Below are 479,631 nucleotides of genomic sequence, written 5' to 3'. Positions count from 1 at the left end.
AATTTCTCTAGTAATTTTGCATATTTTTATAAGTCTCTTAACTATGTGAGATATTTTCACATACCATTTATTTCAGAATGTTAGAGAGGATATAAACACGCACCAACACTGATGTACCCACACACATTAGGTAGTATGGGTGAGAGAAGTACAAAAAAGTGTGTTAGATAAAGTTTGCACTCTGTGTCTGGCTCCCCAAACTGAGGGTCAATGTACTTTTCATGATGCTTTCCTTTTAGGTTCCTGATTCAGAATACAAGACAAAGTATTTAACCAGGCTCTGCTACTTATATAAATGCACATGGTCAAATTACCAACCAGAAATCGCCTACGCTGACAACATACAGTCAACTTGGGAAGCTGACCACAGGCAACCTGAGAGATTTGGTTTCAATCAGGGCAAAGATTAGAAGTCCAAATCTTATTGCAGTGAGACCCTCTCTGCTCAAGCTGATTTATTTCTGAAGATTTTCCCCTCAGAGAGGAGAGATCTGATTGAGGAGGGCTCTCCCAGGAACTATGGAGTGGCTTAGACCTTTCGCAAGGTCAAAGGGATCCTAGGCAGAGGCTGGAGTGATCCTCAGTGCTTTCCTCTGGTTTGGAATACAGTACTGGTTTAGTTCCAAAGAGCATCCAAACCTCTATAGATTAAAACAACCCTTTCCGACTGTGAGGCCAGGGCTAAGCCTCACAGTGGTGGAGTGTGGAGTGTAAACTGGGGACCCCTGGGGCTCAGCAGTCACTACTCCCACGCTCCTGTGTCTCCTCTAAGGCAGGGACTTTTCAACAGACCGCAAATGAGTGCGCCCCATCTGGATCCCTCTTCTGTCCTTCATTACTAGCAAATCTAACTGGGAAATTTCCTTAGGCTTCAGGAGTTGGAAAATTCAGTGGTGAGACTCTGAAAGCTTGCTGCCTTGAGGAAAGTTGCATCCATCTTTGAAGAGAAGGTTTGAAGCAATTTAATGAGTACGCAGTAATCAAAGGCAGGGCTGTTTTAGATCCTGAAAAGTCAGGATCAAAGAGAGCAACTGTTGGGAACATCTTCTCTATGATTAATGCAAATTATTCTCTGCTTATTAAAGACAGCAGCAGCAGGGAGAATTTGGCCTTGTAGTTTCAGCCCGCTGCTTACTTGGAAGAGGGAATTTTGCTTGAGAATTCTTCACAAGACCTCATCACTGGGAAACGTGTTACATTCAAAGTAGAGCAGTTTAAAAAATTAAGTGCGTTCATTTATACATTGAGAATCTGAAACTACTCAACATTGCTCAGTAGCTAATCTGCTGATGATGGCATGTCATTAAGGAGTGACAGAAATAGTCATGCATGGATACCAAGTACATGCGAGTATAATTTTTCAGTTGTTTCACACAATTATTCAACAGAATAGCCACGCAAATATAGCAGCACAGGAACAATAAGTGGATATGTATAAAAAACTATTTGTGCTACGTATTTTAGGACAATTCAATACAAGCAGAAAATGGATCTTCACAAGTAATACTCACTGAGGTGCAAAAAAAGGGTCAGATGAAATCGCATTCTTTTGTCAGGAATGATCGCATGTAATTATGCTAGGTTTAAAAAAATAAAGGGCAGCTGCTGATTGGCTCAATCATTGCCATCACCACATATTATGTAAAAGCCCCAAAATTTGGCTACTGGTTCTTATCCGTTACAGACATAAAATATCTACAATGCCTAGTTCCTTAAAAAAAATAACAGTATATACAGTACATAAAAATTTAACAAATATTTGTTTGCTATTAATGTTTGTCATTTTTGAAATCACAGAATAATTTATGGAAAGTTATATGAAATGTAATTTTTTTACATATTTTTTACCTATTTTCCCATTCTTAGAAATTTTTGTCTAAAATAATTGCACAATTAACATGTCTCATTATATAAAAAGTAGAAAACTCAGAGAAATGGGCAAAATTAAGAAAATATCACCTCTAGTACCACCTCTCTCAGAAAAGCAGTGCTATACTTTTTCCTGGTATGTAAATAATTTTCAGAAATGGTATCATATGGGTTACAGCTACTTGCTTCAGTGAATTTATTCCAGACATCTTTCTGTAACAACAAATCCATTTTTTATATTTTAATTTTTTAGTACATGTTTGTGATACACAATGCTTACATTCATGGTGGGAGTTGGCGCATGGACATGACACATCTTAATTCTTCCTACATCCCCCCCCATCTCTTTCGGTACTGGGGATCGAACTCAGGACCTTGCGCTTGCGAGGCAGGTGGCAGAACCACTGAGCTAAATCCCCGGCCCCATCCCCACATCTCTTGGTCCCCTTTTCATTTGCAAAAGATCTTCCTGTTTCCTATTATCTGTCTTTTATTTTGTTCTTTATATTTTCGAGTTTTTTATATAAGAGAGACCACAGAATATTTAAGCTTGTGTGTCTGATTTACTTCCTTCAACACTGTGGATTCAAGGTGCATCCATTTTCCTGTGCATCCATTTTCCTGTGCATCCATTACAAATGACTCCAATTTATCCTTCATTATAGCAGAGCCGTACTCCATTGTGTATAAATACTGCACTTTCTTTGTCCATTCATGTGCTGATGGCCGTATAGGCTGCTTTCAAGGTTTAACTACTTAGTGTATTCTGAGTTGTGTTACATTAAGCGTGGTATGAATACCTCACTATAATATGATGCCTTTCACTCTTTTGGAAAGATATCTAGGAGGTGAGCTGGGTCAAATAGAATGTCTAGTTTTAGTATTTTTGAAGAATCTCCATTCTGATTTCCACAGTGGTTGGATTAGATTACATCCCCACCAACAGCCTCTCCAGCATTCGTTATTAGTTGTTTTCTTGATGATGGCCTTTCTTTCTGGAGTGAGATAGAATCTCAGTGTTGTTTTAATCTGCATTTCTCTAATGGTCTGTGATGTTGAACATCTTTTTCATGTTTTTATTGGCCATTTGTACCTTCTCTGAGACGTCTCTATCCATTGCAGTTGCCCATTGTTTGACTGGGTCTTTTATTTTAGGGGAGAGTCTAATTGTTTTGAGTTTTTTTATCTATACTAGATACTATTAGTCTTCTGTCAGAGATGTAGCTGGCATTTTCCCCCATTCTGTAGGTTGTCTCTTCACTTTTTTGGTTGTTTCCTTTGGTGTGCTCAAGCTTTTTAATTTGATATAATCCCATTTATTGATTCTTGATGTTATTTCTTGAGTGATTCTTCTGTTCAGTCTTTGCCTATGCACCTGTCTTCAAGCATTTTACCTATTTTATCTTCCAGCAGATTAAATGTTTCTGTTTTAATATTTAGATCTCTGATCCATCGTGATTTTAGTTTAGTGCATGATATGAGACATGGGCTAACTTCAGTCTTCTGCATGTGGATGGCCAGTTTCCCAGCATTTACTGAAGAAGCTGTCTTTCCTCCACCGTATATTTTTGGCCCCTTTGACAAAGATCAGGTGGCCATCTGTGGTTTGTTTCCATGTCCTTTATTCTGTTCCACTCATTCACGTCTGTTTTTGTGCCAGTGCCATGCTCTTTGTATCACTGCAGCTTTGCAAGGTAACTTGAAGTCTGGGATTATGCTATCTCCTGCTTTGCTCTTGTTGCCCAGGATTGCTTTTGCTGTTCTGGTCTCTTCTGGTTCCATATGAATTTTAGAACTGTTTTCTCTAGTTCTGTGAGGATTGCTGTTGGCATTTTGATTGGAATTGCATTAAATTTATGAATCAGTTTTGGAAGTATGGCCATTTTGACAATGTTGGTTCTGCCTAGACAGAAATAGGGGATGTCTTTATTTTCTGATGTCCTCTTTGATCTCGTTTTTTATGAGCACTGTAGTTTTCATTGTAAAGGTTTTAAATTAATGATGTTTAGATTAGTACCAAGAATCAGGATGACCTGGGAATGTCTACAAAGCAAACCTCCACCTCCACCTGTGTTGGGGTGGTTGTGCCCCTCAGGAGAGAGGCCTTCCCCTGCCCCATGTCACAGTTGTGGGGAGCCTGGTCGAGACTGGAGTATATATACACCTCAGTGGGTTGGGAGGGAAGAAGGCAAACAGTTCTTCTGCTCCAGTGTTCTTTGATACTGCATAATATCCCTCTGAATGTAGGAATCAGAATTTATGCAGCTAATCTATTGTTTGATGTGTCCTGGGTTTCTAATATTTTACTATTATAAATATTTCTGCTAAGTCTTTGTTTCATATCTTTATTCCCTAGGATCTATTAAATGGAGTGGAAATAATAGGCCAAAGCATACATATGTGTATGTAAGGCACAGATGCATACATGCAAGTGTACATACGCAGATATGAGCATACATACTACATGTATATGCACATGTGTGTGCACTTGAGTGTGTCTAAAGCATTTGATGTTACTGTCAAACTGCCATGCACAAAGTTTGTCCTGGTTTATATTCTCACAACAGCCTAGGGAAACAACTCTTGACTTAGTTCCTTGTTAATACTGAGTACGCTGAATTTTAAATCTTGGTCAGTTAACAGCAAAAAATTATTACTTCCTCATTATTATTTTAATTTTTACTTGAATAGTGAGTGTAAAAACATTTTTTGTGTATGTACAGATAGCCTATTTTTGACCCCGCCTCCTTCCAGGCATTTCCTCGTGAATGCCTCGTTTATTTTAGCGGCCCCACATTCCTAAGCCCTTGCATCCCACATTCTCTGCTCTCAGGCCATGTCCACCACTTCCTGCTTCCCAGCCTCTTCTCAGGCTATCGGCTTGTCTTGAACGGCATCTTCCTAAACACAAATGCCAGCCTCCAATGAAGTTGTCTTAGGGTGCTTCTGAAATGCCTGCGTTTAGCCGCCAAACTTCCCATTCTGTGATCCAAGCTCTTCACATAGCCTGGGGTTCATTTCTGAAGCCCAATGTCATAAGAAAATGACTCACTGATAGCCTCCTGTAGCAACTCCCTTTGCAAACTGGCTCTGCCTGGAAGCAGAGCCTGCAGTTCTAGACTAATGACTGTACACTAACCACCACGAAGACCTGTGAAGAACCAGAGCAGAGTCCCTGGATGGCTGTGGAGGCCACGGCCCCTGAGAAGCTTTCCCAGGTGGCTCCTTCTGGGTGCCCGCTCCTGAGAGCCAGGCCATGTGGCTGAGGGCAGTTAGCGGGATATACTTTTGATAACATTGAATCCCCAGCCCTGATGCTATCCTGGTGCAGAAACCCTGCCCGCATGTTTCATTCTGCCCAGAAATGCAGAAAGATAGTGGATGTGGTTCTCTTTTTTATAGTAACAGGCAATAAGAGCAAGTTTAGAAACATTTCTCTGAAGAGCCTGAATTCAGTGACCTTATGATCCGTGCCTAGTATATGATTTGATCCTTGACTTGAAAGGACCCAGGCTTGGAGGCTGAAGGTGAAGTGCTGTAGAAGAAGTAAGACATCGTTCTTTTCTCTAGTGGGGGATCCATTCCCAGGCAGATTCTAAATGAAGACTGTTGTCTACCACAGACCGCGAGCTAAACTCTCCCTCTAGTGGTAGGTGGGAGCCATGCAGAGTGTAGAATTCCAAGCCCCAGATTTTGAGGGAGAAGAGGTAGAATTGCAATGCTGATTGGAGGAGTCAAAGAACAAGCAGAGTGCCTTTTGCCGAGCATTTCAGGGGAGAAGCTTCCTTAGCATCCCAGTTTATCTCATTCTGTGGTGAAAATGACCTCTGGGAATCCTTTAGTCCATCTGAGAATCATCTCCAAACCATAATAAAGGTCAGAGCACAGAGAATGAACTTCCCAACATATATCAGGCAGGTTACAGAATGTGCCTCCCCCAAAGGAGGAGCACGAACAAACCAAGGCCATCCCCAACTGGGCCGGCATGGATAATTGACTAAGGATCATCCCCAGGTCCTTGGGGGTGGGGGGCGCGGGGGGAGACGACACATACAACTGAATTGCACTATGGATGCCACTGCCTGCCCAACCCTGCCCTGAATCCAGCAGCCCATGGCCCTGCATCCACCTCCGAATCACTTGGGATGAGTTTTCTTTTAGGGACTTTCTCTTAAAATATTTATTTATTTAAATTGTTGGGAAATACTATCCTAACCATTTTTAAGTGTGCAGGTGAGTAGTGTTCGGTCCATTTACATTCTGTGGTCAATCTCTGCAACTTTCTTCTTGCAAAACTAAAACTCCACTGAACAAGTCCTCATATTCCCTCCCCATTTTTGGCAACCACCGTTCTGTTTTCTGTCTCTATGCTTTGACCACTGTTTAGTAGGAAAGGTAAGTGGCATCTTGCAGTATTTATCCTTCTTTTCTTTTTTTTTTTGTATCCGGGATCGAACTTGGGACCTTGCGCTTTCGAGGCAGATGGCCGAACCACCGAGCTAAATCCCCGGCCCTTAGTAAAATGCCCTCAAGATTCACCCATGTTGTAGCGTGTGCCAGAATTTCCTTCCTTTTTAAGGCTGAATAATAGGCCATTGTATGTACCAAGAGAGAGTTTTAAACCACCAATATTCAGGCCCAAGTCAAAGTATGAAATCAGAATCTCTCAGGGGTGGCACCCAAGTGTCAGTGTGTTGAAAACGCTCCTCAGAGGGGTCTCCAGGGTAGCCCAGGTGGCTGAGACCCACAGAAGGCACAGGAACATCTAAAACTAATTTGCCCCACACCTTCCTGCTCCTCGAGTCCATGTTAAGAAGAGGGCGTGCCCCGCGGGTTCCCAGGCTTTGGTGTGCACATTAGAACCACCTGGGGAGCTCAGAAGTCCTGCTGCCAGGTCATGTTGCATAACAATTAAATAAGATGTCTGGGGTGGTTCCTGGTGTCAGTATTTTTAAAGATCTAAGGTGACTCCAATGGCCAGCAAGTGTTGAGATGAGTGGCCTGCATAACCATGGCCCAACTTGCTCAGCTAGAAACCTCCATCTCTAACCCTTCAAATCTGAATCCTCATTAAAGCCACTTTGATCTTGTCTCCTTAAACCAAGGCTCTCAAAGTGCAAGTGTGGTCCTTGGGCTTAATGAGGGGACAAATTCACTTGGGTTTGCCAGGACTTTCCTGGTTTTAGCATTGAAAGTCCCCAGCTCCTGGGAATGCTCTTCTGCCTTGGACAAAGCCAAATCCTCTTCTGTGCTAGGAATCCTCTTCTGTCAAGACCCACAGCAGTGCCTCAGCACTTGCTGGAAATAAATCCTCAGGGCCAGCCCAGGACTACCACCTCAGGGGCTCTTTGCATGGGGCCCAGCTTTCTGTGCTTCCATACGCTTTCCCCTTCAGCCTGATGAACGCTCTCGCTTGAGAACTACTAGCCCAAGGACCTCTAAGTCCACCGGGTGGCTACTGCTCCGGGAGATTCTCCTCTACAGTGGGTGCATCCTCGTGGCCTTGGCGGTCTGTCCATCAGTTGGACGCTGCTGGGCCGCATTCTGGCCTTGGGGTGAGCACAGGCAACGTGGCAATGTCTGCAGGCATTTGGGGCTGTCACAGTATGAGGGGAAGATGCTACAGGTGCCAAATGGGGAAAGGCCATGGATGCTACTAAATAAATGCCTTATATTAAACAGGACAGTCCCTGTCCTCACCACAGAGAATTATCATCGCAAAACATCAACGGTACTGACTGTAAGAAGCTCTGCAAAAGGCTTCAGCACATGTAGTCCTGTGCCTGGTCCTCCCATCCTGCATTTCCTAAACCCGTTCACCTCTAGTGCTCTGGTGTTCTGTTTCCCATTGTAGGTGAGTTAAGCTCTGAGCTACATGAATATTACAGTAGGTCTGGCAACTTCTAAAAGTTCCATTATCAGAAATCACCGACCCAGCTTTACAACTCACAGCTGTGCCTAGAGCCCAATTTGCAGTGACCCCATCCATACCCCCCTTCACTGAGCTGTAAACTCAATGGGGTTCCTTTTCTGGTTCTTTACCAGAGCTGACAACTGTGAAACCCCATGTGACATTTTCTTGCTAAATTTGTTAGTTCTATTAAAATATGTAAAAGTGATTGGCATTACTAATCATTATCGACCCTTCTTTGGATGCAAAATGTGTGAAATGTATTTCCAAAGGCAGTGGAAATGCATTCTGGTCATTGTTGAATGAATGCTGTTAGATGACACATCAAGTATCTAAACAAACAGCAAAATGCACTGAACTGACAACATTTTGGCATTGTAATTAAGTGTTCACTAACACTGTCTCATCAGCTCACTTGGAGGCTGCATCCTGTCTAATATCTTGCCTGAGGTTTTTTTGGTTGTTGTTAAAACAGTTTGAATGAAACAGACGAGGACAGGAGGGGCATAGAATGCCACACTGTCCAGCTCCTGACCTGCAGGGGGAAGCTGGGTTGGAAAGCGGCCTCTCCCAAGGAAAGGCAAGCACTTCACTCCTGTCTCCACTGCTCTTCACTTCCTCCTCAGACTGTACAGTAACACGAAGCATGTAGGGTAATTACAGTGTTACAGCTTGTGTCTAAATGTCCCCAAAGCCTCATGCAGTCACAGGTGGGGCATTTTCAGAGGTGGCTGGATCTAGAGTGTGTGATGCTGGGATTGATTCATGGTGCAATGCTAGGCTCAAGGGCACTAGGATTGAGGGTGAATGCTGCCCGCCCTAAGTAGCCTGGATAAGATGTATGGGATAGAAAGAGGTGTGTTTGTCCCTTGCTTTGCTAACTTTTGCCTGCCACAAGCTGTTTCTCCTCTGCCGTGTGCCACCCTTCCTTGGAGCCAGCTAATTATGGACTGAAACCTCTACAAACTGAGCTAAATAAACCTTTCCTCCTTTAACTTTGGATATCAGGTATTTTGTCTCAGCAGGAAGAGAAAGGTAACTAAGACATACAATAACTACGAGTCCTTCAGATACTTTCTGGCATGCTTTCAACGGTAACTTTCACATCTAAAGTAATGGTACCCATAGAAATCTTATGTTTAATTCCCTCCTCTTTGTATAATACCTTTTTTTTACATTACATCAAGGATCATTAGATATTTCAACTTTTTTTTTTGCCTAAGTTGTACTACAATGAAGAGTACAGAGCTACGAAATTTACTTTTTTCTCAATTACAGCAGACATCACATTTTTCTTAAAATTGAATACAGTATTTATACATATCTAGGATATTAAGAAAAGTATTTTGAAACTATGGATAGCTCTGAAGAATTCAGGGCTTTTCTAAATTGCTTCTAAATTGTATTTCTGTAGCAACAATAAGTATTTACTGGATACACAATTAAGAATTGTGCTTTTCAACCCTACATCAGTTGAAGCTTCTCTCAAGGTAGAGGAAGGAGCAATTCCTTGGTGGGACTTTGCTATGCAGTTAGCATCAATTTTCCGGGGGATTCTGCCTTGCATGTCAATGTCATCTGATTATTGCTCTGGAATCTGTGGTCTACTGTGCTCTATTTTTGACTTAATGCTGATTCTCTGCATAACTAACAAATTCTGAAATTGCTGATATCAGCACTTAATCCATAAAATGCCAACTGGCCAGTGAGACACCAGTGAGACTTACCAGGATCTGAGATCTGTGTCCAGAGGCGCAGGCAGCAAACAGGGCATGTGAAGACACACCTGAAAGTGAGAGGCAATTTAAGTAGAACACGTTCCCCGGAGTTCCCTAAGGACAGGAAAAAGATGAGCAGTATTTAAAAACCTGCCAAAAGAGGTGATCTGTGAAGTGACTTGCTGCAGATTTGACCTACACACACACCCTGGGCACAAAGGGAGCTAGAGCTGGATTTTATAGCCTGTTTTTGTTTGGTCCTGAACCAATTATGATAATACAGAGATATTTTGCTCTGTTTATTTTTTTCTGGCTCATGTTTCAGTGGGAATTTTTAACAGCTTGATTTTTATCAAGTATAAAGTGTACTGAATGAGAGGGGCTTGTTTCTTAGCAATTAGAGACCCCAATCTGTCTGAGGGGGGCTGGTAAAACATTTGCCTTTAGGTTCTCAAGGCTCCATCCAGCCCACTGGCTCAGGATCATCTGAAATATCTCACACATTTGGGTTCCCTTGTGATTCCACCAGGTTAACCATCGCTGGGTGAGAGGTAAGTGGGTTGGAAATCCCTGGGGTTTGGAATTTTATTCTCCTACAAAGATGGATTCTGAGATAGGTGTGAAGCTAACATAAGAGTCTTAAATTGCAATCACCTAGCCAGGCATGGTGGTGCACACCATAATCCCAGCAATCTGGGAGGCTGAGGCAGGAGGATCACAAGTTTCAGCCCAGCCTGGGCAACTTATCAAGACACTGACCCGAGATTAAAAAATAAAAAAAGGGATGTAGCTTGGTGCAGAGGCCCTGGGTTCAATCCCAAGTACCACTATAAAAAAAAAAAAAGGACTTGTCTATTAGGACATTGAAGTATCCACTTCAAACCCCTGCAGTTTCGGTGGGTCAGTTTACTGGTGACTTACAGAAGACATATTTGGGACTCCTGAATGCTGGAGGAAGAATCATGGATATGAACTGAGGCCAAATGAGATACTCACTTTTTACACAGCATTTATACATCAGGGGATAGATTCAACCAGTATTCCCCTAATGCTACTTTTATATACATTTAAGCTTCTTCAGGGGTATTTTTCAATGGTTCTTGTTTGAGTTTTTATTTATTGCAATATTTTGAATTGATGCTAATTGTTTTAAATGTGTTCCTCACAGGTCAGGCTGTCTGCTCATTTCTGACCTGATGGAAAGCAAACTCCTAGAAGGTAGGAACCAGGTCCTTTTCATTCCAAAACTACAGAGGAAGCTTGAAGGTAGTATTTGCTGAGCTAACGTTTCATTTCTTTCAATAAAAATTCAATAAAAATTCCACCAAGCTCTAGGAGTAGAGGGTAAAAGGTCAATATTTATTTTCTAGGTAGAAATTTTGGCAGGAAGTTTAAGTAAAATTGAAGGATTTTTCAGATTGTTCAACTGATAGGTAATCTATTTGATGAATCTAATACTATTTTTTCCTTTAGACTTTTAAGTTATTATGTGAAACAAAAATGTAGGCACAATATGTATATCCTTTACACTTCTTTCAAATATTGGGATTCCATGAAAAGTGTTTTCTTTTGAAATATGTGATTAAAAGTCTTGCTTCATTCTTGAGTGGTTTTATTGTATCTTGAGAGTTTCCCCCTTCATATGTGTATCCCCAGTTTTATAGCAAAAATTGAAGTCACAATATGGTTTGCGTTTGAGAAATTGCCTTCAAATAATCATGAACAGGTCACTGTATTTTCCTATAAATCGACTCCATATCCTAGGATATCTGCCTCCATGTCAGAGTGGCTTAACTACTTACCTCTTAACTTCAGTTAGGGTTAGAGGACTGCTGCTAAGGAAGGAGTGCTCATGTTACAAAAAAATTATTTGCCCATTGAACAAAAGGGTCAGTCTGTTGGTCAATCAGAAGTGGTTTCTAAGCATGGCTCTTAAAGTCTTGGCATCTTTTCTAAAAACTAAATAGCTTTGTTGCCCTTCTTGAACAATCACATGTGCTCATTTCCACACAATCAGAAAACAAAAAGACAGAAAAAAGAAAACTAAAAATGACCCCAAAGCCTTCAGTCTTCTCATAAATACCTTCGGTGATCTCTCCTCTCACTCTCTTGCTCTTGTTTATTCTCTTTCCTCTCAGAAATGGAGAGAGAACAGGCTGAAGAGCAGAGCAAGTACCCAAACAAGCTGTGTGGGACGAAACTCTATTTCTGCTGTCATAGAGCCTTCAAACACGGCAACTCCCATGAGGTATAATTTACACATCAAACCTCATTTGCTGTAAATACAAAGCTCAAGAACTGAACTGAAGTGAGAGAGAAGTGAGAGTTGCATTTCTTTCTTGGGACAAGGTATTTCCAGCCTCGGAAGAAACTCTTTTGTGCTGCTTCATCTCCACCAGAGCCACCTGATGACCTGGCTCTGGCTGAGACCTTGCCTTCCCTTCCTTTTCAGGTGTCACCTAACCTCAGGGCTGGGGAAGCTGCACCTAGCCCGACTTGCCCAGACTCAAGGAGATTTCATGCGGGAGCAGGAGTCTGCATGGGGCACGAAGAAACTTGGAAGTGCTTCCAGGATGTGTGGAGGATTGCTCAGTCTCAGAAGACCTCAGAACTGCCAGTCAGGTGTTAACAGGATTCACTGGGCCTGAATGGGGCTAAGACTCGGGGCTTACTGGAGCTAGCATGGGCTGCCAAAGCTCTGAGGAACTGATGGGTGTGGGCTGCCTACAAAGTCCTGGGGCAGTGAGGAACAGCCAGACCCTCTCTGACAAGATGCATGTCAGCTGCCTGCTGCTCCTTCAGAGTGACCCCAGGCAGGGCCCCTGGTGGCTGGAGAGAACCCAGTGGATCTATCCTTTGGCTTCCCTTATAACCAATGTTCCCAGGTTCTCCTTTCATGGGGAAGACAGGAAGGAGGCCACGGTGGCCTGACCCTGGGCTTACCCTGAATGGCTCTTCTGAATCTGCCTTGGGGGCCTAGCTATAGGGACTGAGGAAATCCACTAATTTGCTTTTATAATTTCCATAAGGAGTGTAAAATGCCTTACAACATGTATAGGAAAGTGCTGAAAAGTACATCTGAAGGTTGTTAATGGTTGGGTAAAAGCTGTATCATTTCTGTGCAAAAATTGTTACCCAAACATGGAATGTGAGATGCAGAAAGGACTTTAAAGTTCTAACCCTTCGTCCTCAACATCAGGAAACTAAAACCTAGAGTGTTAAATGGCTAAGTAAAGCCACACGCCAATCCACATCCACCCTCCATCTTCCCCACCCTCACAGCCCGTGTGGGTGGGTGCACTCCTTTGACTTTGCCCTTGTCCTCTGATGAGGCTTTGAGGTACAGATCACCCTAGCACACTTGAAGGTTTCAGTGAATCCAGCCAACTGGGAGTGTTTCATAGGAGATGAGATTTACCCAATCATTCAATTCTCACGCCAACCCTGTGAGGTAGCTGCTAAACTGTTCTTGTTTTAAAGGTGAGGAAACTGAGGCACAAAGAAGTTAAGTAACTTGCCCATGATCACACATGTTAACACTTCACCCTCCTGAGATGAACTAATACAGTAAAGACGCAGGGGAGGAAGAAGCAGAAAGACAAAGCGGGTAATGAGCCAATCTTAGAGCCACCTCCTCACAGAACCATGCCAGCAAAATGCAGATCTCTGCATTTCCACCTTCACCATGGGCAGGAAGATCACTGGGTACCTGTGTGGCAGACCCTTCCTCTTCAAGCCTGTCCTTCATTGCCTTTGAGCTATTTTATAATTCTGAAAGTCTAGAATTCTGACAGTAACGAAAATGCTTCTACATGGAAATACAAATTGTTTATTGCCATATAGCTGTTAGCCAATTGATCCCAGCATTTCTGATAACTTGCATGTGTATGTGTCTTAAAAGTCCCCCTTTGAGCTGGTTATAACCTGTCTCTGGTCCTCTCATTAATTCATGAATTAAATGACATCTTTGGCACATATTTGTCTTATATTTATACGGCAGTCAAGGTTTTGACTTTAAACATGTTAACCTTTCTCATGTGCTTGGCCTTCCCAGGGTGGGGGGACCTGGGTGCTGTCTTGGATGTATTTCCTCGGCATGGCATGCTCGGCTTTCTTCACTGGGCTCAGGGCTCAGGGCTCCACACTGCACGGGCCCCATGTGCATTAGCTCTGGGATGCTTGCCTTGCTCTCCTGTCCAGGCTGGGCTCCTGGTCGCAGTGCATACGCTGCCCTGTGTATGTGTCTCTTGTAGCAGGTGCCATGGTGCTGTGGGTGCTGACTCTCTCCTTGTGCCTCCATTCCTAGTCTGTAAATCGCTCAGACATGGGCTGCATCTGGTTCACCCTTGCGTGCCCAGCGCCGTAGAGAATCGGCACTCCACAGTTGTTGCATGAAGAGCTTTTTCATCTTCTACTAGGCAACAAGGTCATGTGCACAGAAAATCATCTGAAAAAGAACTTAACAATGGCTACCAAGCTATTTTCAAGATAAAATGACAATATATTTAATTCTCCAATGATGAAATGATGTAGCCAGTACACAGTGGGTGTAGAGGCAGTGAAGCTCAGGCTTTGGGGGCTTAACAAGTGTCTCTGTGAAGGTGGCATCTGCCTGGGTGGGTGGACAGGTCTGAAAGCTGCAGGAAGCTTGGAAGTTGTACTTGAGGTTCCAACTTGGGCAGGGACAGGCAGATCACACAACTTCCAGGGCTGCCTGTCACATTCTCCATGGGTTTCAAAGCCCCTCCTGCTTCTCCATCAGTCTCCAATGATTCTTAGGTTTTCTGCTTTGTCCTTCAGGCCCTGCCAGGAACCTCCCTTCCCCTCACCCAGTGGCTTCCTGGGTCAATCAGTGTGTTTCTTTCTGATTGCTATGAATCTTCATTCCCAGAGACCAATTTTGGCGAGAAAAGCCAAGGGTCATGTTCAAAAATCAATATAGGGTTTAGCTTATTAAAGTAGCACAGAGAATGAAAATAATTAGGAAGCTTTGCTGAGAACTCTTAAGCACTTTACACAGCTAAAAGCACTGCACTGTTTCCAGTGCTCTGCTACTATATAGAGTCCTTCCTGAAGCTGCTGCTTCTCTTTCCCAGCCTTCAGATATGACTCTCTAGCCTTGTATAAGACTTGTCTGTCATCACTTGGATGACCTAGGAATTGTCTGGTCCCAGGCCTAAGGACCTGATACCACTTCCACCCACCATAGGTCTGGGCACAAATTTCAATTCATCCAAGGTTGTATGTTTTCCTTTTCATAGCCTTTGGCCTGAGAGTCTAATGGCCATTTAAAACAACAGCATTTCTTTTCATTTTTAAATACTAGTCTCTCATAATTGGACATGTAGGCTTACTCTCCTCCCATTTTGGATTTCAGACTTGTACTTTGTGTTGTTTAGATTTAAGGAGAAATAATGTAAAGGGACATAGAGCTTGTATTCTGGAGTCAGGCACATTTGAGTTTGCCTACTAGATCTCTTTTACAGCTGTGTGATTGATCTTTGGAAAGAAAAGTGGCTTTGCCTCACACGATGGGTAAGAACATTAAACAGAAGCGATGTATACACTTCCCTATGTAGTGCTTTATATATATATAATAGGCAGTAAAAGCAAGTTGGCTATTTTCTTCTTCCCCACTTCAACACAGCAGTACCTTGCTAAATAAACAGAATTACATGCTGAAGGCGCATATAAAGTAGGCAAACACCAAAGAGTGCTTGAATTTGGGGACAGGATGTGAAGTCATTTGCAAAGGGTCATGTCTTACTCTCCTTGGGCTACTGCAAGAAAGTCCCACAGCCGGATCGCTCACACAACAGACATTTGTCACCTCACAGTTCTGGAGGCCCGAAATCCCACATCCAGATGACAGCCGGTTAGGGCCCTGGTGAGGGTGCTCTTTCTGTTTGCAGATGCCTTCTCTTTCTGTGTCCTCACGTGGGGTGGGGGAGAGAGAATGAGGAGGAGGAAGAGGAAAGGGAGAAGAAGGACGAAAGGGAGGGAGATGTGCAGGAGGGAGAGAGAGCAAAAGAGAGAGGGAAAGAAGGCAAGCGAGAGAGAGGGGGAAGGCAGGCTCGCTGGTGTCTCTGCTTCTAAGGAGGACGCTAACCCTCACTGTCACAGCCTCATTTGGCCTCGGTCACTCCCTCGGTATTCCCGTAAACACAAGTACAGCCACACTGGAGCTTTGGGTTTCAACCTATGAATTGAGGGAGGGACACCAATGTCTCCCAGCTGTGTCCAACCCACTTCCCCCACCCCCTCTTTTCTTTGAGTGAAGAGGAGTTGTCTTGGGAAACATATAAAATATACAACATATTTAATGTATAAAAGAGGCAAAAAATCCTTTATTTTTCATACTTTTATTTTAACAAAAAGAGAAAAAGGTCACAGGTAGGCATGGGTGATGTTAGTTCATGTAAATTATGTGGTCATATTACACTTGGCATTTTATTTCAGAATTGCATTAAGATTTATACAGATTCTTCTTCCCCTGTTTCTGCTTCTCTGGACTGGCCAGGGAAGGGAACCTGGAGGCTACAGCAGCATCGTCCAGTGCTCCGGCATTTCCTCCAGCACCGGAGATGAGCAAGTTCTCTCACCAGCCAGTTCCATGGCTCACTGCAATGAAGCGGGCTCTGCTGTTCCTCAGAGGCCTCAGTCCCCAGAACTGTCCTCTTGAGAGTTTGGAAAGGGAGGCAGAGGAGGAGGCGTTAAGAAACAAGAGACCCCGCGTTCCAGCTCCCCTCCAGCCGAAGACCTTGATGTCTCCACACACTCAACCAAGATGCAAGTAGCTGCTGCTTTTACTGTCACTGCTCATTCTGCTGCCTCTGTATTTCCACCCAGTTCAGCACTCCTTGTGGTGAACCCATGTCACCACAGGCTTTTTATGAAGAGGTGATGCATGTCTTTTCTGGTATGCAGCATCCAGCACTATTATAGAAAATTCTATCTTTTTAGGGAGTTGAAATTGTTTTTCCAGAGGAAAAAACAGGTCTGAAGGGGAAGCTACAAACCAGAGCAGCAAAAATGAGAGATGGTGCCTTGTGTGCCTTGGGATGCAGGGAAGCTGGGCTCCTCAATCTCACTGACACACACTGAACCCTAAGTATTACCCTAGGCCAGTGGTGGCGAACCTTTTAGAGCTTTCAATGATACAAACAGCCTGCAGCAGCACGTGTGCCATAGGTTCGCCACCACTTCCCTGGGCTCTGAACCCTACAGTCTGGGAGAGGGAGGAAAGGAGAATATTCATGATTTGTAAGGTTAAAGGTCTCAGGGTGAGTTGAGATCCAGCTCATGCATCCAGAGACTTCCCAACCCTTTTGTGGCTAGACTTAAAGTGTCCATGAGGCTTACAGGAGACGTTGTGAGTGACGATAGGAACATAAAATCCCCACCCTGAGAAGATGGCTATGCATCTTCATAGTCTCCCACAATAGATGGAGTTGTACGTGTATCATTACAGAAGTGCTATGAATACTAAGAGAGGACTAGGAAATGTAGAGGAATTGCTTGAACAATGCTGAGGTGTGCAGAAAAACAACTGCACACTTACCCCAGTGAGGCTCACAGGAAGACTCTGGGAAGAGGAGCAGTTACTCATTCTCTCCTTCACTCACTCAACCTACATTCACTGAGGATCAGCCATGAGCCTTAGCAGTGTCTAGCACATGACAGGCACTCAATAAGGATCCTTGAATGGAGACTACATGAGTCTCAGGTCTTTTATTCTAGACATGAAGGAAAGAGTGGGAAACACAGGAGCCGGGCCCCTGCCTTCCCAGAGCTCTAGATGGGGAATGAGGCAAGAAAACAACTAAATATACAAGTGAATTTCAGACTACAGGATGACTGCAACCAGGGAGACAAATGCTTGCTGAGTGTGAGAGAATAGCAGAGGAAAGGGGCTCTGTGCAGAGAGATGAGGGGAGGAGCTATTTACGGGTGGTCTAGAGAATAAGGAGTCACCTTGCAGAGGCCACTGGAAAGAACCTGCAGGCAGAGGGAACAGCAAATTGGAAGTCTTGGGGTCCGATTGGGATCCGGAGAGGCTGTAGTATGTGAAAGGAAGAGAAAGAGGTCTGGGGTGGCAAAGGGGGCTGGAGGAAGAGAGGGAGGGGCTGTGGTGGGAATTTGGATCCTCTTTTAAGTGGAGTGGGTAGACTGTGAAGTACTTTCGGCAGGAATCTCTCTCTTACAGAGGTTAGTAAATGATGGCCCACAGGCTGATCTGGTCAGCCACCTGCTATTGAAATAGTTTTATTGGAACATAATGGTAGGCATCCACTTAAGTATCATCTATGGCTGATTTCACCACACAATGACAGAGCTGAGTGGTTGTGATGAGATCAAAAGGCCTACAAAGTCCAGAATATTATTATTATTATTTTTAGGAGAAAAAATTTGCTAACTCTGCCCTATCATCTGGAGAATGGCTTGCAAGAGGGCAGGTGGGGAAGCAGAGAATGTGCATCTGTTCATATATTTTGTAAACAGACCTACAGAATTGACTGATGGATTTGTTGGGGTGGGGGAGCGTAAAACAATGGCTCCTAGGCATTCTGCCTTGAGCTAAGAGAGTGCTATTTTCTGTGAGTGGGCTTTGCTAAAGGCTAAATGTTTATGACTGTCCCCCCCTCACATATGCCAAATGCTAATACCCAGCCTGATGGTACTGGGAGGTGGGGCCTTTGGAGGGATTAGCACCCTCTTAGAGGCACTTCATGGAGTTCCCTTGCTCCCTCCAACCATCTGAAGACACAGCACAGCAGCAGGCCCTCACCAGACAGAGTCTGCTGGTGCCATGATCTTGGACTTCCAGCCCCTGAACTATGAGAAGTAAGTTTCTGTTATTAGCTACCCTGTCTATAGTATTCTGCTACAGCAGCCCAAATAGATTAGGATGTATACACTGAAGAAGGGAAGACTTGTAGAGTGGAAAGCAACGCAACATTTAAATTTTCAACAGACTCATTTTGAGATGTCAGACCTCACTTGAATAGGGAATTGGAGGCTAGGAGACAGGATGCTGTTTAGGCCTGGAAGAGAGAGAGGGATGACATGAAGTGCTAAGCTCGACACACCAACAAGCCAGGACTTCAGGAAAGTGCCAGAGGTGGCCTTGTCAAGGCCTGGAGAGCTAAGGGAGAAATCAGGAAAGCGCTGCCTCTCTAAGCCAGGACCAGGTTTTGCTGCTCCTCTCCACTCTGGTGCTGAAGCGATGGAGATGGAGCAGACGTAGTTCTGGCCAAGGCTGTGCGGGTTTGGGGTTTAAGAGTCAACTGGAGAATACAGATGGAAGTCAAATTTGCTTCATTTCTAAGATGGGTTTGGGGAGAGTGGATTTGGGCAGCCATAACGGGGTCCCTTAGTCCCCACCCTGTCCCCCACTTCTAGACCTTGGGGAAGCACAGCCAGGGAGGTGTGTGTCCTGGAGCCAACATCTCACAGTACTATCAACCCCACTAGTGAGCAGGTGGGAGAGAGACGGGGAGGAAACTGAGGAGGAGAAGGGTCAGATTTTTTTTTCAAAATCAGCTTTATTGAGATATGTACAAAAACCTCTCATTTTAAGGATATAGTTTTATGATCCTAACAAAGGGACACCCCCATAAAACTACCGCAGTCATGGAAAGGCCTGTTCCATCATCCCTAAAAGTTCCCTCCACCTACCCTGCACACCCCAGCCTCTGACAGTGATCCGCTTTATGTCATCCTAGGTTTCTTTCACTCAGTGGAATGGGAGATCTATGTCAGTAGTTTATTCATTTTTATTACTGATTAATATTTCACCAGTATGATTATTAGTCTATATACCAAAATTTATCCTTTTACTTATTGATGGGCATTTGTGTTGAGTTTTTTGCTCTTATAACTAGAGTCCAGTGTCTTCTTTTAATGTCGGCAGATGAATCATTCCTGTTCCTACAGATGGGAGCAGACAGAGACTGGCCAACAGATTGTACACTGCCTTTCTCATGTGCATCAAAATCACCCAGACGGCTTCTAAAAGCCCACTTGCTGGTCCCTGCCCTCAGACTTTCTGCTTCCACAGACCGGGGCTGGCTGGAGAATCTACATTTCTAACAAGGGATGCTGGTGGTGCAGTTCCAGAGAGCACACTTTGAGAACCATGGTCTCCCAGCTCGTCCTTGAGGAAACAGGAGGACACAGAGGTGGGTGGCCTCATCATGTGGCACTGTCTGCATCACAGGCCTCACTTATGCACAGCCCCATTCATCCCTCAAACAAAATGATTTTGAGAGCAGCTTTACGAGGTTTGACTTAATATCACACATTCACTTGTTTTCAGTATGAAATTCAACGATTTTTTAAAGTAAAATTACCGAGTTGTACAATCATCAACACAATTCGGTTGTGGAACATTCCCATCACTGGAGTAAGACCCATCACATCAACTTACAGCTAATCCTTGCTTCCAGGCCCAGGCGGCCACTAGTCTACTCTGTCTTCAGGGTTCTGCCTTTTTTGACATTTCAAGTACATGGAATCATGTAATATGTGGTCTTTTCTGTCTGGCTTCTTTAATTTGGCACAGTGTTTTTCAGGGTGTCTTACACCACAGCACAGGTTAATACTTAAAGCTGATGAACAATATTTTGTTTATGTAGACACACCATTTAATTCCATGGACAGGTCACATTGTTTACTCTTCATCTGTTCATGGACATGGGATTGTTTTTTTGGCTATTGTGATCCATGCGTCTGTGAACATTTATGTAGAAGTCTTTGCGTAGACCTCAGCTTTCATTTCTCTTAGGTATACAGTTAGGAGTGGAATTGCTCAGTCATATGGCAAATTCATATTTAATGTTTAAAGAAACTGCCTAATTGTTTTCCAAAAGGTCTGTACTATGTTATATTTCCACCATATAAGAGGGTCTATTTTCTTTAGATTTTTTAAAGGAGAGGAATACAAGAGAATCTGAGATTCACCTGGAGCGGTGTGTGCAGAAATGTCCTGAAAATTCCGTTCATTGGATACATTAAGTGCACACACAATAGTGTGAACAAGTTGTTCCCTTACGCTGGTTCCCATCCAGGCTCCACATCAGAATCATCTGGTGAGCTTTAAAAACTCGTGATGTCGAAGGCACATCTCAGACAATAACAACAGAGATCCTGTAGGGCTGGTATTAGGCATTTAGAACACCCAGAAAAGTCTGGTGTGCTAGCTGAGACCCTCTGATTCAAAAGAAAAAAAAACTGTGGAGTCATCTACTGAGATAATGACCTGCATAGTTACAGATGAAGAAAGACATGGTCTCCAGGACAAACTGAATGGGACTAGAGAAGTTTAATGTCTACTGAAGGAACAAGGATTGACTGGCAGAGTAGCCTCTATGATCACCCTCATATGCTTTTCCTGCTATTATGTCAACCTTTTTGACCATGAAGAGAAGGAGAGAAGATGATAGGCCAAGGGGGTGAGTGGGATAGGAAATGAATGGCTTCAAAGCCCTCTGTTTGTTTCTGAGAGACCTGAGCTGTTTAAACATCAGTGGATGGCTCATGAAGCAAAAGCGGGGTTACCTGATGGCTAAGAGTCCAAGTAGGGGGAAAGCCTGGCCCTGGGGCCAGAGGAGGGACAATGCCTCTGTTTCTCCAGGAGGCAGAGGCCAGAACAGAGCACACAGAGGCAGGCTAGCGGGGGATGAGGGAACTCCAATCTATGTTTTTTATTCTTTCCTCCCTCCTTCTGTCCCTCTTTCCTTTCTTCCTTCTTTCCTTCCTTCCCTTCAGTGAGTTGTGATGTAAGGTCATTTTGCAGAAGGTAGTTTGTGAGGGTAAGCAGGAAGCGGGGCCAGGGTTTGCTGCTTGAGTGAGAGTGGAGGAGATTTGAGAGAGTCATTGTTGAATGTGAGAATGTAAATTCCCTGGAGAAAAACAGCAAGTCCACCAGGCGGTGTTGAGAGTAAACTGTTGGAAGGTGTTTATGAATTTCCAGTGGCACTAAAAATTCTACTTCAGCTCCCAGGCGCAGGCAGAACGCTTGATCCTGAGTCACATAATACTGCCACAGATATTTAGAAAAGACAGAGGGGCAAACAATGTTAGGGTACAGGTCATCATTCCAAAATGATGGACTATAAACTCTGCTGGAGAAGGGATGGAGTAAAGGAGTAAGAGGTGGTGGGCGGAGTGGAACACTTAAATTACTTTATTACTGAGGTAGGGATGTCAAGGAACTGAGCCCGGGTAGGGGTGTCCACGTGAGTAAAGGCAAAGCTCACTGTCTCCACTTCCTCCTCTTTTCATCTCATTCCAATTTGCTGCCATCCTCTATCGGAGCTTTTATCAGTCTCAGACGACCTCCATGTTTTCAAGTCCAAGAAATATTTTCCAGCCTTCATTTTGCTCCGTGTTTCATTCTTGCAAGAGTCTCTTTCACGGGCTTCCAAGTCAACCCATTCTCCTTGTGTCTCTGGGCCAGAAGCTCCCGAGAATGGCTTCTGCTGACTGGGCTCTCGTACAGGCCCCTCCTGTGCATTACATTTGAGTTTCCTAGTGAGGGGAGTCCTCAGCTCTCTTGCCCATATTCTTGTTTCTCAGCAACCTCATCCAGGACTCATGGCTTAAATTACTACTCATCACCTTCAGTTTCTTGGGAGCTCTAAGCCCACATATCCAATTCCTACAGTCACTTCCACTTGGATGTCTCTGAAGTTTTTGAATTCATTTATTCACCTGAATTTATATGTAACTTATCCCCAAACCTGGTTATTTTCTGAGGCTCCCACCTCAGTAAACCTCGTGTGTAGTTAGGCAAGTCAGAAATCCAGGTACTGTCCATCCCCGATGCCTCCTTTCCCCATCTCCCCTCGTGCCATCCATCACTCCCGCCAGTTCTGCTCCCTCAGTATCTTCAGACTCCACTCTCCACCTCCTGTGCTATGGCCTGGAGCTAGCTTCTCACCTGAAGCACCTTCCCCGTGTTCTAGTCCATTCTCCACACCAAGTCCTGTGCTCCTCCCTTCCAACACCAACCTTCCATCGCTCTTTGAATAAATGCAGAAGCTTGTCATGTGACACTGGGACTGGTGTGGCCTGGCCCTGCATCTGTCCCAGGCCTGCTGGCCCTGTCAGCAACTCTGTCTGCCAGCTCCTCTCTCTCCTTCCTTGTCCCTCACTGCTCCACAAACATTTCTCCAGGGCAACCTTCCTGACTGCCTCATCCTGGGCTCTGTTGTCATTTGTTCTCCTGAGACAGTGGTGAAAGAGGCTCACAGGCCACATGCTTTGTCCTGGGAGCTGTGAATTCATCAGAGAGAGCTGCTAATCCCATCTCCCCTGTTGCAGCAAGTAATCACTTTTTCTGCATCATCAGACTGCAGTGTGATTACTGACAGTGATTTGCACTGTTCTGAAAGGTGGCTGGTTTTCCGGTCTTGTTTGTTTCTTGCTGAGCAAAGCTCGGGAGACCTCTGGTGGTCACCTGCAGAAAAATCTCACGTGCTGGGTGAGGACTCTGAGTTCTTTGTTCCCCACAAGCCATTTCCAAGATCAGCCATTAAAAGTAAAGCAGGACCATTATAAGGCAGAAAAAAATGGTTTGTACCAGCAATAGACCTGTGCTTTTTTCGGCCAGGCTTATGCTTTGCCAGCCCCTGTTGCTACATACAGCTATGATGGATGTGTGCGCAGAGGCTGTGATCTGTAAATCTGGAGGGGAAGGGAGGGCTTGATTGGTCTTCTGGAGTGAGGCACAGACATGCCCTCCAGAGAGAATGACTACATGATATGTAGTGTTCTAACAGCTCACATGTATAGTGTGCTACCCCAGGAACTGTTAGGAAGGGGGTTCTGGCTAGCTGGCCTCATGGGTGCAGGGCTGGGACCAGGGGACCTGTGAATAAGAGGCAGGTGGTGGAATATGCTAGGCTCAGGCTATTTGCAGAGACAGTTTTTGGAGAAAGAGAAAAATGAGGGCGGAGAGAAGGAAGTGGGTGTAATACTTATAAATGTCCAAGCTGCTTCAACAAGCATGTTTAGAAACCCAAGTTGCCTGTGGCTGCAGCCTGAGGCTGGAGGTTGGAACTGACAGCCTGCATGGGGAATCAGGCATTGAGAAAGGAGGCAGTGATGGATTTCTTGGGTCTTTTTTCAAAAGATTGGTAGTATTTATTCTTGCTTTTCATTAATTTTTGATATGTTCTTTTTTCTTAAGATTTTTAAAGTATTTTAGTTTGTGTTTAATTTTCTCTGCATGTGACAGCCTTTCAAAAGTAAATATAAAAATTTTTACTATTTCAAAACATTAGGAAATAAATGTTTGAAAAAGTTAAAAATCACAGAGATCAAGACTGTTTAATAGTTACATTTTTGAAGGAAGTTCAGTCACATTTACCTGCACTGTTACACATACCATTATTTGGACATTCACACTCCACTAGGAACATGATAAATTACAAAAGAGAGAGGGACTTTTAAAACCACATTTAATTTTTAATACAAAATCTGTTGCATTATTTTAGAAGTGACTCTTTCATGCACAGATAAATTTACCATCTACCATCATGGAAAAGTAAATCTATACTTTTATTGTTCTCTCAAAACATTGACAAATTTAAAGTCATTTTTATCTTTGTGCTCTCTGATGCCAAAACAAACCCATTTTATTTTCTGTATTTCCAATAGATAGGTAGATCCACAAAATGTGAATACGGAGACTTTGAAGTACTTAGGGCCATCCTGACCTGGGATTAGTTCAAACTATCCTTTACCTGCATATGTCAAAGACGCCCTGTCCCTAAGCCTACTGTGCTCCATAGGCAAAGCTCTGAGGATTTCAGCTAGAAACCTGCTGTCAGTATGGAGAAAAGTTCACTATTTCAGTTTCACAGCAAAAAAAGGGAAAAAACCACAGAAAAATAAATGCTTTCCAATCCCACATACTGTATTAATTAGCTTACTTCTTATACAGTACAACATAAACATCGTTTGCTATTTATTTGTAGGTAATACCTATAAGCATATAGCATCATCTACACTTTGAGTATATTTACAAATTCAACAAAATATCTACATATAAAAGCTTTACTTAAAATTAAACTTGATGCAAGTTATGAGAAACCAATTTATTGGCAAATGAAACTGAGCATTCTTTCAACCATAGGCTGTTATAGATCTTCATATTTGGAGCTTAACCATTTGGTAGATATTGTTTATGAATATGATAGGATCTATATATTTAAACTGCAGATATAATCCCTTTTGACTGTTGGTCTTTTAAGCACTTGTCAGATTCTGTAATGTGTCCATTGCAATTTTCATACACGTTGCTTAATGCTGCAAAGAATTGCAAAAGCTCATATAGGTCAAGCCTTAGAGAATAAAGTATTACGGTTGGCATGCTCTAGTATGCTTTTAATTTTAAAATAACTTGTTTGTTTTTCTATTAATTCTATCATGTTGCCATTCTTCTTACTGAATATGACTTGCTTGAATAGAAACCATAAAAGATCACAAAAATCATCATGTGCCCCAGTTGATGATAAAGCTCTTTTTATATTTATGGGGAAATGCTCCTTAAAATGATGTCTTACCATTTTTATTTTCACATTTCTTTTTTTTTTTTTTTTTCAGTCTTGCAGTTTTCATTATCTCTGCTTTCTAAAAGTTACTCTTCGACAATGACAGGAATCTAGGATGGAATTGACCATACCAGCTGCTAGAGAATGTGTTATGTTATGGAATGCTTATTGTCTGAAGGCACTGCATGTGTATTGCCCTGTGTTTTGTGGAATAATTTTTGAAATTTAATTTGGGTGATTTGCTTTCAATTCTTTCAGTATGGCACAAATGCCAAAATGCATTGCAATACACATTGTTTTTGCCTAACAAGGACTGAATATAGAGATAATGTAAAAGTAGAACACTGTGTTGGTGTAATTCCTGGAAGATTAAGAAGCCTATGAAATAACAGGAGCAAAAAGCAGGCAACAGGGTCTCAGTAAGCATCAGCAAATGCAAGTGTCATAGTTAACTCATTTAGCAAGAATATACTGTACATACTGTTCCTAACAGTCTCCCAAAAAGACTAACAACAGCTAGACATAGAGTCACCAATTTCACAACAATGTCCACAAAGACATTGAAGTTCTAGAAAATACTACAGTAACACTCTTGACAATGAAAATGGAATTCATATTTAGGGGTTCAGCTGAGGATAGTATAAACGAAGTGTCAAATCATGTTTTGGTAACATAAACAGGTATGTACTTTAAATGCCTAGCATTTTCCATGCATCCTATTGTATAATGTTGATGATGTTGCATTGTTTTGAACAAGTTACGAAGAAATGGAAGAAATACACATTAAATGAAAAAGTATATGCACTTTGCACTTGAGTTCACATCAACATACCATTCGACTGAGTTGTGTTCTTGATTGAACTGTGCTCATAATATTAACATACAGCAGAAAGTATACTTTCAACCCATATGTTCATAGTATGAGAGGGCTGACAAACAAGTGCTTAAGATAAATATTCTAGAGAAATGCGACACTGGCAAAGAGCTTAAAGGTTAAACAAAGGAATTCATGGCGTTGACAGGAGATGGTGCCTCTGAACTTTCATTTCCCTCAGCTGGTTCTTTCTCTTTCTTACCGCTGTATTGTCCAATGAAAGAGCCATCCTCATTGAACTGGCCATTCACCCCCTCACCATAGTCAACCAGGCTATCATCACTATCTTCTTTTCTCACAGTCCTGTCTGAAGGTGTTCGACTTCCTTTTTTCAAAGGCTTGTGATCTTCTGCATCACTGGAAAAGAGGGGAGACATTTTTGTAAAAAAAATAGTGGTCAGGTAACATTTTATTCTTTTTTTTAAACATTTTATTCTTAAAAGATCATGCATGCAAAATATGAAAAAGCATTTGGAATCCTGAACTTCTTTAGCCAAAGCTAACTGTTGATTCCAATGACTAGGATGGAGCTGGAATGAAAATCAAGTGCAAAAATGGTTGAATCGTGAAGTCCTCAGTAGAGTGGATGGCTTCTGACAGTGCATGTTAATTTCAGTGAGATTCTGATCCCTGATTGGAAAGCAATCCAGAAATAACCACAAGCATTAAAAAGGGAAGAATTGAGAAAAGTTGAAAAATCATCACTATTTTGAATTCAAGGGGCGGGGTTGGGGCAAAAGCTTATAGCAAGTAGAAAAGTTAGTAGGTTAAACTGCACATCTCTGATATCCCATTCTTGGATGTGAATGGAGGAGCATGGATTTGGTTAAATGTGAAATATGGATTTTTTTTTTCTGAGCTAGAAGAAGCAAAAAAATCTTGTATTTCAAATAGATTTGTTATCAAGTACAGGCCAGACTAGTAAACTTCAACCTTACCTTTCAAGAGACCTACAAATCCCATTAAAAGGATGCAGAAGAAACAAATGAAAATAGCCTAAGAAGAAAAGCAAAATCCTTATACTGATAGTGCACAATATTTTTTCTATAAAAATTGTAGTCAATGGCTTAAGATTTATTAATTTGGAAAGAGACATATTTAAATATGTCTGTACATGAATGGAATGGCATGCCAGTATATTCAAAAGAATGTGAGTCCGCCCAGCATGTGAGTACAAAGACTTCCTGTACCCACTACTCCCTCTCTTATGAGTTAAGTCCTATCTTCCTACTCCTCTCTCATGCCTATCCATGTTGGATGGAAATCTGAGAGTATACTTTAATAAAACTATAGGATTCTACTACTACTACTACTACTACTACTACTACTACTACTACTACTACTACTACTATGTTTCTTTTATGTTGAAACCCTAAGCACAATTTTTGGAAGTAGAAAAGTAATCGTTATGTTTAAGAATGTCCACTACCTGGGTGTGGTGGCTCATGCCTGTAATCCCAGCATCCTAGAAGGCTGAGACAGGAAGATGGCAAGTTTGAGCTCAGTCTGGGCAGTTTAGCAACCCAAAAAGACCTTGTCTCAGGAAAACAAAACAAAACAAAAAAACAACAAAGGCAGGGGATGCAGTTCAGTGTGAAGGCCCTGGGTTCAATCCTCATTACCAAAAAAACAAAAAAACCAAAAAAACAAAAGGATGTCCTTGTGGTCATATAACTATGTGGGTATGCACATTGACTATTCTTTTTTGTTTTTTTTGGTACCAGGGATCAAACTCGGGACCTTGCTGACTATTCTTTAATAGGTAACATTTGGGAAAAAATAGGCAATCCAATATTTTGTCCCTTTCCCCCCAAAATGCAAGGCAAAACAGAAAATATACACAATAAAAAGCCTTAACAAAGGTCACCTTAGCTGTGTATTTTTATTTTACCTAGCAATTTGTGTTAAGATTTAATTGCTCCTTCTATTTCAGAGAGTGATTTTTCTTTTCTAGCCAAGCCATAAAGACTTTAAGATGCCCAAATATTGTGGCTCTTTTTGTTTTGCTTTTTTGAGACAGGGTTTCTCTATGCAGTTTAGGCTGGCCTTGAACTCACTAGGTAGCACAGGCTGGCCCTGAACTCTCAGTGATCCTCCTGCCTCAGCCTCCCAAGTGCTGGGATTACAGGTGTGTGCCAACATGCTAGGCTTGGCTCTTCTGCCCATTAACTTCAACTTCATTTTATCTCCAAGAAGAATATCTTAAGGGTGGGAAGTAATGCTAGAAATATGACACTGCCATGTGCTATTGAAAATGATCTGTTTAAATAATGTACCCAGTTCTTTTGCAATTTGAATAATAGATTTTATCAGTGCTTGTGATAAATAACTGGAGTGGCATCAAAGAACCTGATGGTGGGCTGTCTTTGGGGGCATTTCAGAAGGCACAGTGTCTAGTACCCAAACCTACTATAAAAATAGCTTGCACAATATCTTTGGAATTTAATCATTAACTCTAGGCTTTGCTTGACTACTTCCTGTGAAGCATTAAGTATGACTTAGTGAGAAGGTTAATGCCACAGAAGAGTTCAATAATGAGCAGAATTTGTGATCTGGAGTCCAACTATTAGTCTTAATTCTGCTTTATGGAACTAGTGTTCTAAGGAATACACTACAAGAGTTTTTTTTATCTATGGCATTTTTTGATCCAGCAATCTATCTACTTATCATTTCATCCAATAAATGTTTTATTGAGTGCCTACTCTAAGGTTGATGTTGTCCTAGGCATGAGGGATATAGCAGTGAACAAAGGAAACTAAAATTCTGACCTCATTGAGCTTACCTCTAGTGGAGAAAAATACAATTACCAATCATTATAATAAATAAAGTTAGTGAGTCAGAAGGTGGCTAGTACTAGAGGACATAAAGATCTGAGTAAAGAGGCCAGAAGGTGTTCGGGGAAGGGATGGAGGGCTGGCCTTGAAGTAGGATGGCCAGAGAAGGACATGTTAAGAAGTGGTATCTGAGAAAAGACTTAAAAGAGTTAAATTAGGCAAGTGGATAGCTGCAGAGCAATTCTGGCAAAAGTCACAAGCAGTGTAAACACCCTGAAGCAAGGGCAAGGCTGGTGCATTCTAACAACAGTGAGGTGCTTGGTGGGGCTGGAACAGAAAGAATGAAGTAAAGAAAGGGCAGAGCTACAGAAGCCACTGGAGGGCTTTCAATAGATGAGGGACATGATCTGATCCACATTTTTTTTTTTCCTACTGGGGATCAGACTCGGAACCTTGCGCTCGCGAGGCAGGTTGTGGAACCACTCAGCTAAATCCCCAGCCCTAACCCACATTTTAAAAGCCTTCTGTTATTAGTGTTGGAAGAGCCTACCCTAGAGGGCAAAGTTGGTCAGCTACAGCAAACTTGGGCTGTGTACATTTATTGTGTATCACTTACAGCTGCTTTTGTGCTAGAACTGTAGAGTTGCAGCAGAGACCACATGGCCTGCAAAATCTAAACTATGTACCGCTGGGTCCTTTATGGAACAAGTGTGCTAGCTCCTGCTCCAGGAAGTCAGAGGGATTAATGCAGTAATCTAGGAGTGAGCTGACTGTGATGTGGACTGGTGGGGAACATTGGTACAGAATGCTCAGATTGTGAACATATGTTCCAGGCAAAGTCGGCAGGATTTTCTGATGGATTAGATGTGGCATATTAGAGGAAAAGGATGACACCTAGATTTTTGGTTTGAGCAACAGGAAGCTTGGGATTACCCTAACTTACTATGGAGTGTGGCACCTCTGAAGCAAGAGCAGGGGTTCAGTTCTGGACATGTCACAGTAACCACTCCCTTAGTAATTTTATGAGGCTAGTGCGGCACAAATATATACAATCAACAAGAACACTTAGAGAAAGTCAAACTAGAGGCTAATGCCATCCATGAACATATATGAGAAAGCTTCAAACAAATGAGCAAATTGAAGTTAGCAATCTACTAAAAAAATAATATATTATATCCTGGTTGGGTTTACTCCAAGAATACAAATCTTTTTAGCACTGAAACATCAATTCATAAAATTTACCATTTTAATAGAAGTATTTTATGGTGACCATAGATTTAGAAAGAGGTAAATGACAAAGTTTAACCTCCATTCATAATAAAAACTCACAGTATAGAAAGTACCTTCACTAATCTGATTAAGGATATCTACAAGAAACCCAGGGTAAACATCCTTGATGGTGAATGTGGAAAGCTTTCTGTTTGACATCAGAAACAATGGGAGGGATGGCTACTGTCACCATTTCAAATTGAAATTTCACTGGAAGTACTAAGCAATGTGATGAGAAAAAGAAAGAAATGAGAGGTAGCTGTCATTATATATATTATATATATAATGTCCAGAAGAATCTAGAGGGAAATGTTAGAAAAAAAGAGCTTAGCATAAAATCAAATTTTATTTGTGTCATTTCAAACAACTGGAAAGTAAATAATTTGTTATTCCATTTAAGGTGCCATCAAATATGAAATATGTGAGAAAAATTAAAATATGTGGAAGACCTTTGTGAAGAAAATAAAACTTTTATTCAGACTTATTAAAGAAGATATAAATAGAGGAACATAACATACGTATACATAGAAAACTCAAATACTGAAAATATGTTAATTTCCCCCTACAGCTCTTCATAGTCAATTTATTTGCACCTAGTAGGCTTTTATGTGGATCTTCAAGATGATCCTAAGATGCATGTGCAAATGAAAAGGGCAAATAATATCCTAAAAACTCCTGAAGAAAAACAAAGTTAGGGGACTTGACCTAGCAGATGTCAAAACTTACTGCTGTAAAGACAGTGTAATTTTGGAGCAGGGTTGGACTAATTGACCAATGAAATAGAATATAAAGCTCTGAGACCAGTGAAAAATCTTCTTTGTTGGCTTAATCTATCTATCTATCTATCTATCTATCTATCTATCTATCTATCTATCTATCTATCTATATTTTTTGGTACCAGGGATCGAACTCAGGACCTTGTGCAGGAAAATATATTTTGTTTTTTATATTTTCCTAAATAAAATCAGTTTTTAAAAAATCTCATTTTCCAATTGTTTGCTGGTACATACAAATATTATGAACTTTTATGCTAATTTTGTGTCAAGCAACAGTATTAAACCCTGATAATTTTAACGTATTTCCCATTTGGATTTTTTACACGAGCAATCATGTCAGTTATGAATAATGACCAGCCAGGAGGGGCTCCCTGGGCATCCATTCAGCCCAGCATCAGGGCTGTGGTGAATGAGATCACAGCAATACACTGTGCTACAAAGAAGAGGAGGGAAGATGTGAGGTCCTCTATCCACAGAGTTGTTCCAAGAAAAGTTGTTCAAAGACAGCAAGGTCTTGGTAAGCCTAGCTTTAAAAAGTGGTATGATGGAATACTATGCCCGAGTAAGCAATATGTAGTCAAAAGAGAAAATATTATATAAGGCACAAGCTCAGTACTAGACACATGGTTGGTGTCCCACAAACACGTGTCCACACCCCATCACCCCTCTTCCAGACAGAACTCTTCAGATGCAATGAGCGATTTCAAATCTGTGAAGCACTGTATGAGTTCAGAGATCAATTTCATAATGAAATGGTAAATAAAATGTTTTCGACATTGTGCCAAAGAAAGCTGCCTTGTCCAGATTAAGTGCAAAAGGGTAGTTTTCTAAATGACAGGAATGAAGTTATTGAAGATGATTTATTACATGCATGCATGAAAGGGTCACAATGAAACCCAATATTCTATGTAATTAAGACACACAGAGTCTATGTATAGATATAATTTCCCTATATGTAGAATAAAAGGTTATATATATACTTAGCTATGCAGTTTTCAATGCTTTAAAAAATCATTTATCCATGTTTGTAGGAGAACAATAAAATTAATGACAGGAGGTATCAGATATGAACTGCTAGGCCAGAAGGTAAAATGAATTTAAATGAATTTCAAAATATGTTATAGTGTATATAGACACAAACACCTTCATTACTAAGTCAAAACTGGAGCGCAGTGGAAATAAACATTCACATGCCAGTATCAAAACTCGGTTCCTGGGTCACTTCCTCCAGGAAGACTTCCTGCACCATTCTCCTCCTACACGGTGTGCGTGGCTTCAACTTCCTGGCTCCGCTTTCTTGGCACTTTAGTTGTGTCCTTTTCACACTTTGGTCAAACCACCCTTCTACTTTCCTGCATCCCTCACTAGATGATAAACTCTGAATGTGCCACTAACATCTATTGCTTTTAATACATGCAAGGCCTGGCATACAGCTGGCACTCAATAAACGTCACTTGGATAAATTCATGGCAAAGGGAGAATAGAGGAGACAGGCACTTCAGAAATTCTTCGTGACCCTAACATTAAAATATTTTATTTCTTCTTAATTACATAATGTAGATAAAGCACAGAAATACATTTTTCTTTCCTTTACACTAAGAATAAATATTAAGGACTTCAATTTTTTTAACAGTGCTTGATTCAGCGTTGTGCATAGCCATTAAATGCCCACTGAGTAAAATTCAGTAACAGCAAGTAAGTCTGTGATATCTGACTTTCCTGTAGTCAACACCTTCCCATGGTGAAACAAACTATGACATAGTTTATTCATGACCCTGAAACTTCCTGACCCACTCTCTAGATGTTCATTAGGTCATGTTGGTGAGCAGAATAAATATCAAGTATGTAACAAACGTGACACAGCTTCGCATCATGCAAGCTTTAGGCATGTGGGTTTGCAAGCTTGCAGCAGGGCCATGTGCACATGAATAACAAGATTCCCATGGCAAGAGCCTCCAATTACATAATAAACTGTGAGATCAGGTACCATAGGCATATGATTTATGACCTAGGTTCATTCTGGTTTTAAAAAGAATGCATCTAAAGAATAAGAAAATACTTACACAGTTGGTTGCATTGTTCTCTGATTTTTCTATATGCTAGTAAGGATGCAGATCCTACTGTCTGTATAATTAAAGAAACAAAGAAAGCTGCAGGCTTCCATGAGAGGATCACTGCTTAGGGGTGGGTGTTGGAGTGAGGGCACAGTTACAGCATATGAAAAAGAAAATCAAATTTAGCCGCCGTTGAAGTTCCATCCCTTTTTGCACTATGCAATGTCCCCTGGCTTGAAACCAACCATGTAGAAATGGTTTCATCCTCAGGCTGAAGAAGGAGAAAATCATAAATGGGATTTGTTTAGGCAACAGTCTAATTTTGTGGGTGTTGGTGTGTAATGAGCATTGTGATTCATTTTCGATAGGAAGGAGATTCAGAATCAATAAGTAAGAGAGAGTTCAGAACTTCCAAAAAGTGCAAAGCAGAGAAAGGACCCCGATGATTTAGGGAAGAGAATGACATTTATATGTATTATTTTAAAAATGATTGTGTAATAAACAGTTGGAACTGTTTTCATAAATTATGACAACTAAGATAACAAAGGTCTTCTGAGTTCCTTAAATAAAAATGATACCAAAGGGGAAAAATTCTGAGGTAGTGTCAGAGAGTTACAGGACAAAACCACATCTGTAACAAAGGGTGTCTTGGAATTAGGGAAGCAATTTAGTACGTGGGATTGTCCTCATGATAGTGGTGAAAACACCATCAGAACTTTGTTTCCTTTGGCCCCTTCAAGATCAATGTTATTACATGTGTGACAGTTACTTTTGTCTTTACTCCAATTGGGTTTGTATTCAATAGGCCCAAATTAAAAGTCTGTCTTAAAAATTTAAGGCAAAAGCTAAAGACAGCCATTTGAAAACGTTCCACAAACATAGCACAAATGAATTAACACTGCAACAAAGAAAGGTGATCAAGCGGATGTAAATCAAATAGTGATTATGAGACTAGGAACTAAATACTTGCTATGTACTGCTCTGAAAACAAAATCATATTAAAAGTTGTTAGTAGAGAACTCATAGAGAGCACAGAAATCATAGAACTAAAAAAGAAGCCTTCAAAGATCATCTAACACTTGAACAACTGTCTGATTTTATAGATTAAAAAACTGAGATCTAGACAAACTGAGTATATAAAGGAATCTCACATAATGGCTGAGTTGAAAGTAAAATGAGCAGTCTCTTAATTTGAAACTAGTTTATAAAACTTAACCTCCATTTAAATCAAGTTTTAATGGTGTAGGTAGCATAGTTACCCACAGAAAGTCATATTCTTTCAGGTCACTATTTGACATCACTGTAATAGCAAAGGGCTATTTGAGGCCCACAAGGGGAGCAGTACATTGCACATTCATTTAAGCATGATGTAGAACAGGAATCCATCGGCATGTGGGGGATGCATGAAGTGCAATGGATTATTTTCAGTTCATGCAAATATATCATTTTCCCAGGCTATAATAAAGATATCACCTCATAACAACAAATAAGGGAGTGGTGTGCATATACTGTATAGAATTATAGCCACAAGAACTCTAAAAACAAGTTGTTAGCAATTCCCCACTCACCTGCTCATAGAAGAAATGTGCAGAAGAGTGAGTTAAACCAGTGAAGATTTCTAATCCTCAGTGTCAGACACAGCTGCCCTAGGCTGGGGGCCTCTTTCAGGTGCCCTAATGCACTAGGCAAACCTTTTGGGTACAGTGGGTGGGTGGTGCTTGAGGATACACTTTCAGCCTCTAAACCAACACATGGCATCAAGATAACCCTCACTAGACAGACATTTTTTCCTGTATCTTGAGATACAGAAATTCTGAGAACTTTTAGAAACCATAGTTATATCTGTTGAAGGAAAGATCAGAATATGAAAGCTCAGGTACTAAGACAATGTAAGCAAAATACTCATGTCTGCATGGAAACTGGCATAAAGCCTTTTTTGTTGAAAATATATGTTTTTTCTCAATCAATTCTACATTTCTCACCCTTGGTATTATTTTATCTCAACTATTGACACAGAAATACTAAAAAAATGAGCTCCAGAGACAGGGATACTTAATGTAAGTATCTTTATCTACAAATGTTCCCTGGAAATTACAATAGTGAAATATTTTACTTTACCTAAATGTCTTTTCTTCTGGCAAAAAGTCTCAGTATGGGGTCAATGCATATTTTAACAATTATAGCTAATGTAATCAAGAAGCTTATAAAAAAGTGAAGGTATAAAGTCATCTTATAAATAGGAATGTTCTCTTGGAATATCAGAATATAAATCTTTTAAACATATTTTATTTCTGTTTTCATTGTTAAACATTTCTAAGATAACTATTTCTCTCTAAAGACCTATAATATCTAGGCAAGAATATTTTTGTTTAAATAATTTAAAAAAACATTTATCATCTAAGTTATGTTAAAAGTTTTTCTTCATGATAAAGTCAAGCAAAAAATGTTTTAACAAAGTTCTGTGGGTTAACACAGTGCCTAAAAGGGCTGATGGATATTTCCTAATAATAGCTTCTAAACAACTTTGCTATCATCTCATGACTAACAGTGGGGGTGCAGGTATTGTTTAAGGAACACTAGCTACAAATCCAAGATTAAAAAGTCTGGTGACTATCAGTCTTATAAAGCATGTTCCTTTTACAATGCCGGCCATGTAGAATCTAGTTTTAATTCTCACTCTTAACACTCTGGCTGTGCTAGATTGATCAACATAGCATGGGCTTCTGGAAAATAGAGTGAAAGATATTCTGCCTCCAAACCTATGACTAAAATGGAAATTTGTTTTTAATGAAAACTGAGAAAGTTTAAATTATGAGAGATGTGTAACACAGAAGTATTTCTAAACTTCTAACTGAAGAACATAGGCACTGGCTGAGTCCTAGCCTCGGAGAATGTGTGAGGACCGTATGTGAGGGGCAGAGCAGATGAGGAATGGAGGCAAAGGAGAGGCTCACCTGTACTCTCCAAAAGTTCCATCGTCCTCCTTCATGGGCTGGATTTCAGGATCTGCATGGGCATCTTCCTTTTCTTTAACTAAAAAATGCGAAGTTATATTGTTATGCATTGGTCTTGTACTTCCTGGTTCAAAATTTTTCAGAGCATACTCTAAGCTATAACCCAGTGGAAAATAATTCTCTACACCAGTAGATGTTGAATTACCATATACACTATGTGGTCACACATATATTTTTGATATTCTAGTCGTTTTGAGTAAACCTAATAGAATGACCACTAGTTGACACACAAAGTTCACTTTAGTCTCTTATCTGATGGAACAATTTTTTAAATTTCCAAGATTTCTTTCCAACTTTATCCATCTATTTATTAGTTATATTCATAGTAATAAACTGTTTTTGTAAATCTATTCTTTGCAAGGTTCTTCCAGTAATGGAAGGATAAATGGTCAGGTAAAAAAAATACATATTCACTGGACCCACAAAATCAAATAAACCATCAACCTTATTGGAAAAGCAATGTTACACTTCATAATATCCAAATTGGGTTCATACAATACTTCTGGGGAGTTTCACCCCCCACCCACATTGGTTTTAGGTGCTACTTCAGTATTCATGACTTCTGTGGAGCCTCGGGAAGGAGGCCTCCTCATGTTTTCAGAGAACAGATTGATTTGCTCCTGCAGATGCCCCATGATGCTTAACAATGTTTAGGGTGCCATTCTATAAAAAGGGATCAAAATCATTTGAATGAAAAATCTAAATTTATAGCTCTAAGAAGACTGCAGTCTACATGATTCTTCTCAGTTCAGTGGATAATCATGCAGCATTATACAGCAATTTTTGTCTTTCTTACCTGGATATTTGCCACCCTTGTTCCTTCTAATGAAGCAAACGATCAGCAAGATTAAGATAAGGAGAGCGACAGCACACATGAGACCTATGAACCAGCCCTGAGTTGCAATGTCCACCTGCCGACTTGCCATTGCTGGAAAACAAACCGAGGGTGTTGGTGGGAATGTGTTAAGGCGTGACGAGAATTAGGGTTGGTCTCTTGTAGTAAGAAACTGCCATAGTATATATGCTTTTATATATTTTATATGCAACACCAAATTAGAATCTGTCAGTTATCAATGAATCACATAAAAACTCTGAAAAATCTTCACTATTAAAAACATTTGAATAGAGAGATACAAATGCTAATAACATTACTACTAAACTCTTATAAAAACTGTGTTCAAAATTATTTTAACTCCATATTCTCAATGAAAACATATTTCCAAGCCAATTAAAAATCTACTTGTTGTAGGATAAATTTTATATTAAGTATAATGATAAGAATATAAAACAGAATTTTAAGCAGAACAGAATGTATACATTTAGTGGAGTATTTTTCCTTCAAAGGAGACCACTTTTGGAGGCTAAAATATAATTGCACCACAGATGCCACTTTTCAAAGTGTTTTGGAAATCTTCTGTTACAAAAAGAAAGTGGTTCACACAGGAAACCTGATCACATGAGAAAACCAGCCATCTTATCCTATGTAACACCTCAGTTCTGAGAAGCGCCTAACACATCAAATTCATCCTCAAAGAATCAATCTCTGTTATTGCTTAGAATCTACTCAAGACTATAAAATATATCTTGACCAGTGGAATCACTGTTTGAATAAATGACCATTTTGAAGAGAAAATACTCATTTGCATGTATACATTGACTTTATTCCTTTATCTCTTCTGTTTGAGTAAATGAAAGGGAAGCCCTTACTCAAGCAGTCTTAGTATGCAAAGCTCCCAAGAAAGCCACAGGATAATTAGCACTTCTGGTATTATTCAAAAGTGTCAATCATATGGGACAAAGTGCAGCATCAATAGCCATTCAGACATGCCCATGCGGATTTGTTTAAACAAATTTTATGAGCCCTTTATTAAAGGCCTTCCTTTTTGTCTTTTGCCCACAATCAAGGGAAAAGGTTTTCTTCTTTTGACTTTGTAACCATGCCTATATCATGCTTTTAACTGGCTGAATTTCTTCTGAAAACATTTCACATGGTTGGGTTAGATGTATTATGATCCCTGGCTGCAGAAATAAACATGGTTACATGTATCCAGTCTTTCTATATGTTGCAAAAACAACATCTCATTGTCTCCTTTTCTCCACACCAAGGAGAAAAATGAGATGGTTAAAATCGAGTGTGAAAAGGAATGTAAAAAAAATGTCTGGAAATATATTTAAGAAATAAAAAGAGAAGTGGTACTATATTAACTGGAGTGCAAATCAGAGGCCAATAGCCCTACCCCAAGAGCCCCTTCAGCCTCTTCAGAGGAGTTTAGAGCTGTACCATAACCAGACACAACTGGAGCATGAGTATAGGCAGCTCCCCATTCCCTATGCACACCACGGTGGTCATGATGATGGAAGAAGATAATGGTAACAACAATGACAACTCCCATTTGGAGACCCTTACTACATGCTAGGCACTGTGATGAGGGTACAGTCTCATTTCATCTTTACAACAGTCCTTTGAGGTAGTATTAGGAATAAACCCATGGCCAGAGAGGGCAAAGAGCTTGTCCACCAATGGAGATGGCTCCACTGAGCATGCTATTACATTCTACTGAAAACACATACAGACACCAAATCTGCAGACTTCTGAACACAGAATAAAATGCTACAGGGACTTTCTAGACTGAGACAGGCAAAACATTTGCAAGGTCTATCATTACTTTCTCTTTGGATATGTATATATATATATATATATATATATTTTTTTTTTTTTTTTTTTTTTTTTTTTTTTTTTTGTACTAGGAATTGAACTCCGAACTTTGTGCTTGCCAGGTAAGTGTGGTGCCACTGAGCTAAATCCCCAGCCCCTTTTCTAGAGTTTTTTTTGGGCAATATATTTCTAAAATTCACATAGTCTTTGTGTGCTTTCTCTTCAAAATGAAACCCAAAACCAAGTGGGAAAGTCTCTTGAGCATTTGATTGGTTTTTTTTTTTGGTACCAGGGATTGAACTTGGGACCTTGTGCTTGTCTTGAGCATTTGATTGAAGTTAAGAAGCCCTTGTTTCCCCCATGCTTAATGATTCACAACCTTGTCATAAATAATATCAGCACTTACATCTTTCACTTAACTAAAGACAACTGATCAGGGAAAATGCAATCAGATGCTCAAGTACTAGCACAGACTCTGTCTTACAAAGATGATGACTCTCAAAACTGAACTGACAGCTGCTGGCTTGTGCCCATACAACTGTGCAAAAATTGGATATGTTTCCTTGATAGCTGATGAATAAATGTTCAAATTGACTTTGAATTTTTGACTCTATGTCAAATAAAAATAGGTATTAAGTATTCCCTACCCCATTATTTAAGGTTAGTCAGGCACAATAAGTTAACAGGTGCATGTGTGTACATGTGTGTATGCAACACAAACACACAAGTGCACCATAAGCTGATAGAAAACAAAAATTCTGAAGTGGAAATAGGGTGTACTGACTTCTCATCTATGAAGAAGGCACATGAAACCCGGAAGGACAAGAGGCTTCAAACCTCACTCTAAATCATCCTATCTGCAAAACACAAACCAAAGTCATAATGAAGACTGTGCAGAGCACACACACACAGATAAGGACAGACAGATGAAATCTATGTGTCTTTTCTTGTAGACGCTGAGCTTCAGTAGGTGGTGTTAACAGGAATGGGTTGGAGACTTTATCTGAAATTTTTTACAATAAAGTTATGTACATGTATTGCTTGAATAATCCAAAAAGTGACCAAACACATAAAGAATAATAAGCAAAGTTAAAGAGGGCAGAGGAATGAAGTTTTCCTCACTGCCTAGAGGTCAGCTTAACAACAGCCTTCTGCTCTCACGATGCTCGCTGTGTCATGGAGAGCCTGTGCTCAGCCTGGGCTGTCTCTGAGGAAAGCGCTCCTGAGAGCTCAGAAGCCCAGAATAGACATGGAAGAGACAGGGGGAGAGAGATGGCTATTCTTTCTATTTATGGAGAATCAACTAGGTATAGAAAGGGCCTGTTTGGTTTAAATATTTAGAAATGTTTAAAAAGAGAATAAAGGACCAAAGTTTGGCAGCATCCGACAAAAAAGAATCTACTTTAGATCCTTGTGAGAAGGGACTCTACAACTGATGGACAGAGGCAAGAGAGGAAGGAGAAGAGGGGTGGTGTGAATGAGAAGTCACACCAGACTGACACCAGGAATATGCGGGAGAAGCAAAGCATCAGATACCGCCTGTCATCCTGCTTTTCAGTGGAAATTAAGAAATACACCTAACAATCCAACTATAAATGGCACAGATGGAGCCATGTTAAGAAGATTCATGCAACAAGTGTAAAAGAAAATTTTTTTTGTATTAAATTCTTTTATTGGTACATTGTAGGTATACAACATAATTAATAGAAGAAAAATTAAGTCTAGGTTCCTGAAATTATTGGGACTCAGGGAGAGAAGCAGCTCATGAATGTTGAATTTTAAAAATCAGCCAAATGGCACGTTTTCATACCAAGTACTGATGTTCTTTCACCTCCATGCCTAGCACGGGGGAAAGAGGAGCAAGAGCAGCAGAAGTCGCAGTCGGTGCCTTTCCTCTGGAGACAGCTGCAGGCCTAAACTGGGAGAAGAGGGGAGTTGGAAGAGAGGACTTAGGACTTTGGAGGGACTTTGAGGGGCGACATTCTAGGATCCTGACGGTATTTGCTCTTGGGCTAATATGTAAGGAAGGTCACTAGACTTTAACCAACATTTGCTCTTTTTGACAGTTACACCTATACGGATGTAAAAAGTGACAACTGGCAGTGCCTTGTCCTGTTTCGCCATCACTGCCACACAAGAATGGCCCACCCTTTCTATCCTTTGGCTCCTCGAGTCACCTGGCAGTTGCTGCTGGAATGGGAGGTGTCACACTAATAAGGAAAAGCAATTTTTTAAAGGGGTTTTGTTTGGCTTGAAAAAGGACAAAACATGACAGAAATTGGGTTTGATGGTGAATCTATCCCATCTGCATGTTAGAACTACACAGAGCCTCATTTCTGGAACAGCCTGTTCCCCTTGAGGTGCGGCCTCTGTGACTCTGTATGGCGGGGGCTTCTCTTCTGGTGTTGGAAAGCCGGGCTCCTGATCCCTGCACTGCCATAATCCAGTTGTGGCGAGGCAGGTTTTCCCCCAGAGGGCAGTAACAGTGCCCTCTTCTAGGACTGTTGTGACAACTGAAGGAAAAAACCCCTCACCTGGTGTAGAGGAGCACTGACTACATGTTAGTACTACTACTATACTCTCCATCTAGCTGTATATCTACTTGAGCTTTTAGTATCTTGGAATTCAAAGCTATAATAACAAAACACTAGTAAAAAGCCATGTGGAGCGGTGCATTACTATATAATCCCAGCACCCTAGGAAGGGTGAGGCAGGGGGATTCCAAGTGTGAGCCCAGTCTGGGCAACACAGTGACTTAGTGAGACTCTGTCTCAAAATACAAAATACAAAATAAAATTGCTTGGGACAGAGCTCAGTGTGAAGGGCCTGGATGCAATCCCAAGTACCAGGAAAACAAAAACAAAAACAAAAAAAACAAACCTCCAAACCAAATAACCAAAACCAAAACACCTTGTAAAATGAATCATGAATTGATTATTCTCCTGTTACGTTTAACAGTATTTTCTTAGAACTATGTATATAAATGGATATGAAAAAACAAGGAAAAGAAAAATGGGGAAAATTTTTTCTTATGATATTAGCAAATTGATATTTAAATATGCCATTTGATAAGTTATTGAATGTCACTTTCGGTTTTGGTCTCTGAAACCACTTATGGTTGCATATTTTTACAATGATAAATGACTCAATTGCAATGCCTTGTTAATAAAAGCCACTACAAAAATTCATTCTGCTTATTGTTTCTATGGGATATGCAATACTTCCTCAAGATGCACGAAGTGGCTGACCACAGGATGGATCTGTGAGCCGTAAAATGAGCATGTGCCACACAACCCTGTGTAAATAACCAGGGGTTGTTTGCTATCTTGTGAGCAAATATGAACATTCTTGCATTTGACACGAACATTCCTCTTTACTCTGGAAACTACTTTTTTACTGGTGTATTTTGTTCATGCTTACATGACAAATACAGGCAGTCAAATTTGTTGTGATAAAAATGTAACATTTGAATTATATAACTTGTTCCACACCAACTTAACAATACTTGTATCAATCGTCTAACCAAACTGCAGGGTTCTGCTGGGTTGTAGTCCATTTTGACATAAAGAGTTATTTCAACTTTGGAAGCATTTCAAAAATTTTAGTATTCAATATTGAGGAAAATTTTATATATGTAAATTATATAAAAATTGAATTCCCTAAATAATGTTAAACTCATTTTTAAGTCTGTATTTTATAGCAGGTTTTGGCAATAGTGTGGTTAGGAGACAATTTGCTTGACTCTGTAATTTATTTGACATACAGAGCCAAAGACGATGAAAGCCAAAACTTCCAACCCAACAGGGCCCTATGAGAGACATTCATGGCCCTACCCATGACATGGCCCCACCAGCCTGTTGCCAGCTAGAATGGCCAGTGGCTTCCACCTCTGTCAGTCAGAACTGCAGTGGTGTGTGCCTCACCTGGGCCTGTCTCAAACACAGCCTCTGAACTCACAAAACCAGAGTCCCCCTCTGCACCAACTCAAACTTTGTATGCTGTTCCTGGCATTAGACCCTTTAACCCAAAGAAGCTCCGAGAACCATTTACAATTTCTTTTCTCCATTCTTCTTTGCCTATGGAAATTTTGCAAAAAAACCAAATTTGAACATATTAAGGGACTAAATGCTACTTAATGCTTCAAGAAAGGAAAATTCTTCATAAGTGAAAGACAAAATCTAGGATGCTTATTTATCATTTTAGATTATTCTAAATGTAATCATGTCAAATACGACAATTAAATGAAAACCTACACAAAAATATACTCAAAGAAAAATGTACTGGATATATAAATTTCATGTTAATTATATATATTTCCATTGTAATCTTTTTAATATAAAGGAAGCTTCTTCTCCTGTACCTTGCCTTATAAAGCTGTTGAGTTACTCTACAGATGTTTATAAAAAAAACCATTATACATTAAATAGCATAAGTCAACTATGGAAAGAATTGTTTTTTAATATACACAACATGAAATCTTTTGCTAAACTTAAATACCTTTCAATAATCCAATTTATAGATTCAATCTTTCCCAGTTATTGGTTCTTCCAAAAGGATAGTCATTTCTAGAGTATAAATATTTGTCTGATAAAGGCCTAAATAGAAAGTTGTATCGTATTAAATATTTTGTCAAATATTTGCTCAAACATTCATTGGTAATCCAGTTTATTATCTATGGAACATTCTGCATTAAGGAAGGGGTTTTGGTAAACTGTTGAAAAATTAATGCTGCGCCATCTCCCAGTAGATGTGACTGGGATGGAAGTACAGTGCCTGCCTTGGGTCAAACATCCAGACAAAATGGAAGCTCCCATAAAGGTTTAATTTTCTGTAATTTCTTGTAAAATTCTTGTAATAGTTTAGGTAAAATACATGCTTTCCAGTCAGTTTGATTTCTAGTGTTTCATGCTTGAATTTGCAATGCCTTTTCTCCTTTCCTACTTGTACTTACAAATTATTCACTACTATTCATTTGTATGTTATTGGTACAGAACCAATTTAAAGTACTATAATATGAAAAAGAACATCTGAAGGGAGCTTATGTCCTCCGTTATTAACAAAATGAAAAAAGAGACTGCTAGTTATATATAAAATATGTAGGCTGATGGTTCACTATAATTTTTTAGATAATTCTGATTACTTAACTGGATCAAGATACTTTTCAAGATGATCCAGAGTAAATCTTAAAAATGTTCTTAATCTCTTGAAATGTGTCCCCCAAATTAAAAGCAGGGTGATTAAATTGTTTCTTACTGCCTGCTACACCATATTTCCAACTGATATCGGCAGAGGTCTCAGCAGCTGCTGTAGTAAGATTGCTGATCTTGGGATTTACTGCTTGAACTAAGTATACAATAGAAAAATAAAACAATCACATTGCAGCACCATACATACAAATAGCGAATAGATTTAAATACTATGAAGTTGCACAGATAAAATTAATCTACTGTCAAAATTTAGGGTTCACTCATATTTCATTTTTATTACAGGAAGACTTCATTTATTAAATTACAGTATTAGGAAATGATCAGCTATAATGATATATACTATTAGAACTTAGAAGATCTAGTATAGGGTTCTGAACAATGTAAACTGTGGTCCATTGGATAGTCCTGGGAATCACTACAGTCTTTATTTACTGATGGATGACAGGGGTTGCAGAACAATCCCAGGCACAGAAATTGTTGCAGTATCAGAAACTTCTAGGTAAAATCGAACATTGTGTGGCTACTTTAAAATTCTATTTGTCATCTCAGTATAAGGTTTTACAAAATTTGTGTTGATGTGAGAAAGAATGCTCCTTAGAATAGTGGCTTTTGATCTGTTCTGAGTCACAGACTGAGAATCTGAGAAGCTGAGAAACTCCTGAGAGAATGTTTGGATGGTTAGGGTATGGCGGAAGAAAAGCTGCAAAAGGAATTGCCAAACATGCTTATCAGAAGTTAAGAAACAAGAGACAAAAGGAGTAGGAACTATTTTACTTGGCACATCACAGAGAGTAAGACAATCTGACCTGTTAAACGCTGCAGAGCATGCCCTGAAAATCTATAACACAACCTAACTAGTTGCTTAAAAATCCAAAGAAGGGAGAGAATACAGTACTAGATAGCCTTGCCACTCAGCAAAGACAGCATCTAAAGTCATGGAAAATGTTATTTGAATATTTAGTTAAAAAATAAAACCAATTATTATCCCAGAGAAAATGTACTAGGGTAGTAAACCAGAAAGCACCGATGGGTTTACTCAGACCCTCAAATTAAATTATAGTTTGTTATATAATTCAGAAACCAAACATCTCTGCTGTAACAAATGTAAAGAAGTAGCACTTCTTAGGATCAAAAAGAAAAGTATATTAAAGAAGTTAGATAATATAGTTGACCTCTGAAACATAATTCAACAACACATGTACATTTTGTGCCTCTTTTTGCTAAGTACAGGGAAATAGCAGAGACAGAAAAATTTACTGAATTATGCAAAAATTTATCTTAGTTTATGTTCTTACCAAGACATAAACTCAATTCTTTTTTTTTTTTTTTTGGTACTGGGGATCAAACTTGGGTCCTTGTGCTTTCTGAGTCAGGCGGCAGAACCACTGAGCTAAATCCCCAGACCCATAAACTCAATTCTTAAAGAAAGAGACAATGCCAGGAATCTCACCAACAGAAGGAGTCATAGACAGGTGTAAAACATTAATGCGAAGAACCCTGGCAAACCATTTTTAAAATTATTTTATCAGTAGATACACATAATGATAGCATTCATCACAGGGAATTTGTACCTGTACATGATATATTTTGATTCTTCTTTTTTTCCTAATCCCTTCCCCTCTCTTCAACCTTGGGAAATCATTTTGTTTCCTTAAAACCTGTGCTATTACGGAACTGAGGAATTTGGTCTTGGAGTAATTATGTAAGACGGCCAAGGCAGAGTCACAGCTCAGTACTTTGAACAGAAGAGCATCTAGTTACTTCTTTTGCGGTGATTTCTATGGATGTTCTCTTTGCTTCCTAAAGTTTTTTCCTAAACTGTTTTAATTTTTATTTTTTCAGCTTTATTAAAATAAAACCAGTATCTTAAAGATGTATAGGGCTGGGGATTTAGCTCAGTGGTTCCACAGCCTGCCTTGAAAGCGCAAGGACCAGAGTTCGTTCCCTGGTACAAAAAAGAAAAAAAAAAAGAGGATGTATCAGCTCTCCCGTGTCTACTGTAGCATTATTCATGATAAACAAGACATGGGAACTAAGTGTCCACTGACAGATGAGTTATGTATAGATAAATGGTATAAATAAAATGGAATATCATTCAGCCTTAAAAAGAAGAAAATTCTGCTATTTGCAACAACATGGGTGCACCCGGAGGACATTATGGTAAATGAAATAAACCAGACAGAGAAAGAACGATATTGTACAATCTCACTTGTATGTAAAATTGTAAAACACTGAACTAGAGAAATAGAGTATTATGGTGGTCACCAGCGGCTAGGATTATAATAGGATGGATAACCCAAGCTTTTAGTCATGACTATGTTTTGGAGCTCTGAAGTATGACCACTATAGTTAATACTAAAGTACTGTATGCTACAGATTTGCATTAGCTCATCCTTAGGGGCAATCAGATAAGATTTTATGATTTACTTTTATCCTGGAGACTTCTAACTCTCCTTACCTGTAGTCCCCACTTGCTTTCTTACTCACCGCACAAACACCCACTAAGCCCCTGTGATGTGGCAGACAAGAGGCCCCCATGTCTCTGCCATCCCGGCTTTCCCACCCACCTCCCACTGTCTGCCTCTCCCTACTCTAAGTCTTTCTCTATAGATACCCAGCAGTGCGTGCAGAGTACTACATTTTAGATTCCTAAACTACAAATCAGATCCGGTCTCTTCCCCATTTAAGATCTGGATGGTTTACCTCTGCGCACAAGTAAATACAAATTCCTCCACCAGGCACCCATGGCTGCCCATCCGGCCCCATCTGCTGTGCCAGTCACAACCCAGGGACTTCTCCTTTCCACACACTCTACCCTGTAGCCAGGCTGGACTGCTCGGTGTCACCCAAACATCCTGTGTACTTTCCAAGCCTGGCCTTTTTGCTTACCCCCTTACCAAGATTTAAACTCCAATTCTTGACTCAGCTGCCAAAATACACTGGCCCTCAAGGCTTGTCTTAATATTATTTTCTTTGTGCAGTTTTCCCTGATCTTGTTTGGCAAAATAAACGGTTCATTTTCCTATGTGCAAGTAACATTTTGTTCAAATTAGTTGTTTAGCATCTCTTCCTTGCCAGGTTTAAGCATGTCAAAGACAGGGACTGTTTTACTATTTTGATACCCATTATCCTCAAAAAAACAAAAAACAAAAAACAAAAAAACGAAGGCTAGTTCATTTTATGTGCCAGAGAGACATTAGTAGTTGAACTGGTTGAAACTTCTAGGTTTCTATGTAGTTTTTGTTGTTGGTGTTGTTCAGTCCAAATAAAGATGGGAACTGCGAATTTGATATTTTTGTTCCCTGGTTCTTTAGTTTAGTAAGATAATCTAGTGAGAGTCAGCTCATGGGAGGATTCATTGTTGGAAGACTGTCAGTGCCCCTTTCTGCTCTGTCCTAACTGGTTGTCCATAATAGGCTGCTTATAAGGTGAAGAATGCAGATTCTGTCCATGCCTTACTTGTTAGCTCCTCCTCCTCCCTCTACCCCGATGGGTTACCCTACAAATGTGTCCTGGTGGTTTCTGTCAAGGGCACCAGAGTCAAACGTCATAAATAAAGCAATAGGATCTATCAGCAGTACCAGGAGCATAACTGAAATCAACTACGGGCATGTTTTGGTTCATTTTGATAGATCGCTTTGCTGATCTAGTCCTTGAACCTCAGACTCTGAAGTCAGTTAAAGAGCCATAGAAATTGAAGAAATACATCCAAATAACCATAACTCTTATATAAAAAGCTTGACTCAAAAAAGGAATCAATCACTATTAGGTTGAAAAAATATGGAAGAAAAAAAGGCCCAAGATCACAAATAATGCTTGATCAGTTTAAATCTTACCATGGCAACATATCATCATCTTATGTAAGAAGCATTTAACTAATGTTGCACTCCGAAAAGAAACAACGTTGAAAATAAGGTCGGATTTAGCCTTTTCTTTTTCATATTTAAACATTATTCCTCTTCTCATCTGAGATCCATCAGACTTTATATCGAGGACTTAATGAATTTTCACACTTCATTTTTTTCTTGTTCTATAATCATAAGTACTTCATAATTCAATTTAGTAATATTGAATGGTAGAACCTACACTTAACAATGATTTTTTTTTTGGTTTAGTTTATTAAAGACGGGTGATGGCTGTTCTCATGTCCTTTCCTGACCTGACGCGTCAACAGAACACAAACCACTTCGCAGCAGCCCTGCCAAAGCAGTCCCTCTGTCAGCCTTGGCATGCGGCAGAGACATGTCCACTGGGCAGAAGAGGAAGCCTGCGCTCATCGCAAGGGCTCAGTGAAATCACTAACGTGACCGATGATTTTAACTGATCCCTAATCCCAGAAAAGAAGCATACACATAAGATATCTTTTGCATCTTTCTACAATACTGTAGAAACGAACTCTTACAATGTTTCCCTTTTAAGTCAAAAAAACAAATATAGTATCATGAAGATTTCCCCTCTCTCCAAAAAACATGAAACCAAGGGAGAAGCACGGCGCAAGTGGTGTGCTGGGGCAGTGGAAATGATCCAAGTATTTTAAGTATATATCCGAATTTAGTGAGGCTCTGACTGCAAGCGGATTCTAACAAAACAGAAAAATGTATCAAGCCAAAGCTCACAAGAACCCAATAATGCAGAGCAAAACTCTTGTTGTTCTTGGTCTTTTGTTCTTCACTCCTGTTTGAGGAGTGAGATCTGCTCTGTCAAAGCCCTGACTGTGACACACTGCCCTCGAAAGCAGCCATGGGCAAGGGGCTCTGCTGCTCTGTAGAAGCAAAGTGGTCAACCAGCAGCCCAGGGTGGGTCAAAGGTCGGGGGATCTTTGGTATGGGCCATAGGCAGAAGACATCTTACAACTCATCAAGCACCATACTCCCAACATGTCTTTCTGACACAAGGGGCTGTTGCTGCCTACAACTCGGAAGGGGAAGACTAGAGCAGTCTGGGGAAGACAGGATGGAGGAACATAGTTGAACAAAACATGCAGGCTGACTAGAAGACACACTGGTGGGCAAAGACAGTCCCAGGCCAGGTCTAGGGTACTGTTACTCTGACATTTCAAACAGGCAGTGTTGTGTAGTGCCAGGAGAGTGTGTGCTGTGTTTCTATGAGGAGTGCAGCTAAATCCAATTACAAGGGGAAGCTCAGTTGCTTTAGTTTCTCAAGGGCTGTTTTCATCACAGGACTAGTGGTTCTGAACTGCTGACATGTGGCATGGCCAGAGAGAGGATCTGTGGCAAGTCCACAGTTTTGGTCCTCTCTGATCCAGCCAAAATCCTATTATTAAAAGCTAAGATTTAGGATTTGCACCAGGGATATAAGTCTTGACAAAAAATTTTAGAATTCAATGTGTGGTTTGCTACTTGTAAAAATGACTAAAAATTAATTTTAAAGCCATGATCAGCCAAAATCTTCTCCTTTTGGTGGTTCCAAGCATATTTTATTTTCTCTTTTTTACCCATGCTGCACTTCCCCACATTGAACATTGCTTATTCACACATGTATAAAAAGTCATGCAGATGAGTTATTTTACCTTTGCCTGCACCTACATCAGGTGGAAGAATACCAGCTTTGATGAAGGGAAACAGAAATAGGACACTATATAGTTAGATGCAACACACCCATGAGCATGTATAGTGATACAAGAAAACACTTATTAAAATGCTAAGGCATGCAAGAAAAATGAGTGTACCACATCAGGTACAGGGGACAAAAATATGCCAGAAAACTTATCCAATATTCAAATCCATACATTACTTAAGGCGCTTTATTCATTATCTAGTGTATAAGAAGGCTTAAGGATATTTTGAATCAAATTTTGCATAGAAATGTCAATTTCTTATGCAATGAAAGATAATCAGATGAATAAGCCTTAAACATTTTACAGTTTAGAGATATGCAAAACCAGAAAATCTTTCACAATATTTTTGATCATTTTCAATGAATCTAAAATTTTCAGGATGCATTTTAAAAGTATGAATACTTTAATGGAGTTATTTTGGTTTCTCTGCACTAGATGACATATCAAAATTAAAGCTCCTTATTCCAACACAAAACAAATGTACTATTTAGTGACTATTTTGATTTTTTACTAGAAAACATTAACCAATACATGGATTAGGAAATTATATCTGGTAAATTAGGACCAGAAGAAGAATTATGTAATTATGTATGTCTGTGTGTTCATACATATGTACATTATATGAGTAAATACGTGTATGTGTGTATAAAGTTATGTACAGAAAAAAAATTGCTTTGAACTTTCAATTCAAGTGTGGCAAATATTGTAATTTTTCACTTCTACTCTATTATTTTAATATAAATTCAAAAATTTTATGTGGAATTAAAAAATACCAAATAGTCATTCCAATATAAACTAAATAACTGATTTTATTAAATATCAGAATGAGACACTGCAAGTAAGGGTTTGTATAGGTAATATATATGGATACCCCATTGTAAGAAGGAAAGAGAAAACATACCAAAGTTAAGGATTTTTATTTCAGGATACTTATAATTGTATGGATTTCATACATACCCATCTTACCTTCATCCACAGTTGTTATTGCTTCCTCTGTAATCTGACTTCCAGATCCTGCAGATGTTTGGGCATAGAAATAAAATTTATACCGAGTGCTGAAATTTAAATTTTTTAAAGTCCAGCGTGTCTTGTTGGCAGGAATTTTTAAATCTATCAGAGGGCCTAATTCATGTGTGCTGTTAACTGTGAATAAGAAATAACAAACAAGTGCATTCTTCATTAATTGCAATAAGAATACTATTGTAAATATTTGTGTCACTCAAAAATGTCAAACCTGGTTTACAATGACTTATAAGCCTACTCATTCTTCACTTAACTCCTATAATGTTATAATATACAATACGATATAACATAACATAGCAAGGGGGATATGCTCTCCATTTGCTTATAAACTAGGGGGATTTTATGATTGAATCACAACAGCATTTCTTTTAACTCTGTTTTTGCAGGTGGAGCCATATATTGTTAAATAATTTCAAACCTTTCCTTTAATAGACTTGTGACAAAGGAACCTCATCTTAGCATTTTCTCCTTATAGATACGTAATGCCCACTTAATTTAATGAGAGGATTCTCTTAAACTCCAGACCCTCAAAAGTCTGTATTATTCTATATAGTACTTAGTTTTCAGTAGCATATACATTGTTTTTCTTTTAAAACATTTTAAGATCTTTTTGGAATAATATTTGAGGGCATATGTATACATTCTACAGATACAGTGAAAGAACAAGCTTATGTGTTTTATGTAACAGTTAAGTTAAAAAAAAAAGTCTGCATTTCTCTTCCCATTCTTCCAATAACTTACTTGGCTGGTATTTTAGGGTGTACTCAGTCAAAATGCCATTTGGGTGACTGGGTGGATCCCATTCCAAAGTAAGAGAGTCCAGTGTGGGATTCACAATTTTCAAAGATGAGGGAGCACTAGGGACTTTAATGAGAACATGTAGTCAATACAAAATTTCCAAAGTATTCAAAATATATTTAAATGACATATATTGCCACGTTTGTACAACTGATCAAAGTTTTGGTTTTCAGTAAATTGCTCTTGACTCAGCTGAAAAGACATGAATCTACACGTGTGGCAGGAACCAGTTTATTCTCTTCTTCTGTTCCCATTTCTATTTAAAGTCATTGAAACCATCCTCTCAAAATACATAATGATTGCCTTTATATGGGCCCAAATTAAATACATTTAAAGGAGACAATGTTTGATTTATAAATGGTGTTTAATAGAAGCAAGCTGACTGCTAAGTCAAACTGTTCTAACCAGACCTTCGAGTGGAAGCAGCTGTGTTCTGGGCCATCAAGGACAGTTTCCCCCAACAAACCAGGTGTCTCCCAGCAGTGAGGACACCCTGCCCACTGGGCTCTGGACCCCAGCCAGCTGCCCAGGTGCAGGGCCATTCATCTCCCAAGCACGGACAGCTGCCCGCGATCTGGGAGTAAAAGTCAAAAGCCCCAGTGCTGGCAAACCCAAGGCTCTGGAGGAGGCCTGAGGGTGTTGGTTTTCCACAGCAGAAGCTGGCAAATTACCAGAGACAAGCCTGGCCTTTTATTCCCTTCCTCATCAGGGTAATGACTGGGCCAGCTCTCCCTTAGGTCTCCACCTCCCCTGCCACATTCCCTGGAAACGCATTAGTGGTACCACTGTCCTCCTTCACTCTAGCCAGAAAGCAAAAGGTCAACTTGGACCTCTCCCTCTGCTCTTTCCACCTCTCCTGGGACAGTAAAGCCTGGCGACTCCATCTCCTTCATCCCAAAGGCAGCCATTCCCCCACCTCTCCCTTGCCACCTCTCCTCCCTTGCCTGGACCTGCAAGACAACCACTTCCTCTCTTCTTTATCCTTTAATCCTCTGAGCCATCCACAGGACCAGTATGGTTTCACTGCTGAAGGCCTCCACGGAAGGAGCCTGACCTTCCAGGCAGCAATGAGACTGAGGACAAGAGCTGTGACTCAAGGCTGCTGGGCAGCTGCCAACCTTGTGAGCCCACCCTTAACCAGGGGCCAGGACAGGGTGTGTTTGTGAACAGCTTTCATCAAAAGACCCAAGAATTGCACAGAAGGGATCTGTCCCATTATTATGGCTGGCTGATGCAAAGTTCAAAATAGCTAAAGACCATTTTAGTGCCTTTTCAAACCTCTGTTCTGCCCTTACGACCACCATTCTCCCTCATCCACGAGGCTCCCACGTTCGTTTGCCCAAAGTCCTCTCCCAAGGCATTTCTGATTCTCCCTTCTACCTCCCTCACTGGCCCATAATCGCTTTTCCCATAATCACTACTCATAATCACTTTTCTCTTTTCTTCCCAACCCATTTGGTCTAGACTGCCAACCTTCTAACTCAGGTCAACTTTATAACAAATGATGAAAGAACATGGGGAGAGAAGTTACAGTGGTCAACTACTACTCAGAAATATTTTTGTTTCCAGGCCTTCTTAAGTATCCAATTTAGTTCTCACACTTTTCAGAGGAGGCCACTGAGTCTTAGAGAAGTTACAGAATGAATGTGCCTCAGGTCGGAAAACGAAAGACTTGACTAAACATAAGTTCAGCAAGGTTTCAGATAGTATAAATGGGGAGAAAAATTTTAAGTGAAAGGAAAGAATGTTTTAGGGCAGCAATTTGGATTCTAAACTCTTCAGTGTACCCTCAGGCCACATGTGAATGACATTTCCCCAGCTCTGTGTGTGCCATGGTTCTCCATGGGAAGGTCACACTGAGCTCCCAGAATACACTTTACTGGGAGGGCCCTTCTGTCATGGAAGGGCCCCAGGCCAGGCTGTGTGTTCCTGGCTCTCAGAGCCCTGTCCTCCGTACCTCCTTCGGGAGTGCTGAAGGCTCTGTCTGGGCTGGCCGGGCCCTCCCCTTTCCCACTGACCACACGCACATTCAGGGAGTAGTGGCTGAAGGGCTCCAGCCCGGGCAGCATGCCGTGGGTCTTGCTGCCCTGGAAGGTGAGGATCTTCTTCTCAAGGTGCCGTCTGTTTCTTTGGGATGGACCCTGTGCCTTCCAGTAGTAAATCTGGAGCAGCAAGAACAGAAGTCAGGGATGCACAAGGAGACATAGCAGGTTCTTCAGGTTCACAAACTAAAACTACTGTTTTCCCAGAAAATTCCCTTTGTGCATTTTGAAAGAAAACTAGTTGCCAAACAGATGGATACTGATCTTGAGCAAGAGGACTGGAAGCCCACAGGCAATGAAGAAATTCAGATGACACAACAAAGCTACACTATTCTGCTGGAAGAGTGTAAGTGAAATAAATAAAACAGCATGAGACCCCTATGGTCCTCTCCAGAACAGAAGGCAAATGGATGACAGTAAAAAGGGATTTAAGTCTTTCACATGTATAAAAGATTCTAAAAATAAAACTACTGCCCAATGTTTAATACATGTTCATGTACAGTATATTATTTAGCTAATTTTAAACACCACAGTGAGGCTTTTCTTGTTATTTTTCCTATGGAAGAAGTGAGCCTCTGGGCTCCCCAATGGCTCTCCCAAAGCTACAGGGGAGCCTGCACTGCAAATGTATGGCTTTTCCGTCACTAAGCCAACTGTGGCATTTAATTAAGCATGCATATTTCTTGTATTAAATTATAGGCACAGGTTTTGGAGAGATGGATAAACAAAGTGTTGGTTAACTTTGGTAACAAATCTATAATTATTGCTTATTAAATTCTCACACATTCATAAGAATTTATAAGTATTTTTCAAGAGAAATCAACCCACATACAGAATGTGGCCAATGTTGAGGGCCAATGAAGCAGTACTAAAAGTGACCTCGAGAGGTCAGTGTTAACAAATTGAGGTTGGGTGTGCACGTGGGGTGCAGTTCTTTGGCTGCCTGTAATTCAAAAATCTCCACGAATCAATCTTTTTGTGCTTTCCCAAAGCAAAGATAATTGATGTTCACCAAAATGATGCAGTTGGGACTACATAAACATAATCTGAATCATTTAAAAAATGCCCACATTATTATCAGGATAGTTTTGTATGTTCAACACATGTGGTCTATATTACTTTAAAGCTAGGTGCAGTTTGTTATATTTTAGTTCTTTAGAAATTAGTTTGCCTTATTTTGTACACATAGTGTTCAGTTCACAGAATCTTAGATGATCTGTGGAAAAAAATGGAGAAAACATTTTTTTCTCATTTTGGATGAGTAAGATTTCTGAGTTACATCTAGCCAGGGTACTTGATGGCTCCCTGCCTGAGGCAAGAAATAAACTCACTATCATGAGTTTATAAAGAGAGGAGCAGCATTACTCCAACCTCATTACGCTGTATGGGCCAAGTGGCATTCGCCAATGCCCTGTCACTGAGGAGAGAACTCCTTCTACTTGCCCGGTAGCCTTGCAGGTGCCCTCGGATACTTTTCAGGGGCACTGGGTCCCATTGCACCTCAGCCAAGGTACTGTTCACCACATTCACATTCACGTTCCCAGGAGCCACCATTGGGACTACAAAAAGGACAGGGAAGGGGGATAGAAGAATCAACATTATTTTGAACTTCATGTAAAAATATCATTATAAAAATTTTTTATTTTTGGTATCGGGGATCGAACTTGGAACCCTGTGCTTGCGAGGCAGGCGCTGGAACCACTGAGCTAAATCCCTGGCCTAATAATAATTTTTCTTGAAGTATGCCCCAGCCTATTCTATAGAATCTTATTCTATGGATTATTAAGGGTTGACTGTAAAAGATTTTTTTGGTTAATTGTTCCTTTAACTTTATGAGGACAGTTTTTCTAAAACAAAAAGTAATCTCTAATATTCTGCAACTCTAATTCTTACTTTTTTTGAGGTTCTGGGAGTGAACCTAGGATGTGTACATGCCAGGCAAACACTCTACCCCTCAGCTGCACCTCAGCCCTGGATCATCTACATTTCTTGCATGGCATGCTGTTTGAATACAAAGCTAGCAAATATATATTGCTGCCTCCACCCCTTGCAGACATAAGCACCTCTGGAAATAGCTGTGGTCTGTACCTTAGCAGGTCGTCCTGCTGGGGGAAAGCAGAGAGGAAATGGCACGAGACACTCACGGTCTTCTCCAGAATGTCCCATGACTACCGCTGGCTCTGGAGCAAACCCCACGTCGTTCAGGGCCTGAACTTTTATCAGGTATGGGACAAAGGTTGGTGTGCCAGAGACAATATATTTGGATACATTTGCCACAACCACAGATGTCCATTCATCATCACCATCTTTCTGGCGCCAGCTCACTTTGTACTGGAGGCCTGGCCCATTTGATTCGAAACCATTCAAGGGCTAAAGAAAAGCCAAATAACCCAAGGTTATAAACCAGATTGACTGCACATCCTTTTATGGGAACAGTAAATCCAATTCCCAGACCTAAAGAAAGTGAGCACTGAAACCCTAAAATACCTGCTATTAACCATTTTCTCTAGGGACCTCTTATCTTTTCATTTATGATGAGATTCAAAGCTTTTTAGGGATTAACATTTCAAAGGCTGTAAATTACTGTCTTACAACAGTGAATACCATGGAAACATTTTAAAGTCTGGCTGTGCAGGTAAGGGTGGGTGAGTCTGAAAACAGTTTAGTTTTTTGATTCTTTTATGTATTCCTGTTTGTGTGATTGTACATCTTGTCCATTTTACTTGGAGACTGAAACTTAGGAACTATTTCCCTCCTTATTAAAAAAAGTTGGCTTGTTAGTCTAACTTGATTTTCTGTTCATAAATATATATGTATACTATAAGTATATACACTTATGTGTACATATAAGTATTCATGTTGGCTCTAAGATAGATTTTAAACTATACAAGTATATGTTAATTCTCCAAATCCAGAATATACAGCTAAGCCAAATAATAATAATAATAATAATGATGATGATGATGATGATGATGATGATACAAGTTGACTACCAGGAAGTTCTGTGTAATAATACTTGCTAATGTATTTTGAGCACAGATAGGCATTATTGTAGATGCTTTATACACATTAATTCCTCTAATTGTATGAAGCTTTTATTGTTCTCTTATTTTTTATTGTATGAAGCTTTTATTGTTCTCTTCATAGAGATATTCAATAAATATTCGACAACTGGCTTAAGACCACACTGTTAGTAAGTAGCAGAGCTGTACTTATTCCTTTTGGCTCCAGAGATCAAACTTATTACTGGTTATTCCAATACTGCCTCTTAAATAAAGATATATTTTCCCCCCAGAAATAGTTGAAATGGGATTTTAATACAAATATTATTTTAAAACAACTTCTTTTCACACTACAAAAGTAACAGGGGAAAACTGAAGACTTTATAACTCACCTTCCAAGTAATCACCAAATTATCAGGCTCGGATCCCAATCCTTCCACAGCTGTAGGATTTTTATCTGGTTCTAGAAGTCAAACAGCCACATATGTGTAAGCTTTGTTCCTTGCCAAAGAGAGGAAAACATTTCCATTTTGTTTCCTATCCCTAAGTTGTGCTTTACCTGCAGCCTTGGTCAGGTACTGTTCGGACCCCTCGCTGGGCAGGCTCCTCCCAATGCTGTTCTCCGCCATCACCCGGAAGGAGTAGTTCACGTGTGGAGACAGCTTCAGCTGGGCTGTGGTCTGCGTTCCAGAAACTTCAGCCTGGTGGCGCCACAGCCCTGACTCATGCATGGCATCTTCATACTCAATGATGAATTCTGGCCACAACACACACAACAAACCCAAGACAGCAAATGCTGTCAACCTGGGGTAGATTGCTAGAGAGTGATCACTAACAGGACAATCAAGAGCGGCTAAAGGCAAATTAGTTTACTTTGAAGGAAAATCCCATAATGGGAGAGGGAAAGGAGAGCAGAGTGGGTAGAAAGAACTGCAGACAGCACAACAGTTCTGAGATAGTCTCAGTCAGGTCAAGGAAGAGCCCTAGAGTAAAGGGTACCCTTGATAAGAACTGTGCGGTAGGGATGGCTGAGGTCAAGGACTCTCGCTGTGTCCAGTCACTGGATACCCAGGGGAGATGTGGCCTCCTGTGAACACTGCTAGTTCCTTCCTAAGGGAAGGGTGGCAGATAGAGGCTGTCAGTTACTGCTCCTTGCTGCAGGCTCTCCCTTACGGGTGGACTGAGCAATGTCTTTGTGCATGTATATGTGTGTATCTGTGTATATATGCATATGACTTTGTATAAACAATGTATATACATAACATAGTAATATTAATTTTATCATATCTTTGTCCTGATCGAAAATACAGCTTCTATAAGGGCAGAGACTTTTTAAAAAATATTTTCGAACAGTGGAACATAATTGGCACTCACTTGATCTTAGCCAAAAGGCCGAGAAACGATCATAATTGGTACTTAATAAATATCTCTTCAGTGAACAAGTGAATGAATGAAGGAGCAGAAATGCCTTGAAAGCTAGTGGCATCATTGTAATGCGGGCCACAAGAGTCTCCACGCATCCTGACCAGCCAACTCCAGCTAATGTGCTAGATTAGCAGGGAAACTCAGCCTGCCCTGATGTAGGTCACTTCAAGATCAGGTATGAAAGGGCCACTACTAAGTTCAAGGCAGAGAAGATTTGGTCGATTTTATCAGGAATCTGCTTTGCCTAAGGGTGCAATCCAACACACCCATCATTTAGAAATAATCCTAAACTTTCATCAGAAGGACATTCAGTCTTCCTGCAGTCTACACCTGAGGTAATGATGGATTTCAGGGTTGTGACTGACTTCCTGCTCTTTTAACTGTCTCTTCAGTTTTACAATTAAACTTCTGTGTTTACCTTAATTGTAACTTATTAAGCTCTTCCAGAGTCCTTATGGCCTGGCCTCTTATTTAATTTTATTCCTTAGGACCTGACGTCTATACCCAGTTCTGTTACCAAGTTTCAATTTCTTGATATATAGTAGGACCTTTCAGCATCTGCTTCTCTTATCCTTTTCTCCTAGAAGTAATGGGCAAAATAAATAACTAACTTGAGATACATCTCCCTACTCTGGAAGAAATTTAAGGTGATTTTTAAATCCACACATGACAGTCATGAATTTGCTTAATTAATATCTTTAGCCAGAAGCTGTAAGCAGACATAACTCCATCTCTGGTTTTGTTTTGTTTGGTTTTTTTTTAGTACCTAGGATTGAACTCGGGCCCTTGCACTTGCAAGGCAGGTGGCAGAACCACTGAGCTAAATCCCTGGTCCTATAACTCCATCTCAGAAGAAGATGAAGAAGAAGAAGACAGCCATAAATAAATACTTTTGTTCTACCCGTAATGAAACAGAGAATGTCAGTAAGTATATCTATGAGGAATTGAGATGGCATGTTATAAAGTGCTCAAAAAACGATCATGAAGTTTATCAGTGACAAAGCAAATAATACCACATACTTGTAATAGGGCTGTTGTTGTCATCACCTGGGGTCCATGAGAGCTGAACACTCTTATCCAGTTGATTAGTCAATTCTAAATCAAAGGGAGGATTGGGAACATCTGCAGATCAAACGTACATGTCATGGTTAATTATCCATTCTTGAGAGGTTCCCCTTAATTTATAATATTACTCACAGAGGGGACATCTTAAAGACACAGTACACTTAACAGTCAATGAGCATGCAACAGAAATGAAATGGAAACCACTGAGGCTGCTGGGAGCACACGAGTACACCCAAGATAACCCATCGATGAGTTCTGGTTGCCGCTTTTCAAGTGCAGCGAAATTATTTGTAACCAAAACCAGTGAAGCAGACCTGTGTGGTTCATCAGCAGTCTCAGTGTGTGTTACAAAGACAGACAATCACAAACATAAAAATATACCAAAGCCTGATTTCTACGCCATGGGAAACAGAATAGAAAAGGTTGGAAAACAAATACAGATAGATAAAATGCACTGTTTCAAGAAGATTCAAATGTTCTTTTTGAAACATTCTGAATAACTGATTGTGGGATTTCTGAAGGAAAATACATATAATATATAAAATTGTCTAAAATATTATATATAAATATATACAAATACAGGAATATACCCATATATGAACATAAATATGAGTATATGTATGGAGGTAGAACTCAGCATGCTCAGGTATGCTTCCTCTTGGACACCTGTGGGGACACAGGTAACCGAAGCAGAGCTGCTTTATCAAATGGTGCTTCTGAGACGCACAGTTAACTCTCTCCCCCAGGCCTTTTTTCCCTTGCCTCTGCAAGTATCTCTGGCTCTTGAGGGACTAGAGGCCATATATATAAGGGCTGTTCTTTCTCATCAATAATGAAGCAGTAAATGTCTACAAAGGACAGGTTTTCTGCAGAATAATTAGTGATACTATGTAACATGTACCTGAGATTATGCCACAGAAGTAATTTTTGCATTTATGTGCTGAATAACAGGAGAGGTTTCTAAACAAAAAGCTTGCTGGAAATAGTGATTTTTTTATTTTCCAGTCTCAGAAAAGTAACATAACATTGATGTACCTCTCCTTTTGGTCTTTCTTCAGTGACTTCACTTTAGCTAACATACAGTGAGTCAGTATTTTTCTGACATAAAAGTTACAAGTTGTTTTAAACATCCATTTTTCCCTGCTGTGTAAATTTCTTGAAAATGTAATCCCCAAACAACATTTTTTTCCAAAACAAATTTTAGCAGATTGAAGTAAGACATAATTAATGGAATGATACAAGAAATAGATTCTTCATTCTGTAATATATGGATGATAGCTTTTGATAAAGCACTTTGATACAAGGAGATTATATCAAAGAGGGACTTTTATCAAATGGAATAACTTAATAGCACATGAAATATTTAGAAACAATTGGTAATAAACTCAGTGGAAAAATTCTAAAGTTAAAATGAAGGAATGATTTAGTGCAGTACATGAGGGACACAATGTACCAATTGACAGAACCCTTTTCCTTAAAGAAACACAATAATGTGACAGAGAAAAGACAGTCATTTTTTCTGCAAAGGTGAATCTGCTTGACAGAAAATAGAGAAAGAAGGCTCATATTAGTTTACCGTAAATGGGAGCTGGAGTTGGAGTAGGAGCTAGAAAGGACATTAATATACAGGAATTTAATCAAAATTAGTAATGGAAGGATACAAGATAGCATAAGAAGACAAAGACTGTACATGATTAAGGTTATAAAATTAAGCCCTATGCTTAGCCATGAGCATACTACTAATAAACATGCGATAACCATTTCAGAATTTTAAAAAAACCTTAATTTCAAATAAAAATATATTATTTCCCCCAATTTTCTTATAGAAATGTCACTAATGTGCATATCTACTATTTTATCCTAGTCTGATACAGAGCAGGTACACTGAGGTTATCACCTCAAAGGTATCTTTTAAAGAAAAAAGTAAAGGTATTAACCTATCCATGTTACAGTTATGAAACTATAACCACCAAACATTTAATTTTTTTTGCCCTTTCAATCTAACACAGGCAAGTTGGTTGTGTCATATTTGTTCTTGTTCTCACCAACAACACTGAGCTCGGCACTGGCAGAAACATCATCCAGAGTGGTGTTGGCCACACACGTATAGGTCCCCCCATCATTGTCTCTTACGTCAGTTACCACCAAGTGGTCCTTGTCCACCGTGAACCTGCAAAAAGAACCAGCTCAGAGCAGCTGAACGGGACATCCAACCACACCCCATCTGGCAAGAAAGAAACTGTGAACTTGATGAAAGGAAAGGACGATACATATTTCAGCAAGATGGGGTGAAAATCTTATATACCGTATATAAATACATCTAATTTTAATAATAAAGTCAGAAAACAATTAGAATGAATGAGAATCTTGGGGTAGGAAGGATACTGAGTATAATGGTTTTCAACCAGACCTCTGGAGTCTTAGAGGCTTCCTTAAAGCTCTTGGAGCAAAACGTCATACGGTGCTCCACCAATATGCACAATTACTGTGTGTCAATTAAAAAACAGAATAAATGTTTTTTAATAAAAGTCCCTAGGAGCATCCTGAGGTGAGGAGGGGCCAGCTTCACACTTACCCTTGCTACAGTGCTTTATTTATTATTCTGCTGCCAAGAAATGCTCAAAAACCATTCTTCTGAATGTCTATCAAAGTGTATATTTTATTTATTATTTACTGCAGAAATTTTGTTTCATTTTTAGTCATATGGGTGAAGTCTCATAGGAGAAAGTAAATGCAAACAATAGTAACCTGTTTTATCCCTAGAAACAGGAAGATTCAGATCAGCAATTTCCACTGAGAGTTTTCCAGGGGTTACTTGCAGACATGAAAAATTGCTCAGTGGGTCAAAAGACAATGCATGCAGGATTCATGTATGATTTAATAAAGCTGAATAAATCATAAACTGTCATCCAGGTTTATTTCCAAGTTCCAGCTCAGCTTACTTAACCTGATTGTCATTTCTTCATACTTCTTTCTCCTCTTTATCAACTCCGATTCCACAAATAAGTGGAGGCACAGCCTGGATGGAACTAGGCACATAGAGAAGAAGGCCACAAAGTACTCTTGGGCCCATGAACAAGCAGCAGGGCAGCATTAGTCACCACAGGTTTAGGTGAGCTGCAGGCAAACCACAGAAACCATTTCCACCAAGATACAGCACTCTTTCTAGTAAGGGCAATCACTTGTAGCTACTGTGATTGCTGAAATCACACATCCGAGTCTGAGTATTTACTGTGTTTACTATGTCAAATTGAGGGCCTTGCTGGAAAATGCCATGACCTTTCTTTTATTGCAAGTTAAGGGATTGCAGCGTGCTCAGATTCTTTTAAATGCTTTGTTTTTGCTTTTTCTTCCCCTTCCAAAAAAGCAAAAGAAAACTCCCTATCCAAATAAAAATGAGTGTCTTTTAAAATACTGGCAAGGATTCAGATGCACTCTGATAATTAAAGAGATCGTATTTCTGTTTATTTGTAGAATGGGAATAAAAACATCTGTTGAGATTTTACTGTTCAAGGTGCAAAACAATGGATGTTGTCCAAAGCTTAAAGGGCTTTTCTCCACCCAAATTACACAGGCCAACACACAAAGATAGACAAACATTCTCAGGGTCTTATTTCAATCACTCAATGACCTCTTCTTAGGTCCTAATATTGTATAGCAGAAAGAAAAAGTGTACCTCTATTTTACAGACAGCAGACTTGAGAAACTAAAAACATCACCCTTAAGTCACTATACAATCAACCTTTAGCTCAAAAGCAGTTTCCAGAGAGAAAGACGAAATCATCTTCAAATACCTTTCATCACTGGGCAGCTCACCATTGTCCTTCAGCCACGTGACGGTGGCGATTAGGGTGTGATCGTGTTTCACTTTGCATTCAAAGGTCACTGTGCTCCCTCTCTGCACAACTGCGTACTCCGGCTGTTTAAGGATCCTTGTTGGATCTGAAGTTCAAAGTTATTATTACCCATAGGTAAATATGGAGAATTTGCTCAAAGTCACGTAACACTTGAAAAAAGTTTATTACCTTTGATTTCTAAGTGAACTTCATTCTTTGCTATCCCTAATTTATTCCTGGCAACACATGTGTAGGTTCCTGTACTGTTCTTTGGGGCCACAGGGATTTCTAAAGTTCCATTTTCGTGTAAAACATAAATGTCTTCATGAAGAGCACTTCCTTTAGCTCCTTTAAACCTTTATTACCCAACATGATGAGAATAAGACATATAATTTGAAGTCAAAGAAAATGTCACATTCAAGGTCAGCACAACCATGGTCTACATTAAAGTGTAAGTATAAAGACACTTGGAATTTGCACAAGCACACTACATACTTGTATGTTAGGAGGTAAATGTAATGACATGACACAAAACTGGAGAAATCACTAATAAATGGCATTTGTAGAATTAGGCTCATAATACATAAGTTGTAATTTTTATCAGAAATCCATATTTAATAAACACATTATTAACTATTTTAATCCTAAACAGGTAACAAAATAGACAGAAAGAAGACTGCTTTTTTTTTTTTACATTTTATGTCCAACTGTGGTGCATTAGTAATTCTATCTACAGGCTGCAATTTTAGAGATTTTGATTTCAATGCTATATGGATTGTATTTATCCTTTGAAAGGATGAAAAGGAAAATATTCAGGGGAGGGATAAAAAAAGCATGTATATCAGAGAGGAGAAGTAAAGACAGATGATAAGGGATGAGGCAGAGTCAACATATTCGCTAAGTGTTAATCCTGTCACCTTAAGTAGGAAATCTGCAGAAGTATTCCTGTTTCTCTTCTCGGTGGTTAAGCTGGGGCATTTAAACCTGCATTCATTCTCATCTAAATAGTTGAAACCCAGCACAGCATTGGGAACCTTACAGATGACCAATACATGACTGTTGCAGTTCCCTTTCACTCACCCATCCTCATAGGCTGCCTACCCCAGCCAGGGACCTCCCAGCTCCTTTAAAGCAAGTCCGTACCAGGTAGTGGACTTGTACCAGGAGTGGTGTGTAAAGGGGGTGGTCTGAAGGGGGCAGTTAAAGGACACTGGAGAGCTTGGCTGTACCCAATCAGGAAGATCTACAGAGAGAGGTACTAAAGGGAAATATTCATGGTAGTTAATTCTGTGTTTGAGCTTTCAGAACCTCTTCCTCATCCCACAGGATTTCTTATTATCAAGGAAAGACTTCCAACCAGTCCCTCCAGCTACTATTCACAAAGTCCCTGGTGATGTCCATGGCATTATAAAACATAGCAGCCTTAAAGTAAAAAAAAAAAAGATTTACATATAGCTCTGTAAATGAGTGAATTCAATAATTGGTAGTATGATAGATTATGCACTCCATTTCTCCTGTTTGTTCTTTGACTAAAACCCAACGTATTTAGAAAAGTAAATGCTTTAACAAATCTAAGTATTAAAAAACACATAAGGTCATTACTTACCACTCAATGGTAGGCAGAGGAGACCCAAAGAAAGCACAATCTAGGAAAGCAGGCCTGTTTGCAATGACCTGGTAGAGTGTGTTTTCAGATGTGAGGATTCTTGGGGGCTCAGCTAAAAAGCATTTTTAAAGGTACAATAAATATTAGGATACTTTTTAGTTTTTTTTTTTGAATTAAATTCTTTTATTGGTACATTGTAGGTATACAACACAATTACATTTCTCATTGGGAATCGTACCTTTATATAATGCATCTTGGTTCTTATTTTTTCCCCATTCCTAGCCCTCCCTTCACGCCCTCCACCCTTCCCTATTTACAAAGACTTTATTTCCATTTTTTCCATTTCTCATCATTTTTCCTTTCCCTTCTTTCCTTTCCCCTGCACCTCCCACTACCCCTACCCCTTTGGACATTTTCTTCCTATTTTACATTATCGATTATTCATTCTAATCATTGGTACATTTTAGGTATACAATATCATGACATTCATCATTGGAAAATTGCACCTTTACATAGTCTCTCTTGGTTCTTATTTTTCACTCTTGCCTAGCCCTCCCTTCAACCCCTTCAGTCCTATTTACAAAGGTTTTGTTCCTATTTTTCCATTTTCTCATATTAATCCCATTCCCTTCTATCCTTTCCCTTAGCCCTCCCACTTCCTTCCCCTTTGTCACTTTTCTTCCTATTTCACATTACCTATTATACATTTAGTCCTTATTTACACTTTCAGTTTCTCACACCAGAGAAACTATTCGGTATTTACACGTGTGTCCTATTTATTTCACTTAAGAGTATCGCCTCAATGTGCATCCACTTAGCTATAAATGTCTCTAATTTCTCATTTTTTATGGCTGAGTAGTACTCCATTTTAGAAAAAAACCACATTTTCTTTAACCAGTCTCCAGTTGATGGGCATTTGGGCTGTTCCCAAGTTTTAGCTATTACATACTGCGCTGCTATGAACATGGGTGCACATATATCACTGTGGTATGATTCTTTTAATTCTTTGGGGAAGATCCCCAGCAGTGGAATAGTGGGGTCAAATGGGACTTCCAGTCCTAGTTCTTTGAGGTATCTCCATACTGATTTCCACAGTGGTTGCACCAGTCGACACTCCCATCAGCAGTGGACCAGGGTTCCTCTTTCCCCACAGCCCCGCCAGCATTTGTTATTGGTTGATTTCATGATAGCAGCCATTCTTTCTGGAGTGAAGTGGGATCTCAGCATTGTTTACATTTGCATCTCTTGAATGACCAGTGATGTTGAACATTTTTTCATGTATTTCTTTGCTATTTCTACTTCTTTGTCTGAGAAATGTCTGTTCATTTCAGATGCCCATTTTTGGATTGGGTCTTTAAATTTGGGAGGTCTGATCTTTTTAAGTTCTTTATAGATTCGAGATAGTAGACCTTTGTCTGAGGAAGAGCAGGTGAAGATTTTTTTCCCACATTGTGTCTTGTCTCTTCACACTGCTGGTGGTTTCTCTTGCTGTGCGGAAGCTTTTTAATAAGAAGAGATCCCATTTGTTGATTGTTTGTGCTAGTTCACGGGCAACTGAGGTTTTGTTCATAAAATCTTTTCCAACACTGATGTCTTCAAGGGTTCTACCTACCCTCTGTTCCAACTGGTTCAGAGTTTCTGTTTTAATATTTAGATCTTTAATCCATTTTGATTTTAGTTTAGTGCATGGTGAGAGATATAGGTCTAGTTTTAATCTTTGGCAAGTTGAAGCCCAATTTTTCCAGCACCATTTATTGAAGAGGCTATCTTTCCTCCAGTGAGGGTGTTTGGCTCCTTTGTCGAAGATGAGATGGCTGAGTGTGTCTGGCGTTGTTTCTGCATCTTCTAATCTGTTCCACTGGTCCTCAAGTCTGTTTCTTTGCCAGTACCATGCTGTTTTTATCACAGTAGCTTTGTAGTAGAGTTGCAGGTTGGGGATTGTGATACCCTCTCCCATGTGTCTGTTACCTAGAATTGCTTTTGCTATTCTGGGTCTCTTCTTGCTCCAAATGAATTTCTGGATTGTTTTCTCGAGGTCCATGAAGTATGCTGCTGGGATCTCAATTGGAATTGCATTAAATCTATATAGCAGTTTTGGAAGTATGGCCATTTTCACTATATTAATCCTTCCTACCCAGGAGCAGGGGATGTCTGTCCATTTTTGGATATCATCTTCAGTCTCTCTTTTCAGAATGCCATAGTTTTCAGAGAAGAGGTCTTTGATTTCTTTCGTTAGGATGATTCCTAGGTATTTCAGTTTTTTGGATGCTATTGTGAAAGGAATTATTTGCCTTATTTCTCTCTCAGTGAGTCTGTCATTGGTGTAGAGGAATGCTATTGATTTTTGTGTGTTGACCTTGTAACCAGCTACTTGACTGAATTTGGTTATTAAGTCTAGAAGACTTTTGGGGGAGTTCTTGGGGTCTTCTTTATAGAATATCATGTCATCTGCAAATAATGACAATTTGACTTCTTCATTTCCTATCTTTATTCCTTTTATTTCTTTCTCTTGTCTAATTGCCGTGGCTAATGTTTCCAAAACTATATTGAACAAGAGTGGTGATAGTGGACATCCTTGTCTTGTTCCTGATTTTAGTGGGAAGGATTTCAGTTTGTGACCATTTAGTATGATATTGGCTGCTGGTCTTTCATAGATGGCTTCTATCAGTTTGAGGTAGAGACCATCTATTCCAATTTTTTGTAGGGTTTTTATCATAAATGCATGTTGGATTTTGTCAAATGCTTTTTCTGCATCTATGGAGATAATCATATGGTTTTTGTGCTTGGCTCTATTGATATAGTGTATTACATTGATTGTGTATATTGAACCATCCCTGCATCCCTGGGATGAATCCCACTTGATCAGGGGGTATGATCTTCTTGATGATCTTCTGCATTCTGTTTGCCATTATATTATTAAGGATTTTTGCATCTATGTTCATTAGTGAGATTGGCCTATAGTTCTCTTTTTCAGTTGGGTCTTTCTCTGCTTTGGGGATCAAGGTGATGCTTGCTTCCAGGAATGAATTTGGGAGTATTGCTTCCCTTTCAATTTCATTGAAGAGTTTAAACAGTAGTGGCAGCAGTTCCTCTCTAAATGTCTTGTAGAATTCAGCAGTGAAGCCATCAGGGCCCGGACTTTTCTTAGTTGATAAGTTTTTAATTACATTTTCAATTTCATTGGTTGATATTGGGTTGTTCAGAATTTTTAGGTCTTCTTCGTTCAACTTTGGTAATTCATATGTATCTAGGAATTTGTCCATTTCTTCTGTGTTTTCCATCTTATTAGTGTATAGGTTCTGGAAGTAGGTATTGATGATCCTCTGGATTTCTGCTGGGTCTGTTGTCATTTCACCCTTTTCATTCCTAATTGCATGGATTTGGGCCTTTTCTTTCCTTTTTCTGACAAGGTTGGCTAAAGGTTTGTCAATTTTGTTGATTCTTTCGAAGAACCAACTCTTGGCTTCATTGATTTTTTGTATCATTCTCTTAGTCTCCATTGCATTGATTTCTCCTCTGATCTTTATAATTTCCTCCCTTGTATGAGCTTTGGGCTTGTCCTGTTCTTCTTTTCCTAGAAGCTTGAGGGTCAGCATCAGGTTGTTTACTTGGGCTCATTCTGTTTTCCTAATATGCGTATTCACTGCTATAAATTTCCCTCGTAAGACAGCTTTCACTGTGTCCCATAGATTCCGATATGTTGTATTGTCATTGGCATTTAATTGAAGGAACTGTCTGATTTCTTCTTTAATTTCCTCTGTGACCCCTTGGTTATTCAGAAGTGTGTTGTTCAATTTCCCCGTGTTTATGAAATTTTTTGAGTTTCTTTTGCTATGGATCTCCAATTTCATCGCACTATGGTCTGATAATGTACAGGGGATAACTTCAATTCCTTTGCACTTACTTAAACATGTTCTATGTGTGAGTATGTGGTCTATTTTGGAGAATGACCCATGTGCAGCTGAGAAGAATGTGTATTCTGATTTTGTGGGGTGGAAGACTCTGTAAACATCTGTTAAGTTCATTTGTTCAAGAGTTCGATTGAGTTCTAGTATTTCATTACTTACTTTTAGTCTAGTTGATCTATCTATTTGTGACAGTGGGGTGTTGAGGTCCCCCACTACAATTGTATTACTGCATATATGACTTTTCATGTCCGTTAGTATTTGTTTTATATAGTTGGGTGCACTAGTGTTTGGTGCATAGATATTTATGATTGTCATCTCTTCCTCTTGGATTCTTCCCTTTACAAGGATGTGGTGTCCTTCTTCATCTCTCTTAATTAGTGTTGGTTTGAAATCTACTTGATCTGCCAAGAGGATAGCTACTCCTGCTTTTTTTCAGGTTCCTGTCGCATGCAGTATTGTTTTCCACCCTTTAACTTTCAGTCTATGAGTTTCCTTTTGAATGAAGTGTGTTTCTTGTATGCAGCATATTGTTGGATTTTGCTTCTTGACCCATTCTGCCAGTCTATTTCTTTTGATTGGTGAATTGAGACCATTAATATTGATGGTTATAACTGAAATGTATTGACTTGTCATTGCCATGACTTTTTCTTTTTGTTGGGTTCTCCCCCTTTACATTTAATTTCTTATCATGCCAGATGGGTACATGCTGCTTTGCTTCCTGGGGTTGTGATCCTCAATGTCTGTTCCTAGGCTCTTGTGTAAAATTCTTTGGAGTGCTGGTTTGGTATTCACGAAGTTCCTAAGGTGCTCTTTGTCATGAAAGTATCTTATTTCTCCATTCATTTTGAAAGACAGTTTTGCAGGGTACATCAATCTGGGTTGGAGCCTGTTTGCTTTAGGGCTTGGAATATGTCACTCCAAGCTCTTCTTGCCTTGATGGTTTGTGTTGAGAAGTCTGCTGTGATTCTGATGGGCTTTCCTTTGTATGTGATTTGTTTCTTTTCTCTGACTGCTTGCAGAACTTTGTTCTTCTGTTGAGTTTCTGGAATCTGAACAATTATATGCCTATGTGTAGATTTTTTTTGATCAAGGCTATTTGGAGTCCTATATGCCTCCCTTATCTGAATGTCAACCTCTTTTCCCCTGCTTGGGAAGTTTTCTGCCATTATTTCTGTGAAGAGATTTTTTATGTCATCTGCACTCTCTCCTGTTTCTTCATTGAGCCCAATCAGTCTTATGTTATTCTTTTTTGCATCATCTAGCAGCTGCTGGATTGATTTCTCATGTTCCCTTATAATTTTGAAACAATTTTTCTTTTCCTGGTCATTAATTGCAATCTTGTCTTCTATATCTGAAATTCTGCCCTCACATTGGCTCATTCTGCTGTGTAGACTTTCAGTGGGGTTTTTCATGTCCTGGAAATCTATTTGCATCTGTTTTATGGATTCCATTTGTTTCTTATGTTGGGATTCCATTGTGTTCCTCAGCTCCTCTTTAGATTTATTAATCATGTCTTGTACTAGGGGCACAATTTCTCCTATTATCTGAGAAATTATTTCTGATTTCATTTTTTCCAGATCCCCTTTTGTTGCCAGTTCAGTGGGTCCAGGTGGTTGAGTATCAGAGTGTTCCATCTCATTTCCCTTTGGGGTTGCTGTAGGTGATCTGGAAGTCTGGTTTTGAGACTTATTTACGTGTTTTCTCATTTCGACTGGGGCGGGGGGCTGTTAGCGCCTACATGGATTACCTCCTCTGAGCTGGGTGAGGTGGGACAGGGGCTACGAGCAGCGGTAGGGATGGTGACCCAAAAGCCATTTCCTGTGGGCTGGGAGCAGTTGGAGGGATGGTCGCCAGGAAACCCCTTCCTCTGGACCAGGAGCAGTGGGACGATGGCTCAGAAGCCCCTACCTCTGGGCCGGGAACAGTGGGACTCAGTACCTTGGTCTGGTGGTCTGGTGTCCTCTGCATCTTTGTATTGTGGAAGCAGGTGGCTGCCTGTCTGCAGTGGGGTGATTCGGCGTGTGTTCCTTGAGACTGGGGACCTCGGTAGGGTGTGGGCAGACCTGCCTGTCTGCAGCGAGGTGATTCAGCGTCTTCTGTGTGACTCAGGACCTCGGTAGGGCGTGCGCAGACCTGCCTGTCTGCAGTGGGCTGATTCGGCGTGTGTTCCTTGAGACTGGGGACCTCGGTAGGGTGTGGGCAGACCTGCCTGTCTGCAGCGAGGTGATTCAGCGTCTTCTGTGTGACTCAGGACCTTGGTAGGGTGTGCACAGACCTGCCTGTCTGCAGTGGGCTGATTCGGTGTGTTCTGTGCGACTCAGGACCTTGGTAGGGCATGGGCAGACCTGCCTGTCTGCAGCGGGGTGATTAGGCGTCTTCCATGCGACTCAGGACCTCGGTAGGGTGTCCACAGGCATGCCCCACCCACCAGCTTCCTCAAGCCTCCGCGCTCTGGCAGCCGATACTTTTTAGTTTTAAAATGTATTCACTCCTTTTTATTGTAAGGTCATTAAGTGTTATGGTAAAGCACAACCAGTATGTCTTTTCTCACATTGCCTATCAGGTATGACTTATCAATCACTCAAGGAAGAGAAAACATGGTTTTCCTCCATCTACCGCGTGTTCAATATCCTACTCAGGCATTGTCTACTTATTGATTTCTTATCTATACCTCCTTCAATACTGTGAGTTCTTTGCAACACCTGGGAAATGTGACTTTTAACCATTTTAACTGCAGAACAGTGTTTGACAGAAAAGTAACAGCCCAATGTACTTTTGTTGAATGCCTGGCCCATCATTTCTCCATTGGGTGAGAATGCTGGGCCACACATGAGCTGGCAGAAAACAGTAGACCAGTGATTTTGGTGCCTGGAAAACAGAGGGAACTAAAAAGTTTCCTACAGCCAAGGAACAACAAACCAAAGAGACAACCTATGGAATGAGAGAAAATATTTACATACCACACATCTGATAGATTAATAATCCAAAATATGTAACAAACTCAAACAATTCAATGAATAGTATTAGAAAACAACCTGATTTAAAAAATAGACAAAGGACCTTAATAGCCATTTTTCAAAAGAAGACATACAAATGACCAACAGGTGTATGAAAAAAGAAAAGCTCAACATCATTAATCATCAGAAAAAATGCAAACTTTAACCACAATGATCTATTAGGTGACACCTGTTAGAATGGCTACTATGAAAAAGATGGAAGATAATCTTTCAGCTTTAAAAAGAAGAAAATCCTGTTGTCTATGACAACATGGACAAACCTGGAGGGTATTATGTTGCATGAAATAAGCCAGAGCCAGCAAGACAAATATTGCACAATCTCACTTATATATGTGGAACCTAAACAAGTACAACTCATGGAAGTAGAGACTGAAAAATGAAAACAGAAGTCAAAACTGCCTCCTCAATATCCACCATTATTTTAACTGCTTAGTTCCTCATGTGATTAAAGACCTTTATTTCAAGCATGAAGGAAAAATACCAAGTATGGTTGGCTTCCTGAAGTTAAATTTATTTGAAAAGGGAGCACACTAATATTAAAGACTTGAAGTATAATTCCTTGGTACCATAAGAACAATTCTTTTTTTTTCCCCATAAGAACAATTCTTGCATAGATTTTAATACATGTGTTTTTGGTAGTTTTCCTCCATGATAGAAATAGAGTATTTACATAAGACAACCATTTCAGAATATGTTTGAGGTCTACATTCTGTCATGAGTATTTTTCAACATATTTCTATAATTCAGTAAATGTATACCTCTGACTTGGATAAGGGCCAAACATTATGATTAGTGGTTATTTAAAAAAATCATAAAGTTGTTATTGAACTTATCTGTTTCTAAGGATGGAAGAGGAATAATATTCAGTTGCTAATAGCAAACAACTGTTATTTTCCTTTTGAGGGGTTTGACACAGTGTGACCATCTGTGAATGGAAGCGCCTGGCTGATTATTTCTACAATAAAGAGTGTGTCATTATAAAAACTTAAGAAGGAACACTACAAGCAGACTATAATACTCTTTAGGGCAAGGTTTGTACCTTATCCACCTTCATATATTACTTATATTTTTTCTCAATGAGTTGAAAATAACAGCAGTCATTAATTTAATTTGCCATGTCTATAATAAAGGGAGCGCTTACCAAGCACATTGACAAATGCATTTGCCAGTAAATATCCATACTCATTAGAGGCATTGCATTGATAAACCGCACTGGATCTTTCTTGAACATTTGAAAAAATTATGGTATCACCATCTATTCTTCTGCTGGGGTCATCAGGAGCAACTGTTTGGGTGTAAAAACAGAAAGAATTATTTGTTTCTCCTTGCTTAATAGATGTATATTAGACTGGTAAATCTTGAAGTCTACACAGAATAAGGGGGACACAAATACAGACTGATCTAGGCATAGGTAGCAAGAAGATGACTAGAAGCCAAGGCAGATGCCATCATTATTTTCTCACCAGAAATTAGTTATCACATATCAACATACATCTGTGTTCAAGAGTCACTGAGGCTTGAGTAGGTTAATTCTGTAAAACTGAGGATTATTTTGAGAGGTGCAGATCTCTGAAACTGCATTTGGCAAGTTGAACCAGTTAAGAGGACTTGACTTCCATTCTAAGCACCATTTCTTTTTCTTTGGTGGTAGGAAAAAGATGTTCATTTAAAATGTACTTATCTCTACAGTGAGGCTTTTATCACTTTGAAATAAAAAATATTTGGTTCACCTGTGATTTATTAACTCACTTCAATAAAAACAAAGCAAATGACAGTTATTTATTCTTATTTTATTACGTACACTCCAAGTACTGTGCTCACTCATTTTCTAACAGTCTCCTACCATTGCTGTAACAGTTTACCACAAACTTGGTGGCTGAAAACAACACAGATTTACTGCTACAGTATTTGGTTCTGTAGGCTGGATGTCTGACGTGAGTCCTCCTGAACCAAAAGCACAGTAGGGCAGGGCTGTGTTCCTTTGTGGAGGTCCTGTGGGGGGGGCATTCCCTTGCCTTTTCCGCCTTCTGGAGGTGCTCCACATTCCTTAACCCACGGTCTCTTCTCCATCTTCAAAGCCCCCTGTGCTGCATCTCTCTGATCATTCTCCCAGTCACATTCCTCTCTGACCAGTCAGGAAGGCTTTTGGCTTCTGAGGGCCTGCGTGAGTAAAGCAGGCCCAACCCAGATAACTCAGGGCCATCTCATGGCCCTTAATCAACACAGGCAGAGTAACTTTTGCCATGTATGGTAAAATATTCACAGGTTTCAGTGAGGACATCTTTGGGGGGCCATTATTCTGCCTACTGCATATTCCCTCACATTTATCTTTCTGTTGGTTCAGATAAGAATATTCTAAAAAGACAGACTCTTGGAGATGGCGGAAAGGATCAGAGGGAGCTGAGAGAAAGGAGAGTAAAGGGATTGAAAATGGTCAAGATAGGTTACATGTATGTACCAATTTTCCAAAATGAACATCATTATTCGGTGTGGCAAGTATATGGTAATAAAACAAAAAAATTGATGCACCACAATTATAGCTTAGAACAAAGTTTTTGGTTAGCTCCCAAAGATTCTTAAAACTCCAACTTATGAGCTACTCCTCATGGATTGATTAGTGCCTTCATTCCTGAGCAGGCAAGATATGTTCTTACAAAAGTAGTTGTTTAACACTGGCATCACAATCAATAGCTAAATCGTGAGATCTTCTTAGGTATTCCAGTCTGTTCCATTAGTGATGGGGGTAGCTGTGATACTTCCAATTGGTTTCTTAGTTCACATCTGCTGTTTCTGATGCTATAAATTCCCAGATTACCTTAAGGAACAAATCAGAAGACAAGTAGAAGCAATAATTTCTTCAACAGGCTACAGATTCACCAAAAATGACAGCTGAGGATTGAAGTGTCACACTGGCCTAGGAAGTGAACTATGCATGTAGCAGGCAGCCAGGGACCTGTATTATGGTTTTTATCTGGATGTCCCCCCAAAGCCTCATGCGTTCAGAGGCAGAGGCTTGTAGAGGTGATTAGTTTATGGAGATGCCACATCTGGCTTGGTGTGGGGCCAGACTGGAAGAGGTGGGTCACTGGGGATGTGATGTGGAAGGGGGCATCTCCTCCCTGGCTCCTCTTTTCATGCTCTGCTTCCTGGTTGCCATGAGGTAAGCAGCTTTTCTTTTGTGATACCCCTCTGGCATGTCGCCCTGCCTGGGGTTAGCAGACTCTGGACTGAAACTGCTACAAACTGTGAGCCAAAATAAATCTTTCCTCTTTTATGCTGTGGCTGTCAAATATGTTTTCCCAGTGGTGAGAAAGTGATAAAGAAAACTGAGAATGCAGCATGCCTCAGAAGGGCTCACATTCCTTGTCCTGGATCCCAAGACTTGTATCACCAGGGCCTTTCTGACTCACTCTCTCTCAGGGATGCCCATCCACTGCCCCAGTAAGGCAGCATTTCTGGAGACTCTCTGTGGATTATTCCTAGCACTTGTAGACCCAGCATTTGGGCACTTGATGTTGGGAGTCTGCAGGGGACTTTTGGTACCAACCATGTGCCACCCTGAGTGCACCTCTGTGGATACGCCAGGCAGAGGAGTACGGCCCCGAGGACTGTAGATGTGATGGGCACAGGTGGATCTTGGAGCCATGTCTCTCTGGATGGTGACAGACTGTGGGAGAAGAGCTCCCCACATTCCCTGATTATATGAACTCTTAAGAGTCAGACCCACCATCTGATAAAGTCTAATAGACATAGGGTTTCAGTTTTTGCAAGATGAAAATGGCCTGGAGATGTATTGACAGCAATGTAAATATACTTTAACAATAATAATAAAGGTTATACTACTGTGATCACTGAGACATAGCTCAGCTGACAAAGCTAGAGGACAATTTTCTCCAAGTGGAGACTCCTTAGTCACAGTCATAAAGCATTTCTGTAGATCAGAGTTATAGTTTTCTTTGGTATCAATTCTTCAGGAAAATATTCTTTCCTCCAAAAGGCATCAGACTGTATCTGCCTTATTTATGCTAAATGGATCAGTCTTCAAATATTTATTTTTGGCAAGATACTAAGAATAAAACAAACTTGTACATTAGGTATGAGAAATGAGTAAGCAAATCTCTTTCCATGGGGGTTTGAGCTACATTTTCCTAAAGCACTTATTAAAGAGATGCAAACAAACTCAGGAATTGGCACAGTGACATATGAAGCTCAGTCGGTAGCTGGACACAGAATAGAATCACTATGCAGAGACAGTTGAAGCCTTTGGATGCTGTGTGCTGGTCACTGGGTGGGAGTAATTCGCCAGCATGCAAACCCAAATCATCTAAAGGAATAACAATTAACTCTAAGAATAACCAATTTCATTTGCTGTAAATGAACACCGGAAAAAGAAATTGAAGAGAATAGAATCTCCATATATAGCTATAAGCCCCAAAGGTAAGGTCCAGCACTGGGGTGCCAGCTTTCAGAAACACTTTCTTTTAATCTAACTTTCCTGACATGACTGGCTAAAATTACATATGTTTCCAATACTTAATGAGAATAATAATAATGATGATGATGATGATGATGCTACCTTACAAGTACAGAGCACTATCAGTCTTTAGAACATTTTTACATTTTATTATATAATTTTATTTTACAAAGAACTTTATCAAGTAGTTTAACCACATAGTAAGGCATTACAGTGGTACCTCAGTTCATAAATGCTTTTGTTTGCAAACAATTTGTTTCACAAACAGAAGCATTTGGCAAAATTTTGTTTCTGTTTGCGAACTCTGCATCAGGTGACAAACATGACTGCAGCCATCTTTCCCGTATGAATGTGAATGTGGTCATCTTTTCTAGAATTTTGGAATGAATTAAGTTTGTGAACCGAGGCACTATTGTAAATGCATTTTGGTAATGTGAGCAACTACAGACAGGCACACTCAACTGTTTGAGATTGATATTTAGGTTTTCTGAGTTATTCAACTTTATAAGTATTTCTTAGAAAATGAACATTTGGGCATAATGTAGAACCAATCTTGGGGTGGACACTTGAATTTTTCTCTTTATCCTTACTGTATTCCATCACCTACAAGAGGATGCCAACTGAGCCCCTTACTTTGGAGAAACAGAAGAAGGATCAAAGAAATCTTGGGAATATCCTAGACTAGGCCTCCATTTCCTTGGGTGCTTACCATGTGTCACTAGTTTTCAATCTTTCCTTCCAGAGTGAGCAAATATATAACTGTGACAGGAGAGCTGCCCTTTCTCGTCTTCTTTGTTATTTCCTCCTCATATCTGAGAGGAAAGGGGCCTTTTAATATAAGAATAGTGAGATCTTCTGCAGGAGTGTGGAGAGCCAACACAACTCACAGAGTGGACCATTAAAGGCCTACAAGTATCAGCCTCTCCTGCTACCTCCTGGATAGGGATCATGGTGACTATGGCCTTGCCTTGGGGACCACCACTAGGATGGCATGGGCTCTCTAGTGGGGGAGACAAAAAGCAGAAGGAACTCACAAACTCACATCTAAGAGTGAATCCAGTGTCCTACAAGGTGGCTTCCTGGAGAGAGTTAGGAAATGCTTTGCTGGTAGCAAGTTCTTTTTCTTTCTGGGTCTGCCTTCACACCCTCTAGGATAATGCAAGTCACACAGTAAAACTAAGTTCTCCCTTCAGCACCAGCTCTTACAACTGTGTTATTGCTGACTTCTGTAGATTGTTTTAAAACTATTCTGGATGGTTTTGGGCAAATTCCATATTTAACACAACGTTATTTTCAAAGGAAATTTAAAGTAATACCACCAGTCTTTGCGGGGAGAGGCTGAGTAGCTTTAGAAGCCACTGAGAGGAACCTGGGTGTTTTTGGAATTAATACTTTCAGTTTTGCAGAACAGCAGTTTCCAAGTTAGAAACACAGTCACAAGTCAATGGCTTCACATTTTGCTAGCAAAATCCAAGTCTTATGCTTCTCTTTTCCTGATCCTGCTTCTCCTTGGACAGTATTTGTGTGCACTCGGCAGCCAGAATCTGCAGAAGCAGAGGAGGGGGTTGGTGTTCTTGAGCACTTGCCCACAAATCAGGAGCGGGAGGCTGTGTGCCTGGCAGTATGGGCCCCTGACTGTGTCTATTCTGTGTGGCTCAGGGGATGAACCTCAGGCACCTGGCAAGGATGCTGCATGGCTCCCTGCAGGATGGTATTGCAGAGGCACAGCTGTTCCCTGGCTCCTCTTCCCAGCAACTGGCCCACCCACAGTTTCTGCAGTCTCTTGGGCAGAAGGTGTTGCCAGCAGACCAGCTCATGCCCCTGCAGCTGCTGGGGCTGTTGCTTACCAAGCACTTTCAGTGCCTATGTTCCTATGGTCCTATCTTTGCCCTTTTACATCTTTCTCCATCCTTCCCCCTTGCCTTGGCACTGTGGATACATCTGTGGGGTGCCCAACTCAGCAAACTGCAGAGGAGAAACAAGCACTTTCCCATTTTCAGAATGGTCCCCAAACCTCAGAGGCAATTCTGTTTTGGAGGCCTCTAATTCACAGGGCCACTCCAAGCAGGGTGGAAAGGGGAGAAGCACAAGAAGCCTCCTCAAATCTCTACTGAATGTTTTTGACAGTTTTCTTCCTCATTTACTCCTTATTTGGATTGGGGAAGTCACCACACAGTGGGGGTGTGTTCATGTCCACCTAGGACTGAGGTGTCAAGGCCTGGTATCCTCCCCAGAGGATGCTCAGCAGGAGGTATACATGGAGCAGCTGCTGAGAGCAGGGCAGGGAAAGCTGTGCCCTTCAGCGTTGTCATGCGGGGAGCAGGCAGCCCATCGCCTCCCTTCATGTTGCCAGAGTGACTGCCGTGGGGCACACAGTGGTCACCTGGGTCTGCAGGAGCGGGACGATTCCCATCATCTCCACTCAGCCTCCTTTCTTCTGTTCCAAGGAGACTTAAAAAATGCTTTTGGGATGGAAGAAATGAACTGCTTGGGAATCTGAGCGACTTCTGCTCTAGATCTAGCTGGGTAATTTGGGGCGCCAGTAGAATTATCTGATTATCTCCTTGGGACCATTGTCCTCTTCCCCCAAAGCAGGCCTCTTGCAGTTGATCTGCGCCCTGTGAACTTTTATTTAAAAGAAGGGAATGTCTATAGCTGCATTTTCAGAGCTCTTAATTCAACTAGAGTACGAGGTTCTCTCATAGGCTGTGCTGGTGCTATCGTCCCTAACTCCCAATGTGACAGTATTAAGTGGAAGGGGCCTCTGAGGAGTGACTAGATTACGAGGGTTACCCTATCATGAATGAGAATGGTGTCCTCATAAAAGGTCTGGGTGAGTCTGTTTGCTCCTTGTGTGATGCGAGCACATATAGGAGGCAGAATCTATGAGCAATGAGCCATCACCAGACACTGATTCTGTGGGCAACTTCATTCCACAATTCCTATCCTGGTTACAAACAATAAATTTCTGTGGTTTATAAATTACCCAGTCAAAGGTACTTTGTTATAGTAGCAAGAACAGATTAACACGGGCAATTTGGAAGATTTGACAAACAAATCAGGAGCAAAGATCAGACATTATTTAATTTCCCAGCTATGTCTCATTTTTCCTTGCAGAGAACTGCTTTTTGGCTGCCAAGTACAAGGATTTATTCCTTCAACATCCCCTGGCTCCCCTGTTTTCCCACTGAGTGGCTAGATGGAAGTTCCCTCCTACTTGTCTGTTTTGCTGAGTTGAGATCTCAGAAGCACATTTAACCTTCCATAAATCATAAAGAAGCTCTGAGATGCAAAAAACCATAGAGCAAAAGTGCTGAGCATATTCCATCACTTATTGCTATTCTGTATGCATTTCTAAGAAAATCACATATTGTACCATAAACCTTCTTTCAGTTCTGAGCTTTCTTGCACCTTTTCTCTGTTTTTACTCATAATTCCCCAAGAATGGCAGAAGCTTCCTGATATACAACCACAAAGTGCTCTCTGTAGCTTTTCCTTATCCCAGTCATGGTTAACACTGTGAATGGAAATACATAAACCCCATTTACTGGCCTTTTAAGAATGTTTTCTCCCAGAAATGCATTTGATCTAGCAGGAAACACAGACTGGCTATTTCAAAGTATTTGATCACAGCTACACCTTGTGACAGAGGGAAACCCCCAATAAATGCTGCAACAAATAATCATGGAGTTACTCGGAATCCTGTGGGTGTCACACCTTAATGATGAGAAATGGGAACTTGTGGCATATTAAATTTGACCATTTTCTCATTCATCTTAGGAAGAAGATTCAGTTCAATGGACCTTTTGGTTATGAGGAAGCAGAAATGATATTCAATTCTGATACAGAGACCATCAGGAGCCAAGCTGTTCTCCATCATAAGCCTGAAGGTTGCTTTTAGTGTGAGTAAAGAATATTTTTGCAGCTGATGCTGATATTGACTGTGAGGCGAATCTGAGTCTGGATTTGAAGCAGAAACTGATTTTCTCTCTTCTTCTCTCTGAGTTTGAGAGGAGGTTTGAACTTTAAGAAGGGAAAAGTGTTTAAAGATTCTCCTGGTGGGTGGTGGGAGAATAAGAATTGCCGGGGGCTCTCTATTCATGGGCATGGCTTGGGATTCCAAGGGCAGCGATGTACGATTCATTTTAAGTTCTTTTTTTTCTTTTGCTATAGTTTGATTCTAATATCTTCAAGCCTCTAAATAAGCTTTATAAAACTAGTCTTTGCTGGGTTTCTGAGGATTAGTGGAAGGGCCTATAGTCACACTTTGGAGGACCACTGCAGGCAGCAAAATAGCAGGCCAGAGAAGCTGGATAACAAGGAGCTGGGAGTGGAGCAGCTGACAGTGACAATGGCTGAGTGGCAAGCAGATGTAAGCTTTGCTCAAGGAAGATCTTAGCCAATACTCAGGGAGGGAAAAATGGGAGAAGACTGAACATCCTGTATGGGATCAGGGCCAGGTTGTTCTTTAGGTGTTAAATGTGACAGTGACCTGTGAGGACTGGAGAAATTGGGAACGTTGGGCTTTTCTGAGGACTGAAAACTCTAAGTAAGGCAGCTGTGTTTCTTATTTTCCTATATCCACCAGCTCTATGTCTAGGCTTCTTGCCCATCTCCGATGATTCCTATGAAGTTTCCACAAATCACTTAATGTGAACAAAGAAGATAATCTGATGGTGTTTTGATGGTGTTTATTTCTGACCCTGTCATTCTTCCCAAGATCCAGGTAAAAAATAGGAAATACTGAGAAGTCCTGATCAACACATATGACATTATTTTAATAGCACAAGCCATTTAAACTCATAATAAATATTTGAAGGCAATAAAATAAAACTTCAGAGGTAATCTAGTGCATCTTATACATGGCTTCCTTCCTTAACCAGAAGTATTTTATCACCACTTGCCCACTGTGGAAATGTAGTAGATATGCTCTGGGAATATACTGCAACTCGAGCCAGCCAAGGAAACTTACTTTCTATTGGAACTCCATTTGTTAACCAGCTAATTCTGGGTTTGGGGTTGCCATTAGCTCTGCAGATCAGGGTTCCATCTTCTCCCGGGGACAGCACAAGATTTTGGGGTGCCATGATCCAATATGGAGCCGCTTTTTTGAAGGAATAAAAACAGACCAAAAATCTGACTCAGATAAGTATTACAGTAAAGAATACATTGAACTATCTTAAAAATAAATATATTATTTTTTAAGAGATCTAGTCTCATTTTTTAGAGTGCACAGATTTATAAGAAATGCTTCAAAGAACACTGAGTATTCAAAAGAATATTAAAAGACTCATAAATTGAAAATCAAAGACCTGTAAAATACATATAAAATTAGGAAGCAACTTAAAAAACTTCATTTTTGAAAAGCTGCAAAGGTAATAAAGGTTCCTCTAATGTCAACATCTTATATAACCAGTTGTAGTTGCCAAACAACAAATTAACATTGGTATAACACTATTAAGAAAACTATAGGGCCAGGGATTTAGCTCAGTGGTTCCGCCGCCTGTTTCACAAGTGCAAGGTCCTGAGTTACATCCCTGGTACTAAAAAAAAAAAAAGAAAAAGAAAACTATAGACTTTATTAGGATTTGCCTAGTTTTTTCACAAAGTCTTATTTCTGTCCTAGGATCCTGTCCCAGATACGACATTGCATTGACTTGTCTTGTTTCCTTAGTATCTTCTGATGAGGCAGTTTCATTTTTTGTGATCTTGACACTTTGGAAGAACATGAATCTGTTATTTTGGTAGAATGTCTTTCAACCAGAGTTCTCCTGATGTTATCTCATGGTTAGCCTGAGGATTGGGGTTTTGAGAAGCACCCAGTGGTGATGGAACTTCTGACTGCACCATAATAGGAAGGAGATGAGATCAACATGACCTTTTACTGGTTAAAGTGGTGCCTGCCCAAGTGTCTCCACTGCGAACCTAATCCTCTCCTGCATTGCATACTCTGTTGGTCAGCAGTGAGCTACTAAGTGCACCCACTCAAGAGGAAGGGAAGTAAGCTCCATCTCTCTGAGGAGGGAATATTAAAGAAGTAGTGGACATATATTAAAACTACTGCAGTGACAAAGTTTTTGGAGGGGGACACTTTGAAGCTATGCAAATACCCTGTTTCTTTGAAAAGTTTCACCCACTAATCCTTACATTTATCACTGTATCTTTCCTGAAACAATTATCATTATTAGGTTATAATGGTAATTTTCTATTTTCCTCATTCTTGCTAACTCTACTAACTGGAATTCCTTTGTGAGAAAGATTTGAAGGAGCAAATCTTTAACTTGGTGTAGACGCATTATTTTATTTGTTTGGTACCAGGGATCAAACTCAGGACCTTGCACTTTTGAGGCAGGTGGAACCACTGAGCTAAATCCCTGGCCCTGTAGATGCATTATTAATAGCAATGAGGAAAGTTTCAAGGCACCATGACTGTTGATATAAATTCTTATTTCACTACTGAAGAACATGATCAAAGGCATATAAAATTGAATTTCAGAGCCTTTCATGAAAGCAAGAGGAATGCATTTGATATAATGACATACCTTTAACTGTAACAGAAATGGTATGATGAATGGCTCCTAATGCATTTTTGGCTATACACTGATAATTTCCAGAGTCTGCTTCTGAAACTTGAATGATCTGCAAGGTTTTCTTGAAGTTCCGATAAAATGTCCGGTTGGTAGGTAGTGTTCCATCTTCTTTTATCCAGTAAATAATTGGGGTAGGCCTGATAGGATAAATAATGATGTGATAAAGAAAAGCTCAACCATGAATATTTTTCAGGGTAAATTTCATGCAAATTTATAATAAATTCTTTAGGTAAAGATCATGAAAAACATGCAGATATTTTAATTTGAATCACACTTTTATAAGAAATGTTCAAAACCTATATTTGAAATGGTAAGTTAACATTTTCACACAGTTATGGTGTAATTTATAGTATACTGTGAACTCCAACAACAGTGTTGCTTGAGTTGCCTTATTGAAGGGACTTGATTATTTCCTTCAACATTTTGATCAATGAGGAACTCCTGGACATTTTTACAGGAAGGCATTATGTCAATAAAAAGAATTACCATTAATTAATGATGCTGAGTTATAATTTTTCATCAGCTAGAGTTAAAAATGTACAGAGAAAGAGTTCACATATAATCTGTTCCTATGAACATATACACACATTTCCATATCAGATGGGAGTGATTTTGTTTTATATCTGATGTGAATTAAGTAATTAGAGGATTGGCATTCTTTCCTTAATTTAATTACTTGTGATATTTAAAATTACTATAACAACTGTTAAGAATAGGCCGAGTTAATATATTCTATAATGTGTCACCCAACTGTGTTTCATATTAAATTAAGAAATATGGAAAAAGTGAAAGGCCCCAGTACAGGCTTGGAGTGAGATCTTCCAAGTTCCAGTTCTGTCCTTAAATTTCTCTCTGATCATGGATCCCTGACCTCTCTGGGCCTCAGTTTTCTTAGCTGCCTTAATGGGGATAAGAATTCTTGATGTGATCTAATGACATTAGCAGGTTTTCATGAGGGTAAAGTAAAAGTCCATTCAGCACAAACACTTGTAAGCACTAACCTATGTATCAGGCATTGATCTGTGTGTTGGGAAGATAATGATGAGAGAAGAATGATCCAGGCCCTCCGAAGATCACATTAGAAATGCAAGTGGATTTAACTGACACTCTGTAACAATGATTTTGAATTGTTTGGATAAACAGCAATGACTGAGTATATATGTGCGTGTGTGTGTGTGTGTGTGTGTGTGTGTGTGTGTATCTGGTGAAAGATATATATTTGATGAAATAGCTTCCAAAATTAAAATATGCCATGAATTTAAAAAAAGCAGATGTGGAATCATTTTGAAAAAACTGATTACTTCTGAAAAACTAATTTGCGTTTCATAGATATGAAGGTGAGATGGGTTGGGGTTAGGAGTACAATACAATAGGTCACATCTCACAAAGCTATGGATTGTTTTGGAGGGCTACTATTCTACTGAGCAGTTGTTAAGAGTTAGGAATATTTTGATTCTATCAGTCTAGTGCTTGGTTTATAAGTGATAGTCTCAGTCTCGGTTTTACAAAATTTAAAATTATTTTCTGGGGCTTTGTGAAATTTCCATATACCAATCATATTTTATTTTACATTTTATATAATACAGGTGGAGCACGTCTAATCCAAAAAAGGGCTTTGTGAAATTTCCAAATACCAATCATATTTTATTTTACATTTTATACAATAGGTTGAGCAGGCTTAATCCAAAAAAGTGAAGTGCAAATTACTCCAAAATCTGAAAACTTTTTGAATGTCATGCTAAAACTTAACTGATAAAGTCTATGTAAATATTCCAAAATACAAAAAAAATCTGAAATCTAAAATACTTCTGGTCCTAGATATTTCAGAAAAGGTATACTCAACTTACATATCATTTGTGGGAAGATGAGTCACTAAATTGTGAGAATGACTTTCAGGCCACCATACCACTGCCCCCAGCACCCAGGAGCAGAGCCCCTCCACCCAGTGGCGAGGAATTGAGCTGTGCAGGCATCAGCAGCACCCCCCCCCTTCCCTGATGAAATAAGAAGACACTTAAACAAGACTCAAAACCAGAATTCCAGATCACCTAAAGCAACCCCAAAGGGAAATGAGATGGAATAATCTGATACTCAACCACCTGGACTCCTTGAACTGGCAACAAAAGAGGATCTGGAAAAAAGGAAGTCAAAAATAATCTGTCAGATAACAGCAAAGATTGTGCCCATAGTGCAAGACATGATTAATAAATCTAGAGAGGACACAGATAAAAAAAAAAATAGAGGAGCTGAGGACCATGATGGAATCCCAGCATAGGAAACAAATGGAATCCATAAAACAGATGCAAACAGATTTCCAGGAGATTTAAAAATCCACTGAAAGTTTATGCAGCAGAATGAACCAATGTGAGGACAGAATTTCAGATATAGAAGATAAAATTGAAAATAGTGACCAGGAAAAGAAAAATTGCTTTTAAATAGTAAGGGACCACAAGAAATCAATCCAGAAGCTGCTAGACGATGCAAAGAAGGATAACATAAGACTGTTCGGAGTCAATGAAGAAACAGGACAGAATGCAGACGACATAAAAAAACTGTTCACAGAAGTGATGGCAGAAAACTTCCCAAGCAGGGGAAAAGAACTTGACATACAGATAAGTGAGTCATATAGGACTCCAACCAGCCTTGATCAAAAAAAATCTACACATAGGCATATAATAGTTAAGATTCCAGAAACCCAAAAGAAGAACAAAATTCTACAAGCAGTTAGAGAAAAGAAACACATCACATACAAAGGAAAGACCATCAGAATCACAGCAGACTCCTCAACACAAACGCTCCAGGCCAGAAGAGCTTGGAGTGATGTATTTCAAGCCCTAAAGGAAAACAGCCTCCAAACCAGATTGATGTACCCTGCAAAACTATCTTTCAAAATTGATGGAGAAATAAGATACTTTCATGACAAAGACCACCTTAGGAACTTCATGAATACCAAACCAGTACTCCAAAAAATTTTAGACACTGTACTAGGAAAAGAAAATGAAGATCACAACCCCAGGAAGCCCAGCAGAATGAATCCATCAGCCATGACAAGAAACTAAATGCAAAGGGGGAGAATCCAACAAAAAGAAAGTCATGACAATGATCAGTCAATACATATCAGTTATAACCATCAGTGTTAATGGTCTCAATTCACCAATCAATAGAAACAGGCTGGCAGAATGGGTCAAGAAGCAAGATCCAACAATATGGTGCATACAAGAAACACATTTAATTCAAAAAGAAACTCATAGACTGAAAGTTAAAGGGTGGAAAACAATACTCCATGTGACAGGAACCTGAAAAAAAGCAGGGGTAGCTATCCTCTTTTCAGATCAAGTGGATTTCAAACCCACACTGATTAAGAGAGACAAAGAAGGACACTACATACTTGTAAAGGGACCAATCCAAGAGGAATAGAAGACAATCATAAATATCTACACACCAAACACTAGTGTATCAAACTATATAAAACAAATACTAACAGACATGAAAAACTGAATAAGCACTAATACAATTGTAGTGGAGGACCTCAATACCCCAATGTCACAAATAGATAGATCAACTAGACAAAAAATAAGCAACGAAATATTAGAACTCAATCAAACTCTTGAATGAATGAACTTGAAAGATGTTTACAGAAGGTTCCACCACACAAAATCAGAATATACATTCTTTTCAGCTGCACAGAGGTCATTCTTCAAAATAGGCCACATACTCACTCACAGAACATGTTTAAGTAAGTACAAAGGTATTGAAGTTATCTCCTGTATATTATCAGACCATAGTACAATGAAATTGGAGATCCATAGCAAAAAAAAACTGCAAGAATTTCATAAACACATGGAAACTGAACAACACACTTCTGAATAACCAATGGGTCATAGAGAAAATTAAAGAAGAAACCAGAAAGTTCCTACAATTAAATGACAATGCCAATATAACATATAAGAATCTATGGGACACAATGAAAGCAGTCTTACAAGGGAAATTCATAGCAGTGAATATTCACATGAGGAAAACAGAGTGAGCTCAATTAAACAACCTGATGCTGAACCTCAGCTTTCTAGAAAAAGAAGAGCAGGACAACCCCAAAGCTCATACAAGGGAGGAAATTATAAAGATCAGAAATCAATGCAATGGAGACTAAGAGAATGATACAAAAAAATCAATGAAGCCAAGAGTTGGTTCTTCAAAAGAATAAACAAAATTGACAAACCCTTAGCCAACCTTATCAAAAAAGAAAAAAAAAAAGGAAAGAAAACGCCCAAATCCATGCAATTAGGAATGAAAAGGATGAAATTACAACGGACCCAGCAGAAATCCAGAGGATCATTAATACCTACTTTGAGAACCTATACACCAATGAGGTGGAAAACACAGAAGAAATGGACAGATTCCTAGACACGTATGAATTACTGAAGTTGAATAAAGAAGACCTAAAAATTCTAAACAACCCAATATCAATCAGTGAAATTGAAAACATCATTAAAAACTTACCAACTACTTTGACCAAGTCAGATTTATCCCAGGGATGCAAGGATGGTTCAACATTTGTAAATCAATAAATGTAATACACTAATACACTACATCAATAGAGTCACGCACAAAAAACATATGATCATCTCAATAGATGCAGAAAAGGCATTTGTCAAAATCCAACACCCATTCATGATAAAAACCCTACAGAAAATTAGAATAGAAGGTCTTTATCTCAACCTGATTAAGGCCATCTATGAAAAACCAACAGCCAACATCATATTAAATGGTCAAAAACTGAAAACTTTCAAGCTAAAATCAGGAACAAGATAGGATGTCCACTATCACTACTCCTGTTCAATATACTTCTGGAAACATTAGCCACAGTAATTATACAAGAGAAAGAAATAAAAGGAATAAAGATAGGAAAAGAAGAAGTTAAACTGTCATTATTTGCTGATGATATGATACTTCACACAGAAGACCCAAAAAACTCAGCCAAAAGACTTCTACACCTAATTGACGATTCAGTAGAGTAGCTGGATATAAGGTCAACACTCAAAAAAAACAACAGCCTTCTTATACACAAATAACAGACTCACTGAGTGAGAAATTAGGGAAACAATTCCTTTTACAATAGCATCCAAAAAAATGAAATATCTAGGAATCAATCTAACAAAGGAAGCAAAAGACCTCTACACTGAAAACTACAGCACTCTGAAAAAGGAGATCAAGTAGGATATAAGAAAATGGAAAGACATCCCATGTTCCTGGGTAGGAAGAACCAAAACAGTGAAAATGGCCATACTTCCAAAACTACTATATAGATTTAATGCAATGCCGATTGAAATTCCAACAACATACTTCACAGAACTAGAGAAAACAATCCAAAAGTTCATCTGGAACCAGAAGAGACCTAGAATAGCAAAAGCAATTCTAGGCAACAGAGTCATGGCAGGGGGTATCACCATTCCCAACTTGAAACTGTACTAAAAGCCCCTGTGATAAAAACAGCTTGGTCATTCCACGCTCCTAGGGCAGAGAAGCTGAGCCAGTCCCAGCACCCAGAAGGAAGCTCCCCCACCACCATTCCATGCTCCTAGGGCAGAGAAGCCGAGCCAGTCCCAGCACACGGAAGGAAGCTCCCTCGCCACTATCCCACGCTCCTAGGGCAGAGAAGGTGAGCCATGCGGGCGGCAGAATCACCTGCCCCCTGTGGAAATGAGAAGACACATAAACAAGTCTCAAAAACAGACTTCTGGATCACCTACAGAAACCCCAAAGGGAAACAAGATGGAATAATCTGATACTCAACAACCTGGACTTTCTGAACTGGCAACAAAAGAGGATCTGGGAAAAATGAAATTAGGAATAATTACTCAGATAACAGCAAAGATTGTGCTCATAATGCAAGACATGATTAATAAATCTAGAGAGGACATAGATAAAAAATAGAGGAGCTGAGGAACATAATGGAATCCCAACATAGGAAACAAATGGAATCCATAAAACAGATGCAAACAGATTTCCAGGAGATTAAAAAATCCATTGAAAGTTTATGTGGCAGAATGAACCAATGTGAGGACAGAATATTTCAGATATAGAAGATAAGATTGAAAATAGCGATCAGGAAAAGAAAAACTGCTTTAAAATAGTAAGGGGCCACAAGAAATCAATCCAGAAGCTGCTAGACAATGTAAAGAAGGATAACATAAGACTGTTCGGAGTCAATGAAGAAACAGGACAGAATGCAGACGACATAAAAAAACTGTTCACAGAAGTGATGGCAGAAAACTTCCCAAGCAGGGGAAAAGAACTTGACATACAGATAAGTGAGTCATATAGGACTCCAACCAGCCTTGATCAAAAAAAAATCTACACATAGGCATATAATAGTTAAGATTCCAGAAACCCAAAAGAAGAACAAAATTCTACAAGCAGTTAGAGAAAAGAAACACATCACATACAAAGGAAAGACCATCAGAATCACAGCAGACTCCTCAACACAAACACTCCAGGCAAGAAGAGCTTGGAGTGATGTATTTCAAGCCCTAAAGGAAAACAGCCTCCAACCCAGTTTGATGTACCCTGCAAAACTATCTTTCAAAATTGATGGAGAAATAAGATACTTTCATGACAAAGAGCATCTCAGGAACTTCATGAATACCAAACCAGTACTCCAAAAAATTTAAGACAATATCCTAGGAAAAGACAATGAGAATCACAACCCCAGGAAGCCCAGGAGAACAAATCCATTGGGCATGACAAATTAAATGCAAAGGGGGAGAATCCAACAAAAAGAAAAAGTCATGACAAGGCTTTTAAACTTTTAACTTCATCTCCCTAATGAGTGTATAATTCAATCTTGTTATTGTACTGATTAGTATTTTTCTGATTCTAGAGTTGTACTCCTTTCCTTGTGCTGTACTGGCTATTTATCATCATCTTTATGTCTGCTTTTTAATTGGGTTGTCTATTAATGAGCTGTAAGAGTTCTTTATATATTCTGGTCATAGGTTATATGCATTGTAAATATAGTCTGTTTAAGGACTACTTTTCATGTTAATGATGTCATTTAAAGTTCTAAATTTTGATGGAATCTCATTTATCAATTTTTCTCTTTTATATATCATGTTTTTTGTACCCTAGGTAGTTCTTCCCTACCCTAAATTCATAAACATTTTCCCTTATAATTTCTTCTTAAAGTTTTATACTTTTAGGCTTTCATATTTAGGTTCATAGATCTCTTCAAGTTATTTTTATGTATGGAAATAAAGGGTTGAGGTTAATTTTTTATATATGGATACCAGGTGTTCTAATGCCGTTTGCTGAAAACACTATCTTTTCCTTGGCTCTTGAATTGAGTTTATATTCTATAAAATGCTAATGTTAAATAATCTTTCAAAACTCAGTGGACCATATATGTGTGGTTCTATTTGTAGATCCTCTGTTTTATTCAAATGATCTATATGTCTTTCCTTACACCAACATTGCCTTGATTACTGTAGCTTTAGAGGAAGTCTTAAAATTAGGTACTAAATGTCTTCCAACACTGTTGTTTTTTTAAAAACTGTTCTAGGTCCTTTGTACTCCTACATAACTTCTAAACTTCAATATCCAATTCTTCATTTATAGCAAGTATACACAGACCTAAATTTTTATATATACCTTGTGTTTTCTAATCCTGCTAAATTCAAGTACAAGTTCTAGGGGCTCCTAGAGATTTCTTAATATTTTCTCTGTAGATGATCATTTCAACTACATATAAAGATTTTGCTTCTACCTTGCCAATCCTATCCTAGTTGTGTCATTTTATTGCCAGACTATTTTTGTGGGGCCTAGGTTTCAAAGTTTAATGGACAGATAAAGGATAAGCATATCTGCCCTTCTTCCCCACCATAAGGAGAAAGCATTGTATCTTCTCCATTCATATAAGGCATTCTCACCGGAAGTATGGAGTACATGTCTTTAATCTGTTGAGAAGTTTCTGTTCTACTTCTAGTCTCCTGATAGCTTTTACCATGAACAGCTGTGGAATTTAGTCCAGTACTTTTTCTGCAACTAGTGACAGGATCATATGGTTTTTTCCTTTCCTCTGTTAAAATGATGACATTTGGGGGTGGATCTTCCAAAGCTGAAGCAACACTGCCATCCCTATAACAAAACCACTTTCTACATACTGCCAGATCTGACTCCTAATAGTTTTTTTTTTTTTCCCAGAGTTTAGGACTTTTAATTTGTCCTAAAATCACTGAAGGAAAAAAAATCATGAAACATTCTGCTTTCCTTTACAACCCCCCAACACACACAAAACAACTATTTGTAGGAAAAAAATGGTTTTGTACATGGGATGAAACAATATAAATTCAAAACTTACAGATCAGGGTTAGCTCTATCACTCATCGCTTTAAAAAGTTTATGAATCTCCAGTCAAAACCAACAGGGTATATCGGGCATCTCTCTCCTGAAATGTCACCTATGCTTCCCAAGTCGACCACAGGATGCACACCATCTTGGAATGCCCTCCGAAGGCTCTGTCATCGACGGGTAACAGAGTAAAACCCCAGAGTCCTTTCTTTCCAATGAACAGGTTCAGACAGGGACAGAGGGACTATTCAAACTTCGTCTTCTTTCCTTGTGGCTTGTGGTCTCCTCCTCCTCCCCTGCCTCCTCGGAAGTCGCCTCGCCCTCCAAAGCCTCCCCGGCCTCTGCCTCCAAATCCGCCTTGGCCGCCTCTGCCGCCACCGCAGCCCCCAAAACCACCTTCTCCCTTAGGCTTGGCCCAGTCCAAGGTAACTTTGTTTCTGTCAATTTCACCGTCTTCCATGGCTTCCTTAGCGGCCTTGGCGTCTTCCTCACTGTTGAAGTCTACAAAACCAAAGCCCTCGGAGGAGCTGGTTTCCCAGTCAGTGACTATCCTTGCTCCAATAGAGCTGTCAAATGATTCCTTTAAGGTCTCTTCGGTGGTTTCCTCAGACAGACCCTTGACAAACAGGGTTTTGGATGGCTGGCTTCTGGCGTTAGGTGAACCCCTGGGTCCTTGCAGTTCCAGTCTGATCGTTCTGCCCTCAATTTCCCTTTTATTGCAGGAATTTAAAGCTTCTTTAGCATCTTCAAATGAAGCAAATTCTATGAACGCGTACCCTTTAGATTTGCTGTTTTGGTTCTGGCGCACTTTGATAAAAGTTGCTTTCTCAAATACTTCCTGGAGAGTTTCTTCTGTTGCGCTGTAGAAGAGGTTGCTTAGGTACAGCATCTTCGATTCACCACTCCAGGTGCTGTTCTTTCCACCTCTGTAGTCTTGGTTTTTACCTTTCTCTCCTGTGTAGTAGAGGGAAACAGATTGCCCATCAATCTCTGTTCCCTGCTTTTCTTCAAAGGTTTTCTCTGCATCGGCTTCCGTCTTAAATTCAATATAAGCAATCCCTTTACTCTTCCTATCCTTGCTGACTAGTCTGATCTCTATGGCATCCTCAAACACTTCTTTTAATTCATCCTGAGTGACTTTGTAGGGGAGATTTTTGGCCAAAAGTGTTCTGCATCTCGATCTTTCTTGCTGTCTTTTCCTTTGGGTTTCTCTTGTTTAATTTCACTGCCAAAGACTTTTAAACCAGGGAGTTCCAAGGCCTTTTCCAGGTCTTCAGCAAATTCAAAGTCCACGTAGCCAAACTTCCGATTTGTACCAATTCTGACATCCACAGTAATGAAATCATTCTTAGCAAAAACTTCACTAATACCAGTTTTTAATTCAGGAGCAGATTTGTTTGAATTCAGATTTCCAAGGAAGAGGTTGAAAGCTGTAGTTGGTTCTGTGCCTTCCACTTTCTGTTTCTTGGCTTCAGGAGCTGCCTTCTGTTTGTTCATTTCCTTCTTTCGTTTTCTAGGTGCTTCTTTGACCCGCTCTTCCTCCTCTTCCTCATCCTCCTCTTCATCCTCCTCATCGTCATCTTCCTCCTCAGCCATGTTCTTGGCTTTTACAGGAGCAGCTTTTGCAGGAGCTTTTATTCCTTTGGCTGGTGTGGTTTCCATTGCTTCTTCTTCAGAGCCGTCTTCCTCCTCGTCATCATCCTCTTCCTCATCTTCCTCCTCCACGTCATCGTCCTCATCCTCTGAGGCAGGGGCAGCAGCTACTGCTTTCATCACTTTTCTCAAATTCCTCATCTTCCTCCTCGCTGTCATCATCCTCTTCCTCCTCATCACTGTCTTCCTTCTTGGCATTTTTGCCATTCTTTCCCCCCGTGGCTTGGGCAACGGTGCCCTTCTTACCTGGGGCTGCCACCATAGCTTTGCCCAGTGCAGCTCCCTTCTTGCCAGGTGCTGCAACTGCCTTGGCCGGTGTCACTGTCCTCTTGGCTGGCGTGGCTACTGCCTCCTTTTTACCTGGGGTGACAGCTGCTTTCTTGGCAGGTGTGGCAATCGCAACCTTTTTGTTTGGGGACACCACTACTTTTTTTGCTGGAGTCATGGCAGCCTTCTTGCTTTTCTTCTGAGGGATGACAACCTCCTCTCCACTGCTGTCATCTTCTTCCTCGTCTGACATTTCCTCATCATCGCTATCTTCTTCTACCTCCTTCAGGGGAGGGGCCATTTTCTTGGGGTCACCTTGGTTTTTACCAGCCTTTGCAAGCTTCACCATAATGGCGGTTTATAGTAGCAGAGTGTGTGGTGGGTGAGTGGTGCAAGATGAGCCTTGAGAAACCTAAGTGCCACAGATGGTGGCCGCAGGAACTGAAGACGCAGGAGTGCATATGCCTGGCAGCCAGCTACAGCTAGAGACTGAGCCAAAAGCTAGTTTGTTTTGTTAAACAAATTTCTATCCATGTTCATACGTTTTCCCTCTATTATCTTAATCCAGTTTTAGGATTAGCACAATGTTGATTTCCTAAAACGAGGGGAGAAGTGTTCCTTTTTTTTTCTGCTTTAAATGTTTGATATAATTTATCAGTTAAAATGTTTATGAGCCTGCTGTTGTCATATAGGTAGGTTTTCAAGCTAGGAATATACTTTCTTGAATAGGTGCTGTTCAAATTTTATATTTCCTCCAGAGTTAGTTTCATTAATTTGTCTTTCAAGGTACTTCTTAGAAGTTGTCAAATTTATTTCAAAACAGATTTTTGAAATATGCTTTCTATATCCTTTTAAATTCTGTAAAATCTGTGATAATGTCACCTAGGTCTTGATATTTTAATTTTAAAAATGTGTAATTGATATTGTGAAACAGGAAGTAAAGGTCTAGGCAGGTGGGGGAGGTGGGAAGGGGAGGGGAAAAGGGGAAAATATGAGAAAGGGGAAAAAATGGAAATGGGATCTTTGCAAGTGGGGAGGGGTAGAGGGGGTGAGGGGAGGGCAGGGGAAGGGGAAAAAATAAGAACCAAGATACTCATGTAATGGTACAAGATCCCAATGATGAATGTAACTGTATTGTACACCTAAAATGTACCAATAAAATTAATGGGGGGAAAAATAAACAGCTCGGTACTGGAAAAGAAACAGACCTGAGGATCAGTGGAAAAGATTAGAAGATGCAGAAACAACTCCAGACATGCTCAGCCCCCTCATCTTTGACAAAGGAGCCAAACACCCTCACTGGAGGAAAGATAGCCTCTTTAATAAATGGTGTTGGAAAAACTGGATTTCAACCTGCCAAAGATTAAAACTAGACCTATACCTATCACCATGCACTAAACTAAGATCGAAGTGGATTAAAGATCTAAATATTAAAACAGAAACACTAAACTTGCTGGAAGATAAGTTAGGTAGAACTCTTGAAGATATTGGCACAGGAAAAGACTTTATGAACAAAACCTCAGTAGCACAGGAACTAGCAAAAAGAATCAACAACTGAGATCTCACCTTATTAAAAAGCTTCTGCACTGCAAGAGAAACCACCAACAGAGCTAAGAGACAACCTACAATGTGGGAAAAATTTTTTACCAGCTGTTCCTCAAAGGACTACTATCTAGAATATATAAAGAACTGAAAAAAATCAGACCCCTCACATTTAAAGACCCAATTCAAAAATGGGCATCTGAAATGAACAGACATTTCTCAAAGAAGTAAAAGCAGCAAATAAACATATGAAAAAATGTTCAACATCACTGATCATTCGAGAGATGCAGATGAAAACAACACTGAGATTCCACCTCACCTCAGAAAGAATGGCTGCTATCAAGAAATCAACCAATAACAAGTACTGGCGGGGGTGTGGAGAGAAAGGAACCCTTCTCTATTGTTGGTGGGAGTGCAGACTGGTGCAACCACTGTGGAAATCAGTATGGAGATACCTCAAAGAAATAGGGCTAGAGGTCCCATTTGACCCAGCTATTCCCCTGCTGGGTATCTTCCCAATAGAATTAAAAGAATCATACCACAGCGATGTATGTGCACCCATGTTTATAGTGGCACAGTTTGTAATAGCTGAAACTTGGAAACAGCCCAAGTGCCCATCAGCTGGAGACTGGATCAAGAAAATGTGTGTTTTTAAAAAATAAAATGGAGTACTACTCAGCCATCAAAAATGAGAAACTAGAGACATTTATAGTTAAATGGATGCATATTGAGGCCATACTCTTAAGTGAAATAAATAGGACACACAGGTGTAAATACCAAATAGTTTCTCTAGTGTGAGAAGCTGAAAGTGTAAACAAGGACTAAAAGGTATAATAGATATTGTGAAATAGGAAAAAAAGGGGCAAAGGGGAAGGGGAAGTGGGAGGGGTAGGGGAAAGGAAAGAAGGGAATGAAATCAATATGAGAAAATGAAAAATGGAAACAAAGTCTTTGTAAATAGGGAGGGATGGAGGGGTTGAAGGGAGGGTAGGGGAATGGGGAAAAAATAAAAACCAAAAAAGATTATGTAAAGGTGCAAATTTCCAATGATGAATGTAACTGCATTGTATACCTAAAATGTACCAATAAAATCAATAAAAAATAATAAATTGTGAGAATGGGTACTTCTGTTCCCAACAGGTTGGAGTTTGGCCATTCAACCATTTTCTAACAAAATGGTAAAAATAAAAAAATTTTAATCTTTAATTCTGATGGAAAAGCTGGATTTTGACCTGACATTTTAAAAAGAGGCGTTGCTAGTTTTGTCTAATGAATTAGGGTACATCCTGTGATTTCCTGACTGGGCCAGCAGAGGCCTCCACGTGCCTGCTGAAAAACAGTTACTCCTGGATTGAGCAAACAATGTGGGATCACTGAATGACCAGGTCAGGGACAGCATGGATTTCCATATGTTGAGGTAGCATTCTGGAATCCCATCCAAGACTGCTGGCAAATGTGTTCATGCCAATGTCAGGCACTAGATGGAACTCTAGGAACTCACCCTCAAAGTGGCCCTAGCCTAACAGTTGCTCTTTATGTCAGGGAAGTCTCTTTGCAATGCCTGTCACCTCCGAGGTGTGCACAGATGAGACAGTTTAAAGAACCAGGGTTAGCCTCATGGTCTGCTAGCAGGAAGTAACGGAAGGGACACAGTGTGGGAATTCTGAGAGTAGAGCCTGAGATGCCTTGTGTGCATCTGTTGTTAGAAGAACAAGCCAGGTAAAACTACTAGAAACTCATGGACATCAGTTCAGATGTCCCAGGTTGGAGCCAACAGACCCTGGGAGCCAGAAACACATAGCCCAGGGGATGCATGTGCATGCTTAACCTTACCAGTTAAGAGTACAAGCACCCTGCATATTGCTATATAAATGATAAGTGATAAATAACTATCATTTTTAAGCCACTTAGTTTTGAGGTGATTGTTACCAAAGGAGAAAATTATACTCCATTTTTATAACACAGCAATCATGTATTACCTATATCAGTATGAACACCGTTACATTAATAAAATAATTTAACAATAATGCAAGATTCACACAGTCTACTTTGGAAATAATTACTAAATTTTTCTTCATGCTTGATGGAATTAGTGTAAGACAATGAATTCTGATGACATGAATGCCTCTTTATCAATCTCATATATTTTTTTATATGAGATGTACATCAGGACAGAAAGTGTTAACTCACAGGCCTTCTGCAATGCACTCTAATGAAAGCACATTTCCTCTTAATTCCTCTTTGTGACTTGCATTGCCTTCTGGAGTTAAAAATGTTGGTGGCCTCTCTCTACTTGATTTAGCTGCAAAGAAGAAATCAATATGCATTAAAATCATGAATATGCATTTATAGACACAGTCACTGTCAAAAAAGCTGTCTAAAATTCTAATTCCTGTTCAAATCCATTTAACATTGATTATGTCAGACTACACACAACCATTCTCTGCCTTATAAATGGCTACCACTCACTCAGTGAACCAGCAATAGAAATGACTTGGATTGCACAAACTAATAGGAAGGACTCTTTTCCTTTTCTTCATTTTTTAAAGATTGATGTAAGGTTTTTACAAATGTTCTGTGGGTTTTATAAATTTTCTGTGCATTTCATTAAATTACACATTCTTTAATGTTAATGCTCTGGTCAGGTCAAAGCAAAAATTTGCTGCATATCATTAGGAAGATGTCAGGTTTTTCAGAAAGGTATATTGTGAAAGAGGTATTTTGCTTTACACTGGGGGTAACATCATAACCAGTTTCAGTAATTAATATAGCAAGACTTATAAACTGCAAGGGTTATGCAAAATAAAATAAAATAAAACTAGAGAGTTACTGACAGAGGCCTGGGAAAATGTATGCCATCAATTAAGAATAACGATGGCTAGGAATGTAGCTCAGTGGCAGAGTGGTAGAGTGCTGGGTTCAATTCCCAGCACCACTAAATAAATAAGTAAATAAATATAATTAAGAATAATGGTAGAGTTAAATAAGTTGAGATCAGTTTCCTCAATAACAAAATAAAGATGAACCAGGTCAGTGATCTTAGGGATATTTATACAGGCCACCTGCTTTTCCATGGACTTTTCCACAATGTAGCCTTATCTTCTTCAGGCCTCTCAGAATAAACTGAAGAGGAAGTTACAACATCTTTAGGTTCTATAGCCCTTCACAGTTTCAAATTTGAATAAATTATCTAACCGACTCTCACAAACAACTGAAGGAACATTTTTGTAATATATGAATTATTCTTATTCCTCAGAAGAAAACAGTGAACACTGTACCAGATAAGGTATTATCTGAGAGAAAGTAGTTTTCTTAAGAATTAGATTGTAGGGGAGCCTTCTCTAAAATCATTTTGGGAATGGTCTGAGGCCCATATTTTTGAGGAGTATATTAATAGATAAGGTAAAGGCAGGAACTGTGTCATGTTACTGATGGTACTGTAAAATTCATATTTCGAGGATGAAAATTTAATACAGCAGAAATTCTGCCTTATGGATATTTAAGAGGACCTCACATCCAGAACCCATATTTTCACTGACAGATTTTATACTTGAGAGCCACATTTCTCCTCAGGAAACAAAAGTTTTTCAGTTTAAAAGAATGAAGTTTCTTAAAAGAGAAAAAAAATAAAAGAATGAAGTTAAATCCTCTATATTTTAAAAGTATACTTCCACTGAAGATAGTGACTTGGTTTTAAACAAAATTGAGACAAATAATATTGCTAATTATACTGAATCACATCATAAAAATGGATGGAAAGTGTGACAGTTACTACGGAAACCATTTAATGTTAGTTGCTAAAAGCTCTGATGGGTCAGTATTCTAGAAGGTTACTGCATCCTAGTCAACTCTTATTTAGTTCATGAGATCAATTTATGAACAGGACAAAAAATGGAAAGTATAATTCTGAACATATATGAAGGATTTTTCCAAGTTATGTGAGATGGTTTTTAACATGAAAACAGTTAAAACAAGTTTCATTATCATACATACATGGAAAATGTTTTAGTGACATGCTTGAAAGTTTATAGCTAAATTTCATAAGAAACATACATTTATACTATGGTATTAAACATATAACTAGGAATTTCATAAAGAAACAAAAGGTTAAATAGCCATGGAGGTGGAGTTAGTGAACTAAAGTCTACAATGAAGGAAAGAATATCAGTTACAATCACCATAACTCACCACCATAAAACTCAGTGTCACTCAAATTAGCAGCTATAGTGTCATTCAATTCATCCACTGAAATAAACAGAATATTATGAAGAGGGCACAAAAACAGGGGAGAAGGGTCAAAAACCATTGAGGAACAAAAACAAATGTATACAGCTATGCTAAGTGCCATCCTTCCCAAGTAAAAGCATTGCTTTACATTGCATGTGATTCATTTATTCATTCATCAGCCACCCCCAACCATTAATATGGGAACCTGTAACTTCAATTGCAGGATTGCCAAGTGAAAGGCATTGTGGGGCTTAAAAGACCCACCAATGCTCAGAACATCAACTGATTCTGAGGGTTGTCATGGAAACAGTAATGTCAATCACAGCAAAAACTAGAAAATACAGCATTTAGGGTTCTGCATCCTCTTTCTAACATGTATGCCAACATTTTAGTGATTGCTCATGGGTAGTTTCCTGATGAAGGAACCTGTTTACCTCAAAGTCAGTAGTATTTTAATAGTCAACATTTTTGCACATATGTAAACATACCGTAAACATTTTTCAAACAGAGATTCAGGAAGCTGAATTCTTACCTGAAATCACCTTCAGAGAAATAGGTTGCTTCTGCTGTATGGTTTGAGTGTGATTAAATCTGGCATAACAGATATAGTCTTCACGGGTATCTTCTGGGAGGACATTGGAAAAATAAAGGTCTCCATTCAGACCTTGGGAAACCCTCTCACTTTGTGGAAGTCTTTGAAAGGCTGGAGGAGGGCAGAGAGATTTCCAAGTCATTCCATCACAAAAATTCCACTCTTCCAATGCCACTAGTAGATCTGCGGAGTTCATCTGAACATATTTTTTTCTATGAAGCTCTTTGAGTAAAAGCAAATAATTATTCAAAAAATGCCAGGTACACTAAAATTTCAAATGTATCTTCCTAACCCTAAATTCTCTGGGTTAGGTAGAGGCAAAATTAAAGTTGTACAGTGAGGTGTTTTATTAAGCAAGTCTAAACAACAACAAAAAATTACAAACACTTTGTGTGACTTTCCCTAAGATCTAAATGAGTCCCTAACTGACATTACTTAGAAAACACATTAAAGAAGCTTGTAAGGATGCTAACATGGCCTGTACCTACACACAAGGTAGGTCTTGAACAAAGAACTGGGCATACCAGAGCCCTAGCCCTGTTTGAGCCCTGATCTAATAGGAAAATCTTTCAGCAAATGGACAATTAACAATAGGGTGCAATGACAACACTATTTAACGCTGCCAGGCCTCAGAAGCCCCTCAGGCTCCATCTTCTACTTTTTCTGAAGTATTTATTATCTTCTGACATACTATGTCTTCCACTTATCATAGGTATGACCTACTGCCTGTCTCCTAGCAAGAGAATTTAAGCTCCAGGATGGTGTGAGCTTATCTACTTCGTCTCCTGCTGCAGCTATGGACCAGTAGCCGGCGCTTCCTCAGGGCTTCTTCACAGAGTGGGGGAAGGACTAAATGTATAACCATCAGGTAACTTTCCAGTTTCAGGCATGACAATTTACTTCCTCTAGGTCCAGTTAAGGACCTTTCTAGCCTTAGGCATGGAGAGATGATTTCCCACTCGGATGGATGTAGGGATGTGGGACCCACTGATCTGTGCACAAAACCACACTCTGTCAACTAAAATGCATTCTGAAGCTCCTGGCTCAGTTCACAGAGTCGGAACTGTGAGAGTCTCTGAAGTGACAGGAAAGATTGCAGATCACAGCAGCCTTGGGCCAGGAGTTCTATCTTCAGGCAGGATTTTTTCAGTTTGAGTCAAGCAACCATGCTCTCCCTGTGGCAGGTGCCTGATCTAACACTTCATAAAATGCAAAATAGCTAAAAGCTTCCAGCTCCCTCAGGCAGGAAAAGGCAGAAAAAATGAGGAGCCAGAGTCTGAAAGATCATTATTTGGCAAACACCTTAACCAAGTTCTTGGTCAAGATGGGGCTTTGGCTGGTAGATGGAAATTAATAGTTTCAAACCATTAATCCCCCAGGAAAGGACTGTTTTAAAAATATTCATGTATACTTATTTAATGAATAAAAGGAACTAAAGACACATGTATATTATTGTCTTTTGTTTCTCCTCCTGTACATTATTATTCATGAGTGTTGGTAGATCAAATGTAAGGCGGTGGAATTTGATTAAGATGATGTCATTTTATACTTTAAGGGTTTTTTTTGTATTACACTTGGAAAAAATGAATGCAGATATGAATAATTTTATCATGTCATCTTGCAAGAATGCTTCATGGATCTAAAATTTTCTCACATTCCAGATGCAATTCTATTTGAAAGGTCAGAAGCTCTGCCAACAGCCTAAAATGTATGTAAATGATACAGCCAGATGGGCAATGTAGGGAAAAATTAGTCAAGTATTCAGATGATTCCGAGACTTTACATGTGATCTGTCTCTTCAGGAACAGAAAAGAAATAATTTCTGAATAAGAATCAATGACCAAATACTGGGCCTCATTTTGGCAGTGACATTTGGAGAGTGTTAGTCTCACAGCCATAAATCACTCATTTACATTTATTAAACCTGTTAGGCAATGAAAGGAAAGATGTATTTATACATTCATTAGTTTATACATTTGTTTTTCATTTCTTTGTGATACTTTCCCTAGTGATTTCATGTAAGAAGAGTCAAAAATGAAAACTGAGCACTAGAGCCCAATTTTCCTGTTAGTGTGTTTACAGCCTGGAATTGCACTGGAAATTAGGTCACTAACTGAGAAGGAAATGAAGTTTTCTACAAATATTTTGAATTCATTCTCATCACTCTACCTTGTCAAGTCCACCAGGGACCTTCATGTTGATAAGTTCAACAATCACTTCTCAGTCCTCACATTACAGACCTAGCAGCAGCTTTGAAACCGTCATCACTGTCTTCTTGGTGTACTTCCTCCACCTTCTCTCTCGGTTCTCTTCTGACCTCAGTGACTCTTCTTCTCATCGGCTTCGCTGGGTTCTCCCTAAGTTCCTGGCCTCGGGGAAGGCTCTTGGTCTCAGTCCCCAGGCTCAGCTCTCTATCACCTGCACCCTTTCCCTAAATTCTCTTGTTCAGCCCAGTGCTGAGGTTCACCTTCTACACACTAACAACACACACACGGCTGATGATAGCTCACGTCATTCTTGCTGGGCATTTCAATAGAAGTGTCATATAGACCTCTCCCCCCTCAAACTCTGGTTTCTTAGTTTTCAAGCAAAACCATGAGCACTTTCTAAGGTAACATGCTAACTTATTAGCATAAGACACTGCGGAAGGTAGAAGAGAGGTAGAACAATATCCAATTCCCTCAGGGCTAGGGACCAGGGTAGACACATCTGAAACTGCCTAAGAGATGGCTTCATTTTTTTTTGCCTCTCAGTTTCTTCATCTGGAAAGTAGAAAAAAATAATTGGACATGCCTCATAGGGTTGTTGTAAAAAATTAATGGGCCAGGACATGTGATGTTCTTAGCAGGAGGACTGGTACATAACAAAGGACTGGTACCCCCCAAAATATAGCTATTTTGGGGAATAAACAAACACAAAAAAAGTAACACATCCAAAACAGCTTGATTTCCCCTCCCAAAAGGGTTTCTGCTGTTTCAGCAAATGGTAATTCCTTGTATCACTGTATCTCCCTCACGCTCCTATCCCTGCCCCATAAATCCTCGAGGTTCTACCTTCAAAGCACATCCAGAACTTGACCCACTCGGCCTCTAGCAGCCAAGCCTAAGTCACCAGCAGCTCTTGCCTAGATTACAGCAGAGTCCCCTACCTGGTCTCCCATCTCTTTCTGTCCCTGCAGGTCCACCCATGAGTTGAAGGAAAACTATTACTATTGACTTTATTTCAGAGAACTTACGCTTTTAAGGCTTTCCTAGTTTATTCAGAGCAAAAGCTAAGGCCCTTTCTTTCGAGTCCCCGTGACCTCCCTGACCTTACCCATCACCATCACCCTCCTCCTCGGTTCTCTCAAGCTGGCCACTGTTTTTTTTTGTACTGGGGATTGAACTTGGGACCCCACGCTTGTGGGGCAGGCAGTGGCACCACTGAGCTACATCCCCGGCCTCACTATTTTGTTTTTGGTACACACCAGTGATGCCCCTCCACTGGGGCTTACACTGGTGCTCCCCACAGACCACTCAGATATTTAGGGGCCTGGTTTGCCCCCTCATTCTTTCTGGTCTAAACTCGAACATCTGATTTTTTTCCTTCATAACATTTATTGTTGACTAACATTAATGTTCTAAAGGCATTCATTGTCTGCCTCCTTCCCAACTGCATCCACTTCTGCTGCATAGAATCCAAGATCAATGACAGAAGGATATGTGGTTTATTTAGAGCAGAACCACATTTAGTAAGTGCTCAATAAATCTGAGTGAACAAATAAAATCATGTCATTTAAAAGCAGTTATTTTCTTGAGATCTCTAACACATTTTATAAACACTTTATGAATCACAAGAGGAAATAATTTAATTTTTGTGACTGCAAATAATTACAAAGATTCTTGAAGAAAGTTCTTATTGTTAAACTTACAATTATCCATCCAAAATATTATAGCTGGTGGTAATCCAATTGGAGGTCTACAGGGAAGTACTAATGGCTGACCATTTTGAAGTGTTATTGGTTCAAGTTTTTCTTTGGTCCACAGTGGTGACCCTATTAAAAATAATAATTTGAGTTATTTCTGCATGGAAAAATAAAAAGAGAAAGCAGTACAAAGAGAGGCAAACCAATTTTGGGAGGGAGTAGTAATTTGGAATTTATATACATGAAATAATGCAAAATGACTTTGAAATATTTAAAAAACCAAAAGGTAGTAAAAGAAGATGATTTTTATTCTTTGCCACTGATAGTATAAATTCTGAGTAAGTGGATTCCATGTCTAAGAATTTGTATTAAATACATCATCAAGAAGACACATGATTTCAGTCCAAGTATGTTCTCTACAAAGAATGAAAAATGCTTACATATTATCATAAGGTTTGTTAAATAAGTAACTGCTCATCTACACCTTTGAATATCATATGGTAGAAACATACATATTGATAAGATCAATAAGAGAATATACATGATACTTCAGTAAGTCAGAAAAGGTTGTAAAATAGTATTTCAGCTGGTATTGAGCTGGTTTTATGCACATAGATATAAATCTGCCGAGAAAAAACTAGAGAAGAATATTTGAGCAGTAATTATTTTCTTGAATGGAAGTATTCATAAGTAATTTTAAACTTCTATTTTATTTGCAATTAATTTTTCTATAATAAACATATATTATATATTTAATTTTTAAAGCTTTCAAAATCACCAGAACTGCATATGGTTATTGCTTTTTACATACATGCTCCTGAGATTATTGAGAGGATTTTAGTACTGGCAATGGCAAAATGAGCCACAGTAATACCATGATAATGGGGACACACTATTGCAGTGAAATTTTGAAACAAAAATATTGAAATCACATGTAGACCTCTTTTATGGCTTGTATCTTGATGTTCCCCCAAAGCCTCATGAAGTCATAGGTGGAAGTGTCAAAGGTGGTTGGATTAGGGTGTGTGAATGTGGATTAAAGGTGTGATATTGGGATTAAAGGTGTGGATAATGGAAGCTGCAATCTGAGTATGGGGGCCACCAATCAATAGGATTATAGCCTGGATGGTAAATAAAGGGACAGAAAGATGGTAGGTTTGCTGCTGCTGCTTGCTGCTTTGTTGCCTTCTTCCTGCCATATCATGGACTATTTCTCCTCGGCCATGCCACACTGGCATGGAGCCAGCTGACTATGGACTGAAACTTCTACAAACTGTGAGCTAAATACACCTTTCCTCCCTTAATGTGTGAACATGTGGGTGTCAGGTATTTTGTCCCAGCAGCAAAAAAGTAACTAAGACAACTTTTATGACCCATATAATGGCTGTAAGAATTTTGTTTATACATAAAATATGTGAGGAATAAATAATTAGATAAAATCAAGTAAGAAACAGGTTTTCAGAACCTGGCCTTTTTATTCAGGACTTGGATAAAAGACACACTGGATTGGCAAAGGATTAGGTTGAAGACTTTAGGGGAAAGTAGAAAGAAGCAATAAAGTTCATTGAAAACAAAGTTGGAATACTGGAAGCAATAGCATTTGGAATTGAAACAGATACTGAGTCTTAGAGCAATCCTTTAATGGGGTCACATTTTCTTGACAAATCTCACTTACTGGATGGGCGGATGACAATGTTATTAGAAATTGCAGCTCCACGTTCGTTCCTTGCTGTACACTGATAGATCCCTTCATAGGTCTCTGCTTTCCCTTCACTCATAATGTTGACTATGAGTGTTCCTGAGCCTGGCTTCATGGTGACCAAAGGGTCTTTATCTATGTCAAAATGAGTCCCATTGCGTGTCCAGGAGAAGCTGTCCAAATCACGAAGTTTGTTAATGGTTGAGAAAGGTAGGATGATTATTCTTCAACAAGTTCCTAACAGTTTTATGGTTTTCTAGAAATAATTATTCAATTTTTAATATCCAGTAAAAGAGCAATAGGTTCCTATACCTAAAATGTTGCACTGAATCATGACTTAGAAAAAAGTGCTGGTTATACATTTTGAGGTATGTGTCTTTTTTAAAACCAGCACAAATATAACACAAATTGCTTGTCATTTTTCAAAGAAAATATAGGATACAGGTCTCCCAGGAACATTCCCTTTGAGCTGTATTAGCATTTTTATTATAAACTCCATTGTTCAGAGTTGATAGCATGTCTATAAAAATTTGCTGTGGGCTAAAATGTGACAAGAAAGGCCTCTACAAGTACTCTCTTCCTGTGTTGAAAATTGATCACAACCGTTTCAAGTTACCAAAATGGAAAGTGGAGGTAGGAGGAGGATAACAGACATAAGTTCAGAGATTTAAAAGAAATAAATCTGTTTTAAATCTTAGTTATTAAACATGGTAATTCCATATAAGCTATTTTTGAGAACTTTTAATTCTAGAGGTGATTTTGTGAATTTGAAGAAGGTATGCCAAATTGTCAACTGAGATTGTTCTGTCTCAGTTTTATTTACACAAAAGATGGTCTTATATAAAAGTCACAGTGCACATGTAATTAAATACTTCATAACTAGTCACAAATCAGTGATGGTCAAAATTGTATAAACCATAAATCTCCAAAGTTCACAGTGTTTTCAGAGCTCACTTGGATTTTCCTTCCCATCCTCATAGTGATGTTTATCACAACCAGGCAGGAGGTGGTGGTAGTGGATGCTAATAGCATCTAGTGGTTTCATGGGTAGAGGCCAGAGATGCTGCTAACCATGCTGCCATAATTAAAACAATGCTGAGATTCCACCTCATTCCAGAAAGAATGGCTATTATCAAGAAATCAAACAATAACAAATGCTGGCGGGGCTGTGGGGAGAAAGGAACCCTGCTCCACTGTTAGTGGGAGTGTAGACTGGTGCAACCACTGTGGACATCAGTATCTAGATTCCTAAAAAATGTAGGATTAGAGGTCCCATTTGACCCAGCTATCCCCCTTTCGTATATCTTTCCAAAATAATTTAAAGCATCATACCATAGTGATATATGCTCACCCATGTTTATAGCTGCACAGTTTGTAATGGCTAAATCTTGGAAACAATCCAAATGCCCATCAACTGATAAATGAATAAAAAAGATTTTTTTAATATAATGGAGTATTACTCAGCCATAAAGAAGGATAAACTTGGAGATATTTCTAGGTAAATGGATGTGCCTAGAGGCCATACTCTTAAGTGAAATAAATCAAACATGCATTGTCTCTCTGATATGAGAAACTGAAAGTATAAGGACCAAAATATATAATAGATAAAGTAAAATAAGAAGAAACTGTTCAAAATTATACTGAGTGTAAGGTAATCTGTTAATAATTAAAATGTTTTATGTCAAAAAGCGTAGTATTATTAGGAAATGAGTTGAGAGATAGATAAGCAATTGAAAATATATTCTTTTAAGATCATGATACAGTGTATTTACTAGTTATTCTCTAATCATTTTTGTTATGAAAAATTATTTTTCCATAGAAGTTTTTATATTTTATTAATATCTACTTGTATTACATTAACATAAAAAAGTAACCATCCTGCCATGCTCAGGAAGCCTCCATTCTCACAACAAAAATATTATCCAACTCCAAATATGAACAGTGCTGAGGAGGAGAAATCCCAGCTTACAGAGTTATAGGAGGCCCTGACCACTCATAGGTGCAAAGCTGAGGGGGGCTCCATCCAAGGATGTCACATTAGGGGCTGTATGACACAGGCTTTCCAATAATATGGCAGAATATTGTTTTGAAGCAAACATTTGATGGAAATTTTGATATATATAGGTATTTAGTACCAGTTAATTTTTTTCTCAGGTGCTATTTTGTGATACTTTAATAAAACCTATAATAGAAAAACTTAGAAATAAAGTATCTAAAAAACTTCCATTTATTTCTAATAAATTACTATATTTAATTATATAATTTGTTATTAAATCTTATTTGTTATAATAATTAATATTTTAAAAATATTTCAACTCTCTAAAACTCATGTGGACAAGCTCAAGATCTTGCACTGTGGGCCCTGGATGAACTATGGAGCATTATGGAGCATCGATTTCTCATCTATACAATGTATGGGTTGGAGAGAATTATGCAGTGTTCGTGCCAAGATCCTTATGGAGAATCCTGAGTACTGAACTGTGACAAGTTTGGAAAACCATTTAGGACCATTTATAGGCCACTGTGGAGGTAGGAGAGATCTTGAAAGTCATCAAATCCAACTTCTCCTTTTTCATTCTAATAGATGAGGAAACTAAAGCCCAGAGGAAAGGGATTTGCTCACTTTAGAAGGCCATTAGTATCTGAACCAAGATAGAGCTTTGCACTTATTTCCCCAAGATATGAACATAAAAATATAAATATGGGAAAGCAGTAATCTGGATTTTAAGTAGAACGAATTGACTCTAAGCTGAGAAACAAAACAATAAACCTACAACTGATACTTTAGGGATATGTGGGACTTAAGAAATTACCTTTAGTATCTTTGAAGAGCTGAAGTGGGTCCGTGAGTTGGTTAGATAACCAAAGAGTAAACCAGCAATCATGCTGAAAAACATCCAACTAAAAATGACCATACTCTATATTGCCTACGTTGTTCTACAGAATTTCTAAACCTATTCCTATATTCCAAGAAATCCTCAGACTTACTTCAAGTGCCATATGAGAGCAGAAAACACACTCACCTGGGAGGAGGTTTCCCTTTGGCCTCACACTGGATTACAATGTTCTCCCGAGGGTCAATGATGTAATCTTTTGGAGACTGTTGAGTGATGGTTGGAGGTTGTACCACTTAATTATAGAAGAAATAATAATGTAAAGAAATAAATCATTTAACATCATAATAGCAACCAATTTCCTATATCAAGATCACTTGCCTTAAATATGTTCCAAATATTTCTACAATTTCTGTGTGGCAGCACCTACCTCAGTAGATTTTCAACTAAAAGTCTCCTAAAACCCCGAAGTCAAGGCATAACTGCTCTTTTGGTAACTCTATGTGCAATCAAAAAGCCTTGTCTGGGCTGGGGATTTAGCTCAGTGGTTTTGTCACCTGCTGTGCAAGCGCAAGGACCCGAGTTCGATCCCCGGTACCACCCCCACCCCCCAAATAAATAAAAAGCCTTGTCTGAGAAAATAATGATCAACACAAGCCTAACATTAAAATAATTTTTTTTCTGATGTAACAATGAGAAATTCTTCTGATTCCTTTGGTTCAAACAATGACTTTCAATGAAATTGAAGTTATGAGGTATATTTGGTTCTTTTTTTAGAAAAAAGTTGCTAACTTATAGCTTGTTAGTGTGCCACTATAAATTAATATGTATTGAGAACATGCATTTGAGAAGCTAATATTATAAAGATTGTTATACTGGAGACATGCCATTCATATGTCACTCATCAAGATTAGGATTTAGGTGTGTTGGGAAGAAGGAAAAGTGGTCTTATTCGGAAAATAAATGTAATCAAAGTTCTCTGTTCTAGGAGACAGTTTTTCCACTTCACTCTTCAAAGGATTATCTGACTCTTTATTATGAAATTGTAGAGGACAGTGTTTTGATCTAGACCGATTGAACCTGTAGAAAGTCAATACCTAGATCTTCAAGTTACTCTAAGATCACCATTTCCTCCCTCTTATGAAACCAGAATTACAGCATATTAGAACAGGAAAGGACTAGAGAAATAATCTGTTTTAACCTCTGTTTTCATTTTTCAGAGTAGCAAATGGCTTGGCTCAGAAGGCACAAAGCTGAGAAGGGACCAAACTCTTGACCAGCTCCTGCTGCAAGGCCACTACCTTGCACAACTCCACGGAGAGCTGTTTATGCAGACCAGTAGTTCTCGACAGGAGGAAATCTGCTCCTCTCTTTCTAGGGACATTTGGCCATAAGTAGAGACAATTTAGACTGCCATAACTAGGGTGGGAGGTGGTCCTGGGATCTAGTAGAGAGAAGCTATGGATGTTTCTCACCATCTTACAGTGTACAGAAGAGTCCTCCACAACAGAGACTTAACTGGCCCCAGATGTGAGCAGCACTGAGGCTGAGAAAGCAGGCACAGGCCAGTGTGAACGGTGCCTGGACCATGCAATGCAGTAGCCCTGCCCCACTATGCCTCCCTGCATCATGCAACCTTTCCAAGACCCTCATTTAGACTCGTGCTTTCCTTTCTTTCACTGCTGCATTTGACATGCTGGCTCAGTTATGCTTTTCATCTTCTGGATCTTCTCTGTCCTCTCTGCCCACACTGTGCTTTCTTTGCAAAACCCCTTCTATCTGCCAACCAAGCATTTCCCAAAGCTCAGTAACTTCTCCCTGCTCTTGTCTGTCCTTATTGAGGATAAAAGTTGCTGGGCTAAACTTACTGCCTCTCTATCCAAAGTTTTATAAATCTGCAAACATAGCTCTGTTCATTGGCTTTATCCTTGTCTTATTGCTGTTCAGTAGGCATCTTCCTAAATATCAAAGGAACTGTTCACCAATCTCATGTGGAATACTACACGACGTCAATTTCCCTCCCTTTGGCAATATCCGGTCCCCTCCTTACCTCCAGCTAACCCAGCTCCTCTTCCCAGCCTCCATCACACACACTGACTGAACCCTCATTCTTCTGGCCCTGCTGATTTCCCCTGATAATTAGCAATCCAGTCTGGTGGTTAAGAATTTGTCTATTTTTTAGTAGCTATGAGACTTTAAGGAAGTTTCTTAACTTCTGAAAGCCCCAGTTTCCTTCCAGGGAAAATGAGGTTTAAAAGAAGTATCTACATCCTAGGATAGCTGGGAGGACTAATGCAGTAATTTGGGTAAAATTCTTAGTACATGCCAATAGGATAATGGTTCAATGCTGTTTGCTATTTTTAAATTATGATCGTAATAATTTTCACTCGACTCAGCTTCACCTTTGAGTGACTGATCCTTAAGGCCTGGAAGGACAGAGTTTGGGATAATGAAAGGAAGCCTGAGATTCCACACCCCCAAAACAGTGAACAAAAGCAGAGGGGGAGGTGATTCTAAGGAGCGACTCAGTGCAGTTCCTTTTGCATTTCTGGGAGTGACAGAGGTGCAAATTTGTGCTTTCAAATGCAGAGCTTCTCTTCGTGTGTCTGCAGCTGAGCTGGCTTTTATATTACTGCTAACTGCCAGGAGTTTACCATCTGGAGGTACCTTTCTGAACAGTGCTTAGGTCACATGGCAATTAGCAAATGCTTTGCGATAATAAGCAGTAATAAGAGATTTTACATAATTTTCCTCATTAATCCAAAATCAAAGGGAATTTTCAAATGCTGGAAAACTATTTTTTTCTGTTAGATGATAAATGATACCCAGCTGCAAGAGGCAGCAGAAGTTTTTGCTTACAGCAAGCTGCTCAAAAATGATGTGAGTGGCAGCTGCTTGTCTCCTGTGCACTAGACAATATTGTAATTTGCTGGGTTATTCTACTGTTGGCACCTAGAAACACTAGTCTACACAGATCTGAAGGCTAAAGCAGGAAAAGACAGCACCTGGATGCTGACTTAGGAACCTGCCTTCTAAAAGATACCCAAAGATGCATTTTCATTTCAGCAAACATTTAATAACATTTAGAGCCAGATAATCACTGTCTCTATATTTTGTGAACTTTCTCATTGAGTTACATCAGATGTGAATAAAAACTTGTAAGTTAGTACAGCAGCATATTCAGAAAATGGTGATAACCAGATCTTCACAATTCATGTAGGTAATATAGTACATCTGCACACACATGCTTAAAAAAGCCATTCATCACAAGGCATAGCACCGTGCATTTAATTCATGACATTAATTCAAAAAACAAAGACACAGTTAAATTTTCACACTGCCTAGTAATTTACAGAAAGACACTTACAGTCTTCAAGAAGTTTTGCTTTTTCCCCATCAATATCAGCAGGTGAGTGGGCAAACAGGATTAAAAAAAATCAGATGTTAGTAATGAGAACGTTAGAACCCTCAAGATAAAAGGGGCATCTTTTCTATTTGGTTTGACCTAAAAACCCATATGTGTGAAGGGTGAAGTCATGAAGTTCAAGAGAGGAAACTTGAATTAATGCTTTTGTTTGCTCCTCCAGCAGCTTCTCACATATGGAAAAACAAAAGCGATGCTAAAAGAAAAAAAAAAATCTTCCAGGAATAAAAATGGCTAATTCCATCCCATACATACTGTGCTGGACAAGTAATTATGTCCAATTTGAAAAATTGCTGAAATCTACAATTAATTTGAGTTGTCACATACTGTGTCATGTCTGACCCTATTATCCTCCACATCACTATGCACACGGTAACAATACCTAACAACGGGGCACTCCAGCAATGACAACATTCCCGCCAAGCCAAGTCCAACACTGATTTCGGAATGGTATATTCCCACTGTTACTGTCTAAGTCAATAATTGGACGTTCTGGACTGTTAGCATATTTCTACTTTCAAATTCTTCAATCATCCAGGAATTGCTGGGTCCCACACCAAGGCACAGCTCATGTACTGAAGAAGGGTGTGTGGAAGACGGACAGGGAAGAAATTACATTTGTATGCAATTCCAGTCATTCTGCAGTGCAGCCTGTCATTACTACTTGCAAAGGTTAATGTGGGAATGCCTGGGTTACCCGTGACTTTCTTTTCATTATGGTTATGCCTCTTCTCCATTAGCAGTGATAATTGAGTTAGCCGTAGGTGCCTGTTTCCCTCTGATTGTTAGACTGAGCAGTCAGATTAAAGGAGAATATATTTAACATGGGAGAGAACAAAAGCACTTCTTTCAAGCATTTTTCCTGCTTTCCTGTGTATTTGTGAGAGCAAATGCTTTCTTAGGCATTTCTACTCCAATGGGTTTAAGCAATTATATATGTATTTTTAAATTGAAATTAAGGTCACTGGATGGATATTTTTAAAAATAAAAAATATTGCATTTTATTGTACTTTAAAGAGGTATGGTAAAGGAAATAAACAAAGTGTGGGGCAAACTACATCTCTTTTTAATGCCTTCCCACCGGGCAGTTGCTACTTTTAGGGCAAAAATGGGCATCCCAACAACTGAATAGCCCCAGGAAAGTGCTATCTTCCTTGCACCTTGGAAAGCTTGCCAAACAGATGTTCTTTTCAGAAGTTAATGGATTTAAAGAGGTCATGCAGATTAGGGATAGAGGATAAATCAATTCTGAAGTACAGTAATTGTCCAGATTTGAAATAGTGTTTTCCATTTCAGAGAACTGACCAGTTGGAGCCTGGTATTATTTTTATTTTTCACAGACAGGCCTTTCAGAACAAGGAAAATATGGCATATATCTTACTAATGGGAAAAGAGTGGACTAAATACAACAGCTATTGTTTGCTTCATTTTAGTGTTTTTGTAGATTACTTGACTTAGTCTCAAAATTTTGTATCTTGGTCTTTTATCATGTTCTTTAACCCGCCCCCCCAAAGACTATTCATCAGGCTTGTAGATAAGATACTTTCCCTAGTTAAAGACTCATAGTTCGGGCTCAAAATTAAAAAGTAAAACAAATGTGCCTTGTCTGAATCATGAGAAATGAAGTGTGGGTGCTCAGGGGATTTGGAGGGGCAGAGGGCTGAAGGGAGAGCCCTCCAGTCCCTTGAGGGCATTCTTAACACGTGAGGGATGAAGCGATATGATAAGGGGAAGTGGAGACGTCTCCATGAGCCCTGTAAAGTGGCCTGTGTGGTTTTCTGGCAGCACTACTTCTACAAAGAGCTGCCTGTGGGGAAGATCATGGCAGCTGCACGAGTCCCTCCCTCTCAGGCCATTCCTGCATGGCACACAAAGGCACCTGAGAGGGAGGAAGGAAAATGAAAGACAGGGGACACAGCATCTGGCTATTTCAATGGTCATTTCTACTGTGAGAGTCTTTATAAACACCAGGTGCTGATGGGAAAAGCCAAATTAATTTTGACTAGCTTTTCAGTGTCACACAGACACCTTCTCTATCCACACTGTGCTGGGAGGTTTTGACTCCTGGGCCTAAGAGCCTTAAATCGTTAATACTTACGATCAAGAGGTACTTCCAGTGCACTAATCATCTGGCACAGGAAGAGAATCAGGGGCACTCTGCCTGCAGATAAGCGCTTCTTTTTCAGCATTATTTTAAGCTGCATTAGCTTCACTCCTGCTGAGACCCACAAGCTGAATTTTCTTTTCTTCTTTCACAAAGATTTGTGTGCAACGTTTAAATAATTTTCCATGCAAGGAACTGCAAAAGGATGGGATACGAATAATAATTATAATGTATTAAAAAGAAGGAAATGAAGAACGGAAGTCTGCAGCACAGAAAATTGGCCCTGTATTATACATGAACTCTAAAAGGGAGCTCACTTTTAAATATTTAACTCTTGAGCCTGGAATAATCATTTATTCATAAATCAGCTAAAATCAGTTCGGAAATATCTGTGGTGATGTCAGGCAAAATCTGTCCACTTTCCCATCCTTGTGTTTTTTTCATTCTAAACAATTCCATCAACAGGACTCAGAGGCTACGGAATCTTTCTTCATAGATCAGGAAAGTCGGCTTTTAGGCCAGTTGGAAAGCGATCACTTTGTGACTTTCAAGCGGAGGCCTAAGGGCTTCTCCGCTCTGCAGGTCAACTCTGGGGAAACTGGGGCGCTGCTACAAATGCCCTTCAGAGCCAGACACTGACTTGCCCGCTGACACGGAGAACCCGGGCTACCCTCATCTCTCCTCTAGGCAACAGCCACAGACCTTCCTCACTAGTCGCTCTCTTCAACAGTGCCAATTATGTTGTCCCCAAGGGATTTTAGGAAACCCACTTCCCATTCAGAAAAAAATGTACAGCTCACTGCCAACATTCATTTAATTTTCGAGTGGCCCAGAATTACTATATTTTGTAAATGGAAATACCACTACTACAAAACATGCTCTAAGCAGAATGACCTCTTTTGTTTCCAGAGACTATCAATCTACTAGAGTGATGGGAAAATAATAGTAAAAGTGAGAAGTTTTGTGGTAGACTTTGGGGATAAGGTTAGGATTATGTTCTGTGAATTATCTCAGGGTAAACACTGCAGCTGCAAGTGCTACCAGTAAGTATTCCTGGGGCAAACCAGAAATGTTGACTATTGGAATATATACTATACTCAGTCTCTCAACCAAAGTCTGCTGTATCCTTAAGAGGTATTTAAACACCTCAATGATCTGTCTCACTTCAATTTATCCTGCCGACCTTACTTCCTTCTATTTCCATGAAACTATTTTTGTTGGATTCCTTGGTTTTTGTTTTGTTTTGTTTTTTGGTCAAACCTTCAATGTGCCTTGAATTGTCGCATTTTCTTATCTTTGTTTATTTTATTCCCTTTACCTGGAGTGTCTTATCCACCATATTTCCTTATCAAAGTCCTATCTACTTCTCATAATTCAGTTAAAAGGTCATTTCTAAGAAACATTAGCAGATCTCCCAGAGTAGAAGTCATTTTACAACTACCTCTGAATTTCTCAAATTCTTTGCTTTAAACATCATGTATATTATATAGATACATAAATAAAAGGGCCCTGTGAGCATGTGTGTGTGTTAATATGCTCTCTCTGTGCCCATTCAGGCAAGGACTGTGTGTTCCTCATCTCAGGGTCCCTCGCCCTCACCTAACACAGTGTCTTTGCATAAGGAAGTGTCACAATTGAGAGCCCGAGCCCAGACATGGGGTACAGATGTCTGCCCCACAGCAAAGCCCCACTTACGAAGATAGGCTTAATCATGTCTTCTCATTAATGAAGGGGAGCCGGAGTGACTAATAACTCTCCTGAGCAGGTGAGAGGTTAATATCATTACAAACTGGGGTGGCTCCCACAAACTTAACTAATGAATTACCTGTATAATTGCATTATTTGTGCAGTTGTGTAATTTCATAATGTCCACGTCCCCCACCAAACCACAAAGTCTCCCCAGGGTATGGGCTGATCTGTCCCATCCCTACTGCATGCCAATAGCCTGTCACAGTTTTTGACATATGGTAGGAAGTAAATAAATATTTGCAGGGGGAAAAAATGAATGAAGAGAAAAGAAAAACAGACTTAAGATCTTTTAAGCTCTCACTGTATTCAAACAGTTTGACCATGGTCTCCCCAAGGTTATATTTATATTTATACTATTTGAAATCTAAAATCTAGTCAATATAGGCAAGATAGTTATAATATCATGTCTGTGTATGGAGTTAAACTTAATTATATAAAAAAAGAGACAGGCTGATACCATATGTTTTGATAGCAATATTTGCTATCGTTCGTTAAGTTCTAATTTGAACCTGGTTAAAACTATAGTACAACACTTCTTGTAAAAAAAAATACAAAGGATGAAAAATAAGCTGAACACAGACACAATACTTTTCTGAATAGTATCTTGTGAATGAAATATCTGTACTAAGTGGTTTCATCTAAGAGCAGGGAGATTACCTGTGCTGTGCTATATAAACGTTCATGTCCAGGGTGCACTGAGGCAGGTACAGAAGTTCATCCAACCTTTTCCCACCACGATACAAACCAGACTGCCCTTCTGTGTATGTAAAGCACAACTCTATCAACCACATTTATTTTTATTTTCCTGTTGAACTGCTAAATCTGAACTCACATATAAGCTTCAGGAAAAAAAATGAATGGCACAAGCAGATCGTACATATTACCTATATCAAGAGAAGACAGCAGAGTCGATCTCTGAGACGTGAACAGCATACCTGCCTGATTGCCCTATACTGAGTTTAAGTGCCAGCTCTCTGAGCAGCTGCTGGAGAATTCAAATACTTGCCCAAATTTGTACTAAAACGTCGTAATTCCTGTAAGATCTTAAAAAGCTGCCTACAGTTTCTAAGTTCTTAATTTGTTATTTATTTCACTTGAATGCCTTATGATATTCATTCTTCAAAATAAAGACCATGAGACAACTTCATGTGAAGGAAAGTATTAATTAAATGTCTTAATTTTTCAGAGTATACATGGAATAAACCACTGTGCATGAAATAACAGTGTTTCATAAAGAAAACATTAAATTTCTAAGAAAACCAAGAGAGCACTTACTGAAAGAGACATGAGTAAATAAATCTCCACACTGCCAGCGGGATCGTGAACTACGGCAACTGAAGCTCTGGTCTCTCCTCATAAGTTCTAAGTTTACTGCACCATTAGCCAGAGAATCATCTCTCTCATGGGTTCTGACAGGGCAGGACACAGCAATGGTCCAGCCCACCTTCTGAATCTGCCCATGGAAAATCACCCACTCCTCCTACGTATGCCCTCATAGGTGAAAATCCAAATACTCAAGGAAAGCATTAAGTCCCCAGCACTCAATCACTCTGAAAATCAAACACAGCTACAGAGAACTGAGCTTTCTCTTTGTTAGAGTAATGTGCTCTGTTTCTTACAAAGAAAACCATTCCTTTGCACTCTGAGTATTGATATCAATGTCCCTGTCTTCCTCCGCCACAACCTCGCCTGTCTGCCTTGTACTTCACCTTGGAAGGCCATTTTCCCTTAAGTAAGAATCATGAACTAAAACTAAATTGTTTATGTAATTATACTAAAATGAATAAAATCTAAATATGAAATAGCACATCATTTTTGGCGGAAACTAAAAAAAGGCTTGAGCATGGTAGACAAGTGTTGCAACTAAGCAATACTCTTAGTCCTACACTCATGTTTAAAATCACTTATATTGTTAAAATGATGAAAAATAAGGATAGTTAACCCCTTTAATATTTTACTTCATTTAACTCCATTAAAAGCAACTTTTCTTATGTGACCTATAATAGAGGTTGTGAAACAGAAAAATTACTGTCTTCAGTAAGATTTTCATCACCAGAAAAGAACTACAATTCAAGTTTCTCTTTCATTTGCTTCAAATTCATACTGAATCATAGAACATTATTTACTATACATTTCAAAAGAAGAACTCAAAGTTTTCGCAAAGAATTCACACCAAACCAGAGTAAAGCAACTATCCTGTTGCTTAAGAAGTCTTGTTATTAGAAAATACCTTTGTTTTTCAAGTGAATGATGAGATTATTTTAATTAAAAATTAAAAACAGCTCTGTAGCAGAACTGGAGACCAAGCGTTATTTACCATTTCCTTCTCTCTGTGCTTCTCGGCATCCAGTATACCCATACTTCAGATGCCGACTGCTCAGGTCACACGATCTACATCTCCAAGCCAGGAAACAGATGTGCTAATTTGCCAGACACCTATGACACCCTAATTAAGCTTGGATGGCCCATCAGCAGCTGACCTCACTGACTGTACAACTAAGTGGGTGTGACATTATCTTGACTGTGATGTTGTCTAGCAGCCAACTCAAGGATGGCCACTCTTATATTTTAAATATTTAGCATAAAGAATAAGTGCATGAATGGCCATGCTAGCTCATGCTATGCTTTCCCATCACAGATCTGAGTCTGAGACTGTGGAGGGGAAGTTAGGGAGAAACCATCAATAAAGTCAGCTACATCTACACGACCACACACACATGTACCTCATGAAAAGGCTGTTTGGAGTAAGGGACTGCAGAGATTGTAATGATCTCTTCAAACAAGGCAAATTATGAAGCTTTACAGAACATGTTTCTAATTTCCTGCTGATCCAAAGGAATCTCATTGGAGGAATCTGCTACCTAACTTGAAACAGTACCTGAGGAAAGGTGCACAATTAACAGGTACTTTTTAGGACAACAATAGAGGATTGGTAAAATCCTGATAACAGCTCAAAATCTTCATTCCTCACAGCACTGTGAGTGATTACCTTACTTTATGTCTCCAGAAAACAGGAGAGCAAGTATTATGCTCATTTCACAGATGGGGCAGGTCGAGGAGGGGAGCTGATTCCTCCATGCATTAAGTTATCTCATGCTTCTCAAACTGCAAAAACTGAGCTCCATTATCCTACTTAGTGATAATTACTTTGCAAGTGGCCAACAGACTAACAGAATTACCAAGGTTAGTCACTTATATTAAAAAGTAATTCTGAATATCTATAGAAGACTTTTTTTTAACAGGGTCTTGCTCTCTTTCTCTCTCTCTATGTATTCTATATCTATATATATTCTATATATATCTATATATATTCATGCTGGCCTTGAACTATGTAGCCCATGCTGGCCTTGAACTCGCAGTGATCCTCCTGCCTCAATCTCCTGAGAGCTGGGATCACAGGCGTGTGCCTCCACACACAGCTATACAGAAGATAGTCCAAAGTTCATAAGGCAAAAAGGCCATGTAATGCAAAGTAAACAACCAGCAGCCCAGTTTCTCCCTTAGGAGGTCACCAATATTACAAAGTCCTGTGAATCCTTCTAGAGATATTTCATGCATAAACATAAAAATATACTAAATAATATTTTAAGGTTGTTTTGGATTTAGAAAGTTATGAAAAGCTTCCTGGACTTTAAATATAGATCATCAGAAAAACCAAAGTCTTTCAGTGAAATCTAGTTTCCTAAAACACATAAAATTATCTGAATCCTGGATTTTACTCAGCACAGCAATGATAAGAAACTGAACAGCCTAATATGAGACAATGGTGTGATTTTGAGATCTAAGACAAAAGACAAAACATGGTATTCGTGAGACCAATCACAGTTGGACCAGGGATGGTACTTGCTCCACGCTATCCGGCCAGTTACCTGAGGATGGTTGTCAGGACCAGCTTTAGGGGTGAGAGAACTGACAGAAAGGATGGTAGGAGAAGAGAGAAAAAGACTAGTTCTTCAAATAGAAAAGGTACTGTCCTTTACCCCACCTCTAGATGCAATTACAGCACAGCAGATAAACAGGAGGAAGAGACTGCTCCTCTCTGAAGACCTGCCCTGCTCACAGTCCTTCTGCACTGACCCACCATCTCCAGCAAGGCTAATACAATCAGGGTGGGCGTCTGAACAGAGGCAGCTGTGTAGAGCCCGTGAGGTGACTCGGGTACTCGAGAGACTGAGGAGTGACAAGCTGAGGAGCAGCAAATTCCTTTCTCCTCAGTGGAGTGAATGTGGCAGAAAGCGAGAGTGAGTCAACAGTCTGGAGGAGGAACAAAGGCCAAAGGTTAAGCAGAGGCAAGGCAACCTGTGCAACTGTGAGTAAGTGGAGGATGTGAGAGGTGTTCAAAGCGGAAGGAGGCCAGTGGGCAGCCAAGGGTCAGCAGAAGCAGGGACAGATTGCTGAGTGACCACGGCATAGATGGAACAGGACAGGTTATATAAGAAGGAGCTTGCACTGATATGACAACATCTCAAACAATGAATCAACTCTCTATGAGGTATGCCAGAATAATGACCATGGTTGGGATGTCTCCCTGTCTTTTGTACATCATGTGTATTCTACAACAAACCTTCACTAACTCGGAAGGTGGAATGTTACATTGGTTAGTCTGGCCATGCGACATCCTTCACCTGCAGGGATTTTAGCTAGTAATATACAAGCAGAAGTGTAATGAGCATTTGCACACTGGGGCTTATCCCCTTGTAAAGTTCTCTCTGGGGACTCTTCGCTGCACTATTGGTGATAAGAAGGCCCCTGGGAAGAGAAGCTGGGTGATAAAAAGACCATCCGGGACTTCCTGGCCCCAGCTGAACCCTCAGTTGAAGCAGCCGAGTAAGTGATTGTTAAACCATGTGCAAAAGAAGAATCATCTTGTGAACCCTAACGTACTGCCGTTTTAAGTCACAGAATTTTCTGGTGGTTTGTTATATAGCCACCACAGGTATCTGCAACAATGAATTAAGATAAACTGAAATCGCAACCAGAAAGATACTAATCTGCACATTAGGAGGGTCACTGATCCAAATGCACAGTTTTCCTTAAAGATCATGGCTGGAAACTCAATTTCTAAGTTTTAAAAAAAAAAAAAGAAAAAGAAAAGTCTGGTGATGCAGATTTTCCTCTTGAAACTGATCTGTCATTTTTAATGTTTTTAAAAGATATATTTCCTTGTATACAGGTTGGTACAGCCTGTGTAATTCAGTTACATTGCTCTCATAATAACTTTTACTCAGGAATAAATAGGAGATGGTTAATTTGATACAAACTTCTTTATACTAAAATGATTGTGGATTATGTCTAATTAGTTGTCTTAGGTATTATATCCATTTATTTTCATGAAAAACAAAAATTAAGACAGAGAACAGGCTGAGAGAATCCAATGCTGTTTCCCTGCCACCAACCCTCACACCTCCATACACACATGGCAGATACTGGTGCAGCTCAGCCCAGATCTGTTTCTCTCACTGTCCCACCTAAGTCCACTTTCCAACTGATTTCTTTCAGATAATAAAACTGAAGCAAAGTTCCAATTTTTAAAAATGGAAAGTAAGGATGTACTCTAAAGGTGAAGTCTGAGTTATAGAAATTTTATTCTGAATACTGGGGTTGTCAGTGACATATTTGGGAAAATTGTAGAATCACTGAAACAAGTTCTGGCTCTATTTATCTTTCCATAAACGGAGATTTCTAGAAATACATCACTGAAAAGATATAAAGAACAGAAATAGCTTATTAAAGACTTCAGCGCCCCCCCCCAAAAGGCCATACAGCATGCAGGATATTAGTACTCTAAGTGTACTACCTGATCTACTCATCAAACAAACAATACATGATGAAAGGGTAGCCACTTAAGAGTAGATAACAGCATTTTGGGATGCCTGGCAGGCTGGTCACTTGCAAAGATAAGACCTATTATTCTTAAATAGGACACACGTGTAAATACCAAATAATTTCTCTAGTGTGAGAAACTGAAAGTGTAAATAAGGACTAAAAGGTATAATAGGTAATGTGAAATAGGAAGAAAAGGGGCAAAAGGGAAGGGGAAGTAGGAGGGGTGGGGAAAAGGAAAGAAGGGAATGGAATTAATATGAGAAAATGGAAACAAAGTCTTTGTAAATAGGGAGGGATGGAGGGGTTGGAGGGCAGGGGAAGGGGGAGAAATAAGATCCAAGAGAGATTATGTAAAGGTGCAAATTTCCAATGATGAATGTCATTATATTGTATACTTAAAATGTACCAATAAAATAACATTTTTTAGAAAGAGACTTATTATTCTTGCTGAGCAGGATGTCATTCCAGTTGGAGATGCAGCACCTGGGTCAGCATCCCTAATGTGCATGGGGTTGGTAGTGCTGGGAGAAGAATGAGCAGGAGAGAGTCCTAATCTATAGTGCTATAAGAAACTAACCTAGAACTCTTGGTGCTTACCACAATACAATTAATACCTCGCCCATGCTAATGTGAGTGGGTGTGTGGGGCTTCTGCTCCAGGCTGACCATGACTCCCCTTTTGTGCTGCTGCCATTTCAACAAGTGGCTTGCAAAGTCCCCGTGTTCCCCTGGTCTTACCTTTCCTCTTAAGCCATTCACTAAAAGTGCTCAATGACTCCAATCACAAGAGTCATGGGTCAGGGTGCATGTGGAGATTTAGTACACACTACTTCTCTGTGCCACAGGGGGCACACTCTCTTTCCAGTAAATCCTTTTACAGGCAAGAGTTTCAGAAGTGACATTTTGCCAGATGGCCATTTTATTGCTTTATCTCAGTGATGAGTCAAGAACAGGAAAATTGGGTGGGCCAGGGGCGCTGTGTGGGTGCTCTCTGGACAAAGCCACCTCCTCCGCCTCCCTGCCAGCTGCATTTCTCAGTCATTCTTTTCTTTAATGTGGCCTTTCCTCAGACATGAGTCTGGGCACGGGGGGGCTGGGCAGGTAAAAGACCCAGATTTACCAAACCCAAGGGACATCACTCTTTCTATGTCACAGATTACTATAATCTTTACACAACATTTCAAAATAAATTTTTCTAAGGTATGCAGGCCATGCATAATCACAGCAGAACCATGAAAATGGGGAATGGAGACTGACGAGACATGAAGAATTGTATTTGCCACTTGCTATCAGTGCTGGGGAAGGTATATTATCATAAACCAAATAGCTGGAAATCCTTCATTCCAGCCAGAGGCTATTTCACATAAAGAACAAATCTCAGTCACTTGCTGATATGCACTTTGTACTACAAAGGATTTACCAGTAAAACAGCAGAGTAATGCATGAAATATTTATCTCCTGGAGCATTTAATTTTCTTTAAACAGGCTGTATAGACAATATCAAAAATAAATCAAGGAGTGGCCATTTGCTTGCAAGAAAACTTGTCAGATCTATTGCAAAAAACATCCTTCGCCCCAGCTTTCAGAATACAATTCCATTTCCAGGAAGTTAACTATTAACTCTTCTGGAGGCCAGAGTACCTGTAAAAGCTAAATACACAAAAGCATACACGTTAGAAACAATGTATTCTATGAATATGAAATTTAACCAATCAACCAGTTTGATTAAGAGGTTTGGGATATTCTGTCTGCCCTAAAAAACTGGCTCCTCAGGAGCCACTTTTAGTGAGACGATTGTACTCTCTTTCCCCTATCACATTCACAAACTCCTTAGAAAGAGTTTATTCCACCGTAATGGTATAAAGGAAATGTCCATTCAGAGACCAGTTTATGAATGCCACCAGGAACAAGGTACTCTTGGTCCAAGTGTCCAGAGTCCTGGGAGAATCAAGACAGAAAAGCCTCAGTTTGTATCAAATTTGTTTGGTGAGAATATTAAGCCTAGAATTACCAGCTGTGTCTCTCCGATTGAGTTTTTATTATTATTTTTTTGTAGGTAAACTGAACATTTATTTCCTAAAAAACAAATAGTAATTTTTACCTTTTTGGAAAGAGAGTTGGGATATAAGAAGAAAAGAGAGACAGGATGACAATAATAAGGCAATGAAAGAAGAAATGTTGCAATGAATCTTCAAGTTATATTGTTATTATTTTGTTTCCATTTAGAAATTATGGTAATGCACAAAAAAGTGTGCTGAAATATACTTATAAAAATAATTTCAGGCACAGGAATGTAGCTCAGTGGTGCTGAGCCTGCCTGGCAAGTGTAAGGTCCTGAGTTTTATCTCTGGTACCGAAAAAAAATTTTTTTTCTTCAAGCATATTAAAGATATAAAGATTTCAAGAAAAAGATTTACTTAGAAAATCTTTGACAAGGGCTTGTGCTTAGGACATCTCTAAGGTCTCCCCTTGTGCTGACTTGAATTATGAGAGCCAAAGTTGCTGTCACGTAAGTGGAGCCCAATAAACTAGCTACCAATAGATGCCATTAAGATGCCACAGCAGATGGAAAAACACAAGACCAGATACTGGGAAAAGGCAGCTAAGCATCAAATTCTTCAAGGCTGCTAGTTACTGGATCTGGACCCACACAGGAGTGGAGTAAGGAGAATCAGTCACGTTACACCCCCTCGAAGGTGAGGTTGAGGTGAGCAGGCCACGTAAGCCTGGGCCCAGTTCCCTCTGGGCTGGAAGAATGGGCTTGGGGCTTGCAACCAAGGCTGAGCAGTAGTTTCTGGGTCTGAGCATCCCTTGCTGGTTCTGAATCCAGCAGAATCCACCGGGCAACATGAGAGGCAACATCTTGGGGAGAAGGAAACTCAACATCCTGAAAGAGCACCTCAAAGAATTTAAAAACGAGAAGGCTGAGTAAAGAACAAAATTCAGGTAGGAGGCAGCAGGACAGATCCTAGGGAAACCATCAAGAATGAGGTTTGAGACCAAGGGACATGGGAGACAGAATGTGGAGATGGCCCTAGAGTTGAAGGGAGCTGTGTGTGGCTTTCCAGGCTATTGGGTATGGGAACTGCCTATCCATGGGCAGAGGAAATTGCTAATGTCCCGTCCCTGCTGTAGGCTGACCCAGGATCCAGCTGTGGTGTCCTCTTTCAAAGTTTAGGTTTCCAAGTTCAGGTTTTGTCTTCTTTGAGAATTTTAAGTTAGTATTCTTGGCCCTTACAAAAGTATAAAACACTAACTGTCGTTTCCAACTCCTTGCATAAGCCTTGAGAGAAAAACAGTTTTTGTTTTTGTGTTTTTGGAAAGCCTAAGTACCCTTCTAGGAATAGTTCTAGCATATCAGTCAATACTCCTTCAGAGCTCACTGGTAACTTGTGGTTTTTAATCAATGTTGGTTGTAAGAAGAGACTACTTAAATTCTCAGTGTTTTCTTTGAACACTTCATTAGTTTAAGAGATCTAGTTCTTACACACAGACTTTGCAATTGGACTTAAGCTATCACACACACAAACAAGAAAAAAAGAATTGTGTTGAAAGATCCAGTTTGGATTTGAGCTGAGAACAAGGATCTGGATGGAGGCAAGCTATCCTTTATACATTTCTGAGTATTCTGCTCAGTGGAAGAAATAAATGATAATAATCTCTATATATTATTTAGATGCTGAAAATTTCAACTGGAGGACAAGCCTCTTAAATTGGGTAGAGAGTGCATACAATTGTACAGAGGCAGTGAGGCCTGAGGGGACAGCAGGACTACAGCATTTCTAAGATGACAATGCTGTAAGACAGAGTTTTTATTTCTTACTTAGAAGCTTTAGGGCTGTAGCATTAGAAGAGTGTCTAAGTTCATTGAGAGTTCTTTGTTAGATTGGGCCGATGTTTTATTTTTTAAAAAACACATGTATTATACACTCTTTAAGTTTCAGATACTGGGAGGTTCCAATGTGAATTTGGCATCATTCACACTCCAGAAGTGCTTGAATCTGGGCTTGGGAGAAGGCGGTGAGCTGCATGGGATATAACTACATGCAAAACGAAGTGGAGAGAGCCCTACTTGCAGCACAAACCCTGTGGCAGCACAAAGCAGGATGCATCCCACTCTGTTCAAGAAGAAAGACCTGGCACCTTGGAAGAGTCCCAGGAATACTCAGACAGAGAAGGGGGATCCCCGAGAAGTCGCAGAGGTCCCACAGTTACTTGTTTCTGACAAATATCCAGATTTAAGGCTGAAGGATGTAAGAAGGTGTGTGGCAGAGCAGACAAAGTTGGTGACTAGCTATGAAGGAACTTAAATGCTGTGTTAATGAGTTTTGATTTTAATGATATTAGATATTTTGAGTACTCAGCTGGGTACAGTGAGCTAAAGAATTTTCCTTTCAAAAGGGAATGAAGAGTAGCATCTTCTCAGGCAGAGAGCAAAATGTGCAGGGGATTTTAGAGGATTCAATGAAATTCAACTCAATTGTCTGGGAATCAATTCTGTACAGATCAATGGTTGCCTGTGGCTGGGGGTGGTCACACAGAAGACTGATGACAAATAGGTAGGAGGGTACATTTTTAAGTGCTCAGAAGTTGGGATGATATAAGACTGCAGGGAACAAGTCATAATGATTTAAAATGTCTACAATACACCCAGCCTTCTGCAGCCACCATTACCAAAACCACTATACCATAAAACTACCAGAGACTGCCAATCCCGCTGTGGCATCTAGATAATTCTTAGTCATTGTTTTAAAGAATGAAACTCAAACGCAATGATTTTTCTGTTCTGGGCATAAAATGTAAGAGAATGCTGTGTGGCCTTGATTAGGTGAATGTCTTAAATATAACACCACAAGAAAAATCAATATATTGAATGCCATCAATTAAAAAGGTTGGACCACCAATAAGAAAATACAAAGACATGCCATTGACTAAGAAGAAAAGTATTTACAAATCACATAGGTATCAAAGGACTTATATCCACAACATACAGAAAAATGCTTACAACTCAAAAATAGGAAAACAAACATCTTAACAGAAAAGGAAAAAAGATTTGGACAGATACTTCACCAAAGAAGATACACAAATATCTAAAAACACATGAAAAATATTCAATATCACTTACCATTAAAAAACATATTAAAATAACAATGTGGTACTACTATATACATTCTTGAAAGGCTATATGCAAAATACCCAATGGGGTGAGGATTTGGAGAAATGAGAATTTTCACACATTGTTTTGAGGATGTAAAAATGTAGCTACTTTGGAAAACAATTCGACAATATCTTGAAAATTAAAGAGTCACTTATACAGTGCGGCAATTCTATTCCTATGTATGTACCCAAGGGTCATGAAAATATATCCATGTAAAGATTTTTAAATGAAAGTACAAATGAAAGGAGCTATATTTTTCCTTCTATCACCATCTGCAAATCATTTTCCTTAATAAGAGTTCATGACAATATTCAGTTTTTCTCAAAATGAATTTTATGACATATTAAGCTTCACTTCTCCATGACTTGCTTTCAGATAGAAATTACTTTTAGCCTCGCATTCACTTCCAGCTCGTGGGAGACACTTGAGATATTACACATTAAGTCAGGCAGAGAAGATCCCTTTCTTCTTTCCATGCCACCCTGCCTCCTCAACTCCTCGTGGTGTGCTGAGGAGTTCAAACACTTTCAAAAGTCCATTCTGCTATTCCTATCTCACTAAGAAAAAAATAAGCCACCAGAAGTAGAGATTAGAAAAATAAGTATCAAACTCAGACTCAGCTTCTGTGAAATCCATTTCCTTACACAGAACAGGAGCCTGGGCCTCTGCCTGCTGGAGAAGGAGGTGGCTGTGGAGGGATGAGGTACGAGTTTTGCCAACTCTGTCTCCAACTAACACCTGTAACTCAGGGCAGTTCTTTGGCCAAAAGCCTGATAAAATGGTAGGAAGCCCCTTTGAGCAGTGGCTTCTCTTATTTCCCTTTGCCCTGATCCTGGACCTCTTATTTCTCCCACTCTCCAGGAACTCCCCTTTCTTCTGTTCCTTCTCTTTCCAGCCTTGGTCCCATGGGCCACCCTTCATTTTTCTGACTGGTCCTCTCTTTGCTCACTTGTTTTTACATCATTACATTGTTGCCTAGGAAATCTCAATGAAGAACAGTCTCGTTTCTAATGACGTAGAGCCCAAACTACCCATGTGGCATATATGCATGGGGTCAAATGATAAGGCAAGAGTCAGACCTTGTTTTAAATCCAGGATTTGTCTTTAGAAGCTGTGTGGTATTGGTTATGTCAAAGACCGTCTATGTGCCTTAGTCTCCACACCTATAAAACGGGGGTGATTTCCCTACCTCTGGGGCTGTCAGGAGGACACGTGAGACAAACACGTAGTGACAGCAGTGTGTCAGGAGCAGAGTGGACCCTTATAAATGGCGACTATTATAATCACAGCCCATCACAACAGCCCTGGCCTCCCTTTCCAGTCTCCTTTCTTGTCACTGGCTTTGTCAAAAGCCTCACAGACACACCCATCTCCCTCCCTTTCTCTGTCGTCCCCTCTACTCACTTTCTACTCGGTTCTCACCCTTCTCCCAGTGGCCTGGATAGGACCTAACCACTGCAGACTCACTAAGAAGGGAGACCTTTGGAACCCTGTCTTCCAAAACTAGCCAATACACACATGCTGATTTAGATTCAAATTAATAAAAGTTAACCAAAATTATCAATTCCAGTGACCAACGTGGCTGACTAGCGGCTGTGGATAGTATAGAATAGAACATTTTCATCATCACAGAAAGTTCTGGTGGACAGAATTCTCCAGAAGAAATGCCTTTGCTACTCCTCCCCTAAAGAACCTGTGTACTACTTCATGCTTTGAGTGTTGATTTTTTTCCACTATAAACTGTGAGCTCTTCTAAGTGCCACACACATTAGTATAAATTTGCTAAATGAAGTGTAATTTTGGGACAAAATTTCTTATTATTATTTTTTTAATCTTTTAATTGTCTGAAGCCTCAGAATGAGGATGAAGGAGCTCCTGAAATCCTCGCTTTCAGGAATGGGTCCTGATGGCTTTGTCTTGTTTTGCTTCCTATTCCTTTTCTCAACCCATTCCTAATCCTTCTTAATTCAGTTCCTTGCCTCCTTGCTTCCTGGCTTCTTGCCTCTTCTCTGATGTGTGTCTTCCCAGCTCTGCCACCACATCCCGCTCTTGTAGCTCTAGGCCTGGCTTCCTCCCAAGCCTTTCTTTATATTCTTTTGTGGGATTACATTTGTTTTTGGGTCCTGTGAGTCCCTAACTGGCTCAGGCAAGCTGAGCTCTAGATCACATGGCCAATATTTCTGGACCTCCAAGAAAGGAAATTAAACAATGTAGTTTCTGAGAAAAGAGCTAATATCAGATAAATCATTGAATATAAAATTTTATCTCTGTATTCACAGAACCCCAGGCAGTGTCTGGCATTTCATATGTACTTAATAAATAATCTGTTGAAGAATGAAAGGCTATCACTTCACCAGGGAATACAATCTCAGGGAGGAGTATGGTATAAGGGGAGAGAGGCTGGGATAGGAGAGCCAATATGGAGTGTGTCAAGCTGCTGAGCATGACAGATGGCTCAACACATAGCCCATACTCCCAAGGAGTGGCATAGACTACAGCTTAGAGCGAGCCCTACGATGGAGTGGGAAAGGGAGGATTCACCCAGGCTCACTGTGTCCAAAGTTCATTCCCTGCACCTTTGGGCAGTGCACTGCAAGGCACAGACACTGGTATGAAGCCTACACAGAGCTGCAGCAAGAGACTGAGAGACTGAGGACTGGCCGTGGTTCCCAAGAGGTGTCTGGCTCAAGGTATATAAATTAACCTTGCAAATTATCCAGCACCATGGGAAGAACTTGGAGACCAGAATTTAGGGTATTTGGGAAGGTATATGATGCAGAGTGTTTACCTGCTCAGTTCCTGGCAAGATACAAGTGTGTTGGTAAGTATCGATGAAAACCTACTGGAGACGTCGGAGCAGGCTAGAGGGTGCTGGGTTCCCAGAGGGTGACGGTGAGTGTGGGGATGTTAAGGAGGACAGGCAGGCAGAGGGCTGGGAACCAGCTTCACACACACACTATATAAAATATATAATATTACTGTATTAATATATATTATAGATTATATTATATATATGGACTACCAAAAAATGTATACACACTTCAGCAGCTCACCGTATTAATGTCTGGAAGCTCATGGTCACCACATTGAGTACCTCTTATAATTACAGAGCCAAAGGCAATTTGTTTTAATCTCATAATGTCTCAATAAATTTAGTATTGAAATATTTATACAAGTTTTTCTTTTCTTTATGTATGCTCTATTTTTGGCTCTCTGTCTTCCATATATATGTGTGTATATGTGTGTATACATATTTGTTGTTGTTGTTCTGGGGCTGAACCACCTCTGAAAGATTCCTCACATCTCATTTAAGTCTTAAGGCTAATAAACCCATCTCTTTGATGAGGTTTCCTAAATCACTATAAACCCCACTAAGGCCTAGGTAATGGTTGTGTTACCAAGGATCACTAAACTCAACTTTCCACCAGATCTTCCTTTTCCTTAAACTCAACCACTGCTTTGTTTTCAGCATTTATCCGAACTGCCCAAGTTAAGCCTGTCATCCCCTAAGCAGACACTGGATATAACTCCATTTTGCTCCATACCTCATCTCCAGCTAGCAGATACCTTTTCGAGGACAAAAAACTGCAAATGCTATTGCTGTGATTTGCTGTGTGCATTCACATTGTATGAATCAACAGATTTTTAGCAAGTTTTTGTTCTATTTGTGTGAATTATAGACTTGGAAGGCTGAACACACTCCAAGTTATTTACTTTGACCTTTCATTCTAAGGAGAAATGAAAAAAAAGAAAGCATGAGATATGGTGTCTTGTGCGTGACTTCAAAACACTTTCAGTTTCTCCTTACTCCCAAGATTAGAGAGAAATTCATCCTCTGTGTCTGATGACACAATAGCCTGGTCTCCTCACTGAACAGGTCCAAAGGGACAGAAGAGCCCACTGCCTTGACTCAGCTTCCTCATCAGGCAGAGCCAAAACGAGGCTGGTCCACTTCTTGCCAACACCATCTGGCAGGCGCTGGCATTTCCCAGCCATTAACTGGGCTGTGTGATTGCCTCAAATCATGGGATGCTTCTCTGAAGCCCTTACCCCTGCCACGACCATAACTGTCACACGGAAACCACTTAGGAAACTAGCAGTCATTCGCTGACCCACTCCACAGAGCTCAGCCCTGGGCTTGTGGGATGACTTCATCGGAAAAGCTCACGTTCATGTTGGGTGGCTGCCACCAGTGAGAAACACATGTCAGGCAGCTGCAAGTGACCTAGGCCAGACCTTATAACAGCCTACCAGCCCGAACAGTTCCTGAAGTTCTAACCATAGAGTACACTCAGGTCTTCCTGTATGCAGTTTTTCTATATTGCATTGTCTGCTGGTTTTTTTTAGAAATGCCATGATATTACTATTACATTCAAGACTATGTGTATGAAAATACGATATGACTTATAATCCTCTCTACTTCTTGTATAAAGTTCTTTGTGTCTGTAATCCCAGCACTTGGGAGGCTGAGGTGGGAGGATTGCCGTGAGCTCCAAGACAGCCTGGGCTACATAGCAAGTTTAAGCGCAGCCTTAAACATAACGAGCAAGACTCTGCCTCAAAAAATTTTTTTTAAATAAATAAATATAAATAAAGTTCTTTGTTCATTTATCTAGGATTTAATGCTGCATTATTTCATTGCTAATTATGGCTAGATTCTTTATAAGATAAATTACACATTTTCTTGGCTTAATCAAAAAAGATAATTAACAACTGGGACTTCACAGAAAAATCACAAGGACCTTAATGTCATTGGGCCTCTCTAACAATCGAGATTATTTTTCTGCCTTTACTTGAAATGATCACTCTAAAAATAGTATAACCACTGCAGCAAACGAGTTTCAGAAAATCACGTTCCATACTGATTGACACAGTACTGAACTAAAATTGGCACCAGTAATTTATAAAGTACCTGTCTTTATTAATCTTCTAATGGCAGCTCACCACCTCGATGGTTTTCTTGATAGTTAGAACTAAACAAGAAGATCTTTCCTCTGTTCCTATAATAAACCCATAATAAATGTTTTCCCCAAGTTATCTTGTTTATCCAGAAATCTAAGAGCCAGTTTCCAATCTCATTAATTGAACCAAGCTCTCATTCAGTTTCTAGGTGTCTAACTCTATGAGTTTTGAGAGGAAGAGAAATTTATTATCCCTTCAAGGGCAACATATTAATTGTAATAATCTCAACACTCCCTCTTTCCACCAACAGCCGATGAACAATGAGTGTCTCCTACCAGACAGGTAAGGAACGCTGATCTTACATTTGCTCAAGAGCCACTGGACATGTGGGCCAGAAGCTCCATCAATTGCTCCCTGTGGCAAGGGTGGCACAGGTGCAACCCCTGAAAGCTATGGATCTTCTCAGCCCCAACTCCCAAAAGATGTTCAGAGCTGAGTGTGTAGTAGCCATGGCTCACACAGGGTGTCAGGGAACAGAGCTGAATTTAGGAAGGACACCTGTGTGATAATACTGGTGGCACATTCCCAACTGCACCTTCCTTTATCACTTGGGGATCCCTGGCTGTGCACAGTTCCCTGGGTATGGCTGTAAACCTTGGAGCTTTGGGATGCAAGCTAATGGCACAACCTTGATCTTGGTGGGAGATCTTCTCTTGGTTCCATGGTGATGGAAAGTCACCTTGTCCTTCTGTGAGACATAGCACAGTTTAGCTGAGGTCTATCTTAATGTGATCCAGTTTAACAAATGGGTCTTCCATATCTGTCTCTGTTATCTCCTCAGAATCAGTTTCATACTTGATCTCTATTTTATACTTCCCAAAATGAACAGCAGAATTTGGATTTCTTCTGAAAATCCCGAAGGTCAACAATGCTAACATTTTAAAAACTGTTCCCTTCCTATAACAGTCAATAGTTACTGAGTACTTATTATATATAAGACCCTGTCTATGCCAAGAAATTTGCATACATTATTTTAATTGACCTTCACAGCAGATCTCTGAGTTGGGTGTTATGAGTAAGTTTAATATAAAGTTTCAGTTGTTTAGGTGAGTTCACAAAAGACTACATGTAGCATCATCAAGAATCAACTAGCACATCTGTACCATGGTCAGAGCAGCTCTCTTTAAACTATACCTTCCTTATGAGCAACATCTTCTGAAGCAAACCACATCATTGATGCTTAGCCAAAAAAAAAAAACTTGTTGAAGAGGAAACTTGGTAAATGAAAAATATCATTGATTGTGAAAGTGCTGAGTTGTTTCATCTGGTTTCCATACAATTTTCCATGTTTCACAATCTTAACGTACTGCTTGCCTGCTTGCCTTCCTTCCTTCCTTTCTTCCCTCCCTCTGTCTCTCTCTTTATTTTTTGTCTGTTTTCCTTCCTCCTCCTCCTTTTTTTTTTGGCAATACTGTGTATTGCATCCAGGGGCTGAGCCACATCCCCAGTCCTTTTTATTTTTTATTTTGAGACAAGGACTCGCTAACCTTCCCAGGCTAGCCGCTAACTTATGAAGTTTCTCCCTCAGTCTCCCATGTAGCTGGGATTATAGGCATCTACAACCACATTTGGCTGTATTTTCAAATATTTTATATAGGGGAAATGCCATTCTTCATGTTCTTCATAAGATTTCTTCACATCATTGTCCTCAATGAGTTTTTATACTTCTCAATTGGGTGAGATACAGTTAATAGAAGCCATATGCTGGCTTCCCTATTCAGTTTGGTGCAGCTTCAATTCAACCATTTTGGATGAGGTGCAAAGATTCCTGTCTAGTCTGGTAGGATGGTTTCCTAAAGGTGTATCCATACCAGGAAAGCAGACATGAAGAAATGCTGCATCATATCACTCATATGTAGACTCATATGTAGACTACACTCACAATGTAGACTTTGGAATCCTGAGACAGTGAGGCTTGATCTGCTGCTATCTGGATAAGGCTTACGAATGACTCCTTTGTCTCTAAGAGCAAGCAGTCATTGCACATGAGGTTTACTACCGGTCATGCATGTTCTCTAAGTAGACTAAAATGATCTTTTGAGTGGGAATCTGAGCCCAAAGAGACAACATTCAAATCAGATTCAGTGTCTCCTCTGCCTACATGCACAGAATCTTCATGAAGAGATAAATTCCTACACTCATTGAGAAATATTAATTGTTCTCTGCAGCCTATATAACCTTCTATGTTTATTATTAGGTCTCTTGCCATCTTAAACAGTGTTCTAGCCTCATGCTACACTTTAGGCCATGTTCTCTCTAAGCCCAGCACTGTCTGCTTGGGATCAAATGGGGGGGGGATTTTTATCAGTATGTTTTAAGGGTTTACAATTTTATTCCATTAAAAGCTATCAGGTTAGCCTGCTACAATTTTATAGATACCAGCAGAAAACTTGAGACTCCTGGGTCAGAGACAAAGACTTTACTCCAATAGCAGTAGCTAGAGTATTGCATATTCTTGCACTGGTTCCTAAGGCCCCAGTTCAGGATGCCACATAGGGGATGGGGTACAAAGTAACATAAAAAGGGCCGGGTGATGCCTGCATATGCAGCAGCCTGCACTACATGAGAAAAACTCTGAGGGTGGGAAACCAGAATCTTTAATAGTGGGTGTAAGCATGTTTGTTCTTTGCTCCAGAGAAAGCACTTTCTCAGCCTCCCAAGGTTATTCATTATACAAACATCAAAGAGGACACCAAAACTCTAAAAAATAAATCTGGAACAAAGGGCAATCGATACCTCTTCTTGCAAGGTGCAGAATTTTTTCCCAACAATCCCTTGATTTTGTTGTGCTGAGTGGCTATGCAATAGAGGGATACTCTTCCAGCAGGAAACCATGTGCTCTCATCCAAGGCTTTTGGCTTTGGGCCCTAGTAATCCTCTGATTTCCAGAGAATGTTAATGTAAATAATGATTTTTTACTACATTTTTCCATACAAAGATATTCTACTTTCAAAAATAATGTAGTTTTACTATGAATGCTCCAAGTTTAACCAAACTGTAATAAGTATGACCACAAAATACACATCTTTGCCAGGGATTTAGCTCAGTGGTGCTGCCACCTGCCTCGCAAGCACAAGGTCCTGAGTTCAATCCCTGGTACCAAAAAATAAAAACAAAAACAAAACAAAAAAACAAAGCACACATCTTTAATGGGAAATGCTTTCATATCTTATGTTTTTTCAAATTGGAACACTACATTTAAATTTTAGTGTATATGAGTTCTTTATAAGAGACGGAAAGATACTTACACTTACATATAATTTTGCAATGTAAAAAGAGCTAATCAAAGGTGAATACTAGATCCACACAAGTGTCCTTCTTTTTACAAATTGTTAATTCAAAGCTTGAGGGTAAAATAGGAAAGAAACTCTTTATTCATTCTGTGATAAAGCTTGTTTTCCATGATACATTACTACTTTCCCTAGAATGGTTATTATATTCATATAAAGAATTTACTTTGGCAAAAAATATGACCTGATTAACCAAAAATCTATACAGATAAATAAATTCTTGCTATCTCACACAGTTCCCTCAAATCTTATGGAATAAACTAGTTAGTGCACATCAGGGTTTTAAAAACTTGAACTTTATATTTAATTATTCTCAAGATTAATATCTTAAATAGAATTCATTTATATTGCATTTCTTCCCTTTTTGAATGAGAAATTTCTCCTGCTACCCTTTGTGCTTTCACTCTGTGTATTTGTATAAATGCAATGCTTTGCCCGTAAGTGATATTCTTTTCAAAAGCTGCTTTGGCTTGGGGTGTAGCTCAGCGGTAGAGCACAAGCTTAGCATGTGCAAGGTCTTGGATTCAATTCCTTAGCACACGCACACAAAAGTGATTTTATGTGACTAAAAAGAAGTATATTAGATTTTGGAAAATCACCATAAACAGAATTTAAACTCAAACTAGAATTAAATGCTAACAGAAAGGTATGAGTAGAATTTGTAAGTGGGATCCCCTAACAGAGTGGTCTACTTGGTTGGGTGCAGTCCTCTGAAAGGGCTGCACGAGAATATTTGTTAGTGAATGGAAGTAAGAATATAAAGGTTGTGGTTGCCTCGGTAGCACAGAAACCAACAGCACAATGGGCAGAGGAGGTTCCATACAAGCAAAACAAAACAGCACAACACGAACTCTGTTTCTGAAAGTGTCTAACAGGGGCACTTGCCGGGAGTGACAGTAGACCTTAACTCCTCAACATCTCCCTGGCTATTTCACAGGGAGAGAATAAAAAAGCAGCGGGAAATGAAGGCATACAATGAGTGAGTTCGTTTTTAAAATATACATTATCATTTCATTTTTAAACTATACAATCTCGATAGCTTCAGCACAACAGGATTGTCCTGAAGTATATGTACAAATTCATGAAAATGGTGAGCTGGAGGGAAACTTCAGACATATGGGATCAGCACACAGTGCGTCATTCAGTATGCTTGGAAGAGTCTCGAGGGATCTTCCTTTGCTATTCTTCCTAAATACAAGCGTGCCACTTTGTGCCAGGCACTGCTCTACTGCTTTGCAAATGTTAACTAGTTTTAATTCTCATAGCAGCTTTATGAAATACTATTATTATCTCTCCCCTTGCAGTAGAGGGTGGGGCAGAGTATAAGCAGCTTGTAGGAAGTCACACAGTGAGTCAGTAGTAAATTGAGAACTTGAGCTCATGAAGTTTGGCTCTGGGGCAGGGTTAGGACTAAGGTAAAGCCAGTGAGGTTCTTACCTCAGGTGCAAGTTAGGGAGGCTCCCAACACCCAGAGATCGAGGTAATCAATATCTTCATGCAGAAATTTAAAAATCAATGCAAAATATCCATTTGAACAAATTATTAAAAGTTTATTAAGACAGAAACTGTGTTACTGATTTTTCCTTTTTTATCTCAGGTTCAATAAGGCTGATCAGGGCATGGATTTAGAGTTTATGCGTTTTTTCATTCAGTTTATTGGTATATTTTAGGTATACAATACAGTTACATTCATCATTGGGATCCCGTACCTTTACATGATGTATCTTGGTTCTTATTTTTTCCCCATTCCCCTGCCCTCCCTTCACCCCCTCCACCCTTCCCTATTTACAAAGACTTTGTTTCCATTTTTTCCTTTTCTCATATTTTTTCTTTTCCCTTCTTTCCTTTCCCCTTCCCCTCCCACTTCCCCTATTCCTTTAAACATTTTCTTCCTATTTCACAATATCAATTATACATTTTGATTCTTATTTACACTTTTAGTTTTTCACACCAGAGGAACTTCGATATTTACACACGTGTGACCTATTTATTTCACTTAAGAGTATCGCCTCAATGTGCATCCACTTAGCTATAAATGTCTCTAGTTTCTCAGTCTTTATGGCTGAGTAGTACTCCATTTTATATATATAAAAAAAAAACCTCACATCTTTATCCAGTCTCCAGTGGATGGGCAATTGGGCTGTTTCCAAGTTTTAGCTATTACAAACTGTGCCACTATAAACATGAGTGCACATATATCACTGTGGTATGATTCTTTTAATTCTTTTGGGAAGATACCCAGTAGGGGAATAGCTGGGTCAAATGGGACTTCCAATCCTAGTTCTTTGAGGTATCTCCATACTGATTTCCACAGTGCTTGCACCAGTCTACACTCCCACCAGCAGTGGAGCAGGGTTCCTCTTTCCCCACAACCCCGCCAGCACTTGTTATTGGTTGACTTCATGATAGCAGCCATTCTTTCTGGGGTGAGGTGGAAGGTCAGTGTTGTTTTCATCTGCATCTCTCGAATGACCAGTGATACTGAATGTTTTTTCATCTTTATTTGCTGCTTTTACTTCTTTATCTGAGAAACGTCTGTTCATTTCAGATGCCCATTTTTGAATTGGGTCTTTATATTTGGGGGGTCTCATTTTTTTGAATTCTTTATATATTCTAGATAGTAGACCTTTGTCTGAGGAACAGCGGGTAAAAATTTTTTTCCCACATTGTAGGTTGTCTCTTAGCTGTTGGTGGTTTCTCTTGCAGTGCAGAAGCTTTTTAATAAGATGAGGTCCCAGTTGTTAATTCTTTGTGCTAGTTCCCTTGCTACTGAGGATTTGTTCATAAAGTCCTTTCCTATGCCAATGTCTTCGAGAGTTCTACCTAACTTGTCTTTCAGCAAGTTTAGAGTTTCTGTTTTAATATTTAGATCTTTAACCCACTTCGATTTTAGTTTAGTGCCGGTGACAGATTGGGGTCTAGTTTTTATCTTTGGCAAGTTGAAATCCAGTTTTTCCAACACCATTTATTAAAGAGGCTGTCTTTCCTCTAGTGAGGATGGTTGGCTCCTTTATCAACGATGAGGTAGCTGATTATGTCTGTAGTTGATCCTGCATCTTATAATCTATTCCACTGATCCTCAGGTCTGTTTCTTTGCCAGTACAATGCTGTTTTTATCACAGTGGCTATGTAGTACAGTTTCAAGTTGGCAATTGTGATACCCCCTGTCATGACTCTGTTGCCTAGAACTGCATTTGCTATTCTAGGTCTCTTCTGGTTCCAGATGAACTTCTGGATTGTTTTCTCTAGTTCTGTGAAGTATGCTGTTAGGATTTCAATTAGGATTGCACTGAATCTGTGTAGCAGTTTTGGAAGTATGGCCATTTTCACTATATTGGTTCTTCCTATCCAGGAACAGGGGATGTATTTCCATTTTCTTAAATCTTCTTCGATCTCTTTTTTCAGAGTGTTGTAGTTCTCAATGTAGAGGTATTTTGCTTCCTTTGTTAGACTGATTCCTAAATATTTTATTTTTTTGGATGCTATTGTGAAAGGGACTGTTTCCCTAATTTCTCTTTCAGTGAGTCTGTTATTTGCGTACAAGAAGGCTATTGATTTTTGAGTGCTGACTTTGTATCCAGCTACACTACTGAATCTGTCAATTAAGTCTAGAAGTCTTCTGGCACAGTTTTTTGGGCCTTCTATGTAAAGTATCATATTGTCAGCAAATAATGACAGTTTAACTTCTTCCTTTTCTATCTTTATTCCTTTTATTTCTTTCTCTTGTCTAATTGCTGTAGCTAATGTTTCCAGAACTACAATGAACAGGAGTGGTGACAGTGGACATCCTTGTCTTGTTTCTGATTTTTAGCATGAAGGTTTTGAGTTTTTGACCATTTAGTATGATATTAGCTGTGGGTTTTTCATAGATAGCCTTTATCAAGCTGAGATAAAGATCATCTATTCCAATTTTCTGCAGGGGTTTTATCAAGAATGGGTATTGAACTTTATCAAATGCTTTTTTCTGCATCTATTGAGATGATCAAATGGTTTTTGTACTTGACTCTGTTAATATAGTGTATTACATTTATTGATTTATGTATGTTGAACCATCTTTGGATGCCTGGGATAAATCTGACTTGGTCAGGGTGTATGATCTTCTTGATGACCCTCTGTATTCTGCTTGCCAGTATCTTATTAAGGATTTTTACATCCATGTTCATTAGGGAGATTGGCCTGTAGTTCTCTTTTTAGGTTGTGTTTTTCCCTGGTTTTGGAATCAAAGTGATACTTGCTTCCAGGAAAGAATTTGGAAGCTTTGCTTCCCTTTCAATTTCCTTGATGAGTTTAAAGAGTAGTGGCAATAGTTCTTCTCTAAATATTTTGTAGAATTCATCAGTGAAGCCATCAGGACCTGGGCTTTTCTTTGTTGGTAGATTTTTTAATTACGTTTTAACTTTCACTGATTGTAATTGGGGTGTTTAGAATTTTTATATCTTCTTCATTCAACTTTGGTAATTCATATGTATCTAGAAATCTGTCCATTTCTTCTGTGTTTTCCATTTTATTAGAGTAGTAGGTATTGATGATCCTCTGGATTTTTGCTGGATCTGTTGTGACTTCACCTTTTTCATTCCTAATTGCAAATATCTGAGCCTTTTTTTTCCTTTTTTTGATAAGATTAGCTAAGGGTTTAGCGATTTTATTTATTCTTTCAAAAAACCAACTCTTCGATTCATTGGCTTTTTGTCTCATTCTCTTAGTCTCTATTGCATTGATTTCTGCTCTGATCTTTATAATTTTTTTCCTCCCTTGCATAAGCTTTTGGTGTGTCTTGCTTTTCTTCTTCTAGGAGCTTAAGATTCAGCATTAGGTTGTTTATTTGAGCTCACTCTGTTTTCCGAGTGTGGGCATTCACTACTATGAATTTCCCTCGTAGAACTGCTTTAATTGTGTCCCATAGATTCCTGTATGTTGTACTGGCATTATCATTTATTTGTAAAAACTTTCTAATTTCTTCTTTAATTTCCTCTGTAACCCACTGGTTTTTCAGGAAAGTGTTATTCAACTTCCATGTGTTGTGAAGTTCTTGTGGTTTCTTATGCTATTGATCTCCAGTTTAACTGCACTATGGTCTGATAATATTCATGGGATAACTTCAATTCCTTTGCATGTACTTAAACATGTTCTATGAGCTAGCATGTGGTCTATTTTGGAGAATGACCAGTGTGCAGCTGAAAAGAATGTGTATTCTGATTTTGTGGGGTAGAACACTCTGTAGATGTCTATTAAGTTCATTTGTTCAAAATCTTTGTTCAGTTCTAGTATTTCATTGTTGATTTTTTGTCTAGATGATCTGTCTATTTGAGATAGTGGGGTATTGAGGATCCCTACTACAATTGTATTAGTGCTTATTTGGTTTTTCATGTCCCCTAATACTTGTTTTGTATAGTTGGGGGCATTAGTATTTGGTGCATATATATTTATAATTGTCATCTCTTCCTCTTGGGCTGTTCCCTTTACAAGGATGTACTGTCCTTCTTTGTCTCTCTTAATTAATTTTGGTTTGAAATTTGTCTGCAAATAAGATAGCTACCCCTGCTTTTTTCTGGGTTCCTGTTGGATGAAGAACTGTTTTCCATCCTCTTACTTTCAGTCTATGAGTTTCTTTTTGAACTAGATGCATTTCTTATATACAGTGTATTGTTGGATTTTGCTTCTTAATCCATTCTGCCAGTCTATTTCTTTTGATTGGTGAATTGTGGCCATTAACATTGATGGTATGACTGATATGTATTGATTTATCATTGTCATGTTATTTTTCTGTTGTTCTTTTTTTTCTCCCTCTCCCTCTATTTTCTTGCCTTGCCTGATGAATTTGCTCTGTTGGGCCTCATGGAGTTGTGACCTTCATTGTCTTTTTCTAGGATATTGTTTAAAATTGTTTGGAGTGCTGGTTTGGTATTCATGAAGTTTCTCAGGTATTCTTTGTCATGGAAGTATCTTATTTCCCCATCAATTCTGAAAGATAGTTTTGCAGGACACATCAGTCTAGGTTGGAGGTTGTTTTCTTTTAGGGCTTTAAATACCTTACTCCAGGCCCTCCTTGACTTGAGGGTTTGTGTTGAAAAGTCTGCTGTGATTCTGACGGGCTTTCCTTTGCATGTAACTTGTTTCTTTTCTCTAACTTCTTGTAGTATTTTGTTCTTCTGTTGGGTTTCCGGGATCTTGATTATATGTCTAGGTGTAGATTTTTTTTGGTCATGGTTACCTGGAGTCCTATATGCCTCACTTACATGCATGTCAAATTCTTTTGCTCTGTTTGGGAAGTTTTCTGTCATTAATTCTGAGAAACAGTTTTTTAATGTTATTTGTACTTTCTCTTGCTTTTTCATGGACTCCTATCAATCTTATATTATTCTTCTTTGCATCGTCTAGGAACAGTTGGATTGATTTCTCATGGTCCCTTACAATTTTTAAGAGATATCTCTTTTCATGGTCACTGACTACCATCCTGTCTTCTATATCTGATATTCTGTCTTCAGATTGCCTCAGTCTGCTGTGTAAGCTTTCAATAGAGTTTTTAATCTCCTGGATATCTGTTCAAATCTGTTTCATGGATCCCATTTTTTTCCTATGTTGGGCATTCATGGTTTCCATTTCTTTCCTATGTTGGGGATTCATGGCTTCCATCATGGTCCTGAACTCATCTATTTTTTTATCTGTTTCTGTTCTAGAGTCTCTAATCATATCTTTCATTCTGCTCACGATTTCTGTAGTTATCTGGGAGATTTTTTTTTGTATTAAATTCTTTTATTGGTACATTGTAGGTATACAACACAATTACATTTCTTATTGGGAATTGTACCTTTATATAATGCATCTTGGTTCTTATTTTTTCCCCATTCCTAGCCCTCCCTTCATGCCCTCCATCCTTCCCTATTTACAAAGACTTTATTTCCATTTTTTTCCATTTCTCATCATTTTTTCCTGTTCCTTCTTTCCTTTCCCCTGCCCCTCCCACTACCCCGACCCCTTTGGACCTTTTCTTCCTATTTTACATTATCGATTATTCATTCTAATCATTGGTACATTTTAGGTATACAATATAATGACATTCATCATTGGAAATTTGCACCTTTACATAGTCTCTCTTGGTTCTTATTTTTCACCCTTGCCCAGGCCTCCCTTCAACCCCTCCAGTCCTCCCTATTTACAAAGATTTTGTTCCTATTTTTCCATTTTCGCATATTAATCCCATTCCCTTCTATCCTTTCCCCTAGCCCTCCCACTTCCTTCCCATTTGCCCCTTTTCTTCCTATTTCACATTACCTATTATACATTTCGTCCTTATTTACACTTTCAGTTTCTCACACCAGAGAAACTATTCGGTATTTACACATGTGTGTCCTATTTATTTCACTTAAGAGTATCGCCTCAATGTGCATCCACTTAGCTATAAATGTCTCTAATTTCTCATTTTTTATGGCTGAGTAGTACTCCATTTTATAAAAAAACCCCACATTTTCTTTATCCAGTCTCCAGTTGATGGGCATTTGGGCTGTTTCCAAGTTTTAGCTATTACAAACTGCGCTGCTATGAACATGGGTGCACATATATCACTGTGGTATGATTCTTTTAATTCTTTGGGGAAGATCCCCAGCAGTGGAATAGCAGGGTCAAATGGGATTTCCAGTCCTAGTTCTTTGAGGTATCTCCATACTGATTTCCACAGTGGTTGCACCAGTCTACACTCCCACCAACAATGAAGAAGGGTTCCTCTTTCCCCACAGCCCTGCCAGCATTTGTTATTGGTTGATTTCATAATAGCAGCCATTCTTTCTGCAGTGAAGTGGAATCTCAGCGTTGTTTTCATTTGCATCTCTCGAATGACCAGTGATGTTGAACATTTTTTCATGTATTTCTTTGCTATTTCTACTTCTTTGTCTGAGAAATGTCTGTTCATTTCAGATGCCCATTTTTGGATTGGGTCTTTAAATTTGGGAAGTCTGATCTTTTTAAGTTCTTTATAGATTCGAGATAGTAGACCTTCGTCTGAGGAAGAGCAGGTGAAGATTTTCTCCCACATTGTGGCTTGTCTCTTCACACTGCTGGTGGTTTCTCTTGCTGCGCAGAAGCTTTTTAATAAGAAGAGATTCCATTTGTTGATTGTTTGTGCTAGTTCACGGGCAACTGAGGTTTTGTTCATAAAATCTTTTCCTACACCGATGTCTTCAAGGGTTCTACCTACCCTCTGTTCCAACTGGTTCAGAGTTTCTGTTTTAATATTTAGATCTTTAATCCATTTTGATTTTAGTTTAGTGCATGGTGAGAGATATAGGTCTAGTTTTAATCTTTGGCAAGTTGAAGCCCAATTTTTCCAGCACCATTTATTAAAGAGGCTATCTTTCCTCCAGTGAGGGTGTTTGGCTCCTTTGTCGAAGATGAGATGGCTGAGTGTGTCTGGCGTTGTTTCTGCATCTTCTAATCTGTTCCACTGGTCCTCAAGTCTGTTTCTTTGCCAGTACCATGCTGTTTTTATCACAGTAGCTTTGTAGTAGAGTTGCAGGTTGGGGATTGTGATACCCTCTCCCATGTCTCTGTTACCTAGAATTGCTTTTGCTATTCTGGGTCTCTTCTTGCTCCAAATGAATTTCTGGATTGTTTTCTTGAGGTCCATGAAGTATGCTGCTGGGATCTCAATTGGAATTGCATTAACTCTATATAGCAGTTTTGGAAGTATGGCCATTTTCACTATATTAATCCTTCCTACCCAGGAGCAGGGAATGTCTGTCCATTTTTGGATATCATCTTCAATCTCTCTTTTCAGAGTGCCATAGTTTTCAGAGAAGAGGTCTTTGATTTCTTTCGTTAGGATGATTCCTAGGTATTTCAGTTTTTTGGATGCTATTGTGAAAGGAATTATTTGCCCTATTTCTCTCTCAGTGAGTCTGTCATTGATGTAGAGGAAAGCTATTGATTTTTGTGTGTGGACCTTGTAAGCAGCTACTTGACTGAATTTGGTTATTAAGTCTAGAAGACTTTTGGTGGAGTTCTTGGGGTCTTCTATATAGAGTATCATGTCATCTGCAAATAATGACAATTTGACTTCTTCATTACCTATCTTTATTCCTTTTATTTCTTTCTCTTGTCTAATTGCTGTGGCTAATGTTTCCAGAACTATATTGAACAAGAGTGGTGATAGTGGACATCCTTGTCTTGTTCCTGATTTTAGTGGGAAGGATTTCAGTTTTTGACCATTTAGTATGATATTGGCTGTTGGTTTTTCATAGATGGCTTCTATCAGTTTGAGGTAGAGACCATCTATTCCAATTTTTGTAGGGTTTTTATCATAAATGCATGTTGGATTTTGTCAAATGCTTTTTCTGTGTCTATGGAGATAATCATATGGTTTTTGTGCTTGGCTCTATTGATATAGTGTATTACATTAATTGATTTTTGTATATTGAACCATCCCTGCATCCCTGGGATGAATCCCACTTGATCAGGGGGTATGATCTTCTTGATGATCTTCTGCATTCTGTTTGCCATTATCTTATTAAGGATTTTTGCATCTATGTTCATTAGTGAGATTGGCCTATAGTTCTCTTTTTCAGTTGGGTCTTTCTCTGCTTTGGGGATCAAGGTGATGCTTGCTTCCAGGAAGGAATTTGGGAGTATTGCTTCCCTTTCCATTTCATTGAAGAGTTTAAACAGTAGTGGCAGCAGTTCCTCTCTAAATGTTTTGTAGAATTCAGCAGTGAAGCCATCAGGGCCTGGGCTTCTTTTAGTTGATAAGTTTTTAATTACATTTTCAATTTCATTGGTTGATATTGGGTTGTTCAGAATTTTTAGGTCTTCTTTGTTCAACTTTGGTAATTCATATGTATCTAGGAATCTGTCCATTTCTTCTGTGTTGTCCATCTTATTGGCATATAGGTTCTGGAAGTAGGTATTGATGATCCTCTGGATTTCTGCTGGGTCTGTTGTCATTTCACCCTTTTCATTCCTAATTGCATGGATTTGGGCCTTTTCTTTCCTTTTTCTGACAAGGTTGGCTAAAGGTCTGTCAATTTTGTTGATTCTTTCGAAGAACCAACTCTTGGCTTCATTGATTTTTTGTATCGTTCTCTTAGTCTCCATTGCATTGATTTCTCCTCTGATCTTTATAATTTCCTCCCTTGTATGAGCTTTGGGCTTGTCCTGCTCTTCTTTTTCTAGAAGCTTGAGGTTCAGCATCAGGTTGTTTAATTGGGCTCGTTCTGTTTTCCTAATATGCCTATTCACTGCTATGAATTGCCCTCGTAAAACTGCTTTCATTGTGCCCCATAGATTCCAATATGTTGTATTGTCATTGTCATTTAATTGAAGGAACTGTCTGATTTCTTTAATTTCCTCTGTGACCCATTGATTATCCAGAAGTGCATTGTTCAATTTCCACGTATTTACGAAATTTTTTGAGTTTCTTTTGCTATGGATCTCCAATTTCATCGCACTATGGTCTGATAATACACAGGGATAACTTCAATTCCTTTGCACTTACTTAAACATGTTCTATGTGTGAGTATGTGGTCTATTTTGGAGAATGACCCATGTGCAGCTGAGAAGAATGTGTATTCTGATTTTGTGGGGTGGAAGACTCTGTAAACATCTGTTAAGTTCATTTGTTCAAGAGTTCGATTGAGTTCTAGTATTTCATTACTTATTTTTAGTCTAGTTGATCTATCTATTTGTGACGGTGGGGTGTTGAGGTCCCCCACTAAAATTGTATTAGTGCATATATGACTTTTCATGTCCGTTAGTATTTGTTTTATATAGTTGGGTGCACTAGTGTTTGGTGCATAGATATTTATGATTGTCATCTCTTCCTCTTGGATTCTTCCCTTTACAAGGATGTAGTGTCCTTCTTTGTCTCTCTTACCAGTGTTGGTTTGAAATCTACTTGATCTGCCAAGAGGATAGCTGCTCCTGCTTCTTTTCGGGTTCCTGTCACATGCGGTATTATTTTCCACCCTTTAACTTTCAGTCTATGAGTTTCCTTTTGAATTAAGTGTGTTTCTTGTATGCAGCATATTGTTGGATTTTGCTTCTTGACCCATTCTGCCAGTCTATTTCTTTTGATCGGTGAATTGAGACCACTAATGTTGATGCTTATAACTGAAATGTATTGACTTGTCATTGCCATGACTTTTTCTTTTTGTTGGGTTCTCCCCCTTTACATTTAATTTCTTATCATGCCAGATGGGTACATGCTGCTTTGCTTCCTGGGGTTGTGATCCTCAATGTCTGTGCCTAGGATATTGTGTAAAATTCTTTGGAGTGCTGGTTTGGTATTCAGGAAGTTCCTAAGGTGCTCTTTGTCATGAAAGTATCTTATTTCTCCATTCATTTTGAAAGATAGTTTTGCAGGGTACATCAATCTGGGTTGGAGGCTGTGTTCTTTTAGGACTTGGAATATGTCACTCTAAGCTCTTCTTGCCTTGATGGTTTGTGTTGAGAAGTCTGCTGTGATTCTGATGGGCTTTCCCTTGTATGTGACCTGTTTCTTCTCTCTTACTGCTTGGAGAACTTTGTTCTTCTGTTGTGTTTCTGGAATCTTAACAATTATATGCCTATGTGTAGATTTATTTTGATCAAGGCTATTTGGAGTCCTATATGCCTCACTTATCTGTATGTCAAGCTCCTTTTCCCCGCTTGGGAAGTTTTGTGCCATTATTTCTGTGAAGAGGTTTTTTTATGTCATCTGTACTCTCTCCTGTTTCTTCATTGAGCCCAATCAGTCTTATGTTATTCTTCTTTGCATCATCTAGCAGCTGCTGGATTGGTTTCTCATGTTCCCTTATAATTTTGAAGCAATTTTTCTTTTCCTGGTCACTAATTGCAATCTTATCTTCTATATCTAAAATTCTGTCCTCAAATTGGCTCATTCTGCTGTGTAAACTTTCAATGAAGTTTTTCGTGTCCTGGAAATCTATTTGCATCTGTTTTATGGATTCCATTTGTTTATTATGTTGGGATTCCATCATTTTCCTCAGCTCCTATCTAGATTTATTAATCATGTCTTGCACTAGGGGCACAATTTCTCCTGTTATCTGAGAAATTATTTCTGATTTCATTTTTTCCAGATCCCCTTTTGTTGCCAGTTCAGTGGGTCCAGGTGGTTGAGTATCAGAGGGTTCCATCTCATTTCCCTTTGGGGTTGCTGTAGGTGATCTGGAAGTCTGGTTTTGAGACTTATTTATGTGTTTTCTCATTTCGACTGGGGCTGGGGGCTGTTAGCACCTGCACGGATTACCTCCTCTGAGCTGGGTGAGGTGGGACAGGGGCCACGAGCAGCGGTAGGGATGGTGACCCAAAAGCCCTTTCCTGTGGGCTGGGAGCAGCCGGAGGGATGTTGGCCGGGAAACCCCTTCCTCTGGACCAGGAGCAGTGGGATGGTGGCTCAGAATCCCCTTCCTCTGGGCCAGGAGCAGTGGGACAGAATGTGGCCCAAAAGCCCTTTCTTCTGGGCTGGGAGCAGCGGGAGGGATGGTGACTGGGAAGCCGCTTCCTCTGGACCAGGAGCAGTGGGACACCGGCTCAGAAGCCCCTACCTCTTGGCCGGGAACAGTGGGACTCAGTACCTTGGTCTGGTGGTCTGGTGTCCTCTGCGTCTTTGCAGTGTGGAATCAGGTGGCTGCCTGTCTGCAGTGGTGTGATTCGGTGTCTTCTGTGGACTGAGGACCTTGGTAGGGCATGCAGAGACCTGCCTGTCTGCAGCGGGCTGATTCGGCGTGTTCTGTGCGACTCAGGACCTGCCTGTCTGCAGAGGGCTGATTCTGTGTGTCGTTATCTGGGAGATTATTTCTGCTTTGAATTTTTCTAGAGCCTCATTCATCTGTTTTGTTACTTCCTATCAGTTCAAGGTGTCCAGGTGGTTGATTATTAGACTTTTCCACCTTATTACACCAGAATTTTCCTTTAGTGGGCTGAAAGTCTGGGTGTGTGCCTTGCTTAAATGTCTTCTCATTTCTAGTTTTGTTGTTGATACTGTCCTTAGTTTAATTCCTGGGATGATACTTCAATATTGCTTATTGTAAGTATCTTTGTTGCTTGTATTTAGAACCCTCATAGAATGATTGTTTCTCAGAGGTGTCTTCTAGATATAGCTGGTCTTTAGGTTTTGAGTCTCTAATGACTCTGAAGCTATCTCATTTTCATTATATCAGGAAGGACAAATGATTAGATCAATCACAACACTTTAGCCCATGTGATACAATCAGCAACAGAATAGCATTAAGCACAGCTTAGAAAATAACAATTTGTGGTAGTTACTAATCTTATCACCTTTAACTGTGTGAATTAAATCAAAATTGAGGACCAGCACAAAATACGTTTATAGTGAATAAACTCTTCAATATAACAACTTTACCCTTCAGGATGGGGACTTAGAAGGAGTTGGGGAAGGAGGGATAGACAGGTAGAAGGATAGGGAAAGGTTAGTAGTGAGGCCAGAGGAAAGAGGAAGATCACACAAACTCTAGGAAACTGTTGAAGACAAGAGGAAAAGACAGAATGAAAGAACAAAGATGAGAATAGAACAACCTAAAAGCAATAGGGAGGCTACAAACTGTATCTACTTTCCTTTAAAACTAATGACAATCGAGAGAAGGAAAAAGAGAAGAAAACAAAAAGAAAGAAGAAATCTGAATTAGGGCTAGAACAGGAACAAAAAGGAAGATGAAGAACAATGTGGGAGAGTGAGAGAAAGAAAAAAGAAAAAGAAGAAATACAAAAATAGAAAAGTTTGAAGAGTAGAAAAAAATTAAAAATAAGAGAAAAAAATAATTTTGAGAATAACAAATAAAGAGTAAAACTGAAGGGCCTCCTTCAAGGTATGTCTCTGCTGTCACAATAGACAATGTGGGCAGCACTGTGCAGATATATAAGTCAATGAGTCTCAGCAAGCCAGTAGAAGCCCTGTGAGATTCAGGCAGATTTCTGGCTGCAAGTTCCAAGCTGAGCTCCCTGTCCTCCTGCAGGGTTGAACTCTGCAAGGTTCTACTGCAGGTTCTAGCTGCCCTTCCCCTTAAGATAGTCCAGGTTCTGATGGGAGGTGATGATCCCTCCAATTTACCAAGTACAGTGGTCTGGTGTGCCTTTATCGCAGAAATTCTCTTCACTTTTCCAATGGGCTTCAATTTTCATCAAGGAGCCTGAGAGAGGCCCTCTTTCTGTTGTTCACTTCTGCTCTATCTTCTGGAGCTCAGGAGAATGGCCTTTATGACCCCCTGTGCCTCTGTAGTATGGTACCTATGCAGCCAGGAGGCCAGAGGCGGGGGTGGGGGTGGGGAGTGCTGCAGGCGCCTATGTTGCTCTGCTCCTCTCTCAGAGACTGGGTGGGGGCGGGGGACTAGAGTTTATGTTTTTAACTCCGAGAGTATACAACTTCCTTTTCAAAAATACCTCTTTTCTTCCCAGCTCTGATTCCAGTTTGCACTTGTAGTGAGTTTGTGCAAATAAATGTAGTGAGTTTGTGTCTAACGTCTTACTTCCCTGTAGATGGTAAACTTTAGGAGAACAGAGGTCTGCCTTTCTTAGGTCACCTTTCATATGAGATAGAGGGGTACACACACCTGGGAGGGAAAGGATGGGAGATAGGGAGATGGTTCATGTGTCACAAAAGATAGGGGAACAGCCCCCTACATCTTCAAAACAGGACAAAATTGTATATCTGACTGAAGGAACATGTTGAAAAGGTAATGAAGACAAAGCTAGACAAAACTGGAATGAGTTATATGTTGGAATAATACAGTCCATCAATCGGTCAAGTAAAAGAGACCGAAACACCCAAATCATAAATAAAAAATAACTGGGCCCAAGGCAAATTAGAATTTTTATTAAAACTGAAAATATGCCCTAGACACTACTTCATCCTGTAGCTGCCAGATCCATGGTAGTAACTGCAGTAGGAAGGAGTAAATGCAATTTTATGGCTATATAAAAAGGTTTAAATGTACCGGAAATCTCAGCATGATTTGATTTTGCATCTGAAAATATTATTGGTTATTTACCTTGTGTTCATTAGAGCTCAAAGTGCTCCAATAGATATGGCTTCCCTTACCTTCACAACCTATCATGAGAAACAGTTTTCCCTATTTTGTAGGTCTTTATTTTTGTTATTTTGTAAGGAACTATATGGAGCAGGGTATGGTGATGCATACCTATAATCCCAGTACTCTGGGAGGCTGAGGCAGGAAGATTGAAAATTTGGGCCCAGCCTGGGTGACTTAGAGAGTCCCTGGTTCAAAATAAAAATAGAAAAAAGAAAGAGAGAAAGAAAAAAGGAAAGAAAGAGAGAGAAAGAAAGAAAGAAAGAAAGAAAGAAAGAAAGAAAGAAAGCAAGCAAGCAAGCAAGCAAGCAAGCAAGCAAGCGGGCCAGGGATTTAGCTCAGCAGCACCACACCTGCCTTGCAAGTGTAAGGTCCTGAGTTCGATCCCTAGTACCAAGAAAGAAAGAAAGAGAGAGAGAGAGAGAGAGAGAGAGAGAGAGAGAGAGAGAGAAGGAAGGGCTAGGGATGTAGCTCAGAGTGAAGACCCTGGGTTCAATCCCCAGTACTACAAAACAAAAATAATAAGTAAGGAGCTATTTGGTTCTTTTTTGTTGTTGTTGTTGTTGTTTGAAAGATGATCAAATGGGAAAAGGCAGCAAGGTAAGAAGAGTAATAGTTTGAAGTTAAAAATATATAGTTCAGTAGCAAAACCAATCTTTCCCCTTTCTAGTCTGCTCTGGACTCTGTCTGAACTGAGCTTCAGGACCTGCCCTAAGCAACTTCCCGGTGATGTCCCTCATGGTCCTTTAACCACAGAAGAGACCAAGCACCCCCTTCCCACAGCTCTCTTCAAGCGGAGGCAGCAACTTAATCCACAGGTGGGCAACAGGGTCAATATCAAGGTTTCACAGTCAAATCTGAAACTTAAAACTGCTGCTTATGCTAAATTTCTGCTATTGAGACTTTACCTGAGTTGGCACATTAACAGACTTAGTTAAGATAAAGGAATGTCACTGAACACACAGGTGATAACTGTACCAATTCAAAATCAGAAATCTCCACATTCATGGTATCTTCATCCACAAGAGCCTAACAGTAGAAATAACACAGGTATCCATTGAAGGATGAATGGGTAAACAAAATGTGATCTGCACATACAATGGCAGTGTTAACCCCTGAACAGGAAGGACATTCTGACACAAGCTACAATATGATATGGATGAATACTGAAGACATTATGGTAGGTAAAATAAGTCAGTCACAAAAGGACAACTATTGCATGATTCCACTTATGGTATATTAGATAGCAGAGTGGTCAGATTCTTAGAGTTGAAAGCAGAAGGGTGGATGCCCCTGGGCAGGGGTGGAGGGAGGGAAGAATGAGGAGTTAAGTGTTAAACAGTACAGCATTTCATTAGGGGAAAAGGAAGGTGGTGATGGTCACACCACACTATGAAAGTACTTAATGTCACAAACTGTATACTTTAACGGGTTAAGTGGTAAATTTGTGTATATTTAGCTACAATAAAAAAAGATCAAGAAGTTGCCAGTCAGTTTTTAAACACTTACTCTTTCCAAATGTAAAATAAAACATGTACTTAAGAAAAGATGAAAATCTACATACTTTCATTAAACAAGTAGATATACTAGAAAAAGACAATCTTAAAATTTCTCTTGCCAGGACACAATGGATAATATTCATCCAAAACATACTACTGAAAATTTCACCCATTTATTTTTTAATCAAATAATTTACAAACTCCAGCACTTTATTGCTGGAAAAACTTCCTGAGAGATTCCTCACTTGTATCCTGAGCCTTGTGGTGAAGGTCACACAGAGTGTAATCTCACGCACAAAATTTAGCATAAACATAAATCTCTGCTGGCTCTTCAGACACTAGCTGGATTGGTGAAGTGACTGATTTTATCCCTTCAAGTAAGAATTATGGTGAAAAAAGAGAAAAAGCTAAAAATATCTTGGTCCTAATTTTAACTGTATGTAATGGAAATCTCATTTCCTCTTCTAACACTTAATTTGATCTTACCAATCATCTCAGAGGAGAGTAACATATCTGGATCTAAAATTATTCAGAAGGCATTATGAAAAAAATAGCTATTATGCCCTCCTATGAATATTTTCTTGAAGAGTGAATTTCACCAAGAAACATAAAACCCAATGAGAATCAAAGGTGTATATTGAGAATTTCTTTACTCATTCCAACTGGTGTAAGAGATGAGATCCACTGTATGCCTTTAATTTAAATGAAACGATAAGCTACCATTGGTGGAGCAACAGCTATTTGCCAAACTCGAGCTCTCAGAGGAGGGTTTAGTAGAGGTTCACAATCACTTATCTGAAAGACCTGAAAAATGTTTTGGTGACAAATGTAAGCTGTAAACAATCTTTATTTAGCTCACAAAATATAAATATCTGTGTTAATGAAAATATAAATATAAATATCTGTTTTAATGAAAAGCTGCTAATAATATGTTTGATAATATTCTGTTCTAGACCTCACTAAGGGTGTCGGCTAACATTTACATATGCACTGTATTACCTTTCTGAATTCAAAATTCTAAAACTCATCTGACTGAAAGATTCCAGGAAAGGAATCACGAACTTACAGATGAAGAACCTGGGCTCAGACAGTGGCAGAGTGTCTTGTCAAAGCCATGCAGAGGTCCAGCCGCTGAGGAGGGCTGTCTGCTTAGAACAGCTGCACTATTGTCCATTATGCCAGACAAGGGAGAAATAAACATCTGGATATGGATTGTGAGGTAAATGATTATTTATGTGGTGTTAATCTGAGGGGCTCCTGGAATAACTGAAGGACGAGTAAAATAGTTGGAAATACACTGATTACTTGAATGTGATAGTGGCAGGATTTTCCTTAAGAGCAATCACAGTTTTTATCAATTTTATTTTCTTGTTTTTATTTTCTACCAGTGAAAAAATCTGAAATGCTTACATGCTCATAAATCAAGTAGAATTCTGGTTTATGTTTCACAATTGCTATAGTTTTATAGTTCTTTAAACACTTTTATTCTTCAAACATAAAAATATATAAAATATTATTTTTTTGTCTGGGAATTTAGAGGTGGAGGAGTCTTCTACCCACAGAGAGACCTATGCAGTGTGGAAGGGTCTGATTATTATCTGTACTCTGACAGCAGGAAAACTGTGGGCAGGGAGTTTGGGATGGTGGGGGCTGACGCAGGGTGGAACACTGGGCCTTGCGTTTTCAGCTGCACATTTCAGCTGCATTGGTGCCAACATCAGCTGTAAAAAGACAATAGTTGTGTATCTCTCCAGGTAATTTGTGTATCCAAACAACTTAACAGTGAATATAATAAGAGAAAAGCCAGAATGAAAAGCCTCCATGGGAGCCCTCAGTGCTAAGAACTGGCCTCCTCTCAACGCCAGCACATTCACCGTTATCTTCCCTTTGGTAGTTCAAAATATAATTATTCTTCCATTGGGCTGATGAGCCTCGAAGCAGCGACAATTCTGGCTTTTTTCCACCAGATTAAAGGGCAAGCTGCAACAACAGGAAGGGCCCACTTCATTTATGAGTAAAGAATGAGACACTTAGTATACAGTGTAAAACTCCTCCTGCCCCCCGTTTTTTTGCCAATGAAAATTAGTGGGATGCCCAAGAGCCACCGCCCTGCACGCATCCAGCAAGCTGCCAACCATCCTATTCAATTTGCTACAATTACCTTTAAAAAGAACTACTGAAACCACACAATGTTGGGTAGAAATGGAGGCCTCCCACTGAGCAATAACGAATGCACACAGCCCTAACTAAATCTCAATTTAATTTAAAAAATTTTTTTACTGAAGAATTTCAAAAATCATGATGAAGTTAATTTTGAACCCTCACATTTAGTCTCTTTGGTGCTACTGAAAATAGTCTGACCCTTGTTCATTTCAAGTGGACTGAGGGGAATAACAATGTCATTGTACTTTACATAATGTAATAAAGGATCTGGTGATACACTGAACAGCTGTTAGAAAGAAGACACAAATGCCATCTTAATATGATTTCTTAAATATTTAATAAGCTGTGTTTTAGTCTGGATCTGTATGTTCACTCACGCTAGGTTAAAAAAAAAAAAAAAAGATAACACAAAGATAGGGAAGGTAGCCAGGGAGGCAATAGGCCGATTGGCTAAAAGCTCTTGAAATGCAGACATTAAATATACTCAAAAATTAAACAGTGAAAAATCTGCACCTCAAAAGTCCCAAAAAGTCTTTACATATCGGTTTCTGGGTAAAAGAATTAAATTATTTGCTGCCTGCTCTTTGGTATAACACATTAAATATGATAATTATTTCATGGAACAACTTTAATTTTTCAGATAAAATGGCTTTAAACAACTATTTATTTCCACTTTATAATACACTAAAAATTATAAAAGCATAGATCTACTTTTTCTTTTAACCTGATGAACAAAAATAAATACTTGAGCAATTTCTTCATGTCTTCATTTACACACTTGCTTACATATATAATATTAACATTGTATCAGACAATCTTTATATTTAATATATTGGCTTTTTAATCTCATACATTGTGAATAAGAACAAAAACGATTGTGGAGATCTCTCAGGAGCGCCAGGTAAAGTAGGGGAGATAAGACGGGAGGCTGTAACGTAAATCACTGTACTACAAAAATAGATAATGGCACAGGAATGAGTTCAGCAGAAGACGAGCTATTTTGAGATTATAAATCAAAAAGGTTTCATGGAATAGAAGTATCTGAACTGGATCTTGGCAAGGATTTGAAAGGATGCTGGAGGGGTCCAGCTGTCTGCTCCGGGACTACGGGAAGGGTTACAATCCACTCACCAGAAAAAGTAGGTTCCAGAGCCGCAGGGGCAGCTGGGAGGTGGGGCGAACTCGGCAGACGTCAGTGTGAGCTGCTGAGGTGGGGAAGAGCGGAGCCTTGGCCTGAATAAAGCTGGGAGTTCCGATGAGTAAACTAACCAGGACATAATAACAACGGAAATAAAAGTGTTTCGGGGTGGGGGTGGGGGTGGGGGGGGCCTGGAATTTAGCTCAGTAGTTTCGCCGCCCGCTGCGCAAGCTCAAGCACCCAAGTTCGATCCCCGGTACCGAAAAAAACAAAAAAAAAGAAAAAAGAAAGTGTGTCGGGAACTTGAGTGTCTGAAAGGGCTTTGATTAAACACAAGTGAGCGGGCCGAGGGCGAGGGTTCTTCTGGGAGCAGAACAAGCTCCACAGCACAGCGGTGCAAGGGCAGTAGAAGGAAAGTGGCTCTGGCCACATAACAGTCATGTAATATGAAAATAACGGAGTCATGGATGAGAACTTAGTCCTATTAAGTATACCTAGCTGCTTACAGTCGCTCTCTGTATGACTTAGTACGCGTTACGCCACATGATGAACTTAAGCATTACTGCATCTTTTCTGACAGAGAAAATAAGCAGGCGCTCAGAGCCATGATTTCCCCTGCGAAACACAACCTGGGGAACATTGTCTGGCTTGAACGGAAGGATTTCTGCACCCTTATCCCTCTCTGCTTTCATTTCTTTTAAAAGAAACAAATTTGGATTTTTTTATGGAGACATAATTACTAGAAATGTGTAACACGTGAGTTCTTAGGAAGTGGCATTTATCAGCCTTTTTTTTTTTTTTTTTAACAAAGTTTTGCTTAGCTGAAACTTAACAAGAACAAAGTTAATACGGGGCTCCAGTACGTTTACCAATGTTAATGTGCCTTAAAATGTCAGTAGAAAATCAAATGCATTTTCTATCACGCAAATATGAACATTTTTATATTTTCAAGATTTTGTTCTTTGTTGGTCACTGGCCAAAGCAATGCATTTATAAAAGAAATTGCTATCTTTCCCCTGGCAGAGATAAGAGCCCTGTCACTCATCCTCTGAGGATTGTTCTCTCATGGACTGGGTACATGGAAAGGAAGAGAAAGAGAATATATTACAGTTTAAAAACAAATCTGCTTTGTAACTACAAACAAATTTCCATGTACAAACAATATGTCACCATTAGTAAAAGATGTGATTGTCAAATACAAATCAGCTCGAAAAAATGTGGTTTTCAACCTCTACTGCACATTAGAACCACCTGGGGAGATGTGAGGGCTTCCCCAAGCCCAGGCCACCAGCCTTGGTAATTAAACCCAAAGCTCTGGGGTGGGAACAGGCGTTAGTGTTTCCAAAACTCCTTGGATGATTCCAATGTGCAATCAGGTCTGAATGCTCCTGCTTTAAAATGCTTCTCTGTTCCCTACTTTCTAAGTGGGATCTTTTGTATCCAAGTTTAAAACTGTCCATTACAACAAACAAACAGTGAAAGAGTATTATGGGAATATTCACAAAAGAGCTAAAGTTTTGTGCTGGGAGGTTGGTTTTAGAATTCTTCCAATCATAAGTGAAAGATAATTACATGTCTTTAGTACAATCAAACAGTTGAATGACAAAGTATTCTGCAAATATGATTTGTGTGCTTTGCAATTGAGCAGAAAAAGTACAATTACGTGAGTTATCATAATATTAGGCAGACAGTGACTAGTGACAGAGATGTAGAGAAAAAGCACTGTTATTGTCAAGGGAGGGGAAAGATTAATGCCAGATTAATCAAATTTGAAGGTGATGGTATCTGTAGCATTCACTCCATTAAAGGAAAAGGAGAAGAAGATGCAAAATGAGAGACATAAACGGGGGGAGCTAGGTCTGGAAAAGGAGGTCAGAGTCATCTGCAGGAGCACCACGCACATCTAAGCCGGAGGTTCTCGGAATGACATGTTTTATCATGGACCGCGTTGAGCTTATGGCCTCATGGCACTGTGGACTCCTCTCCCCCTCAGACTCCACAATCTTCACTTTCTAGCTCTCCAATGTCCTATTCCAGCCCCCTGTACACCTTTCTTCCTCCATTTATCTTATATGTTTCTCATTTTCAAAAATGTTTCATATTCTTCAAAGTCTGTTCTCCCAGAGTTCTATCCTACCTTGTCTTCCTTTCTCACACTACAGATGACTGAGTCCTGAATTACTCTTAGGTGCTTTAACACCAAGTAAAGCAGAATTTAAAAGAAAATCAGTTCTCCTAACTGAAAGCAGTCTAACACTCCCCTCTCAAGTTCTGCCCTCCTCTTTCCCATAACTACTGACCTCCCCCAGTACTGATAAGATAGACATTCATAGTCCTATAAAGTTTTGTAACCCCTGACGAACTATATGCTCTGTAAACAACTATGTTCTGTAAACAAAGTTTATGACACCCTGTTCGCATATGGTTCATAAAAGGCTAAATTACTAAACTGTCTGCCCTGTTCTGGTAAACTCAATTACTGCGTCACTAGAAAGACCACCCCCCTTCGACTGAATGTATAAAAACTGGAACCTTCCTTTGTTCAATCGCCCAGCACTTTGAACATGAGTTTGGCTGGGTCAGGTGTCCTCCTAAAAAAATCCTAAAATCCTCCTGATTCCCACTGGGTCTCTCTTGCCCTTTTGGAATCCGCAACACGAGGGGAATCTCGTTGTCATCCACACATACCCTGCCCCCACGTTTAAAAGTTCTGGAGTTCAGCTGAGCCTTTCTCCTCTCCTCTCTCTGTTTCATTTCCGGAGGTGTCACAACCACCACGCCAGCCTCAAAGCTCTCGTGAAGATTGGCCTTGGCACCTTCAGCATCAGTGTCACTCCTCCCCTCCACCTGGCTTCCCAAGCATTGTTACAAATTCCTGATCACACGTCTTAACCTGCTCAAGCTAAGAGGATGCCATTTTCCTTCAGGTGTGTATGCCTACCTTGCTCACACTCCTTTTCATTCTGTAAGCCTCAACTCCGTCCTCTGAAAGCCTTTCAGGAGGTGGTAGTCTGAGGCCGATGTTCTTCCTCTCTGGCCAACTCATGGCTTACAGTGCACTGCAATTGTCGGTTTACTTGTCTGTCCCTAGGACACGATTTTCATTCACATAGAGTGACATCTATTAGAAGCCCCCATACTTCACCACCCATGTTTACAAGTCTGTCTCCACTGGGAGCTGGTAAGCACCTCGCTGCGGAGGGCAGGACACACTTCTTATTCTGCTTTGTGTCTCACACACTTAGCGTGGCACCTGGCACATAATTAGCACTCCATGGAATAAATGACTAAACAGAGCTGTGCAGTAGACAGGCTCATTCATCTACTCACTGAGTGACTGAAGCAGCAATGTGAACAATAGAATGGGTGAAACTTTGAGACAGGAGAGGAATTGGATGCCGTCACAAAAAGTTAGGAGCATCAAGTGCAACAGGCAGAGTTCTTTAACTTACTGAATTCACGGGCTTGTCTAGTTCTACCATCTGAGCTTTAAGTCCATCTAATGGCTTCATCCCTCTATCTTGTCCCTCAGTCTCTGTCACCAGATACCAGGTGACAGAGCTGTATCTGTCACATGGCTTCAGGAAAACAAAACAAAAACCAGACCTTCCACTCTTTTATTTACCAGTTCCATTCCTTTAGTGCAAAATACCATGTCACTAATCCTCGAAGGAATAGCTGTTTGTATTTAATTGAAGAACAATATGCATTTATTCACAAATGCCAATACTGACCCCATCAGGGAGTGCTATCAGGGAATATCTGATGAGTTTCAATCTGTTTCTTTAAAAACCTTCACATTAGTGTTCAGAATGGATATTTGATCAGGATAGTTCTTCTCCCAAAGAGAAACAATAGAATTCCCAGCTTGCTCAGAGACAATGGATTTCCCAAGAATAACAAACTCACTAGGAGAAAGGGAAAAGATTTTGGTATCTTCTGAAATGCAGATCCAAACTTCTCATAGGGATCCTTTTAATGAAACTTTAGTGTACCAGTCTTCCCCAGACCAGTGCCTTGATTGCTTCATAGATAAAATTCTCTAAAAGCAAGCTAGCTTACAAAACTCCACTGGATATTGTTCGCATTCACTGAATTTTGTCAGGAGTTAATGGCATGAGAACAGCAGAGGGATGGTTTTTCATTTGTGCATGCAGATAATTATATCAGAAACTCCACCATCCCCTGGGAAAGCTCTCTTTCATATAGTTGCTCCCACCATGAAACTCTCCTTGTAGAGCAGCTTCAGAACCAAATTAAAATGCACACATTCTCCATTTTTATAGAATAGAGATCAGCACATTTTTTTCTGTAAAGGATTATATAGTAAATATTTTGGGCTTTTGTGGGCCACATAGTCTCTGTTGAAAGTCCTTAATTCTTCTTTCTTGTGTGAAAGCAGACACAGAAAATACTAAAAAAAAGTACATAGGTGTTCCAATGTAACTTTATTTATAAACACTGAACTTGGAATTTCATGCAATTATCACATCATTATATATTGTTTTCCTTTTGATTTTTTCAACTATTTAAAAACATAAAAACCATTTTTAGACCATTGGCCATGAAAAAAAAAAAAGGCAGAAGGCCAAATTTGGACAGCAGCAGTGGTTTGCAATCTGCTATGCAACCTTCTCTGCCTTCTTCACTAGCATGGCTTTGTTTCTGAATGACTACCTCAGAAAATGAATTCTTCCTCAGTAGGTAAAAATGATGATAGAATTTCAATGAGGTGGTTCCTTGAAGTAGGAAAATATTCACTAGGATACAGTAATGAAACTAAAGGAGGAAGAAAACAGGACAAGTAGAGGAAGGAGAAGAAAAGATTGGGGGTAGAAGAAAATATTTATTACATGATCAGTATGTATGAAACACTTCATATTTTCTGTACCTTATTTTATTTAATCCTCCAAACCTCTCTGAAGTAAGCATTACTCTTCCTATTTTACAGACACTTGGCCCTAAAAAGGAAGAACCTTAACTCAAAACCAGGTTTGTGTTATTCTGTGTCCCACATTCTTCCCATTTGCTTTCAGAGTTGACAGAAGCAGCTAAGTCATTTTTGTTATTTTTAGACACATCTCATATAGTGAGGTTACAGTATTCTGAGTTTTTAAATCTTAAGAAATTCTAAACAGGAAATTTGTGTTAGGTACATGAAAGAAGTTTGGCCATTCAAGCTCTTTACTAAGTATATCCTTTCACATTAAAATGCATTTATTAGTGATGGCTATTCGGAGGCACATGGAAAATGTACATCAGTATAGTATTTTGAGAGCTGTAACTAAACTACTATATGTGTCTCTAGCCAATTAGATTCAAAAACTTAGCTCAAATTACATGAATTCATGCATTTATTGCATTTACCTATTTTGCTTAACAACATATTTCATTGGGGACATGTGCCCTTTCTCAGGTTGGTAGGCAATAGTTTAAACCCATTCCCACTACTATCTCCATTCCCTTAATGCTTCCTAGAATAAATTAGCAATTAGCAGGAGCCAGGAGGAGTTCTCTATCAGTCTTTCCAACAACAGTAGGGAAGGTGTTTGCCATCCCCCCAAAGATGACAGATAACTAACCATATGGGCCATCAATAGTGAATTTGCTTGTTATTTTATCTCTGACACAAGTGTAATTTGCCTTCTGTGGAGAAGATGTTATTTTTTCAGGCAAAGGTTCTGATTTAGTCCTTTGATCTCAAGGACTAAATCCATTGCTTACAATGGCTTTCCCTCCTTTTTCCTGGAGTGGGGGTGGAAGACGTGAAGGTCAGTCTGCTTAGCATAAGGTGAATCTAGATGGGACTCCCTGAAACAAAAGTTACCTAACTCAGGAATCACAGGACACAAACTTCTGTTGCAACCTAAGAATGCAGAATAGCTCTTAGAATAATTGGAATAATATGATCAAAGAAATTTGGCTTTCCATTAAAAATTTTTTAGACCTACTGACACTTCACAGGAATTATAAACAGATTTTCTGCCCTTTCAGTGTAGTTATTTAGGTTACTGAAGCATGTTTGTAAGCTTTTTTAAAAAACTTCTTTTGTCCAAGTTGACAGGTAAAATATTTAATTGCAAGATGATGTTTTGAAGCTCACTGTAGAATGGCCAAATCAAGTGAAGAAACATATGCACTACCTCACATAGTTGTCATTCTTGTGGTGAGAACACTTCAAATCTACTCTAAGCACTTTTCAAGAATACAAGATACAGCACTGCTACTAACTGCAGTCACCATGTTATACAACAGATCTCTTGAATGTCTTCCTATTTAAATGAAATTTTGTACTATTAGGTCAACATCTGTCTTTGACTTCTTTGTTTCTCTTCTCACCACTAGCAGTGTCTGTCAGTGCCAGGGACACAGCAGGTATTCAAAAAATGGTTGCAGAATTAAGCGGCATCAACACTTAAATCACAATAATTAAGGCTTCATTCAGAGCCTTATCTATGACCTCCTCGGTAACAGGAATTCTGACCTTTTATAGACAAAATTCTTCTAACCCTGTAGGCTCTCAAAATATGGTCTACTCTCCAGACCATGAATATTAGGTCTTGTGAGAACTTGTGAAAAAGGCAGGTTCTTTGGCCCTACCCCAAACCTGCTGAATTGGAAAGTTTGGCAGGGGGGCCAAAATCTGTATTGCAATAATTCTTTCAAGTGAATGCACATTTAAATTTGAAAACCACTGTGATCTCATCTAAAATAGTATTGCAGAGCTTGTCCGTTTCCTAAAATGAAGCTCCTAAAGAGGAAGAGATTTATTCTCCACATTTGGGGCAAGCCTCTGGTACTGCTGAATATGAAAAGATTAGATGACAGATAGGGTTATACATTAATATCATCAAATTTCAAAGGCTCTATTTTATCTCAAACTCACAATGCTCAAATTCAATGTTAGCCCAATCTGGTACATCTATCAGTTGGAAAAACAATATTGTCGTGAAGTCTACATCTTTATAGTCCTTTTCCATCTTCCTGGGTAATATATGGGTATGATCAGCAGTCAAAATGAAAGAATGAGGACTAGGGATACAACTTCAGAAGGGAAAAAACACAAAATAAAAGGATCACATGCCCTAAAGATGATTTGTTGAGTGCCATATTTCCCCCAGCTGCTGCCCAACAGACTTCTATCCTCTGAGCAAAAATATTACTACTTTGTTTAACTCATTTTTCAGGTTTCTGTCAGCTGAACGCCATCCATACAAGACATAAAAACTAAAAACCATTTTGCTCACACACTTAAAAAGGAATCATTTAGATCCTTTAAAGTTGAATCAGCAGCTATCAGAGTAGGACAGAGAAGGGTCAACAGTACTAAACAAAGCAAGCATTGCTCCTCTTTGTGATCACAACTGTCTACACATTTCTGACAGATTTCATGTGGTAATGTTTTTCTGAATGTCATCTTACAGAACTTAAACAATAAAGAATTAAAGTCAAAACTTGAAAAAGCTAATCAAAGAAAATGAAGTGTAATAGCTTTTCAGAAGCTAAATTGCATCAACATTTGAATAACCATTATTTCTTTCATCCTTTCAGCATTGTGTACTATCATTATCTATTCTTTTGGGGTTTTGAAAGGCTTTAGAATCTGCTGATTGTCACCAACTAGTTACTGAAGCTACAAAGCTCTGTAATACCGCTGGACCATGGCAAATGTAAAAAAGAGAATTAACTACTGCAAATACGGTTTCTGATGCCAGATAACTGGTATTACAACGCTGGAGTCACAGGGCTCACATCTGGGCATTTTCAGAGAGCAAGCTGTACACAAGCACAAACAAAACCACTTGGAATTAGCCACATTTTCAAAGATTCCACAGGAAAACCTGGCAAATCCAGAATCCAGTCACTTGCCTGTTGGCAGATAAAATATACAAGAGCAGAAGAAAGGGGTATGTTTCTGGGCAAACTGTTCCTTCATATATCCCTAATCCAAATTATTTTGTATAACAAGAGTGTTTTGAATTAATCATGTCATGGAAATATTTTATTATCTCCTGCATTTACTTTGGATAAATACTACTTAATTTGACTCCCTTCTGAGTAATTAAAAATGCATTATCTCAGTGGGAAATAGAATTAGTTTCATTATGCAATTTATTTCTGCATTAAAAGTAGCCAGATAGCAAGCAAATGTTTAGAGGTCGTAAATCCTGATGATACATAATTAGAAAACTAGAAATTAATACAATACAATGATTGACATAACAACATAGTTGGAAAGAGAAGTCAATTCTAAACAGTTCGTTCTTTCTTAAATGTATTTCTTCACACCTAAATTTGAGTATTGGCTAATGACAGTATAGTCAACAGGCTTTAAAATATACTAGTCTTTTTTTGTTGTTTTTTAATTTTAATTTTATCTATTTATTTATTTTTTGGAAATAGAATTAATAGGCAGGCTACTAAAATGTCAGTATTAACAGCACAGCCCTGCTTTTCCAAAATGAATTGCTTTAAGAAAACAGAATTAATCTCTATTTAATTTTTATTAGTACATGTTTGCAGTACATAATTTAAAAGGTATTTCTTATATCTCATTGCATATAAGTAGACAGTGATCAATGTTTCTTTCGACCTTGTCTGAAACTAATACATTTCCACAAATTCTCTAAGTCAGAGAGAGAAAAGAGCACTGAGGAAGAGATACAACTTTATCACTCAAGAGGAGCAGTAATCTGATAAATTAAAACATTTTTTGAAAAAGTATCTGAATTTTAAGTGGCCATCCTGTTCTAAAGAACCATGTAATGTTGAAAAAAAAAGACTCGATAGCAATCAGGTGGTCTTTGTTCTGAAACAGAAGTCTCAAATTCAGACGTCTGTGGGGATCAGGCAGTCAAGACTGAAGATGACTGTACCCAGCGGCACTGTTTAAAGGCAGTAGGGGCTCGCCACCACTCAGTTCCAGCTGATCGTGGAAAGGGGAATATTTACCCAGTGTTACCAGACCACGTGACTGTTTTAAAACTAGAATTTAAATATTTACATGAAATCAGTGTTTTTCAAATGGTGGTGACTAACTTAACAGTGCTGCATGATTCCAGGACTCTGGGGGTGAGAGAAACACATCCAGGGCCAGATGCTGTCTAGACCATATGTAGCTACTAAGTAGCTACAGTCTCTCAGGGACCGTTTCCATATCTGTAAAGTACATGCCCAAGTTGCTACTAGCACCAGGTGCCTATTCTGGTCCTTTGTTGTAATATATTTCTTTATTTGAGAAAAAACTGTTTGTAGAGATTTTCCTTCTCAGTAAGTCAGGGTATCGAAAAATAACATCAACATCAGAAAAGACAATCTCCAGATACTAATGCAATCTATTTTAGAGACTCAGTTGCTAAGAGGTCATTTGTTCACAGAAGTCTGCGTTGTTAATATGTCCTATAGAGTTAGGTAGACATTCCTTAAATAATCAGATACAGAAAGAAGCTTTAATTTTCAAGAGGTGGTGTTTCCTAGTGGGCGAGGACACACACTGGAGTCAGCGTGACCTTTGCTCTGAGCTGGTTCCCCATTTGGTTTAACCTTATGCAAGTTAATGGAGCTCTGTGCACTTTGATTTTTTCATCAGTACCAACGCCTGACATGGATATTTTGAAGGTTGAATGAGTTATGGTAAAGTGTTTACAACAGTGTCTGAGACAGAAAGCATCAACAAAAAACAAGCTGCTGCTATTATACTGTAAAACAGCTCAAATGCTAAAACCACATGTGAATAGTTTAAATCCACCAAATCTCCTAAACTGGGTGAACTAGCATTTTACTCTAAAATATTTAAAAGAAGTGAAATGCAGTCTTCATCTAGTGAAGACCAAAATCAATCATTTGCTAAAACAAACTGGTAACTTGAAAATGAGGACCTAACATGCAACAATTTGCAGAAATCTAATAGAGGTCAACCCAGGAAACCTGGGTCAATGTGCTGGAACAGGGGCCGTGCAAAATCAAACAGTGTGAAGAAGGCTTCTTTCTTGGTTACCACCCTCTTGTGATTAATTAACAGCCTTACTGCCTCCACCCACCAGCTGTATCCTCACTCATATGCCTGACCCCAGATGAGGACTACAACAGTATAATGAAAACTATGCCTCTAATTGTCCAGCGGGCGATCATGGCTTGGCTAAGAAAGGCCCTTTCACTCCCCTCCTTTCTGATTAACGAGATGGCTTTATAAATCCTCTTAATAAGTTCATTTGTGTAACCCAAGGCTAGCTGCCCTTCTTTCCTGCTGCTAAGAGGGCTCAGCTGCTTATCTCTGGGTGTGAATCATCAGAAGAGAACTGTGAAAAAAAAATTAAAATTTGTGAAATTGACAAGTAATGCTCATCTCATGTCTCCTGTTAGCAATGTTTATTTGTGACATATACAGGCAGCAAAATTATAAGACTTTACTGAAATCTTTACTAGTTTATAAGAATACAAACACTTATAGTTGCACGCAGGCTCGTGTAAATAATACACAAATCTTTATTATTGCTAAGTGATTTTCATGTGCATTATGCCATTTAGTCCACTCAACAATTCTTTGTGATAGTACTGTTGTTATTCTCATTTTCAAGTAAGAAAGTTATACAAGACCACATGATTACTGAGTGTCAGAAATGGGCTTCATTTTAGGTTTTCAAAGACAGGGCCATAATTCATATGTCTCATTGTTGGGTGGCTCTGAACCACCAATGTTTTAGGCCAGCAGGAACATGTTAAACTTAGTGTTCTTTCCTTTATAATGTGTTCCAATTTTTTAATCCCTTGTCTTTCAGCTCTATACCTGTCTCTCCACATTTTGTATTACTGGGGATAGGAGTTTACAATCCAAATTTCCCATGCTCCTTTACCATGCTCCTTTTGGTTCTGCAAATTGGAGGTTGTGCTAGTCAGCTTTCCATCACTGTAACAAAATACCTGAGATAATCAATTTAAAAAGAGGAAAGATTTATTTTTGGCTCACAGTTTCAGAGGTTTCAGTTCATGGTCTCTTGGCTCTGTGTTTCTGGCTTGTGGTGAGGCAAAACATCATGGCGGGCAGCACAAGGTAAAGCTGCTCACCTTAAGGTAGCCAGGAAATAGAGAGGGAGAGACAGGAAGAGCCTTGGATCCTAATATTCCCTTCAAGGACATCCCCCCAGTGACCCAATTTCCTCCAACCAGGACCCATCATCTAAAGGTCCTACCATCTCTCAACAGTGCTGCAGGCTGGTGACCAAGTCTTTGGATTTAAATCCAAACTATAACAGAGGTAGAGACGGGCAGTAAGAAAGCATGATAAAGACAGAAGATTCTTGGCTTGGACACTTTAGTGTCATTTTAATTAGGTAGGTGATGTCAGTTGCTATGGGAACTGTAGGGTTGCTGTAATTCTAGACTCTAGCAGCTTAAAAAAGGGCAGTGCTTTTTTCTTGGTTCCAACTTAGGTTGAGATAGCACCTCTTGAGTGGATCTGGAATCAATTGCCAAGTCTCTCCAACCCGCTTGCAACAGCTGGAGCAAACACTTGGCCTCCAGCCTGGGGCTGTTAGCTACTTTTGTTCAAGGGATCACTGCTTCTTCCTTTTGCTCCTCCAACAGCCCTCTTACTCTCTTTTTCAGGTCTAGCCTTGTTTGAAATGCCTAAAGTGGCATCGATTTTCCTGCTGCATCTTGCCTAATACACATACACCTGCTAGGTGGTAACCCTTTGGGAAAGGAATGTGAAATAGAAGACAGCAGCCTTGCTACAAAGATGTTTGTAATCCACTTAGGTAGTAGAATTAATACAGTTGAACCGTGAGTAAACTGGACAGACACTGAAGGGCAAAATAGATGGCACCCAGAGTATTTGCACAATGTACATCTCTGTACAATGACATTGGCAATGTCCATGGGCACTGCCCACAAAGTCCACTGGCCTGGTGTGAAAGGAGAGGATCACCCTTGTGTTCTTGCTTCTGCAAGCACACACTCAAGTCTGCTCCCAGCCAATGCAGCGGCAGCTCCGTGATCAGCCCACCAACATGCTTGGTTCATACTTCCTGCCCCACAGTCATCTCTGGTGCCAACTTGTCTGCCTCATTCTTTTTCAGTTTCCTCTTCATTAGCTTCTGGCTCATTACAACATTAGCATCCCTAAAGTCCACATTTGCAGCACCATATATAAAAAAGTTTTTGTTTGCAGTGAAAGGGGGCAGGACTATGACACATGAGGCAGAATTTGGGGCAGAACTGTTAATTTCAAGGGGGTTAATAGTAGGAGAAAAGTGATTAAATGATTCCTGGACCGTCAATTTTTTTTAGCTCTCATTAACTCTATTGATTTTACTTTTTCCCCTCTAAACTTAGGGTATTCTATATTATTTGGGGTTGAGTTTTACTTAGTTTTAAAACTACTCTTTACTGAGGGTTTAATCTGTACTAGGTCCTTTGCACATGCTCTTTTGCACCCTCCAAAACCAAATATTTTCCCATTTTGCAGGTGAGGAAAATGAGGCTACAGCAGTTAAGTTACTTCTCCATTGTTTTAATCCATTTATGTTGCTATAACAAAATACTATAAACCAGGTAGCTTATAAACAATAGAAATTTACTTCTCACATTTCTTCAAGCTGGGAAGTCCAAGGTCAAAATGCCAAAATTTGCTGTCTGGTGAAGACCTGAGTTTTGGCTCACAGACTTCACCTTCTTGCTGGGTCCTCACATGATAGATGAGAGTACAGGTCTCTAAGGTATCTTTTATAAGGATTAGTATCCATTCTTGAGGACTCTATGCTCACGATCTAATCACCTTTCAAAAGTGCCACTTCCTAATGCCATCACACTAAAGGTTAGGCTTCAACATATGATTTGGCAGGGCACAAAGATTCAGACTATAGTGTTCATTTTTCTACTTATTACTGGCAAAGCCAGGACTCACATCATCTGAGTAGGTGTCTGACTCTTGAGTTCATGCCCTAAAAACAACATTAAAGCCCCTTTGTCTCCACAGATGGAGAACAGCATTTGTGATGAGCACCGAAGTACTTCTGTAGCCAGTGTCTTCATCTGGGGACAAAGCAGGGAGCAGGGCCTTTTCAGGGTAAAGAGCAAGACAGAATGAGAGAGGTTCCAAAGCAGCTCAGCATCTGTTTTACATGCAGGGATTTGGCATCTGATGCATTTGAGCAAGGCTCCCCAATACCTGACAAGAGCAGATCTGCAGTAGCATGGTTCCCACAGGTGTCTGAAAGAAGCAAAGGTCATGCTCTGCTCCAAAGGGTGGAAACCAGCACTTCTGCCTCCTGTGCTTTCACATACTTCAAAGTCTTAAGAAGGATGGAGAGGCCAGGGATTTAGCTCAGTGGTTCTATTGCCTGCCTCGAAAGCACAAGGTCCCGAGTTCGATCCGTGGTACCAAAAAAAAAAAAAAAAAAAGGAGGATGGAGAACACATAGCTACCCTTCTGAGAACCACAAGCATTCGTGCTCCAGCATTCTTTTATTCCCTACAACCAGTGGACAAAGCTGGACCCCTGTAAACAGTGAAGCCAGGAACATTTCTCTGGGGTTCTGCCCAGTTGTGTGCCTTTTCTTACACAGTGCTATCCCTTCTCTCACCCCTTGGCTAGTCTGTATTCTGATGTCTTTGCTGGAAAGAAATGAAATATGAAGACACTGCAGCATTGTACAGGCATGGGATCTCAGAGGTTTCATTTCAGCAGAGATCAGAGCATAAAGGTGAGGGACATGAAAAGTATACAGGTGACACAGGATGCCGATATCTGATGCATGATTGAAGCAGTAGAAGCTCAGTAAGTAGAGAAATGTATTCTGGAAACCAAGCCCTAGCAAAGGAAGTTTAGGCACTAGCAGGTCAGAGTGTGTTTCCTGGGGTGGGGGTGGGGGGGCTAGCATCCTGAAATCATGTGAATGCAGGCTCTGTGGAGGTCTTGGAGGTTGATAAATATTTTTATTGTGTTTATAGGAAGCACTGTCTTTGATAATAGTTCCACAAAATGTAGATCCTGTAATTCGTGGACTGCTAGGAGCATTGTTCTGATTCATATGGTCTCTCATGCTTTTAAGACTAGCAAATTAAATGAATTATTGGAAAAAAACCTCTAAGAAACAAATGATAATCTCTCTCCCCAAATAATCTGTTTCCCTCCATCACGGGAGAAATTGCCATGACTTTGGCCAAATTGTTAATGTTATTTACATCTCAAGTAGTATCTTCTTTTAATCTAAAAGAGAACATGAAGGAAAAAAAACCTAATTCATTTGAGGACAAGGGTTTTTACTTAAAATATATGTGGCTCTGCTGGTCAAGAGCCTCCTCTGTGTCAGTGCCAGAAATGAGTCACAAGCCAAATGCCGCATCAGTCTTTGTAAACTTATGATTAGCTTTCAGTCCAACAGAGCCTGTGTTTGTCACCAGGATATTTGCTCCCCAGCTACTGCTGAAGGATCAGTGACATACTTCAAAGATTTGGGGAACACTTTCTGTTCTTTTCGAAAAGCATTTGTTCTCTCAAAACAAATGCTAGATTTGTTCATTTCCTCCAAAAAAATGAAAGGAACATTTCTTTTGATTGTTTTCCAACTCCACCTCCTCATGAGACATTTTCCTTCTGCTAGCAAAATTTGTGAGTAAACTCAGCTCCAAAATATGCCATTTCCCAATCTGAGTGCTCCCAGTCAGAGTGCTCCATAAAACCAAGGTGGAATTTATTTAGCTAATAGTATTACCTGACAAGAACTGAAACTTTGTAAGTCATCACGCATTCATTCATTGAGCAAAGTAAGCACCTGCTATAGGTTGGGCAGTATTCTTGGTACTGGGATATATTACTGAACACTATAACTAGAAGTTCCTGTCCTCACAGACCTTCATTCTAGCAGGGGAAAACAGATATCACAATAATGGTGAATTATATAGTTTGTTTAGATGGTATTATAGAGAAAAAATGAAGCAAGGGAGGAGTAATAGGGGTTCCAAGGTGTGCATGTGTGTGTGCATGTGCTGATACACTTCCTAACCACAGGATCAGGTAATATGAGGTGTGAATGAAAAATATGATGTGTGTTTAAATAATAAAGTTTATCACAAAGACACATTGCCATTACCCCCCTTCAAAATATTCCCCCTGACTTCAAACACTTATCCCGTCACTCTTGCCCCATTCAAAAGCAGTTCTGGAAATCCTATTTTGTGTGTATCTTTAGCTGTGCTGTCAAGGTTGCTTCAATGTGCTCAACTGATTCAAAATGTTTACCTTTCATGGTCATTTTGACTTTGGGGAAGAGCCAGAAGTGTCATGATGGTACATCCAGTGAATAAGGACATACCATCATGTTTTTATAAGCCTATCTTTCCATTTGATGGCACTCAGCAGCAGCTTTCACAGTATGTGTGTGTGTGTGTGTGTGTGTGTGTATATATATATATATTTTTTTTTTTAATCACATCTCATAAACAAAACATAGGAAGACTTCCAGAACTGCTTCAGAACATAGTGAGAGTGATGGGATAAGTGTGTCTGAAGCCAGGGAAGTATTTAGAGAGGGATTAACAGCAATGTGTCTTTTACAGCAATAAATGAAAATTAAACATTCATTATATTTTTCAGTCAACCCTTGTAGCTCCCCAGGAAGAAGCAGTGAGCTACTCTTGCAGGAGAAGCACCCTGGGCAGAGGTGGGAGTGTGTCTGGCTTGCTCATGGGACAAGAAAGCCAATGTGCCTAAAGCAGAGACGAGGAAGGAATAAAAGCTATGGTCAGGGTAAGGGATTTGGCTTTGCACAAGGACAAGGAAAAACATTAGAATATCCAGAATGAAGTTCTTTGTAATCAGATCATCAATATAATTAAATACAAATTTAAATAAAATTCATGTTGCAAAGCCATTATTACTCATGATCACATTTAAAGAAAACAGTGCATCTTTATCATGACCATTGTTTCAAACGGCTGAAGTGAATGCAAAAAGGTGGGGGATTTTTGAATAGGTAATTTTACTGTGTGACGAGGTAAGGGGCTGATGGAAAAAGGGTCCCCAGTCCAGCAAAAGATAAAAACTCTTTGTGCAATTCTACTAATTGAGTCAAATGACAAGATTTTATATCCCTTCCTTTGGATTTTCAAGGCCACTTATTTTCCAGATTCTTTTATTAAAACACCTGGTTATGGCACTGGCCTTGAAAGCGCAAGGTCCCAAGTTTGATCCCCAGTACCAAGAAAACCAAAAAAACCCAAAAAAACACAAACCCTGGGTCAGGCTGGGTAGAAGACATGGAAAGGAATAGGAAATCAAGTGTAAAGTGGTTAGCGGTTAATTTATTCTGAAAAGCAGTAGACAGATAGGTTCTGCCTTCAAAATCCTGAGTGAATAAAACATGGCTTGAGTTCCTGAGAAAGAGGGGGACCAGGTACAAAAAGCAAGCTTTAGTTATGACTATTTTTATTACAATAGACATATGTCACAACCTGTGAGCAAACTACACAGACACTAAATTCCAAGAATGTCTTTTTTTATAGAATCAGCCACAGAAGAGATCAGAATGCCCAACACTAGTGTAATAGTGCCTTGTAGCAGGTGAGCGCCCCTGCCCATATTACACTGGTTGGCCTAGAATTTATTTTCTCCTTCTGCATCACCCATTTATTCTACATGATGCATATGAATTTGGAATGGATACTCAGAACCACAGGTGCAGTGTAATGACTTTGACAGCCTTTCAATTTATTATTCAGTGCGAATGGGCAGCAGGGTACTGGCTTTGAGTTCCATATGAGACCTTATTTGTCATGTACTCACGGCACAGTGACCAGAACTGCTGAGGCCAAATACTTCCCATATGAACTAAATAAGCATTCTGGTGGACACATTTCTCGCCCAGGCAAAGATGTGGCCATGAAGCACATGAACCCTGGAGCTGGACTCCCTTGGTCTGAACCTCTGGTCTGCTATTTACATGCTCTGTGTTCATGGGCAACATGTTTAACTTTAAGTGAAATATAATAGTAGGTTCCTGTGAAGATAACATAAATAAAACATGTAATGTGCTTAGAATGTGTCTACTGCATGGTCAGCCTCATAAATGACTCATTATTACAGTAGTTTTAGAATAGGTATCACTAGGAATATTCAATTCTGCTGTAAATGTTACTGCCTAAATACAAATTTAATCCTTTTGCAAATTTCTGTTAATATTTTTATGGTTATAGAAGAAAAAAAGGAAAAAAAGAAACCGCAATATTTACAAAATGCTGCTTAGGGAATATTTTGAATATTCTCAGTTGTTATTGTAATACTGCATTAATTTTGCCTTATTAAATATTGAAGAAGGGGCATTGCCATTGGGAAGAAACTCAAATACATTATATGAAATTAAATGAATTTATCTTTATGGACTATAATGTTAGAGGATCCCAGATGCTACTTTTATAGTATACATCTTGTATTTTCTAAAAAAGGTCATATGTTGTGCATCTGCCAAAAAAAACAGGGAAGGATAAGACAAATGCAAGTTGAGATATTTGGAGAAAACAACTTGTGTCCATACAGTGCTCTCCTACAGGCAGCACTGAGGTGCACAAGTCAAAAGAGCATGCTCACAGAGGAACAGCAAACTTCTGCCCATGGGGAGGGATGTGGGCCAGGAAGAAGTGTAATAACAAAGGAACCAGCCAAAATTGTATCAGATCTGCCTTTACAAGCTGGAATTTCTCCATTTTCTTCTCTAATTCACTGTAAGATTTAAATTATGTTGCTGATTTTGGGGCACTAACTGTTTTATGAGTCAAGAGAAACACAATCAGGAAAATTATTTTTAAATTCATATACTTTTGATCAAAATATAATCAACTCAGTGACAAAAACCTTTTTAAAAAAAACCTATTTTATTTGGGAAATAAATTTTACATATATTGAATAATAGTTTTACAGAATTATATTTCATTGGGTCAGATTCTGATTATAATTCTTTGAAAAATCAAAAAGGAGACTGTACAAGAGTCTTTACATTCAAAACAGGTAAAACATTCAATTATAATGAAAAAGTATGCAAGATATAACAGTGTAATGCCAAGAAATGAAAGGTTAACTTTGATATGAAAATGAATTTAAACTCTAATAAACTCTTTAATATAATCTGCAAATAATAGATATAATTTGAACAACTTAAAAAGAATGCACTGCGTATCCTAGCATGTCCTATTCATTTGTTTTCCTCCTGTGGTACTAGAGGTTGAATCCAGGACTTCAAACATGTAAGGCAAGCGCTCTGACACTAACCCACGTCCCTAGCCCTCTTCGTTTTTATCGTGAGACAGGGTCTTGCTAATTACCCAGGCTGGCCCCAAACTTGTGAGTCTCCTCTCACAGCCTCTCCAAGTAGCTGGGGTAGCGAGCATGCACCACTGTGTCAGGCTACATTTCTCATTCTTTTCATCAAGAGATCAACGGCAGATGATAATTCCAATTTCACTATAGATGCTAAGGAGCATCATATGTCAGCCAGATTCAGAACAATGCCAACTGTGTAAAACAAACAAGATTTTCTCTCTGCAAAGATAACATCTATAAAAATTAAAATCATTATTAAAGTAGTTTTCCAGAAAATATGTTCTATGGTCCACACAGATCACCAAGATAATTTCTAGGGTAAGAAGAACTAATGAAGAGTTGGCATCAGGCACATGAGAAGTCATCAGTGCCATCCAAACCTGGCTGGAATAATCTGGAGGAGAGGCAGGCAAGGTGTGCCCATGTGGCTCCTATGGCACCATCCCATTGATTAATAAAAGGAACATCAAGGCAGATTTGGGGGTTTTATTTTATTTTTGCTTGTTCTATGCACATGAGAAGTAGAGGGGAAATGAAATAGTTTTCCTATTTTTGGAAAACATATAACTCCTCCATTTTACTGGCTGAATAGAAGATAAATGGACAGTGGCATGAATTTTGATTAAGAAATACCTAGGAGCTCAAAATAAAAAATTTATAAATATAATTTATTATTTGGACATTTAAAATTATGACTTGGTGCATTAATTATGGCAGAATTTGTCCATAATTGCATACAAATTCCCTCTGTGGCCATTGTGTTGCTTTAGGACAATATTTCTGAGACTTGTGATTCATCTTTGTACATGCCCTAGGGTTAAACTGCCTTTCATCTTAATAAATCTGAAAGAATTATTAAGATGGAAATGTTTTATAGAAATATCACCGCAATCATTTGGCACATGCATAACTTAATGCCCTTTCCAAATACTGACCACAGGACAAAAAAACACCACAAAAAATAACAACAGAACAATGTAGCTTTTTCCCTTTATGCTTGACTCAAATTTTTCTGCTTAGTAATAATGACATATTGTCCCATTTCATTGCTTTCAAAAATGTTTCTAGTGACCCTTGGGAATGGTATGTACTATTTCCCTACATTTTTGCCCTTGGCAAAAATTTCTTTATTTAGATTACTCTTTGAGAAAACCATTTCCATTTGAATTGTGTGTGTTCTAAGGTCCTTCAGTTAATAAGAGTTTTTGACCTTCTGGTTTCTACACAGCCAGTTCTCTTCCTAGAAATGATTAATGGCCTTATTTCTCTTTTTTAAAAAAAAATTCTTTTATTGGTACATTTTAGGTATACAACACAGATACATTTCTCATTGGAAACTTGTACCTTTATGTGATGCATCTTGGTTATTTTTTCCCCATTCCTAGCCCTCCCTTCACCCCCTCAACACTTCCCTATTTACAAAGACTTTATTTCCATTTTTTCCATTTCTCAGCATTTTTCCTTTCCCTTCTCTCCTTTCCCCTGCCCCTCCCACTACCCCTACCCCTTTGGACATTTTCTTCCTATTTTGTATTATTGATTATTCATTCTAATCATTGGTACATTTTAGGTATACAATATAATGACATTCATCATTGGAAATTTGCACCTTTACATAGTCTCTCTTGGTTCTTGTTTTTCACCCCTGCCCAGCCCTTCCTTCAACCCCTCCATTCCTCACTATTTACAAAGATTTTGTTCCTATTTTTCCATTTTCTCATATTAATTCCATGCCCTTCTTTCCTTTCCCCTACCCCTCCCACTTCCTTCCCCTTTGCCCCTTTTCTTCCTATTTCACATTACCTATTATACATTTTAGTCCTTATTTACACTTTCAGTTTCTCACACCAGAGAAACTATTCAGTATTTATACATGTGTGTCCTACTTATTTCACTTAAGAGTATTGCCTCAATGTGCATCCACTTAGCTATAAATGTCTCTAATTTCTCATTTTTTATGGCTGAGTAGTACTCCATTTTATAAAAAAAACACATTTTCTTTATCCAGTCTCCAGTTGATGGGCATTTGGGCTGTTTCCAAGTTTTAGTTATTACAAACTGTGCTGCTATGAACATGGGCACACATATATCACTGTGGTATGATTCCTTTAATTCTTTGGGGAAGATCCCCAGCAGTGGAATAGCGGGGTCAAATGGGACTTCCAGTCCTAGTTCTTTGAGGTATCTCCATACTGATTTCCACAGTGGTTGCATCAGTCTATACTCCCACCAGCAGTGGAGCAGGGTTCCTCTTTCCCCACAGCCCCGCCAGCATTTGTTATTGGTTGATTTCATGATAGCAGCCGTTCTTTCTGGAGTGAAGTGGAATCTCAGTGTTGTTTTCATTTGCATCTCTCGAATGACCAGTGATGTTGAACATTTTTTCATGTATTTCTTTGCTATTTCTACTTCTTTGTCTGAGAAATGTCTGTTCATTTCAGATGCCCATTTTTGGATTGGGTCTTTAAATTTGGGAGGTCTGATCTTTTTAAGTTCTTTATAGATTCGAGATAGTAGACCTTTGTCTGAGAAAGAGCAGGTGAAGATTTTTTTCCCACATTGTGGGTTGTCTCTTCACACTGCTGGTGGTTTCTCTTGCTGTGCAGAAGCTTTTTAATAAGAAGAGATAGTACTTGTTGATTGTTTGTGCTAGTTCACGGGCAACTGAGGTTTTGTTCATAAAATCTTTTCCTACACCGATGTCTTCAAGAGTTCTACCTAACCTCTGTTCCAACTGGTTCAGCGTTTCTATTTTAATATTTAGATCTTTAATCCATTTTGATTTTAGTTTAGTGCATGGTGAGAGATATAGGTCTAGTTTTAATCTTTGGCAAGTTGAAGCCCAATTTTTCCAGCACCATTTATTAAAGAGGCTATCTTTCCTCCAGTGAGGGTGTTTAGCTCCTTTATCAAAGATGGCTGAGTCTGTCTGGCATTGTTTCTGCATCTCCTAATCTGTTCCATTGGTCCTCAGATCTGTTTCTTTGGCAGTACCATGCTGTTTTTATCACAGTAGCTTTGTAGTAGAGTTGCAGGTTGGGGATTGTGATACCCCCTGCCATGTCTCTGTTACCTAGAATTGCTTTTGCTATTCTGGGTCTCTTCTTGCTCCAGATGAATTTTTGGATTGTTTTCTCGAGGTCTATGAAGTATGCTGGTGGGATCTCAATTGGAATTGCATTAAATCTATATAGCAGTTTTGGAAGTATGGCCATTTTCACTATATTAATCCTTCCTACCCAGGAGCAGGGAATGTCTGTCCATTTTCGGATATCATCTTCAATCTCTCTTTTCAGAGTGCCATAGTTTTCAGAGAAGAGGTCTTTGATTTCTTTCGTTAGGATGATTCCTAGGTATTTCAGTTTTTGGAGGCTATTGTGAAAGGAATTGTTTGCCCTATTTCTCTCTCAGTGAGTCTGTCATTCATGTAGAGGAAAGGTATTGATTTTTGTGTGTGGACCTTGTAAGCAGCTACTTGACTGAATTTGGTTATTAAGTCTAGAAGACTTTTGGTGGAGTTCTTGGGGTCTTCTATATAGAGTATCATGTCATGTGCAAATAATGACAATTTGACTTCTTCATTTCCTATCTTTATTCCTTTTATTTCTTTCTCTTGCCTAATTGCCGTGGCTAATGTTTCCAAAACTATATTGAACAAGAGAGGTGATAGTGGACATCCTTGCCTTGTTCCTGATTTTAGTGGGAAGGATTTCAGTTTGTGACCATTGAGTATGATATTGGCTGTTGGTTTTTCATAGATGGCTTTTATCAGTTTGAGGTAGAGACCATCTATTCCAATTTTTTGTAGGGTTTTTATCATAAATGCATGTTGGATTTTGTCAAATGCTTTTTCTGCATCTATGGAGATAATCATATGGTTTTTGTGCTTGGCTCTATTGATATAGTGTATTACATTGATTGATTTGTGTATATTGAACCATCCCTGCATCCCTGGGATGAATCCCACTTGATCAGGGTGTATGATCTTCTTGATGATCTTCTGCATTCTATTTGCCAGTATCTTATGAAGGATTTTTGCATCTATGTTCATTAGTGAGATTGGCCTATAGTTCTCCTTTTCGGTTGGGTCTTTCTCTGCTTTGGGCATCAAGGTGATGCTTGCTTCCAGGAATGAATTTGGGAGTACTGCTTCCTTTTCAATTTCATTGAAGAGTTTAAACAGTAGTGGCAGCAGTTCCTCTCTAAATGTCTTGTAGAATTCAGCAGTGAAGCCATCAGGGCCTGGGCTTCTCTTAGGTGATAAGTTTTTAATTACATTTTCAATTTCATTGGTTGATATTGGGTTGTTTAGAATTTTTAGGTCTTCTTCATTCAACTTTGGTAATTCACACATATCTAGGAATCTGTCCATTTCTTCTGTGTTTTCCATCTTATTGGCGTATAGGTTCTGGAAGTAGGTATTGATGATCCTCTGGATTTCTGCTGGGTCTGTTGTCATTTCACCCTTTTCATTCCTAATTGCATGGATTTGGGCCTTTTCTTTCCTTTTTCTGACAAGGTTGGCTAAAGGTTTGTCAATTTTGTTGATTCTTTCGAACAACCAACTCTTGGCTTCATTGATGTTTTGTATCATTCTCTTAGTCTCCATTGCATTGATTTCTCCTCTGATCTTCATAATTTCCTCCCTTGTATGAGCTTTGGGCTTGTCCTGCTCTTCTTTTTCTAGAAGCTTGAGGTTCAGCATCAGGTTGTTTAATTGGGCTCCTTCTGTTTTCCTAATATGAGTATTCATTGCTATGAATTTCCCTTGTAAGACTGCTTTCATTGTGTCCCATAGATTCTGATATGTTGTATTATCATTGTCATTTAATTGAAGGAACTGTCTGATTTCTTCTTTAATTTCCTCTGTGATCCATTGGTTATTCAGAAGTGTGTTGTTCAATTTCCACGTGTTTATGAAATTTTTTGAGTATCTTTTGCTATGGATCTCCAATTTCATCTCACTATGGTCTGATAATACACAGGGGATAACTTCAATTCCTTTGCACTTACTTAAACATGTTCTATGTGTGAGTATGTGGTCTATTTTGGAGAATGATCCATGTGCAGCTGAGAAGAATGTGTGTTCTGATTTTGTGGGGTGGAAGACTCTGTAAACATCTGTTAAGTTCTTTTGTTCAAGAGTTTGAGTTCTAGTATTTCATTGCTTATTTTTTGTCTAGTTGATCTATCTATTTGTGACAGTGGGGTGTTGAGGTCCCCCACTACAATTGTATTAGTGTATATATGACTTTTTTTGTCTGTTAGTATTTGTTTTATATAGTTGGGCGCACTAGTGTTTGGTGCATAGGTATTTATGATTGTCATCTCTTCCTCTTGGATTCTTCCCTTTACAAGGATGTAGTGTCCTTCTTCATCTCTCTTAATCAGTGTTGGTTTGAAATCTACTTGATCTGCAAAGAGGATAGCTACTCCTGCTTTTTTTCAGTTTCCTGTCACATGGAGTATTGTTTTCCACCCTTTAACTTTCAGTCTATGAGTTTCCTTTTGAATGAAGTGTGTTTCTTGTATGCAGCATATTGTTGGATTTTGCTTCTTGACCCATTCTGCCAGTCTATTTCTTTTGATTGGTGAATTGAGATCATTAACATTGATGGTTATAACTGAAACGTATTGACTTGTCATTGCCATGACTTTTTCTTTTTGTTGGGTTCTCCCCCTTTACATTTAATTTCTTATCATGCCAGATGGGTTCATTCTGCTTTGCTTCCTGGGTTTGTGATCCTCAATGTCTGTTCCTAGGATATTGTGTAAAATTCTTTGGAGTGCTGGTTTGGTATTCACGAAGTTCCTAAGGTGCTCTTTGTCATGAAAGTATCTTATTTCTCTATCCATTTTGAAAGATAGTTTTGCAGGGTACATCAATCTGGGTTGGAGGCTGTTTTCTTTTAGAGCTTGGAATATGTCACTCTAAGCTCTTCTTGCCTTGATGGTTTGTGTTGAGAAGTCTGCTGTGATTCTGATGGGCTCTCCTTTGTATGTGACCTGTTTCTTCTCTCTGACTGCTTGGAGAACTTTGTTCTTCTGTTGTGTTTCTGGAATCTTAACAATTATATGCCTATGTGTAGATTTTTTTTGATCAAGGCTATTTGGAGTCCTATATGCCTCACTTATCTGTATGTCAAGTTCTTTTCCCCTGCTTGGGAAGTTTTCTGCCATTACTTCTGCGAAGAGTTTTTTTATGTCATCTGCACTCTCTCGTGTTTCTTCATTGACTCTGATCAGTCTTATGTTATTCTTCTTTGCATCATCTAGCAGCTGCTGGATTGATTTCTCATATTCCCTTATACTTTTGAAACAATTTTTCTTTTCCTGGTCATTAATTGCAATCTTATCTTCTATATCTGAAATTCTGTCCTCACATTGGCTCATTCTGCTGTGTAGACTTTCAATGGAGTTTTTCATCTCCTAGAAATCTATTTGCATGTATTTTATGGATTCCATTTGTTTCTTATGTTGGGATTCCATCATGTTCCTGAGCTCCTCTCTAGATTTATTAATCATGTCTTGCACTAGGGGCACAATTTCTCCTGTTATCTGAGAAATTATTTCTGATTTCATTTTTTCCAGATCCCCTTTTGTTGCCAGTTCAGTGGGTCCAGGTGGTTGAGTATCAGAGTGTTCCATCTCATTTCCCTTTGTGGTTGCTGTAGGTGATCTGGACGTCTGGTTTTGAGGCTTATTTACGTGTTTTGTCATTTTGACTGGGGGGGCAAGGGGGGTGCTGTTGACATCCACGTGGCTCACCTCCTCTGAGCTGGGAGAGGTGGGCCAAGGACCGGGAGTGGTGGTAGGAATGGTGGCCCGAAAGCCCTTTCCTCTGGGCCAGGAGCAGCAGGATATTTGGCAGCCCAGAACCCCCTTCCTCTGGACTAGGAGCAGTTGGACGGCAGCTCGGAAGCCCTTACCTCTGGGCCAGGAGCGGCAGGACGGACAGCAGCCCAAAAGCCCTTTCCTCTGGGCTGGGAGTGGAGGGAGGGATGGTGGCCAGGCAGCCCCTTCTTTGGACCAGGAGCAGTGGGACAGAGGCTCAGAAGCTCCTACTTCTGGGCAGGAATTCTTTAAATGCTGAGAACTTGATTAGCTCCAGTACAGTGGTCTGGTGGTCCGGTGTCCTCTGCGTCTTTGTAGTGTGGAACCAGGTGGCTGTACAGAGAAGAGGCCAAAGGAGCGGGGGTGGGGGTGGGGTCCAGTGGATTGCCGCCGGGGCGCGGGCTGATTCGGTGCTTTCAGCGCGACTCTTGACCCCGGGACCGCGTCCGCAGACCTGCCTATCTGCAGCGGGCTGATTCGGTGTTTCCATCGCGACTGGCCCTTAATTCTCTTCATATGGGGAACCAAAGCAAACCATCACTTTCTTCAAAAAAGTACACTGATTCTTAGGATAAACTAGGATGATGAGATATGTATCACCAAACTGGAACAAGTTCCCTGGGTTCCAGAAAGAAAGAGAGGTCTCACCTAACACTGTATTCACAAAATAATGGGACAAGTATTCTGGGTGAATTTAAACAAAACAAAAAGGGCCAGGGATTTAGCTTAGTGACACTGCTCCTGCCTTGAAAGCACAAAATCCTGAGTTCGATCCCTCATATCACCACCCCCTAAAAAAGTGCAAGTAGCCACTGTCCCCCTGGGGCTATTTGCTTGACTCTTGGCCTCTCTATTTACTATTTCCTCCACCTATGTCCTTCTTTTGGGATCTTAGTTTAAATGTGTCTATCAAAGTGATAGTAGTCTGCTTGCCTCATTTTTTACATTCTTTCATTGAGTTCTCTTGAAATATCGATGTCAGATTAACTTCATCAACGCAATTCTGGGCACATGTCATTTTTACTCAAGAATTTAATAGATGAATATAATTCAAACTCAAATAGTATATTTGCAATTAGCCATGATCTCAAATTCAACATGTTCACAACCACACTCTCTCTCTTCCTCTCAAAAGCAGCTTTTCTTTTTCATTTCCCATTCTGGTCAGCAGCATCACCATCCAGCTGGTCTATAAAGGCAGAGTCAGGCCGGGTTTTCTCACATTTCATTGCCAACTGGCATACAGGTCCCCTCAAATGTATTCTGAGCTGTCTCCCCTCGTCCTTACCCTCACATAGGGCCTGGGCTCAGCCTGTCTTGCTCCTTGCCTGCATGCTGTTGTGAAGAGCTATGATGTCTGCCTTTATATGACCATTATACCTTTAAATATACATACATACATATGTATGTGCCTACACACATATTTTTGACATTTGTAGACAAATTATATCATATTGCAATTATTGTGTTGGCTATATTTCCTGTATTCCTCACTGGTTACTTTTTGAGGAAGTCTGAAACATAGTACCTCATTCAAGAATGAATAAATGAATGTTTATTCCTATGTACACATACACAAAAGGAAGGAAGGGAAAAAAGAAGAGAAGGAAGAAGGATGGGAGAAAGTGAGGGAGGGAAGTATCCCCCAAATTACTTTCAACCACTTTGGTCTATTTTCTGCTTTAAAATGGTTTACTTTTTTCCTTTTGGCCATCCTGCTTCAGCCTCCCAGAGTGCTGGGATTACAGGCTGTGCCACCATGCATAGCTTCAATTATCTACTCTTTCTAACAAAGTCTTTCCATGTCTTAAATATTGAGTCCTTACCAGATCAAGGCAGTTATACTGTAGTAATAAAAATAATTTGGACAGAATTAATAAATCCATTATAATGTAGTTATTTGAAATCTACTTCCTCACTGAATTTAGGACCAAACTACACAAGAAAAGCTCTAGCATACAAAGATTTGTTTTCAGGAAAATGAAAATGCCTATCAGTTTGCCATTAAACATTTCCCTTAGGAGTGACTTTCTGGTTTTCTCATTTCAATTCAAATAATTTTTACAGAGCACGAACGAGGGGCACAGGATGGTTCAAGGGGCTCCCTGGCATGTCTCTCATCCATGGCAAGAAAGTTTGTTAAGTGCCTTCTAAAACATACAACAGGGGCTGGGGATTTAGCTCAGTGGTTTCGCCGCCTGCTGTGCAAGCACAATGACCCGAGTTCGATCCCCTGTACCAAAAAAAAAAAAAAAATACAACAGTTGCATACTTATTACTTTATACACTGAATCAATTTGAAGACTGTTTTGTAGCAAGGCATATCTGTAGTTGTATTCTGTATAAGAGGAAAATGCTACATAATAAAGAAATATTTTACAACACACTTGAAATTTAGATATACTTTCCAAGTCATTTGAATCACTTAAATATAGTAGCTTTGTCTAGTTATATTTTTTAAAGTCTTTCTCAGTGCCCCCCATCCCCACGAACAAAGCCATTTACGAAATTACATTAATCACATCTTCTCTGTGCTTTTTAAATCAATCAATCAATCAATAAAAATAGAAAGCTGCAGAACCATTTTCCCCATGCTTCTCTATGTTGGATTTTCCTTTGCCTTGCATTCTCTCCTTTCATAACTTGTTCCTATGGACTTTCTTCACCAGGCTAACAGCTTCTGTCAGCAAGCTTTTCTTCAGTACAGTATCAAAAGCTTCACAGAAAAATGGATTAATCATGTTCACTGTTTCTCTTTGTTTACCCCATCAACTCTTGTGGAATTCAAGCAGATCAAGAAAATGCATGTCTAATCACACATGTGAACTTCCTCTTAGTTATTTTAGTGTACTCTTTTAAATATAACACATAATTAAAAGTTCTCTAAAGACTAATAAGTTTCAAATAGGCTTAATTTTACCAAATGTCCTCCACATCAACTGTATTGCAGTGAAATATAATTTTCTTTAAATACATATTCATTGTACCTTGAGTTCCAAAAGAGAAGCTTACATATGCAAGTGCCACAGAAATAATTCGGCATTTTCTTTACTATTTCCACAAATATTCCTCGTGAGACAGACATACTTTAACATTTTAAAACAATAGTGAATTGGGATTAAATATTATTCATCAAATAACAGAAGTCATGTACTCTATGATCTTTCAAAGCTGACTTTTGAATGGTCATTGACAATTCTAAATTGGAGGTTCCCCATTGAAGTCTTAGCCTTAAAAATATCAGAATGCCATCCTTCTTCAGCAATTTCAGGCCAAGATTTAAACGATATAAATATTGGTGACTTTATCACTTCTTTACGTAGTCATTTAATGTAGTAATTCTCTATTACATAAAAATTCCTTCATGTTCAGGATGGGATTGTTTGCTTTGCTTTTCTCAATGTTATAAGTAGCTTTTCTGAATGGCCCTGATGATTTCCTTTTTCAAAATACTGGAGTCTCATGGCATATCAGCCAACACCATCACCAAAGATCGCTTGGCCATTTCTTCTACGCTAGATTCCTCACTCAGCATTTTAGAACATAGCTCTCTGATCACTTTAATCTTCTTGCTAAGAGTTAAATGGTCAGAATATTTTTAAAGTAGTAGAATTCTTATGTCTCAGGTAACAAGTAAAAGATACTAAACAAATAAAAAATTCTCACTCGTCTTTTTTAAACCAGTAGCTGGGGAGAACAATATGAAGAATATCCTTTTTTTTTAAAATATGCTGTGAAAAAATAGTTGGTTTAATGGGGATTCAGAATGCAGCAAGAGAAGTCACAACCTGGTGGAGCAGACTGGAAGTAGAATTACCCTGGCTGGGCTGATAGGGGTACTGCCTCCAGGAAGAGCAGGTTTCCAAATGAGACCCCAGGTCCACCCACTGTCTACAGGACAACCTATTTGCACATCTCTTAGTGCCATTCAGCGAACTGCACTCTATGTACTTCCAATGGAGAACTTTGAAAGAACAAAAATTAAACTCAGGGCAGGATTACTGATAGGACGGACACGTGCCACCAAGCATTTCTGTTTACTAGAAGGGCATTCCTCCTGCGAACTTCAGAGTTTATAGGATCCCTACCAGGGTACAGCGGAGAAAGCTGTTATGAGACAATATTTCTGTTATCTGATTAATAATAAGAGAGTCTGCTAGGTCTGTGGTTTCATTTACAAAGGCACTGGTGTGAAATAAACTCAGAGACGACCAGTTTGCAAATGGGCCCACGTGAGCAAAGCACCAGCCGCTAAAGGAGCACTTCGGACGCACCTCAGCTGCAGAGGAAGCTGAAGGAGGCATCCTAGGAGCACATTAATCAACACATTCAAGGAATGCATTAATCAACACTGCTGCCACAGGCTGGCACGCCTCATTGTTTCATCGGAGCATGCTAAATAACCCAGAGCAGCAATTTGAATATGGACTCCCACCATGCCGCAAAAAACAAAATCCCTTTTAACACTGTCTCCATCCACCATATTCTACCCAGCTCCTTCAATAGAAATCATCCTTTCCCGCATTCCACGTAGTTTATGGACTCGCTCGCCACTGCAGTCAACCAGAAACAAAGAATCTTCAGAGACCCGCTAAGTTTGACAAAAGCTGTAAATGCCTTCTGCACATATGAAAACTTGAAGCCATCCAAAGGATTTCTTTTTCTTTTCTGTACAAAATGAATGCTGTCACAAAAGGCAAGATAAAACAAAGCAAAGCAAAGCAAAAAAAAAAAAAAAGCCAAGCATCTATTTGTGTATGCAGTCAGTTGTGACAGCAACATACTGCATTACCAGCAGGGGCCTGGGCCTGGACTCCTGCGCCACACTGGGCTTCATTTTCCTCCTGGGTAGCTCCCTAGATAACCCTCCTGTCAGAATTCAACTCCCTCCAAAGCAGCCAGGGATGAAATGGCCAGATGCTGGGTGGAAGGGCTGCACTAACATCCCGGGCACCGAGGCACGGAGGCCTACCTTTGTGTGTGGACTCAAACACAGGAGGCTTTCCAGTGCCCTGCTGTGTCTCAGTTCAGGCCGTCCACATGTGAAGGATCTCACTTGGCTGTGGTCCACGACTAAAGTTCAATAAATAATGATTTTGATAAGAATGCTGATCATAATTCTGAATGAATCAAGGATGCTATTATTATCATTTGGAATAAGGACCCTCTAGCAAGGAAACTTATTTCAACAGAGGTTGTACTTTCTGGAAACAAGGATCATAGGGCAGTGGCTCCCTTCTGTTGGTGGCCCTGCTAGGGTCCATGGTCCACTGGCCCAGCCTTATCGCATCAGCTCTTTTGCTGGCAACCCTAAAAAACAGTTAAGAACTAAGAGCCAATAAATGCAGCAGCAGGGAGAGAAAGCAAATTGGATCCAGTAAGTATCTGCATAGAGCTCATCACAAAGGTTAGTGCATCAGGCCTTGGGTGTACAAAGGCTCAGTCACAATGTTTCTTTTACTGTTAGGATTCAGGCAATTTTCTCCTCTCAATTACAAGGCAATTACTTCTCTCCAGGATTACAGTGGGAGGAGAGGGAGGAACACACGAAAGCTGCAGGGTTCCTTATTGACCACTAGCACTAATTGTTGCTTCCACAAAAACATAATACCACCTTTCTCATCACTGTCTCACCAGTACACCACTGCCCACCCAACTGTCTTCCAAGAGAATGTTGGTGTCTTTCTTGAGACGCCTCCCAACTGCTCTTTCTGAGCCTTCAAAAAATGGCTACCAAACTGGGCAGCGAAGAGTAGTGGGAGGGGGAGAGGGGAGAGTGTCCAGAGAAAAATGGCGTGACCCGTGAGAAGGAGGGCAGGAGGTAAGGGGCAGGAAGGGGCTAGTAAAGGCACTTCAGTCATGGACACCGTTGTAACTCAGGAGATAAACATCAGGAAACACAATTCTATCTTCCTACAGAAGCACTGTACATGAGATTTACTATGCTTCCATCTACCCCAGGACACAGGGCGCTGCTCAGACTCCACGTGGAAATAAGAAGCTGGGCAACAGCCAGGTCAGAAGAACAGAATGTTTCTTATCACACCGTCGCCCAGCTTCCTGGAATGCTGCACTTGGGTGGTGAGTAGCTCTGCCATGGAGACTTTGGCATGATCGCAGGGGGCTATGCAAGTGTGCTTAGGTCTCCAGAGATGCCCAGCTCAGTGGAAATCCAGAGCTTCCCCCCTGACATGTCAGGGTGAAGAGGGAGGAAGTTAATAAATACAAGAAAAGACTATCCAGGTTTTCTGGATGACTAAATATTGGGTCAAAGTCAACTAATATGTAACAATAAAGAGGTGAATACCTTTTATATACATTTATTAATTTTCAGTTTTTTGAGACAAGGTCTTGCTGTGTGGTCCTGGCTGGTCTCCATGAGCTCCATGAGCTTTTCATTTCAGTTTTGTGGGGTGAATATTCTTTCTAAGAATACTGTGTATTTTCTGAATTTGACTGGTATAAATTAACATGAAATAAAATTTCTCAGCTTTAAAATGATCCTATAAGCGGGCTGGGGATTTAGCTCAGTGGCACCATGCCTGCCTCACAAGTGCAAGGTCCTGAGTTCGATCCCTGGTACTGGGAAAATAATTATTTTTAATTTAAAAAATGATCCTATAAGCTAAAATTTTGATAGATCTCTTTATTGTTACATTGTATCAAAAATTACACTTCCATTTAGGCTTTGTAATAATATATTGGTTTATAGTCACAAATCAAATAAATTATAAGACAAAATCTTTCTAATCAGTTTTATTTTATTCATTCAGAATATAATTACCCTTCTCCTGAGATGTATGAATAACTTTAAACATTTAGTTCTATAAGCCAAAGGAAAGAATAACTTTCAAATCATCAACCAAACACAATCAGTAAACAATCTCAATAACCTGCTAGATTTTTCTTTTTATATAGTTTGCCAAATGGGAACCTTCTTTAAAGCATAGCACAGGCATTATTCCAAACTTAATAGCGTAGCCAAAACAGAAAACAGGATAAACAGCCATTTCAGGAGGGTCCCTGTGCCTCTCTCTAGGTAATTATTGGAATCCCATTATTAGCCATCCTGTGTTTTAGCCCAGGTTTTCAAACCAAGGAGAAGGCAGATTTTTCCGTGGTGAGAATTTGCACATTAGGACAAATTAAAACTGTGAACATAGTTTTTACATGCAACACCAGACAGGTGTAGGTAGCACTTCTCAGAGAAAGATGCGGATTGGTATGGGAATTCACAAGCCACAACCCACAGCTCTGGCTGCTTTCACCTGTAGATACCACAGAACATCAGTGATCCTGGGAAAAACAACTGAAATCTTTAGCTACAAAACAAAAACAAAAACCAACTTTCTTATTCTAATGTCAGAGGCCAAGTCTTGAGCAGCCTGGAGGCACTCTGAATACAAGTGTGCTTTAGAATTTACAGACATCTCTGCAAGTCTTTTCCAGACCCGGGAAAGAAACTAGGAAGACACTCAGTATTTGGTTTTGGCTGGATGAAACCACCCAGAAAGATAAAATGAGATATTTTAGTGGTTCTAATGAAACCTGACAACTATAAGTTCACATTAATCACTTACTAAAAGGCTAGGCAAAAAGATCGGTAAGAACTATGTATTGAGAAAGATGGAATTGAGCCTTTCTACTTGTTCTGATAGAAGGCAGATTTTTTAAAATAAAATATCTTCCATGAGATGAAAGAAAGATGAAACATGGCACCCAGCCAGGACATTCCCTTGGAACTACCCAGAGTGTGCAAGGAAGTAGGACAGAGCCCACTATTGCACCCCAACCGTTAGACCTTACAGTGCTGCTCCCCACGGTTCCTATGTTTGTCTTGTCTTCATGTATTTTGCTTGCTTTAGAAACCATATTTACAATAAGCCCCTGCCCTTCCTTTTCACCTCTCATAGGTATTACACCATGTATTAGCTGTAGAAGGTCACATCACGATTTATTAGTGATAACTAGTATTTTATTGTGAAGCCACTCTACTACTCAACACCATTATTACTAATTCATAATTTCTAATACTTGTGACTTGGTATGAACATATGCCATATCCTTATGGGTTGAGTAGACTGTTATATCACTTTTCTTTGTGGATGTTTTTTACTTTATAAAATATGGACACTTGTAGGGGACAGGTATATCAGAACTTTACAGTAAGTCATTTTGCCTTAACTAAGGGAGCTTTCTGTTAAAAGATCCACTATACAACATCCAGGATTTTAAAATATTGGTTATGATTACTAATCATTTTGTTAGTCTTTGTTCATTTTCATGTTTTAAGGACTCTTCAAGTAGAACAAAATGTGTGCTATTTGATTTACAAAGCAATATTCATTTCTAGGTTACTGATTTGGGTATTTCTAATGGTATTCTGAAACACTGTAAGAACTATTTAGACATAAAAAAATCACATTTATTTATTTATTTATTTATTTTATTTCCCCCAGTACCGGGGATCAAACTCAGGACCTCACACTCACCAGGCCAGCCTGGCACCACTGAGCTACATCCTTGGCCCTGAAATCCTTTTTAATACAACACAATGAATGTGAATTTAGCAGAGGCATGAATCACTTCCTCTTAATTACTAAACAACATCTCAATGGATCAATTTAAGAATTCTAAAGAATAAGGCACAACACGCTGGCAGGATTTTACTACTTCAAAATCTTACATATGAACTTCTTAATTAAAATCCCTGAGAGTGTATTTATTAAACAAAATCTATGAGGCATGGAGTGCTCTCATAATTCCTAAGAAAGCTATTCATGGGTTGAGATACAGTTCTCTGAACTGTATTCCAGATCTGCAGTTAAGATATTTTTCATCAAGTTCGGGACTATAATAGATGGCTTTTCAGAAGGCCCCACAGGCCTGACAGGGTTTGTTCTAGAGCTGATAATTCTAAATGACATAATGGGAATGAGGTGGGCAGCAAGAGTGGGGAAGGGATTTATAAAGCAGAAAACACATTTCCAAGTGATATTTAAACTTCCAAAACTGACCTTTTATTATTATTTTATCCACTGAGAGATGAGAAAAAAAAGGACTGCGTGTTCTCAGGGTTTTGATATATGATTGAATCCAAATGAAAATTCTTATTAATGATGTCCCATAATTTTTAATCTTTAGTTTCTTCAGAAACGTATTTTTATTAGCAGTTTTTAATCTGTTGCATATTTTCTGTGCTTTATGACTGATGATTTAGCAAAACAGAATTCTTATTACAATATGAAAAGAAGAAAGGGCTGGTTTTCTTCACTCTGTAGCTGATTAATCCTCTTTGACAAGTAGTATGATAAATGCTTTTGCATCTACGTACCTATTCCCTGTCTTTTATTATACTCTCTAGATTGCAAAGTATTAAATATGGTAATAATGTTACATAATCACATTATTTTTATGGTAAAATTCCTTCTTTAACTACTAATTTAATCATTTTAAGAAGACACACCCCTACCTTTGAAGGTCTTCTTATCTGAAGAAGTTGTCCTTCCTTTTAATTCTTTAAATCAAAGGTCCTCTTAGCATTTCTCTGTGGATTGAAGAATGGGGGAAAATGTTAACAAGACATTGGCTGTCATCAATCACAGCAGACTGTCAATACATTAACTCCAACTAACTCCCTGATGGGAAACACAATTGCAGAGAGAGCCCTGCAAGGAAAGACAAATTATGAATCCATTTGCCAAAACATCTCTCTGGTGGCTTCAATCAAAAGTGACAGCAGAGGGGTGACTAGAAGTCTGGTGGATATCCCATAAGTGGACTCCAGGCTAAAGAGTCCTGTCTGCTTTCTATTTTCATTTTAGAGAACAGAAGATTATATATAGAGAGGATATATATTTTTATATATAGTACATGAAGTATGTCTTTGCTGATGGCTTACTATTATTATTTTTAACTAGTAGCACAGGAATTCTTTTTTCTATGTTTGAATGAAGTTCAAAACGAAGATCATAGATGATGCAACAGTCAAGCTCTGAGGACAAAGTTTCACCTGGCCTATGACCAAGGCTCAGCTATGGACAGCTCCAGACTTCAGCATGTCCAGCTCTATTCGCCTCAGCTTTAATCTCTTCTTTCCAAACATTCCAACTAAAAATTAGCCAGAAAAAGGGACCATAAATGGGGACGAGAACAATCACAGCTGAGCACATTACGCTTCAATTTTTAGACAGCCAACTCAGTGACACACAAGGTTTTCTAAGGGAGGGTTTGTGTCTTTTTGGAATTTGGATTTTTGAAAACAGAAGGCATACTATCAACCTCTGAAAACATCTTTCAGAGAGGATAAACAAGTATCAATTCAAAAACTCTGAACTGCACTCAAATATCAGGACTTACCATGAATTCCAAAATTATTCCAGGAATGAAACAGAAAGGCATGAAATAATCCCAGCTGCTTTAGTTTATGCCTGTGTTGTAAAATATTCTATTTTAATTTGCTAAAAAAACTTTATCTTAATTGCACGCAGAATTATTCTTTATAAGTTTTCATTGCATCTAGTGCAATGGTATTTTATCAGGATTCAATATTGGTGTTGTGGAAGTTAGTGATTCTTTCTTAAAGATGAAACCAATTTTAAAGTAATAAAGGTTTTCTTGTCATTTTGGTTCCACTTTTTAAAAAACCCTCTAGAGTGTACAGGAGACAGTTTACAGGAATTTGAAGCTGTGTCAACAGTAACAATTTAATTAATAGACGAGCATTTAATATGTATCTGTCAATACAATGGATAGATATACTGTAGGAAAAAATTAAATACAAATAAGATATGCTTCCTACCATCAGAGATCTCAGTTCACTTGCTGATCAGGAAAACAGCCAGAAATATCACCAACCACCCCCAAATACAGCATTTTTAGAATGTTGCCAGACCACGGAAGAAGGAACAATTAATTTTACAATGAGACCTTAAGGCCAGCTTTCCAAAGGAGATAGCAATAGAGTGGAAGTTTAAAGATGGGTATCAGGGCATCCTGGGAACAGAAAAGTGCAGGTGCAAGGCAAGGGGCAGTGAGCGAGTGAGTGGCAGTGAAACCAGAAGGCAAAGGGCACCCGCCCCTCTAGTAGTTTGAACATTAACTTGAGAACAGTAGAGACCCACTGAAGATTTTAGATGAGAGGAAAGAATATTTGTCAGTAGTAAGTGACAAGTGGGCACAGCTTGGCTAGGGAGACTGTTGAGGAGGTGTTCAGCAACCAACGCCAGAGGTTCTCAGTTTCCAGGGTAACCCCTGCCTCCTTCGCAAGTCCACCCCCAACAAGCACATACTGACTCCTCCGGAGATGCATCAGGATACCCAGATGGAAAGAACCTGAGATTGAGACTACTGACTGGGCAATGGTGACTGCTATTATTCCACATCCTTCATTAATGAAGTAATTCGGTGATTTGTATTTGTCTCGCTGAGTGCACCTTTATGGGTGAGATTCTGTAGGTTGGCATGTGGGTGTGGTCTTGGCCCCTTCTTCTGCAGCCTGTCATCTCTCACTCCACCATGTCTCTCCCCCAGGGCAGCTTGGCCCTGCGCTTCTGGCGATACCCAAAACCTCAGGCAGCCAGGTCAGGCAGTCAGTGTCCTTTTCCGTGGATCAGTCTCTCCCTTACCTGGCAGTGGTAATGGCCAACCCTGGTTTGTGCTTAAGGAAGTCAGACCCTGCCTGATCCCCATCAGGGGATCTCTCTGCTTCCAGGCCATTCAAACCGACTCCTTCATTCAGGGGAAAGGAGGATGCCACCTCTTCCAGCCTAGTAAGATGGAGTTCTGCATTGAGATTTGAGGCCAAAGCCTATCTAACAATAGTTTCACCTGTCTTGATTTGTCAATGTCACCACTACAAGTATCTTCTTTGGGGATCTGAGTCAGAGTGTAATGTAAGGATGACTGCGTCCCCTGGCTAAAAACACAGCGCAAGCCTTCACCTCCAAGTAATCATGTCTGGTAAAGCAAATATGCAACTCAAGAGGGTTGCTTGTTCCTTCTTTCTTAAAATCTCTTTTTAAATAAATTTCTGTATGTGGTAAAATCAACAGAAACTTAGAGAGTGCTCCAGTTTCCGGAGCCAAGCCCTTTAGGGGACTCTTTTTTCCAAATGTTTGGCAGTCCTCATTGTTTTAGAAAAACCTATGCCAGTGGTGTTGAACCTATGGCACATGTGCCACAGTGGGCTGTTTGTATCATTGAAAGCTCTAAAAGGTTCACCATCACTGACCTATACTATGTAGCTATGGAGCTATTGCCAAAAAATCTAAATCACAGACAACCTGAAGCTACAGCTAAATATTGGAGAGTTAATCAACTGAAGATGTATCAGTAAAATTACTGTAATTTTTCCTAGACGTAAGAGAACTAAGATTTAATGAGATCCTATTAAGGTCCAGAGTCTGTGTGCATAGTATACCAAGTGTTGCACAAGTTCTATAAGTATTATTGGCTCTTTGATACAGGAGAAGAAACTGAAGCACAGAGAAGTTAAATAAATGACTCTAAGTAATACAGCTGGAATACGAAACCCCTTCTGTGTAAATACAAAAGCTGTGTATTTTTACTTTACACCATAGTATTGAGAGAGGACAAGGATAAACTTGGGAAGTGCTGCCAAGATTTCAGAAGAGGACAGCAGAAGAGGAAGCTGCCAGATAGAGTAGCCAAACTGAGACAGGCATGGAGAAAGCCAAGAAATACTGGGTCAGGAAGAGAGAAGATGGACGGAGAGAGTTCAAAGCTTCAGGAAGAATCCAAATGGGGTGAGCTCCATAGCTGCCAGTGGGGAGTCCCCACAGCTCTGAGTTGGAACTCTCAGTGTGTCTCCCATGTTCTATGGTCTAAAGTTTCTGTGACTCCTATTGCCCTTTCATTTCCAGGCTTCCCTGCCAAATGTATTTTAATATTTCACAAGAAGGCAAGTATGAAAATGCTACCAGGCAGAGTATGGAAGAAGATGCATTTGAATGTACATTTTAAAGGGAAATCAAAGAAATGTGGTTCTTTTGATAAGTGCTGTTTATTTTTTGCATAATTCAATTCAGGGCAAAATATCGTGAATGAAGCATTTAAGTAATTTTCATGGGTATGGTTCCAAGGCATCATGTAGGAGAATTATTTCATCCTTACTTGTATTGATAGAGCCACATTTTTAACCTCCATATGGCAATTGAAATCCACAAGACTTTGCAAAGGCCACCAAAAGACTGCATCTTAATTGTATTACCATGTCAGCAACTATGCCAAACATTTCCAAGAAATGAATTTTTGTTGCATTCATTACTTGTCTTCGATAACTGTATCAATGGACTTTCATCACTTTGAAATGCATTTAGGTCAATGGAATAGGGTGATACATCATTGCCAAGGACTATTTTTTCAATAACCAAGTAGCAATTTATTTTGAACCAAAATACAATAAACTTGTTGTATTAACTAAAACTGGTCCTAAGTCAAAAGATTAAGAAGAAATTTGATGTATTTTACAAATAGCCTTCAGAAAAGATGAATAGCATCTAGGTGAAAAATGTAAAAAACCCAAAAGCCATAGCACACATAATAAACCAATTATAATGAGAGTAATTTAGAAATATTATATAATATATAATATGAAAAAATTCAGTAATTCAAACAAGTGAATACTTGCCTTAGCCACTCCTAGAAAAATAAAAAAATGGACTTCCTAACTGTCCTAAACTAAATTGCTATTAATTGACATATATATTTTTACAGGATTGTTTTGTTTTATTTTAAAATGAGAATCCATAACATTCAATACAACTGAAAATCAGTTACTGCAAACCACTATTAGGTAAAAAATATAATAAAAATATAATATAAAAAACAGTTCATAATTTTATCCAGTTCACATGTATGGTGCAACGGTAAAGACATTAACAATATTTACTCTTCAGTTCTTGTGAGACTGATTTCTAAAAACTGGCCTTTTGCAGGGGCTGGGGATTTAGCTCAGTGGTTCTGCCACCTGCCTCACAAGCGCAAGGTCCTGAGTTTCATCGTGGGTACCAAAAACAAAACAAAACAAAACAAAACAAAACAAAACAAAAACTGGCCTTCTGAAAGAGATGGCCCAAGGTAAGTGACATTCACATATCGAGCATTTGACCTCCGCCAGCCAAGTCTGTTTTCAATTGTGACAAATATTCCCTGTTCACAATCTTCAAGACAAATATAGCTGAGAAATACTTTTAAGAACATCAATTTTGAAATCTTTACATGTAACAATATATGTACATACCATGTGCACTATTATGTATTTATACAGCATGCAAAAATATCTTGCTGTTTTATCACTATAAAATGATATAATTTACAAAATTATTTTTAATTTTTGGCCTTAACAAAACTTGAGTAGTATGAAAATCATAGACAAACCCTGAAACTTTTTTTTCTTAACTTTCTGCTTTTGACATGATCCTTGGACTGAATTTGGGACCCGATCATACTTACCAACTGGAGAAGAGAATAACAATGCATTCATCTTCGGTTTCTCTGGGGTATGCCTACCATCCAGCACCCTAATTCACTCTGGCATGGTAAAAATCCAAAATAATGATGAGACCCAGTTCTCCCCACTGCAGCAGCCTATGAAACAAAATGCACCCCAGGAATCAGAAAAGCATGGTCTGAAACCAAGCCAGTTCTCCAACTACTAGTTCAACCAGATGGCACCCACAGGGCCTTCTCTCAAAACCTGGCTAGGTGTTGGGGAAACCTGGCCCTGATTTTTGCCCTAAACTTTAGCATCAAGTTCATTTTACTCTGGAAAGACCAGTAAATTACTGTGGACTTGGGACTGACTCCATAATATCCATCTCTTAAAAGTCAGAGTGGAGCAAGAAGGGATCCATCCTGGCAGGAACTTACAAGTGACCAATATGTGCCATGCACTGCCTTTCAGAAAAAAAAGGAAGCCACAGATCGCTGATAAATCAAAAAGAGAGAAAACTGACTACCCACAGAAGTGCTCAACTGTCTCAAGTGACACTATCCTTTGCTACCTTGCAGGCTAATGCAAACATCCAGTCGTGAGTGAACTGCTGTGTGCACTGGCAATCAGTTATTGTAATGTTTCACAGCATGAATGATTTAATAACATGAATGACACCCAACAAATACAGTGTACCGTTTTGGTGATATGTCTATTCAAGAGTCATGTCCCTTTCTGTCATGCGGAGTGGCTGTGGGGAATAGGCTTCTATCCAAGTCTACATTTCCAACTCTCTTTGTACCTGGGTGAGACTGTGAGATGTAAAGGAGCTAATACTGTATGTATCTTTGTTGAAGAAGTAAGGTCTTTTCTGCCACCTCTTTTGTCTCCACTTCTGAAGGAAGGCAGTGCCAATGCCAGTGTGACCTTAGAAGGCGTATGGCATGGTCTCTGTCAGTATGGGTCCCCACAGGGTAAAGAGTAGAAATATTCCCCTCCCCACACTTATGGTCTCCATCACCCAATGAACTATTACATGAGGTGGAAGGACTCTAATTGCATAACACTTCCCCAATTTAAGTGGTTTGTTGTAAGAGCCAGCTCTGCCTATCTCAGAGCCAGCATATCATGAACATAATAAAATATTACATGAATTCTAGTTCTCATGGCTCCCTTATACAGATAATCTTAAAGGAATGGATCTCATTTAAAAATATTAGTATATTCAGAGCAGCAGAGCAAAAACAATTAAGGGATATTAAGTCCTGACAGAAACAAAGTAACAGTGTTTACTTCACCTAGGGAAGAAAAAAATTAAAAGGAGGGTAAACTGTCAATGAATATATGAAGATCTTAAAAATTTTATATAGCAGATAATAACAAACTGTTTTTCAAGTTCATTAAATATACAACAAATAAATACAGGTTTTGCAGGATGGACTATAAAATAGTACTGTATCTATGAAAATAGGGGAAGACTGAAAATAAAGAGATTTTGCTAGAATCTGACTCAACAGATCTAGGAAGGACCTCTAACGGGCAACCCCAGGGGCTCTGGTGCAGGCAGCCCTGGGTTACACAATGAGCACAAGCAAGAGAATGCCTTAGGATGATGACAGGTCTGCAGGAAACATGCTACTCCATGAGGCTGTCAAGTTTCACTCCTAGAAGAAAGTAACATTAGGAAAGTTTCTCATCCACAGAGTGGAAAACACTCTGTCAACAAACGTGCTGCAGTGTTGGGACTCTGGATAAGTAAGACATGGTCCCCATCCTTCAGTAGCTCACCGTCTTGGGAGTGAGTGTGGATGTTTACGTTCATGGACGCGTGTGTGTATGCATGATGTGGGGGGAGGTGGTGAAGACAATCACCAAGGGGAAGCAAGGATGACCTTGGATTTGAATTGAGGTGAGACCTGCTTCATGGGTGAACACGTGGATCTCACTGTGGGCTCAGAATCTCATGCGAGCATCCACCTAGGAATGCAGCACCCAGATGAGGTAACCAACCAAGACACAGACACGGATGAAACAGAGAGGCCAGGCAGCCAACCCTGTGGGGGAGCAAAAAGAGTTTATGTTTACATATTTTATATATCAGACTCTGATGCAAAGTGACTGGGAAGAAAAGAATCTAAGACAAGCAAAGAGTTTCATAAAGTCACAGCTATATGGGAAGTTATTTAATGAGTGCAGATGACCAAAAACCTCTGGAGACAGTTACATGACAATGTCACATGGTCACATAACAATGTGAATGTATTTAATGCTGCTAAACTGTACACTTGAAAGTGGTTAAAAAGATACATTTTTTGTTAGGTGTATTTTACCACAATTTGAAAAGTACAGCTATAGACTTTAACTCTAAGTTAATGAAAATACTGTAATGTGATATTTGCAGGAAAAAATATTCAGTTATGCCCTATACTCCCCATCAATACTTAGTGTCCTTGAAAAGTCAAGAAAACATTAATTTATTTTATATATATATATATATATATATATATATATATATTTTTTTTTTTTTTTTTTTTGTACCAGGGATTGAACTTGGGACCTTGCGCTTGTGAGGCAGGCGCTGGAACCACTGAGCTAAATCCCTGGCTATTCAATAAATATTTAATGAATAACTACTATGACCCGGGCACTGTTCTAGGGACTCAGGATACAGTAATAAACAGAATAGAAAAAAATCCCTACCCCCACAGAGCAGTTACTTATTTACCCTCTCATACATGCAATATCATTCAATGTCTACACATTGTCAAGGTCTATGCTGGGCACCAAATATAAAATGGTGAAAAAGCAATGAAAGCATCAGCAAACCAGATCCTTCCCTGCCTTCCTGAACCTTATGGTCCACCTTAGGAGATGGATGTTGATGAAACAGGCACAGAAATGGAGCTAAAATATCAACTTTGAAAAAGCAGAGATGTGTGGTCCTCCTCGGAAGGGCAGGGATGCTGAAATATGGAGGCAAACAGGGCAAATGGTCTGAGGAGGTGGCGGGGAGCCAGGGACCCAGCCACTCAGCCCCTGTTGCTCTTTCAGAATTTATCTTCAGGGAAGTGGGCAGCTGCCAATGTATTTGAAAGAGGATGGAGGTAGGGAAAATTGATTTGATCAAACTACCCATTTTGCTACTGTAACAATTTTAAAACTACCAACTAAAAATGAACTAGAAGTGAGTTCCTATACAGTTATAAAAATAGGTGAAGCACTTTTAGACGAAAGGCAGCATTTAATATATCAGAATTATCATGATCAAATGAGAAATTATAAACAGCCCTCCAATGGTTAATTCTGTGATGTTAATCAAAATAAAGTCTTTTAAGATCCTATTATACAACTCTTGATGAAGCCAAATTGACTAAAAGAGAGTCACCTGAATTTGCAGGCCTGGTAAATTAAATTGCAGTTACTTAAAAAGAAAAGAAAAGAAAAACAGTAGAACTATTTGATCAAAGAAAAATAAGTACATTAAATGTCACAAAATATGATTTCTTATGTATCTTTTTTTGACACAGGAGGTGACAGGGAATTTGACTATTGCACTAATTTGATTAATATATAAGAACTTGAACAAAGAATCAAAAAGCATTTATTCTTTTGAAAAAGGGGTATCAATTCTAATATATACTATTAAATGGAAAAAAATTCCAACTGGAATAATACTACATGTTGAGAAATATGTGGTAAAAAGAAAAACTCCACTTTTTAAATGTATAGTCATCCTTCATCTTCAGGAGATATTTCTAAGATGCCCAACAGATGCCTGAAACCATGGGTTGTACCAAACCCCAAGTATGCAGTGGTTCCCTGGTTACCAAATGCGATCTCTGCAGATACCACAATTCGAGGGTGCTCAACTCCCTTATATAAAATGACATAGTATTTGCATATAACCCACAGACATCCTCCTATACACTTTAAATTCCTAATACAAAGCTGAGTGTGGTGGTGCACACCTGTAATCTCAGTACTCTGAGACAGGAAGATGGAAAGTTTCAGCCTAGCCTGGGCAATTTAGCAACTTCATGAGACTCTGTCTTAAAAAAAAAATGGGAGAGAGGGGTCAGTATGTAGTTCTGGGTTCAATCTCCAGTATTAAAAAAAGCAAAACCAAACACAGTTGGAGGAGATCAGCCTAATACAATGTAACTGCTATGTAAATATTTTTTGTATTGTTTAGGGAAAAGTAACAAGAAAAGAAGCATGTGCATGTTCAGTATAGATACATTTTTTTCAGAATATTTTTAATCCACAATTGGTTGGATTAAAGATTTAGAATCCATGGATATGGAGACCGACTATACTATCCATTTTCCTATACATATATACTTATGATAGGTTTGGTATAAAAACTTGGCACAATAAAACATTATTAACGGCAGGGGATTTAGCTCAGTGGTTTTGCTGCCTGCTGCGCAAGCGCAAGGACCCGAGTTCGATCCCTGGTACCAAAAAAAAAGATTATCAACAATGACTAATAATAAAATAGAATGTTTATAACAATGCACTATAATAAAAGTAATTAAAATTTGTGAATTATTTGTTTCTGGAATTTTCCTTTTCATATTTTTTAGTTGACGTTGGACAAATGAAAGTGAAACCACAGATAAGGTGAACAGGATGACCACATGCTCACTATTTTAATTTGTGCAGATGTAAGCGTTCAGAAAGTAGAGGGTACACATTTCTGTGCATTTCAAACTCTGCATAAAGACAGAAATAGGAAATATCACACTTTTAATTGTGCAGCGATCAGATTTGACCTCTAGTATAATTCCAGACTATTTTTCAAGTTCAGAAAAGTTTTATGACTTGATCCATACAATTTACACGATTCATGATTTTACCAACTGTCATTTATACAATTCATATCTGTCGATATCCTTGAAGTACCTTTAGAATGTAATTTATATGGCCAGAGGAATATTCCCAAGGATGTTTCCCCCACATTTTATTATAAATTGCCTTTGTTTTATGGGTGCCAGGAACCACAGTCTACATACAAAGAAGTTTCCACCACCATCACTTTTTGAGATGGAGCCTCACAAAGATCTTCATTTTAAAGTTTAATCTGATTTCATTTAAAACCTAGTAATTTTATTGGTCTATCAATTTATACTTTAGTCTGACCAACTTTATCATAATTGAATACTCTTTAAAATTCCATGTGCACCACCCTTTAAAATTTTATGTGCAACAAACTTTTAAATGCCCAATTAAATTTTCTATTGGTATCAAAATTATAGCTTACATTCTAGATGATGTTACAAATCATAAATCAGATTTTATTACAGACAGGGATATAAGTAAAGGAGAATGAATGCATTCCTCTTAAAAGAAACAAGAGAAAAATTTTTATTAAAAGTATAATTTGGCTGTGCATGCTTTTGTTATTGGCAGTAAACATGTCTTGTTATAAAGATGAAATCAGAAGAGGTTTTTGAAAAACTCCAACATTTGGATAAATTCTTTCTCTGCAAAGCTGGAAAGTCATTTCTGGTTCAAAATTCTTTTCTTAGATGTTCTAGTTTTCTAGTTTCCTTTTAATACAGACATGAACCTACAAGTACTCCCCTTTCTTTTATATTTTCTCACAGCTTCCTGAGTATTTGATATGCTCATTGAACTGAATTTGAGGTCTTTTCATAAGACTTCTCTGGAAGGAAAAAGGAATGAAGTGTAACAGAAATGAAATGAAATAACATCCAAATACAACTCTGATGTAGCTTCATTGATGTTTTTATCCTGTGCTTCCCATAATACTGGTTGGTACCCAGCACCTCCCCCTAAAGATTTTGTCTCTATTTCTTGGTCACCTATATAAGCACTGATTTTCAGGTTTAGTTATACTGAAATTTTTGGACCAAATGAAACTTGCTGAGCTAAAGAAAAAGAAAAAGTCTTAAGGTCTAACAGGTTTTAAGGTATGACTGGGAACACCCTGATCACATGGAAGCCTGCCCTTAAAGATATCTCTGTAGTAGAATTGGAGCAGAGTGGCCTAATCCTGGTCCATATCAAATGGCTTTGGGAGTCTCGGATCACTCAATTCTCTAAATCAGTTTCCCAAATTAAGCTTATGAAACCTAAATTAAGATTATGAAACCCTAGACTTAAGGAAATCTATGAAAGTTAGTTCCAGGTCACTAACTAAAGTTAAATCCAAATACAGAGCTGTTTATTTAAAGAAGGTCATCTTTATTGTAACATACCCTGTATTAAATGAACCTTTATCTATAAATAAAGCAATCAAATTATGGATTTAATAGCTTACCAGATGACAGTAGGGAAATGCTTCCTCTCTGCATACTAAAATGGGTTAATAATCCTGACCTATCTCCTAAGGTCTTTGGGGACAATTCATACTGGGATTGTCTAAGTGCTGGATAAATGTCAGTGGTGTTATGAGAGTTTGGTTTTACTGTCACTGGAATGCCACCATCATAATAAAGAATTCAGAGGTTTAGTTAGAGGTGAATTAACAAAGCAAGGTCTATGCTAATACAAGTGCCCTCTGACTTTGGATCACTAGGCTTGAAAAATTGCCCAGATTGGAATGTGAATGAAGTTTACATTTTCAGGGACACAGAGTTTTTGATAATGTATTTCGTATTCAATTTCTTTGCTTTGAAAATCATTACTTTGGAAGCCAAAGAACCAATTTCCATTTCCACCTACATTCTTTGGCATCATTCTTTATTGCCATTCCCAGCACCATTTGCATTTAAGCATGACATCAGAGCCATCCAAGGTCTTTCCTTCAGAGCCAGCAATCGGTCCAAACACCCAGGAAACATGCCTGTCAGTAAAGCATAGACTGTGTATACACCAAATTGCTTTCACTTTAAGTTTTATTTTAATTCTGCAATCCTCGAATTTTTATTACTCTTAAAGAGAGCAAATTCCCTTTTCCACTCACATTTCCCAAGGCCTTCACCCATGTGACAGTAAGCATCCATTAGGTACCAGGCACTGTCCTAGGTGCTGGAGACAGTAGTGAATAATAAAATATGCAGAAACCTTTGTTCTTATATACTGTAGCTTATTTTCTATCTGATAAAGACAAATAGTAAGCAAAATAAATATAGCATATTAGAAGGAAAAAGTAAAGTTTGGTGCAAGGATGAAGATGCAAAGATGACAAGAGGCTACAGTTTTAAACATGGTAATTAGGAAAAAGCCTCTTTGACAGGTGTGATTTGCCGTGAGGGAAGCGCTTTGCAAGCAGGGTGAGGGGTCTGGCAAACACAAAGGTCCAGAGGTTTGAGTTCATCTGCAGGTTTGAGAACAGCAAGGAGGCCTGGTTCCTGAGGGCAGTGGACAAGGGAGGTCAAGCCATGCACAGGGTGGGCACCAGATGATCTAGAGCTGCTACACTGTGGCAAGGCCTCTGGCTTTCACTGTGAGTGGGTTTAAACAGGGTGACATGATCTAACTCCTTCTGAAGGATAGACTGCTTTTTGGAGAACAGACTGCCAGGTAGAGATTTTATGACTTCATAAAATGTATTACACCATTCCAGAAGAGGTGTTAGTGCTTGATCCAGTGTGGGGGCACATGGGTAGAGATTCAGAGTTTTCAGTTATCAAACACAATCTTCTTTTTTGTTTAGCTGTGGTTTCTTATGTGAATTATTTCAGTCTCTATGGAAATATCTTTTTCCTGAAAGCCTTTACTTCACCCTCCCAGCCATTAAAATGCTTCCCCTCAAATCAAATCATTTTAGAAAGGGTCAAAACATGTCAGATTTGGATGTAGTTAAATCAGCAAGTAAGCTATTCTCCAAAAACACAGATGACTTGACAAGACTCTGGCATTTCTCACAAAAGCCTCCTGCCTCCTTTGAACAAGTTCTGTAGTACGGCTCTGAGGCAGCAAAGTGATGCCTCTTTCTACAGTGGGCGGGGGTGAGGAGGGACTGGGCAAGGTAAGAAGTCTACGATGAGGCTGCCAGCTTCTACTGTAATTCCGCAAATCTACTTGAAGTTAAGTCCCAATCGCAGTGCACAAAACTCTTTTGTTGCTATTTTTGTTCTGGAGATCAAACCCAGGGCCTCACACAAAGGCACACACCCCAGGCACGCATAAAACGTTTTTAAAGCAGTTTATCAACCTGCTTTCATATGCTCTTATGTCCATCCATATTAGCCAGAGAAAGGCTCCTTGACTCTTAACTCCTGGATGTAGAAGTTAGCACATTTTTTAGCTTTAGCAGGGATCAGTGCAATCAGATACATGCTAGGGAAAGCTGAACTCTGAGGCTCATGCACAATTCCCGTTCCCCAGGACCACTTCCCAAAGGGGATATTCCACACATGGTCCTTGTGGAAGAGGAGTAAAGTCCATTAGTTCTTTTCAACCAATCCGGTGCAAGGCAGAGCTCGTGGCAACTTCAGAACCAATGGAGAAGGAAGAATATGAAATCAGAGAATTCCTGGGTTACCAAGGCATCTCCTGTGGGAGCTCCCTTACTCTGGATCTGGGCCTCATTTATTGGTAGAATGACTAAACTGAGAACTTTCATTCTGTAAGTCATCCTTATTAATGCCTTATTACTTTAAACTGAATTATCTCTTTTTTCTTCATATCATGTGATTTCGGCGGGGGGGGACCTCTTGGCATTTACACAACAAGTGGAGCCTGGGCTCTAACCTGTTGGTGCAACCCCTCCTGTGCCTGTACCCCTCACTCCTCATCCTTGGCAGGGTCCATGTGTGTCTTTTCTGTGAGGCCCTTTTGGCTGCCCTGTCAAAAATGACAACATCCAACTCCCTATCTTCTGTCTCTACTTAATTTATCTCCTTAGCACTTGCCAACATCTAACATATTAAAAATTTATTGATTTATCTTGTTTACTGTTTCAGGCACCCAATCACAACAGCTTCATGAGAGCCAAGATTTTGTCTCTTTTGTTCATGCCGTAACTTTAGTGCCTGCAACAATACCTAACTCAGGACGTTAATAGATACTCATGGAATGGAATGAGTGGATTATTCAACAAAGTAATCAATGACAGTGTTAACTTGAAACGCTACATTTAAAATACCAATTACAGCTTGGACAATGAAAGCATTTCTGGAAAGACACAGAGAGACTGGGAAGGATTTGAGGAGGAGTTATTTACAAATAATCTTAACAGGTTTTTTTTGTACTACTCAAATTTTAAATCATAATTTTTTAAGTAATCACCTAAATGTCTGAATGTTGTGCATTATGGGCCACACTAAATTATTTCTATGATCATCAGTAGTTAAAAAACTGATCAATGTTAGTCTAAAATTTATCACATGTAAAAATATTAGGGCAGGGGCTCAATGAGACATACAAAATGAATACAAAAAGATACACTTCATAAATGTTCTACATTTTTGGTGTCCCCCCACCCAAAAAAAAGCATACATAACAGGACTAACAGAACTGGCTTGAATGGTATGGTGATGCCAAAGGCACCTGGTGAATGAGGATTTCCCACTAATCAGGACATCTTGAATACCAGTGAGCAAACCAGGCAAGACAGTATTCCTATGTTATTTTTGCTAATGACATGGTAGCCAGTATTTCAAGTGAGGCCAAAGTTTGAAAGGCATTTCAGTTTTCATTTACTTTGCAGAGCCCATCTGGAAAGTTAAAGAGAAAATAATTAAGTAGTGGAATTAAACTGTAAGAGTAGTTATTTCAGGAATAAGAAAATTTAGAATGAAAAGAAGGCAGACATGGCGAGTGAACATAACAGCAAAAGTAAGTACTGTTTTTAATATAATTCAACTAAACATTGACTGAGGCCATATACATTATTAAGAGGAGATGTAGGACGGGGGATGTAGCTCAGTGACACCCCACCTGCCTCAAAAGCACAAGGTCCTGAGTTCGATCTCCAGTACCAAAAAGAAAAAAAAAGAGGAGATGTATAGATTTGATCATTTGTTTTCCTAGAAATGAAATGCAAATACCAAGATAAGGGAAAATCCCCTAGATTCCAATTTATAACTTATAGTGGCATGTAGTGACAAGGCACAGCAATTCTCAAAAGAAACTAGGGACAAGAGAAAGCAGCACTGAGAAAGGGGAACTTGTTTAGAGGGAGAGGAAGGGAGGGAGCCATGAGCCTCATGCGCTGTGCTGTCCATAAACCACACTTCTTTGACCAACACTCAGTTATTTTGGTATCTGTTCTCCCTTCTCTCTTACTCTTTTGATTTCCCACTTTCCAAACAAGCAGCCTTTGATTTTACTTTTAATCTACCTAATACCAGCTGTTGCCAGAGCTGTCCTAGTGAAAAGAGGCTTAGTCCAAATAGTCTGATCATTAGCACAAACATCAAGCACAGGGAGCCAGGACAGTTTTGGAAAGGGCCCCGGTGCAAATGCCTGGGTGGGAGGTCAGCTCTGCATGTTCCTGGCTGGGTGGCTGGGGGAAGTTGCTCAGTGTCTCTAAATTTTACTTATCTTCTTTCTAGATGTGGCTAATAGATCTGCTCTCCCTGCAGAGAATGATTGGGAAGATCCAACTAGATAATGCAAACTGTAAAACACTGTATGAAAACTCAAGAGATTTTTACGGTGACTTTTTTCTGTTTTGTTACTTTCCGTAGAAAATCTGATAATGGGGAAGTAGTAATGTCTTATTTTGTGGTTTTCTGGCTCTACTGAGAATTAAATCCAGAGGTGCACTCCCACTAAACTACACCTCCTCCAGTCCTTTTTAAATATGGAGAATCTTGCTAAGATTCTCAGGCTGCGCTCAAACATATTCTTCTCTTAACACAGTGTCTTTTAATACACTTGTTTCCTGTTCAGCTGCAGTAAGTTTTCTCAAGGGTGTATCTACAGATACAAAACTGGCTTTTATGATACTTAGATTAGTATAATCATAACCATGTTTCATTTCACAAGCTTCAAAAACCTGAGACACTGAATATAATCTTACAGATAGTCTTTGAAGATATTTCTTGAGCTAGAGCTAGTAAATCCAATTATGGTATTTTTTAAAAAATATGTCCCTTAATCCAGCTTTTCTCATCCTCTTGACCAATGAACTGTCTGGAATACAGGAGAATTAACACAGAAAACTTTAGAGAAATTCTCAAGTTAGTACAAAGAGAATAAAAACGAGATTTCTTTTAGGTCAAAAGGGCACATGAATAAAATTTACCTACACTTTGTACACAGAAAATATTGTATTATATTTATACAGATAGATTCCATGAGACTATTAAGAGCAAATATTTACACAAAGAATCACAAAATACATCAAAATTAGGTGCTAACACATCCTGTTGACCTACCCTAATAGCAAACATAAACCTACTAGCATTTTTCTTTAAAATATGTTCCAATTTCGCTATTAAACTATTCAAATCAAATCCAACTGTCATTACCCCATCAAAGTCCCTCTTTTAGAAAGGTAATGAACAAGCTCTGTGAAAGATACTGACTTCTGAAACAAACTCCACTAAGCAGATTGGCACATTAAGTAAAACCAAATCGATGGACAGAGGATAAAAAGCTTCAGACAAGTCTTTATGGGTAGAACATCATTCTGATTTTGTCTTCAGTTTTAAACAAATCTTTATAATGATATCTGAGAAGAGAAACAAAAATCAATAGGTCTCAGAAAACATGGCTGTCAAACATCACTTTCCCTTGCAGATAAACAAGCTCGGATATTACCTTACAAATGAGGTTATCTTACTGCTTCCTATTCCTTCCAGCGGCAAAAGGAAAATCTTAAACCAAATGTCCATCCCAGCACATTTCTGCAGATAAAAGCCCTAGGAATTGAACCCTGCAGTGGCTGGACCATGTGCGATAAAATGTTAAAGTCCTGCTCTGACAGCCAATCCAAAGCTGCTCAGGCCTCCCAGGGTGATCAGCCTAGCTCTGTGGCAGTACAATGTGGTTAAATGTTTCCTCATATCCATTTATCAGGAAAAAAAATTGCTTGGTTGCTTAAAATTATTTAGCAAAATACACAATAGGTCCTGTTCAATAATACTGCTTCAAGAAAATAAATGCCACATTTTCACCTCTGAGTGGGAAAATGTAAAGATGTTATACAGTTTCTTCTTTTTCAAAACCGAATGTTACCTCAAAATTTGTTTTTAGAACTCCTATCAGGTTGTTTAAATATCATTTCTTTAGCGGACACAGTAACTGCCAGAGACTAGCTTGTTTGTTTCAGCGTCAGAATCTATAACATACGAATGTATAACCTCCTATTCCTATAACTCACCAAAGTCATTTTTAGCTTTGTTCTTTCACTGTAGTCCCAAAAGTCTTTCTTCAATTAATTTAATGCGACATCTTGGTTAAAAAAAAAAAACTATTTGTTTAGTTTCTTTCCACTACCTATTTATTACTCAATCTCATTCCTTTTTCAGGCTTGTCTAGTAACCACTGGCATCAGTATTACCTATCCAAGCTTAAGAATTTTTAAATGTTGGTTATTATTATTTTGGTAAGTCAGATATTATTGGTATGTAAGTATACAAAAACAATATACAGTGAACTGGTATTTTCATTGGTGTGCTACATACAATAGGAGTACATTTTGTGTTAAGAAGATGTAAAGAAAGTAACAGAAGGCATTCTAAAATGTATTATGGATGGTGGGACCTCTTTATTGGGGTTGCTACAAATCCATATATCGCTTGTTTTTGCTTGAACTTCTAATACTACTTTTCAAGCTTAAGAGTTCTCCAGAATTCTTCAAGAGAAGCTGCTTATAAGCAATTCACCAGCTATGAGTCAAGCTTAAAGTATCCATTTGTAGTATTTTCAGTTACAGTTACTCACTTTCTAAGAACAAATCTGAAAATCTGTTCCACATTTATTACAGTGACCCTTGTGAACAATGAGTGGATGTATTTCTTTGAAAGTCATCAGTATTTCTTGAGACCTGCTTAAAATAATGCCTTTTTTCACAAAAGCACAATCAACATGTAATATAATCTTCAAAGCATACTGTCAGAGAGATCAACAGCCATAGCCCCAGGACCTCCAAAACCATCCAAGTAGAGTTGTCAGAGAATCCTGCCTGCATCCTCCCTCCGCATATCTGGTTTTCTGCTGATTTCCCATCTTTGAATTACATTAACAAAAAGTTAAAAATAGAAAACAATTTTCAAATTTATTTTTCACTCTTTTAACAGATAAAGCAGTTAGATGACGAAAGCCTTTTAAGTTGCTGCCCTTTGGTTACATATCTGCTGCTCCATATATGTTATGAGTGGTACCAACTAATAGGAAACAGGAAATAATCGCCCGCTTAGTCACTCATACAGAATGCTCTGGCTGATAACAGAAAGCAAGCTGGAAAGTATAATTTATAGTTATTACCCATTTCGGTGTTTTCCAATCACTTCTCTTTTTTTCCCCAATCACTTCTTTGAAGTGAACAAAAAATTTTAAATAAACAGTCTCATTGGAAAGTAGAATTTGCTTGTTTTTCTACTAACATGTTAACATAACCTTCTCTTTTCCTGCTTAGCTATTCCCACAGGTATAAAAAAGGCTCACACAACAATCTGAAAGGAGTTTGCATTTTAAAGAACGGTGGAAGGACTACTTGACATGGTGCTTTAAACTGTGCCTGTACTCTGAACACTAAGGGCTGAATGGAAGAGAGATGAGTCTGATTGTGCAGCTTGACGGATGGAGCCTAATCAGAATTATTTCAGCACACTGCGTCCCTACAGCCAGCCACTGACCCATTACACACTAAATGCTTCTCAGGCCCATTTCTTGCTCTAGCTCCCACTGTGCCCAATCCTTTGTGACAGTGGTTACTCAGTGGGCTACTCAAAACATTTTCCAGTAAATAAAAGTATTGAGTTTAACAGAGCCCTCAAAATCATTAAAGCTGTCATTTTATGACAACAATGGGTTATGTCCCATAACACAGTACCTTTTGGATTCCCATGCAGAAGGGGGCTTTTGAACAAATTCTTTATTTTACAAAATATTTTACTGAAGTCATGATACTACTCCTTCCTAAAGAGCAGCTCCATCCTAAGAATGTAACTTTGGATACCTGATCCCTGCTTAACAAATTCTCAAGCAGGTAATTCCATTTCAGGGACAAAGAAAGGCATCTTACAGCACTGAAACGTACACTCTGCTTTCTGTTTCCCATATTTGATCTCTCAAAAGATCCAACTGATTTTCCAAATGATATGACATGTCATACATTTTTAACTTCATGTACTTTAAAAAAACAAAAAACAGACCTACTTCCTAATTTAAACCTAAAAATGTGTATCTAAATAGTTATTAAAATAAATATAATCAGAAGTATCCAGTTTTTAAAGTACTTTCTGTCCAAACTTTATAATTCTAAATATCATAGTGCCTCTAAAGGACAGTCACCCTCAGTCTCATCTGTATGAGGATAATATAGTACCTTCTTCAGAAAGCTGTTGTGAGGACTAAATGAGTTCACAAATCACCTCTGATGCTATGCTGGTGTTCATTTTAAATACTTAAAAATCATCCTATCTATGAATGAAAAGATGAGAAAGTGATTCTTCTAGGCATTCTTCCAGAATTGAAGAGTTCCACCCTGAACTACAATTTTACTTTCATGATCTTTATTTCTGTCATTATGTCACAAGATTTTATAGATGGCCAAGGTTACATTCACTGTGAATTTTCTGCAATGTTTCATAGGATCTCCTAGTGTAGAAGTGGTGCATTCTTTTGAATTTCTTTGCAGGTAGAAAGAAGAATGTCAGCCGGTTGAATGTGATAAAGTTTTGCTGAAGCAGCCTACAAACTACATGTGAAAATGAAGAGCATCTTTCCTACACGCTGGGGTGTTATGCTACACCCTGAAGCTTGGAGGCATCAGAAGTATGTTTCTCAAAGCTGCAGATCTATATAGTGGAGACAAATTAAATGTCATATCACTCAGTGAAAATGCCACAGAGGTCATCAATCTCTGTTAAAACAGCACAGAGACCCAAAAACCCACAGACAATTTGATGGTACAGCAGAGTAGGATTCTATTGCTTTTTCATAATTTATTGATAGGCAAAATGCCAAAATTCTAGAAAGGCACAGGCTGGGAAACATGTTTATGAGGTAAACTGGTATATTTTTAAATATCTTGAGAAAACAGCAGAGACTGAGTTTCTTTCAGAATCTGTGCACCATGAAAACAACAAAACTGACATCTGCTTCTTTGAGGAAACTCAGAGACAGTTACCTCATCTCTACGAACTCTCAGCCCTTATTTTTCTCTTCTCTCAGTTGCCATCTCCCTCGCATTCCTGCCCCACTTTGTTTATGGCATATATTGATTTTACAAACCACTGCTTTTGAAAAACAACTCTGGTATTGCTACAGTTAAGAATGATTCTATAGGGGCTCGGGATTTAGCTCAGTGGTTCTGCTGCCTGCCTCACAAGCACAAGGTCCTGAGTTTGATCCCTGTTACAAAAAAAAAAAGAATGATTTTGCAAGAATTCCTGAGAATAAAAGTACTCAAAATGAAGGATTCCTCTAACAAGAGCACTGATGGGCTAGAGTGTCTTGTCGGGTAGATCCCGGTGACCCTTTATAGAGTTCCTTTATGGCTATTCATGTTTGAATCAAGATATTATACAACTTGCAATTTAGTTAAAACATGTCTAATAGCATTGCATTTAAAATCTTCTTAGAATTACTTTTATACACATGGAAGGTTATCAGACATTCAAAGAACAGAATAGCAATGATGTAATAATAATTGAAATTTGAAAGGCTATCACAAGAGATAGAAATGGGAAGAGAAAAAGAGGTCATAAGAAATAAGAAACATTAAGGATCAAACCACATGAAATCGCTGTCTTATAGGCCAAAAAGTCACATTTCACATGGTTCAACCTAACTATTACCCTGGGAATTTCCAGATCCAGTAATATCCCAATTATTTATCCAGAAATACAGCAGGATTCCCAGAGCAAATAATTTCCATTCCCATTGCTGGTTGTAAAACAACACTTATCATTTTCTGGATGGTTTGGTTACTATAGCAATGACCTCTCAAACAGCCACACACTGCTGAAGTGTGTTCAAATGCTGAGGTGATTTTCCTACCTTCCCTCCTCTCATGACATATTTAAATATACACGTGCTTCTCCATTTAGCATTTTGCTTTCCAAGTTCACTGTACACCTTCTATTTTACATACACACATATGTACACACACACACACACACATACACAATTTTTCATGCTTGCAAAGCTTATTCTTTTCTTTAGACCCATATCCCCCAAGCACAATGTATGTTCTAGCAGCTATTTCTAAAGCCCACTATGTCACAGCTATCCATTTCAAAGTAATAAAGCATCCTAAGAAGAAACAAGAAAATGAAGAGATGTTTGCCCATCTCAGAAAGAACAAAGGTAGTACTCCTGGGCAGTGGAAGAAGATGAGTAAAGGTCAGAAGGGCAGAATCTGGCAGGACCAGGAAAGAGAACTGCTGCCTCCTGGGATTTGCTGTCAGTCCCCTTCACAGACTAGACGGGAGATTCCATATTTTTTCCCTTATAACATGAAAAAAATAGAGACTGGAAACTTCCCCTTCCAATTCTTCACCCAGCTGGTTCGTGTCCTGTGAATCTGTTCTACCAGCATCCTTTTTTAGTTTCCACTGCAAAGATGAGGAGTAGGCTGTCTGCCAAAGAAGGGAGAATAATTTTGAAAATGCTTAGGGGATCTCAGATTTAACTATTTTGATCTCTCTTCCATCCTTTGGATGTAGAGAGTGTCTGGCTGCATATCTCACCAAGATATGGTGACTTCTTTTGTCTCGTTTCAGCTAATTCCAGAGTGGTGAAGTGAAAAATGCTTTTCAGTGGCTTTCAGGTTTATTTTCCCCCCTATCTAAGGCACAGAAATCTACTGCTTTAAACTGACTGCAGTGTCTTTCCATACCTCGAAGTACATTCCTGGGAGAAAGCAAAACCCACACACAGGACAGATACATGACTCAACCTCTCTCTCTTTACAGATCACTGTTTCCCTATACTGTTTAATTCTTTCTTTTTCCTGTTCCTATTTTCCACAAGCAGGAGAAGACACAACCTTGATGGGGATTAATGACAAGAATGAAAGCATATTTTCAATTACCTATCTTTAAATCAAGGCACTAATTCTGAAATTGTTCCTCTCCCACCCTTGTGATCTGAGACGACCTTACACAAAGACCCATTTTGTTCTGGTCTGTATGAATTGTTAGTGGTCCATGACCTCTGCATCATTCAAACAATTTCTCTCTAGTTCAAGGTTGTGAGGACCTTATTTTCTATAGTTAATCATTCATATTTAAAAGGTTGTCTAATACCATTCAGCTCATTTACATAACTGAGGCAGGCAAATCTAAGACAGGACCTCAAGCTTCTTCCACCAGCCAAGTGCCCCTTCTCGGCTGTCTAATCCAATTTGATGCTTTTTGTGGTAGTGTGTCTGTTATTTGGTATGTCTGCAGCTCTTTGTGTGTACCCAGGAGAATGAATGGATGCAGTGTTTACAAAAATATAATGATGAAAAGCATAGAAATCTTTTAAAATGATGCAAACCAGAAAGAAGATCTGACTTAAAATTAACTGCAAACCTTAATAGCTAAAAATATTTGCCTCTTGAATAATATTATATATTGAATTTTTAAAAATCCTGGCTCTTGATTGCAAGTGTATTAAAATTAAAAATCTCTTCTGATTTACTTTTTGCATCCCCAGTATTGTGCTAGCCAATCACGGTTTCTAACCTGCAAGGTCTCACTAAAAACTTTAAAATGTTCTAAAGGATTTTATATGAAAAATCTAACCTTACTCTATTTGAGCCAGTAAATTTAAGTTCTCTCATTATTATGACACATCTTAAAAATTATCTAGACAAATTGTAAAATTCAAGTGCAGAACTGAATGCAGAGTCATTTTTAGCTAAAAATAACTTTCATATCTCTTACTTTCAAATAAGTAATTACAAATAAATAACTATAGGTAAGTAAATTCATTTCTAAGTTTAAGAGATAATTGTAGTTAAAATATTAGATAAAATACAAAATTCTTAAGTTTTCAATAAATTTTTAAGAATAAAAGAAAAACTAATAAATATTTTATTATAGTGGAAAGCTGATTAACATATCTGATGTTTCCATAAGTCATTTATTGCTGCCATAAAATCATAGTATGTATCACTTCCCTAAAGTGCCCAAGGTTCTAGCAAATTAACAGTAAAATTCCAGAAACTGTTCATTTGTTTTAACAAAACTGACATTTTTTTCTATTAAATACCAATTCCTTAAATATTTATTATGACTGTTTTATAAAATAAATGACTACTATGTGAATTATATTATTTTGTGGGTTGTTGAGTATAGGTAGAAATTTTATAGTGGGGGGAGCCATGGAAATTAACTAGCTTACATTCCTCATTTTATAGTTAAAAAAATAATCCAAGTACATACAAATAATCAAAAGCCCACTATGGACAACGAAGTTCACTTTAGACAGAACAAAGTACATTTTAGAAATTAGGGCATCATTCTTACTGTCTTTATGTGAAGTCAAGGATAAAGCAACAGAAGAAGCCAAAATGCAAGGCTTCCTTCTGTCTTTATCTAGAAAATATGACTAAACTCAGTTTATGGGACTTTATTTTTCCCAGTACTAGAGCTCAAGTACAAGGGTGCTCTACCACTGAGCTACACACCAGGGCTTTTTTTCATTCTGGGGACAGGGTCTCACTAAGTTGGCCAGGCTGGCCTTGAACTTGCAATACTTTTGCCTCAGTCTCCTGAGCAGCTGGAATTTCAGGCATGCACCACCACACCTGGCTTTTTAAAATTTTAATGAAGCAAATTAGTAGGACCTGAGGAACAGGGCATGACAAACATGGGCCCATAATAGACTTAGTATTTTATAAAGGAAAAGAATGGATTATAAGGGTGAACACAAATGAGAAAACTATCATTTTACTGATGATGTTATAACAGGTAGAGTATCCCTTATCTGCAATGCTCCAGACCAGAAGTGTTTCAAATTTTGGAATTTTTTCAGATTTTTGAATGTTTACTTATATGTAATGAGTTAGGTATGAGACCCAAATCCTAACACAAAATTCATTTATACTTCAGATATATGTTATACAAAAAGCTTGACATTAATTTTATACTATAATTTTAGTGTGTCTGCTTTTCTTACTTCCATCTGTCATATGATGTCAGACGTGTGGAATTTTCTACTTGTGGCATCATGATAGTGCTTGAAAAAGTTTGGACTTTGAAGCACCTTAAATTTTGGATTTTTAGATTAGGGATAGTCAACCTACATAGGGACATAACAGGAAACAGAATAAACATAAAGTTTAGATTTCAGGATCATCTTTGAACCTTAGTGAGCTGTATGATGCTGGCAAGTTACCCAACCTTTTTGGGTCTCACTTTTTCATTTAGTCAGTGACATGTTTGACTAGGTAATTAAAAAGATCAAATCTAGCACAAAATCTCCCAAATCCTAGCTTAAAGGCAGACATCTGGAAACTAGGAAGAGAACCCTCACCAACAACCCCATTATCCAGCTTCTCATTTGAACTTCCCAGTCTCCAGAACTATAAGACATAAATATCTGAAGTCACCAAGTCTATGGTACGTACTTTGCTATAGCAGCCCAAATTAACTAAGGCAGTCTCCCAGGGCTATTCTGTATTTTCAAGCCATTCCCGCTATAAAGCTAGAACAAGGGGCATGCACAAGGGAGGCCTGGAGTTGAGGCCGGAAGCAGATAATAACAGGCTATGCCAACTCCTGTGTGCTGGAGGAGCCACTGTGGACACTAACCATGGATGATCAAGACTTTCTTTTTTTTTTTTTCATTAAATTTTTTTTTATTGGTACATTGTAGGTATACAACACAATTACATTTCTCACTGGGAATTGTACCTTTACATAATGCATCTTGGTTCTTATTTTTTCCCCATTCCTAGCCCTCCCTTCACGCCCTCCACCCTTCCCGATTTACAAAGACTTTTTTTCCATTTTTTCCATTTCTAATCATTTTTCCTTTCTCTTCTTTCCTTTCCGCTGCCCCTCCCACTACCCCTACCCCTTTGGACCTTTCCTACCTATTGTGCATTATCGATTATTCATTCTAATCAATGGTACATTTTAGGTACACAATATAATGACATTCATCATTGGAAAATTGCACCTTTACATAGTTTCTCTTGGTTCTTATTTCTCACCCTTGCCCAGCCCTCCCTTCAACCCCTCCAGTCCTCCCTATTTACAAAGATTTTGTTCCTAGTTTTCCATTCTCTCATATTAATCCCATTCCCTTCTATCCTTTGCCCTAGCCCTCCCACTGCCTTCCCCTTTGCCCCTTTTCTTCCTATTTCACATTACCTATTATACATTTAGTCCTTATTTACACTTTCAGTTTCTCACACCAGAGAAACTATTCGGTATTTATCCATGTGTGTCCTATTTATTTCACGTAAGAGTATCGCCTCAATGTGCATCCACTTAGCTATAAATGTCTCTAATTTCTCATTTTTTATGGCTGAGTAGTACTCCATTTTATTAAAAAAAACCACATTTTCTTTATCCAGTCTCCAGTTGATGGGCATTTGGGCTGTTTCCAAGTTTTAGCTATTACAAACTGTGCTGCTATGAACAGGGTGCACATATATCACTGTGGTATGATTCTTTTAATTCTTTGGGGAAGATCCCCAGCAGTGGAATAGCCGGGTCAAATGGGACTTCCAGTCCTAGTTCTTTGAGGTATCTCCATACTGATTTCCACAGCGCTTGCACCAGTCTACACTCCCACCAGCAGTGGAGCAGGGTTCCTCTTTCCCCACAGCCCCGCCAGCATTTGTTATTGGTTGATTTCATGATAGCAGCCATTCTTTCTGGAGTGAAGTGGAATCTCAGCATTATTTTCAATTGCATCTCTCGAATGACCAGTGATGTTGAACATTTTTTCATGTATTTCTTTGCTATTTCTACTTCTTTGTCTGAGAAATGTCTGTTCATTTCAGATGCCCATTTTTGGATTGGGTCTTTAAATTTGGGAGGTCTGATCTTTTTAAGTTCTTTATAGATTCGAGATAGTAGACTTTTGTCTGATGAAGAGCAGGTGAAGATTTTTTCCCACATTGTGGGTTCTCTTTACACTGCTGGTGGTTTCTCTTGCTGTGCAGAAAGAACCTTTTAATAAGAAGAGATTCCACTTGTTGATTGTTTATGCTAGTTCACGGGCAACTGAGGATTTGTTCATAAAATCTTTTCCTACACTGTCTTCAAGGGTTCTACCTAACTTCTGTTCCAACTGGTTCAGAGTTTCTGTTTTAATATTTAGATCTTTAATCCATTTTGATTTTAGTTTAGTGCATGGTGAGAGATACAGGTCTAGTTTTAATCTTTGGCAAGTTGAAGCCCAATTTTTCCAGCACCATTTATTAAAGAGGCTATCTTTCCTCCAGTGAGGGTGTTTGGCTCCTTTATTGAAGATGAGATGGCTGAGTGTGTCTGGCATTGTTTCTGCATCTTCTAATCTGTTCCACTGGTCCTCAAGTCTGTTTCTTTGCCAGTACCATGCTGTTTTTATCAGTAGCTTTGTAGTAGAGTTGCAGGTTGGGGATTGTGATACCCCCTGCCATGTCTCTATTACCTAGAATTGCTTTTGCTATTCTGGGTCTCTTCTTGTTCCAAATGAATTTTTGAATTGTTTTCTCAAGGTCCATGAAGTATGCTGCTGGGATCTCAATTGGAATTGCATTGAATCTATATAGCAGTTTTGGAAGTATGGCCATTTTCACTATATTAATCCTTCCTACCCAGGAGCAGGGGATGTCTGTCCATTTTCTGATATCATCTTCAATCTCTCTTTTCAGAGTGCCATAGTTTTCAGAGAAGAGGTCTTTGATTTCTTTCATTAGGATGATTCCTAGGTATTTCAGTTTTTTGGATGCTATTGTGAAAGGAATTATTTGCCCTATTTCTCTCTCAGTGAGTCTGTCATTGGTGTAGAGGAAAGCTATTGATTTTTGTGTGTTGACCTTGTTAGCAGCTACTTGACTGAATTTGGTTATTAAGTCTAGAAGACTTTTGGTGGAGTTCTTGGGGTCTTCTATATAGAGTATCATGTCATCTGCAAATAATGACAGTTTGACTTCTTCATTTCCTATCTTTATTCCTTTTATTTCTTTCTCTTGTCTAATTGCCGTGGCTAATGTTTCCAAAACTATGTTGAACAAGAGTGGTGATAGTGGACATCCTTGTCTTGTTCCTGATTTTAGTGGGAAGGATTTCAGTTTGTGACCATTTAGTATGATATTGGCTGCTGGTCTTTCATAGATGGCTTCTATCAGTTTGAGGTAGAGACCATCTATTCCAATTTTTTGTAGGGTTTTTATCATAAATGCATGTTGGATTTTGTCAAATGCTTTTTCTGCGTCTATGGAGATAATCATATGGTTTTTGTCCTTGGCTCTATTGATATAGTGTATTACATTAACTGATTTTCGTATATTGAACCATCCCTGCATCCCTGGGATGAATCCCACTTGATCAGGGTGTATGATCTTCTTGATGATCTTCTGCATTCTGTTTGCCATTGTCTTATTAAGGATTTTTGCATCTATGTTCATTAGTGAGATTGGCCTATAGTTCTCTTTTTCAGTTGGGTCTTTCTCTGCTTTGGAGATCAAGGTGATGCTTGCTTCCAGGAATGAATTTGGGAGTATTGCTTCCCTTTCAATTTCATTGAAGAGTTTAAACAGTAGTGGCAGCAGTTCCTCTCTAAATGTCTTGTAGAATTCAGCAGTGAAGCCATCAGGGCCCGGGCTTTTCTTAGGTGATAAGTTTTTAATTACATTTTCAATTTCATTGGTTGATATTGGGTTGTTCAGAATTTTTAGGTCTTCTTCGTTCAACTTTGGTAATTCATATATATCTAGGAATCTGTCCATTTCTTCTGTGTTTTCCATCTTATTGGTGTATAGGTTCTGGAAGTAGGTATTGATGATCCTCTGGATTTCTGCTGGGTCTGTTGTCATTTCACCCTTTTCATTCCTAATTGCATGGATTTGGGCCTTTTCTTTCCTTTTTCTGACAAGGTTGGCTAAAGGTTTGTCAATTTTGTTGATTCTTTCGAAGAACCAACTCTTGGTTTCATTGAATTTTTTGTATCGTTCTCTTAGTCTCCATTGCATTGATTTCTCCTCTGATCTTCATAATTTCCTCCCTTGTATGAGCTTTGGGCTTGTCCTGCTCTTCTTTTTCTAGAAGCTTGAGGTTCAGCATCAGGTTGTTTACTTGGGCTCGTTCTGTTTTCCTAATGTGCCTATTCACTGCTATGAATTTCCCTCGTAAGACTGCTTTCATTGTGTCCCATAGATTCTGATATGTTGTATTGTCATTGTCATTTAATTGAAGGAACTGTCTGATTTCTTCTTTAATTTCCTCTGTGACCCATTGGTTATTCAGAAGGGTGTTGTTCAATTTCCATGTGTTTATGAAATTTTTGGAGTTTCTTTTGCTATGATCTCCAATTTCATCACACTATGGTCTGATAATACACAGGGGATAACTTCAATTCCTTTGCACTTACTTAAACATGTTGTATGTGTGAGTATGTGGTCTATTTTGGAGAATGACCCATGTGCAGCTGAGAAGAATGTGTATTCTGATTTTGTGGGGTGGAAGACTCTGTAAACATCTGTCAAGTTCATTTGTTCAAGAGTTCGATTGAGTTCTAGTATTTCATTACTTATTTTTAGTCTAGTTGATCTATCTATTTGTGACAGTGGGGTGTTGAGGTCCCCCACTACAATTGTATTAGTGCATATATGACTTTTCATGTCCGTTAGTATTTGTTTTATATAGTTGGGTGCACTAGTGTTTGGTGCATAGATATTTATGATTGTCATCTCTTTCTCTTGGATTGTTCCCTTTACAAGGATGTAGTGTCCTTCTTCGTCTCTCTTAATCAATGTTGGTTTAAAATCTACTTGATCTGCAAAGAGGATAGGTACTCCTGCTTTTTTTCGGGTTCCTGTCGCATGCAGTATTGTTTTCCACCCTTTAACTTTCAGTCTATGAGTCTCCTTTTGAATTAAGTGTGTTTCTTGTATGCAACATATTGTTGGATTTTGCTTCTTGACCCATTCTGCCAGTCTATTTCTTTTGATTGGTGAATTGAGACTGTTAATGTTGATGGTTATAACTGAAACGTATTGACTTGTCATTGCCATGACTTTTTCTTTTTGTTGGGTTCTCTCCCTTTACATTTAATTTCTTGTCATGCCAGGTCTGTTCATTCTGCTTTGCTTCCTGGGGTTGGGATCCTCAATGTCTGTTCCTAGGCTATTGTGTAAAATTCTTTGGAGTGCTGGTTTGGTATTCACGAAGTTCCTAAGGTGCTCTTTGTCATGAAAGTATCTTATTTCTCTATCCATTTTGAAAGATAGTTTTGCAGGGTACATCAATCTGGGTTGGAGGCTGTTTTCTTTTAGGGCTTGGAATATGTCACTCCAAACTCTTCTTGCCTTGATGGTTTGTGTTGAGAAGTCTGCTGTGATTCTGATGGGCTTTCCTTTGTATGTGATTTGTTTCTTTTCTCTGACTGCTTGCAGAGCTTTGTTCTTCTCTTGTGTTTCTGGAATCTTAACAATCATATGCCTATGTGTAGATTTTTTTTGATCAAGGCTATTTGGAGTCCTATATGCCTCACTTATCTGTATGTCAAGCTCTTTTCTCCTGCTTGGGAAGTTTTCTGCCATTATTTCTGTGAAGAGCTTTTTTATGTCATCTGCACTCTCTCCTGTTTCTTCATTGAGCCCAATCAGTCTTATGTTATTCTTCTTTGCATCATCTAGCAGCTGCTGGATTGACTTCTCATGTTCCCTTATAATTTTGAAGCAATTTTTCTTTTCCTGGTCACTAATTGCAATCTTAATCTTCTACATCTGAAATTCTGTCCTCACATTGGCTCATTCTGCTATGTAGACTTTCAATGGAGTTTTTCATGTCCTGGAAATCTATTTGCATCTGTTTTATGGATTCCATTTGTTTCTTACGTTGGCATTCCTTCATGTTCCTGAGCTCCTCTCTAGATTTATTAATCATGTCTTACACTAGGGGCACAATTTCTCCTGTTATCTGAGAAATTATTTCTTATTTCATTTTTTCCAGATCCCCTTTTGTTGCCAGTTCAGTGGGTCCAGGTGGTTGAGTATCAGAGTGTTCCATCTCATTTCCCTTTGGGGTTGCTGTAGGTGATCTGGAAGTCTGGTTTTGAGACTTATTTACGTGTTTTCTCATTTCAACTGGGGTGGGGGGCTGTTAGCACCTGTATGGATTACCTCCTCTGAGCTGGGAGAGGTGGGATAGGGGCCGGGAGCAGAGGTAGGGTGACCCAAAAGCCCTTTTCTGTGGGCTGGGAGCAGCAGGAGGGATGGTGGCAGGGAAGCTCCTTCCTCTGGACCAGGAGCAGTGGGATGGTGGCTCAGAAGCCCCTTCCTCTGGGCCAGTAGCAGTGGGACAGAAGGTGGCCCAAAAGCCCTTTCCTCTGGCCTGGGAGCATCAGGAGGGCTGGTGACCTGGTAGCCCCTTCCTCTGGACCAGGAGCAGTGGGACGGCAGCTCAGAAGCCCCTACCTCTGGGCTGGGAGCAGCAGGACTCAGTACCTTGGTCTGGTGTTCTGGTGTCCTCTGTGTCTTTGTAGTGTGAAACCAGGTGGCTGCCTGTCTGCAGCAGGGTGATTCAGCATCTTCCGCGCGACTGGGGATCTCAGTAGGGTGTGGGCAGACCTGCTGGTCTGCAGCAGGGTGATTGGGCGTCTTCTGCGCGACTCAGGACCTCGGTAGGGCGTGCACAGTCCTGCCTGTCTGCAGCGGGCTGATTTGGCGTGTTCTGTGCACCTCAGGACCTTGGTACGGCATGGGCAGACCTGCCTGTCTGCAGTGGGGTGATTTATCATCTCGATCCAGACTTTCTTTAGAAAGGTTACTTTGACGGCAGTGCAGAAAACAGGATAGGTTTGAGAAGGTGCCAGGAAGACTAGCTGTGGTAGTGCAGGTGAGAAATCATGCAGGCTTGAGGTAATGCAGTAGAGAGGAGAAAATGGCTGTGGGATTTATTTAAGAAGCAGTGTCTTCTTAATATGACTTAGGCATGGAGGAAATTTAGAGCTGTCAGTGTGAGACCTAAGTGACCCCATTCTAAAATTTGGTGGCATAAATTTCAGTTCTAAGAAAAACCACAAGATGTATTTTGACCACCTGCATGTGATAGTGTTCAGCCGTCCCCTAGCAACAGCTAATCAGTAGTTAGCAACCGTTTGCAGCTTGGGTGTGCAAGGCACAATCAATCAGGTTTAATTGCCAATCTAGAACCTTGCTGTAACCACTATAAAAACCCCTGCTGATTTGGAGTTGGGGCTCTCAATCTTGACCCGCTGCGGCAGTGATGATTGGGAGTCCCTGCTCAAGCTTGAATAAACGACCCTCGTGTGTTTACATCAGAATCGGCTCCTTGGTGGTCTTTGGGGACCTCGAAATCTGGGCACAACAGTCAGCTCCAATCTCTTCATTTTACAGATGAGGAAACTGTGGCCTAGACAGATTCATTGACTTGTTTCAGAATCTACATTTAACAAGTGGCAGAACTAAGACTAAAATTATTCAAGTGTGTTAACCTCTGGTACTCTTTCTGTTACCCCAACACCATATGGCTTTTTACACTTTCAAATGTTTTTCAGGTGAAGGAGATATATTATTCAGTGCAAGTTTTCCCCATTGTTGAATACATCTGTATACACTATTTTGTCATCATATATTAGCCAACATTTTTACTCATTCATGGTCAATTAACTGGTCAATTCCTTCAGGTTGATTTTTAAAAATAACAACATACAAACTTATCCCCGGTACCAAAAAAAGAAAAAAAATAACAACATACAAACTTATTTTAAGATTTAAACATTCTTTCTTTCCACCTCTTACTCAGTTGTAAGTACTTCATAAAGTGATGCTATTATTCTGGCTACTATCCTGCATGGGCTTCAGGAAGAGTAAGTGATAGAAGGAGTGCAGTAACATTAGAAAGTCAGGCTCTCTAACATCTAGGCAACGCATTCATAAATAAAACCATAGCTACCAGGTGAGGAGTACTAGAGGCTAGGGAGATAAACTCTGTCTAGACTAGTCAGGAATTAGTCTCCAATTCCCCAGTGTCTGAGAAAGAAAATCCCAATAAATAAAGTCCTGGCTTCATATCAAATTCTAGAATGAGAATCACTCCCCAGGGATTTGATCCAAAGATACCTTCTAAGGATATATACATTCTTCAACCAATCCTCAAACTCAGAAAGCTAATGAATTGAAGTAGTATTTCCCTAACTCAGAGGTATCCAGAATATACCTTCAAGGCAGAAACTTCTACTATAAGGACAGAACCTAGCAGAAAGTTTTGAGCTTCTTCCAGCAACGTGGGGAGTGCCTCAAGGGTGGGTTCGGCGGGCTCTCTCCGTGGTCCTGAGATCTCTTCCTTTGGTTGAGCTCAGTCTCAGTTCCTGGGTCTGTGAGTTGAACCCCTTCCACCTACCCCATCCAATGTGCACACCTCAATCACTACACTCACCATATTCTGCCTGGATATTTTTACTCTTGCACCGCTCCCATTGGACTAAGCTCCTTGAGGGTAGGAATGGCATTCTGTACTCATCTTTGCACCCAATGAACAAAAGGTGGAATGAAGTAGGTACTCAATAAAGAAAGAAAGAAATGCCTAACTATAACCATGATTGTGCTATTTCAGGCTCTGCTATATCTCTTCTGCTAGGCTGCACCAAGCATAAGGAAGGATTTTCTAAAATTTTAAGTCATTAATTTTTTGTAGGCAGAAATGATAATGATGATATGTGAACATTTGTGCATGAAAATTTCAGATGAAAGGAAGAGCTGAGCAAAGACCCAGAGCAGTAACAAGAAGATAGGTTCAGAGCATAACAAATGCTGATAGGCTGACAGTAAGAAGTATGAGGAAGAAGTTGTAAATAAGCCTTATCAGGAAACAGAGGAGACTGATTGTTACTCTTAGGCTGAGAATCAGAACTTTACATTGCATTAAGAGACTGATAAGTTAAAAGTAATATTTAAGGAAACAGTGAGCTGTGGGTAAAGAGAATGAAAGAATAAATAGTATTTTTAAAGGCACTAGGATAATGAATAGGGGGGAAATCTCCTTAGGCTTGATTTTTGGGACAGAGTTTACAGAAATTTAGAACTGGTATGGAAAGTCTTTAGGGGCAGCCAAGAAATGTGTAAACTAGCAAGATAGGAGCCATGTACTGGCAAAATAAGACTGGGAAAGTTCTGTTGTATTTAGGCTGTGCAAAATCTCCATACACAGAAACCTAAGTATGAGCTACTTTTTTTGGTACCAACGATCGAACTCGGGACCTTGCACTTGCGAGGCAGGTGACGGAAGCACTGAGCTAAATCCCCGGCCCTGGCTACCTTATTTTTTAAGCGTTTCCACAACTGAACTCATGAGTAACTGAACTGGCTCTACAGTCTAGACATGGAAAGAAGGCACTGGCCTGCCAAGTTTTAGGTTGGATGCTAGTCAGGTTTCTGTCACTATGACAAAATACTTGAGGAAATCAACTTAAAAGAAGGAAAGATTTATTTTGGCTCCCAGTTTCAGAGGTTTCCGACCATGGCTGCTTAGTCTCATAGATCTGAGATTACCATAAGAGAGAATGTCATGGTGGGGAGCACAGGCAGAGCAAAGCTGCTCATCTCATGGCAGCCAGGAAGCAGAGAGCAAAGTGCTGGGTCCCCATACCCCCTCAAAGGTGCATCCCAGTGACCTCACTGCCTACCAGGAGGTCCCTCCTAAAGTTTCCACCATCTCTCGTACTCCCATCAGCTAGGGACCAAGCTTTCACCATAACAGACTTTGGGAAAGATTCCATATCTAAACTACAAACACATTTGTTAATTGTATTTTCATTATTGCTCTGAGCCTCTTGGCTCCTTTTATTTTGCATATCTAAATCATTATCCTTGTTATTGCCTTTTATTTTTTTTATTTTTTAATTTTTTGCTTAAATTCTTTTATTGGTACATTTTCGGTATACAATACATTTACATTTATCATTGGGTGCTTGTACCTCTACATCATGTATCTTGGTTCTTAATTTTTCCCCATTACCTGTGCGCCCTTCACCCCCTCCACTCTTCCCTAATTTACATAGACTTTATTTCCATTTTTTTCTTTTCTCATAGTTTTTCCTTTCCCTTCTTTCTTTCCCCTTCCCCTCCCACTTCCCCGACCCCTTTGGGCCTTTTCTTCCTATTTCAAATTATCAATTATTCATTTTAATCATTTTAATCCTTATTTACACTTTCAGTTTCTCACACTAGAGATACTATTTGGTATTTACACATGTGTGTCCTATTTATTTCACTTAAGAGTATGGCCTCAATATGCATCCATTTAGCTATAAATGTCTCTGGTTTCTCACTCTTTATGGCTGAATACTACTCCATTTTATAAAAAAACCACATCTTCTTTATCTAGTTTCCAGTGGATGGGCACTTGGGCTGTTTCCAAGCTTTAGCTATTACAAACTGTGTCGCTATAAACATGGGTGCGCATATATTGATGTGGTATGATTCTTCTAATTCTTTTGGGAAGATACCCAGCAGGGGAATAGCTGGGTCAAATGGGACCTCTAGTCCTAGTTCTTTGAGGTATCTCCATATGGATTTCCACAGTGGTTACACCAGTCTGCACTCCCACCAACAATGGAGAAGGGTTCCTTTCTCTCCACACCCTCGCCAGCATTTGTTATTGGTTGATTTCTTGATAGCAGCCATTCTTTCTGAGGTGAGGTGGAAACTCAGTGTTGTTTTCATTTGCATCTCTTGAATGATCAGTGATGTTGAACATTTTTTCATATGCTTATTTGCTGCTTTTACTTCTTTGAGAAATGTCTGTTCATTTCAGATGCCCATTTTTGAATTGGGTCTTTAAATGTGAGGGGTCTGATTTTTTTCAGTTCTTTATATATTCTAGATAGTAGTCCTTCATCTGAGGTACAGCTGCTAAAATTTTTCCCACATTGTAGGCTGTCTCTTAGCTCTGTTGGTGGTTTCTCTTGCAGTGCAGAAGCTTTTTCATAAGATGAGATCCCAGTTGTCTATTCTTTGTGGTAGTTGCCATGCTACTCAGGTTTTGTCCATAAAGTCTTTTCCTATGCCAATGTCTTCAAGAGTTCTACCTAACTTACCTTTCAAAACTGTCACCGGCTATCAAAGGATTCATAGGGACAAAGGGGCTCCACATGCTCCAATGTCTCCACATCTTCAAATACGGATGTTGTGGATGCTGTCCTCGGGGATTTAATCTGATTTCTATTTTTCTCAAAAAATTTTTTGTGAATTTATCACAATCATAAATCTTGAATGTCCAGCCATAGACGATGATGTCAATATTGATACTGAAATCATACACAGTATAAAACTGATCATCATTTGGAGGGGGGAGAGAAATCCGATGATGCCAAATAAAAGTCCCTTGAGGCAGTCCGCTATTTTTCACTTGAGGTTCATATACTTCGATTGTGTCATCTTCAGGGTAGAAGTAGATTTTATAGAATCTGATTGTATATATTTCTTGGCTTTTATCACGCACTTTGTCTTCCAAATAGGCATCAAAACATAGAACCAACTGAGGTGGTCTGGTGTGCCTTTATTGCAGAGATTCTTTTCACTTTTCCAGTGGGCATCAATTTTCATCTAGGAGCCTCAGAGAGCCCTTCTTTCTCTTGTTCACTTCTGTTTTATCTTCTGCAGCTCAGATCAATGTCCTTTGTGACCCACTGCCCCTCTGTGGTGTGGATCCAAGTACTGACTTGGGCCAGTGGTCAGAAGTGGGAGCATGTGTTGGCGCCCACGCAGCTCCTCTGCGCCGAAGGGGCAGGGCCACTGGATGCCCCATGCTGCTCAGGACCTCAGTTCCTCTGCGCCGAAGGGGTAGGAAATGCTATATTTCTAAATTCAAAATCTTTTGACAGTAAAGGCGTAAAGAATCTCAATGCAGTAGCAAATGCATTTTTTTTTTTTTTTGGTACCAGGGATCGAACTTGGGACCTTGCGCTTATGAGGCAGGCGGCAGAACCACTGAGCTAAATCCCTGGCCCAGGAAATGCATTTTGATGGGCAAATAATGTATGGTACAAATTAGCTTTCCAGGGAGGGAGTTAATCCTGTTTTCATGTCAAGTTACTTATTTTCCACTGTATATCCTAAAGAGCTGGGCTTTAATTTGGCTTGCTAATTTTCACTTGAAATGTTACCAAGATGATTACTGTCTGGTGCAGCATGGATATAAAACATAATTGTGTGTAGAAGGTTGGCCTCACAGGCTGGGCAGTGCAGCCATAAGGCTAAAGCAAAAGCCTCATCTCTCAGATGTGATTTTTAAAGATGGGATGGTTGGTGTTACCAATGCATGAGTAAAGACTATTACTCAGGAATCAAACATCTAAGTGTCAAAAATCCATAGCTGAATTTCCAGAGAAACTGTCTATCAAAAGCTACCCATGACAGTCTATCAGTTCCTTCTCCTTTCGGATATATCCTGTATACAGTCTTCACTTTTTGCCCAATAAGTGGTTCTCCACCTATTCCAGGCTTCTCTTTACTCACCAGCATCCTAACATTGTTGCAAAAGCCCCAATGTTGGGATTTATGAAACTTCTTCTTTCCCGCATTGTGGTTGAAGCTATAGCCCAGCAGCAGCGGCAGGACCATGGCTCTCAGCATCTGAGGGTCCAGGACTCAGCAGGAGACCGGTGGGCCAGATGCGGGCTTCTGGGCCACTTTGTTGAGCCCCTGGGGGTTACCCAGACTAACACAATACCATCCATTGCTGATCCGTCCTCTTCTCTAGCTGAGAAACCTTGGGCAGGTTCCAAACCGGGCTCTATTTTTGCAGATGATATTATCTTCTAAAAGTTAGATATTCAGGGGCCTCATTACACAGGAATATAAGATGTTCTTCCTTGAGGCTCTGGAGGTTGAATTTATCCCAGTGCCTAAGAAGGCATCCAAGTGTGGAGTTGGGAGGAATGGATGAAGTGTTTCCTATGATAGGTCTGTTAAGAAGGGGTCAGTTTTACATGAGGACCCTTCCTCCTGGATGATCCACTCCCAAGTGACTCCAAGGCCTGCACAGGGCAGACATCGCCATTCCTAGGCACTGCCCAAGGTCATTTCAGGGTCTTCATCATCTAAGAAGGTCTGGAGAACCAACTCTGTGTCCGCCCCCCTCATTATTTTTAAGATGCAGCACATTCTAAATCTATAAGAAGTATTTGCTTCCGCATTTCTTAATTGTCCTTGTTATTGCCTTTTAAATCTGCGCTGATTATTAACAGAAATCTTATGCTTAGTTGATGATCTAATTTACCTTTAGATCTTATTTGCTAAGACAGTCTAATCCTTTGGAATCTCTGGGGGACTGATTCTAGGACCTCCACAGATACCAAAACCCAATGATGCTCAGGTCTCTTATATAACATGGTGTTGTACTTACATATAACCTAAGCATGTCCTCCCATATACCTTAAATCATCCCTGGATCACTTATACCTAATACAATGCTATGGAAATAGTCGTTACACTATATTGTTGAGGAAATAATGACAGAAAAAGTCTGCCTTTTATGTTCACTACTGATGATTTTTTTCATACTTTTAATCATGGTTGGTTGAGTCCATGGATGGGGAACTCACAGAAACAGAGGGCTAACTGTATTTCCTCTTTTTATTATTAATGGTTGGCAACCACTGTTTCATAAACAAGAAGTACCACCCCTCACCATAAGACACCTTTTCGCTGTGATATTTCTACTTCTTTGCCCTAAGCCACAATAGTCTCTCATTTAAATTATTAAAATAGCTTCCTGACCCATCTTCTTCTTTCTTATCTCCATACAGAGATCACAGTTATTGTTAAAAACAAAAGCACCCTTTCAGCCGGAACTGCCATCTTCCAGTAATTTGCCAAAATGATGAACACAAAGGGAAAGAGGAGGGGAACCTGGTATATGTTCCTTTGGCCACATAAATGCGGATCTACAAAAAGGGTGATATTGTAGATATCAAGGGAATGGGTACTGTTCAAAAAGGAATGCCACATAAATGTTACCATGGCAAAACTGGAAGAGCCTACAGTGTTACCCAGCATGCTGTTGGCATTATTGTAAACAAGCAAGTTAAGGGCAAGATACTTGCCAAGAAGATTAATGTGTGTATTGAGCATATTAAACAAAGAGTCAAGAGAGCATCCTGAAACGTGTCAAGGAAAATGATCAGAATAAAAAGGAAGCCAAAGAAAAAGGTACCTGGGTCCAAATGAAGCACCAGCCTGCCCCACCCAGAGAAGTACACTTTTTGAGAACCAATGGGAAGGAGCCTGAGTTGCTGGAACCTATTCCCTATGAATTCATGGCAGAAGCTGGGGATGCAGCACCTAATTAGTGGCTGAATGCCCTAAGCCCTACTTCAAAATAAAAAATCATCCTGTGTTGTAGGGATGGTTGTCTTAACTGAACAGGTGTGTGGTGCCTTTACCCTGGAAAAACAAATACTTGGAGCAGATTCTCATTACACCCAGTTAATTGTGTCAGGTCTTCACTCTTCAGTGTTTTTCTTGCTGAAAGATGTGAGGTATTGTGCAGATGTATACCCAAATGGTCAAATATTTATGAAGTATTTATACTGGCTTGAAGATCCTCTAAATCACCTTGGGGACAAGATGTATCAAAATAAATGGAAGTCAGTATATGGCATTTCAGTTAAATAAATTGTTTAAAGCACCCTAAAAAAAGCAGATCATACATATTCAAAATCCTCCAGTAGCTTTTCATTACAGTGAAAGAAAATCTGAATTCCTTGCCATGGTATGAGGTTCTACATGATTGGATCCTTGTCTACCTGAACAAAGGCTTTCCTACCTTTCTCCCAGTGGTGACTATGCAACTTCCACTGGTTTCTTCGGTTCCCCAAACCTACCAAGATCTCCCCCACCCCTAAGCCTCTACACCAGGTCTACCTCCATGGAGACCCTGCCCTCAGGTCTACATATGCTTCCATTCTCAGCTTTCAGCTTTCTTTTCAATGTCACTTTCTCAAATGGTGCCTTGTCTGTTTTGTCACTACAATCTGAAATGACACTCCTGCCTCCTGCTCCATACTCTTGCTTTGCTTTACTTCCTTCATGGTATTTATTATAATCTAAAATTACTGTTCAACAGCCCTACGATGCTCACTGTAACAGACACTGTGGGTGGTCCTCCGCGATCCCCTTGGCACTTGTCTCTCCAGTCATGGATGGCTTCATAGCGCAAGCATTTGTGGATCCCCCTGCAGGGTTTCTCTGGAGTGTGCAGCTGATGTATGGGGCAGGGCTGAAGAACTGGCCACTGACACATTAGCTGAGGTGACATCCCAGCCAATGATCAATGGCACTTGGTAGATAAATATCTCACCTGCCTTACAACTGTGTGAGACAACATTGAGACATATTCTAAACCATTTTCCAGAGAACACAGTAGGCCTGAGTTATAGTTGCCCACCATATTTACCTGTTCATTATTATACCCTGATTGGATTTCCCCCTTTCCTGTCTCGCTCACTCCTCTGCTGGTGTTTCCTGAGATCACTTCCGAACAAATACTTGCACTCAAACACTCATCTCAGGGTCTATTTGGGGGATAAACCAACTTAGCTTATATTTTCTTTTCTTTTTTTTCTCTCTTATCCCTCTCTTCTCATGCTCTCCTTTCCTTCCCCCTTTCCCTTTCTTCCTTCCACATTTTAGTATCTTTGAAATTAGAATCCTCTTCCAGTAGGTGGCTTATTATACAGTTCAGTTTGTAGCACCTTTCCTTTCATGCTGTTACATAATGTAAGTTACTCACTGATTACATGTTGACTGGGATACCAACAGGATATATATTGCATGTAGAAGTTTGTCTGTTTTGTCCTACATTCTTCAGTATCTCTGGTACACTGAGCAATGCATAGCACAGAGTAAATGCTTCATTAAAACACTTGATTATGTGTGGAACTGAGGAGACAGCATCACCTGCCTTCAACAATCACAACTTATTTCTCAGGGAAATGGGACATTGAGGTCACTCAGAGAACAGACTGGCTACGTCACTGCACTGAGGAAGACCAAAAGGCAGCCCTGGTGGGAACCAGAAGCAACAGCATTATAGGACTGATTGGAGGAGAGAGTTCTCTTCACTTAGCATAGACTTTTTTTTAACGTAGACTTTTGGATCAAATTTGGGATCAGAATAGGTAAGACTTCACATTTGCTTCACTTTTCTGTGTTGCTAGGGATAGAGCCCAGGGCCTTGCACATGTTAGGCAAATGCTCCACCACTGAATGGCATTACCAACCCACATTATTTTTTGACAATTCAGCAGGAGAGGTAACCCATGGAGGGACATACTAGACTTACTGCTAATATGACAGGCTTAAATAATTAACCAAAGATGTATTGAGATGAAAAAGTAATTATAACTCAAAATTGTAAAGCAGATATAATAGTTACTTTTTGTTCTCTTTTAATAAGCTAGTGAAGAATATTTTTGAAAAAAAATGAAACATAAGTTTAACAAAAGAAACTATTTGTTCTTTTATATTTTTCAAGTTTAGTATATTGCTGCAAGCGAGCTCTGTCCTTTTGTATTTTCCGTGAGAACGCTTTATGTGGACTGTACAGCCCATCAGTCATCCATGTGAGGCCAAGAAAAGACACTTATGGAAGCAGAGACAGCTGTGCTCTCACCCTGAGAGTGCTGTAGGGCCGCAGGGACCCCTCTCAAGCAGAGATTAAAAGACTGCTCATTCCCTGGCTGTGGAGTCTGTAGTGCTTGAGTGGTACTAACAACAAAGCCACCATTATACAGATTATTATTATTATTATTTGTCAGAATACTCTGTTCTCTAAGAATTGACCACAGACTATTTCTGCCTGGGTCATGAAAAGCTTACAAGTTTAGGTTGCGAAAATGTACAAGTTGTGAACTTCACTAACTTGGAATTCAAGATGTTGGATCATCCTATTGTCAAATTCCCTAGAGTCTGCCAGTCCATTAAAATAATGACAGTTATAATGTTTCCCTGCAATATTAAAAGCATCTGAATTACTTAATCTCTAGTGAGTGGCATACATGTAAATTTTAATGCATAATACTATTAAAGAGCTACTGAACAGTGTTCTGTGTGAAAGTCGTGGAGAATTTTCTTTCAAAGGTAACACTTGATTGGCAGCCAGTATTGGAAGAATCGCTAAAGAAAGTAAGTAAGAAGTTAAGGTTTGCCTGCATGTCAGAAAGGCCACTCTGCCTGTGATACATATTTTTATATTTACAGTGCTATGGAAGAAATAGATTTCTCATATGACATTCTTCGGAGTTACTATAAAGAACATACATATAGAAATACTTTTATATATTTTGTGAAACTTTCAATGGCAATGTTTTACTTGACAAGTACCAAGAGAATACTAGTTGTTAATTTTTAATGAAAGTCAATTTTTTGTTCCTCCCTAGGAGGAAAATTTTTTTCCTCTACTAAACATTCTGATTTAGGATGGCCCAATTGTTCAAATGTCAGAACTAATTGTTATCCAAAATTATTCTTTTTTTCCACATCTAATTCCTCTACAGTAAATACAAATATCCATACAGTGTAAATTTTTTAAAGTCCTAACATGCACCCATACATGAGCAAATCCCACGAACTATGCTTCCAAATTAGACCCTCAATCCATCCATTTCTTTGGAAGCCTGCTGCTGCAAGTCACCATTGCCTCTTGCCTTGGAGACTAGCTCCTTCCATGGCTTCTGCTTTGGCTTCTGTCAGTCTGTTCTACATATAGTGCCAGGCAATATCTTCAAAATGTAAACCGGATCATACCACTGTCATTTTGAAAACCTGCCACTAGTATTCTATTTTCTTCTACATAACTTATTATCTGTCCCTCATGTTAGACTGTAAACTAGATGCAAACAAGGACTTCGTCCATCTTATTTCTGCTATCTCCCCAGCTCCTAGAGCACATGACAGGTGTACAATAATTATGCATTGAGGAGGTCCTGAGTCACGCGGAAGACGCCAAATCAGCCCGCTGCAGACAGGCAGGTCTGTGCACGCCCTACCGAGGTCCTGAAGCACGCGGAAGACACCGAATCACCCCACTGCAGACAGGCAGCGACCTGATTTCACATTACCAAGGCGCAGAGGACACCAGACCACCAGACCAAGGTACTGAGTCCCACTGTTCCCGGCCCAGAGGTAGGGGCTTCTGAGCCTTCGTCCCACTGCTCCTGGTCCAGAGGACGGGGCTTCCCGGTCACCATCCTTCCCGCTGCTCCCAGCCCAGAGGAAAGGGCTTTTGGGCCACCTTCTGTCCCACTGCTCCTGCCCCAGAGGAAGGGGCTTCCGGGCCACCATCCCTCCCACCACTCCCGGCCCAGAGGGAGGGGCTTCTGAGCCACCATCCCACTGCTCCTGGTCCAGAGGAAGGGGTTTCCCGGCCACCATCCCTCTGGCTGCTACCAGCACACAGGAAAGGGCTTTTGGGTCACCATCCCTACTGCTGCTCCCAGCCCCTGTCCCACCTCGCCCAGCTCAAAGGAGGTAATCTGTGCAGGCACTAACAGCCCCCCGCCCCAGTCGAAATGAGAAAACACATAAATAAGTCTCAAAACCAGACTTCCAGATCACCTACAGCAACCCCAAAGGGAAATGAGATGGAACCCTCTGATACTCAACCACCTGCACCCACTGAACTGGCAACAAAAGGGGATCTGGAAAAAATGAAATCAGAAATAATTTCTCAGATAACAGGAGAAATTGTGCCCTTAGTGCAAGACATGATTAATAAATCTAGAGAGGAGCTGAGGAACATGATGGAATCCCAACATAGGAAACAAATGGAATCCATAAAACAGATGCAAATAGATTTCCAGGACATGAAAAACTCCACTGAAAGTCTACACAGCAGAATGAGCCAGTGAGAGGACAGAATTTCAGATATAGAAAATAAGATTGCAATTAGTGACCAGGAAAAGAAAAATTGCTTCAAAATTATAAGGGAACATGAGAAGTCAATCCAGCAGCTGCTAGATGATGCAAAAAAGAATAACATAAGACTGATTGGGCTCAATGAAGAAACAGGAGAGAGTGCAGATGACATAAAAAATCTCTTCACAGAAATAATGGCAGAAAACTTCTCAAGCAGGGGAAAAGAACTTGACATACAGATAAGTGAGGCATATAGGACTCCAAATAGCCTTGATCAAAAAAAATCTACACATAGGCATATGATTGTTAAGATTCCAGAAACACAAGAGAAGAACAAAGTTCTGCAAGCAGTCAGAGAAAAGAAACAAATCACATACAAAGGAAAGCCTATCAGAATCACAGCAGACTTCTCAACACAAACCATCAAGGCAAGAAGAGCTTGGAGTGACATATTCCAAGCCCTAAAAGAAAACAGCCTCCAACCCAGATTGATGTACCCTGCAAAACTATCTTTCAAAATGAATGGAGAAATAAGATACTTTCATGACAAAGAGCACCTTAGGAACTTCGTGAATACCAAACCAGCACTCCAAAGAATTTTACACAATAGCCTAGGAACAGACATTGAGGATCCCAACCCCAGAAAGCAAAGCAGAATGAACCCATCTGTCATGACAAGAAATTAAATGTAAAGGGAGAGAACCCAACAAAAAGAAAAAGTCATGGCAATGACAAGTCAATACGTTTCAGTTATAACCATCAACATTAACAGTCTCAATTCACCAATCAAAAGAAATAGACTGGCAGAATGGGTCAAGAAGCAAAATCCAACAATATGTTGCATACAAGAAACACACTTAATTCAAAAGGAAACTCATAGACTGAAAGTTAAAGGGTGGAAAATAATACTCCATGTGACAGGAACCTGAAAAAAAGCAGGAGTAGCTATCCTCTTTACAGACCAAGTAGATTTCAAACCAACACTGATTAAGAGAGACGAAGAAGGACACTACATCCTTGTAAAGGGAACAATCCAAGAGGAAGAGATGACAATCATAAATATCTATGCACTAAACACTAGTGCACCCAACTATATAAAACAAATACTAACGGACATGAAAAGTCATATATGCACTAATACAATTGTAGTGGGGGACCTCAACACCCCACTGTCACAAAGAGATAGATCAACTAGACTAAAAGTAAGTAATGAAATACTAGAACTCAATCGAACTCTTGAACAAATGAACTTGACAGATGTTTACAGAGTCTTCCACCCCACAAAATCAGAATACACATTCTTCTCAGCTACACATGGGTCATTCTCCAAAATAGACCATATACTCACACATACAACATGTTTAAGTAAGTGCAAAGGAATTGAAGTTATCCCCTGTATATTATCAGACCATAGTGCGATGAAATTGGAGATCCAGAGCAAAAGAAACTCAAAAAATTTCATAAACACATGGAAATTGAACAACACACTTCTGAATAAACAATGGGTCACAGAGGAAATTAAAGAAGAAATCAGACAGTTCCTTCAATTAAATGACAATGACAATACAACATATTGGAATCTATGGGACACAATGAAAGCAGTCTTACAAGGGAAATTCATAGCAGTGAATAGGCATATTAGGAAAACAGAATGAGCCCAATTAAACAACCTGATGCTGAACCTCAAGCTTCTAGAAAAAGAAGAGCAGGACAACCCCAAAGCTCATACAAGGGAAGAAACTATAAAGATCAGAGGAGAAATCAATGCAATGGAGACTAAGAGAATGATACAAAAAAAAAAATCAATGAAACCAAGAGTGGGTTCTTTGAAAGAATCAACAAAATTGACAAACCTTTAGCCAACCTTGTCAGAAAAAGGAAAGAAAAGGCCCAAATCCATGCAATCAGGAATGAAAAGGGTGAAATGACAACAGACCCAGCAGAAATCCAGAGGATCATCAATACCTACTTCCAGAACCTATACGCCAATAAGATGGACAACACAGAAGAAATGGACAGATTCCTAGATACATATCAATTACCAAAGTTGAACAAAGAAGACCTAAAAATTCTGAACAACCCAATATCAACCAATGAAATTGAAAATGTAATTAAAAACTTATCACCTAAGAAAAGCCCGGGCCCTGATGGCTTCACTGCTGAATTCTACAAGACATTTAGAGAGGAACTGCTGCCACTACTTTTTAAACTCTTCAATGAAATTGAAAGGGAAGCAATACTTCCAAATTCCTTCCTGGAAGCAAGCATCACCTTGATCCCCAGAGCAAAGAAAGACCCAATCAAAAAACAAAACTATAGGTCAATCTCACTAATGAACATAGATGCAAAAATCCTTAATAAGATAATGGCAAACAGAATGCAGAAGATCATCAAGAAGATCATATACCCTGATCAAGTGAGATTCATCCCAGGGATGCAGGGATGGTTCAATATACGAAAATCAGTTAATGTAATACACTATATCAATAGAGCCAAGGACAAAAACCATATGATTATCTCCATAGACGCAGAAAAAGCATTTGACAAAATCCAACATGCATTTATGATAAAAACCCTACAAAAATTGGAATAGATGGTCTCTACCTCAAACTGATAGAAGCCATCCATGAAAAATCAACAGCCAATATCATACTAAATGGTCAAAAACTGAAATCCTTCCCACTAAAATCAGGAACAAGACAAGGATGTCCACTATCACCACTCTTGTTCAATATAGTTCTGGAAACATTAGCCACGGCAATTAGACAAGAGAAAGAAATAAAAGGAATAAAGATAGGTAATGAAGAAGTCAAATTGTCATTATTTGCAGATGACATGATACTCTATATAGAAGACCCCAAGAACTCCACCAAAAGTCTTCTAGACTTAATAACCAAATTCAGTCAAGTAGCTGCTTACAAGGTCCACACACAAAAATCAATAGCTTTCCTCTACACCAATGACAGACTCACTGAGAGAGAAATAGGGCAAATAATTCCTTTCACAATAGCATCCAAAAAACTGAAATACCTAGGAATCATCCTAACAAAAGAAATCAAAGACCTCTTCTCTGAAAACTATGGCATTCTGAAAAGAGAGACTGAAGATGATATCAGAAAATGGACAGACATCCCCTGCTCCTGGGTAGGAAGGATTAATATAGTGAAAATGGCCATACTTCCAAAGCTGCTATATAGATTTAATGCAATTCCAATTGAGATCCCACCAGCATACTTCATAGACCTCGAGAAAACAATCCAAAAATTCATCTGGAGCAAGAAGAGACCCAGAATAGCAAAAGCAATTCTAGGTAACAGAGACATGGCAGGGGGTATCACAATCCCCAACCTGCAACTCTACTACAAAGCTACTGTGATAGAAACAGCATGGTACTGGCAAAGAAACAGGCTTGAGGACCAGTGGAACAGATTAGAAGATGCAGAAACAATGCCAGAGACACTCAGCCATCTCATCTTCGACAAAGGAGCCAAACACCCTCACTGGAGGAAAGATAGCCTCTTTAATAAATGGTGCTGGAAAAATTGGGCTTCAACTTGCCAAAGATTAAAACGAGACCTGTATCTCTCACCATGCACTAAACTAAAATTGAAATGGATTAAAGATCTAAATATTAAAATAGAAACTCTGAACCAGTTGGAACAGAGGGTAGGTAGAACCCTTGAAGACATCGGTTTAGGAAAAGATTTTATGAACAAATCCTCAGTTGCCCGTGAACTAGCACATACAATCAACAAATGGGATCTCTTCTTATTAAAAAGCTTCTGCACAGCAAGAGAAACCACCAGCAGTGTGAAGAGGCAACTCACAATGTGGGAAAAAATCTTCACCTGCTCTCTCTCAGACAAAGGTCTACTATCTCCAATCTATAAAGAACTTAAAAAGATCAGACCTCCCAAATTTAAAGACCCAATCCAAAAATGGGCATCTGAAATGAACAGACATTTCTCAGACAAAGAAGTAGAAATAGCAAAGAAATACATGAAAAAATGTTCAACATCACTGGTCATTCGAGAGATGCAAATGAAAACAATGCTGAGATCCCACTTCACTCCAGAAAGAATGGCTGCTATCATGAAATCAACCAATAACAAATGCTGGCGGGGCTGTGGGGAAAGAGGAACCCTGCTCCACTGCTGGTGAGAGTGTAGACTGGTGCAAGCACTGTGGAAATCAGTATGGAGATACCTCAAAGAACTAGGACTGGAAGTCCCATTTGACCCGGCTATTCCACTGCTGGGGATCTTCCCCAAAGAATTAAAAGAATCATACCACAGTGATATATGTGCACCCATGTTCATAGCAGCGCAGTATGTAATAGCTAAAACTTGGGAACAGCCCAAATGCCCATCAACTGGAGACTGGATAAAGAAAATGTGTTTTTTTAATATAAAATGGAGTACTACTCAGCCATAAAAAATGAGAAATTAGAGACATTTATAGCTAAGTGGATGCACATTGAGGCAATACTCTTAAGTGAAATAAATAGGACACACATGTGTAAATACCGAATAGTTTCTCTGGTGTGAGAAACTGAAAGTGTAAATAAGGACTAAATGTATAATAGGTCATGTGAAATGGGAAGAAAAGGGGCAAAGGGGAAGGAAGTGGGAGGGCTAAGGGAAAGGATAGAAGGGAATGGGATTAATATGAGAAAATGGAAAAACAGGAACAAAATTTTTGTAAATAGGGAGGGCTGGAGGGGTTGAAGGGAGGGCTGGGCAAGGGTGAAAAACAAGAACCAAGAGAGACTATGTCAAGGTGCAAATTTCCAATGATGAATGTCATTATATTGTATACCTAAAATGTACCAATGATTAGAATGAATAATCGATAATGTAAAATAAGAATAAAAGGTCCAAAGGGGTCGGGGTAGTGGGAGGCACAGGGGAAAGGAAAGAAGGGAAAGGAAAAAATGATGAGAAATGGAAAAAATGGAAATAAAGTCTTTGTAAATAGGGAAGGGTGGAGGGCGTGAAGGGAGGGCTAGGAATGGGGAAAAAATAAGAACCAAGATGCATTATATAAAGGTCCAATTCCCAATGAGAAATGTAATTGTGTTGTATACCTACAATGTACCAATAAAAGAATTTCATACAAAAAGAAATAATAATTATGCATTGAAAGAATGAGTGAATGGATGAATGGGTGAGTTCTTCATGTCTTTGGCACTTTGCCTGCAATGTTGCTTGTGATGTTGAGCAACTACAGGAGAATAGGGTTAGTATTGATATCTCCACAGACGAATGTCAGGTCCATACACTAGGAATTGGTACAGCTGTGAAACCACCAAGTACCACTTCACATAACTCCATTTCTAATATGTGATAATGGATTGGCCATTAATTTTGTTTCAGGCTCCTCTCCTAGGGCAAAAGTTCCATGTACATGCCCTTACTAAAGTCTAATATAATCAGAGAATCTTCAAAATAAATGAGAGAATTACTGAGCCACAAGTTAGTAAAGAGAGCTCTCAATTTCACTGTGTATTGCTGGATCAACTATCCAATTTTTATACATAAAAATGTATAAAATAAAATGAAGCATCCAAGAAATACATAAATGGCTCAACATTAGAAAATATATGAAAGCAATTCAACACACCAAAAGATTAAAACTATATGGTCATCTCATTAAGTGCGGAAAATATTCAATAAAATTCAGCACTCATTCAAGATATACCTTTTAGAAAAGTAGAAATAGAAGAAAACTTCCTTAATCTAATTAAAAAACGTATCAAATACTTGGAGTAAACATCACAGTTTACAGTGACATTTTAGAAATATTGCTTTTAAAATGAAGAATAGGAAGAAGAAGTCCCTCATTACCACTTCTACTCAACAAAATACTGGACAGCCTCATCAGAGAAGTCAGGTAAGAAAAAAGAATTAAATGTAGAAATAATGAAATTAAAAGTCAACCCAAGCAACATTTACAATATTATTAGCTGCAAAGAAAATGCGAAAGGACCTCTAGACATGGGGACAGAATTCATACAAAGACGTCATTAATTTTGATATAAGAATTAAAGAATTTTTATTTCTGTACACCAATAATAATCCATGAATTTAAAATGTAAATTAAAATATAACAACACAATATACAAAGTATGTAGGAAGAAATATAATGAAAGATGGATACAACTACCATACAGAAAATTATAAAATTTTATGACAGGGTTTTGGTTTTTTGTTTGTTTGTTTTGGTTTTGGTTGTTTTGAGGCAGAGTCTCACTATGTAGCTCATGATGGCCTCAAACTCACAGTGATACACCTGCCTCAGCCTCTCAAGTACTGAGATTACAAGCGTCTGCCACTATGCCTGGTTTTTATAGAAAAGTTTAAGGCTCACTGATAGAAAGCCTCGTTATCACAGAGATAGCCCTTACTTCCAAGTTAATCTATAAAGCATAATTCCAAACAAAATCAAATTAAACCAGATCTAAGTATTCTGAGCAAAACAATTCTTAGATATTTTGAACAGAATATTCAATTTTCCCTGGCTAGATTTCTCCCCTGCTAAGGTGGCCTGTTTAAGTGGCAAAAGGATGAAGCTGGGGTCACTGGTCAGGCTGGCAGTCTCTCCTGTCCTATTCAACATCTGAAGCTCATCCTGCCAGACTGCAAAAGCTCAGGAAGAATCTTATAGATAGCATTTTAATATGTAAATTCTGAAAAGCACAAATACCACCCTCCCCCATAGTTGTTGGTTCCACTTTTTTTTTTTTTTTGGTAAGAGTTTAAAGGCTTCCTGCCACTGCCCCAGCACTCCTTTTAAAGGTTTTTCTTAGGAAATAGGGAGATAGATCTTTTGTAACAGGGAAGGGGATCAAGTGATGGAGGGAGGAGGGATGGTGACAAGGGGGAGGGGATGAAAAAGAATAAGGACTTGTTATGTCCATGCACCAACTCCCTATGAGGAATGGAATCATTCTGTACTGCAAACATGAACTAATGAAAAATGAAAAGTGTAAAAAAAAGTTTTTCTTGAAAAGAAACTGGGGGGGGGTTCTCTCACCATGCACTAAACTAAAATCGAAATGGATTAAAGATCTAAATATTACAACAGAAACGCTAAACTGGCTGTAAGAGAGTTTAGGAAGAACTCTTGAAGACACTGGTGTAGAAAAAGATTTTATGAACAAAACCTCAGTTGCCCATGAACTAGCATAAACAATCAACAAGTGGGATCTCTTCTTACTAAAAATCTTCTGCACAGCAAGAGAAACCACTAACAGTGAGAGGAGACAACACACAATGTGGGAAAAAATTTTCACCTGCTCTTCCTCAGACAAAGGACTACTATCACGAATCTATAAAGAACTTTAAAAAATCAGACCTCCAAAATTTAAAGACCCAATCCAAAAATGGGCAGCTGAAATGAACAGACATTTTTCAGACAAAGAAGTAGAAATAGCAAAGAAATACATGAAAAAATGTTCGACATCACTGATCATTCGAGAGATGCAAATGAAAACAACGCTGAGATTCCACCTCACTCCAGAAAGAATGGCTGCTATCATGTAATCAACCAATAACAAATGCTGGCGGGGCTGTGGGGAAAGAGGAACCCTGCTCCACTGCTGGTGGGAGTGTAGACTGGGGCAACCACTGTGGAAATCGGTGTGGAGATACCTCAAAGAACTAGAACTGGAAGTCCCATTTGACCCAGCTATTCCCCTGCTGGATATCTTCCCAAAGAATTAAAAGATCATACCACAGTGATATATGTGCACCCATGTTCATAGCAGCACAGTTTGTAATAGCTAAAATTTGGAAGCAGCCCAATTGCCCATCAACTGGAGACTGGATAAAGAAAATGTGGTTTTTTAAAATAAAATGGAGTACTACTCAGCTATAAAAAATGAGAAATTAAGACAAAGCTAAATGGATGCACATTGAGGTGATGCTCTTAAGTGAAATAAATGGGACATACATGTATAAATACCGAATAGTTTCTCTAGTATGAGAAACTGAAAGTGTAAATAAGGACTAAAAGGTATAACAGGTAATGTGAAATAGGAAGAAAAGGGGCAAAGGGGAAGGGGAAGTGGGAGGGCTAGGGGAAAGGAAAGAAGGGAATGGAATTAATATGAGAAAATGAAAAAATGGAAACAAAGTCTTTGTAAATAGGGAGGGATGGAGGGGTTGAAGGGAGGGCAGGGGATTGGGGAAAAAGTAAGAACCAAGAGAAAGTATGTAAAGGTGCAAATTTCCAATAATGAATGCCATTATATTGTGTATCTAAAATGTACCAATAAAATAAAATTTAAAAAAAAAAAGAAAGAAAACAAGGGTAGGGCAAGGGAGGAGGGGAGATGCTGGCTTTTGTTTGCTAAGTTTCACAGGGAAGCTCTGCCAATGCCAGGTGGGGTCTAATTAGCCTCCCACAGGATCTCCTGATCCAGGATGCACTGGGGCCCTTCTGAAAGCTCGCCTCTCTCAGCTGAGCCAGCCTTGCATGTTCATGGCTGCTTAACTGCCAGTTCTGGCCTTGCTTCAGCTTCTGTGTACACTCTGAACATTGAAAGTCACTCCCTCCTGTCAAGGAGAGTTTGTTTGCTCTATTAGCAAAACATGCTGAGGACTGCCTCTGGGCACATCAATGTGCCAGATGCCCTGGTTAGGAATTTTGCCTGAGGACAAAGTTGAAGGCCTTGCCACATGAGAACATCACAAACTCCTAGCAGCTGAAGGGCTGTAATGAGGAAATGACTTAAAAGACTACACAAAACTGGTTTAAAATTATTCCAGGATCTGTCATGTTTTTCAGGTTTGCACAGATACGTTTATAAGCTCAGGACTTGGCTAACAGTCAAGCCATCCTCCCCACCACAGTTACACTCATTTGCTATCCTATTTGCTTTAGTTCATTACACCTTTTATTCCAGCCTTATAAGTAGACTGTAGAATATACTGGAGAATCTGAAAGATGCTTAGATGGCTTCTTCTCCAATATTCTCCACTCCCACATCGCCTCAGTTCACTCATCTAGCCATCCACTGATTTAATAAATGCTTATCCAAGTCCCGTGGGTGATACAAATAAAGCAGATATAATTCCTGCCTTCAATGGAATTTATAGGCTGAAATGATAATATAATGTTCACAAACAATGCCTGGTTCACAACCCAGAAACATTAGAAATTACAGTAAAACCAGGAGAAAGTCAAGGTTGCCATAAAATAATACCCAATGTTACCAGGACGGGTGTTTAGAAGAGGGGAATGCCTCTGATACAGAATTTGGAGAAGGATCATTCTGACACATGGTAAATGGAAATGGGACATTTCTGACTAAGGCAAAGTGACAGCAGTGACAGAACTATAAACACATGGAGCTGTGTGATAAAGAGAGAGAGTTTCATTCTCCTGGGACACAATGTGTGGAAGGGAAACAAGAGAAATTTGCAAAGTATGTAGGTGTCAGATTTTCAAAGTCCATAAACAACAAGGTAAGGAGTTTGAGCTACGAACAATAGCCACTGGCATTCTTCTTTATTCCTCGCTTTTAAAACATAGAGGTATAATTCCACACAGAGAAAAACACAGATCTTCAGTGTCCAGTTCAATGAGCTGTGACAAGTTACCTGTGCCCATGTAACTCCTATCAAGACACAGAACATTTCCATCACTCTAGAAAATTCTCTTTTGTCTTATTCAGATCTACTTCTCTTCCATCCTCCAGTGGAAAACAATGCTCTGAATTTGATTCTCATAGGTTTTTTGTTCTTAAATTTTATAAAAATGTAATCACATAATATGTACTGTTTTGTGTTTGGCTTCTTTTACTCAACATGTTTCTGGATTTCATCCATGTTCTAAAATGTTTTAAACAGAAAAATGATATGATTGTGTTTGTACTTTGAATGATTAATCTGTCCCTAATGTGTGGAAGCTTCTGGAAAAGTGGAAATCATTTCAACAGCAAATTTCAGGGACTTGAGATTTGTAGAAAAGTACAAGGGAATTGGATTCAAAGATACTGAAGCAGGTCGAGAGCTACAAAATTTTTCAATTAACCACAGAATGAGAGGTGGGGTGAAAAAAAAAAACACCAAAGATCACTATAAACACATCCTCCCCAGTTAAAATCTTGGGAAATGCCTAAATCTAATCACCTGCTACTTGCAATGGGATTAGTAGCTAGTTGACTGGCCTTGAGAGAGGCTCAGATAAGTACAAACAAAGAAGAATAAGGGACAAAAATAAATACAAATGAACACTACATGGTGGGGTGGGCAGGAAAGGAGGGAAAAAAAGGAAGGAAGGAAGGAAAAAAGGACAGAAAGAAAAATGGAAAGGAAGGAAGGAAAGCAAAAAAGATTTTAAAGATGAAAATATTTCTAAAGCTTGAAATAGTCACATGAAGTGCAAAGGACTCAGAATAACCCAAATGATCTTGAAATAGGATAAAACTGAAGGTCTCATAACTCCTTAGTTCAAAACTTACTATAAAACTTACTATTAAGCTGCAGTAATTGGTGTGAAGACAGATATATAGATCAATGAAACAAAATTAAGAGTCTAGAAATAACACCTTACATTTATGGTTAGCTAGTTTTTCAATAAGGGTGCCAGGCCAACTCAACGAGGAATGAATAGTCTTCCACAAATAGTGGTAAGTGGTTAACTGCACTGCAAAACAATGAAGTTGAGCCCCTACCTCAAACCACACACAAAAATCAACAGTAAACAGATTGTAGACCTAAATGTAAATGCTAAAGGTATAAAACTATTAGGAAAAAGTATGTATTAGGAATACTTTCTTAGATACATGTTACGGTTTAGGTAAAAAATGTCCCCCAAAGGCTCAGTGTTCAGAGGGTGAGGATTTGGGAAAGTGACTGGACCATGGGACTCTATACTCCTCAGTGGATTCACCCATTCATGAGTTCACAGCTGACTTGCTGTTAGGAGGCTGGGCCTGGCCAAAGGAGGTGGTCACTCGGGTGTGACCTGGAAGGGTGCGCTCTAATCCCTGTCTCTTCCTCTCTCTCTGGCTTCTCCTCTGTTCTGTTTCTTGGCTGCCGTGGGTTAGCAGTTGTTCTCTACCACATCCTTCCACCATGATGTTTCTGCCCTGGATTCCAGCTGACCCTGGACTGCAACCATGAGCCAAAACCACCTTTTAAATTAGGTATGTCAGATGTTTTGTCTGGGCTTTGTCCAACAGAAAAACTTTGGTCCTTCAAAAGACACCTTTCAAAGGACAACTGTTTTCTATTGTTATAACTAAGTATCAGCCTGCGTAATTTATAAAAATAGAGGTTTATTTAGCTCACAGTTCTGCAGGATGAAAGTCAAAGAGCATAGAGCTGGCATCTGGTGAAGGTTGTACAACTGATTTTTGTACTTTCAAAAGGTAAAATATATCATACATGAGTTATATCTCAATATAACTGTTATTAAAAAATGAAAAATACATTGTCAAGGCCAACCAGTCCCTAGTTCACCCTAAGCTAAAAGCAGTAATTATGTATCTGGACACTTATGGAGCTGGAAGTATACTCTGTGAAGAGATTTAAACATACTGACCTAATCTGATAATTTAGCATTTAACATACATTATCTTATTTAATCATCATAGACAAGCCAAGTTAAACCAAGAGGTGGATGTTATTATCCTCATTTTAAAGATGAGGAAACTAAGAGTTGGATTTAAACCTAGGTACTTCTAAAGACAGCTCTAAACCACTACATTACATTTCAGGTATCTCAACCTCTCATGTCTTAGATTTCTCATCAAAGTATCCTATTTGTCTTATATGACTGTCTAATTTTTAAAGTTTTATTTTTAATTGATAAGTAATAGTTATGGATATTTACAGGGTATGTGATGTTCTAAAACATGGACACCAATGTGAAATGATTGAACGACTAACATATCCAGCAGCTCACATACTTATTTCTTTGTGGGAACACTGAAAATCCAAGATAATATAAAAATGTTTGCATCATATGAATTATTAACTTATTTTTCCTCTTTGTATTCAGATAGACACATGTTCAGGATGAAAAAATGAAGCTAAATCACTCAAATAGCACAACTTTGTTGATTACAGACAGAAAATATTGTAGCTGTGAATTCTAAATACTAAGGCTATAACTAAAAGGGTGATACAAAATTTTTAATTGCTGCATTAGTTCATTTCCCCAATAAGTAATAAATAAGTAGCTTATTTTCCCAATTCAGAAATACTGTAATTTACTTGTGTAAAAATATGCTTTCGTCAGCTATTTGTGAGATTTTCTTTGTGCAAACTAGTGCTTTTCATTGTTAGATATTTAGCATGTAAAGACTTTAGGCACTGCTATGGTCTGAATGTATTCTCAAAAATTCATGTGTTGAAACTTAAACACCAATGTGACAGTACGAAAGGGTCTTTAAAAGTTGATTAAGTCGTGAAGGTAAGGCCCCCAGGATCAGAATGAGGTCCCTTATTAAGCAGTTTGAGGCGTTAGGTTCATTCTCTTCCATCTCTTCCGCCACATGAGGACATGATGTTCCAAGATATTATTGTCAAAGTGGAAAACAGACACTGATTCTGCCCACGTTTTTTTTTTGTTTTTTTTTTTGGTACCGGGCATCAACTGCCCACATTTTAACCTTGCACTTCCTAGCCTACAGAAGAACTTTGAAAAGTAAACTTCTATTCTTTATAATTACCTGGTCTCAGATATTTTCTTAAAGTAGCACAAATAGACTAAGACAGTCTTAATACATATCAGATTCATGATTCTGTCTCATTCTCAAGTTACAAGAATATAGGAAGAGGTATATTTAAAGGAGATTACAAATACATTTCATAACCCCGCTATTGCAACGTTAATATAAAAGCCTTGTGAAATTATATAATCTAAGCATTTTTAAAAGAATGTGATGGCTGGGAATTTAGCTCAGTGGTTTGGGTGCCTGCCTTGCAAGTGCAAGGTCCCAAATGCAATCCCCAGTACCAAAAAAAAAAAGGATGTGTGTGTGTGTGTGCATGTGTGTGTGTTTAAACAGAGATATAATGCAGAGATGAAGGACTAGCTCCATGGCCAGATAGCTGAATTTAAATCTTTGCTCTGCCTTTCTAGTCAAGATACTTAATCTCTTCAAGTTTCTGTTTCCTCATACATAAAGTGGATATTATAACTTACACCACATAAGGCTGTTATTATGGATTAAAGAAAAATCATGAAAAGGACTTAGCACAATATCTGCATATAGTAAGTGCCTCTCCAAAACTGAACCAAAAGAAAACTCACCGCTATGGCCAGAACCGGGGAAAATCCCTGACTATGAAACACTGGGCATTGACTCTGTGCCCTGTTACAACTGTGTGAACTCACAGTTGGATTAATAACATTAATGGATATATATTCTACATGAATTCTACAAATACACGTAGATACAAAAAATAAAGTAGATCCCAAAAACGACAGTCCATGAGTAAGCTAAAAGCTAAGAAGACTGAGGAGCAGCTAAGTGTGTGTTATAGGAGAAGAAAGACTTGCTCTAAATGAAGAAATAATCAGAAGGAAGTAAAACATTAAATGAAACAAACCTATTAAATATAAACTAAGTAAAAAGTAAGACAGGACGAGAAAAGCAATGGCCATATGCCACAAAAATCAATATCCCCATGGTGGCTACGAAATACAAGAAAATAAGCATTAAAAGGCCAGGGATTTAGCTCAGCGGTTTTGCGGCCTGCTGCGCAAGCGCAAGGACCCGAATTCAATCCCCGGTACCTACCAAAAAAAAAAACAAAAAACGTTAAAAAAGGAGATAGACAAGATTTTATGCAGTGATGGCTATGTATTTTATCTAAATATGTCATTTAATTGTGTCAGTATACAAGTAGGAATTCCTATTTTAAATATGAGAAAATTGAGGGTATCAGACTCATTTGATTATACCACACTACATAGCATGGTGACTCTTCATTGTTTTAGGTGTCAGTCAGGGAGATCTTTAAGTAAACCTGGAACAAAAGGATAAAGATGCTGCCATCCTAGATCAAAATACATTTTATCTATATTATTTCTGTGCCCTGGAGCAGTTTTATCTGAGGATAAGTGAGAGAAATTGTTGAAACTATTTTAAGAGACATATATACCTAATCCTAAATGTTAAAGACATTTACTTGACTCCTGGCAGATAGCTACACTGATTAGAATGGGAATGGAAAGTGAAAGTGGCTTTCTCAAGTGATCATAGACATAGAAGTGACAGGCTGTAAGATTAGGGATACCCATCAAGAAATGTTCCCGATTGATTTCGATCAAATATGCTGAGCACTACAATCAAAAAACATTCGCCTTGAAAATACCATTCTGCTAAAACTCGGTAGGTTCATATTTTTAACATGTAAAAGTGAATAATCATACTGGATGTGAAATATACACATGGTATTTTCACTCTGAATATACTGTATACTTGATTAGGGCTTGAAGGCTGAATCTGATTTATTATGTGGCATCTTACAAGAAATCTGAGTTTGAAAGCCTGATTAATTCTAAAATTAATAACTGAAGCTCTATCTACAGGGCCCCTAAAGCAATCACTAATTTTTTAAGTGAATTCATTGTTTGTTTGTAATAAAATTATTCAGCTATAGCATCCACTGGAACTTTATAGGAGTTTTGGGCAGATATTTCATAACTGAGTTTTGGAAATTTCCTGAAATTTTTCATATTTAACATTTCTGCAAACTTATCTCTAAATTCAATTTTCTTTTCCCTATAACTAAACAAAAGTCTGTTTTGTTTTTGAGTTTTTGAGACCAGACCTTGCTATGTAGTTCAATATGTAGTCCAGCCTGGCCTCGAACTCATGGTGATCCTCCTGCCTCAGGTTCCCAAGTGCTGGGATTACAGGTGTGTGCACCACCACTTCTAGCTAGGAAATTCTTGCCTTTACCCAACAGAGGATCATGTGAAAGATCATGTGTTGTAAGTGAAGAATTTTTGAAGAGTTAGAAAAAAAAGTGCTTATACAAATGTAAGGTGTCATATTCCCACTTATGCAAAATGGCTGGAAAAGGGAAATCTAGTTAAAACAAATATTTATATTGCTAGAGGTTACAACAAAAACCATACATTTATCATCCATCAATGTCAAACAATTATATATCAAATATTTGAGCACTAATATACTGTACAGTTTTAATTTTTGCACTCTAAGGGAAGCGTAATTCAGGGTTCTCATCTCATGCCTCAGTGTCACTATTACTCCTTTTTAACCATCGCTGTTCAGGTGGAGGGTCCTTTATCCTGAATGCCTGACTAGAAGTATTTCAAGTTTCAGAGTTTTGTTTTTTTTAACATAACATATACATAATGAGATATTTTAGATATGGATTCCAATTCCAAAATCAAATTCTTTTGTCTTATATATGCCTTATACATATATGCAAAAAGTAATTTTATACAATATTTTGAATGATTTTGTTAATGAAATTTTTATGATGTGAAATTTTCCTCTTGTAGCACAATGTCAGTGCTCAAAAAGTTCTGAATTTTGAAGTACAGTATTTCAGATTTCAGATTTTTGGATCAGGGATGCTCAACTTGTATGTAGTTTGACAATAACATGCTCATTCTTGAGTTCTGTGGCTTTCTTTCAGAGAAAGTGGGCTAAGAGAATTGTTATTTTTATCTTCGTCCTCACCAGGCTTTTGATGCTCTGCCTAGATCCCACTGAGGTATATTTAGCACCAGCACTTCATGCAGCAGCCCAGACCACGGGGAATCATGCCTTCCACCCTGCTCACTACTGTTGAGTACAAAGTTTAAACCCTGAAATAGGGTGTTGGGAAAGATTAATTCCTACTTATACAAGTATGGGCAAAACATTTTAAAATGTGATTTGACTTCCCAAATGAAGTTTATTAAACCTTGTCAAAAGCCATCTGACTTGCTAAGTATACTCTCTCTCTCTCTCTCACACACACACAAACACACACACACACACAACTTCTGAAATAAAATAAACATATTTTCCATTGAAAAAGAGAAATGGTTCTGAAGGAACAGAGGAGCAGCATGTATTTTAAACATCCCTCTACAGATCACACTTATGTGTATGTTTGGTTTGTAACAACAGCAGGCCAATAAATGTGACCAGACATATTTCACTCAAATGTTGCTATGGAATCCTTTCTACACTGAAAATTAAGTTTCTCCATCTGTTTGCATGACTTTGTATTCATTGTGGTGCCAAAGGCCAGCTGATCTAACAAACGTGCCACTGAACAGATTCTTTGAACCAGGAAAAAAAAACCAAGTGTGAAGTAGAACAAATAGCATGAGAAACTATATAATTCTGAAGGATTTATTCTCCAAAGGCCACACTAATATTGATAAAACTGGGGGATCTTTATTCGAAAGTACATTCTCACATCAGCAACTTATATAAATTGCTTAGGAAATGCTATAAATCCAAATACAGAACTGTATTATAAACTAAAATGTGAGGATTTATAGCAGACAACTTGATCCTGATTTGGACTATTATTTTTAAAGAAAGAAAAAGATGATACATTATTTTATTTATTAAAATAATGAATGTATTCCATATGTTGTTTTCTTTGTGAAATGAAATTAAAAGTTCTTCAATAAAAAGCAAAGACCATAGCACAATGAAAACAATTTTAGGCTTATTATATTTAACTTATTACATATTTTATAATGTACTTCATGTTAGCAAGTCCTAGAATTTCTAAAGGCTATAAACTTATTCCAATTATTTGAATAATTTCATATTCATAAGTTTGTAATCACTAATTATAAGCATATCTGCCCACATTTCATGATGCTAATACATAATTCTTAATTATGAACATTAGCAAATCTGAAAATTTATTGAAATATATAGAACAAATTGCTGATGAAATTTTCTTAAAATATTTAGAAGTATTTTATGAAGTATGGTCCACTTAAAAGTCTTCAAAAGCATTTTCTTTTTAAAAATTAATGAAATTTTTAATTGATTTAAATGTTTTTCCTAAAGAGAAATCAGCAGATGCTTTCAGCTCATTACAGTTATCCTTTTCAAATATTTTTAGTTCCCATATAGTTCTTTGTTATTTGTTTATCCATACTTGTAGTGTTTGTTTTATTCCTGAATTACATGTAATTTTATTTTTTTCCCTCCTTTAACTGACAAAGAAGTTCTATGATTAAGAACATTTTGACTTAACATAAATGTTAGTTTAAATGGACTATCCATCTTTGAATTCTTCCAAATTAATTATCCTATTCTCTTACAAGTAAATATGTTTGCTAATTAATAGACCAAATTTTCCCTTTGATGTCATTATGATTCATGCATCTAAGAAACAAAAATTTTAAAGAACAGTATAAATTTGATTCCTACCATCATTTTGAGAAAATGCTATCTGATAAAAATAATCTTACTTGATAATTATATATTAATGAAAAGAAGTGGTTTTTTTAAAATGTTTGTTAAACTATTAATTCAGCAATTTGAAAATATTTGTAAATAGAATCATCCATTGTGTTGAGAATGCTAATCTATGTCTGGTGAGGAATTCAAATCCATTTTCTCCATACCTCAGCATCACTTTTCTAATAGAAAATATCTCTAAGTGCCTGACCTGATGCAAATTCAATACTGTTTTATAATCTTAGGTATGAGCCAACCTCTTACTTTCTGTGTCAAGCCTTAGGCCCCTCAGAAATGACTCAGAATCAACAGAGATTGAACCTAGAACCTTTGCACTAAGCTATATCCACCCCTCCCCTTTTTTTTCACGAGACAGGGGCTTGATGAGTTGCTAAATTGCCCAGGCTAAGCTCAAAAGATCCTCAGCCTCCCAGAATGCTGTGATTACAGGTGTGAGCCATCATCCCCAGCTGAGAATGTTTTCATGTATGGTTTAAGGATTCCCATTGTAATCTGGTCCCATAGTAAAAGTGTCATTTCCAAAAAAAATGAGCACGTACTGCAAAGATAAATCATTTTGCTGCGTGATTAAATGTAAGAAAAATATTGTCAAATCTTTCTAGGACAACAAATTAAGAATTATCAAGCTATTTTTACAAATATGAATAAAATCAAAACATTTTCCCAGTAACCAAATATCTAATTCATTAGCCCCTATTTCCTTGGTACTATAATAAATAAACATTTTTATGTGCTTCAAAGTAGCAGCAAAAGTAGAATGGGTAAAAATCCAACATTTGCTGTATCTATTTCTGTACTACATCTCCCACATTAAATATACAAGTTACAGCTTCAAGACTGTGGTTAATTTTAAGCCTAGCCAAGATGGCATCACACCCACGCTCCCAGGCTTAAAATATCACATCTTTCGTAACTACTTCTTCACATCTTACAGAATTCATATATCCTTGCCACCATATTAACGATATTTCTCTAACCAGGTTCTGCATACATCTGTCACCAAAGACTTGCTTGTTTTTAATGCACGAATGCTATCTACCAGAATTGGATTTCCTTCTTAAGAAATCTGTTACAGCTGATAGACCTGAATGAGATAGAATAAGAGAAATGACTTGCTATTTCCTATAAAGACACAATTTGTTTTTTCAGATTAAAAACAAAAATAAAACTAAGGGTAATTCAGACATACTTTGTTTTAGAGAGACTCTGAGACTATAAGCAACATAAATTGTAATATTAGAACTAATTTTACCTAGCAGATGTTAGAGGGTAAGCCTATTTATTAGTCATAAAAACACTTCAGTGTAACAGTAAGACGGCGATGAAGAAAGGGAAAAATTATGCTAAAATCTTATTTCCTGGGTTGTTTCTTGAGGAAGGTGGAAACAGGCACTTTGTGGTTTTAGTTCTTGGTTAGCAAACTGCACACTCCCTCGTTCTACTAAGACATCTACCAAAGTGAGGGGAGGGGAGGGGAGAGGATCAAAAGGTCTTTGACTCTCCTCTGTCATTCCTCTCCAAGAGGAAGGAATATTAGTCTGAACACTTAATATTTCAGAATATCAACGGAACCAAGTTTTCTGGTGTTATGGCTTACATCTAAAATGTCCCCCCAGAGTCTCATGTGTTCAGGGGTACAGCTTTTGGAGGTGACTGCATCACAGGTGCACTATACTCATTTTTGGCTTAATCCATTGATGAGTTTACAGCTGAATGTATTGTTAGGAGGTAGGGCCTGATCAGATGAGGTGGGTCACTGGAGGTGTGACCTGGAAGGGTATATTCTTGTCCTGGTTCCTTTGATCTCTGCTTCCAGTCTGCCACACTTTGAGCAGCTTTCCTCTTTGCCATCCCCTTCTGCTAGGCCATTTCTGACTTGGATCCAACTGACTATGCCCAGACTGTATCCTCTGAAACCATGAGCCAAAAGAAACTTCTGATCTTTTAAACTGCAGGTGTCAGGCATCTTGTCCTAACAACTGGAAAGTGACTATTCAAACGGTAATTGAAATGATTAATTTGAAGTCTTTAAAAATACCAAGAATATGAATCACCCTCTCTTCTCCTCTCCTCTTCTCCCCTCTTCCCCTGACTCCTCTCTTGCTTTCTTCTAACTCTCTAACCCATGTGGCAGAAGGAGCAAACTAAGCCAGGAATTGGGAATCTGGTCCTGTATTTTACTTTACGCAACTTGCTAATAACCTCAGGATCTCCTGTGGATAAAATGTGAAGCAAGACCCATGTAGCTGCAGCTCTGACCCAACTTCAGCATTAGTTTAAACCATAGTGTTCACCACATGCTTCTATCTTTGAGCTGAACAGCCCCAGGGAATCTCACAAGAGGGAAGAGAAAGGTGCCAAGACTTTATTCCAGCGTTCCTGCATGCCAGCCCCAGGCCATCTCTTAGCACTCTAATCCTTGGTGACCAAGGAAAACAATAGTGTGCCCCAAGGTGATACTGATATATATATATATACACATACACACACACATATACATAATAGATATAAAGGCCACGTGGTCAGCCAGTTGGCACTGCGGGTGCCAGGACATAGAAGGGACACAAGTGCATATGAGCAACTCCAGGTGGTCCTGAGGGGAATGATGTGTTTTTATAGGTTCAAGGGTACTTGGTGCTATAAAAGTGTTCAAGTGTTTAGATAAAGCCAGGAGTGGTGGTACAACCTGTAATATCAGGTCTTTGGGAGAAGGATCACAAGATCAAGACTAGCCTGGGAAACTTAGTAAGATCCTCCCAGCAAATATAATAAAAAAGACTGGAGATGTAGCTTTGTGATCAAGTGCTCCTGGTTTCAATCTCCAGTACCACCAAAAATCAAACTGGGATAAACATATTTTTGTAAATTGAATTATTAGTAACTATTAACTTGACTATCTCTAGGTACAAAGCACTAGAATGACTACTATAGATACACAGTTGATGGGACCCCCCACACCGCCACCCCATGCTAGAAGCTTCTTCAGCTGGACTTAAGCTCTGTTAATGTACGAAGTTTGTAGGTGGCATGGAGAAAGTGCTGTAAGAGGAATCACTTTGGAGATGCTAGGAAAAGAGTAGTTAATACTTGGGGGTGGCAGAGTGCTTTTAGTGCCAAGGAAACAGTCACATTAGTAAAAGCATTTAAAACCACAATTTGAATTTGTTAACTAGTTCCACTTCTTAAAATAATTTGCTACTCTTATCCAAAGTAATCAATAGATTCAATACAACCCTTTTTAAAATCCCAATGGCAATTTTAAAGAAATAGAAAAAAAATTATACAATTCACATGGAATCATATAGTGCCATAAAGAGACAGATCAATCTTAAGTAAGGACAAGTTGCAGGCATCACACTTCCTGTTTCTGAAATTTATTTCAAAGCTACAGTTATCGAAACATTAGGATACTGGCATAAGGCAGACATATAGACCAAGTGAAGAGAATAGAAGACCCAAAAGCAAATACACTTATATCTGGTTAACTTATCTTCAATAAGAGTGCAAAGAAGACAACACAGGGCAAGAATATCTCTTCAACAAATGGTAGTGGGACATGAGGATATTTGTACACCAATAATGAAAGTGGACCATTAGCTCATGCCATACACAAAAATCAATTCAAAATGATTAAACACTTAAAAACAAGACCTAAAACTGTAAAACTGCTAGAAGAAAACACAGAGAGAAATCTGAATTGACATCCAGTAGTGAAATGATTCATGGGAAGGCATTTCCAGGGCTGTCCTGATGGAGATGATGTACAGCAAAAGCACAGGCAACAAAAATAAAATTAATAAGTAAGACTATATCAAATGACACATCTCATTCATAGAAAGGGAAATAATGAACACAGTAAAAGGCAACCTATATGTAAGAAAATATTTGCAAACCACATAGCTGATAAGGGGTTAATCTTGAAAATATATAAGTATCTCCCACAACACAATAGCAAAAAAAGCGCCCTAATTATCTGATTTTAAAATGGGTCAACAACACCCCCAGCACTGGGGAGCAGAGCTGCCCCAGTGCCATGGAGGAGCCTTCCAGGCCACCATAACACCACCCCCAGTGCCAAGGAGGTGAGCCTCACCTGGGCCAACAGTACACATCCCCCCCACCCATGGAAATGTGAAGACACATAAACAAGTCTCAAAGCCAGATTTCCAGATCACCTAAATAAACCCGAAAGGGAAACGAGATGGAACAATCTGATACTCAACCACCTGGACTCCCTGAACTGGCAACAAAAGAGGATATGGAAAAAAGGAAATCAGAAATAATTTCTCAGATAACAGCAGAGATTGTGCCCATAGTGCAAGATATGATTAATAAATCTAGAGAGGACACACATTAAAAACAATAGAGGAGCTGAGGACCATGATGGAATCCCAACATAGGAAACAAATGGAATCCATAAAACAGATGCAAACAGATTTTCAGGAGATTAAAAAATTCACTAAAAGATTACGCAGCAGAATGAACCAATGTGAGGACAGAATGAACCAATGTGAGAACAGAATTTCAGATATAGAAGATAAGAATGGAATTAGTGACTAGGAAAAGAAAAATTGCTTTAAAATTGTGAGGGACCATGAGAAATCAATCCAGCAGCTGCTAGATGATGCAAAGAAGGATAACATAAGACTGATCAGAGTCAATGAACAGGACAGAATGCAGATGACATAAAAAAAAACTGTTCACAGAAGTGACGGCAGAAAACTTCCCAAGCAGGGGAAAAGAACTTGATATACAGATAAGTGAGGCATATAGGACTCCAAATAGCCTTGATCAAAAAAAATCTGCACATAGGCATATAATTGTTAAGATTCCAGAAACACAACAGAAGAACAAAGTTCTCCAAGCAGTCAGAGAAAAGAAACAAATCACATACAAAGGAAAGCCCATCAGAATCACAGCAGACTTCTCAACACAAACCCTCAAGGCAAGAAGAGCTTGGAGTGACGTATTTCAAGCCATAAATAGGAAAACAGCCTCCAACCCAGATTGATGTACCCTGCAAAACTATCTTTGAAAATGGATGGAGAAATAAGACACTTTCATGACACAGAGCACCATAGGAACTTCATGATTACCAAACCAGCACTCCAAAAAATTTTAGACAAAATCCTAGGAAAAGACAACGAGAATCACAACCCCAGGAAGCTCAGTTGAATGAATCCATCAGCCATGACAAGAAACTAAATGCAAAGGGGGAGAATCCAACAAAAAAAAAGTCATGACAATGATAAGTCAATATGTATCAGTTATAACCATCAATGTTAATGGTCTCAATTCACCAATCAAAAGAAATAGGCTGGTAGAATGGGTCAAGAAGCAAGATCCAACAATATGCTGCATACAAAAACACACTTAATTCAAAAAGAAACTCATAGACTGAAAGTTAAAGGGTGGAAAACAATACTCCATGTGACAGGAACCTGAAAAAAAGCAGGGGTAGCTATCCTCTTTGCAGATCAAGTGGATTCCAAACCCACGCTGATTAAGAGAGACAAAGAAGGACACTACATCCTTGTAAAGGGACCAATCCAAGAGGAAGAGGTGACAATCATAAATATCTATGCACTGAACACTAGTGTATCCCACTATAACAAATACTAACAGACATGAAAAATTGAATAAGCACAAATACAACTGTAGTGGGGGACCTCAATACCCCACTGTCACAAAGAGATAGATCAACTAGACAAAAAATAAACAACGAAATACTAGAACTCAAACAAACTTGAACACACGAACTTGTGTGTTCCACCCCCAAAATCAGAATACACATTCTTTTCAGCTGCACACAGGTCTTTCTCCAAAATAGACCACATACTTGCTCATAGAACATGTTTAAGTAAGTGCAAAGGAACTGAAGTTATCCCCTGTATATTATGAGACCATACTGCAATGAAATTGGAGATCAATACCAAAGGAAACTGCTAAAAGTTCATAAACACATGGAAATTGAACAACACACTTCTGAATAACCAGTGGGTCACAGGAAATAAAAGAAGAAATCAGACAGTTCCTTCAATTAAATGACATTGACAATACAACATATCGGAATCTATGGGACACAATGAAAGCAGTCTTCTGAGGGAAATTCGTAGCAGTAAATACTCACATGAGGAAATAAGAGTGAGCCCAATTAAACAACCTGATGCTGAGCCTCAAGCTTCTAGAAAAAGAAGAGCAGGACAACCCCAAAGCTCATACAAGGGAGGAAATTATAAAGATCAGAGGAGAAATCAATGCAATGGAGACTAAGAGAATGATACAAAAAATCAATGAAGCCAAGAGTTGGTTCTTCGAAAGAATCAACAAAATTGACAAACCTTTAGCCAACCTTGTCAGAAAAAGGAAAGAAAAGGCCCAAATCCATGCAATTAGGAATGAAAAGGGTGAAATGACAACAGACCCAGCAGAAATCCAGAGGATCATCAATACCTACTTCCAGAACCTATACGCCAATAAGATGGAAAACACAGAAGAAATGGACAGATTCCTAGATATATATGAATTACCAAAGTTGAACGAAGAAGACCTAAAAATTCTGAACAACCCAATATCAACCAATGAAATTGAAAATGTAATTAAAAACTTATCAACTAAGAAAAGCCCGGGCCCTGATGGCTTCACTGCTGAATTCTACAAAACATTTAGAGAGGAACTGCTGCCACTACTGTTTAAACTCTTCAATGAAATTGAAAGGGAAGCAATACACCCAAATTCATTCCTGGAAGCAAGCATCACCTTGATCCCTGCATCACCTTGATCCCCAAAGCAGAGAAAGACCCAACTGAAAAAGAGAACTATAGGCCAATCTCACTAATGAACATAGATGCAAAAGTCCTTAATAAGATAATGGCAAACAGAATGCAGAAGATCATCAAGAAGATCATACACCCTGATCAAGTGGGATTCATCCCACGGATGCAGGGATGGTTCAATATACACAAATCAATCAATGTAATACACTATATCAATAGAGCCAAGGACAAAAACCATATGATTATCTCCATAGACACAGAAAAAGCATTTGACAAAATCCAACATGCATTTATGATAAAAACCCTACAAAAAATTGGAATAGATGGTCTCTACCTCAAACTGATAGAAGCCATCTATGAAAAACCAACAGCCAATATCATACTAAATGGTCACAAACTGAAATCCTTCCCACTAAAATCAGGAACAAGACAAGGATGTCCACTATCACCACTCTTGTTCAATATAGTTCTAGAAACATTATCCATGGCAATTAGACAAGAGAAAGAAATAAAAGGAATAAAGATAGGTAATGAAGAAGTCAAATTGTCATTATTTGCAGATGACATGATACTCTCTATAGAAGACCCCAAGAACTCCACCAAAAGTCTTCTAGACTTAATAACCAAATTCAGTCAAGTAGCTGCTTACAAGGTCCACACACAAAAATCAATAGCTTTCCTCTACACCAATGACAGACTCGCTGAGAGAGAAATAGGGCAAATAATTCCTTTCACAATAGCATCCAAAAAACTGAAATACCTAGGAATCATCCTAACGAAAGAAATCAAAGACCTCTTCTCTGAAAACTATGGCACTCTGAAAAGAGAGATTGAAGATGATATCAGAAAATGGACAGACATCCCCTGCTCCTGGGTAGGAAGGATTAATACAGTGAAAATGGGCATACTTCCAAAACTGCTGTATAGATTCAATGCAATCCCAATTGAAATCCCAGCAGCATATTTCATGGACCTTGAGAAAACAATCCAAAATTTCATTTGGAACAAGAAGAGACCTAGAATAGCAATTCTAGGCAACAGAGACATGGCAGTGGGTATCACAATCCCCAACTTGAAACTATACTACAAAGCTACTGTGATAAAAACAGCATGGTACTGGCAAAGAAACAGACCTGAGGACCAGTGGAACAGATTAGAAGATGCAGCAACTACTCCAGACATACTCAGCTATCTCATCTTTGACAAAGGAGCCAAATACCCTCACTGGAGGAAAGACAACCTCTTTAATAAATGGTGCTGGAGAAATTGGGTTTCAACTTGCCAAAGATTAAAACTAGACCTGTATCTCTCATCATGCACTCAACTGAAATCAAAGTGGATTAAAGATCTAAATATTAAAACAGAAACTGAACCAGATGGAACAGAGGTTAGGTAGAACTCTTGAAGACTCTGGTGTAGGAAGAGATTTTATGAACAAAACCTCAGTTGCCCATGAACTAGCATAAACAATCAACAAGTGGGATCTCTTCTTATTAAAAAGCTTCTGCACAGCAAGAGAAACCACCAGCAGTGTGAAGAGACAACCCACAAAGTGGGAGAAAATTTTCATCTGCTATTCCTCAGACAAAGATCTACTATCTAGAATCTATAAAGAACTTAAAAAAATCAGACCTCCAAAATTTGAAGACCCAGTCCAAAAATGGGCATCTGAAGTGAACAGACATTTTTCAGACAAAGAAGTAGAAATAGCAAATAAATACATGAAAAAATGTTCAACATCACTGGTCATTCAAGAGATGCAAATGAAAACAACACTGAGATTCCACCTCACCCCAGAAAGAAAGGCTGCTATCATGTAATCAACCAATAACAAATGCTGGCGGGGCTGTGGGGAAAGAGGAGCCCTGCTCCACTGTTGCTGGGAGTGTAGACTGGTGCAACCGCTGTGGAAATCAGTGTGGAGATACCTCAAAGAACTAGGACTGGAAGTCCCATTTGACCCCGCTATTCCACTGCTGGGGATCTTCCCCAAAGAATTAAAAGAATCATACCACAGTGATATATGTGCACCCTGTTCATAGCAGCACAGTTTGTAATACATAAAACTGGGAAACAGCCCAAGTGCCCATCAACTGGAGGCTGGATAAAGAAAATGTGTTTTTTAAATAAAATGGAGTACTACTCAGCTATAAAAAATGAGAAATTAAGACACAGCTAAATGGATGCACATTGAGGTGATACTCTTAAGTGAAATAAATAGGACACACATATGTAAATACCGAATAGTTTCTCTAGTGTGAGAAACTGAAAGTGTAAGTAAGAACTCAAAGGTATAATAGATAATGTGATATAGGAAGAAAAGGGGCAAAGGGGAAGCAGAAGTGGGAGGACTAGGGGAAAGGAAAGAAGGGAATTGTATTATATAGGAAAATGAAAAAATGGAAACAAAATCTTTGTGAAAAGGGAGGGATGGAGGGGTTGAAAGGAGGGCAGGGGAATGGGGATAAAATATGAACCAAGAAAGATTATGTAAAGGTGCAAATTTCCAATGATGAATGTCATTATATTGTATACCTATAATGAACCAATAAAATTAATTTTAATAAAATAAAATAAAATGGATCAAGAACTTGAACAGACATTTTCCAAAGAAAACAGAAAAGTAGTCAATAGCTATATGAAAAAATGTTCAACGTTGTTAGTCATCAGCAAAATGTAAATCAACATCTCAAGGAGATATCACAAACTACTACAAACACCAACAGCACCAATAAAAACAGTGTTGGCAGGGATGTTGAGAAACTCGAGCTGCTGCATACTGCTGCCAGGAATGCAAAATGCTAAAAGCCCCTATGGAAAACAGTATGGAGGTTCCTTGAAAAATTAAAGATAGAACTACCATAGGATCCAACAATTCCATTTCTGGATATTTATCCCAAAAGACTAAAATTCAGATCTTAAAAGTACTGTTGACCCTCCTGTTAGGTCCAGCACTCCCCACAATAGCCAAGATATGGAAAGAATCAGATGAATGGGTAACAAAAATGTGGTACAGATTTAGTACCCTTTATCTAAAATATTAGGACCAGAAGTGTTCTAGATTTTAGATTTTAAAAGATTTTTTAAGATTTTTAGATATTTTCATATACATAATGAGATATCTTGGAGATGTGATCCAAGATATCTCGGGGATGTGACCCAAGTCTAATCTATTTATATTTCATATACATCTACGCACACAGTCTAAAAGTAATTTTATACAATAACTTTAGTGTGTCTGCATTTTTACTTCAACTTGTCACATGAAGTCAGGTATGGAATTTTATATGTGACAGAATGTCAAAACTCAAAAAGATTTGAATTTTGAGTTTTGAATTTTTGAATTTGGAATCATTTTGGATTTTCAGATTAGGAATACTTAATCCATATATATGCATAGTAGAATATTACTTGGTCTTTAAAAAGGAAATGCTGCTATACATGACTATGTGGTTGAACCTAGAGGATACTATGCTAATTGAAATAAACCAGTTATAGAAACACAAATACTGCATGATTCCACTTACAGGAAGCATCTAAAATAATCACACTGATAGAATCAAAGAATGGAATGGTGATTGTCTAGGGATGAGATGGAAGGAAATGGGGAGTTAGTAGTCAATGGGAATTACATTTTAGATAGGCAAGATTAATAAATTCTAGAGATCTGCTGTATGGAACTGTCTGTCATTATAATCAATAATATTGTATAATACGATTAAAAATGTGTTGAAAGTGTAGATCTCTTGTTAATCAAACAGGCTGATGCTAAAGCATGGGGCCAGTATGGTGGAAAATGACCAAAACATCAGTTGCTGTTATGACTGATGGCTAGATGGCACCCCAAAGCCTCTGCAGTCATAGGTAGAGCTTTTTCAGAGGTGTCAAATCTAGAGTGTGTGATTGATTCACAGTATAATGCTAGCATTAATGGTGGATGATTACTAAATCAGTCTACTGACTGGTTTGGCACGTTAATCTTGGTAGCCTGGATGTAATATAAGGGACAGAAAGAGGCTTGTCTTGTCCCTTGATTGCTTTGCTACTTCTGCCTGCTATGAACTGTTTCTCCTCTGCCATGCCCCTCTGCCGTGCCACTGTGCCTTGCAGCCAGGTAATTATAGACTGAAACCTCTACAAACTGTGAGCTAAATAAACCTTTCCTCCTTTAACTTTGGTTGTCGGGTATTTTGTCTCAGTAAGGAGGAAAGTAACTAAGACAGCTGTGTTTACCAGCATGCCAGTGTGTACTACCAAATCCTGTACTAGGTGGGCAAAGGAGCCACTGAGTGTGCAACTGCCTCACCCTTAGGCATTACAGACTGTCCCAGATAGCAAGTGAGAGTTGTGTACTATATAGCTAATAGTTATTTCAGGATGTACATTGGTGGGCCACATGCCTCTGGACTGGAAGTGATCGATAACTTCCTAAATTACTACAGTATATGGTGGGATGTTTAATGATATTTATGTGGAAAGTATCATGGCAATCATATGTATTTTAAAATAGTAATGTAATTATTTTTGCCAAACATATTTGAAAATATCCTTCCTGTCTACAGAATATAAAAGGACAATAATGCCAGTAGAAACAGAGAGAGAGAGAGAGAGAGAGAGAGAGAGAGAGAGAGAGAGAGAATTGCTTCATATAACTATTTTAAAGCAAAATAGAGAGCCAGTACCTTGCTGTGCATATTAGAGAAAAGGAAAACTTCTTATTCACATAATCCAATATTTAGTACTTATCGACTATTCTTGAAGAACAAACAGGTTAAGAATAAGAAAGTTCCAGTGATTAGTGACCAGGGCTCTGAGGCTACAAGAAAGCATCCCAGTGGAACAAGCCCAAGGGAAATAGTGGACCTTTCTCCAATGAAAACATACAAATAGTCAACAGGTCTAAGGAAAAAAAAGGCTCAGTGTCACTTCTTTTTTCAGATAATTTAGTCTGAACGAAACTTCAGTCACATTCACTAAAAGTTATCACCAGATTGTTATGAGGAGCAACTGATAGCTGACCAAAATCTAGCATGTATGCTCTGTATTTTACAAATGGTTTGGTATCCCACATCACTCCAATGACCAAATTATCATGAGATCCCAAGCAAAGTACCCCAGTGTCTAATGCTGTGATATCTGGAGTAAGAGCAAGATGCTACCATATTATTGTAATCAGTCTTCAGTTTTCAGACAGAACAATCATCTAAATTTATTATAGAGTGCTCTCTTAATAAAGTTTGTTTCTGAGTTTGCTCAAATTAGAGTAGATATGAAACATATGTAAAAAAACAACAAATCCAAACTATCAAGTGACTTTTCTGAGACCAGGTCTTGCTACCATACCCAGGGTGGCCTCAAACTCCTGGGCTCAAGTGATCCTCCCACGTCAGCTTCCCAGGTAGCTGGGACTACAGGCATACACCACTCCACAGACTCAAATGACATTTAAATTCAACAAACATTTGTTGGACTGTGTAGGATGCCTCACTAAACACTGGAGTTACAAAGATGAAATAAGTCCCTTGCTCTTAATGCAAAATAAGCCCATAAACAAAAAGATGCCATATGGTAAATAGGTGCCTTAATAGAAGTAGAAATCAGAGCACAGAGTGGGTGTGGATAGTCATGATCAACAAAGAGGTGTCTGTGGGCTCCCAAAACAGCAAAAATAAAGAGTTTTCTGCTCAGCAGTACTCTTAGGCAGGAGAAATCTTCTTGTATTGTCCTTATTAATTACCCAGAATGAAAATTCTGCAGCTTTAGATAGAAAATACTTACTGAAAGTTTGGCCAAGGAGTGGCATGGAGGCCAGGAATTGAACATATTATCTATAACACAAAATATCAGAAAGCTAGAAGGCAGGAAGCCTGGCCACTGAATCTGACAGGCCCTCTGACTTTGACCAAGGAGCCACGGCCTAGCGATACACACAACTGTTGATGCGTGTCTTCCTTCCCACCTTCAGCTACTTGAAGGTGTTGACTACACTGCTCCACACACCACACAACAATAGGAGCTCAGCATCTGAGTGCTGAATGAATCAGTGAATAAATGAACAGCTCTATACCTAAAGTACCATTTTATTCTCCCCAAAATAATTTATATCCAATTCATAAAGCATTTCAGGGGAGTATTTGTCACACTTCTAAGAATCAAGGCATTCTATAAGATGACTCAAGTAGGAAGTTTACTGCTAACTTTAGCACGTTTTCTCATGGTATGACCTCTCTGGGTTTAAATTACTCAGAATAAGGTTGGATTAAAGGATCCTAGTTTTGAAGATACTCATTAAGTCACTGCCTTTCTCTATTGTAACACAAGCTCTTTCTACAAGAGATAATGCCACAGCTGAAAAAGCGCTCTCTAGAGGTATTTCAAACTTTCAATCAAACTATAGCCTTCTTGAGTCCTATTGTTGATCTGATATACAGTCAAAGCAAAAATATTAAATTTAGTTAACTCCATAAAACATTATGTTTAATAGACTCCTTACTCTACTATCCTCTAAAAAGTTTTCCTATTGCCTTTGGTCTGGTTTTGCTACTAGACTGTCATTTCCTCAAACACTCTAGCACTTGGACACGGTGAACCTGAAGAACTATGCCCTGCTTCTAAGCTCCCCATACATTCTTTCTAGGAGTTATTTCAACATTGCCTATTATTTGAAAGGGCTCTCACCCTAGTTTTCTGAACTTTTGTACCCAAAGAGCAGCAAGGTGACTCCAGCTTGATCAGACAAATACCCATCTGAGATTCAAATCTTGAGCAGAGTTCCTAAGGGACTGAAAAGGGTGAGGTTCATCTATTTGATCACTGTCACTAGGACCAGACTGTAAATTCTGCAGGATACAAATTGTCCTTGGTTCCTGCACATGCTCAAGTCAGCCCCATGACCATCCTAGAAGTTCTGGGCTGTCTTTGTCCCAATAAATTGCCTTTCCTATTAGTTAGTCAAGACTGGTTTTATTACGTACAACATGAATGTGGGCTCTCAAAGGTTGAATATAACAAGCTATATCTGAAGAGGTCGGATACCTGTTCAACTGTTACTTAAAAACCTCTGGAAGCTCAATATACCAGAAACATCTGTAAAGCAGGTCTGTCTTATTCTCCTTTTCTATGTGTCTCCCAGTTAAAGCCCAGCTAAAGATAAATTCACTAGGCAAGATCAGTGTGGGAAAGCTGGTGAGATCATCTCCATTTCTGTCTGCAGTCTGTCAAAAACCCTAGCAAAAGTCAACAGCTACATAAAAGCTACTTTTGGGTAACTCTTTCCAAAATAACATGGCTAGAGAATCTCATGAATGAAAGTTTGTGGATTTTCTCATTAACACTGTCAGTGGCACTAAAAACAGACAGTGACTACAACAATCTTGATAGGGAATCAAACAAAGGGAATGAAACTCATCTGCACATTGTATTAGCAAAACAAAATTGGAGCATCAGAATATTCATAGCAGGAGAGAGAGGACAAAAGAAAAGACAAAGCCACCTGGCAAACTGAACAAGTCACAGACAACTATAGCACTTTCACACTCAGGAACCTGGCTTACAGTCTTGTGAACAGTAAGACATATGAAAAGAATAATTAAAAGATGTAAGAGCTGAGTGTCAGTGAACCTTGCCATAAATAATCCTCAATGAGAACTCAATGAATTTCCTTTGGGAAATTACTAAATTGAGAACGAGAACAGATAGTGGCAGTTAAAAACGGGAAAGACCAAATTAAGAAAATGCAGATAGAAACAGGCAGGTATGTGCACACCCTACCGAGGTCCCGAGTCACGTGGAAGATGCTGAATCACCCCGCTGCAGACAGGCAGGTCTGACCACACCGTATTGAGGTCCTGAGTCACATGGAACACACCGAATCAGCCTGCTGCAGACAGGCAGGTCTGTGTACACCCTACTGAGGTCCCGAGTCGCATGGAAGATGCCGAATCACCCCGCTGCAGACAGGCAGCCACCTGGTTCCACACTACAAAGATGTAGGGGACACCAGACCACCAGACCAAGGTACTGAGTCCTGCTGCTCCCAGCCCAGAGGTAGGGGTTTCTGAGCCGCCACCCCACTGCTCCTTGTCCAGAGGAAGGGGCTTCCCGGTCACCATCACTCCCACTGCTCCCAGCCCAGAGGAAAGGGCTTTTGGGCCACCTTCTGTCTCACTGCTCCTGGCCCAGAAGAAGGGGCTTCAGGGCCACCATCCCTCCCACCACTCCCGGCCCAGAGGGAGGGGCTTCTGAGCCACCATCCCACTGCTCCTGGTCCAGAGGAAGGGGCTTCCCCGCCACCATCCCTCTGGCTGCTCCCAGCCCACATGAAAAGGCTTTTGGGTCACCATCCCTACCGCTGCTCGTGGCCCCTATCCCACCTCTCCCAGCTCCAAGGAGGTAATCCATGCAGGCGCTAACAGCCCCCCGCCCCAGTTGAAATGAGAAAACACATAAATAAGTCTCAAAACCAGACTTCCAGATCACCTACAGCAACCCCAAAGGGAAATGAGATGGAACACTCTGATACTCAACAACCTGGACCCACTGAACTGGCAACAAAAGGGGATCTGGAAAAAATGAAATCAGAAATAATTTCTCAGATAAAAGGAGAAATTGTGCCCCTAGTGCAAGACATGATTAATAAATCTAGAGAGGAGCTCAGGAACATGATGGAATCCCAACATAGGAAACAAATGGAATCCATAAAACAGATGCAAATAGATTTCCAGGACATGAAAAACTCCATTGAAAGTCTACACAGCAGAATGAGCCAATGTGAGGACAGAATTTCAGATATAGAAGATAAGATTGCAATTAGTGACCAGGAAAAGAAAAATTGCTTCAAAATTATAAGGGAACATGAGAAATCAATCCAGCAGCTGCTAGATGATGCAAAGAAGGATAACATAAGACTGATTGGGCTCAATGAAGAAACAGGAGAGAGTGCAGATGACATAAAAAAATCTCTTCACAGAAATAATGGCAGAAAACTTCTCAAGCAGGGGAAAAGAGCTTGACATACAGATAAGTGAGGCATATAGGACTCCAAATAGCCTTGATCAAAAAAAAATCTACACATAGGCATATAATTGTTAAGATTCCAGAAACACAACAGAAGAACAAAGTTCTGCAAGCAGTCAGAGAAAAGAAACAAATCACATACAAAGGAAAGCCCATCAGAATCACAGCAGACTTCTCAACACAAACCATCAAGGCAAGAAGAGCTTGGAGTGACATATTCCAAGCCCTAAAAGAAAACAGCCTCCAACCCAGATTGATGTACCCTGCAAAACTGTCTTTCAAAATGGATGGAGAAATAAGATACTTTCATGACAAAGAGCACCTTAGGAACTTTGTGAATACCAAACCAGCACTCCAAAGAATTTTACACAATAGCCTAGGAACAGACATTGAGGATCACAACCCCAGGAAGCAAAGCAGAATGAACCCATCTGGCATGACAAGAAATTAAATGTAAAGGGGGAGAACCCAACAAAAAGAAAAAGTCATGGCAATGACAAGTCAATACGTTTCAGTTATAACCACCAATGTTAATGGTCTCAATTCACCAATCAAAAGAAATAGACTGGCAGAATGGGTCAAGAAGCAAAATCCAACAATATGTTGCATACAAGAAACACACTTAATTCAAAATGAAACTCATAGACTGAAAGTTAAAGGGTGGAAAATAATACTCCATGTGACAGGAACCTGAAAAAAAGCAGGAGTAGCTATCCTCTTTACAGACCAAGTAGATTTCAAACCAACACTGATTAAGAGAGACGAAGAAGGACACTACATCCTTGTAAAGGGAAGAATCCAAGAGGAAGAGATGACAATCATAAATATCTATGCACCAAACACTAGTGCACCCAACTATATAAAACAAATACTAACGGACATGAAAAGTCATATATGCAGTAATACAATTGTAGTGGGGGACCTCAACACCCCACTGTCACAAAGAGATAGATCAACTAGACTAAAAGTAAGTAATGAAATACTAGAACTCAATCGAACTCTTGAACAAATGAACTTAACAGATGTTTACAGAGTCTTCCACCACACAAAATCAGAATACACATTCTTCTCAGCTACACATGGGTCATTCTCCAAAATAGACCACATACTCACACATACAACATGTTTAAGTAAGTGCAAAGGAATTGAAGTTATCCCCTGTATATTATCAGACCATAGTGCGATGAAATTGGAGATCATAGCAAAAGAAACTCCAAAAATTTCATAAACACGTGGAAATTGAACAACACACTTCTGAATAAAAAAATGGGTCACAGAGAAAATTAAAGAAGAAATCAGAGAGTTCCTTCAATTAAATGACAATGACAGTACAACATATTGGAATCTATGGGACACAATGAAAGCAGTCTTACGAGGGAAATTCATAGCAGTGAATACACATATTAAGAAACAGAACGAGCCCAATTAAACAACCTGATGCTGAACCTCAAGCTTCTAGAAAAACAAGAGCAGGACAAGCCCAAAGCTCATACAAGGGAGGAAATTATAAAGATTAGAGGAGAAATCAATGCAATGGAGACTAAGAGAATGATACAAAAAATCAATGAGGCCAAGAGTTGGTTCTTCAAAAGAATCAACAAAATTGACAAACTATTAGCCAACCTTAACAGAAAAAGGAAAGAAAAGGCCCAAATCCATGCAATTAGGAATGAAAAGGGTGAAATGACAACAGACCCAGCAGAAATCCAGAGGATCATCAATACCTACTTCCAGAACCTATACGCCAATAAGATGGAAAACACAGAAGAAATGGACAGATTCCTAGATACACATGAATTACCAAAGTTGAACGAAGAAGACCTAAAAATTCTGAACAACCCAATATCAACGAATGAAACTGAAAATGTAATTAAAAACTTATCAACTAAGAAAAGCCCGGGCCCTGATGGCTTCACTGCTGAATTCTACAAGACATTTAGAGAGGAACTGCTGCCACTACTTTTTAAACTCTTCAATGAAATTGAAAAGGAAGCAATACTTCCAAATTCCTTCCTGGAAGCAAGCATCACCTTGATCCCCAAAGCAGAGAAAGACCCAACTGAAAAAGAGAACTATAGGCCAATCTCACTAATGAACATAGATGCAAAAGTCCTTAATAAGATAATGGCAAACAGAATGCAGAAGATCATCAAGAAGATCATACACCCTGATCAAGTGGGATTCATCCCACGGATGCAGGGATGGTTCAACATATGCAGATCAATCAAAGTAATACACTATATCAATAGAGCCAAGGACAAAAACAATATGATTATCTCCATAGACACAGAAAAAGCATTTGACAAAATCCAACATGCATTTATGATAAAAACCCTACAAAAAATTGGAATAGATGGTCTCTACCTCAAACTGATAGAAGCCATCTATGAAAAACCAACAGCCAATATCATACTAAATGGTCACAAACTGAAATCCTTCCCACTAAAATCAGGAACAAGACAAGGATGTCCACTATCACCACTCTTGTTCAATATAGTTCTAGAAACATTATCCATGGCAATTAGACAAGAGAAAGAAATAAAAGGAATAAAGATAGGTAATGAAGAAGTCAAATTGTCATTATTTGCAGATGACATGATACTCTCTATAGAAGACCCCAAGAACTCCACCAAAAGTCTTCTAGACTTAATAACCAAATTCAGTCAAGTAGCTGCTTACAAGGTCAACACACAAAAATCAATAGCTTTCCTCTACACCAATGACAGACTCACTGAGAGAGAAATAGGGCAAATAATTCCTTTCACAATAGCATCCAAAAAACTGAAATACCTAGGAATCATCCTAACAAAAGAAATCAAAGACCTCTTCTCTGAAAACTATGGCACTCTGAAAAGAGAGATTGAAGATGATATCAGAAAATGGACAGACATCCCCTGCTCCTGGGTAGGAAGGATTAATATAGTGAAAATGGCCATACTTCCAAAACTGCTATATAGATTCAATGCAATTCCAATTGAGATCCCAGCAGCATACTTCATGGACCTTGAGAAAACAATCCAAAATTCATTTGGAACAAGAAGAGACCCAGAATAGCAAAAGCAATTCTAGGTAACAGAGACATGGCAGGGGGTATCACAATCCCCAACCTGCAACTCTACTACAAAGCTACTGTGATAAAAACAGCATGGTACTGGCAAAGAAACAGACCTGAGGACCAGTGGAACAGATTAGAAGATGCAGCAACTACTCCAGACATACTCAGCTATCTCATCTTTGACAAAGGAGCCAAATACCCTCACTGGAGGAAAGACAACCTCTTTAATAAATGGTGCTGGAGAAATTGGGTTTCAACTTGCCAAAGATTAAAACTAGACCTATATCTCTCACCATGCACTAAACTAAAATCAAAATGGATTAAAGATCTAAATATTAAAATAGAAACTCTGAACCAGTTGGACCAGAGGTTAGCTAGAACGCTTGAGGACAGTGGTGTAGGAAAAGATTTTATGAACAAAACCTCAGTTGCCCGTGAACTAGCACAAACAATCAACAAATGGGATCTCTTCTTATTAAAAGGCTTCTTTCTTCACAGCAAGAGAAACCACCAGCAGTGTGAAGAGACAACCCACAATGTGGGAAAAAATCTTCACCTGCTCTTCCTCAGACAAAGGGCTACTATCTCGAATCTATAAAGAACTTAAAAAGATCAGACCTCCCAAATTTGAGACCCAATCCAAAAAGGGACATCTGAAATGAACAGACATTTCTCAGACAAAGAAGTAGAAATAGCAAAGAAATACATGAAAAAATGTTCAACATCACTGGTCATTCGAGAGATGCAAATGAAAACAACTCTGAGACTCCACTTCACTTCAGAAAGAATGGCTGCTATCATGAAATCAACCAATGACAAATGCTGGCGGGGCTGTGGGGAAAGAGGAACCCTGCTCCACTGCTGGTGGGAGTGTAGACTGGTGCAACCACTGTGGAAATCAGTATGGAGATACCTCAAAGAACTAGGACTGGAAGTCCCATTTGACCCTGCTATTCCACTGCTGGGGATCTTCCCCAAAGAATTAAAAGAATCATACCACAGTGATATATGTGCACCCATGTTCATAGCAGCACAGTTTGTAATAGGTAAAACTTGGAAACAGCCCAAATGCCCATCAACTGGAGACTGGATAAAGAAAATGTGTTTTTTTAATATAAAATGGAGTACTACTCAGCCATAAAAATGAGAAATTACAGACATTTATAGCTAAGTGGATGCACATTGAGGCGATACTCTTAAGTGAAATAAATAGGACACACATGTGTAAATACCGAATAGTTTCTCTTGTGTGAGAAACTGAAAGTGTAAATAAGGACCAAATGTATAATAGGTCATGTGAAATAGGAAGAAAAATGGCAAAGGGGAAGGAAGTGGGAGGGCTAGGGGAAAGGATAGAAGGGAATGGGATTAATATGAGAAAATGGAAAAATAGGAACAAAATCTTTGTAAATAGGGAGGGCTGGAGGGGTTGAAGGGAGGGCTGGGCAAGGGTGAAAAATAAGAACCAAGAGAGATTATGTAAAGGTGCAAATTTCCAATGATGAATGTCATTATATTGTATACCTAAAATGTACCAATAATTAGAATGAATAATTGATAATGCAAAATAGGAAGAAAAGGTCCAAAGGGGTAGGGGTAGTGGGAGGGGCAGTGGAAAGGAAAGGAGGGAAAGGATAAATGAGGAGAAATGGAAAAAATGGAAATAAAGTCTTTGTAAATAGGGAAGGGTGGAGGGCATGAAGGGAGGGCTAGGAATGGGGAAAAAATAAGAACCAAGATGCACTATGTAAAGGTACAATTCCCAATGAGAAATGTAATTGTGTTGTATACCTACAATGTACCAATAAAAGAATTTAATAAAAATTAAAAAAAAAAGAAAATGGAGATAATATTTTGGAAAGTAAAGCATTCCCATGAGTCTCACAATATTATTACGGTCTCTAGCCCTTTTCCTAGAGACTCAATACACTGGAAAAGCCCTTGGAGTGAGCCAGGTGCAGTGGTGCACCCCTGGAATCCCAGCACTCAGGAGGCAAGGCAGGAGGATCACTGGGAGTCCGAGGCCACCCTGGGCTACATAGTGAGTTTAAGGCCAGCCTGAATTACACAGACCCTGTTTCAAAAAACAAACAAACAAACAAAATTAAGAAAAGAAAACGCTTGGATGAATGTGACAACTAATGCCCTTCAGTCCACCCCAGGGCAGGCTCTCCTCTCTCTTTACTTAGGAACACTAGAGCAACACTGTTTCCAATATTGTTGAGAACTGGCAGCATTTCAAATGCTCAGAATTTCCCTTCCTATCAATATAACAGAAAAGATGTCCTGAACCCCACTAAACACCTAAAGATTCTAGACAACACATAAAAGACCTGCTTATAAAAAAACAACTGAGGCAGGAGGATCGTCTTGAGTTCAATGCCAGCCTGGGCTATAGAATAGTGAGGTCAAGGCCAGCCTGAACTACACAGAGAGACCCTGTCTCAAAAAAAAAAAACAAGAAAAAAGAATAAACAAAAAAGAGATCCCCCAAAATGCTGCTCCCAAGTACAATTTAATGGAAAATCTATTTAAAAATAAAAAGGGTTAAGAGTCATAAAGAATAAAAATAAAGGAACTCCATACATAATAGGAACTCCAGAAAGAGATAATAGTGAGGGAGTAACAATATGTGAAGAAATGTCTGGGAGGGTCAGGGATTTAGCTCAGTGGTGCTGCGCCTGCCTCCCAAGCACAAGGTCCTGAGTTCAATCCCCAGTATAGGGGGAAAAAGAAAGAAAGAAAGAATGCCTGGGTTTTTCAGGATGGATGAAATATGAAATTTCAGAATTCCACAGACAAAGAGAAAAATCTCAGCCATACAAAGCAGTGTGGTGGACAAGGAGGAGGAAATGTAAAAAAGGAGGGATAAAAGAAGGAGGAATAGAAAATGGAAGGAAGGGGTACTACAAAAGAGAATGGAGAAAGAAAGAGGAGGGTAGGGGGAAAAGCTGAAACCAGCAAACAAGAAAGCCTGACTTTCCTCCGGGGAACCTGCTGATAACAGCCTGAGGATCTATGTGAGGCGCAGCCACACCTGAACAGATCCCAAAATTGGTAACTGCTCCTTGCCGAACAAATTAAAATCCTCCTTGGGGTAGGTCTCAGGACCTCCAAATACTAGGTTCAATCTGTCACAATCTCATAAATAAAATTTCCAAACACCTAGGGGAGCACAATACCACGAAGGGAAACCAACAGAATACAACAGATCCAGAGGCCCAGGGACTTCAAGTGTTAAAATCATCAGATACGAATGCAAAATTATTATCTCTAAAGTGGTTCAAAACAATAAATATGGTAAGAAAATCACAAGGGAACATACAATGGAATATTATTCAGTTTTATAAAGGAAGGAAATCCTGGCACAGGCTACAAGACAGACAGGCCTTGATTACGCCAAGCGTAAACAGCCAGTCACAAAAAGCAAACACTGATCCCACGAGAAGAGGTAGCCAGAGCAGTCAGATTCATGGGAGTGATCATCGATCTGTGTCAGGTGCTCAAAGAAGGGGGAGTTAAACAGATAGAACACTTCAGCTTTGCAAGCTAAAGAGTTCTGAAGATGGGCTGCACAACGATGCAAATGGACTTAACACTAATGAACTATGTGAGGTGTGATCAAAATATACAATGTTTAAATTTTAAAAAATTTATTACAGTAAGACATATTGCCATTAATAGTCCTCAAAATACTCTCCCTCACTTTACACATATATATCTCATTGTTCCTGCCACTTTCAAAGCAGTTCCAGAAGTCCTGTTTTGTGGGCGTGTTCACAGTGTCATAAAAAAAAACCACGGTGAATAATGCTGCCGAGTGCCACACAATGGAAAAGCAGGGTCATGAAAACAATGCAATGCATTTTGTTTTTTTGGTACCAGGATCGAACTCGGGTCCTTCCACTTGCAAGGCAGGCAGCAGAACCACTTAGCCAAATCCCCCAGCAATGCTATGTGTTTTCATCCACCTTATTCACTGGCTGGTATTGTGTAACTTCTGGCTCTTCCCAAAATCAAAATGACAATGAAAAGTAAACATTTTGAATCAATTCAGGACCTTGAGGCAGCTACAATAGCGTGGCTCAAGACACTCACAAAAGAGGGCTTCCAGAACTGCTTCAGAAAGTGACAAGAAGGATGGGATAAGTGAAGAGAGGGGGGATATTTTAAGGGGAATTAATGGCCATATGTCTTTTCTTGTAATAATTTTTAAAAATTTAAACATTCACCATATATTTATCATACCTCATATGCTTAAAATAGCTCTAAAATGGTAAACATTACTTTATGTATATTTTACTACAATAATTTTTAAATCACAGAGAACGCTATAAAAGTGATAATCAAATTTAAAGAAAGAAACTGAAATTTTTAAAAATGAAAGTAAAATTGTTTAACTTCTCAAAAAAGTTTAAACACTCAATATCTGAGGTAAACATCCAATAATATAGGTAAAGAAATGAACAAATCAACTGTATTATAGAACAAGCAAGCAGAAGGAAAATATAAAAGGTACACTAAGTCATAGAAAACATAGCAAAAAGTCCAAATAAGTCCAGTTAGAACTGAGGAGAGGCAAAAGGATGGGGATGAGACAATGTTCAAAGATGTAATGGCTTAGACTTTTCCAAAATTAATGAAAAACATGAATTTGTTGATGAAGGAACCACAACATATACCAAGAAAGATGTATAAAAAATACTACAAACCTAGACATACTAAAATAAAACTATAGACATCTAAATTCAAGAAAATATCTCAAAGTAATGAAAAAGAAACAACATACTTGTCTAGAAAAGCAAAAATTAAATTAACTAGACTTTTCATCTTGAGTTAAGTATATGTACACCAGCACAATCATTCTGAAGAATAATTCACTATTATCTAGTAAAGCTGACGATGCACTAACACTACCACCCAGCAATTAGATGCCTTTCAAAAACAACACGACAAACTTTGACTAGTGCAACAAGACAGGTACAAGAATGTTCAGAGTAGCATCTCTCATAATTATTCAAAAATTTTTTAAAAAGAGATACAAAATGATATATACACAGAATGCTATAAGCACTGAAAAACTCACCTTAAATACATCTGACAAACATGATGTTAAGTAAAAATTGGTATGACATTAATTATGTGAAGTTCAAAATATATAACATTAAATGATGATTTAAGAGTTGAAGGAACAGAAGGGGTATGATCAAGGAATAAAATGAAGCAAATCAATTGCTGGGGATGGTGGCACATGCCTGTAATTCCAGCACTCACACTTGGGAGGCTGAGGCAGGAGGATCACCACGAGTTTAAGGTCAGCTTGGGCTACATAGTGAGTTCAAGGCCAGCCTGAACTACATAGTGAGATCCTGTCTCAAAAAAAAAAAAAAAAAAAAAAAATCAAAATAATTATATTCCCTATGTTTTGGATGTGTTTTTTAAAATCTTTTTTACCTTGCATATATGTTATACTCATTTTAAACATAATATCTAACACTGTACTATTTAATTCTAGCAATAACTCTATGAACTATAATGATTTTATTGCATTTGTATATGAGGAACTTAGGTCCTGAAAGATCAAGTAATTTGCCCTAGGTTCCAGCTTAGCAAATTGCTGACCCAAGACTAGAATTCAGGCAATCTGTTTCCATAGTAAATTCTCCTGAGTACCAGAGTATTCTTCCTCTTCTTTGTGCATATATAATATTCAATTTTAAAAATAAAAAGGATTGAAAAGGTGAAAAATGTTTAAAATTAACACCCCAAGGACTATTATCAAACTGGAAAAATTTGCAAAAAATAAATGTGTGCATATCTATATATGTGTGTCGGTGTAATGAGAAAAAAACTAATAATCATTTTGCCTGTGTCATTTTAATTCTCAACACATTTTTGTTCATTTTCCAAATTGTTTGTAATGAACATATATTACTTTAATACTCAGGGAGGGAGGAATCAATACTATTTAAAAGTACTCTTGCCCTTAGCTGTTTTTTAAAATCACACATTCTAATCACTTGGTAAATTGCAGAGGAAGTCTTAATTACATCTTGCCTGAAAGATAAAAGACAACTGAGTGTTTTTAGGTTCCAAAAAAGGGCTTTTGCTTTGTATCCAGAGGCAAACAGTGCTTTAAATTTCAACAAAACTTTTAAGAGGCTGCAAAGACTTACTTCTGGGTGGTGCTTCAGGACAATCCCTCTGCTATCTAAGGCAGAGAAGAAGGAGACAGGATCCGCTGTCTGCAGCTGCCACGCTAAATAAGGAGAGACACAGGGGTAGTTTTAGGCAGCAATCAAGAAACAGACTTACAATACAAAGAGATCAGCACCTGACTAGCAGTTCAGAAAAACAGGCCTTAGACAGCAGTGTGAGGTTCCTTCTGGGAGCAACCACAGCCCAGGAGGGGAGCAGGGAGACTGCTAATTGTGTGGTGCTAAACCTGCAGGATGTAGAGTGCATGTACTTTGCTTTCCAGAAGAAGGAAAAGAAATGCATTTCTAGAAAGCATAGCTATTTTGTAAGGGGGAGTCTTTAGAAGCAGATTATGGTGGAGTTGGTAGTACTATCCAGTGATGTAAACACCAACTGTGGCCGGGGATTTAGCTCAGTGGTTCCGCTGCCTGCCTTGCAAGCGCAAGGACCCAAGTTCGATCCGCGGTACCAAAAAAAAACACCACCAACTAAAAGAGTAATCTGTAGGGACAGAGTCATTCAGTCGCCTGGCATGGCAGTCAGCACATGACCAGTCCTGAGCCTCAGGCTTAAACTAAGTGGAAATGGCAAGCTGAAGGTTTAGTGACATTTTTCTTAACAACTTAATACATCAACTCTGTAAAGAAAATTATCTCCAAGTTACCCACTATCAACTTCTATATAACTAGCAGAAGAGCATGGTGGAACACCCGCTTTCCAATGGCATCTCATCACCTGCTTCCCCTCCTCCATTTACTAGCTTGTGAATTAGAGTGAATCACTAACTTTCCCCAAGCCTTGGCTTCCAGTTTGGAAAATGTTCATGATCAAACTTGCTTCCAAGATGTTGTGAAATAAGGTGAGACATGGATGTAGGGCCTAGCACCTGTCCCTGCAGATGCTTTGGAAATGTTCCTTCCACTCCTATCCTACCTAGTCAAGTCACCTGTCACCTGTACAATACACACACACACACACACACAGCCTGTGCCTTCTCAGAATGATGAAGCCTAAGAAAACAACCTTGTCTGGCTCAGGATACAAAATAAAGATTAATAATACAAATATATTAAAGTGAGAACTAGGAGTTATTTTTCACTTCAGATCTCATTTTAAAACAGCAAATTACAAAATAGCAGTGGAAAAAAGAAACCGCTAATGAATATTTATGAAGATGGCTAACCAAAATAAAGAGAAAAGCTGCCCTTTTTTGTCACATTAAAAGTGAAAACAAACAAGACATGGAGGAGGCAGCAGGAGAGCTAAAATGAAAATTTCATTTCAGGATGAAGACAAAGAGCCAGAAGTTTGATGTGATGTATTTCACAGACTCAGGGATACACAAACCTCAGAACACTGAAACATAGTCCCACACACTTGAATGGAACTCCAAGGACAGTCATTTGGCTACCAAAGTATAGATCTAACTCATGGTTTCTTAGCCAAAGATGATTACAAAATGTAAGTAAAAATCAAAAACAAGAGCTTTAAAAATATTTTTTAGTAAAGTTCGGTCTCATACTTTGGTTTATGCCAAAGATGATCATACAACATCCTTGGTTGAATAATCTGGTGAAATATAATGAATGAGAAAGAACCTAAGTTCCTTCATTATTTTATGTGGGGTATATGTCCCTGGTTTTTACTTCTGAGTTTCCCTGAAGTCTGAGACAAATGAACTCCTTCTAGAAAATGGGTGTCATAATAATATACTACCAGGAATAGGGAGCTGGAAGTGGTGCATTTGGTTTAAGAACAAGTCAATGAACAGAAAAGAAAGAAAAAAAATTGTTGAAGAGCATAAGTTGGGCTGAGAGAAAGGAAAGCTTTTATTTCCATATAAGTTTGATGTTTTGAAAACCAACTACACTGTTTTTTAACTTTTAAAAACCTGAAAGTAGCTAAAAATCTATCAGATCTACTAGAGACCTCTTCAAAGGAAAAGAGATTTGACAGGAGAGATGTGAAGGCATGATAGGAGTAAAAATATAAAACATCTCACTCCAACTTGGAAGTACATATGAAGTAGCACGGGAACTAGCACAAAGAATCAACACCTGGGATCTCACCTTATTAAAAAGCTTCTGCACTGCAAGAGAAATCACCAACAGAGCTAAGAGACAACCTACAATATGGGAAAAAATTTTTACCAGCTGTTCCTCAGACAAAGGTCTACTACCTAGAATATATAAAGAACTCAAAAAAACATACCCCCGAATATAAAGACTCAATTCAAAAATGGGAATCTGGAGGCTGGAGATTTAGCTCAGTGGTTCTGGCGCCTGCCTCAAAAGCACAAGGTTCCGAGTTTGATCCCTGGTGCCAAAAAAAAAAAAAAAAATGGGCATCTGAAATGAACAAACATTTCTCAGACAAAGAAGTAAAAGCAGCAAATAAACATATGAAAAAACGTCATTTGAGAGATGCAGATGAAAACAACGCTGAGATTCTACCTCACCCCAGAAAGAATGGCTGCTATCAAGAAATCAACCAATAACAAATGCTGGCAGGGGTGTGGGGAGAAAGGAACCCTTCTTCATTGTTGGTGGGAATGCAGACTGGTGCAACCACTGTGGAAATCAATATGGAGATACCTCAAACAGCTAGGATTGGAAGTCCCATTTGACCCAGCTATTCCCCTGCTGGGGATCTTCCCAAAAGAATTAAAAGAATCATACCACAGTGATACATACGCACCCATGTTTATAGTGGCACAGTTTGTAATAGCTAAAACTTGGAAATAGCCCAATTGCCCATCAACTGGAGACTGGATAAAGAAGATGTGAGTTTTTTAAAAATAAAATGGAGTACTACTCAGCCAAAAGAATGAGAAACTAGAGACATTTATAGCTAAGTGGATGCACATTGAGGCCATCCTCTTAAGTGAAATAAATAGGACACACATGTGTAAATACCGAAGTTTCTCTGGTGTGAAAAACTAAAAGTGTAAATAAGAATCAAAATTTATAATTGATATTGTGAAATAGGAAGAAAACGTTTAAAGGAATAGGGAAGTGGGAGGGGAGGGGAAAGGAAAGAAGGGAAAAGAAAAAATATGAGAAAAGGAAAAACATGGAAACAAAGTCTTTATAAATAGGGAAGGGTGGAGGGGGGTGAAGGGAGGGCAGGGGAATGGGGAAAAAATAAGAACCAAGATACATCATGTAAAGGTACAAGATCCCAATGATGAATGTAACTGTATTATATACCTAAAATGTACCAATAAACTAAGTGGAAAAGAAAAGAAAGAAAGTACATAGGAATCCCAGGCCCTCTTGTTAATATGCATATTCTGATTCAGGGGACCTAGGGTGGGACCTGAGATTCCCAGGTGATGCCCAGCTTGCGGGTGGTGAGTGGGTGGGAGGAAGCTGGGTGCTGCACACTAACATAAGGGCCAGGTGATTTGAGTTTGTGCTACTGGTTTACCACATTAGGATTTGGGGCATAACCCCAAAGCCCAGTTTTCTTATTTGACCCATATCAGCTTGCCCTCAGTGAATGCAAGGCTGAAATTAAGCAACATGCCATTGTGAGGCCCAAAGAACCAAGAACTCCAGTGTCATCATCATCATTAAAAACACAGGATAAACGAGTCGAGGGAGGACCCTAAGTGGGAGGCAGAACCAGTCCTAAAACCTGTATTACCTGGTCTGAGGCAAGTGCTCTGCCCTCCAGTGTGTTGCTATTTAAGGAATATGAGGGACAAATCACTTTTATTTCCATCCATTTGCCAAAATTTAGTTGCAAAGAACATTTACCTTCCTGTGCTAATGCACATATTACAGTGAAAACGTCCATTTTGGGGTGACTCAACCACCTGTATTTCCAGAGGGGGTCGGAGGTCAGTGTGCTGCTGTAGTACTTGCTCTCCGATGCCCCCAAAAAAGCAATTAACAGGGAAAGCAGCAGGTAGACCACAACAGATGCCCAGCCACGTGAGGGAATGCTAGAGATGGGGGAAACAATCCAGACCAGAAAACCATGGAAGGCTTTGTGGAAAACCTTGTGCTTTGAGGTGTGCTCAAGAAGGAACAGGCAATGCCAAGCAAAATCCCAGAGAGGAAACTTGAAACTCAAATCACTGAGTCACTTGTGATCGTGCCCAATGTTGAGCACTGTACTTAGTACTCAGAGCAAGGTAATTTTATGTGCCAGAACTCTTAGGTCTGCTCCACTATGTGACAGGTCAGCTTGATGATGAGGAAGAAGTCATGGAAGACCTGGGTAAAGACAGCGTTCTTCATTCTGCATGAGATACTCAGCCACTTGAAGAATTTTAGCTTGGCAGTAACGGAAAGAATGAAATTGGGTATTTCACAGAATGGACTGGGAAAATACTGAAAGCACAGGGATCTATAAGAATTACCTTTAAAACTTATTTTTTGAGCAGTGAACTCATTTAATCAAGTGAAATCTTAAACAAAACTTGTCTGTCTGTATATCCATGATAAAAGTGGGATGACAGGAAAGCAGAGCTGTTTTAGGTCCGGGTGTGATGGGGCCCCAGGCTGCACCAGTAGGTGTGAACCTGCTGTCAGCTCAGTTCCCTTGAAAGGAGGTCACTGTACTGTGACAGCATCTACATGAGGAGGTGGGCACTAAACATGCGCAGGAGACTTGGACAGACATGGTCGTATAAGAGATGAACAGTCACCTGTGGCCGCTGCAACAGAACCAGAGCTAGGCACCAGCTTCCAGTCCAGTGCTCTTTTGTCTACATCATGCTGTCTCTGCTTGCTACTACTTGACAAGACATGCCAAGGAGAAAATCACCTTTTAATCCTCAATATTTCCTTATAGATATCATTTTCCAAACCATATTAAAAGACATAATTGCTTCAGGATAGTTCTTGTCTAAAACAAATACCACTAATACTTATACTATTGATTGTGAAAAAATTCTATTGTATTTTTCCATTTTTTAATGAGAACAATCAAAAATGTTTTTAAGATTTAAGGTAAAAATATTTATTACTTATTGTTATCTATTTCCCCATTACGTAGAAGCTTTTAAAAAAGCCAAAAAGTCAACAACTAGCAAGAATGGTTTATTAAGGCATGAATTTGAAATAAATCCCCAGGGGATAATGAACCCAGCTTATATTATTGAAAAATGTGAAGAGTCATTAATTCATATTATACTGGCTTGCTATGCTATCAACTAATGCAAAAATAAATCCTCTACTTACCATTCTCATTTTAACATGAACAGCAAGATATTAATGAAAATAGCTAGGGTCCAAAAGTTAATAATAAACCTGAATCAAGAATAATTTCCAAAGTACCCAAACAACAAAAGGCAGCGGAGAATGAAAATTCAACTTCAGCAGAGCATTATCTGATTAAACATCCGCTGTCATTGTCCTCCACCAAAGTGGCCCACAAATTGCTGATGCAAAGTCTATGACCTCTACGGTGGACCTGAATTTGTACCAAAAGTTGGTGGCTCAGCATTTCCTCACCGCTTTCTTTTTAAAATCCCACACTAGGGGCCGGGGATTTAGCTCAGTGGTTCTGCTGCTTGCCTTGCAAGCGCGAGGACCCAAGTTTGATCCCCAGTACCAAAAAATAAATAAACAAAATCCCACACTATAGAAGACCATAAGGTAACACATTTTACAGCTAAATATGATTTGAGTCTGCAGGAATACTGCCCAACTGCCCCTGGAAACTTACTCATGGTTTCTATATTCCAGTAGAAGTTTTCCCACCCAGCCCTCTTCTTGCAGAATTCTGTGCTCTGACCACAGAATAGAAGAAGGGCAGTCCTGAATTATATTTCAAATTAAATGCTTCTAAATGGCAACTCCAAAGCTAACAAAAACTTAACATATTGCCTTGTTTGCATAATGCTACTTGAAGTAGAAAGCTGCCACCTAATACTGTTGTATCCTGTACTTCACTGCACCCACTGTGGATACCATTGTGGTAGACACCACCACCAGGCCAGGCAACAGTGGTGAAAGCTGAATTCCCCTTTCACATCCCCATCATACCATCTTACGTTCACAGTGTGCAAGTTTCCTTACCTGTTCACCTTGTTCACACTGTTGGTCTGCTCAGAGTAGCCAAGCAAGCCAGTCGCCAAACCTGTGGCACATGCCAAGCAGTGTGTCTCCAAGCAGCTCTCCTGCCTTTTCTATAACATGCTGTTTCCATTGCCAGTTCCAGAAACAAAACCATCAAAGGTCTTGGGTTTTGGAGACATTACATTAATATGTCTCTATTACCCCGAGAATACGAGTAAGACAGAAGGAAACAGAGACAGAGAGGCAAAAAGGTGGGGGGATATTCCTTGGCCTCTTGCACATAAAAGAGTGGAAACTCCTTTTGTTCCTAGTAGCTTTCAGGATGAGTGAGTCATGTTTTGCACATGATGACTTACAGCCCACTGGTTTCACAGCAAAGACTGACCATTCTGTGAATCTTAGAGAAGGATTCATTGTCTTTGAAACCACCTACAACTTGAATGCATATGCCGTCATTCTAAGTTACACCAGCTCAGCACTTCCATAAATTCATTTTCTATACATAAAATCCACAGCAGATTGCCATGTAATTGACCAAGTCAGAAATATCATCTGCTTAAAAGTGCTGGTTTTGAAATCACTGGTGACTTTTTAAAAAAACTGGAATTTTTACAGATGGTTTGATTCTCTTTCAATCCTTCAGTATAATGGTGGAATCATTATACAGAAATAAATGATACCAAACCCAAAATCCATGTTAAAAACTATTTTTTTAAAAAGCATTAATCAAATGCTCAAGTATAAAAATTAAATCTGTTTGCTGAATTTAGAGTAATTAACTAAAGCAAATGCCTTCAGGGTAAACTGGTTTACTTAATTCTCTATTTTAAGACACATAGATAACTCCACAGTTCAATAAAGATTTAAAATGAGGAAAAAAACAATGATACGGTGGAAAGGCCAGAGTTTCAACAGATCAGGGATCTGGTTCCAGCTGTTAGTAAGTTAATTTTGCTTCAAATTAATTTTCTTTTCTATGAAAAATGAAAGTGATAGTTTAATCTTTAATGTTCATGGAAAGATAGTAATGAAGTAGACTATAAAAAGTAAAATGGGAAGATTTTGTAATTTTTCAAGAAGTCTTAAAGAAAAAAGTCATTAAATTAATTAAGACCACAGTAATCAAATAAAATTCACTCAAAATAGCACTACTGTGAGTATTATTTGAATTTAAAATTTTTACCCATGGCATTCCCTCAAAGAAGGCTCTGAGTACTGAATTTCCAAAGCCCAACTTGGATGGACTGGCTCTCAACAGTGCAGCCTCTGTTACATGGACCCCCTCACCATGCTCTGGGTGGAGGTGGGGAACACCCAGCAGGGGGAAGGGCCGGCATGGCCCTGCTGAAGAATGCAAGACCCTGCTCAGTCTGCCATAAGCAATGCTTAACCGCTCTGTAGGGCGAGGAAAGTGAGCAATGGACAAGAAACACGATTAATGCAGAGAAAGAACTGCATTGTGGAAAGCAAAGCACCTTTCTTAACTAATTTCTATAACTGTGGTAAATAAAATGGAAAACAGCACTGGTTTTTGACTCTCCAAAATTTTACAGTTTAAACTGTTTATTAAATACTATTTTAAATTATATTTTATAACCATGCCTGCCTCGCAAGCCCAAGGTCCTGAGTTCGATCCTCAGTACCAAAAAAATAAAATAATAAAATAAAATAAAATAAATTATATTTTATCAAACTTGAAAAAGCCACCACATTTGTCCCTAGGATACATCCTAATTTACTGTGCCAAGAATATAAGACCAATAACTAAGACATAAATGAAACAACAAATAGGGTTATAGTGGAAATTGATAAATGGGGCAGGGTGTGTCTTTAAGTATACAAACAAATAATATTGAAGGTGTTGAGTACAAAATCAAATTTATATTTTAAAAAAGATTTCTAGTTATTGCCTGTGTTATGGCTCGGATCTCAAATGTACCCCAAAGTCTCACATGCTAAAGTTTGGGGGCCAGGCTGCAGGAATGGAGGTGGTGGAGCCCTAGGACAAGGGCCTAGTGGAGCACAGCCCTTCCTCTCTCTTTGCTTCCCACCCGCCAGGAGGTAAGTGGCTTTGTTCTCCACTATGTCGCTTCTCTCCCTCCATAGGCCCAAAAGTAACAGAGCCAAGCATCCAGGGACTGAAATCTTGAGCCAAAACAAGTCTTTTCTCCTTCTAAGTCAACTTTCTCAAGTATTTAGCAGTGGCAAGATGATCTACACAGTCTGTAACTCCCAAGTCAGTATTTCTAGCCCTGGTTCCTCCCCTTGCCTCCACCTTATACTTCCAGCTGCCTGGTGGACATTTCTAGTACCTAGTGTCCCATATATACCTTAAAGTCCTTCCCTCCCCACAAATAAATCTGCTTCTCTCCTAAATCTAATGACATCATCAGTCATCCCAATCAGAAGCCAAAGTATCCCAAGTCCTAACATCTTCCCACTTTCCATCAACCCCCTAATCCAGCATATTCTAGCTCCTTCAAATTGCCCTCACTCTTTTCCACACTGTTTCTACCCAAATCCTAGCCATTCTATCTGTTCCCCAGATCATTACGGAACAATTCTTCCCTTCTTTCAATCTTGTTGCCTTCATTTGCTGCTCACTCCAGTGTAACACAACTAAAACGCCAGTGACTTCCAGATTAACATCCCTCAGAATTTCCTCCCCACCATACACACACACACACACACACACACACACACACACACACACACGAGTATAGGGTTCAACAACCTGGAACGACTTACTACTTTCACGTGTGGGTTTCATATCCTGTCCCACTGCTCCTGCCTGCGGTGGCCCCCTCCACCTCATCCTGCTCCTCACCTGGCTGATTTCTAATCATCTTTCAACAGCCATTTGAGGGTCCACTTCCTCCAGGAAGCCTGCTGTAAGACACACAGTCCTCCAGGCCCAGGCTGCCTTAGACACCACTGCCACCCTTTCACGTACCCTCAGTAAACTTCTATCATACTGCAGTTGGTTATATCTGCTTATAGGTCTGTCTCTTGCATTTGCAAATATTCCTTGAAGGCAAGGACTTACTACCTTTGCTTCTGGAGAGCCTAGCAAAACTTATTGAACCGAACTGAAAATGACTGAATGGGGAAAAATAAACTAGGGGGTAGAAAGTATATTTGGGAATAATATCATAGTAATTGGCTTTGTGTTTTTTTACTTATGCAAATAATACTTCATGGTTTATACAGTGTTTTGAGTTATATTATTTGACTCATAAAGCAATCCTAGAAGGCAGGTTAAGGTAGATACTGAGGTTGACAGAGACCCTAAATATATAGAATTTTCTTCAAAATTCATTGATCTTTTAAGGGTGTGTGTATGTATGTGTGTGTGTGTGTGTGTGTGTGTGTGTGTGTGTGTGTGTGTTTGAATAAGTCTTCATAGATCAAAGCTCCATTTCAAATAAATTCCTGTTTGGTCAAAATATTCAGTTGATTTCCTTCATAGCTGCTAAAAAAATTTTCCCCAAAAAGAAAAACTCTCAACTGTTTATACAGAATTTTCAGTAACCTGTTCTCTATTCATTTTTTTTTTTTTGTACCGGGGATCGAACTCGAGTCCTTCCACTTGCGAGGCAGGCAATGGAATCATTAAGCTAAATCCCCAGCCCTCTCTATTCACTCTTTGGAGAATGGATTTTGGAAGCTAAATTAGACTTTTTCTAAAGACAAGGAGAGAACAAATTCAATGTCACCTTCAGAGGGTCCACTGGGCTGAGGGTCTCCCAAATGCTTCCCTGGTTTCTGAGGCAGTCCTTGGACTCACAGCAGCTTTGGTCAAAGTCTTCAGTAGACAAGGGTAAACTATACAAAGATTCCTGAAAAGGAAAAAAAAATTTATTACAGGGAAAATTGTTGTGGTATACTTAATTCAATTAACCTGATGTTCCCTTTTCCTATCTTACTAAAATTGACAAGAGGAACTTAAATGAAATTCCGTGATTAATTTTAACCAAATGTTATTGTACTTAAGGACATCAATAGGCCTAAGAAACTTTAAGCAATTTGCAGGCAACAGTTAACGAAAACAGGTAACATAATTCCAATTGCATTTCAGCATGGGAGAGAGGATTATATTATCCCTAAATAACAGGAAACAACCGTGTACACAGATCAAAAAGAAAAAAAAGGCACTTGATCTTACTCTACTCTAATACTTCATGGGAATACACCATGTTTTACAATCACATCAACACACAGCCTGTGTCTGGGAAGAATCTAATACAGGCTGAAAGAACAAACAATGAAGAACTTAGTATTTGATCAGGGTTGACGATGTCAGAGAGGAACTCAGCAATGCAATTACATTTTAGAGGTGGCTTTGAAGGCGGCAAGAAGGCATCTGGGAATAAAGGCCTTGCTGAACAAACCAGTGTAGGAAAAAAGCATAAGGTTAAGGTAGAACTGCCAGAATGAAACCTTAATTAAACAGAAGCCAACAAACAGAAGAGTGTTTATTTAATACCTTACTTTTAAGAGAAAGGATACAATCACAGAAAGAACCGTGCAGAAAAGCTCTGTTAAACCAGAACTTAAGGTCAGTCTGCAGTAAGTCCAGAAGCCAGGTGTTCTACAACTGCCTCCACCACTAACAGTATGACCTTGAGCTGGAGAAGTGCCCCTCAACTCTGCTTGCACACTAGCAGCATGGGCTGAGTTTTTTAAAGTATTGATGGCTGGATCTCATCCAAGCCAAATAAGTCCATGGCCAAGTATAACAGAATCTCAGGTAAGATGGCACTCAAGCATCAGCAATTTTTCAAAAGTCAGGGAAGATGTTCTTTGATGACTCCTCCAACCTTCTGTCTTCTTTATACTTCTAGCACTTGATAACTCATTTGTTGTAAGATAAATACAATTTAATCCCAGCACTTGGGAGGCTGAGGCAGGAAGATTCCAAGTTTGAGCCAGCCTCAGTGAGACCTTGTCTCAAAATTTAATAATAATAAAATTGATACAAGTTAAATTAGTAGTGTTCAAAATTTTAAAACCTTATAAAATAGTTTCCAAGGTTTTAGGAGGAGGGAATTGAGGGTGAAGAGGTACAGTCAGGTAGGCAAGGTTCAAGCAAAGTAGCAAAAGCAGGAAAGAGTCCAGTCCGGGGAGAATAAAACCAGGTCAGGAACTGGGGTCGGTCTAATCCGTTTCAGCCAGGATGGACAGAATCAGAACACAGAGCCACATCACTGTTAGTGGCGATGGTCTTGGCTGATGGTCCTCTTGGCTCTCTGGGCAGAGAAGAGCACAATCTCAGGGTCCCCACCCCTTAAACAACTATAAAAGTAATGAAATGACACTGTGGGAAGCTAAATTACTGATCACTCTTTATGAGTTGGACAGTGTTCTAAGAAGCGCTTTAATCCTCCAAAGAACTCTCTGAGAAGGTATGGTGGTGCATCCCTATAATCCCAGCACTCTGGGAGGCTAAAGCAAGAGGATCCAAGTTCAAGCCCATCCTGGGCAATTCAGCAAGATCTGTTCTCAAAATGAATGAATGAATGAATGAATGAATACATACATAAATGCTGGATTATAGCTAAATATGAAGGCCTGGTACCAAAAAACATAAAGCACTCTCTAACCCCAGTACTGTTATGATCCCCACTTTATAAATGAAGAAATTGAAACCAAGAGAGATTAATTTTGTCTCCAAAATGATGGTCCTAGGTTTTAACAAAGCTAGTCTCCCCTGATCATGCACTGCATCATGGGAACACAGCTACCCAGCAGGTTGAAAGCAAAGCCACTCCACCCTGTCCTCTATTTGTTGTCTTTTGTGTCAACACATTTTAACCTTGAAAAGTGTAAGTGGAAAAATACATAGTCTCATTGTGCTTTTGGATTTTGTCTGGGTAAATAACTAATTTCTGATGTTTGACAGAGGGTCAACACTTTATGGAATGATTTTCATTTTCCCCTACACACACTCTTCCCAATTAGTAGAGGTTAAAATGCTAAAATTTAATTACACTATTTTGGAGAATTTAGCACAGACAGCTATCAGACAAGTCATCACTGACTTGGTCCACTTGATATTTAAGTTTAAAAATCAGCTGAAATCCCTAGAATATCATTTACAATTGACTTGGAAGTAGTCTTCCGAACATTGCTGCACTCATCTTCAAATATCTTAAAGAATTATTCCTGTTACAGTCTGCTGCTCCATTACATTTGCATTATGTAAATTATTTGCTTTCTTTGAATAGCATTTTTATTGACTATAATAAAATCTAATCTATAAATATTTCACATATGAAATATATTTTATTTAAAAAGCTAATGAAAGTCACTCTTATTTCTGACACCTTAGACATATCCTAATTATACCATGTCAGAATTATCTTCATGGCTCATTTTAATAAAAATATAAAAAGATGGTTTTCATACACCTGTAGGAAAACAAAAGCATGGTAATACAAATAAAAGCATACTCTAGGGAGGTGGAAGGAGCCTGGAAGATCACCAAATCCAATCATCTACCTTCCTATGGCCCTTTCTGCGCTTAGGGAATTTCATATGGAATCGAATCTCTTCCAGAACCTGTCATTTATTAGTTTCAATGAATGGCCCTCAGAGCCACACCTACATTCAAATTCTAATGTAAATTTCCCAGAGCCCACTACTCAAAAACAGAGATAAGCTGCTGTTTTAGCAGAGGTGGCCAATAATTGGATCAGAGGAGAGCACCTCAGAGGCAGCTGGATGACCCACGGGGTAGCTTTATGCAAGTTTTTGCCCCAGACAAGAGGACTGCAAGCTCAAGGACAGCCAGAGCAACTTCACAAGACTATACCTAAAAATAAAATTGAAAAGAAAGGAAACAAAGATCTGAGGGTGTTAATTAGTGGTAGAGCACTTCCTAGCATGTAAAGTGGATACACCTTGAGACCATAATGCTAAGTGAAACGAGTTAGACACAAAAGGTGTGACATTTATAGCACATGGTTTCTCTTATGTGAGAAGCCCAAAATATAAATAATTTAAAGAGCAAAATAAAAGACAGCTGATAGGACCGAGGATTTAGCTCAGCGGTTCCACCGCCTGCTTTGCAAGCGCAAGGTCCTGAGTTCGACCCCCATACCAAAAAAAAAAAAAAAGACAGATGATAGAAAACAGGGAAGTAGACTTTGTGAAGATGGGAAGGGGATCTAGGGCTGGAGGCGGGGAGGGAAGGGAGAATAAGAGGAAGTAAAAAGGGCTAAGATGCGATATGTATATGTACCAACTCCCTACAATGAATATATTCATTGCAAACGTGCTAATAGAAATTTTTAAAAAGAAAATAGTGGGTCCCTGAGGTTACCTCTCACACTGTGACAACCTCCTACTTTTCAAGTTCGAACAGAACAGAGGAGCAGTGAGGTGGGAAGTCATTCCTCCTCAGGCTGTCCTAAGTGAATGTCTTTGATGAGTAGTATCTAATTTCTCTCTTTGTAGTCTTTTTATTAGAACCAAGAGAAGACTTTATTTCTACTTCATTAATAGTTCATTTTCTTAGATTCTGGGTCCACTACTGCAATCTGCCAAAACTTTTTGACATCCCACCTCTGGCCTTACAAAATACTTGTTACGCCTTTCACTTTCACCTCATCTACAAATTACACAAGCATACCATCTAGAATGACATTCACACTACAATACAATGAAGGTGGTGAAAACAAATTGTTAGTAAATAAAAATAAATTTACTTTTGAGTCTTGGTCATTACTAAACATTAACAATAATTAGCAATACTCCAAACTGATTGTAAATCATTCTAATGATACAAAATGCTACATAAAGTGACACGACCAAGCATTTCATTCTCTGGAAAAAGGTTTTGGCACTTACTGGTTGGAAACTGGAAAACCCAAAAGAATTAGGTTTCAGTAGCAGTAGAGAAAATAAAGCCATAGTTGAGATAATTAGTAACATGAACTTTGTAGTTTGAGTAATTACCTGTGCACTAGACCAAGAAGTTATGTTTGAGAAACATATTGCAAAAACAGAGACAAGTTTGCCTCAGTCTTCCCTGAGGCAATCATGAAAATTAGCAGAATCTATCATTTTAGGTCATCTGGTCTACCCCTGCCAAAGTGAAATTGTTTTCCAAAGAAGCTCTCAACTGCTTTGTCTAATTCATCTCTCAGTAAGCCTCATGGGATCTCTCATTACAGTAAAAAGGCCCATACTGAAAGGCTTTTAAAGTTTTTATGTCTGCTTTTCTGAGTTCTCCTCTCTCCATCTATGTCAGGCTGTCAAGCTGCTGTTTCTCAGACTGTCAGTGTGCCTTCCCAGAGCAACCCAGCCCATCCTTGCTGCTCTAGTTGGAAACTCCAGCCCGGACTCCATGTAAACAGAACTAGAGAGCTTCAGGGGAACCTGATTAAAAAACACATGTGTTACATGTAGGATTTTACACCATCTCTGTCGATCATGCAGAGGCTTTCTCGACTTGCTTTTTTTCTCAGCTATGCTGAATTATTAAACTGTTCATTCAACAATTGCTGTTGCAGTAAAGTGTTACAAGCCATAAGAAATGCAAAGACAACTAAGACTCAGCAGCTTCTGCTCAAAAACAGAGATCAAGTAATAATACCATTTTGTGTTCAACAGCACTTTGGAATTTACCTTTCTCAGAGGTAATCTCAATACTGAAAACTAAGTGTTTTTCTAGCATTTTACAGATCTAAAAAATAAGTTTCAATAACTTCTCAATGATTAATCATTATCTAGTAAGTGGTAAAGCCAGGACTCTTACATGATTTCCACATTATTCCACCTAACCCATAGGCTCATAGGTAAATGCTTACATTGCAACATATTGTGTGCTTATACATCCTGGGTACTGCTGAATCCAGCCGGCATTTACTTTATGATATGCTGAATCCAGCTGGCAACAACTTTATGATATGGAGTGTTTTACTATACTCATCTAATAGATAAGAAAACTGAACTAAAGAAGCTGGACTAATGGTCTACGGTTGTATGGCTAGTAGGTGGCAGAAAGTGATAAACCCTATGAAAGTCATGCCACCCAGAAGAAATGTAGAGGAAGTTGTTGGGTCTGTTGCTAGGAAGAAGGCTAAGCAAGGTTTGGAACGTTCCCTGGCAATTCTAGAACAGTGAGACTTTTCTTCTCTTGTAAATCCTGTGAGAAGACACTGGCATCAGAGATGAGAAAAGATGGCAATTCCAAGAAAAGAAGGAAACGCTGTTTTTCCCTTTTCCCTCTGCTGTGGTTATGGAGATGTGGGTGACTTGGGAGCACAGAGTTTGCAGCATATGAATAATGTCTGCTCCTTTAATACTTGCTATGTATGTTTTCTGTTATTTAAAATCTCTGGACAGATCACACTGGTTGATCTGAAAGAAGAGAGACAGATCCTCGGTATTTGTGGCCTTACATTTGTGGTCTGTGATGTGAAGCTCATAAAGACCCATGATTTGGCAGCTTGCTGGGACATAAGTTGGAGTCTCACAAACTTACTGGCTACTTGGGCCTTCACACTTTGGTGCAGCTTCCTGAAGGTGTAAAAGAAGGAGCCAGGAAGAAAGGAAGCACTCCAGAATCTTGAGGGACCACTGTGGCCCAGATACAGGGCTATGGGCTTCCCAAACAATACCTCTTTTCGTCTTCACAATAATCCTATAAGGTAGTTATTACGATTTTATTTATACATGGATGTACTGAGGCATAGACAAATCTAGTAACATCCCAAAGTCAGATGGCATTTGGGGATGGATCTGTTTGATTGTGTGCTATGGCATGACCTTGTATATTTTTGCTGAAGTAATTCAACGAGCAAACACACACAAAAACTTTGTAAGGAGGAAAAGCCACTAGATGAGAGAAAACTGTGGTTAAGATTTGAAAGGCTGTGTTTACTTTAGATGTGAAGTATATGCAAAAAAATTCCACAGGACATTTAATGGAAATGTGTTCCATGAAAAAGCCTGCAGCCTCTGCAATTGTTAAAATAAGAGATGCCTTCAGGTCTCCCCATAGAGATTGCTGTATTCCTAGAAATTCAGATGTGGATGGAGAATAGTGTAAAGAAAGGGAATAGGTCTGCCTAGCACCAGAGAAAGGGAAGGGAGTGACTGACATGCAGAAAGTGAAAGACACAGTGCTAGAGTGGTAGAGAGGGGGAAGAAAGTTCCTCTAGCCACAATACTGACAATCTCATGGAGATGCTGGCAATGGAAAAAAAGGGGAGACATAGAATGGTAACTCTAGGGTGCGTCTGAGATGAAAAGTGATTTTAGGCCAGAGGAGAGTAGAGCGCTTTTGTAGGATGAGAAGACGGATTCAATAAAGAGAAACAGAATGAAGCTCCAAGTTGGCAAAAAATGGTGAACCAAGCTAAAGCTCACAGCAGAGGGCTAGGAGGAAGGGACACACGCGAGGATGCACAAGTTCCTACTGTGCTGTCGTGCTCATCACAAAGACGTAAACTCCTGCAACGTGATAAGGATCCACGGATCCCCCTCCTGCTGTCTTCTACGTTAGAGAGAATATTATTCAGATTGGAACTCTTCTGAAACAAGCAAGAACTAATACAACAGCCCATATGGAAAAACCTGCTTATTTGCATATTGCCCTGTCTTCTTACTAAAAAAAACAGTTGGAGTCAGTCAAAATGAAATGAAATGCCAACACACTTCAACTGTAATACAAATGCCTTGCAACCTCAAACTTGAGTTTAATAGAATAAACAAAACCAATTTGCTTTGATGACTCTGAAAAAAAGCAACTGAATTAGTTCCAACTTGAGCAGGGGTTTGTTTATTTTGCTTAGCTCCAGTCATTTATGCAAATCTCTCCAGAAACATTTAGTGAATGACTACTGGGTAATGCACACTAGTTTGAAGCTAGAATGTTAATGATTTTTATATTCTTCCAGCAGTTTGACTGGACTTGTTTTAGACAGGGTTTTATTTTTCCTTGGAGGAAGTTTTACAGCTGATTTTTAATAACACTTATTATTTCTGATTTTAGAAAGTGTTTTAATTTTCTAAAATATGAAAAGTACAGGAAGAAATTTTAAAAGAAATATAAATGTTTTCTTCCATCACTGGAAGTAACAATTGTTAATATTTTGGTGTATGTTTTCCAAGTATTTTACTTTGCCTATGTGATTATGTGTCTGTGGATCCTTTTGTTTAGTATCTTTTTTACTTTATTGTTTTGAATGTTCTGTGTATGCCTTTTTTTCAAAATAGAAATGGTATCCTTCATCATACACTGATTTAGAAAACTGCTCTTTTCACAATGAACAATTTCCCTAACTCATTAAATATTTCATAAAATCATTTCAGGGTTTGTATAATACTCTACCATATTTTTTTAAAAGTCCATTTAAATGATGGCTTAATATTGAATGTCAATGTTATTCCATGTGGCTGAATTTTTATATCATTTTATAAAGATGGGCGATTTTACTTGCACTAGTTGAAAAACAGCTGGTAAAATTACTGTACAATTTGATACACAGGATATTGTCCAGCTACATAGTTCCATTTCCATCATCTGAATGAGTGTCCAATTGAACTGAGAGGATTTCTCTTTTTTTTTTTTTTTTGGTACCAGGGATCGAACTCGGGTCTTTGCGCTTGCGCAGCAGGTGGCGAAACCACTGAGCTAAATCCCTGGCCCCAGTGAACTGAGAAGATTTCAGGCCAGGTGCCACCTCAGAACAACCAGCACAAGTTCCTTCCCACTTAATTCTCACCTTTCCCTGGGACAGCCCTGCCCTCACCATTTATTTGCTTTACATATGGAGCTTGATGAGTCGTCTGCCCCACTGGATGGGAAGAACAGCACCAAGTTACAAACCTGACTAGCTCATGATTTGGAGGCTCTGCCGCAGGAGTTCTTGGCCTTGCTGGGTGTGGTAATCACCTGAGCAAGTTAGAAAGTCACAAATGATACTCCCTGTCTTGACCATGGTGATGGTTTCACAGGTGGCTACATAGGTTAAAACTTATCAAATGCTCCAATTTAAATATGTGCAGTCTGTCTTATGTTAATTATACCTTGATGACACTGTTGAAAATTTAAAATCTCAGATGCTCAAAACCTATAACAGAAATTCTGATTTAACTGGTCTTGGGTGGGGCTTCCAGGGAGGCTCCAATGCAAAGCTAACACTGATCTAACACAGAATGATTTTTTCCAAACTTAAATTGATAAACTGAAGGAACTGATATTTTTAAAGGATTGATTTTATCATTTTCAAGTAAAAACAATAATACTTTTAAAAAAACAAGCCACCCAGCAAAGACATTTGGAGATTTTTTTTTAATGATTTCTAATAATTCATCAGTCCAACTAATAGGAGTCTGTTGTGCACTAGGTACTGTTAGGTAGCACGTGGATCATGCATATGTATGGAACTGACACTTCTTAAGAGCCCAACATTCTTTTAAGTGGATTTAAACTAGAATAAATTCACAATAGCTTAAATATTGATTGATCTAGGAAAAACAATGTAGAAAATGTCAAAACGAATCTGTTATGGCCCCATTGGACGATCACCGATTCTCTAGCAGTGCCATTTAAATCCAGAAGGTTTTGCTCCATTTGCCAAGCCACTGAGCTGAGTACAGGCTTTTTAGCTAGAATGTGGGAAAAACTGTCCCAGAAAATTGGAAGCTTCCTGCCAGAGGGCACCATCACTAGCTCCTGACAGGTGAGGCTCTCTGCCAACATTTTCATAGACAGATACCAAGGCAGCTTCAGGTTCATAATAAAATGGCCAAGCCTTCTTATTAGAGAAAAATTAATATTCAATATTAACTACATATGTCTTTACTCTGTTATTAATAAGAGCCCTGAATATAATTAGTGTTGGCTTTGAGTGCTGTTTGGAACTGCACCCAGCTGGAAGGGGGCCATGGAACATAGGGTTTCATTCCTCACCATGCTCTGAAAGGAATTAGAAAAAAAAGAAACGGAGCTGACCCTCATTCAGGAAGAAACCTCCCTTTGGGCTCATTGAAATGACTGTAGGGGAGCAGGGACAGACCTTCTCAAGTCCTCTCAGCCCCACCCCCACACCTCTCTAAAGCACTGCAGAATGAAACTGGGATGGAGCGCTCTAGGGTGGAGGAACAAGGCTGTGATGTTCTCAGAGAGCTGCTTGCAGTGAAGTAAGACCCGGATCACCTGCCGGGGAGAAGTACTGCTGAGGAGCGCATGCCGGCCGCCCCATGGGGAATGAGGTCCGTGTGGTCTGAGGTTGGAGGCCAGGCAGGTTGGGGTGTGCAGAAGATTAAGAGAAATGTAAACTGCAAAAAAGGCCTGGTTTCCTAACCGCTGACCACCATTACTTCAGTTAAAAGGAAGCAACATTGAACTGAAATGTTTTATATCCCTGACAGAAGAAGAAAAAAATTTTAAAAAGCCAACTGGCAACTTACTCGAAATAACCAGCTCAATGCACTGCTTACCTCTCCCCTCCACTGGATTAACAGCCTGTGACAGCCTCACTCATACTGAAAATGGGGGTCCTCTTGCCACTTCTTCCCCAACCTGCCCATCTGCTCTGACACCCCTGTTGGCCTTGGCAGGGTTTCTCTCAATCTGTGCCCGAGCCACTGTTCAATTCCATTCTCAGTCCTGATGCCCTCTCTCAGTTTAACCCAGTCTATAGGCCCCAGGCCTGAGGACAGGCCACACATTTTCATCCTAATCCCTAACTCAGGGGTCCAGGAACTGAGAATTTTTGAGAGTCAGGCACTCACTCCACACTCACACCCATTTTTTCTGGCAGTTTGAACAACACCTTTCAAGTGGCCTGTGAGATTCTCATTTCAGTGGTGAGAAATTCAACTCTAACAAAATTTCTACTGGCAAAATACAACCCTCAAATCCCATAGGAGCTGTGAACACCAAGGTATTTTTACCTTGACTTGCTAGATAAAATAATATGCATAGATTTTTAAAGGAAACCTAGATTCTAACACTATCTTAATTTCTACTTCTCACTACTAAACTCTAAACAAAAATTACGTTTTTTGTATTGTAACTTTCTTTTTGAAAGGCTGTATGTATTTGAATGATTTGATGTTTCCCTCTAAATCAAGCCAGATATGGGTCTTACCTTGACTTATTTCTGCTACTGCCCTGGGTTTGTTTTTAAGTCATTACAAAACCATTTTAAAAATCAAGGCAGACCCAAAGGAACCTGCTCAGCATGTAGGGTCCTGACACTGAAGACCCTCAAGTCCACTTGTTTCCGAAGCATTGTAGCGAACTTGGAAGTTTCAAATTAATGAACTTCATTAACGTACAGGTAGAAAAATATAAACCATACTAAATAGCCCTGGATTAAATTTTGATCTGTTTCTTTTTAATATAATTCTAGTCACTCTGATTGTATTTGACCAAATTTCTTATTAAGAAATGTGTGTTATAGTGACTTCAGAATAAACTGATACACATCGAACAGGCCTTTAAAGCCATTTCCTATGAAGACCAGGAGTTGATCTGCTTGGAGAAGAGATAAAAGTGAAACATGAGAAAGCTCTTTAAAATCCAACGGATTTCTGGAAGTGCAGTGCTTGGCAGTCCTCACAGTACATGAAACTCCCTGAGGCACTTTCAGAAACTGGTTGTGGCTTGGGCCCCACTCTCAGGGATTTAATTGGTCCGGGGTGAGGTCTGGGCCTTGATCAATTTTTAAAGCTCATCCTAATGCATATTTGAGGCCAACCTTCCCTGAGGTAGATTTTACTTCAATAGATACTAAGAACATCATGACAAGCAGAGCTTCCCAAGGGGAGAACAGGTCACCTCATGAGAACCTGATGCAGCATGTGCGGACCAAGGAGCTACCCATCAGACCCTCTCTGGGAACAGGGAAGAGAGGGGGTCTGCACTGGGCAGTTCTGATCCTTGACACTGATGATTCCTGTACTAGTTCTCCCTGGGACCAGCACTTAAAGCAAGCAAAAACAAAGACAAGTTTGCAGTGTCATCCTTGCAACAAAAAGCTTGTACAAAATCTTTCAAACTGCCCACAAACTTCTTAATCTGCACATAAAATCAAAATTTTGTTCCATTTTCAATATTACTCTATTTTTGTAAGCTTCCCTTCCACAGTGATTGAATATAATTTTTAATACTTTTGAATAACAGTTTGAGTTACACTGAAGTAATTTTTGATACCTTCCCCAATTTTCCACTAGTTTAGCCTGTAAAAGGCCTTTTAAAGTCAGTTAGCTCTTTTTTCAATTCATAAAAAATTACTCATCTTAAACATTCTGTGAAATGCCACTGGTAAAGAACTACCTATGGCTTCCTTGACACTTATTTTTCCTTTAACAGTAACCTGAAATTTTCCTCTGACTCTTTCTGGGAGATAAATATTCACTCTTATTTGAAGGCTGATAATTTTTAGGGTTTTTTTTTTTTCTCCTTAAATTTAGACAAGTAAGGGCCAGGGATTTAGCTCAGTGGCACCACGCCTGCCTCACAAGTGCAAGGTCCTAAGTTCGATCCCCAGTACCAAAAAAAAAAAAGAAAAGAAAAAGAGAAAATTTTAGACAAGTGAATAAATCTTACAGAATAAAAAGGAAAAAGTCTTTCCATGTCCCTATCCTAAGGTTGATTTTTTTTTTTTTGCTATACTAATACTATAAGTCATTTTACAACTTGCATTTTCAATGTGACAACATGCCTTAAGATTATTTTATATCAGTATATATGAGCCTTTTTTTAACAGTACATAGCATGGATGCACCTTAGTTTTTTAGCTATTCCACTGTTAAACATTCTATTGTGGATAGATATTTAAATTGAACCTGTTTTTATGATTAGAAACAAAAGTGCAATGAACATTATTGTAAATATATTTATGTAAATTTAGATGCTTCCAAATAAAATTTCTGGGTCAATAACTTATCAGCATTTTAAATTTTAATTTAAAACATCCAATTGACCTCCAAAAGGACTATGATGATTTACAGAAGCCTATGAATGTAGAAAACTATTTCTCCATCTCATTGGTAAGATTACATGCCATCAATTGTAATTTTCTCAGTCTCAAAGGCAAAAAGATACCTTTGGATTTTGCTAAATATAAATAGCAATTTTTTTTATTGTTCTTACATTTTAAAAAATGCTGAGGGTAATCATAGCAGATGTATAAAATCTGCATGTTGTTTAGATTCTAAGGTTCTATGGCAACTCTGTAGACAACTGTTTGTTCCTGACAAACAGCCTTCAAAAGACAGCTCAAAACTCACCTTCTCCAGGAGTTCCTCCATGATTAATTCTATCTTACACACTTTTATTCTTCCTTTACTCTGATCCCTTAACACATACATATTTAGCCTGAACTGGTTTTTACATTATCCTTTGGATCTCTCAATAATACTAGCAATACAGAAATGTAGGAAGAGGGCCGGGGATTTAGCTCAGTGGCACAGTGCCTGCTTTGCAGGCTTAAAGTCCTGGTACCAAATATAAAAACACAAAGAAATGTAGGAAGAAACAGAACAAAAATTTATTAAACATCTATTATATTGTTATCCAGCTGTCTTAGTTATTTTCTCATTACTGAGACACAATACAATACCCACAGGCCTAGAAAGAAAAGGCTTATTTGCCTCACCGTTTGTAGAGGTCTCAGTCCATAGTCAGCTGGCTCCAAGGCAGGTGGCATGGCCGAGAGAAATATTTCATGGTGGGCAGGCTGGAAGTAGAGAGGGGTCAGGGGAGGAGGAGGGAGGCAGACCCTCCCAGGCCACGCCCCCAGCGACACCTCCTCCCACCAGGCTGCACCTCCCCACATCACATTCAGCCATGAACCGCTCAGGGACTGATCCACTGCTGAGCGCCAAGCCCCCGTGATCCAGTCCCCTCCCCACAGCCCCACCTATGAGTGCATGAGGCTTTCGGGGGACATTCAGATATAAACCACAAGACCAGACCCAATTTACGTGCTTTCTCAGATTCTTCTATGTCTCCCTATACTGCTCCCCCGGCTGCTTGTTAACGTAGAGAGAGCTGCTGCTGCTGCTGCCGCCACCGATGCCACCGATGCCTTATCTCTCAGCACCACCAGTTCCCTCAACTTCCCTGTAGGTGATGGCTCCGGGTGACCTCTGACACATCCACTGCGGTGGGAACCACCGCAGCTCTGGGACCTTGGTCCAACATAACTGTCATGGTGGAAGCTCTGACCCGTCCAACTACCTCTAGATTCCCCTGAAGCACTACGCTGTGGAGTATAGGAGCTGGGTTTCCCAGATGCTGGCCAGGGCAGCTCCGTGACATAACCCGGAAATGGCAATTTAAAACCCAAGAGAAGCTTGGCACAAGTAGCTCATGCTCAACCACTCAGGAGGTGGGACCAGCCAGGGCAACTTGGTGAGAACCTGTCTCAAAATCAATCAAAAATAAAAAGGCTGGGATGTAACCCCATGGTAGAGCATCTCTGTGCATAATCCCCAATACTGCAAAAAAGAAAACAATAGCCAATGGGATAACCTTGACTGAAGCGAGACAGGAAGGAGCTGCAAGGTGAACTCCTTGCCTTTTCTTCCAGTGAAAATGGTTCCGAGGAAAAGTGCTTTCAAAGACTTGGATACATACAAGATAACACGTGTCACCGAGGACTAGCTGTTTTCTAGAGAAGTTATGGACAGCGTGGTAGGGCACCGTCTTGTCCTTGTTTTACTTTCCCGCTTCCCTCTTCCTGGCTGTCCTGGCATCGCACCACCTCATAAAACCTTCTCCATGAGTTCTGCCTGAGGCTCTGTTTTCTAGGGTGTGCCAACTGAAACACCTTTACTAGCCACATGAACGCGCACTACACTAGCCCTGAGAAAGGGTACAGAAGGGGTCGAGAAGAAACCAATCTCGTCTAAGTCAACCTTACAACCTAAGCAGGGAGGTTAGAAGACATCAGCACATGTAACAGTAAGTGAACAAGACAAGAGGGAGGGTAGAAAAGTGAGAATCAAGGCAACAAGGGGATGAGCCTTGTGGCTGAGGTTTGGAAAATGAGGACCATTTTATAGTGCTTTTGGAAAAGAGTACACAAAAATATGAAGGCATTCACAGAGGAAAGAAAGCTATCAGATCCCTCACAACAGACTGCAGGGAGTGGAGGACTTTAACAAGGCTGGGAAATGGGAAGAGAGTGCTCCCCAGAAGAGTCCCCCCAGCCAGGCCAGCACAACTAGCAAGTGGTGTGTCAAGGGGAAGGGAAGAGAGCCACAAGGAAGACGGTCTTGCTGAGTGGAAGGGCTTGGGGAAGAACAGTAGGACGAGTCCAGGGCCCAGCAGAGGCTGTGGAAACATGGAGGGCTGCCGAGGTGGACCGAAAGGAGGAGGGGGAGGAAACCAGGTGGCCCTCTGTGGTCGCACATCACTCCCCTGGTTGGGTTTCACTGTCATAAAGCTGGCATTTCTCCTTCTCCACTGATCTCATTTTTGTGTGTTGGTGCAAACTTGGGAGGGAGGGCAGGACTCTTATTTAATGACTCTTTAAAACATCCAAAGGCAGCACACACCTGATGCAATGAAAAATGGGCAAGCCAGGAAAGAAGCATGATAAAAAGAGGTAATAACTGCTTCTTAGTTAAGTGGTTGCCCCACATCCTGATTTGTGCTCATAAAAAGGGAATGTGGCTTCCATGTGGTTTCTTGTACGTGGTGTTCTGCCACCCTGCAATTGTTTTTTATAGTGATCCTCTCTGGCTATATTTCTGCCATTAGGTTTCTTTTTCCTCTGATAGTGCCACACAGATTCCAGAAACATTTGATTTGATTTCTCCACCCCAAAAGAATAACTTTTCCGTGACACAATGGAGCTAGCAGCCCAGCCCTCTATACCAGCATGACTAAGATATTCATCTCCATCCTGCAAGAATAGAACAGGAGATTTGACTGCACAACTGCTCTAAATAAAACTGAAAATGCAATTCCAGGAATATAGACAGCAGAAAGCCAACACATTTCTTTTATAGTAACATAGTGTCTATTTTAATCAGTATTTTACAGATGTCTCAAGACATCCCAGTGAAGATGACATGGTTGACAGTGCTAGACAGAATTGCCTCACAGGGAAAAAGAAGAAAAGAGTAAATCATAGGCACGTGGCAGAGAAACCTTCTATCAAAACTATGCTTTTTCATCATTTCTGAGATCAGAGAGATGTTTCTATGGCAGCAAGCCACATGTTCTGCCCAGAAGGCAACCACGCCGAGATTTTTTTAAAGAAAGAAACAGTATTACAGAAGTCTTCCTTAACTAGACTGATTAATATCCCAAGGAAGATGCTGGGTTTTTATAATGTGCTTTTCAACATTTTACAATGCACATTTTAACATCCAACATGATCGCCATGTCCAAGTAGTTGAAGGCATCGGATTTCTTCCAAACAAACAAGAATGAAACCCATAAAAAGGAAAAGAAGTCTGAATGAAATTTCAATCACTACGGAGGAGTTCACATATCACATCAATTACTATTGCCATTCACAATTAAGAGAGGTTTCTTATGGATGTTTCTAGCTCTGCTATCAAACAGACTTACTTCCATGAATCATTAAAAGAAGTTGCCCTTCATGATGGTTCCCTCCCATTTCAGTTCCACACTGTTTATTTATCTCACTGCTCAACTGACATAAACACACATTCTTCCAAGAAATTCCTAGCTCAGGAACATCACTTTTAAGATGTTGTGGTTGTTGTCACTGGCCACTTATTGCAGTTTCTTATTTTCCCTCAAAGAATAATTGACTGAATACCTCATGGTTCTTCGTTATTCCAACATGATTTGCATCCTACAACCAGTATTTGAATAATACTGGTGGTTCTAAGTATTTACTAAACTCAATCAGGAGTAATTTATTATAATTGCTAAGGAAAAAAGAAACAATTTTCTGGTAACTGAGGTAAATAGTCTCGCAATTTTATTAGAAGTTCATGTATTAATCACTTGAAGATGCTTTTTAACTCAAATGTCCAGAACTTAACCTCTAGCTCTCTGGGCACTAGGCAGATGACTCTTAATTTCCTTCACAAGTAAAGAGGCAACACTGGTGTCCCTACTTATTCAAACACCACAAGTTGACAGCTACTCATTGCCCATGTTTCTGACACTAGGGCAGCCTTTAAGCTGCAGTGACTGTCCAATGGTGTGTATACCAAGTGGTAATGGTGGTCACTGTCACATGCCAGACTACAGCCTTGTAGCTCCATAGCACTCAAAGTTTCTATCAGTAACACTGGGCCAATGGGATCCATACTGATTCTGCAAAGGAATGAAAGCTTTGCCCTTTGGAAACCCCTCTGCTCTTATATCAAATTTGCCAAAGCCACACCTGCGACACAGAAAAGAAATGACTTGTAGATGACTATGAGAGTTGTGATCATCTAATTCCTTAAGAGTTGTGGCTGTTATAGTCTGCACTCCTTTGTCACCCCCACAGTTCAAGGTCAGTGCCAAAAAACACGCTAACTTATATTTCTGAAGTAGAGATTTTTCTCAATAAACAAAAGATCTCTGTGCTTCCATGAAGCATACACTATCAAAGCATACTTGGAGAAGAAAGCCAAGCCCACTCACAAAATACATGCAGATGAGTGTCTCCAGGGAAACCAAGGACTGTGGGGGTCCTTGGACAAATGTTTTACTGAAGAGTCTGATAATACAAAGGACAAGTGAGGGTGTTCCCTCTTAAAGTCCCCAGCACCACAGCCTGGCCTGTGAAAGTAGTGTTGACTGAACCACTGGCTGGGAGGGAAGAGTTTTACCAAGATGTATCCGGTATGTGTATCTTCACCACCACTTACTGAGCATCTAAACACTTAGAAAATATACCATTATCCTCACTTTCAAGTTATGATAAAGAGTAATTCTTAACTCGGTTGATTAAAAAGTATTTGATATAATTGTGACGTTTTAATATAACCATACAATGTACAAAGGTTTGGTTTTTTCTGGCTTATTTTGCAATATGGAAATTTATATGATCATCAGTATAGAAGCTTTTCAATATGACACAAATAACAACCCTAATAAAGATCATAGAAATAAAAATTTCAGGAGTGATTCTTCCCTACACATACTCTCAAAAAAATATCTCCTGACCCTTTTCATAATGAGAAGCACGAACAAGGAATGAATATATATATATTTTTTTTATTTTTATTTTTTTGTACTAGGGATCGAACTCAGGACCTTGTGCTTGTGAGACAGCGGAACCACTGAGCTAAGTCCCCTGCCCAGGAACATATACTTTTAATTGGTTTCACCAAAAAATTAGGGGGTATCTACTCTGGTTAGTGCTTATCACATGGATGGCTTTCTTTTTATCCCTGTCCAATTCCGCACCTCATGTTTTCTTTTAAGGACTGTCTTCACCCCACAACTGCTCTTAAAAGATAACAATAGTCATTGTGTTCCTGCATATGCTTCTCTTCTGGCAGTTAATTTCCCCAGAGGGTCCTGGAGGCATTTTATCTTCAGATCATCTCCAATTAGCTGCTTCTCTTCACTACCCTGCCCCGCTCACTTTTAAAATTTCCTCCTGTATATCCTCCTCCTAACATATTTTGCACATCTCAAGGAAGATACATGATTTACGCTGTTTTTATTCTGCATTGCTATCTTATTTATCTACTTGTTAAAGATTTTAGCTTTTAATGTCCAAAATCCAAAATAAAATAAAACTTCATGTTCCATCAAATGTTGCCCCTCCTGTCTGAGCTCACTTGTTATTCAATCTTTTTTATGAGCGTGGTAGTGTTCGGAGATATCCATTAAATATGATCCTGATAAATGAGACATTTATAAGACACAGAGGAGTGAGAGCTCATCTGGGTGATCTCATTTCAAAGACACCCCTGTTCCCTCAAGAAAAGTACATATCTCCACCTCCATACCAACATCTAAAATTCCTCTGGCTAAGATAAAAGCTCTTTATGTCAAAACTAGAAACACAGCTTAAAACAGGGCAAATTAAATTTTTGGAATGCATTAAAGTTGTTTTGATATTAGGGAAGGATTCAATAGGCACTGAGTCTTTCTGTTGCATCTCAGAGAAAAGAGTAAATGTACAAAGGGGAAACTGAGGCCAGGTAACACATTCCATTTTGTCTTCCAATTTTAAGAGAGAATCATCATTTGGTTATTCAGTAGCAAACCAAGAAGACTGTTTTCTAACTATTCATACAATGTGTTCTTTCCATCATTTGCATGTATTTTTTAATTTTCAGCATTAAGTCTACAAAAGCCTATCATGATAGCACACACCTAGAATCTCAGCACTGTGGGAGCCCTGAGGCAGAAGTATTGAAAGTTTGAGCCCAGCCTGAGCAACTTAGGGACTTAGCAAGACCCTGTCAAAAAATTTAAATTAAAAAAAAAATTTTGAATGTGAGGGCTGTAGCTCCGTGTGAAGGCCCTGAGTTCAAAAAAAGTACATATATTTTTTGTTTGGACTCTGTTAATATTTACCTCCTCTATCAATCATGAACAATATGTACTCTAGAAGATATTACTGCAGAGGTTCTGCTTTCTACACACACACACACAAAGTACATTTTTGCAAATACTTGATGACTCATGTGTGCCTCCTTTAAGCACTTCTACTTCTGAAAAGATCTCTACTCTCAAATAGGAGCTAAAAATAAGAAACGGTGTTTACTTTCTGAATACCTGCAAAGCTCTTATCAGTTTATGGATTGGTGATTTTTAAATTACATAAGTAGACATTCAGATTCGTATGTACTTTACTTCAGGCCCACAAATTTTAAGAGAACCTTGGAGTCCTACAGAGATGGAAGAGCTTCTCAGCTGTATAGAAAGAAATGAGAACAAGTCCTCAATTCACAAAACATTTTCCCACCTCTAACAGTATTTTTGGCCCAACTACTCATTTTACAGTTACTCTGTGTGACTTGACTTTTTTAGTCACACATGTTTTCTCTCCTCAACAATTCCATTGATTGATGGATTGATTGATTGGCTGATGGATGTTTTTTTACTTTGGAGGGTTTTGAGACAGGGTCTCACTATGTAGTTCAGGCTGGACTTGAACTCACAGCAATCCTCCTGCCTCAACCTCTCAAGCGCTGGGATTACAGGTGTGCACCACCACACCTGGCTCTTGTTTTCTTTCTTAGGAATTCTGCTGAATCTCCCACAATCCAAAGTAGAAACACAATTATTGCTTAGATAGCCTAGATATCTTCACACTCTTAGTCTTATGTTCTTTTCACCGTACGACACAAACTCAAGAGCTCTCTAAAATGTATCTTAGAATCTTTGCGTGTGTGTGTCTGTGAGAGAGAAAATATCCATCGTAAATATGCCTTTCACATATTAAGAGCATGTGATAGAAAAAGAAATGCCTGTTGACTAAAGGCTAATGAAAACCACAACTGTTATATAGTGTAAGACCTAACTCCATGTCCCCACACACCTCAAAATAGCACAGATGGAAAAGTAACCTTACACAGCCAGTTAAGAAGGATCCATTATACCTCTATATGAGCTCAATATTTCAGTAGATGCTTGGGAAAAAAGACTGCACAAACAATATAAAGGAGTAATAATCTTGTGTTAGGTGGTGTGGAATAGGCTGAATAGATTATGAAATCATTTGGTTAGGTTAGACATTAGGATATCCTGGTTTACCTTGCAACACTCACTCGCCTTTGATGTATCATATCAAGGTATTGCCTTTGGTATCATGCCATTTATGAATATTTACATGTCTCATAATCATGCTTAAGTATTTATAATTATCCCATAGTATAAACCATTGTGAGTTTAAAAATAAATACTATTAAACTTTGTAATAGCAGTTCCAATGTTGTGAGCAAATATTCATCAACCACTAACAAAAACGGTGTCAAAAGTTGCCAGTGAGAATGTTTCTAAACTATGACAGCATAGAGAAGCTGGAAAATACATAGTACACAATTTTGCCTTCATTTTCCCAGTGAATTTTAAAACCTTCACAGATTATAATGAGTAAAGAAAGAAAGAACACCTCTATGGAAAGCACACATTTGCTTTAACTTATGAGAAGAACACACTTATTAGAAAAACTAAACCTCCCTGAATAAGAAAAATGCCAGGTTTTCTGAAGATGAACCAAGAATGTGAAAGTATTCTGTAGAAAGAAAATATTCATGAAGAGTTACTGTCATCACTACTATTGTCATGTTGGTAGTAACATTACCTGAAGGGAAAAAGTAGAACACAAATGTAGATATTATATGACCTTAGTTCTGTTTGTCTGTTAAATAAAAGAAGTAGGCAACATTTTCATTGTACTCCAGACAGGGACTGAAGCTATTCAACTCTCAACTCAAGGAAAATCAATAGGGTAATAACCTCTGACAGAGAATATCACTTTGCTTTTCAATCATCTTGATTTTGTGACCAAGCCACACAGCTTATTTCAAGAACTCTGTGGTTTTAGCTATTTTAGGGTCTTAGGAGTGTACAGAGCTTTCTGACCTGCCCTGTGGAGATTAATGATGTAATCACCTTCTATCTGGCAGTAGGCAAGAGATTTGACTAACAAATAAATGGAGGTACATTTATGACATGCTGGAGAGGACCGGTAGGAAAAACAGGTCTCTTCAAAGTAGAGGTTTCAATCTTCTCTACAGCGACATGACATTTCATAGATAACACTTCCTCTGGGATCTTCTGCACAAGAGATTAGGTCAGAGTCTGTTTCTCTCTCCTCCTAGACCTCTCTTCTGAGCTACAGTACCAGTCTAGAGCCTTCAAACTCTATATTCCATCTTGCAAATGTTTCAGGTAAGTTACATCACAATTTGACACTCAATGCTAGGCTACCATAGCTGAAAGTTATCGAGTTCTGTGCCAGATCCTGCAGTCAGTACTTTACCTATCCTATCTCATTGACAGCTTGAGGAATAACAATACCCTCACTTTTACATACTGAGAAAACAAGTGTCACAGGAATTAAATAAGGTGCATTGGGTCACCAAGTAAGTGTCTGAGCCAGGGGTCTAGCGCTCTTTTGTGCATGTGCAACTTTTCAAATATACTAAGAAAGAGGGAGTATAAAATGTACCACCTAGTTTTGGCACAAAAATACTTAATTTGAAAGATAAAAGTCATTGTTAACATAAAAATACATTTTAAAGTAGAAGCAGAAGGGAGTTTCCAAACCCAAAAGAAAATGGCACTAGGACACAAGGATGCCATCCCATAGTGAAGGTCCTATTAAGCACAGTGCCAGGCGCTGAGTAGGTGCTTAATAAAAGTTCACTGAACACAGTCATGGTTTAGATCTGGAAGGTCCTCCCAAGGCTCCTGTGTTAGAGGTGAGGCTTTGGGAAGGTGACTGGATCGGGATGTTCTATTCATCAGTGGATTAATCCACTGATGAGGTAAGAGCTGAACGTGCTGGGGTGGGGTGGGGGTGCTGGTGGGAAGAGGTGGGTCACTGGGGTGTGACCTGGAAGGATGTATCTGACTCCCTGCCTTCACTCTTCTTTCTCTCTGCTTCCTGGCTGCCATAGGATGAACAGCTTTCCTCCACTCAAACTTTTTATACCATGCAGTTCCTGCCTTGGAGCCAGCTGACTATGGACAGAAACCGTGAGCCAAAATAAACTTCTCCTCCTTTACATTGTGGGTTTAAGGTATCTTGTCCCAGCAACAGGAAAGTGACTAAGCATAATTTCTTATCCAACTATGTAAAAGAGGCCAGAGAAGATCATTTCAATAAAAACTGCTCCCAAAGGACAGCAATTCAGCCCCATTCTGTGGTGAAGGATTGATCCTCTCTGCTTGCCCATCTCCACTCCACCCTGGCTGGTCCCCTCGTTTCAGCCTCCTTGTGCTTCACTCCCAACCTCAGCCCCAGCAACCAAGAAGATGCCACTGGGCAAGATCAGTGCAGGGAGAGCATCCTTCCTCTAGCCCAGGGCAGAACAGGATGGGAAACAGACTAGGGACAGTGAAGAGCAGGTGCAGGACAGCTGGGGACCGGACTTCAACTGTATTGATGAAGTTCTGCCTCTCAGAACAAGTGGAAAGGATAATGATACTTGTTCTGCCATTCTTTATCTTTTCCTATGTATGAAATAAATAACTATATACACAACATGAAGGGCACAGTAGCTGAGGGGGGAATGGAATTTACAGTGATTCAGAAAGGGAAGTAAAAGAAAGCCTAAGAAAAATGGCAGCTAAAAAGGAAGAAAAAGTGATAGGAGGAAAAGTCAGGGTGAGTTTGGACAGGGAAGGAGGAGGCTGACGCAAGAGCACAGCTCTCAGCAAGGGTCACTCAGCCAGGGAAAGGCGTGTGCAAGCAGAAAGGGACCCTTTCTACGGCAGGTTAAAGCATATCATTGTGAAACCTCATGGCTTTTTAAAGTTGGGCTTACAGTATTCTTGATGTCAAAAATTGAATGTAGATAATATTATCTATTGCTAGAATGCATGTTCACAAATGTGCCTGAGAAAACAATCATTTTGGTGAAACTGAACATGATTTATTCCAACATGAAAACATCAGGGAGAAAAGGAGATACTGGAAACCTGTTATTCTTTGAAATATATGCAATCATTAAATCCAACAGTTGCCTGTTATTTTTTAACAACATGACTAAATTTAACATGTACACTACATTAGTACATATATGAGTTTTGTTTCATTTGCAGCCTTTCTCCATCAAGGTTCCACATAATTCTGAGAGAAAATGATGTGCATGATTATTTTCTCAAATCTCTCTAGGGGCATACAGGGTTAGTGCACAGGTGAGAAGTAAATTCATTACATTTGATGGCTGCCTTCAGAAAGTAGGGTCTGCTGAAGTCCATGAGCCCCACCCACCAATTTCTTGGGACAAATTTTTTTTTTTTGGTACCAGGGATCAAACTCGGGACCTTGCACTTTCGAGGCAGGCAGCGGCACCACTGAGCTAAATCCCCAGTCCCATCTTGGAAAATTTTTTATGAGCATATGCACTTGAGAAATCTTGAGAGGTCACAGCTTTCATTAGATTCTAAAAATAATCATTATCCAAAAGGTTAAGAGCCACTATGACAGACTACAGTAAGAGTATTTTAAAATGATTTAAAATTTAAAAATTTAAAGTTTCCGGAGGAGAATAACTCAAGGAAGTTAACTCATAAAAGGTAAAGTTTCATTTTTCCAATTTTTATTTCATATATATTTCTAAATTCATTTCTGATTATTTTCTCCCTATACATGGAAAGAGTAAAACCCCTCCACAATGTTAAACCACCAAATTCCTCTCCTACCAATATGACAAGTGAAAATTTGATCTCAGGAAAGTGATGCATGTGCAGTGTTTTAGATCAGCTGGTTTGTGGGTCTGGGAAGGCTTTGGGGTCCAAATTTATAGTATACTCACTCTCCTTACAGTGTACTATGTGAATCTGTCAAGATCCAGAAATATATGCCAACAAGGTTGCTCAAGTAACTGTCTGATTTTACACTTGTTATATATAAAACATACACTCTCCTCCTAATACATCCAAATTCTAAATTGTAGAATAAAATACAAAATAGTAACCACCTAAATATACAGAATTGTCACCTCGTACTGTCTGGTTCTGCTAACTACATTGGCAAACCACGTGTCATTCTTATTACCATGAAGGTTAAATAAACTATTGCCACTGAGCACTGCCTGGGAGCATTGTGGACAGAAATGCATGCTTGAAGAGGAGTTCAGACCTTGGGGAAAACCACAGTGACTAGGGAAAGCCTCCACAGGTCTTCAATAGGGTTTAGGGAAGCAGGGCTCCGGGTTCTCTCACTGCCACTACTGCCCCTGGTTTTCTTTGGGATCTTAAGAGTGGCAGGTCTAAAATGTTTTCTTTATGGGAAGATATTTTAAAATTATGTATGACACCAAGATGACACTAATCCATTAATTATTTCAAAGAATGAATTCAAATTTCCAAGTGAGTATGGCAGATGACCCCAAGCATCTCTGAAGCAGGGCCGATTATGTCTGTGGGACTAAAATGATAGGTACATGTATCAGTCAGCTTTCCATCACTGTGATCAACATGCCTGACACACATAACTGAAAGAAACAGGTTCATTTTGGCTCCCAGTTTCGGGGGTTTCAGTCCATGGTCAACTGCTCCAAGGCCATAACATCAAGGCAAAGGAGCATGTTGGAGGAGAGCTGCTCAACTCATGGCATTTGGGAAGCAGAGAGAAGAGAAAGAGCCAGAGAGGAAGGAGCCAGGGATCAGATATAGTCCCCAAGGTCACGCCCCCACAGCCCACCAGAAACACCGGGAGTGTGCTTTGCTGATTGAGGTGTCTCTCAAACTAATCAAGTTGACAATCAAGATTAACAGAGTACGTCTGTCATCAGAGCTTGACATTAACCTGAATGTGCTTACATTTCTAATTTTATATTCATTTATGAGTTGAAGCTACACAACTATTTTTTATGGGATATTCTCTTACAACTTTCTATGCATCATTCTCCCCCAAAACTGTAAATGTTATCTGGTAAGAGTGGAACATACCTTTGTTATGGCTATGCCCTAGGCACAAAGTATAAACAGTAAGAACTCGATACTTTTCTCCAATTTATAATTGCATAAAATGATTATTTAAACAAATGCCCTTACAGTTCATAAAGCATTCATCTATATGGCTCCCAACTAGGAAGGGCATTTTGCTCCGACTTGATGAAGTCTCTAACACTTTTCACTCTCTAAGCAGAAACCTCATTCAGAAGTTCACTCACTTGTAAAACAAGAAGGCCACTGATGGGGTAAGGAAGACAGCTCTGCTGATTACAGGAGGCCTTGAAGTCTCTTCCCTATCAGCAGACTAAGACCACCTACCATTTGGCATGAACAAAGGGCACATGGGCTCATTTCACTAAGCAAACAAAATATGCAATTACTGACATAATCCAAAATAAATATCATTATATTATTTGCTGTTTTTAAAATATCTGTAAACCCAGACTTTACTTTAAATCCCATAAATATTTTTGGAGGGGCAACAATGTGCAAAACACTGTGTGTTGTTCAAATCAAACATGGATCCTACTTACATACAACAGTCTAACACTCAACGCTTTCATTATCTCAGTTATTTAACCAAAATCTATTATTTTTCCCCATTACCCAGGGGTGTACTAACTTTTGACTAAAGAAGTTCATCACAACTGGGTTCACTTTACTCATCCAATCTACTCTATATTCCTACCACAAAAGCTCTTCTCTCTTCAAACCAATATTGTATAGTGTTTTGCAAACATGACTTTGTTCTGGAATTCCACTCTCTCACCTCTTCACTCCAAATCCTTGGGCACCTCAAGACCCACTTCCATTTCCTTTACTCCCAGGAATCCTTCTCCAACTACTGCACCTTGAGGAACACTCGCATCTCTGACCAGTCCCCAAAGTGTGGAGTCTCTTTTTCGGTGACCTAGCACTTAATGAACAATACAGGTTGTATAATTGTTTCTGGTGTGCTGGTCCTCTCTCCTCAACTACAGGAGTTCCTAGAAGATAAACATTCCCTGTGCCTCCCACAAGGCAGCTTAATTGTATAAACAATGGATAAATTGCCTCACCATTGTTTTTACTGACAAGGAAATGTATTCTTGAGTTCCATGGTTCTCAAACAAACTTGCATCAGAATCACCTTCAGGGTTTGTTTCACACAACCTCTTAAGCTTCACCTCCAGAGTTTCTGAGCCAGTGGGGCTAGAGAGACCTGAGAATGTGCATACTCAACAAGTCCCCAGGAGACGCTGATGGAGCTGGCTTGGGGAGCCACACTTTTGAGAACTATGGCCTGGATCACTCACTTGGGTGGCAGATTCTAATCGGCAGAAAGAATGCGGCATAAAAGTCTGGGAAAAGCTCAGGACAGGAAGGCAGAACAACTGGCACTTTGCTGCTCCTCTTACAAGTTACTATCTGACCATGGCAAGTCATGATTTTAATTTACTCTGTTCTCTCTAAAGTTGAGATAAGACTGTGCTTAAGACTATTGAATCAAATGTGATCAAATGAGCATAATAAGGAGTAAACGTATGAAATGAACTTGAAAGTAAAAGTTGTTACTTTACAAATGTGCCTGGTACATGACCAGATGGTCAATAAATAAATATAATTACATATTGTTTGGCCCAAGATTTTGACTCTAAGCCATTTCTTGAGACATGGGCTTACCAGTACAACTTCACTGGTTGAAGAGATACTTCTATGGGATTACTCATTACAAATACCTTCAATTTTATCTTTGAGAAAAAGAAAATTGTGATAACCATTCTTGCTTCACTCAAAATAGCTGACTAGTACCATATTTTCTGCTTACATAGTTTTTTTTTTGTACCAGGGATCCAACTCGGGACCTTTTGAGGCAGGTGGTGACACCACTGAGCTAAATCCCTGGCCCTTATATAGTATTTTTTAAAAGATATCAAAACCTCAAAATTCTTTCCTCAACAGCAAGAGGTGACTATCAATATAAAGATCTTGCCCATTCTTTGTCTAGAAAGAAAATACTGGCTGGCAATGAAAGTTGGTTTTGTTTTGTTCTGTTTTGTTTTAATGACAAATCCTAGAAACCCTACCAAATAGTTAATCTCGCTCCAGACTTATTGTTAACTATTTGTACTGCCATATCTCATTTTATTTGAGTGATTGATCATCAATCAAATTTTAAGATCCCCCTGTGGTCTCACAGCCTGCAAATTAGGGAAATGAAATGTCTCCTTTACCACAGAGTTAAGATCCATGACCTTCTTAAGTATGTATAATAAAAAGGGGTCGTGGGTCATTAATGACAAATGGGCTTTGTGATGGATTACTAAAACCAGAGAAAGGATAAGATAAAGCACAAAGAGAAACATAAAAACTTCACTGAAATAGAAAGAAAGGGTAAAAAAGCCTATAGATATTTTCCCTGGCATTATAATAGCTTCATGCTATTATACAGATGAAGAACCACCCACAGTTTTTCTGCATGCATTGAGAAGAGTAAAGGTGGCCTTCACATATATTTTTGGCTAACTCACCTAAAATGGTAAAAATTAATTGATTGAATACCCTGCATTCACTGTGTTTAAACCTACTTATATATACTAAAATGAAAGCATACAAACATTTGCAGTTTTGCACCCTTTGTTACCTGAGAATGCATATTTTCTGTTGTTGAAATGGAGAGGGAAAATACAAGAACCAACCTACTGCCCAAGGGTAGGAAACCTGGGCTTTGCACATGTGACCTTTCAGTTTATGCAAAGGCTGCATGTTCTTAGGAATAAACTCACAAAGGCTGCAGATCAGAATGATGCTGAGACTCCTGCACAAAGGTAAGAAAATGAGGAGGAGGGAGGGCAAGAGAACTTGAAAGTCAGACAGAATCAAACATCAGGACCATGATGAATCACATCCACTTCAAGAAGGAAATGTCCCCTCTCTGGGGAGGTAAGTCTGTGATACACCACAACCATGGCTTTCACAGAAACTTCCCTTGATATCAAAGGAAATTTGTTTTTGAGACAGGGTCTCGCTATGCAGCTCAGGCTGGCCTTAAACTCACTATGGAGGCCAGGATGGCCTTGAACTCACAGCTGTCCTCTTGCCTCTGTCTCCCAAGTGCTGGGACAAAGGAAATATGTTTATGTTATGCAGTACAGTATGCTGAAAATAGTACAGAGCTCCTTTCCCTTGAAACTGAAATTTTTCATACTCTTTCACCCATCTTACTTCATTTCCACCTCTTTTTCAGTTCCTAGTTGGATGACAGAAGAAAAGTAGGGTCATGTCTTGATTCCCAGGAAGAATTCATAATACTTGGCAAAAATAAGAATAAAAAGAAAAATTTTAAATTTGACATGGTCTCTTGACCTAAAATTTCTCCTTCCTCTCTTCATTTTTTCCTTCCTCCTTTCCTTCCTTCCTCCCTTCTCTCCCTCCCTTCCTTCCCAGGATTGTCAAGCAATTCAGTTCTCCAGACTAAAGCGGAAACTCAGTGGCCCCATAAAGCTTTCTTTGTTCAAGGGGCCTAGTGAAATATGCCTTATGATCGAGGGGCTCAATTAATAACTGTTTTTCAAAAATGTAATTGCAAAGCAAAACCAAAGAGCCAATGTGAAAGATACTCTCTTCTTTGGATGTTTCTTTTTTAAAATACACTCTCCACAGAGAAGAAATACCAGGTTCACTTTTACTTCTTACTGTAGATCTTTTATGACTCTTTCAATTCAATGTACTACAATTATTAAGTTGCAAACAATCTAAAATAATTTTTTCTGAATTTGAATGATGCTCCCTCATATAGGTAAGAGTTCTTCAGTGCCATGCAGTGGCTTTTTCATTTATTCATTCAACAAAAGTTTACTAGGAGCTTAATGTATACTAAGCACACTGCTCTATGTGCTTGAGTTGCAAAGTCTTCAGCCTGTAAACCTTACATTTCTATTGGAGGGGCAGGAACTAAATAAGAAAATCACATAGTGTTTCAAAACTGGCAAGTATACAAAGTGAAAAAATGATTACAGGCTACAGGGAATCAGGAATAAGGACAAGCCTTGTGGGTTTTGGTTTCTGTTTTTGTTTTTGGTAAGGATCTTGTTTTTACTCTGAGAGGAACCAGTTGCTATCAGAGGTAACTGAGAGTAACACAATCTGGCCTTTTCTATTTAAAGGTTTCCCTGATTACTAGGTTGAGAATAAGATGTAGCAACAAGGATGGAAGTAGAGAGAACAGGAGGAAGAGGCTCTTGCAGTAGGTGAGAGGTAACGGGTCTTGAGCTGGGATAGAACTGGTGGTAGTGGTAAGCAGAAGTCGGATTCTGGATATATTTAGGTGGTAGAACAAACAGGAATTTCTGGACAGATTAGATGTGGGGTATGGAAGGAAGATGGGAGTCAAGCACACCATCAAGGATTTGACCCAGACAGATGGAAGGATGGGATCTCCATTAACGGAGATGACAAGGTCTGGGTTGGGGAGAAGAGCAGATCAGTGCCGTAGATATTAGACATGCACTACTGTACTGATAAGGTAACGGATGCCTGAACACAAGAGAATATGGACAATTTCTCCACCATGCAAATATACACACTCACCCTCTGTGCCTTTGAACATGCTGGTCCTTATGCAGGATGACTTTTCACCCTCTTTCAGTCTGCAAACTACCATTTTTCAAGACTTGGGTTAAAAACCATTGAGTGATGATTTTAACGACACCCCTGGGCAGAACTAGTCATGGGTACTTCTGTGCCCTAACACCATTTTGTAACTGCTGAAATGCTACACTCACTCATACTTCATACAGATTTGTTTGGGGGCTCCTCTCTCCTTTGCACAAAGAACCCATGAGATCCAGCTCATGGATCACCTAAGTGTCTTCCAGTGTATTAATGAGAATAACTTGTGCTTGGCAAGCACATGTTTGAATAAAGAAATAGGACTAATATTTGCCACCATCTTTCACTTTTTCTAAGCACTCTGACTTGTTATCTCAATAATAACCCAGAGAAGAAAGGGCAGTACTGTTTATGTCAGGAAGGAAAATGAAGCTCAGAGCTTGACTTGCCAGAGGTCATGCTATTTCATGCCAGACTGAACTCCAGCCAAAGCCTCCTGACTCTTCAGCCAGTGCTCCCTCCACCAGACTGTGCTATATGCACTGTTGCAGGGTCCGATCTGGCTGCCAAACCGGTACTCCTTTCACTGCATACATATGACATTTGGTAAATTTAGACCCTGCATGGCATTGGGCCAAGGGCAGAAACTCCTCAACAATTGAATACTGTCTTTAGTTTTGATCATGATTTACATTTCTGTCAAAACAGCAGAGGACAAGTAGTAGTGGCAAGGAAATATTGCCAAAAGATAATTTAGAAGATTTATTCAGGGTTACATTAGCCAAATCAAGAGGTAAAGGCAAAAGTAACTTGGCTTTTGCAAGTAGAACTGCTGTAGGTACCTGGCACTTCTCTGCCTAAACCAACGAAGTTTGTAGTTAGTAGCTGGATGCAAGTTTTGGCAGAAGTTTAATAAGGGAGGAAAGAAAATGAACAAGAGGAAGTACTGCTGAGAAAGGCTTCCAGTATTTTAGTGGACAGCCATGTGTCTCCTGCTGAGTTTGTTTGGATCACTGTTTTACATGGGTTATCCTTACAGAATGTTTACCATGTCAACTGCTGATCTTTCCCCTCTATCTACTTTGTCCAACTTACAAGATTTTAAAAAGAATGCAGATTAAAGAAAAGGTTCATGACATTTATGCTCTAATATGGATTACTGAAAATAAAATTAATGGCAATTACTGGCTATTTCTACTGAATCTTCAGAGACCTTAGAATCCTGTAAATTATGCCAAATGACATCCCCTACTTGTCTGAAGAATTGATATGGCACTGGGGTGTCACTCAGTGGTATAGTGCTTTCCTAGCATTTGCAAAGCCCTGTGTCTGCTCCCCAGAATACCCCCCCCAAAAAGAATTGCTATAATAAGATTTAGTTTCCACCAAGCACTGAGTATTAAGACACATCTTTGCTCCAGGACTGTTAGCCAGCTAGAACACTAGAGGATCCTCAAAGCTATCAAAAACACAACAAACAAACCTTTGAAAATTTGTCAACATACAAAGGATGATCAAAATGTTTAAGTAAAAAACTTATTATAGTAGAAGACACACTGGCATTAACACACCCCTCCAACACCACCACACACACTTCAAACACACTTACACCATCATTCCTGCCACTTTCTGAAGCAGTTGTGGAAACCTTCTTTTGTGAGTATCTTTAAGAGCTGTGATCAAAAGTAGAGTGAGTAATGCCGCTGAGTGCCATCCAATGGAAACATTACAGTGTCCCTGCATCCACCATATTCACCAGATCTGGCACATATGAATTCTGGCTGTTCCCCAGGTCAAAATGACCATGAAAGGTGAAAATTTTGAATCAGGTCAGAACATCGAGACAGCCAGAAAAGCACAACTAGAGACATGAAAGAGGACTTATGGTATGTGTATTTGTTCCAAGTGAGGGGGAATATTTCAAGGAAGACTAAAGGCAATGTGTCTTTTGCTGTTATAAGTTTTTAAATATTCACTGCATTTTTAGACCATATCTTGTATTTCAAGTACGTAGTACACACACTAAAGAGAAAGTAAGTGTTGCCTTGGACTACAGGAATAACATGAAAGGAAAACCTGGAGTGTGACCATTTTGTGTTTGGGCCCAAAGATAAAGTAATTTTAACCAAATATTTCCTAAGGCACTCACCCGCTTGGAGCAAGATTACAAATAGAGGCTCACTTTTCTTCCCTCTCTATCTCTGCCCTGCATCCGGAATGGTTTCATGCTTCCATGTGTAGTCCCAGGTAAAAGTCTAAATGTTTCAACCTTATTTTCCATATCCCCCTTCCCCGAGATGCATCACCGCTCTCCTGTTCCTGCCTCCTCCTGGTTTCCTGCCAGCCCTGGGGGTGCACACCTGCAGCAGTCAGCACTCAGAGAGCCACGCGGGCCCTGGATGTGGGCTCTGGTTCTCTGGTCCAGGAGGCCCGGGGTCTCTAGCATCTGCAGCAAGGTCTACAATTTTGCTACCCCAAGTGTGGTCTGGGAACCAGCAGCTTTGTTATCATCTGGGAGTTTATTAGGATGCAAAATCATGCCAGATGTGGTGACAATGGGCTAGCTGCTAATCCCACCTACTCACGAGGCTGAGGCATGAAGAGGGCAAGATCAAGCCCTGCTGGGCAACTAGGTGAGAGGCTGCCTGCACTACATAGTGAGTTCAAGGCCAGCCTGAACCACATAGCGAAACCTTGTCTCAAAAAAACCAAATAAATAAATATATACATAAAAGTTAACAACAACAAAAATGACTGGGGGTGTAGTTCAACAGTCCTTGGGTTAATATTCCCCCTAGTGCTGAAAAAATAAATGCAGAATCTCAGCTCTGGCCATAGACTACTGTATCTGAGTCTTTGAGACTTTAATAAGGTCACCAGATGATTCAGATACATAGTAAAGTTTGAGAAGCAAACTACACATCCACTTGGACTTCTGATTCCTCATGCCTTGCAGAACAGGCAGGCCCAAGAAGAAACACAGACTCCTATGCTCCCTAGATTATAATGGAGCAAAGGAATTCCTATTGCTTAGTGGCGTGGTGCCCATCATAACATTCTAGTGTGAAGTGTTACTAACATGTATGTGGTATTGCTGGTATAAACAAAACCACCGCTCTGCTAGTCCTATAAAAAAACCCAGCTTATAATTATGTATAGTGCATAATATTTGATAATAAACACCTATGCTACTAATTTATGAATTCACTATACTACACCTTTATCACTGGAGTACACCTATTTTTAAAAGTTTACTATAAAGCAGCATGATATATTACCCTGACAGCAGCCTCATACACTTCTCGCTTATGTCTCTTGATTGCATCAAGAGGCCACACCAAGTGGTTGCCCTATGCCATCTAGGTTTGTATAAATTCACTCTATGATGTTCACACAATGATATAATTGCCTAATGATGCCATTCTCTGAACATGTCCCTAGTATCAAGTGATGCATGACCTTATCAGTAATCTACCAATACTGTTTCTTAGGCTTTAAAAAATACAGTAAAATAAGCTGCTCAAGAAATGGGATGCCTGGGAAGTTCGATGTTATTTGTTACTTGGGGGAGGGTATATGGGTAGTTTTATCTCATCACTTGATCCTTGACCTGCTGTTCTAATCTACATTCAAAACCTAGGAAGTCTCATCGCCCTGACATCTGAGAAACCCGTCAGTCAAATTTATTGACTGTCTAGATGTGTCGAGACACTATAAATCACTTATAAATTTGACTGCCCAGGGAACTAAACAGTCTATTTAGTTATAATTTTCTGAAATATTTCTTGTCATGATTTTTGTTGAAAATTTTTCTTAAATTCATTAATCCACTTTCCTGAATAAACAGGCGTATTGTCCTGATTTTTCTTGGAGAGGAACTGTCTTATAGACAGTATTCCGTATGCTGATTAACACTGCGAGAGTCTAAGCAGTTGGGCTGACCTAGGGCAGATGACCTGGACCTGAATGCTGGACCTGAATAACTGCTCTGTGACCTTGGGCAAGAAATTTATTCTCTCTGGGCCTTACTTCTCACTATCCAAGTGAGGTGGTGCAACGTCCAGCCTTCTTGTGTGCAGCTCAGTGTCAGTATTTCCATGGCAATACTTGATCACTTATTAAATCCTTCTTTCTTGGCAGGAAAAGGCTCTATGAACAGAGCAGGGCTGGATTCTGGGTGCAGTGTCATCCTTTATTTCTGGGATTTACATGGGGGTCAACACTGGCAAGAATATCATCGATAGCCTGTATTCAGGATCCATTCTGGACTCAGAAAAATCCCTAACAATGAGGAAGGAAGGTGCAGGGTAAGAGTCACATACCTGGATGGTGGCATCAGGGTAATCATGATGGGCAGAGCCCTGGACAATGCAGTTCTGAGGAGGCAAAGAGGTAACAGACACTGCCCATCACCAGTAACCCTCATTCTAGGTGCAGCCAAAAGTCCTCTGGTAGAGATTTGTTACACATCTCTCTTCCTTATCTAGACTGCATTTTCCTTCACAGCCCCATGTGCACCTCATCAGCATTTCCATGCGTTTGTATATTTCTTAATGCAGTATCTTTTAACTTTGACTTTAAGACTCTTCCAGCTTTCTTTTCCTCTGGTGACTCATTCCCAATTCCTTTAACCTTTCTCCTAACCATCTAATTTTTCAGTTGTTAAAAAAAGTAGATGCTAGAGTACATACCTCATTCTTTAAGAGAAAGAAATATATACAATTCAGTGCTAATCATTTGACAACCATTTACAAGAGGGTCTGGTATTTATTGAGCTTTTACCTGCTGTGCTAGGCCCTGCCCTAAGTGTTTTTAATAATCACAGGAATCCTCACAATCACATGAAAATGGAGAAACAGAGAGGCTAGAAGTTACACAACTAATCTGAGGTTATAAAAGCAGTAGCAAGCAGTAGCAGTGGGGTTGAACCCAAGTCTAGCTTCAAAATCCTTTTATCTCCAGTCTATATTTGCCATACCTAGAAGTTCATCTCAGAAATGAATATATGCTTTAAGTAGTAGGACTATGTATGTATCTCATATATATTCCTGGGTCCATCCATTTGGATTGAGTCTTCATAAAAACACACCATACACATACAAGCACACACTCCCCAACACACATGTGCACAGACACAGTTATGAAGAGGACTTCCGTGTAATGGAGAAAGGAGGTTGTTCTCCTTAAAAGCAACTATAAAGCTGGATAAACAACCATCTCAGTGGTCTGAAAATTAACCACAGGCATCCAACCATCTGAGAAGCATTTATTTATGACAACTACTGAACTCAGGACAGAACAAATCTGTGACTGTGTCCTTTGATCTGCTCCCATCTCATCCCTGGCTTTTGTCACAATGCTATTTCACTCAACAAGAGCAACTATGGCAGAAAAGGCTGTGAAAATAGGAGCTTCACTGCACCTGCCAGATGGGCCTCACTTTATTGGAGCAGTTGCAGTCAAAGTGGAAGAGTTTAATGGAAGGCAAATAGGAATGCGAGCAGTCGGAATGGCCTGAGGTTGCAGTCTTATGTGGGGCAAATAAAACAACTAGTGGACTAAGCAGAAATTTAAGAGTTCCAATAGGTGAATCAAACAAAGGGGGTTCTAGAAAGAGCTCAGATGCATGGCAGACCCTGAGGGGGCCAAGCCACCAACACACCCTTGGCCAATGGCGTTTACGCACACACACAGGTGGACACACACATGGGGCAAGGGGCACCCGAGAGAGATTAGCTGACTGTAAAAGCTGAGGAAAAATTTGAAGATGGCATGAATTTTGACTGCATTCCCCAGCCACACACCCACCCATCAGCAGAGAGGGGAAGCATTATCAGCTGGAGGTATCAGAGCACAACTTCTGGTCAATCACTGGCTGACTCCTAAGCTACACAGACACAGGAGTGAACACTAAAAGCCAGGCTAAAAGGTTTTCAATAAATTTTTAAAAGAAACTGGAGACATCCACATTTACACTTTGCAAAGGAGACATGGCACAGATTTAGTACTAACAAGTTACTAAACAAAAAATAACTACCAATCACTCAGGGAGGGAGAAAGGTAAAATCTAAAACCCGTACTTATCTAAAACATTAGTGTCAAACAACAACCAAAAAAAATGATGAAACAAGCAAAGAAAAGGGAGGTGTGCCTCATATACAGAGCAAGGAGGAGCTATCAATAGGAAATGTCCCTACATGGTCCTAAATATTGGATTTGGCAGACAGTAAGTTCTAAGACCAATTATAAATATGTTTAGAAAATAAAGAAAATCATTACTAAAAACTAAAGGAAAACATGATGACAACTACATAGGTAATAGACAATCTCAATAAAAATCTAGAAATTATTTTCTAAAAGGATCAAATGGAAAATTTGGTATGGCATATCCATTCAATTAGGATTTCAAGATGCGAACACTACATATTAAAAAAGTACTCTTATAATTTCCTTTGAAAGTTCAACAACACCTGAAATGAAAATTTCATGAGAGGTACTCATAGCAAATATGAGAAGGCAGTGCAAGGAATCAGTGAACTGGAAAACAGATCTACAGAAATTATTCAACCTGAAGAACAGAGAGAAAGGATGATGAAGAAAAATAAGTGTTAGAGACCCATGAACAAAATCAAGCTTACCAACATAAATACAGAGGGGAAGAGTTGTAGAAAAAATATTTGAAGAAATAATACCTGAAAACATCCCAAACTTGATGAAACAGATTAACACACAGACCCAAGAATTTCAGTTTATCCATAGCAGGGTAAACACAGCAATGTATACATACACCAAACTCAAACTATTGAAAATTGAAGTCAAAGAGAATCTCAAGAGTAGCAAGAGGAAAATGATTCACCAATAATAAAACAAGAGTTCAAGTAACTTGGGACTTCTTACAAGAAATAATGGTGGCCTGGGCCGGGGATTTAGCCCAGTGGTTCTATTGCTTGCCTCTCAAGCGCAAGGACCCAAGTTCAATCCCCGGTACCAAAAAAAAAAAAAAAGAAAGAAAGAAATAATGGAGGCCTGAAGCCAGTGGAATGAGATTGTCAAAGTGCCAAAAAAAAAAAAAATTCTATTAATCAAGAATATAACCCACAAGGCAGGCGTGGTGGCACACAACTATAATCCTAAAACTTTGAGAGATTAAGGCAACTTGGTAGGAACTTGTCTCAAAATTTTAAAAAATAAATAAAAATGGCTGAGGATGTAGCTCAAAGGTAGAGCACCCCTGGGCTCAATCCCCAGTATTATGAACAAAACAAAATGAAACAAACACACACACACACACACACACACACAGAGTCAACCTTCAAAAGCAAAGAAAAAGAAAATTCAAGTAAAAAACAAAAACTTTAATGGAGGAATTAAAATGGCACTCTAAAATTTACAAAATAAATCAGTAAAGGAAAATCAGAGAGAAAAAGAAAACAATAGAAATAGCAAAGCATCATACATAAAACAAATTGAATAATTACTAAAGAATGCTAAATATAAATGTACCAAACATCCTATAGAAAAGGCAGATTTTCCTATTAAAAAAGAAACCTATTTGTTATGGAAAAGAAAAATACTTTCAAAGACACAAATAAATTTCAAGTAAAGGCCTAGAAAAAATTACTGTGCAAACAATAAGCATGAAAGAACTACCACTATTAATAAGAGAAAAAGGATATGAAGGCAAGTCAAAGACAAACTGAAATACATAGAAACTTAAATGGCAACCTACATAATGGGAGCAAATATTTGTAAGTCATACATCTGATAAATGACTTGTGTCTAGAATATATTTTATTCATTTTTTATTAGTAGCTGTTCATAGCACATAATGTTCACAATCCTTGTAGGAGTTGGTGTGTGTACATAACACATCTTAACCCTTTTTTCACCCCTTTCCCTTCTCTCCCTCTCCCCTCCACCCATCTCTTGAACCCCTTCCTCTCATTTTTGGTACATGTTTCCAATACATAATGTTTACATTCCTTGTTTGGAGTTGGTACATGCACATAAGACATTTTAATTCCCTTTTTCATTTCTTTTCCCTTTCCTAACTCCCCCCTTGTGCTATCTCTTCATCCCCTTCCCATTTGAGGGGGAAGTATCTCCATACTTCCTTATCTTTTATTTGCTCTTTATTTACACTTTGGGTTGAGAAATCATGCAATATTTAAGTTTGTGTATCTGATTTATTTCACTCAACACATAGTCTCATGTGCATCCATTTCCTACAAATTACTCAAGTTTATCCTCTGTGGCAGAGTAGTATGCAAATACCACATTTTCTTTATCCATTCATTTGTTGGTAGATATATAAGCTGCTTCCAAGATTTAGCTATTATGATCTATGCTGCTATAAACATGGGTATGCATGCATCTCTGTAATATAATGTCTTTAACTCTTCCAGGAAGATACCTAGAAGGGGAATATATTTGAAAAGCAAACTCAATAAGAAAACAAATGACTCAACCAAAAATATTGGCAAAACACCTAGACGTTTCACCAAAGAAGATATACAAATGGCTAAAGCATATGAAAATATATTCTGCATTATTAGTCCATAGGAAAATGTAAGTAAAACTATTATAAAGTATCACTACACACTAGAATAATCATAATAAAACAACAGGAAATACCAAGGGTTGACAAGGATGTCAAAAAACTAGAACTCCCATTCAATGTTAGTGGGAAAAATAAAACGACAGTCACTTTAGAAAATAGTTTGGTGGAGTCTTAAAAAGTCAAACACAAATACTGTATACCATACAACCTATTAATTCTGTTCCTAAGTATTTACCCAAAGAAGTGAAATACATAGGTACAAACACTTGCACACTAATGCTTACAGCAGCAATATTCGTAACAATTCCATACTGGAAACAACCCAAATGTCCATCCACTGATAAATATGTAAACACAATACGGTATCCCCATACTGTCAAATACCATTAATATATGTTACAACCCAGAGGATCCTCAAAAACATGCTAACAAATGGAGACAAACAGAAAGGTTTTCACAATGTATGATTCTATTAATATGAAATGTTCAGAAAAAGTAGTAGAGAAAGAAAGCAGATCAATAGTTGCCTTGGAGTAAGAGTAGAGTTTGACTGCAAATGGTTGTATGCAAGATAATTGTTATCATATTAGGTGGAACTGTGATCCTGCCATTGTCTTTATTTGGAGATTAAGTATGGTTTAATGAGATGTGTTTGGTTGTCAAGTTGATAAGGGGCGGATTATGACTGTTAATCATATGTCAACTTGCTTGGATTAAGAAATGCCTGAGGCCAGGATTTAGCTCAGTGGTTCTACCACCTGTCCTGAAAGCGCAAGGACCCAAGTTTGATTCCCAGTACCAAAAAAAGAAATGCCTGGCAGATTGGTAAAACACACTTTTGGATGTGTTGGGCTGAGTCATGGAGGTGTGATCTTGGGTACCATAGATGGTCCCTGGCCCCTCATTCTCTGGCACTGTTCCCCCGTTCTGCTTCCCAGCTACCATGAACTAAGTATCTTTGCTGTGTTGTGCCCTTCCCCATGATGTATCTCCTTGAAGCCAGCTGACCATGGACTGAATTCCCTGAAACCATGAGCCAAATCACACCTCTCCTTTAAGTTGTAGGTATCAGTTATTGTGTCTTAGCAACAGGAACGTGGACTAATACAGGCCTCAAGGATACTTTGGGGGATGACGAAAATTTTCAAAACTAGATTATGGTGACAGATACTGTATTTAGTTTTCTACTGCTACATAACAAACTACAACATATTCAGAGGCTTAAAACAACACATATTCATTATTTCATAGAATTATTTTCATAGTTCTCACAGGTCAGAAGCCCAGGCATGGCCAAGATGGGTTCCACAAGGCCTACAGACAAGGTTTCAGCCAGGCTGTCTTCTCACATGGAGCTTAGAAGCCTCCATCAAGGTCATTTAGGTTGTTGGCAGAATTCAGATCCCTACAGTTGAAGGACTAAGGCCTTGCTTCTCCACAAGCAATTCACAATAGAGGTGTTAGTTTCTTCTGAACCATTGGAGAGTGTCTCTTATGGCAGTCCTTTTTTTAAGGGCTTACATCTTATTAATTCAGGCCCAGCTGAGATAATCTGCCTTTCCATCAAGTCATAATCAATTGACTTGGAATCTTAATTATACTGGCAAAAATCCATTCACCTTTGCCACATAATGTAACCTCATTACAGGAGTGACATCCTATCATATTCATAGGCTCTGCCCACACTCCAGGGGAGAGTTTTATGATATGTAAATATAGCTATATAAACTATTAGAAACAAAATGTTGCCCATATTACTATAGTTCCATTTAGATTTGGGTTACTTCTTTTTTAATTAAATGAACTAAGCCTAGGATTATCTTTTCTAGAAAAATGATTCAGTAGAAAAATGTTTTCTACATTCATAGACCATACCCTTCATAATCTGTTACTAATTAATTCACAGTAACCATTTCACATGAGAATGCTGCCAACTTTTCCACTGGTTGAGTTTTAGTCCTGTCAGTTTTCTTAGCAATGAATGGAGGCTTGCTTACATTCAAAGACATCAGTTTTCCAAAGAGGATAGAGTTTTCACTCTCTGATTTCTCCACCAGGGAGTAGTCCCACTTTGAACTTCTCTCAAAGTATGAGCAACAATGACTAGTCACATGAAGCCCTCATTTTGCCAGCTGCATACTTCCTAAAATTTCACACTCGAAGGTCAGGAACTATGAGTTCTGGGGCTCTTTTTAGTGTCCCAGGCCCATCTTTGAAGTCTGGCTGCTCATGGTGTTTTGTGTCTGCTGAACTGCTGTCTAAAACTAAGTATTTCCTACCTTCAATCCACCTGCAGAATTTCAGTCTTTAAAGAGGTCACTGTACAAAACAACACAGCAGGCCTCTGTGATTCTACTTCAGGTGCTGTCTTGTCACCACCAAGCATTACAAGTTCCCTAAGTGGATGCCCAGCAGTGGGAACTGGATGGTTATCTTGTAGTTGTGTCATTCAAGCTGAAACATATTTGTTACCATCAAAATAAAACACAAAAGGAGCTCCCCATCCTGGGTGTGGGGTGCTGTTTGGAATGCTTTCAGGAGCTTTATGTTAAATGTGGCAGAAACTCTCCGCGTGATTGACATGAAAATAAAAATCTTCCTTCAGAATATGCAAGAGTTACCTTACTATAAAACACATGGACCACCAGCATATAAGTCAACTTTTAAGGGTAATAATTTTTAAGAATTAGGGTCATTTGTTTCCTGTAATGTTATTTACTACAATGGCCACAAAATCAGATCATTGGGAAATCTTAAAAGCTTTATTCAATTTGTCAAGGATGCAGACACATCACTAGAATATGCAGAGTAGACTGTCTGCTTTTACCTAAATAGCATCTTCAGGACAGTGGCTGGCATTGCCTATACAGTGTTTCCTTTCCAAGTTTGGGTCATACTGTATATAACCCCTAACAAACTGAGGCTAAAATGCCTTTCCCTTGGCAGGATACCATAGTAGTATGGTATAAAACTAAGGGATAAGGGTCAGATTCCTTAGATTAGAAGCCCAGCTCTGCAACGTGGCAGCTGTGCTAATTTAGGCAGTTACTGAAATTCCCTACGCCTCAGTTTCCTCATCTATAAAATGGGTACAAGAGCATAAAGCACAAGTCTGCAAACTGTGACCAGTGAACCAGATCTGGCTCAGCACCAATGCTGTAAAAAAAAGTTTTATGGGACCATGCCCATGCTCATTTACTCAAAATACATTGTGTATAGCTGTTTCCAGAAAAAGTGCATGGCCTTCAAAGCCCAAAATATTTAGTATCTGGCCTTATTTTTTTTTTGTACCAGGGATTGAACTTGGGTCCTTGCGCTTGGGGGGCAGCCAGCAGAACCACTGAGCTAAATCCCTGGCCCAGTATCTGGCCTTTTATAGAAAAAAACTTTCAGCTTCTGACAAAAAGGGTTTTTGTAAAGATTAAATGGGATAACTCATGTAAGGCACTCCATATGGTTAAACAACCAATTAATGTCTGTATTATTATTTAGTAGTAGTAATAAGTTGTAAAAACCATGCAGATCGAATTTCCTGAACTTTGGAGAGGCATCATATATATATAAATACTTCAGGAGCAGGCTGCCCATGAAGGGATGACTCAGGTCAGTAGGCTCGGCCTCTTTTTTGAGGTGCTGGTCATAGAGGTGGCTGAGCTGAAGGACATAAGGACATGATGTGCAGCTGTCGGTGCAGGGCAGAGAGCCCGGCAGGCCACAGACAGCAGCTGCCATGCGTCACCATTCCATGTAACTGATACTCACCATTCCTGGATAGAGGCTCTGTCGGTCACAGGTGTGCGACGCATGCATATTCATGAGTGGCCCTACTCTAACCAAGCAGTGGCGATCAGAGAGTGAGGGGGAAGGGCTGGAGCTGCGCTTAGATGATGACTAAGCAGGTACAGGCAGCCACAAAGAGTGTCTCCATTTCCCCAAGAAGTAACTGGTTCCCCAAGATGTATTACGCTTGTCTAGAATTGGAAATAAGAAAGGTCTAATACAAAACTTTTTGAATGTCAGCTTAATATAACAAAGTTTAGACTAACGATTCCAAATAATATGATGGATCCAACACTGATAATTTATCATAAAATTGATACTGCAGGCCCATATTAGTACACTTGAGAATAAACTTTGGTCAATCACCAGCATGACACTGGTTCCTGTAGACCCTTCAAACAACCCTCGCAAAGTTGTCTTTCAAAGCAATTACTTAAAAGACCTAAAGGATTTATATGGAAGCCAGGCATGGTGGTGCACACCTGCAATACCAGCACTCAGGAGGCTGAAGCAGGAGGATCACAGTGAGTTTCAGCCCAGCCTAGGACACATAGTGAGTTCAAAGCCAGTCTGAAGTACACAGTGAGACCCCGACTCAAACCACCACCCCCCCCACCAAAAGATGAGTTTACTCGGAGACAGTGATTTTCAAATACCAACTGTTGCCTGTATTATTCCTCTCTAGGGCCTTGAGCATCTCACCTGATCAACTTTTACTTCACTGCCCTGTGTGCTAACGAGCAGCTGTAAGAACATGCAGAATTAGAGGAGACATGATTCAAAACTGTTTCCTACTGGATACTGGTGGATTCTTCTTAGTCCCTCCCAACAGGATCATAAATAAACTCAAGTCCATAGAAATATGGCCAGGAGGAAACCTCAAATTGGTCAACAGTTTATAAAAGTTGTAAAGTGTGTGTATTCTTCCCAGGAAATTTCCCACCTAATCATTTCATTTGTATTATTTATTTATTTTAAATTTTATTTTATTGGTACATTTTAGGTATACAATATAAATACATTCATCATTGGAAATTTGCATCTGTACATAATCTCTCTTGGTTCTTATTTTCTCCCCATTCCCCTGCCCTCCCTTCAACCTCTCCATCCCTCCCTATGTACAAACATTTTGTTTCCATTTTTTCCTTTTCTCATATTAATTCCATTCACTTCTTTCCTTTCCCCTAGCCCTCCCACTTCCCCTTCCCCTTTGCACCATTTCTTCCTATTTCACATTACCTATTATACCTTTTAGTCCTTATTTACACTTTCAGTTTCTCACACTAGAGAAACTACTCAGTATTTACACATGTGACCTATTTATTTCACTTAAGAGTATCTCCTCAATGTGCATCCATTTACCTACAAATGTCTGTAATTTCTCATTGTTTATGGCTGAGTAGTACTCCATTTTATTAAAAAAAAACACCACAATTTCTTTACTCAGTCTCCAGTTGATGGGCATTTGGGCCACTTCCAAGTTTTAGCTATTACAAATTGTGCTGCTATGAACATGGGTGCACATATATCACTGTGGTATGATTCTTTTAATTCTTTGGGGGAAGATATCCAGCAGGGGAATAGCTGGGTCAAATGGGACTTCCCAGTTCTAGTTCTTTGAGGTATCTCCACACTGATTTCCACAGTGGTTGCACCAGTCTACACTCCCACCAGCAGTGGAGCAGGGTTCCTCTTTCCCCACAGCCCTGCCAGCATTTGTTATTGGTTGATTACATAATAGCAGCCTTTCTTTCTGGGGTGGGGTGGAATCTCAGTGTTGTTTTCATTTGCATCTCTCGAATGACCAGTGATGTTGAACATTTTTTCATATGTTTATCTGCTGTTTCTACTTCTTTGTCTGAGAAATGTCTGTTCATTTCAGCTGCCCATTTTTGGATTGGGTCTTTAAATTTGGGAGGTCTGATCTTTTGAAGTTCTTTATAGATTCAAGATAGTAGACCTTTGTCTGAGGAAGAGCAGGTGAAGATTTTTTCCCACATTGTGGGTTGTCTCTTCACTCTGTTGGTGGTTTCTCTTGCTGTGCAGAAGCTTTGTAATAAGAGATCCCACTCATTGATTGTTTGTGCTAGTTCACAGGCAACTGAGGTTTTGTTCAAAAAATCTTTTCCTACACCAATGGCTTCAAGAGTTCTACCCCTTTTCCAGCTGGTTCAGCGTTTCTGTTTTAATATTTAGATCTTTAATCCATTTCAATTTTAGTTTAGTGCATGGTGAAAGATATAGGTCTAGTTTTAATCTTTGGCAAGTTGAAACTCAACTTTTCCAGCACCATTTATTAAAGAGGCTATCTTTTTTCCATTGAGGATGTTTGGCTCCTTTGTTGAAGATGAGGTGGCTGAGAGTGTCTGGAGTTATTTCTGCATCTTCTAATCTGTTCCACTGGTCCTCAGGTCTGTTTCTTTGCCAGTACCATGCTGTTTTTATCACAGTAGCTTTGTAGTATAGTTTCAAGTTGGGGGTTGTGATACCCCTGCCATGCTTCTATTACCTAGAATTGCTTTTTGCTATTCTGGGTCTCTTCTTGTTCCAAATGAATTTTTGGATTGTTTTCTCAAGGTCTGTGAAGTATGCTGCTAGAATTTCTATTAGGATTGCATTGAATCTATATAGCAGTTTTGGAAGTATGGCCATTTTCACTATATTGATCCTTCCTACCCAGGAGCAAGGGATGTCTTTCCATTTTTTGATATGGTCTTCAATCTCTCTTTTCAGAGTGTTATGATTTTCAGAGAAGAGGAATTTGATTTCTTTTGTTAGGTTGATTCCTAGGTATTTCAGTTTTTTGGATGCTATTGTGAAAGGAATTGATTGCTCCATTTCTCTCTCAGTGAGTCTGTTTTTCGTGTACAGAAAAGCTATTGATTTTTGTGTGTTCACCTCGTATCCAGTTACTCTACTGAATTTACTTATTAAGTCTAGAAGACTTTTGGTGGAATTCTTGGGGTCCTCTATATAGAATACCATGTCACCTGCAAATAAGGACAATTTGACTTCTTCATTTCCTATCTTCATTCAATTTCTTTCTCTTGTCTAATTGCCATGGCTAATGTTTCCAAAACTATATTGAACAGGAGTGGTGATAGTGGACATCCTTGTCTTGTTCCTGATTTTAGTGTGAAGGATTTCAGTTTTTGAACATTTAGTATGACATTGGCTGTTGGTTTTTCATAGATGGCTTTTATCAGATTGAGGTAGAGACCATTTATTCCGATTTTTTGTAGGGTTGTTAACATAAATGCATGTTGGATTTTGTCAAATGCTTTTTCTGCATCTATTGAGATGATCATATGGTTTTTGTCCCTGGCTCTATTGATTTAGTGTATTACATTGATTGATTTGTGTATGTTGAACCATCCCTGCATCCCTGGGATGAATCCCACTTGATCAGGGGGTATGATCTTCTTGATGATCTTCTCCATTCTATTTGCCAGTATCTTTTTAAGGATTTTTGCATCTATGTTCATTAGTGAGATTGGCCTATAGTTCTCTTTTTCAGTTGGGTCTTTCTCTGCTTCAAGGATCAAGGTAATGCTTCCTTCCAGGAATGAATTCAGGAGCATTGCTTCCCTTTCAATTTCATTGAAGAGTTTAAACAGTAGTGGCAGTAGTTCCTCTCTAAATGTCTTGTAGAATTCAGCAATGAAGCCATCAGGACCGGGCTTTTCTTAGTTGATAAATTTTTTTATTACATTTTCAATTTCATTGATTGATATAGGGTTGTTTAGAATTTTTAGGTCTTCTTCATTCAACTTTGGTAATTCACATGTATCTAGAAATCTGTCCATTTCTTCTGTGTTTTCCATCTTATTGGTGTATAGGTTCTTGAAGTAGGTATCAAAGATCCTCTGGATTTCTGCTGGGTCCATTGTAATTTCAAAATTTTCATTCCAAATTGCATGGATTTGGGCCTTTTCTTTCCTTTTTCTGATAAGGTTGGCTAAGGGTTTGTCAATTTTGTTGATTCTTTCAAAGAACCAACTCTTGGCTTCATTGATTTTTTTGTATCATTCTCTTAGTCTCCATTGCATTGATTTCTGATCTTTATAATTTCCTCCCTTGTATGAGCTTTGGGTTTGTTCTGCTCTTCTTTTTCTAGAAGCTTGAGGCTCAGCATCAGGTTGTTTAATTGGGCTCACTCTGTTTTCCTCATATGAGTATTCACTGCTATGAATTTCCCTCATAAGACTGCTCTCATTGTGTCCCATAGATTCTGATATGTTGTACTGTCATTGGCATTTAATTGTAGGAACTGTCTGATTTCTTTAATTTCCTTTGTGACCCATTGTTTATTCAGAAGTGTGTTGTTCAATTTTCATGTGTTTATGAAATTTTTGCAGATTCTTTTGCTATTCATATCCAATTTTATCGCACTGTGGTCTGATAATATACAGGGGATAACTTCAATTCCTTTGCACTTACTTAAATATGTTCTATGACCGAGTATGTGATCTATTTTGGAGAACGACCTATGTGCAGCTGAGAAGAATGTGTATTCTGATTTTTTGGGGTGGAACACTCACTCTGTGAACATCTGTTAAGTTCATTTGTTCAAGAGTTTTATTGAGTTCTAGCATTTCGTTACTTATTTTTTGTCTAGTTGATCTATCTATTTTTGACAGTGGGGTACTGAGGTCTCCCTGCTTATATGATTTTTCATGTCTGTTAGTATTTGTTTTATATAGTTGGGCACACTAGTGTTTGGTGCATAGATATTTATGATTGTCATCTCTTCCTCTTGGATTGGTCCCTTTACAAGGATATAGTGTCCTTCTTTGTCTCTCTTAATCAGTGTGGGTTTGAAATCCACTTGATCTGCAAAGAGGATAGCTACTCCTGGTTTTTCTCGGGATCCCATTCCATGGAGTATTGTTTTCCACCCTTTAACTTTCAGTCTATGAGTTTCTTTTTGAATTAAATGTGTTTTTTGTATGTACCATATTGTTGGATCTTGCTTCTTGACCCATTCTGCCAGTCTGTTTCTTTTGATTGGTGAATTGAGACCATTAACATTGATGGTTATAACTGATACATATTGACTTATCATTGTCATGACTTTTTGTTGGATTCTCCCCCTTTGCATTTAGTTTCTTGTCATGGCTGATGGATTCATTCGACTGAGCTTCATGGGGTTGTGATCCTCATTGTCTTTTCTTAGGATTTTGTCTAAAATTTTTTGGAGTGCTGGTTTGGTATTCATGAAGTTCCTAAGGTGGTCTTTGTCATGAAAGTATCTTATTTCTCCATCAATTTTGAAGGATAGTTTTGTAGGGTACATCAATCTGGGTTGGAGGCAATTTTCCTTTGGGCCTGGAATACAACACTCCAAGCTCTTCTTGCCTTGAGGGTTTGTGTTGAGAAGTCTGCTGTGATTCTGATGGGCTTTCCTTTGTATGTGATTTCTTTTCCCTAATTGCTTGTAGAACTTTGTTCTTTTGTTGGGTTTCCAGAATCTTAACAATTGTATGCCTATGTGTAGATTTTTTTTTTGATCAATGCTAGCTGGAGTCCTATATGCCTCACTTATCTGTATGTCAAGTTCTTTTCCCCTGTTTGGGAAGTTTTCTGCCATTACTTCTGTGAACAGTTTTTTTTATGTCCTCTGCACTCTCTCTTGTTTCTTCATTGACTCTAATTAGTCTTATGTTATTCTTCTTTGCATAGTCTAGCAGCTGCTGGATTGATTTCTCATGGTCCCTTACAATTTTAGAGCAATTTTTCTTTTCCTGGTCACTAATTGCAGTCTTATCTTCTATATCTGAAATTCTGTCTTCACATTGGTTCATTCTGCTGCGTAGACTTTCAATGGAGTTTTTAATCTCCTGGAAATATGTTTGCATCTGTTTTATGGATTCCATTTGTTTTCTATGTTGAGATTCCATCATGTTCCTCAGCTCCTCTCTTTTTTTTTATCTGTGTCTGCTTTAGATTTATTAATCATGTCTTGCACTATGGGCACAATCTCTGCTGTTATCTGAGAAATTATTTCTGATTTCATTTTTCCAGATCCTCTTTTGTTGCCAGTTTGGAGAGTCTAGGTGGTTGAGTATCAGAGTACGCCATCTCGTTTCCTTTTGGGGTTGCTTTAGGTGATCTGGAAGTCTGGTTGTGAGGCTTGTTTATGCATCTTCTCATTTCGATGGCGGGGGGGCGGGGTAGTGCTACTGGCGCCGGCGAGGCTCCCCTCCTCTGTGCTGGGAGCAGTGGCACGTTGACCCAGAAGCCTCTTCCTCTGCCCTGGGAGGCGGCCCGGAAGCCTCCTCCTCTGCACTGGGATTATTGGTATTATTTAAAACAATGAGGCTTTTTGTTTGGTTGGGTATTTTTTGGTACCAGGGATGGAACTTGGGACCTTGAGCTTGCCCAGCAGGTGGTGGAACCACTGAGCTAAATCCCCAGCCCCTGAGGCCTCTTTTTGGATGGAGCTGCCCACTAAATGCCATGCACACAATCTTAACAGTCAGGTCACTGCCCAGAGGAGCTTAACAGCTAAGACAGGCCATGCTGCTGCTGCTGCTGGAAATGAAGAGCAGACATTCACACGAAATGGGAAGACATCAGAAAGGGCTGGCTGAAATGGTTTTAGAGTTTACAATGTTCAAACTAGCATTCAAGTTTATCCAAATCTCATGGCAGTCCTGCTTCCTCAAATAGTCAGTGGTGCCATGTGATGACAGCTGAGAACTTCTCACAGTGACATCCTTTCCCTTCCCCATGGTAGCAGCATTCAGATGGAAGTTGTCTGAGAGCTTGTCTGAGGCTTTGCTTTCCTCAGCATGAGTAAATACCAACAATCATATCATTTTCCTGTCCAAAAAAACCTTTGAATTTGCAAGGAGCACCAAAGGCACCTGAAGAGACTTTAACAAAATATAGCCCCTTGAGTTTCAAGGTGATGACAATTTACACTTGATGGGGCAACCAAGTTGCAGTCAACTTGATTATTACCAAAAAGGGTAATCAACTCCCAACTTCATCTATTTGTGCAGTTTATACAAATAATATTCCCCCCACAAATCCCAGCAGGTCTGAATCTCAATTCAAGGTACAGTGACTCTCTTAATACCTTATATATGTACATATATACTCCTATGATACACAAACTATATATATAGAATATATAGATGCAAATATAGGAACATGGAGGCACAGGGAAGCTACACTTTTACCCTTTCTTTTTTGTAAGGAATAGGTTTAGCAACAGGTAAACTTATTACTGTGTTGTCAGTTTGCTAGGGCTGCTGTATCAAAGCACCTCAAACTGAAGGACTTAAACAACAGAATTTTATTGTCTTGCAATTCTGGAAGCCAGAAATCTACCTTTCAGAATCAAGGTGTTAGCAGAATTAGTCTTCTGAAGACCAATGGTATAAACAAATCTGCCCACAAGCCTCATACATAAATCTCTTTATATCAAATTTCTGAGCATATGGAGTTTGCAGGTTGGATGAATATATTACAATGGTTTCATGCTTTATTGATTTGTGAGGTTGCTAGTTAGTCATGGCGGACACAAAACAAATTACTGAATCTCCTCTTGATAAATATGAATGAGATTATGGCTTGAAAGAAACACAATCAAATTTTAAGATTCTACTGGTGACAGAAATGCAAATAGGGAAAAATATCTGCTGAATTTACATCTCTGTCATGTTGACTCAATCTGACTCAATATAATGTTTTTAAAAAACAGATCCATCACGCCCCATCAATAAGGGTATTGGGGTCTCACACTGCAGCTTGAGACTACTTCATTTATTCAAAATCAAGATAGATATAGCTGTCGCTAAGGTTATATGATACATACATATCAATCCCTGAAGCAAATTTTGCCAGAATGTTATGGTGGGAAAAAAAATGGCAGGCACATTGTACCTAACAGTAATATAGAGTCATATCATCATTCCTTCGGTACTTTTGTTTTTATCATCATTTATTACGTATTTACATATCTTGGTGAAGTAAGGTTGGGTGGTAAAAATGTTTTAATGTTTTATCTCTATTTTCTACAAAGGAAAATGAGGCACTTAGTCAATTTTCAAAGTGATGTAGTATAATGACATTTCCTAATTGATCTAACCCCCTAACTAGTTGAGAAAGGCCATGAAGTAACTCAGCTCACATCTTGGAATAAAACAACAGATGTGAGAGTCACGGATTTAGCTCAGTATTTCCGCTGCCTGCCTCGAAAACTCAAGGTCCCAAGTTCGATCCCCGATACCAAAAAAAAAAAAAAGATGTGGCAAACAACAGAGAGGAGTGCTAATGACCCACCACCAAGGAAAGGAGATTCTGTTTGTGAAGCTTCAGCATGAGTGCTGAGCTCCTCATGTGCTGGCCTGCCAGCCTTCTCACTTTTCATTTCTGTCCTGTGTGCCTCACTTCTGATTTCTTCACACTCAGATGGTGGAAAGCAATCTCAGAAAGTGCTTAACTCAATCAGTGTGCAGCCACCCAGACACCTCCGGTGGGGAATGACAAGCACCAGTTTCAGACAGCAGAGGGGAAGGAAAGCTGTGTGCAAATCTGGAATCATCTGTCGTGAGCAAAGGTGGAAAATTATAGAGACACTCTTCAGGGTCACAGAGATAGCATTTAGGATTCCATGACTGCAATTTTAAAAATGGTACCCTTCTGGATTGAATCATTTCAACCGCCTGCTCAAGTCCCTAATTTAGAATCAGGAAGCAAATTACAATCTACAGAATCCAAGCATGAAATTATGAATGTTTGATTTGCTATGGTCTAGACTTCATCTATGTCTTCAATCCAGGGCCGAAAATCCCCTGCTTTGTCCAACAAAAGATCTACCTGACATTCTGATATTCTGCAATATTCATGTATCTGGTCATTCATTCTTTTGCTCATTCATTCTTCAAATATGGGGCTCTCACATACATACACCAGCCACAATGAGAAAAGCATCTCAGGCTCCTAATGGAACAGAGAAAGAACTCAGTTTCTGTGGTCAGAGACCCAAGGAAAGCTGACAAACTTCAGACTATTTTTTCTACTTTTCTTTATCATGGAGGGACCTGGCCGCTCAATGTTATTGAGAGAAAATATCAAGTATTTTCATGCAGTTAAGTTACTTCTCTTCATGTACGACCTGTCCACCTGACTTTTATCTAGCCTTATTTGCTCAGGTTTCACTGGGTATCTATTATGCTATGCTCCTTCAGTTGACGGAAGAAACTCTCTACTTAGACGATCCTGAAAAATTGTTCCTGAACTTAACTTTGATACATTATAGGAGTTCACTCACCATACCATCCTATGCACAGTGAAGAATCCTGTTTGACATGAATAATTACCCCAAATAGGTTTTCCAAGTTCACATTTTTACATTTCTAACTTCCTCAAGCTGGGGCCACCTGTATATACAGGAACAAAATAGCCAGAAAGAAGAGCTGATCTAGCTAAGAATTTAACTGTTATGATGAAACAACTTTAGCTTTGACTTGGAAAATTCTTAATACGTTTCTATTAACTCTAAAAGTGCTATCACATTTCATTTTTGCAGGGTGATTTAAGAGTTATTTCTATTTTACGATAGCAAGTCACTTGGGTGGCCTAAAGTCCCACAATAAAATATCTCTAAGATGTTTAGGATTAGATGCAATGAAATGGAGACTATCCTCCATTAGCCAAGCAATCACTATACAATTTTTATTCTCCTCCCTTTCTTATACTTTCCTGTTTTAAGTTATTACCTTTACAGTGCTCTCCTCTTCACTGTCTTCATTATTTAAATTTTCTCTCACTCCTTCTGCTTTAGGACACTTCTTCAAGTTGTCAGAATTCTCATTACTCACCTGAGCCTCCCTTTATCTGAAGCCCTCACACTCTCTCATCCCTAATCTTCCATTCCCAGTCCCCACACAGGAAACCACTGACCATGAACTCCCTCATTCTCTGTGGTTTAGCAGAACCAGGACAGCAATCAATCCCTGATACATCACTTACCTTCCACTACAATTCTGCATCATGGTAACAGTTGCTAGTAACATATAGATTACAGGCATGGTGTCTTAACACACTTCATCTATTAAAATGCAATTTACCTTAAAATTTATGAGATATACAAAGTATATACCACAACTTATGTAAAATACATATATCATGTCATATAAGGCAATATGATCAATTCTGAAGCAAATTAGCTTTTGTTTATATTATAGTATTACTTATGTCTGAATTTCTACCTTACTGTTTTGCTCATATCACTCTCAAGTCCCTAAAAGAAGAGATATTTATTTAAATGTATTAAACATGTATATAAAATGGATTTTAACCATCATGCTACAAATATCAGAACAAAAGACTATGTCATCAAGTCATTTAAGTAGTCAAAGATGACAAAGCAAAATTTGATAATTTTTCAACTTTCACTATTCCAGTTTTCAAATACTACAATTTTTCAATTTCTAGTAGTAGCTTTATGGGATACTAGGAAAAGTTTCAAATTACCCCTAGCTTTTTAAAAATTTTCTTTACAGTCTAGTAACCTCTTCTTCCTAGTAGCTGTTTTGTTATTCTAGTTACATATACAACTAACTTCTCCAATTAAAACATTTTAAATCAGATGCTGCCTACCAAATTGAATGGAGAACTAAATGCCATACAAAAACTTCAATAGCAAATATAAGAGTAATTGACCTCCCCACACTGGAACCAGAAAGCAAAAAATCACTCTTCATAAGGATATTCACAGAAGGGAAAAACACTGGGTAGTCAGTATTTGCAAAAGTTTTATCTTATATATCAAACACTCTGAAGACAACAGCAAAAGACTGTAATTTTACAAGGGAAGCTAGCTGGGCATTTCTGTACTGATTTAACTAGATAGGAGAGGGGAACACTGCGAAACAGTCAGAAGAATATTTGCAATGCAATTAGAGGGGCCAAGTGCATCTGAGTGTATGCCAGACACAGGGGCCTCTCCTTAATTCGCACGGTGCAATGTCTTCATGGGGTGTACAGCATCGAGCTGCACGTCCTACAGTTTTCCAACTTTTGTCATTTAACTAGATGTTTACTGAGTGCCTTGCCTGGGCACTCAACATTTCGGGTACACCACCCAGCACTATGTGCGTTGTTCCAACACCATCTGTCACTTAGGCTTCCATACATTCAAAAATTTTAATTCCAACTAATCTACAGAGCACTCAAACTGAAGCTATAATTCAAATTTCAACATGAAGCTTGAATTCCTTTTCAGTGTTCTTCAACTTTGACCCAACACCCCCCCTCCCTTCACTGAAAAGGGCCAAGACAACAGCCCAGCAAGTGGGGCAGGCAAAACAGGCCTCCTTTGTTCACTTTTGTCCTTTCAGCTCTCTATTGAGGTAAGAGACTGAAAAGGCGCACCAAGCTTTGGAAGGCGGCAGCATGCTTGCTCACAAGCCATCCTCCCTCAAAGAACCAGAAAAACTCCAGGATGAACCTCTTTCACAGTTCATTCTTACCTTAAGGCGTAATTAGTGGAAGATTAGTACTTTTCCTCTCCCTTTCCCTTGAGAGAGAATCTGTTCATGGTGTTTAACATGGGCTTGTAATGTTCATCAAAAATGCATACTGTAAAGCATACATTCAAATGCCGAGACATCTGAAAGTGGCATGGAATTAGCTTTAAAGTTGAAATTTGGAAAAAAGATCACTACATGCTGAATACATGTACTGAATTTTTTGAATGCTCTCAGCCCACTTGAGAAAGATAAATCAAATTCATTGCATATTACCCAGTGGAAGACCTCCTACAGGATTCCCTCAGATTACCCTGGGAATGGTTTTTCTGGCAACAATGGATTTTGAACCAATATACCATACACATCATAAAATTTAAATATATATGAATATATATTCAAAAAACTTTTTCCAGTCCTCCTATCATTTAATAATAAGGATTTGTAAAGCATCCTTTTTGTCCAATAGTAACAGTCATTTCATTCTCACATGAATTTAACAATGCTTTAATACAGGGCAATATAGAAGAAAATCAGAGAACATATAACACAAGATAGGATTTGTCATTTCTGTTTTTAAGCTGAGTAAGCCATCTGGACAGGTTGAGCCATGGAGTAGAATTAGTAGTGGTAAATTTGTTCCTTTTGCCACTGGCATTTCTTATACCCACTAGCTTTTTAGTCACTTGAGGGAAATCCTGCATCAGACTGTTAAATTTTTTTTCTAATTTGAAATTCCAATCTTGTAGGCCAGGAAAATAGGTCGATTAAGTTGACACCACATCTTTTTTATTAGCTTGGCTAAGCAATTATAATTGGGTGGCAAGGGTTTATGCTGTCATCTTTGAAGATTCAATGGTGAGTAGAAATGTCCAATGCAGAACTGTAATTTACAACTCCAGCACATCCCTACACATTCAGCATAAAGATATTCCAATCTATTTTTAGATCTAATTTGCTCTTGACCAGAATTAAAATAATAATGTCATATGGGGGGCCAATAATGCCACCGCATACTAATTTAATCTACTCTTGTAGCAAGAACATTTGGCACGAGTGCACCAGAGACATATACACTCCAATTCACGCTCTTAAAGAAATCAACAAGAGGCTAGGCGTGGTGGCACACGCCTATAATCCCAGTGCTCAGGAGGCGAGGCAGGAGGATCTCTGGGAGTTCAAGGGCAGCCTTGGCTACATAGTGAGTTCAAGGTCAGCCTGAACTACATGGTGAGACCCTGAATGAAAACAAAAAAATCCACAAGAGTATGTCAATAGTGCTTTCCTATCCTGGATATGACAATACACATACTGCACAGCATCTATTCCATGCTTTACACAAATGCATGTAGCCAATCAAAACTTGTTGGAATCTATGTCTCCTTTTAGTAAAAACTTTAGAAAGTACAGGGACAGCATCTCCTACCCATTAGGTTAGCCATTATCAAGAAAACAGAAAGTAACAAGTGTCAAGGATGATGTGGAGAAACTCGAACCCCTATGCACAGGTGGTGGGAATGTAAGATGATGCAGCTGCTACAGAGAACAGGAAGGTGGCTCCTCAGAAATGTTAAAATATAAGCACTATCTGACCCAGCAGTTTCATTTCTGAGTATATACCCAAACAAATTCAAAGCAGAGACTCAAACAGATATTTGTACTGTACACCTATGTTCACAACAGAATCATACGAATAGCCAAAAAGCAGAAATAATCCAGGTGCCCACCAGCTGAGGAATGAATAAGCAAAATGTAGTATATGAAGAATGAAATATGTATACAAGGGAAGGAAATTTTGATACACGGATGAATCTTGATGACATTACGCTAAATGAAACAAGCTAGTCACAAAAGAACAAAGCCTGTAAGACTCCAACCCTATGATGTGCTAAGGGCAGGTAAATTCAATGACACAAAGTAGAATGGTGGTTGCCAGGGGCTGGGGGAGAAAGGATAAGTTATTGTTTCATGGGTCAAAGTCTCAGTTTGGGGAGATACAAACGTCCTGCAGACGGAGAGTGGTGATGGCTGCACACAACGCCACTGCACCTGCTGTCACTAAACCATATACCGTACTTTAAAATGGGTAAGTTTGTAAATTTTATATGTTACGTGCTTTACCACAATGAAAAAGTAACTCAGCAATAACATCATATTTTATAACAATATATTGCACTTGTCCCTTCATTTAAAAATAACCTGATAGTGAAGGATTTAAGTTGCTAAAACTGAAAGCAAAGCCATTCCTAAATTTTACTCCCTCATGTAGTCTGCTCTTTCTCATTTTGAGAGGGAAAATTAATAATCATTGATTTGCAAACACAAGGTCCCAAGTTCAATCCCCGGTACTCCCCCCCCCCACAAAAAAGCCAAGACAATAATCATTGATTTGGGTACATTTTATCGTTCTTAGAAATTTTAACCAAACTCACAGGAGCAGAGAGTAGAGTGGTGATTTCAGAGTGGGGTGTGGGGTGTGGGTGGGAAATGGGGAGATGCTGGTCAAAGCGTACAAAGTTCAGTTAGGTAGGAGGAATAAATATTAGAGATGTGATGTATAGCATGATGGCTATGTTTAATCATGCTGTACTGCATTCTTGAAACTTCCTAAGGCAACAGATCTTAAATGTTCTCACTGCAAAAAGCAACATTCAAGGTGATGGATATGTTACTAGTTTGATTATGGTAATTATTTCACAACATATATCTCCATCAAAACACCAACCTTAAATATATGCGATTTTTATTTGTCAGTTATACCTCAATAAAGCCAGATGGATGGTAGAAACTTCAGCCTCTGACACGAATAGAGGCCAAAAGGGGCTTCTCATTTGCCTGTGCTGAATAAGGGTTAAATAAAATAAGCCTCTAGATTCTTACCCTTGCCATCTAAGTATCTCCTCTGTCCTCACCTGCCACGAAGATTCAGGTGCAAAAACATGACATTTAAACTAAAAAGAGCACCTACATATACTCAGGGATTTTCAATCATTTTCAAACCACTTCCTCTTTACCAATCATCTCAGCAGCTAAGGGCTGACCTGAAGCAGTCCTTGGATCCAAACACACAAACTTGCCAGAGAAGACAAACATGCTAGGAGCTCTTGATTCCAGCTAAACTTGCTGTGGACTGCCATGCTGCTCTGAGGGAAGCTGTTCATTGGGATGGGGGTGAGATTGCCAGGGCTGCTGATGTGGGCAATAAATCAGGACCTTACCATGCATGGGGAGAGCATCAGCCTGTGTGCCTCAGGGGTCACTGTTGGAGAGAGTAGTGACTGCTGGGGGCCATAAGTGGGCTTTCAACATCTATCACATTCTGTTTCATGACTTGAGACTAGCTGCACAGGTGTGTTCAGTTTGTACAAGTTCATCAAGCTGAAAATTTATGAGGTGTTTAAAAAAGAAAATGTGTGTAAGGGGCAGTATGCAACCATGGTGATAAAATTACAATTAACCTCCCAAAGGGCAGAAAGTTTTTTACTCACCATGGTCTCCCCAGTATCTGGAAAAGGAAGCTATATACTCAGTAAATATTTATGAATGAATGAATGAATGAGTGAAAGAATGTCTTAGAGACAAGTTTCTTGGGGTGTTCTATTAAATAACTCATTTGCAAATATACAGCATAGTTACAGATTCTATTCAAGGAAAACTATGTCTACATAAAAGCATTATTGGAAGCGATTCTTAAGGAAATTTTCTACAACCTCGGTGTATACACTCTCAGTGCCCTCGAACACACTTTTAAAGCCCTCACACCCAACCATTACTGTCTCCACAGTCACATGGGCCTCACAGGAAGTTGCATTTCCAAAAATGACCTGCTCTTCATTTACTGTTACTGCAGGGCAACAATGATCCGATGGCACTGGCATTCGACCCAAAGACCACATCACTACCCTGCATTACCAAGACCAGCTACCCTTCTGAGGCCCACTGCACTCCTTTGGAAACTGAAAGGGCTAGACACAATGTTGGGTGAGTTATCTTTAGCTCTATAATTCCAGAAATACGTGAAATGTTTAGCAGCTTTCCTGTAAAAAAGTAGAAAGAAGGCTGAAAGAAGATCATGAGTCCGTGGAATTACAAACACAAAATGAATCTATCTTTCCAATAAATTGGTTAATAACTCTAAAAGCCGTGCCAGGAATAGCTGATTTCACTTTCATTTCAATTCTTCTTCGCTACTGGCTAACATCAAGCACATTTGCATATGCGCCACACATTCCCATATATTTAGGATATTGAATGCTTTCCTAGGTTTCTATGCTAGGGCCCTATTCCAACTCCACATCCAATTTGAGGAATGACTCTTCTGCAGTCAAAACAATCTAAACGGACATTTAGGATTGGGGCCCCGAAATAGAGGAATTTGTCAAATAGAAACATTGTTTTTTCCTTTAAAAAGTTTTCTTGAAATTATAATATGCCAGGAACATCTCTGTAATTGCAGGAGGCTCTGGTTAGTAAGAACACTTTAGTGACTGTAATAGGTTGGACTGTGGGTTAACACCCACGTACTTAAAAGCTAAATGGAATAAGGAACATGTAAAGGAACTCAGGGCAATAGAAGGGAATAAATTTTTTTCACATGATCCCCTTAATTACAGTATTGCCTGCCACTGTGAGGCCCACGAGGGTCAGAATTAAATGGGCTTATAATATACCTTCCTGGTTTTAAACACTCGGATTCTAGGGTTCCCCTAAGTTAATGAAAGGCCACATTTTCACAGTCTGGGACGGCAAAGTAGAGCAAAAAGCTACTCCCTCCTACTTTCTAGCTGGGTGGCCTCCAGAAAGTTACGTGACCGAAGTAAGCCTCTCTGTCTCATAATTTTTTAAATGAGATTGTTGTTGGAATTAAATGAGATGATACGTGCAACGTGCCCACTGTCAGGCACATGTGAAGCTCTCCCACATGTTTACTGTCATTACCATTAAAATCCATTTAACTGTCACATTATCGCAGTATTTTCACAGCAGAGCATGGTTAGCATAAAGCACTTCCAACCCAAGCAGCCCAGGCCGGCGGGTTTGTATACAGTAGCCACTGTGTTCCTGGTCAGAACAACCCCAGGGGGAGCTCCTGGTGCAGAACCGGAGCCCGAGACCCTATGACACTCGCTCCCTCTCTTCCTGCAAGAGCCTCGGGCGAGGAAGCGCCCAGCCCCTCGGACCTGCACTTCAGAGCCCTAACCATGCCAGCCCCTCCCAGGACATCTCCGCGCCTGGTGTAGCTGAGGGCTGGTGCCCTGCCCACGGACAGCAGACGAGGTAGAGCAGGCAGGCAAGAGACGCCAACGCTCGGCGACCTCCGTCTGCGCCCGCCGCTGCGGGAGGGCACAGGAGATGCGCGGCCGCCAGGGGCCTGGGCCCGGGGATCTCCGCCGGGGCGCTGGCTAAGGCCGGGAGAACACCTCTCCTCGCATCACCCGACCGCGACCACCGGGTACCGAGGTGCCGGGGCGCCCACCCGCGCGGCGGGGGGCCCGGGGCGGCTCCCTGCGCAGATGGCGCCGGCAGCCGGGTGGATGATGCTCCAGCCAGCACCTCGCGGCGGAGCTGCCTCCGCGAAGGGATTTTCCCCTCCGTCCCGAGCCCGGAGCGCTGGTCAGGTCCTCAGAGGCTGGGTGTGGTGCTGGGACTCCCGGGCTCGCACTCGCAGACCAACAAAGCCCCCCGCCAGTGCCCGCACCGCCGTCCTCGCCGACTTCTGAGTCCTCTCCGGAGCGGCGGGAGCCGAGGGAATCCGGCCTCGCCCCACGAACTCGCCCCGCGCAGGTGTGAGCGCCTCCGAACAAAGCCCACGCCCAGCTGTGCCGGGCACCGGCGGGCAATGCCGTGCGCTCCGCCCGCTGGGCGCCCTCCGCGTCCCCGCAGCGAAGCCGGGGCTCCGGGCCCTGCAGTCTGCGGTGCGCACGGGAGCCCGGCACCCCGGCTTCGCGGAGGGCGCGGGCGGGAGCGGGGTAGAAGTTGGCGGCGCTGCGGTGCGCGGGGCCGGGGAGGCAGAAGGAGTTGGCGGTCCGCTGCGGGCCGGCGCCGCCTGACAGGAGCCCCCGCGCCCTCCTCCGCTCGAGTCGCCCCCCGGGGCCGGACCGAGCGCCCCGCCAGGCGCGCACGGAGCTACTCACGTTCTCGCGCCGGCCCGCCGCTCCACCCGAGAGCGACCGTCGTTCGCGTGTGTGACGACCCTGTCGCCTCCAGAGGCCGCAGCCGGGCCGCCCCTGCGCTGTGCCCCGCGCCCGCCCGCGCGTCTGAGGCTGGGAGCGCGGTGCGCGCCGCCCGCGACCCCGTGAGGAGAGGCCGCCGCGCCCGCGCGCCCCTGCCCAGCGGCGCGCTCCCGCCTCCCCTGCGGCGGCCACTGCCCGGTGAGGGGTTCCGGCCGCCCGCGCCTCACCTGCGCGAGCCCGCGAGCCGCTTGCGGGAGGAGGGCCCGGCCAGGAGTGTGCGGGGACGGGTGCTGGGGTTTGGCTGCAAAAGACGTTCCAGAAAATGGGTGGCGTTTAAATGCCACTCACAGGTTTAGGTTTCGGTGGGAGGTCTCTCTCTCTCTCTCTCTCTCTCTCTCTCTCTCTCTCTCTCTCTCTCTCTCTCTCTCCCCCCCCCTCCCCCTTTCTCCCCCTCTCCCCCCCTCTCCCCCTCTCCCCCTCTCTCTCCCTCTCTCCCCCTCTCTCCCTCTCTCTCCCTCTCTCTCCCTCTCTCTCCCTCTCTCCCCCTCTCCCCCTCTCCCCCTCTCCCCCTCTCTCTCCCCCCTCTTTCTTTCTCTCCCCCCCCCTTTGTACACATTTAATGTCTTCTAAACTCCTCAGTTGCGATTGGCATTGAGTAGGTGGTGGAGTAGGTGGTGTTTCTGTTCGCTTGTTTTACAGCTGACCTTTCCAAATATCCCTCAGAAAGAGAGTCATTGCGTAAGGTGGATGCTGTCCACATCGCCGTGGGGATTGGGTTTCTGGTCCCAGCGAACAAGAACAAATTCGTTGAAATGTGCTGATTTTCAGATTTGGGAGTACTGTGGAGTTGTTAAGGACTAACCAGGATTTGCTAGCTATGTAGCATCTGGATAAGTACCCGGCCCAGTATCCCTAGATCCTCCACACCCAGGAGCCTGCCAGGTACACCCGCCTGGCCCCTGCAGCAGGTCCTCTTTCACTTGCTCTCTTCAGCTTTCTCGTTTGATTCAAGAAAACATTTTCGAGCTCCTCACCTCCCCCACCAGCGACCTCCAGGGCAGGTGCTCGGCAGGACTGGGGAATGGAGAGGGAAGAGCTCTTCCCTCAAGAGGCTCACAGCTCCTCTGCCCTGGTCAACTTCAGCTTGAATTCACCACTTGGACCCACCTCCTTGGCAGGGAGAAAGCAGCTTCTTTTCTCTCCCCTCCTGCCAGCCACAAGGGCCCCTGTGTCCCGGAAGTAATGTGGGGGTCCCTGCCTCCTGCATCCTTGCTAGAGTTATTCCCTCATTCCTCTCACTCTGTAACCCTGCTCCTTGCTCCACCGCCACTCACTTGGGGACCTCACATCTCGATTAACTGTCCACATATCCCTCTGCAATACCTCTCAAAAAAGAAAATAGGGCTGGGGATTTAGCTCAGTGGTTCCACCGCCTGCCTCGCAAGCGCAAGGTCCTGAGTTCGATCCCTGGTACAGAAAGAAAGAAAAGAAAGAAAAAAAAAATGATTCCATGCTACTACTTAAAACATCCAGACTGGTTCTCTGTGGTCTAAAACTAAATTCCAGGTCTCCTGGTGTGCTCTCCACCCTGCCTCCTCCAGTGAAGAGAATGTTTGCTAACTGTAAGCCTCTGCGTGTGAGTCCTTCCACCTAGAATATCAGTCCATCGCTTGTTCTTGCAGTGACCTCTTGATCATCCTTCAAACCCCCAACTCGGTTGTTAACCACCTTTGTGAATTCTTTCCTGAGCCCTTGTGTGTTGGAATCATCTGCTTGCATGCCTCGCTCCAAGCAGTTCACTTCTCTGAGAACAATTTGTCCTATTTTTGTGTCAACTGATCTCCCACCGATAGAAATGAAGCCACAGTCCCACCTGTGAAGAGGACTTACAGCCCCTCAACTCCCTCCCTCCCTGCTGGGAGTCTTGGGGTTCCCAGCATGTCCTTCTCATGTGTCCTACCCTGTACTCTGCTGCCCTGAGGCTGCCCTTTGGACACCCAAGGCTGTTCAGTTAATCACCTCAGTGATTTCCTGACCATGTTCTTTTCCTTGAATCCTCCAGGGCAAGTCTGTGAGGTGGGAAAATGACATTCTCTCCTTCATTCTTACACTGGCTCTGGATGGCAGTTGGTCCCCTGGGCACTGAACCCACTGGGCCGTTTCTCCCTGTGTTACAATCTCATAAAAACCCTCCTTAACTGCTTTGGCTTCTGTGTGAATTCCCCTTCCTCTTTAGGCCCTAGTCCTGGCCCAGGACAGAGAGAGAATGAGGTCCTGTGAGGTCCACACTGGTCCTGACGCTTGGAGACCACTTCGGATACAGACGTGCTCAGGGTTGTTGAAGGATGAGTGCATGAATGAATCTCAGGCAAGGGCCAGCTTCTCTGGGTGCAGCCTCCCTCACTGCTAAGGTAGAATAACAGCCCAATACACAGGGTGACTGTGAGCATCAGCCTGGCACACTGGACAGGATCTAGGACATTAATAAGTGCCTGGCAAATTCCAGTTTGAATGGCAATCAAAGAAATACATACTTGAATTAAAACAAAAAAAGAAGCCAGAGAGGAAAATTCTTCAGAGGGAATGGAAACCACATTAACAGCATGGAATTAAAATTAAAGATGTGTGATGCTCTATGATGTTTGTAAGAACACAAAATTATTTTAAATTTCCAGCTTTAATTTCCAGTGTATGGTTTCAACTGCATTGCAGCCCTTACATTGCTGGGGATTAGTCTCCCCAGAGGATGAGCTAGTGGCAGGGAGAATCAAACAGCTGCTGCAGGAGAAGCGAAATGAAGGGAGCATGGAGGAGGGGCTGGAAGAATGATCTGAAAAAGGATTAGAAGGATGCCTGAGTGGGCAAAGGACTTTCTAATGCGTTCTATTTGATTTGCTTGGTGATGCACACGGCATTTCCAATTGGCTGCATCGCCAGTGAGATGCCCAACTCACCTCCCCACCTTACGCCCCCACCTCCTATTCTGAGCTTCAGTCCGTCCTAACCCACATGAGGGCTGGGAATGAGGTAAGTCTGTTGTCCTCATCACTTGATAACAAGGAATTTTCCCTAAGCCTGGGGCTGTTGTGAGCACTTCACGTTTGCCATTCCATGCAGTATGTACTGTTGTCCTCCCCTTTCAGGGAACGAGGCAAGAGAGGTAAAAAAGTAACTGGCAGAGATCACACAGCCAGCCGCAGAGACGGGACCCAATCCTGGGTACTAGGAGTCTACAGGCCCACCGTCTTAACCACACTGCTACACCACCTGCCAATCACGGCGCACTAAAGTTCTCTTGTGTTGATGGATGCATCAGAATGACACTGCATGAAAACTGCGAATCAGAAGGCCATGGAGCCCCCCAGTGGTACCTGCGATGAATGAATATGTTTTTGCCTTTCTCTTCTTTTGCAGTTTCTCAGAATTCTATCTCTTCTTTTCCTTCTCCACTTTTTTTTCCTCTTGCCTAATTTTTCATCCTAGTTTTCTTAATCCGCATGCATGCCTCGGGCCTGTCAGGGGAGGTGGTGTACTTAGCTGTGCCCTAAAACCTGATATTAATTTCTCCAAGACCTAACAGAGACCCAGTGATGCTAATAATGAGCAGTGTTTTCATGAGCAAATTACTTCCCCTCTCTGCCTGTTCCCATACTGTGAAATGAAAGAGTCGGGTTAGGTGAACATGGAAATTCTTTTTCAGCTGTGCCACTTTATGACTCTAATGGTAACCAAGAGCATTTATTTGACTCCTCTAGTGAAACTCAGATGAAAGATGGCTGAATTTTGGGTCAGGAAGATTGGAGCACTGAAAAAAAAAATATACTCTATAATAGCATCACAGGGTAGCTTGTTATAAAAATGGCTTATTTCTTTTTTTCTTCTTTTTTTGGGGGAAATGATGAGACAGAGTCTTGCTATGTAGTTCAGGCTGGCCTTCAACTGACTGTGTAACCCAGGCTGGCCTCAGACTTGTGGCAATCCTCAGCACTCAGCCTCCTGAGTGCTGAGATTACAGGTGTGTGCCACCACACCCAGAAAAAATGACTTATGCCAATGTCATCATTTTAAGACTCTGTGGCTGAGCAACATGCATTTGTGTTCTATATGAAAGAGCACTGCAACCCAGTGTTGTCAAAAAGCATAGTTATTATCTGAGAAGTTTCTAAGATGGCTTCCACTTACCCCTCCTCCTGATTCATGCCCTTGTGCAATCCACACCTCTCACTGTGTTAGCTTTCTGTCTCTGTAACAAACACCTGAGATAACCACCTAATAAAGAGAAAAGGGTTATTCTGGCTCATTGTTTCAGAGGTTCAGTCAGTGGTTGGTCCGAGGACCAAAAGAAGCCCCATTGCTTCTAGGCTCATGATGTGGGAATCATGGTGGAGTGCACGGTGAAACAAGACTGCTCACTTCATGGCCAGGGAACAAAGGAGAAGGGAGACGAGGCTGGGGTCCTGCAGTCTCGTTCCAGGGCACAGTCCCAGTGGCCCCCACTAAGCCCCACCCCTGAAAGATGCCAACACCAATCTGGGGACTAAGCCTTCAACGCATAGGCCTTGGGAACATTCTAGATCCACGCTGTAGCAAGTATCGTCTAGGCCTAGTGGCTCGCTTCTGAGGAACAGTTAACCACGCCAGTGGGAGGTCACCCCTGACATCCAGGCTATGAATGACTCTGCTTTCTGTTTTGCTCATCTGCCTGCTTGCTTGGAAGACATGAGTTTGCCTGTGTCGAGCTGTGCACACAAAGGCTGACAGCCTGGGAGGACTAAAAGGAGCTGACTGCTGCCTCAGTCTCATGGGTGAACTTGAAAGCCCGTCGTCCCCCAGCCAAGCCTTGGGAAGACACCAGCCCGGGCTGACTCCTGGACTTCAGTCCATGGGAGACCCTGTGCCTTGGACTCAGCCAAGCTGTGTTTCATCTCCAGACCCACAGAAATTGTAAGACAAGAAATGCTGCTATGTTAAGATGCTGAATCCGTCACTGACATAGCTGTTTAAGTGTATTTCAGAGCTCTGACTCTGCATCTGACCACAGGCCTATTTCCTGGCTAGAAAAAGGACAAAAACGTTCAACTGCCATTGGCATAAGGTGAAGATGCAGTGCTAGATAAAGAAGCAATTGTGAGAGAGATGAGGCATCAGTATGGCTTTTCCAATTAGCCCCAGTCTTCCCTAGCTCAACACCCCAGAGTCATACTGTGCCCCTACACCACTCGGGGGTGGACTGTCCACTGTGCCCCAGCCAGAGCTGGTCCTTTTTGTCCCCTCAGCTGCCAGCCACAGTGTCAGCTGGCCCACACTGCTAAAACTTTGTAGTGTGTGATTGTTACTCATTATGGATAATAATAGTATATGCAGTTATATATTCACAATATACAAGTAATGCTAGGACGTGCAGTTTGATGCATCACCTGATCCATGAGCAATGGAAAGTTTCCACAGACGCAAAACACCAGTTGCTCCCCCATGCTTCGCCTCACCATCTGCCACACAACCACAGAATCCTGCGTGCCAGCCTGATGCCATTTGGGCACGTGGCAAACAGAAGCAGAAATTTGAAACCCGTGTCTTACCTGGTGCTTAGCAACACGGTATCCCCACACCTAACTAAAAGGAGGTGGTGTGCAGTGTGATGGTCACACTGCGGGGAATGTGCCCTTTGTGGCTGCCATATGTGGATTTCTTCTCTGAGAGCTTGTGAGTCACTAGGATCTTCATTTTGGCTCAACCCACTGCCTGCCATGCTTGGAGAACCAAGTTGGAAAGAGCAGGAGCATTTTCAGTGATAATAAGCATGTTCCTATAGCCAACTCCTCCATCTGTTCCTACAGTTTCCGTCTACAGGAATGTACAAAGGTTCTGCAAAACAGATTTAAGACTAGCCAAGGTCCATGTCCAATCAGCCGTTGCAGATGGGGTCATCAAGGACAGGAAACTGCTGCTCGGGAAGAGATGCTGAGAAACTTCTGATCTTTGCCCTTCATTTCTGGCTTCAGGGGGAAAGCTGACAGGTACAATGAAGATAAATTCACTGCGGAGGAAAGGAAAAAAGTACTTCAGATGCAGGACTCTGCTGTTCTAAGTAAACAGTGATTCAGTGGCTTTCTTATGAGGGGTGATCGATAAATAGGGTGAATGTTTAAATTTTTTTTTTTTTTTAAACTCATTACAGTAAAAGACACATTGCCAAGAATCATGGGATAAGTGAGTTTGAAGTGAGATGGAATATTCTGAGTATTTCAAGGGAGATTAATGGCAATATGTCTTTTCCTGTAGTGAAATTTAAAAATTTAAAGTCACTGTATATTTGATCGCCCCTCACTGTTTACAGTAATGTCTGTCAAATAAAAATATTGTGATGTGTCCTCATCCACTTTATTCACTGAGCCTCGCACCCTATGACTTCCAGCTCTTCTCCAAAAAAACCATGAAAGGTAAACATTTCGAATCAATCCAGGACATGGAGGCAGCCAGGACAGCACAGCTAGACACTCATGAGTAGGAGGACTTCCCGAGCTGCTTCAGAAAATGGCAAGGATGATGGGATAAGCGTGTTCAAAGTGAGGAAATATTTTGAGGGGGATCTATAGCAAAGTGTCTTTTACTGTAATAATTTTTAAAAATTTAAACATTCACCATACTTTTTAACATCCCTCATATTTACCTGTCATTTGTTGCATTTTTAAGAAGAAAGGGGGTCTTGCCGGGGATTTAGCTCAGTGGTTCTGCTGCCTGCCTCACAAGCACAAGGTCCCAAGTTCAATCCCCCGGTATTTAAAAAAAAAGAAAAGAAAGGGGGTTTTAGGTTAATACACAATTTGCATTTTCTTTTAACCCTTGATTTAAATTTTACTTCTTTGAATATTTTTAAAATCATGATAAGATGCACCTGACAAAATTTACCTCCTTAACAATTTTTAAGGGCATAGTTCAGTGGTGTTAAGTACATTGTGCAACCCTCACCACAAGCCCTCTCCAGAACTCTTTTCACCTTGAAAACTGAAACTTTATACCAATTAAAGAGCAGCTACCCCTTGCCCTCTCCTTCCAGGGTCTATAGCAACCATTCTTTTTACTATGAACTTGACTGTTCTAAGCACCTCAGATAAGTGGGATAACACAGTAGTTTTTTGTAACTGGCTTATTTCACTTAGCATAGTGTCCTCAAGGTCCAACTATATGTCAGAATTTTTTCTTAAATGATGAATAATATTCTATTACACATGCATACCGCATTTTATTGATTCATCTACTGATGAACACTTGGTTGCGTCTACCTTTAGGTTCTCATGAATAATACTTTTTTTTTGAGACAAGTTCTCACTATGTAGTCCAGACTGGCCTTGCACTCACTGTGTAGCCCAGACTGGCCTCAAATTTGCAGCAATCCTCCTGCCTCAGCCTCCCAAGTGCTGGGATTATAAGAGTGCACCTCTACACCCAGTGAATAATAAATACTATTATGAACACAACTGTACAAATATCTCCCTGAGATCCTACTTTAAAACTTTTTTGGATATATACACAGAACAGAGATTGCTAGGTCTCTAGCTAGATCTAGCTAGATCATATAATAATTCTATTTTAAGTTTTTTGAGGAATCAGCATGTTGTTTTCCATAGCAGCTGCATTGCTTTACATTTCCACCAACTGTGCACAAAGGTTCCACATTCTCCACCTTCTTGCCAAAACTTACTTGTTTTACCATTTGTTTTAGCCATCCTAATGTGTCTAAGTTTTTCCAACATTTTCTTGTCAGCTATCCATAGAATACAGGAGAGTCTAGTGTTTTAGAAGGCCCTGCTCTGGCCCTCCCAGAGCCTGTAGCACCCTCCCCCTTACAGACCGCATCTGGGTACCTAGGATTGAAGAATTCCAGTGGGACCTGCAAAAGCTACTTCTCTGGCAGGGTGTGGTGGTGCATACCTGTGATCCCAGCACTTTCCAGGCTGAGGGCAGAGAATTGCTGAGAGTTCAAGGCCAGCATGAACTACATAGCAAGACCCTGTCTGAAAAAAATAGAAAAGAAAGGAAAAGAAAAGAAAAGCTCCTTCTCCATGCTGCCCAAAATGGACTGCTCTGCTGTTGTGCACAGCTGCAGACCTCATAGGTGGCTGGTACAGGTGCCTGCACAGATGTGGGTGTGGGTTGGAGTACTCAAACTGAGTGTGCTTGAGGGTTTCAAAAGGCTTAAGACTAATAGGTAAGCCGGGGTGGGCTCTAGGTTGGGTCTTCCCACACCACCACATTCTAACACAGAACACCGAAGAACCTAAGAATTCTACATTCAAACCTGGATATCAATCCTGCTCTTTTAATTAGTTAGACCTGCATGTGAACCTACAATTATAGACCTTTCCCAATCCCCCATGTGTTAGGGAAGATAATGAATCTATTTCTTAATGAAATGGGTATACTGATACATTAAAACATACTGAAGACACTAAATTTACTTCTGGATTTAATATTGGTTTAGCAATAGTTCATATTTGAATAGACCTAATCCTAATTCTTCTTTTTCATGAAACAGCAGAGAAGAGGGAGCCAAGATTAATTGGAACAATAAAATTTTCTTAAAAATGACTACTGCTATCTTAATTTTTGGCCAAGAACCCTGAGATTTTTTTTCTCCCAGTAGCCAAATGTCTCAAAAGTTTCCACAATTTTGATATTAATTTTATTAGCAATATTTTAAACAGCATTGTAGCATATATAAAACATTAGGTATTGGATACTAAAAGCACAAAAGTTACTTCTTTTAAGAAATATCAACCTAAGCAAGTGAGCAGGTATATTATATAGAGCATATAAGATATTTTGTTACTGAAGACAGTAATTTTTTAAACTATTGAGTTTTAAATCTTGATGTGTCATTATATGTTATGCCAATTAAACACCTGTGTAGGGCCAGTCTGCTCCCTTTCCTTAGAATGAGCCCCCCATCCCTGGATGCTCAAGCGGGGTTTCTTACTCGCCTTTGTTAAGAACCAACCTGATCTTTGTCAGCTCCCCAAGCTAAGGTCCCTTACTATTTTTCTTACTTTCTAGTTAAAGCTTTTTTCTGAAAAATTAAAAGCATACTTGTGTATAGTGCTTAACAAAAAGCTTGGCACATAACAGGCTCTGAATTTGGGAGAAGAGTGTGAGATTTGTGAATTGGAGACATTGAGATTCCAGAGGATATTTGCTCAAAGTCACATGGTATCTTACTTACTTTTCTTGTTGCTGAGACAACATACCTGACACCCACAGTTAAGGGAGGAAAGGTTTATTTGGCTCACAGTGTGTAGAGGTTTCAGTCCATAGTGGGCTGGCTCCAAGGCAGCGTGGCACTGCAGAGGGGCATCGCAGAAGAGAAACAGTTCATGTGCAAAGCAGGCCAGGCAGGTGGCAAGTAGCAAGCAAGAGACAAGAGACAATTGCTGCTCTTTTTCTGTTCCTTATATTTTTATCCAGGATACCCACCCGTAGGCCAGGTAGCACTCACACTCTTAATCCTACCTAGAACTGTGCCAAGCCAATCAATGGACAAATCCTTGATCCCAGCATCACATGCTCCAGATCCAGCCACCTCTGAAAACACTCCACCTATGACCACATGAGGCTTTGGGGGGACATCTAGACACAAGCCATAGCACATAGTAAGGCCAAGCGTTGTGGTGCATTCCTGTAATCCCAGGACTCAGCACTCAAGAGGCTGAGGCAGGAGGATTGCTGCTAGTTTGAGACCAGCCTGGACTACATAGTGAGTTCAAGGCCAGCCTAGAATACACAATATATCTCAAAAAAAAGTCACACAGTAAAAAATTCCAGCAGGGATTTGAATCAAGGTCCACTTGTGCTTTCAATAAATTCATCGAGCACCCAATATATAAATAGGGTGCTCAGCAGTAAGAGCTGCAGCAGTAAGAGAGGCAAGAATCCCCATCTCAGGATTCTTTCAGCTTGGAAAGGAGAGAATGACACTAAACAAATATTTGCCTAATTATCTCATTTCAGTTGTAAAAAGTGCAACAAAAGAAAAGCTGAGGATGTAAGAAGATTGTAAATATGTGGAACCAAATTTATGCCTGAGGACCAGACACATTTCTCGGAGGGTTTTAAGCTGAGTGAAGTGAGCAAGGGGAAAGAGACCACTGGGAACAAGAAAGGGGATTTGTATAGACCACAAAAGGTAAGAGGGTTTGGGCCATGCAAGCACCTGATAGAGCAGCCGGAGGCTGGAGCACGCTGAGGAAACGGGAAAGATGCATGAGCTGAGGCTGCAGGGACACACGGGCCAGGTGACACAGGCCCTTGATGTTGCGATAAGGATTTTGGAACACTGAAGGATTTTAAGCTTCCTGCTTACAGATGGAGAACGGATTAGAAGGAACAAGAGTGGATGTAGGAGACTAATTCAGAGGCTTATTAAAGGGCTCAGGGGAAAAATGATGGAAATGAAGCAGAACGAATGGAATAAGGCTCTGTAAACTGAGGGCTAAACACTGATGGGGCCTGATCAGGACTAAGGGAAATAGCAGGTGGAGGAGGTGTGGGGGCCTAGGCTGGGACCGCTCGGGTTAGTGGGATAGAACAACCTGGACGAGGGTCAGCTGGGGAGTTAGGGGTAGGGCAGAGTGCCCAGGCAGAGCTTAGCGTCTTGAGCCTGAAGTGCTGTTGCTGTCCCAAGAACAGGAGACGAGTAATGTGTGCATGTGCATGTGTGTGCGCGCGTGTGTGTGTGTTTGTGTGTGTGTGTGTGTGTGTCCTGCGCACAGGACAGGTCTGCGGGAGATGGAGAGGGCGACTGAGAAAGTGGAGAGCAGGGGTTTGCCCTGCAGCAGAGAAGCGAGTCCTTTGCCAAAGGGCAAAGCAAGCTGAGAAGTTCACGAGGTAAAGGGGAAACCCTGGAAAGGGCAGTTTGGAAGCCTCTGAAAACTGAGGAGAGAATGTTCTGCAGTGAAATGTTGCTAACAGGCTGAAGAGAGACCTGAGAAACCATTCCTAGACAGAAGACTGGCAACCTTAGAGAAAGGCAAGTCCGGGGTGATTAGGAGGAGTCAGCTTGGAGTGTAGACTGAAGAGGAGACTGAAAAGGAGACCTGTGAGTAGTGACGACCTGGAGCAAATGGGGAGAACGTGGAACCCGAGGAGACGTCTGTCTGTAAAATAGGGAGACTGGCCTGTATTTAAATGCCAACAGACTGGATCTAGAAAGTTTAAAAAAAATGAAGTCACTGCAAAGGACTGTCCATAAGCAATAAATAAAAGTAGTGACCATACTTTCCAAATTAAAAATTAGGACAGATGATGATGGCATTACAGAGTATTAGAGATCTTGGAATAATATAAAGCTGTATTAAATTACCTCTGTTCACAATTTAAATAAAGATCACCCATGTGTTAATCAGATTCTCACCACTATGACAAAATACCCGAGGGAAAAACTTAAAGGAGGAAAGACTTGTTCACTCCATGATTGAGTGGCGCCATTGCTTCTGGGCAGAACACCTTGGCGTAAGGGTGTGGCAGAGTGCAGTGCCTTATCTCCTGAGGCAAGAAAGGGCTGGTGGGGAGGAAAGGAGAGGGACAGACAGACAGACAGCGTTGACTGTCCCGGGCTGAGCTTCTTGTTGCTGCCTCCTGTTGTTGCACCTGGGCTGTTTTCTCTTACCAAGTGCTGTTTTGAGACAGAAAAGGTAGCAGAAACCAAACCACTTCATCTCCTGCTTGCTTCCATTTGCTAAAATTAAAGGACCCTCCTATTAATAGTCTAACAACTTCCAGTGTAACACAAAATGAGGGTACCGCACTGTAGTTTCAAATGATCATTAAGGCCGAGGAACATGCAAACTGTCTGTTAGTGCTACTTTAAGTGAAAATGGTGGGACACAAAATGCTATGTCCACTATGACTGCAACTTGAAACGCATACAAGAGAAAGGTAATTTGCAAATAAACCATTCTATTAAGATGACAAACTTTGGACTGTTTCTACGTCATTTCTCTAACATGTGACTGGACACACCTTCTTTTCAATAAATATTTTTATTGATGATCTTGGTTTGGTTTTATCATTTCTTTCCCTTCTCCATCGTCATGTCCTACACCAGTGAGTGGAAATTGGTGGGCGTGAGGACATTCCTTGGAGTTGGCAGTGAAACTTGTAGTTTAGGTAGTGAATGTTCTTACTCTAAAGCCCAAGGATAGAGCACTCGCGAATGTGTGCCCTGGGTTAGGGGTCTTGGCATTCTGGTGATCTTTGAAAGATGGTCCAGAAATAGAATACACCATAGTTATTTGATCTTACAATAAGGGAAACACACATGGGTGAAGCAGGGTATGTGCTTACTTAAAAGATTTTCTACACTTAGGCTTTTTAATGATTCTTTTTGGAAATAATGGTATTTAAAAATAGAAATAAGGGCTGGGGATGTAGCTTAGCATCACAGCACCTGCCTGGCAAGCATGAGGTCCTGAGTTCAATCCCAGGTACCAAAAAAAAGAAATAAAAAAAAATTTAAACTTTGGTATATTTTGCTCATTACTGCATACTTGTATTGCATAAAGATAAATAAAAGTTTTGTGATGTAGAAGGTATTTATTAATAATGTGATTAAGTCTTAATTTTTTACAAGTCCGGATTTTTATTAAGCAAGATGATGTTCATTGTCACTGAAATCATTTTGGGTTAAGGAATAATGAACAGTGATTCTTCATGGAGCATTACGTGTCAGTCAAGTATATGTGGATATTATGTGATTTTTTTTATCTTGTTTCATCCTTACAACCATACGATTTTCTGATATTGTTATCTCAGTTTACAGGATTAAGAAACTCTACCTCACAAGGGTTAACTTGCAGTAAGGTCATGTGTACAAACTTGTTTTCTTGGGGCTGGGGATGTAGCTCAGTGGTATCTCACCTGTCTGGCAAGCGCAAGGTCCTGAGTTCGATCTCCAGTACTGAAAAAAACAAAACGAAACTTGTTTTCTTCAAAGTCACTGTGAGTTCCACCGCCATACTTTTAGTAAAAGAAATTAATTATAATATAATTACACATAGGAAGACAGTTCCAAAGCTTTCCCAAATGACTGCTTCAAAGATCAAGACACTATCTTCTGAATCACAAGGTCCGGGACTTTGGTATTTTCACTAAAGTCTGACCCATTATTATCATTTCTTAAGTATGTCTGACACATACTAAGTGTCTAATAAATCTCGATCAGTGAATAAAGAGCTCCAGAGCTGTGTGTGCACTGTGAAGTATAATGAGGGTCCCTGATTAAAAAATAAGTTTTAAATCACACTGAGCCTAAAGGTAGCACAAAGAATTTTGTTCTTCTGCTACAAATTAAATTTTAATTAAATTAAATTCAGCTACAATTTAAATTCCTAGGTCGAGGCTCACAAAAACGAAGTGCAGATGTTCTCTGGAGACTGCTCTTGCCCTGCTTGCCAAAATTCCAGCCTTGTAGCCTTGACTCAGCTAGAAGGGCTGCCCTCTGTCACCATTTCTTGACAGGCAGTCTCAGCGAAACGGGAAAGACTCTGCAGTCAAGACTTGAGGTAAGGATAGAAAAGCCCGTGATATATTTAATAGCGAACTGGTTTCAATTCAAATGACATGACTGCACAGTACATAACTTCTGAGATCCAGGAGAAACATAATTTCCTGAATATATTAAGTATCTTTTTGGCAAAATATAAAAACATATGAAGTCTACAGGTTCCAAGTTCATGTTGTTTTCTGAAATAAATTTCAAAAACACGGACACTGAAAATTATTTGGAAGCAAATAACATGGAATGCACTAATTTATGTAGCACACAAGCACTGGTCTCTAGAATCTATTAAATTATTTTCACATAAGCAAGAATGGGCATTATTCATATCCTCAATTTATATCCCCATACTATTGTATAGATTGAATATTCTTGGGACCAGAAGTGCTTCAGATTTCAGATTTATTTGGGAATATTTGCATATCCATGAAGAGATATTTTGAGGATGGGCTCCAAATCTAAACACGAAATTTATGTTTTTTTAGCAGCATCATATGATATAATAATAAAAGGTAATACAAAAAGTAAAAAAAATGATTGCATGATTCTTTCAAAGACTGGAGGGGAAAGAGTGTTGTACAATTTAGTCTGTAACATCACATTTGAGAAATATTTTGCTTTCAGAACGACAGTATTTATTTCAGTGAAAATTAATTTAATGCACTTTCCTTCTATAATTTATTTTCTCAGGACACAAAATATTGAATATTAACACTAATATTTATTAAAACCTACTATATTCCAGGTACTTTGACCTACACCGTTGCTAGTGCTCACAACTCTGCATTTTTCAGAAGATAAAACTCTTGTCTCTGAGAGTTTTGTCAGCTATGTCTGTGACTGTGACAAAATACTTGAGAAAATCAACTTAAAAGTGGAAAGACTTACTTTGGCTCATGGTTTCAGAGGTTTCTGTCCATGGTACCTGGAGTCTGTTGTTTCTGTGCCTGTGTGGAGGTCACCAAAGCACCACAACAGGGAGCACACAGCTGACCAAAGCTGCTCACTTCCTGGTGGCTAGAGAAACAGGAAGAGAAACCTTGTTTTTGTAACAACGCGCCCCCCCCAACCATTACCATATGAATCCATCAGTGCATTAATCCATCTATGATGTTGGAGTCCTCATGATCCAGTCATTTTCCAAAGGTTCTATCTATGAACATTGCTGTTTTGGGGAACCAGCCTTCAGGGAACATTTAAGATCCAAGTCATAACAGAAGTTAAGTAACTTGTCTGAGGCCACACTCTGAATCACTTAGGATTCTACAGAGACCTTCATCTTCAGAGAAACTATATATAAAATTCAACAATGATGCAACCTACTTTGTTCTATCTGTGTATTTCCACAATGTGTAGGACATTGTCCACTATGCTCTTTCATTGTTTGTCCTTCACAGAATGTTTAGAGGACAAATTCTTTGAGATACTGAAATGACATACAGAGTCAGGCTAATGATACAAATGGCACCTAACAAATGTCATTTTAGAAAAACAAAGGAACGTTTCTGTCTCCTCTTATAGGAAATCACTGGATGGAAATACAGATCACCACCATGATCAAAATCAGTAAGCCCTCAACCATAATTTGGAAAGCAGTAGTGAGTCCTGGGCTGGGAATTCAATGATTCAAGTCATGAAATGTAACAAGGGAACCAGACAAACCTCCACTTTCAATGCCGTACTTTGCCAAACTCTTTTGTGGGATAACTGCTGCCTTCCCTAAGGCACAGGGCATTTGTTAAAATAAAACGAGAAAGCATATCTGAAGATGTTTTAGAAATTTTTCAAAAAGCCATAGGTAATTATAAATGTGCTATATACAAATGTATTAGCACAACTGTTGTTCATTGAAGGTACAGAGCTTGCTTGCCCATTAATTTATGAACAGAGTTTCTTGAAGGATCTAGGCAATATGGTAGCCCAATAAAATGACTCAATCTGACAAAATGAGGAAGATAGCAGGTTAGGGTGTAATGATGAGGAATGGGATATGGTTTTAGAATGAGCAGATATTGTTCAGAGACAGCTTTTCAAAAAGCTCATCTTTCAAACAAAATAAATCTTTTATCCTGTGGCCAGAAGGGATGTATTTGAGTCCCTGTGAAGATATAAGGCATGTAAATGGTGTGAATGGTGTTTACCTCAGGCACTGGGGGCAAGGAAATGTCAGGTTCTGTTGTTGTTGTTGTTTGGTACAGGAGATCCAACTCGGGTCCTTGCACTTGTGAGGCAGGCAGTGGAACCACTGAGCTAGATCCCTGGCCCCTCAGGTTCTGTAATCTGTGCAATATTTATTGTCTAGAAAGGGTTATGGTCCATATTACAGCACATGATCCCAATCACTGATTCCACCCATCAGCACAGGGAATAAGACCCTATTTTCAGATTTTAAAAAGAACTAGTTTTAAAAGTTATTTTAAAGAGCAATTTTATTACCCTATCTCTCCATAGTGGTATAAGGCAGATGATGCAGTAAAGCTTAACATAAGAAAGAACATTAAAGGGCTGGGGATTTAGCTCAGTGGTTTCGCCACCTGCTGCGCAAGCGCAAGGACCTGAGTTCGATCCCCGGTACCAAAAAAAAAAGAAAGAATATTAAGGACCCATAACGTATAGCAGTGTCCTAGAAGCTGTAAGATACAAGAAGCATATGGTAAATTGGATTGAGATTCCATAATGAGACAAAAATGAAGAAAATGCTGCTATTTCAATTATTTTCCAATGAGAATTTTCCCTTCTCATGAGTCATAGCAAGCAAGCAAATGTAGCCATTTTAGTTACATGCTTTAAAATTGAAATAATCACTTTTGCAGATATTTTTATGATTGCTGGGTTTACCTTCTTGTACATTCAAGATACTTTTTTCTCCTTCAAGTAACTCTCTGCCTGTGAAAATTACTCAGAGGGTTAGAGTTGAGCTGATGACTACACTTGGAATGAACTGGATGTGGCAGTGTGATGCTGTGTCTGAAGGTCAGGTCACCATTTCCATGCTCAAAAGGTGAGAATGGTGTAAGCACTACATTCTAAAGTTCTACACTATTCAAACTTCATGAAACCTTTGAAACACATTTCTTCTTACACTGTATATACATATGAAAAGATATTTGCATCATATGCCAACACAACTAAAGCTCCACTGCTTCCATAGTTTTGAGTTTCAGCATTGGGAATTTTTCACATAATTCAACATAGGAAATGGATTCATTAGGGCATGTTTAGATGTGTGTGGATTAATTGCATCCTCATACCAAACATGTTCATTCAAAAGCAGCAAAACAGCACCTGCGATCTACAAGAATGTGGTCTTAGTGACTGAGAAATAGAAAGCTCTTAAATGACAATTCTGCTGGCATTATAGAAAAAACTTTTTAAGACTATATTTGAAAGGCACAGAGAGGTTTAAGTTACTCTTTGGCTTTAATTTTTTCAATTTGAGAGACTAAAAATTGTTTAAAATGTTCATGTTTCTATAAATACAAAAGAATAGTGACTGTGCTTCTTATGCTAGAACACTTTTTCAAATGGGGCCTGATTGTACACAATAGAATGAGGATAACACCTACTTCAGCCAAATTTATAAAAGTGAATATCAAGGACATGTGTATCAGCATAGAAAATGTGATCACTTTCTTTTCTTCCTTTTAAATACTTTGTTCTGTTGGCTCAGGGAATGGAATTTTTGGATGGCAATCACATTCTTTTAAATTTATTTTGATGGCTAATTTAGTTAAAATTCTACATTAGTTTTTTGGACTAAAGTGTGTTGGGAATACTATGCAATATAATTCATGTAAGATGACACAGCCTTTCTTAGATAATTGAATAAACTTTTGGATTGGCGTTAATTACTTTGCCTCTCACAAACATAATAGTAGCTGCTGTAAGAAATAGCATTACCAAGTAGCAATTGCTGACTTACTATTTTATTCTTCTATAAAACAGATGCATTTATTTTGGTCTCTGAAAATCACCGTAATAGAAATAAGGGATTTAAATGTAATGTAGATTTAAATTTGATTAGAATACAATATCTGAAAAGGTATTACAGCATTTGAAATTCTAGAGACAGTATTTAATTTTGGAAAGACTTTTATAGATATGTTCATACTATCTATAATTTCCTACTGATAGTAAAGAAATATGACTTTTCTCACTATTATTATCTTCTCAGTGCTGCTATATAAAATAGGGATAATGATGATACCTATCTCATAAGGTTGTTGGGAAGATTAGATGGAAATAAATATTATCTACAACTATAACTAGAACTTTCAACCATTTGGACCATGTAACCTGTTCCTATTAAATCAGATTGAAATCTTTAAAATACATCTCACAACTTACATTGCCAAGAGGCAAGGCATGAATCATATTAAGTTGAAGATTTTTATCATGAAGGCAAGTTAACATTACAGTCAATAGTTTTAACAAACTAATTACCCAAACTAATAATGCATATCTGTGGAGTGTGATGAATTTCAATTCACTCACATCAGTTGAGTAAAGGTTATAATGAACAAAGCAATCAGTGTGACTTCTGAGAGACACATTTATCAAAACCTTGGACCAACACACGCAAACTGTTTAGCCCAGGGACATCTGTACTCTATGAATCTTTTTGGATGGTAGATAGCTCCTGCCAGGAACAGAACAAACTGTTTTTTAATGTGCTCCCCTTTCTTCCTATTTCCTAGTCATGAAAGAGTAACTGCCATAGATTTGCTTCAAAAAATAAAATTAAATGAACAGTTCAGTTGTATCTAAACTTGGCAAAGGAAAAAAAAAAACCCCTAAAACAAGGAACAATGAACAGAGAAAAGAATTTCTGTTGGGATTGAACCAGAATGGAATTTTACAAATGATTTATGCATCCTAACTGGGCAAAGCATATCTTCAATTTCCTGTTAAACAACTGCATTACTTTTACTCTGTGAAGCAGCACCTCAGGGTTTCTGAAGGGAGCCATGCTGCTGTTTTGGGTCGGAGGGTTCTTCATCATGAGGGGTTGTCCCATGCCCTGTGCATTATTACCATAGCCTTTACCATCTCTGACTGCTGGAGCATTAAACGCTAGTTTCCCCCCAGACAATCTCCCCTCTCTCCTCTAGGTTTGCAAATCCTTCCAAGGAGATGATAAAACCTCTACTAGTAAAGAGCTACTGTTACACAAAGACATAAAAAGGAGTATCCACATAAATAAGGTTGGAATAATTTTTTCCCCAAAAAAACTGAGGTCATAGAGATGGAGGTGACAGTTACTGAGCTAAGTACATTGCTTCACTGATTAAACCCAGTGTCTCACAGATTCAGTCTAGCAAACTGGTTGTAAAGTCATTTCACAACACTCCAGGAAAGGACTCTCTAGGAAGAGGAGTAGAGTTGTAGCTAAAAGAGTGGATTGGTCCTAGCTCTATCACTTTCTAGCTGTGGTATTAAAGGGATAATGATATTTACCTCATAAGCTTGTGACAATTAAATGTGCTAATGGTAAACCTGCCTAGGTCAACTCCTAGTACTCAGTAAATACTCAAATGTTAGCTATGATCTTAGTCACACTACTGGGACTGATGCTTGTGAAATATTCCACTGACTAGAACTACTCTACAGCACAGCAGGTAAAATTCTAGGCTTTGAACTTTAGGAGCCCTACTTCAGTAATCAGCAGCTTTATCCTAAGTGAAAGGTGGCGCAGCTGCCAGTAACTGCTAGGGGGAAAAAGCTCAAAGGGACTTCTCTCCTAGCACAGAAACAAAGCTGAAAGATTCCCCTCTATCCCCTCAGACCACATGCAGGTTTTGTGACTTCCTCTCAAGATTCCTTTGACATCTGCTTTCTCCTGGCTAGAAAATGCGGTGTGGGAGGGAAAAGTGCACTGTGTAATTATAATCCAGCTGGGGTGCTTTCCACCCTCTGAGGGAAATCCCATCCAGCTTTTGGTCCTCTAGGGAAAACTCATCTGAGGTAGTATTTTTAACAAAGAAAAATATCCTGCAGCAAGAACAGAATGAAAATATTGCCAGTACACCATTTAGCAAAGAAGTAAGATTTCTGAGACATCAAGGAAGGCAGGAGCATCAAAATAATCTATTTTTTAATATAATCAAGCTAGAGAATTTAATACATCTTATAAAACATTCTTCTTCCTCGTTGCTTTTTTGGGAAAGGCGGGCACTTCAAGGTCATAAACTCATTCATATCTACAGCTTTTTCCATAATCTCTCGTCCTTTTGGTGAATTTACTTTTTGGGGTTGATTTTGGACAAAGAAAGCACTGGCCCCATAATACAATGAGGTTTATCTCAGGTGAATTACACAGTTCTTCAGATAGCAAGTTTCAGGTATAAACAGGAACAAAAGCAGTTGAAAACAAGGGCACCACACAACTGATGTACCTTGTGTTGGAGTAAAACAGATGATGTAGGAGCCATGCTATGTGGGTGAAGAAAGGAGCCATGGCTAGAGTTCACTTGCGTCCATACTACTCAGGAGGGAAGTGACTGGCCAAGCACAAATAGGAACAGTGTGAAGTTCAGCTGCAAGACAGAGAAATTACATCAGGTGAGGGAGTGACCTTATAAGGTACAAATAGGTCAATTATGTAAATATTACTTTATTGTGGTTGAAATTTGCTTTATAACAAAGAATTCCCCAAATACTCAGGTTGCTGATCATTTGGAATTTTCCTACATTTATAAGCTGTTCTGTGGCCTGAAAAGATTTTTACATTATCTTTAGAAATCACTATAAGTTTACTTATTCTGTGACTAAAAACTAAGAACTTTAGATGTTACAAAATTTTGGAGCTAGCTTTACTCATTTTACAGATGAGGTACGTGAAGCCCAGCCCTCAAGGTCACTGGGAGAGGACTGTGCAGCACAGACACGGTAACTCCCTCCAGCAGTCTCTGAACCAACACCCCATGGCCTCTGTGAACCCACACTGCAGAGCCGGAATGGGAAATCCAGGCGACAGTTGTAGGAGTACTTAGCTGTTTGACTGTCTTAGGAAATCTAAACATGATGTAAGGGTTTACATGGCAAATAGATAACATAACAAAGATGAATTTGTTTGGCACAAGCAGTTTCAAGTCAACATTTTAACTTTTCGGAAATCACATGGTTAAAGGAGTTAACAAAGTATAGCAAGCCTAACATTTTTTAAAGTGTTACTGTTGATAGGTGGATTCAAATGCTACAAGAATCGCTTCTCAGCCTTTTGGCTAAGATCAAGTGCAGTATCAAATGCTACAACAAATGGGGAGCTGCATTATGGTTTTTTTGGTACTGGGGATCGAACTCAGGACCTTGTGCTTGTGAGGCAGGCGGCGGAACCACTGAGGTAAATCCCTGCCCCCCCCCCCTTTTTTTGGTACCAAGGATCGAACTCAGGATGGGAGCTGCATTATGAACAAAAAATTTAGAAACATTAGCCTTTTCACAACAGACTATTTTCAATAATTTATTTCTGTTAATGACAGGAATATACTCAGTAAAATCAAATAATTTTATAACTGCAAATGGTAAGATAGAGCTAGATCCAGAAAAGTTCACACAGCATTATCTTGAAATTTCAGAGGAAAAAGGTAATTAATTGCAACCTCATTTATCTTTTTAAATCAAATAATGCTGAAATAAGCAAATTTTGAATTGAAGACTGTATCTGGTTCTTTCATATTTCAAGTGTAGAAGTTCTTTAATAGGGAAAGTTCCATTTTTCTGTATCTGGTTAGATGATATTACAGTAAAAGGTAGCATGTGAATTGCAGAATGAAGCTTGTGAAAACACAAGTAATGTAATGGTAAGAAATCAGCTTTTCCATATGAAAGAAAATCAATGATCACATAAATTGAACATGATTACAATGACTAAAGGAAAGATACAAAGTATAATATATTTTCAATTTCCTGTTTGGCACATATAGTAATAAACTTTAGAATATCAAACAATTTAACAACAATAACAATAAAATTCCTAAATCTTAGTTAATATTAACACCTTAAAAACTTCATTCTCATATGAATTCTGTAACCACGTGTATCTTCTGTACTGTGGAACCTGGTCAAAGCACCATCTTTTTCAGGATTCCCCAGAATCTGTATTTCAAAGTTGACTCATGTTGAACCCCAGAATTCCTTATTAAATTTTCAGGGTCCTCTGAACAGGCCTTCATTTATGAGAACATATGCATATAATCATCACAATTTTGAAAAGAACGGAAGACCTTCATACATGTCAGTTTTTAATTTTATCCAATCATTAATTTTCTGTAGAGTTGTTTTTTCTTGACTTAATATTTTTGCAAGTTTTTTCATTTTTTGTTCATTTCTTTCTATGTACTTCAACCCTTCCAACTGCAGCTGATCCAGCTTTTCATTTCGACTTTCGTCTAGAGGAATGTTTTCACACATGACAGGATTGAATCTAAAATAGGTGTCAGGAGGTAACAGACCATCAAGCATTATATGGACTTCTGTTAAAACAAAAAAAAAAGGAGGGGAGAGAATAGATCAGAAAAGAGTGTACCAGATGAGCTGTTCTGCAATTATCTATTCATCTAAAATTATTTTCATTTTAGCCACATTACAAACACTTATTTCATCACTTGAACTTATGGTAAAAGGAATCCAAAATATCAAACAAGACCATAAAATGAAATTCACTTTCCAAAATACTTCATATATTCTGCTAAATTAGGATACTTGCTTTAGTGTTCTCTGTTGGAACGTCTTTCCAACCTTTTTTTTTGTTTGTTTTAATTTTTGGAGATCATATTGAGGTATAATTTATATACGATTCACAAATTTAAACTGTATTATTTAGCAAATTTTTATAAATGTACACATTTGTATAACCATGTTCTGTCATGATACAGAAAATTTCCATATCCCCAAAAAGTTCTTTCTCCTGACAGTTGGTTCCGTCTTGCCCTTTGCCCTTTTTTAGTATTTCATACAGATTCTTAAGTATGACTCTTCCATGTCTACCTTCTCTCACTGAGCACAACACTTTTGAGATTCAGCCATATTGTAGCATGTGTCAATTACTTTCTTTAATGCTGAGTAGTATATTCCACTGTATAGCTCTAATACAATTTGTTCTCTTCAGTTCTGGTTCTGGCTCTGCTCAGACTTCAAGTATTAGGAATGACTCTGCTATAAGCATTTACACCTAAGTCTTTTGTGTGGACATATTTCCCACGGGTGAAAACCTAGGGATAAAATTCCTGGAGATCGATCTATCGATCTATCGATCTATCTATCTATCTATCTATCTATCTATCTATCTATCTATCCCCATACCCAGGATCAAACTCAGGACCTTGCACTTTCAAGGCAGGCACAGTGCCACTGAGCTAAATCCCCAGCCCCCTCCTGGTTATATTTTAAAATTATGGCCACAGTGTCTTCCAAAATGGCCATGCCATTTTGACATTCAGGAAGGTAAGTAGTGTTATCCTGCAGTTTTAATTTTCATCTAATGATTAATAATGCTGAGAAGTTTTTGAGGTACTTCTTAGTCCTTTATTTTCTTCAGTAAAGTTTCGTTTCAAATATTTTTCACATTTCTACCCACATAATTGCTGTTCTTCCTTAGATATTCCTTACACACATACACACCTCACACAGATAGCAAGAATTCTCTATATATTTGAATCTGATTAAATATTTGGATTGGGATAATGGGACAGATACACATTTTGCAAATATTTCTTTCAGTCTATGGCTTGACTTTTCATTTTATTAAATACAGTATGTCTTTTGAGAAAAGCAAAATTTTGAAGCTTTTCTCTCACATAGTCCTTTGAGTGTATGCTTTAAAAATTCTGCCTAATAAATCCCTTTCTGCCTCTTATGGATACATCCTGAAAATTCTTTTTCTGTGATGGGAAGTTAACGAACCTGCAGCCTATCTCATGAGTGGTGTGAGTCAAGAATCCCCATCTTTGCTGGGTATGGTGGCACACGCCAGTAAATCCCAGCACTCGGATTGTTGTGAATTCAAGGCCAGCCTGAACTACATAGTGAGATCCTGTCTCAAAAAAAAAGGAAAAAAGAATCCCCGTCTCTGCTTGGGGACCTCCTCGGATCCTGTCTAGTGACATTTCCTTGGCAAGCCATCTCCAGGAGGTAAAGAGCCATCCGGACAGCTTTGCAAAGTCTACTGATAGCAGGGAGGGGTGGGCAGCTAGAAGATAGGGGATGAACAGGAGCTTGGGCTTTCTAACAGCTCTAGGGGACGGTGACTATTTCTTTGCCAGGGAGAGGAAGAGAGGCACATTCTCTGTTGTCCTGCCTGTGAGTTGATGCTGGCAGCAAAGGAAAGTTATCCAGCCGGCTCCCCTCTTACCCAACCAGCAGCTCCATGCTGTGCTGAGGAAAGGGGGCACACATTCCCCTTTCACTTGCTGCACCTCCAAGGTGCATGCAGATGGGCTCCATATCAGCTCACTGCACTGGCCACAGGGGTCTGCCAGGACCCTCCTGGGTAACAGAGCATCTGCTCCAGCTCACAGCTCCCTCCCTCCCTCCTTCCCTCCCTCCCTCCCTTCTTCCCTCCCTTTCTCCCTCCACCATGTCTTTTGTTTTTTATAATTTTAGGCTCACATTTATCTCCATATCTAAAATAGTATGTGCTTTAGTTACTAAGTGGCATCTCTAGATTTTTCTTAACCCTTCCTGAGTTCTTTACATGTGTTAAATGTCCCTAGACATAAAGGCCCTGGAGGTGACTTTTTGAGTTAAACCCAACCCCTGTGTTTGACTTTTCTGATTCATTACGAAAACTGCAAACAAGTTTTTGCACACTTTGGGGGTGCTCAATGCCTGGAAATAAGCAGCAATATACCAGGGGCAAGGGTGCTTGTTTATTAGCTGTAACAGCAATGGGACTGACTACTGCTGCCTGATCCCAGAACAGATTTCCGCATGACTGGCAAGGATGCCTACACTAGTCAGGACAGAAAATGGGGGTTGGGAGTTAGGGTATAGCCTGACCTCAGGAAAACTGGGGCTGATTCAGACCTCAGAAGAACAGGTTGATTAATATTATCAGACCCTGGGAAAATTAGGGGACCATTAGGAGAACAGATATATCTGATCCTGAGTGGAGGACCTAAAAGAATCCTGTCAAACAAGCACACAAGGGAGATTTGAAAGAGACATGGTACATGGCTAACTCAAAGTCTGTCCCTAAACATCACTGTAGGCTGTATTTTACAAAACTGGGACCATTTAAAAATTTTTTTCTTCCCTACAGGGCCAGGGATTTAGCTCAGTGGCTCCTCCACCTGCCTTACAAGCACCAGGTCCCGAGTTAGATCCCTGGTACCAAAAAAAAAAAAAAATTTTTTCCCCCCTTACATTTCTCTAAATGTAAGTTAAAGAGTAAAAAGACAAGGCCCTCAAATTTGGTTTTATAATAATGAGGGGGGAAAAAATGAGGGAAAATGAACAAAGATCATCCTATCTAGCAACCTGCAACTCTTCTCTCTTTCTGACTCCTGGTTTAATTCTGGTGTTAACTATTAGAGGAAAAACCAAAATACTCAGAGTAGCATAGAATATTAGATAAAATACTGTTATGATTTATAGAAGACTAAGAAGTGCTAATTGATACCCTCTAAGGAGAATTCTGACTAGTCTATAGTCATAAATTTAAAACTAAGAAAAAGGATTATTAGAATTCAATACATCTAAAAGTACACGCGTGTTCAGTGAAATTGTTTTATGTGTTGTATACAACTTCTTGTCTACCTGCTAATCTACTTTTTATAATTGGCTAAAGTCCCTGCAGTTGCTCCATTTTTGACAAAAAAAAATTTTTTTTTGAGCCTGTATAAATTTCCTTTATATTTTTGATATTATAGACCTCTGGCTATTAGAGCTTTCACACACAAAAAAAATCATTATACAAATATTCAAGGGTTACCAAACTCAAAATGTTAAGAGGATAAAAACTGCTAGGCTCAAGGTTTACATAAAACTTGCAAATAAGAACTTTAAAGTCTGGTAACATAATGCAATTGTCAATTATTTCCTATGTACAATAACTTCAGAGTTTTTCTTCATTTAAGAAAATACATATGAGTCCGCCAAAAAAATGTATACAACAGGAAAAGAAAAACTTGTATAAATATTTTAATACTAAACTTATTGAGACATCATGAGAGTAATACAAGTTACCTTTGGCCTCTACAGTTACAACAGGTGCTCCGTTATCTCCCAGACATTTATTAGTACGGTGAACTGCCGAAGTACATATACATTTTTTTAGTAGGCTCTAGCTTAAAATGTTAGTTGCCCTTCATTTCTCATGAGTAATCTAAAATAATTGTTACAATGATTAAGTAAACATCTGGCTTGATTTGTTTATTGACCTTGTATTCTTCAACTTTGAGAAACTTGCTTTTAATTTAATAAGATTTGTAAGACTTATTAGTATTATAAAAATAGACAACCATATTGTCCATAAATAAAGTTTTACTTCTTCATTTCTAATCTGTATCTTTCATTTCCTTTAATTGTATTACTGCACTGGAGAGAATCTCCCATACAACATTTTCTGGAACTTGTGAAAGCAGACATCTTATTCTGTTCTTGATCTTAGAAGAAACATTTCATCTTTCACCATTAAATATTACGTTAGCTCTAGTTATTCTGTAGATGACCCTTTTCAGGTTAAGGAAGTTGTCTTCTGTTGTTGTCTTCTTTTCTGAATTTTTATCATGAATGGATACTGGGTTCTGTTAGATCCCTTTTTCTACTGAGATGATCATGTGTTTTTCCTTTTTTTTAATCTGTTAACACGGTGAATTACACTGAAGTTTTTTTTTTTTGAATGTCAAAAAACCCCATATCTATATTCAGCTAGATAAACTAGTTGGTCGTATCATATTTTTAATATATTAGTGTATTTTATAAATTTCTGTATATACTAATAAATAATTGTTGGTAGTTTCTGAATTTTTAAAATATATTTTTGTCTAGTTTTGGTATCAGGGTAATGCTGGCCTTATAAAATAAGATGTGACATATTCCTGCCTCTATTTTCTGAAAGTGTTTATGTAGAACTGCCGTTAATCACAGCAAGTGACTTTGATAATTTAACCTTGAATATGAGGCTTTGCCATAATTCTCACAGATATTGTGTTGACAAAACAGAGAGACCAAAGAAAGCTTATCCAAAAATGTGCATGGGGACAACGGAAAGGGACAGCGGCTGAATCAGGGGTCTCAGAGCCTAAAATAGCGAATCAAGTTATAACAACTCCCAAGGGGGAAGAGTCCTTTTTCTTGACATATAATAAAAGAGGCAAAAAACGAAGACCCTCAAGCTTTGGGCTCCCTGTCTTACTCCGATAAGGTGACTACCTAATATCTCCTAATTTATCTCCTCTTCCCAATAAAGTGATTTTGTTTTTCATTCTAAACTTGTATCTCTAGTTCTTTTATTGATGTAAAGTTTACATACCCTGGATAAAGACTACCTTCATCAGACATGAGTTTGCTCATTCATCTTAATTCATAGCCCTAATTGTACACATTTACCACTGAGTTAGTAACTGATTACATGCTAGATTGAACCATATGAAATTGCTGTCTTTGTGGGCCAAAAGCAACTTATAATTAATAGTTAAAAATGCTTAATCAATGTAGTTATTACAAGGAATGATTAAAATATACAGTGAATGTTTACAATTTAAAAACTTATTATAGTATGACACACTGCTACTAACCCCTTCAAAATACTCTCCCTTGCTTCAAATATACTTATCCCATCATTCCTGACACTTTCTGAAGCAGTTCTGAAGTTCTCTTCTGTGAGGGTCTTTATGAGGTATGACCAAAAATACAGTGAATGTTGCTGTCAAGTGCCATCCACTGGAAAGGCAGGCTTGTGAAAACATTAAAGTGTGTCCTCATCCACCAGATCTGGCTCTTTCCCAAAGTCAGAATGACCATGAAAGCAAAACGTTTTGACTAAAGACATGAGAGACTACCAGAATTGCTTCAGAAAGCAGTAAGAAGCTGGGTGTTGTGGGGTACACCTGTAATCCCTGGATTGAGGCAGGAGGATCACAAGTCCTTCCTGGCCAATGTAGTGACACATTGTCCCAGAATTTAAAATAAAAGAGAGCCAATCACATGAATTTTAAAGAAATATGAAATGTTGCCTCATTGTATTTACATTCTAGTCAATGATACAAACACAAGAACAGTTTAATAATGTTAGCTTTGATGAAGATGAGATGTAGTCAAAGACACAGTGCCCGATCCTTCTTAAAATACTCTCCCTTGCTTCAAACACACGTATCCCACTGTGCTTGCCACTTTTTGGGTGTATGTGGTACTGGGATTGAATACAGTAGTGTTCTGCCACTGAGCCACATCTCCAACCTTATTTATTTTTTTAATTCTAGGATAGTGTGTCTCTATATTCTAGGAAAAGACATACTCAAAGACTAGGTCTTCTGGGGTCTGTTAAATTTCAGTGAATCTGGCTTTTGTATTCTGTTCCAAATGTGACAGGAACCCTAGAGGGTTTTGAGAAGGGAAGGGATGATCTGGCTTCTATTTTAAATGGATCACTTTGGCCTTTGTAGTAAGACTAAACTACAGGGGCAGCAATAATGAAAGCAAGCCCAGGTGAGCTGCTGCATGTCTGTAATCCCAGCACTTGGAAAGCTGAGGCAAGAAGATCATTGCAAGTTTGAGGCCAGCCTGGGCTACACTGTGAGTTCAAGGCCAGCCTGAACTACATAAAAAGACTGTCTCAGAAAACCAAAACAAAACTAAACAAAAAACAATGGAAGCAAGAACTTATTCTTTTTTTCTCTTAGAAACTTATTCTAATTGCAGTTTGCTTCCACATTACTAATAACCTGGTGCCAAAAGTTTTTTGCACACTAACTCTCACTACAGTTGAACTAACCCAAGTCCTTCTGTCATTTCCCCCTCTCTTAACTGAGTAAGAGCCTCCATGGAAGCCTTTGTGATGTCCCTGCTTAGCCACTGTCAGCCTTAAGGAGGCAAAGGCAGCATCAGCTGCTAGGTGGAGAGTGGTCCCTAGGGTCACTTAAAAGAACAGGGTGAGGAGGGCCGGGGATTTAGCTGAGTAGCACTGCACCTGCCTTGCAAGCGCAAGGTCCTGAGTTTGGTCCCCAGTAATGCAAAAAAAAAGAGAAGAGGGTGAGGAAAAGGGGACCACAATACACTGCCCCGCGAGCCTCCTACACTCATAACGCAGATATGGCACACTCGCCTGAAGTTCATATCAGCATATTCCACCACAACCTCAGAGTTTTGGCTGAAGTGTCTCAGACAGACCAACCTTCGGTATCTGTCGCACTGTTGATGACATTAGAGAGTTTGGTTTTCAAGCTCGTGTAGGTCGCGGTGTTCTTCACATCACTCTCATAGCGTCCTGTGCCCAGGGACACGATGCACTCCAACGGGACATCTGGCCAAAGACACTTACACTCGTGCATGGCTAATGCAGATGGGTTATTCAGAAGCAAGCCTCCATCCTGCAAAAAATTTTAAAAAGGATTCTTAAAAGCGAGACCATATGTTACAAATATGAAAAACAAAAATTGTATTTTAAGCAATTGGACATTTACTTACAGGGAAAATTGAGCAATGAATTAAACCAAACAAAAAATTATTTAAAAACAAGATATTATTGTAAAGTGAATTAATTTTATTTTCTACAGCTACAGAAAGCTGAAAACCTTGTTGTCTCATGAGGAACTTTTGTATTAAGCTTTGCTTTCCTATTTTAACAAATTCCTGGATTGCTTTGCATATTTCACTCAAAAATAATGAAATAAACTGAACTACTTTTTAAAGATAATTATCTTTATCTAGTGGCTAATATATTAATATTATAAAACAAATAGCCAGGTGTGGTAGCACACACCTGTAACCCTAGCATTCAGGAGGCTGATGTAGGAGGCTGAGGTAGGAGTTTAAGGCTAGCCTGGGCTGCATAGTGAGTTCAAGGCCAGCCCACCCTACAAAATGAGACCCTGTCTCACAACAAAAGCAAATAAAAAAGAGTTCTGCTTCTAACCAAATAATTTCAACCATTTCTCTCACAAGTCAAATATAACTAAAATAATTTTAAATTAAAATTTCACTAACAATACAATTTCATGGTATCATATCTATGATAATGCAGCATAACCTAAATAAAGTAGGTCAAACTACATTTATAAGCAGTAATTAATAACCAACATTATGTTCAAGAATTCAAAAACAGGGCCGGGGATTTAGCTCAGTGGCACCACATTTGCCTCACAAGAGCAAGAGCAAGGTCCTGAGTTCGATCCCCAGTACCAAAAAAAAAAAGGAATTCAAAAACAAATGCAAAATCTGTTGATAGTACTGTAAAATACAACAAATGTATTTAAAATTAGGGTCAAATTACAATAGAATGTATATTAAATATTAAAACATACATTATTAATATTATATATTTGATTTAAAAGCCAGAAAAATATATCTGATTTAAAATATCTTAAGTATAACTAGGTATGGGGGTGCATACCTATAATCCCAGTACTCTGGGAGGCTTAGGAAAGAGGATCACAAGTTCAACCTACACAGGGCAATGTAGTGACTTAAGTGAGGCCCTGTCTTAAAACGTAAAAAGGACCAGGGATGTAGCTCAGTACAAAGGCCCTAGGTTTAATCCCTAGTATCTTAAAAGCAAAACAAGATAAAACCAAACCAAAACCAAAACCAAAACCCAAAACAAAGAGTTTAAATGACTAGTCAGGTTGTTTTCTTGTACAGTTTTCATAAATACTCTGGATACATATCCTTTGTTGAAAGTATGATTTGCATTTTCCCTGTGTGTAGCTTGTCTCTTATTCTCTTGGCAGTATCTCTGAAGAGCAAAAGGTTTTAATTTTGATGAAGTTCAATTTATCAATTATTTTCTTTTAGATGATGAACTTAGTATAATCGTAAGAAATCTTCATATAATCCAAGGTGATAACGATTTTCTCCTATTTTCTTCTAAAAGTTTTATAGCTGGACCGGGGATTTACCTCAGTGGTTCCGCCACCTGCCTCACAAGCACAAGGACCCAAATTCAATCCCCGGTACAAAAAAAAAAATGTTTTATAGCTTTCTTTTGCATGCAGAACTATATCCACTTTGAATAATCTCTGTATATAAGGTATGAGGATGAAGCTAAGGTTTTTGGTGTATGTCTATGTGTGGAACAGAAAAGGGAGAGAGAGAGAAAGAAAGATATGACCAACTGTTCCAAGACTACCCTTTCTCCACTGAATTGCTTTTTTTTTTTTTGGTACCAGGGATCGAACTCAAGTCCTTGCGCTTACGGGGCACGTGGCGGAACCACTGAGCTAAATCCCCGGCCCTCTGCTGAACTGCTTTTGCATCTCTGTCAAAGATCAAAGACCATGTAAGTGTAGGCTTATTTCTGGATTCCCTGTTCTGATCCACTTATCTATGTTCGATCTTCCTGTAAATACAACACTGTTATTATTTTATCTGTGCAGTAAGTTTTTAAAATTGGGTAATATAATTACTCCAACCTTATCTTCTTTTAGAACTGTTTTAGCTATTGTAAGTCCTCTATCCTTCGGGTAAGTTTTACAACCTGGTTACATAAAAAATAATTAGTTGTGGCCTGGTCCACGCATAATTTGATAGGTTCTAGGCAGGCTCTTTCTGCTAAAAGCATACTTTACCTGTAACATTTATATGAAATTCATATTTTTTAAGGTTAATGGGTCTTAAGCTTTGAACACAACCCTTTGAAATGTAAACAAAGGCTCAGCACCAGTCATGTAAACCTTTAGCATAAGGGGCTGGAGTGTAACTCAGTCAGAACCCATGTGCACAGCAGGCACAAGGACCCGGATTCAATCTCCCAAAAGATCTTTAGCAAGACACAACTTATCAGATTCTTTCTCCAAAGACAGCAATGAACAATTTAATTTTGGAGATGGAAATGTTAAAAGAGGGATGGGATAATTTTGTGTAAAAAGTACTACCTCAAGATAAATTTTATGTTACTACTTGACTAAGGGGCAGTGACTGGAAGCTACTTAAAGAATTCCTCCTACATTACAATTTTCTAGGATACATCATATGCCTTGTAAGTACTATAATAATATTCTTCTTTTTATAGTCAGAAGCAAATGACATATCCCCATCCATCTATTCATATCTCTTAATTATAGCACTACTTTCAGTTACTGCTCAGAGTATTAACCTATAATTTATGTTCTACCTGGCTCTAAAAAGGATATGAAGTAACTTAAAATAATACATATGTCAGACATGACAGTGAAAGAGGATTTTTTTAAATGAGACTGGAAATAACTGAATATAATTATTCAAAAGATTTAGGATGAAAAAGTTGTAATAAGTATTATATTTTAGTGCTACCCTTGGCATCTTCTGAAGGACTGCAAAGAGGCAGAAATTTTGCTTGAATGTTTTTTGTTTAAACATTCAAGACTGTTCACTCTTTAGAAATTCTTATCCATCTTTTCAGTTAACTTTTGAGGGGAAAAAATATCCATTTCTTCTTCCTCAAATCTTGGAAGAATAGACTATATCATGAGACAAATGCTAAAATAGGTTCTCTCAATTCCAGAGACTATTTGAGTATTCTTATTAAATGTGCCAATTTTTCTGGAGGTCACTGACTTACATATATCCCTTTTATATCCCTTTCTCATGCTTTACATATAATTTATATAAAAGTTATTTTAGTCTGTAGCTCAAAAGAATTTGAAAGATTTATGATCAATATAAAAATGACTAGGCATGAAAAGAAATTTCACTAGTCTATATACATAAAGTGGAAAAGGTACCACTGAATTACTTGGGTTTGTTTTATGTACATACACATCTTCAATAGGACTGAATTAAATTTTAGAGCTACTTACTCTTAGATAAAGAATATAGAGCAAATGAGATCACTTCTTTTGATGTCTGGAAATGTTTGGTCCTGAAATGCAGTTACTTAGTATTTTAAACTTTCTCTGACACCTGGCATAACTACAAGTTTGTAGCAGGACAACCATCTTAAAGTAATACTTTATAAACCTTAACTATTTTATTTTAAATACATTGTCTAAATTATTTCTCCATTTATGACATGGCCAGAATAAAATAAGAATAGGGGAAAGTAGTTGTTAAAGACAGGAAGCTACATATTAAAATAAATTTTTTCATCACTAAATGAGATTTTATAAACAGAAGCATGGACTTAAAACAAGGCATGCTTACTCAGTTTTGCCAAAATTTTATAAAAATGTGACATATTTATACTAAAACTACTATATAATTCTTAGATTTTAGAAAGCAGTTAATGTCTTTAGCAGATTAAAGCACTATTAAATACAGACATAAGTTGGAAACTGTGGAAACTGAAAGACAATGAACAACAATTAATGTCTATGACAAGGAATAAAGAGCTTAAGGTATTATAAAATTTTCTGTATTTTCTTCTTTTACATAAATCATTTGTGAAAATTGTGCTAAATTTGTTACAGGAGTGATATTAATTAGGACTTATTTTAAAATATAATTTGGAGAACCTCTGTACCCAAATAAAAATGACAAGTATCTGTGCCTGTAAACAAAAATAAGTAAAATTATTTTGCCCAATAAATCTTGAAATTTATGTCAGAAAGAAACTCAATAACCAGCACTTTCTGCCATGAGGAGGTGCGAGAAAAAAAAGAGGCAAGAAGGGGAAGTGCCTTGCATAATTCAACAATGACTGATCTGACAAAGTAAAAATAGTCTGAAATGATTCCAAAGACAAAAGGAATCCTATTTTAATCTCTTCACTACAAAGATTATGATATTACTCTTGGAAAGATGAAAAGAAAATGGGACAGCTGACCATAACATTTTAGAATATATCTAAGCTATTCTAACAAAATATAAGAGAAAATAAAATTGATAAAATATTTCAGTTGTTGTAACACTGACACATGTAAATTAATATTATCCAGCAGAAAGTTTTGAAGTTTATATAGCTCATGTACAACTTATATAGGTCTATGGATAAGCTTTGAATGCCATATGAAAGTTCCTGTCAATAATGTTAGATTTTTTTCTCAATAGATATTTGAATCCCAAGTAAAGGGAGCACACATATTTCAGTGATTAGAAAGTTAAGTTTACTGATCCCATCAAATGAAACTAGTTTTAAATGAGACATCACACAAAAACTACCAGTTTAAAAGCTTTATTGATTTTATCAGTATGAATTAAAATTTCTATGGATGGTGGGAAAAACTTGATAGAGAAAAAATTTAAGTAAATGAGTTTACAGAACAGAAAAGAATTACCAGAGTAATATTCAACTTTAAAGATAATTTAACCATACATTTAGAACAGTATTTTTTTTTTCCAGTACTGGGGATCGAACTCGGGACCTTGCGCTTGTAAGGCAGGCACCGGAACCTCTGAGCTAAATCCCCTAGAATAGTATTATTACAGATAGTATCTTAGTTGTCTCTTCACAGCGGTGACTCTACTCTAATTACTTAACTTTTCTTACTTAACTTTAAGATTCCAACTTCTTATGTGTAAAACAGGAACAGTTCTGTCTCATTTGAGTACCAATGATTAAATGAGAAAACACATGCAAAGCATTAAATAAGTGTTTGGTACACAGCTAATTTAATGAGTGCTTACTATCATTTTATTGCATCATCTCCTTCAAACTATGCCCTGCAAAGCTGTCAAGCAAACCGGGTTTTGCATTTTCAGAGAAAGTATTTCATTTTTAGTTTTTATTATGTAAAAACTAGTCGTATATATTATCACATTTTTTCATCAGTGAAACTGGGCGTTTGCACTAGGCCACATCCCCAGCCCATTTTATTTTGTATTTTGTGATGAGATCTTGCTAAGGTGTCCAGGCTGGGACTGAACCTGCAATCTTCTTGACTCCGTCTCCCAGAGTGCAGGGTTACGGATGTGCGCCACCATGCCGGGCTTTGAACTGCACACTTTTGGACATACAGACCTAACAATGAAGAGGGCTTCTGCGCTGATCCTTGTGAAGCTGATGGGCATTTAACAGTAGCCGACTCGTTTAATCACGTAAAAGTTAACAGTTAGCCACGTGAGTCTACTTACTTGATGAAGATCGTTTCCCAATGCATACTCTGCAAAGTAGCCTGGAGCAGCAGAAGAGGCTCTAATGGCCTGCCACATTTTATATTGACATCCTCCCAAATAATGAGAGTTGATTCCGGGAAAATGACCATAGTTTCTGAACACAAAAGCTTTGGGTGTTATCCCTCTGTTTACTATGGTGCTTACAGCAGCTACCTAGTAAATTAAAAAGTAAACAAGACCACTGTAACAACAATATTTAGGATCTGCAGAAATTAAATACTATTTAGTAGTATGAATGAACAATCTTCACCTCTCCAACAAGATCAATGTGTAACACAGGTATTTTTTATGGACAATACACATAAGGATAGAGACAATTCTGAGAAATGTACTAGAAAAGAACAATAATGATATATCTGACTACATAGTTTGATTTAAAAGGAACATATTTCTAGATCTTTATGACACCGTAGTTTTTATTGTTACTAAAGATGAATAATATATGTATTTTTACTATTTTCACAATACATCATTTTCAAGCAAATCTTTGTTTCTGTGTTCTTTTAAACCACTATGATTTTATTCAAGCTAAAATATAATACTATGCAAACTCTCAGGGCTCTCAAGTCATAGTTATTAAAAGCTTGGTAGCTGGCTAATTTTATTAAGAAACTTTAACATCAATCATTCCAGGTCTCAGATTTATTTGCTGTCCACTGAGTTTAAATAAAACGTGCCATTATTTATTATGATCTGTAATATGAACTTAAGCAGACAAGTACTGAAGCCAAAGTTTTCAGTATCATGTGCCAAGCCCTACCACAGATCTGTTTGCTTTGCTATTTATTGAACAAAGGTTACATCCTAAATTCCTGTAAGTTATTCATCTGTATCCCTAGGCCACTATGGACAAGAGTTGGTCAAACATTAAATACAGGTCTTTACATATCTGGCACAGACTATAGATAAAATTAAGAAATGTATGGGGTGTTGCTTTCATACATTTTATATGATGAAGTACTTTTTGAAGTGATTAAAATTTCACCATATTCACAATATTTTTATTTAAAGGTGATAACTTCTGTAATTGGAAGCAAGCAAGCAGAGTCCAGCAGATACAGGGGAAAATACAAGAGGTGAACCATGCATCCTAGGGTCCCTTCCAAAAGAGCTGAGTCACCCTTTATCAGGGCCTGCGAGGTCCCATGAGTGGCAGGATCTACCCACCACCCCAGCCTCGTCCCACATGCTGCCCATGGATCCTTGACTCCAGTCTTCAAAACTCTTTCAGTTCCTGGAATTCTCCATGGTTCCTCCTACACAAGCCATTCTCTCTGTCCCTTTGCCAGCAATGTCCCTACTCCTCAGCCTTCACAGTGATTCTCACACAGTGGCTTTGCATGGCACTTATTTCAGGAAGTCCTATCTTGTCTGTGTGATTTCATCAATAGCTACATCAGCTTACAGGGCTGTGAACTCCATGTGTGCATTTGCTCACTATGTATCCAACGGGCCTAGCACAGTGGGTGCATAGTATCTGCAGAACGAATGAAAGCATGAAAATGGCAGTTAAACTGCAACAGGAAGAGCTGTATTTTCTTTGGTTTTTCATTACTGCAGCTTGTCATCCAAGAAGAAATACAAGATGCAGAAGATTCCGAGGCATGTAAATTATGTTCCTTAAGCAAATAAGTATTGTTTTAAAAAACAGAACTCAAACAGTACTCAGATCATCAGGTTTCAAATAAATAAATGAAAAGTCACACTGAGACATATCTTTAAAACTGGGATTCTATTTGTACATTAATACAACATATATATCAATGGTACATAAAATTTCTCTTTAAAAATCTAGGGGAAGAAATGTAGTAATCTTCCTTAAATTACTAGATTTGATTAAAATAATTCTCTATATTCAGTTCTAGACTTTCTTAAACTTCTGTGAGATTTTTTACTGGATAGAGAAAAGATCTAATCAACACATCCCATATCTTCACAGAATGATACAATATGTAAAGAATTAATAAAATCTATCAGGTGAAATTCCTAAGACTTGTTCTCCTTAATAAGAAGATCTCAGAGTAAGTGCTTTCACCAGACCTTTTTCCAAATGTTACATTTAGGAGACTCCAAACATACCTTAGGACATGCAGGGTTTCTTGCCGTTTCAATCATTAGTGCAGATCCCATTCTATCCCTTTATTAAATGAGAAGAAAAAAATTGTATCAAAGTGGTTTTATCTCTTAACAATTAGGGAACATACACTGTGTAGTAACTGCTTGCCTATGGCTGTGTTATAGTGCTATGAGAGTCAAAAAAGGAATATAACAATCTCCTCTAAGGATCTCATAACCCAATTAATTCATGTGAAACAATATGCAGTTAATTTATTAATCTCTGACCCAAACTGCAAATGTCAATAGTTCTGAGGTGGATCAATCAATATAGGCTGCAGTAACCAAAAAAAGATATATAGATGCACACTCTCAGTCTGAGAAAGGCACCAAAAGACATCAAGGAAACATACTGAAAGCCAGCATATTTATGGTAAAGAAATAAAAGCAGAATAAATCTATTGTTTCCAGGGCCCTACTGACAGGATGAAGAAGTTGTGTTAAGACCACAAATGTATGCAGACTAAAGCTACCTAAAAACCAAGTCAAGACATTCAGACCTCAACCCTACTTTAATACAGAGGACATACAACTACTGTATGTCCAGGGAGGCAATGTAGAACATGTAGGTATAGAGTCGATGTCTTCAAAACACTGCTTTTATACTCATCTGAGTTGGCATTTGAATCACTGCAACAGTCCAGAAATTGGACAGTAGTTTTAACAACTGCATTATAAGGGAATTTAATTTCAATGAAGTTTTTCTTTCAAATTTAAAAATCACTTTTTCCTGTATTGAACATAAAGACTATGGTTTTAATAAGCTTCTTCTTGAGTAAAGCTATTTTTCTAATGCCATTCTCACACAATAGTCATGTTTTTCAGCTAGTATGCTAGCGAATTTGACATGAAGGTAATATTTACAAATTGTTTAGAGATCTACCCTTTATAAGCTTTTCTAAATATCAGTATAATACTCAGGCAATGTTTTTCAATAGACAAGATTCTTATCTTTCCCAACCTCTTCTTCTTTAAAACAACAAAAAGCAGATTTATAAAATAGGATAGTGAACAATCATTAAAACATGTTTTAAAAATATTAATGACATAAGAGATAATTTGCAATAAACATCAAATAAAAATGCAGGATAGCAAACTACATGTGCATTATCACTCCGATTTTTTTCCCCATTAAGTTTATTGGTACATTTTAGGTATAAAATAGTTACATTCATCATTGGGATCTTGTACCATTACATGAGTATCTTGGTTCTTATTTTTTCCCCTTCCCCTGCCCTCCCTTCACCTCCTCCACCCTTCTCTATTTACAAAGACTTTGTTTCCATTTTTTCCTTTTCTCATATTTTCTTTTCCCTTCTTTCCTTTCCCCTACCCACTCCCCCCACTTCCCCTGCTCTTTTGAACCTGTTCTTCCTATTACACAATATCAATTATACATTTTTTAATTACAATATCAAAATTTAGAGGACATTACCACAGGTTTTATAGAATTTAAAAGGATATAGAAAGCATATTACAAAAATCTTTTTTGAAATAAACTTGACAACTTCTAAGAAGTACCTTGGAAGACAAATGAATGAAACTGACTCTGGAGGAAATATAAAATTTGAATAGCACCTATTAAAGAAAGTATATTCCTAGCTTGAAAACCTATCTATATGACAACAGTAGGCTCATATACATTTTAACTGATGAATTATATCAAACATTTAAAGCACAAAAAAGAAGGAACACTTCTCCCCTCATTTTAGGAAATCAACATTGTGCTAATACTAAAACTGGATAAAGATAATAGAAGAAAAAAGTATGAAAATAGATAGAAATTTGTTTAACAAAACAAACTATTAGAAGTCAGATCTGGCAGTATGTAGAAAGTGGTTTTGTTATAGGGACAGCAGTATCACCCTGATTTTTAAAGTGAATGATTACATAGACACAACACACACACACACACACCACACACACACACCACACACACACACATTTATTAGTAGGAAATTCTAGACAGAAATGTCAATAGTGGTTTAGTTCCTAGTGGGACTATAGGTTACTTTCATTGTTATATATTCTCTATTTTCATATGATAAATATTTTTAAAAGACATCAATATTTGAACCAATAAATATGCTTCTTATCAATATTGGTATATTCTGAAATGTGGGTAGAAATCTAAAGTTTCCCATCATAGCACTGTTCATAAACACTAAACCTTAAGAACAATATAAATGTCCATAAATATCCTTAGTGGAAATGGTTAAGAAAATATAGTACCACAACTGGAATGTAGTGTAGTCTTTAAAAATATGTCAAGAGATCTTTTAAAAGTTGGGAAAAAAAGGGAAATGATATAAATTTACAACTATAATTTTAGCTATACAAAACATATATACACATGCATATAATCTTGACAAAACCAGAAGGAGATCTACTCACTGCAAGATCTATAGCTTTGAGCAATAGGATCATGGTTGATTTTAAGTTTCTACTTTATGGTTATATTTTTGGCTTTGTAGTATTTGGAAAGAATTTTAAAATTATAAAATGTTTTAGAACATGAGAGAAAGCTGTAACATGTTAAATAAAAACAACAGTACGCAAATATTGTCTATGTACAATACAATCTCATATTTTAAAAACACAATATTGACTTTTACTTGCACATCTCACATCTGTGAACCCAAGGTCCTATGACTAGAATATGACTCATCAAAATAGTAACAGTAGTTATTTCCAATTCATGGGATTAATAAATTAATGTTCTCTGAATTTTTAAAATTATACACATACATAATAGTAACTTTTTTTGGTTTTTGAGACAGTGTCTCACTAGTCCAAGTTGGCCTCAAACTCAGAGCAATTCCCCTGCCTCAGCCTACTGACTGCTAGGATTACAGGTGTGCACCACCATGCCCAGTTAGTAAGAACATTTCTCTTGTTTTGTTTTTTTTTGGTACTGGGGATCGAACTTGAGACCTTGCACTTGTGAGGCAGGAAGTGGCACCACTGAGCTAAATCCCCGGCCCCAAGAACATTTTTTAAAAAGAACAATAACTTACTTAAGAATCTTTTCCCATGTTTGACTGTCATAAAATGCATGGCTCCAACTCATTTTGACTGTGCCAACAATGACGTTCTGTGAAAATACATCTGATCCTAATTTTCGATACAGTTCCTCACATTCATCCAACGGCATATGAAACAATCCCAACATGAAAGCTAATACGGCACCTGAGAGAAAAGATTGTTAGTTTTTATCAGCACCGATGTTACCTACACTTCTGAATATAAGATCTCCTGAGTTACTGACCTGGCTTAAATTCTAGCTATCTCACCTAGAACAGATTACTTAATTTCTCAGAGCCCCAATTTTTTCATTTGTAAAATGGGCATAAAGATCTAGCTCCCAGCCGGGTGTGATGGCGCATGCCTGTAATCCTAGCACTCAGGAGGCTGAGGCAGGAGGATCACTGCAAGTTCGAGGCCAGCCTGAGCTACGTAGTGCATTCAAGGCCAGCCTGAATTAGAGTGGGACCCTGTCTCAAAAAAAGAAAAAAAAAAAGATCAAGCACCCTACTTAACATTATCTATCTTTTATTTTAATCTTTAACTTTGGGTTTGTCATATAACAGGAACTATGCACTATTTAAGCTTGTGTGTCTGATTTATCTCACTTACCATTAGGGAAGGGACAGGGAGGAGAGGGAAAGGGGATGAAAAAAACCCAAGATATGTCATGTCCATGCACAAACTCCACACAAGGAATGTAAACATTATGTACTGCAAAGATGCACTAATAAAAATAAAATGGGGATAAATAATAACTAAAATGTGTAAGTTCTTTGTACCCAGCTAACACATGTAAAAAGTTTTACTGGGTCCCAAAAAGGTCTAAATAAATGCTAGCCCCAAGATGATGATGATAATTTTAAAATATTTTAAAATGTTGCTTACGCTAAATTAAATAATATATAAGACTGAGACCACGGTAGAAAATGGCCCAACATTAATAAATTACTTAGTTTTAGTCAGAGAATACAGTATATTAAAAACTCACCAATTTATTAAGCAATTATTACTTCAGGTTGGTCCTAGAACCGATGTAATTAAAGAAACTGGTTACTCTGGGATGTCCTTTTAAATACTTATCTCATATACTAGCTGTAATGGGTAGGACACACTGCCATCTAGTGGGTCTAACTGGTCTAACCCTGCAGGAAGAGAAGAGAGCTTTGGGGAATGGAGAGCCCGCAAAGGCGGGCTCATTATTTCCACCAAACCTAAGATGGCAACAAAACACAAGGGAAAAATAAGAAATCACTACCATAATGTCTAAATGTTTAACTTATTTTATTATAATTGGTATTCCAGTAAAAGATCAGGCAGGTTATGTTTTAAAAATATACTGTTATGGCATAACTATATAATTGGGATTTTTTTTAATTTGTAGAAATTTTCTAATTGACACAACAAATAACTTGCAAATAAGTTATTTGTTTTTAAATAGACCTACTATAAAGATGCACAGATATTTAAAAAACTGAATTTTATTACCAGTGAGATATTACTTTAAACTTATACTGTACTAACCACAGGTGCAAACAAATAGAGTATAAAAAAAGGAAAAAAGGAAAAGAAAGTTACCATACAAGTTAACATCAGTGAAAACAAGGCACAATGAAAAAGATAAATACAGAAATGTACATTTTACATAACTGATCCTTCACTTCATAAATGAATCTTTGAGTTGAGATTCTCTTTACTGACCTTTCACCTAACCATGGAGCCAAAGCAAGAAGTTAGCTTCTAATATGTTTAAATGTTTGAATTCCCAGGGCCATTCCAAATTTAAGAGAAATGATCAGGATAATATTTCCAAAAGAACACTGTAGTATTAGGAAATGTCTCTTTAAGAAGTTTCCAGGGCCAGGGGTTTAGCTCAGTGGCACCGTGCCTGCCTCGCAAGTGCAAAGTCCTGAGTTTGATTCCCCATACAAAAAAAAAGTTTCCAGAGTTAAAATCAACTTAGGATCTATGTATCATTTTCCTATTTTGAGAGTCACATTTTCAACATATTAAAATAGCTGAAGATCCTCTGTAGAGAAATCTGGTCTACTTGCTTTAATCCAACATTTTCTATTCTGAGAAAGTAGTGCTACAGTGATCCCTTACACCAATGGATTCCTCGGGTTTTAAAATCATCCCTAAATGGAGCAGTTGCTCCATTTAGTCATGACAACTGAGCATCAATTAACATGCTTTTTGGGAATATCTGTCATATTCAAAACTAATGATGTAGAGAAATCATTTGATTGTTTGTAATGCCCTTCAGAACTACTACTGTAATTTAACAGAAGAAGAAAAAGAAATAGGTATAAAATCTATGAAGTGTAAATGAATGTCAAGTGAGAAACTCAAGTCAAACAGTAAAACTCAAAGTAACAATCATGCTAAATTCTTTAACTTTTTTTTTTTTTTTTTTGGTACTGGGGATTCAACACAGGTCCTTATGCTTGTGAGGCAGGCGGAGGAACTGCTGAGCTAAATCCCTGGCCTTAAATTCTTTCTATACAAAACAAAATCTTATTATATGTAATCACTAGCAATATATAAAAGTAGCTTTCTAAAAACGATTCTCAAATTTACCAATTTAGATTCCAGTTTCAAATGACCACATAAAAATGATGTATGAAGCAATTTCCTCATTGAGAGACACCCCTCACAAAAGAGTGAAACCTTATCCATTTTAGATTTTTCTATTGGTTCAAATACAGTGAGTACTTTTCTTCCTTTTATTTCAACACTGTCTTTACAATGACAATTCCATAACACAATAGTAATTTGTCTCACCAATGTGGCTTAATGAAAACATACTATAAAAGTACATTAAAAATCTATTTCTGAATGTTAATCACAGTAAACATTTTAAAAAGTTCATTAAACAAACCAAAGGATGATCATTATAAAAACGGGAAATACCCATCATTTCAGAAAATGACCCATGATATTAAGTCCAACTGTTAATGTTTTATTCCTTAATGTGCTGCTAGAATGCACCACTTCTGTGTTGTTAATAAAATTACCTGTGCTTACACCACAAATGTAGTCAAAGAGCTGATGAACTGGCTTCTGAGTTAGTTCAACTAATTTCCGCAGTGTCTGAAGAGCAACCACACCCCTGTAGAAAAGATTAAATGTAAAGTGGGAACTCCTGTTTCAAGGAATATCAATTCAAGTTACTGAATCAAACAATTCTATAAATTGCTTTTGTAGCTTATACGCTAACATGAAAACTAGTAATATAAATTAGCACTGCCTGACCAAAAATGAGAATCACTGTTGAAAATCCAGAACCTACATGATATAAAACCTGTGCAATGGGAGTACATTTAAAAATTTAAATTAGTATCTTTAAAAATACTAATACAACAATGTGCAGATGTATTTTTAAAAAACATCTCAACTCTAGGCAGGCATGGTGGTGCATGTTACATTCAGGAGGCTGAGGCAACAGGATCGCTGTGCCCAGCCTGGGCTAAATAGTCATCAGTTCAAGGCCAGCCTGAACTACATAGTGAGACCCTGTCTCAAAACAAACAAACAAACAAACTCAACTCTAGAACACATTTAAAACTTCTTGTTAGATTTGGGATGACAGTCACTGGTTTCTTCTCTTATCAATATACTTGGTCACCTATGCTTCTATGTATTTGTGTCCTGTATGTTTCACTAGTCACATATTTAAGTTCCTATTTAGTCACTTCTAAAAATTCAATAAACTTAGGCTATTAGGGCATATTAATTAATGCTGCTGACTTTGATAATTTCTAGAACTTTGCCTAAGATAGTAAATAGCTTCATGAGAGAATGCGAAAAGATGAAAAGTCCTTGAGATGTAGGGGTGTTATCATGTGGACAATTCTTAAAGAGGAAACAATGAAAAATTCCATTTCCAATACAAAAAGTGAGGCAGGTCAGTTCTACAATACAATGTTACATGGCGCCATAAAATAAAATTCAGAACTTTAAATTATTTTAAAGTCATCAAGAAATATTCTAAGAATAAAGTAAAAAACTAAAGACAGTGATTTTTTTTTTTTTATGGTAACAAAGAATGTGAATTTGAGAATAAGATGGCCTATGAGAAACATTATTAATTCAAAGTGGTACATGAAGAATTAAAGATAATACCAAATAAAATATTTAACAATGTGATCTCTATGATTTTTTCTGTATATATCACACAGAAAACATTTGATGAAAATATTAAAATAATCTTGAAGTTTTTAGCTATGTTTTTTTTTTCTTTTTTTGGTACCGGGGATCGAACCCAACTTGGAATCTTGCGCTTGCGAGGCAGGCAGCGGCACCACTGAGCTAAATCCCCAGCCCCCATTTTTTTCTTTTTTTGTTTACCTGAGTTTTTCTAACCACTTACATAATCGGGGAAAAACTTATTTTAAAATGAAATATTTATAAGTTAATTCAAATATATATATATACATAGTTACCAGGTTGATACTATTTGCCTAACACTTTCTCCAAGGTTGTTACACACTTGTCCCCACACACATCTATTACATGGTTTCTTTTACTCAGAGCCCTCATACCTTCCTGCCTTCCACACAAACCTCCCCCTGTGGCTGCTTGTTTGCATTTCCTCAACAGCAGCACCTGTGACTCTGGGCTGGCTAACTCTTTGCTTCAGGGAGACGGTCTATGCATCACAGGGTGTTCAGCAACTGCGCTCGTCAAATGAGATGTCAGTGGATGTCCTCCAGTGTGACAACAAAACATGTCTCCAGACAACGCCAAGTGTCCTCCATGGGATAACATTACCTCCACTAGAGGATCACTCGTCCAAACTTAGCTTCATCCTAACACACTCCTACATTTTCCTAAATTTCTTCCCCCTATGACTAATAAAACTCTTATTCTATAAGATTATATATTTATTAGTCACAAATGTCTTTTCACCATATCTCTCACTTTAGCTATCTGAATGTCCTTCAATATCCTTTTTTCTATACTTAAATATTTCTTTTAAAAAAAATTAGTCATGATCATTCTTTAAAATACCACTATCAGACTCTATTCTTTTACTTTTATAATCACAGTTCTCATTACTACTCAATAAATTTCCCAAGTTATTTTCTCCTCGAGAATGCAAAAGAGGATTCTTCCTGCTCCTTGGAAAAATGCCTTACTCATTTAACTACCACTTTCCCTACTTCTTGTCATAAGGAACTGATTCTATTAACTATAATGATTTTCTCCGATTTGTTACCATTTAATACAACACATGGGTGATGCATACCTTCTTGGATTATTTCACTTCCCTAAGAAATATCTACCGAGATCTAAGATGCTGGCTTTTTGCCATTTGAATACTTCTATGCAGAAGCATGTAACCTTACATCTAACATGCCTAAACTAAGAACTCTTTCCCAACACCATTCACCTCCTGTCTCTGTAATTCTGTCCCAGTCACCCACAGAGTTTATACTTAGAATGATCTTGATCTGTTTCTAGTGTATCTGGTCTCCCTTTTTCTTCAAAAAAAATTTTTGTGTTATCTTTCCTTCCTCCTGCAAAATTCCCATTGCCAGCATTCTAGTACTTTAGTAGATTTTTAAATAGCCTCTTATCACTCAATCCTTCTTTCACATTAGTGTCACACTGTAAAGGACTTGAGTGACAGGTAAGACTGGGGAATTTAACAAAAGATAAGGGTAGTACTTGGCATAGAGAAGCCTGGCTGGCAAGGTAGGTCTAGAGAACAAAAGCAGAGAAGGTAAAGCAAAGAACAGTAGGCAAGGCACACCCGATACACCTCAAGGGTCAGGGCAGAGATGGCAGGAACTAAAGCCCAAGCTGGAAACTATGAGAGGAAAGTTCCAAAAAACCAAGCCATCAATCTAAGTAACACAATGGCAGAAATCTGATAAACTATGACAGAGTAAGCATGGATAGTCTGCCAGAAGTAAAAATGAAGACTGATGGTGACATTATCTCCAGAGAAAGAATGCATTTATTTCTGGTAAAGTACCCAAACACAAGGGGCAAGGAAGTTATTGATATGGACTCTTGTGAGAGCCATCACCTCATTAAGTGACTAGATAACTAATATGGTTAAGATAAATGTAACCAAAAAAAGCTAAAGTTATAAAACATTGCCAAGATTTTAAGAGAATAATAGTTGAAGCTTCTAAACTAACAAAAAGGTCTAAAAAAGGTCAAACTAAGATATAAACAAAATCAAAAAAAGGTGATTCAAGCATATGTTATTTGCTTAGACTTGAAGTTACAAATTTTAAAAATGATTTCATGTTTCATTTTAAAAATCTGATTTTATGATGATACAATTTAATCAAGTCTGTTTTTGAAGAATCACTAAAGCTTGAATTGCATCTGTAGTTGTTAAAGATAATGTTTCTAACCTTACCTTGTTCCTCCACCATCAATTGTGAGAATTCGGATTCCTCTCCCTTTCACTGGGTCCACATAACCAATTAAGGCCAAAATTTCTCTAACTGCAGCCTGAAGAGTTTCATCTTTAACTTGTCTCAGTCGTAATAAATATGGTATAATTCTTTCCTATATTGAGAGGAACAATATTTTTGTTGCTTTTGACAATCAAGAATGAAACTGTATGATTAAATTGGGGTTTTTTTGGTCTTTTTTTTGGTATCAGGGATCTAACTCGGGTCCTTACACTTGCAGGGCAGGCAGCAGACTGTACGATTAAATTTAACTAATACAAGTAGGTCATGAAAATTTTAGGCTTTCAAACATGAAAAGATCATGAAATTAAAAATAGCACTGGTGCTGGGCATGGTGGTACATGCCTGTAATCCCAGCACTCAGGAGGTTGAGGCAGGAGGATTGCTCCAAGCACGAGGCTGGCCTGGGCCACATAGTAAGTCCAATGACAGCCTGAACTACAGTGAGACCCTGTCTCAAAAAAAAAAAAAAAGAAGAAGAAGAAAAATAAATTTAAAAAAATAAAAGAAACTAGCATTGGCTTCATATATGAATTTTATCTCCTGGTTTTTTTTTGTTTTTTTTGTTTTTTTTTGGTGCCGGGGATCGAACTTGGGTTCTTGCGCTTGCGCAGCAGATGGAAAAACCACTGAGCTAAATCCCCAGCCCTCTCCTGTATTAACAGAGTAGTTATATAGTATAAAAACTTACATTACAATTAAGAAAAACAGGCAATTCAATTAATATACTGACACTCCTATTTTACAAATGTTTAACCTCAAAATACAGGTATTAGTATTAGCATCATTTATATCATAGAAAAGGAATCTATTAGAATAATGTACATCATAGAATAAATGGAGCAATTATTGAATATACAATTACATGTATGATAAAAAACACAAACATTTTCAACTAAAAACAAAGGCCTTGCCATTTCCATTTATTAGTATTTTTAGTCCAAGGCAAAACCTGATTAAGTAAATCAGAAATTACCTTGACCGCTACTCCTTTTCCTTCAGGAAATTCTAGAAGATGAAAAGTCAGTTCTTCAACCCTAGTAATGCAGAGCTTTGGGTCTGCTGTTCTTCTTAATGCCTGAACTAACGCCCGGGTTCTATTATCAATACTCACTCTTGCAATAATCTACAAAGACACATTAAATATACGTGATTAGGATATGACACTGTTTTACCAAATGGTTAATGCTTCATTAGAATATGAAACTTATAAATTTGACAAAATTAATACAACTTAAAACCATACTGAATAACAACTTGCCTTTTCTCGTTGAAGAGATAAATGCTTTTTCTCCTCTGCATTTTTGTCCTTGCTGACAGCCTGCTCAGTTTTAGCAGGCTCTTCTTGTTCTTCTGACTGACTCTTGGAGTCACACTTTAATTTGGGGACTAGTCCACCAATATAGCCACCTACTAAGGCCTGAACACCTTCTGTGGGCCGAGAAAGAAAGTTAGCGATGCTCTGTTTAGTGGACACTGGGAGAACCTCCGGCACCCCACTTGGACTTGCAGGCTTGGCCAAGGTTCCTGTGGAAGACTGTGAGCCCAACTCATTAGTCTGGGGGCCAGGACCTCGAGAACTGGGTTTCCCTTCTTCAACCTTCTCAGTTTTGAGTTCTGCTTTATCCTGAAAATGTTTATTTTCCTTTGTTTGAGACATTTTTTCCTCACACTTGAAGTATGAATTAATATGATTTGATAAAAAGTAGAACGATTCTCCAAATTTTGTGGTTATACTACTTGTGTAACGAAAAAGGCTTTGTTTACCTGTATCTGCTTTATCTACTAAGTGACTTTTCTCTTCTGCAAAAGGACTCTTTTCTGTTGATCTGTCACTGTATTTCTTCAGAAATGTGATGGCTTGTTTAGTATTTTTCTGTTTCAACCAGCCACTATCTGATACTTTTCTTAATATTGGAAAATTTGGCTTAAATTGAGCTAAACGTGAAATCATTTCATTTTGACTGCCAAAAACAGCCTTTGAAACAGAATTCAAAGTACTTTTAATTCGGGACAAACGAATGGTCACTTTTGTAAGTCCCTTGGGAGCAGAAGTGCTACGTTTCCAAATGCTAACATGGTTGCGTGGAAAATAACAGTGCTTACTGTAAGAATATGCTTCACTTCTGGCCCATTTACATTTTATTCTGCTTGTATGAAAACCTCTTTGTAGACTGATATGGCTTATCCTCCAGTAATGTCTAGGTGAACACACAAAATGCAGCTGCTTGCTTCTCTGCTTTCCACAAAGACTTCTTGCATTACTAAGGAGGTAAATATATATATCTATGGTCAAATTAATAGACATAACTTAAAAATCATTTATTTTCTATGTGACATTTTCTCACTTCATTCCTCAATGCTTCACTTATGAAAAGAAGGAGTCATGGTCTTACCTAAAATGGAAAAAAAGAAAAGAAAAAGAAAAAATAATTAGGATTCAAGTTAAAATCAAAATTGGGTAAAATATAAAATACAAGGATATCTGAACTACATTTAGCAAACTGTCTCAAAAAAAGATTATTTCAATATGGCTACATAGATTTCATTTTTAAATAGAAAATAATTCACCTTTCAGTGTACAAGTCAAAAAGAAAAACCGAGCAGTATTGAGGAGGGATAAAAAAATCAAGACAGGCAGAAAAATGACAAGGTAAATCCTAATTTCACTTTTAAGACTACAACTTTGGGACAATCAAAGTTACTCAAGGTCATCCATATCTGTGCTCCCTAGGCCTATTTATGCCTCTTTTCTTCTGGGCCTATCACACCCCAAATCCCTTAAAGATACTTTAAACTCCTGCATTAACTAAGGTGATAAAGTAAAGGGCAGAAACTTGACCTTAAAATAGGCAGATTTACAGGCATCTTAATCTTAGTTCACTCATCTTTCTTTTTAAAAATTTTTATCAGGATATGTTTGCAGTACATAATGATTACACTCGTTTTATAAAAAAATGCAACTGACTGGGCCATGCATTCTTCCCATAAATGGGCCATCCTTTTACCTGTAAAAGAAGCTATTTCTTTCTTTTTTTTTTTTTTGGTTCTGGGGATCGAACTCAGGTCCTTGCGCTTGCACAGCAGGTGGCGAAACCACTGAGCTAAATCCCTGGCCCTGAAAGAAGCTATTTCTGCCTGTGCGTGGGCCATCTTTTTTTCCTGTAAACCAAGCCCAAATTTTCTAAAGATTCTATTCACAAAAAACCTTGAACAAAATATTAGCAAATCAAATCTAACAATGTATCAAAAGAATTATACTATGATCAAGTGGAATTTACCTCAGGTATACAGACTAGTTATATGAAAATGAACAAACATAATTTACTACATCAATGAGCTAAAAAAAAAAAAAGAACAATCATGATCCTATCAATAGCTGCAGAAAAAGCATTTGACAAAATCCAACACTCATTCATTGTTAAAAACTCTCGTAAACTGGAAATACAAGGGAACTGATACAGTATACCAAAAAAAAACCCCCCACCGGAAAAGAATAAAATCCTATAGCCACTATCATACTTAGTGAAAACTAAAAGCTTTCTCACTCAGATGAAGAGTAAGTCAACATGTCCCTCTTACCATTGCTTTTTATCATTGTATTGGAAGTCCTACCTAATACATGAAGACATGAAAAGGAAATAAAAGGTATACAAATGGGAAGAATGAAACAAAAACTTTGTTTAGTTGTAGACAACACAACTGCCCATACAGAAAATACAAAAGAAGCTGGGCATGGTGGTAATCCCAGCACTCAGGAGGCTGAGGCAGGAGGATGGCTGTGAGTTCCAGGACAGCCTGGGCTACACAGTGACTTCAACACCAGCCTGAACTACATAGTGAGTCCTGTCTCAAAAAAAAAAAAAAAAAAAAAAAGAACTGACATCTAAAACATACAAAGCATACTTAAATAAGCATATAAAAAATGAACCATATAACACAGCCTCAAGAAAATGCAAATTCAAACACCAGCGTGATACCACTATACACCTATTAGAAAGGCCAGAAATCAGGGTGCTGACACCACCAAGTACTAGGGAGGATATGGAGGAACAGGAACCCTTACTGATTGCTGACCGAGTACAAAATGGTGCAGCCGTTGTGGAGAACAGCGTGGCAGTTTCTTTTAAAACTAAACATGCTTTTATCATATGATCCAGTAATTGTACTCCTTGGTATTTACCCAAAGGATTTGAAGACTTACGTCCACACTTATGTCTTGTATGTGAATGTTTTTTAACAGCTTTATTCATAAATGTTAAACTTGGAAGCAACCAAGAGGCCCCTTGGTATGTGAATGCACAAATTGGGGCACAGTATCCCCTCCTGTGCACAGGGTATACATTTCAAGACTCCCAGTGCATCCCTGAAACTACAGATAGTATGAACCCTATATACACTATGTCTTTTCCTATACACATTGTAAGTGGAACATACAGTGGAACATCCAGTGGTAAAAAGAAATAAGCTATCAATACATGGAAAGACATGGAGGAAACTTAAATGCATATTACTATGTGAAGAAGCCCAACAGAAAGACTACATATTGGGCTGGGGATTTATTAGCTCAGTGGTTCCACTGCCTGCCTCGCAAGCTCAAGGTCCCAAGTTCGATCCCCAGTACCCCTCCCCCCAAAAAGACTACATATTGTATGTCTTGGTCTATTTGGGCCACTACAACAAAATACTATAGTTCTGGAAGCTGGGAAGTCCAAGATTAAGTCACTGGCACTAGCAGGTTTAGTCTCTGGCTAGGGATCGCTTTCTAGTTCATAGACGATGTTTCCACTTGTGTCTTCACTTGGAAGAAGGAACTAGTTAGCTCTTGAGTCTTTTTTCAAAAAGGGCATTAATCCTATTCATGACCTTATCACCGCCCAAAGGCTCGACTGCCTAATACCTTCACCTTAAATGTTAGGATTTCAACATAGGTTTTGGGGACACAAACAGACCATAACAGTAAGATTCCAAACATAGGACATTCTCAAACAGTTAAAAGCATAAGGACAAGCCAGGCATGGTGGCACACACCTGTATTCCTAGCACTTGAGTGGCTGAGTCAGGAGGATCACCATGAGTTCAAGGCCAACCTGGGCTACACAGTGAGTTCAAGCCCAGCCTAAACTACATAATAGACCTTGTATCAAAAAACCAACTCCCCCCAAAGCAGCAATTTAAGAAATTCATCTTGTGTAAAGATGAGAAGGGAAGTAGATAACAGTAAAATTACAAGCAAACAAAAAAGCATGTAGGAAAGCACACAGAGTATGTTCAGAAATTGTAAATTAGTACATATAGTTTTACTGCAGGACCTAAAAAGATATGAGGAAATGGTATAAGATGATACTGAGAAAGACAGAACCAAGAACTCAGAATTACTGAGAATATGACACTAGGAATTAAAATCTCCTTTCTCAACTGCATATGCCAATATTATTTTGAAACACTCAACTGTACGAGGGAAGGAGATAAAAGGTGCAAACCTGTCTGCCTTCTTGGCTCTTCTGAGCTTTTCAGGGCTTGCAGACAATGTCAAGAGCCTAAATTAAAAGCCCCGCAATCCCCACCACACAGAAATACTTCACGGCCTGGCACAGTACATGCCTGTAATCCTAGCACCTGGGAGGCAGACATGGAGGATCACCCCGAGTTTGAGGCCAGCCTGAACTATATAGCAAGAACCTGTCTCAAAACCAAGACAGAGAGAGACAGACAGACAGACAGAGAGAGAGAGAGAGAGAGAGAGAGAGAGAGAGAGAGAGAGAGAGGATGTTCTTCATAAAATAGAGTTAAAGTCCCTGTGGTCCTTGTAGATAAACAGCCATGCTCAAAACCAATAGAAAGAAATCTACAAACTGAACTTCAGGCAAGGATCTACAGTCATACCACCCTCATGGTGCCATGCAAATGAAAACTGCTCAGATCTGGTGAACTACATGGAACCCCAGCACTCAACTGAAACCACCAAGTAAGGACACTGCCAAAGCCCAGGGCAATGGGACTCCCACACCAAGCAAGGACAATGAACATTAACTCAGAAAGATTACAAAACATGCAAGGAAATGAACCATCACCTAGACTGACAATAAGCAAATACAGCAGCAGGAAAATGTGTAACCAAGATTTAGAAATAAAAATTTTCTGTTGCCCGCCTCCCAAGCGCAAGGTCCTGAGTTCGATCCCTGGTACCAAAAAAAAAAAAGAAATAAAAATTAAGCGGGTCTAAGATGTTCAAAGACACAACGGAAGAAACTTAAGACAAATTTAAGGAGGGCTGGGGATTTAGCTCAGTGGTTCTGCCGCCTGTCTCGCAAGCACAAGGACTGGAGTTCAGTCCCCGGTACCAAAAAAAAGACAAATTTAAGGGAATAGTATTACATAATGATAAAAAGGGACATTAATAACTAATACAATGTCATCAGAATGAGAAGTGCCATGAATTAAAGCAAGAGGTAGGTTATTTTAGATGTATGGTCAAAAGTGGTAAACCGGGCCAGGGATTTAGCTCAGTGGCACCGCACCTGCCTGGCAAGTGCAAGGTCCTGAGTTCGATCCCCAGTACTGGAAAAAAAAAGTGGTGAACTGACATTTTAGTGAAGATCTGAATCAAGCGAGGAAGCAAATTATTAATGAGAAATTAATAGCAAATTATTAAATTATCAAGAATCTGAGGAAAAAATTCTAGGCAGAGGGAAACTGAGCAACTCTGGAGACAGAAATGAGCTTTTTATATTCAGAACATTAAGGACAAGGTGACTGAACAGGTCCAAGACTGAAGCTGAAGATAGCACTGTTAAGCCTACACAATGATAAAGGACTGCATTGTTTCAAAAAGACACCAACATCAGAGGGGAAATGTGGGATGGGCCTGTAATTTCAGCACTCTGGGAGGCTGAGGCAGGAAGAATGCCAAATTCAAACCCAGACCGGGCAATTTAGGAACTCAGACCACGTCTCAGATAAAAATTTAGAAAGGGATAGGAATGTAGCTCAGTGTGAAGGTCCTGGGTTCAATCCTTAGTACTGCCAAAAAACAAAAAAAAGAAAAAGGGGGAAAAATATATACACACACAATCATTATGACTAATTATGCATACATCTATCAATCTTGCACTGAAATATAGAATATAAAACCCCAAAATGGGAACCACTACAGGAAGATAATTTTATGATCAAATTGAAAGATTTTAATATACTCCTTTCAAAACCAATGGTCAAGCAAAACTTACAAAAATAGCAATCATTAACAATTAACAAGTTCATTTTTTTTGTTACCAAATGACGACACTCGTAAATGCAAAGTGTTCTGAAGGTAAATTCAGTCATAACAAAGGCTAAGAGTGCAAAAATAGGGAGAATGTAAAATGAGAAAGGCTTGATCAACTGAGAAAAGAGAAGGGAAGAATAGCAATAGGGTAAAACAATGGAGGGGTAAGTGGAAGGCAGGTGTTGACCAACCTCTGGGAAAAGGAATGGAGTTTTAACCAGAAGAATTAAGGAAATTTCTGGGTGGAGGCCCAAATGTGGATGGAAAGAATGATTTACAAACATCACTTACTTATTGCAATAATAAAGCCAAAAAGATAATAAAATGTCTGAATTAAGTAACAGTACTAGGATAGAGAAGAGGGCTACTGTGAACCACAGGTGGAAGTAGGGAGACGGAAATAAAACAACAATGAAACACAGGACTTGGTGACAATCAACAATGGGACAAGGAGAAGAAGTTTTAAAGTTTTAAATCTGAGACAAAAGAAGAATCCATTTGTGAATATGAGGAAACAGAGAAAGAGCCAATTTAACCAGGGAAAATAAACTTTCTTTTGGATTTACAGAGTGAAGTAATGGTGAGGCATTCAAATTAAGACTGCATCTAGACTGTGGATTTATGTGTGGAATTAACACAGGGACAGCTGAAATCATTAGAAATGGTCAGATGTACCAAGGACAACTTAAAATAATAATAGTAATAATAATAATAATAATAACTGTATCTGAGGATCCTAGAACATGAAAAGAGCTCTTTTTTGAAAAATGCTTACTTGCAAGTACACACTAGTTTTCTGTGACATTTCTGAATATTCATGGACCTATTATAGTATTCCTTGGATTTCAAAATGTTAAAATGTTGGTTGAGAGAGAACCGAGTCTTTAGTGCCATCCAGAGTTAGGAAAAGGAAGAAAAGCCTTTCAAGGAAGCAAAAAAGAACAGGGGAAAAAGGTATGTCCAAAACTCAGGAGCAAGTTTTAAAAAGTAATGGATAATGAACAGAATAAAATATATGCGGTGGTAGAGAAAGATTAGAACAGAGAAAGGACCGGACAGGAAGGTGTCTAGGGCTATGAGTTCTTACTGAGCTTTTTATAAATGTACAGAGATTTCACTAGCGAAGCAAATCACACCCTTTCTGCTGTCTTAACTGCTGGAAGTAAACAACTCAAAGTACAAGGTGTTCTCGTACCAACTTTGTTCGTGAAACAATGAATATATAAATTGTGAAACTGATCTTTCATCCGATATCACTCATGAAAAGATCACTGCTTATGAGATTTTAATTTAGAGTCTGTATATATATTAGGGAAAGACCAATAAGAAAAGGTATGATTAAAAGGATGAAGTAACATGCCCTAATACTGAAAATACAATTTTGGATAAGCAATTTAACAAAATGGCTATAATGAGCTTGATACAAATGCCTCATACAAAGCATAAGCTCCCAATTCAGTTTAATGCATTTTAAAATCCTCAGATTTTAATGGTCTTTTTTAAAAAAAATTCTTAACATCTGTCTTACTGGCATTTTCTTGATATCCTACAACCTATTTTTGTCCTCTCTGCAATCTCCATAAATAGGAGTACAGATCTAGAATACAACTGCTCCTGGAAATAAACATGGTATTCTTTTTTTAAATTACTATATGATGTCACATCTCTTCTAAGTTTTTCCTTGGAGAATCGCCACTTTTCTTTAGTTATTGCAGTAGGCATAGAAACCGGGTCCTCCCAGCGTCGTCACAGAAATGACACAGGGATGGAGACAGGCTTCCTGCACTGCAACACAATGATTCACACAGCTTTACCAGCTTTTAAAACGCACAATCACCGGAATCGCCTTGAGCAACAGCAGTCCGGGAGGGAATCAAATGTGGGTGGGAAGAAAAATAAAATGCTGACAAATAAAAATAACAAGCAAAGGAAGCACAAAATGCATAGACAGACGAGAAGAGTGGAAAACCGAAACCACTAGAGTCCCTGGTAAGTAGATGCTGGAGAGCACCGCACCCAGGGGAGACACTCCGCGGAGCTGCTCCGGGAGCGGGGTGGGGGTCGCGGGCGCTGCGGGCGGAGGGCGCCGCGCAGGCCGCCCGCCCCGGCCGCCTCGCGGCTCCCCTAGGCTGCGACCCTGGAAGCGCCCACAGGAGACACGGGCAGACCCGGAGGCCTGACAATGGCCCGTCCGCCCGCAGGGTCAGCTCGCCTCTCGTTCTGCCCCGGCCACTCACTGGGATGCAGGCCGCAATCACGTCGGGGGCAGAGTCGAATCGCCTGGCCAGGTCAATGACGGCCACACCGGCCAGCCAGCATCAGCTGCGTTCACAACACAAACAGACGCTCAGCAGCCGGAGCACCACCCCTTCAGCTGCGCCCCGCCCCACCGGAAGTGACGTGGCCTTTCGGGTCTACTCGCCGGCCTGGGAGCGGCCCCTGGGGCCTCTGCCTTTCGGGCTGCAACCGCGGGCATGCGCAATAGAGCCTGACGGCGCGAGGCCGGCGTGCGTGCGTGCGTGCACGCGCCTGCGTGCGCCGGGGAGGCGTGACTTGGCGGAGGGCGGCTTCCGTTATTGGGGACCTGTCAGCTCGCCGGACTGGGTGGTGGTTCTCCTTGCTCGGTGCGGTGGAACTCGGGGCAGAGTCTGCCTGCTTGTTGTGGGTCTTCACCCTCCTTGAGCAGAGCTAAGGTTCAGTATCTCGCCCCTGAAGGCCCAGTGCATGCTCTGTTCCCCGCTCCGAGGTTAACCAGCGTCCTGAGCGGTGTGAGCCGACCCCTGCCGCTGTCACCCTTTGTGGTGACACCCGGACTAATGTCACTCAAAAGCGCGTCCACATATTCGATTGGAGTTAGCATAACTGTCACACCAGTGGCCCCACCCTTAACACTTATTCTTGAATTCTGGCATTTGGTGAACACCAGATAAACTACAGGCCTTTGCAGGTCTAGTGTTAACTGTGTACTCAAGCCTCGTCCTCGTGGATGTCTATGCTGAAGCTCCCTGTAAGATTATTGTAAACCCCCCTAGGAAGGGAACTGTATGGGGGCCAAACTTAGCAGGTGTTAGAATAATAGAATTTAAAAAAAATTTAAAGTGAGGAAGCCAGCTTACTAGGCTTTGGGGGCACAGGTGGCTGGAATGTGTCTATCTTATGCCAGGTATCTAATGCTAGGTAAACCTTAGCAGGTTATTTAGCTACACCATAGCTAGACATGTTACCTAGCTACACCATAGTTAAAAGACATATGCCACAAATGAAAACTTGGGAATGTGGCAGTACTTTAGTTCCCGGGAGATATTTCTTCCACTGTAGAAGAAAATATTATTCGGACACTTACTAAGATGTCAAGAAAGATTATACAGGACTACTGCAAGTAGGTGTTGAGTAAGGGAGAGACTGAACTCAAGTCTGGTCAGTGGGTAGAAAATGAAGGTGACCAGACGGGATTCTGTCTAAACTGACTTAGAGGATTTCTGCTACATCTGGGCTTGGGTGGCCTAAGGCAAGACCCAAGGATATAGCCTAATTGAGATAAGGGCTCAGAGAAGGCTAAATAAAATTTGGTCAAGAGAATCTGTCACTATTGCTTGTTTTCTTTCATTCCTTCATTTAGTCAGAGAATATCAAATTTTGAGATTTTCCTCCCATGTCAGAAATTTCTAAGTAACTCTCAGTTCTTCCTGTCAGTGGCTAGTGTGGGTCCTTGCTTTAATAGAAATGGAAATTAAAACTGAAGTGCAAATTTACAAGGAAAAAGCCTTTAATTGGAAAGTTAGACGGAAGATAGGAAAGAACTCCAGCTTGGACAGCTAGAGGAGGCACACTGATACAGGGGTTCAGACTGGCCCATCTGCAAAGGCAGGAGACCAACTTTTAAGGATTAACTAGTGGGCTGGGGCCCCATATCTTTATGGCTGAGGGATAGTTTCCTTTCCAGGAAAGGATGGTCTCTGCCTATAGTCATCTCAGTCGTGTGAGGCTCTGCCTTTTTTGGAGTTCAGGTGATCACAGGTTTAGGACAATGGTGTAGCTGAATGTCTCCATAAATCTCATATCTTGTCCTTGGTTTTAAAGAGGGGATTAGATCATGTAAATTCAGGGCTAATCAGCCTGGTCCAGCTAGTTCCTAGATAGGCACTCCCCAAATGATCAGCACACCCTATGGAGAGTTGAGATTTGGCCCAAGGTTTACAATAGCCATTATGAAATAAAGGTCCAGGTTTGTTCTGCTTTTAGTTACTTATTGGGTGTCTTGGGCCGTAGTGAAGTCATGGCTCTTAGAAAAAAATGGCTTTAAGTCCCTGACTATCCAAGAAGAAACCACAAATCATACTTTTAATGAGTAGCAGTGAAGGGTCCAGGGTTCTGCCTGTTCCCCCTCCCTCTGGTGGTCGCCATATCACTGCCTTGACTGTGTCACTACTGTTTCTTTGCCCTCCTTTTCCCTCCTTTTGGCATAGTCATGGTATAGTCAGAGACCACTATAGGGATGGAGCATGGGCAGAATCCTGGGCCTTCCACCTGTTACTTATCAAAAACTTGATTTGTAAACAAACAAACAAACAAACAAACTTGATTTGTGTTTTCCCCTAAGGCAGTCAGGGGCTTAAAAGGGATTTTTACTAAAATTGAGACTCTTCATTTAGGTCTACAAAAGCTCAATAGATAACTAAAAGTGGAACAAATGTTGAGCTTCATTTTGTGAAACTCTGGATCAGAGCCTTTTCAGCTCTGCATATAGTCATGCTAGTCATTTAGAGAGTGCCTATTAGCCTTAGATCTAGCTAGCCTGTCTCATTGCCCTTGGAGCCTGAGGATACCAAGAGGTTTACGGCAGCTATACCAGAGGTCTCCAGCTATTATCCCAAACCTGTGAGCACCTGGATTCCGGGAAAAGCAGAGCCTCACCTGACTGAAACCACCACAAACAGAGAGAATCATTTCATGGGAACAGAACCACCCTCAAACCATGAGGATTCCAGCACTGTAAAAGGACTGAGATAATGATAATGGGACCTGGCCCACTGGAGCTAATCCTTAAAACCTGGCCTCCCACTTGGGGAAAAAGGGTATCTGATCCTCTCTATCAGAATGTGCCCTCTCCCCAGCTACTACCCAAGCTGGAGTCCCTTCTTTGCCTTCTCTTACCTTTCAATTAAAGCTTTTTTTCCTGCAAAATCACCCATTAGTTTTAATTTCCATTTCTACTAAAGCAAGGACCCATGCTAGCTGTTGATACTTTCCTACCACCATACCTTTAGTCAGTCATGAAGCCGGATGAATCTCATGGCACCATCTTTTGTATTTTTTCCTCCACTCTATATTCTCACTCCACTGCCTTAGTTTAGGATTTCATCCTACCTAAGCTGGCTTTACAGCTTATAACTAACCTCTAACCCAGTCAAGTCTCTTGTGCAGCCAAAGCAAGCTTTCAAAACTCCAAATCCTAGCCAGGTTTGATGGTGCCTACTTGTATCCCAGCACCCTGGGAGGATGAGGCAGAAGGATGGAAAGTTCAACCCCAGCCTGGGTAACTTAGCAAGACCCTGTCTCCAAAAGGGCTGGGAATATAGCTCAGTGTGAATGCCCCGAGTTCAATCCGCAGGACTGCAATAAATAAAAATCAACAAAAACAAAAAACTCTGCAATTCCAATCATGTATTTTTCCTGATTAAAAGGACTTTGCCAGGCCTTCATCTCCATGGAATAAAGTGGAGATGGGAGCCCTGGCCCTCTGCCTCCCAGCATTTACTTCCCACTCCTTGACTTTTACTCTTTACCCTCCAGTCAAGCCTGTACTTCCCCCGAATACCCTGAGCCTTTGCATATTTATTGCCTCTGCTCATGCTGTTGGCTCAGGTTCCCTTCCATCCCTCTTGCTAAAGATTTATTTGTCAGGAAAATCTTACCTTACTACTCTTTAGATCATCTCTTCTACTTGTGATAGCTTCTCCTATTGTCCTTGCTATACAGTATTGCAATTTATTAATTTACCTACCAGCGTATTTCCTACAGGCAGGGAGTATAATCATGTTTGTGTCTTCTGAATCTGGCATCATGTGCCCCCAAATACTGGACTTATCAAAATTCATTATTATTGCATTGATTTTTAATTTTATTCAGACGATTAGCTTGGTAAGCTAAAAATAGAAAATGAAATCTATGGTTCTTTACTTTTGGGTAAAGTTCTGAGAGGAAAAGAGAATTTCATTTAATTTCAACTAGAACAGACTATCTTGTGTATTAATAGTTGATTAATGCCTTTAAGAAATCGGCCTTACTTGGAATAATGATAGATGTAGTGACTGTCTAACCCAAATTCTTCTGAGGCTAGGTAAAATAGTCATCCACATTGCTGCTGTATCACTTATTTATTTATGGTGCTCATTCTATTTATAAAGCTTACTTATTTATGTATTTTATATCTTTCCCTCTCTTTCTGTACTTGGTCCTTCCTACGAAGCTTTGGCTCATGATAATACTTCCAAATAACTTACAATTCTTTATTGTTAAACAAAATATAAACATATTTTAAACAAAACATATTTTAGCCAAAATGAATTTAACCATGTTGTTGTAAAATATTCTCCAAATTATCTAAGTGAGGGACATGCTGGGAAATAATTCCAGAATAGTTACTGCAGTAGGCTAATGGCCTAAAAATGTCCATGACCAATCCTTGGAAACTGTGAATATGTTGTTACAAGACAAATGGAACTGTGGCAGATGTAATTAAGGTTATAATTTTTTTGCTACTTTATTTTATTATTATTATTTTTAAAATAAAACTTTTATCCGTCCCCCACCCCCCTAGGGTTGTAAATTTTAACAAAAAGACTTATCCTGAATTATCTGTGTGGGCTCAGTCTAATCACACAAGCCTTTGAAAGCAGTAAAGATGTGGCAGAAGAGAAATCAGAGAGATTCAAGATGAGAGGTGTGGGGAAAGTTCAGGAGCAAAATGTTGAGGAAAGATGCATTGCCCGTAAGCAAGAGAGGCTCCTGACTAACAGGCAGCAAGAAAGTGGAGACGGGTCAGCTCTACAGCTGCAGGGAACTCTGTTCTGTCAACAACCTAAGCAGCTCAAAAGCACATTCTTTCCTAGAGCCACCACGTAAAAGCCCCGGCCAGCTGAAACCTTGTTTCCATCCTTGAGGCCAGCAGCAGAGGGAGCAGCACAACTGTGATGATAATGAGTGAGTCGTTTTAAGCCACTACATTTTTGTAGTGTTTTGTTTTAGCGGCAACATAAAATTAATGTGATTAGCGTTATAAAATTTGAAGACATGAAGGCAAAGATTTTTATCACTTTTGATCCTTAGCACTGAGGCCTGGCATTTAGTAGTCAAATTTCAGTGAGTGCATGTGGAATGAATTAGATTCACTGATTCAAACTTTACTGAGTGCCTACTATGTGCCTGGAACCTATTATTTGCTAAAGATATAAAAAAATGAAGAGCCTTTATGGCACCACATATAATCTTAGGTAATTATACTACTAATATGAAAAGAGCTCTCTGGAGGTATGAACCAGAAGCGTCACGGGGACACCTACCACAGCTGGCAGTGTCAGAAGAGGCTTTCCAGGTAGAGGACTTATGAGACAAGTTTAAAAACAACACCGTAAGCAAGACAGATGACAGTAGTGAAAGCAGTGACAGCTGAGAAGACTGTTTACAGAGAAAAGGGACATCGTGAGATCAGAGACAATGCAGTAAGAAACAACATAGTTATTGTCACCATGATGTCTGAAAGGAAAACTCATTCCATGTTGCGCATACTGAAAATGTGATATAAAGGTGAGTGAGCGCTGAAGCTGACCTTGGACCTGATTTTCTAGTTGATCTGAGTCAGTATCAGCTCTTAAGGCAAAAGAGTAATATGGCAAAATTTAAGTTTTAAATAGATTCCTTCTGATACCATGAAAGTGTAAGATTTGAAGGTGATGAGAAGCCCTGTCATTATCTTGTGTTGGTTTCCTTTTAATAAAATCATTCTTTCTCCACCCCAGAAATTACTTTTAGCAGTTTGCCTATCTATACTTGTACTCCAGACCTCTCTGACTGGCTTGAGATTTTGTTATCTAACTTCCTGCTGGAACATTTCCTACAGAGAAGCTAAACCAGTGGACAATAAACTAGATATATAAGATAATTTTCTGAATGAAGAAATCCTACTTTTATAAGTAGATAAGTTTTATCCCAGGTTTTGGCACAAGAGTTTGGCACAAAATTTATATCTCAAATACACAAATAATTTTATTTCAACTTGCTTTTGAATCTGAGCTACATTGTACATTCTAGATAATACTTTTATAAGTTATTCTCTGCCTTACTTATTCGTAACCATCTTATCCAGTTAAAAAAAATTCAGGAAAAAATCGGAAAATTCCCCAGTATGCAATTTGATTGTCAGTATCTTATAAACAAGGGTCAATACTTGCACGGCTTAACTTCAGACTTATGACCGAGGTGGAGTCCTAGCCTCGTCGCTCACTGGATATGATAATGTGTCTATAATAATCTTTGCAGCCTTCCCCTTTTTCACCAGTAAAAATGCTGAGAATCCCAGTTCAATCATGTAGTGGCAGAATGATCTGTGGCTAGGGCACATGGTATTGTGATCGGGCTGTACAGTCAGACTATCCCAAACCACTCAATTGCCCTAGGGTGTTGGGTCTTTCAAGAAAACAGTAGTTCCCCAAACCACAGAACTTGTCTGAGAATTTCCCCAAAACAAGAGGAATGGGGGGGAGTTTTCACAACACAACAGAGGAACACTGGTTGAACGTGTGAAAGAACCACTTGTGCACTGTGTCTAGATTCAGTGGAGCCACCAACACTTTTCCTGTAAGGCCTTTGGTAGTTGCTAAGTATAGAGTTGTGTCAGGGACTAACAGTGAGACGTGCAGCACCTTGAAGACCAAGTGCCTTGAAGTGAAGGCAAATTATCCAACTTTGAAGTCTCAGTTTCCACAGTTGAAAATCATATTGTTTACAAGGACCTTTTCTTTTTCCTTTTATTCTTTCATTAGTACACGTTTGCAGTGCAAAGTGATTACATTCATCGTGGGAAGTTGGTACATGCACAGGACACATCTTAATTCTTTTTTATCCCCTTCTCCTCCCCAAGGACCTTTTCAAGAACATTTGGACCCAGTTTGAGCTAAAATGTCTTTTAATTTAATTTCTGTATGGTGCTGGGGATTGAACCCAGGGCCTCAAGCATGCCAAGCACATAGTGAACCACTGAGCTATGCCCCAGCAAGAATGTCTATTTTTTTTTTTAAAGACAGAGTCTTGCTATATAGTTCGGGCTGGTCTTGAACTCTCAGGGATCCTCCTGCCTCAGGCTTCCAAGTCCTGGAATTATAGGCATGTGCCACCACATCAGAAAAAATGTCTACTTTGAAAAGTAGTAATAGCTGTTTATATTGGATCATAAAATCATTAATGTGTGGGCTTCAGAGCCATATGAACCAGAGTTATAATTTTGTCATTCCCAAAGTGATAGCAAGATTTGTAACTTCTCTGAGTCTTACTTTTCTCATCCCCCTCCCCAAAAAGGGGCACAATGATATCCATCTTATAAGGTTTTGTGGAGGGTTGAGTGAAGGAATACATGTAAAATGCCTAGTATTTATTTAAAACATTTATTGTATACACTTGAGGACCTGATAATTGTAGTAGTCTTTGAGTATCTATCAATCAAAACAGATGTTATTATACTCCTCAGGAACCATACAGGAACAACTTGGAGATACTTCTGGTTCGGTTCTAGACCAGTATAATAAAGCAACTGTCTCAATAAAAATAGTCACATGAATAAAGGCAGTAACATGAATTTTTTGTGTCTCCCTGTATATGTTATTTTTACACGATAATGTAGTCTATTGTCTAAAAATTACATCTTTAAAAAACAATGTACATACTTTAATTTAGAAATATGCTATTGCTGGGCCAGGGATTTAGCTCAGTGGTTCCAGTGCCTGCCTTGTAAGCACAAGGTCCCGAGTTTGATCCCCGGTACCAAAGAAAACCCAAAAAATGAAATATGCTATTGCTGAAGAATGGTAATGATAGTCTCAGCCTTCAATGAGTAGTAAACTTTTTGTTACCAGTGACTCAGCTTTGCCCCTCAGTAGGCTGGTGGATTCCCCTCCACCCCCACCTCATACTGGGGGTGGAACCCAGGGCCTTTGCACTGAGCTGCATCCCCAGCACTTTTTATTTTTATTTTGAGACAGGGTATGGCTAAGTCACTAATTTCCCCAGGCAGGGCTCCAACTTATAGTCTTCCCACCTAAGCCTCGCAGAGTGCTGGGATCAGAGGCGTGTGCCATCATATCTGGCTGTTTGGTGGAATTTTTGAGCTTTTATGGCTTTCAGAGAAACTGTCTTGGTGTCAAAGGCCCGTGATGGGAGGAGTGTAGAAAATGCATATCAATGACACTGTAATAAGGGCCAAGGTTTTGTTGAAGACCTCTGGGCACAGGCTGAAGACTTACGTACATAAGCTAGGTGACCTGGTTACTTTCCCCACTATATTTAGACCCAGATATCCTGGTCCTGGGCTAAAGTTCAACTCAGACTGTGGATCTGATGCAGGGAGTGGGCCCTGAACGGGCCCTCCTTCCTTTCTCTGGCCATTTCCTTAGCTACCTCCTGATTCAGTTTGCTGGGCTAGGGTTTTGCTTCAAAATTGATGAGTGCTGATGAGGAGTTGGTTGCTGAGGTTTGGGGTGGCTCTGGCAATTTCTTAAAATTAGTCAATAATGAAGTTTGCTGTATCAATTGACACTTCCTGTCCCAAAGATTTCTCTATAGCAGCGATGTCATTTGGTAACATTTTACTCACCGTAGAACTTCTTTCAAAATTGGAGTCAATCCTCTCAAAGCACACTGCTCCTCTACCAACTAATTTTATGTAATATTCTAAATCTTTTGTTTTCACTTAACAGTATTCTTGAGCCCTTCAAAGTCAGCCCATAATCATGGGAATCAACTTCTTCCAATTCCTTTCAGTGCTGATATTCTGACCCATTCCTATCAATCACAGATGTTCTTAATGGTATCTAGATTGGTGAATACTCAGATCAATAAGAGAAACTACTACCAATAGCAATTATAGCCTTACAAACTGTTTTCTTTATTTCTTATATAATAAGACTTGAAAGTCAAAATTACTTCTTGACATCTATGAGCTGCAGAATGGATTTTTTGTTGGCAGGCATGAAAACAACAGTAATCTTGTATACTTCCATCAGAGTACTTGGATGACCAGGTGCATGGCCAATGAGCAGTAGTATCTAGAAAGCAATGTCTTTTTTGTTTTGTTTTTGGTGCCATGGATTGAACTCAAGGCCTTGTGCTTGAGAGGCAGGTGCAGTGCCACTGAGCTAAATCCGCGGCCCTAGAAAGCAACATTTTTAACTGAGCAGCAGTTCTCTGCAATGAGCCTGTATGTAGTAAGCTTAAGAATTATACTAAATCTACTCTGCCTGTGCTCTACAGTGTTCCATTTGCAGAGTAGATTTAGGCAGAGTAGATTTAGTATAATTCTAAAGGCCCTCATATTCTCTTTCTTTCTGTACTTTTTTGTTTTGTTTTCTGAGACAAGGTCTTGCTATGTAGTTCAGGCTTGCTTCGAACTCACTATGTAGCCTAGGCTTGCTTCAAACTCACAGTGATCCTCCTGCCTCAGCCTCCTGAATGCCGGGATTATAGATGTGCACTACCACGCCTCGTCTGGGCTCTCATATTTTCAGAAAAGCAAATAAGCATTAGCTTCAATTTTGTCTTAGTTACTTTCTTGTCACTGGGAAACAATACCCCACTCCTGCTACTTAAAGGAGAAAGGTTTATTTTGGCCCATAGTTTGTAGAGGTTTCAGTCCATAGCTGGTTGGCTTCAAGGCAGGGCTGCATGGCAGAGGGGGCTCACAGAGAAGAAATGCTCACAGCATGGCAGCCAGGAAGCAGGTAGAGACCAGGAGGAGGAAGATGGCCCCTCCCAGGCCACACCACCTCTTCTCATCAAGCTTTACCTCCCAACTTCACATTCAGCTGTAACTTCATCCGTGGACTAATTCCTTGCTGGACCCCCCCACCCATGATCCAAAAGCCCCACCTCTGAGCGGATGAGGTTTAGGGGGACATCTAGGATAGACCACACCAACTCAGTCACCAACTGCATTAGTGCTTTAAAAAGAGATTCTGCCTGTCCTGTGCAACCAGTCACTGACTTCTGTCTAGGAATGAAAGTCCTAGATGCCATTGGTCTCCAAATGTAATCTGTTTGTCTACATTGAAAATCTGTTGTCACTGATGTGCTCATCAGTTGTCTTAGCTAGAGCTTCTCTGGGTGATATCCAGACCTATCGACTGTCGATTTGACTGGAGTAAGAGACTCTTGGAAAGGGGATTGGATCTTGGAGTTGCTAGATTAATCCACAGGTGTTCATAGGTAAATATACCGTGAGGAAGTGGGGCTGACTTGTAGGTGGGTCACTGGGGGTGTGCCTTTGGATAGTGCATGAATTACTAGTGCTCTTCCTTTGCGCTCTGCTTCCCAGCTACCGTGCTGTGAACAGCTTTGCTCCACCATACACTTCCACCATGTTCCTGCCACGGAACCAATCAAATATGGTCTGAAACAATGAGCCAAAAAAAAAACCGGGAAAAAAAAAAAAAAAAAGACTGTGTGAAAAAGGTGCCAACTAGAAGTCCCACAGATAAAGGATTCTATTGAAAACAGGGACAGCAGAAATGACCAATGTGAGGAAAGAGCCTCTGACCTTGGAGACAGAATGGAAACACAAGAGGACACATTCAGAGATACCTTAAAAACAGCAAAACAGCAAGGAAAATTCATCCAACAACTACTAGATGACGTTAAGAAGACTAACCTAGGGCAAATTAGAGTTAGAAAGAAATTAGAGGGGAGCAAACATGGAATTTAAAAATCTGCTTACAGAAATCATAGCAGAAAACTTTCAAAGTATGAGGAATATCTCAACATACAGGTAACCAAGGCTTACCGAATGCCAAATAATTATGATGAAAAAAGAATCTCCCCACAAGATCATCATAGTCAAAATTCCAGAAATTCAGCACAAGAACAGAATCTTAAACAATGTCAGAGAAAAGCAAAACAATTTTTGCTTATAAAGGTAAATCCATTAAGATTACAGCAGACATTTCAACACAAATTTTAAAGGCCAAGAGAGCTTGGAGTGAAGTGTTTCAAGCCCTAAAAGAAAGCAACTTTCAACCTAGACTAATACAGTTTGAGAAACAATGTTTCAAAACCAATGGTTGTGGTGGGATACACCTCTAATCCCAGCACTCTGGAGGGTGAGGCAGGAGTATCATCATGAGTACAAGGTCAGCCTGGGTTACATAGTGAGTTCAAGGCCAGCCTGAACACAGTAACTGTTTCAAATAAACAAACAAAGAAACAAACACATGGAGAAATGACAAAGAACATTTTAAGAAATTTATGAACATTAAACCAGCACTCAAAAAAATACTCAAGAATATCCTAGACAGAGACAATGAAACCAACAAAGCCAAACTGTCTGATGGAATGAATACATCAAGAAGGGTTAGTAGTTTAAAAAAAAGGGAAAAATAAAAGACTCAAAAACAGAAAAATAACGCAATAGGGCTAGGGATTTAGCTCAGTGGTGCTGCGCCTGCCTCGCAAGCACAAGGTCCCGAATTTGATCCCTAGTACCAAAAAAAGAAAAAAAAAATGCAATGACAGCAATGTCAATATGTTTCAGTAATAACCTTCAATGTAAATGGCCTCAACTTTCCAATTAAAAAACAAACTATCAGACTGGATGAAAATCATGTGATCCAAAAAGAAATTCATAAACTAAAAATCAAAGAATGGAAAAATATTACATATACCAGGACCCCTAAAGTAAATAGGGGTAGCAATTTTATTTTCAGACAAAGTGGACTTCAAGCTAAAATTGATCAGAAGAACCAAAGAAAGTTGCCACATATTAGTTAAGGAAACAATTCAACAAGAAGAAATAACAACTTTAAATATATATGCTTTGAATACTAGTGCACCTAACTTCACAAAGCAGACATAGAAAAATGATCAAAGAAACCCAACTCAGTCACAGTAAGGGACCTCAATAACCCCACTTTCACAAAAAGACAGAACAACTAAACAAAAATTCACAAAGAGGGCTGGGGATTTAGCTCAGTGGCCCCGTGCCTGCCTTGTAAGTGCAAGGTCCTGAGTTTGATCCCTGGTACCAGGAAAAAAAAATTCACAAAGAAATATTAGAGCTGAACCACACCTTTGAGCAAATGGACTTACAGATATCTACAGAGTGTTCTGCTCTAGTACAACAGAAGACACATTCTTCTCAGCAGCACATGTAGGTTTTCCCAAAATAGGCCACATACTATTTCATAAAGCCTGCATAAGTAAATACAAAGGAATCAAAATCATGCCATGCATGCCATCAGATCATAGCACTTTAAAACTAGAAATGTACTACAAAGGAAATCAAAGACACCTAGATATTAAATAACACACTCCTGAACCCTCAATGGGGCACAGAAGAAATCAAGGAAGAAATTGAAGAATTCTTAGAATCAAACTATAGTGCCAGTCAGTAAGGCATACCAGAACCTATGGGGCACAATGAAAACAATCCTAAGAGGGAAGTTTGTTGCTATGAATGCTCATATTAGAAAAACAGCAAATTCAAATAAGTAATCTAATTATGCACCTTAAAATCCTAGAACAATAAGAACAGTCCAAGATTCGAGCAGAAATTAATGCAACTGAGACTGAAAAACAATAAAAATAATCAATGATTTGCAGGGGACCATCACATTGATTATGCCCAAACAGGCTGTAAAGAGTTAACCCCACAGTTAGCTTCTTTATAGAAGTGAGTCTGGCCAGGGCTGGGGATTTAGTTCAGTGGCACCATGCCTGCCTTGCAAGCACAAGGTCCTGAGTTCCATCCCTGGTACTGTGAGACCTAACTAACTCCATTTTAAAGTTTGACTCCATCTTAAAATAAGACAGTGAAGTGGCCTTGACATAAATTCCACTTCACTGAAGTCAACTATTCCCCTAGTCTCCTTTGTGCCCATAAACTAATGATAAAATGTCCTTGCTGTGGGACAACAGATAAAAAAAAGACACAGCTCCTAACTCAATCCTCTGTCTGCCCAGAAAACAGATGCTCCCTGGCCCATTATCTATAGAACGTTCTGTCAATGTGCTGATTGTTCTTTTTTCCCATAAAATCTACATGTAGCCGTCCCTCAACCCCCCATGCTTGCTAAATATCAACCAATCATGTAACTGCTAAATGGAACATCCCCAAACCTTGCAGTAGCCACAATAAAAACCCTGCTGATTTGGAATTCGGGGCTCTCAATCCTGATCCGCTGCGTCGGTGACGGTTGAGTGCCCCTGCTCGAGCTTGAATAAACGACCCTCGTGTGTTTACATCGGAATCGGGTCCTCGGTGGTCTTTGGGGACTTCGCGATCTGGACACAACAGTACCAAAAAAAAAAAAAAATGTATAAAAGGACCTTGTCTCAACTGGATAAAAGCCATTTTTAGTAAACCTACTGCTAATGTCATATTAAATGCGGAAAAATTGAAAGCTTTTCCTTTAAAATCAGGAACAAGACAAGGAGGTCTACTATCATCACTCCTGTTCAATATAGTACTCAAACTAGCCACAGCAAGAGAAAGAATTAAAAAGGATATGTATGGCAAAAGAAGAATTCAAATTATCCTCATTTATAGATGACATGATTGTTTACATACAAGACTCAAAAAATTCTGCCAAAATACTACTACAACTTATGACCAAATTCAGCAATGTAACAGGACACAAAATCAACACACATAAAATCAATAGTGATCCTGTTCACAAATAATGAACTCACTGAGGAAGACATTAGGAGAAATGTACCCTTCACAATAGATTCAAGAAAAGTTAAACATAATCCTTGAAATGAATTAAACCAAGGAAGTGAAATACCTCTACAATGAAAACTACAGTACTCTGAAAAAAAGGGATCAAAGAGGACATCAGAAAATGGGAAGCAGGCTGGGGATTTAGCTCATTGGTTCCGGTGCCTGCCTTGCAAGCACAGGGTCCCATGGGAAGGTATTCACTGTTTCTGGATAAGCAGAACCAGTTTTGCAGAAATGGCCCTATTATCAAAGCTGACATATAGATTTAATGCCATCTCAATAAAAATACCAATAGCATTCCTCACAGAACTATAGAAAACAGCCCTATAATTTATATGGAGCTAGGAGATAACCATAATAACGAAGGGAATCTTGGGCAATAACAATAACAATCTGGATGTGGTGGTACATGCCTATAATCCCAGCGCTTGGGAGGCAAAGGCAGGAGGACAGCTGTGAGTTGGAGGCCAGCCTGGACTCTGTGACTCCAGTGGACTATGGACTCCAGAGAGACTCTGTTTCAATAACAGCAACAACAAATAACAAGAAAGCAGGAGGCATCACAATAGAGGATTTCAAGTTATAGTGTGAGACCTAACTAACTCCATTTTAAAATTCGACTCCATCTTGGAATAAGACAGTAAAGTGGCCTTGACATAAATTCCACTTCACTGAAGTCAAGTATTCCCCTTGTCTCCTTTGTGCCCATAAACTAATGATAAAATGTCCTTGCTGTGAGACAACAGATAAAAAAAGGACACAGCTCCTAACTCGATCCTCTGTCTACCCAGAAAACAGATGCTCCCGGGCCCATTATCTATAGAACATTCTGTCAATGTGCTGATTGTTCCTTTTTCCCATAAAATCTACATGTAGCCACCCCTCAACCCCCCATGCTTGCTAAATATCAACCAATCATGTAACTGCTAAATGGAACATCCCCAAACCTTGCAGTAGCCACAATAAAAACCCTGCTGATTTGAAATTTGGGGCTCTCAATCCTGATCTGCTGCATCAGTGACGGTTGAGTGCTCGTGCTTGAGCTTGAATAAACGACCCTCGTGTGTTTACATCGGAATCGGCTCCTTGGTGGTCTTTGGGGACTTTGCGATCTGGGCACAACAATAGTACAAAGCTACGATGACAAAACAGCATGGTGCTGGTGCAAAAACAGATATGTAGATCAATACAACAGAATGGAAGATACAGAAACAACCTGAGGCACATTCAGCTATCTGATCTTCAACAAAGGTACTAAAACATGCTAGAGAAAAGATAGCCCGTTTAACAAATGGTGCTGGGAAAACTGGTTACACACACAGGAGATTGAGTCTAGATCCTTATCTCCCCTTGAAAAAATAAAAATGGATCAAAGACATACATATTACAACAAAAACACTTAATCTGCTGGAAGACAAAATAGGTAAAACTCTTGAAGAGACAGGCACAGACAAGAACTTTCTAAGCAGATCCCCAGTTGCATGATATTTAACACCAAGAATTGACAAATGGGATTATATCACATTAAAGAGCTTCTCCACGGCAAATGAAACAACCAAAAGTTTGAAGCGATAACCCAAAGAATGAGAAAAATTTTTTTTTGCCACCTATTCCTTGAACAGAGGACTACTATCTAGACTATCTGAAGAACTAAAAAAATTAGACTCCCCTTCCATAAAAGATCCAGTCAAAAAATGGACAAGTGAAATGAATAGATACTTCTCTCGGGAAGAAAAAGTAGAAATGGCCAATAAGTACACGAAAGCACACTTAACATCTCTGACCATTATTGAAAGGCAAATTAACACAACACTGAGATTCCATCTTTCTCCAGGAAGAATGGTTATTATAAAAACAAAAGGCCAAAAACAATAACAAATATTGGTATGGCTGTAGAAAAAGGAACCCTTTGACATTGTTTGTGGAAATGCAAACTTGTACAACCAGTATTGAAATCAGTCTGAAGATTCCTTAAAAAACTAAAACTAGAAATTCCATTCAACCCACCTATTCTCCTTCTTGATATCTTTCCAAAAGAGTTAAAGACATCATACCGTAGTGAGATGCACACTAATGTTTGTAGCAGCACAACTCATAATAGCTAAAGCTTGGAAGCAGCCTATATATTCATCAACAGGTGAATGGATAAAGAAACTGTGGTATTTATACACAAACTGGTATTTATACACAATGGAGTGCTACTCTGCCATAAAGAAGGAAAAATTTGTGTCACCCATTTGTGGGAAAATGGATGCACCTTGGGGCAATAATGTTAACTGAAATAAATGAGATACATGAGTATAAATATCATATAACTTCTCTCTTTTATCACATAACTTGTTTCTTTTATGTAAGAAACCCAAAATATAAATAATTAAAAAAAAACAAAATAAAAGATTGGCAATAGGAAACAGGCAGATGGGTCTTTTGCAAATGAGACAGGATCCAGAGATGGAGAGGAGGGAAGAGAAGTGGAATAAAAATCTTAAGATATGTTAAGTACATGCACCTATCTCCTAAGATGAATGTAAACATTATGTACTGTAAACATGTACAAAAAATAATGATCATAGATCACCATGATGGATGTAACAATAATATAAAAGTTTGAATATTATGAGAACCCTAGCACATATCATAGAGACATGAACCGAACATATGATGTTGGCACTAAGACTTGATCAATGCAAATCTTCGGTTTATGAAAAATGCTATATCTGCAAAACATAAAGGGCGATAAAATAAAATGACATATACCTGTACAATTGAGTAATATGTACATAGAGAGTAAACACAATAAATTTGGCTGATATTATTAGCATAATGATACCAAATTAATGGGGCTGTAAAGAATTTCAGAGGTGTTCCAAAGATATTATCTAAAGCATGAGGCTAGCCTGGACCAATGTGGTAGCAAGCTAAATTATTAAAAAGAAATTGCAGGGCTGGGAATTTAGCTTAGTGGTGGTGCTGTCTCCTGCCTCTCAAGCGCAAGGTCCCGAGTTTCATCCCTGGTACCAAAAAAAAGACAGAAATTGCATTTGTGAGCACTGACTATATGCAGAACAATGAGCTAGATACAGTCCCTGTCTTCAAAGGGCTTGTAAACTTACAGAAGAAGTAGATCTCTACATTCACATAAAATAAACAAGAATTAAATGTTATATGACAAAAAAAAAAAGTACTGTGAGAATTCAGAGGTCAGTGATTGATTCCAAAAGGTTAGAAATAGGGTTGCCCTGCTGGGGCAGGGATTACATTAATAGTACTACTTTATTATAATGCTTAAAAAGAGGTTTTAGGGGCCAGGGATTTAGCTCAGTGGTTCCACTGCCTGCCTCGAAAGTGCAGGGCCCGAGTTCGATCCCCAGTATCAAAAAAAAAAAAAGAGGTTTTAATGTATGTATCGTTCAAGCTAATTAAATTACAGTCATCAAAGTCTCTTGCGTTCTTTAGATTTAAAACATGTTACGTGAAGTAGATAATATACCAACTTCCTATGGGGCATAAATTGAAACCAAAAAGTTTTGTTGAATGTAAAAGAAAAAAATCTATAAATATAATGACCTGTGGTCTGTATAGACAATACAGTCACAGCTATACATTGGTGTGGGGAGTATTGCTGGGAGAAGCAGTTTCTTAAAATAAAGGAAACAGTATAAAATGTGTCTTTTTCAACTTTTAAAATCTCTAAAATGTGAACATATTTGAAATAGTATTTTTCAAGGAGGCTGCAGTCATGTTTGCTTCTTTTTTTTTAAACTATATATCCTTTTATTGGTACATTTTAGGTATACAATATAATGACATTCATCACTGGAAATTTGCACCTTTACATAATCTCTCTTGGTTTTTTCCCCCCTTCCCCTGCCCTCCCTCCAACCCCTCCATCCCTCCCTATTTACAGAGACTTTGTTTCCTTTTTTTCATTTTCTCATATTAATTCCATTCTCTTCTTTCCTTTCCCCTACCCCTTTCCTATGGTTTTTGTTTTTGTTTTTGTTTTTTGGTACCGGGGATCGAACTCGGGTCCTTCCGCTTGTGCAGCAGGCAGTGAAACTACTGAGCTAAATTCCTGCCCCCCCTTCCCCATGTTTACTTCTTTATTTCTCTTACTATTTATAGAGCAAATAAATCATGAAGTTAGAATTTTGCAATGTCAAAGGAAGAAGAGGAGGGATATACCAATATGTTTACATGGGTTCCTCCTAGTAATTATGTAGTATTATACAATATTGATTAGCATTAATATTATTGAACTAGTATGCTGAAACTTTTTCTTTACCTTACATCACATTCTTGGCATGATTTTTTTGATGAGGGTGGGGGGTGTTCAGGCAGGGTCTTGCTATGTAGTCCAGGGTGGCCTCAAACTCACAGCAATCCTCCTGTCTCAGCCTCATGCCTGCTAGGATTACAGACATGCGTCACCATACCCAGCAAGCCTGGGCAATTTAGCAATACTCTATCTCAAAATAAAAAATAAAAAAGAGCTGGGGATGGATCTCAGTGTGAAGGCTCTGGGTTTAAAAGAAGAAAAAACCTTTGGGGAGATTGCAATTTAGTATAAACTCACCCATTTCCCATTAATTCCAAGACAACCCTTTGGACAGCTAGATGTAAAGCCAGGTTGCTTCCACACATCTTTCTCCAAAATTACAATACTATGATATGTAAGATTGGCGAGTGGCCTCCGAGTGGGCTTTCTGTGATGGCTGTCCATTCCAGTGGGTAAACCCTGGGCTTTTCATACCCCCAGCTTCTGCATCTGTTCACTCAACCAACTGTGGGCTGAAAAAAATTATTTTTGGCTGAAAATATTTTCTAATTGTGTTTGTACTGAACAACAGGCTTTTTTCTTCTTATTATTCCCTAAACTATACAAAAAGTATCCACATATCATGGATTAGGTATTATGAGTAACCTATAGACGATGTATACAGGAGGATGTGCAAAGGTTATTAAAAATACCATGCCACTTTAGAGAAAGGACTTGAGTACCCATGGATTTTGATATCTACTGGGAGCCCTTGGACCAATCCCCCCCAATACTGAATGATACTGTATTCAGAGACTACTGTAATAGTTTAGCAGATATGATAAGACTTAGGAAATAGATTCACTCAATCAGATTCATAAGAGATTTTTATTTTTAAATTTTTTTTCCAACTGAGTTAGTCTTTTTACTCTTTTGGCAATCTCTTTCAGGGTTAACTACTTCCACTGTAGGTGATAAAATATATAAGGCTCCACTTCAAATGTTGGCACTGCTATGAGCATAGTCTTTTCCACTTCACTGCAACTCAGAAGTAAAACTTTGATTCTTGTTTTACATTCCTGTCCCAGTAGTTTCCACTGCAGAAGTTATCTGAAGACAGTCTTACGCTTTCTAGCAGTGGTCTGTGACCAGCCTCTATCTTCTCCATGAACACTACGATGGATTTAGTTTATACATGTATTAAACTAAGAGGCATTCTCTTAAATGAGTTTAAATGCACTTTATTTTTAGACAACCTACATGACATGTTTTGGTTTTTTTCCCTAAAAAACAATGCCTCCAAATAAATCACAGTCAAAATAAATGAAGCATTCAAGATGACATCAGTCCCATTTGTCTAAAATCCCAGCGTTAGGGCCGAGGATTTAGTTCAGTGGTTCTGGCGCCTGCCTCGAAAGCGCAAGGTCCTGAGTTTGATCCCCGGTACTGGAAAAAAAAAAAAGAAATGAAACTAAAATCCCGGTGTTGTGTGGATGACGAGCAGCAGCCAGTTATGACGAGTGATAGATCTAAGGTAACCTCCAAATCCATTAACATTTTTCCATTTCTAAATCATCCTTAAAGAAAATCGTAAATGGGCTCACACCATCCTCATGGTAGTCCAGGAGAGCAACCATGCCATCTGGATTCATGTTTGCACCAATAAAGAACTGATAGTTTTTGAAATTAGCAAGGATGTGCTTGATTTGTTCTGCAGCCCCTGTCATAAAAAAAGTTTTACTCTTTCTGGTCTTTGTTCTTCAAGTTTGCCTTCGATTGATTTCATATAATCTTTGATGTACTTCTTGCAGGACTCTTTTGTGAAGCTGGTTTCCTGCAGGTGATGGTTCACGACCATATCAACCCCAGTGACTTCTGTGCTGCCAGGTACCTTCGCCCTCCGGGCCTTCAGCGGAGGCATCTCCACCAATGAGAGTCATCAGTGTTACCCTCTGCTCTACTGAGCATCTTGCCCTCCACCTCCAGGCACAGGCGATCTCCCGGATCTTGTAAATGTCGGAGAACATCTCAGCGTGGCTGATGAGGTCCCGATAGATAATCATGATAGTGGCTGTAGGCAGACGCGGTGCAACTACCTTAGCAGGAGCCCGGAGCTCAGGGCGAGCGCGGTGCAACCGGAGCTGCGCACGGTGGGAGGGGGGAGAGGTACTAAATATGTTCATGTGTTTGTTTAAATTGGGAGGTAGATGGCTCTTTATTGATAACTGCTATTTAGGACATCTTTTCAATTAAAAATCGAAGTACCTGGGCCGGGATTTAGCTGAATGGTGCCTCCGCCTGCCTCACAAGCGCAAGGTCCTGAGTTTGATCCCTAGTTAAAAAAAAGAAAAAAAAAAAATCAAAGTACTTGGGAAAGAGAGGCTGGCATAGCAAAGTGGCTGGGAGAGAGTACTCGCACAAAACTTGGAAATAGTAGTGACGGTTTTTTCATAAGAAGTCCCTCACAGTGTTTTTTTTGTTTTGAAATCTGTCATGGCAACCTTTGATGATTTCTTCACTGATTAACTTTTTTCTTAAGTCTCTCTGAGGACATGAAGTGTTGTTCTTTATTTTCACTTCTGAATCATACGGCAGGAAGTTACTTTTAGGAAACCTTTTTAAAATATAATTTTCTGTGTGACCTACGTATTTTGTTAACTCTAATCACAGAAAGTGGTTACGACTGGCCTAAGGTAGGAACAACTTGGGTTAATTAGGTTAATGGACCTAATTCTGCCTCCTGTTACCTATACCGTGTACCCAGGTAAACATGCAGATCTCAGCTGTATTGGCTTACAGGAACTTGAGTTACAACCAGCCCTTGGGAACCGATCCAGTTCATAAGTCAAGGGTCCACTGTAAGAGTTATTTTCTTACTGTTAAAACTTCATCTAGGCTGAGCGTAGCGGCACATGCCTGTAATCCCAGCACTTTGGAGGCTGAGGCAGGAGACTTGCCATGAGTTTGAAGCCAGCCTGGCCTACACAATAAGTTCAAGGCCAGCCTGAACTTCATAGTGAGACCTTGTCTCAAAACAAAACAAAACAAAACAAAACAAAACAAAACAAAACAAATGTTTATCTAAATTGGGGGACTCTAATGTTCTACTTATAAAATGCATACATAATTATAATCAGAAATGAAATAAAGAACTTGAAATTTAAAAACACATGTGTTACATTTCTCAACACTATGGAACATAAAGTTTTTCGTAAGTTAATTTTTAAGGTCAGAATGGCAATAAAACATAGCCACTGAATTAGCAGATTATTAAGATCCTATGACTATATTTATTCACTTTGAATTTAACAATGAATTTCACCCCGTTGGTTTCATTTTTGCTAATATTCAGATATATTACTATAAGTTAGAAACTTCTTACGTCTTATTTGGATCCTTGATATTTAGAACGATATTTATTTTATTTATTTATTTATTTATTTATTTATTTATTTATTTTTGGTACCGGGGATCAAACTCGGGTCCTTGTGCTTGCGCAGCAGGCAGTGAAACCACTGCATTAAATCCCCGGGCCTAGAACTATATTTAGATGTCATATTGTCATTCAGATTCCCTGGTGATCCTACAAATAACCTCTTTTCCTTTTTCTTTTCTTTTTTTTGGTACTGGAGGTCGAACTTGGGACCTTCAGCTTTCAAGGCAGGCAGCAGAACCACTGAGCTAAATGCCCAGCCCTCCCCTTTTCTTAATAGCAAAACAGCTATTGGTGCATTTAGGCATATGATGATAACACTCATCACAGGGCATTTGCACCTGTACACGGTACAGCTCTTTTCCCCCTGCCCCCAAGTTCGCTCCCCTCCCTGTGTACAAAAGCTTTGCTTCCATTTTTTCCTTCTATTTTCACTTTTTGTCTTGTCCCCTCCTTCCTTTCTCCCTCCCTCCTCCCTTGTTCTTCCTATTTGAACATTTTCTTCTCATTTCCCAATATCTATTATACATTTTAGTCCTTATTGCCATTTTCAGTTTCTCACACCAGAGAAACAAATCAGTATTTAAACATGTGTGTCTGACACTCAGCCATCTCTTCTTTGACAAAGGAGCCAAACACCCTCACTGGAGGAAAGATAGCCTCTTTAATAAATGGTGCTGGAAAAATTGGGCTTCAACTTGCCAAAGATTAAAACTAGACCTGTATCTCTCACCATGCACTAAACTAAAATCAAAATGGATTAAAGATCTAAATATTAAAATAGAAACTCTGAACCAGTTGGAACAGAGGTTAGGTAGAACCCTTGAAGACATCGGTGTAGGAAAAGATTTTATGAACAAAACCTCAGTTGCCTGTGAACTAGCACAAACAATCAACAAGTGGGATCTCTTCTTATTAAAAGGCTTCTTTCTGCACAGCAAGAGAAACCACCAGCAGTGTGAAGAGACAACCCACAATGTGGGAAAAAATCTTCACCTGCTCTTCCTCAGACAAAGGTCTACTATCTCCAATCTATAAAGAACTTAAAAAGATCAGACCTCCCAAATTTAAAGACCCAATCCAAAAATGGGCAGCTGAAATGAACAGACATTTCTCAGATAAAGAAGTAGAAATAGCAAAGAAATACATGAAAACATGTTCAACATCACTGGTCATTCGAGAGATGCAAATGAAAACAACACTGAGATTCTACTTCACTCCAGAAAGAACGGCTGCTGTCATGAAATCAACCAATAACAAATGCTCATGGGGCTGTGGGGAAAGAGGAACACTGCTCCACTGCTGGTGGGAGTGTAGACTGGTGCAAGCACTGTGGAAATCAGTATGGAGATACCTCAAAGAACTAGGACTGGAAGTCCCATTTGAACCTGCTATTCCACTGCTGGGGATCTTCCCCAAAGAATTAAAAGAATCATACCACAGTGATATACATGCACCCATATTCATAGCAGCACAGTTTGTAATAGCTAAAACTTGGAAAGAGCCCAAATGCCCATCAACTGGAGACTGGATAAAGAAAATGTGGTTTTTTAAATAAAATGGAGTACTACTCAGCCATAAAAAATGAGAAATTAGAGACATTTATAGCTAAGTGGATGCACATTGAGGTGATACTCTTAAGTGAAATAAATAGGACACAGATGTGTAAATACCGAATAGTTTCTCTGGTGTGAGAAACTGAAAGTGTAAATAAGGACTAAATGTATAATAGGTAATGTGAAATAGGAAGAAAAGGGGCAAAGGGGAAGGAAGTGGGAGGGATAGGGGAAAGGATAGAAGGGAATGGGATTAATATGAGAAAATGGAAAACTAGGAACAAAATCTTTGTAAATAGGGAGGACTGGAGGGGTTGAAGGGAGGGCTGGGCAAGGGTGAAAAATAAGAACCAAGAGAGACTATGTAAAGGTGCAAATTTCCAATGATGAATGTCATTATATTGTATACCTAAAATGTACCAATGATTAGAATGAATAATCGATAATGTAAAATAGGAAGAAAAAGTCCAAAGGGGTAGGCTTAGTGGGAGGGGCAGGGGAAAGGAAAGAAGGGAAAGGAAAAATGATGAGAAATGGAAAAAATGGAAATAAAGTCTTTGTAAATAGGGAAGGGTGGAGGGCGTGAAGGGAGGGCTAAGAATGGGGAAAAAATAAGAACAAAGATGCATTATGTAAAGGTACAATTCCCAATGAGAAATGTAATTGTGTTGTATACCTACAAAGTACCAATAAAATAATTTAATACAAAACAAAAACCAAAAAAAAATGTGTGTCTGATTTATTTCACTTAAGAGTATGGTCTCAAGGTCCATCCATTTAGCTATAAATGTCTGAAGCTCATCCTTCTTTATGGCACAGTAGTACTCCATTGTATAAAAAAAACCCTACATCTTTATCAATTTGTTGGTTGATGGGCATTTTGGTTGTTTCAAAGATTTAGCTCTTACAAACTGTGCCACTATAAACATGGGTGTGCATATATTGCTGTGGTGTGATGCTTTTAATTCTTTTGAGAAAATACCAAGAAGGGAACTAACTGAGTCAAATGGAACCTCTAGTTTCAGTTTTTTGAGAAATCTCCACACTGATTCCTACAGTGGTTGCACCAGCCTACAGTCCTATCAGCAGAGGAGAAGGGTTCCTTTCTCTCCACACCCCCTCCAGCATTTGTTATTGGTTGATTTCTTGATAGCAGCCATTCTTTCTGGGGTGAGGTGGAATCTCAGTTGTTTTCATTTGTGTTTCTTGGACAACCAGTGATGTTGAACATTTTTTCAGGCATTTATTTGCTGTTTCTACTTCATCTGAGAAGTGTCTTTTCATTTCAGATGCTTATTTTTGGATTAGGTCTTTAAATTTAGGGGGTCTGATTTTTTTGAATTCTTTGTATTCTAGATAGTAGTCCTTTGTTTGATGAATAGCTGGTAAAAAATTTTCCTGTGCCATGGGTTGCCTCTTCACTCTGTTGGTGGTTTCTCTTGCTGTGCCAAATGTTTTTAAGTGCATTTTGGGGGGGGGCTACCAGGGATAGAACTTGGGACGTTGCACTTGCAAGGCAAACGCCGGAACCACTGAGCTAAATCCCTGGCCCAATGCTAGAAGCATTTTTTTTTGTTGTTGTTCTTGTTTTTTGGTACCAGGGATCGAACTCGGGTCCTTGCACTTGCACAGCAGGAGGCGAAACCACTGAGCTAAATCCCTGGCCCTTTTAAATGAACTTTAATACTTCTAGAATACAGATGCTGTTATGGATTATTCTTATTCTCGAATAAATATTTGACTACTGTAACATTTTAGTATTGTTTTGAGTTTTCAAAACAGACTTAAAGAAATAAAACAAGATCAGGTGATAGGTTCTGGTGATAAAGATGACACAACTATACAGAAAAGCCATAAATATTGAAAATGTTAAAAATCTTTTAGTTTTAGTAGTAGTAGTGACTTTGAACTTCTTTCATATTGAAAATACTGCCCTAGCCAGCCATGGCAGTGCACACCTCTAATCCTAGCACTCAGGAGGCTGAGGCAGGAGGATTGCTGATAGTTCAAGACTAATTTGAGCTACATAGCAAGGTCAAGGCCAGGCTGTACTAGAGTGGGGGCCTGTTTCAAAACAGAGACAGAGAGAGACAGAGAGAAGAGAGAGAGAGAGAGGGAGAGAGAGAAACACTACAGTACTGCCCTACTCTCAACACAAAATTCTACAAAAGTCAAGAGTCAGCATGTTCATTAACACTAGATGGCAGTCTAGCAAGTTGTATTTGCTTTTCAAAGTCATTACTTGAGTTTTCAGCTTAATTTATTTAGAAACAAAAGAAAATGAAATTAGAAAGTTATAATAATAATCTTTTAGGCTATTCAACATTCTACATTAGATTCTTAGGGTTTTCCTTAACTAAAAGGAAAATTTCATAGCAACTCTGTTTTCCTTTTCCAAGTTGGCTGAGATCATTGTTAAAAGTATATCTCTTTAGCTATATGAGCAAAAATAAACGTGAAAGCAAATACTTTTTGGCATATCTTAGCATACGTTAGCTCTTAGCTAACATTTAGATATTTTAGTACTTTATTTCAGCAATAGTTTGCTGCAACAATGTTTTTGATTTTGTTTTGTTTTTTGGTGCTGGATGTTTTGTTCTTTGGGGGCTAAATCCAGGGCCTCTGGAAGTATAACTGTGTGCTCTGCCACTGAGCCACACACCCCTGCCACTAACTTTTGAAGCTGAATTAAGTTGGTGCTACTAAGGCAACTTTTAGAGTGCCAAGTTGTTTTTGTAGAAGACCAGGACTTAAGTGACCAATTTTGTTTGTTTTAATGCTTGCTGGTCAGCATACTATTTGAATGCCTTAAAGACAGAAAATCAAAAACTTACTAGTTTTGAAATCTTCAAAAGGCTGGAGTTTGTCAGAAACAAGTGAGTTGTTTTATTTAGGTCTTCCCCTGCTTGATTAGTCTCATAGTTTTATTCTGACTCTTGGATAATGTGATGAGATCTTTCTCCAATCATTTCCTGTGACATGTGATGTAGGGTTGCTGAAACCTGTATCAGCCAAAAAAGTAGGGGAGAGAAAGCAAGTTAAGATGTTTTCCTTTCTGCTGAGAAAGGTGAATATCTGGCATCCATTAGGCAACAAGAAGAAAGTGTCTGTGAAGATCATGAATTGAAATTACTTAATGTGAGAAAATGTTGTCATTTTATTTTTAAACAACTTCAATCTTAAATAAAAATACAAATAGAATACAAGCAAGTTCTTTTTCCTGAGCTGTCTGTGGGTGAGCTGCTGACCTGATGCTGTATTATCTTCTACTAGTTTAGTGTGAATTTCCTATAAACAAGGATATTCTTCTATGTAACAATAATATAACCCTCAAAATCAGGAAATTAACACTGTTTCATGTCTACTATCTAACCCTCAGACTGCATCTAATGGCCATGTTTCTTTAGATGCCTTCACTGTAGAATAATTCTGTCTTTCCTTGTCTTCCTTGTACTTGATACGAACTAGTTATGTTGTAATCTGTCCTTCAGTGTAATTTTGCCTCATGATTAGATTTAGATTACGTATGTTTGGTAGTAATACCACGGAAGTGACCCTCTTTTCTCATTACATCTTATTATCATCAGGGAGTACATGATTTTGGTTTGTCCTTTTACGACATTCACCTTGGTCACCTAAGGTGGTATCTGCCAAATTTGTCCACTGTGAGGGTCCTACTCTTCTCTTTGCAATTAATAAATATTATGTAGGTCCTATTCCTCACTCAATGTTAAATTATCAAATTAAGCCCTAAGAACCTTTTTTTGGAGAAAGGATCTTGCTATGTAGCCCAGGTTGCCCTTGGACTCATGGAGATACTCCTGCCTCAGTCTTGCAAGTGGTGGGATTAAAAGTGTGTGCCTCCATGCTCAGCTCCAAAGAATCGTTTCGTTTTGTTTTTTGAGACAGGGTCTTACTATGTAGTTCAGGCTGGCCTTGAACTCATGATTCCTCTACTTTAGCCTCCCAAGTATTGGGATTATAGACATGTACCAACACATCCAGCCCCACAAAGCGCCTTTTATAAGTATCATAAAAGTTGTGTGTGTGTGTGTGTGTGTGTGTGTATTTCCACTCATCACCTACTCTCGCCAGAACTGTGAATGCAGGAGGTAGAAACAAATGGAATTAGAGTATAACTTTATAAAATGTATGAGTTCAGACACGTGAGATAAGAATTCTCCCTGAACTATCGGAAGCAACAGCCACATGAGCAAATTGATCCTGGTGCACTGCCACTGTAAGGGAACAAGATGTTAGGACCTCTAGGGTTGAAAGTGATTGTAGTGATGAGGAAGCCAAGGTTTGAATAGAAGAGTGGAGACATGGATGAGTGTATCCCACCCAAATAGAAATAAATGTGAATTATGGGTTGCTGGGGACACACAGCTCTCACCTGGTACCCGTAACTACTGAGATAAAGCTTTAATCCTGAATCATGTCTCTAGACCAGCATGGACAAATGCTCTCAGGGGTAAGACTGAACACTCAGGTTCATTTTTTAAAATCTGGGAGCCGGGCATGGTGTTGCACACTTATAATCCCAGCACTCGGGAGGCTGAGGCAGGAGGATTGCCCTGAGTTTGAGGTCAGGCTGGGCTACATAGTGATTTTGAGGCCAGCCTGAACTGCATAATGAGACCCTATCTCAAAAAAAAAAAAAATCTGGGAATGTTGATATAGAGGGGAATAGATGTAACTCCCAAGCCTGCTATATACCTCTGAAATCGAAGAATGAATTTTAGGAACAATAGAGGTTAAGAGTAGCTTCTGTCTAAGAGAGACAGAAGGGGGACCAGAAAGTGGGTTGCCCACCCGCTCTGCTTCTCAAAGATGTTTTATGGGACAAAGCCACGAGGTGAGATGGGTACAAAGTGGGACAAAACTATCATCAACCAGTAAGATTACAAGTACAGTTGCTTAGGTAATATTGATCCAATGGGAAATCATGAGGTGGACATGAGGCGGAACAAAACTATAATCAACCAATAAGATTGCAATAAGTATAGTTGCTTAGGTAGTAGTGATTAAATGGGGGTCAAATGGGGAAGCAAGTCACATACCAAGTGTACAAGGAACCAAGGAATGAATAAGGATTTCCAGTAAAGGATGAGTCAAGGATCTTTCCTGGGAGGGATGGGTTATGGTCTTGTCCCCCCTCCTTCAGGTGACTGATGCCTATTTAGAGTATCAATCACTGCTATTTATCCCTAGGGGAAGTACATGGGTGTAGTAGTTTCTCTTTTTTATAGTGCTAACCAGTGAATGTGCCTCAATTGTTTTTTATGTGGAGGGCCCAGTTTTGTCTAACTGCCTTATAATAATTTCTATCTGCAATAATGTCACTGTCATCAGTTAATTTAAGATAGAATTGAGGGTAATCAGTGTTCCAGAACAGATTTCCATTATCCTCACTCGAAGAAGGAGCATAGAGCTGAGGAGCTGGTTTTATAGAAGACTTCTCCAGATGACGTGGGTATGAGTTCAGCACTGTTTCCTCAACAAGGCTTCAGGTGGTTGTGTGGAAATCCCACTGTTGTTGTCATTTCTATGGCTTCTGGACATCGTTCTGGGCCTGAACCCTTCCTGGCATTGCCACCACCTTAGGCCTGGCCTTGCAGAGCCTTATTTTTACCAGGCTTCCACAGCTTCCCAAGGCAATATGTAACCAAGGGCTCTTGAAAGTGGTATGTTTTCCCTTTTCCTTATCTCAGTTCTACCAGGCCTTTGAGGTTCTCTGAAGGTTCACACACTTTATAAAGCTCCACAACTCTGTCACCTTCATACTTCCTCTCTTCTTCTTCTTTGGAACTTACTGGTTCTGCTACCATTAGCATTTTATATTTGGTTTATAACCTTCTCCCATGTGTGTCTAAGTTAATTGTCACAGATTCAGAAAAAGGTGATGCCATACTTATAAATCGTTGACTTTTCCACTTTTCTAGACAAATTACAGCCCAATCTTATTTTCAAGTCATAAAAGGGTATGATGTGTAAGAAACATGTAAATGAGTTCTCACGTTAGAGCACCTAGACGGAGTATTTGGTTCAGTCTCCTTGTTTTACAAAGAAGGAAATCGAGGCCCCAAAATAGTGAAGGGCTTTTTCTAGTTGTGTTTTAATGACATAACCTGGACTAGACTTTCCAGGTGTCCTGCTTCCTTAGTCATTCTCTTTTCTTTTAGTCTATTCCATATTCCATAGGTATTTTGACCCTCAATTAAGCTAAATTGTTGAAAAGGAAGAACCAAAAATGGGCTTTGGTACCAAAGATTAAAGCAACTAAAGTTCTACTATCCAAACTTGAGTAAATGTTCCCAAACCTGCCCCTCTTTTAGTATTCTCCAGCTTAGCTTTGGCAGCACTATTTATCTAGCAGCATGAGAAACACACACACACACACACACACACACACACACACACACACACACAGACTCATCCTTATCCTGACTCTGTATCTTCTGTATCTTACACAGGTAGTCTTTCAAGAGATCTTGCCAAAATACATATAGAGTCGAACCACTTGTCCTTATCACTATCATCCTGTGCTGTCAGGAGAAATTCTACATAATTTTTGGGAAAAATCATTTCACAATTAAGTTATAATTAGGCCTAGTTCTCCTGCTTACAGGCTGGCTATGGCATGATGAGATACAACTCCATTTTTGCCTCTGGTCACAGCTAAAACCTCAATGGTCCAGGGCAGGATTATACCAGCTGAAGACATCCTGGGGAAGGATAAATTCCTAATCAACGTAAGTTCCTCATCAAACTAGGATCTTCATCTGCATAAATTCCTCATTGTTCTAAGATTATCACTGCCCTCCTCTGAGCCATCTGTTACTCCCCATGAACCAAATAAAGGTGTGGCCAGCTCAGGGTACCGTGTCTTTGCTGGCCAGAGCAGCATTGATCAGGCCCAAAACTCAGCTTCTTCTCTAAGTGTCATTTCTGTCTTTATTCATTAATTTGCCTTGTCCTGTTGCTGCTCACAGGAGACCAGGACTCACTGCAGAAGTTCTAATAATGTCCCCTTTCCCTGTTCCCTATACTGTGTGTGAAGATCCAGGAGGAAATAGAAGCCTCACTGAAACTAGTTAATTTGAGCTAGACATGGTGCCACACACCTGTAATCCCAGCACTCGGGAGGCTGAGGCAGGAGGATTACTATGAGTTTGAGGCCAGCCCAGGCTCCATAGTAAGTTCAAGACCAGGATGGACTACATAGTGAGGCCCTGTTTCACCCCCCACCATCACCAAAAAAAAGAAAAAAAAAACCTTAGGTAATTTGAGGAAAGCGTGTTAAAGGATCATTCATTTACTTAGTCATATTTATTTTTATTTTAAAAATTATTGTATAAATTTCAGATGTACAATAAGATCTTTTGATATACATATGGATAGTGAAATGGTTACTGTAATCAAGCAGATTAACATGTCTCTTATCTCACAATAGTGAACCTTCGTGTGGGTGTGTGTAGCAAGAGCACCAAAATCATACTCTGAGCAAACTCCTGAATACTCTACAGTATTATTGACTACAGTCCTGTTGTACATTAGATCTCTAAAATTATTATCCTACGTATCCGCAATTTTGTAGCCAAAGGGATTATTTAAGCGTGTGAATAGAATTTAGGAAACTTAATCAAGGGCAGTATATAATATCTCAGAGTTGGCAACAGGAGAGAGTTTATCATTGTTAGGTATTCCAAAGCCCCCACAGAACAAGCTCCCTCCCCCTTCTCCCTGTCCTCCTCCCTGAAGGCGAACAGGGACTTTCTACATAACTAAGGCTTGACCCCTCCTAGTTAATGACCTCCTACCCAGTTAGGGGCTTTTCTGCCCCACCGATTTCGTGACCCGGAGCAGCGGTAGGGTTGGTGACCCAAAAGCCCTTTCCTGTGGGCTGGGAGCAGCCGGAGGGAGGGATGGTGGCCGGGAAACCCCTTCCTTTGGACCAGGAGCAGTGGGATGGTGGCTCAGAAGCCCCTCCCTCTGGGCCAGGAACAGTGGGACTCAGTACCTTGGTCTGGTGGTCTGGTGTCCTCTGCGCCTTGGTAATGTGGAATCAGGTGGCTGCCTGTCTGCAGTGGGGTGATTCGGTGTCTTCTGCGTGACTCAGGACCTCGGTAGGACGTGCACAGACCTGCCTGTCTGCAGCGGGCTGATTCGGCGTGTGTTCCGCGCTACTGGGGACCTCGGCAGGGTGTGGGCAGACCTGCCTGTCTGCCCCGGTTTAGTGACCAAATGTTCCCTTAAGATAGGGACCTCCTGGAGCTTGTCACTCCATCCCACGTCCCACCAAATGCCCCTCGCAAGACAGAGACTTCCTGGAGCTTGTCACTTCATCCCACCAGATACTCCTATGAGATAGGAACTTCCTGAAGCCTGTTTTCTCCATCCCCCAACCAGAATTTGTTGCTATATGCCCTAACCGCCATCCCCTATCAAAGGACTAGTGCTCTCCCACATGCAAAGACCCCATATAAGCCTCCAGCTCAGCTCATGCGATGGCTGGTCTCCATTTTGTGAGTCAGTTCTGAGAGGCTGCAGACCGCTGCCCCAATAAAGGTGGCTTGAACATATGTTTGTCCCTTCCTTTCGGCGACCCTTTCAATCATCATAGGTAGGAAGGGGCAATTGGTCAAGGATGCCGTAGTATTCGGAGAAGACAGAAAAGTAGAGAGGGTTGTTTGAGAGAAACTATGGTTTTTGATAGAGTAAAGTGACCGACCACTATAATGCTGCAGGGAGAAAGCCAAGGAAATTAATTTGCTCCTCACTCTCCTGCACCTCAGCTTTTGCTAATGTTCTCCATGGCCAAACCACCCAGCTTCCCAGAGCAAAGAGCACAAGGTGGAGAAAGGTGTCAAGAATTTTGTACTTTGTATTTTGTTTCCTCTTCCTGGAATAGTCTCTTCCCAGAAACTCCCATAGTTTCCTCCTGCATTGTTCTTATATTTCTAATAAAATGTCACCTCCTCAGCAAGACATTTCTTTACTACGCATCATTCTCTGTTTTAATAATGTGCTTTATTTTTATTCATAGTATTGATTCTCTTACATACTTATTTTAAAATTTTAAATTAATTTCTCTATTGAAAAGAACAGGTATTTTTCTAGTTTGTTTATTGCTGCTAACTCAGAATATAGAATGCTCATTGAAGATTTGTTGGTAAAAGGATGAAGGAATTAATGAATTCTCAGGAATATTGGAAAGACTAACATCTTCCTCAATGTATAGAACCAGTGCACACTAGCTTTTGAGTTATACATTAAAAAAAACAAAAATAGCTTTTATTTTATTATAGTCTTTATTGTATCACAATACAGTTGTAAGCCACAAGGCACTAAAGTAATTAGTTTCACTCAGTGAATAAAATATTTCTATATATTTCTATATTTTACTAGTTTCAAGTGATAAGATCACATTTCTACTTATTTCCTAATACTGTAATGATTGCCAAATATAAACAACTCTACCACAGACGTAGATCCAGTTTGTGTCCTGAGAAATAGATCTTTTCTAAAATGGTCATTATAATGAACTTACCTAACCATCAAGTTTTAGGATATGTAATATTTAGTGTTTACATGCCATTTTATTTGTAAGTCTGCACTCTAATTAACGACTTTCATTTTGGCAGCAGAAAAATACTTTGAAAACTGCCCCTCTAAGCTAATAAAAGTGAAGCTGGAAATTTAAGTCATTCGAGTCAGTTTCCTTCTAGGGTCTATAGGCATGTGAGCCACTTCTTCTACTCCTTATTTTCTTCCATGATCTGGACAGTCTGACAATGCTTCTTTAAAGCTAAAAAAAAAAAAAAGCTAGCTTTGTAGTCACACAGAATCCTTTTAAGCATTTTTATGATATTTAATATGCCCCAAGGAGAGGTGAATCTTTAATAGCAACAATTTCTATTCCTTTTTTTTTTTAGCTGAGCTCATTCAATAAGAATGATCCTTCCTCAAACAGAACAGGAATCAACAACTTTAGATATTGACTCTATTTTCTGTTACAGTAAAGTTATTCTTCATTAAAAATAAAAACAAAGGGGGCCGGGGATTTAGCTCAGTGGTTCTGCTGCCTGCCTTGCAAGCACAAGGACCCGAGTTCAATTCCTGGTACCAAAAATAAATAAATAAATAAAAATAAAAACGAAGATTAAAAACTCACATTTGACATCCAGATAACTAAGTTCTCACCAAGCCAAATTAGTTATTAGGCTTTTATCAAATGTAATTTATGAGCCAGCATGCTGTTTGAAAAGTGCTAAATATTTGACTACATTTAATGGTTTTATTTATATGCTCACCATTGTTGTACTACTTATGTTTCTTCTGCTAAAGCACCTGCAAAGCTCAGCATCACTTTTAAGTTGCATGAGGCCTTGTGTACATCCAATATACATGATGTTTTTATTTTCTGTTCAAGATGACATCCAGTAATCTGATAGTTCTGTTCACCATAGCATCTTGAGCATTAAAAATATGCCTAAATCAATTGATGAGAAAAAAATAATTATCCTAAATTGAAATAATTGTTGGCAAAAACTTCTATAATTTTTATATATTGTGTTCTTATTTTAACACCATGAAGAAGAATAACAAATACATGTGTACTACTTAGCATGGCAAACTTGGGTGGAATTTTTCTAGGTTCTCGCAACTAATCTGGAACACCATAGGTGTTTTTACAAGATCAGATGATAGGAATGTTTGCCCTGTTAAGCTGGGTTGTCAACTTGATTGGCTTGGGAGCCACCCAGGGGATTAATAAAGCTTACTTCTGGATGTGTCTGCATGGTTAAGGAGGTGTGACCTAGGGTTTATGTCTGGTCCCTCATCCCTTCCTCTTTGGTGCTGTTCTGCACTCTGATTCCAAACCACCATGAACTAAACATCTTTGCTCCACTGCACTTCTGCCATGATGTTCCTGCTTGTGGAGCGTGACAACCATGTACTGAATGCCATGGCACCATGAGCCAAGTTAAGCCTCTCCTCCTGTAAGTTGTGGATGTCAGATTTGTTTTTTGTTTTGGTTTGGTTTTTGGTTTTGGTTTTTGAGACAGGGTCCCACTGTGTAATTCAGGCTGGTCTTGAACTCACTTTGTGGCCCAGGCTGGCATCAAACTCATAGTAATTCTCCTGCCTCAGCCTTCCAAGTGCTGGGATTACAGGCATGCACCACCGCACCTGGCTGGATTTCAGTTACTTTGTCCCAGCAACAGGAAAAATGACTAATATACCTCTGTTTATAATAATCATTGCTTTGCTTTTTTTTAATGACAAAACTTAGTGGTTTTAAAAAAAAGAAACATTTTATTGTATTTCATGATTTCATTGGTCAAGTATTTAGACATGGTTTGACTTCTTCTACTCCAAATGACATTGACTGAAGTTTCTTAGTGGTGTTCAGTGGTAGATGAGTAATCTGAAGGGTTCAACATGGCTTCACTTACATGTCTGGTATCCCAGGGGGAATGGCTAGAAGGCTTGGTTTAGAACTGTTGACTGGAGCACCCTTACGTGACTTCCAGAGCGGGTGAGATAAAGGTAGTCTGACTTCTTATGTGACAAGTTGTTTCTCCAAGAGAGTATTTCCTAAGAGGACCAGGCCAAAGCTGTAATGCTTTTTATGATCATGCTTTGGAAGCCCCAGAACATCAACCAAGTCACTAAAGCCAGTCCAGATTCAAGAGAAGATTCTGCCCTCTAGTTCTTGATGGAGCATGGCATACTTGCTCAAGGAGGGAAGAAACTGATGGTGGCATCAACAATCATGAGGGCTAGGGACTGACGCCAAGCAGTTTGTCACCAACTGATTACTTTTCAAAAGAGAAATTTTCTTTAAAATGCTGCAATTTGTAACAGCCTTAATCTTCAGTTTTTCCCATCTAGGTCTGAAATATTTCCCAGTAATTTTTCTTAATTGCTGTACTAAATGAAGGCATGTAAGACTTATGAGACCTGGATTTTGCTTGGTGCTATTTTTCATTTAAGTAGTAGTTTTGGTCATCTGTTCAATAAAATTTTGTGGGATATTTTAGGTTAATGACACACATCAGAAAACAGTGCATTGCACATCAAAAGCTAATGGCCAACTTTGATGTCTTGAACCAGAAAGTTATGTAAGTCACTACTGGGGCTTTATTTACCAATCTGTGAAGGTAATTAAAGATGATTCTTAACTCAGGGATTGGTCAATAATAACAGGAACAAAATAGTAAATAGATATTATTATAGATCCTGCAGATATCAAAAAAATAATGTAAGATGCTGCACCTGCCAGGGAAGCGCAAGGTCCTGAGTTCAGTTCCTGGTACTGGAAAAAAAAGTAAAAATATTATTAACAACTGTAGGTCAATAAAACTGACAAGTTAAATGTAACATTTAAAAAATATGACTTATCAAAAACTAATGCAAGATCAAAAAGAAAGTCTGAATAGACTCTCCTTTCTATAAAAGAAATAGAATTTGTCTTTAAAAACTTCACTATAAAGAAATCTCTAAGCCTAAGTGAAATCTACCAAAAAGTTTTTTAAAAATGAGATCATCCATGGTCCAAATTACCAGTAATTTGCTAAAGGAGAACAGTGCAATAAAATGGGTTTAAAACAAAAGAGGATGATAGCCGGGTGTGGTGGTGCATACTTGTAATAAAAGCATTAGAGAGGTTAAAGCAGGAGGATTGCTGTGAGTTTGAGGCCAGCCTGAACTACATAGTGAGACTGTCTGAAAAAAACAAAACAAAGGATTATAAAAATAGGTGTGAAACAAATTCTCTATTGAGCCTATTTATTTATTTATTTATTTATTTATTTATTTTTGAGAGAAGGTCTTGGTATGTAGCTCAGGCTGGCCTTGAACTTACCATGTAGTCCAGGATGGCCTCAAACTCATGGAAATCCTCCTGCCTCAGCCCCCTGAGTGTTGGGTTTACAGACATGTGGCACCATGCCTTGCTAGAGTCTCTTTAAATCCTACTTGTGAAATGCAGTAAAACAAGCTTAGGAAGACAATCAAATGAATAAACTGGAGAAGTGACTCAGGAAAAACAATTCCAAATTATAGTTAGTTATAGTTTTGTCTTATTTAGTGAAATATAGATTGCTATAGTTCATGTGGAGCTTGAGGCTACATTTAAAAAGAAAAGACACACTGTTAGGAATGACAAAACTGTTAAATTTCTCCATAAAATGAATTGATGTAAGATTTAGGAAGGCCAGAAAATGAAGTATAACATTATTCATGTTAAGATTTAGCATTAAGAAGATCTATACTGTGTTAAAGTTTAGTGAAAGTGTCTACATAGATGAGTATAGTTCCCAGAACGACCATAAATAGCAAATACGTGCCACTCTAAGAAAGTTAGCATGGCAGTAAGATAGAATGGCAGTTTCTCTATATGCCCCAAATTACATTTAATTTGTTTTCAGTTCAATTGTGAAAATCCTAACAAATATTTACTATTACTTTTAGGAATAATGCATCTGTGAAGATATAAAGCAAATTCAGGTAGAGTTGAGATTTCACAAAATAAAATCTAAATCAAGAGCTAAATCATTCAAGATGAGCATAACTGTCCAGAAAAATATCTGTTTAAAAAATATCATCAGGAACAAGACAAGGGTAACCATTCACCACTCCTGTTTAACACAGTACTCAAAACTTCATGCAAGAGAAAGAAATAAAAGGGATATATATATATGGAAGAGGTCAAACTATCCTTATTTGCAGATGACATGATCCTTTACATTGGAGATCAAAAAAATCCACCGAAAGACTCTTAGAACTAATCAGTTCAGCAAAGTAGCAAGATACAAAAATCAATACACAGTGAGCTGCGGATTTAGCTCAGTGGTTCCATGGTCTGCCTCAAAAGCGCAAGGTCCCAAGTTTGATCCCTGGTGCCAAAAACAAACAAACAAACAAACAAACAACAAAGCCAATACACAAAAACCAATAGCTTTCTTTCTTTTTTTAAAATAAAAGCAGATGATTTATTGGAAGGTGGAGAAAGGGGGAAGCAAGAGATGACAGACAGCTACTCCAGGTGAGTACGTAGTATTTGAAAGTGAAATACTTGAATAGCTTTCTTCTATACAAACAATGAACCACTGAGAAAGAAATCAGGAAAACAATACCATCTACAATAGTTTCAAAAAGTTAAATAGGAATTAATCTAACAAAGAAAGTGAAGGACTTTTATAATGAAAACTAATGCTATGAAAAAAATTGCAGAAGACATCAGAAAAATGGAAAGGCATCCCATTCTTAGATAAACTGAACTAATATAGGCAAAAGACCATGTTACCAAAAGTGATATAGAGGTTATTTGCAATCCCAGTCAAAATACCAAAAGCATTCCTCAAAGAGCTAGGAAAAAACAGTCCTCAAATTTATATGGGACCAGATGAGACCCAGAAGAGGGAAAGCAATCCTGGGCTATAAGGAGCAAAGCAGGAGGCATCCCAAACCCAGATCTCAAGTTATCTTACAAAGCTACAGTGATTAAAACAGCATGGAGGGGCCAGAGATTTAGCTCAGTGGTGCTGCTGCCTGCCTTGCAAGCGCAAGGTCCTGAGTTCGATCCCCAGTACAAAAAACAAACAAACAAACCAACCAACCAAAAAACCAGCATGGTATTGGCACAAAAGCAGACATTTTAATAAAGACAGAACTGAGGATACAGGAACAACCCCAGGATACTTCAGCAAATCTGAGTTTTGACAAAGAAGCCAAAAACATACAGTGGAAAAAAGAAAATAGAGCCTCCTTAACAGGTAGTGCTGCGAAAACTGGCTATCCACTTGCAGAAGAATGAATACAGACCCATATCTCTCAGTCTGTAGTAAAATCAAATAAAAATGGGTCAAAGACCTAGATTTAAAAACAGAAATACTGAATCCACAAAATAGGTAAAATTTTGAAGACATAGGCATAGTGAAGGACTTTCTGAACAGAATCCCAACTGCTCAAGAAATAGCGCCAACAATCAACAAATGGGATTATTTCACATTAAAAACCTATACAGCAAAGGAAACAGCCAATAAATGTTGCCACTTACTTCTCTAACAGAGGATTAATATTTAGAATATATAAAGAACTCAAAAACAATTAGATCCCTAAAATAGAAAACTTAATAGAAAATGGGAAATCAATGAATAGATGTCTCTGATAAGAAGTACAAGTGGCTAATCAATACATAGAAAAATGTTCAGCATCTTTGGTCATCAGAAAAATGCAGATCAAAACAACACTGAGATTCCATCTTATTCCAGAAAGAATGGCTATTTATCAAGAACTCAAAAAGCAACAAATGCTGGCAAAGTTGTGGGAGAAAAGGACCCTTTCTACATTGTTGGTGGGAATGTAAGCTAGTACAACCATTATGAAAATCAGTAAGGAGATTCCTCAAAAAATGAAAAATAGAAATTCCATTTGACCCAGCTATATCTCTTTTGGGTATCTTTCCCAAAGAGTTAAAGACTTCATGTTACAGGAACACATGCATACTCATGTACATAGCAGCACAATTTATAATAGATAAATTTTTGAAAGTGGTGTACATACCTATCGAGATAAATTAATAAAGAAAATTATATATATGCCACTTAGCCATAAAGAAAGATACATTTGAGTCATTTGTAGGAAAATGGATGCACCTTGAATCCATAATACTAAGTACAATAAATCAGGCACCAAAGATTAAATATTGCATGGTTTCTCATATATGAGAAGCCCAAAGTATAAATAATTGAAAGAGCAAAATAAAAGAAAGATGATAGGAAAAGGGGAGAAACACTGTGTGGAGATGGGAAGGGGATCTGGGGATAGGGAAAATGGGAGTGAGGGAGAAAGAGAAAGTAAAAAGGATCAAGATGTGATATGTATATGTACCACTATCTCACGATGAATATATCCATTCTATATCACAAACATTTTTAAAAATTCAATTTAGAATTGAGATAGAGGCAACATAAGGAAGATTTAAGAACAGTCAGTAAATCACCTTTAGTACAGTACTGCTGAGTTTTTAGATTTTTGAGTTCCATTTTTTAAAATCATTCTATATATTGCAATTGAAAACAGGAGTCCTGCAGTAAATATTTTGTGACTTACTGAATAGGACCTCAAATTAAAAGGAGTAATATGGATATTTTAAACTATGGTTACATGTCCTATGCCCAATGCCTTTAAGGTTTTTTTAAAATTATTTTTTTAAGGTAGGGTCTCGCTTTGTAGTTCAGGCTGGTCCTGAACTATGTAGCCCAGGCTGGCCTTGAACTTGAGGTGATCCTTCTGCCTCAGCTGGGATTACAGGTGTGTGCCACCATGCCCGCCTAAGTCTTTCTTTTTCTAATGTTTTCACCTCCTTTCATGTCCTAATTTTTATAGCCTCTTCTCTACTTGCTGTTAGGTAAAGTTGAGATACACATTAGGACAGGAGCCAGTCCAGAGTTAGCAGCAGGCTTTGAGACTGAGTATGAAGTTACTGTTCTTAGAGCTATTTACGTAGCTCTAAGCATAATGTAATTCATTTATCACCATTCATCAATCAAGTATGGCCACAAGCGATAGCATATTATTCTGGTGTTCTACTACAAATAATAGAGGGCTTGCTAGGTGCTACAGATGAATAAATTCTGGCCTCCACCTCTTTGGAACTTGTACCACATTCACAGAAATAGATTCATACAGCAGCAATTACAACAAATTTAGTAATAATGATATCAACAGAATGTGTGAAGAGAGACATGAACAGCCAACTGGTGTGTGTGTAAGAGGCTGGGAATTAAGTCTGTAAGAAATGACAGCCTGTAAGAACTGGTTCTTCACTGGTGCACCGGGGATCCTCACCCATACCACTGCCTCTGCCTCTATAGCTTTCTGGTTTCAGTTTTGGCCTAGATTAACAAAGGAGGGGGACATGAGGAGAAATGGAGAGAGAGAAAGGTATCGTGGGACTATTTTATCTAAGTTTGAAAACAATTTTACTCATGCCATGAATTATTTTTAAAACCAGGAATGCTCTATTCTTTAGTAGTTGTGTCTCTTTACTCAGTATTTTACTATTGCTAAGGAATGAGCAGTTTACCTTAGTATGACTTGGGCTGACTTTGTTGTCTTTCATTTCATTAATAGCTTTTGAGTCAGGTCTCACTAAGATGCTAAGTTGCCCAGGCTGGGTTCCAACTTGGAATCCTTCAAATCCTTCAAGGCAACTTAGGGAGACCTTGTCTTAAAATTATTAAAAAAAAAAAAAAAAAAAAAAAAAAAAGGAGGAGCTGGGGATGTAGCTCAGTGTGAAGGCCCTGGCTTCAGTTCCTAGTACCAGTGAGAAAAAAATGTTCACAGTACTCTTCAGAAAATCTTTTCTATGGTGATTCCAGGTAATGTGCTTCTGCACACTCCCAAAGGTAATGACTAGATTGTGGTAGAAACTAGATTACATTACCAAAGCAAGGCAGATTCTTCAATCATCTGAGTCCCACACCTCTCCTCCTCCTATATCATACAACGCTGTTTTCTCTTTGTATTTTATTATTTCCCAAATTAAGGAAACTAAAAAGATGCGCTGAAGGATGTTTCAGATCCCTAAATAGGCACTAAATTTTAACAAGGCAAAACAGGTATCTATTTAGCATATTACCTAATGTTCCAATGAAGAATTATTTAATGTCTTTCTGGGGATTGTTTGAATATTCTGAATGGTGTCTTTCACCTGTCATTTTTCACTCCCCCCAAAACTTCTCATAGTTTAATATCACTGGATGAATTGATTACTTCCTTTTTCATCCATGGTTCAGGTACTTTCTAGTCATGCCAGTGAATTCATTTTCATCTAGATCAACCAAGGTTACAAGCTCAATATAATTAACCTCATTTCACATTTATGATATTCTAGTCCACTATACATATTTAAACACCACATATTTTTATTAATGGAAAGTTTGAACCATGCATTACAAAAACTATAGTTTAGTGTCTTTCTGAAATTGGATCCTGCTTCATTGCTTCTCATTTTGAATAATATTTCAGTAAGAAAGAAGAATTAAAGATAGATATTATTCTCCAATGATCCAAGAGAACACTTATTCAAACCTTGAATATATTTTCTGACATTCTGTATAGTAATTTGAACATTAAAATTTCCCAGAAAATTATGAACCAGTATTTGAAGACTTGTAAGAATTTTGTGTAGAATTTATTCAATCTGCTTTCAATATAGGCCAAATTTTCTTTTAGTCCTAGTTCTATTCCTAATTAAAATCACATAGCTGAATTGGCATTTGTGTATTCAAATCTGAATAGCAACTTTTCCATTTCTATATTTCAGGACTTTAGAGAATAAAATATGCAAAGAGCTTATGCTTCTTTGAAGAATAGCACAAGATAAAATGTAAAGTACTACTACCTTGAGCTGTGGTATTTAAAATTTGAGGGGGTCATTTATCTCTTTCCAAATCTCATAACATTTATGAGCTCTTTCAGAAAAATGTCTATACATACAAATTTTTTATTAAAATTGACCCTCTCAGAATCCTCTCATGGTGTAGATCCTCAATTTATAAAACTCTGATCTGGATGGAATGCTATTTTACTGTTACTAGACACTGGTTATAACATGTCAGGACAGATTTAAGTAGCATTATTTATACTATAATTTAAATTTTAATAAAGTCTGCCTGAAAAATGGTGCAATAATATACTCGGGAAGCTGCAAATTGGTTAATTTATATGCTCACTGTCTTAAAGTGTAGCTAGAGTTAGATGCAGCAAAATAGTTTCTGAACTATGGTTTAGTAGATGCTACTGTTCACAAATATTTATAGAACTCTGACTTTGTAGTAGGAATTGCACTAAGCAATGAAGGTAAAAAAAACAACTCATAAAAAACTTTCACTTTGAAGTCTGAAAAGAGACCTGGTATTCTAAGAAGGATATTTTGAAGGCGAAATGAAAGCTTTCTAGATACAGAATAAATGTCAGACCTTAAGGATAAAAATGAGCCCACAGCTCTTACAGTTGCTTTTAAAAGTTAGAGTTCTGCAAACTTAGTGTGTCCTTTAGCTCTGTCTCCTTGTGACAAAATAGTTGAGAAAAACAATTTAAAAAGAGGAAAGATTTATTTTAGGTCAGGGTTTAAGAGGTCTCAGTCCATGGTCATGCGGTCCCACCATTCTGGGCCTGTGGTGAGGCCGAACACCATGGTGAGGAGCAAGTGGCAAAGCAAAGCTGCTTACACTGTGGTGGCCGAAAGTAAAAGAGAATGGGGGTCGGGGGTCAGGGACCGGGGCCTTCAGGGGCACACCCTAGACGACCTAATTTCCTTCCACTAGGCCTCACCTCCTAAAGCAGTGGTGAACCTGTGGCACAAACCTATACTGTGTGCCACAGCAGGCACCCAGAACTCACTCTGCGTATGAACCAAGTCACCCTAGCAGCTGAGCATCAGGTGACAGTTGTTTTTCCTAAACTAAAACCTCAGCATTCAGGTTCGATTGCAGTGTTGGCATTTTTTGATAAATAAGTGGGTTTTGGGTTGCAGTTTGGGCATTCATCACTAAAAGGCTCCCCATCACTGACCTAAAGGTTCCACCACCTCTGTACAGAGCCACAGGCTGGTGACCAAGGCTTTTACACCTGGGCCTGTGAGGGAGTCTCCTGATCCAAACTACCTTGTTACCAAAACAATAGCAGTCCTCCTGGATTTGGTAAAGTAAACCCCTAGAAGTAAACCCCTTCTAGTGATATCTGCAGATTCTTTGTGTACTGTATTTATGTACTGGATACAAAATAGCATGCTTATTAGCTGTTTCTAAAGATATGTAGTTAGGCACTATTTCTTGATATCCCACCATTGGATGAAATTCTGCTCACTTTTATGCTTTTTATGTGGAATTTACACACACACACACACACACACACAGCAACTTGCCCTATATAATTATGTAAGTGGTTATATTGAATTTACTATTTATTATTTTGACTAGGTAAATGCAATTATGTACTCAGATATGATGGCTTGACTTTTCCTGCACATTTTGTCAACATTTGTCTGGTTTTAGCCAGGTGTAGTGGTGCCTGCCTGTAATTCTAGCACTCAGAAGGCTGAGACAGGAGGAGCACCATGAGCTTGAGGCCAGCCTAGGCTACACAGTGAGTTCAAGGCCAGCCTGAACTATATAGCGAGACCCTGTCTCAAACAAAACAAAACAAAAATTTTGTTTGTTTTCTTTGCGCAGTTTTCTCTGTATTTACAATGAATTCTATGATAATATCTAAATTCTACCCCAGGTTTGTAAGCTTTAAGGGCCAGAGTTCTATAGGCTTAGTGTGTCCATCAATAGTTTTCTTACCAAGTTTCATCTTCCTGAAGAGTTCTCTTCCTGAGCTTCTGTCTTCCTCTCATTTGGGCTGATGGCTCTCTAGTTCTGCAGGGTAGCTCTTGTGTTGGAGCTTTCCATCACCCCAAAGTTGGGATGCCTTTTCCTCTGCTTTTGACTTTAATTCCCTTTTTCCTGTTTTTACCTCTAGATTAATGGAAGGATAAGCTGTCATCTAGAAAATCATTCCAGAAAGTAAACCATTATCTTGATTTTCTTTTATAGCCTACTTTCCTTTAATATATTTTTTCAACAGTGTTCCTTACAAAGGACAGAGTAAGCAAAAAAAAATTTTTTTTGGTACCATGGATTGAACTCAGGACCTTGTGCTTGTGAGGCAGGTGGCAGCACCACTGAGCTAAATCCCCGGGCCCTCCTCTGTTAACATTTTTCCTTCCCGTTGAAAGTCTGTAAGAGCTTCCTTTTGAATTTAAAACTTTTTCCTTTTAAATAATGTCCCTTGGTGAGTCCATTTTTCTATGCACACAGTGGGTCATTGCATCTGGAAATACATGTTAATTTCTGGAAAATTTTTTTTTGCAGTTTCTTTTACTATTCCCTTTGCTCTATTTTTTCTGTTCCAATTCTCTAAAATGCCTGTTATTTGGATATTGGGCCTCCTGGGTGTATAGTCATGTACTACACTACGTTTTGGTCAGTGACAGATTGCATATATGACAGTGGTCCCATAAAATTTTGCTGATGCTGAAAAATTCCTTTGGTCCCATGATTTAGCCATCAAAACATTGTAGCACAATGCATTACTCATGTATGTGTAGTGATATTTCTAAACCCACTATATCGACAGACCTCTAAAAGTACAGCACATACAATTATGTAAAGTACATAATCATGTATAGGTGAAAATTCCTTATGATGAGTGTTATCATTATGTATATATAAAATGTAACAAATGTTTTGCCTCCAAAAAATTAGAGAAAAATAATAAATATAAAAATAAAAAAATAAACTACGCTGATAGTTTATGTACTTATTATGGTATGCTTTTGTGATTTCAGACTCTTATTTTAAACAAATCTTACTATAAAACAGTATGCTGCATTATGCCAACAACAGCCAAATACATTTCATGCTTACTATTTGAGGTGCAGGAAGCATCAGGAGGCCACATTGAGTTAATGACCTATTCTATCTAGGTTTGTGCAGGTACGCTCTATTCTATTTGCACAATGACAAAATCACCCAGTTTTCAGAATGCATGTCATTGAGCAGTGCATGACTGTGCTAGTTTTTTTTAATATGTGTATGTGGTACCGGGGATCCAACTCAGGACCTTATGCTTGTGAGGCAGATGCAGTGCCACTGAGCTAAATCCCTGGCCTGACTGTGCTAGTTTTTTAGGACCACCATGACAAAATACCACAGACTGGGAGGCTTAAACAACAGGACTTAGTTTCTTACACTTTTAGGGCTAGACATTCAAGACCAAGGCGTTGGCCAGTTTGGCTTCTCCTGAGGCCTGTTTTGCATGTGGCTGTCTTCTTACCTGGTCCTCACCTGGTCTGTGCTCTGTGCCCTCTCACCCCTAGTGTCTCTTTCTGTGTCCAAATGAGTTGGACTGTGTAGGGCTCACCGACCCCCCCATCTCCAGTATAGTCACATTCCGAAGTACTGGGATTTAGGGCTTCACCATGTGAATGGGGGGTGACACAGTTCAGTCCATAAACCTTAGACTTGTCTTATTTGATTCTCTTTCCATCTTTTGGTACTTTGGTTCTATTTTTTTGAGGCATTTCTTCAACTTTAATTTTCTAACTCTATTAACTGATACATTTTAAAGTACTAAATTCTTTTTGTTTTTATAATATTACTTAACTAAAAAGTATCCCCCCCCCTTTTTAAAGAGATGCAATATAGTCTTCACTCAATAAGAACATAGCACTTGGGTTCTTTCCCCTAATTTTTCTGCTTACATAACTTGTTTCCCACAAGTTGCTATTTTCCATTTATTTATGTGACTACTATAGTTGGAATGTGTCCCTAAATATTCATGTTTGGAAGCTTAATTCCCAATGCAAACATTTTGAGAGTTGGGCCCTTTTGGGAGGTGTTCAGGTCTAGAGGGCTTTGCCCTCACGAATGAATATATGCCACTATGAAAAGAGCTTACAGAAGTAAAACACAAAAAGAAGACCCTCTCACATGCTAGTGCCTTGGTCTTAGACTTCCTCACCACCAGAACTGTGAGAAGTAAACTTGTAAAATTATCTACTCTCCTGTATTGTCACAGCAGCAAGAAATAGACTAAAATAGTCACCATCTTTGATATTAATTGCTCTACTAATTGTTAGTAGAACATTTAAAAGCTGATGAGAAGCTCTGTACTCATGGATGAGTCTTGTCCATAAGCTTCACTGTAGAGCGCTAATGCTCAACTTTTGCTGTATATTAAAATCACTTGTGGCCAGGCATGGTGGTGCACACCTGTAATCCCAGTACTTGGGAGAACTGCCGTGACTTTGAGGCCAACCTGGGCTACCCAGTGAGTTCAGGACTAGCCTGGGCTACATAGTAAGAACCTGTCTCAAAAAAACCCAAATAAAATAAGATAAAATAAAATAAAATAATTTGGGAAACTTTAAAAATAAAAATGCTCTGGCCCTATGCCAGACCAACTAAATCAGCTTCTCTGGAAGCAGAGTCCAGGCAATGAAAAATTCAAAACTTCCCACATGATTTTAATGCACAGTGAAGGTTGATAATCATTAGTACAAAGTAACTTAGCTGGACCCAGTTGGAAGTCCCAGTGGGAACGCTTTTTGTTTTCTCTTACTCTTGCCAAATTCCCCAGAGAAGATTCTTTAAGTCTTTATACCTCCAGGTTATTAGCTTGGTTGGCCGGGTTCTGGGAACTTAACATAGCAGAGGCTGGGGTGGGGTGGGCAGTATAAGATGTCTTTATAGTGTTTCAGTAGCATATTAGGTGGAAGGTGACCTAAATGTGTATGTTCTATGTGCCATCTCAAATTGCAAATTACATAAACTTTACACGTCTTAAAAATACTTTATTATATTCTACCTTGTACATCTTTCTGTATTGCAGGAGAGTTGGTGAATGAAAAAAAATGACAATGGCTTAAAAAAGCAGATGGAATAGAAAGGAGTGAAGCACCATTCCTACTGGTAGAGGGGACATTAATTTTCTTAGGTGTTGTTTCTTAGAGAATGGCCCAACAAACACCCATTCTAGAATTACCTGGCACTTACTAAAATGTAGCCAGGCTTCTCCCTAGGTCCGAATTATAAAGTCTGCGGTTGAGACCTGGATCCTTTTAATAATTATGTCCCCTAGCTCTGCCTCTAGGCCTCAAGCACAAGCTCAGCTGAAAGACCCCTATAAAGCAGAACCTCAACTCTACATCCAGAGCCTTCAATTATGTTTTGCCTATTTCTGTCAAGAAACATTTATTTTTACTACTTGGAAGTCCAATTCTTCCATGGATTTGAAACTAAGCCTTTTCTTGCTTCCTATGATTGAGCTGCCCCACCTCCCAAAACCTTTACACTGGGAATCAAGTTTAAAAATATGAATCTTGGGGAACACATAGCTATGACATAAATAAATGGCAAACAGCAACTTGCAGGAAATAAGAGATCATATAGGCAGAAGAAAACTTATCAGAAAGAACCCAAGTACAATAAACTTTAGCTTATTTTCATCCATATCAAACATGTCTTTGTACCTTTTCTAGCAGGTCCGAGCTCCTGAGAACTCAGTCAAGAGCAGATGCTAGTGGTGCTATGCTCAGACACAAGGACAGCCTGACAGAGGTGCGTTGGTAGTCACAGTATCATCAATGACATGAATCCATCCATCATCTCTCAGTTACTTCTGCTCACCATAGCTGCACTGGGGATTAAATTTCCAATACACAAACTTTGGAGGACACATTCAAACTATAGCAAATGGCGCTGAGAAGTGGGACTTAACGAGAGGTAATGAGGCCAGGAGGGCCAAATTAGTGAGTTAGTGCTGCTATTGGGAGAGTGGGCTCATTATAAAAAGTTAAATCCAGCCCCCTTCTCTTCTCTTTGCCATGGGATGATGTAGCAAGAAGGCCCTCACTAGTTGCCAGCACTAGAGCTTGGACTTTCAGACTCCAGAAGCATAAATAATTTCTGTTCTTTATAAATTACCAGTCTCAGGTATTTTGTTACAGCAAAGCAAATGGACTAAAACAGTATGCAGTCTGTGTTTAATGACACCCTTATATTCTTTCCTCTTAATAAAATTTTGGTTGTTAATGTATGCAAAAAAGGTGGGAAATTTTTATTGATTAGTAAAGTGGATTTTCTAAAATATGCTGGGTTGAGAATAGTATGGGTAAAACTGAAGACATGAAAATAGAGAGCAGGAGCTCTGGCATGGCTGACTGATGATAGAGGCTAAACAAGTGCATTCATTTTAGGCAAGGGCAAGCCATTTTCCATCTAGAGAAATTGGAATAAAAATACTATAAAAAATATCATGGACACTTGTAATACTTCAATATGTTAAAAATTTCTTTCATATTAGTAGAGTCCAGGGAGGAAAGAAATGCCCCTGGAAAACAACTTCAGTGCTATATTATATTTAGGTCTTTACATAAGCTTCATTTATGTGCATCATCCAACCATCTAGCTAGTCTCTTATGTTTCTCTGAAATGTGCTGCCACATTTGAACTTATGACTCACTGAAATCCATTTTTAAAATTTCAATAATTAACCTCCTCATTCTTAGTCAATATAGTCTCCTCCTGGTGTATGCCCTTTTACTTTTTAGATGTTTCTATCAAGACAAAGACAAATTGAAAGACTATAAAAAGAATTACTTTGAACTGACTACTAGAACTGATGTGATAAAATTCAATTTCATTTTTACTCCATATATTTTCTGGGCTTTATTTTCACTTCTAATAAACATACACAGCTATTCATTAAACTTTTTCATTAGTCTATTTGATCTTTGGTATATGTAATGCTGGTTTTTGCATTGTTAAAGCATGTTTATCTACATTAGCATGCACATATGCTACTCCATTACCATTAAAAATGGTCAAACAGAGCAGTGCATGGTGGCGCATGACTGCAACTCAGGCAGCTGAGGCAAGATCACCACAAGTTTGAGGCCAGCCTGGGCTACCAAGTGAGACCCTGTCTCCAAAAAAAGGTCAAACTTGCTGATTATTTACAAACAACAAGTCTTTAGCACCTTTCAAAAGAAAATAACTGCAAAAGCTTTAATGACTAAGATGAAAATAATCGTGTTTAGGTCATTTGGAAAGACAAAAATAACACTTTAAGGACAAAATCTATGTTTTCAACCCAGCAAATCTTTAAAAAGTACAGTTAACCTATAAAAATTTCCCACCCTTTTAAGGGCTACTTATAGTTTTTGGTATATTTTTCCTAATTTTTTATCATATATTTTCTCTTAAAACAAGGAATGGAATATTTGAATATATAAAAATTAAAAGTATGTGTTAATTGGTAATGTCTGTATAGTTTTCAGGGAATAAAAAAGTAATATCAATATTTTTATCCTCTTAGGTAATATATTCAAAAGAAGTCAGGAAAAAGGAGTAATATGTGGAAAGTTCACCTAACACAAGATAATTTGTAGAAATTAAGTTAAAATACAGTATTTAAAGTGCATGTCATATATTTTAGGATGTCAGTTCCAGTTTCTAAAGTTAAATAATCATTATATTTCCATTTCTTGAATATACATACTCTAGCCCTTTTGAAATGTATACAATGCTGACAAAAATAGTTCTGCATTATAGTTCTGCTGAACAGGGAGTAAAATACAGTTACACACAGTTATATATGGAAAAGCTAGCACTTCAACAAATTGAACAGAACAGATAAATGAGGTAGAGTCAATACCATGGTCAAAGGCTCTGCGATCCAGAGCAACCCGGAGCCTCTTGGCATAAGGGTGTGTGGTAGAGGGAGTAAAAAAATAATGGAAGCTTGAAAAAGAATGTCTCTTTTAGAAAATGAATTCTCACTCACATGAAAAGATCAGAAAATATTTCTTCCTATTACCAGAAGATGCAGGATTTATGGAGAGGAGGATTAAGTGAATAAGTTCACTGATAGAAGAGAACAAAGGTTTATCGTATTAGACAACACACACTGCTTGTTTTATGCTACAGAGATACTTTGGAAACTTGGAACAAAACCACTCATGTTGATAACAGATGATGGATTATTCCTTGTCCTTAAGGTTTCTCTGAAATACACTAAGAATGACAATATTTTGATGCATATAGATCTAGTATTGTTTTAGGTTATATAGGTGGCTTTGCTTGGGCTGGTACAAAATAACACAGACTGGATGGCTTAAACGACAGAAACTTCTTTTCTCCCCAGTCTGGAGGCTGGAAGTCTGAGATAACAGCGCCACACTCAGGTTCTCATGAGGGAATTCTCAGCTTGTGGATGGCTGCCTTCTTGCTGTGTACTCCCACAGGATAGAGCAGCTCTATGGTATCTCTACCTTTAAGTACACTAATCTATCATATCAAAGCTCCTCTCATATAACCTCATTTACCTTAAATTCCTTCCTAAGGGCCCCATCTCCAATACACATTGGAGGTTAAAGCTACAAAATGTGTAGTTAGGAATGTTTATGATTGTCTTAATTTTCTAAATGAAGCATGTGACAAGATTCTGTTTGGAATGGTAGGAAGGAGGGGAATGAGAGGAAGGCAGGAGTGTTAAGGAGAATCTGAAAGCAGTGTCATGAAATTCCTAGAGAAAAGCAGTAACACTGCTGGGCCCACTGGAGTCAATCTATTTGTATCAGTTTCTCCAGCTGGTAATGTTGAAAGAGAAGAGGCAAAGTGGTATTTGAGCTCAACCAGGAATGGGGTTCAGGCAAGTGAGAACAGAGGAAAGAACAATATTGTTGAAGGTTTTTACAGGAGAATGACTACAACATCAGAGCAAGATGAAACACAGAGAGGGGTGGTTTTAGTTATCTGCTGCTGCCCAGTCAGTCATTTCAAAAGTTTAGCTTAAAAAAAATATTTTACAGGCTGGAGATTTAGCTCAGTGGTGTTGCTGCCTGCCTCTCAAGCGCAAGGTCCCGAGTTTGATCCCCGGTAGGCCACCCCCCCCAAAATTTTTACTTTGCTCATAATTTTGTCTTTAAGGGATTTGAAGAGCTCAGCTATGTGTTTCTGCTGCATTTGGTGTCATCGAGAGCAGCTGAGTCCTTTTTCAAATACTTTATTGAGATTATCACATACTATAAAATTTATCATTTAAAGGTATACAATTCAGCAATTTAAAAATATATTCACAAATAGGAAGAAAAGGGGCAAAGGGGAAGGAAGTGGGAGGGCTAGGGGAAAGGATAGAAGGGAATGGGATTAATAGGAGAAAATGGAAAAACAGGAACAAAATCTTTGTAAATAGGGAGGAATGGAGGGGTTGAAGAGAGGGCTGGGCAAGGGTGAAAAATAAGAACCAAGAGAGATTATATAAAGGTGCAAATTTCCAATGATGAATGTCATTATGTTGTATACCTAAAATGTACCAATGATTAGAATGAATAATTGATAATGCAAAATAGGAAGAAAAGGTCTAAAGGGGTAGGGGTAGTGGGAGGGGCAGGGGAAAGGAAAAATGCTGAGAAATGGAAAAAATGGAAATAAAGTCTTTGTAAATAGGGAAGGGAGGGCTAGGAATGGGGAAAAAATAAGAACCAAGATGCATTATGTAAGGGTACAATTCCCAATGAGAAATGTAATTGTGTTGTATACCTAAAATGTACCAATAAAAGAATTTAACAACAAACAAACAAAAATATTCACAGAGTTGTGCAGCCATCACTGCTTACTGCCAGAACATTTTCTTCAGCTTCAAAGCAGCACCATACTCATCAATCACTTCTCATCTTCCTCTTACCCCAGACTTGGCAACTACTTTTGTTTCTAATGAATTTGGCTGTTTTGAGCTTTTATATAAATGAAGTATGTGGCCTTTCACATCTAGGTTCTTTCATGATGTTTTCCAGATTCATCCTTGTTAAAGTATGAATTTATTTGGAGGGCCAAATACATACTTCATTGTATGGATGTCATACTGTTTACTGATTCATCAGTTGATGGGCACTTGGGTTATTTCATCTTTTGGATACTAAGAATAATCCTGCTATAAAATTTGTGTACAAGCTTTTGTGCAGACACAAGTTTGCATTTCTCTAGGGTGTATTACCTAGGGGTGGAGTTGCTGGGTCATATGGCAACTCTGTATTTAATTATTTGAGCAAGCAGCTGGGTCTTGAGGATTTCTTCCTAACACAGTGTCTTTACTCATGTCTGATGTCTTTCTTTAGAACCTCTACATATAACATGGGATTTTTCAGTATGATTTCCAGGTAATCACAGAACTTGACAGTAAGTATTCCAAAGAGGAAGTGGAAACTTCCAGGTCACTTAAGGGCCAAGTTTGGAATTGGCAGTCACTTTATATTCTCCAGGTCAAATCACTTATGAAGCCATGCGGGAACAGAAATAACTCCACCTCTTAATAAAGGTGCAAGGTCACACAACATATAGAACAGCATATACATAAATTCTTTCAAAAAAATTTACAATCTAGTCAGAGGTAATATAGATAACATTATAGAAAATGTAACAGATGGTGCTATAGTGCTATAGAAGTACTGCAGGGCACAGAGGAAACAATTTTGACTAGAAAATCAGGATAATATTCTACCAGTATTTAAGTATAATTCTGACAGACTGGTTCAGTTTAGAGAATAAAACAAGCTGTAAGCAGAGGGACAGACATGTCTGGATCTTTGGGAAATACTAAGAAATCCAGTGTGGATAGAACACAGGATAAACATAATCATAGGGGATGACAGATACAATGGTAACAAATTTGGCTTTATTTTACAGGTACCAGAGAGTAATTTGAGATATCTGAGCTACAAAAGTTAAACAGTAGGTAGCTGATAAGAGTTAGATCTGTAGTTTAGATAAAAAGCTGACAGCAGAATCTAGATTAATGTAGATGGGGAATACTAAAAACAGGCAAGATTATTTAACAGATTCCTATAGTAGTCCAAATAAGAAATAAACTAGGCCAGGATCTGCATATATAACTTACAGGCTAACTGGGTTAGGCTGAGAACATCCTCAATCGATTATACAAAATTAAAGAAAATACCTTTTACTTAGATTTATTACGTTTAACAAAATACAGCCAGGTATATAAATTACTACTGAAAAATCTAACTTTAAACAAATACAAAATTAGTATGATGTATAGTGCTAAAAACTGAGTTGAAACATGTAATTGTGACTGAAGGTAACTGTCTTTTCATTTTACTACTTAAGTAACAGCAAAATGCAACATGAGAATACTTAAATTGTTCCTCTCCATGGTCACTTTATAAATATTCCTCTAATCTTTTTATAATTAGCTGACATGCTAACAAATAATATCATGTAATTTTATTCACTGGAAGAAACTGAAATATGCCAAAAATAATTGCTATATATTTACAAAATAACTGTATTATTTGCTATTCAGAGTTAACTAATGTTTATTGAGCACCTCCTATTTCCCAGGTTCAAAAAGATGTTTGCTACCCTATAGAATTTCCATCTTTTAAGATACATAATAGTACTTTTCATTTAACAGATGAGAAAATTAAGAATCAGATGGATAGGAACTTGCTTAACACAACAGGCAGTAACATTTTATTGACTGCCAATTTTGGGGGAACACATATCATCTATTTTTCACATTTGTATTGTTACCACAAAGTCTTTGCTTTTACAATTATTTTTCTTAAATTCATGCAGATATCAACAGTATTTATATCAATATAATCAAACCTTCTCTGAGAATAACTTTTGTGTTCCTCAAGGTCATCACCACTTATAATTTCTTGCTCATAAATTTTAGTAAAATACTTGTGAGAATTTGTAATATTTATTTTGGATTTATAAAATGACAGGCATATACTTTAAAGGCTATATCTATAAAGAAATAGATATAAACTATGATTTCTAAAATATATTTATATGTATTTAAAATGAATCTCATTAAAATTGTTGGTTTATAAATATTTTATAAATAAATATATTACGAAACTTAAATAGCTATGTATTATGATGGTCAGCTATATATAAAGTACTGAAATATATATTCTTTCAAGTTTAAAGTGCCAAAGAGTGGAATTCAAGTGAAATAAAATTATACCAGTATTTTGCTACATATTATAGGTACATAATTGTAAGCCAAAAGTTAAAGCAATATAGAATTAAATAAATATTGAGGATAATCTAAATACTATCCCACTTCTATTTTGTAATTATGTTATCTTATAGAAAATCTGTTCTACTATGCTGAATGTGATCAACATGTATGACAAACATGTATTAACAAAGAAGTTTTTAAAAAAGGAAAAAAAAAAGAAATTGTTCTAATTAAGGTTTCTTAATAGAAAGGACATAAAGCTGGGTGTGGTGGTGTATGTCTGTAATCTCAGCACTTGGGAAGCTGAGGCAGGAGCACTGTTGCTAAGAGCATGAAGTCAGCCTGGGCTACATAGTGAGTTCAAGGTCAGCCTTGACTACCTAGTAAGATCCTGCCTCAAAAAAACAAAAGGGGAAAGAAATCTTGTAAATGCTCTTACTTTACAGATTAAGGACTGAGATTCAATCAGATTAAGTAAATTGTTTAAGTCATATACCAGTGGTAGAAGCAAGGACTGATAATATTCTGGGCTGTTTCAACCATATCTTTGTTCTTTCATCTTACAAATCCTATTATTTATTCACTAATATAGTATTTTAACTTTAATTTGGGAAATTATCAAGTAATAAAACTATTTTTCATTTCAGTTCAACAACTTTCCAATTTTCCTGTTACTAATGTGCATTTTCAGAATATCATGATATTAGAGCATATTTATAGCTTCAATAAGGTGAGAACTTTATTTTTAGAGGGAAAAGTGCCCCCCCCAAATCATAGCTTTAAAATCTTTTTATATCATAGTGACTTCATATGTTGTGAAATAGTTTTTTATAATTTTGACCCTTTCTTCAGACAGCCAGTTTTCCTGTTTTAGCTGGCTTATAAGTGCTTCCAAAGACTTCAACCTTCCTAGAGTTTTTTGTTCCTGTACCTCAAGGAGAGTTATCTTTGAATGTAGCTTAGAGACTTTTTGCCATAAATGTTCCTTATTTATGTCTTGTCTGCAGTAAGAATGATCAATTTGCAAAACTTCTGCCCCATGATCTACATCCTTGTATAAGGAGTCTTCAATATCTATCTCTTCCATTTCCATGGTTTCTTTTTGGGTTGGTACAAAAGAATTAACAACAGGTTTTGAATTTTCTGTGGGTACAAAAATGGCAATAAAAGACTCTTTGTTTGTGTTTAATTCTTCAACTGCTTGATTGATTGTGCTGAATAAGAATGGATTTTCCTGAGAATTAATTTCCATGGAATTATTTTTAAGGTTTGGCTTAACAAGATGATTGGCAGTTATTTCAAGCACTTCCTGGGTTTCCAAACACTGTTGAATACCTTCTGAATTTGAAGTTGTCAAAGTAATAGTTGTAGAATTTTGATTCTCTAAAGATGTGTGAACACCACCTCTACCTAAATTTTGGTTGACTGATGTTTTCAAGGTAGATTCTGGTCTTTTGGTATCATGTTTAATTAGATTAAGAGTTAATATGTTATTTTGCATACTTGCTGTTTTTGGAGCTGGTGGATTCACTATGGCATATGAATCAGGTAATTCTGCATGTTCAGTGAGCACATCTGTGTTAACTGAATTTTTTTTTGCCTCATCTGATATAAATGATTTTTCGGACTTGGGTTTTCGACATACTTTGTTCTCATCTTCCAATTTCTTCTTCTGAGATTTTTTTCTGGAAAGGTCCTTTCCCTAGAAAATAATATTTTCAAATTCTAAAAAAGACACACTTATCAGCTTATTCTCTTTTTAGTATGGACTGTTCAATTATAATTCTGAGCAGTGTATTGGCCAAGCAAATTTAGTTAAAAAAGTGTTCTAAGCATGTAACAACTTAAATATATCTTAATGTTCTAAAAAAACACGCAGCTCATCAATATGACAAAACTTCAGATCATTCAAATGACCAGTTAAAAAAATCTTAACTCTTTATAACTCAATAATGAATAAAGTGCTATCTTCTGATTCTTTTTGTTTTTTTTTTTGTTTTTTGGTACCAGGGATCGAACTTGGGTCCTTGCGCTTGCAAGGCAAGCGATGGAACCACTGAGCTAAATCCCCGGCCCTCTTCTGATTCTCTTAAACTATGTTTCACAACATTTGAAATTTTATAAAAATTACCACTTTAAATAAAAACACACAATGGTGTTCCTTATTCTAAAATGTTTTCCCAAGTTACCTTGCCCTCTCACTCTCTCTACCTCATCACCTGGCACCTTGTAATCTGCCCTTTCAATGTACCACCCTGTTTAACCTAACCCTCCTCCCCCAACTCCAATACCTGACAGTCTTCAGGCAAAGAAAATATTGTTGGAATTGCAGTTTGTTTTAAATAACGAATACCCCATCTGATGTCAAGAGAATCAGGAGTAAAATGGTCACTACACAGGAACTGGTATTTACTGGGAACCCAAGAATCCCGTTTCATATTCTTTAACCACTTTTCAAGTCTTTCTTTGTCATGTAGAGGAAATCTGAAATTAAAAAAAAAAAAGAAAATCTTTACTATGCTTTTTATAATTTTACCATATGCCAGACCTATATATATAGGTGTTCTATTTGTCAAGTATTGGAAAAGGAAAGCAGCTGTTCCGATCAAATAAGAGCATCTTCATGACAACTACCCCATCACCTCTGAAGAAGACTAAGATATGATACTTAGCCAATGCTTTTGTCTGAAACCAGCTTGTAAAATATAATTCAGCATCTTTCAAGTAAAATATATATTCCTGTGAAGTATAAAATCCATTCTTTTTTAGGGTTCATGTTCCACTTCTATTCTGTTGTACAACAAACAGGAAGGAGGAAGCAGAAGTAGAAAAGAGTTCGTATAAATTACAGATTCTCATTCAAACGTATTTCATACTAATTACACAAGTCAAATGGTTTACTGTTTAAATTTTAGGCAGCATTAAACTTTAGGCTATTTGTATTAATGTTTTTAATACAAGGAGACATTAATTCAAACAAATGGTTTAACTGAATAAAATGAATACTGTCAAAAAACTACTAAGATTACATTCTCTTTACTGGCATCAGTTTCAATTCTACCTACATGTAACTTAGTCTAGTATTTCTTGACTTCTGTAAACAACAGACTAGGAACTCTGAAGCAAGAAAAGAAATAAACATGTTAAAAAGAATTGACTCATGTTTTATAAGAAACAAATCAAATATAAAAGACAAAGGGAAGATAGCTCTCATTGTATTTTGTTCCTATGCTGGATTTAAAGATGGCTCTAGCATACTGCAATGTAGTATTGTAAATAAAGGTAAAATTGGAGTATAGGCATAATTCAGTAGAAAAATTTCTTACCATTGAAATACGTTTGAATTAAAGTGTACTAAACACTAATTGACAGTGATATTTCCTTTGACGATTTTCCAAAGAACACAGCTGAACATATATATTACATAATAATTTCCTATGTTTAGGAGGAGTACTGAGCCACATATAAAAACATTAAAATGAAGTGCACCTGTTTCTTTTTACTTTTTGTGGCTAGTAGAAAATTTAAAATTACTCACGTGGCTTGTGTTTTATTTCTGTTGTACAACACTATTTCCTATCAAGTCCCTCATACAAACTTTAGCTGTTATACATTCCCTCCCATTTCAAACTTTTAGTTTACACTTGTAGTAAGTAGTATGTTTTTTCTCCTAAATTTTGTTAAGTTTATAAGATTGTGGGGAAAAGAGTCTGGGTGTTTTATAAGAAATAATTTTTAACACTGATACCCTTATGTGGGAAAAATTAGATGACCCATCTTTGGATGTTCTCATCAAAAAAACAATATTTATGTTTTGAAAATATTTTAACCTTGCAAATAAATAACTTAGGTTTCAGTATGACAAGAATAACCAGCAAAGGCATTTAAAAACAAAAAGAATTAAGTTCAGTCTTTTCGTAGATCTAAAATGAGAATATGCCTTTAACAATAATGCTTTTTAATATAAATTCATGCATAAGAATACCACTTGCAATTTCTATTTTACCTATATGCTAAGTTATCATGCTATAAAAAATTGCATTCCATGAGTATCCTTATTGGTAAATACATTATATTATTTTCTCATCAGATAAATCTTTATTTTATTTTATTTTACTTTTTTCAGATAAATCTTTTAAGAAATCATTTGGGATATATTTCTTGAATAAGTTAGTAGCTTTATAGAGATTCAATCTGATAACTGGTAATGATGCAATTTCTCCAAAATGCCCAAGATAATCACAGTATAATGGGACACTATTTGCATATTATTTACATAATTACTAAATTCATGTACATTTATGTACTAGTGCTTGCTACAATTTTAGCATGAAGAAATTCAGCTCAAGTTCTGTGCTATTAGAGGGAAAAAAAAAACCCCTGTATTTTTATTTTGTGAGTTACATAGGTAATTAAAAATTCATAAAAATAAACACTTAAAATTTATATTTCAAGAAAAAACCTTTATGATTTATTTTTATAATTAATTTGCATTATTATGTTTTCCTCCTTAAATACGGAACTCTGAGGTCCACAAAGATTAATCAAAAATATTTTTACTCTGGGATTATGATCTGCCAATCTAAGGCCAAATATATGTGAGAATTAGTTCAACATCATCTTTTTTGCTACAAACCATCTCAGAACTACAACCATTAATGTAATAGCATATACCTACCTATTCCCTATTTCCTCTTCTCAGTATCTTGTGACAGGGATTCAAGGAGATATTGCCATGTAGTGTGAATTAGGGTTATAAGGTTTTTTTCTGTTATGTGGGATAATGGAAAGCAGCTGAATTATTAGTGAATGACAGCTTCAGGTCTAACGTAAAATTGAATTCGTAACACAAATGGATAAAATTTGAAGAAAGTTAAATACAACCAGTTTAGCTCTAAATGGAATTATTTTTAAAATCAAGAGACAAGGAAATGGCAGATTTTAAATCTGTTTATTTTCACAAGGTTTTTATATATGTAAGCACGTACCTCCTGCCAGTACTGCTTTACCTCTTCACACAGTAAGCGTGAATTAAGTTCTACTAATATCTCCACTTTACATATGAGAGCTATGAGGCACTGAGAGCCTACGTATTTTGCAGAAGGTCATTCAGAAACAAAGTAATGGAACAGGATTTGAAGTGAGTAGGTGTAGGCTTGGAGCCCGGCCTCTTTAAGTCTTACACAACACTGCTTCCCTGTTCTGCATAATTCTCCTATAATTTCACGGAAATATTTCGTGGTCCTAGTTATTCTGAATAACACCCTGTTTTTGTACTAATGAAGGGCATGCACACCTCTGAACAGAACGCAGGTGACAATTCCAGCTGTGACACAAAACTTTCAAGGTTTGTCGCTTATCCGATATGCCTGGCTTCGATTTGCTCAGGAGAAAAATGGGATTAAAGTATTCCTATGCGACCTAACTCAGAGCACGGAACTTCGGGTGCACCTTCCTAATTGGCAGGTTTGATAGAGGTTTACGCTCAATACTGGCTACTGTCATTCAATGACATGAGGTCAAGTGAGATGAGGCAAAGGCTCTGAAAATCACCGAGCACCGCGCAAAATATTAAGTCCTATATTAAAACCCACACAGGCCCTCATTGCTCGCCAGTAGCCCAGCGTCTGAAGAGCGATACTGAACCCAAGCGGTCGCATCCTCCCGCGCCGTGAACAGACACCTGGGAGCACAGGACTGATTTCCAGACCTGACAGGAGACACTCGGCCTGCGGGGGAAACCGACGCTTCTGCCCAGGGAACAACTTACGGGTAAAAGCTCAGCTTCCGGCCTTTATTGTTTCGTCCTCGGCGGTTTTTACAGCAAATCGCGGCGCAATAGCGGGGCATCACTCGGGTAAAGTCCCGGGACTCCCGGGCTAAAAGGAGTCGTCTCGCTGAGGCGGGGCCGCGAGTCCCTGCCCCTGAAGCCACCGCGCCTGCGCCGGGATCCCACCGAGGACAGTCGCCGGAACCAGCCACTGACTAACTTCCGCCTCCGCTGGCGTCAGCACCGCCCCTTTGGTGGTGGGGCCAGAAGTGACGCAAGAGCAGAGCGGCGACAACAGTTTTCCACGTGCGCGTAGGGCGCCAAGGTCAGGTGGGAGGCGGGAGCCAATGGGAAAGCGTTTCGTGTAGATCACCTCCTGAGGCGGTGGCTCCAGCAGCCAGACACCCGCCTGTGGGGTGCGGGCTGTGGAGGGACGAGGTCACCTCGGCGGTGGCGGGAGCGCTAGGTCGTCGTGGAAGCCGCAGCAGGACGCGCGACAGCCCGCAGAGGCTGGGAGGCCGGGGTGAGGAGCCAGGCCCTGGCAAACGAAGGGAGCCGGCCATCAGCCGCGCCGGGACCGGTGGCGGGGAGTGGGGTTCGGGGCGTCCCTGGGCCGGGCTGTGTCTGTGGGCCGACTGGGCGTCGGTGCCCGTCGCGGTCGCCGCAAAGGCTTCCGGCCGCAGGCGCTTGACGCCGGGCCCAGAGGTGGCGGAGCCGCGGGATAGTGCGTTTGGGCTTGGGACCAGGCCTCGGTGCTGTGCGGCTTCTCCAGGTCTGGGCTCGGGCTGGCTCGGGGCGGCTCGGGCGTCGGCCTGGACCCACGGCCGGGCGCTTTCTGGCGCGGGTCTCACGGGGCCGCGCGGCCCCCGGGAAAGGGGCCCAGGCCGCCGCCCCGCAGGTCCCTGGTGCAGGTGGGAAGCCAGCTTCTTTGGGAAGTTAGCCTGCTAAAAACGGTCCTTCACCCCGGAACCGGGGGAGTAGCGTTTATTGCGCCAGGAGGGCGCCTGTCAGTTGTAGACCTGCCCTTTGCTAGGAAGCAACCTGCAGGGCTGCGGCTTCGCTTCCCTGGACGCGCTCCGCCTGTGTGTGTGACCCTTAGACCAGCAGGTTGCACTTGACCCTTGGTACCCGCAGCTCAGAGTAACTCTGGGAAAGGAAAAACAGCGATCCACCTGCTAATTACTCTCCGAAAATCCCACAGGAGGGGAAGGCAGTTTCCCCAAATCCTAGTGCCTTTTCGTCAGCCTGTGTCATCATAAGTTACTGACTCCTGTGGTTGCAGTATTCAAAAACAACAGGATCGCCTCGTTCGAATTGCAGTTCATTAAGCAGGTATTGGCAAGACTAAGTGGAATTCTAAGTTAAAACTTAGTGACTTAAAGGTAAATATTTTAAGTACGGTACTGAGAAGTTTGAAAATAAGAATCGAACGTCTCTAAAGTACAAAGTATTTATTTTTCTGTCCGTCTTGATAGAAATCAAAAATTTTTTTGAGTCAGGGTCTCACTATGTGGGAGAGGCTGATCTTGAACCTCGTAGCCCATGTTGACCTTGAACTCTGATCCTCCTGCCCCAGTCTCCCAAGTGCTGGGATTACAGACGTGCCACCACACCCAGCTTAAATTCTATTAATTGTGAATTTTAAGCCGAACTTATTTATTCATACTTCTTTGTTAAACATTTCAGGTCTTACATTTATGCAGTTTTTATAACTCCCAAATTGTGTTAACTTTCTTAAGAGCAAGCAGGATTTAGCCAAATTAAGAAATGTCTTTCATGGCTTTGCTACTAATTACTTTGGACAAATACACAGAAGACACAAAATTTTCAGTAACTGGTTTTCGACAGATATTGAAGACTCCATCATAAGCACAGTTGAAAAAAAAAGAATCCAAATGATATTTTGAGTGTAATATTCTTTTTTTTTGTTTTTTAAATATTTCTTTCAAGAATTCATATTCTGTACCTGAGCATGGCAGTGCACATCTGTAATACCGGCACTCAGGAGTCTGAGGCAGGAGAATTGTGGGGAGTTCAAGGCCAGCCTGGACTACAAAGTGAGACTCTTTTGTCTCTAAAACCAAAAAAAAGAAAAATCGCTGAGGGTAATATATTTAGCTTTGCAGAGAAAAAAAATGCATTACTTTAGTAGCCCAAGATGTCTAAATTAGAAATCTTCCTTCTCTGAGAAAGCGCCAATTCAGTTTTAATTTCAGCAGTTAAACCAGATTCCAGTTGGAAAAGCTTAATTACAAGTGCCAAATGCTAACACTGATGATACAGTAGAATATTTACAAAATATATGCTTAACATTTTATTACTGTGGGTTTTTTCTTTTGTTTTGCTTTTTGAGATAGGTTCTCCCTGTGTAGTTCAGGCTGACCTTGAACTTAACTGTGTAGCCCAGGCTGGCCTCCGTGAGGTGATCCCCGTGCCTCACCCTCACCAGTGCTGGATTACAGTTGTGTGCAACCTTGCCTGGCTGTTACTGGGTTTGTTTGTTTTTATTTCTTGGTACCGGGGATCGAACTTGGGACCTTGTGCTTGTGGGGCAGGTGCCGGAACCACTGAGCTACATCCCCAGGGTGTTACTGTTTTTTTTAACCTCATATCCTTAAGGTTTATTAGGTTTCTTTTAAAAGAAAAACGTCTTAAGATTAACTCCATATGTAAACTTTTTTCTTTTCTTTCTTTTTTTTAGGGTGTTAGAAATGGCTACTCCTCAGTCAGTCTTCATCTTTGCAATCTGCATTTTAATGATAACAGAATTAATTCTGGCCTCCAAAAGCTACTATGATATCTTAGGTGTGCCCAAATCAGCGTCAGAGCGCCAAATCAAGAAGGCCTTTCACAAATTGGCCATGAAGTATCACCCTGACAAAAACAAGAGCCCCGACGCTGAAGCAAAATTCAGAGAGATTGCAGAAGGTAAATAAATGACTTTCTGAGATCTCATGAGTATTACTAGTCAGGAGACTGTCTGGTTTTATGGATAATGGGAAGGTGGGGATTTTATAGTGATACTCTGAAGTTATTTTCTTGTTTTTTGAAGGAATGAACAGATCTGAAAATGTTGAAAATATATGATTTCATTCTGTTATTAATGAAATAACTTGTTTCAATGTAAAAAGGAATTTACTCAAAATTTTTACCAATTTTGAAACTTACTAAGTAGATTAAATATAAAAAAATGAAAATAGATTCTAAAATTACTTATTCGTTACATATTTCAAACCACAAATATGCCTTAAAGGGAAAGTATGAAACACATTCAGACTTAAAACTACTACTGTAGTTCTAAAATGAATTGCACCTACTGAACATAATTAGTGGTAGGTGGTGGTAATTGACAAGGGAGTTGGAATTAAACATTTACTTCAACTAGCAAGGAAGGGGAAAATCTTAATTCCCTTTAATTGATTATACAGTGTTTGACCATTTAGTTCTTTAATACAGGTAATAGTTTCACATAAATATTATGAAGGTTAAAGAACCTTCATAATATTTATGTAATTATTGTTTGCATATTTGTGATAATGGTCACATTCATTTAACATACACTTATTGGGTGTTTACTAGAGGTATCATTGTGCTAACTACTGGTAATACAGCAGTGAATAAGATGAAGTCCCTGCCTTGTTTTAGAACTTTGTAGTGTTTTCCTTTTACTTACATGAAATCATTCCCTAAAATACAGAATTGAATGAAGTCAAGTGTTTTAAGAGGTTTGAATATATGTAATTTTGAATACTTTTCTTTTAGTTACTAAAATATTTTTATTTCTTTCAGCATATGAAACACTCTCAGACGCTAGTAGGCGAAAAGAATATGATACACTTGGACACAGTGCTTTCACTAATGGTAAAGGACAAAGAGGCAGTGGAAGTCCTTTTGAGCAGTCCTTTAATTTCAATTTTGACAACTTATTTAAAGACTTTAGTTTTTTTGGTCAAAACCAAAACTCTCGATCTAAGAAGCATTTTGAAAATCACTTCCAGACACGCCAAGATGGTTCTAGTAGACAGAGGCATCATTTCCAGGAGTTTTCTTTTGGAGGTGGATTGTTTGATGACATGTTTGAAGATATGGAGAAAATGTTTTCTTATAGTGGCTTTGACACCACCAATCGGCACACGGTACAGACTGAAAATAGATTTCATGGATCTAGCAAGCACTGCAGGACTGTCACTCAGCGAAGAGGAAATATGGTCACTACATACACTGACTGTTCAGGACAATAGTTCTTTTTCTGTTCTTATTAAACCCACCTGGTTGACTCTTTCTTAGTATCTTTGATGGAAAAGTTTTCTCTGAAATATTTTGACAAGTGCATGACTTTACTCAGAAATTTGATATTACTATTATTATACATTTAAATTTTTTTTGACAAATTCACCAACATACAACTAGTGAGTTAGACAAAAATCTATTAATTTTCTTGATTAGGAAAGGTCCTTTAAAAAAAGATACAACTGCTGGATCACCCCCCCCCCCCACCATGTGCCCTTAGGCTCCCCAGTGTGGCCAGTTTCATTACCACCACCACCAAAAAAAAAGATTGAGTTTGCTTGATACATAGATTAAACTTTGTTTGAATTTGAATGAGTTTTGCAGTGAAATCTTTGATAATTTAAAATTGCATGCTCTAGTATCTGTGACTTGGCTTGTAATTGAGTCAGCAAGGAGAGCATTCAGTGGTTAATTGACACTGAAAGCTTTAGAAAGGATAATTTGTTATTTACCACAGAACCTTGTCTTGCCACAGAATTGGGTACAGGAAATGATGGTATTGCTCTTCGGCCAATTAAGCTGAAAAAAAAAACCTTACAAAACATTGCCAAGAGATTATTAGGTGTTTAGTCCCTGGCTAATGATTGACTTTATAGGGTTGAAATCATAGCTACTTAACACATCTTTTCACATTAGTGTCTTAGTTGTTGGCACTCGAGGTATTGAATTTATGTGGGTTTATGTGTGTATGTGTAATTCCTCCTCTTTGCATTTATCTTTAGAGATTGACTAATACCTCATTCTGTTTGTAAAACCAGCCAGTAATTTTTGTGCAGCCTTATGATGTGCAATATTTTTAAATCCTAAGAAATGTGTGCTTTTGTTTTCAGATAAAACTTCTTTAGTTCTGCACTTTCCACATTATACTCCATATGAGTATTAATCCTTTGGATGCATATTAAGACTAGTGATGTCTCATACAACATTGTGTGTGAATGGGAGAAATATAAGTATTTACAAGCTGATAGTCTCTGTTGTCATTTTGTCAAAATTTTATTATGCAGATCTGGAGACATAGAGGATATATATGTAATAGGTCATATGCTGATTGTAAGCTGTATTTCTTAACTTTTTTCTAATTTGATAGAATTTTGCTTTACTGTCATTTGGTAATTTCTGTTGCTGTCTTATATTCCTCCTTTCACAAATTTTGGTAGCTCGAAGACTTTATTAACTACATTTCCAAGGCAAGGATTCTGTCACCATTTCTTTCCTATTTAGGTCTGGTTGGGAAAACAGAGACTTTCCATAAAGCTGTAATCCTTAATCAATTTTAATTTGAAAAAATTTTTGTACTTTTTTAGTGTTGAAGATTGAACCCAGGATCTCATGCATGCTAGACAAATGCTACTGAATTATATCCCCAGCCTTTAATTTGAGAATTGTTAATACAATGAATTTATTACATTTATGTATCTTATTCCTGAAACTTACACTCTACTGCTTTTGTTTGATAATTAAAGAAGGCTGTAGGCTTTGTTTGGGGCTAAGGATATGTTTAATCTAGCCCATTAAACAAGAAATGAAAGATGATTCTCTCACAAGGGTCTCATTTTTAAATCAAGATTATCTTTAACACATTCCTGCTGGCTTGAAACACTGTGGCATGGATATGTGCATGACTGTCCCATCAAGTGGTACAAGCTGCTGGATGGGACAGTAGTGCATGTATGGTTGTTGTGAATATGTTAAGGATATATTACTTTCATATTAGCATGTGTCTTCCTTTTTTCCAAGGCCTGATTTATCTTCCTGTTTCCCCTGAATCATATAAATTTAAGATACGATTAAATAACAAGAAACAGACTTAAGTAATCTTAAGGGTGTATGTGTGAGTAGTTTGGCATGTAAGCTGTTGGAAATTAATAATCAACATATGTTTTCCGAGTAATTTATTTGTACAGACTGAATTTACAAAGAGAAAGTGGGGAACCTACATTTGAAGAAATGACCAATAAAATAGCTGACCTATACCTTCCACACAAATGAAGTCTATTAAAGTCTTTTTCCCCTTCTGAGTAAAGTAGAAATTTCATATCAGGACTTGTCTTCAACTAGATTGTATTTTCCTTGAGTTAAACGCTATCAGCATGTGGTAGGTCCATTGGTTTTTTTTTTTTTTAGCAAAATAGATGTCAAAATGACCTTGACAAGACAGTTTCTAGCTGGTGGTGGGGGTGTGCCTGATTAGAGCAGGTTTAAAACAGGGTGATAGCAAAATAAAGTGCTCTTAGTGACATTACTTTGTGGAAAATTTATACTGAAAACATTTGTGGCTGGGCCTGGTGGTGCACCCCTGTAATCCCAGCACTTGGGAGGCTGAGGCAGGAGCATCACTGAGTTTCAGGGCATCCTGGGCTAGTGAGTTCAAGACTGGCTTATAGTGAGACCTTATAGTGAGACCCTTCTCAAAAAACAACAAACTGCACATTTGTAGACAAAATTTTTAGCACAGACATTTTACTAGAGTTTTAGTTATGATTTCATCAGAGGTAACAGTTGGTTCTTCAGAATGGTGTGCTATAGGATGTTCATATGCTGTGGAAAAAAATGTTCAAGTAAATTTGAAACCTATGGTAATATTTGAACCTTGTTAAAGATACCATGTTTCTTTATAGTTGAGTATATGGTCTGAATTTTTACATCCCTCCAAAGGTCGTATATTGAGATTACTCCCAAGGTGATGCCATTATGGCCTGTGGGAGGTGATCAGGTCATAGGCCAAGCCTTTGAGTGGAATTGGTGCCTTCATAAGAGGCCAGAGAGACCACTGGCCGTTTCCATGCAGTGAGGTTAGAGTGAAAAGACAGCTGTCTCTGAACCAGGAAGCTGGCCCAGCAAATCTGCTCAGGCCATCATCTGGAACCTGTCAGCCTCCAGAACTGTGAGGAATAAAATTATTTTTATATAAGCCACCCAGATCATGGTATTTTGTATCAATCTGAACATACTTAAGACAATAAGCTTCTTAGTGCTTTCAATATGCTAATTTACATTGTGATTATCTGGTAGAGTACCAGTGTTGTTTGCCAAACTTAGCGGGCTGTGGAACCATTTTTGCCAAAGTACCCCTAACAATATCCAAGTGTGCCACAGTGAAAGTCAACAAATACTAGACTAACACAGTGAAAATTCATGTCATTAGGAGTATTTGGATCTACTTAAAACAAGGATGATAATACATATTATGCTGATACTTGTCCCACTAGCTATGGACAAGTTGAGGTTGGAAAAAATAATCCTATCAGAGCCCACTGTGGTTTTCTTGAGCCTGTAGTATTTCATCAACATGCTTTTCTTTTGATTATTGTTTTAGCTGCTTGAATAACCTAGCCTTGTTTCTTCAGGACTCATACCTATAATGATCCTGAGCAAGCAAAATTATGAGAGTATAATTTTTTTATGAGAGTACAATTTAAAAACTCCTTTATTCTCCCAAGAAAAAAGATATTAAAATGTTACTAAATTGTATTTCAAAAATAAGAGAGTATTTATGAGCAGAAGTCAAATTATTAGGTTAAAGCCCAAATCATTTTGACAGGCTAGTAATCATTTTGCACTTTAGACCAGCATTAGTAGTTAGTGGTGTCGGACAGGTTCTGAGAGTTGACTAATGACTCAGCTATTTCTCTTTGGAGACAGAACTAATGCTTACTCATATGCACCTATTTTTGGTGGAAATTTCTCCTGGCTATGTCTACAAAATAATGGGGTGAATGGGAATAGATAAAAATACTTAAGAGTCTTTCTAGAATTAAAAGTTTTTACTTTGCATATGTAAAAATAAGTATTGGTCTTATTTCTGATGTAAACTTTTATAATAGTTTTTGGTACCAGTGAAATGATGAGATAGATGGTCTCCTGTTGTAGGGGTCTGGCACATCTGTCACGTGTAGGGGTTAGTGCAAATGTGTGGTCAGGGTCCATGCAGCAGTCAAGATAGGGAAGATGTTGCTATACTTGATGGTTTTATGGTCTTATCTCCTTCATGTAACATTTTGTCCTGTGTTTTATCTGCTTGAAGACAGCACTGCCTTTGTCAGGAGAAGCCAGCACCACCTGCATCTTCTGCGCGTCTCCTGGGAGCTGTGGTTTTAACTGTAGCTTGGAATTAAACAACATATTCATTAACCAGGCCGGGGACATAGTTCAGTGGTGCTGTGTCTGTCTTGCAAGCAAAAGTCCTGAGTTCAATCCCCAGTACTGAAAAAAAAAAATTGTAGTCCATATTCATTAACCATTTCATGACTAAAGCCTGACACATATCTTTTATGAAAAGTAAAAAGTGTTTAAATTACAATGTGTAAGAAAGGGTACAGCATGGGAACAAGAGTATATACCCTGCTGAAAATGAAATAAAGTTAGAAAGAAATTAAGTGAACTTGAGACACTTTAAATTTTCTTTTTTTCCAGAAAAAATTTCTTTCATGCACCTAATTACTCACCATGAAGCTACTTGCATTATCATACTATAAATGTTTTGGAATCAGTGGATCTAATTACTGAATTTACAATGAGTCAGTCTACATTATAAATGTTTTCCAACCTATAAACAAAGTGCAAATGATTCGGTTATGCTGTTAGAATAATTTTATAAAACATACCTGACATTTTGGGAAATGGAAAGAAAGGAAATGGAAAGGTAAGGTGGAAATGTTAGTGTATTCTATCATTTTGTTTTAAGAGACATGAGAAGGATTTATTAGTGGTATAGATATAGGACGTGTAAAAGCAGAGTGTGAGTTCTTGGAGAAATGGGGCATGATACAGATGGGAACTGAGGATCTTTTGTGTGTTTGGGGTAGAGGGAGTCTGGAATTTGTTTTACTTATTTGTTTTGATTTTTTAGACTTGCTACGTAGTTCAGGCTGGCCTCACTATGTAGTTTAGGGTGGCCTTGAAGTCTTGGTGATCCTCCTGCCTCAGCCTCCTGAGTGATGGGATTACAGGCCTGTGTCACTATGCCCTAATCTTTGGAATTTAATAATCTATAATCTTAGTCTTGTCTAGTGGATGGGAGAGGAAGGCCCACTCATAGTGAAATAATAGTCTATTTATATGGGAAATCCCAAAAGGGTGGCCCATTTATTGTAGGTAGGTAAGTTAATTTGTTATCTTGTAGGCAGGGCCGGTCTGCGAGGGGACTTCGAGGACAGTGGAGAGCCAACATGGAGGACAATCAAGACACATTCACTGAAGGCCAGCATTGTAGAAGAGAAACTACCACACCCATGTGCTTCCCCATTGGATCCCCATCTAATCAATATTACCTAAGCGACTATACTTGTCATAATCTTATTGGTTGACCATAGTTTTGTCCACCTTGTGATTTCTCATTACCTAAGCAACTGTACTCGCAATCTTACTAGTTGAACCCACCTCGTCTTGTGGCTTTGCCGCATAAAACACCTTTGAGAAGTAGGGTCGGCGGGCAACCCACTTTCCAGTCCCCCTTCTGTCTCTCTTAGAAGCTATCTTTCTCTCAATAAATTTTTCCTACTCTTAACCTCCATTGTTCCTAGAATTCATTCTTCAATTTTAGAGAACACTAACTCAAGCTTCGGATATCCAGCAGGTTTGGGAGTTACATCTATTCCCCCTATATCACATTCTGAGGTGAAACAGGACTATTTACAGATAAAAAGGGAATGGGCAGACCTGTTTGTAGCTGAAAAGGAGGTGCCCAGGTTTGCTGTTTTGGGAGAAGAAAAGGAAAAAAACCTGAGCTTGTGTCCTGAAGCTGCAGTTTTTCATTTAAAGTACAATTTAAAAAAATCTTGATTTCTTTGTCTCCTTTTAAACCTAGTTTTATTTCTTCCATCTCATTGCCCCCTTCCCCTGTAGTCCCTTGTTCTTAAGGGGGTGCAGATGGCCGATGATTCTGTCTGCTTCAGGGTGAACAGAGGCATTGATCTTGCCTAGCCAGGGACTGAAAGTCTGGTCCTGACTGGTCTGAAAGAGACAGGAATACTGAGTTCCATCTCTTGACGAACCTCATCTTTTAATAGTCTGAAAAAGTCCATCATCATATGCGACTTTAATTTGGAATTTATCAGTATAATGTGGGACTGCATAATCTTTGTTCCTTTTCTCCAGCCCCATTGTGATTAAATGTGAGTTAATGGATAAAGATGCTTGTTAGTTTTGGGACACTAGATAAAAATCTATAACAGACCTAAGGTCCCAAAGTAAACTACTCAACTCCTTGTTTGCCCGGAACTGATGTTCCGGACACTACAATCTATAGAAAAAGCTGCAAATGTCTGCTGACCATCAATACGTGACAGTCGACCACTAACCTTTGTCCCCTTTTCTTTAATTCTATATGTTAAGTTCCCCCTCAACCCCCTATAAGAACAGCCTCGGACTCTGAGCCAGTTGCCTCTCTAAGCTATTTTGCTTTGGGAGTGCCGTCTGGCCAGACTAATAAAGGTCTGTTTTACTTTCCAACTTGTCCGGTGTGTTCCTTCCCGGGTGTTCTTCGCTGCAGTCAGCTCCTCGGAGCGTTTGGTAAGGCCAACGGTTTTACAATAAGATGTCTTCTTCAAGTCCTACATCTTAAAAGATCTTTACACAAACCAAAGTTGAGATCTCCAGTTTCCTGTCACTTTTTAGGTCCCCTTTGGGTCGCCAAGATAAATGTCACCGGGCTGGATCTGAGGGTCCCAAAGGCTGAAATAAGGAACTTAACCCACCCTTTTAAAATAAATTTGCAGGTTCGCTGACTCCCATCAAGGAAAAAGAATGTTCGGGAGAGTCAGTGAAAGTGATATAGGGTTTATGATATATGGACCTCCAAATAATAAAAGGGAAATATTATAACTCCCAACCTGCTAGATGTCCTGCATGCTGAGTTCGTGTTCTCTAAAATTGAAGAATGATTTCTGGGAACAATGAAGGTTAGGAGTAGGAAGAATTTATTGACAGAAAGCTTCTAAGAGAGACAGAAGGGGCCCCAGAAAGTGAATTATCCCTGAGCCTCACTTCTCAAGGAAGTTTTATAGGGCAAAACCGCGAGGTGAGGCGGGGGGGGGGGGGGGAGTGGTAAGGTGGGACAAAACTATAGTCAACCAATAAGATTACAAGTATGGTTGCTTAGGTATTATTGAGCCAATAGGAAATCATAAGGTGGATATGAGGTGGGACAAAACTATGGTTAACCAATAAGATTATTACAAGTATTGTCCCTTAGGTAATATTGATTAAACGGGGATCAAATGGGGAAGCAAGTCATATAGCAAGCGTACACGGACTGAACAAGGACTTTTCAGGGAAGGAATGGGCTAGGGAGGTTTTGATTCCTCACCCAAGGTGATTGATGCCTGTTTAGAATATCAATCATTGCTGTTCATCCCTAGGGGGAGTATGTAGGTATAGTCAGTTATCTTTGTCTTGAAGCCTGTCCTTCAAGGAATGAGACTCCAGCCTCAGTTGTGTTGTGTTCTTGACTCCAGCCTCAGTTGTGTTGTGTTCTTATCTTCTGCATTGACCTCTTTGAGGGCCCAGCCCTGTCTGACTGCCTATATTTCTAACTTATTTAGCTGTCTACAATGAAAGAGGCATGAGAAAAGTTTATCATAGGTAGAGATAGGAGACACTCAGAGAGAAGCGTGATACTCAGAGAAATGAGGCACCCTGTCATATTTCATGGAAGGTAATCAATCAACAGACTAAGCAAAAAATGAGTGATTTAAGCATATTATTTTAAAATGTAATGACAGCAGACACTAATAATTTCTAAAGAGTGGGACTGGAAGGCAGGGTAAGACTTTGCTTTTTACTTCAATCTGTAATGTTGGAATTTTTGTTTGTAAATGCACTTTGTCTGCTCTAGTATGTGTCATGCCTGGCCTGAATGAGACCTCCACAGCAAATATGCTGTTCTCTGCAAACAACAAGCTACTCTCAGTAAATAGGACAGATGGCCTTAATGAAAATTTAGGGCAGAGTATACAATTTCCCTGACATGGAAGAGCCGAGAATTTTCTGCACACCTGTGCTGACCGTCCTTGGATTCTCAATCATAAACATTCCACTCCAGCCAGATTATAGCCCCCTTTTCAAGCCCTATGTAAACTTAATTTCTCTCCCAGATAGGGGCTGATCTCTCTCTCTCTCTCTCTCTCTCTCTCTCTCTCTCTCTCTCTCTGTCAGCCCATCCACACATGGATGAAATAATAAATCCAGCTCTTCCCAGTTAGCTGCTGAAATCTGCCTCTGATTTCAGTCCCTTTTCACATCTGGACAGGAATAAAGCTTTTTCTCACATGAAGCCTGTGTCCTCGTGGCCTCTCACACCCCATTTATAACAGTGTGTTTTTAATTAAAGGAAGAAAAACAAGACCCTAGTATATCAAAATATCTGTAGCTGCAGGTAACATTAAATTTACCAATAATAAAAGGCTTATTTTCATCTCTAACAAGAAGTCCAAAGTTCAGGCAGCTCTAGGAGTTGGTAAGCCAGGAATCTGGCTTTGCTTCTTTGTAGTTCTCTTGGCACTGAGCTCTGTGGTGCTGGCTTCATCCTCACATGGCTGTAACCCTAAGTGCTGGGGCAGGAGATCTCCAAGAGTTTGAGGCCAGCCCAGGCTACATTGTGAATTCAAGGCTAGCCTGAATTACATAGTGAGACTCTGTCTCAAAACAAACAAACAAACAAACAAACAAAAAACAACCTCACAGGTCTAGAACATTTCTATCTATGATTTCTTCTTTATCATGAGATTATTTAGGTTTTATTTATTTAATTTGGTACTGGGGGTTGAACTTCGGACTTTGTGCTTACGAGGCAGGCACTGGAACCACTGAGCTAAATCCCTGGCCCGATTATTCAGGTTTTAAAAAGAGTATTTTTAATAGTGCATCCTCTTCAAAGGAGGAAGAAAGAATTCCTCTCCTTGTATCTCCAAAGGGCTGGTGAGTTTTTGTTTCAATTAGGAATCAACCTTAAACACTGTAGAATCTTGGTATTGGTAGATTTAACATTTATAGTTTCAGCTTTTTGGACAGATTTTAAAGTTCCATTAGGTAATAATATATGAATTTTCTAAATAAAAAATTGAATTGCATGCCTTGGATGTCTACTATTAATTCAGGTATGAAGTGAGCCTACCTAGCTTTTAGCATCCCATCTATTTATCAGAATATGTTTGAGTGGTTTATAAATTATGTAGTTCTTTTAAGAGAGAAATTATCTGCTAAGTGCTGTTCATTGTATAGGGATCAGAGTCTCTTGTCATCAAGGTCAAAGTCATTCTTTTTTTTTTTTTTTTTTTTGCCTGGAGTTGGTTGCTGTCATGGCTCATTTATCTGATCAAAAATTTTTCTGCCCATCTCTTTCCACCTTGCCTCATGCTAGCATAGTCAAACTTAAATTTCCACCATTTATTTGAATGCTGGCTTTGAATTTTAAACTACTGGTATTTAGGAAGTCAAATCTACACCTGACTTATTTCCTTTAGCCTAGGCCCTGCAAACCTTTTGCTTTTACTCCTTTCCCAGCAGTTTATGTTACTGAGGCCCCAAAGGATGCCTCGGGGTAGAGTCTTTTTGAATTATGACACATCATGCATTTACCACTCACTGAATTAGCAATTTCCATCAGTATAGCAAACTTTTTAAATTATCCCATTGTTAAACTTAATCTCTGATTATTTAAATATAATTTCACATAATAATCACTTGAAGAAGCATTACATGACTCATTACATATCTATATCTATCTATCTATATATATATATAAGGGAAATTCATTTAATAAAATTGCTGACATTTCACAATTTTAGTTATAACTTAAATACATTAATACTCATGTAATTATTTAAAAGTCTTATATCATTTTCTTGTTGTAAATGAATTTTACCCTTACATTTTCCAAATGGTTGATAAGATTTATCTTATATATTTTATAATTAGAAATAGGAAGGACTAGTGTTTGCTAATGAATATTATTTGGTTATTTAGATAATGCTAATTCTTATTCCCTGACTCACAGATCAGTAATATATGCTCACACTTACCTGGGATATAAAATATGGAGAAACCATTTTTCTTTACTTCTCATGGGGAGGAGGGTTGTGATCCATTCATCTCTGTTCCCTTCTCTGTGCAGGTAGACCAGTATGTTAGTCGACATAGCCCAAACCCCATTAACAGCACCAAACCTTAGTGACTGAATGTTACAAGAGTTTATTTTTTATTCACACACAACCTACTTGAGTCCAGGGCAGCAGTTTTCCCAATGATGAGATACCTCTGCTGCTCTGTTAGCTCTATGTAAGTCTTCTTTGGTTGGAAAGAAAAGAGGAAAGAATCACATTGTCATAGGCATTGGCCTAGAAGTGAAAATAAGTACTTTAGCTGACTGTCTGGCTGTGGTCTTATGGTGTCATTCTAGAAGGGGTCTGAAAGTATAATCTTTTATGTGACTTTGGGGTAGAATACAGTGGAAAATGGTAACTGTTTGCCATATCTACTTTAGGGAAGCACTTTATTGGTCATACATTCTTCAGGAGACATGTTCTCTAATTTTGTACCATTCAGTGCACACCTCATAGCAGTTATGTGAAAGTAGGGCTATACTAATATAATGTATGTATTTTCCATGTACAAATAAAATAGGTAAAGGCAATAGGATGTGCTGAAGTATATTTCACATTCAATATCTTAAATATTAGGATAATATCAAAATATTTCTATTTTTTGTGGAATACTGTGCTTTTGCAAAAGAATAACTGCAAACCAATCTTTTGCAGAGTATATTTGTGTTCATTGAATAAGAATACTTCTTTACTAAAGTACAGGACACATTGGGTTTCAAAAGTTTCCTGATTATCTGAAGGCTTCTCAGAGTCTGTAATATGCTAATTCACATTGGGCATCTTCAAGAAACAGACAGTTCGAGGCATTTTAAAAATCTGTGATCAAGAAACCCTTTTTTCAAGGAACATCTCTCCGGACCAATTAAGTAAAGGAAGAATTCTGTGTAATGCTTGTTAGAAATCTGGCCTGGACATACCTTCCAATCTAATTAAAGAAAAACGTGTGTGGAAAGGGAAATTTAAACTTTATTATAAAAGTCACAAACAAGTCACAAACAAGGGCTGCATTAATGTCTCACAGCTACTATGAACACTAGAGCAAATTTACTAGAAGAGTGATTTGAAGGCTGTCATGGCCTTAAGGATGCAAAATATATGTGTAGAGTATTAGCTTCTTTTTGTTATTAACATTAGGAAACTCCAGGTTAAAGTTGGATATTGGTCATAAAGATTGAATACCTGTGATTTAAGAGCTATAATATTCACGCATCTTAGTGAAGCACCAAAAGGTCGTCTTTAAATTCCCAGAGTGCTCATTAACTTCTGTGTTTGTCCCTTGGAAAATATATAAAAATTATAATACCAAAGTTGGGAAAGTTAATAAGCTTTATCTACATAGAAAAAAAGTGCAAGTATAATTGCATTCATACTCTGCTTGTTTTTCTTCATTAAGAAAATTGATATCATCTGACATAGGCCCAGATTTTCCCACCATCCTCCTATAGGATGGTTTTATGAAAAGAATACACTTTATCTGCCCTTCTGTGAGCCTGCTGCCATCAACAAACTCTTCGTATTTTTACCTGTAGCCAACTGCACACTGAATCACATCACTCGGGGCATTCGAAGGTATTCTCCAGAGGGTCTTCCCCTCTCTTGTTACCTGTTTTCTTTCCTTTTAATAACAAAACCTGTTCCTGTTTCTGCCCTGTAAAACCAATTCTTAATTTGGCTCTATTTCTCCAACCAATTGTTATCTCATTTTTTTGTTCATGTTTGTAGCAAAACTTCTCTAAAGAATTTTCATTCTCACAACTTCACCAAAACTTCTCTTATTAGGGTTATCAATGATAATCCTACATGTTATGAAATCAATATCAAATAACAGATACATTCTCAGAACTTTTACACATAGTTCAGCAGTTTCCTCCTTGATAGTCTTCTTTCACTTCACTTTCCAAACACCGAACTCTTGATTTTTCTTGTTTTCCATTGGTGACTCCTTTTCAGTGTCCTCTGTTGATTCCTTCTTCTCTCATTTGCATCTTCTCAGTCCTGGTCCCTCTTGTCCTCTCTCCCTCCCGTTTTTTTTCTGCTTCTTTTTGTTCCATCTCCTCTATTCCTGACTATATTCATTCCCTTGGTGACTTTTTTTTTTTAAATTCATAGTTTTAATATTATCAGTATGTCTGCCAGTTCCAAATTTCTATCTTCAGCCAAGGTGCATATATTCAGAACTCCAGATTCATATATTCAGCTGTCTAAAGTACACCTTAACTAATAAGGAATCACTGATATTCCAACTGAAACCTGCTCCATTTCAACTGAATGCAAATCCATCCTTCGGTTGCTCAAGTTATAACCTTAGAGTGATTTTCTATTTCTTTCACACTCTTGGACTCACACCCTATAGCCAGCCCCACTGGCTATAAATTCAAAATATTTCCAGAATCTCATACCTTTTTATCTCCTCTGCTGCTGATACCACCATCATCTTGCATGTAGATTATTAGGTAAAAGCAAATTTCCACTTTTTGCTTCCTATATTCTATTATTGAGCCCACAACTAGAATTCTTTCTTTTCTTTTCTTTTCTTCTTAAATTCTTTTATTGGTACATTGTAGGTATACAACACAATTACATTTCTCATTGGGAATTATACCTTTACATAATGCATCTTGGTTCTTATTTTTTCCCCATTCCTAGCCCTCCCTTCACGCCCTCCACCCTTCCCTATTTACAAAGACTTTATTTCCATTTTTTCCATTTCTCATCATTTTTTCTTTTCCTTCTTTCCTTTCCATTGCCCCTCCCACTACCCCTACCCCTTTGGACTTTTTCTTCCTATTTTACATTTTCAATTATTCATTCTAATCATTGGTACATTTTAGGTATACAGTATAATGACATTCATCATTGGAAATTTGCACCTTTACATAGTCTCTCTTGGTTCTTGTTTTTCACCCTTGCCCAGCCCTCCCTTCAACCCCTCCAGTCCTCCCTATTTACAAAAATTTTGTTCCTATTTTTCCATTTTCTCATATTAATCTCTTTCCCTTCTATCCTTTCCTCTAGCCCTCCCACTTCCTTCCCCTTTGCCCCTTTTCTTCCTATTTCACATGACCTATTATACATTTAGTCCTTATTTACACTTTCAGTTTCTCACACCAGAAAAACTATTCGGAATTTATTCATGTGTGTCCTATTTATTTCACTTAAGAGTATTGCCTCAATGTGCATCCACTTAGCTATAAATGTCTCTAATTTCTCATTTTTTATGGCTGAGTAGTACTCCATTTTATAAGAAAACCACATTTTCTTTATCCAGTCTCCAGTTGATGGGCATTTGGCTGTTTCCAAGTTTTAGCTATTACAAACTGTGCTGCTATGAACCTGGGCACACATATATCACTGTGGTATGATTCTTTTAATTCTTTGGGGAAGATCCCCAGCAGTGGAATAGCAGGTTCAAATGGGACTTCCAGTCCTAGTTCTTTGAGGTATGTCCATACTGATTTTCACAGTGGTTGCACCAGTCTATACTCCCACCAGCAGTGGAGCAGTGTTCCTCTTTCCCCACAGCCCCGCCAGCATTGGTTATTGGTTGATTTCATGATAGCAGCCATTCTTTCTGGAGTGAAGTGGAATCTCAGCATTGTTTTCATTTGCATCTCTCGAATGACCAGTGATGTTGAACATTTTTTCATGTATTTCTTTGCTATTTCTACTTCTTTGTGTGAGAAATGTCTGTTCATTTCAGCTGCCCATTTTTGGATTGGGTCTTTAAATTTGGGAGGTCTGATCTTTTTAAGTTCTTTATAGATTCCAGATAGTAGACTTTTGTCTGAGGAAGAGCAGGTGAAGATTTTTTCCCACATTGTAGGTTGTCTCTTCACACTGCTGGTGGTTTCTCTTGCTGTGGAGAAAGAAGCCTTTTAATAAGAAGAGATCCCACTTGTTGGTTGTTTGTGCTAGTTCACGGGCAACTGAGGTTTTGTTCATAAAATCTTTTCCTACACCAATGTCTTCAAGAGTTCTACCTAACCTCTGTTCCAACTGGTTCAGAGTTTCTATTTTAATATTTAGATCTTTAATCCATTTTGATTTTAGTTTAGTGCATGGTGAGAGACACAGGTCTAGTTTTAATCTTTGGCAAGTTGAAGCCCAATTTTTCCAGCACCATTTATTAAAGATGCTATCTTTCCTCCAGTGAGGGTGTTTGGCTCCTTTATTGAAGATGAGATGGCTGAGTGTGTCTGGCATTGTTTCTGCATCTTCTAATCTGTTCCATTGGTCCTCAAGTCTGTTTCTTTGCCAGTACCATGCTGTTTTTATCACAGTAGCTTTGTAGTAGAGTTGCAGGTTGGGGATTGTGATACCCCCTGCCATGTCTCTGTTACCTAGAATTGCTTTTGCTATTCTGGGTCTCTTCTTGTTCCAAATGAATTTTTGGATTGTTTTCTCAAGGTCCATGAAGTATGCTGCTGGGATCTCAATTGGAATTGCATTGAATCTATATAGCAGTTTTGGAAGTATGGCCATTTTCACTATATTAATCCTTCCTACCCAGGAGCAGGGGATGTCTGTCCATTTTCTGATATCATCTTCAATCTCTCTTTTCAGAGTGCCATAGTTTTCAGAGAAGAGGTCTTTGATTTCTTTCATTAGGTTGATTCCTAGGTATTTCAGTTTTTTGGATGCTATTGTGAAAGGAATTATTTGCCCTATTTCTCTCTCAGTGAGTCTGTCATTGGTGTGGAGGAAAGCTATTGACTTTTGTGTGTTGACCTTGTAAGCAGCTACTTGACTGAATTTGGTTATTAAGTCTAGAAGACTTTTGGTGGAGTTCTTAGGGTCTTCTATAGAGAGTATCATGTCATCTGCAAATAATGACAATTTGACTTCTTCATTACCTATCTTTATTCCTTTTATTTCTTTCTGTTGTCTAATTGCCGTGGCTAATATTTCCAAAACTATATTGAACAAGAGTGGTGATAGTGGACATCCTTGTCTTGTTCCTGATTTTAGTGGGAAGGATTTCAGTTTTTGACCATTTAGTATGATATTGGCTGTTGATTTTTCATAGATGGCTTCTATCAGTTTGAGGTAGAGACCATCTATTCCAATTTTTGTAGGGTTTTTATCATAAATGCATGTTGGATTTTGTCAAATGCTTTTTCTGCATCTATGGAGATAATCATATGGTTTTTGTCCTTGGCTCTGTTAATATAGTGTATTACATTGATTGATTTGCGTATATTGAACCATTCCTGCATCCCTGGGATGAATCCCACTTGATCAGGTGTATGGTCTTCTTGATGATCTTCTGCATTCTGTTTGCCATTATCTTATTAAGGATTTTTGCATCTATGTTCATTAGTGAGATTGACCTATAGTTTTGTTTTTTGATTGGGTCTTTCTTTGCTTTGGGGATCAAGGTGATGCTTGCTTCCAGGAAGGAATTTGGGAGTATTGCTTCCCTTTCAATTTCATTGAAGAGTTTAAACAGTAGTGGCAGCAGTTCCTCTCTAAATGTCTTGTAGAATTCAGCAGTGAAGCCATCAGGGCCTGGGCTTCTTTTAGTTGATAAGTTTTTAATTACATTTTCAATTTCATTGGTTGATATTGGGTTGTTCAGAATTTTTAAGTCTTCTTCGTTCAACTTTGGTAATTCATATATATCTAGGAATCTGTCCATTTCTTCTGTGTTGTCCATCTTATTGGTGTATAGGTTCTGGAAGTAGGTATTGATGATCCTCTGGATTTCTGCTGGGTCTGTTGTCATTTCACCCTTTTCATTCCTAATTGCATGGATTTGGGCCTTTTCTTTCCTTTTTCTGACAAGGTTGGCTAACGGTTTGTCAATTTTGTTGATTCTTTTGAAGAACCAACTCTTGGCATCATTGATTTTTTTGTATCGTTCTCTTAGTCTCCATTGCATTGATTTCTCCTCTGATCTTTATAATTTCCTCCCTTGTATGAGCTTTAGGGTTGCCCTGCTCTTCTTTTTCTAGAAGCTTGAGGTTCAGCATCAGGTTGTTTAATTGGGCTTGTTCTGTTTTCCTAATATGCATATTCACTGCTATGAATTTCCCTTGTAAGACTGCTTTCATTGTGTCCCATAGATTCTGATATGTTGTATTGTCATTGTCATTTAATTGAAGGAACTGTCTGATTTCTTCTTTAATTTCCTCTGTGACCCATTGTTTATTCAGAAGTGTGTTGTTCAATTTCCATGTGTTTATGAAATTTTTTGAGTTTCTTTTGCTCTGGATCTCCAATTTCATTGCACTATGGTCTGATAATATACAGGGGATAATTTCAATTCCTTTTCACTTACTTAAACATGTTCTACGTGTGAATATGTGGTCTATTTTGGAGAATGACCCATGTGCACCTGAGAAGAATGTGTGTTCTGATTTTGTGGGGTGGAATACTCTGTAAACATCTCTTAAGTTCATTTGTTCAAGAGTTCGATTGAGTTCTAGTATTTCATTACTTACATTTTGTCTAGTTGATCTATCTATTTGTGAGAGTGGGGTGTTGAGGTCTCCCACTACAATTATATTAGTGCATATATGACTTTTCATGTCCATTAGTATTTGTTTTACATAGTTGGGTACACTAGTATTTGGTGCATAGATATTTATGATTGTCATCTCTTCCTGTTGGATTGTTCCCTTTACAAGGATGTAGTGTCCTTCTTCATCTCTCTTAATCAGTGTTCATTTGAAATCTACTTGATCTGCAAAGAGGATAGCTACTCCTGCTTTTTATTGGGTTCCTGTCGCATGGAGTATTGCTTCCCACCCTTTAACTTTCAGTCTGTGAGTTTTCTTTTGAATGAAGTGTTTTTCTTGTATACAGCATATTGTTGGATTTTGCTTCTTGACCCATTCTGCCAGTCTATTTCTTTTGATTGGTGAATTGAGACCATTAACGTTGATGGTTATAACTGAAATGTATTGACTTGTCATTGCCATGACTTTTTCTTTTTGTTGGGTTCTCCCCCTTTACATTTAATTTCTTGTCATGCCAGATGGGTTCATTCTGCTTTGCTTCCTGGGGTTGTGATCCTCAATGTCTGTTCCTAGGATATTGTGTAAAATTCTTTGGAGTGCTGGTTTGGTATTCACAAAGTTCCTAAGGTGCTCTTTGTCATGAAAGTATCTTATTTCTCCATTCATTTTGAAAGATAGTTTTGCAGGGTACATCAATCTGGGTTGGAGGCTGTTTTCTTTTAGGGCTTGGAATATGTCACTCCAAGCTCTTCTTGCCTTGATGGTTTG

General features: G+C 39.0%; 5 protein-coding genes, 1 long non-coding RNA gene and 1 pseudogene across 55 annotated transcripts; 3 read left to right on the top strand and 4 right to left on the bottom strand.

Moving 5' to 3' along the window:
* Positions 1-25,072: 25,072 nt before the first annotated feature.
* On the bottom strand, positions 25,073-343,204 carry Nrcam (neuronal cell adhesion molecule). Of its 41 annotated transcripts, XM_087206460.1 has the most exons (34): positions 343,039-343,112; positions 283,402-283,524; positions 275,865-275,969; positions 273,632-273,714; positions 193,074-193,208; positions 188,071-188,145; positions 112,630-112,830; positions 110,475-110,492; positions 107,297-107,402; positions 104,250-104,446; positions 102,581-102,703; positions 98,611-98,781; positions 98,040-98,096; positions 96,042-96,153; positions 81,999-82,183; positions 80,429-80,560; positions 72,124-72,267; positions 64,058-64,169; positions 62,641-62,807; positions 62,410-62,557; positions 60,661-60,785; positions 60,192-60,221; positions 58,571-58,672; positions 56,685-56,882; positions 56,518-56,588; positions 55,268-55,493; positions 54,567-54,682; positions 53,039-53,243; positions 51,025-51,147; positions 50,218-50,403; positions 49,213-49,248; positions 36,616-36,747; positions 35,760-35,838; positions 25,073-26,289 (listed from the first exon to the last, which is right to left on the bottom strand). In XM_087206460.1, the coding sequence occupies exons 7-34, from the start codon at positions 112,733-112,735 to the stop codon at positions 26,052-26,054; spliced, it is 3,645 nt and encodes a 1,214-aa protein (XP_087062586.1). In that variant the 5' UTR covers positions 112,736-112,830; positions 188,071-188,145; positions 193,074-193,208; positions 273,632-273,714; positions 275,865-275,969; positions 283,402-283,524; positions 343,039-343,112; the 3' UTR covers positions 25,073-26,051. The 41 variants fall into 41 exon arrangements, with proteins under 41 accessions (XP_087062586.1, XP_087062584.1, XP_087062582.1 ...); XM_087206458.1 differs by lacking the exons at positions 193,074-193,208; positions 275,865-275,969 and adding an exon at positions 296,308-296,388 and having other exon boundaries at positions 343,039-343,168; XM_087206456.1 differs by lacking the exon at positions 193,074-193,208.
* LOC101726703 (nucleolin pseudogene) lies at positions 90,342-92,970 on the bottom strand (annotated as a pseudogene). The gene has a single exon (XR_015449285.1). The product of XR_015449285.1 is annotated as a nucleolin pseudogene (transcript).
* A 200-nt stretch (positions 343,205-343,404) lies between the features above and the next one.
* On the top strand, positions 343,405-349,186 carry LOC147829282 (uncharacterized). Its single transcript, XR_015449292.1, has 2 exons — positions 343,405-346,178; positions 347,173-349,186. It is a non-coding gene; the product is annotated as an uncharacterized LOC147829282 (long non-coding RNA).
* On the bottom strand, positions 348,594-398,819 carry Pnpla8 (patatin like domain 8, phospholipase A2). 7 transcript variants are annotated; one of them, XR_015449284.1, is made up of 16 exons: positions 398,633-398,819; positions 391,235-391,524; positions 390,390-390,559; positions 390,105-390,254; positions 389,071-389,222; positions 385,709-385,803; positions 382,685-382,856; positions 379,632-379,689; positions 377,511-377,705; positions 371,698-371,893; positions 364,363-364,837; positions 362,759-362,899; positions 357,252-357,380; positions 355,724-355,763; positions 349,482-352,149; positions 348,594-348,848 (listed from the first exon to the last, which is right to left on the bottom strand). XR_015449284.1 is itself a non-coding variant. In XM_087206492.1 (11 exons), exons 2-11 carry the CDS (start codon positions 391,434-391,436, stop codon positions 364,563-364,565), a joined length of 1,665 nt encoding a protein of 554 aa, XP_087062618.1. In that variant the 5' UTR covers positions 391,437-391,524; positions 398,633-398,819; the 3' UTR covers positions 363,813-364,562. The 7 variants fall into 7 exon arrangements, 2 of the variants coding, with proteins under 2 accessions (XP_087062618.1, XP_021109563.1); XR_015449280.1 differs by having other exon boundaries at positions 390,390-391,524; XR_015449281.1 differs by having other exon boundaries at positions 364,597-364,837; positions 390,390-391,524.
* LOC147829281 (uncharacterized) lies at positions 398,348-422,466 on the top strand. Its single transcript, XM_087206493.1, has 3 exons — positions 398,348-399,088; positions 403,508-403,598; positions 418,444-422,466. Exon 1 carries the CDS (start codon positions 398,637-398,639, stop codon positions 399,075-399,077), a length of 441 nt encoding a protein of 146 aa, XP_087062619.1. The 5' UTR covers positions 398,348-398,636; the 3' UTR covers positions 399,078-399,088; positions 403,508-403,598; positions 418,444-422,466.
* A 26,772-nt stretch (positions 422,467-449,238) lies between these two features.
* On the bottom strand, positions 449,239-458,231 carry Thap5 (THAP domain containing 5). Of its 2 annotated transcripts, XM_004839635.3 has the most exons (3): positions 458,013-458,231; positions 454,534-454,726; positions 449,239-453,944 (listed from the first exon to the last, which is right to left on the bottom strand). In XM_004839635.3, the coding sequence occupies exons 1-3, from the start codon at positions 458,090-458,092 to the stop codon at positions 453,033-453,035; spliced, it is 1,185 nt and encodes a 394-aa protein (XP_004839692.1). In that variant the 5' UTR covers positions 458,093-458,231; the 3' UTR covers positions 449,239-453,032. The 2 variants fall into 2 exon arrangements, with proteins under 2 accessions (XP_004839692.1, XP_012925721.2); XM_013070267.3 differs by lacking the exon at positions 458,013-458,231 and having other exon boundaries at positions 454,596-454,726.
* A 116-nt stretch (positions 458,232-458,347) lies between these two features.
* Positions 458,348-463,835, top strand: Dnajb9 (DnaJ heat shock protein family (Hsp40) member B9). 2 transcript variants are annotated; one of them, XM_013070304.3, is made up of 4 exons: positions 458,377-458,535; positions 459,214-459,344; positions 460,714-460,940; positions 461,802-463,835. In XM_013070304.3, the coding sequence occupies exons 3-4, from the start codon at positions 460,724-460,726 to the stop codon at positions 462,251-462,253; spliced, it is 669 nt and encodes a 222-aa protein (XP_012925758.1). In that variant the 5' UTR covers positions 458,377-458,535; positions 459,214-459,344; positions 460,714-460,723; the 3' UTR covers positions 462,254-463,835. The 2 variants fall into 2 exon arrangements, with proteins under 2 accessions (XP_004839691.1, XP_012925758.1); XM_004839634.4 differs by lacking the exon at positions 459,214-459,344 and having other exon boundaries at positions 458,348-458,535.
* The last annotated feature ends 15,796 nt before the right edge of the window (positions 463,836-479,631 follow it).

The sequence above is a fragment of the Heterocephalus glaber genome, unplaced genomic scaffold (assembly GCF_053883595.1).
Source record: "Heterocephalus glaber isolate CG9 unplaced genomic scaffold, H.glaber_assembly_v1.0 deba00000676, whole genome shotgun sequence".
Lineage (NCBI taxonomy): Eukaryota > Metazoa > Chordata > Mammalia > Rodentia > Bathyergidae > Heterocephalus > Heterocephalus glaber.
The sequence above is the reverse complement of the archived record's forward strand: the minus strand, read 5'-3'. Positions and strand labels throughout refer to the sequence as shown.

Coding starts and splice junctions, on each gene's coding strand:
- Nrcam (XM_087206457.1), bottom strand. CDS start 112,735: ATGCAGCTTAAAATAATGCTGAAAAAGAAGCGCTTATCTGCAGGCAGA. Junction 80,561..81,998: donor CATTTCTGTTACAGTTAAAG/GTATGTCATTAT, acceptor CCTTCAAAAAAG/CGGCTCCATATTGGATCATG. Junction 58,673..60,191: donor AACTCCAGCTCCCATTTACG/GTAAACTAATAT, acceptor TTTGATCTGCAG/ATGTTCCCAATCCTCCCTTT.
- Thap5 (XM_004839635.3), bottom strand. CDS start 458,092: ATGCCCCGCTATTGCGCCGCGATTTGCTGTAAAAACCGCCGAGGACGA. Junction 454,727..458,012: donor CGGAAGCTGAGCTTTTACCC/GTAAGTTGTTCC, acceptor TTTTAATTTCAG/ATTTCCTCTACATGACAAAG. Junction 453,945..454,533: donor CTTTGCCTGAAGACTGTCAG/GTATTGGAGTTG, acceptor ATTATTTTCTAG/GGAAAGGACCTTTCCAGAAA.
- Dnajb9 (XM_004839634.4), top strand. CDS start 460,724: ATGGCTACTCCTCAGTCAGTCTTCATCTTTGCAATCTGCATTTTAATG. Junction 460,941..461,801: donor ATTCAGAGAGATTGCAGAAG/GTAAATAAATGA, acceptor TATTTCTTTCAG/CATATGAAACACTCTCAGAC.
- LOC147829281 (XM_087206493.1), top strand. CDS start 398,637: ATGCAGGCCGCAATCACGTCGGGGGCAGAGTCGAATCGCCTGGCCAGG.
- Pnpla8 (XM_021253904.2), bottom strand. CDS start 391,436: ATGTCTATTAATTTGACCATAGATATATATATTTACCTCCTTAGTAAT. Junction 385,804..389,070: donor ATTGATGGTGGAGGAACAAG/GTAAGGTTAGAA, acceptor TCTTTTCTACAG/GGGTGTGGTTGCTCTTCAGA. Junction 377,706..379,631: donor GAAACCCTGCATGTCCTAAG/GTATGTTTGGAG, acceptor TTAATTTACTAG/GTAGCTGCTGTAAGCACCAT.